The 511,735-nt window shown below is 52.3% G+C and overlaps 174 protein-coding genes and 2 non-coding genes across 176 annotated transcripts; 86 read left to right on the forward strand and 90 right to left on the reverse strand.

Annotated features, from left to right (window-relative positions):
• Positions 1-194: 194 nt before the first annotated feature.
• On the reverse strand, positions 195-3,062 carry Z519_07033 (aspartate-tRNA(Asn) ligase; the record flags this gene model as incomplete). The annotated part of the gene is made up of 1 exon (XM_016764770.1): positions 195-3,062. The coding sequence occupies one exon, from the start codon at positions 3,060-3,062 to the stop codon at positions 195-197; it is 2,868 nt and encodes a 955-aa protein (XP_016618720.1).
• Positions 3,063-5,863: 2,801 nt separating this feature from the next.
• Positions 5,864-7,429, forward strand: Z519_07034 (uncharacterized protein; the record flags this gene model as incomplete). The annotated part of the gene is made up of 1 exon (XM_016764771.1): positions 5,864-7,429. The coding sequence occupies one exon, from the start codon at positions 5,864-5,866 to the stop codon at positions 7,427-7,429; it is 1,566 nt and encodes a 521-aa protein (XP_016618721.1).
• A 1,468-nt stretch (positions 7,430-8,897) lies between these two features.
• Positions 8,898-10,251, reverse strand: Z519_07035 (uncharacterized protein; the record flags this gene model as incomplete). Its single annotated transcript, XM_016764772.1, has 3 exons — positions 8,898-9,947; positions 9,995-10,048; positions 10,096-10,251. The coding sequence occupies 3 exons, from the start codon at positions 10,249-10,251 to the stop codon at positions 8,898-8,900; spliced, it is 1,260 nt and encodes a 419-aa protein (XP_016618722.1).
• A 5,836-nt stretch (positions 10,252-16,087) lies between these two features.
• Z519_07036 (plasma-membrane proton-efflux P-type ATPase) lies at positions 16,088-19,261 on the forward strand (the record flags this gene model as incomplete). The annotated part of the gene is made up of 4 exons (XM_016764773.1): positions 16,088-16,508; positions 16,571-16,794; positions 16,850-17,485; positions 17,540-19,261. 4 exons carry the CDS (start codon positions 16,088-16,090, stop codon positions 19,259-19,261), a joined length of 3,003 nt encoding a protein of 1,000 aa, XP_016618723.1.
• A 2,856-nt stretch (positions 19,262-22,117) lies between these two features.
• On the forward strand, positions 22,118-22,221 carry Z519_07037. The gene has a single exon. It is a non-coding gene; the product is annotated as a tRNA-Glu (tRNA).
• Positions 22,222-25,029: 2,808 nt separating this feature from the next.
• Z519_07038 (uncharacterized protein) lies at positions 25,030-25,698 on the forward strand (the record flags this gene model as incomplete). Its single annotated transcript, XM_016764774.1, has 3 exons — positions 25,030-25,126; positions 25,181-25,584; positions 25,633-25,698. The coding sequence occupies 3 exons, from the start codon at positions 25,030-25,032 to the stop codon at positions 25,696-25,698; spliced, it is 567 nt and encodes a 188-aa protein (XP_016618724.1).
• Positions 25,699-25,962: 264 nt separating this feature from the next.
• Positions 25,963-26,454, reverse strand: Z519_07039 (uncharacterized protein; the record flags this gene model as incomplete). Its single annotated transcript, XM_016764775.1, has 1 exon — positions 25,963-26,454. The coding sequence occupies one exon, from the start codon at positions 26,452-26,454 to the stop codon at positions 25,963-25,965; it is 492 nt and encodes a 163-aa protein (XP_016618725.1).
• Positions 26,455-27,263: 809 nt separating this feature from the next.
• On the forward strand, positions 27,264-28,259 carry Z519_07040 (uncharacterized protein; the record flags this gene model as incomplete). The annotated part of the gene is made up of 1 exon (XM_016764776.1): positions 27,264-28,259. One exon carries the CDS (start codon positions 27,264-27,266, stop codon positions 28,257-28,259), a length of 996 nt encoding a protein of 331 aa, XP_016618726.1.
• Positions 28,260-28,903: 644 nt separating this feature from the next.
• Positions 28,904-29,911, forward strand: Z519_07041 (YjeF family domain-containing protein; the record flags this gene model as incomplete). Its single annotated transcript, XM_016764777.1, has 1 exon — positions 28,904-29,911. One exon carries the CDS (start codon positions 28,904-28,906, stop codon positions 29,909-29,911), a length of 1,008 nt encoding a protein of 335 aa, XP_016618727.1.
• A 252-nt stretch (positions 29,912-30,163) lies between these two features.
• Positions 30,164-30,583, reverse strand: Z519_07042 (uncharacterized protein; the record flags this gene model as incomplete). The annotated part of the gene is made up of 2 exons (XM_016764778.1): positions 30,164-30,320; positions 30,387-30,583. The coding sequence occupies 2 exons, from the start codon at positions 30,581-30,583 to the stop codon at positions 30,164-30,166; spliced, it is 354 nt and encodes a 117-aa protein (XP_016618728.1).
• Positions 30,584-31,545: 962 nt separating this feature from the next.
• On the forward strand, positions 31,546-34,833 carry Z519_07043 (uncharacterized protein; the record flags this gene model as incomplete). The annotated part of the gene is made up of 2 exons (XM_016764779.1): positions 31,546-33,944; positions 34,047-34,833. 2 exons carry the CDS (start codon positions 31,546-31,548, stop codon positions 34,831-34,833), a joined length of 3,186 nt encoding a protein of 1,061 aa, XP_016618729.1.
• Positions 34,834-36,693: 1,860 nt separating this feature from the next.
• Positions 36,694-40,575, forward strand: Z519_07044 (uncharacterized protein; the record flags this gene model as incomplete). Its single annotated transcript, XM_016764780.1, has 1 exon — positions 36,694-40,575. The coding sequence occupies one exon, from the start codon at positions 36,694-36,696 to the stop codon at positions 40,573-40,575; it is 3,882 nt and encodes a 1,293-aa protein (XP_016618730.1).
• Positions 40,576-42,523: 1,948 nt separating this feature from the next.
• Z519_07045 (uncharacterized protein) lies at positions 42,524-45,781 on the forward strand (the record flags this gene model as incomplete). Its single annotated transcript, XM_016764781.1, has 3 exons — positions 42,524-43,410; positions 43,477-43,737; positions 43,786-45,781. The coding sequence occupies 3 exons, from the start codon at positions 42,524-42,526 to the stop codon at positions 45,779-45,781; spliced, it is 3,144 nt and encodes a 1,047-aa protein (XP_016618731.1).
• Positions 45,782-46,545: 764 nt separating this feature from the next.
• On the reverse strand, positions 46,546-48,759 carry Z519_07046 (uncharacterized protein; the record flags this gene model as incomplete). Its single annotated transcript, XM_016764782.1, has 2 exons — positions 46,546-48,690; positions 48,739-48,759. The coding sequence occupies 2 exons, from the start codon at positions 48,757-48,759 to the stop codon at positions 46,546-46,548; spliced, it is 2,166 nt and encodes a 721-aa protein (XP_016618732.1).
• A 938-nt stretch (positions 48,760-49,697) lies between these two features.
• Z519_07047 (uncharacterized protein) lies at positions 49,698-50,288 on the reverse strand (the record flags this gene model as incomplete). The annotated part of the gene is made up of 1 exon (XM_016764783.1): positions 49,698-50,288. The coding sequence occupies one exon, from the start codon at positions 50,286-50,288 to the stop codon at positions 49,698-49,700; it is 591 nt and encodes a 196-aa protein (XP_016618733.1).
• A 1,064-nt stretch (positions 50,289-51,352) lies between these two features.
• Positions 51,353-53,914, forward strand: Z519_07048 (uncharacterized protein; the record flags this gene model as incomplete). Its single annotated transcript, XM_016764784.1, has 1 exon — positions 51,353-53,914. One exon carries the CDS (start codon positions 51,353-51,355, stop codon positions 53,912-53,914), a length of 2,562 nt encoding a protein of 853 aa, XP_016618734.1.
• A 359-nt stretch (positions 53,915-54,273) lies between these two features.
• On the forward strand, positions 54,274-56,844 carry Z519_07049 (uncharacterized protein; the record flags this gene model as incomplete). Its single annotated transcript, XM_016764785.1, has 1 exon — positions 54,274-56,844. The coding sequence occupies one exon, from the start codon at positions 54,274-54,276 to the stop codon at positions 56,842-56,844; it is 2,571 nt and encodes an 856-aa protein (XP_016618735.1).
• A 387-nt stretch (positions 56,845-57,231) lies between these two features.
• Positions 57,232-58,065, reverse strand: Z519_07050 (uncharacterized protein; the record flags this gene model as incomplete). The annotated part of the gene is made up of 1 exon (XM_016764786.1): positions 57,232-58,065. The coding sequence occupies one exon, from the start codon at positions 58,063-58,065 to the stop codon at positions 57,232-57,234; it is 834 nt and encodes a 277-aa protein (XP_016618736.1).
• A 1,338-nt stretch (positions 58,066-59,403) lies between these two features.
• On the reverse strand, positions 59,404-59,882 carry Z519_07051 (uncharacterized protein; the record flags this gene model as incomplete). Its single annotated transcript, XM_016764787.1, has 2 exons — positions 59,404-59,779; positions 59,863-59,882. The coding sequence occupies 2 exons, from the start codon at positions 59,880-59,882 to the stop codon at positions 59,404-59,406; spliced, it is 396 nt and encodes a 131-aa protein (XP_016618737.1).
• A 10,590-nt stretch (positions 59,883-70,472) lies between these two features.
• Z519_07052 (uncharacterized protein) lies at positions 70,473-71,363 on the forward strand (the record flags this gene model as incomplete). Its single annotated transcript, XM_016764788.1, has 1 exon — positions 70,473-71,363. The coding sequence occupies one exon, from the start codon at positions 70,473-70,475 to the stop codon at positions 71,361-71,363; it is 891 nt and encodes a 296-aa protein (XP_016618738.1).
• Positions 71,364-71,941: 578 nt separating this feature from the next.
• Positions 71,942-74,650, forward strand: Z519_07053 (uncharacterized protein; the record flags this gene model as incomplete). Its single annotated transcript, XM_016764789.1, has 1 exon — positions 71,942-74,650. The coding sequence occupies one exon, from the start codon at positions 71,942-71,944 to the stop codon at positions 74,648-74,650; it is 2,709 nt and encodes a 902-aa protein (XP_016618739.1).
• Positions 74,651-76,881: 2,231 nt separating this feature from the next.
• On the reverse strand, positions 76,882-76,994 carry Z519_07054. Its single transcript has one exon. It is a non-coding gene; the product is annotated as a tRNA-Ile (tRNA).
• A 479-nt stretch (positions 76,995-77,473) lies between these two features.
• On the forward strand, positions 77,474-78,457 carry Z519_07055 (uncharacterized protein; the record flags this gene model as incomplete). The annotated part of the gene is made up of 1 exon (XM_016764790.1): positions 77,474-78,457. One exon carries the CDS (start codon positions 77,474-77,476, stop codon positions 78,455-78,457), a length of 984 nt encoding a protein of 327 aa, XP_016618740.1.
• A 232-nt stretch (positions 78,458-78,689) lies between these two features.
• On the forward strand, positions 78,690-80,330 carry Z519_07056 (uncharacterized protein; the record flags this gene model as incomplete). The annotated part of the gene is made up of 1 exon (XM_016764791.1): positions 78,690-80,330. One exon carries the CDS (start codon positions 78,690-78,692, stop codon positions 80,328-80,330), a length of 1,641 nt encoding a protein of 546 aa, XP_016618741.1.
• A 454-nt stretch (positions 80,331-80,784) lies between these two features.
• On the reverse strand, positions 80,785-81,434 carry Z519_07057 (40S ribosomal protein S15; the record flags this gene model as incomplete). The annotated part of the gene is made up of 3 exons (XM_016764792.1): positions 80,785-81,151; positions 81,263-81,339; positions 81,417-81,434. The coding sequence occupies 3 exons, from the start codon at positions 81,432-81,434 to the stop codon at positions 80,785-80,787; spliced, it is 462 nt and encodes a 153-aa protein (XP_016618742.1).
• A 567-nt stretch (positions 81,435-82,001) lies between these two features.
• Positions 82,002-82,400, reverse strand: Z519_07058 (60S acidic ribosomal protein P2; the record flags this gene model as incomplete). The annotated part of the gene is made up of 2 exons (XM_016764793.1): positions 82,002-82,187; positions 82,242-82,400. 2 exons carry the CDS (start codon positions 82,398-82,400, stop codon positions 82,002-82,004), a joined length of 345 nt encoding a protein of 114 aa, XP_016618743.1.
• A 587-nt stretch (positions 82,401-82,987) lies between these two features.
• On the forward strand, positions 82,988-84,028 carry Z519_07059 (uncharacterized protein; the record flags this gene model as incomplete). The annotated part of the gene is made up of 1 exon (XM_016764794.1): positions 82,988-84,028. One exon carries the CDS (start codon positions 82,988-82,990, stop codon positions 84,026-84,028), a length of 1,041 nt encoding a protein of 346 aa, XP_016618744.1.
• Positions 84,029-84,389: 361 nt separating this feature from the next.
• On the reverse strand, positions 84,390-85,622 carry Z519_07060 (uncharacterized protein; the record flags this gene model as incomplete). Its single annotated transcript, XM_016764795.1, has 3 exons — positions 84,390-84,697; positions 84,821-85,255; positions 85,346-85,622. The coding sequence occupies 3 exons, from the start codon at positions 85,620-85,622 to the stop codon at positions 84,390-84,392; spliced, it is 1,020 nt and encodes a 339-aa protein (XP_016618745.1).
• A 600-nt stretch (positions 85,623-86,222) lies between these two features.
• On the forward strand, positions 86,223-87,879 carry Z519_07061 (uncharacterized protein; the record flags this gene model as incomplete). Its single annotated transcript, XM_016764796.1, has 3 exons — positions 86,223-86,318; positions 86,387-86,620; positions 86,683-87,879. 3 exons carry the CDS (start codon positions 86,223-86,225, stop codon positions 87,877-87,879), a joined length of 1,527 nt encoding a protein of 508 aa, XP_016618746.1.
• Positions 87,880-88,368: 489 nt separating this feature from the next.
• Z519_07062 (uncharacterized protein) lies at positions 88,369-90,321 on the forward strand (the record flags this gene model as incomplete). The annotated part of the gene is made up of 5 exons (XM_016764797.1): positions 88,369-88,604; positions 88,668-88,922; positions 88,978-89,558; positions 89,614-89,727; positions 89,792-90,321. 5 exons carry the CDS (start codon positions 88,369-88,371, stop codon positions 90,319-90,321), a joined length of 1,716 nt encoding a protein of 571 aa, XP_016618747.1.
• A 522-nt stretch (positions 90,322-90,843) lies between these two features.
• Z519_07063 (uncharacterized protein) lies at positions 90,844-91,764 on the reverse strand (the record flags this gene model as incomplete). Its single annotated transcript, XM_016764798.1, has 1 exon — positions 90,844-91,764. The coding sequence occupies one exon, from the start codon at positions 91,762-91,764 to the stop codon at positions 90,844-90,846; it is 921 nt and encodes a 306-aa protein (XP_016618748.1).
• A 1,377-nt stretch (positions 91,765-93,141) lies between these two features.
• On the reverse strand, positions 93,142-94,742 carry Z519_07064 (uncharacterized protein; the record flags this gene model as incomplete). The annotated part of the gene is made up of 10 exons (XM_016764799.1): positions 93,142-93,326; positions 93,394-93,580; positions 93,633-93,753; positions 93,810-93,903; positions 93,956-94,036; positions 94,091-94,112; positions 94,180-94,261; positions 94,339-94,387; positions 94,436-94,521; positions 94,597-94,742. The coding sequence occupies 10 exons, from the start codon at positions 94,740-94,742 to the stop codon at positions 93,142-93,144; spliced, it is 1,053 nt and encodes a 350-aa protein (XP_016618749.1).
• A 737-nt stretch (positions 94,743-95,479) lies between these two features.
• Z519_07065 (uncharacterized protein) lies at positions 95,480-97,207 on the reverse strand (the record flags this gene model as incomplete). Its single annotated transcript, XM_016764800.1, has 3 exons — positions 95,480-95,790; positions 95,860-96,554; positions 96,606-97,207. 3 exons carry the CDS (start codon positions 97,205-97,207, stop codon positions 95,480-95,482), a joined length of 1,608 nt encoding a protein of 535 aa, XP_016618750.1.
• A 486-nt stretch (positions 97,208-97,693) lies between these two features.
• Positions 97,694-98,718, reverse strand: Z519_07066 (uncharacterized protein; the record flags this gene model as incomplete). The annotated part of the gene is made up of 2 exons (XM_016764801.1): positions 97,694-98,566; positions 98,617-98,718. 2 exons carry the CDS (start codon positions 98,716-98,718, stop codon positions 97,694-97,696), a joined length of 975 nt encoding a protein of 324 aa, XP_016618751.1.
• A 397-nt stretch (positions 98,719-99,115) lies between these two features.
• Positions 99,116-100,131, forward strand: Z519_07067 (uncharacterized protein; the record flags this gene model as incomplete). Its single annotated transcript, XM_016764802.1, has 2 exons — positions 99,116-99,292; positions 99,361-100,131. The coding sequence occupies 2 exons, from the start codon at positions 99,116-99,118 to the stop codon at positions 100,129-100,131; spliced, it is 948 nt and encodes a 315-aa protein (XP_016618752.1).
• Positions 100,132-100,843: 712 nt separating this feature from the next.
• Positions 100,844-103,475, forward strand: Z519_07068 (uncharacterized protein; the record flags this gene model as incomplete). The annotated part of the gene is made up of 5 exons (XM_016764803.1): positions 100,844-101,852; positions 101,956-102,148; positions 102,201-102,368; positions 102,420-102,904; positions 102,961-103,475. 5 exons carry the CDS (start codon positions 100,844-100,846, stop codon positions 103,473-103,475), a joined length of 2,370 nt encoding a protein of 789 aa, XP_016618753.1.
• Positions 103,476-103,862: 387 nt separating this feature from the next.
• Positions 103,863-105,095, forward strand: Z519_07069 (uncharacterized protein; the record flags this gene model as incomplete). Its single annotated transcript, XM_016764804.1, has 3 exons — positions 103,863-104,139; positions 104,256-104,840; positions 104,989-105,095. 3 exons carry the CDS (start codon positions 103,863-103,865, stop codon positions 105,093-105,095), a joined length of 969 nt encoding a protein of 322 aa, XP_016618754.1.
• Positions 105,096-105,316: 221 nt separating this feature from the next.
• Positions 105,317-105,980, reverse strand: Z519_07070 (uncharacterized protein; the record flags this gene model as incomplete). The annotated part of the gene is made up of 2 exons (XM_016764805.1): positions 105,317-105,708; positions 105,788-105,980. 2 exons carry the CDS (start codon positions 105,978-105,980, stop codon positions 105,317-105,319), a joined length of 585 nt encoding a protein of 194 aa, XP_016618755.1.
• A 1,405-nt stretch (positions 105,981-107,385) lies between these two features.
• On the forward strand, positions 107,386-109,059 carry Z519_07071 (uncharacterized protein; the record flags this gene model as incomplete). Its single annotated transcript, XM_016764806.1, has 2 exons — positions 107,386-108,085; positions 108,143-109,059. 2 exons carry the CDS (start codon positions 107,386-107,388, stop codon positions 109,057-109,059), a joined length of 1,617 nt encoding a protein of 538 aa, XP_016618756.1.
• Positions 109,060-109,864: 805 nt separating this feature from the next.
• Z519_07072 (conidiation-specific protein 10) lies at positions 109,865-110,262 on the reverse strand (the record flags this gene model as incomplete). The annotated part of the gene is made up of 2 exons (XM_016764807.1): positions 109,865-109,975; positions 110,137-110,262. The coding sequence occupies 2 exons, from the start codon at positions 110,260-110,262 to the stop codon at positions 109,865-109,867; spliced, it is 237 nt and encodes a 78-aa protein (XP_016618757.1).
• A 1,165-nt stretch (positions 110,263-111,427) lies between these two features.
• On the forward strand, positions 111,428-112,577 carry Z519_07073 (uncharacterized protein; the record flags this gene model as incomplete). The annotated part of the gene is made up of 4 exons (XM_016764808.1): positions 111,428-111,785; positions 111,850-112,045; positions 112,122-112,177; positions 112,267-112,577. 4 exons carry the CDS (start codon positions 111,428-111,430, stop codon positions 112,575-112,577), a joined length of 921 nt encoding a protein of 306 aa, XP_016618758.1.
• Positions 112,578-113,099: 522 nt separating this feature from the next.
• Z519_07074 (uncharacterized protein) lies at positions 113,100-115,256 on the reverse strand (the record flags this gene model as incomplete). The annotated part of the gene is made up of 1 exon (XM_016764809.1): positions 113,100-115,256. The coding sequence occupies one exon, from the start codon at positions 115,254-115,256 to the stop codon at positions 113,100-113,102; it is 2,157 nt and encodes a 718-aa protein (XP_016618759.1).
• A 781-nt stretch (positions 115,257-116,037) lies between these two features.
• Positions 116,038-116,811, forward strand: Z519_07075 (uncharacterized protein; the record flags this gene model as incomplete). Its single annotated transcript, XM_016764810.1, has 2 exons — positions 116,038-116,109; positions 116,188-116,811. The coding sequence occupies 2 exons, from the start codon at positions 116,038-116,040 to the stop codon at positions 116,809-116,811; spliced, it is 696 nt and encodes a 231-aa protein (XP_016618760.1).
• Positions 116,812-118,313: 1,502 nt separating this feature from the next.
• Positions 118,314-119,822, forward strand: Z519_07076 (uncharacterized protein; the record flags this gene model as incomplete). The annotated part of the gene is made up of 2 exons (XM_016764811.1): positions 118,314-118,490; positions 118,620-119,822. The coding sequence occupies 2 exons, from the start codon at positions 118,314-118,316 to the stop codon at positions 119,820-119,822; spliced, it is 1,380 nt and encodes a 459-aa protein (XP_016618761.1).
• A 389-nt stretch (positions 119,823-120,211) lies between these two features.
• Positions 120,212-123,627, reverse strand: Z519_07077 (eukaryotic translation initiation factor 3 subunit A; the record flags this gene model as incomplete). Its single annotated transcript, XM_016764812.1, has 3 exons — positions 120,212-123,238; positions 123,300-123,524; positions 123,586-123,627. The coding sequence occupies 3 exons, from the start codon at positions 123,625-123,627 to the stop codon at positions 120,212-120,214; spliced, it is 3,294 nt and encodes a 1,097-aa protein (XP_016618762.1).
• A 960-nt stretch (positions 123,628-124,587) lies between these two features.
• On the forward strand, positions 124,588-124,937 carry Z519_07078 (uncharacterized protein; the record flags this gene model as incomplete). The annotated part of the gene is made up of 2 exons (XM_016764813.1): positions 124,588-124,742; positions 124,811-124,937. 2 exons carry the CDS (start codon positions 124,588-124,590, stop codon positions 124,935-124,937), a joined length of 282 nt encoding a protein of 93 aa, XP_016618763.1.
• A 1,360-nt stretch (positions 124,938-126,297) lies between these two features.
• On the forward strand, positions 126,298-126,912 carry Z519_07079 (uncharacterized protein; the record flags this gene model as incomplete). The annotated part of the gene is made up of 2 exons (XM_016764814.1): positions 126,298-126,387; positions 126,505-126,912. The coding sequence occupies 2 exons, from the start codon at positions 126,298-126,300 to the stop codon at positions 126,910-126,912; spliced, it is 498 nt and encodes a 165-aa protein (XP_016618764.1).
• A 1,268-nt stretch (positions 126,913-128,180) lies between these two features.
• Z519_07080 (uncharacterized protein) lies at positions 128,181-129,275 on the reverse strand (the record flags this gene model as incomplete). Its single annotated transcript, XM_016764815.1, has 1 exon — positions 128,181-129,275. The coding sequence occupies one exon, from the start codon at positions 129,273-129,275 to the stop codon at positions 128,181-128,183; it is 1,095 nt and encodes a 364-aa protein (XP_016618765.1).
• Positions 129,276-130,176: 901 nt separating this feature from the next.
• Positions 130,177-131,362, reverse strand: Z519_07081 (uncharacterized protein; the record flags this gene model as incomplete). The annotated part of the gene is made up of 5 exons (XM_016764816.1): positions 130,177-130,352; positions 130,457-130,781; positions 130,851-130,964; positions 131,026-131,106; positions 131,183-131,362. The coding sequence occupies 5 exons, from the start codon at positions 131,360-131,362 to the stop codon at positions 130,177-130,179; spliced, it is 876 nt and encodes a 291-aa protein (XP_016618766.1).
• A 509-nt stretch (positions 131,363-131,871) lies between these two features.
• Positions 131,872-133,994, reverse strand: Z519_07082 (uncharacterized protein; the record flags this gene model as incomplete). Its single annotated transcript, XM_016764817.1, has 6 exons — positions 131,872-132,526; positions 132,587-132,659; positions 132,728-133,454; positions 133,511-133,656; positions 133,715-133,795; positions 133,853-133,994. The coding sequence occupies 6 exons, from the start codon at positions 133,992-133,994 to the stop codon at positions 131,872-131,874; spliced, it is 1,824 nt and encodes a 607-aa protein (XP_016618767.1).
• Positions 133,995-134,747: 753 nt separating this feature from the next.
• Positions 134,748-136,622, reverse strand: Z519_07083 (uncharacterized protein; the record flags this gene model as incomplete). The annotated part of the gene is made up of 5 exons (XM_016764818.1): positions 134,748-135,588; positions 135,640-135,725; positions 135,783-135,869; positions 135,971-136,333; positions 136,395-136,622. The coding sequence occupies 5 exons, from the start codon at positions 136,620-136,622 to the stop codon at positions 134,748-134,750; spliced, it is 1,605 nt and encodes a 534-aa protein (XP_016618768.1).
• Positions 136,623-137,620: 998 nt separating this feature from the next.
• Z519_07084 (uncharacterized protein) lies at positions 137,621-139,718 on the forward strand (the record flags this gene model as incomplete). The annotated part of the gene is made up of 6 exons (XM_016764819.1): positions 137,621-137,941; positions 137,991-138,419; positions 138,467-138,535; positions 138,583-138,669; positions 138,722-138,792; positions 138,851-139,718. 6 exons carry the CDS (start codon positions 137,621-137,623, stop codon positions 139,716-139,718), a joined length of 1,845 nt encoding a protein of 614 aa, XP_016618769.1.
• Positions 139,719-140,213: 495 nt separating this feature from the next.
• Positions 140,214-142,126, forward strand: Z519_07085 (uncharacterized protein; the record flags this gene model as incomplete). Its single annotated transcript, XM_016764820.1, has 3 exons — positions 140,214-140,416; positions 140,477-140,885; positions 140,939-142,126. 3 exons carry the CDS (start codon positions 140,214-140,216, stop codon positions 142,124-142,126), a joined length of 1,800 nt encoding a protein of 599 aa, XP_016618770.1.
• A 1,190-nt stretch (positions 142,127-143,316) lies between these two features.
• Positions 143,317-145,036, forward strand: Z519_07086 (uncharacterized protein; the record flags this gene model as incomplete). Its single annotated transcript, XM_016764821.1, has 5 exons — positions 143,317-143,703; positions 143,779-144,290; positions 144,346-144,438; positions 144,528-144,646; positions 144,711-145,036. The coding sequence occupies 5 exons, from the start codon at positions 143,317-143,319 to the stop codon at positions 145,034-145,036; spliced, it is 1,437 nt and encodes a 478-aa protein (XP_016618771.1).
• A 514-nt stretch (positions 145,037-145,550) lies between these two features.
• On the reverse strand, positions 145,551-147,012 carry Z519_07087 (uncharacterized protein; the record flags this gene model as incomplete). Its single annotated transcript, XM_016764822.1, has 2 exons — positions 145,551-146,883; positions 146,915-147,012. 2 exons carry the CDS (start codon positions 147,010-147,012, stop codon positions 145,551-145,553), a joined length of 1,431 nt encoding a protein of 476 aa, XP_016618772.1.
• Positions 147,013-149,023: 2,011 nt separating this feature from the next.
• Positions 149,024-149,467, forward strand: Z519_07088 (uncharacterized protein; the record flags this gene model as incomplete). Its single annotated transcript, XM_016764823.1, has 1 exon — positions 149,024-149,467. One exon carries the CDS (start codon positions 149,024-149,026, stop codon positions 149,465-149,467), a length of 444 nt encoding a protein of 147 aa, XP_016618773.1.
• A 1,232-nt stretch (positions 149,468-150,699) lies between these two features.
• Z519_07089 (uncharacterized protein) lies at positions 150,700-151,796 on the forward strand (the record flags this gene model as incomplete). The annotated part of the gene is made up of 2 exons (XM_016764824.1): positions 150,700-151,091; positions 151,166-151,796. 2 exons carry the CDS (start codon positions 150,700-150,702, stop codon positions 151,794-151,796), a joined length of 1,023 nt encoding a protein of 340 aa, XP_016618774.1.
• A 1,057-nt stretch (positions 151,797-152,853) lies between these two features.
• Positions 152,854-153,831, reverse strand: Z519_07090 (uncharacterized protein; the record flags this gene model as incomplete). The annotated part of the gene is made up of 2 exons (XM_016764825.1): positions 152,854-153,648; positions 153,742-153,831. 2 exons carry the CDS (start codon positions 153,829-153,831, stop codon positions 152,854-152,856), a joined length of 885 nt encoding a protein of 294 aa, XP_016618775.1.
• A 520-nt stretch (positions 153,832-154,351) lies between these two features.
• On the forward strand, positions 154,352-154,945 carry Z519_07091 (uncharacterized protein; the record flags this gene model as incomplete). The annotated part of the gene is made up of 1 exon (XM_016764826.1): positions 154,352-154,945. The coding sequence occupies one exon, from the start codon at positions 154,352-154,354 to the stop codon at positions 154,943-154,945; it is 594 nt and encodes a 197-aa protein (XP_016618776.1).
• Positions 154,946-155,476: 531 nt separating this feature from the next.
• Z519_07092 (uncharacterized protein) lies at positions 155,477-157,134 on the forward strand (the record flags this gene model as incomplete). The annotated part of the gene is made up of 3 exons (XM_016764827.1): positions 155,477-155,602; positions 155,654-155,764; positions 155,827-157,134. 3 exons carry the CDS (start codon positions 155,477-155,479, stop codon positions 157,132-157,134), a joined length of 1,545 nt encoding a protein of 514 aa, XP_016618777.1.
• A 229-nt stretch (positions 157,135-157,363) lies between these two features.
• Z519_07093 (uncharacterized protein) lies at positions 157,364-159,291 on the reverse strand (the record flags this gene model as incomplete). Its single annotated transcript, XM_016764828.1, has 6 exons — positions 157,364-157,674; positions 157,742-157,933; positions 157,995-158,567; positions 158,649-159,025; positions 159,072-159,135; positions 159,192-159,291. The coding sequence occupies 6 exons, from the start codon at positions 159,289-159,291 to the stop codon at positions 157,364-157,366; spliced, it is 1,617 nt and encodes a 538-aa protein (XP_016618778.1).
• Positions 159,292-163,618: 4,327 nt separating this feature from the next.
• Positions 163,619-164,401, reverse strand: Z519_07094 (uncharacterized protein; the record flags this gene model as incomplete). Its single annotated transcript, XM_016764829.1, has 1 exon — positions 163,619-164,401. One exon carries the CDS (start codon positions 164,399-164,401, stop codon positions 163,619-163,621), a length of 783 nt encoding a protein of 260 aa, XP_016618779.1.
• Positions 164,402-169,989: 5,588 nt separating this feature from the next.
• Positions 169,990-172,251, forward strand: Z519_07095 (uncharacterized protein; the record flags this gene model as incomplete). Its single annotated transcript, XM_016764830.1, has 1 exon — positions 169,990-172,251. One exon carries the CDS (start codon positions 169,990-169,992, stop codon positions 172,249-172,251), a length of 2,262 nt encoding a protein of 753 aa, XP_016618780.1.
• A 701-nt stretch (positions 172,252-172,952) lies between these two features.
• On the forward strand, positions 172,953-173,895 carry Z519_07096 (small COPII coat GTPase sar1; the record flags this gene model as incomplete). The annotated part of the gene is made up of 5 exons (XM_016764831.1): positions 172,953-172,971; positions 173,038-173,141; positions 173,323-173,362; positions 173,427-173,492; positions 173,555-173,895. The coding sequence occupies 5 exons, from the start codon at positions 172,953-172,955 to the stop codon at positions 173,893-173,895; spliced, it is 570 nt and encodes a 189-aa protein (XP_016618781.1).
• A 2,081-nt stretch (positions 173,896-175,976) lies between these two features.
• On the reverse strand, positions 175,977-177,171 carry Z519_07097 (serine/threonine-protein phosphatase PP1; the record flags this gene model as incomplete). Its single annotated transcript, XM_016764832.1, has 4 exons — positions 175,977-176,069; positions 176,139-176,438; positions 176,516-176,917; positions 176,992-177,171. 4 exons carry the CDS (start codon positions 177,169-177,171, stop codon positions 175,977-175,979), a joined length of 975 nt encoding a protein of 324 aa, XP_016618782.1.
• A 2,286-nt stretch (positions 177,172-179,457) lies between these two features.
• On the reverse strand, positions 179,458-181,674 carry Z519_07098 (uncharacterized protein; the record flags this gene model as incomplete). Its single annotated transcript, XM_016764833.1, has 1 exon — positions 179,458-181,674. The coding sequence occupies one exon, from the start codon at positions 181,672-181,674 to the stop codon at positions 179,458-179,460; it is 2,217 nt and encodes a 738-aa protein (XP_016618783.1).
• Positions 181,675-186,628: 4,954 nt separating this feature from the next.
• Z519_07099 (uncharacterized protein) lies at positions 186,629-188,803 on the forward strand (the record flags this gene model as incomplete). The annotated part of the gene is made up of 1 exon (XM_016764834.1): positions 186,629-188,803. One exon carries the CDS (start codon positions 186,629-186,631, stop codon positions 188,801-188,803), a length of 2,175 nt encoding a protein of 724 aa, XP_016618784.1.
• Positions 188,804-189,809: 1,006 nt separating this feature from the next.
• Z519_07100 (uncharacterized protein) lies at positions 189,810-195,044 on the forward strand (the record flags this gene model as incomplete). The annotated part of the gene is made up of 1 exon (XM_016764835.1): positions 189,810-195,044. The coding sequence occupies one exon, from the start codon at positions 189,810-189,812 to the stop codon at positions 195,042-195,044; it is 5,235 nt and encodes a 1,744-aa protein (XP_016618785.1).
• A 470-nt stretch (positions 195,045-195,514) lies between these two features.
• Z519_07101 (uncharacterized protein) lies at positions 195,515-196,831 on the reverse strand (the record flags this gene model as incomplete). Its single annotated transcript, XM_016764836.1, has 1 exon — positions 195,515-196,831. The coding sequence occupies one exon, from the start codon at positions 196,829-196,831 to the stop codon at positions 195,515-195,517; it is 1,317 nt and encodes a 438-aa protein (XP_016618786.1).
• A 478-nt stretch (positions 196,832-197,309) lies between these two features.
• Z519_07102 (uncharacterized protein) lies at positions 197,310-198,892 on the reverse strand (the record flags this gene model as incomplete). Its single annotated transcript, XM_016764837.1, has 2 exons — positions 197,310-198,426; positions 198,477-198,892. The coding sequence occupies 2 exons, from the start codon at positions 198,890-198,892 to the stop codon at positions 197,310-197,312; spliced, it is 1,533 nt and encodes a 510-aa protein (XP_016618787.1).
• A 595-nt stretch (positions 198,893-199,487) lies between these two features.
• Positions 199,488-201,995, forward strand: Z519_07103 (uncharacterized protein; the record flags this gene model as incomplete). Its single annotated transcript, XM_016764838.1, has 1 exon — positions 199,488-201,995. The coding sequence occupies one exon, from the start codon at positions 199,488-199,490 to the stop codon at positions 201,993-201,995; it is 2,508 nt and encodes an 835-aa protein (XP_016618788.1).
• A 495-nt stretch (positions 201,996-202,490) lies between these two features.
• On the reverse strand, positions 202,491-203,254 carry Z519_07104 (uncharacterized protein; the record flags this gene model as incomplete). The annotated part of the gene is made up of 2 exons (XM_016764839.1): positions 202,491-202,990; positions 203,065-203,254. The coding sequence occupies 2 exons, from the start codon at positions 203,252-203,254 to the stop codon at positions 202,491-202,493; spliced, it is 690 nt and encodes a 229-aa protein (XP_016618789.1).
• An 887-nt stretch (positions 203,255-204,141) lies between these two features.
• Positions 204,142-207,984, reverse strand: Z519_07105 (carbamoyl-phosphate synthase arginine-specific large chain; the record flags this gene model as incomplete). Its single annotated transcript, XM_016764840.1, has 4 exons — positions 204,142-204,249; positions 204,305-205,669; positions 205,855-207,536; positions 207,645-207,984. The coding sequence occupies 4 exons, from the start codon at positions 207,982-207,984 to the stop codon at positions 204,142-204,144; spliced, it is 3,495 nt and encodes a 1,164-aa protein (XP_016618790.1).
• Positions 207,985-208,955: 971 nt separating this feature from the next.
• On the reverse strand, positions 208,956-211,608 carry Z519_07106 (uncharacterized protein; the record flags this gene model as incomplete). Its single annotated transcript, XM_016764841.1, has 4 exons — positions 208,956-209,042; positions 209,106-209,336; positions 209,391-209,458; positions 209,508-211,608. The coding sequence occupies 4 exons, from the start codon at positions 211,606-211,608 to the stop codon at positions 208,956-208,958; spliced, it is 2,487 nt and encodes an 828-aa protein (XP_016618791.1).
• A 1,058-nt stretch (positions 211,609-212,666) lies between these two features.
• On the forward strand, positions 212,667-216,550 carry Z519_07107 (uncharacterized protein; the record flags this gene model as incomplete). The annotated part of the gene is made up of 3 exons (XM_016764842.1): positions 212,667-213,344; positions 213,396-213,897; positions 214,038-216,550. The coding sequence occupies 3 exons, from the start codon at positions 212,667-212,669 to the stop codon at positions 216,548-216,550; spliced, it is 3,693 nt and encodes a 1,230-aa protein (XP_016618792.1).
• A 2,923-nt stretch (positions 216,551-219,473) lies between these two features.
• On the forward strand, positions 219,474-220,815 carry Z519_07108 (nuclear transcription factor Y subunit beta; the record flags this gene model as incomplete). Its single annotated transcript, XM_016764843.1, has 4 exons — positions 219,474-219,627; positions 220,130-220,240; positions 220,334-220,461; positions 220,558-220,815. The coding sequence occupies 4 exons, from the start codon at positions 219,474-219,476 to the stop codon at positions 220,813-220,815; spliced, it is 651 nt and encodes a 216-aa protein (XP_016618793.1).
• Positions 220,816-221,947: 1,132 nt separating this feature from the next.
• Positions 221,948-223,703, forward strand: Z519_07109 (uncharacterized protein; the record flags this gene model as incomplete). Its single annotated transcript, XM_016764844.1, has 2 exons — positions 221,948-222,279; positions 222,338-223,703. 2 exons carry the CDS (start codon positions 221,948-221,950, stop codon positions 223,701-223,703), a joined length of 1,698 nt encoding a protein of 565 aa, XP_016618794.1.
• A 1,243-nt stretch (positions 223,704-224,946) lies between these two features.
• Positions 224,947-225,732, forward strand: Z519_07110 (uncharacterized protein; the record flags this gene model as incomplete). Its single annotated transcript, XM_016764845.1, has 1 exon — positions 224,947-225,732. One exon carries the CDS (start codon positions 224,947-224,949, stop codon positions 225,730-225,732), a length of 786 nt encoding a protein of 261 aa, XP_016618795.1.
• A 720-nt stretch (positions 225,733-226,452) lies between these two features.
• Positions 226,453-228,267, reverse strand: Z519_07111 (uncharacterized protein; the record flags this gene model as incomplete). Its single annotated transcript, XM_016764846.1, has 2 exons — positions 226,453-226,576; positions 226,661-228,267. 2 exons carry the CDS (start codon positions 228,265-228,267, stop codon positions 226,453-226,455), a joined length of 1,731 nt encoding a protein of 576 aa, XP_016618796.1.
• Positions 228,268-230,484: 2,217 nt separating this feature from the next.
• Z519_07112 (uncharacterized protein) lies at positions 230,485-231,340 on the forward strand (the record flags this gene model as incomplete). Its single annotated transcript, XM_016764847.1, has 2 exons — positions 230,485-230,997; positions 231,065-231,340. The coding sequence occupies 2 exons, from the start codon at positions 230,485-230,487 to the stop codon at positions 231,338-231,340; spliced, it is 789 nt and encodes a 262-aa protein (XP_016618797.1).
• A 3,466-nt stretch (positions 231,341-234,806) lies between these two features.
• On the reverse strand, positions 234,807-236,964 carry Z519_07113 (uncharacterized protein; the record flags this gene model as incomplete). The annotated part of the gene is made up of 9 exons (XM_016764848.1): positions 234,807-234,969; positions 235,058-235,132; positions 235,235-235,281; positions 235,369-235,583; positions 235,706-235,783; positions 235,837-235,954; positions 236,003-236,441; positions 236,498-236,585; positions 236,634-236,964. 9 exons carry the CDS (start codon positions 236,962-236,964, stop codon positions 234,807-234,809), a joined length of 1,554 nt encoding a protein of 517 aa, XP_016618798.1.
• Positions 236,965-238,787: 1,823 nt separating this feature from the next.
• Positions 238,788-240,300, reverse strand: Z519_07114 (uncharacterized protein; the record flags this gene model as incomplete). Its single annotated transcript, XM_016764849.1, has 4 exons — positions 238,788-239,230; positions 239,289-239,461; positions 239,511-239,998; positions 240,064-240,300. The coding sequence occupies 4 exons, from the start codon at positions 240,298-240,300 to the stop codon at positions 238,788-238,790; spliced, it is 1,341 nt and encodes a 446-aa protein (XP_016618799.1).
• Positions 240,301-241,349: 1,049 nt separating this feature from the next.
• Positions 241,350-243,306, reverse strand: Z519_07115 (uncharacterized protein; the record flags this gene model as incomplete). Its single annotated transcript, XM_016764850.1, has 3 exons — positions 241,350-242,287; positions 242,340-243,100; positions 243,251-243,306. The coding sequence occupies 3 exons, from the start codon at positions 243,304-243,306 to the stop codon at positions 241,350-241,352; spliced, it is 1,755 nt and encodes a 584-aa protein (XP_016618800.1).
• A 186-nt stretch (positions 243,307-243,492) lies between these two features.
• On the forward strand, positions 243,493-244,416 carry Z519_07116 (uncharacterized protein; the record flags this gene model as incomplete). The annotated part of the gene is made up of 4 exons (XM_016764851.1): positions 243,493-244,086; positions 244,136-244,194; positions 244,247-244,311; positions 244,361-244,416. 4 exons carry the CDS (start codon positions 243,493-243,495, stop codon positions 244,414-244,416), a joined length of 774 nt encoding a protein of 257 aa, XP_016618801.1.
• A 190-nt stretch (positions 244,417-244,606) lies between these two features.
• Z519_07117 (uncharacterized protein) lies at positions 244,607-245,751 on the forward strand (the record flags this gene model as incomplete). Its single annotated transcript, XM_016764852.1, has 2 exons — positions 244,607-244,698; positions 244,749-245,751. The coding sequence occupies 2 exons, from the start codon at positions 244,607-244,609 to the stop codon at positions 245,749-245,751; spliced, it is 1,095 nt and encodes a 364-aa protein (XP_016618802.1).
• Positions 245,752-245,830: 79 nt separating this feature from the next.
• Positions 245,831-247,133, reverse strand: Z519_07118 (uncharacterized protein; the record flags this gene model as incomplete). The annotated part of the gene is made up of 2 exons (XM_016764853.1): positions 245,831-246,609; positions 246,716-247,133. The coding sequence occupies 2 exons, from the start codon at positions 247,131-247,133 to the stop codon at positions 245,831-245,833; spliced, it is 1,197 nt and encodes a 398-aa protein (XP_016618803.1).
• Positions 247,134-248,373: 1,240 nt separating this feature from the next.
• Z519_07119 (uncharacterized protein) lies at positions 248,374-249,759 on the reverse strand (the record flags this gene model as incomplete). Its single annotated transcript, XM_016764854.1, has 1 exon — positions 248,374-249,759. The coding sequence occupies one exon, from the start codon at positions 249,757-249,759 to the stop codon at positions 248,374-248,376; it is 1,386 nt and encodes a 461-aa protein (XP_016618804.1).
• An 815-nt stretch (positions 249,760-250,574) lies between these two features.
• Z519_07120 (uncharacterized protein) lies at positions 250,575-252,888 on the forward strand (the record flags this gene model as incomplete). The annotated part of the gene is made up of 3 exons (XM_016764855.1): positions 250,575-251,042; positions 251,103-251,494; positions 251,556-252,888. The coding sequence occupies 3 exons, from the start codon at positions 250,575-250,577 to the stop codon at positions 252,886-252,888; spliced, it is 2,193 nt and encodes a 730-aa protein (XP_016618805.1).
• Positions 252,889-253,248: 360 nt separating this feature from the next.
• Z519_07121 (uncharacterized protein) lies at positions 253,249-255,072 on the reverse strand (the record flags this gene model as incomplete). Its single annotated transcript, XM_016764856.1, has 1 exon — positions 253,249-255,072. The coding sequence occupies one exon, from the start codon at positions 255,070-255,072 to the stop codon at positions 253,249-253,251; it is 1,824 nt and encodes a 607-aa protein (XP_016618806.1).
• A 788-nt stretch (positions 255,073-255,860) lies between these two features.
• Z519_07122 (uncharacterized protein) lies at positions 255,861-258,157 on the reverse strand (the record flags this gene model as incomplete). Its single annotated transcript, XM_016764857.1, has 4 exons — positions 255,861-255,987; positions 256,045-256,320; positions 256,386-257,153; positions 257,238-258,157. The coding sequence occupies 4 exons, from the start codon at positions 258,155-258,157 to the stop codon at positions 255,861-255,863; spliced, it is 2,091 nt and encodes a 696-aa protein (XP_016618807.1).
• Positions 258,158-259,067: 910 nt separating this feature from the next.
• On the reverse strand, positions 259,068-261,292 carry Z519_07123 (uncharacterized protein; the record flags this gene model as incomplete). Its single annotated transcript, XM_016764858.1, has 8 exons — positions 259,068-259,594; positions 259,696-259,913; positions 260,141-260,164; positions 260,221-260,611; positions 260,658-260,811; positions 260,890-261,000; positions 261,058-261,108; positions 261,158-261,292. 8 exons carry the CDS (start codon positions 261,290-261,292, stop codon positions 259,068-259,070), a joined length of 1,611 nt encoding a protein of 536 aa, XP_016618808.1.
• Positions 261,293-263,272: 1,980 nt separating this feature from the next.
• Z519_07124 (uncharacterized protein) lies at positions 263,273-263,928 on the reverse strand (the record flags this gene model as incomplete). Its single annotated transcript, XM_016764859.1, has 2 exons — positions 263,273-263,750; positions 263,807-263,928. 2 exons carry the CDS (start codon positions 263,926-263,928, stop codon positions 263,273-263,275), a joined length of 600 nt encoding a protein of 199 aa, XP_016618809.1.
• A 986-nt stretch (positions 263,929-264,914) lies between these two features.
• On the reverse strand, positions 264,915-266,589 carry Z519_07125 (uncharacterized protein; the record flags this gene model as incomplete). The annotated part of the gene is made up of 2 exons (XM_016764860.1): positions 264,915-266,379; positions 266,450-266,589. 2 exons carry the CDS (start codon positions 266,587-266,589, stop codon positions 264,915-264,917), a joined length of 1,605 nt encoding a protein of 534 aa, XP_016618810.1.
• A 1,111-nt stretch (positions 266,590-267,700) lies between these two features.
• Positions 267,701-269,132, forward strand: Z519_07126 (uncharacterized protein; the record flags this gene model as incomplete). Its single annotated transcript, XM_016764861.1, has 3 exons — positions 267,701-268,171; positions 268,236-268,758; positions 268,810-269,132. 3 exons carry the CDS (start codon positions 267,701-267,703, stop codon positions 269,130-269,132), a joined length of 1,317 nt encoding a protein of 438 aa, XP_016618811.1.
• Positions 269,133-269,725: 593 nt separating this feature from the next.
• On the forward strand, positions 269,726-271,620 carry Z519_07127 (uncharacterized protein; the record flags this gene model as incomplete). The annotated part of the gene is made up of 4 exons (XM_016764862.1): positions 269,726-270,025; positions 270,137-270,508; positions 270,570-271,379; positions 271,510-271,620. The coding sequence occupies 4 exons, from the start codon at positions 269,726-269,728 to the stop codon at positions 271,618-271,620; spliced, it is 1,593 nt and encodes a 530-aa protein (XP_016618812.1).
• Positions 271,621-272,769: 1,149 nt separating this feature from the next.
• On the reverse strand, positions 272,770-278,173 carry Z519_07128 (uncharacterized protein; the record flags this gene model as incomplete). The annotated part of the gene is made up of 8 exons (XM_016764863.1): positions 272,770-273,083; positions 273,221-273,442; positions 273,535-274,034; positions 274,099-274,441; positions 274,501-275,285; positions 275,338-275,438; positions 275,526-275,764; positions 276,598-278,173. The coding sequence occupies 8 exons, from the start codon at positions 278,171-278,173 to the stop codon at positions 272,770-272,772; spliced, it is 4,080 nt and encodes a 1,359-aa protein (XP_016618813.1).
• An 877-nt stretch (positions 278,174-279,050) lies between these two features.
• Z519_07129 (uncharacterized protein) lies at positions 279,051-280,214 on the reverse strand (the record flags this gene model as incomplete). The annotated part of the gene is made up of 1 exon (XM_016764864.1): positions 279,051-280,214. One exon carries the CDS (start codon positions 280,212-280,214, stop codon positions 279,051-279,053), a length of 1,164 nt encoding a protein of 387 aa, XP_016618814.1.
• An 809-nt stretch (positions 280,215-281,023) lies between these two features.
• On the reverse strand, positions 281,024-284,825 carry Z519_07130 (uncharacterized protein; the record flags this gene model as incomplete). Its single annotated transcript, XM_016764865.1, has 2 exons — positions 281,024-281,228; positions 281,278-284,825. 2 exons carry the CDS (start codon positions 284,823-284,825, stop codon positions 281,024-281,026), a joined length of 3,753 nt encoding a protein of 1,250 aa, XP_016618815.1.
• A 1,174-nt stretch (positions 284,826-285,999) lies between these two features.
• Z519_07131 (uncharacterized protein) lies at positions 286,000-287,602 on the reverse strand (the record flags this gene model as incomplete). Its single annotated transcript, XM_016764866.1, has 6 exons — positions 286,000-286,446; positions 286,496-286,838; positions 286,883-287,040; positions 287,097-287,251; positions 287,299-287,443; positions 287,492-287,602. The coding sequence occupies 6 exons, from the start codon at positions 287,600-287,602 to the stop codon at positions 286,000-286,002; spliced, it is 1,359 nt and encodes a 452-aa protein (XP_016618816.1).
• Positions 287,603-289,854: 2,252 nt separating this feature from the next.
• On the forward strand, positions 289,855-291,595 carry Z519_07132 (uncharacterized protein; the record flags this gene model as incomplete). The annotated part of the gene is made up of 6 exons (XM_016764867.1): positions 289,855-290,012; positions 290,077-290,462; positions 290,534-290,604; positions 290,658-290,873; positions 290,931-291,284; positions 291,341-291,595. 6 exons carry the CDS (start codon positions 289,855-289,857, stop codon positions 291,593-291,595), a joined length of 1,440 nt encoding a protein of 479 aa, XP_016618817.1.
• A 1,122-nt stretch (positions 291,596-292,717) lies between these two features.
• On the forward strand, positions 292,718-294,279 carry Z519_07133 (uncharacterized protein; the record flags this gene model as incomplete). Its single annotated transcript, XM_016764868.1, has 3 exons — positions 292,718-293,323; positions 293,395-293,928; positions 293,992-294,279. 3 exons carry the CDS (start codon positions 292,718-292,720, stop codon positions 294,277-294,279), a joined length of 1,428 nt encoding a protein of 475 aa, XP_016618818.1.
• Positions 294,280-295,018: 739 nt separating this feature from the next.
• Positions 295,019-296,339, forward strand: Z519_07134 (uncharacterized protein; the record flags this gene model as incomplete). Its single annotated transcript, XM_016764869.1, has 3 exons — positions 295,019-295,176; positions 295,230-296,025; positions 296,085-296,339. 3 exons carry the CDS (start codon positions 295,019-295,021, stop codon positions 296,337-296,339), a joined length of 1,209 nt encoding a protein of 402 aa, XP_016618819.1.
• An 822-nt stretch (positions 296,340-297,161) lies between these two features.
• On the forward strand, positions 297,162-297,749 carry Z519_07135 (uncharacterized protein; the record flags this gene model as incomplete). The annotated part of the gene is made up of 1 exon (XM_016764870.1): positions 297,162-297,749. The coding sequence occupies one exon, from the start codon at positions 297,162-297,164 to the stop codon at positions 297,747-297,749; it is 588 nt and encodes a 195-aa protein (XP_016618820.1).
• A 728-nt stretch (positions 297,750-298,477) lies between these two features.
• On the forward strand, positions 298,478-299,588 carry Z519_07136 (uncharacterized protein; the record flags this gene model as incomplete). The annotated part of the gene is made up of 4 exons (XM_016764871.1): positions 298,478-298,784; positions 298,853-299,088; positions 299,150-299,257; positions 299,313-299,588. 4 exons carry the CDS (start codon positions 298,478-298,480, stop codon positions 299,586-299,588), a joined length of 927 nt encoding a protein of 308 aa, XP_016618821.1.
• Positions 299,589-300,129: 541 nt separating this feature from the next.
• On the forward strand, positions 300,130-300,840 carry Z519_07137 (uncharacterized protein; the record flags this gene model as incomplete). Its single annotated transcript, XM_016764872.1, has 2 exons — positions 300,130-300,179; positions 300,258-300,840. The coding sequence occupies 2 exons, from the start codon at positions 300,130-300,132 to the stop codon at positions 300,838-300,840; spliced, it is 633 nt and encodes a 210-aa protein (XP_016618822.1).
• Positions 300,841-302,822: 1,982 nt separating this feature from the next.
• Z519_07138 (uncharacterized protein) lies at positions 302,823-308,260 on the reverse strand (the record flags this gene model as incomplete). Its single annotated transcript, XM_016764873.1, has 3 exons — positions 302,823-304,361; positions 304,863-306,718; positions 306,769-308,260. The coding sequence occupies 3 exons, from the start codon at positions 308,258-308,260 to the stop codon at positions 302,823-302,825; spliced, it is 4,887 nt and encodes a 1,628-aa protein (XP_016618823.1).
• A 1,215-nt stretch (positions 308,261-309,475) lies between these two features.
• Positions 309,476-311,293, reverse strand: Z519_07139 (uncharacterized protein; the record flags this gene model as incomplete). Its single annotated transcript, XM_016764874.1, has 1 exon — positions 309,476-311,293. One exon carries the CDS (start codon positions 311,291-311,293, stop codon positions 309,476-309,478), a length of 1,818 nt encoding a protein of 605 aa, XP_016618824.1.
• A 612-nt stretch (positions 311,294-311,905) lies between these two features.
• On the forward strand, positions 311,906-315,601 carry Z519_07140 (uncharacterized protein; the record flags this gene model as incomplete). Its single annotated transcript, XM_016764875.1, has 1 exon — positions 311,906-315,601. The coding sequence occupies one exon, from the start codon at positions 311,906-311,908 to the stop codon at positions 315,599-315,601; it is 3,696 nt and encodes a 1,231-aa protein (XP_016618825.1).
• Positions 315,602-316,520: 919 nt separating this feature from the next.
• Z519_07141 (acetoacetate-CoA ligase) lies at positions 316,521-318,932 on the forward strand (the record flags this gene model as incomplete). Its single annotated transcript, XM_016764876.1, has 1 exon — positions 316,521-318,932. The coding sequence occupies one exon, from the start codon at positions 316,521-316,523 to the stop codon at positions 318,930-318,932; it is 2,412 nt and encodes an 803-aa protein (XP_016618826.1).
• Positions 318,933-319,171: 239 nt separating this feature from the next.
• On the reverse strand, positions 319,172-320,533 carry Z519_07142 (uncharacterized protein; the record flags this gene model as incomplete). Its single annotated transcript, XM_016764877.1, has 2 exons — positions 319,172-320,416; positions 320,468-320,533. The coding sequence occupies 2 exons, from the start codon at positions 320,531-320,533 to the stop codon at positions 319,172-319,174; spliced, it is 1,311 nt and encodes a 436-aa protein (XP_016618827.1).
• Positions 320,534-321,032: 499 nt separating this feature from the next.
• Positions 321,033-323,819, reverse strand: Z519_07143 (uncharacterized protein; the record flags this gene model as incomplete). The annotated part of the gene is made up of 3 exons (XM_016764878.1): positions 321,033-322,183; positions 322,240-323,722; positions 323,778-323,819. 3 exons carry the CDS (start codon positions 323,817-323,819, stop codon positions 321,033-321,035), a joined length of 2,676 nt encoding a protein of 891 aa, XP_016618828.1.
• A 1,501-nt stretch (positions 323,820-325,320) lies between these two features.
• Z519_07144 (uncharacterized protein) lies at positions 325,321-331,680 on the reverse strand (the record flags this gene model as incomplete). The annotated part of the gene is made up of 1 exon (XM_016764879.1): positions 325,321-331,680. One exon carries the CDS (start codon positions 331,678-331,680, stop codon positions 325,321-325,323), a length of 6,360 nt encoding a protein of 2,119 aa, XP_016618829.1.
• A 785-nt stretch (positions 331,681-332,465) lies between these two features.
• Positions 332,466-333,878, reverse strand: Z519_07145 (uncharacterized protein; the record flags this gene model as incomplete). Its single annotated transcript, XM_016764880.1, has 2 exons — positions 332,466-333,006; positions 333,055-333,878. The coding sequence occupies 2 exons, from the start codon at positions 333,876-333,878 to the stop codon at positions 332,466-332,468; spliced, it is 1,365 nt and encodes a 454-aa protein (XP_016618830.1).
• A 550-nt stretch (positions 333,879-334,428) lies between these two features.
• Positions 334,429-335,180, forward strand: Z519_07146 (uncharacterized protein; the record flags this gene model as incomplete). Its single annotated transcript, XM_016764881.1, has 2 exons — positions 334,429-334,659; positions 334,719-335,180. The coding sequence occupies 2 exons, from the start codon at positions 334,429-334,431 to the stop codon at positions 335,178-335,180; spliced, it is 693 nt and encodes a 230-aa protein (XP_016618831.1).
• A 1,154-nt stretch (positions 335,181-336,334) lies between these two features.
• Z519_07147 (uncharacterized protein) lies at positions 336,335-337,176 on the reverse strand (the record flags this gene model as incomplete). The annotated part of the gene is made up of 3 exons (XM_016764882.1): positions 336,335-336,506; positions 336,554-336,974; positions 337,047-337,176. The coding sequence occupies 3 exons, from the start codon at positions 337,174-337,176 to the stop codon at positions 336,335-336,337; spliced, it is 723 nt and encodes a 240-aa protein (XP_016618832.1).
• A 627-nt stretch (positions 337,177-337,803) lies between these two features.
• Positions 337,804-338,508, forward strand: Z519_07148 (uncharacterized protein; the record flags this gene model as incomplete). Its single annotated transcript, XM_016764883.1, has 1 exon — positions 337,804-338,508. One exon carries the CDS (start codon positions 337,804-337,806, stop codon positions 338,506-338,508), a length of 705 nt encoding a protein of 234 aa, XP_016618833.1.
• A 739-nt stretch (positions 338,509-339,247) lies between these two features.
• Z519_07149 (NAD(P)(+) transhydrogenase (AB-specific), alpha subunit) lies at positions 339,248-343,119 on the forward strand (the record flags this gene model as incomplete). The annotated part of the gene is made up of 8 exons (XM_016764884.1): positions 339,248-339,332; positions 339,413-341,293; positions 341,357-341,518; positions 341,583-341,753; positions 341,807-342,061; positions 342,119-342,252; positions 342,338-342,845; positions 342,995-343,119. 8 exons carry the CDS (start codon positions 339,248-339,250, stop codon positions 343,117-343,119), a joined length of 3,321 nt encoding a protein of 1,106 aa, XP_016618834.1.
• Positions 343,120-343,977: 858 nt separating this feature from the next.
• On the reverse strand, positions 343,978-344,604 carry Z519_07150 (uncharacterized protein; the record flags this gene model as incomplete). The annotated part of the gene is made up of 1 exon (XM_016764885.1): positions 343,978-344,604. The coding sequence occupies one exon, from the start codon at positions 344,602-344,604 to the stop codon at positions 343,978-343,980; it is 627 nt and encodes a 208-aa protein (XP_016618835.1).
• Positions 344,605-347,126: 2,522 nt separating this feature from the next.
• Positions 347,127-349,184, reverse strand: Z519_07151 (uncharacterized protein; the record flags this gene model as incomplete). The annotated part of the gene is made up of 4 exons (XM_016764886.1): positions 347,127-347,950; positions 348,010-348,473; positions 348,525-348,891; positions 348,953-349,184. 4 exons carry the CDS (start codon positions 349,182-349,184, stop codon positions 347,127-347,129), a joined length of 1,887 nt encoding a protein of 628 aa, XP_016618836.1.
• A 1,303-nt stretch (positions 349,185-350,487) lies between these two features.
• On the forward strand, positions 350,488-352,659 carry Z519_07152 (uncharacterized protein; the record flags this gene model as incomplete). The annotated part of the gene is made up of 1 exon (XM_016764887.1): positions 350,488-352,659. The coding sequence occupies one exon, from the start codon at positions 350,488-350,490 to the stop codon at positions 352,657-352,659; it is 2,172 nt and encodes a 723-aa protein (XP_016618837.1).
• Positions 352,660-353,490: 831 nt separating this feature from the next.
• Z519_07153 (uncharacterized protein) lies at positions 353,491-354,703 on the forward strand (the record flags this gene model as incomplete). Its single annotated transcript, XM_016764888.1, has 2 exons — positions 353,491-353,861; positions 353,929-354,703. 2 exons carry the CDS (start codon positions 353,491-353,493, stop codon positions 354,701-354,703), a joined length of 1,146 nt encoding a protein of 381 aa, XP_016618838.1.
• Positions 354,704-356,009: 1,306 nt separating this feature from the next.
• On the forward strand, positions 356,010-357,648 carry Z519_07154 (uncharacterized protein; the record flags this gene model as incomplete). Its single annotated transcript, XM_016764889.1, has 4 exons — positions 356,010-356,298; positions 356,369-356,419; positions 356,491-357,472; positions 357,555-357,648. 4 exons carry the CDS (start codon positions 356,010-356,012, stop codon positions 357,646-357,648), a joined length of 1,416 nt encoding a protein of 471 aa, XP_016618839.1.
• A 1,185-nt stretch (positions 357,649-358,833) lies between these two features.
• On the reverse strand, positions 358,834-359,292 carry Z519_07155 (uncharacterized protein; the record flags this gene model as incomplete). Its single annotated transcript, XM_016764890.1, has 1 exon — positions 358,834-359,292. One exon carries the CDS (start codon positions 359,290-359,292, stop codon positions 358,834-358,836), a length of 459 nt encoding a protein of 152 aa, XP_016618840.1.
• Positions 359,293-359,740: 448 nt separating this feature from the next.
• Positions 359,741-360,205, reverse strand: Z519_07156 (uncharacterized protein; the record flags this gene model as incomplete). The annotated part of the gene is made up of 1 exon (XM_016764891.1): positions 359,741-360,205. The coding sequence occupies one exon, from the start codon at positions 360,203-360,205 to the stop codon at positions 359,741-359,743; it is 465 nt and encodes a 154-aa protein (XP_016618841.1).
• A 966-nt stretch (positions 360,206-361,171) lies between these two features.
• Z519_07157 (uncharacterized protein) lies at positions 361,172-361,738 on the reverse strand (the record flags this gene model as incomplete). The annotated part of the gene is made up of 1 exon (XM_016764892.1): positions 361,172-361,738. One exon carries the CDS (start codon positions 361,736-361,738, stop codon positions 361,172-361,174), a length of 567 nt encoding a protein of 188 aa, XP_016618842.1.
• Positions 361,739-362,344: 606 nt separating this feature from the next.
• Z519_07158 (uncharacterized protein) lies at positions 362,345-363,657 on the forward strand (the record flags this gene model as incomplete). Its single annotated transcript, XM_016764893.1, has 4 exons — positions 362,345-362,629; positions 362,684-363,102; positions 363,152-363,479; positions 363,541-363,657. 4 exons carry the CDS (start codon positions 362,345-362,347, stop codon positions 363,655-363,657), a joined length of 1,149 nt encoding a protein of 382 aa, XP_016618843.1.
• Positions 363,658-364,564: 907 nt separating this feature from the next.
• Positions 364,565-364,969, forward strand: Z519_07159 (uncharacterized protein; the record flags this gene model as incomplete). The annotated part of the gene is made up of 2 exons (XM_016764894.1): positions 364,565-364,592; positions 364,647-364,969. 2 exons carry the CDS (start codon positions 364,565-364,567, stop codon positions 364,967-364,969), a joined length of 351 nt encoding a protein of 116 aa, XP_016618844.1.
• An 860-nt stretch (positions 364,970-365,829) lies between these two features.
• On the forward strand, positions 365,830-367,219 carry Z519_07160 (uncharacterized protein; the record flags this gene model as incomplete). Its single annotated transcript, XM_016764895.1, has 2 exons — positions 365,830-366,415; positions 366,474-367,219. 2 exons carry the CDS (start codon positions 365,830-365,832, stop codon positions 367,217-367,219), a joined length of 1,332 nt encoding a protein of 443 aa, XP_016618845.1.
• Positions 367,220-368,644: 1,425 nt separating this feature from the next.
• On the forward strand, positions 368,645-370,540 carry Z519_07161 (uncharacterized protein; the record flags this gene model as incomplete). The annotated part of the gene is made up of 1 exon (XM_016764896.1): positions 368,645-370,540. The coding sequence occupies one exon, from the start codon at positions 368,645-368,647 to the stop codon at positions 370,538-370,540; it is 1,896 nt and encodes a 631-aa protein (XP_016618846.1).
• A 1,586-nt stretch (positions 370,541-372,126) lies between these two features.
• Positions 372,127-372,891, reverse strand: Z519_07162 (uncharacterized protein; the record flags this gene model as incomplete). The annotated part of the gene is made up of 1 exon (XM_016764897.1): positions 372,127-372,891. The coding sequence occupies one exon, from the start codon at positions 372,889-372,891 to the stop codon at positions 372,127-372,129; it is 765 nt and encodes a 254-aa protein (XP_016618847.1).
• Positions 372,892-373,769: 878 nt separating this feature from the next.
• Positions 373,770-374,731, forward strand: Z519_07163 (S-formylglutathione hydrolase; the record flags this gene model as incomplete). The annotated part of the gene is made up of 3 exons (XM_016764898.1): positions 373,770-374,025; positions 374,077-374,495; positions 374,543-374,731. 3 exons carry the CDS (start codon positions 373,770-373,772, stop codon positions 374,729-374,731), a joined length of 864 nt encoding a protein of 287 aa, XP_016618848.1.
• Positions 374,732-377,555: 2,824 nt separating this feature from the next.
• Positions 377,556-379,266, reverse strand: Z519_07164 (uncharacterized protein; the record flags this gene model as incomplete). Its single annotated transcript, XM_016764899.1, has 3 exons — positions 377,556-378,061; positions 378,176-378,981; positions 379,079-379,266. 3 exons carry the CDS (start codon positions 379,264-379,266, stop codon positions 377,556-377,558), a joined length of 1,500 nt encoding a protein of 499 aa, XP_016618849.1.
• Positions 379,267-384,210: 4,944 nt separating this feature from the next.
• Positions 384,211-387,406, forward strand: Z519_07165 (uncharacterized protein; the record flags this gene model as incomplete). The annotated part of the gene is made up of 2 exons (XM_016764900.1): positions 384,211-385,840; positions 385,890-387,406. 2 exons carry the CDS (start codon positions 384,211-384,213, stop codon positions 387,404-387,406), a joined length of 3,147 nt encoding a protein of 1,048 aa, XP_016618850.1.
• A 561-nt stretch (positions 387,407-387,967) lies between these two features.
• Positions 387,968-388,327, forward strand: Z519_07166 (60S ribosomal protein L29; the record flags this gene model as incomplete). Its single annotated transcript, XM_016764901.1, has 3 exons — positions 387,968-387,974; positions 388,036-388,087; positions 388,189-388,327. The coding sequence occupies 3 exons, from the start codon at positions 387,968-387,970 to the stop codon at positions 388,325-388,327; spliced, it is 198 nt and encodes a 65-aa protein (XP_016618851.1).
• A 4,383-nt stretch (positions 388,328-392,710) lies between these two features.
• On the reverse strand, positions 392,711-393,205 carry Z519_07167 (uncharacterized protein; the record flags this gene model as incomplete). Its single annotated transcript, XM_016764902.1, has 1 exon — positions 392,711-393,205. One exon carries the CDS (start codon positions 393,203-393,205, stop codon positions 392,711-392,713), a length of 495 nt encoding a protein of 164 aa, XP_016618852.1.
• A 183-nt stretch (positions 393,206-393,388) lies between these two features.
• Z519_07168 (uncharacterized protein) lies at positions 393,389-394,612 on the reverse strand (the record flags this gene model as incomplete). Its single annotated transcript, XM_016764903.1, has 6 exons — positions 393,389-393,674; positions 393,730-393,923; positions 393,974-394,079; positions 394,129-394,242; positions 394,291-394,513; positions 394,567-394,612. The coding sequence occupies 6 exons, from the start codon at positions 394,610-394,612 to the stop codon at positions 393,389-393,391; spliced, it is 969 nt and encodes a 322-aa protein (XP_016618853.1).
• Positions 394,613-396,622: 2,010 nt separating this feature from the next.
• On the forward strand, positions 396,623-396,949 carry Z519_07169 (uncharacterized protein; the record flags this gene model as incomplete). The annotated part of the gene is made up of 1 exon (XM_016764904.1): positions 396,623-396,949. One exon carries the CDS (start codon positions 396,623-396,625, stop codon positions 396,947-396,949), a length of 327 nt encoding a protein of 108 aa, XP_016618854.1.
• Positions 396,950-401,637: 4,688 nt separating this feature from the next.
• Positions 401,638-403,365, reverse strand: Z519_07170 (uncharacterized protein; the record flags this gene model as incomplete). The annotated part of the gene is made up of 5 exons (XM_016764905.1): positions 401,638-402,045; positions 402,097-402,870; positions 402,926-403,080; positions 403,134-403,229; positions 403,287-403,365. The coding sequence occupies 5 exons, from the start codon at positions 403,363-403,365 to the stop codon at positions 401,638-401,640; spliced, it is 1,512 nt and encodes a 503-aa protein (XP_016618855.1).
• Positions 403,366-407,004: 3,639 nt separating this feature from the next.
• On the reverse strand, positions 407,005-407,668 carry Z519_07171 (uncharacterized protein; the record flags this gene model as incomplete). The annotated part of the gene is made up of 4 exons (XM_016764906.1): positions 407,005-407,028; positions 407,082-407,316; positions 407,370-407,571; positions 407,632-407,668. The coding sequence occupies 4 exons, from the start codon at positions 407,666-407,668 to the stop codon at positions 407,005-407,007; spliced, it is 498 nt and encodes a 165-aa protein (XP_016618856.1).
• A 435-nt stretch (positions 407,669-408,103) lies between these two features.
• Z519_07172 (uncharacterized protein) lies at positions 408,104-410,875 on the forward strand (the record flags this gene model as incomplete). The annotated part of the gene is made up of 6 exons (XM_016764907.1): positions 408,104-408,282; positions 408,343-408,412; positions 408,464-408,613; positions 408,668-409,465; positions 409,512-409,649; positions 409,703-410,875. 6 exons carry the CDS (start codon positions 408,104-408,106, stop codon positions 410,873-410,875), a joined length of 2,508 nt encoding a protein of 835 aa, XP_016618857.1.
• A 1,355-nt stretch (positions 410,876-412,230) lies between these two features.
• Positions 412,231-415,344, forward strand: Z519_07173 (uncharacterized protein; the record flags this gene model as incomplete). Its single annotated transcript, XM_016764908.1, has 3 exons — positions 412,231-412,762; positions 412,825-414,431; positions 414,496-415,344. 3 exons carry the CDS (start codon positions 412,231-412,233, stop codon positions 415,342-415,344), a joined length of 2,988 nt encoding a protein of 995 aa, XP_016618858.1.
• A 1,564-nt stretch (positions 415,345-416,908) lies between these two features.
• Z519_07174 (eukaryotic translation initiation factor 6) lies at positions 416,909-417,738 on the reverse strand (the record flags this gene model as incomplete). Its single annotated transcript, XM_016764909.1, has 2 exons — positions 416,909-417,333; positions 417,399-417,738. 2 exons carry the CDS (start codon positions 417,736-417,738, stop codon positions 416,909-416,911), a joined length of 765 nt encoding a protein of 254 aa, XP_016618859.1.
• Positions 417,739-419,751: 2,013 nt separating this feature from the next.
• Positions 419,752-423,319, reverse strand: Z519_07175 (uncharacterized protein; the record flags this gene model as incomplete). The annotated part of the gene is made up of 2 exons (XM_016764910.1): positions 419,752-422,901; positions 422,957-423,319. The coding sequence occupies 2 exons, from the start codon at positions 423,317-423,319 to the stop codon at positions 419,752-419,754; spliced, it is 3,513 nt and encodes a 1,170-aa protein (XP_016618860.1).
• Positions 423,320-424,067: 748 nt separating this feature from the next.
• On the reverse strand, positions 424,068-425,390 carry Z519_07176 (uncharacterized protein; the record flags this gene model as incomplete). Its single annotated transcript, XM_016764911.1, has 1 exon — positions 424,068-425,390. One exon carries the CDS (start codon positions 425,388-425,390, stop codon positions 424,068-424,070), a length of 1,323 nt encoding a protein of 440 aa, XP_016618861.1.
• Positions 425,391-426,201: 811 nt separating this feature from the next.
• Positions 426,202-428,846, reverse strand: Z519_07177 (uncharacterized protein; the record flags this gene model as incomplete). Its single annotated transcript, XM_016764912.1, has 2 exons — positions 426,202-428,747; positions 428,801-428,846. The coding sequence occupies 2 exons, from the start codon at positions 428,844-428,846 to the stop codon at positions 426,202-426,204; spliced, it is 2,592 nt and encodes an 863-aa protein (XP_016618862.1).
• A 513-nt stretch (positions 428,847-429,359) lies between these two features.
• Positions 429,360-430,537, reverse strand: Z519_07178 (uncharacterized protein; the record flags this gene model as incomplete). The annotated part of the gene is made up of 3 exons (XM_016764913.1): positions 429,360-429,709; positions 429,912-430,427; positions 430,483-430,537. The coding sequence occupies 3 exons, from the start codon at positions 430,535-430,537 to the stop codon at positions 429,360-429,362; spliced, it is 921 nt and encodes a 306-aa protein (XP_016618863.1).
• A 2,035-nt stretch (positions 430,538-432,572) lies between these two features.
• Z519_07179 (uncharacterized protein) lies at positions 432,573-433,993 on the reverse strand (the record flags this gene model as incomplete). The annotated part of the gene is made up of 2 exons (XM_016764914.1): positions 432,573-433,696; positions 433,801-433,993. 2 exons carry the CDS (start codon positions 433,991-433,993, stop codon positions 432,573-432,575), a joined length of 1,317 nt encoding a protein of 438 aa, XP_016618864.1.
• A 768-nt stretch (positions 433,994-434,761) lies between these two features.
• On the reverse strand, positions 434,762-436,922 carry Z519_07180 (hsp90-like protein; the record flags this gene model as incomplete). Its single annotated transcript, XM_016764915.1, has 2 exons — positions 434,762-436,606; positions 436,662-436,922. 2 exons carry the CDS (start codon positions 436,920-436,922, stop codon positions 434,762-434,764), a joined length of 2,106 nt encoding a protein of 701 aa, XP_016618865.1.
• A 1,255-nt stretch (positions 436,923-438,177) lies between these two features.
• On the reverse strand, positions 438,178-440,198 carry Z519_07181 (uncharacterized protein; the record flags this gene model as incomplete). Its single annotated transcript, XM_016764916.1, has 3 exons — positions 438,178-438,686; positions 438,738-439,698; positions 439,755-440,198. 3 exons carry the CDS (start codon positions 440,196-440,198, stop codon positions 438,178-438,180), a joined length of 1,914 nt encoding a protein of 637 aa, XP_016618866.1.
• Positions 440,199-442,142: 1,944 nt separating this feature from the next.
• Positions 442,143-443,809, forward strand: Z519_07182 (uncharacterized protein; the record flags this gene model as incomplete). Its single annotated transcript, XM_016764917.1, has 4 exons — positions 442,143-442,199; positions 442,251-442,281; positions 442,357-442,498; positions 442,552-443,809. The coding sequence occupies 4 exons, from the start codon at positions 442,143-442,145 to the stop codon at positions 443,807-443,809; spliced, it is 1,488 nt and encodes a 495-aa protein (XP_016618867.1).
• Positions 443,810-444,315: 506 nt separating this feature from the next.
• Positions 444,316-445,894, forward strand: Z519_07183 (uncharacterized protein; the record flags this gene model as incomplete). Its single annotated transcript, XM_016764918.1, has 2 exons — positions 444,316-444,468; positions 444,527-445,894. The coding sequence occupies 2 exons, from the start codon at positions 444,316-444,318 to the stop codon at positions 445,892-445,894; spliced, it is 1,521 nt and encodes a 506-aa protein (XP_016618868.1).
• Positions 445,895-447,471: 1,577 nt separating this feature from the next.
• Positions 447,472-449,982, reverse strand: Z519_07184 (uncharacterized protein; the record flags this gene model as incomplete). Its single annotated transcript, XM_016764919.1, has 1 exon — positions 447,472-449,982. One exon carries the CDS (start codon positions 449,980-449,982, stop codon positions 447,472-447,474), a length of 2,511 nt encoding a protein of 836 aa, XP_016618869.1.
• Positions 449,983-452,271: 2,289 nt separating this feature from the next.
• Z519_07185 (uncharacterized protein) lies at positions 452,272-453,639 on the reverse strand (the record flags this gene model as incomplete). Its single annotated transcript, XM_016764920.1, has 1 exon — positions 452,272-453,639. One exon carries the CDS (start codon positions 453,637-453,639, stop codon positions 452,272-452,274), a length of 1,368 nt encoding a protein of 455 aa, XP_016618870.1.
• An 844-nt stretch (positions 453,640-454,483) lies between these two features.
• Positions 454,484-454,783, forward strand: Z519_07186 (uncharacterized protein; the record flags this gene model as incomplete). Its single annotated transcript, XM_016764921.1, has 1 exon — positions 454,484-454,783. One exon carries the CDS (start codon positions 454,484-454,486, stop codon positions 454,781-454,783), a length of 300 nt encoding a protein of 99 aa, XP_016618871.1.
• A 1,950-nt stretch (positions 454,784-456,733) lies between these two features.
• Positions 456,734-458,733, forward strand: Z519_07187 (uncharacterized protein; the record flags this gene model as incomplete). Its single annotated transcript, XM_016764922.1, has 2 exons — positions 456,734-458,036; positions 458,087-458,733. 2 exons carry the CDS (start codon positions 456,734-456,736, stop codon positions 458,731-458,733), a joined length of 1,950 nt encoding a protein of 649 aa, XP_016618872.1.
• Positions 458,734-459,130: 397 nt separating this feature from the next.
• On the forward strand, positions 459,131-460,237 carry Z519_07188 (uncharacterized protein; the record flags this gene model as incomplete). Its single annotated transcript, XM_016764923.1, has 1 exon — positions 459,131-460,237. One exon carries the CDS (start codon positions 459,131-459,133, stop codon positions 460,235-460,237), a length of 1,107 nt encoding a protein of 368 aa, XP_016618873.1.
• A 39-nt stretch (positions 460,238-460,276) lies between these two features.
• Positions 460,277-461,040, reverse strand: Z519_07189 (uncharacterized protein; the record flags this gene model as incomplete). Its single annotated transcript, XM_016764924.1, has 2 exons — positions 460,277-460,897; positions 460,948-461,040. The coding sequence occupies 2 exons, from the start codon at positions 461,038-461,040 to the stop codon at positions 460,277-460,279; spliced, it is 714 nt and encodes a 237-aa protein (XP_016618874.1).
• Positions 461,041-461,450: 410 nt separating this feature from the next.
• On the forward strand, positions 461,451-463,671 carry Z519_07190 (uncharacterized protein; the record flags this gene model as incomplete). The annotated part of the gene is made up of 11 exons (XM_016764925.1): positions 461,451-461,596; positions 461,660-461,825; positions 461,874-461,905; positions 461,954-461,987; positions 462,033-462,435; positions 462,485-462,583; positions 462,697-462,831; positions 462,887-462,956; positions 463,020-463,144; positions 463,217-463,460; positions 463,527-463,671. The coding sequence occupies 11 exons, from the start codon at positions 461,451-461,453 to the stop codon at positions 463,669-463,671; spliced, it is 1,599 nt and encodes a 532-aa protein (XP_016618875.1).
• Positions 463,672-464,356: 685 nt separating this feature from the next.
• Z519_07191 (uncharacterized protein) lies at positions 464,357-466,033 on the reverse strand (the record flags this gene model as incomplete). Its single annotated transcript, XM_016764926.1, has 2 exons — positions 464,357-464,533; positions 464,624-466,033. 2 exons carry the CDS (start codon positions 466,031-466,033, stop codon positions 464,357-464,359), a joined length of 1,587 nt encoding a protein of 528 aa, XP_016618876.1.
• Positions 466,034-467,729: 1,696 nt separating this feature from the next.
• Positions 467,730-469,529, reverse strand: Z519_07192 (uncharacterized protein; the record flags this gene model as incomplete). Its single annotated transcript, XM_016764927.1, has 3 exons — positions 467,730-469,050; positions 469,106-469,341; positions 469,410-469,529. 3 exons carry the CDS (start codon positions 469,527-469,529, stop codon positions 467,730-467,732), a joined length of 1,677 nt encoding a protein of 558 aa, XP_016618877.1.
• Positions 469,530-470,129: 600 nt separating this feature from the next.
• Positions 470,130-471,858, reverse strand: Z519_07193 (uncharacterized protein; the record flags this gene model as incomplete). The annotated part of the gene is made up of 2 exons (XM_016764928.1): positions 470,130-471,569; positions 471,622-471,858. 2 exons carry the CDS (start codon positions 471,856-471,858, stop codon positions 470,130-470,132), a joined length of 1,677 nt encoding a protein of 558 aa, XP_016618878.1.
• A 1,680-nt stretch (positions 471,859-473,538) lies between these two features.
• Z519_07194 (uncharacterized protein) lies at positions 473,539-474,814 on the forward strand (the record flags this gene model as incomplete). The annotated part of the gene is made up of 4 exons (XM_016764929.1): positions 473,539-473,961; positions 474,014-474,167; positions 474,218-474,418; positions 474,474-474,814. 4 exons carry the CDS (start codon positions 473,539-473,541, stop codon positions 474,812-474,814), a joined length of 1,119 nt encoding a protein of 372 aa, XP_016618879.1.
• A 1,137-nt stretch (positions 474,815-475,951) lies between these two features.
• Z519_07195 (uncharacterized protein) lies at positions 475,952-478,183 on the reverse strand (the record flags this gene model as incomplete). Its single annotated transcript, XM_016764930.1, has 1 exon — positions 475,952-478,183. The coding sequence occupies one exon, from the start codon at positions 478,181-478,183 to the stop codon at positions 475,952-475,954; it is 2,232 nt and encodes a 743-aa protein (XP_016618880.1).
• Positions 478,184-480,268: 2,085 nt separating this feature from the next.
• Positions 480,269-482,131, forward strand: Z519_07196 (uncharacterized protein; the record flags this gene model as incomplete). Its single annotated transcript, XM_016764931.1, has 1 exon — positions 480,269-482,131. One exon carries the CDS (start codon positions 480,269-480,271, stop codon positions 482,129-482,131), a length of 1,863 nt encoding a protein of 620 aa, XP_016618881.1.
• Positions 482,132-482,959: 828 nt separating this feature from the next.
• On the forward strand, positions 482,960-484,024 carry Z519_07197 (uncharacterized protein; the record flags this gene model as incomplete). The annotated part of the gene is made up of 3 exons (XM_016764932.1): positions 482,960-483,377; positions 483,458-483,551; positions 483,640-484,024. 3 exons carry the CDS (start codon positions 482,960-482,962, stop codon positions 484,022-484,024), a joined length of 897 nt encoding a protein of 298 aa, XP_016618882.1.
• Positions 484,025-484,685: 661 nt separating this feature from the next.
• Z519_07198 (uncharacterized protein) lies at positions 484,686-486,114 on the reverse strand (the record flags this gene model as incomplete). The annotated part of the gene is made up of 3 exons (XM_016764933.1): positions 484,686-485,792; positions 485,877-486,007; positions 486,066-486,114. 3 exons carry the CDS (start codon positions 486,112-486,114, stop codon positions 484,686-484,688), a joined length of 1,287 nt encoding a protein of 428 aa, XP_016618883.1.
• A 498-nt stretch (positions 486,115-486,612) lies between these two features.
• Positions 486,613-488,167, reverse strand: Z519_07199 (uncharacterized protein; the record flags this gene model as incomplete). Its single annotated transcript, XM_016764934.1, has 5 exons — positions 486,613-486,932; positions 487,027-487,505; positions 487,586-487,709; positions 487,781-487,910; positions 487,973-488,167. The coding sequence occupies 5 exons, from the start codon at positions 488,165-488,167 to the stop codon at positions 486,613-486,615; spliced, it is 1,248 nt and encodes a 415-aa protein (XP_016618884.1).
• A 290-nt stretch (positions 488,168-488,457) lies between these two features.
• Z519_07200 (uncharacterized protein) lies at positions 488,458-489,516 on the forward strand (the record flags this gene model as incomplete). The annotated part of the gene is made up of 2 exons (XM_016764935.1): positions 488,458-489,416; positions 489,480-489,516. The coding sequence occupies 2 exons, from the start codon at positions 488,458-488,460 to the stop codon at positions 489,514-489,516; spliced, it is 996 nt and encodes a 331-aa protein (XP_016618885.1).
• Positions 489,517-490,479: 963 nt separating this feature from the next.
• On the reverse strand, positions 490,480-491,715 carry Z519_07201 (uncharacterized protein; the record flags this gene model as incomplete). Its single annotated transcript, XM_016764936.1, has 1 exon — positions 490,480-491,715. One exon carries the CDS (start codon positions 491,713-491,715, stop codon positions 490,480-490,482), a length of 1,236 nt encoding a protein of 411 aa, XP_016618886.1.
• A 1,420-nt stretch (positions 491,716-493,135) lies between these two features.
• Z519_07202 (uncharacterized protein) lies at positions 493,136-494,235 on the reverse strand (the record flags this gene model as incomplete). The annotated part of the gene is made up of 3 exons (XM_016764937.1): positions 493,136-493,431; positions 493,543-493,603; positions 493,786-494,235. The coding sequence occupies 3 exons, from the start codon at positions 494,233-494,235 to the stop codon at positions 493,136-493,138; spliced, it is 807 nt and encodes a 268-aa protein (XP_016618887.1).
• A 2,848-nt stretch (positions 494,236-497,083) lies between these two features.
• On the forward strand, positions 497,084-497,644 carry Z519_07203 (uncharacterized protein; the record flags this gene model as incomplete). Its single annotated transcript, XM_016764938.1, has 1 exon — positions 497,084-497,644. The coding sequence occupies one exon, from the start codon at positions 497,084-497,086 to the stop codon at positions 497,642-497,644; it is 561 nt and encodes a 186-aa protein (XP_016618888.1).
• A 667-nt stretch (positions 497,645-498,311) lies between these two features.
• Z519_07204 (uncharacterized protein) lies at positions 498,312-500,090 on the forward strand (the record flags this gene model as incomplete). Its single annotated transcript, XM_016764939.1, has 3 exons — positions 498,312-498,800; positions 498,848-499,834; positions 499,887-500,090. The coding sequence occupies 3 exons, from the start codon at positions 498,312-498,314 to the stop codon at positions 500,088-500,090; spliced, it is 1,680 nt and encodes a 559-aa protein (XP_016618889.1).
• Positions 500,091-500,780: 690 nt separating this feature from the next.
• Positions 500,781-501,266, forward strand: Z519_07205 (uncharacterized protein; the record flags this gene model as incomplete). Its single annotated transcript, XM_016764940.1, has 1 exon — positions 500,781-501,266. One exon carries the CDS (start codon positions 500,781-500,783, stop codon positions 501,264-501,266), a length of 486 nt encoding a protein of 161 aa, XP_016618890.1.
• A 1,056-nt stretch (positions 501,267-502,322) lies between these two features.
• On the reverse strand, positions 502,323-503,960 carry Z519_07206 (uncharacterized protein; the record flags this gene model as incomplete). The annotated part of the gene is made up of 1 exon (XM_016764941.1): positions 502,323-503,960. One exon carries the CDS (start codon positions 503,958-503,960, stop codon positions 502,323-502,325), a length of 1,638 nt encoding a protein of 545 aa, XP_016618891.1.
• Positions 503,961-504,785: 825 nt separating this feature from the next.
• Z519_07207 (ATP synthase subunit delta, mitochondrial) lies at positions 504,786-505,620 on the reverse strand (the record flags this gene model as incomplete). The annotated part of the gene is made up of 5 exons (XM_016764942.1): positions 504,786-504,818; positions 504,897-505,075; positions 505,156-505,286; positions 505,369-505,391; positions 505,489-505,620. The coding sequence occupies 5 exons, from the start codon at positions 505,618-505,620 to the stop codon at positions 504,786-504,788; spliced, it is 498 nt and encodes a 165-aa protein (XP_016618892.1).
• Positions 505,621-507,174: 1,554 nt separating this feature from the next.
• Positions 507,175-508,708, reverse strand: Z519_07208 (uncharacterized protein; the record flags this gene model as incomplete). Its single annotated transcript, XM_016764943.1, has 2 exons — positions 507,175-507,816; positions 508,112-508,708. 2 exons carry the CDS (start codon positions 508,706-508,708, stop codon positions 507,175-507,177), a joined length of 1,239 nt encoding a protein of 412 aa, XP_016618893.1.
• Positions 508,709-511,735: the final 3,027 nt, after the last annotated feature.

A 511,735-nucleotide genomic window follows, 5' to 3' on the forward strand; every position in this document is an offset into this window, starting at 1 on the left:
GAGAACAGCGTTGATTCATCTCATTATTGATTTCTTAGCTCGAGATAACCGGATTGCAGAATATGATTTTGATACGTGGAGAACCGGCGCCGTTCTAAGGCTCATCCTGGAAGAATCTATTTCGCCATGATTGATTAGCTTTGTTTCGCTGAACACGCAATTTGATGTCAGCGCAAAATGGGAGGTCGGAATACTTACCGCATGATGGCTTTGATGCCTCTAGAACCAAGACCATGTGGAGGATAAGCAATCCAGATAGGATCCGCCACAGCACCCATCTTCTCTCGGAATTCGGACTTTCTGGCGAGGTTGAATTGTTTGACAATGGCATCATACGTGGCCTGCAACATCTTCACCTTGGCACCGCTCATATGATGGCCCGGAGTCAAATGAGTGGCCGCACCGCCACCAAACGTGACACTGTTCACACCAGCGTTGGCAGCGGCGTTGAGCGCATGCGTGGTTATGTATTCGATTGTCCCGGATGGCGCTCCTGGGAAGTCCAAGGTGTACTTGGCCTGCCAGCCTTTGCGAGGGGCAATCTCACACATGACCGCGATGCCGCAGAGGACGCCGTCTTTGTCTTCGGCGATGAAGTAGCGCCTATGTTTCTCGTCTCGAAACAGATCGATGTTCGACAGATGGATCTGGGTCCCCTTCCGGTTTGCCAACCAGTCCTTGACCCGGGCATTGGCACGTTCTTTGATACTCTCAGGCACGGGCTCTTTAGGATCAAGATCGGTAATCTTGACGCCATCACTCTGAGCCTTGCGAATCTTCCTTGCAACCTCGGGGTCGGACTCGGCGGTTTTCTTGTGGGGATCAACACGCTCTTCGGCAACGCAGGACAAAGTTTTCCAACCCAACTTTTCGCCAAGGACTTCCTCCAATTCCGGGCTGATCAATAGCCACAGGGGCTTCAGACGCGTCTCTCTCTTCAACCACTGGAGAAAAGAGACGACGATGCGGTAGTATTGGCTTGGGTGGCAGAGCGGGTCGCCGGGAAGAATGGCGTAGTGGCCCTCGGGCACATAGCACACGGCCGCACCAGTATCCGCATGACGCCAGATCTGGTAACGTTCGTCACCCCAAGATGTCGAGGTCGCGTCACCGTAGTTTGCAATGAGGTCGAAAAGGTCTGGCATCTTCCGGTCTTGAACTGCCACTTCCCGCCCCCGTTCTTGTTTCCAGACAGGGTTCAAAGTGTCTGCTTCGGGGTGTCGCAGTTTCTCAACAGCCGGCTTGGCTGGGAAAGACTTCGGATCTCTGTGGAATAGCGAGGCGAGGCGAATGTTGCCCAGCTTGAGAATAAGCATGACAATACGTTCGAGACCGACACCGCATCCAGCGTGGGGAGGAGCACCCCATTTGAAGCCTTCCATGTAATCGGCCATGTCGTCAGGATCGATGCCGACCAGACGCATATTGTCTTCGAGCATCTTGGACTCGTGGATACGTTGACCACCAGAAATGATCTCTTGTCCACGGACGAAGACGTCGAAGGAGTTGGTGTAGCGGTCATCATTTGGATCAGGCATGGTGTAGAAAGGACGAGCAGATCTGGGGAACTTGTCCAAGATGTAATAGTCGGTCTTGTACTTCTCCTTCATCAGCTCACCGAGACGGATCTCGTCCCTGGTGGCGAGATCTTCAAGAGGCGAGATGGGCTCGCCATCTTCATTCAACCAACCCGAGTCGGTGAGAAGCTGGACGGCATCTTTGAAGGGGATTCTCGGTGTTTCATCCAGCCACACGAGGTCTTCGCTCGGGAATTGCTCTTTGACGAACTCGACTTCCTTGCGATACTTGGTGTAGATGCCCTTGAAAATGCTTTTGAGGGTATGATCAATGATGTCCATCATCTCGTGATAATTTTCCTCGATAGCCATCTCAAGATCGAGACCAGTGTACTCGGTCAAATGACGATGGGTGTTGGAATTTTCAGCTCTGAAGACAGCACCAATTTCGTAGACGCGCTCAAAATCCGATGCTATGGCCATTTGTTTAGCCAACTGAGGAGACTGGGCAAGGAAGGCAGGACGTCCAAAATAGTTGACCTTGAACACCGAGGCACCAGACTCGGTCGCCGCCCCTTGAAGTTTTGGTGTGTGGATTTCCACAAACCCTTGTTCGTCCAGGGAGGTTCTAAAAAGATTTCCCACGGCGGCCTGAATACGGAAGATGGACTGCGAGGTGGCAGTTCGCAAATCCATAATCCGGTTGGCCAGTCTCACACGGTCAGGAATCTGACTCTGGCGGCCGTCGACCTTTTGGTCATCGTCGAGAATGGTCAACTCAGCCTCCTGGACCGAGAAAGGGACGGGCTCTGCCCGTTTGACGATGATGTGCAAGCCGGTCACCTTGACTTCTACGTTGTGGATGGAAGCAGACTTGACGGGTATCTGCGGCTTCTGAAGCACGCCTTTCACAAGCATGATATTGCCAGTGCGCAGATGCTCGGCCCAATGAATCATGATGGCCGAGACCTTGCCAGGTTCCTCAACAAGGACACCTTGGATGGTGGAGATTTGTTGTCGGAAGATCAGGAAAACCAGTTTAGCACCCATGTTCCGGACATGGTGCAATCTGCAGCGAAAGATGACTTCTTGGTCGGCCATCTCTTCGGTTACTGTGCTTAGGTCGAGCCGATGTTGAGTGTGACTGGTTGTGGATTGCATCAACGGAAGCTCGCCGTACCGTGCTTTCATATCTTCCGTCTCGGTTTTGGCAGCCTCTTCCAATCTTTTCTTGATGCGCTCCTCCGAGTCGTCACGGTTGTCAAGACTGAGCTTTGAACGGTGTTCGTGTTTTCTTTGTTTTGCCAAGGCTCTCTTTTGCGCGTTCTTGCTCAAGCTATCGCTGTCAAAGTCGCTCATCTCGGACTCATTATCGCTGGAGGTGTAGTCCGACTTATCGCCCAAATGGAGGAACTGAGCAAGGGATCGACGGTGAGGACCCGGGCTTTGAGAGGAAAGGGGGGACATATGGCCCTCGGTCTTATCTTTGGGAGTTTCGCTGCCATTGGCGTGCACATGTTTGGAGAGTTTGCGAAGGACCGACATGATGGCGGCGAAGGGTGGAAGCCTTCGTTTTGGTTACCACCGGGGAGGAAGATCTTGCAAATGAAGTCCAGATGTTTTTGGTAACTGCCCGGCTGATTTTTGCGCCCCGAGATTATTTTGGGATGGACTGGGCCAACCTGGTTTTGGGGGAGGGGGACAAGGCTCTTGAAATGGAGTCTTGATTACGTTGACCCTGAGTGAGCAGTCCTGGAACTGCGCCTGGTGGGTGGGTTTGCTGTTGCGCGCACGTCACTCCAAACTGCGGGCACAGCGGGATTGACTGAGCGACGATGAGACAACTGCGGCGATGTGCAGTTTACTCGGGAGAAGAGTTTTCAACGTCGACGCTCGGTTTGGGAGGAGTTTCACCGATTGTCGTTTTCCGCCAGAGGGAGCGAGGAGGGAGGTTGGCATGCGGCGGGAGGGGCGGCGGGAGGAGCGAGGAGGGATGGAGGGAGGGAGGGAGGGGGAAAAGGGCAATGTATGCCAGATGCGATAAGATTAGGAAGAGTTGGTCGAGAACTGTAGGATTCGCTTCGGGCGTAGGCTGCTTGCTTGCTTGCTTGCCACAGTGATAAGCACAAACAATTGGGGAATTTGCGAGCAAACAACCTTTAGCAGCAGCAGAAGCAGGGGAGTCGCAAAAGATCAAGAGTGGCAGGACGAGGCAGGCAAGAAGATGCTGAGCGGCAGGACCGGAACCTTGTTGGCCGGCAGTCAAAGGCTGCAGGGAACTGCAGGGAACCACAGAGGGGGGCAGAGGGGGCCACTGCGTCAGAGGCTGTTCTTCTTACCTCCTTCTTCGGCGTCTTGTTTTCGCAGTCGTCGTCTCGGTGGGTATTGTGCCATCTGGGTGCCATCCACTATCCATCAAGCCGTCCATCCACCGGCGCTGCTTCTCTCTCACCGTGAGGCCGGCGGTTTTTCAAAGTTGTCGGCTGTATCAGCTGTATCAGCTGTACACAACAATGATGAGTAAGGCGGGGTTGTCGTCCACCCAATCATTCCAGCATTAGCGTTTGCTTGTCATCAAGGGACGCTCTCGACAACGTTTCGCGGTCGGCCAGCCATTTTCTGCTTTCGGTTCTTGCTGAGGTAAGTCCGTCTCGAGTCTTCAATCCCCTTTTGGCGTGACTGATGACAGAAAAACGTTCTTTGGGCCGTTGTGTTGTTTGGGCCACAGGGTGGGCGAGTGGATTCCTCCCAACCGGCGACCACGGTGGACTTGACGAACTTCCTGTTTCTGTCCCGGCTCCGATCACGCGGGGCCGTTCTTTGAGCCCCTCGAATGTTTGTTTTCATGGAGCCTAGGACTGGCCCCTGATGATTACTCGTACTGAGGTGCCGAAGACCCTAGGGATGGGACCCTTATGTGAGTCTGAGCTGGCCTAACATCGGAAAGGGGAGCAGCAGCAGTAGCAGCAACAACAACAACAGAGAGAAGAGGGGCAGCGCAGCTGAGACGGGCAGGTTCCATATATGTGAAAGGTGTGTCTCGCACGAAGAACATAAAAAACCTGGTTCCTCGCAAGTCGCACCACATATGGCGAAGAGCTGAACAGACGGGACAAGAAAGCTTTACTCTCTAGCTTGTTGACCTTAAAATCATGTGTGGCGTTTGTTGACCGATCTTCTCGCAACTCTTACTCTATCACGCGGGCATGGCAACCGGCTTACTCGGTTCCAGGACGCACGAGGCCTGCAAAACGAGGTGGCCGAAGCTATAAAAGGGGGCAAGCAACAGGCTGACGGGCTGATGGGTCAGTCTTCAAGAACCACTGTTGAGGACCCATATCAAGAAAAGGGGCATCTTAATGGGTTGTGCATCCATGCACAGGACGGAAAGCATAACAAGTACTCACACGGATACGAAAGATGCACCACATCTGGCGCCCAAAGCTGACGGAGTGGAGGAAGAGGGACCTGTACAGCCTTGCCGGAGCACTAGGTATGGGAAGTTTTGGTGTCGAAAGATGTGCTGCGTACATGAGGAGGTGGAAGGGCCCGTCTGGTCGTCCTGGAGACCGGTAATATGAAGGAAAATGGAGGGAGAACGGAGTCTTTTGTACTTGTGCAAGAGATGTACCTCGTCAATGAATTGTCGTTGAGGCAATTTTGGTCGAGGGAAGGTTTTGCTCGCCTCGGATCGTCTAAGCGTCTTGCCTAGGCCCCAGGACCTCTTCATGATTCGCCTGGGATTTTCCCGGGCACCTCTCCAGTGGTGCTTCAGGTGCTCCAGGGCCCACGATCCCCTGCATGGTGTCGCCCAGGGCCACGCACAACCAGGACGTTTCGGGGTTCCAGACTTCTGTAACAAGCCTGGGCCCACACAGTTCTCAGCCCACAGCCACACTGGGCACCACGCGTCATAGAGAACCCCCGATAAGCAGATTGGCCCAGCGACGTGAATGAAACCTTCTAGATTCGCAACAAGACGCCTGTTCCAGCATTCATCAGCCCTCTCTGGTGCTTCTATCGCAGTGCAAATCACGCTCGCAACACGCCCTGCCACCATCTGGTCGAATCAAGCCGCGATAAACGGATCAACTGCCCCAGCCAGCGCTTGTTGCGATTTGGACGCTGTTCAGGTCACCCGGCCTAACATTACTGCGCGGCCCTCGTAGTTGCGAGTCCGCTGCGCTCTTTCTGACGCTCTCATTATCAATGAGCCCTTTTTGAATTTTCCCGGTCCAATATTTGATAGAGTGCAAGATCGGTCATCTACATTATCCTCGAGCTCCTCTCTTGCTCTTCGATGGTCGTCTTCTTCGATAAAACTGTTCCGTGCTTACCTCGCCACCATGCCTCGGACGCCCTCGCCCTCCCACCTCAACATGACGCCACCAGGTGAAGAGATCCAGATGAGCGAAACCAAACCTCATGCCGAGTCAGAACCAGATCCTGAACAACAGCCTGCAGCTGCCAGCATTGACGCCCAGGACTTTGCATCGCCCAAGAACCCTGCCATCGCCTTCACCGACGCCAGCAGAGCCGAAAATGGCCACGCACTCGAGCCTCCGGGGCACATGCTCGGCGAAGTGTTTTCCAATACTTTTTCCAATGAAGAGGAGGAACGCCAGTTTTCCATGAGACCTCGATCCATGTCCCACCATCTGTCTGCGAAGGATATCCCATCTAGGAAATGGCTGAAAATCAAGGCAAAGTGGTGGCGAGCGCTGGAAATGCTGGGCATGTTGTTTCATAGCTGGGCCTGGCCTCGTCCCGCAAAACCGGCCTTCAAATGGGGCATCGAGACAGAGACCGACCCGATCGAGCTCTATTTCTATCTTCCCCCGACATACGATGAGATCCTTCAAAGGGATCCCCTCTACCGGTTCCCTGCGGTCGTCAACTTCCATGGTGGCGGGTTTTGCTTGGGTGATGCTCAAGACGACCAGTATTGGGCGCGGGTTGTCCTTCAGCACACGAACTGTATCTTCGTCAGCGTCAACTATCGACGTGCTCCTGAACATCCCTTTCCCACGCCCGTGGACGATTGTGTTGAAGCACTCGTCTTCATTGCCGAAAACGCCGAGGAACTCCATATTGACCAAACAAACATCGCTCTTTCCGGGTTCTCTGCGGGCGCAAATCTGGCCTTCTCAGCTCCTTTACGCCTGGCATATCATCGAAAGTTGAACGGGCTGGAGAAGACCCGTTCCAGACCCGTGACCGCGCACAGCGCCGATACTACCGACACGTACGGGACCTACATGACTGACCACGACGATCATCACCACGAATCTCACAATTTCCTCACACCCGTACCCTCGGGCTCAGTCCTGTCCACGTCGAATTTGGTGCGCCAGAAGACAGGAACCCCTCTCCAAATCCGCTCCATCATCGCTTGGTATCCGCTGTTGGACTGGACTATGTCCCGGTCACGCAAGATCCGGGAATCTCTCAATCCCAAGAAATGTCTCTCCAAGACCTTCACCGACTTGTTTGACTTTTCCTACCTGCCTGCTCCGGACATGCACGGTGATCACTGTAGCCCTTACGCATCTCCGGCTCTGGCGCCCGACGAAATGATCCGTGAGGGCCTGCCACGCGATATCCAGATGTGGCTTTGCGAATGGGACATGCTCTTGCGTGAAGGACAGTTGTTTGCCGAACGGCTAGACGCACTGGGCAAGCGAATCGACCACAAGACGATCCCTCGGGTGCCTCATGCTTGGGACAAGTCGCCCAACCCGTTCCGTGACCAAAGGGCCATCGACGTCTTGTATACCAAAGCTGCAATGAACTTGAACCGAGTCTTCCAAGACAGGAATGGCGTCGGTCCTTTCAGTTCGATGAGTTCGCTTCATCCCGAAGATCCAATCATCCAGAGACAACCTAGGAGGAGTGTCGTCTTACCGATGTAATCTTTCTCGGACAGATCCTGCAGGAAGCGAACTATATAAGCATCAGCTCATTGTGGCAATCGACTGCGGCTTCTCGCTCTATTCTAAGAGCCGAGGTGAGAGAAAAAGTGAAAGGTGGCCACTGTCTTCGTGTTCCGAGCCTCGTGGCCAGATTTGGTGGTCAGCCTTTTCTCGGATCTTCGGATGCCGATGGAAGTTTGTCTAGCCCCGAGAAGATGTCATCCCTCATCACTTCTCATCTATCTGGTCAACGAAAACGATGCTTCTCATATTTCCGGGTGGATTTGGATATATGGCACCCATCTATGAGCTTCGTTGACCGATCGGGGACACTTATTGCCACAACGTGCCGCATGATTCGAACACTTGTCTCTGCAAGGCGCTATGTGGTCGATGTCACGGTCCAGTTTTCCGTGTCATTTTTCCCTCATCTCCGCCATACCCTGCACCAACACTCCCGCATATCATTGTTCCCTGTCAGCGTTCTAGCGTCGGTGTCTGGTGTTGTGTTGATGAAGTCAATTGTTCCTGATCGTCATGTAGTCATGACATTTTTCTTCGAGGTCCTTTTCAATTGATTAGGCTAATCGCCTCTGTGTATTTTTCCCTCCCTTGTGTTCCTTCCGTGTGCAAGAGGGTGCAACCAGGGCAAGGAGCATGGGACTGGGGGACCGCCAATGGTGGTTGTGCATGAGGCAATGGGTTATGATGGACGATGATCTCGACGGATAGCATGAATGGAATGCATTAAATGAAACGAGTAGAATGGGGGACGACAGATAGACACGACTCGAGAAAAAGTTCGGAAAGAATCATTTCATTACCACAACCAAGTCCCAGACCAAAACATCCGCACCCACCGTTGCCTTTGCTCTCTCTTCTCTGTCTCTCGCCCTCGTCCCTCCCCACTTCTATTTGACGTCCATTTTTTCTAGAATGCATATTCTTCCGCGCCTCCGTCCCGCGCCTCTCGCTGGTGGGCAGCGCCTCTCCTTCTCCTTCTCCTTCTCTTACCGTCAGCATTCAACATTTCGCACTCTATAACCTAGCAAGCTTGTAGATCAAGAACATACCGCGTGAGCCTCAATGCTGGCGAAGCTAGAGTTGTGTCGTCTGGAGCGGAGTTCTGGCTCTCCTCAGACCATGACCGTCTGGAAAAACATTTCAATTTGGTTGAACAGGTAAAAGCGATTGTGCATGAAGAATTCAGGAACCGGGACATTGACAACGAGATCTGTATTCTTACATTATCAACACTAGCATACTGAGTTCTATGATCTGTACAGCGCATTTTCCGTTGGAAAGCTCTATCATACAATGTTTTCAGTTGTTTCTGCTCTTCTCAGTGACACAATTTCATCTCGTCTCAGTCCATCTTTCGTTGCTTCGTGTCCGTTCCTAACGTGGTCGCGTATCATACCCCCATTTGCCTCCCTTTGATACAATCATTACAGCCTGTGCTGTGTATCTAGTATCGCTTGAAAAGACCAGGGTGTGGTGCTGGGGTGGTGGTGGTGGTGGCAGGGTAGAATGGCATGGCATTGGCCCTCGGTGGTGTACGAGCAGCAATAAAGGTGCCGTTGGATTCTACGGTATCAGACGCTGCACCTGTTCCTGTGGGTTGGGTCTCAGTCCAATTGGTTTGAGTGTTGACGGTGACGGACCAGTCACTGCCGATGGTGCCAGTGTAAGAAACGGGCGGTCCCCAGGTGGTGCTGTTGTTTGTCCCATTCCAGCCTGGCAGGCCGGTTCCTGAAATAGTAGTATTGGGAGCCCAGGAAGTTGGAGTGCCCCAGGTGGTCATATTGTTGGTGACATATGGAACAATTGGAGTTGTTCCGTACCAGAGAGGTGTAGTGGGAGTGGGAGTAGGGATACTGCTGCAGACAAGGGTGTGATACTGTGAGGTGTCGATACCCAAGGAAGGACCCGTCCGATTGAAGAGGCTGAGAGTGTCACAAATTTGACCTCGGTCAGTGGTGATATCAGCAGCAGCAAGAATGCCGATGAGAGCAGCATAAAGGCTTGCGTACAGCTGCTGACGGCTGGTATCAAAGTCATAGCCGTAAGAGGCACAGAAGCAGACGATAGACTTGACATTGTTGGGGGCATACCATGACTGGTACAGTTGGTATGCAACCAGATCAGTGTTCAGCTGGTCACAGGCCGCATGCAGGTCCATGCCGGAGTCGCAGATGCTCAACGCAAACATGGCGGATGCAATGTCGGTGAACTCGTCCCTCAGGCCACCGGAGAGCAGGGAAACATCCGGAGGCAGAGCATTGGCAAAGCTGCTTGCTAGATCTGCCAGGGCAGCTGATGTGGCTTGGTCAGAGCGACGGTTGATATGTGACTTCTTCAGGTCTTCCATTTCGTTCCAGCTGGCAGTCTTAGGGGAGGGGGCAGCAGTATTGTCGTGGGCAGCATGGTGCATTCTGGTGCTGGCTGTACCTTCAGGGATGCATTGGATCTCGGTGACGGTAAGCATTGAGCTGGTAGATCTGGTAGTGAAGGGACCCTGCAAAAGTTAGCATCGGTCAACGTGGACAATGAGCTAAACCTCACCTGAACATCAACACTTGGGACATTTGTGACGGTGCAGATACTACAGTCCACAGCCTGCTCTTGTCAGTATATAGGGAAACATCAGAACAAGAGTGACTCACATATCGGAAGGTTGTCATGATTGCCTGGTAGACAGTGCTGGTGGGACCAAGCTGAGGAGGCTGAGAAGCAATGTAGGTGAGCGTACAATTGGAAGAGTCCCGCGTTGACTGCATAGATGACAGTGGAACCATGTCTGAGAGACTCTGAAGGGCCATGGCCAGGAGAAATAGAGCGTACAGCCACATGATGAGACGATGGATTGGAAAGTCAGAGCACTGAGGTGAGGCTGAAAATGGAATTGGAACGAGATGAAGCAAGGGGCGAGATGTTTGCTCCTGGCACGTCTAGAGAGAGGAGAGAGGACGAAGAAGATGAGTGAAGGTGACGGTCCAAGTGAGAAGGAGAATTAGAGAAGAAATATTGAAGAGGTTGAGAAGCACAGTGAGATGGAGGCAGATAGAAGGAGGGAGACACGTCACACTACCCGCGAATTGATTTGTTGAGGGAGCAAGAACGCATCGTCGAGCCTCAACAAATGCATGCGAGGAAGGCGCGCGCTGGAGTTTGAAGCATAGAACAGAGAATCGGTCTGACACAATCCATTCTCAAGGTTCTTTGCTTGAAGCTGCGTGCTGTTTTTGCCTCATCTGCCTGCTAGAGGAGAAGAGCAGGAGTTCAATCGCCATATCGCCGTATCGCCATATCGAGTCCCATCCAGAGAGATATACCAATCAAGTCGATGACCAGGGCCATGGAATAGAATCCCCATTCTCATCTCATCTTCATCGCTGCATATAGCCGCTGCTCACTGATATCGCCTGCCGTGACTTGACTTGTCTTGTCGGCAGCAAGTTTGGTGCTCAACAGCTCCCAGACTGGCCTTACGTAGGCAAAGTGCAATAGCAGGCCGTAACATCACTCAGCGCTTCCACTCATTCAGTAGCCGCAGCAATGCCGCTGTCATTTCTCAAGCCTCTCTCGGCAGAGTCCATTGACAACGTTGGGCCGTGCGGCAAATTCACTTCACATTGCCTGTGTCGTCGAAGGGCCAAGTGACAGGGTTCACGTGACAGCTTTCCTCTTTGGATGCGGCGACTGGGGCTGGGCCTGGCCGTGTGCATTGGCACCGATTTGTCGTCCAACTTAGCCGACACCAGCAAACTGCTGTGTGTTGATAAAATGCCATCAATTGACGTTCAGAAATTGTCGGCAATTCTCCCCTACTATCATTCGATTGACAGCCCCTCGCTCCTCATTCCCCGGCACATAAAAGCACAGTAATGCAACTCCCCAAACCCTCTTCTTCCTGCACTCCGTTGATCCTTTTCTTACCATCCCTTCTTTTCCCTCGTATCCATGCATCACTCGAATGCAACCAAAGCTCTAGTCGCAAAGCCTGATTGTGGCTCCTCGCCGCTGAGCTCGCTTCATGGTGGTGTCCAATGGCATCATCGTCACTTCGGGCCTTCTCCGCCTGGGCTATAGACATAGCACAGCTTATTGAGATGCGGGGTGGGAAAACTTACCAAATTCAAGTGTCCCAAGCGACTCGCTGGCAATCATTCAAGTTGCTGACTCGAAGGACGTGAAGATCGCACACAGTCAAGCCTTCCATCAAAGCTACCCCTGCTCCCTTACCCTTACCAACGTCTACAACGTCATTCGAGCCGACGGTTGAGAGCAAGACCAGTAACATCACCATCAACTGCGCCGATCTCTGACAGAAATAAGTTCACAGACTTCGTAGCTCGAAGACAATATGGCGATTGGTCATTAGATCGTGATCTAGTAACCAGGCGCTGCCGCAGTTGGATCCTGCATTTGCGTCGCCCTGTGCGGCATGTATTTTCTAGGCAGAGACATCGGTATAGCCTGCCCAGTTATGCTGCTTTTTTCTTATTTCCCATAGAAAAGTCGCTCAAGGACCAACAGGCACTGTAATACTCGTGCTGTGATGCGACCCGAGCCCGTTGTGAGACTGAGAATAAAATTGCTTTTTTCCTTTGGGGGCGCGGGCATGTCCGGAGAGGCCCTCTTGCAAAAGCTTTCAGAGAGCGTCGACTGCGACGGAGATGGGTTTTTGGAGACGAAGTTCGCGTTGCAGGGACGGATCGGTTGGCCGAAGCATTTGGCATACCGGCGGTCGGTAGTCGTGGTCTTCGCGGCTATCGCCCGCTGAATAGTACCCGCGTCCAGCGCAGCTCGAAGACCTTCACCAAGTCGCCAAAGCCCGCACCCGTCTTGGGTCTCACGACAAGACGGACTCGAGACAAATATCCAGGCTTGAGTCCAAGCTTGAGACACTTATCCAAGTCACAGCGCATAGCTAGATCCTACCCTCTGATTCAACCCAAGCCCTGCATCAGGTTGTGAAAATGCCTCAAGAATGTCGGGTGCAGGTGGGTTAGCCCAGCGATCGCTTAGCCATATGCATCGGGGTCCATGGCCGTGGCGGTCGGAAGTATTGCCGGATGTCGCACCCATAAACAATTCTGAAACGCGGCGTCCACAACACTCCAAATTTTCTCGGTGGATGCAAAGAGCCACAATTGCCTCGTACTTAGGTGGTTGTTTGTTGTTTGCATGGATGTGGCCGACTTTTTGCCAGTGTACAAGTACGAGACAAAAATGCCTCAAATGAAACTCGATGCTGTCGCCTCGGCGCAAAATGCGCACCGAAGTCGCGCGTACTCCGTACAATCGGCCTTTCTCCCCATAGCACTATTGACGGGTACCTCTGGTGGGCTCCATGTTGTAATAAGTAGAAGTGTGAGGGAAATCTCTTGACGCGCAAATGAGTTTGGTAGCTTTTGTATCCACTGAAACATAGGCGCCGAGGCTCCGACAGGGACAACCCAACATGCGCGCACCTGCAGAGAGGGAAAAAGGCGAGACATCCGTACTTATCAACTATGATCAACCACTAGTGACAGCGAAAGACAAGGAGTCCTTGGTGCACAGGGCAGGAGGAGGGTCGGGCTAGAGATATGAGAGCCTCCATTATTTGGGACTTTGAGCGTCGCGACTCGCATGATCCTAGTCGGCGCAATTTCTTCATTCATTTGCCGTTGTTTACCATTCCCCCAAACATTGTCGATAATAATTTTTCGGGTCCAGTGGATTGGCTAGCGGCTGCATGAGACGAGCCTGATGGTCCGTGATAGGAGGAGTGCGGAGCCCATTCTAGGGGCCTTGCTAGGCCAACATCTGCTCTGCAGCCAGCGCTTGTGCCTCGCCTGGCGCCAGTAGTGGAAATTCATTACCTCCAGCTGTCAATCAAACTGTGGGTCTGGACTTTGTTTTGAATCTCGCAAAAAAAGGAAGCGCATCTCGCGGAGTCGGCATACCAGGGCAAAACGAACAGGCTTATTCTAGATCTGGGGCTTGTTAAACAAGCATCCACGCTTGGACAAACAAGGCTCGACAAGGAGACCAATACTGCTATGAAAGCGATGAATAATCGCCGAGTTAGGCACGCCCGGATATCTCTGGAATGGATAACATTGCTGCTGCTTTGGGATGCAGAAGCATGAGGAGCAGCTTCGATGACGGCAAGCGGAAACCTCAATGCAGAAGACTGCGTGGCATTCCGCACAGCGCGCCGAAGTGCCTATGAGGAACGAAGACACCGGCGAGGTGTGAGCGTCATGGGTCATTAAGTTCTGCCGCGAGCTGGGGGTGCCCATGTCGGAGAAAAGCATCAAGCTGGGACCGATGTTTTGTTCTCTTTTAAAAAAAAAATGTTCAATGGGTGTGCTGTCGTCTGAACGTAATGGTAAATTGGCGTTACACGGCCATACCGTGTGAACGACGACAAATGCTTCAAATGACCCCGCCGGCGAGATCGATGAACGGCTAGCCATTACAAGCTAGATTGACAGGCAGCCCCCCGTCCGCTGCAGGCCAATGCCGCAGCTTCCTAGTGGACCGGTGACGACCAGCAGAAAGAATGCGACGCAATGAAGTCAGCGTGGGCCACTTGGACCAGGCCATATTTCCGGATTGACGGCATTCTTCTTTCAATGCGCCCGGGAGGGAGGGAGGGAGAAACCGGCAACTTGGGAGAGGCGGCCAGTTTGGGATGGTAAGCGACAGTTGAGACACCGGAGCGAGTTTGAGGGCAAGCCACAATCACAGCCCTTTTCAGTCACCCTCAGGATGACCGGAAGGATTTGCGTCCATGGGGTTGCAGCATCGTCGATGGTATGCCAGATGCTAGATGGCGAACTTGAATGCAAGATTCCATCATCTCCAATAACCCTCGTAGGGCGCTGCCGTTGTGTCCGCAAAACCTGACGATCAACAGCAGGATTTGACACGGTTCAGAGGTAAAAATGAATGTCATCCCAACAAGGAGACGATGGCCACGATATCATAACCCTGGTGGCTACCGAGTATTCACAGTGAGAGTGAGACAATATCATACTTCCCCTCCTACAGTAACCTGATGATGAGTGCTGTGCCTCGTATTGGATTGCTCCCAAATAGACAATGATGTCTTTGCACTCCGTACTTTGGCCTCAGGTGGGAAGTATTGGGCTACCAACCGCTGTTCCCCCGCGAAAATCACCCTTTGCGGCACATCGTTGAAGCTTATGTGGTGGTTTAGCACTGCGACTCACTGTAAACGCGTACACATTCTCACATCTCGGTGGGAGTAGAGCTGCAGCCATTACCCCGGGGGTTCTGATGAGATCAAATAACCCACTGTACCCGCCGAAGCAGAAGAACAACAGGGGCGAGATTGCAATCAGCTCAGGTAATCGTGCTGGTCAATGGGAGACCAGTTGCCCTGAATCCTGACTCATGTCCACGCAGATGGGGAGATGGGTGATTCTGGGGCAGCCATTCGCCTGTTGCCCTGTTGAAATAACTAGCTGCCCAGCTAGATAGGTGGCTGTCCTATGTGTACCGGCTATGTACCTAGGCAGTAATGGTGTATGCGAAACCAAGTTTGCACTCATGAGTGGTGGGAGGAGATGCAACGAGGTAGAAGACAAGCTGCATGGCCCACGTAATGGGCTTTTAGCCCTTTTCGCGCACCGGCAAGCACAAGCAGCTCCTGGTGTGCGCGTGGGCAAGTTCCGGGGCCTGGGACCGTGTAGGGGCTCACCAGGGCTTGTAGAGGCAGCCGGAGCCCAGGGCGGCGCCCTCGACATCACTTTGGCGGGTATCGTAGGCGCCCCTACGTGCCCGTAGTTGCCCGTAGGGTCCTCTGAAGGTCCTTGCAGGTGCAGGCCAGTACCAACTGAATTGAACTCTCTTCAACTGCCTTGCGATAAGGATGTGCGGAGATTCATTCATTTTGCTCTGCTTTCTTTTTCCCAACTTCTTCTTTCCTCTTATTCCTTGCAAGTCCTCAATCTACCCGGACCAATCTCAACCTCTCTCTCCTCGATGATCCCACACCCTTGCAACCTTTGAGTAACTCCATCCTGAACCCCCCCGCCCTGGCTGGCTTAGGTTGGCGTCACCAACTCACCAGTGAGGACCCAAAGCCATTCCAAACTCTTGCTAGCTGGCGCCCCAATCCTGTCAGCCAAAAAGTTTTTGCAGGTGTGTATTTTCCGGTACCGCCAGTCTCGTCTCGTTACCGCCGCCCGACCGCGTCTTCTCGCCTTTTCGCTGTGCCCTTATCAAATGGCTCACACGGCATGCTCGCTGACCTCAAGCTCAGGGAAAGCTTAAGCAGCCAACCAGGTTCCACGCCTAGGACCTTGACCGAGCTATCGCAGCTTTACGGCTTGACGGATCGCTGGTGGAGCCCCGGTTCCCTGCAAGCCCGCCAGTCAACACTCTCATCCGTGCGGACCTGTCGAGGTGAGTTACGGGCCATCCAAAGCTGCTCGCTGCTCTCTTTTTCGCTCGCATCTTGTGAACTGCCTTTACCTTTAAAGAGGGGTTGCACGCTGCAAGCTCCAGTTCTCGTTCCTTTCCTCCCTCAGCTTGGTCTTCACGCCTGACCTTGTTGTCGTCGTCCTCCCTTTTCTTCCTCTTTCTTTGTTTTCTTTTCCTGCATACTAACCTCTCCACTCCATACAGTCAACAACCATGGCGGAAAAGGAAAACAAAGACCTCGAGAACGGTGATCCTAAGCGGGAGAGAATCTCCTTCGCCGACGGATGGGATCCCGACAAAGATGAGGGCGAGTATGCCAACCTCATTCGATACATTTCCACCTACCGAGATCGTCGCTTCTCCAAAGCTCCCTCCCAAGTTTCCGGTGAAGACGTCGGCGATGCCACGAAACAGAAGAAGGTTCCCTTCTACAAGAGAATTTTTGGCATTACTGGTGGACCAGGGGATCTCTACGAGGTCCCTGAGGATTGGCTCAACACCGACATCAAAACAGGTCTGACCTCTGCGGAGGTCGAGGCTCGCCGAAGAAAATGCGGCTACAACGAGTTGACAACGGAGAAGGAGAACATGTTTCTCAAGTTTATCGGCTACTTCAGAGGCCCCATTCTCTACGGTATAGTCCAGCCCTTGTCTCCCACAAGTGTGGAAACCATCAGGATGCTAACGTCAGTGTAGTCATGGAGCTTGCTGTCCTTCTCGCTGCTGGTTTGCGTGACTGGATCGATTTTGGTGTCATCATTGGTATTTTGATGCTGAACGCCATTGTCGGCTGGTATCAGGAAAAGCAGGCTGCCGATGTCGTAGCCAGTTTGAAGGGTGACATTGCTATGAAGGCTGAGGTCGTCCGCGACGGCCAAATCCAAGAAATCAAGGCTCGCGAAATTGTTCCTGGTGACATTGTGAGTTTCTCGTCCCCGTGTTTCCTGGCCGATGACAACTAACGTGTCCGTCTAGCTCATTCTCGAGGAAGGCTCCGTCGTTGCCGGTGAATGCCGGTTGATCTGCGACTTCGATAACCCGGCTGGCTTTGAGGAATACAAGGAGATGGTCAGCGACCCCGAACAATACCACTCGAAGAACCACACGGACTCGGATGACGACGAGGAGCACCACATTGGTCACTCAATTGTCGCAACCGACCAGTCTGCCATCACCGGAGAGTCTCTGGCTGTCGACAAGTACATGGGCGATATCTGCTACTACACCACAGGTTGCAAGCGAGGAAAGGCCTATGCTGTCGTCACTGAATCTGCTCGTGGCTCTTTCGTCGGCAAGACCGCGTCTCTTGTCCAGGGTGCCACCGACCAAGGTCATTTCAAGGCTGTCATGGACTCCATCGGTACGGCTCTGCTCGTCTTGGTCGTCTTCTTCATTCTCGCTGCATGGATTGGTGGTTTCTTCCACAACATCCCTATCGCGACTCCCGAGAGGAGCTCCGTCAACTTGCTCCACTACGCTCTTATCCTTCTTATCATCGGTGTTCCAGTCGGTTTGCCCGTCGTCACCACCACTACCTTGGCCGTCGGAGCTGCTTATCTCGCCAAACAAAAGGCTATTGTGCAGAAATTGACTGCCATCGAGTCGCTGGCTGTAAGCTCTCTTCCCCGGCTGTCCGTCGTTTCCCGCGCAGCTAATGAAAATTAGGGTGTCGATGTCCTCTGCTCTGATAAGACTGGTACTTTGACCGCCAACCAACTGACCATCCGCGAACCCTACGTCGCCGAGGGTGAAGATGTCAACTGGCTCATGGCTTCTGCTGCACTTGCTTCCTCTCACAACTTGAAGGCCCTTGACCCAATCGACAAGATCACCATTCTGACCCTCAAGAGATACCCCAAGGCTCGTGAAATTCTGCAACAAGGATGGAAGACCGAGAAATTCACCCCTTTCGACCCAGTTTCGAAGCGTATCACCACTGTCTGCACGCTCAAGGGCGAGAAGTGGTCTTTCTGCAAAGGTGCGCCAAAGGCTGTCCTGTCCATTGCCGAATGTGACGAAGCCACTGCCAAACACTACCGTGATACTGCGGCCGACTTTGCCCGTCGTGGTTTCCGATCCCTTGGTGTTGCCTCCAAGCGCGGTGACGAGCCCTGGAAGGTCATTGGCATGTTGCCCATGTTCGATCCCCCTCGTGAAGATACTGCCCACACCATCTTGGAAGCTCAAAACCTCGGCCTCAGCGTCAAAATGTTGACTGGTGACGCCATTGCCATCGCCAAGGAGACTTGCAAGCTTCTCGCTCTCGGTACCAAGGTCTACAATTCTCAGCGTCTCATTGCGGGCGGTGTTGCCGGTTCGACGCAGTATGACCTCGTTGAGAAAGCCGATGGTTTTGCAGAAGTGTTCCCCGAGCACAAGTACCAGGTCGTCGAGATGCTGCAACAACGAGGTCATCTGACTGCCATGACTGGTGATGGTGTCAATGACGCTCCCTCTCTGAAGAAATCCGACTGCGGCATCGCTGTCGAAGGTGCCACTGAAGCTGCCCAAGCCGCTGCCGATATCGTTTTCTTAGCTCCCGGTCTCAGCACAATTGTCGATGCCATCAAGGTCGCTCGTCAAATTTTCCAGAGAATGAAGGCCTACGTCCAATACCGTATCGCTCTTTGCTTGCACTTGGAGCTGTACTTGACCACTTCCATGATCATCATCAACGAAACCATCAGAACCGACTTGGTTGTCTTTTTGGCCCTGTTCGCTGATTTGGCCACCATCGCCGTCGCCTACGATAACGCTCACTACGAACAACGACCTGTCGAATGGCAATTGCCCAAGATCTGGGTTATTTCGGTTTTCCTTGGCTTCCTTCTGGCCGTTTCCACCTGGATTATTCGAGGCTCTTTCTACTTGCCTTCTGGCGGTCTTGTTCAGAACTTCGGCAATGTCCAGCTTATGCTCTTCCTCCAAGTCTCACTGGTCGAAAATTGGCTCATCTTCGTCACTCGTGGAGGACAGACCTGGCCATCTTGGAAGCTTGTTGGCGCTATCTTCGGTGTCGACGTTCTTTCCACTCTTTTCTGTGTTTTCGGCTGGCTCGCTGGTGGCAAGGACGAACTTTTCACTACTCCTAGAGACAGTTTCACCCAGGACAGCTACAGCCGCGATACTTCGATTGTCACAGTCGTCGTCATCTGGGGCTACTCGATTGGTGTCACTATTGTGGTTGCTATCGTCTACTACGTTTTGACCAGCCTGTCGTGGATTGACAACCTCGGCCGTGCAACCCGCAGCCACGCCGATACTACCATGGAGAACATCATCTCGCACCTTAGCCGTGTCGCTCTCGAGCACGAGACCGATGTTCATGGCAAGTCGAAATGGGTGTTGGGCAGCAAGGCAACGGGAGAGGAAGAAGGTGAGCTTTGAACCAACCCCTTTTTCAGAGATTGATCACTAACTGTCTTGCAGAGGAATAGATGTAGATTGTTGAGGTGCAGAGGATATGAAGATAATTTGCGTCTGGCACTGAAAATTGGGGTGGAGGCTGGTGTCGCACTGCACAGAAGAAATTATCTTCTCTGTTAATTTCATAATCTGAGCTAATGGGTTCGTGCAAGCTACAAATGGGATTGTGTTGTGTGGAATGAACAAACCTCAATGGAATATCCATCCCAACCGGAACAAAACATGACATATGTATGCCTTCACCGGCACACAAACATTGAAGAAAAGAGACCAAAAAACACCGGGAAACTGAAAAAGAACCAAAGCAAGACGCGAACGAACTGAGCAGGGGTCAAGATTGAGGTTGTCGCCTCGCATTTGTCTCCAGAAGCCAGCCTCGTTAAGGCGTCCGTGTTGTTGCCAGCAAACACTTCTCTTGATCGACTTTTGTTTCTTGTTTGTAGCCTTGTCCACGAACTTGTTTGGGCTCAGGAACCTGAAATTACTAGCAATACCTTTTTCTTTGTTCTTCATTGTCGATATCGAAGGCCATCTGATGCGTTGCGTTGCAACGGCAAGGCCCTATGTATGCAGAAACGGATAAATGCAGACGAAAAGACAGAAAGAAAATCACAATCGTTTTACAAACGAATCTCATCTCAGTCCCGAGCCAGACCTGGAAGAGACCATGTGCATAGGTGATAAATGGTCACGGAGATAAAGAGTATGATGAACACAATGGGCACCGAAGGCATCATCGCTCTGTCTGTGTCTGGAGGAGCAGGAGGGGCTTCACCGAGAATCAATCGCATGATTGATGCCTGCGTAGGAGTATGCACATGCTCCCGCAGTTGCTCGTGCGTGTAGACCCACCATGGAAGAATATACATATACACCACACAGGATCTCCAGAGCCTGGTCAAACAGAGCCTCTGGCCAGCTATTCCTGAGCATTCGTCAACGGGCCCGTTCGCGACGGAAGGGATGATCGCAAGGATGGATGGAATTAAGGGGTACACAGCCTCGCGCCACCAGCGAAGCATCATCAACTACGGGGCTTCGTAACCTGGACGCATATCTATTACCCATTGACAGTTCCGGTCATCCCGTCCGTTGGCTCCGCTCCTCTTCCGGGAACCAGGACCTCTTTGGTGCCTGTGTCTGTGTCTGTGACACTTCTCCTGCAGGGCCCGCGGGCAGATCTGACAGCTGTGGCGAAACACCAACATCTCGCGAACCGCCGTGAACATCCCGGAGTGGCGAAACGGAGCGGAGAGGGCCCGGTGCGAGCAAAGGATTAGCACACGCGGCTTTGCTCCTTTTCTCATCTGTCAGATCACAACTTGATAGCCACCGAGAAGCGCCAGAGACCTTTGCGAGCCCCCCAAGGACAAGGGGTCTCAAACCCCCCCTTTCGTAGCTTTACTATATCCAGCCAGTGTCTGCAAGTCATCGCCCGCCTTCTTGCCCGAAGTGGACCGTGGCATAGCCCCCTTTGAGGCGGAAGGTCCAGCCTCGTGTGTTGTTGGTTTTGCAGCCTTGCATTCTTTCATGGGGCACTCCGATGCCGGCTGAAGGCCAAACAAGCAAATAACCCACCAATCAGTCAAAAACACACTTAGACAAATACCAAGACAGGAATGAGGGGGCGGTCTTGTCACCGCTTTTTTTTTCTTATTAACATTGTCAATCCGGTGGTGGGTAGAAGTTTGTGCTTTCCACGTGCACATTGTGTTTATCGTTCTGTTGCACACTGTTGAATGTTGACGCCAAGGGGCATGGACCACGGACGTCAAAAGACAGGTACCCTTGTGTTCATTGATCGATATTGCCACGTGGATGCCCACTCCCTGACGAAACGTTGCCATTCCTGGAGCTGATCTGGGGATCTGGTTTGGAGGACGTACCAAAGACGTACTTGGTATGGATTTGGCATTCTCAGCGTAAAGCTTGGGCCCTTGGTCTTGACTCCGGATGCATAATCAGAAGGTCAGTCCGAGGCTCGGGTATGAGACCTGACCATGGTGGCATGCCATGCATATCTTTCGCAGAGTAGCTTCAGCCTGGAGCCCAGGCTGCTTCATAGTCCCTACCACCAAGAAGGCGCTCCCGAACATGCTGAGTCGGACGACAACACACATGAGCAAGCATGGAGTTATCGTAGCCAGACAATTTGGATTCCGTCCCAAGACAACATTTGCATTTAGCGTGTATGGGGCTGTGGAGTTCGCTCCTTCAAGGCTTAGCATGAATCTGTACTATCAAAAAGTAGCGTCTGGCTTGGATTTGCAGCCTCGTCATCTCTAGGCCAGGTGAAGGATGGCGGTTCCATGTAGGTTTCAGGAAAACTACGGGAGGTTTGATCGTCCAGTTTGCGCTGTTCGTTGGATGGTAGAGGGGTTATTTCCGGATGGCCCTCCTCCACGACTACATTCCCTGCTCTTTGAGTCCAAGCTCACTGTGGTCATATCCTGTTGAGATCTCGAGAGGATTATGAGATTAGGAGGATACGGACCGGTCCGTCGTACAGTGAGACAGACAGAGGAGATGTTTCATGCGAAAGAGAAGAGAGTGTTCTCGAGGTCGACGCTAAGGTGGGTTCGCGGGATTGAAATAGCTGCTGAGCTTTGAACACGTTATATTCGCGCACGGATGGACGTGTTGAGGGATGCATCGCTTCAAAACCTTCACTGATGACTCACTGAACTAAGCATGAACATCCAGCGAAGCTCTGAATCCCGCCAGTGACAATGGGTGCCGATCCAGAAAATCGGGTATATGAACAGATTTCTCAGAGTCTTCAACCACAATCCAGAAATACAAGACCTGCAACAGAAAACCGGATTGGTGTAGTGGTTAACATTACTGTCTCTCATACTTGCGGTCTGATGGCTTCAATGTGGGAAACACAGTCGCCCCTGGTTCGATTCCGGGATCCGGTGAGATCAGTCCTCCTTTTGATCCTTTTTTGTTTGTCTTGCCACGGTGGTCTTTGGCGTTAAAGAGGTCTTTTCGGTCTCTGATCGCTTGCTGGCGCATCGTGAAGGAATTTTTGCTCAGTCGCATCAGAGTGGTGGTGACTGAGTAGTCAGGCTAAGAATGAGGCAAATACTACCTAGTAGCAAAGGTGCGGTCTGCATCAAGACAGGCAACATCCACGGGGAGAAAAAGGGCAATCAGAGCATTCGAGAGAGGGGATTTAAGCTTCAACAGAGTTCACAGGATATGGTGGTCTTGGCGGTCGCGAAGCCCATTTGGTACTAAGTTTATGAACTTTTGTAAGAATCTTCAACTCGGAATCGCGTATACATTGGGGACTTACCTCGAGGACAAGAGACTCAGCTTGGGCCCCTAATTCCGAACTCCCCAGTGGGCGGGTTATTGCAGCGGAGCAGCTAGACTCTTGGGTTTGTTTCCCAGACTCGTCGTGCCCTCCAAAAAGACCGTCCTTCAGCTGCTCGTGTGCTTGAGTTGAAACATTTGCCTGCCAACTGTGTCCGCAGAGGTGACTATTTTCGGAAGCGCGGCACGTACATCGATCAGGGTTATCCCGCAGTCTGCCTCAGCCAGGCGCAGACAGGTGATGAAGAGGCTGTATCTACTCCATAACACGGCAGGGGCCATGCAGTCTCGTTCTTCCGGTTGTTGCGGAGCTGCACGAGGCGGTCACCAGGTCTCACAGGAGGTCACAAAATTCTTTGCGGGAAATACCTGGACGGGTTGGCGCCCCTGTGCATCACGGGTGCCGACAGGTAGGGGCAAAAGCCACTCCATCTTTTGATCCACCCGCCCAAGAGGATGACTGTCCAAAGGTAGTATTGATCCACGAGGCAGACGCCGTCGCCAACCTCTGCCAGCCTCCGTCAGCGCGGTCAGTAGGTCACGTCGGCCAGGCTTGCTGCTACTTCAGGAATGCCGGTAACGGAGGTTCCAAGCAGCGTGTGCTGGAAAAAAAACAACGGTGTCGCCCCGACGGTTCGTCATTATGTAGCCCGCGGGGTTCGATTATGAGCCATAAGCATAGTATTTTCTGCAAAGTTGAAATGTCGTGGGCAGGAGATATCTCATACCATTACCCAGAAACCATGCAGCCGCCGATAGTAATGCAGCAGCGCGTTAGGATAGGGTCAGGTTGGGCGGCCAGGCCCAACAACATCAGTCAGTGACGCACATAATCATCCCAAATCTTTGAGTGTGCGCAATTTGTGGCGTTCCTCCGCGTCTTGTCCACGCACTTCCATTCAAGCGAAATCACGAGTTTGAGGGTGACACGACCACGGGTCGTCCCGACTAATTCGATCGCTTCATGGCAGGACAAGGCAGGGAACGGGTTGGAGTAGACTAGTTCACCGGTTTTGAAAGGGGTTGGGTTAATCATCACAGGAGTCTCGTTCGTCCCCGTAGGCCACTGGCCGCATTCGATAATAGTTCCTTTCACCGCTCTTGTTTCTCTCGATGACCAAGAGCCAGGCCGCATGATCGCACCCATCCATATTTCAATTTCCGTACGATGATACCGTGTCTTCAATCGACTGAACGATTAACCATGAAAACGAGGTCGGAGCGCATGACCAGATTGATGGCCATGGTCAGAGGCAGCCTCGGCGCTTAGCCACACAACGACCTGTTTGGCGGCCAGAGCAACCCCCCCCCCCCCCCCCCCAACGATTTTGGCACCAAGAATGGCCCGTCGCATGATCTTACAGTAGAGACAGTGGAATGTTCTCGAGCCATCCCAAAGGAGTCAGTCGAGAGAAGAAACGGCATGGCATCCTTGCCGATATCGCTGCGGCCGATCCCTGCTACCGAAAGAAAGTTTGAAGCCCATCCACATCTCGTTCCGCTAGTGGTCACAGACTCACTGGTGACAGCCTCTCGTTTCTTTGGGGAAGGTGTCTTTGAGGAGGGTGTCCACAGATTCGCGTGAGGTGGCATGGCATGACAGCACAGACGACGAACGATATCCTAAATAGAGACAGGAGGCGAAGTGTTGCCGTTTGTTTCCTATGCGCTATCCCTGGCATGCATAGGGATCGCGTTCACGGAAGGACAGCCCGTGGCTGGTCGGCCAGGGATGCCACGGTTCCTTACTGTTGGGATTTTCTTCCTTCTAAGGCTCTGGATCAGATCCGGACGACCCCATTACGCGAAGATACCCTGCAAGAAAGGGGCTGAAGAGATAGATCACGTCGTTGCTGTGATGGGAGGAGTTTCCCACTCAGATCGCCACGGGAAGCGGTTTAGCAAACCAGCGTCATGTTCCACTGGTAACGTGACGACGAGATGGACAATAGAACGGCTAGGAATCTCTTTGGTGATCTGAAATCTTCGTCTCAACCGGGAGACTGTGGTGCAGTCAGCCCCGAGAATGTCTGGAGGTGAAATGCGCCCCATTGTGATTCAACCCTGTAGGCACCGGAGCCTTCGGAGATGCAGTAGCGTCCAAGCCCCTGAATGCCCCAGACAGGCTCTAATACCATGGCATTCTGCGTGTCGGCATAAACGTGGCCAACTGTTATTTCGTTGCAATAAAGCGGTGTGAATGATGATCAAATGAAGACACATTGGCAGTGCATTCCTGGAGTCCTTCTGGTTGGTTATTGTTCAAGGAGGGAGGTTGAGGCCTGCAAAAATTAACGTTTCTCTCTTGGATATAAGTAACCCGCCCTCAGGAGTAATTCCTTTAAACTTTCGGATTCACAACCAGCTAGACACCCCTCCCATATTGACTTTCTTCTGCAGCATCTGCCATGACTGACCACCCGGCTAACACGGGCGGCTGCGATCCGGAGGACCCACCGCAGGCTGTCGTAACAATCGACGATGATCACTCCGAGTGGTCTCGTGGTAGGTGGATCTTTATCCAGTCTCACGGCTTTTGAGGTTAACAATCGACTGCAGTGTGCTTAAGGCACCCTTCAGTCGAGACAAGCAGCCTCGACGGTGACGTCCTCCCAGCAGTGTGCGACACCAATAGTCACGACAAAAGTGACGGCGGCAGCGAGGAATCTTACGACAATGAGCCTCCTACTTATGCTGATTCAGCGGAGCAAGACCTCCTTCGCCAATGCTTTCCAGCTGGAACGGCCACACCGCCGGATGCAAGTTCGCTGGCATCTCTGTCCTTCAGAACTCAACTCTGTGAGGACATCAGAGTGAACGAGGCAGAGCGGTCGGGTGAGCCAGAACAGCCAACTGGACTACAGGCGCAGACAGAGCCAAGGCTTGCCCGTGATGACGAAAGGAACCTCAAGCGAAAAGCGTCCACTGAGCTTGAGTGCAGGCCCTCAAAATCAACAGAGGAGGTCCGTCGTGGAGGATAAAGAAGGCGCCCTGTATTGACACATGGTCAGTGGCAGTCTAATATGACGTTCAAGATCATTTTTGCATGGAGAAACCACGATCAGAGAGAAGATTAATTCTGCAAAGTGGGCGTCATTGTCGAAAGCGATCATCAAGCTGAGCCGAGACTGCTTTCGGCACCCACCTTTGACTAAGGATGATACAAATTTCATCATCTGGGGCATGGATAGATAAAAAAAAACTTCGTCTACATACCAAGTTGTGTTCCAGAGCTGTCATCCTGACGCATCTGGTCGCGCCTATTGCCTCATTAGGGGATTATAACGAGAGCATTTGTGATCCAGAGATAGACCTGACGAAGTTGTTGGCATGGGACAAAGTCATTTTGAATTCTGTCCAAGGATTGGCCACAAGAATTTCTTTTCCACGGGTATTGATGCTGGCCGTGTATCTGGCCCTTCATCGTAGGTCAAAGTATCGACACCGGACTGGGTTGCTGCTGGCTCGTCTTCAAATCGCCGTTTCCTTGGTTCACGTGTTACAGTGCTGGCGATACTGTTCTCTTTCATCTTTATTTTTGTCTCTTCCTCCACCTTAGCTGCTCTTTTCTCACTTAGTAAGCGCTGGATCTCGGAATGGCGGAACATCTTGATCTGATCATCTGTTAACGTCCTTTTCACGCCGTCCTCGTAATATCCTAGACCACGCTCGTCGTCGTGGTTTTCCTCGCCAATAACGGCCTCAGCACTACGGCTGGATTCGGTCTGGTCCATGGGATTCTGTTGACAAGTGACCAGGTCTGGGATTGGTTGGCCGGAGAAATGCGCAGCGTGGAAGGCTCGCAGCCGTGCGATTTCCCACTGCTGAATCATAATGGGCGATAGACAGACGTAATATGAGACTCTGCGGCCGAGTGTCGTCGATGAGCAACGGAGGAAACGCCACTTTGCCCCGGCTACACAGCGGCAGAGAGCACAGGATTCCCTCGGCAAGTCCTTTGTTGAGTATTCCAGGCGGGCATGAGGGCCAATTGATAATGTGGGAAACTACAGAAGCGTGGCGCAGAAACTGTGGGCAAAACTGGCGAGCTGGGACTTTGCTCGCAGATGACAAAGCGCGGGCGCCAAGCATCTCGGAAAGCCATGCACGCAATTCGTCACAACGCTGCACCATCTCTTCGTTCCTGATGAGTAAACATTCATGTTGCCCTCATGTCTTCTCCATCAGAAAAGAACACTGGATCATCAATGGCAGTCAACCGAAGGCCAGCTTGACAAAAGGCGAAGTCAATTTGACATAGGTCGCTGTTCTCCTGGCTTGCCAACGGCCCGCTGAGACAATGTTCGGACGACGTAACCCAATACAGATCTTTTCTCTCGGCCGTGCACTTGTGGGACACGCAATGAACACCCCAGAACAACGACAAATACTGTGATTACTCAGTGGAGCTTCATCAAGAGGGGAAGTGTCTGGAATGCGTGGCCCTTTGGAGGCATTCGAGACTGTACATGACAACGGAGGTAGGAGTTACTCTTGACAAGAATATAAACGACGGGATCTGTTCTTCCCTCGATCCTCAAGTCACTTCCAAAGGCAGATCAGAAAAACAAGAGACAGCTAACAGCTCTCATCACATTATCCTCGAATCCTCCTTAAAAACCCTACCGACAAGATTCCTAACATGGCTACCGAGCTCATACTTCTGACTGGAGGCACAGGTCATGTTGGTTATCGTACGCTGATCGAGGCGCTTTCTAAAGGCTACCAAGTGCGGGCTGCGGTTCGATCTGAAAGCAAGGTTGCTGAGATCAAGGCTGCCAAATCCACCCAGCAGTACCTCGATAAGCTTTCGTTTGTCATAGTTCCCGACATCGAAAAGGACAGTGCCTTTGATGAAGCCGTCAAGGGTGTAGACTACATTGTCCACATCGCATCACCTCTGGCACGCCCTTCTGATGACGACGAGGCCAATATCATTCAACCCGCCATCAGGGGCACGCTGAGCATCCTCCGCTCGGCTCTCAAAGAGCCCTCGGTCAAACGAGTCGTTATCACCTCCTCCGTTGCGGCTGTCTCTCCACCCGAGCCCCGAGTGTATACCGCTGACAACGTCGAACCGGATCCCCGTGGACCATACCCTCACACTTTCGCGGCATATGCGGCGAGCAAGAAGCTGGCCTACAACCGCACCCGAGACTTCATCACCCAAGAAAATCCCCATTTCGGCGTGATCAACATTATGCCGACCTTTGTCATTGGCAAGAACGAGCTTGCAACCACTCCAGCAGCCGTCAAGTCTGGTTCAAATGCCCTTGCCTTTACTCCGCTGTTGGGAATGCACAATCCCAATGGCATGCCAGCAGCCACTTGCCATGTTGACGATGTCGCCTACGTCCATATTGCGTCCTTGGATCCTAAAATTCAAGGAAACCAAAACTTTGGGGTTAACTACGACGTGAACGGCATCAAATGGGATGATACCATCGACATCGTCAAGAAACATTTTCCTACAGCTGTGGAGAAAGGTGTGTTTCCTCTTGGTGGCAGTCAGACCTCACTGCCGATGCCATTTGACGCAAGTAAGACCGAGAACATCCTTGGCATCAAGTTCAAGGATTTTGAGGAGCAGGTTGTGAGCCTGGCTGGCCATTACATCGAGGTAGTTGCAAAGGCTTAACGCAAGCAGAGAGCGTCTCGGAGGATAGAAGTAGATGGAGGAAGCCCCGTGGCAAATAGCCTAGGATACTTGCAAAACCCACTTCTCCGTGAAGAGGAGATATAGGTAATTGTCATTCGTATTTGACTGCTGACCTCTTGTCCGAAGGCGACAAGGCTGGCGATCTACCTCAGCCCTGGTGACCACTCGGCGACTTTTTCACTCCGAAGCGCAACTTGCAGTTCTCTAGAGGCCAGACATTCTCGAGTCAACTCAAGATTTTCTATGTTCCGGGAACCTCAACGGGTTTTGGAAGTGATGTAGTTCATGTGACACTGACTTCGTGGAAATAGAAACAAAGATCAGCCAACTTGCCAGGTCCATCGCGTTGCTTCGGACGCTGCATCCGTCCGCATTGATCGTTGACGCCACCAACGCATGTGCTTTTCGTGACATCACTCTCCATCTCACAATTGGAAACATGCGATCAATCCATCACGGCCTAACCTCATCGGCTGCATGCCACCCTCTCGATTCCACGCCGGGTGAAGAATTAATACATCTGCCTCGCGTAGCTTTGAAGCAGCTACCTCACTTCGATATTCCCCCATAAAGCCTCCCACCAAATGAGTCCGAATTCAGAAGATCGCCGCTCAACCATCAACATGTCCGCCGCAGCGCGTGCAATGTTGGGCAAAGTCCACAAACTGGTGCCTCCTATGCTGGAGAGATTCCACAAGGGCCAGCTCGGCCGGGTTGCTGTCATCGGCGGCAGTGCAGACTACACGGGTGCGCCATACTTCTCCGCCATGGCCTCTGCACGGCTAGGCTGTGATATGTCCTACGTCTTTTGCGAACCTTCGGCGGCACCCACAATTAAGTCATACTCGCCGAACCTGATGGTCTCGCCAATTCTCAGGTCTACGGCGTCTATATCGCAGGCACAGAAGGAACAGGAACCCTCCGGGGAAGAGCTGGCCAAACCTATATTAGATATGTTGCCCAGGTTGCATGTGCTGGTCATTGGGCCCGGGCTGGGAAGAGATATTGTAACGCAAAAGCAGGTCAAGGCTGTCATTGCCGCAGCGAGGAAGCATAACCCCCCTATCCCGATGGTGCTGGATGCAGACGCCCTCCTGTTAGTTCAGACAGATCCGGGTCTGATCAAAGGACACAAGGAATGCATTCTTACTCCTAATGTGGTTGAGTTCGGCCGTCTGGCTAAGTCAGTAGGGATGGACCAGAGCGGCGGGGATCCGGAGAAGGCATGCCAGGAACTTTCCAAGATACTCGGCGGAGTCTGCATCATTCAGAAGGGCCCGGTCGACTACATATCACAAGGTATCGACACCACGGTCTCCGAGTTCCAGGGGGGCCTGAAGCGGTCTGGTGGACAGGGTGATACCCTGACGGGTTCGTTAGGCACATTGCTGGCATGGCGAGAAGCTTATCATGAGAAGCTTTGGGACATTGGCGAGGAGATGAGTCGAGAGGAGACGCTCTTGTTGGCGGCGTTTGGTGGAAGTGCCATTACGAGAGAGTGTTCAAGGAGAGCTTTCGCGAAGAGACAGAGAAGTCTGCAGGCGAGCGACCTTACAGACGAGGTGCATGAATCGTTCCTGACTCTCATTGGGGAGCCTGGCCCAGTCCATCCGCCGAAACAAAATTTGTGAAGAGATTCTGATGGTCGCTTGAGGATGAAGGGGCTCTCAATGGAAGCTGAAATCAAGAACATGTCAGTAGAACTATAGCCAGAAACCTGCAGTAAATGTGAGGGCGAAAGAGGACAATGACACGATCATGCTTCATTGCCTGCGATCACTTGCACATGCTCATAAGCCCTGACCCAGCCACGTCATACTCAAGTGGCTCTTACTTCCTATATACAATGCCACGGCCGGAAGCGCCCTAAGAACCCCATTTGGCTACAGGTCGTAAACGGAACCCTTCTGTTTCTTGAACCTGTCTACCCTCTCTCGCTCCGCTTCCTTATTCTTCCCTTCATAGTATTTGGACAACGCAGAGAGATCCGCTGTGCCCTGACCAGCAGACACGTTCCAGGGTGAGCCGAAGTTGAATGACCTAGAATCCCTGGTTAGTGATCTCGATAACCAAGCCGGGTCCAAGTGCAAAATAGGGTATTCATACTCTGGATTTCGAAGGGGAGGGCCAGCAGGATCAGTCGGCGTCGCAGCGAACAGCTGCCTATCAGCGGCGGCCTGCTCCATCATGGTTGTGTGTATTGCATCTTTTCTCAACAGCACCTCTTTGCCGGCATCGTATTGCCGCACAAGACGGCTGAGCGCATTATCTCCGGGGGAGCTGGCGATCGAGTAGATGAGCATTGCGAAAGGTACGGAGCCTATGGCAATGTAGAATCCCCTCTGTTTCCCAGAGCAGTGTCAGTCTTTTGCATCGCCTGTTTTGGAATTTCAGTTGGGGATTTCCAGTGCTCACGCCGAATCCTTCGTTTCCCGATCCACCTGCGACGTGGAGAGCGCTCTCCCCAGAATGATGGTGGTGTGCATCTCCATGACCGTGGCCAGCTTCGTGTCCAGCAAATCGGCGTTGCGGACGTTGTTGGATTGCACGCCTCAAGGGACGAGCTGCAGCTCTCGCCCCTCGAGAGACAAAAGACATGATTGTGTATGCTGCAGCGACAACAACAGAAAGGTGTCACGAGGAACTGGTCTGCAATGTATTGTACTTTCATGTTCAAAGCCTCCCTCAAACTGCGGTTAAACATCCAAGCTACATGACGCCAAGAATTCCGGGCCGTCCATTTTTCCGCCCCTCACACATTCAATCTCGACCTCTTGCTTTCTACACCAATCGTGCTTTGACACGATCTTCTTTCCAGCAGCCAGCGTCCTATCAGTGCCCAGCATCCGGGGGGCGAGGGCACTTTGGTTCATGCAGCTCTGTTGGTTATGTGGAGTTGCTCTGGACCTATTGTCGTCACGTTGGTCGGGCAGCAAGGCCCTGTCCTGCACCACTTGATGCCCAGTCTTGAGTTAGAATTGCTATTGATGCTGACCTTTGTTCCCAGGGCTAAGTGTTTATGACTCAAATGACCTTTTCTTTTGCTGTACCCTTGTGAATTCGACATTCTGCACATTGTTTTATGCTCTTTTCTGGTCCTGTATCAATAATGTACCAGTATTTGTTGTCTGTACATCACTGGGCGCCCTGAACAATCAGAAGAAAAAAGAATTCTAGGTCATGGGTACTTTTGGTTTGGCTTCCTAAGATAGGTTGACCGTAAAAATCCTGTTGTTTCTTCTATTTATTCTCTCCTTTCAGCATAATGTCGACGACTGCATATCAGACAAATGCGAGGCCCCGAGGGCGGCCTGGGAGCTTCAGCGAGATTTCGGAGAAACAGACACGGAGCCGAGCGTCGAGTTCGGCATCTGTAAAACTATCCAAGACGCTGTCGCGGACTCTTGATGAAGTCTCTATCCCCAGGAACAGCCGGTCGAACTCACCGGCTATATATTTTCACCGCCAAAGGACGTTCGACTCGAAGTGGTCGGATCCAGCGTCCGCTTCTTCTAGACATTCCGCTGTCTCATTGAGATCAGACAAGAGTATCTCATCAAGAATGGAGGATGAGACATTTCACGCACCAATTTCGCCGACCAAGGTGAAACCACATATCATCCAAGCCCCTCATGACAGAACCGATACATCTGTAGCAGATGCACGTCCTCTTTCACCTACCAAAATCTCGATGACCGCTGTTCCGGAGGGAGGAGAGCTCGTTGGATCCTTCACAAGAGGCGCGGAGCTCCTGCAATCCTCGCAAGGTCTCGGTTCGAAAAGTCATTCGTCGAGATCACTTGCATCGATGCAGCCAACGGTTTCCGAAGAGCCTGAGAACATCAATCCTCCTCAAACCACACCATCATCCCCACAAATGTCCATGTCGTCTCCCTTCCCTACTGACGTTGCAGAGCCGCTGGCGAAGGGTTCGAAGTCGTCACTGCGCGAAGAAACCGTTCTTGCATCCCCTGGCATGTCTAAATCATCTTTGCACGAACCCACAGCTGCCCCGATGGGCACAGCGCCCATATCATATCTTCATGACCCTTTGGTTGCTCCAACTCCGCAGGGTCCGGTAGTTTTCATACAACCCACGTTTGGCCAGCATCTAGCGGAGTCGGCAGAGGGAGACATCCCTATCGTGCCGAGCCCTACAATGGCCACTGAAGGGCCTTATCTTCATGGGTTCCCGCCTCACGCTCGCTCACCCCTAGCATCACCTCCTCTGTCACCCTTTCTTCAGCAGCCCACCGGTAGCCCGCCACCACAGGGGATTCCGTTCCCACCCCCACATGCATACCAATACCCTCATCCATTCATAGCTAACCCTAATATGCAACTTGCGTTCTATCCACCACCCTTCGCTTCCCCGTCTGCGCCGTTCCCATATCCGGATACAGTGTCTCGATCTGGCTCCGCAGCACCACCTGATGATGAGCGGACGAAATTGCTTGAGAAAGTCTCAAATGTCCTGCCTGATATTAATCGCTTGCTGCACTACTATCAGGAAAGTCAAGGGCTTCTATCCGAGAAAGACCTTCTTGTTAAGCAAGCCGAGTCACAACATAACGAAGAGGTCACCAAGCTGAGAATTGAACTGAGCGCCTCCAAAGAAGAGTACGAACGCATTATAGGGGAGCAGGCCCGTGAAAATGTAAAGCTGAAGAGCGAGATCGTCGAGCAGACCGAGAAGATCTTGCTCCTTGAGGAAAAATCTCGGGAGTTGGCTGAAGCAAACGAGGAGGTTGCCAATTTGAAGCTGAAATGCGAGTCTTTGGAGAGTGAGGTCGAGAACAGCCGTTCCATGAAAGAGCAGCTGACTGCAGAAAAAAATGACCTGGAGAACCAACTCCAAGCTGTCAAGGACCAGTTTAACGACGAACGGGCACAGCATGAACGGTCACAAACGGACTTGATACGAGCTCATGAAAAGCAAATGGCGGAAAGAGAAGATGTTCATGCCAAGTTAGTGAGTGAACACAGGGCTGGCCTTTCAAAGCTTCAGCTTGATTTGGCAGGAATGATAACGAAGCATTCGCAACAGAGGAAAGATCTAGATTCCGCTCGAGCAATCATCTCCGAGCATGAACAGTCCTTGGCGGCCAGAGCCAAACAGCTAGCTGATTCCGAGCGATCTCACAAGAGTGAATTGGAGGCGAGGGATCAGATTGTAGAGGAGATGGCGGAGCAACACAAGGAGGAGATAGCGGCTCTGTCGCAGAAGTTGACTCAATCCATCGGAAGGCAGAAAGACGAAGTGACGGCGTTGCGGGAAGGACACCAAAAAGAGATTGGACAATTACGAAAAGCTGCGGAAGGACGATTATCAGAGACGATCACCAGGCACAAGCAACGTGAGGCCCAGCTCCAAGGTGAGCTGGATGCCCTTCGATCTGCGCTCGAAGAGCTTAAGGAGGACGTCGAAGAGCACCGTGATGCCAATGACAGCTTAAAGACCGAACTGGCGACGGTACAGAAGGCTCACCAAGCGCTCCAAACCACTCATGAGATGACCAGCAAGCATCATGCTGAACTGGAGGAAACTATGCTGTGTCTGAGAGATAAACAGGCTCAATGGCAACGAGAAAGTGAGCGAATGGAGCGCATTATACGAAGCCTTGGGCAGGTCCGCGCCGGCAAAGGAAAGGGTGACGAGTTCTTGTGAGTGTGATCTGTTGCGCTTCTAACCAAGACCGTTCTCATTCTTCTCCAGGCACCGTGCCAGGTCTACTTCGGGCGCACGCCGCTGACGGGGCAATGTAGTGTAAGTGCTTTCAACGAGCTAGCATCGTCGGTGGAGGAAATTTCGAAGCAACTCGTCCATGATCAGCCATATCCGGATCACACTCTGGTGCGTATGGCTCACCTCAGCGGTCTTCCTGATATAACAGGCATGACGGCGGCAGCTCGGGGTCTTCGTTCCCTTCTCGTCCAGAACCAGATATTCCGAGTGCTGCAGCAGAGGATCTTTCAGCCATTCCTGTTCACAGCATTGCACGAGGAGTGTGACATGTGCAGCTTGGAGACGTGCCTGTCTAGGGTATCAAAGATGATCAGTGTGAAGAGTGTCCACCGAGAAGCAATATGGAGAGCAATTGCTATGCAATCACTCTATACCAGCCCCTACGGGCGCAAGGCCGCGAGCACAATCGCCACGTCTGTCAGCAAGGAGATTCTCGACAAGCTACAATCCACGACACTGGCCAAGCGTCTTCCAGCGTTAACGACAGCTGTCCGGTCAATTGCTAAGGCAGCGGTTGAGCTCTGGCGGCAAGTTCGGATAGAATGGGCGGCTATCCTTTCCACCATGCCTCCTATACTCAAGATGGAGGGAACATCGAACCCAAATGATGCCATGCTGTGGATCCGACCGCATATCTTCCGGGAAGGAGTTAGGAGTGTCGACGACGACGTCCAGGACGCTGGTGTACAGAAGAGTTCGCTGGCAGCACGCTGCACCTACCTTCAGGGGATTGCACTGTGTCAAGACTCGCCAATAGTCCTTGCAAGGCGTCTGGAAGTGATGGCAGGCGACGGAGGACGGTGGTGAAGCACGAGGTGTTGTACAAGAGATTTTGCACAGACCAGTCACTGCTCGGTACCTGAATAGGTCAGAATCTGAAGTACTGTACGTGGCCCGAAACGGATTGTGGTTCTTTTGCGGGCGCCGTTGCCTGAGGCCCAGCAGGGCGCTCGATGCGAAAATTGTACTTGTACTTGTACTTGGTAGGTACAGTACTCGGGTAGTAGCTTGGGAGATGGTTTGGGGTGGTGCTGGCGATTGGATAGCTGCATGTCAAAGGGAGAAGAGTCCGCCCATGATTCTGCCCCGGGCGAGCTAGATCTACTCTAACGATCCCTGTAGCGAAATCCAAAGGGCAGTGCTGACTGCTCACTGGTTTGTGGGCTCGTAAGGCTGATTCGGGGCTGTGCTTGCTGCTGGCTGCTCCCTGAAGCTTCGCAGCGTCCCAGGCAGCGAGGGTGTCCATGTGAAGATGGTTCCTTGCATCATACTGGATCCTCGATATCGTCATATCTCTTTTCTCTCCATCTTTTCTCCGGTTGTTCTTCGATCCTGTGGTGGGGACAAGCAGGGTAGGTTGGACCTGCGCATGATACGATAATAGCCGCGAATTGTTTATCCAGCAGCGCCAGCAGGAACACAACTGGCCCTGGGATGGAATAAGTTCACTGTTCAACAACTTGCACTGAGCTCACCGGTTGGGGGGGGACCACATTGTGGCTTGTCAGGGCCTTGAGTGGAATGATATCGTGGGTCCTTGCAGCAACGATCCCTGTGCGAGCGGGCTTGGGTCGAATCAACCGTCGGCGCGTCGAGAAGTCTAATGCGGGAGCTGAAAAAGTACGATGACAAGAGGACAAGAGCAGGTAGTGGGATGCAGACCTCCAACAGCGGGCGAGCATGGCATGGCAGTGCTGGCCATCCAGGGAAGGGCTGGTGGGATTTGGTGGGCTTTCATCTCCATCTCCACCTTCACGCCCCCAAGAGTCGAGACGAGGGAATCGGGCAATTGCAGGCCTGCTTCCTCCGCCTGCGCGAGACAAGAAACCACCTCCACCACAACCACCTCTTCTACCACCATCACGACTTTCCTCAATCGACCGCCTCTGCTCGCCCTTGGTCATAGCCTCACGCGGACTACTTTGGGTACTGTTGAACTCCTCTCCCTGACCTAGGTCACTCTTTCCGGCTGCGCGCTAACGCGCCGTTGTTCCCAGCCGACCTCCGATTGTATTCATCAGGCTCTCTCCTTCCTGGAGCAGCCAGCCCTGGGTCGCGAGCCATTTCTCTTGCACCAGCTTTGAAATCTGCCCCTCGATCTGCCTGCCCACTGCGCTATCCCTCATTGCTCTTTGCTGGTGGCTGCTCCTGAGCCCCTTCCACTGCTCTGTCCACCGTCCTCTGCGCGACCAGTCACATCTGTCCAGATTCTGTCCGACCACATCAGGAGACACGACGAGCGGGTGCCACAGTTTCTCGCGTCTCCTTCTCGAGCATTTCCCTCTTCCCTCTAGCGCCCTCTTCATTTCAACTCATCTCCTCTATTTACACCCTCTGGACATCCTGTGGTGCTCGCGACGAGCCGGATATCCACAGCCGTCACCAAGAGCGACCGCAGGCGCAGTCTGCTGCGGTTCTCCGACCGGGGTAATTTCATCCTGGGCCCTTTGGTATCGTCCTCCTGGGCCGAACTCCTCTGCGTTCTCAGATACTTTGCGCTACATCACGATATCCTTCACAGCCTCACAACAGGCGGACCATCCGCCTACCATGCCTCCGACGCCCTGACCATCCTGGCCCTATCAGATCTTCCCCACTCGGGAATCGAGCAGAATAGGAGAGACACATCTGGCTTTCCTTTATCCTGGGCTAAAGATTCACGACACAATGTCGCACTCCTACCCGAATCCATACAATGTCCAGAGGCCTGGACAGCATTCTCCGTTGCTGACCACTCCAGCATTTCACCGACCGCGGCAGATACCAGCCCAGCAACACAGAGCAAATTCCTCCATGTCCAGGAGTCATCAGCATAATGCGAGTATAACGTCAAACCCGTCGCAAGGAACTCAGGAACTGGGAAGCGAACCGGATTTTTGGCTGGCTAATCCCCAGTACAATCTCCCGCCGGTATCTAGTCCTGGATCTGTACAACCTTTGGCTGACATATACAATCTTGACGAAGACAACTCCTACCGCGAATCCTCCTTTGACGATTTCCTAACGACAGAAGAATCTTCCGAAAACCCCCTAAGCGAGCATACCACTCCACAAGAACAAATTTGGGAGCAACAGTTCATGTTGCAAGACGCCGCACAGCCCCGCATAATTGATCCTTACGGGTCGAATGATTTTGAGGCCGCGCCAGGAGCTCCCGGAAGTTCAGATTTGCAAAGTTATTTTCACCACACCGAAGAGACACTGCCCAAATTCGTCTCTGGAGAAGAGCTGATGAGTTCCAAGAATTCCTCAGTTGGGTCGTCTCTTCCCGTTCCTCCGCGCCTGCAAACTCCCGATGAACAACAAAATCAATCAATGGACCGCTCAGCCGCCTCCCACAGGAGAGGAGCATCTCAAACTCTCAAAGTGGACACGAGTTCGAGGCATACCCCTTCGTCCGATCACAAAGTAAATGCCTGGCAGGGCACGTCATGCATGCGGGCACCGAGCCCTGTGGTCATGGTGTCTGACTATGAGACCTCTGGTGGCGTGAAGTCCGAGACATCACAGAATTTAATGCCGACATCTGCCAAGCGCGGTCGTGAGAGCGAGTCTTCCGGCGAGGACGACGATGGTGATGGTCTCGAGGGATCAGAAACAAGGGATGTAGACGTGTCTCCGTCTCATCTGATGCCTCCAGACGCCAATGGTACAGATAATTTTCGTTCGACCGCACCACAGCGCCACGGTCTTGAACCACAGTCGAGGAATGACGAAACGGTTCCCTCGGCCAAGGAGCTTGAAGAGCAGCGCCAACTTGAGGAAAGGAATGCCGAGGTTCAGGAATGGCTTGCAACAAGCGAAGCTGGCAGTGGGCCTGAAGATGAATCTGGGGGAAACGCGTGTCGCCGGACGCCTCAAGGGGCAAGGCGGCGGGCTCATACCGCTGATGGCCGAGTGGATGCTCTCGGTCCGGTGTACTCAGACGAGCATATCCCCGGTCCAGGGGCTCTTGTTGATGTGGAAACAGACGACGAGTACTTTGACGACGACGCATCAAGACAATCGTCGGTAATTGAAGAGCTCACGGAGCGGACCATCGAGCATTATCGGGAAGACGGCTCCCCGCGCCTTTCACCCCATGCTCTCGAGGGTCGCACATCTCCTGATAAATCTGCTTTCCCTCCGCTCGAAGATGAAACGCCGGCAGAACTACAGGATCCGTTGCCTACCCAGTTCATCAGGCGAGGCCCATGGCAGGATCCGGCTCGGGGCCCTGTTGTCAGCACAAGAGGTCAACCCAATACATCAAACGCTGCTGCATACAAGTTCAACGAAGAAGCAGCAAAGTGGGAGACCGCCTCGAGGGCTGCTACATGGGGAACACGACGTCGGCTGAGCGAGAGCGAAATCAACTCCATTGTTGAAGGCAGTCAGATTCGACACCTGTCCCTTTCGAAAAGGGGGCGGGAACGAACGAGCAGCCTCTTCAACAAGGCTCGGGGCATATTTCCTCGGCGCAGTAGCAGTAACATAAAGGAAGAGCCCTCAGCAGAGGACAAAGAGCCCGCCCCACGAGGTCATACTCACCGGAGCTCTGTCGGGAGCATCAAACCCCAGAGGATGCCGAGTTTTGGCAAGCCTAAGTCACCTTCGTTGAATACGGGCAGTGCCTTGCTTGCTATGACTGGTCACCTTGCAGCTGTCGGGCGTGGAAATTCAGTCGCCCAAGACTTTGATGCCTCTAAGTCAACACGCCCCTTACCGACGCTGAAAAAGCAGCGCAGCAAAAGTGACGTGACCAAGAACGCAAAGTCGTCAAACCTCGGGCTGGCAGATCTGTTGACCAAGCATGGCGGACCACCCATTCCGACTCTCGCATCCCCCATGCATGAGCGCGAACCGATCCTGGCGGCACAGATTATCGACAACGAAGACGCTCCTGCGGATGACGACGAGGACGAAACAGACGAGGTGGCTATTCGGATGGATCTTGAGATCCGCGCCGAGGACATTATGCCGACGATCGACGGATTCAGAGACCATGCGCGTAAGCTCAATCCTCGACTTGAGCCATATCTCATTGAACGCATTGGCCAAGAGCAGATTCGGCGCTACAAAAAACTCGTCGAAACCAAGATCAAGCACACTCGTTCTGTCCAAGTTGCGCATAAATGCGCCTCGGGCAAGTTTTGCTTCGATCTGGGTGGCGACTCGATGCCTCTAGCGCCCCGGGTCAGCTCTAAGGATCCGGACACGACGCTGACCCAGTTCCAAATCAGTAACCCAGCAGATGATGAAGTCGATGAGTCTGGGTTCACGGACGGCGTTGTCACGCCGGCATTATTTCCCGTGGGGATCCCCCTGCCACCGGTTTCACGACTTCCAGCCGAATTTGAATGTAATCTCTGCTTCAAGGTGAAGAAGTTTCATAAACCGTCCGACTGGACAAAGCACGTGCACGAAGACATCCAGCCATTTTCCTGCACATTCCCCAATTGTTCCGAGTCGAAGTCGTTCAAGCGCAAAGCAGACTGGGTACGCCACGAGAATGAGCGGCACCGACACTTGGAGTGGTGGCAGTGTTCTATTCAGGAATGCAATCACATCTGTTACCGCAAAGACAACTTTGTCCAGCATCTGGTAAGGGAACACAAGATGACCGAGCCTAAGGTCAAGCGGGGTTCGGGTAGCAGCAAGAACAAGGCGATCAATGGTGGCTTTCAAGAGGACAGTGAGGTCTGGCGGATGGTGGACAAGTGTCGCTCCGAGACCGACAAGAAGCCCCGGGATGAGCCTTGCCGCTTCTGTGGCAACGTGTGTTCGACATTCAAGAAACTGTCCGTGCACATGGGAAAGCATATGGAACAGATCGCCATGCCAGTCCTACAGCTCGTAAACATGAGGGAAGTCTCACCCGATACCATTGTCAGCCCGATTGATCAGCCGCCGGTGACGGCGTCGTCGTTCGCAGCCATTCCTGGGACGCTGAACCCCGTTGATACGAGCAATCTATCACCATATCCCACCAGTGCGACATCGGCCTACCAAAACTCCTCTGCAGGCCAGTCGCCCGCGTCGATGCATGGGCGTCCCCCAAATGCGGGCTACCAGCTCGACCAGACATACTACAGCCCGCATGCGCTTGCACCGACAGGCCCAGGCCAGATGATGACGGGTGGTTACGGTGCTACGGGGAACTACGCTCATCAGTCTCCCATCTTCATGGGATCAGGTCAGATGGATACGCAGCACCCACATAGTCTATCGCCCCAAAACGGAATGGTGACGCCCCGATCTCAGCCGATGGGCCAAGGGTACGACAGCGCATTCTACGACTCAACAGGGGCTATGTATACACACGCATCGATGCAAAACATGTATGCGAGCGCGCACCCGCATTCGCACTCGATGCCGGGATATACCATGGGGCAATATGCCTCATCGATGCTGCCAAGTCAACCACGAGGGGGACATGTCAGTCCAATGGGGGTTGAGGGTCGAGCTGGGCTAGGCCTACAGATGGCGTTGCATGCACACACGCAGCAACAGTTTATGTACGGGGACACGGCAACCGGGGAAACAGGGCCAAACTTGCATTTTACATGATTGACGGTAGAGACCGTGATCGGATTGAGTTTTGCAGAGTGAGGCGAGGACGCAAAGTCGGGGCCACGGCTGGAGGGCGGGAGGAGACTGCCATTTGACGCGGACTGCTATGGAGCAGAGCGAGTCGAGACTGTTTTGGACATGGTTTCAATCATGGTTTCGACAGGTTACGGATGTACTCTACCCAGGATAGATACCCCTATGATGTTCTGAGTCTCAGAGTTGGAATCTGGGTCATGATCGGGATGACAAGCGGGCAATGATTAATGCGATGATGGGACAATTTGGACATTTTGACTTTGCAACTTGTCGTTGTTTTCTGGAACTTTTGAAGTTGCGAAGTTGTGGACTTTTCGGCACGTGTGGGTGGGGGGATTTGGCTGGGACCTGGCTGGGACCTGTCAGCATGCACAATGAGCTCTTGGAAAGTGTTGTAACAATCCAAGTTATGAGCGGGCATGGACGGAACGCAGCGGTTAGCGAAGCTCGTGGGCATACTTAACCGCCACTTGTCCTGCTCGGCCCCATCCCGATATATATATACGTACGGATCATAGATGGGGAGCTTCAGGGGTGATCGGTAGTATTGTTGTAATATACCCTGTATGTTGGGGGGAATGCATGGTACAAATGTTCTGAATATTCTCTTCCGAGTTTCTTTGGTGCTGTGGGACGCAAAGGGCGTTGGTACCTACTTGTACTTGGTAGGTAGGTCGTATCGTACCTCGGACTGTCCCTCGTACTGCGGATACCTTTACCAAAGGCCTAGGCAGCAAGAGGCATCCACTAAGCCCGCAGCAGACTAGACCAAGGCACACTCACGTCGCTAGGGGCGTGTGGTTGGCTGATACTGGCTAACTATCTGCGAACTATACGCTCCCGTCAGACCGGTCTGCGTACGGTACCATGTAACCAGTACGAGGTACGTCACAAGTAGTTTTGTGTCGCCGGTCACGAGCCAATCACACAACCGTCACACGCCGCGTCCGTGTCGCCGCGCTCGGTTCCCTTCGTCATCGTTCTCTTTTCTCTCTCACCGTCTCATTCGGTCCCAAAACTCCCCCCACCACCACAGTCACCACGCCACACATACAGCACACACACCTGTTCAACTGCAGCACTTCTGCCTGCTATTACACCGGTTACTACTTGGTTGCTTGTCCTGATCAATTTTCGTCAATTGATTTGTTTCATTCCAGTCCAGGATGACTCCTCTTTTCCTCCTTCCGTTCCGTTAGCAGCTGGGATCCCGGCCTCTTGGGTTCATTGGGTTCATCAGGCTCATCAACCCCCTCCCGAGGGTGAGTCTCCTTCGTCGCTGCACTGCCCCCATCCATGTCTCCCAAGTCCCAAAGCCCAAGACCAACTCGGTGCAAACTCTCTCCCTGCATCCTCCCATCGTCCCTTTCCCTTCCTCTCCTCTTGTCCACAGTCCTCGTCTGCTTCTGCATCATATATTGATATGCGTTTCCCTCCCCCAGGCTTATGGAGATTTGGCCTCCCTAAGCCGCCTCATTTTCTGCAGAGTCGGTCCGAAAAAGACTAGGCGAGGCTGCCTCTCGACCCAACGCCTCGCACACTTTGATTGGCTACGCCTACCTCAGTCGTTGCTGAGCCATGCCATAGGCGTTTTGCGAGTCTCGTTCAAGCCAGGCTGTGTTCTCGAACCATCATTGAGGCCCTCTTGATCCTTGACGGCTCTATTTCCTCCTGCTTGTGTGGCCTCGCTTGCTCACTCGAGACTGGACTCTTCTCTACCCCGGGCCCGCGTGCCGGTTGAGTCGAACCCAAGGGTAAGCATCCGCCCTGCCTGGTGGCCGAGGAATGGAAGCTTTTGCCTCACTTTTGTGCCCCCTTGCAGCGAGTCGTGCTGGGGAGTCTTTCTGCCGAGGTCTGAGCTAACCTCCGGGTTCAGTTATATTGCGTCCCTCGACCACCTTCGCCCGCCATGTCGAAGGATCACGCTCGACCGCGTCAGTCGGTTTCCAACCACGCGCGGCTGCCAAACCCCAATGTATATCCAGCACTGCCCCGCCGTCCTGTTGCCCCTGTGGTCTCTGACTCATTGCACCAGACATTTGTCCCGGTATCAGACGAGGGCGGTGCATCTGCTGCAGCACCTCCGTCTGCCCTGCACTCAGCCTACTCGACGGATTCTGTCTTGACAGGGCTGCAGACCCCTTTATCCGCCATGTCTTCTCCTGGTGACCACATCCCTCGAAGCGTCTTCTCGCACCCTGATTCCCCATTTCCGGACTACGCCGTCTCTTTTGAACCCTATCCATTTCAACATCTGCAAGGCGACCCCAAGTATTCTCTTTCTTCTGGTTCATCACTTCCTCGCTTTGTGGACTCTTCTTCTGTTGCCATCGACGGTGTATCCAGTCACCAAACCATTCCCGGACCATGGACACATCTGGCTGCTACTGAGGGACCACCTGCTTTATTGCCTGATACAATGAACCCTAACGAACCTGGAATGCCTCCTCGGCATCCTAGGCCACCCATACATGATCTTACGTGCTCTTCTGCTAGTGGACGGAAATCTTTAGGAGACTCGGGTTACGGATCCAGGTCAATCATGTCCCACCATGAAGTCGACTCGGTGATGGGAGAGCAGACAAAGATGGATCAACGGAACGTCACCACGACGTCCTTACCTTTCTCCCTTCCAAACTCCTATTCCCTTTCTCAGTCCTCAGGCGTTACTCCTCGTGCCTTGAACCCGGCCCCTTCAGAATCAGGACAGTCGGCGACGCACCGACCACCGCAGAGAAGTAGAGACCTGGAATGTTCGGAATGTGGCTACCAAGCCAAGACGAGGTCCGATCTGAAGTACGTCGTCGTCGTCGTCGTCGTCGTCACCTTTTTGATATGCAATGCTGACAAGGGTGGTTCCAGGAAACATTTTGCCCGCCATAAACGCGAGCACAAATGTCCCTTCCCTGACTGTGCTCAGAGCAGTAAAGGGTTTGCTACTAGCAATGACCTTGACAGGCATCTTAAAGCCGTGCATAAAATCAACAACCGGAAGAGCAGATCCTACAAGTGCTTTGGCGTTGGTTGTAACAAGGCGGAAAAGGAATGGCCTCGCTTGGACAACTTCAAGCAGCATCTCAAAAAGATGCACGGGGATCAGAATCTAGAGTCTCTACTTCGATTGTGAGTATCTGTTAACTAGTTCACGTTCTTCGGACTGACTTCTTCTAGGTCCAACGAATGGTACCAAGACCAACTTCTACAAGGACAGGCTGACGAGACGGCATCCCTTCCTGCCTCGATCCCGTCGCACTCGTCGAATTTGCTAATCTCCGGGCACGACCAATTCTCTGTCTCTGACAGCAACTATCAGGATCTGAACACACTCTTCGGCCCCAACATAGCTCAGATCACTCAAACGTCTCGCTCACCAAGTTACAATGGCCAAATCATCGACCGAGATCTTGCCAGGTCCTTTGGCCCGGCTCAGCCCATGCAACAACACAATCAGCATCGGCCCATAGCCACTGCGGCCAACGCCCGCAGTTTGCAGCAGCAGCGGGCTCTTCCCAATCTGAACACACAAAATCTGTCATCTCCCGTGGCATCCGTGCAGAGGGCATGGTCGCAGGCCGACTGCTCTCAATATCAGGATATGTCACAACTCTCTCCCGACTTCACCAATCAAAGAGTCAACTTCCAATTTTCGCCCCGTCCGTCTCGGGAATCCTATGCCATCGCTGCCACTGCGATGAGAATGAATTCCGCATTCGGCAATGTACCGCCACGGAAGACGAAAAAGCCACATACAATTACCGTCCCTGACCTTGACCCGAACCGAATGGCCGATTTTGCCTCACTCCCGATGGCCCGTGTCCCGCCGGACCTTGGAGGCTCACAGGACGATCTTCTTGGCTATGTTGGAAGTAGTACCAACCCGGCCGCCACTGACAACGACTCAGGGCCTTCACCACACCAAGGCTACCAGATCAATATCATTCAACCCGACAATACTCCTTCAAAGTCTAAGCTCGCAAAGGCGATCGAAGAAGAGATCCGCTCCTTTTTAGAACAACACCAGTCCAACGGGCCCAATCAATCACGTTCTGACGAGGATATTCTGAACCTCGAGGAAATCGTGAACCAGTTTCGATTGTCTTTACACAACAGCGATGCCATGACAAGTTATACTGCCTCTTCCGTCAGGCCGGTCTCTAGGGCTATTGATGCTGAACCTCCTGGTGGCATCCGATATCTTCCTTCAAAGCCCGCGCGTTTTCCATGTGAGTATCCGGGATGCAAAAAGGTGAAGCAAAGGCAAAGTGATTTGAACAAGCACATGAAACGCCATTCGAAACCGTATGGTTGCGTCTTCGACGGGTGCAACAAGACTTTCGGCAGTAAAAACGACTGGAAAAGGCACGAGAAATCACAGCATGAGCAACAAGAGTGTTGGGTCTGTGACCTCTGTTTTAAAGTCTTCTTTCACGACCCATCCAATTATATTCAGCATCTGCAACAGGCTCATTCGATTCTACGGCCGGAAGAGCACGCTCAAAACCGCCGACTAGCAAGCAATTATCAAGGCCGGTTTTGGTGTGGTTTCTGCAAGGAAGTCGTTGTTCACCCTAAGACTGATGTCGACGCTATCACGTATCGATTCGATCACATTGCAGATCACTTCATGAAAGACCATAAATCAAACAAGGACTGGGTTGAGCTCACCGGCGAGGGAAAGACGAAGGAAGCACGGTCTGAGGAGAGGAAGCAGAGCGAAGGCAGCGTAGAAGAAGAAGATGATGATGATGAAGAAGATGATGATGATGTCATGCATACTCCGCAGGCTCCTTCTGAGACTACTCAGTCTTCGGCTTCACAACACAGCGACTCCTCGCCAGTGCACCAAGCCTTGTCGCCGCACCCAGCCAGCCCTTCCAGCACTCACCAGGGGTCATCAGGTGTGGGCAACATGCATAGCGCGATGGAAGTGCCTCAGACACAAGATGTGTCGATGACAAACCAAAGTCATGACCAGGGCCAGGGCCAGGGCCAAAACGAGGACTCCCGCTCTCACCGGCGTCACCATCTACGCCATGCCACACTGATCATCTGCTGCCAATGCGATTTACCCAATGCCTACGGGCTAAGCAACCGCTGTATGGATCCTGAATGTCACCAAAAGTTCTGCGCCAATTGCACCTTGGCTGCTCCCGAAGTCGTGGTTTGAATGACTGGGCGGACTTTCTCCTCACCTGACCTGGCGTGCACTCGTTTGGCTCGCTTCTGATTTTCTGTTGATATGACATCGGGATGAAGTCACTTTTCATTTTTATTGGTCATTATACCCCTGTTCATGGTAATGTTTGGTGTCTACGAGCTGAGTTAGCCACATGTCGAAAACTTGCTGTCGTTTGTCTTTGAGTCGGGTGACTCATGAGTCTGTGGATGGAATGAGATGGGTTGGGGAGGAATGGACAAACAAGTCTTTCCCTTTTTATGCTATTCTTGTTTCCCACTTCTGTCTGGGCGGACTGCAACGGGGGAATTGGAATTGCACGAAATGGCGTTTGGTTACTGAGTGCGTATACATCGAGGCATGTGCATTGGACGTTGAGATGGGAATATGTATTGGATCTGGTTCTGGATTTGATGATCGGTGCCTATGTTGTTACTATTCGTCGCTATTGCGATGTGGGATGTGGGATCTTTGGATAGCATGCGGAAAGACGGATGGAAATGTTCAAACGAAATCCCGAGATATTACCATGTATTGTACCAGTCACGCACACGCTCTGACAAAGGGGATGGTCTCCTTAGGAGGAGCGAATTCGGGAAGCCATGGGCGATTCATTTACTTAGAATACAAGGGAACACCTTCACCTTGACCTGTTCGTTAATGGATTGTTCCGTCTCCGTCTCCATGCAATTTGATACTGACTGACCGTTTAGAAAAGCAGGTGCGTTGGACACGGACTGGAGCTTGCTCGGTAGCTAGAGGCCCATCCACGCCGTCTTCGCGATACATTCCACCCCGGGCTTGCGCTTGCTTGGCTTGATCAGACCCAGGTACCGCAGCTCGGCCAGGGCGCGGTAGAAGAGGGACAGTGCTTGCTTCTCCTTCTCGGCCTCAGCATCGCCTTTTTCCCTGCTGTCTTGCTCATCGGTCTCGTTCGCTTCGTCGTTGTTGGCGTCAACGTCAACGTCATGATCGTGATCGGTGGTGCCGGCGTCGGCGTCAGATCGTGACCGTGCGCCGTGCAAGAGCGTGTCTCGAAACGCATCCCACAGATCCCGTACGTTGACCACCACGCCCGCTTCATTGAGCATGTTCAGCAGGAGGCTTGTGGGCGGGAGACTCGCCTTATCCGACATGTCTCCACCTTCGCCGCCGGTTGAGGACACGCAGCATGCGCAGCCCAGGTAGTCCGCCGGACGGACCAGGGCGCGCTCGACGCAGTGGCGAGGGCGCGGGTGGATGGTCTGAGAGAGCGGGGATTTCTGGTTCACGGTGTATGACTCGGCCATGAATTCGCGGAAGGGGTTGAGGCCGTCGCAAGGTGATGGTGAAGAAGGGGATGACGTTCGGCTTTGGAGGTATCGGCGCAGGAGTGTGATGAACTTTTCTGGTTCGGAAACGTGGCTCGTCTCGGGATCGGCCTCTGCCTCTGAGTCTGATTCTTGTGCGGAAGACCGATGGAAGTCTTGTAGATCTCCCATTTCCGGGGCGGAGTCGTTGAGGAATTGGATAAATGGCGTCCCAGGGGGTAGGCTTTTGAACTTGTCTTCGATGGCCTCGAAGAGCTCTGATCTATCCAGACCAGGTAGAGACTGCAGGAGATGCGTTTCACTCTCCCACGTCGTATATGCTTTCAGTTTGAGCCTCCGGTGGTAGATGTATCTTAGGGTAGAGATGGCACAGAGACTTGAACGCATTATGTCTTTGCCTGATCGGATTGCTATGACAGCTGCCTTTTCAAGGTCGTCGTCGGAGGTGAGGAGGTGTCGGACCCTCTCTCGTTGGGTCTTGTCGCCCTTTCCGAGCGCTTCGCAGTATGTTCTAAAGCTGGCCAGGTTGCGGATGGCTTGACACAGTACCGGCGCCCACGGCGAGGGCGTACCAGATTCGATGCACAGCATTGACAGAGGATTTGCAAAAAAGTGAGACATGTAAGCGTACTTGATGGCCCGGGCAAATGTTTCAGGTGTGCTGCCTTGGTCTTCTGCCAGAGTGGCCAGCACGCGGACGACCGACGGACCAAGAAACACATCTGCATCCTGACCATGTTGTATTGTCGCGTACAGGTCAAAGAGCCGATCTTCCACATTCAGGTGTGAGCTTGTTTCAAAGATTTGAGCATCCAAAAGTGAAACAGTCAATCTTGACAACCGAGACTCAAAGAGCTCGACGGTTGTTGATATGCCGACGAAAAGAACGATTGGGATCCTGTCCGACCAGGAGTGGAAAGTCGAGATCAGTTCGGAAAAGACAGTAGTGTCAAATGATTCGACATCCATGATGGATATCACCACTCGCTCGACGCTGTGGCGGTGGACATATCGGTGGAGCAATTCCAGATCGAAGGCCAGCGGGATCAGGGCTTTGTGCTCGATCAGGAATTCTGTATACTCTCCAACTCCTCCTTGCCCAGATATCGCGGATCTGACGACGTTCTTCAACGCAATCTGAATGTTGGGACAGTGACTCGGCTGCAAAGAGACCAGCAACTCTGGTTCCCCATGCGTTTTGTCTGGCACGGTGCATTTCCATGTTTCATGGACGTCGTGGTGATACTTTGTGCTGGGACCCAACGCAAGTAGCGCGGTCTTCAGTCTCTTCCCATTCCGGAGGTCATCTGCCTTCTGGGTGCGCGCATATCTTATAACCGGGCCAACAAATTCTTCGTCTACCACATTGACAATGCCGTCGATTTTCTCCTGTTGCTTGGCCCATATTGTCTCAAATGCACTCCTTCGCCGTGTGACAGCCTCTCGAGATTCTTGTCCACCCAGCACCCGTGGCCACGAGTACTCCCCTTGAGCACCGTTCGAGGGGGTTTTGTTCAACTTCCGCTTCTTTTGCGGACTCGGATCGATCTCTTCGTTCCCTTCTGTCGTCGGTCTGAAAATGTAGCAGCTCTGGAATATGTTAACTGATATTCGGAGACGAGTCTGTCCTCAGCTTACCGTGTGCAGTTCGTCGTCCATCTGAGACTTTCGGATTTATTAGCCCTCCCGGTCTTGTTTAATAAGGCTCGCCTTTCAATGATTCACCCGAGAACGCGCTTTTGTCATATAAGGCGCGTCGTGAGGGGAATGATTTTTGTCTGACAGAATCAGTTGGCAGCTGTTTGGCACGTTTCAAGCACGTTTGTCGTGGGTGTCTTAGTCAGACAGATATGTCTGTGCTTACCCCTGACTGCCATGCCCCACCCGTCCCAAGGGTTGAAACCCTTAGCGCTTTAGGGCCAATGATGCGATGCCAACTATCACGGCGCTAACTTCCTGAGTCGCAATAACCATGCAATATAATATGATTTTTGAGTACGGAGGATTTCTATGAGAGGGGGTGCCCTGGTACAGCCTTGGGGGTCACGTTGCATGGAGGCTTGGCGAGGCTGCGGTGTGCAACGTGTTTTCCGTATAGATTAGAAAAGAAGGGAAAGAGAGCAAAAGATGAGCCCGGGTTTCCGAAACAATATCTCTCGCAATCCCACCTCTTCTTCCTGAGATTCAATTTTTGTCATTTGCTTCTTTCGACGTGACATACTTCGCTCCTACTCTTAGACTTTCCACATCTCTTTGACTACCGGCTTCCCAACACGGGCTCACTCTTCATGACGCGTACACAAAGCTAAACGTGATGGACGAACATCCCTCTGTTGGACCGTTTTGAAAGAATACAGGATTCCCATCAGCCGGGCAGGTGGCAAAGTCGCGCACCCCTATCACACAGTCGAGCGTGTTGGCGGCGGTGACACTGCAAACCAAGGCCGTGTAGTCCGCAGTGCCCGGTGGGAATAGGAAGACTTCAGTCAACTCAGTAGTGGAGGTGACGTAACTAAGTCTGCCATCCAAAACGGTAACCAGGTTACAATTGTTATTGAAGATGAAGGTGACAGCGTCGGCCTCGGACGGGACAAAGTCTAGCCTTTCTGTATTGCTTGGTCGACGCTTGAGACATACTGGCCATCATAGACTGTGCCGCTATCGCTCCCGACGAGGATGAAGGTCGGTTGAGCTCCACCGGGATTACAATTAGTTGGTATGACAGCGGGGGTTGTGGTGGTAGTGGTAGTGGTAGTGGTAGTGGTAGTGGTAGTGGTAGTGGTAGTGGTAGTGGTAGTGGTAGTGGTAGTGGTAGTGGTAGTGATAGGGGTGGTGGTAGTTGTGATGGCAGTCATACTCGTAGAGAAAGTCGTGGACGACGTTGTAGGCGAGGCTGAAGTGGTTTTGGAAGTGGTTGTAGTTGGCTTAATCGTCTTGCGAGTTGTAGTTGAAGAGGTCTCTGTTTCTGGCCAAGAAACCCAGGCCGGTGGGCTTGGGAACGGAGCAGGGGCACCGGGCTTGGGCGCACCAGGCTCGGGCCCAGGAGGCCATGAAGCTGGGCCGGTGTCGATAGAGCTGTAGGGATCGAAGTCTCCAGAAGGGGGAAAGATCCAAGAGCCCACACCGGTCTGAGCGAGAGAAATTGTGAGCAGGATTAAAAGGAGGAAGGGACGAGGAAAGGAATGCATGCTGTAAACGAACGACAGAAGGAGAAACAGAACGAGTGACAGACGAGTCGGTCGAGTTGGCAATGTGTCGAATATCACCCCATTATTATGTAGGTTCGAGAATGGAGAAAGAACTGTATAGATAGTATCCTTGTAGGACAGATCGATGTATTCCGTTTGCTTGATAGGAAACTCTCCCGCCTTGACTGTATCCTTGAATGGGGTGGATCAAAAGTGAAATGAAAGATCGGATGCATCAGTTCATCACAATAGGGGGGACAACTGCTTTCGTCTGTTCCCACTGGGCTTTCCTTCGAATCGTGACCGGCGTCTCTGACCTAGCTGACGAGTACTCATCCTACCCCTTGTTGATTGTGCGCGTTAACGAAAGAATGAGGCTAGGTTTTGACTATATTTATTCCTAGAGAAAATTGACAAGTAGTTAGTAGCGGAGCTGAGGATCAGCCACTAGCTGCAACGGCGCGCCACGGGAACGATGATGCTGTGCCCGAATTTTAAACGATGCGAGATTGCTGTGGCAGGACAACATCTTCCAAAGACATTGAGCCACCAGGATAGAGAAGTGGTCGCAAGTCGAAAAGGTGTCAATGATGGAATTGGTAGGTCTGCCGCAATTTGGATCCTTTTGTCGGCACTGCACGGCGTGGAGAAGTTCAGGAGTCAGGATGAAGGGTGAGTGAAGAGGTGTTTAGAAATGAAACCCGACGCGGCGTGGAAAGGCTGAGAGAGTGACACGTGCACCCACGTGTCATCTTTCCATGCCAAGGGCACATGTCCGTCCAGAACAACAACTACCTCGTTTATGAACATGGAGAGGTCAAATCGCTACTCCATTTCCATTCGCGACTCTAGCATCCCAGTCTATAGCACAGGCTAGAGATGAGGACCGAGTCCTCTTTCAACCTACCCTGTCCCACCCTTGCAACCACGAGGCCGTTGCTCAGCCTGATCTCGCGTCTGACCCCAAGAGCCTTTCAGACCTTCCGCTAATACGCTCATACACGATTGGTTGAAAGCTTTTATCTCGTCTCTAGCTCCATTGACCCATCCGTGTATCGAGGGTGATGAATAGGCAACCAGGACATGCACTTCGTCATTCATTGGAGGAGGCCGTCGAGAGCATCTATGAGGTCAATGCGACTGACTTGCTCCTATGCCCTTTGGCGCAGATTCAAGACACGGATCTGAGATTATGGAAATTGAGACTAGCGTGTACACCACTTCTGACAGGCGTACACCATCCGACACAACATTTTGAGAAACTCGACCGGCAGCTCTCGCTTCTTTTGCCACGGTCCGATGGCCTTGTCAAGGGGTCCCCGCGCCCAGTCGGCACTATTCTGTTTGATATGTGCTCCAAGTCGGAAAATTTGCTCTCGCGCTTACCGCAAGTCCCCCAGCGTAGTTTCTCGCTTCCTCTGAATAGCGGTTTGATGCGGAAGCAAGGCACTACCCTGTGGGATAGTATCAAGAATGGTAGGTGGGCAGCGAGGTATATTGTGCCAGAAGCGCAATCCCACTTCCGGACACAAAGCTCAGAAGATGCAGAATCGGCTCTCAAACTAGTCACCACGTTGCAAGATTTCGCCTGGGACAATCTGTACGTGACTACACGTGTTGACACCAATTCCCTATATCTGGCAGCTGTTTTCGCAAATCAAGGCTCCCTCCCTGATCTGCGTCTCGCCCAGAATTCCCTCGAATATGTCAATCTGCTCTCTGAACTGTTTGACGAATATCAGAGCATATGTGACGCCGCATCTTTCGGGATCCAAGCACCGTTTGAGGATGACTCGGACGAAGGCCGTGCATTGAAGGACGCCTTGTTCCCTCAGGAACGCGACGATCACGAACAGGGAATGGCGATCGTCAAGGTTTTTCTCTGGTCGGCTTGGCAGCGCTCTGTAATGCTTCATTTCTATTATGTGATTGGAGTTCAACTCGCCCATGGGTATTCATCTACCTGGAACACTCTCCTAGCTGTTCGAGGCATCCATGAACTGGAGAATCTCTCCAGAGATGCATATCGCGGCAAGTGCACTGACTATCTGTGCAACTGGGCTTTTGAACTTCTCAGAACAAGTCGCACATCTGTTGGGCTTGATTTTCGCCGGATGATTGCACGGTTCGATGCTCACTTCGGCGGACGGCATGGAAGGTGCATCAAGGACTCGATTCAAACGTGTGAAGGTGGTCAGCCAGAGACTTGCCAGAGGTTTACTGCTGCAGAAGCCGCTGTGCAATCAGCACATTCGTCTGATTGCAACAAGCGATGCTGGAGAATTATCTGGAACGCCTCTTCATACTACGAGTGTCGGAAGCCCGCGGCTATTAGGGTAGTCGAGGATTCTGCATCCTTGGGCTACGCTCCTGTTTCTTCTCAGACGCTGGCAATTTCTCACGTCTGGAGCCATGGACAAGGCGGTCGTCCGGAGACTGGTATCAACACCTGTCTACACCGACGGTATTGCCGTTTGGCCCGTCAATTTGGGTGTGATACGTATTGGATTGACGCCGCATGTATTCCAAGTGAGACCACTCTACGACGGCAGGCCATCGACAGCATCAACGATATCTTCGCCGCGGCAAAGGTAACCCTGGTTATTGACATGGATGTCCAATCCGTCGATGTAACACTACCAAACCCGAACATTGCAGAGATCGAGACCCTCGTCTCTACGCTATTGGTGAGTGATTGGACTGTCCGTGGCTGGCCATTGCTGGAAGGCATCCGTGGCAGTCGTGCGATCTGGCTGCTTTCCAAGGACGACGGAGTCCTAAACCTTCGTCAAGCCCTCGTCATCTTACACGAACGCGGTGCGGTCGACATTGCTGTTCTGCTCGGGAGCGCGCAACATCTGATCCCTCACTCGGATCCGGCGTCTAGGAAGACCGTCGAAGAAGCAGGTTATCTCCTCAGTCAACGCCACACATCCTGGCCTGAAGATGTTATCATTTGTTGGACTTTGCTGATCAAAGCGCGTGTGAGAAGACAGGCAGCTGATCTCTGGAGGAATGAGAAGCGAGTCAGAAGTGGATATATTTTGTCGAGCGCTCCACGTGTCAGCATGATCAAAGGCTTCAGTTGGGCGCCCCAAACGCCGTACATTCGACCGGTCAGGAGATCTGTTAGGCTTGAAGACGGGAGGAGGCAAGAATACACAGTGAGATTTCCGTCATATGATGGAGAGGGTAGCCTTTTTGCCGACATCACAGAGGAGGGATTGCGCGGAAAATGGCGCGTTGTGAAGGTTGATCGCTCCCTACTAGAAAATAATAGGGAGTTGTGCTGCGAGCTGACGCCCACCCCTGAGGCATGGGTGGATGACGAGATGGATCTCGAAAACGCTGAATTGATATATGCTCATCCGGACGACGCACTGGCTTGGCTTACGATCGAAGAGTTACTTGACCAAGGAGCCCAGGTAAGGCTTCTCAGAGCAGCGGCTGAAGATGGTGTGTCTCCGGCCGTCGGCAGCAGCCTGCGAGGGGAAAATTTTGGACTGGTTGCGGCAATTTGTGCCAGCTTCAACCAAGGCTTATGGTGGGAATGGAAGGGGGTATACTCCTGGCAAGAGAGTGAGAATTATCAAGGATGGGAAGTCGACGAGATGTTGATCGTTTAGAAGCTAATCTCTTTCCTTCTGCATATTGGAACCGCTCAGGCCGACAGCAAGGTTGGGAAGTGAAACGCTCTATTCTATATAGCATATAGAGTGGAATACCATCGCCTAGAACATATGAAGTGAAAGGCAGAATGAGCAACTCCGTAAAACCTGCGGGCTGGATGAATCTTCAGTGTCCGAGGGGGAAAGAATAGGGAGGAAATGGCCACAAAAGGGACGAGGCTGCGGAGCTCGGTTGATTTTCGGCAAAACTCGATCCCCCGTCTGGGAGACTTTTTCCTCGCCGCAATCCATCAATCGAACGGTGCACCATCCTCGACTGTCTGACTATTGTGCAGTAGAGACCCGTGACTTTCTCTATGCGCGGCATCTGCCAGCTGTCTCGAAGATGGCACCAACAATTCTGTCTGTCTCCGAGCTTCGTGGGACATCAGCTCTGCCTGCAACATCTTCAACCGGTCCGCCAGTATCGCCAAACCGCTCGATCGCGCCCTCTTCCTCCTCACAGACCAGTCACCGCGCCTCTGGGACAGCCGGACATTCATGAATTTGAACAGCAAGGCGAGGATGCGTCCACAAGACTTCCGGTCCGCGACCTTCTAGATGATGAAACGCATGCTCTAAAGGCAGAGTTGAACAAATTGGATCGCGAGCTTGCGGTCATGCGAGAAGGACCCTTCGGACCCAACAGCCAGTTCATGCGATCTTTCTCTGTCGATGAGAGGGAGGAACTACTGAAAGCACTCGAAGAAGAGGGTGTCATGCCTCCCGAGGATCTGGATCTGATATCCGATGAAGATCTGGACGAGTTGGCAAAAGAAGAAGAGGGCAAGAAACAAGCCACGACGCCCAAATCAGCCCTCAAGGTCACCCTTAGCATCCCCATAAGAGATAAAATCTATGTCAAGCGATTTAACGCGGCATTGGAATCCGCTCAAGAGAAAAACGACGAGAAGGTCTATTTTACATTGTGGAAGTGGTATCTACGTTGCCAACAACACGTTCCGAATTTTACCATGATACTGCCCGAGGATGTCTGGCATTTCCTCTGGAAGTCGCAGAGCACTATTTATTACAGGCCCCGGCACCTTCAGATGTTGGGCAAGGATATGATTAAAGCAGATGTTGCACTCGAAGACAAAGAGTGGATTGAATATATCGATGCCCTGCAGGCTACCGGAAATATTGCCGCTGCGATTGAAGCCTGGGAATCACAGAGGCCTCGGTTAGGTCTTAAAGACGATCTTGCTGAACTGTTCTGGGTTACCGGTGTCCGGCTTTATGTGCAACTTGGAAAGCCGCAGAAGGCGCAGCGTTTAGCATTCGAATGCTACGACCACACCACCATGATTGACCCGGAAGTTCTTGTCATGGTGATTGCTGCATGGGCCAAAAGTCAAAGCCCTTCTGCTGCGTCCAAGACATGGTTCTGCTACCTAGAGCTGCGCAAGAGGCTCGAGGGCAGGGAAGACCAGAAGACGACTTTGGATGTTTTGGGCCGAGTCAGTAGCGCCTTACTCGACGCCGGTCGTATTGAACTTGCTCTGGCGGTCTTCAAAGACATGTTCATGCTTACGGCCAAGTCGCCGACCGATTCTCTAAGAGTTTTTAGAGAGCTCAGCAAGGAGGTAAGCCACGCTGAATCACCGACTGAGGACCTCGTCAATCAGATCGGGCTTTCTTCACTGGCCATATTTCCCCGAAGCTTTCACAACAAATATTTTTTCGCTGCTTGGATCAAGTGGCTCCTTGGTGAGGGGAGGACGGACGAGGCTGCTCTGGTGGTTGACCTCATGTATGAACGTGGGATCAGACCCGATGCTGGGCCTTTGAACGGCCTTGTAGCGGCTTGGTTTCGTCAAGGTTCGCCAACTGCCCGCCAAAAGGCCGAAGAGACTGCATGGGCCATGATACAATCCCGAATTGAACTGGTCCAAAAGCGGCTTTCAGAGGCAAACGATACCGCTGTAGAAATCGCCCCCCAGACCGAGCCCCGACGGCTACCTTTTTTCCTCAAACGGGGCGCGCCAGCTGCAACCATTGAGACATTTTCCATCTTGCTACAGCACTACACTCGCCGATCAGATTTGGCAAATGCCAGTCATCTTACCGACGTCATGACCGGTTCGGCTCAGATCAAACCGAACTCATTCATCATGAACCATTGGCTTTATGCTTCACTTCGATCTGGCCAGATCGCAGATGTCTGGAAGAAATACTCGACATTGAGGCAATCCATCTCCCCTGACCTCGAGACGTATGCGGCCCTCTGGGACACGGCCAAGAACTGTTATGCATACCCTTACCGCCACCAAGGAGAGTTTCCCGCTGCGCGAATGCTCTTCGCGGAGATGCAAGAATGGTTCGGCGGACTCGACCTCAAGAAGAAATCTGCCGCCAGAGCTGACTTCTCTTCTGAACTGTACGAACAGATCATCCGCTGTTTCTGCCTCTCCTCGGACCCGCAGGGCACCGTCTGCGCGCTATATGGTCTCCGCGAGTCTTTCGACATGTTGCCCCACGAGGAAGTCAGTCGGTTGATCATTATGCAGGTAGCTCGCTCCTTCGCATCCGACTTTGCACCACTCTCGGCCCGCGCTCGCGGCTTGCGAATGAAGAAGAACCTACAGTATCAAAGCGCGGTGAAGACTCTCACGGAGATTGTAGTCGCAATCAGCGATAAAATGGTGCAAGAGAGGGACGTCGATCCCGAGGCGGTGGAGCAGGTTGAAAGCCAACCCGCAAGGGAGCTTCGACTCGACGTGTTATCTGCGTTCCTGTGCCTCGTGATCGAGAAGAGAGCGAAAGGCGTGGCTGCGGCAGACGTGGCACAGGAGGTTCTTCGCGTTGCGGACCAGATGAAGATGTCGCCAATCCCTTCCGAGGCCCTGGTGCGGCGTGATTGGAGCGACATTGAAGTTTCATTGTAGCGACAACTTTTTGTTTGATCGATCATTCTGCGCTTGGGGAGCGAGTCATGGCCTATAGAGAAAGGGATGCTGCAACCAGATGATTGCCCATTGGATATTCTCCGTTGTACTGTTGAGACTTGTATTCATAAACTGTATCGTAGCGCGTGTAGAGAGCATGAGCCCACCTCCACCAGAATTCTTCCCCCTTCCCGACTCCCAAACAAACAAAAAAAATAAAAACTAAAATTAAGGGTTCCTCTATGAAGGCGGAACGCGGAAAATGCTGGATTTCTTTCTTGCTAGTGTCTGTTTCGCAGACTCCAACCCTTCCAAAAGGCCAGGAAAAGGGACAAGGGCAGGGACAGCGGAATCAATATCGTACATGAAATGCCTGGGCTTTGATTTTCATTTCTTCCCTTTCTTCTTCTTGTGTTTACCGCCACCACCTCCGCCGCCTGGTCCGCTGGTCGAGATCTCGGCGGCGGGCGTCTCGACTATGACACCGTCTTCATCGCTGCTTGCCGTAGCGGCTTTGGCGGTCACCTTTTCTACAGTGACCTGCTCAGAAGGAGCAGAAGGAGTAGAAGAAGCAGCAGAATTAGCTGTAGCAGCGGGCCTTTCACCAGCTGCCACATCTGCTGCAACCTCACCGCCCATCAACTCCCGCCTGGCCATCTCTCTCTGCTTCTCCCACCGCTCCTTCTCCCCCGGCAGCGTCTTCCTGATGGCGTCCAACTTGTCCCTCAAAATCTGGTTCTGCACCATCTCGTTGGCGCTCTGGAAGATGTGATGCCCCCACGTGCCCGGCGTGCCGTTCGGCCCCCCCGATCCACTCAGGGCGTTTGCTTCGGCGACCACGTCCTTGATTTCGAGTTCGAGCTCCTGCTCCGCGCGCTGCAGTCGCTGGAATATTTCGTCACCCACCACGCCTCGCTGCAACAGGGCCGCCAACGCGGGCTTCCGCACCCGGATTTCCATTATTCGTCGAATGTCGTCGCACGCCCGTGCCAGGAGCGCGGCGCGTAGTACCGAATCAGGCACTTTTGTATTTCCATCGTCCTGCAGATGTAATAGGGAGAGGTAAATGTTGCGGGTCGTGTGAGCAGGGAAGTAGGGCGCCAGGCGCAGTTTCTTCTTGACTTGTCTTTGGCGGTAGAGATGGGAGAAGGTGGCCATGCTACCGATCAGGATGGAGAGATAGGCGATAGGGATGAGGAGGGAGAGTGAGAGGAACCGCATCTCGGCTCCAAGGTCGCGGGTTGGGCGCAGTGTGCGCGAGTTTGAGTGGAACCGGAAATCGAGGGCGGGCACACTGGGATCCCCTTATATTGCGCTCATGAAGCGAAAGGTTGTCGGGTCTTTCTTCGTCTGGCAGGCCTCACAAGGTTCAGTTACCCGGTCGAGTGGAGGCAGAAGGTAGCTTTAAGGGACTACCGCGAGCTGGAAGTAACCGATATTGGCAGTGTTCGAGGTTCGAGTTGGTAGAACACGCAGGTCATCTGCGAAGAGGACACTCGTGCAACTTGAAAACTAATTAGTTGGACGAGGGACCCACGGGACCCTATTGGGCCCTTATCGATAACGGGAGGAAAATCTTGGCAAATTTGTTCCATTGGACAGTGCCACCCCCCTGAACACTCAGTACCAGCCTCAACCCCAGCCTCAGCCTGATGGATGAGATGTCCAAAGTCTCTACGAAAATTCGATGCATAGAGGGAATTATTTTCGAGTTCTCTATTTCTTCAACTTCTGCTCCCTTGTCGCCTTCTGAATTAGAGTATGTGTACGACACTTTGATATCCTCGTAGGTCTTGTCACCCTTCTGCGCAAACTTGACGACGTTGGAATGATCCTTGTCTGGGGGTATCACTCTCATTCTCTTCCGGCAGTCCCAGAATGGCAGAATTAGGCCCGGCTGCCATTACAGGATCACCATCGCGGCGGACCCTCCCTGACTAGGGTCCCTGTTAGTCTCCCAACGACCCAATTTTCCCAGAGGGCGATTGATGCCGAGAACGTACCTTTCTTGTGACAGTCTCTGTCTTTCGCGTCTCGATGAAAATGTAAACTTACTTCCCTTTGATCATGCCCGGAAATTGCCCTCTCTGCCGCGTGCGGACTACGATAAGTTTCTAGGACTTGGTGCCAGTTAAGTATAATTCGACGTTCAAGTGGTTGGGAAAAAAAAAAACCTTCGTAAGCACTAGGCGTCCGTAGCTACGAGTGACAAAAATGATGGGCCTTGTGGATTTTAACTTGTTAGTTTAGTAACGGAAGAACCGTCACCCTACCGACCTCTGCCGAAGTTCTGATGTTGTTCATTGTTGCGTTGAGTCTCTGTCTGACCAAAGGGTTCGTGTCGCGGATGCGTCATCCCCTCGTCAAAGATATTGGAACTTGTAGCCATAGATGAAGATGCGGTAGTTGAGTATATTTGCGGGTAGAGGGTCCTTGAGCTATATTCGCGGTTTCAGACTTACTGAGTTAACTTCCGTGCAGATGGTCATAAAGGATATGGATGGTAATAATGGTATAGATCGGGATTAGCTTTGGTCTATGAGAGATGACCTAGTTTAATTACTTCTTGGTAACGATGTTTTCTTCAGATTGAGGTTCGTATAACTGTGCTGTCCCAATGAACTTGATGTTGACATCCACTGACGACTCTCCATCATCATCACCGTCACCAGATAAAACCTCGCGATCACTGCTCTGCATCATAGCCAGATATCGTCCGGGGACTGGATCACAGAAGATGACCAACGCTGTTCCTGTCTTGCCGGTCTTGGAGAGAGAGCTTTTGACTAACAAGCGAGCGATGTCCTTGATAGCGAATTTGACGCTGGTTCTGTTAATATTCCCAGTTTTCTTCCGTATGATATCTGTGATAACTTTGGGGATCGGGATCTGCTCTGCAGGGTCGCGTTTCGAGCCCCGAATACGGCCACTCTGTCTGATTTTAAACGCCTGTCCACCCAGTCACTCGGGGACACTTTACGTGTTGTATGACTTCCACTCACTCAGCAGGTGGTTCACTGGAAGCTGGACGTTGCCATGGCTCTCGTAATCCACCACGTCGTACTTGTTCCGTCAAGCTTATTCATTGGGCAATAGAGTGTCACTCCTAGCGGTATAGGTGCAAGGCGGTCTCCGAACATAGCTGAACCCCGACTGTCAATGCTTTTTGCCCACTGAAGTCAGTGGCAGCGCTTCCTCGATTTAACTCACGATTTGCTGATATATGACCCTCCGCAAATTCTGTGCGGTTGTTGCAGGTATGGCCCTGCCTCCCCTGAAACTGACTCGGTCGGTTGGAAACGACTCTGAGCGATAGTAGACAGATATTCTTGCAGCATGATCATCCAGTTAATCGGCATCAGTTCTCTCTCAATGATATCAGGAGAATTGGTTCTTAGTACGCGAGTCGCATAGGCAAATTCCCCACGCACTCTACATTCAGCTGTCGCCAATCCTTATGCAGCTTGTTCTCTGCGTTGAGTAGTCAGACGTTTCGCTCAATCCGTCGGTCGATCTTCCGGCACCATATCAAAAGGAACTCGTGAGTCTGATGGCCGTGGCAATCAAGGCGGCTCCCGTCAAGCCTCAAACGTTCCAACTCAATCTCAAGTCTTTCGATCATTAGGTCAAGCATTTGAATGCTGTCGTTGCGTCTGGATGAGTTTGACTTGTTGCCATCGGAACTGAAGCACGGCGTAACTTTTGTGTGATCGATGGACTTAAATCAGGCGAGTCTAAAACGAGGCTCGCTTTTTGGTCGGGCAAGAACAATGACTCAGCTATATGATGCTTAGAAGACAGTGAGTGCGTGTTGGAACAAATTGACTCAATTCGGCTGTTGTATCTTAGTTGATATAGATAGAGCCGTTGATCTCATCTCTAGCTGTCACAGCACTCTCTATTACATGCGAGCAGGCTGAAGCTGAGAAGGTGGGCTCGGCACGTAGCTCGAAGTTCATTTGAATTTTGATCATATTCTAAGGGCCGTCTCACGCTGGTAGAAGAAGATATGTCAACATAAGAACCCGAAAGATGGAGGAGAGCAGAGCACAGGGATTTGGATGGCAGGAGAGAAAGAGAAAGGTGGTGGTGGTTTAAAAAGGGCTGAAAGGGGGCTTCTGTTAGTTTGGTGTCGAGCAATATAGCCAATGGCAGTTTGCGTAGCTGTTGTCACAGACCGAAAGAGGTTAGTTCCTGGCTCTGACATCCGAAAGAGGTAAAGCGGCAGTGACTATCATAGCTTGCGGGACGTTGGGCAAAATGTCTTAATGGGTCAACTACCCAGATGATTAACCCATTATTTCACTTTAATCGAAGGCACTTCTTTTTGTTCTCAACCATTCATAACGCTGTATGGATATCTGGAGAATGCGGCAACCGCTGCGAATGCGAAAATGTTCTAACGCTGATACTAGTGTAACGGAGCACTTCAGGGTTCGGCTTGCACATGCAACAACGCACAGGGGCCTGTCCGGCAGGTCGGAAATCGAGAATGCCTTTCTGCTCGGCGCTGGCAAAACAATACCTCCAGCAACACCACCCACGGAGAGGCGATGTCTAGGACGACGAGCGCCTAGCACGGCGGCGGCATTTTGGGGTGAGAAAAAAAAAGGGACATCACTCAAGGATAGGTGGACGGCATCAAAAACGTAGAATACTCTGTTCAAACTGTAAAGAATGGCACACTGCCAGCACTGTGAGCTGTCCAGCACTCCCCCTAGCAATAGCATGATCTTTCTCTGCATAAACAGAGCCAATGTTAGTCCTTTTTGGTTTGACATGTGACCAGCCAAATCTCCTTCCTGCTACCCCTATCCCAGCCCAACACAGCCATTTTGCCTTGTTACACTAGTGCTCTGGGCCAAATACAGCACTTGTAGGTATTTCCATCCAATATACCGAGCAGTCCACCCACAGCCAGACGATTAGTCCGGAGTCGATGGAGGGCCCAACTTTCGAGAACCCAGGGTGCCCGTTCTTGGGACGCGTATGGGTGCCTGCGGTGGAAGGGCGAACCGAACTCGGCAAGACCATGAGAGTGGCTTACACCAAGGTCTCCCATGATAACAGGCATTCGTCAACTTCTGATGATAACAATACCTTCGATACCCCAGAGCACTGGCGCGTGATAAGGGCAAACGTACAGCCTACGTAGGCGAGATAAGAGGTCCAGGATGAGACAGGCCCTCTCTCACGGAGCTCCCCCTGATTTTTGGTATCCGCCCTCTGTTCACTGGTGTCATATATGATCCGCACTTTTTTTTCCCTTCACTTCGTACACCAATAGCTATCACGCTTTAGGTGCTCCAGCACCCGCAATACTGGCGTCTAGATGGAGTTCTTGCAGCACGGTCCACCGGTCTTGCCCGATCCGTAGATCCCGTTCGCACCAGTTGTCTTTCTCCGAGAGTAAGAGGAAGCGCCACGGCCGAAGGGCGTCGTTTGGGTCGATGGTTCTCGAGGGTAAAGCCTGTTCCGGGCGTGTCCGCAGGGTCCCTACCCCGTGTCCAATTCACGTCAACGCTTCTTCGACTATCTGACGCAGGGAGGATCTACATCGTCCTGTGCCTATTCCTGGGGTGTAATACTTGCTGAGTATGCATCGTCTTGGCAGAGTCACTAGTACAGGGGCGGGGTTGTATCACTCTCAGAGTTCGAGTGGTCATATTCACTCGTTTTTGATGGGGCCAATATGAATTTCGAGTGAAATGGTCCGGAGTACATGGAAGGAGCGAGGAGATAATTAAGGAGCAACCACGCCGCCCACATATAGTGAAGAATCTGTTGGACGAAAGGCTTGTGGTAAGTAGATCACCGATCTTCGCCTAACGTTGTTGGAGTTGACCCCATGATCTTCTCCAATTGGCCAGGGGCGGAGCTGGATTCTGGCGTGCCTGGGACAGGGGCGCAGATGGGGATCCAACCTCCCTTGGCCCGCTCGCTGGAATTTTGCGAGTTGCTAGATCTCGACCAGGGTGGTCGTTGATGCGGTATTGTCGGCCTTGGTGCTCAACCCACGCATAGTCCACCACCACCTGGCTACTTGTGATCAATTCGTTGGTGGGCGATATGACAGAGCAGACAACGATGGCATGGTATGGGACTGGCACGTGGGGCCTGTCCTTTTTTTTGGACTCGAAATGAGCTGGGGTGAAGCGAGGTGCATTGGTTGTCGTCCATAGCTGTCTATGGCTAGCCCATTCCAGGGCAGGGTTTGGATTGATGGTCCATCACTGCTTTCAGTCTCTCTTAGGGCCGTAAATCTTTCTTTGTTTTTTGTCGTTTCCTCGCTGGGCTAGTTATTTTTTCCCCTAGCACGGGCTCATACTCCACAGGGGGTGGGTGGCGGGCGTATAAGTTTATTTAGGAATGTGGTTTCGTAAAGAATAAACAGTCCTTCGCTACAACAATATACTCAGCTGTCCAGGCACGTAATGTCAACAAGTTCACCTTCATACAAGCTACAGAGGGGACTCAGACACCTCTCTTTTCCCCGTCTGATGAGGTTGCGATATGGTGGATGCAAGTGACATTTGTATGGCCTCTTGTGCTTGCCCATGTGCTTTCTCCAAGCCTTGACCTTTGTGAACGTTTGGTGAAAATGGGTCGTTGGGAGGTACAAGATTGATAGAGAGCCACATTTTGCAGGCAGGACGCTGGCAACCCTTAACTGCTGGTTTCTCACCAACAAACGCCGTTCCGCTAGAGTGTAAGGTGATTCTTCGGGTTCTTTCGCCTGTGAGGTTCGTGTTGCATCTGGGAAACCAGCGTCCTGGCACCATCCTTTGGTGTGGTGTCTTCGTTAGCAAAGGAATCCGATTAATATTCATCAGACTCACGGCCAGTTCTGGCCCGTAGGCCCAACTCCTATGACGTGGTTCTTGAATAGCATCGTTCTATGCCCGCGGCTTGGAGAAGGGTGTGAAAAGGCGACTTGGCATTTCGTGTTGTTCTGCCTTGTTGGGTCAGGTCTACGGAGAGGGCTAAACCAGCAATCTCCGCCAGATAAAGACCAAAACCATGCTATCAAGAGACAGCACATCGCATACGCTACGAGACGGTGTGCCACCAGCCCTCAAAATTGAGGGAACTCCGTCCACGACAATATCTGGGATGTCTAATGGCCCGGGTCATATTTGTTGTCCTCGGCCACCGGGAAAAACTCCATGTTACTCAGTAGATCCTTTTCGGAGAGGCGCCAGTAAACCTCATAGAGGTCGTCGGCAATCGGCTCGACGATGATGTGCTCTCCTGCGAGACCATTGTCGAAGATTTTCCAGTCGAACATCTTTGGGAGGATTGGTAAAGGTTTTGAGCTCTTGAGTGTTTGAAAGAAGATGTGAGAGGTCCTAGTAAAATGTCTTGTGCCTCCCAGATGAATTCCTCACCCAAGGTCGCAGCCTAGGATCTCCTGGATTTCCTTTCGCCCAGTATATGTTTCGAGTAATATCACTCCCAAGGACGCAACGAAGCATATCGGGATTGGCGTTGTTTAGAGAGAGGTAAATGTCCTATAATATGTTGAACGGATGGGTCATGTCAAGGAATATGAAGCATGAGAGGCCTCCGTGGTTGTCGTTCGGGACTCAGCGCTGGCTTCAATAGAGTATGCATTTGAGTTAGGATACAATAGGCGGGTAGTCTCCCGCCCCCTTTCTTAGATTCTGGTATAACTATCCCGAGACCAGCCTTGATGTACTTACATGGACTCTTAGCTTCGCCGACGGACGTGGAGCGGGATGGAAGAGATAGGATACGAACATAGTACATCGATTCCGACACCTCGTGGGGGATCTTCTGGTTGCCAGGTCGCCGCTTCCAACCGGCGCCAAAGTTGGTTCACATTTGCTTCACGTAGGATAGACTCAGACGTACCTTGCCGCCTTGCACAATACCCTTCATGAAATGTTTCGCGGACCGTAAATCGTAGGGACTGGCACCACGGTTTCGCCTTACATACCTACGTAGCGGAGTGACCCTTTGTCAGCAAAGGCCAGTACGGCCGTTGGGCGAGGATGCACTTACTTATCCTAAAGGTCGGTCATTCGGTGGTAGTTCAACTCGGTCCCAGATTCAATGGGTTTACTGACGCGGTCGCCATTCACGTCGACGTTTGTAATGAATTACCAGCCATTCTCCTCGGCTTCATTAAAGACTTCGGCCGTAGTTTTCTTTCTCTTTAGCATTGGGAACAATGAGTAGGACAGTGAGCGGTGGAGGGCGATAAGAGATTAAGGAAAGAAGAGCGCTAAGGGAAAATGAAAAAGAACACGGCTAGGGGGGGGGGGGGGAAGTACAGTACGACGAAAGACGAATAAGGTACGTTTGGGCGGTGAGAAGACTGAATGAAAGGAGTGATTCGCACGAGGGGTAGAGGGAGCGCAGAGGTGCAGAGGCGGGAGTGACGAAGGGAGAAAATGTGAGGACTGAGAGAGGGAAAAGAAGAGAAGCATTGTGCAGTACTATTCAGCAGAACGGGGGATTTAGTTGACCCTATTTAGCAACGTAGCAAGGAACGTAGTAGGGCACGTAGTAGGGCATCCTCTTAGGGATCCCACCTTTCCCATCTTTCATTAGGGCCCGAACGGGCCATCATCGATGTAATCGGGTAAAGTTATCACAAGGCTAGGTGTGGGCGCGTGTGAGACTAGAGCTTAAACGGGAGCCTCACTAGCACGTGAGGGAGTAAGGCCGCGTAAGGAGGGAGGCGAGGAAGCACGGCAGGAGTAGGAGGGAGTGGAAGGGGAGCGCGAAAGAGAGAAAGAGAGTAGAAGGGAGCGGAAGGGAGAGCGATTCGACTAAATAGGTGTTAGTGTGGGAGTAAAGCGGCGGGGGATGAGTCAGCGGAATGAGGGCAGGAGATAATAGTTCGGGGATTATATATATATAGATTGGGATCGCGCTTGAGAAGTTCAGGAGCCGCCGGAGCGGTGACTCACACAGACCGAGTATGAGGCTATACTCGTCCACAGTGTGTATACCGCCCTCTTTTGCGGAGGTCATCCGAGTGAGCTGTGGGTTTCAGGGCGTCCATGCGATGGATAGGCTGGAGTAGAGGTAGAAGAGGCTATATCGTTCGACTTGCAAAGAGGGAGGGGTTGCCTGTACTGCAGCTCAAGTTATGGTTGCAGAGACAGTCAACTGTGTCGCCTGGCACCAAGGTGAGATTTAGACTGATGGCCGTCCGGTATTGAGGGGACGACTAGCAAAGTGTGCTATCACAAAGCAGGATTTGCTCTCTGAGAATCAGTGGTCGCCATAGCTGTCGATCATTTTGAGGGATCAGCGAGTAGCGTTGACGCTCGGAGGGATCTTGGCTTCCTCCTAAGTTGCATCTGCCCGAGAAGAAGTTCCCAAGGAGGAATTCAGGAGTACTAGCACCCCACGCCACGGTAAGGAGCCTCTGCTGCGAAAGTTGTTGGTGTCGTGCGGTGTTGACAGAGCGGTTTGAGCAGTCAACGCGCTGCAGAATCGAGGAATGGGAGGTTGTTGAGGGTTGTATGGGAAATCCGTTTGGGGCATAGTCCCTCGCTAGGCGCCCCGCCGCTTTTAACAACTACTTATACTCTCGGCACAGCGAGGCCGCACCAACACGTCAAGCTAAGCGTTTGATGGCACCGCTCTTGGACGCCCTCCCGCCCTTTGGAGATCCAGGAAAGTAGGTAGAGCCGCGTACCTTGGCTTGGACTGAACGTGGTTTCGTGGACTCTTGCACCATCGTATCTACGGAAACTCTACTGGGTAAACATTTCACCTTGCTCTCGTTTTTCTCTCGCACGTTCAGTGATTTTGCAATGTGGCATTTGATTAGGATTGAGCCTTGGACCAAGTACCAGACAAATGGAAAAAGTCCAAGGATGGCGGTCGTGGATGGTGCTCCTTCATCAACGATGTCAATGCGCCTGTGGTTGTCGACGGGAATAAGCAGCAGGATGATGTCTATTCGATTACAATCGCCTTCATTGTCCAAGGACCAGATGGAACGCAAAGGTGTGCCGCGGTCCGCACCTGACCATAGGATGTCAGTACGGCGATATCGAAAGACGCGTGGGTTTGAGTGTCGACATACATTATTTCGCGGATACGGGCGAGCCTGCAGCTTATTCATGTTCGTACAACCATCTCGAAACGACCTGCGGTCTTCGGCAGTGCATGAGCAGATCGCAGCGTGGCATGCTAGTTGCCAGCTTCACACAAAGTGCAGGATGGTCACTGACCGTGTCTTACCGATCATATCGATCCGGTTTACACCGAGCCTTTGCCTTGTCCATACTGATGGACATAAAGGTCGATATGTCTGTCTCTCTTACTGTCGGAACGAAGACTTCAGACAAGAGCCACTGCAGTCAACGGAGCTGACATGAGGGAGACTTTGATATTCTCAACGACTTGTATCTATCATCTGCCGCATTTGCCTAACAAACACTCAGATGAAAGGGTGCATGGGTTAACCCGAGAGATCCATATAGATCTTAGCTGTCAACGGCTTATTTTTGCCCTCCACCGTTTCCCAGCTTGCTCTCCTCTGGTAACCACAGTCCGTATGTATTCATGCAAATGAGATGATGGCTGGAACAATTTACCCTTTCCTTATCTAGCGATCCATTCAACCTTGAAATGGACGTTCAAAGAACAGCCACGGGGTCATGTTCAATCTTCACAGGGCAAGCTGTTCAGTACTGCTCTTTTCGCGAGATCGACACGTACTTTTTTTGCATTGCGCCTCAGGGTGAATATGCTGCTTTTCATGCAGGCTCAACCGCTTAAAACCTATATCGGTCGCCGTCTTCAATCTTAGTTCCCTGCACAGAATTCCAAGTCTCTCTTTCCGTAACTACATACATAGGAGGAACACCAGCCATCTCGTGCTGATGGAAACCCTAGTACTCGTCTGGAAGCGGACGCACAATCACTAGCAAAGAACACTATTCGAGTAGAAAAAGTTAGTCGCCGGAGGGTGCGCGTGGGTGTGCCCAGCCATATTTCCCATTTCCGCTGGTCATGAGTTTCATTCGCTGAGGGCGAGACCGGCACAAGCTGTCCGCTCTGCTTTGATCGCGTTCTTCTTGGATGGGCAAATTTTCCACCTTCGGGTCCTGCTACCACTTTCGCCAGACAAAGATCAAGTGTCCCGTACATTTCATTCATCCTGGGCCGGCGCCTATATATGGATTTTGTTCCACAAGACCTGTTCATCGACATCATCTGACACCTACGTTCTCGCCAGTCATGGCCACGGAGAGTTAGATGTGAGGGTAGAAAAAACAATCCATTCCAAATTTCAGCAATGGTCGATTCCAGATTTTGTCTTTGTGCTGATAGCACCAAGATCCGCTATTGGTGCTATCAAGGCGTAGGCTAGCAGCGCCCCGGCACAATGGGATAGATGTGCCATGCGCGATGACCTGTTGTCATGGCCAAAGCCATCTCCCGTCTCCAGAGAATGTGCCAGTCTCATTATCATGAATACGCAGTGGACAAGCTGGTCGTCCGCGGTGGACCAGTAGTGGAGCCCGTTCACGTAGGAGGATCGGTTGAAAATCTCAACCAGCCCTTCCTGATCCGCCCAATATCGCCAGGGTGTATTGTTTTTGAAGCTGACATATTCTTCGTTATATGCCTGGGAGCACTTTTTGGGAAGCCAAAGGTCAGACAGCTCGTCAAAAGGGCAACCACGAGAAATAACTTCTGAAACAGAAAATCTGCAAGGAGATGGTTGCGTTCCCCTCCTGGCAGGATGAATCAGAATATAATAAGATCGTGTAGCTGAAGCCGCGCATAGAAGCAACAAGGCTACAAGATATGTGGCCTTGCTGATTATTGTTCGTCTTTTTTCCGAGGTTGTTGGACGTTCGAAAATATCTGACCGCCATTTTGGCCAAGGCGGTGTCGTTATGAGAGGTTGGGAGGTGAATCAATTTAAATTGTGTAATGTTGGTATCATAAGTAAATCAAGAATTATGTGCACCGAGCAACCCGTTGCACAGAGGAATTTGCGACTTGTGGACGGGTAGCAACCAGTCGATGGCTGATCTTAACTACTCCGTACTAAATCCAAGATCTAAGATGATTAGGAAGTACTTCAAGTTTTAACGATTCGCCTGGCAGTAAGGTTCCACTTGTATGGTTGTTGTTTCTGGGAGCTAACCCTGTTGGGTTCTGAAGGATCTTTGTCGGACCGAAAATATAACAGTCAACCAGTAGGAACTAGAACCTCCTTAGAGGGTTCGACTTGTGATTGCTGTTACGTTCACTTTCCTTTCCTAGGACGGAGTAATTCCTTCAACCGGGCATATCCAGGGGAATGGACCCCCTCTCCGAAACGGTTGCAGACAAGGTCACGCAACCCAGCTCCTCTTCAGGTAAAAACGGCTTCATTGGACCAGCCTGATTAGGAAAGACATGACACTGCGGTATCTTGACACTCACTAGGCTCGTATTCAAGCCTCCCTGTCAGAGATACAACTTCTCTTCCTTCTCAATCAATCAGTCAATTTATGGCCCCGGATTGGTTCAACAGGTTCTTCATCAACGACATTAGGATTCCCGTAGTGGTGTCTCGGGCCAGATACAAAAAGTTCCTATTGGCCCTTTTATATGTTCTGTTAGGTTCAGACACTGATGTTTGGGAATTAAGGGTTACAAGTTCGTTTCATGGACCTAGAATTATCCTCGAAGATCGACTTCCAGGGGGTGGGGAGGTGGAAGAAAGTGTCGAAAAGACAAGAGGCATTTCACATTCTCCCTCCTCCTTTGATGTATAAATCTTCGGTATGCTCTCAAACTGTTCTTCGTTTCTTCCTTGAGAGATCTCCCTCGTTCTTTAAGTATTGTAACAAGACAATGCGGCTGTGCCGTGCTGGGCTGGTAGAGTGGTAGCAGGGGGAGAGTTGTCTAGTCACATGTCAAACCAAAATGGGCGGGTAGGGGGAGTGCGGAACAGTTTGCAGTGCTGGCAGAGTGCCATTACTTACAGTTTGAGCAGAGTATCATGAATTTCATGGCCTTTTGGTGCCGTCTACCTAGTTCCTGAGTGTTTTTTCAGTCCTGTCCTGCTCCTCGATGCCGCTGCTGTGCTAGGCGTGTGTTGTCCTAGCCGCCGCCTCTCTGGGTGGTGTTGGTGGTGGTGGCGGTGGTGGTGGTGGTGTTGTCTTGTCAGCGCCAACCAGAAACGCGTTCTCGATTCCCGACCTGCTAGACAGGCCTCTATGCGTTGTTGCACGTGGATGCCGAACCCTGAAGTGCTCTGTTACAATACTAATACTTGAAAGACGTTATACTACAATGCCAATAAATTAAGCCAGCGTGACGAGGAATTGATCATCTCACGAGATAGTGGGAATGAAATCCAGAGTTTGGTTGCGATTTTCTGATTGTGCTCCTGTTTCACGGACTGCAGGGAGGTTGAAAACGCTCCTGAATCTCTCAGCCTCGGGACGGACGGTGTAGTTACACGGGACGGCAACGCTTTTCTCGAAACAGGTTAGTGCCGCTTAGTAGTAAGCTCTTCTTGGCCAGCAAGGCTGAAGCTGCAAATTCCAGCTTGTAAACTTTGATAAGTCTTCCTGTTCTTACTATTCAGCCAACTACTTCAACAGCCCCGTAATATAAGATAACGAGTCTTAAGAATGCCTCGTACCGTGCTGATCACTGGCTGCTCCGACGGCGGCCTTGGAGCTGCCCTCGCAATCGCCTTTCACAAAAATGGCGATCGCGTCATTGCAACCGCACGAAACCCCGCAAAAATGGCCTCTCTCAAGGCCATGGGTATCGAGACTCTGCAGCTTGACGTCCTCTCAGATGACTCCATCAAAGCAGCAGTCCAAGCTACTTCCCAATTGACGAACAGTTCCCTCGACATCCTGGTCAACAATGCCGGACAAGGATACAGCACTCCACTTCTGGATGCCTCGATGTCTGAGGTCTCCAAGCTGTTTGAACTAAATACTCTCTCCGCTCTCCGCATGAGTCAACTGTTCTTTCCTCTTCTCTGCAACGCCAAGGACGGTGCTTTACTTGTGAACCACACTTCTTGCGCAAGCGTCATGCCTGTGCCTCTTCAAGGCCCCTACAGTGCCACCAAGGCTGCCCTTGCTTCTTTATCCGAAGTGCTACGGCAGGAGCTACAACCCTTCAACATTAAAGTCATCGACCTGAAGACCGGGACCGTACGGTCGAATTTTTTTGCCAATGCTTCATCGTCAGGAGGCTCTTCGGAGGGTATTTTGACACTACCCGAAGACTCGCTCTATCTGCCTGGCAAAGAACCGGTCGAGAAGTTTATGCGGACGGACATCAATATTACTGAAATGCCAGCAGATGAGTGGGCCACGAAAGTTGTTCGAGACTTATCGAAACGGCATCCTCCCATCCACGTGTGGCGAGGAGCAAATGCGTTACAAGTATGGCTGTGTTCGTTTTTGCCCGTGGGGATCCTTGATGCAGTACTGAAGAAGATGACGGGATTAGAGGTCGTTGAACAATACTACCGTGGTTCCAAGGCGCAGAAGACAAAATAGATGAACGACGGAACGGCTGGGTTTCTTCCCTCGTCGGTATACCTCTAGCTTTCTCGGACAATGGACGTAAATTCTTCTCGCGAAGACCCAGGCTCAATCCTCTAGATTAGTACCGGAAAGTGGTTGGGGATTAGCCAGCTAGAGAAGTACTCTCAACACTATTAATGGGATGGGCAATTACCAACGATAATCTGCACATATAAAGAAGATTCATTTAGAAGCAGTGGGAAATTTTACGTAAGTGTCCACTTGCTGCAAGAAGCAAAACGAAGAGCAGTCTCAAGAGCATCGCAGTTGCCAATATCCGAGTGATGCACATCTACTTTCATTGGTTTATTCTGGGAGACACTAATTCTGCCCTAAACTGTATTTCGGCCGATAGTTGTGACAAGGCGAGATGGGTATCGTTAACTTGCTGTGGTGGAAAAATGTGGCCGCTCTGAGACTATCGATAATTCAGCCGTACTCAGCCTCGTCTATCGGCATACCTTCCTCATCCCACGCAGCCGAAACTTTTTTGACTGCGGCGACTCTATTTCGAGAGTCCCAGTGCGTAAATTTCTCCAAGTACGTCCGAAATGGCGCCCTCGCAGCTTAAGCAGTTAAAGGCATCTTTACACGAGAGCGGCGTCCTTGGTCCTCAAAAGTCAAAGAAACAGAGAAAATCGAACTCCAAAGATGCGCAAAAACGGGCACAGCGCAATGCCGCTCTCGAGGGCATTCGAGAACGATTCAATCCCTTCGAGGTCAAGGCACCTGCCCGAAAGGCAAAGTATGAATTTGTCAATGCAAACAATACCAAACCCACAGTCGGCCGGCCGGGCGTCACACGTGGCCTAGGTGAAGAGCGGCGGCGAGAGACGTTATTGAAAGAGATACAAAGTCGCAACAAGGTGGGCGGACTGCTCGATCGACGGTTTGGAGAGAATGACCCCACGATGACCCCCGAGCAAAGAGCAGCCGAGAGATTTGCTCGTCAGAATGAGCGGAAGATGAAGAAGAATTCCATGTTCAATCTTGAGGATGACAGCGAGGAGGGAATGACGCTTACACATGGCGGAAGATCACTTGACTTTGGGGATGGTGCCGAAGATGACTTTGATGATGATAACGTGCAGGACTTGGAAAATGCAGACGGAGATTTTGATCAGGATGATAGACCTCGGAAAAGGCTGCGCCTCACCGAAACCGGCGATGTCGATGACGAAGAGGATGATGGAGAAGGTCTTCCGCAGAGGAAGAAGACCAAGAATGAGGTGATGAAAGAAATCATCGCAAAGTCCAAAATGTACAAAGCCGAGCGTCAAGCTGCAAAGGCAGACGATGACGATCTTCGAGCGGAGCTGGACAAAGGCATGGCCGATTTCTACGAAGCGCTTCGAGGGCAAAAGGTCCCGGACGAGCAACCTCTGCCAATATCGAATGCGGTTGTAGAGCCGCACATGGATCCTTCTCGTGCTGCAATGTTGGCAGGAAAGAGCAGGGAAGAAGCAGAGAAGGAGTATGAGGCCAATCTCAGACAGCTGAAATTGGAGACTCGCTCAAAACCGAGCGTACGGACCAAAACTGACGAAGAGAAAGCCGCCCAGGAGGCCGCTAGACTCGAAGAGCTCGAGCGCAAGAGGATACGCAGGATGAAGGGCGAGGCGGAGAGCTCCGAGGATGAAGAAGATGACGAGGCAGGACCAGACGAAGATGTTGATGTCGACGATGCGGAAGCATTTGGCCTCTCTGCTCCCGACCTCGATACTACCCATAAGAAGGAACTCGATGTTGAAGATGAAGACGAATTCCTTCTTGATGACGACTTAATCGCTTCGGACTCAGAACCTGAGATGGCCAGCGAACAAGATTCTGAAGAATCCGGATCCGACAGCGACGTTCAGGACGACGGCGATGACGATTTCGTCAACGGGCTGGTCTTGCCACAGGAGGTTCAGAGCGCAGCAAAGACAGCGACCAAGACTCCAACCAGCAGCAAGCTCGCTTACACTTTCCCCTGTCCCCAGACACACGAAGAATTCTTGGAAGTGGTTAAGGACTCCGAGGTCGCAGACTTGCCAACGATCGTGCAAAGAATACGTGCCCTCTACCACAAAGGTCTCGCCGAGGGCAATCAAGAAAAGCTGGACACTTTCGCTGGTGTGCTAACCCATCATATTGCGTTTCTTGGGAACACGGACAATCATGTCACATTTGCTGTTCTCGAAAGCCTCCTTCGACACTTACATTCAATGGCAAAATCATCGCCGGAAGCAGTCGGCACTGCTTTCCGCACACATCTCCAAAACATTGCTGATGAGAGGCCGCTTCAGTTGTCCCCTGGAGACCTTGTCATCTTGACCGGCGTCTCGACTATCTTCCCAACCTCGGATCATTTCCACTCTGTAGTGACGCCCGCAATGCTCACCATTGGACGGTATCTTGGGCAGAGCTCGATACAATCTCTTCGGGACCTCAGTACTGGGGCTTACTGCTGTTCGCTTGCACTTCGATACCAGCGACTTGCAAAAAGATATGTTCCAGAAGTGATCGCGTACGTTACCAATGCTTTGGCTACCCTTTCACCGACACCACTACCGGAACAAGTCGATGTCGGCCACCTGTTGGATGTTCCCATCAGACTGCCTGCAACACCACTACGGGTGAAATTGACCACTGCGATTGTACCAGAGAAGCTATCGTTCAAAGACTTCATCATGGGTCAAAGTGATGATAATGAGCCTACACAAGGCCTTGCTCTTCTTAACATTTTCATCCGTCTAGCAGCACAAGCCGCCTCACTCTGGAGCCAAAAGTCCTCATTTCCTGAATTTATCCAGCCTTTCGTCCACGCCCTCAGCTACTTCGAACGTCAACGCAAAACGCTTCCTTCGCGAACTCTCAAACTAAGCAGCACCGCGCTCTCTACCCTCCTTGCCCTCCAGTCCGCATCGATCAAATTACGAGTCCCCCTTCTCTTACACAACCACCGCCCACTCGCAATAAAAACTTCCTTACCTTCATTCATCGAGAACTACAACCCCGACCGACACTATGACCCAGACCGCCAGCGCGCTGAGCTCTCTAAATTGAAAGCTGAGCATAAGAAGGAGAGGAAGGGAGCAATGAGAGAGTTGCGGAAAGATGCCAATTTCATCGCGAGACAGCAGTTGCAAGAGAAGAAGAGGAGAGATGAAGAGTATGAAAAGAAGTATAAGAGGTTGGTAGCGGAGATTCAGGGGGAGGAAGGACATGAAGCGAAAGCTTATGAGAGAGAGAGGAGGAAGAGAAAGGGAAAATTCTAGGGACTCAGTAGTAGCTAGGATATGGGGATGTCATTGCATCGCCCAACCCATCGTATGAAAAAATGTCACGGTTTTGGATGAACCCTTTCTGACTTTCTCCGTCGAGTTGTCTGCAATCGCGATCTTCGGTTACAATTGCCGGTTAGCTTCCATTGAAGTTTTGTTCTGCTTGATCTTGGACTTGACGCGAGGTCTTCTCGTAGTTCTTGAATTATATGTACCGTGCTCGCCTGGTCTTCAACTTTGGGCTGAAGAACGTTTCCCGAGGGTCTTGCTCAAGTACAATTTGAATGTGGTTTTCCCCCAATCAGCTGTCAAATGTTGCAGGCTTTCATTACCTCGACACTCGGTTTCAGATGAACGAGTCCGTGCTGTCTCGGCAATCTATCAAAAAGACGCGTCTATGCATTCATGAACAAGCTGAATCAACATTTAGCAAGCTACTCTATCAATGGGGGCTATTGTGACTGTCTGATCACAGATTTACGCGGTACAAGCTCGAGAATGCCCGAGGACGAAGCCACCACTCTGCCAGAAACAACTAACAGTGTCAGCACAGGGCAGGGTGCCGCTGTTGCTAAACAAAAACATGAGCTTTCAAAAAAAAAGTCATCTTCAGTCTAAGGGTGAATGATTTTCAGTTTTCAATAGTCATCAACATACCAAGGAAGATCACCTTACCAGACCGTGTCGCCTACATATTCCGTCCACAAGCTCACCAGCAACTGATACTTTATGACAATCATTCATCAATGGGTATGGATCATTGTGCGAAGCTGGACGCAAGGGGCCACATTGGAAGGATTACTCTTTGACAGCATCTCATCCCAGCAAAGGACCGATGGTCGGAATGCGAGCCACTCCCCTCCTTCCTATTAATGGCATTCAATGTTCCAAGAACGGTAACAACAAAAACCACTAACTCAAGCTACGGACTTCCGTCGAGGTGAATCGCGGTTTAGAGGGATCAACGGGGTTGTGGACAGTCCATCTTGACGATTTTCACTGATGGCTCTCTCGTATTTCGGGCCAAGATCTTCCTGAAACTCGATACAATATACAGTTCCTCACTTGGGTCCCAAGACTTCATTACCGTTGGGAAGCCATGGGGAGTCCAATGCGGCAGGACGGTGGGCGGCAGGGAAAACAGACCGACATATATCCTGAGTCGAACACGGGAGATGTTGACAGTGCAACTGTGTCGAACTAGACAAGCAACGACTCTCCGGTTGTCCACAATGTTTCCCCGTCCAGATAATTCTCTTCGTTGTATCACGATCACGCGATTTCCCAGTCTCAACAACAGTATTGATCGGAGCAACCCGTCGTGCAACACAGTGGCAGAGGAAGAAGAAGAGAAGTAGAAAAAGGACATGACCTATCTCCGAAAGATCTCGAAGACTGATGGCCGTACTCCCTCCGTCGTGGGCTTCTTTGATTCTTCCCTCCCTAAGACTCAGAGTGCTGTGTTTCTGAAGTATTCATTGATGCGCCCATGCCTGTAGTATTCGTGTTCATTACCTCTTGCTAACTTGGAATACTCACCATGGCTTCATCCTTACGCATATAAAATTTGTCCTCGAGGAGTCCTCAAACCCTCATTCACCGTTGAAATTCATTCACCTGGTCATCTGGCGCTACTTCTCGGCTACTACAGCTTACTTCTTCTTTCCACTCTGCTCTAGTCTCGCCAGCCTAGCATTTCAGATCCCTTTATCACGCAAGCTGCGGCCTGGTCAGAACGCCTGGTTGGAAACTAACGTCGCAAATAACACAAATCATTCCGGCCACACCGCCTTCGTCGTCTATGGGATGATGAATTGGCTAGGAATGGCTGCTCTGGGTCTTGCGTGCGGAAACGTTGCAATGGTCTTCGGTCAACTTTGGACAGCGCTATGCTTCATCTTCTGGGTGGTCACCAACGCATCAATTGGGCTTTACGCATTTGAATTGGCTCCGGGGTTCTCCAAGGGGGGATCCGCGTGGCCAATGAGGCAGATTGTATATGCAAGCCGCACGCTGTTGTTCAACAGCCATGACAGACTTGGGTTGAATTTTGGCATTCTGGGTGCTTGGATCAGTCTCGGGACAGTTCTGTGTCCGTTTTGTTGTTGGATTATGAGGTCGACAGGGGTAAAAAAAGGGAATCTGGGTGGATCGGCTCGGATGCACTAGATGGCAAATGTAAAAAGAAACTCATTACAATAAGATCAAATGTGAAAAAAAGAAAGTGATCCTGGCGAGACTTGAACTCGCGACTTTCGCATTCCTCGAAAGAGTCATACTGGATGCGACCGGAGCATACAATATAAGAACGACACGCTAACCACTGCGTCACAGGCTAGAGAATAGTTAGCGTTGAGCGCCAACTCTGTGCAGCGGTGGTGGTGATTAACTCACATCAATATAAAAGTGTCCACAAAGTGAAGCCATTTTCGGGACAATTTCAAGTCCAATTCTGGGAGGGTTAATTACATATCCATTCAATATCTAACACGTGACTACACGGGCTAAATTCCACTTCCACGCTCCCTTACAGGGTGTTCTCTCATCTTCGACTAGGCAGTCACTTCCCCAGCATGGGCGGTTGAGCCTTGAATGACGTAGGGCCGCGACGGTAAGAAGCATTCGGACAGAGACCTTCATTTTCTTCCCTATCTCTATCTTCCTTCTTTCCTGGGTAGGGTCTTGGAAGCTTTTGCATACGCAGCTCAAGTGATTCGTTACAGCGGACAATTTTTGCGTAGGATATTGACCTTGTGCAGATCTACCTCTTGGCCGCACTGCAGCAAAACTGCGCAACTCGCGAAATCGGGTCTCAGGATGGGCTCTCAGACCGGCCCCGAGGCCGCGAGCGATGAGGACGACTACATGAACATGACCTTCGAAGACGACCCAACCTCTAAGAGCGACGAGACCCTGACCCAGCGGAAAAGGCGGCTTGCTCGAGAAGCCGAAATCAGAGGCCGACCAAAGTCCAAGGCCGAACTCGCGCAGGAAGAGCGGAAGAAGCGGGAGTCAGCACTGAACACCACTACACTGGACACAAGCAATAAGGGATTCAAAATGATGGCTGCATTGGGCTACAAGCCGGGGAGTGCTTTGGGCGCATCCAGAGCAGCCACAGATGGCGAGAAAGACAATCGACTCCTCGAACCTATCGGTCTGGAAATGCGAGATTCCCGTTCTGGAATCGGAGCCGACGCAGAAAAGAAGCGAAAATTCAGAGAAGAGGTGGAAGCACAGCAAGAAGCGGACAAGAAGAGGAAGGTCGAGGCCGGCGAGTTCCGAGAAAGGCAGCAGAAAGAACGAGAAGAGAAGAAGATGGGAGTTCAAATATGGGCGGCGATGAAGGTTTGCGAAAGGCTGGACGAGGAGGATGAGGGAGAAAAGTCCCTCAATCAGAAAACTGACACTGCAGAGCCAAGAAGGTTAAAGCCGTTGAAGAGCGTTAACGTCTTATGGCGTGGCCTTGTCAAGCAGAGAGCCATTAATGAACGGGATCGAAGGATGAGGTATGACCTCCACCAGTCTCTCTCGAGACGGCCTGATTACATCGATCCTGATGAAGAAAAGGAGGACCAGATGGCATTAGGGAGGAAGGCGGAAGTGGAGGAGGTGGACATTGATCTTGACGAGGAAGACGAAGAACTTAACGAATTCGAGGCCCTCGAGGTGCCTGACAAGTTGTCAAAGCTCGTGGCATATCTTCGAGAAAGGTGGAACTATTGCTTCTGGTGCAAATACAGGTACCCAGATGAGAAAATGGAGGGGTGCCCCGGCACGACGGAGGTAGATCATGATTGAAGTTGAGCGGCAAGCATCACGACAATTGTAGAATCAATACTTCTTCCTTCATTGGGCATTACTCTGTGTTGTTTTTCTGTACCACGGGCGTAGACTGTGCGTCATTCTCATAGTTGGAAGATTCGCCGAACATGACCCGAACGAGGGACTTCAGCCTTGTTCAGCCTTGTCTCGACATATCTGCTTCTTGTTGTTTCTTCTTTCCATCCTCCTCGTCGATGTATTATCAGCCATGTCGTTCCTGAGCTTGAACCGCTTCTTGTTAACTGCCCTCATTCTAGGTTTGGGAACAACATGCTTTACAGTCCCAGTTTTGCTCAAACAAGTCAAAGACGCAGCAAGAGCGCCACCACCAGACCCTCCACCCCCGGCCAAGCGTCTCCAGAAGGATTCTGAGAACTCGCTCAAGCTTGACACTCTACGCACACTCGCAGACGGATATAGCTATGATCTACGCACCTCGGCCATCAAGATCGTTGCCAGCCGAACCGTTAGATCTCGCACGAGGGAACTATTATTGCGCGATCTGGCCTGTAACGACCACAACCGCCGCGAGAATGCTATTAACGCTTTACACATGCTTCTCACTCACCCGGCGCTCAACGATTCGATATCCGGTCAATTCCGAGACGCTAAGGCCATCACGGCGGTTGTTCGTGGCTTGATTAATGTGCTTCCCCAGCATGATATTCACGTCAACCAAGAGGGTAAAAAAGAGACGGCCATCGCGGCTGAGAAGAAAACGCCGCCACCGTCACCCATCCGCCCTAGTCGCCGGCCCTCTCAAGAAGCTCAGTTGCTCGAAATATTCACTAATATGCTTCATAGCCTTTCGCGGCGCGACATACATTACATAGAAGTGATGAACACCGCCTTGCGCGCGGGCTTGGTCACCAAGTGGTTAGCAAATTACCCTTTCCCCTGTGCTTTGCCAGAGAACTCTGAGTTCAACTTCAAACGATGTGATGTGGCGAGATTGTTTGACCGTACGGCTTGGCTTTCTGACGACCCTCTAATGGGGGACGTCATCCTCGAGGTGATGCAATATCCTCCAGCGAAGAGACAGATGCGTGAAGTCGGGTTGAGTGCAAGCAGCTACAAAGAGAATATGGACATGGGGCGCAGCGATCGGGACTCGTGGAATGCGGGATGGGGTTCGTCGGGCTGGGCCGATGGCGAGGCAGATGCCGACGAAGACAACGATGTAAGAATGGTCAATGGCGAAGACACCGCAGGGCTGATTCCCGGCAACGCCGCCGCTCCTCAGGACAACATCACGCTCTGGGATGAACCTGCACGATCAACCATTACCAGGGCCGGCGCTAGACTGAGGTCCGCCGAGAGGAGTCAGGAAGAGGAGCATTTGCGAAGGCGACACAGGGAGGCGATTGTCGTTGCCGAGCGGGGTACGCCGCTGAGCAGGGAAAATATCTTGCAGAGGGAGAATAGCGAGATCTTGCAGCCCATGAACGGGGTCAGCGAGGTCGAAGGGGAGTTGAATGGGCTGTTGAATCTGTCCGAAAGCTCTGCGGATGCCCAGCTAGAGGACCAGGAAGCCCGCCCCGATCCACCTCCCTGTTCCGACACAACCAACGTCTTAGATCTGGCTCCTGAACTGGAGGACGAAGTGGCAAAGGAGCTGACGACGGTGGATGAGGACAAGGACAAGGACGAAGAGGAGATGATCCGAGCTCAGAGGAGGCACCGTGAGATCGAGCAATTGATCGAGGAAGACCCAGAGATACAAGGCACGAGTGAGGTGCTGTGCCAGCCGACTGGTTCGGGTGAGGCAGCAGCCATGGACACGATTCCAGCCACTGCTGGCTCTCCAGTAGTGGAGGACGACGGTGCCGACAAGCAAGAAGGCTCGTAGTGACTGTAGGAATAATGGGGCGCAGCAAAACAAAAAATTGTACCACTATTGACACAATGTATCCCCTTGATATTTGCATAGCGAGGCGATAAGGGCGTCAGAGGCAGTGCTGGGCAAAGACGGATAATGCACACGGTGCAAAAGGGGCACACTGGGTTCCTGTTCAAATACGGCGTTCACCTTCCTCTCCTGAAGGATTCATGTCAAGAGCCGTCCTTTTCGTTTTGCAGCTTTTGACTATTGGGGTCATGCAGAGACGCTTGGATCTATCCATCCTCGCAGCCCCCTTTCTTTTCATCAGCATCCGCCATCTCCCGCGAGCCCATGCATTTCGGATGAAAAAGGAAGTTCATCACGACTCCCCAACCATATCGGCCGTGCGAAAAAAAGTATCTCCCGCGTAGCCCACGACTCTCCCACCCGCTACTCTCTCCCTCTCCCTGGCATTCGTCGTCTACTTCAACGGAATGAACCGCGAAGAGTGCGTAGCACCGATACCGGGTCTACCGTGCTTGACGGGCTTGTAACTGATTGAGAACTCGCCCAAATAGTGGCCGACCATTTCGGGTTTGATTTCCACCTGGTTGAACTCCTTGCCGCTGTAGATGCCGATGACGCTGCCGATCATCTCGGGGACGATGATCATGTCTCGCAGATGGGTCTTAACCAGGTCGGGCTTCTCGTTGGGTTTGGCGTTCTGCTTGGCCTTGCGCAGTTTCTTGATCAGGCCCATAGGGCGGCGCTTCAGGCCGCGGTTGAATCGGCGGCGTGCCCGGGCATGGAGGATTGTGAGGAGCTCGTTGGAGGGGATGTCGAGCAGTCTGGCGTGCGAGATTGTGCGTTAGCCTTCCATTTCTTTTCCCACTTCCTCCGTCTCTCCGGAACTTTTGGATGACGGGAGATGGGGGTTTGAAGAATTGGACAAAACGTACTGGTCGAGATCAATGCCTCTGTAAGAAAACTTTCTGAATGTTCTCTTCTTCTTGAGCTCGGCGGCCTCCTCGGCATTCTGTAGCCACGAGATGAATTAGATCACGCCCAACAACATCCTATTGGGATCGTAGCAAAATCGATGAAAAGACATACGTAGTCGGTGTCGGCCATGATTGTGTTCCAGAGGACTGCGCGGGTTCGCTTTTTGATCTGACTGTCGAAAGCGACGAGGGCAAAATGAAGTTGTGCAGTTGGCGGTGATACAGGACGATTGCAGACAATAGCGCGGGAGCCAAGTTGAGGGTTCGATGGAAAATTTAGGGCAAAGTGCACCACGTGACTAGAATTCTTGGCATCATTTCTGTGTGGCATACGCCCTCGTTCAAGGAATTCAGTCTTCAGGGGCTACAGCGCTTTCACGTTTTATGGATGATGGAAAACATTATATGGAATTTAGATTGAACTCGGATCAATTGGAGGTATCGAAGGTTGCTTTTTTTCCTACCCCTATCCAGCAAGCAAGTCAGAGTCTTGCGGTAGCTATGTCCCGTCTTCGCATTGCTCGCTGTTATGGCATTGGTTGACTTGGTCTCGCCTAAATAGGTCGTGCATCCAAAGATGATCAGTAGTGCCGTCCGTCAGCGCCATTGTCATTTCCATCTCCGACCACGTATCCCTTGTAATTCGGTCGTAGATTGTTCGTAGTCAATTCTCGTAGCCCCTGTTGTAATTTGTCGCTTAGTCGAACAGACCAAAGCCCATATCCTCGTCGGACTCTTCCTTCTCCTCTTCTTTCTCGGCAGGCTTCTCTTCCTCAGCAGCAGCAGCACCAGCAGCCGCAGCGGCACCGGCAGCAGGAGCAGCACCGCCACCAGCACCGCCAGTTGGGACAGAGGCGAGTTTTGTCGAGCCCTCGGAAATCAGCTATAGCGTTGTCAGTATCCTCTCGAAGATCCCGGTAGAAACAATTCATGGTACCTCATTGATGTCCTTGCCTTTCAACTCTTCGAGCAATTTGGAGAGACGTTCTTCATCAGCGTCAATTCCGACAGAGGAGAGGACTCCCTTGATGTCGTCTTCGGATGGGTCACTGTTGCCGGCGAGGCCAAGGAGGAGGTATGCTGCAAGGTGCTTCATTTTGAATTTGTTTCTTCCCGTAGAATGTTAGTGTGCGACATGTTTGGAAGCTTGCCCAGACTTACGGAGAATGGAAAGTCGGCGAACAAGAGAGACAATCGATTTAACCGCTGACTTGGGCGGAGACTGGCACTTCGAGTTCTGGTAATTGTTCGTTCGTGGGGAAGTCGCAGAAAAATCGTCAATTGCCTGAAGGTTGTGCGTGCGGCCTGCGAAATTCAAGAGCAAAATTATACTAGGCAAGTTAGCCGGGTCCGCATGCGGTCCAGTCGCGTGTCAAGCTGCAAGCATCAAACAAATGGCAACTAAGAAGTGGCCACCTGGAGGCGGGGACGTGGATTGACTTCACCTATTTCTTCCACGTCGCTCCTCTGCCTTCCTCTTTCCTTCCTCTGTGTCATTCGTCAACCGCACTCATCTCAAGAGCTTGCATCTGGTACTTTCTTTGTATCCATATGAATACCCTTTCACAGTGATTGCGCCGGCCGGCAGCGGGCCAATACGAGAATCATGCATAAAATCCCGGCCTCGAACCTTCTGACTTGACCACCTTCCAATTTTCTCCGACTCACCGCTCAGCCTTCATCATGAGCCTCTTCAGCGACATCGTCAACTCGATCGGCAGCGACAAGTCTCCAGCACCACCGAAGCCGCCAGCAAGACCGCTCAGCGCAAATGCACACCGGCCAGGTCTCGACGTCAGCAAGTCTGGGTTCCGGCCCGGTGTGCCGACAGCCCCCTCGCCGCTGAATGGTACAAAGCGGAAGGCCGACGACAGCTCTGCAAAACCGCCCGAGAAGCACATCAGGCCGAATCCTACACCTGGCTTAACCAGTACTATTATCCCGAGACGCCCTGTTGCCCCTCCTCTCAACGCTCCCAAACCGTCCAATGAAAAGTCGCTTCCTATGCCCAGGCCAAAGCTCGACGCTCAGGTGACCTCACCAAAACCTGGTTCTGCGCCAACCACTCCAACCACCGCAACAGCTAAAGGTCCAGCCAAGGGTTCGTACGCAGATCTGATGGCTCGAGCAAAACAAGCGCAAGTGGACAGAACACAACAAAGCCAAGTTGGGTTGATCAAGCACCAGGCAACAAATCGAGAGAAGCCGTCGAGATTGGCTGAGAGAAGACGTCAAGAAGAGGCAAAGTCAAAGGTTGTGAACGAGAAATCCAGCGGTGGCCGTCTGGCAACTGGCGGTAAAGGGCAGGATAAATCTCGAAGCGTTAGTCCCGCCAAAAAGACGGATCAACCAAAAGTACCCAAAGTCGCTCGACCGCCATTACATGCTCCCCCGTCATCTGCTTACAAAGGCACTATGGGTATAGCTTCTGGTCGGTCCAAGCCGGCAGCAAAGCGCGGGTCAAATTACAATGAATACCTCGGCACCGACGAGGAGGACGTCTCGGATGACATGGATGGATATGGAGAGGACGAAGAAGATTATGCATCTGATGTGTCGTCTGACATGGAAGCCGGAGCGTTTGAGGTGGACGAAGAGGAGCAGAGAGCTCTCAGGGCTGCGAAGGAAGAGGATGCCCGAGAGTTGGCTTTGGAAAACCAATTGAAGCGAGAGAAAGAGGAGCGGCGTAGGAAGCTTATGAGTCTTGCAGGGAAGAAGAGGTGAGGAGGAGACAGGAAAACCTATGAAATTTTTGACTTGCGACATGATTTGGAACTTATCTAGCCTTATTGATAACTTAGCATTGGTGTTGGCGGAGTTTTGCATTACAGGAAGACACACGTGTGGCTAGCTACCCACTGTATTCAATGGATATTATCTGGTTTGCGATATGCAAGTACAGCAGCGGGCCGTTTCCGCCAGCAGCTTCTTCGGAATTGCGGTTGCGTTTTGTCTCTGGAGGGACGCAAGGCGGATGTGGCCATCTTCATCCGATACTGTGACACACGAAAGAACCTTGGGTCGAGCAAGGCGATCAATCGCATCCTTTACTCAAAAGCGATCGATTACAGGTTACTAGCTTACTCTAGTCAGACACCAAACTCTCAACGTCAACGCCTTCCACGCGATAAAACCCAAGCGACTTCAACATGGGCTTGTCGTGGAACCTGTACAGGTACACAGGTTCCGACCCTTCGGCAGCGGTGTGCTGGTACTTGTTCCAGGCGGGAACGCAGAACGTGTCGCCCTGCTTCCAGTGGAATTTCTGCCCATCGATCTCGCTGTATCCCTGGCCCTGGACGACGTGGTAGACGGACGACGCCGTCTCCCTCACGGCGGGGGATGTGCACCCGGCATTTAAGCGTTCGGCAGAGCCGCCGAGGATTTTGGAGACTGTTATGGCCCAGCGGTGTTAGTTGATGGGTGGTCTCCTGCTTGTTGGTGCCAAAGGAGGGAGGCTGGTAAAGGACTTGGAAAGCGGCGCGAGAAAATGGGAAGGGGAAATGTCTTCCTTACCTGGTCTTCCATCCTCCTTCAAATAGTCCTCCTCAGCCCAATCCCCCTTCTTCTCATCGAGCTTCTTCTGCATCGCCTTCCAAGGAAACACAATCGGGCTCGTGTTCGAGTCCACGTCCGCGGCGGGATACCGCGGCTGGTTAAAATGCTCGACAAAGTGCACGGGGAAATGGACGAAGTTTGGCAGATCCAGGCCGTCGAGCCAGATCATCGGGCCTGACCCGTCCTTGCCGTGGTCATGCCAGTTCCAGGTCGGCGTCAAGATGACATCGCCGCGCTGCATGGTGATGCGTTTGCCGTGCACCGCAGTGAAGCCGCCCTGGCCCTCGATGATGAAGCGCATGGCGAAGGCCGTGTGTCGGTGGGCGCGGGCGGTTTCGTTGGGCATCACTAGCTGCAGACCTGCGTAGAGTGTGTCTGTGGTGAAGGGTGCATCTGGAGAGTCAGGGGGCAGTTAGCCATAGCGTTCTTTTATCCTTCCTTGTGACCACAAAGTGCCCTGGTTGACGGAAGAGGGATGCATACCTCTGGCGGGATTGACCAACATCAGCACCCGCCTCTCGGCTTGCTGCTCCGTGACTATTTCTCCGGCCCGGAGGAGGCTCGGTCTGACCTCGTCGTATCGCCAAATGAACGGGACACACTTTGGGTTCGGCTCTGGAGGATTCAATCGTGCCATCTGTGTCCAAAGGGGCTTGGTGTTGACCTTGAGAGCATTCTCAACCAACTCCTCTGCCGGGTCTGCCTTCTGACCCCATACCGGGGGGATGGTCTCCGTCACCGTTCCCGTTGTAGTGGCCATCTTTCGCTGAAAAGAGAGTTTGCGTAGGGAGTATAGTATGTTGGTATATGAGATTCTGGGTGATGCTGGTGGCTATGCTTTGGGCGATGAAGACTTACTTAGGACGTTGTCGTTCAGGATGAAAGGCTAACAAACTACTTAATAAAGGTAAGCATCACAAATGCCGAGACCGAATCAGTCCGCGTCGTCGGTTCGCTGGGAAAGTTGTTGACCGACTGCAGATGGCGACCGAGTGTGATGGAGTGGAGATGGACGCCCAAAGGACGTTTCCGATATACACCCGGACGGAAGTGCTCCGCCAACTTCCCACCACCGCAACAGCCGTTGTCGTGACGGTGACAAGAATACTACGGATGTTGACTTAAACTTCCCGCCCGCTGTGGTACGATCACGGTGGGTTAAAATCGGTAGTTGAACGCGCTGTCTCAGTCGAATCCGACCAACTCGGGACGCCAGGTGCGACGTGGTTTGTACAAAGTCCCAGGCTTTAGAGAAACTTCTTTCCGTTCACTTGGACTGGCCCGGATCCAAGTAAACAAAGACACGTCCTTTCCCCCCTCCGATTTTACTCACGCCAACCAAACCCAGATCCTTCAAAACATGGTCGAGGTACTCTCTGGTGTAGCGGTCAATGGCGAGACCAGACCAGCCAATGGAGTTACACCTGTGAAAGAAGATTTCATCAAGATTCCAGAGGTGAGTAACTATTTGTGTTTGCCCCACTGAAAGGGATTGTTTTGTCTGGTATCTCACACTTTGAACAGGTCGCCTCGTATCCAACTGGAAGTCTTGACTTTCTCGTCAAGCTGCAAAAGGAAGAGCAAAAGCGGCACAAGGCAATGAGGACTTCCAATCTGCTTAACCAGGACGACTTTTCCCGGGTTCGGCTAAATACCATCATTGTCGGTGCCGGTCTCGGGGGATTGGCTGCTGCCATCAGCCTTGCTCGCAAGGGCCATAAGGTCACAGTCTTCGAGCAGGCTCCGGAACTTGGTGAGGTATGATTTTGCATCTTCGAATTCCATATTCCTGGTGATTGGAGGCTGAATTGTTGCCCTAGGTCGGTGCCGGCATCCAAATCCCATCCAATTCAAGTCGACTGCTTCTCAAATGGGGCCTGAAACCCTTTTTGGCATCCAAGATCGTGGAGCCAGAGGACATCAAGTTTCGGCGGTGGGAGAACGGCACCGTCATCGCACTCACTAAGCTCGTCCCCGAGTTTCAGGACAACTTCGATGCTCCGTACTATGTCGTGCACCGTGCACACTTCCACGATGCCATGCATCAACTGGCATTGCAACTGGGCGTCGAGGTCCGAATCAACTCCAAGGTCATCGATTACGACATAGACGCACCTTCGATAACCACAGAACAAGGAGAATCTTTCACTGCGGAGCTCATCATCTGTTCAGACGGTGTAAAATCAGTCGGACGAACCAAAGTGCTGGGTGGCGTTGACCAGCCGCCCCTAAGAACAGGATTTGCGGCTTATCGCGCGACGGTAGATGTGGAGGATATGAAAGTGCACCCGGAGCTCGTTGAGCTGTTGGCAAAGCCTGGTCTGAATCTGTGGATTGGAGATATGCGACATGTTATGACCTACACGATTGCTGGAGGCAAATCTTTCAACATGGTCCTGTCGCACCCAGACCGCACAGACCCGGCCACATGGAACCAACAAAGCCCGGACAAGATCATGTCTGACATGCGGGCTCACTTCGAGGGTTGGGATCCTCGCCTGACCAAGATCATCAACATGATCCGGTCCACGCTCAAGTGGCCGCTCGTCAGCGGCTCGGCCCTCAGTCGATGGGTTGCGCCTTCGAGCAAACTCACGATAATGGGAGACGCTGCCCACGCCATGGTCCCGTATATGTCTGAAGGCGCCGCCATGGCCGTCGAAGACGCCGCGGCTCTTGCAGAAGCGATCGACCTGGTCGGCAGCGTCAAAGAACTCCCCGAAGCCCTGCAGGTGTGGGAAGCGGTGCGCATCAAACGGACAAGTCAGATGCAGGAAGCCAGTCTGATCAATGGCAAACTGTGGCACTTTGCCGACGGTCCGCTGCAGAGGGCTCGAGACGAGGCGATGAGGCCTGAGGTGGAAGGGAAACAGTTCGTGTCAAGCCCGAACCAGTGGAGCGATCCCACGACGCAGCGCTGGTGCTATGGCTACGACGCCGAATGGGAAGTCAAGCAGGCCTGGGAAAACAGACGCTCAAAAGCCAAGCTGGCGAATGGGGACGTGAAGGGGCTTTAGAAACAGAGTATCAGGTATTTCTTTTTGGCAGAGACGGAGTCGGGTATCCCTGGTATCCATATTTTGGGACAGCGTTTCTCTTCCGATGCTTCTAGACCTTTGCAGTGACATCGGTATCTGCCCATGGAGTTTGAGCGAAAGACGTCCACCTGAACACGAGGGGACATCCCTTGCATGCTCTTAGCGAGATTGTCCTGTGTAACAACATTCAGGGGGTCAGATGTGAGTTGGTTCTACTTGGCCCTGCGCCCTCAGGCCATCTGATTGGTCCACTGGGATTCAGCCTCATTGCGGTCAAGGCTGCACCGAGCGCTTCCAGGATGAATGAGCCCCTGAGATGCCCTCGGCAAGGACTCACCACCTCGCCACGGCTTGGCAGCTGGTACCAGGAAAAGCTGTCACCGACATTCATTATTATTACAGTACAAGAGTCTCATTACCGGTTGTTATGCTGATTCTCTTGATTTCTTGTTCTCATTGATCCTACCCATGGCGCTAGCATCACACCCAGCCTCCGAGGTCGCCAGCAAAGAGGAGACCAGGGACCTTGACACGACCGGTCTCTGCCTTCTTTCTCTCGATGGCGGCGGGGTTAGAGGGTTGTCGAGCCTGTTCATTCTAAAGGGGCTCATGACAAGGCTGAATTTCGAGCGACAAGCTGTGGGACTGGCAAGAGTGAAACCTTGCGACATATTTGATCTCATTGGTGGTACCAGCACTGGAGGGTGAGGATTTGAATTGGAGTCCAGGAAGTTTTACACACCATCGAAGCTAACTCGGTCTCGCAGAATCATCGCCATAATGCTAGGGCGACTTGAAATGGATGTGGACGAATGTATCAAAGCATATGCAGCAATGATGAAAAAGGTCTTCAAGAACAAGAGGAGCGCGTTCTTTGTGTCTATCACGGGCAACGTAAAAGCCAGATTTTCTTCGAAGACGCTTGAGACGGCGATCAAAGAGGTCTTAAGGAGCAAAGGATTTAAGGAAGACGACCTGCTCTTGGATGAGGCAAATCCAGAAGCCACTGGAAAGTGCAAAGTGTGAGCATTCAATCACTCCTTCGAGTTTCTGTCTCAGAACTAATGTCGTGATCAGCTTCGTCTGTGCCAAATCCCAGGAGGGAAATCACATCAGACGGCTGAAGAGCTATAACGTCCAAGGGAGGCAGGAGGAAGACAACCCCAAGATCTGGGAAGCGGCTCTTGCCACTTCGGCTGCACCGTCTTTCTTCGACCCGGTGCAGATCGGTGCATGCAGCTACGTCGATGGTGCCCTTGGCGCCAACAACCCAGTGAATCAGGTCGAAGAAGAGGCGGCGGACATCTGGTGCGAGGAAACAGGTCGACTACAGCCGATTGTGAAGTGCTTCATTTCCATCGGCACGGGCCATGCAGATTTCACGACCATCAAGAACAGCTCACTGAGGTCTGTGGCACATAGTATTGAGAAAGTCGCCACCGAAACCAAAAAGGCGGACAATGAATTCACCGGCAGATGGAGAGAGCATCTGGACACCCGCTATTTCCGTTTCAATGTCGAGGAAGGCCTGCACAGTGTACGCCTGGCTGAGTATAAGCAACAGGCGGTCATCGACGCAGGGACTCGACTCTATATGGATGGCCATGGAGTAAAGCGCAAGGTGCGAGCATGCGTCCAGAATCTGAGACAAAAACGATGTATGTGAGTAGCGATTGGGGGTGTCCAAAGCATGGAGCTGATCTTCTTCCCTAGTTGAGCCGGATCGAGCGTTTTGCCTTGAGCAGACGAAGCTTGAAGAACAGCGGGAGAAGGCCGAGCAACGAGACCGAGATCGTCCAAAAATGCTGGGCACCACGAGCGAAATATGTTCGTGATAACCACCCCCTCCACCGACTCACATATGTCTCAAGTGAAAACTGACTAGGTGTAGCGGAACTGGTCGAGAGAGGCGACGCCAATCGACGAAAAGCCCCCAGCACTGTCGGCAAGGAGGATCTCCTCAGCGCGCAAGAAGACTTCACCCGTGCTCTGAGGGGGATGAACTCGCAGAACCCGCTGCCCAAGGCCAAGGAGTTTGCCCGAATCTACCAAAAGCTAATGTCCACCTCCTTGAGACTCAGCCATCTGCTCGCCTTCACGGAGAACGAGCGGATGGCGTACGTGCGCGAGGCCGAAAAGCACGGGACCTTCGCCATGGAGCACGCCATCAGGTCGCAGAATGACCAGCGCGTCTCGCAAATGAGATTCTACATGTCCTGCGTGCACGCCAGAGAAGTCTGCCTGATGTCGGAAATTGGCAACGTGCCGGCCGACGCGCTGTTGTCGAGGCGCGATCGAGCGTTGGAAGAGATCTCGGTCTCCCTGAGCGAACTCCAGAGTTTTGAAGACATGGATATGGCTGTGTACGAGGTTATGGCGCGGGAATATAGCCAGGCTTTATCGCGTGGAACGCGGGTGTAAGGGTTGGCTTGGGCTGGCCATCAGGCAAAGATTTTGCGTTTTGCATTCTTTGCTTTGTGACGATTCATCCGTTCGGAGCCGATATATACTTGTATTCATTCATGACCGTCCAGCATCTATGTCAAGGCAATGCCGGCGTCGGGAAACCACTGCTTTGCGCAATACTCCCTAGTACTCCGTGCCCGAGCTACCACAAAAAGGCAAAAACACTTCATTTCTAACGCCCGTTTTGTTACACTGCCCGCGAAACTCCACAGCCCACCACGCATCGCTGTCCCGAGATCCATTGTCCCCCCGCTTAATTGCATTTTTATGTCATCCCATGCGCCTCTCTTGCCCGCCGAGCCGAATCACCTTGGCTGTCTGTCCTTGGTCATAACAAGCTAGCCCCCTGACAACACGAAAAGCCTCGATGTTTCGTCATTCGCATTCATCTCGTTGTTGCGGAAATCCAACTCCGGAGTTCAGTTTCCCTTTTTTTGGTTGGGGGGGGGATTTCCTTTTTCCCTTTCCCGGGTCTGGTCAACGCATGTGCGTAGAAACCAGGCTCGGCTCCAGCGGGTGCGGGTACGCGGGTGCAACGTGGATGGTCGAGACCGAGTCGTCCGGGTAGATGTCGTCCTGCCTGTTGTAGAATGGGTGGCTAGAGACCTCGGAGCCGCCGCCCAGCGGGCGCAGCGGCTGGTTCATGGACCCGTTGTTGTAGCCGTAGTTGGGCGGCGGGGCGCCGTAGTGTCCATGACCGAAGCGCTGTGCGCGCTTCAGCTGTCTGTATTTCTTGAACCACAGCGTCGCCACGACTAGGAGGATCAGCGCGAAGCCGCCCACCACGCCCAGCACGATGTACGTTGTGGTGTTGGATGAGGAAGAAGAGGATGAGGACGAGCCTGAAGGAGACGATGAGGACGCGCTATCGCCTGTGGGATTGCTCGAGAGGACGTCTGAGTTCGAGCCTGTTGACGCCGCACCGCCTCCGTTGTTCGAGCCCGCCGTTGTGGGATTGCTGCCGACCGCCGTCGTCTCTGCCACATTGTTTGCAGGCAGAGCGGTATATCCCAGCGATGTGCAATAACCGCCGTAGATAGACACTGCGGCGGCAATGTTCACCGACGTATCGCCCACGGTGCACGACTCCTGGATGCACGACGTGAGAAAACTTTCGGCCGCAGCTTGCAGGTCACCGCGACAATAGCAGCTGTCCAATGCGCCGAACATGTTCGTCGAAAAGACGCATTGGTCGATCGAGCAGCCGATCGCTGACCCCAAGACGTCGGTCGTGCAGCCGTATTCGACCGTGAAGCACGACTGTACGCATGTCTGCTGCTCCTGGAAGGCCGTGAGGGTGTAGATCTCCTGCGGCTTTGGATTGTTCGTTTGTGCCACCGCGACGGATTGGAAAAGCAGAGAGCATAGCCATGCTAGGTATAGTAGATGCCGGTCCATCGGAAAAGTAAACTGAAGCAAGGCAGCGGTATTTCTCCCGCAATGGTACAAAGTCAGTTCCCTCGACCGCGATTTACGACTGAAGCATCAATGAAAAGACAGAGAGATGTCTGGCGCAGTCCAGCTGGGCTATGGGAAGATCACAGCACTGAAAGGCTGGGGGAGGCTCAACAGCAGTGCTCTCGCTAAGGCGGGTTCCGGACCCCTCCTCGGCCTCCTCCATGATGCAGAATTAGGGGGCTCCATACCCGGTACAGGTTTGGAACTTTGTAGCAAGGGCGCCACGGTCAGGCGGGATTTCTGGCAGCGAAACACCTGGCCCTGAAGCTCGTATAGCGCTCATCCTGTTACAAGGGAAAACCCAGTAGTGCCGGGAGAAGCTTGACTGGCACATGGGGAGGTCAAGGTCAGGCTCGGCAGGGCAGACGAGATCAGAAGACGACGCTGTGTTCAGGGGGCAAATCGAATTGGGACGAGGCTAGACCTGGAGAGGCTTGCAAGCACCAGGGGTCTCGTATTGCTTGAACGACACACGCGCCGGGCTTGGGCCTGTCAAAGCCTCCTTGATGTTTGTTCTGCCAAAGGTTCTTGTCTCGGCGTGAAAGTCTAAATGCGATCTGTCCGCCCATTCGAGTATGACGGGGTCGTTAGCGTGTGACGGATGATGCATGCGAGGCACGCGAGGCTAGTTATATTGATTTCCAAGGCTTGGCGCTCACGGTCATCCCGATTCTCAGCCTTGCGCCCTGCTTTCCCAGTAGGCACATATATTTGCGTGTGACAAGGGAAGTTTCAAAGCATCCCACGATGCGTGTTCGCACTAAGTAGTGATTGGAGAGAAAAGGTACGTGCACACACACAGAAATACCAAAAACAAAAAATTCCTGTCTCGCATAAAAACCCAAAAACTTAGCACAGAACAGTCAACCCCTGGTCAGTGATAGGCGAAACTCGCCCTCCCGGGGTTGGTTTTTCCAGGCCGGTTATACTACACGTTCTATACAGTTGAAATCCGATCGGTGCGGGGGTCGAATCGGGGTCTTGCTGCCTGCTAACCCGTTATTGTTAGTTTGTCCTGACAAGACCTAGATTATGTTGTCGGAGGAGGGCAGTTCGAATCATTCGGAATCAAGGTCCTGATGCATGCTAACCCGCAGTTAGTTTGACCTGACAGGACCTGGATTGCATGATGTGGAATCGGTAGTTCTGTTCGGATTCGATATTCGCCCTTGTCGTGGTAAGGGGGTCTTTGTGTGACAGGAATCGAGCACAACAAAGAGATATAGGACATAATTTTTTCTTTGTTTGTACCCGCTTTGGTTGGAGGAGGTCATGTGCTGCTTTGATAACAATTGAGGCTCGCTTGACGGCTTTGCTTCACTCAGGGAGTCTAAGGACCACTCTGCCTCCAATCTCGAACCGGGCAAGCTTCTCCATGATGTTGTTGATCTCGTCAAATTCGAACACGGCGATTTCAGGCTTCACCTCTCCCTTGACCGCCATTTCTAGCAGTTCATCCATCTCCTGGGCAGTACCAACGGAAGATCCCACTATAGTAAGACCTGCGCAATACGTTAGAACGCTGGACCATTGGGCTTTGGAATTCGGGAATGCCGGTCAAGAACTCACTTCTCACAACCATCATGAACGGCGAAATCGGCAAGCTCAATCCCGATCTGGGCAGCCCGATACACACCAGGGTCCCAAGATTGCGGAGCAGCTTCAACGCCTGATCATATGCAGCGTCGCTTCCAACGGTGACGATGACGGCATGTGCTCCGAATCCGTTCGTCAGACGCTTGACTTCTCCTTCAATCTGTCACAGTGATAAGTACAGTCCTCTAGAATTCATGGAGAAGCATCCTCACCGAGTCAGTCTTGAAATCGAGGAAAACGGTTGCTCCAAGTTTCATGCACATCTCCTTCTTTGAGTCTCCGGTGTCGACGGCAATCACCTTATAGCCGCGTTTAGCCGCTATCTGGACGCCACTGCTGAAGATTACTCGGGGTGCTCAAGTTTGATCACGAGATAACCAAGGACTTACAGATGGCCTAAGCCTCCTCCCGCACCGGGTAATACAACCCAGTCTCCTGGCCGCAGCCTTGCTTTCGCGAGTGCAGAATACATGGTCAAACCCGCTGTTCGTTGCAAGTCAGACGAGGTGGCTGGAGATGGACTAGTCCAACCTACCACAAAGCAAAGGAGCAGCAATTTCAGACTTCAACCCTGCCGGGATCCTAGTGGCATGCTTCACAGGAGTAACGATGTACTCTTCCCTGAGTTAGTTAGGGAACCTTTTAAAGGAAGCGTGAGATGATTTGTTACGTTGGAAAGTGCCCCTTGTGTTCTACCAGCAAGCCAAGTCAGTAATGGCAGAGCCATCAGCTATATCCCCATGCTGACAAAGGACTTACCCGTCCAGAGTTGACCTGGTTTGGACATGCCGTGGGATTATTGGCGCATATCTCACAGGAGTCGCATGTACTGTACAGCCATCTTTTCGCGGGCGAGGTCCACGAATCAGCCAGAGTCCTGTTGCATTGAGATTTGCAAAGAGCGTGAGATGGACTGACTTGATGCCTACCCTGGCATTCATCATCTCCTCCGGAACATTGGGCCCCACTGGAAATTGTCAACGTCGACGATGCGATGGACCTGGAGGGCGCTCACGCTGAATCACATATCCTACACCTTCGTGGCCAGCGATGTCGGTGCTCATCGGCGTTTCGCCATATATGCTGTGCACATCGGAATGGCTTTGAGAAATTGTAAAAAGCCAGGTCAGTCTTCCACAGCTCTTGCCCAAAGACGAGACATTGCCGCCCGCTCACCAGAAGCCGGAATATTCCAGTTTCACAAGGACTTCACCCTCTTTCGGAGATGGCACCTCGATATCGTTCCTGATCTGTAGCCGAGCGCCAGGCTGGGGCTTTTCGAGCCATGCGGCGATCTGCGTTTTGGGTATTGTTGTTGACATTGTAGGTCCCACAATCTTCCACTCTCGCTTCTTTTTGTTGTTTGTGATCTGATAGACTTTGGAACGCAAGGGCGAAGAGGGGGCATGAACCAGCAAACACGCCGAAATATACGTCCCTGCCCGCTGCCCGGCCTCTTATCGCCAGCGGAACTTGAAAAGACCCACGAAGATGGCTCACCGGAATAGCTGCCCTGCTCTCACACAGCCTTGCCTTTGCCAAGAATAGTTCCTCGGTGTGGGCTATTTGGGGGGCTGTGGGGGACGCGGAAAAAAAAAATGGTGGGCAGCGACACGGATGTTCTCGCTTGTCCGACAGTTACCCGAAACCACTTTCTCCGCTCTCTTTCCGCCCTTTATCTCCAGGATTAGCAGCGCCGAGCGGAGTCTGGAAGTTACGGGGAAGTCAATTCTTGTCTGGGTCCGGGGTTATGAAGCTCGGAGACAGGAAATTTCTGCATTGAGCGGCGGAAGGGGACGACGAAGGACGCAGATGTCTGGGCTTTCCCATGTCGCTTTGAATCGATGTCATTTGACTCGTCAGACACAACATGCCAACTCCCCTGAGGATGCCTCTGTATCTCGCCGCCTTTTGGGCTCAGCGGACCACGTGTAGGGGAATTCGTCTCTGTTCATCTATGCCAAACACCGATGCGCAAAGATCTTTGCACAGTACTCTCTCTCGTGGCTACTCGCTATACCTATCTTTGTATGTGGGGATTGTGTCCTTCTACTGCCACTCAGAACGCATCTCCGTGATGCGTGGTCCTCGCCGACTCGAAATGTTGAGCGCTCCACTTTCTCATTTCCTCGCCCTTGAAGTAGACCAACGCCATGAGCAGATGCGCAACGAGGAGAATCACGGCCATCACAGCAAACGGAATTGTGTAGCCAGCACTTGTATTCCACGGCACAATGGCGTAGCTGATGCCGAACGCTGCCAGATTCTTCATCCCATTGTCGATGACCATGACCGTATCCATTTTTGCTTCGTACACGTCGAGTAGATAGGCGAAGGAGATGCTGAGGGATGAAATGAAGCAGAAGCTGACTAAAATAAGAGTGGTTGTCAGCGTTGCAAGTCCCGAAAAGTGCCTTTGGCGGAAAGCCGGACACATACCGAAGCACGACCCAAATAGGGGCGCAACCCAATGGCATTTCTCCTGAGTGCAAATGCCAAAAAGAAGCGAGCCGCCAATCCCAACCACTCCGGTCACGATGAGAAGTGGCAGACGGCGCTCCGGCTTTGGCTTTCGCCCTTCTTTCCGCGTCAATCGAGTGAAGAGTCGATCTGCCAGTACGCCGCAGAACAGCATTGCCAGCCAGGTACCGATCAAAGGTGCGATGAAGGTCAAGCCAGAATTACCAACTGAGAACGGATACACCGCTAGGTAGGTGATGGATTGAGTAGTCTGTCTGCTGTTAGGTTTGAGGGCCATAGCTGACGGGAGGAGAAATACCAGGGTGTAGCTCGTGACTAGCAGCGTGAGAGAAAAGAATGCCGTGTTGAGAATGATGACTGGGTGTCCAAAATATGGAAGTATGGTCGCGAGTCCATGGGCGACACTATAATGGGTATCAGCTAACAAGCCCATTGCTTCAGGCTTTTGAATACCACCAGACCTGTGCTCCTTCGGTGGCCCTCCTCCGCTGACAGGCCAAAATCGCAAGTCATCCTTCCATGACCTCGTTAACGTTGTTGCTTCCATTGTATATCTTGTATACTGAGTTTCTGGCAGTAGAAATATCATCAAGACTGCAGCACCGAACGTGATGATGGCTAGAATCCATTCGATCCAGCGCCAGCCGAGAGCCCTGTTACTATAGCTTAGCATATACGCCAGGGGACGATACAAGTATACAGACCGGTTCTGAATGATAAAAGCTCCAATCAGCGGCCCGCCAGAAAACCCGCTGGCCTGCAGGATGCCGATCCATGTCATAGCTTTTGCTCTGTTCTTGAAATGGAAGACGTCGCCAACCAGCTGAGGTGCCAGTGTTTCTGGGGGGGCGTAGAACATTGAAGCCAGGGTCCTGGCAGCGACAAGACTGCCGAACGATGTTGCGCGCGCTGCCCAACAATCCATGCAGGCTGCCGCCAGAGAGCTGAGGACAAAGACGAGTCTGATACCGTATCTGTTGCCCAGGGGCACCCAGAGGAAGGAAGAGATGCCGTAAGCCAAGAGAGGGCCGCCCACGAGGTAAGTTGAAGTGTCAAACGAAGAATGAAACTCCACTGGGATGATTTGAAGGGCGGGCGCGATGATGATCATGTTTGACGTCCCCAGCAGAATCCAGAGGCCGACAACGAGGAGGATAGTGAGCTTCCGTGAAGTGCTCCATGATAGAGGATCGTGAGGATCGAAAGGATCGATAGGTACATCTGGACGCAACTCCTGGCTCTTGTTTTCGACCTCCGCTATGCTGTCCTCAACACGCATGTCGAAGGATTTATCCGCAGCGAGCATTTTGAATCACCAGAAAATGTCTCTAAGTGAAGGACCCGCGCGTCTCGGAGCATCTGAAGGTGCCCTCTTTATAGCAGTCCCACAGTAACAGCCAGATGTTCTCGCCCGTCAAGCCTTGGCTGGGAAGAGAATATAGTAGTGGTTTGCAAATATCCTCTCTCCATCCCAGGGGAAAGTTCGGACAGGTTACACATCCTCGTATGTACACATATACCTTTCCCCGACCTGGGGTGGAAGATTGTTTTTCGGGCGGAGATAGGAGCTTGGCACGCAAGGCTGGAGTTAGGGTTGGTCTAGATGATGGTGCAACCGTTCTCCACCCAAACAGCATGTAAGATCCGATAAATGCCCTTTAACATTTCGCAAGGATTGCTGGCCACTTAGGATGCACCCAGGAACCCATCGAACAAGCGGATTCAGAAAATGGGATTTCTTGGCCTTGACCAATAACCCAATCACTCGTTGTCTGCACAGCTGAGCTATCTTTCAAATTTTAAACAGTCGCTTAGCATTACCCGAGTAGATCTCACGGACTGCCCCTTCCTCAAACAACTTGTTCAGCTCATCGTCCATTCGCGTAGCCATTCCTGTCAATGCTGATGCTGGCGTGTAGGGATAGTCGCTGCCATATAACAATCTCGACGCGTCTGTCATGCGCAAGAGCCCGTGAATCTGGTCGGGGAACGGGAATCCTGCCAGGTCGAAGTAAAACCTTGAATTAAATAATTCCTTGACATGCGATGAGTCCATAGCCATTTCGCCGCCTAGAATCCGTGTTGCAAAAGAAGAGAACCTCTCAACCAGGGGCGGCAGTGCACCGCCACAGTGAGAAACGAGATATGTAATATGTGGATAGCGTGCCACAGTGCCAGAAAGAATCAGATTGACAACCGCCCGTGTGGTGTCAAAGAAGAATTCAAGCATTGGTGCAGGATACTGAGAGAGAGGCCTTTCAGCTTCTGGCAGAGTCTGCGAGTGGCATGTAGTCGGATGCATGAACACTATTGCTTTCCTTTCGTTCAGCTTCGCGAAAACTTTCTCAAGGCGGGCATCACCCAGATAGTAACCGTGTGCATTCGTCATGAGAGTAAATCCCACCGCGCCTAGGTTATCTAGAGCGCGGTCAATCTCTTCAACAGATCCAGCAACGTCTGGAAGCGGTAGGGATGCGAAAAAGGCGAACTTGTTGGGATGCAACCGGCAGATACGGGCGATTTCGTCATTTGACTCTCGAGTAATTGTTCGGCCCAATACATCGTCATGCGGCTTGAGGTGTGTCCCTGGGGATGTAATACTGAGTATGGATTTGGAGATGCCCAACTTGTTCATCAGATCGATGTGCGCCTCCGGTGTCCATGCCTTGAACGTAAATAAGCTCGCGCATCGTCGGTGGAGAGCAGGTCACCTACAGGGATGGCAGGCATACCGTCTGGCTGATCAAACCCATACTCGCAACAGAAATTCCGCCACACCCCAGGCACAACGTGGGCGTGAGTATCGATTCGCTCCATTGTATGCCCACTACCGAGAAAAGCACCGATTGAGATGGAACTTTGGATCAAAGTTCACTTGTTCAGCGTTCAAGGGGATATGGGGGAATCCTGCAACGAGTTGCCCAAGAGGATGTTAATATGTTCTCCAATCCAGCAACATTTTAGTGATATCAACAGGATATGAATGCAACCTCGTGCAAGAAAAAGGGGGTGTGCATCGGAAGCGGAGAACCGAGACGTCTTAAAGCCGATTGGGAGCTGAATTGGCACGGTTACGCTCGGAGTTGGAATAAGCAGGCTGAGCACCAAGCTTCCCGACGAGGATCGAGAATAGGTATGAAAGAGGCTTTGGAGGTCCGCTTCTTGCGAACCTGGAGCAGACTCTGTCACAGCTCAACAATCTAATCCCCGTGAAATGGCCGCACCTCAGACAGTGGAGGTATATGTCCTACCGACTGGGTACCTCTGGCTACCCGATCGCTGGATCTTTGCCGATGGGGACTCGAAAGTCCGCCATTTGTCTCCAGATTATAGTTTTCTCATTCGACATTCTTCTGGTCAGAATGTATTGTTTGATCTCGGTATGCGCAGGGTCAGTCTTCGTCCAGGATTCGGTGGTTAGGATGCTCCAAAGAAGGTGCTAATAATTCTCAATGGCAGGACTTGGAGAATAATCCGAGGGTGATCAGGGAGGATTATAGCGCGATTGAGCCCTTTGTTCCCAAGGATGCGCACGATCTGCTCTCAGGTGGCCCAGTGAAACCAGAGCTCATTGATATGGTGGTGTTGAGTCACATGCATTTCGACCATACCGGGGATGTTTGGCGCTTTCCTCGATCTAAAATCATCGTCGGACCAGGAACGCGAGACTGCATCCATCCAGGATATCCGGCCAGTGATGCTTCGCCCTTCGACGGGTCGGTTCTCGCTCACCAGGGATTCACTGAGCTGGAAAGATCGCAGTACAGCAGACTGACGGAAGGGTCTGTGCCATCTTCATTCAGCTTCGAGGAAGGGGTAGATATCTTTGGCGATGGATCTTTCTTTGTACTGGATGCACCAGGCCATATGCCTGGTCATCAAATGGCACTAGCACGGACTGGCGAGGATGAATGGGTTGCTATGGGAGGTGACTGTTGTCACCATAGGGATTTGCTTGAACACCCATCTCGCGACATCAGCATTGATGTGGGACCAAACGGTCAGCCTGGGTTTCACAAAGATCCGATTAGAGCAAGGGAAACGATCCACAAAACCCGGTCGTTGCACTCAAATTCGAGTGTCTTTGTGGTACTTGCCCATGATGCTCAGATCGATGGCATAGTCCCGGTGTATCCAGAGAAGCTGAACGGGTGGCGTCAACAAGGCCTGAAGACAGCAGTCCGGAAGCAAACTTTGACGCTGGAGGAGGTCAAAACGAGATACAAGTAGTCATTCCGACATAATCCATCAAAATACTATGTCACAGCTGTCGCTCACAAGAATCATCATTGGTGACGGTGAATGTGCACCCTGCTATATCACTAGCGATAGCTAATTATTTGCTGAATACCAGTTGACACGGCGGCCGAAGGGCATAGTACGCAAAGCGCACGCCGATCAATGAACATGGTGTTAGCGAGATGTGTAGAGAGCGACGAAGAATGCAGGCCGGGGAGCTCACAGGAGGTGGTTTCAAAATGGTCTTGTCAGACAAGTGATTTAGAGGGGATTTAGGTCGTTTGGCAGTTAGAGGCCTCGTCTGACAAAAATGATTTATACAACCGCACAATCGGGTATAAATCGGAGAGGCCTTGGCATGAAGCTGTTGAAGTTTGGTAATCCCGAGGTCGCAGAGAGCGGGATACGGCGGTTGTTCAATCAACGTAGGAGACAGAATATTCGAAGATTCAGGTGCCTGTGTTGAGAGAATATGGTGCTGCAGGATTGCACCTGTGGGTAGCGAAAGGCAAGTGGAAGCAATCGAGAAAGCCTTGGTGTCAAACTCCACAAACATACAAAAGACAGCTTTGTTCCCCGATATACCCCTTGTCCTGGCACGCCAGCGGGCCAGAGATGCTTTTGCCTCTGGTCATACTGCTGCAACACACGTGACGAATCATACCACATTGCCTCGATGAAGGAGTACCAAGCAGGGGACAAAATGCCGGATGCCCAAGTCCGGAAGACCGAACTGCAGGATCAGGACCAAACGACACCGCCGCCTTCATACAAACGACGGCGGATAGCTCTAGCTTGCACATCCTGCAGGAATCGCAAATCACGTTGCAACGGGGCTAGGCCTTCTTGCAGCCTCTGCGTCGAACTCGGTTTCGAATGCATATATCAACAGCCTGCTGCGGGCAATGTCAGGCCTCCTCAGCTGCAGCCAGGCTATGACGAGCGGTTGCGGGCTATCGAGGACACGCTCAGGCTCCTCGTGAACCGAAACCACCCTCCGTCGGATAGTCCTGATCAGTTAAACCCACCAAGCCACGAGCAAAATCGGCCGAGTCAAGAAGCCAACACCTCTGTCCAAGAGCCAAGACAGGTGCCGAACGATGATGAAGACGTTGCCATTCTCGACGAAGATGAATCTCTGCAGCAAAATGCGGAGGACTCTGTTGATGGCATGGCGGCCATCACGGACCCGGAAGAAACTGAATCGAGGTTTTTTGGTCCATCCTCCAACATAGCCTTGCTCCGCCATATATCCGATGCGACTTCAGCTACATTGAGAGCAATAGGGCAGTCTCGACACTCAGAAAGTGGAATAAATCAGCCAATTGTCTCGAGAGTAGCCTCTCCGGTCACCACGACTCTCTCGGAGACGAGCCCCATCGCTCGACACCACATCAACATTCGGTCCCTCCCTCCCGAAGCGCGCGCGCTGCACCTCATCAGGCTTTTCTTCTCGGATACCGGAATGCTGTTTCCCTACATCCACGAGCAGGATGTTCTGCGTACTTACTCTGCGGCACGGCGAAATCGCTTTAGTGCCGTGAGCCGTTCCTGGCTATGCCTCGTAAACGCCATATTTGCGTTTGCAACCTACATCAGCGCTAAGCCTAACCAGTCGGCTGAAAAGAATGCCGCCGAATCAGAGATATTCATAGAAAGGGCACATGCTTTGTCGGCAGAGATAGAGATGAAATCAGCCAGCTTGGAGACGGGTAAGTGCTTTTGGAACAAATGGTCCCTCTTGGGCCGAGGCGATTACGGCCCCACTACATTTGCGAGACTGCAATGCTGGATAATATCACTGATTGGCGGTAGTTCAATGCTTGCTCTTGATGGCACAGTATCGTCAAGGCACTCAACGATCTGACCAGGCCTGGAACCTACATGGCCTCGCGGTCCGTGCAGCCATCCAACTGGGACTACACTCGCAGACGGCTTCTTCTGGACTGAACCTGGTCGAAGCCGAGATTCGCAAGCGGACATGGTTTGGCTGTATGATCCTGGACAGGTGAGTATACAGCCATCAAAAGGGACCAGATACAACATCTCACCGGCTCTAGGACACTAAGCATGACCTTTGGTCGCCCTTGCATGATGCCTAACTCCATTGTGAAACTAGACCTTCCGTTGAATCAAAACTTGGAGCGATTGACAATGCTGGGAAACTCTGCAACGTCAATGAGCAGCTTGGACCCGCCAGACACAGTTTGCCTTTTCACTGCAACCATGTAAGTTTTTCCCGCGACTTGTCAATGGGCGGTAAAACTGACCGCTGCCAGACAACTGTACTATATATTAGGAGACATAATCTGCGAACTCTATGGAGGCAATGTGGACGTTGATCCAGGGCTGACCGTCCCAACAATGCTGGAAAGGACTGTCGTTCTCGAACAGAAACTGGCAGCCTGGAAACACCACCTATTTCCTCAGCTGCAACGAAGGCCATGGGATACTCTCGATCCTGACTCCGTCTCAGTCTCTGCCTGGGACCCTGTTTTCGACAGATTGAGCGTCATCATTACGCTCAGATATCTCAATACGCGGATCTTACTACACAGACCCATCTTGAGTGCCTTCTTACGACAAAGGGCTCGTTTGAAGGGATCTGGAGAACCGGTCGAGCAGGAAGATCCCTTCTTTAATGACCTCGGCGAACGAAGCGTCAAAATTTGCCAGCAAGCCGCCATGGAAATCGTCGAGATTGTCCACAAGACGAGTAAGCCACCTGCATTACTCGGGGCGTGGTGGTTCACTGCCTACTACAGTAAGCAATTTGCTTTGAACACTCACCCGAGATGACTGCTGACCAAACCTATGAAGCATTCAATGCGGCTCTCGTGATATTCAGTGGCATTTTGCTAGAGATCACCCCATTGAACGTACGGACTGCAAATGGTCCACCGGTAACCACCACCGATTCTTTGGATGAAACCAAAATTGTCGAAATGATTACGCGACTCCGGCGGGCAATGGAGACGCTTAAACAGTTCGGCGAGGGCACCAAATCCGCAAAGAGAATCAGGAAGACACTCTTGAAGCTGGTGCAGATATGCATGACACTTGTGCAGTTCAATCCGGAACACGGTCCAGCCATCTTGTCGGCCTTGTCCTCTGAGGCCCAATTAAGTAGCCAGAGCAACAGCCTCTCTTTGCAATCCCAAGGAGGAATGGATGGGAGCATCGCGACGAATGGTCTCCTGCCGACCATGGGCCAAGACGACCCATTCGCAGCTTTTGACATGAGCATGCACCAATATTGGACGGACAATAGTCTCGACCTGTTTGCAGACCTTGTCGGCGTTGAGCCAGGTTTGACGGCAATGATGGCCGGCTGAAATAGAGACACACCCAGCTTGTGGCCGGGGAAATAGGAGGTAGTACTAGATTGAACTTTTAACCACCTCTCGAGGATGGAGCCTTAGGCATTATCTTGACTGCTTGGAATTGGAAAACGGGCGCCGCAATCTTGGCCGACAAAGTCCGTCTCATTATCGTCCATTTCGCCTTTGAGCGAGTCAGCTTGGGCGTTGGACATGCCATTCCGTTCTTTCCCCGTTCTTCCCTCCACTTCAGTTACTTACCTCCGGACAACAGACCCCACATGGCGATCTTATTGGTAATATCAACGACGCATTAACCTCGACAATCATCTCGCCTAGGAACCAGATCAACAGTTTTGTGTTTTAACAATATCCTCTTCAAACAGAACGAAGCCGCCCAAGATGAAACTGCTGTGGACCAGACTCATCCGCTTCGTCGCCACCGATGGCCGCCTACTGCGCGGCGAACCGATCCTGCCCAGCGAGGATTTCGACCTGGGCAACGTCACGGAAGCCGACCAATTGAAGGCCAAAGTCATCGTGGGCGACGACATCTTTGACACGACGGGCAAGACGGAAGTGACGGATGAGGTCGTCACGGTGAAGAAGATCCTTGGTCCGTTGGCGCGAGAGGAGGTGCCGATTCTGAGATGTGTCGGCTTGAATTATGCAAAGCACAGTACGTTTGATACATGTTTCTCACCGCCGGGGTGTCGATCGGCTCGCTATGGCTTTCATGCAATCATCAATTGCCAATGGAAGTGAGTGATGTTGACATGGAGGACCATCATACAGTCAAGGAAGCCGGACGACAACCCCCGCCATTCCCCTTCATTTTCTTCAAACCGAACACCACAGTCCAGGACCACGATGCTCCGGTGGTGATACCAAAACTCGCCCAGGACGACCAGGCGGATTACGAAGGAGAACTGGTAAGATTCCACAGACCACACTGCCCCGAGACCTCTGGGATGTATCACAAGCTGAACATTTCTTTTCTCGCCTTCAAGTGTATCGTCATGGGCCGCGATGCGAAAGACGTCCCCGTCGAACAAGCCTTGGACTACGTGGGCGGGTACACAGCCGGCAACGACGTCTCGTCGCGCAAACTCCAGCGCGACCCGGAACTCGCGGGCCGCATCCCTCAATGGGGCTTCTCCAAGGGCTTCGACACATATGCTCCCCTGGGCCCGTGTCTCGTGGCCCCCGAACTCATCGGGAACCCTGCAGAGCTGCACCTGAAGACGATCATCGACGGCGAGACGCGACAGAGCGAAAGCGTGTCTGATTTGCTGTTTGATTGCGCATATATCATCTCCTATCTGAGTCAGGGAACGACCCTCCAAAAGGGCAGTGTCATCATGACGGGGACACCAGGAGGTCAGTGGCTCTCTCTCTCTCTCTCTCTCTCGCCGCGTGATGCCAACAGGATTCCTATTCTCAATCTCTCTCCTCCCCCGTCCTCTGGCTCCCCTCGATCCTACTCCCTGTTCTGGATATACTGACCCCGGCCCGTGTGGACGCACAGGTGTCGGTTTCGGCATGAAGCCCCCGCGATTTCTCACCCCGGGCACGAAGATGGAGGTGTCGATATCGAAGATCGGCACGCTGCGGAACACGGTCCAGTTTGCCTAGGGCCCTGGGTGGTGTTGTCCTCCAGCGTCGCCGCGGGTTTGTTTGTTTTGCATCCATCCCTACAGACATACAGTGCAAGGGCCCTCCATCCCGTAGGATAAAAGAAAAAGCGCGTACGCTCTTAGATCGGCTTGCATAGATACACAATAAGGCCTGCCTGAGCTGTTGGAGCCGAAGTTTAAACCGAGTTTTCATAGCCGAGCCGAGCTGCCTCTTCTATGCTAAGAGTACTGCGGCAAGCCCAAGGACTCTTGAGAACTTGCACCGTGCACCGGCGGCCGTTGGCTGGGCTTCATGGCCTTCCTCATCCGCACGCTCTCCAATCGAACTTGCAGCTCCTTTTTCGTCTCCTCCGTGACTCCCCCCTCGACAACGCCCATGGCGGTCTCGATCTCGGCCTGCTCCTGCTCCAACAGCCTCCACCGAATCGCCTCTTCCTCCCAGAAGAACAGCATGCCGACAACCTTGCGCTGCGCCGCGACACTGATGAAGGCCAGCTGGTGAGCGAATTTCGGAGTGATCCTCGTGGTGTCGATGCCGAGCGGGGCGCAGGGGTCGATGACGCCGTTCTTGACCAGTTCCTTGTGAATGCGCGCGGAAATTTTGTCGTTTGCTGGTTTTCGTTATTCAGTGTTTCGTTAGCCGAGTCGATCCCATACGGATACGTGGTTTGAGTGATGTGGGCGCCTTACGAGTTATGCCTGCCTTCAGCGCGCTTCCGGCGTCCAGTGTCATGGGCCACCTTTGCGCGGCCTCGGCCCTTGTGACCTGATGCGTCCACAACGTATCCTTCTCGTCCGTGGTGAGATCGGCATCCCGCTCAGGGTTGTCGTTGGCGAAGTTCGGAAAGGCATTGGTCATGAATCGGTTGAAGGAGAAGCCCATCTCGCCCGATGGTTTGCGATACATCTAGAGTCCTGACTGCGAGAGTGTGGACCGAGGCTGCAGATGGGATCAGGGGGGCAATCACTGGCGTTATGTGCAGAAGTGACCATGGATAGTGTTGGTGCCATCCTGGCCAGCCAGCTAAGGATTCTAGAACGCGCCCCGGTGTAGCACAGGTGTGAGGATCATGTGGTTCAATTGCTGCTCGATGATGGTAGGCTGCACAGCCTATTTCTGGGCATTACACAGCCCCGCATCTGCATGGAGAGAGTCGCAGAGTTCGCCTTTTCGCTAAGTCAGTCGGGAGGTTCTTTTGCGAGACATTTCTTTCCGGAGGAGTCTCTGAGCGGACTGGATAAGCGAGGATCGTATGTAGAAGTCAGAGTATAAGCTAGTCACCGGACATTGGAAGTCGCCCGAGCTCGAAGCAACACTCGTCAACAGGATTGAGGATCATGAAGCCCGTATTATCAGGGTGTTGCGAGACCACGAACGAAAAGATGCAGCCGTTTTGGTGACGGGGTTAAGCGTCGAGGCGTTTGTTTAGTTCGCTTAGGGACCGACAAGGTGTTGATGGGCCTTGTGCGCCCTAAACAAGCCAAGCCCGCACAACTGCGGTTTCGGTGCCCTCTGCAAATGATTGATGCTTCCTCCCTTCACCTTTCGACTTGCCTTCACGTGCCAGTCTCGTGTCAAAGGAGATGCCCTTTGCAGACCCAGCAAATCTGTCTGCTTATCTGACGGGGGATTCGGCGCCCCGCGATGCACCCGCCGAGACATCTCATCGCCAAATCGCAGAGAATGAAAAAGGTGGGACACCATTGCTGACCAGGACAGGATTCAAAGGTTTGAACGAGCCCAGCTAGCCCGACGCACTTCAACGATTGCCAGCGTTATCAATTCACCACCAGATTGTCACGATCAACAGATGCCATCCCCTGATCCCTTTCGACCATGATGTCAGGAACAAAATCGAAAAGGCACCTGTGGGCGCCAAAAGGAGGACTGCGAGAAGGGGGAGGAAAAAGAAGAGCGAACGCCATGCCGGACCATGCCTCCAATCATGCTCTTCCGCCATGCTGCTTTTCTGCTTGAGGAGAAATGCCTCCACTCCATCGACGCTGAATTTGACGTCACATGCAGAGACTTGGTTCCAAAATCCCCCTCTTCGCTGTGGGCAGTTTCAGGCTGGGGGGCTCGCTTGAGCAAAATGTACAAAGATGGAAACACCTCACGCGACACCCTCCCAGCAAAACCTCGCACCCGAAATTTCCAGCACTGAGCCAAATATACTTCTTGCACATGCATCTCTTGGGATACAGACGTGCCTTTTCTTCCATTTGGTGCATGATTATGCTGGCGGACATGCCAGACCTATGACATTGCTCGCCGGCCAAAGCATTCAATGTGGTCACTAGTACAGTATCGACGGATCGGAAAGCAGGTCGAGCACGAATGGCAAGAGAAGGCTCAAAAACAAGGTCACACCGAGAAAAAGAATGCTTTTCGAGATGCTGAGGCGGGGTCTGAACAGAGGATACTGAGGGGATCCAACGGTGCCCTTGAAGAGGAGTCCTCCGAGGAACGGCCAGAATCCGTGGGCGGCTGCGTCGGTGGGAGTGGGAAGATCGTCGTCGAGACGACAGGCGACGATGACCCTATTGATCCTCACAACTGGCCGCTATCCGCAAGGTGCAAGAATATTGCCATCCTATGTCTCCTTATATTCTCCCAGGGCTGGGCGAGCGCCGCAGACTCGATGGCGAACTCGCGAGTCAGTCAAGACTACGGTGTGAGCAAGGTGGCGGCCAATCTCTCTCAAGCCCTGTATCTTTTGGGCATTGGATCCGGATGCCTCTTCTGTGGCCCTCTCTCCGAGACTGTGGGAAGGAACCCGACTTACCTGGGAGCGACCGTTTGTTATCTATGCTTTGTGCTTGGTACGGCGTTGACTTCGAACTTGGGAGGGCGGATTGTTTGCCGATACTTTGTTGGCGTCTTTGCCAGCGCCGTCCTAGGTATCAATGGCGCCAGTGTGAGCGATCAGTTTCGCCCTGTCAAGCGGGCGTTCGCATTTCCTGTCATTGCATGGGCAAACGTTGCTGGTAGGCGCTCTTTCTTTCGGTCCCTCTGTTAACTGTCCGGCTAACTAGGATGCAAAGCTCCCATGCTCGCGCCGGTCGCAGGCGGATGGTTGGTACAAGATCGCGGCCTCAGTTGGCACTGGACTGACTGGGTCACACTTATCATGTCCGGTGTTGCCTTCATCATCGCCTTCCTCTTTCTCCCCGAGACCTACCTGCCGATTCTGCTGGATTGGAAAGCCCGACATCTTCGCCGTGTTTCCGGATCGTCCGTGTACGTATCCAACCACGCTGAAAAGGCATCGCTCCTCAAGCGTCTACGCGAGACCCTCCCTATGCCCGTCATCTATTTCTCCAGCGAGCCTGTCGTTGCGGTCCTGGGTGGCTACCTGATACTCGTCTACATCCTCATGTTCACTTTCTTATCTGGGTTCGACTACATTTTCAAAAAGACCTATGGGCTGTCCGACGGGCTGACGGGGTCTTGCTTCGCATCCATCGCCGCCGGATCCACATTCTTTACCTTGTTTGCGCCAGCTCTTTTCCACTTCTCACGCGTCCACACTCACTACGTGAGGCAAGCCTGGATCAAGCCCGAATACAGACTGTGGCCGGCCATCGTCACCGCGCCGTTGATGCCCATCTCCTTGTTCTGGCTGGGCTGGACCAATTACCCCAGCATCTCACTGTGGTCGGGCCTGGCGGCCTGTTTCTGCTTTGGCATCGTGGCGACGGCCGTGTACGTCAGCAGCTACGAGTACATTGTCGACAGTTACACGAAACACAGCGCCGTCGCGCTGGCCAGTATTACGATGGCGCGATATCTCATTGCGGGTACGATGGTCATGGCCGCGAGGCCCATGTACACGGGGATAGGGGTACACTGGACCATGACTCTGCTGGGGTGCATTGGCTTGCTCCTAGCGCCTGCTCCCTTGTTTTTCAGGCGGTATGGGAAGAAGTTGAGGGCGAAGAGCGCATACGCGGCGTCATGATGATAGTAACGTTGGACATGATTCTGATGTCTATCTGTTCCCCCTACCGATATTAATTCATTCTTGGTTTTGAACCAGAAGCGGCAACCACGTATGTGCATGCACGTGTACGTACCAGAGTTCTGAACACTTGTCGCTTTGGATTCCGACATAAGCAAGCAAGCCAATGAATCACGCTGACGCAGTTGCCCCACGTGGTTACGGTTACTCACCAGCATTGCCTACTTATGACAGGTAACTCCATGGTCTAAATGAAGCTACTCATTCTCCAGGCTCTCTGCGGCCGGGGAAATCCCCAGATCGACCGAGCGGGAACACGGATCTCAAACGGGATATGGACTATTTTTCAACTGTTGGAATGCGCTCCCTTGCACGAGGTAGCTGCCTGATTGACCACAGGGATTTGCACCTTGTCCTTGTCCTTGCCACATTATCAACACCGAATCAGGATTTCGGCCATGAATCTCGCGAACACTGCTGTGTTGTGCTATATGTGACGGGCGCGCTGTGCCCAATCCACCAGCCTCATTCTGGTCTCCACTGTCATTGCCATCTTGTTATCGTACATGAAGGTGTTGCTGCTGCTGTGCTTACTTATCGCTTGAGCTAGCTACCAGGCAGCTGATGTATATATCCCCAACCACATTGTTGTTACAGACGATAAGTTCACTCCGTCCCCACAACCACGAGCAGTGGAGCACCAATGCCGAGCCAAAATGAGAGATGTTCATTCACTTTCTTCGCTTCATCTGTTGCTAATGCTGTTGCTGTTGCTGTTCCTGCTGCAGATAGCTGCAAACAGCAGCTAAGAGGAGCCAGTCGCTGATCCGCCCTTGCGCCCCGCCTCGGCAGCGCGCTCGCTGCCCTTTTCGAACGAACCGCCCGATGCCTGACCACCCTTGGATGCGATATCGCGCTGCAAGAGACAGACACGAACCGTTAGCAACCATCTCTCTAGTCTGGACAAGTACACGCAGCTAACAGAGGGAGAAAATTTGTTGAGGGGTCAACCACGGGCGGGAGTGCAGGAGAGGGAAGAATAGCTGCCTTGCTTGGCTTTCTTGATTGCCGGCTTACCTGCTTGTCAGGATCCATGCTGGCGAAGCCGCTGTTGTGGCTGGCCTGACCACCCTTGGAGGCGATCTCCTGCACTTCTTCCTTGGGGCGGTTGGCGAAGTTTCCGGGGTTGGTGTTGTCGGTCATTTTGCGATGTAGATTTTGTGCTGTGATGGTGTGAAAACTCGCAAAAATGGTGTCCCTGTGGTGGTCTTTGCGAAGGATGTGAGAGTGATGAAAGGGAGAATAAAAGCGGCCCTCTTTATAGAACAGAGTGCTGGTGATGCTGCCTCTTCAGAGGCCTGACGTCATGACATGGTTCCTAGGTCACTTTGTGCCGTGGAATCAGTTCATTACATATGAATTCCAACAGGGGGAAAACATGAAGCTAAGCTGAAAGCCTTCAGCATGGGGAATTTTGGGTCTCTAGCATCACGATCGAGCCTCGGGACACATTTCCGCCCATCCAGCGCGCTGTACGTTTGAGGTGGAACTTGCTGGGCCCGGCGCACCCCTTGTGAGGTTGAGGTAGTGTCGAGGTTTGACGTCAACGATTCCTAGGGGGGAAGAAAGGGGGGAGAGAAAGGCTGTGGAACCATCAAGATGCCATTAATGTATTACTTTTCGATCTCCGGGACTCTGTTCAATCGGAGAATTTCTAGACTAAGATGAGATGTTCCGGCCAATGATTGCCCTCGTACCCCTGGTGCTCTCCAGCCTTGCGCTGTCACTCCGGAGCCTGGGGTATCACTCCCCGCCTCGCCGACCCTTTGTACGAGGGACCCGGTATTTGTTCACCAACTACTCTACCCGGATCGCTTGTAGAGTACCTGCATCAGGTAAATGCACTGATGTTATGTCCCCTCGGTGCCCCCAACATGCCCGGTCAGGGCCGTATTGTAGATCGACAGCTGGGACTAAATCAGACGTCACGAGAAAAGGGCTCCGGATTTCCTTTCCCGCTGAGATGGGGTTTACCCGATGACACAATTGGATGCCTTACGTATGTAGGCTCTCAGAACCAACGCGATGCTGCTGGGAAACAAATGGGACGTGTGACAATGATTCCGCTTCCCCGCATCCACGGTCCGGGTGTCTGACCACAAAGGCAGCGATGCCGAAACACGTACTCCGTACATACTAGTACGTATCTACTCGTATATTCGAGAGTAAAGGGACCAGGATTAGACGCCCTGTGACATCATCCCCCACTCAGGTACTACCGGTACGTCAATGGGTTCCGCATCCGCTGGGACCTCCCAAGGACGACAAAGTCAAAGCAAGCAAACCCAGATCTGCCAGTCAACACATTATGGTGACCACTCGGGCAAAGAGTAAATCACGAGGCCAAGAACAGAAGGTTGGAGCGGCCGTCGAGGGAGAGACGGGGACAAAAGGTCCCGCGACGAACGACGTGGAGGAGAAGGAGGAGGGAACTAGCTTGAAACCGAGTGAGTCGAAAGCGAAACAACGGAAGAAGGCACAAGCTGTGAGGGGGGGTCATACCGCGGAAGGCGCACGCGACGACGACGACGACGACGACGACGACGACGACAACGGGGGAAAAGGTCACAAGAAGAAGTCGACGCCAAAATCGAAGAAAGACCAGAAGGAGAAGGAGGAGGAGGAGAAGGGCCAGGGTCACGCCGGGAACATTCGTGGCGAGAAAAGTCGAGAAACTCCTCGAGCATTTCGGCAGCCTTCCCCTCTCCGACACCGACCTTGAGGAACCAGAAAATGGGACACCGGAGACCATATTAGCGCTGCTCCTGAACGCCATATTGTCCTCAACTCGAGTGTCACACAACATTGCTGCGAAGACCACCGCTCTCGTGATCAAGGCGAGATACCACAAGCTTGACGTCCTGAAGAAGAGCACGTGGGAAGAAAGGACGGAGGTGCTAACCAAAGGTGGATATACCCATTATCGGTAAGTCCCAGTCCTCGCCGCAACTGCCTTGCAACTGATACAGGGAAATCTAATTGAGCGGATGACATGCATGTAGGGAAAAGACAGCGACCTTTATGGGCCAGCTGGCGGAGCTGGTAGAGGAGAAGTACGGTAAGCTTTAACTAATATATAATGTCACGACGACGACGACTGTTTTTCTGGATCCTCGTGTATCCGAACCTGCCTACTGACAACTCGAGCGCAAGACGGCGATCTGAACAGGATCCCAAGACTCACATCTGGAGACCGGCGCAAGATCCGAGCGGAGCTCCAAAAGATCAAAGGAATCGGCGACGTCGGCATCGACATCTTCTTCACCACCGCGCAGCACTTGTGGCCTTGTCTCACGCCCTGGATCGACCTACGCAGTCGAAAGACAGCCGAGCATATCGGCCTCGGCAACGACGTGCAGACCCTGTGTGACGAGGTGGGCCACAAACCCGAATTAATGTGTCGGCTGGCGTGCGCTCTGATGGACATCCGGTTAGAGAAGGAGGCTGAATGGGCGTGAAGTCTGACAGAGAACAATGCAAGGACCGTACTGTATCCCGAGAAAACCTCCTTTTTTTTTTTTTTTTTTTTTTTTTTTTTTCCCTGAAACCAACTCCCACAGCCAAGGCTGGGCCAAAACTGGCAGTTTGCAGGGCATCCTCTGTCTCAACTGCTATGTAGTTCGAGTTGGCGGGATAGATTCCGCGTTTGGATCTCGCATTCATTGCGTATTTGCGGCATCCAGCCCTTGGTGCGTTGTCACGACGTCCTATACGGTCAACCTTCCTTGGTCGAGCGAAACACACGGCAGCGTCTTCTGACAATGAGCTTGACGAATTGTCTATTGTCCTGTTGAATGGTAGACAAATGAAGAACGGGGGGAGGGCCACACGTCTGCTGGCCACCCGAAGCAGAAGACAAGCCTACGCTTGACGCATATCGACATGGGATTGATGACCAGGGCGAGTCGGAGGCACTCAAGGGAACCAAATAGATACAAAGCGTAATCAAAGGATAGCATGCCGGGGCAATAGATCCATATTCATAGTTTGGCTCTCTCTGCGCGTAGTGTCGGTCCCATTGGAAACTTTTCCAGCGTGTATTTCCCTTCTTTCAGCCCATCCATGCCTTCGCCTCTTTGAAATTCCAAGAAATAAGAGTCTCCAATGAACATGTACGACTCATTTGCCTGCTTGCGAAGGATCACGGGCGAATCACAGCCTTTGAGGAGACATACCAAATCCCCTGGCTCTGTGAAATCCGGCGCGAATCCCATGATCTTTTCGTCCAAGACGACAAGTGTCCTGCCGACCAATAAGGAATTTACAGTTGTAGGAATGTAGGCGAACTCGGCCTCTTCGTCCCGTGAGAGGAATCTAGACTCCTCCGGGGCTGGGATTTCTGATCTCATCACCGCCAATCTCTTCTGAAGGCACTGAAGGAAAAGCGAGAGGAGGTCGAACTCCATGACTTCGTAGTAGGACTTTCCTTTGATGTACGGTCCTATGATTTGCCAGAATGATTGTCCAAAATTCCAATAGCTCGGATCCGAGGGGCTGCTTCGTCCAGGGCCGAGAATGACTAAAACTCGACGACCATTCGGATAGGATAAGATATCGGCGCTATGCTGCCCAGGTTCACCATACACTTTTGCCAATGCAGGGATGAGGGCAAACTCGACCAAGCCGAACTTCACCGTCCCGACAACAAAGCCTTCGGCAGTTAACACCGAGAGATCGTCGGAAATTGTTATGCAAGCTTTCGTATCGCCAACGGGATTGTAGAAGCCTAGGCCCGTATGAGCTTGGTCAGCATAAACTGCCATCCGGGGCTGCCTCGTCCAGTCAGGCATCCAGGAAGGAAGATCTGCCCGCTGCCATGGAGAATATTGAGAATGGCAGATAATGTTCAAAGATCCGGTCACTTGGATGAAGGTTCTCACCGCTTCCTTGAAGACCCTCTCGCTTGGGAGTTGATAGTTGGGTTTGATCGCTTGGGCTAATGCCTCCGGCAACAGCCCCAGTACTGAGAAGATTTTATCCTGCGGAAGTTTGCATTTGCGTTGAATGTTCGCCATTAAGAATTGTGAGGCACCTTCCGCACGTTCTGGGACGTAATTCACTTCGCTGGTAGCGACTTTACTTGGGATAACGCGGTGATACTGCCTCCATCGGTGCCGTGTATGAAGGAGCGCTCCAACAACATCACGCGACGACGATGGCATCCACGAACCCCTCCTGCCTGGACGACTGGCGATAATAGTCCAAGTATCGTATGCAATTTGCGCAGCCGCATTAATGACGATCCAAGGCTTGGAAATGTTTCTACAATGAACAGAGATGCTGCTCGCAAGGGTAATTTCTTGAAGCACCCATGCTCGTCCCCACCAAGGCCTTTGGAGGAGCTCGTGAAAAGATCTCCACGAATCTAAGTGGGTGTTGTCTAGGAGCTCATCGACAACCAAGATTCGAGTTCCACTGTCCATCCAATAAATGAAGCCTTCGTCGTATTCCCCCCCTGGTTTGTTTTTGAACCTTCGCGGGTCGTGATCATCCATTGTCTGAAAACACTCATATATCCGGCTTGCGAAATCCATCGCGATGTCACTGGATGGGGTCCCTTCTCCCAGCCATACCACCACTTGCCGCGCATGGTAGTAGATCTTGTCCATGCGCGAAACCTCTCGCTCCTTTTCTTTGGTATTGGTTTGATCGACGCAAATAGCATCCAGCCAGAGCGTCCGCTCAGCACTTCGGTCACGGAGATGGCGTAATGCGGCGTGTAAGTTGGGGGTAACTTCGAATTCGCAGCCATTGAGGGCTATCTGATGGCTTGGAACCGAGTCCCCCCAAACGTACGACAGAGCATCGTAATCGGCAAGAGCAAATTGAGAGGGGACATCTGGTTCAGTCTTCTGCTTGTGATGGCCATCAGGCTCCTTCGGTTTGAGATCACCCCAGAAAGGTACAGGAATAGGACTAGGGAGGATTGCGATGGCCTTAGGTATCCGAGTCTCAGCCGACGGAAGAGCGGCAAACATTAAAGTGCACGCTATCGGAGTCGATTCTGCACCTGGTAGAAGCCTCAAAACTCGGATTACTCGACGATCATCGGTAGGAAGAGGATCGTATTGAAATGCACCGCCGTGTGGAGATTCTCGGCCCGCACTCTGTGCTCCAACTTCCTTGCTCGGGTCCATCTTCGAGTTTATTGCTCAGGAATACTGGCCTTGTTCCAAGCTGAGCACAGTGGACTGCAACTTGAGGCTCCGAATGATAGGAATCCCAATAGCACCACAGGGGGACCCTAACCGAGCGGTCTAGACAGATCGGAAGGGAGGCCCGATTAGGATCCCCCCGCCGGCCCAGCGTCTTAAATGAAGAGGCGGGGGAAGTGCTGGGGAGTGGAAGATAAGCCGGGTGGTAGTACAGCGGCGGAAGGCTCGGTCACGTGGGGAACACGGACGATGAGGGTTTCGTGCGCTTCTTCCTCGTGCTCGGTGCCTATGGAGTAGTTTGCGAGCTTGATATGGAGGACCCAATACGAGGTACCTAGGTAGGTACTCGGGCCACACGCGCACTCGCACCGACCCTGGTGGCTCTCGCGCCGAATGAACTGTGATTCAGCACCTACCTATTCGTAGCTGCTTGGAGTTAATAGGCAACTGTGTATCGGGTAGCTGGCTAGCAAGCTCTCTCGATCCACCGTCCCAGGCGCTAGTATTTAGCACGCCATGACACAGGGACGTCTCGGTCGAGACACCGAGTGAGCCTGGAGGACCTTGCTGCTCCGTACTGGGTACCGAGACTGGCGGTGAGCGCTGCTGTCGATGTTTCTTGTTGGAAAAGAGACTTGCTTGCCTCTGTACTCCGCACTCCGTCTTTGGGAAGGATAATTAAAACAAATCAGTTCACAGTCAGTGGCCTTGGGCGGCTGCGAAGTCTAACCAAGACTGGCTGGTCAAGCAAGCGGCAGGCGTCATGTCTAAGGCGACATTTCACTATGAGCAGCGCCGCCTGGAGAACGATCTCGTCGCCCTCGAGATATTTGAGGTATGTACTCACATCACTTCCACGGGAGCCGAAGGCAAAAGTTCTCTGCGAAAATGGTAGAGCCTGACTCGACCGCAGCCAAGTGTCCATGCAGCGCCCTTTGTCGAGATGATCAAAGCCCACCCGGACATGTTTACATACATTCCCTTTCCGATAATAAACGACGAGGCAGACTTCATGAGACTCTACGAGGGTATTTCCTCATCGCCTGGGGACTGTCTGTTTGCCGTCATTGACAAGGTCGCTTGCCCTGGAGAAGTGGGTGTGAACGGAAAGTTCGCCGGCGTCGTATCCTTGATTGGCACGAGCAAAGACGACGCGGTCACAGAGATGGGCGTGATTATCTTCCCGGCATTTCAACGCACCCACGTCGCAACGAATGCCATCGGGCTTCTTCTTCTATGGACACTAGATCCGCCCTCCGCCGGCGGTCTAGGGTTGCGTCGCGTTGCATGGAGAGCCCACGCGGAGAACGCGGCATCTCGAAGAATTGCGTTGCGGATCGGGTTCGAGTTTGAGGGTATCGCGAGGTGGGATCGCGTCTTTCCACGCGGCAAGGTCGCCCTCTCCGCAGAAGCTCTTAGGATCAAGAATGGCACGCAGGAAGAACAGCCCGGGAGACACACGGCCGTCTTTTCGATGGTATGGGACGAGTGGGATGACAAGCGACCTAAAGTGGTCGCATTAATGGCGCGAAGATAGCGACTTTGCAGGCAGATTACCTCGAGTGCAGTCGGCTACACTCGGCCTCAACTTCAACCCCCGAAGATCCAGGATGTACAGAAACGCTTCAAAAGGACGACCGCTTGCAGACAATTCATACAGGGCGAGGATGGGTCGCAGGCAGCCCAGGAAGAGCAGGTTGGCCGAAGGCTTGGCATAGATACTAGCTCAACACTCCGTTCCCTTGTCTTGCTCTGTTCCGCTGTCTACAACTATTTCGGCTGTAGTATACTCCATACTCCATCAGATCAGATCAATGCTTCTGAGGGGTAAATGCCGTACCTAAATGTTCCAGGCTGACTGACAGAGGCCATACTGAATTTCCGGGGCGACGGGGGCCCGAAGTCACCCCCTTTTTTTTTTATATCAGATGTTTGTATGCTTCCCAATCAGGCTCTGGGCTTCCTCGAAAGGAAAGCGGATAAGCTCACTTGTTCCAGTGGCCTTCATAGGGGCGAATGAGGTGGTTTGTCTTCCGTCCTGCTGGCTCGGACCATGTCAGCTGTGTCTTTCCTGAATGGATGACATACGACAATCTGGTTCCCCGCGACCAACGCTCAACCACTCTTGTCATGCCTTCTTTTCTGTTGCTGTCTCCTTTTGACCATTCCGGATTTTGATATATGTATGTATATTTTCGCAGACCCTTTCGTTGATTTTCTTGAACCCTTCTGCGTCGGCTGCGTTTTGCGCGGAGACGTCTTAAAATCACCGCTTTTCCATTCTTCCAAAGCCGGCTACTGGCATTCAGTTCTGCAACAACGTCGCTCCCACACTACCTCTACCTGTGCTTTGTTACGCTCCTCGGAGCCATCTCGGTGGCAACGATCGATTGTGGAGACGCCCGATTTCGCGGTCCCGCCGATGGTCTGACGGCAGCGATGGGGGCGATTCTCACCGGGACCGGATGCGATGGGACGACGTGGGTGCCGCGCGAGGATATTGGGAGTGACCATGGCAGCTGCTTCGCGGTATTCGTATACAGTCCAGGACTCCGCGGTCCCAGCGGGTTCACTGTGCCAAGGTCGGATCTGACTGATATTGCAGCGCAATGCACCGAGCAGTTGCTTCCAGGACTCAACAAGAATAGGCGGATCTGCTGCAGGAACCAGATTGGTTAAGCTGCAATCCTAGGGAAAAGGGCCAGGTTTCTCAAATTCGAGAGTAGCGTTTGACTTTGACTCTTGTAAATTCTGGGCAGCGGGAGAAGAAGGAGGAGGAGGACAGTGGTCGCAATGATCTCCTAGTTTGCAGGGTCGCAAGTGTTCATGATAATTGTCTACCTATCCTGGGGGAGGGAGCTGAATAGAAATGATATTTATTACAAGCGCTGGGCGGGCTCAAATTGGTCGTCTGAAGCCAAGACAAGATCCACTTTCACTTCCCTTTCATCTCAGACTTTGAAAGTTTTTGCTTCGTCGTCTCCGTGTCCCAAGCCTATATAAGTTTTCAAAGTAAAAGCAGCCTTCTGATGAATACCCATGTCTTTCTCATTCGGCTTTAGTGGTGACGACATCGAGGACGACGGAGAGGAAGCCCAAGAGCATGAAGCTCTCGCGAGCAGACTCTCCGAGTACACGTTATCCGATCCAGGGAAGAAGTCTCCTCCGCATAGTATTATTGCCGTGCATCCAGAGAGACATTCGCTGGAAGAACTGGTAAGTTCCATCTCTGATTTGCGAGGTGCATAAAATATGGCTTTTCCGTTTATAAATTGCTCCACTGCCTCTGTTCCCGTGGACAAAAACCAAGATAGATCAGTTCTCATAACCAACCGACTTTCCCAGCTAGCATCGCTTCCATCGCAGATATCATACAGCAAGCTGCATATATCCAAGTCTGCAAACCATGGCGTTGCAGACTCCAACTCCGACGCCGACGACGACCACACCGTCAACAGACTTTACCGTCGCTCGGTGTTTGACATCCGCGCTCAACTCATGGTCGAAGCGAACCCGTCCGCCGAAGAAGAGGATACTGCCAAAACGCTCCTCTCGGGTTTGGAAAGCGGTGATTTATCCACAGGCATTTACGAAGGGGGTTTCAAGACGTGGGAATGCGCGCTCGACCTAGCCTCGCTGATCGACTCGGAATTCGACCACGCCGCCCGCTGTGATCGCCATCCTGGCGACTTTGCGGAGGATTGGGAAATCCTCGAACTCGGTGCCGGAAGCGCCGTGCCGAGTCTGATGTTCATGCACAAGTTCCTCGAGAGGAGGAGGGGAAGGAAGGTAACGGAGGACGGCGGTGGGAGCATCAAAATCACGCTTTGCGACTACAACGCCGATGTTCTACGACTGGCCACCGCGCCAAACGTGTTCCTGAATTATCTGTTCGCTTCGGGCACAGTAACAGCGAGAGACGAGGACAGCTGGGATGGAGGAGACCTCGACCTCGAAGCACTAGGAGGCGAGGCCTTCGTGATTAACACCATCCGGGACATGGCCTCCGACAATATATCGTTTGATTTTATATCGGGCGGATGGGGACCGGAGTTTCTTGACCTCGTTATTCCACCGGATGCGAAAGGAGCATCACCACTGTCAGAATCTCAACTGCGAGCAGGAAGAATGGCCAAAGACCAACGACGGCCCACGAACCTACTCATCCTTGCCTCCGAAACAATCTACTCGCCCACTTCGATCAAGACATTCTCAGAAACCGTCCTCAATCTCCTCCTGGCCTCCTCCCATTACCGCCGTTTTGGGACGGGGACGAGGGCTGGGCCAGGGACAGAAACGGACCAGGCGCCTCCGGGGCCCAAAGCCTGGGTCGCCGCGAAAAGAGTCTACTTCGGTGTGGGCGGCGGAGTGGACGAGTTCGTCAGCGAGATGGACCGGCTCGGCGGGAGGAGTCGCGTTGTAATGGACACGACAACACAGGATGCAGCAGCAGGAGGAGGAGGAGGAGGGGTGGGAAGGGTTGTCTTGGAGGTTACGCTTTCGGCCCCTCCCCCAATCTTTTCTACTGCTGCTGCTTCTATCACATAGACGGTCAAGACGGGGCAGGAGGAAGGGAGAAATTGTACGGGGACAAAGGGGAGAAAGTGAGCCTTGCGCCGCAAGGACGATGACCACGTCGATCGAAACGGCACTTACGACTTCACTTGTCTTGCCAAAATAAATGTATCGCAGTTGCTATGGGAATGGAATTGGCCTTGCGCCTCCGTCTTTGGTGCGCCGGTAATACACAACTATGAGGCCGTCTCAATCTGGATGATGCAAAGGACTAACTCAATGGTTCGAGACTTAAATTACAGGCACCTAACTTTTAGGCAAGAATGAACAACCACCACCACTATCTCCACCTCCTCATTCTTCCTCGGCTGCCTCGAATGTTACTTTGTCCAACTCCGAGGTGATAGTGCTGCACCTGACTTTCACTGCTGACGATTGCGCATGCTTGGAGGCACATACCTTCCCGGCGTTCCCGACGCAGGCTTTCTCTGCCCTGCTTCATCGCCACTTCCCTGTGCTGGAGAACCGGCGCCTTCCCTTGACAAGCTGCGCCCTCCGTCTCTCATATGCACCGGCACATAACGTCCGCTTGGTGCGCCGTTAGCGGGAGAAGCAGACGCATTGCGCGCAGGTGGTGGATGATAGTCACGAGAAGGAGGGTGGTAATGATCACGAGGAGGTGGGTGGTCCGCACCAGCACGAGCAGGTCCGCTTTCACGCAGATGAGGGGGAACATACCCGCCTGGACGACGAGGTGGTGGCTCTTGACCTGAAGGAGCAGCTTGAGAGGGGACCGGAGCTTCGGCTGGAGCCTGTCCTTGACCAGCAGCTTCCTTTGCAGCTTGTCGCTCCCGCCAGCCGCCACCGGCTTTACCAGTCAAGGGCAGACGGGGGGCAGTTCGTGGACCTTCTTGAGACTCGGTACGGGCCTCCATGGGAGCTGCTTCTCTTGGTCCTGCGCGAGAGAATGATGCCGGTGCTGGTGCCATCTGTTCGGCTCTGCGAGCCGCTCTCCTTGCTGCGGCTTCTTCCTCACGTTGCATCTGTTTTCTCGCGGCCTCTTCACGCTCGAGCCGAGCCGCCTCTGCCTGAGCTCGTCGCTCGGCAGCAAGTCGTTTCTTTTCTTCCTCGGCCTTGGCTTTCTCTTGTTCCTCACGCTGTCTACGCTCTTCCTCCTCGCGGATGCGACGCTCTTCGGCTTCTTGTGCTTCACGTTGTCTGGCCTTCTCCTCGTGGTACGCCTTGATCCGTTTCCGCTTCTCTTCCTCGAATTCCCGCTCGGCTCTCTTGCGGAGCCTCTCAAACTCGGCAGCACGGCGCTCCGTGATTTGACCCTTGAAGGAATCGTAGTGTTTGACCAGTCTGCTGAGACGATGTTTCAAGGCAAGACCTTCCTTATGCTTCTCCTGCGCCTCCTTCAACATGAGTTGTTTGTTTTGCTCGTAGATCTTCATGTCCTCCTCTCGCTGCTTCTCATAATCCTGCTGTTGGTACTTGAGCTCCTCCCGGCGGAATGCACGCTCCAGGTGATCAAGACGCTTGGCTGTGACACGGATGCGCTCGTCCTTTTCTTTCTTGTCTTTCTCCAATTGCGACAGCTTAAGGTACCGGATCTGATTGGAGTCAAGCTCGTCAATATTCACATCGTGAAGATCAATCTTCATGCCACTTTGAAGTTCGGCTAACTGTTTCTCTATTTCCTGGCGTCGAATGCGGGCTTGTTCGTCCTTGACACGTTTGAGCTCACGAGCTCTTGTCTCGTCACGTAGTCTTTGAGACTCGGCCTCTGCCTGCTGCTGAGCACGAATGCGGCGACGAGTTTCTTCTTCTCGCTGTCTCTTTTGGAATGCCTCGGAAGCCGCTTCCTTCTTCTTCTCGATGACAACTCGCCTTTCGAGAGTTTCCTGGTGCTCTTGCTCAGCTCCGGCCTCAGCACGAGCTAAAGCGGTCTCTCTCGCCGCTAGACGAGCTTGGTTGTACGATGGGTCGACGTACATGCATGTCACATGCAAAGTCTTCGCCAATCTTGTAAGCTGCGATCGAGCAATCTCGGCCGGGGTATTCTGGAGTCTTTGGACTGAACCGGCTTCGCCCTCTGCCGATCCTGCTGCACTGCCAGGATGGATGGCTTTCGCGGAGGAGAAGACATCAGAGTCGAAGGCCAAGATACCAGATATATGGTCAAGTCTAATGGATAGGTCGCCCTTTTTGCAACCGTTCATGATGAACTTCTCGATCATAGCGGGAGTCACCTCAAATGGTGCAGGGAATTGAGCGAGCCGGGTAACAAAGCTCAATTCCACTGATTCGTACACTTGTGAAAGCTGCTGGAAGAGACGGGTGAGAATGACCTGCTGCAGGGGAAGGACATATTTTTCCATTTCGGGATCTGCTCCGATTTGAGCCAGAATAGGTGAAATCTTCTTGCAAATGGACAGAGGATGGAAATCGACTTCGAGGATGTTGTAGAGATCACGAATCTCAGGCCGAACCCGCTTGAGCAAGCCCTTGCTGAGCGCGTCCTTGAAGAGTCCTGCTCTTGTCGGAGCAAACGGCATGCTCAGAAGGTTGGTCAAGCGATTGTTTTTGTTTTTCCGTGCCTCGTCGACATCGACCAACGCACCTCGCGAACGAGATGTGCTGATGACGGGAATGGCCAGGGCGGAGAGCAAGACAAAAGAGGCGGCCTTGGTCAGAGAGTCCTCGGTGACCGCAGGGTTATCGCGCTTTGGAGACTGACCAGACGCGACGGCGGCTGCAGACTGTCGGAGCAGGTTGTAGTATTTATTCCATGCTGCTGCGTGGAACAAAAAGTTGTCGCTGACGAGGAAGATCTTTGTGAGTTTCTCGTAATAGTTGGCCATCATGACGTTTTTCGCTGGTCGTTTGGAGAGCGTGAGAAGCATGTGGATGTCTTCAACGCTGCGGAAAGCTTCCTGCCAAAGTTCAAGCTCATCCGCCACATTCAACTGGCGGAAGCGCGTTTCGAGATGACGCTGCAGGGTGTCGGGCTCATTGAGATTGATGGCGTGCATCTGGGAGGAGTATTTCGCAGCATTTTGCACATGGTTTCGCAGAAGTTCACACAGCCGACGAAACTCGGTCTTTCGTGTGTACTTCAGACAGAAATCAAATGCCTGATGCGCGGTGCTCTGATACATAACCTCCAGTCGAGCATTGTTCTTCAGAATTTCCAGGACCGTACGGTACGTCTCCCAGAGAAATTTGAGCCACGGAGTAACAATCGCTCGATCAGTCCGATCTTTGGACTGTTCACCGGAGACAGTGGCCAGTAGGATAGTCTCTGGGGTTTCAGTGGCCTCGAGATCCTCGACATTAAGCGCGGTGGCACTGGTCGCCGACTCAAGCGACGATTGAACTTGATCAGCCTTGGCTTGAGCCTCCTGAACCTTTTGTTCGGCAAGCTCAATGAATTTTTTCAAGACCAACTGCGTCCCGTCAGCCTGCATCAGGTGACAAAGAGAGCGCCGGGTTTCCAAATGAACATACCTCTATCGTTCCCACATTCGTGTTCTGCGCGATGTTCTTGTACTGGTAAAGTCCATCTTTTGCGGATTTGCCTTTTCTTAGGTCGACACACAACTCGACAAAAAGGAGCATAACCGGCTCGAGAGAGGAGATGGGACTATTCCGTGAACGCTTGGAGGTGACATGTTCATGCAGGACATTGAGAGCCGCTTGGGTTTGGTCAACGGCAATGAGCTCTTGCGCTCGCTGAAGGCTTCTGTCAGTCATTGTGCGCGGCTGGATGGAATCTCAGAGATTTTCGCCTTACTCTGAGCACATTCTCAGGCCGGATATGGGGGGGAGGAGGCATCTTTGATGGCCGTCTGTTTGAGTCACGGAAGAGATAGGAAGAGATGATCAAATGAATGATATCTCTCAAGACTCTACCCAGATGGCCGATGAGTCTTTCCTAGAGATAAACTCGTGACTGTGACTGATTGCCTACAGGGGCCTTGGTGACGATGTCAAAAGGATCGAATTCGCACAGCCCAGTGTTGTGCAGCTTGGCACTTTGATTTCGTCGGACTAAGGTTTCTCCGACGACACTGTTTGGACATAAATTGCACTTCAATGCGTCTCCGTATTCTATTTATCACGTGCTGCACGTGAGCCCAAACAAAGACACATTGCACAGCTTGCTCGCTTGCGCCACCGCAATGACCACGCCGAGACGCTTGCCCCAAAGCAAGATGGCTCCTCTTTTTTCGGAAGGTAGTAGATTGATTTCCCCCCTGCTAATCGATCCCTATTAATTCCACCTATTCGCAGAGACCAAGGGACTTATCCGTCAAGGCCTTCATCCTGACCAGCTTCGGCTCGATCGCAGCTACCGTTCTCCATATTCCGTACGCAGGGAAATTCGCGCCATCGACAACTTACAGGATCAGTGGGCAGCTCATTACGACAAGCAATACACCTCTCCTCCGAAGAAAGTGAAGAAGCCAAGGCAGGGAGCCCCACGCCCAAAAGTCCCAAAGGTCCCTAAGGTCGGTCGAGGAACGCCTGCGCCGACTCCCACCCCAACTCTGCGTCGAGTCACCCGTCGTCTCCCTGAGAAGAACCTCACCCCAAGCCGCACCCAGTATTTCGAAAATCCTTGCCATTACGAGTATTTCGAAAATCCTTGCCATTACGAACATTTCGAACACCTTTCCCGATACGACTATTTTGAAAACCCTTGCCATCACAACGACTTCGACATCACCTGCACCCTCGACTACCACGCCTTTGTTTTCGACCGCTGCGATTTCATTTCTTGCCGGAATCCACCATGCCAGCAGCATACGCGGTACGGGATGGGGGAGATGCCAAGTCCAAAAAACAAAGCATGGCGGATCTTAAACTTCGAAGGCTTCAAGAACTGAACTCGCGTCTCAAGGAAGATCTCGAGAGGCCTCGTGTCAAAGTTGCTGAAGCATCCATGAGGTAGGTTGCACAAAGCTCTGCGCGATCCGAGAAACGCGATCCATCCGCTAACCTTGACCTGCGCGCAGCCTGATCAACTACTGCAACCAAACGCGGGACTACATGGTACCTTCGGTCTGGGGACAGGTAGACAGGAAAGAAGATCCATACAATCCACAGAGCGGAGGTAGTGAAGGGTGCTGCACTGTCATGTAATCGAGTTCGATTGAAGTTGTTCGGATTGGGGCACCAAAAGACACAATGGAGCACTCAAAGAGAAGTGCGGCAGGATATCGATCGAGTCTTCAAAAAGCATCCGGCGCAAAAGAGGCGTTCCAGAATTGTCAGAGTCACGCAACATCGCAACAGGTTTTCATGTAGGTCAACCATCGATGGGAGAAGCAGCACGGGGTGTTAATGTACGTTGCGCTGCGCCTTGTACTTGGTTGACAGATTCAGCTTCTCTTGATCCTGTCGAGGCTTCGACCTGGATTTCTCTTTGTGAGAATTATGTAGGTGGCTACCTGAATGCATTTCAAGACTGTTGATTTCCGTAACCGCGCTCTTTTGTCCAGTCTATCGTGGTTACCATATTGGTGAACTTTTCGATCGGCCTCACTCCTACCCATCGAATCTACAGTACCAGGTTACCATGCTCAATCTGTTCCTCCATACCAAGTACTACTCAACACCTCGTGAACAATATTATACAACAATGGCTTCCCTCCACCTGTTCAATCGCTTCTAGGGCAAGCCGCCACATTCCAATCCCACATTGTGTTTGGAAGATTGGGAATTTCCGACCTGCCATGGGATCACCAGCCCCTAGGAGCAGGGCACACCGCCGCGCCCGAATAACGTGCGCAGGGATAACCCCCCAAAGCCCCTTACTTCACTAGATCGCCCACCAAGGCACACGCGACCTTCCCTTTTCTTCTTCGCTTAGAGGCCATGTCCCGATAACGAGTGAAAGAGAGCCCCAACAATATGGCTGTCCCACAAAGACTAGTAGGTACTGTATGTACTCGGTAGATTCGGGGCATGGGCACCCTCTGGCTAAAATAATCACCCACGTCGCAACCGAGATGCTGGGACCTCGGGTTACTTACTAGGTGAAGGGACACTTCCGTTGAGGCTTGAACGAGCAGACCACCACAAGCTGTCGAGAGGAATGGAAGCTAAGGGGCCTGGTATGGAACCCCTAATTGTACGAGTAATACCGAGCACGACCGCGGAACATGCGGTACTCCATACTTGCTCCATACCCCGGTAACATGCGCGAGGTACCATCAGCTGCCTATCACGTCGCCCAATTGATCTTTCTCTGGTGTGCATTTCCACCAAGCCCGGCACCAATTCATCTCACACCACGACATTTTTAGCCAGCCAGCCACCGCATGCGGCCTTCCCATCGTATTGTTACGAGCAAACGTGACTCAGAGGCCATACTGAAATCGGCGTGTCCCGCAGAAATCTGCAACATTCAGCCCCTGATCTCTGCATAAACTTCAACCCCCCAGAACAGAGCCAAGAACCCCGGTGTACGTTCCGCTGGGCTTTCCACCAACGGCAAAATATGGCAAGCGAGGCTTCCTCAACGGTAAAAGTGCCGCGTATCGCAATAGCATTCTGTACGCAGTGTAAATGGAATCTGCGGGCGGCTTATGTGAGTACATCAATACTTGATGCTGTTACTCGGATGTGCTATTTGAAAGGAGATCTTTCCGGAGCACGATATCATCCTCTATTCCTTTCTTCTTGCCTGCTGACAATGCTCATGTAGTACGCCCAGGAATTACTCCAGACTTTCAGCACCGGCATCGGCGAGATTGCTTTAATTCCGGTGGCTGGGGGCATATTCACAGTCACAGTTACGACGAGCCATACCGTCGACAATTCTTCGCGTGCAACTGCTGCTTCGGAAGGATCAGCGGAGCCGGTGATGCGGGTGACTGATACAGTGATCTGGGACCGCAAGACCGAAGGCGGATTTCCAGAGACCAAGGAACTGAAGAATCGAGTTCGAAATATTATCGAGCCCGGCAGAGATCTTGGGCATATTGATCGGAGCTTGCAAAAGGGGAGCTCCCAGCACGACCGGTCTGAGAAAGGCGAAGCTGAACCTAAGTCGAATGTCAATGTCAAACCAGAGCAAAAAAGCACTAAAGACGGATGTGACGACTGCATATGATATACTAGGCCCGCCGGCCTTGACCGACCAGGCTACCTGTTCCAAGCTCCTGCTTCACAGAAAAACGGGCTGTAAATTACGCAGCGAAAGAGAGCTCGACGACGACGAAGTGGCTGTTGTATTAAATGCAGCCAACGTTATGGGATGAATAACTGAGATCCACTATTCACAGAGGTATACAAAATATTTATTCTAAACGAAGGCCACCATCTAATAGTGAATCACTTGGATCACGCTACTCATGTCAGACCGCGCCACTTGTTTTTACTTTCAGCTTGTGAAATAATCTGCTGTTGAAGCTGTTGAAGATTGCTGCAACTCAGTGCGCTTCGAACTGAGCGCTTTCCTGCGTTACAGTGACCGATTCGAAAAGGGAGGGAGAAGAGAAGAGAGGGGGGACAGAGATCTTGCTATCCTTCTCAAGACACTGCACCTATGAGACGCTCGCGACGATACAAGAAGACGGATCCAACCCTTTTAATTCTTCGTACGCTCAAAGGGAAGGCAAAAGACATTTCTGCATCCACTTTACGAAAAAAATCAAGAGCTCGTCGTTCGACGGGAATACGCGAGACGTGAGTTTAAGAGAAAGATTCCAAGTCTGTCACCAGCAGTAGTTCAGATTCGCCCCCAAGAGCGTCGGCGGGATGTGGTTCCACTTGTCGAAGTGCAGTTTTGGAACAAGCCCTATTTGGTAACATGGATGGCCTTTCGCGGGCTGTAGATCGCTGCCGTCACTGCCAATATATATCTCTGCGCAAGTGGAGGAATTGAGATACAACAGACTGCTTGAAATCAGCTTCTCAGCGCGGATATAGATCACCAGGTCCAACCAAACAGCGCGCACATAGCGAGGCTGAGGCCTGGCACGACCTACAAGCTCGTCGAATCAGAAATGCCCTGCCCTCAGCAGTCTCTCACCGGTCATAAAGTCGTCAACCACAACCGTGATTCCCCCGGCCAAGAAAACGTCATTATCTACATATTAGCGTTCTCCCTTTCGGAGGTCTTCTAGATTTACCCTCAATACGAACTGGTTTCGGTCGTGAGTGAGCGGCAGTCCGGGCGTTCATTTGCTACCGCCTTAACAACGTCCTCGCGGCGCTGAAGCAGGTATCTCTCGTAGGAGAAAATATTCATGGCAGACGCGGTCGATAAATCCGGTTATCCTTATACATTTATATATATTAATATCCACAGTTTTCTTGCCCAGTATTCCAGAAAATACATGCACCAAATCAGACACCTCCTTTATCATGAATCATCAATCAAGAAGGCACCACCAGCTTCGTGCCATCTGCCCCAAAGTCCTTGGGTAACTCTGGGCCCCAGACGGAGATCGGGCCTGCCACTTCCCTCCTGGTGGGCGAGTCTTCGTTCACGACGTCGCCGTCGGCGTAGTGCTCGATCTTGAACCCACTGCTGTCCTGCCAGTAGTCGAAGATCTGGCTGCCCAGGATGTGCCGGCCGACGCCCCAGACGCTCTTCCACTTGTTCTTGGCCAGCCACTCGTGGCCGAGCAGCTGGGTGTCGAAGTCGGCCACCTCGTACGAGCTGTGGTGGACGTACGTCTCCTTGACCTCGGGGGGAGCGCGCTGCAGGAACATGATGTGGTGGTCGCTCCACTCTTGGCCCAGGTCGAGGTGCATGAAGGTCAGCACGTCGATGTTGGAGAACTGCGGGTGCCACAGGATGTCCGAGTGCACGAGGTTGAAGTTGGACGTGTAAAAGTCCAGCTCCTCGTCGAACTCCCTGCACACGTACCCGAAGTGGCCCAGCTTGTGGATCAGGGCTGGCCCTTCATGGTACCGTTGGAATTGCCCGAGCCGTCTCTTCTCAAAGGGCGTGTTGAACGGTCCCTGCGAGTCGTGCGTCGCCGTGGGTTCGCCCTTGTTCTCTTCAATGTCTCGCTCCTGCTGGCCGTAGACGACGTGCATGAACGTGCCATTCGGGCGCGCAATGGTGACCAGCTGGCCGCCACCAGGCGCCTTGTCGAGACTTTTCGCCGTCGCGCCAGGCAGTTTTGCGGCCTTGTCAAACTCCTTTTGGTCCCTGGCGACAAAGGCCGGGCCCATGAACTTGGGCTTCCCGGTCTTGGACTTGGTCGCGACATAGATGTACGGGTCTCTGCCGTAGCCGCGGAAATAGATGGTATTCCCGTCCCTCTTCTCCTCGACGAAACCAAAGTCCTTGGCGAACTTGGCGAACTTGTTGAGGTCCGGGTGCTCAAAGTAGACGTGGCCCAGGCGGGCAAGCTGGACCTTGGACGGGTCATTCTTCACGTCGGGGATGGGCATTTTGGGCGTGATGCGTTCACGGAGGAATCGAGGGAGGTACGAAAGTACGTCGAGGGCGTTGACCATGCTTTGGCTGGCTGGCTAGCGAAGGTCGTTAAAGATTGGAAAGCGCACGAAGTATTGTCCAACAGCTTCCCCCTCACATCTGCTCTTCTCATAATATATGGCCATGTTCCTCCAGCTGACATGCACATGCATACATACGTCAACTCATGATAGGCGGTCGGGGAGAGGTCAACGCCGCCTCTATCCCAGGATTTCTGAGTCCTGCCGTAGACACGGCGTTGAAGACGGGAAATGGGTGTTCCGTCCCGCATCGTCCCGCATTGGATGGCCGGAACAGACCATCAGCCCGTGCCGGAGAAGGATTTCCACCTGCAAGCTCTACCCTATGCTCATCCAACTGTTATTTGACAATAGCCATGCGGGAGGGAATGGGCGCCATTCAAGTCCGTCGAGACTTCTCCAGTCGTTGGAGCGGCATGATGTTCGTCCGTGAGGCTTTGTCGCGCGGACATGGCACCAGCCTGCCAGATGAGCCTCGGCAGGGGCCCCGCTGAATGGCCTCGCTGCAAACCGTGCCCGCAAGGCTGCCAAAATACGGGGCACGTTGACCACGCACACAGAGACCAACGTTGCGAGACATTTCAGAATTTTCACCAGGAAATTGAGTCACCAAGGGTAGATCTAAGCGAAAAATCGATGTCTACTCTATCTTGATTCCACCATCACAGAATTGTCAGATAACCAAAGTCCAACCCTAGCCCTCTCCATCCCCGATCGGGCATTTCGTACCAGGGAGTCCTCCTGTCCTTCTCACCAAAATCTACTCAGTGAGTGATAAACCATTGAGAAGAACACGCGTATGAATGTCAACCTGGAGACAACAAGAGGGCTGATCAGCATATTGTGTCGTCAAACACTGGCAGATTCGGGGCAAGGGGGGCTCATGGTATCTCACATTGACTCACAATACGGCTTGCCTTCCTTCCGGGAAGAGGATTCTGTTCCTCAGCACTCCGATGCCTGTGACTTGGATATCTACAACGTCCTCATGATTTAGGAACCGCCTCGGTGTCTTGAAGGCGCCGACCCCGGCAGGGGTCCCGGTCATGACTGCCGTGTACGCTGGGATGGTTGTGCCTGCCATTTGAGAGCGATTAGTCCACTGATAATACCTGTCGGGAGGGAAGACCTCGTTAAAAGGGCAGCATCTTCGTTCTTCTCTGGCTGATGGTGGCACTCACTTTGACTCATGAAACTCAAAACCTGTGCGGGCGAGAACACCATGTCCTTCTTGATATCCCCGTCCTGCATGACCTCTCCGTTGATCTTTGTGACTATCTTCACTTCCTTGTTCTGCTGGAAGATCTCCGGGCTGATGAGAACGGGACCGATCGGCGCAAACTTGTCAAACGCCTTTGCATAGAAAAACTGACCTCCGTTCTGGGCGGGTAGTTGAAACACTCGGCACGACAGATCATTGCCGATGGTGTAGCCTAGAATGTAGGACTCTGCTTCTTCCGGAGAGATGTCGCGGCATTCTTTAGATGTGACAAAAACTAGTTCTCCCTGCCAGCAGAGAATGCTCTCGGTCAATCTTCTTTGACAGTTACCCTATATTGACGATAGAGAACTCACCTCCCAATCTGGGAAATTAGAAGCACAATATCTGCTCATGTGGATGTCCTCTTCCGGAGCAGCTAATGCCGCTGCAGGCTTTGTCCATACCGGTGGGTTGACGGGAACATTGAGCTGGACATGGAGTCCCAAGTCAGCTATCGTCTGCCAGAGTCCAAATATCTAGGAACTGCACCTTTGCTTCCTTCGCATGGCTTCTGTAGTTCAGTCCAACGGAATATATGGGTAGGTCTTTCCTTGGAAGGGGTGAGAGGAGCTATACTCCTCCAGCTAGTCAGCACGGTATTGCATGAATTGGAAAAACGATTCGCACAGGGCCGAGAGACTTATACCTTGCCCACGGTTGCCGTCACTTGGTCTTTGCCTTGAAGGAGATCGTCGAACGAAGAGTAAGCTTGAATAGAAGTTCCTGGCTCTGGGATCGCGGAGCCCTCGACGCCCAAGTCTGCGAAATACTTCGGTCCGCTACGCACCTCCGATTCAAAGCAAATCAGTCTCGAGAATGGCCCCATACTGTGGTGATTGACAGCTCAGTCTGGCGTTTGAGGAGATCGGCTTGGGATGGTTCAGTCAGTTCCCATACAAGTATCGGCGGCACGACGTTGAGGGTCATATGAAATCATGCTTCGGCTTGACCTCCTTGTAAGGCTTTGGATGGTGGAACATCAGCTGCAGCCGGCCCACCAAATAATGCCGCGCCGCTGATGTGCCCCGTATTTTCTTCAGCCCCGCCTGTGTCTAATACTCAGCGGCGAATCTCGACCTCTTCAAAGTTCGTTTCCATTTCCAGACCCGAGCAGCCTATTTATTTACCCTGAGTACGTGTCGTTGGTCGGGTTGTTAGTTGAGGACAGAGAATAGAGAATGAAGACGGGGGAAGGGATGCGAATCTATTATTAAAGGCGGACACTCCTTCCTAAAGTGGACACCTCTTCCGAATCAAAGCGGAACACCCAGAGGGAATGAATCAAGTATGGTAACTTGACTTGACCAGACAAATGACACTCCTTGTAAGGCCTGCTTAACTGCGCGACAGCACAGATTTCATGACGGCCAACAACTTCTCGGGACTATCACTCTCCCATTCCTGACTCCTCCAAGCGACGAAAAAATCCGGCCTGACCACCACACAACCTGAGTCGGCGACGTCTCTGATCTTCGCCCAGTCGAGGTACCGATCCTCATACTCCTGCCGAAATCCAATTGAGTACACTTCAAACGGCACGCCAAGTTCGCTCGAGACCTTTTTGGCCGCGGCCCGCCAGCCGTCTCCGCCGATCCCTGTGAACAGGGTGAAGTGGGCCTTCCCAGCGAGATCGTACGTCGATATAGCTTTCGAGGGGACGGTCCTGCTGAGCCAGACGTGCGGTACGCGTGCGCCGGGGTATGTAGTCGGATGATAGTGCTCTAGTGGATCGGAGTCGAAGGTGGGCTGGGGTCCTTGGTCAGATTTGTGCACCGCCGACGATGTGTACCGCTGGTTCATCTCGATACCCAGCCCGTGTTCCTCACGGTTGATCAGGCGGAGGGCAGCCTGGAGGTCGGCGCGGCGCTTGCGGCCTCGTTCCGAGTCTTCTTTTAGGATGTTGAATGCTTCTACTCGCGCGGCAACTGTCGGTTCCATGTTGCCTAGCACTTCCCAGATCTTTTTGTGGTTGCGAAGCGATGTGTTTGCCCTTGACACGAAAAATGTCAGCTCAGCGGCCGCAGATGCTGTCGTACGAGGCAAAACTTACTGCGTGACGACATCGAGACCGACGGGTTGGCGTTCAATGCTATAACTGTCTAGCAGTTCGTCTCCAGCAATTCCTGCCGCAATAAAGTCAGCACATGAAGGCACACAGGGCACGCGCGTGCGAAGTTCGAAGGCTGCCCACCTTTGTCGACGAATGCGATCTTCCATGCCAGGTTGTGCGCGTCTTGGATGCAGGTGTTGGACCCAAGTCCATGATTTGGTGGATGTCGATGCACAGCGTCGCCCAAGCAATAGACGTTTCCTTTTGAATACGTCTCAGCCGCCGTCTCGTTGATCATCCAGGTCGAAATGCTCTTGATCTTGACCTCGACAGTGTCGTCGCCGATAAACTCGTGCACGCGTTTGATATACTCTGCAGGGCTTCGCTCTTTTCTCTCGGCGCCGAACGCGGGGAAAATAATACACAGCCATTCGTACCAGGGCTTCACCATTCGAATGCACCCGATCCAGGCGTAATCTGGGTGTTCCTTGTCCGGTGTCAAGAGCCAATGCAGATTGCCCATACGGTTCTCCATGAGGTGTGCCATATCTGCTTCCATTAGAATATTGATGGCATACCCTTGGTCTGGGCGCTTGATCATCGGAATCTCGAGTTGCCTCATGATCGGGCTGCGCGCCCCATCTGCGCCAAACAGATACCTCGACCGGACCCGATAGTCTTGGCCGGTCACCTTGTCGTGGAGAGTGGTTATGACACCCTTGCTGTCGGGTTCTTGCACAAACGAGACAAATTTGGTGTCCCATCTGCATCTAAACCCGTTCAATGTCGCGTGCCGTATGAGTATTGGCTCGAGCAGCGTTTGAGGCAGGTCCAGCGGATCTGAAGGGCTGGCAAGCTCATAATCACCCTTAAAAGCACGATTAGGACTGTTATTGATGGCCTGATACCGCACCGGATGCCCACCTTTCGCTTTGGATCATTACCCCAGGAATATATACGTGCATACTCTTCTCCGGCCATACTATTTGACCACCGCGTATGGATCATCGTGTCTCCCGCCGTTCCCACTTTGTAACATTCCTTGTCGACTCCAATGTCTCGGAGACAGTCTTGATCTACGGTTAGAGCGTGGTTTACAGTTTCAAGTCTGAATCGCGACTATCTTACCTATTGCTGCCATATTGGTGATGTGAGCTCGTGGTGTGTCGGCATTGCTGGGATCTTGGCTCACGATTAAGCCAGTTAAGCCTAACAGGTCGCAATGAGGTTAACGACCACGGGGGACATATGGGCGATTGCACCTACCATGTTGTGCGAGAAAGCATGCTAGCGAAGCTCCAGCCGGACCAGTGCCGACAATCAGATAATCCGTGTGGACATCAGCAGCAGACTCGTTCGCATGCGTTCCATTGAAGCCTTTATCGTTGATCCCGTTCGTTTCAGACATATTGTGGTGATATCCTCGATGCGAGTGTTTACAGGTTGATGTTTATTTCAAGGCCAATGGCAGGCTCTGGTCGGGGAGGTTTATATCCTGCCTCGAAGCATGTTTTTGATAAACGGCTGCAAATAAGATCCACCCCAATGAAGAGGCCAAGTCTGGGTCTACCCCATGGCTTTCGCTGCCAGTATGGGCTGAGCGTTTGCGATGATGGACACCAGTAGAAATCTGTGTTTCTTGAGCTAAGTGGTCTGACGGTGCCGAGGCACCCCTCTACCCCAAACTTTAAGTAGTGAAACCATAAATTTTGTAGGACTGCGGTCTTGACTTCCAATTCCACCGCGTGGTGCGATTGAGATCTAGTGGGGTAGTATGAGTTGATCCCCGCTTGTTGTGACGAGGCGGACTAGCCGCTTCCTTCATGTGAGGTACGGGTGACATTGCTGGTAGGAAATGGGGTAGTTCCACGGATATCATGGGGTCAGGAGGCACAGGCTCCGGAACCCCATTCCACTTGACTCGTAGTCGATGCTGCTTTTGCTGGGGTTTGACCTGACGGTCATGCCCGGACCATATCCATTTGGCCGTAACAGATATCTGGGCAGAAAGCGCCTGAAATATTCATGCAGTCTATCAGATGATTCAACTCGCCGTGATACTGGCGGTTCATGTGTAGGCCCTAGACAACATCAGAGAGCCGCATAAGAATTCGTTCTGCTTCATCCCCAGTTAGGGAACAAATTGGGCCTCCAGATTGAATCATCTTTTCATGAGCCTGTCAAGGGTGTTCGTCATCTCCACGCAACATGGCCATGGCAGCTTTGCGATCTCGTCCCTGTACATGCCGAGGACCTTCAAGCTGCCGTATTTCAGACCCGCGATTGGTCGCGAGTGCAACTTCTGCCACGCCACTAACGCTGAGAGGAATAAGATGACTGGGAGCCAGACGGCCAATCTTCGCTCTGGAGCTTGTGAATGTCCGTCACAGTGGTCGAGGACAAGCCACGCTAGTTCCATTGCTTTGTCTGGAATGTCGATTTGTTCCACGTATGGTGAGGGATTGCGTTGACTTTCCCTGAAACTTGAGGCTGTTCCGTACCCGGCCAAGCGAGGAAGCTTTCCGAGTTCGGGGCACATCAGCTGGAGTTTGACAAAGTAGAAGAAAGCGAGGACATCGGTGCCAACGTGGCGTTGGAAATGCTGCTCCCATCGACAAAGGGCAGCTAGCAAGTCAGCGCTTAAACGAGAATATTCGGACTGGGAGGTCAGTGGAACGTAAGGGTTTCGTAGTGGCATACGGTTGCTTGACGACTTATCAGCAACGTCGACCTGGCAATCCGTAAAGAAGGGCATCGAGAAATGACATCGCTGTGTATAAATGGTGTCGCTCAGGAGCACGGTGAGAAGCAGGAGGCTGTCTTCTCGACTTCGAACATCTTGCGGCAAAGCATAGCCGTGTGTGAGAGAGTTATACAGAGTGCGGAATTGGTGATTCGACGAGGGCATTCTGATGAAGAGTTCGGTCCTCGAAAAGTGGGGTGCTAGCCCATAATGGACAGCGTGAATAGTATCGAGCAGTAGCAGATAGCTCATAAGAGAACTGTATGCAATTAGTTGCCAGTCTGTCCGACTCGCTCGTCCTCAACTCTACCTTTTTATGGTGACATCTTTCTCGGGCAGTTCCGAAGAGGTATACAGCGCTGAACAGCCTTCAGGAAGGTGCAGCCGCCTGGAGATCTGCAGTCTGTCAGCGCCGATGGTACACCAAAAGATTGGGGTCTCATAACGCCTCACAGTAACAACATTGCAAAGGAGAACAGATGACATCCTCCAATATGCCCGGTCCGTGGACAAGACGCCATAAGTGATCAAGAGCGAGGCCTAAAATAGGTAGGTAATTAGTTAAATGATGTTAGCCCGAGGGAACGACGCCTGTGGTATTGCTCACGTTTAGAAGAGAATGAAAATAGGGTGGCCCTTACTGCAATCACTGCCTCTAACATTCGAGCTTCGCGGTTGTCGACTTCTAGCATAACCGACCACAATCTGGCACCTGCAATAAACAAGCCTGCCGCGACATCGGCTGGATCAGTCCCGTTTGCGACGGTATAGGTACCCGTATTTGACGCCTGAGCTGGTGCCGCAGCCCCCAGACATGCAAGCGCATACTGAAGATACGGAGGAAGTGGATTTGAAGGCCAGTTTGCAACATCAACAGCGTTTATAAAGATGTGATTGAATGAGGCAAAGAACAACTGTTGCAGTTGCGCCATTTCCTCTTCTGGTAGGATAATTGGAACTTCGGACAGCATGACCACGGGATATGTATACTCTCTGATCGAGGTCTATTTTTTCTGCGACTCAGGGAAAGTACTTGTGACGGTAGGGCATCGTTTCAGCGCTTACCTCGTCCATGTTCTCCGAGCTGTCTATCACTGAGTCGACGTCGTGCGAGGCATCGTCCTCAGCACCCTCAGTGTGCAGCAGTGCAGCCCGAAAACGGTCCAGGAACGTGATTGCGGGACTTTCGTTCGCATCGTGCACATCCCATCGAGTCGGATGGCGCTCGCCTGGCCATTGCCGTGAGCTAGAAAACCTCACCTCTGGACCTGCTTTGAGTTGTTCTGTGGCCATGGTGGGTAGGAGTGGCCTGAAGTAACCAGGACGACCGAGGTTAGAGATATCAGGATGGGGGATACACTTTAAGTGAATGAGAGGTGTGTTGCAATGAACAATGTGAGTGAGGCAGCTGATCATCTCGCCCTGGTGTCAAGGACAAGAAGGATCACGAACAGATGCTGCCCTTTCCAGATGTGCCAAGACATAATACGACCTAGCCTAATACGATCCTTTTTTCGATGCTGCTTTAAACCACTTTGGGCCGAGGAACTGTCCGCACCCACTCACCCACGCTCCCCTTTTCTTGAAAACCTCCAGAGACCCCGGATTTCAGGAGTTCCCCAGGTTCCACACCTATCACTTGCAAGCGACTCCAATCCGTAAGAGGTCGGCCGAACTTGTGGTCATGGCCAATATCAGCATCACGTCCCCAGGAATGACCCGACAGGATAAGAAGGTGCGTCCTTGCCTGCAACGGAATCTGAAATGTGCAGAGTGTCAGGCGTTGCACGTTCCGTCGTCGCGCGCATTCCGATGCCTCACTCGGAAAACTGACTAGAATGGTAGTGTGATATCTGCTCTCGGTGCTTTGCCAGGTCAGAGCACCTTGCAAGGCATCGCCGAACTCGTATGCATACAATGTTATTGTTGTGGTTGCACAATGTTGACTCGGGCCCTTGATTCCAGACACAAAGGAGAAGCCATTCACGTGCCCATATTGTCGGAGGTCTTTTCAACGCTCTGATGTGAAAGCCGTCCATGTCAAAAAGTGTCCCGCTGCACCTGCGGACTATTGCAATGGAGATTCAGGCAGGGAGGGTTCAGCACGTAAACGGGTCCGCATTGCTTGCAATAGCTGCCGGAAACGGAAAATGCGTTGTGATGGGAACGAACCATGCGCTCCATGCCAATCGACAGCATCTATCTGCCACTACGGGGCGGCAGCAGCCTCTTCCAGGGCACCTAGTAGATCATCACACACGGACGGATCTACTGGAGCCTATCCGGACCAGATGGTGGATGCATTTGACAACCACGTTGACGATGAAGGCCCATCGGACTCGCTTCCCTTGAGGATGCCACAGTCAGACCAGAGCAATGGTGCTGCTCTGAACGATGGCATGGGACTTGAGACATCCCTTGATGCTAGCATGGGGTCTATGCCGAACGCTGATTCAGGTGCACTTCCACTGCCATTTCAAGGACATCCAGCGATCCCGGCCTACGACAGCATGAACAGCGAAGTGCCAGACATGTCCATCCCTCACGAAAATCTCCTTTACCCGTTCCCGGATCCAAGCGGAGTGAATGAGTTCTGGCAAATGCCTTCAGTGGTTTGGTCTTGTGTTTCCGGTAGATTGACTCGCATGCTAATTCGTTCAGAATTCTCAGTTCTGGTTCGATGGGTCAGATTTCGCTTGGAATGAAAATTTCTTCGACTCAAATTCGCCACTGCTGGACCATGTACTGCCATCTTCTATGCAAAGCCTGACTGCGGTGATGCAAGAGTACTTTGACCGCAAATCCAGAGCACCTTCACCCGCATTCAACAAAGCTAGAAAGATGTGGTACTCAGCTCCGCCGAATTTGAACGACCACAACAAAGACATTGTCAGAGTATTTCTGAAAATCTTTCAGAGACACATACCTGAGACCTTCTCCCTATTCAAAAACCCTGCTGTGAATTGGAAGGGCCGAGCGGAGTACACCCTTGCAATGGCAGCCACTGGAGGCCTGTTTTGTACCGTTCCTGGCAGTGCCGAAGTTGCTAAGTCGATGTACAATGATGCCCGAAGGCTTTTGCTGGCATCTGTAAGTGCCTTTCTCAGAAAATCCACAGACATCTAATCCTTATTCAGTTCAACATGAAGAATGTCCTCGACGAACTTTCCTCGACTCTGGAGGACAAACTCGTTACCGTGAAAACAGTAAGTCGGAGATGAGATTGCTAAGACGTCTACTGATGCAGAGAAAGTTTATCCTTCTCGAATTATACGGCCTCTGTAGCGGTGACAAAAGAAGCTATGAGTTCGTGGAAGCTTTCCATGGAAACTTGATACATGTGTGTTATGAAATATGTTATTTTCCAATCAGATGACTGACACATTTCATAGTCAGTGCAAGAGTATAGCCAAGCATGTAAAGCATCTGAGATGAACGAGAGAAGGGAAGATGATAGCGTCCGGTGAGGACAGTCCGCAACCCTCACGAAATGCACAGGATACGCACTAACTGCTCGGAAGTCTTCTTGAAACTCTATACATACTCGAAGGTTACCGGGTCATAATCATGCAGTGCCCACCATCCTTACCGTGGCACCATCCAGATTCTTTTGCTGCGTCACCTCCTCCCGGGAGCCAAGTACGCCGGCTGCAACGCCTGGTGGTAGACCTCACTCGTGGAGGTTCTCCAACCGAACCTGAACTACACAAAAAATTCAGCCTAGCAAGTTTGTCATACTTGTTTACTTTCCTATGGCATGCAAAATATCCCCGCCAGAACAGTTATGGCGTTGATAACATCGTTATCGAAAGTCTGACTCTGGGCAAGAGCGATTTTGTGGAACTAGCTTGTGACTCCTGGTTACACTCACTTGGTGAGGGCCCGGAGCCTTCACACCTTGTGGTCTACCACATGATGAACATCATGCTTCACACAAACCTCGCTATTCTACAAAGCTTCGCCCACTCTGTACCTAATTCTGCAGCACGGGATCCAAAGAAGAGCTTGGCTGCGCGAGAGATTCACGGATGGACACAAAGCAGACATTACAAGGTCGCACGATGGCATGCTGAAAATATGCTTTCCTCGGTTGAAGGAGCATTCGTGACTTCATCGAACAAGGCGGAGGCAGCAAATCCGCAACAGATTTCTTCACGGTCAACTTTCTCGACCACAGAACCACGACGCTTGCCATTCGAAGCGCCTCATGTTCCATATGCCATATACTACGCGACGCTGGTTCTTTGGACCGGCGCAGCAACTGAAGAGGCTGCTGGCTCAGCTTCTATATCGGCTCAGGCCTTGATTGCACGTGGTGAACGAATATTGTTCCTACACAAAGTGCACATTGCGCAGCTGCTAGCCCGTGTCTTGAATGAGGTGAAATAGAGCTCAATCACAACAAGAACGGCTTCTGAGGACTTTCAGTTCAAGCGCTAATTATATGTCGCACGCTACTTCGGACGGCAGTCATAGAAACCCTCAAAGGTACGGAGTAATTTGAAACCCTTCTTTTCGGCTGCGGAAAGACTCATTCTGGGACCGGCAGCAATTACAGTATCAAGTTGTCTCTTTCGGTGCTCCGAACATCTGTATACCTGGCGAGCAAGGCGAACTTACTTCCCCGTCGGGAACCCGGCGACGAGATGTGGAGCGGGTTGGGGTACCGACCCTGAACCGGCTCATGGGAGTCCTGAAAGTCTACCCAATCGCTTTCACTCTCGCAACTATGCTAGATCGACATCATCCTTACTCTAAATACATAGTACCTTAGACCTACCGAGGCTTGCACCAAGTTGGTGTTGTACGAGCAGGGTCTCCTTTCATATTGCTTATATACGAAAACAACTCCAGGTCAAAAGTCTTCAGACGCAGTCAGCCAAAATGCCGAATACGCTGCGAGATGACCTTCACAAGGTCGACACCAGCTCGTTTGACTATATCTACGAAGAGAATGCTACGATCCAGCTGAATGACGGGCGCGGCATTGTCCGTTGCAATGTATACAGGCCGAAGGCGCCCGAAGGCGCAAAGTTCCCTGTCCTGGTGACGTATGGCCCTTATGGCAAGGACGTCCACTACTCGGTGTGAGTCGCCGTCTTCTGTGTATATAAACAGGGCCTTGGTTTTCTCACAATCGAATCTAGGTTTCACGCCGCTTCGTTTGCAGAGGTTCCGGAAGAACACCATTCGCCACATTCGGCATGGGAGACACCTGACCCTGGATACTGGACTCGACACGAATATGCAATTGTACGAGCCGACGAGGTTGGTCTTGGTCAATCACCAGGTGTGCTCAACACAATGTCCAGAGATACGAGCCTTTGTTTCGTGGACGTGATTGAATGGGCGGCCTCTCAGCCGTGGTCTTCAGGAAAGGTTGGTCTCCTTGGGATTAGCTACTACGCCGGTAGCCAGTGGCGAGTTGCAGCGCGGCGCCCTCGAGGTCTTGCTTGTATGATACCCTGGGAGGGAATGAGCGACTATTACCGCGACCGTTGTCGTCACGGCGGCATCTTGTCAAACACATTCATTGATTTCTGGTGGAATCGACAGGTGAGCGCTTGATCTTCTATGAGCTTTCGTCGCTAATGCTTCTTCGTGTTTAGGTCATCGTCAACCAATATGGACGGCCTGGGAGGGCTGTACGAAACTGGGGCCCAGATACCATCGAAGGTAGTTTGGATGAGGACGAACTTCGTGCCAACTGCCATGACCAGAACGTGGACAACGTCAGGAACCGCTTCCTCGATGAGGAGTACTATGCGAGCAAAGACTACAATCTGTCGGACATCGAGGTGCCCTTGCTCTCCGTTGGAAACTGGGGTGGCATCCTCCTCCACCTCCGAGGCAATGTTGAAGGGTTCCTGAATGCAGGGTCCAAGCACAAGTACATCCGATTCATCACTGGTCGTCACGACCTTCCATTCTACACCAAGGAATGTGTGGACATGCAACGGAGCTTCTTAGACGCCTTTCTCAAGGGACATGATCCTCTGGGGTGGTCATGCGACAAGCAACCAAAGGTTGGGTATAAAGTCAGAATAGGCGACGTCGGTTTCAACAATGCCGCCGCCGAGAGTGCCTATCCCACGCGGTATGCAAAAGACTGGCCAATCCCCGGAACGCAGTATACGCATTACTACTTGACGCCTAGCCAAGATCTGATCGAGTCTCCCTATGCTGGGGACGTGAGCAAGCTGTCGTATGAGGCCTTAGGAGATCTCAAGAACCAACATCTTATCCAGTTTACCAGCGAACCGTTCAAACAGGAGACCGAGTTCACAGGCCACTTCATGGCACACTTGAATGTCTCCGTTACTGCCACGGAAGGTTCGACGAGCAAGCCGAGCGACATTGACCTCTTTATCACGATCCGACATTTGAATCCCCAAGGCAAAGAGATCCTATATACCGGCACTGTTGGAGATCCCGTGCCTGTGACCAAAGGCTGGCTCCGTGTCAGTCTGCGAAATGTCAACGATAAAAGCCCGAGACACAAACCATGGCATCCTCATCGCGAATACCTGTCTACTGATCATGCACCACTTACCCCTGGACAGGTGTATTCGGTGGACGTGGAGATTTGGCCGACCAATGTTGTCGTGTCACCTGGAGATCGTCTGGTGCTGGAGATATCCTCGGGCGACACGCAAGGTGCAGGCTTGTTCGAGCATAATTCGAAGGAAGATCGGGATGAAGTGACTTTCGGCGGCGTGAATCATGTTCACTTTGGGCAAGAGCATGAGAATTGGCTATTGATGCCTTTGATTCCGGCAGGCCAACCTTCAGAGTAGACGGAGACTGCTGTTGACGTATGATTCTGGTACAACAGCAGCAAAATAGAAGAAGTGTGGCCTAGATCCAGCCGCCAAACAATCACCTCTGCTGTGCCAAATCCGACATAATCTAGCATTTTAGGTGCCCGTTATGACCTTGGAACACTCATGACATAACCAATATTCACCCACTAAACCAAATGTTCCCTCCTACCACTCTCCCCCTATCTTATATCTCATGATACTGTTATCCCATTTCCCTACTGTCGCGCGCCATAATCGGTTGAGATTCTGCATTACCCCCCCAAAAGTCAGCATTACGTCCCCCTTCTGGATTAAGCTTCGTATTCAAAAGATGTGAAAAGATGTGCAAGGATTCTCGCTTACTCCGTAAGTCCAAACACCCGCAAACATGACTATAACCATTGTACCTTCGACGCGGTCGAGGCCAGCAGGTCGGTCAGAGACTCGATGCGAGCGGCTCGAAGGCCGATACGGAGGTATTCGTCGCCAGTCCGATGGCCAATTTGAACGGCGTTGCGAGATAGGTCCTTCATGCGGCTGATTCTGTGTCTGCTCTGTAGGGGGCTCTAGTGTCTCGTCGTTTCCAGTTTGGTGGATATCGTACGCGCGGAGCGTTTCCCGAACCGTGGTAGGTTCTACAATCGTCTCTGTGCTGCTCATTTTGCTCTCTGGGAAGAAGAGTAGGAGCAAGTGAATCAACAATGGAGGCTTGCAGCGAGAGTGACAGCAACGCAGCTTTCTTTTTTCTCAGTAACCACCAGATCTGCGACAATTGGAGCAGTAGCCAAATCCACCATCCGTGCCAGGGCCAGACGGTGCCGCTAGAGACGCCGCAGCCAGGCGTCCGGGCGACCTTTGCAGCGGCTATCTATGGGGAGATCACGCCCGGGCATGCCCTGATGGCCTGATGGATACATACTTCACCCCCATTCCGGGGCGCCTCGGGCAACCCCATATCGGCTGATTTCCCACTTTCTGCGGAACCCCCTTCGGAACAGGGACATGGGAGCCTCGACTCGGGCAAGTAACTGTCGGACCGAACTGCTGCTGGCTGGTCATGTCTACGATATTATTGTTCATCAGAGGCAAGAGCGTTCCCGCTTGGATCTCACTCAACATGAGGGAGAGCACAGCTACGCAGATCTCACGTAACTAACCAGTCTCCTGTGAAAATGATCGTCAAAATGGCAGGCGATTCTTTCTCTCGCATAGAGATATCCAGCATCGAGGGCAGAGCCCAGTCGACGCGACTTCGCCAGAAACTGTTCCATTCTCTCCACACGGCGTTGAGATCGTCGGAGAAACTCATCAAAGATGCGATCCTGGCGGACAGTGGTTTTAGCGAGTCCGAGACCAATCTCGAGTACGCGCTCGCCATTTCAGAATTGCACACGCACTATGCTTCCATTGACCTGGAAAAAGACCTCAAAGCTCAAAGGGCAGCGGAGAACCTCGAGGCGACGACGAGCGTTGGCATCGTTTATGTGATTCCTGCGAAGCAAAACCTGTTCTATTCTGTCATCTCAGCTCTCACTGCGGCTCTTTCGGCTGGTAACTGCGTGGTCGTCGAGGTATGTTCTTTGTCCTCCTGCAGAAGTCTCCAGTCAACATATTTCAGTCCCCTCTCTAACTCCAAATGCGTCCAGCTACCTCCTACGCTCACAGAAGTCTCTGGTGTGCTACGCAAGATTTTACCCTCCGCACTCGACGCGGATGTTTTCGCCGTCAGCAGCACAAGACCATCAGAGGACTTCCTGGCCAAATGTCACGTTTTGGCACAGTCTGGAGATGAGGAAGTGTCGGCAGCGGGCGGCCTGCATTCGAACCCGTCCCCCAAGGTTGTGGCGGTTGTGGATAGGACTGCAAAGATTCCAGAAGCGGCCAGGGCAATTGGTGCATCCAGAGTGTCCTTCAATGGCCGCTCCGTCTATGCTCCCGACGTTATTCTCGTAAACGAGTTTGTCGCCGACGACTTTCTGTATCACCTTGTCCAGGCGGTAACATCGCCCTTGTTGAGTGAGACTCCTCCAAGATCACCACATCTAGCAAAGGGACAGCCCGATGGTCACACAAGAACGTTGAAGGAATTTGAGGGCAACGAAGGCGTAAGGGTGGTTGTCTCAAGCTCGAACGGCAGCATAGTTGAAGTCAAGGATCGGTAAGCACGGGCCATTCCGGCTCCAGGGTCAGCGCTTATGGAACATTGATCCTAGGTCAAAAGCCCCCCTTGGACGCAGGATAGACGGCCGACTGATCATTGTCAGTCGGATCACGAGCTTGGATGATGCCATCGACCTATGCAGCAGGTATGTATAGGATTTGTATTCTTCTGGCACTCCGTTCCAGCTCCAAACAAATGCATGGCACTGGCTGACACGATATCTCGCATTGTCAGCCTCGGAACCGCCCTGGAAGCGAACTACGTCTTTGCAACGCCCACTGAAGCAAACTACACGGCGAGATTTATTGATGCACGACTTTCGTGTATAAATCATATCCCTGCTGAGCTGCTGGGTAAGTACCATTCCGATCACCCCCTAGCGAGGCAATTGGTACTGACGGTGTTTTTCAACAAAAGTCGGCCCTTTCGCGCCCAAGCATCCGACAATTGCACCGAGCACGAGCCCGCGGTACCCCCCGACACTGTTTCGCTCTCCTCGGCCACGACTGGCTCATCCATCAGAATTGACGATCATCAGTCAGGATGCCATACGTTCTCGATCGACCAAGGAGCTGGAGTCCTGGAGCCGAGCGGTGCTGCAGCCCGCGCTGCCAGCCATTAAGCAGGGCGAAGGTAGGGCCGTTGGCTTCTTCGATCAAGCATTTATGACGATTGGTATCGTCATTGTCTCGGTGGTAGCAGGGAGTGCCTTTGCCGTCTTTAGAATGATCAGACAGCGGTAGTGGCATATCGTCTAATTCTCAGATTGGAGAGACGGTCCTTTGAAGGGAACTTGCGAAACGGGCGTTGTATTATATATTGGAATGTTCTAGACAAACAAGGCGCTTTCGATCCTTGGATCTTAAAAGGAATCAGGAGCTGGTTAAATCATATGTGCAAGCCAGTCCCAACATACATTTTCTAGCATACTCAGTGGCGAATCTTGAGTCTGTAAAAGGTCTCACAACTTGATGTTGAGGTGCCGACCAAGGCAAAACCTTCTCGGCAACAAGGTTGTAATTGAGGCCCTTCTATCTATGCCTTCTCAGGGGGCCGTTCGGGAGTGCTTCAAACCACAAGCTGAAAAAGATATAGGGTAGGGGGGAACCGCCAGAGAAGCAAGGGGACGCGACGGAGAACTTCATGAATAACAAGAAAAACGTGCCAGTCTGCAACAGCTAAAAGCCGATGGTGCAGCCCATTGAATTGCCCATTGTTTTTGTTTTTCGTCAGATTTCAATCGTCTCTCCGTGTTGGTTAGATCATCTTATATCTCTCGTCGCCAGTATGCCTGGTTGCCAGCTCCTCCACTCTTATTGCAAGGATCAGTGGCAACTGGTGAGCCTCTCCGAGATACCTCAATGCGCTCACCGCCAGGCGAAGCGCGCTCCTTGCGTTTTGAGACTGGGTGGCTGTCAAAGCCTGGGCATATCTGACCCCATACAAGATGGCGGCCATCCCGAGTGCTAGTCCAAAGCAGGGTGTTCGCCGATAGAGCTTTAGGTCCAATGGAATCAGGTTGATGATGCCATGGGCGGCCGAGATTGACTCCTCATTGGGGCAGGAGGCCGTCGTCATGAAGTCGGGACCAATATCGGTGAGGTGAGGGAATTTCCGAAGGATATCTCCAGCTTCCGGCCAGTCAAGGAGAATCCTGGTCAAATGGAGAATCATTGAAGTCGAAAAGAGCTGCTCGTCGATTCTCCCATCGCATTTCACCACTTCATTGCCACTTAGTTTCATGCAGTCTACTAGAAGGTTCATTTCCTGGACTGCCTGGCTGGCCAGTGGAGGACTTAGCACTCTTGTCTGGGACTGCCACTCTAGGATTTTGCCCATGAGGTGTATCGAAGCAACCCTGAAAGCGAAGGTAGACCAGTAGTGACGCTTTGGTGGTAGACGTCGATAAAACCGTAGCTCTGGTGGTGTATGTTTTGATGCTAAACATTCAATGTACTCTCGACAGTGGCCAGGCAGGGGGCGATCGACGGGTGCGAGCGACATCCGCATCCAGGAACTGGTGCTTCCAGATGCAGAGAACAAACCCGCAATGAAATATAATTCCCACCACGTTCGGTTCCACATTTCATCGAGGATGGCTGGCGTTTCTAAGTCGGGAGCTGTAGCGCTTTGCATCCTGTTCATACCGGTAAGCAGGGCCAGATCGACAGCTAGGTTTAGGCGGCTGCATGCAATAGCTCGGTTGTTATTTGCATACTCCGAGAGCGCTAATAGGATCAGACTCTGAACCTTGAACCCGTCATCAGGAACATGGGCTAAGCTGGCTTGAGCTGCCGTGGCCTGGAAAGAGTCTGCAACCTCTCGCGTAACAAAGGGCGCCGGAACGAGTGATGAACCAAGGATACACATTGCTGCGATCAAGTGATCGGGCAAGAGACTTGGATCCTTTTGATACAGCTTCTCCGGGATGACAAAGGGATGCGATGGGAAAACACTGCCATAGAAGACGGACACTAAAGAAGCGGTGAGTGTAGACTGTCTATCGAAGCCAGAAGTGGCTGTGGAATCTCGGAAATCCTTCTCAGGGTCCAACAAGGCTAGCCATTCAGCATGATTAGTCCCAGCGTGGCTATGGTCCTACTGAGAAGCTGTTGACTTACACTCGTCCTGGAAGGAAGAGGTATTGTGAGTTGAGGCGATAGAATTTGCACTGTATTCTCCTCGTGCTGGCGCTTGACCCCCTTTCCTTTCCGCTCATCAGTTGAAACTAACACTTTCTCCAAAGCGAGGTCTTACCAGGACCCAGCAGGAGTGTTTCCAATCCCACAGCAACCCTGCAGTACCTCACTATCCATACTCGTCTTGTTCTTGGGTGATTAAGGACGCCGTCTCTTTCTCTGGGTGTTTGTCTACCACCGCCGGAACACAAGCTACAGAGATTTCCTCTTTTATATTTGTGACCTGTCAACTCCCTTGTTCAGGGTGAATCTATGGTCGCCGATAGTAATAGACCCCGAGGTCCTGCTTTATGATTGGTCTACACAAACAAGCCTAGAGCAATCCAGCCTAGTAGCTTTTCGGCCTCTTCACATCAACTCTAATTAGTATAAAGATCAGTCATGTGGATGGTTTGTGATTTACCGGTACCCTCCAGTTTCTCGCTTTGTTTCTAGGTACTAGGCGAGTGACATAACTATCCAGCGTTTTCCTGCTCTCGAGTCGATTCAAGAGAGACGGCCATCGTTAGCACTATCTCTCCAGTCCTGATCCTTCGTTTATAGAGACACCCAGGAAAAGGCCTGCCTGAGTCTATTGTGATCAGATGATGTGTGTGACTCTGGAATCCGTTGCTGCAAATCCCTACTTATAGCGTTGTTGTGGTGCAACTGCGACAAAGAGTCTTCCATTCTGCGTCGAGCTGGATCACGTATCTATTTCTGCGGGATTCGTACTGACAATGCGAAATGTCGCGGCAAAGTGGCATCAGTTGGCATGACTTGGAGAGCTTTCTTTATGAACTATACAGTTATTTTAGGTCGGTCCTCAAGGGCAGCCGCTTGACCATCCACCTCGAATGCGGCGTAACTGTGACCACCATTTCGTGCATATCTTCGCCCCGGAGGTTGACCAAACCCTTTTAATGATCCTCGCAAGGTACTGAAAGCTAAATTCTCGATAGCCAAGCTTGTCTCAGAGCACTCTGAGCTCTCCGGGCTCGGTGACTTTCGACCAGGGAATTTCCAGAATTTCTAGTGGATGAGGTGGAGTGGTGGGGATTTTCGAATCTCGGCTGTATGGGCTTCGGCAGGTTCTGTAACGGATCTTGATGGCCAGATAGGACCCGCGTGTGGATTCCTGTGGCACTACTCTCAGGTCCTCTCGGCGACTATTGCGCTACTTTGGCATTTTGAGAGCAGACCTGATGATGATGACGATGCTGGGAGCTCACACCATTCGCGAATCGAACAAGACCCCGCCTGCTCACTGCTGGCCGAAATGATTCGCAGATTTGGAGAGGTGAAGCGGAGTAATTCGCCGTCTCGGGTACTTATTTGATCTTGAGCTCGCCCATTATTTTTCGGAGAGTAAAACTATCCTTTGCATGAATTCTCTTCTTTTCTTCGTTGCTGCTTTGGGCCGTACGTTGAAAGACGACTAGGCCCGCTGTACCCGTTCCCCGTGCCTTCATTGGCAAGGAGGATGACTGAACTGAGGAAGAGAGCTTGCGCAGGGTGCAGTAAGCTACCCATCTAGAGCTGTGTTGATCCATCTCGAGTTCTGAAAGCCTGGCAGAGTCTAGGAAGATCAGATGCGACGGAGCCTTACCTTCGTGCATGCGATGCGTTGGTCTTCAGGCTGGCTGCCACTATCCTCCTCGGAAACCCTTGGGACGACCAAGGAAACAACCAAGTCTCGATTCGTCTCCAGACTCTCCGACTGGTAGTCTCACCGCTGCTACACCGACAGACTTATCACACAGCCAATTGTCCGCAGCTCAAGGATCTTTGACGTAAGCCGGCACCGCTCAGCCAGCGGGTGCCAATCTAACGCAAGGACCTAGCTCCCCCGGCACCACCAACATTGCCAGTCATCTGTACTCCGGCTCCACGGGGTGTGCGTGCATTTCCATTCTTTATCTGGCTCTCGATGAATTAAGGGCGATCCCGAGTCTCCGATTTCCCGGATCTCTCGCGGTGCTGCGTGCGGCTCTCGTCTCTGCTGCCGACGCACTGAAGTGTCAGGTGTGTCCGACGAGATTCCTGTCGGCCATGCAGAATGCGCAGCTCATTGGCGTGCTTCTCCTATCGGCTGCAGAGTGTTACTCCAAGATTTTGGATTCACTAACTCTGACGGACCATATCGCCGGCAATGCTAACGCCAAGCGAACTGTCAGCCTCCGGAGCCTTGACAACGACGTCGTAGCAGAAAGTGCCTTCGATCTTGCGTTCACGATAGAGTTGGATGAGGCTGAGTGGAGATGCCTGGCGAAGAAATCATTGTTGCATGAAATCCACGACACGTCCGACACTTTGCGACCTTGCTTCATGCACGTGTTGAGCAATCTGGAAAGACGTCAAGTATTTTGGCACACAGTTTCACCTCCGCCCGATGCTCCTACCACCTTTCAGACCTCTTGTTCTCTTGACCGACCGGTATGTCTCTTAGTGGCGGACCAGGCTCGTCGCCTCATTGACTCTCTGAAATTCGGGTGACACTTGGACGCTTGGTAGGATGCGCATAGAAATAAGGAGCTGAAGACATGAGCATCTGACCTAGTCTGACTTGCTTCATACCCTTGGGCGAGCCCGATTCGGATATTTCCTGGATCTCTTAGCCCTGCAGCACTGCCTAGTATTCAAAACCTCCACAGATAGAACTTCTCTTCCTTCTCAATCGATCACCTATTGACCACCAGATTGGTCCAACACATACAACGACGAAAGCTATTGTGGAAAGCGAGGAAACGGAAGGCGGAGTCAACGAGTTACGCTGTCGGGAATTTTGCATCCTTGTCAGTACGTCATCCAGATCTGGTTTCTCGACTTATAGAGGTATAAAGTGGTTTTTTAGCGAGCTGTGATGATACATCTGTGGTGATATCGACCGACTCAACAAGGCCCGCGTCAAGATCCAAAGTAAGCTCTTCAATTCCGATGCTTCTGACGCTGTTTCGTGAACATAGAGAAGGCTGAACGAACAGATTCATTCGGGCCAAAGGTTGCTCAAAGTGGCGGAGACATCTGGTTGGCCGATCCTGAGGCTGGTTAGGCGAGACCAGTCGATCGGAGAGATCATGGAGCAGGCCAATACGGCTCAAGTTGTCTGATTGTCTATTCAGAACTGACACTAAGGTCAATGGGTTTGAAAAGACCTCGACCCGGTTTGTAGCATGTTGTTACAACTAGATGCAATTGAGTCACCAGAGGACGAGGTCCTCCGGCAGCTAAGCAAGGCATTCGAGTGCTGCTTGTTCCACCCCTTGGACGATTCTAGCCGCGGGCAGCGAGCAACGATGTCGAAACTGGGCTAGGATAACTCCGTGGCTCTTTCTCATTGTAATACACCGCTATCAAGCAAAAGGAGCGAACCTTTGGAGAAGTTTGGTCCTGTTAATCTGGCTAATCTACCAAGAACAGAATGTCACCGAACATCGGGCTGGTGGGCCTCCACAGCGTTGTCGAGTATCGAGAACGAAAGGCGCCGAAGAGTGATAGCTTCCTAGAGATATTGATCAGCTTCGCCACGGAGTCGAACAATGTCGAATATTGTCCTCCAGTGCCCAAAGCCAGGGTTGCACACATTTTTCTATCGCGGCGTTTCGGAGACTTATTCAACATTGATGGTGAGCAAGTTTTTATTTCTCCGTCCTGAATCAAGAGGCTCTTATATATATAGTGGTGCGCCAACGGGGCCCGATCCTCATGGACTCTCGCACAACAGAACAATGATTTACGATTGCCTTATTGTCGGAGGGGGGGCCGCAGGCCTTAGTGTTGCACTTGGTCTCGGTCGAGTTAACCGCTCCTGTGTCGTATTCTCTCACCAAAACCATCGAAATAAAGATGCAAAACACATCCATGCGGTGCTGAGCCGAGATCACATCGATCCAAATTCATTCTACCACCTGTCTCGGCAGCAAATTGCAAGGTACCAGAATACCAATTTCGTGGAGGCAGAAATCGTCGATGTTGCTCGAACAGCTGAGGTACTTTCGAACTTCGTCGCCAGGGACGCTGAAGGAAGATCCTGGCAGGGCAGGAGCATTGTCCTTGCAACAGGAGTGCATGATCTTCTGCCCGATCTTGAGGGCTATGTGGAGAACTGGCCCGCGAATATGTACGACCCTCCTAGCACATTGACATTGGGACTGCCCCCTAATAGCCTAGGTTTTGCTGACCGACGTATTCCAGATATCAGTGCCTGTTTTGCGATGGATACGAACGCAGAGAACTACCCAAGGGCGTTCTGTGCTATCCCTCCTTCAACCCAATGATGGCAAAGATGGCTACGATGTTGCATTGCATGTCCCCGCCACGTGTAGAACGTGATCAGCCTGCCACTGAAAGAAGCTCCCAGCCCAAGGTGACCGTGTTCACCAACGGACCTCCAAACGTCCACTGCGATCCAAAAATCCAGAAAGCACTGGATACTTGCGCCGCTCACCGTATGCTCATCGACACTAGGCCGGTGGTGAAACTGGTCGCCGACACAGAAAAAGAGGGTGTGTACGTTCATGTCCGCAACGAGGATGGCTCTCAATCGGCCGTACACATGGCGTTCTTGTTTCATAAGCCATCGACTGCCCCTGCAGCACCACGACTTCTGTCCCAATTAGGGGTAGAGCTCTCCCCAACTGCCACTGTTGCTTTGGCGCGTCCTCCGTTCCAGAGCACCAACATACCTGGCGTTTTCGTTGCTGGAGATACCTGCACAGAGATGACTCACGCAACCAATGCCATGTATACCGGCATGATGTGTGCTGCTGGTGTAACTCACTACTGCAACGATCTCGACGATCAAACTGCTCTGGCATCCTCGTGACAGGCACACTCTAGGCGGATAAGCATAAGATAGGGGCTTGAACGAATTGCTCTCCTGTCAAGTACAGGCTCTTATCTCGATGCTCGGATCCAGAACGTCGGGCTGGCGAAAGATTAGAGTAGGCGCCTACGTTGTTCCAAAATCACGAGAATGTGCGAGAAAGGGAGATGAGCGTCCAAAGTAGGATACGGAAAGCCTCGGAGACTACGGGGAGGTGATGAGATCACATGAATCCGTTAAAATATAACAGATCCGTAGCACACACCGAGCAATCCCCGAGCCATATCAAACCGATTTCCGGTTTCATTTTCAGCACAATAGTTCGATATGGCTTTCATTGAGGGAAGAAAGGTGGCACCGGGGCCGAATAAATGACACATCAATGGATTGCAATGAAGTCCTTTTTCCTTTTGGGCCGTCGAACTCAAGTACTCCTTTCGCAATAAGTCGCATGTTCCTTTCTGGATCCAATGCCTTCCCCTGGATCAACAGCCTTTTCGAGCAACTGAACGTATCATTTAAGACAAGATCACTTTGTCGAACTGCCATTCCCGTGTCCTTGCGGCTGGTCAATTCCCCAACCGTGAATAGACATGCATCGGGACTGGTCCCGGCCTCCGGCCTCATCATCATCAAAATCTACACCGCCGCAGATAGGACGGGCATCGAGTCAACAGTTGCTCCGGCTCGGAACACCCAGAATGCATCGAGGTTCTTGGATATTATGGACGAGGTTTGTGAGTTGGCTTCGAAATGTTGTTACAATCCTTGGCTGCAACCCGCTTACGGAATTGCTTAAAGACGCATCCTCTTTCGTTGATCCATTGGCTCGTCATCCGGTACTCGCCAACGACACTGTTGAACAGATCAACGGCCAGTAGATCAGAACCCAGCACCCGGAGCCCTGTGTTCTTTACGGGAACTATATACGCTCAAGAATCCTCCTTGATGCAAGCGTAACTGTGCAGATATCTTTCCAGCTTAAATGTCGATAATGCACCGAGTTCGAATGATGGACTCGATGAGTGGCCAGCGTACCGCTACATAGAGTGCAAAATCAGGCAGCCACCGTCGCCAGTCTGGGGTGAGACAACTTCTCCGTCTCCTGTCGTCCGACGAACATCTTCTCCCTGTCATCCTTATAACGACCGAACGTGAACTGCGAGTTTGCCATGTTGACGAGCTCCCACGTCTCGGCAGCCAGCACATTAGGCTCGGCCTCGTCTTCAAAGTCGCCCGCCGCACCGGCCGCGAACAGTGCCGGCATCCAATGGTCATCAGTAGCCTGGGCGTCGCGATACGCCGGGTGCTGCATAAGACGGACCATGGCCTTTCTCAAAGCCGGGCCGCGATTCTTGGTCACCACGTCTTCAGTGGCTTGTCTGAAATCGAGGGCCCACGCTTCGGGCGGACGCTCCTGGCCCAACGACTCCCGGTACAGAAGCATGTCCGTCCAGGCGTTGCGGTAGAGATTGTGGACAGCGCCGCCCGTGCCGATGAGCAAGTATCCTTCCTTTCTGAGCGGGCGCAGCGTCGCGCCAACTTTGACGTGGTACCAAGGGTCGTATCGCGCATTGGTTGAGATGATGGTCACCGGCGGACACTTGGTATGGTCTGGAAACATGCGGATGAGGATCATGAAGACGTCGTGGATCCAGGTGAAGTCCGGGTTGGGCCCGGCGTTGAAACCCTCAGCCTGGAGCATGGATATACATCTCTCAGCCGTAGCTAGGTCGGGGTTCGGTTTCCAGTCCTTGTACAATGCGGGACTGGAGAATGGGCAGAAGCTCTTGCCTGGGGCCGGGTTGGTGGCCACTTCGATCCTGTCGCCGAGGCAGGCCCAGTGCGCACCCTGAGCGAGGAAATCAGTCGGCGTTACGTTCTCAAACCAGCGAGTTGTCACGACACGGATACCTAGAAACCCTTTCTATGAGTGGAGACGTACCATTATGACGATTCCCTTGACATTATGAGCGAGAGCTTCTTCTCCGCACTTTGTCCAATAGGCTCCGGCCTCAGTGTCGGCCTCGAGCATGCGGGTTGAACCGTGAGAAAAGAAGTGTACTGGTGTTATCCCTGGGAGGTTGTCAGCAGCCGGTCTGTGGATGCTTCACTATTGGGAAGCGGTTACCCATGATTGCCTTGCCAGAGGTACTGGAGAGTGATCCAGAGAGTACAGTTTTGTGTCAATGTTGGGTGGACCTGATCTCAACAGTTATCTAGGCCGCCGGCAACCACATCATTGCCCATCCCGAGTTGCCGGAATTCCAGTGGTGTCCTGTAGCTGACCACAAGGCCCAGTGTGGGTCCTCCAGCTTTTGCAAATGATCGAGGAAGCCGAGCGGCCGCACATGGGGTTCCGGAACCCCGCCGCCAGGAAGGGGCGTCGATCATCCACGGCAATGTTCCGAATGACCCTCCGAAGGCCCCGGTGGAGACTTGCAACCGTATACTCACATCCGGTGATATGGAAACGAGTTCTGGAACAATATAATCCGAGGTGAAGTACTCCGTACCCGTTCGACCTTGATGCGCTTGTCCTGGGAATAGCAAAAATGACTTCACAAACACGTCCTCCTACTGAAGGCCAATTGGCCACAGACCTGCCTGGATTGACAGCATACATTACCGGCCACAAACCATCCACAGGAGACACGACCATTCAAGAGAAGCGACCAGCAAAATGGCGTTCAATCGACGGCGGGGGCATGACCTTCCACGAGGTCTTCACCACGTCTGAGTTTCCCGTCTCAATGAACAACGATATCGACATCAAGAAACACGACGAGCGGATCAACTCTGGAAAGATGGGCATCGTCAACCCCAGCGGGACGGTACTGAGATTTGTTGACTTTGCTCCCGAGTTTGAATCCATGATGCATCGGACCAGGAGTTTGGACTATGGGATTGTGGTCGAAGGTTCCATTGAGCTGATCCTCGATTCCGGCGAACGGCAGCTCCTGCAGCGGGGCGATGTCTGCGTGCAACGGGGCACCAACCATGCTTGGAGGAATCCAAGTAAGACTGACTGGACGAGGGTTGTCTACATCTTGCAGGACTCGCAGCCGGTTGAAGTGCAGGGTAAGCCTCTGAAGGAATACCTAGGCCGAAGTGAAGGAGAGATTCCTCCTAGCGGCAACGACGAGTAGAGTACTTTACGTATTGAAGCCCATGCAGAGACGAAATCTTGAGTCTCTTGACATTTTGCTCAGCCTTCTTCACAATGCTCCTGCGAATTGGTGTCTAGCCGTTGATCCTCCTCTCCCGTGTGCTTTGGAACTCGCAAATGATGAGGCACCCGCTGTCCACCGCACTCGTATCCGTAGAGTCTATTGCCCTACATTCTGGCATGTTTAGGATCTGGGGATCCGCAAAGCTTTCCCCATACACCGATGGTATGTCCGCCTACCACGTAGTACCCCTTCACTTCAACTCCTCAACTCTGCACCTCGGATAACTGTTTCGACGATGGATTGTCAAGGTTTCCATCCCCTCATGGAGCCGTCCAGAGATTTGACCTGTAGGAGTGCCCGAGACTTGCAAATATATACCCATGGCGAGCAGTTGCTTGCCTCGCCGTCCGACATGTCCGCTATTTGCGGAGGCGCAACAGCATCTCTCAGTCAAGGATAGGACCGACAGAGTGCATAGCTGGTGCGGCAACAAGCACTAGGGTAGAAATGTCATTCTTCAATGCCGTCCAGACCTGGGGCAGAGAGCTGTCCTATGAGACTATGAACGAAAAAAAGGTCCAGCTGTTTGGTCTGGCTATAGCAATCTTTGCGGTGACCAGGTTTATTCTTCAAGTGAGGCCGAATATTATTCATGCGATGCACCTAAATTGACGACAAGTTGAGGCAATCTACAATGTATTTCTGCACCCGATAGCATCTGTCCCAGGACCGTGGCTTGCAAAAGTCTTTGGAGCCTACATGGCTCCCGCTCAAGCAGGTCTTCACAGGGCCCAGGTACGAACTTAATTGGAGATAAAGCCCTCATCGGTGCAGAGCGTTGGCTGACGGAGGAGCAGACACTGCGGAGTTTGCATGACAAGTACGGTCCTGTCGTTCGGATAGGAACCAACGAGGTATCCATCTCTGAATGGACCGCCTACCGCCAAATATATAGCCAAAAAGGTAGTAATAAGACACACCATTTCTACGAGGACACTAAACTAGCTGGGCCGGGGAATCTCTTTACCATCATCAACAAAGAAGCGCACTCTGGACGCCGAAAACTGCAAAACCCGGCGTACTCTCAACAGGCTGTCTTGGAAAATGAGGACTTTATCGCCAACAGAGCCGATGTGTTGGTGAGGCGTATTATGAATTCACACGCAGGGAACAATTCATCTAAAACTGTGGCTGACGTTTTCCTCCTCGATGGCCTCTTCAGCCTGGAAGTCATATTGAAATGTGCCTTCAATCGTCACTACGGGGACTCCCCAGCAGGGGACTCATTAACGCTGCTTAGGGCGATGGACTCCAGCGCCGTGGCGATCCAAGTCCGTGCCGCTCTCCCATTCATTACTCGGTCTATTGGAAAGCACATCCCCGGTAATATCGGGAAGTCCTACAGAGGATGGGACGTGTGGGAATCAATGACGAGGACTTTGGTGGAGCAGTTCCAGCAGAACGAAGCAGCTTCAGATATCAGACAGCGCTTCATGACCACACCGATGATCGTCAACGAAGATGCCTACCTCGGCCGCAAAATGAACCAAGAAGAGCTCGTCGACGACATGATGGCCGTTGCCTTTGCTGGCAGCGGCACAACCTCCACCACGCTGACCTACCTGATCTACTCTCTCTCGCGGGACCCCAAGAGACAAGACCGTCTAAGGCAAGAGCTGCAGATCTGCAACGAGACCCTAAACGACCTCAAAGACCTTCCGTTCCTGAACGCCGTCATCAAGGAAACCATGCGCGTCTACCCTACCATCATGTCGACTTTACCCCGTGTCTTGGACGAGCCGTTGACGGTGGACAAATATGTCTTGCCCAAGGGCACCTTCGTCGGCATGCAGAACTACGTCCATCACCGGGACCCCAGACTCTATCCCCACCCGGACGAGTGGTGGCCAGAACGTTGGCTCGAGGACGGTTCAAACGTCAAGGACATGAACGCGGCACTTACGCCCTTTTCACTGGGGCCGTACAACTGCATCGGTCAGAATCTGGCTAGAGCGGAATTGTACTTGGCTGTGAGCAAGGTCTTTAGGAAGCTGCGACTGACTCTGAACGCGGACATGACGGACTGGGACATGGAGATGGAAGATCGGTTTAACATTGCTCCTAAGGGACGGCGCTGTCTGGTGGACGTTGAGGTCTTGAATTGATATAGTACAGAATGGTCACCGACAATACCAGAGCGCCATTATGGTGAGATCATCAGTGAGAAGGAGAGAGGCAGAGAGGCAGAGAAACGCCGAGCAAGTGCTCGTATAGCAATATATAAATCGAGTGGCAGGACACTTGCACAACGGGCAACGCTCTAGGCATGATCCATCCCAACCCCAAATGGTCCACCAGACACTTACCTACCGATGCTACATACCTACAGCGGGGTCATTCCAAACAGGTGTCAAGACCGACCTTTTCATACTGCGGGAAGAAATTGGCACAGGCCTCCCTGTATTCCCTCTCGATGGCCTCACGCCTCGCCTGGGACCGCACCGTGAGTTTGACGGGGAAGTCGTACGCGCACGCGGTCAGCCCTTCTCTGTACCCCGTGACCACGTCGGTGTCGGGCTCGATAGGCTTGCCGGTCGCCGGATCTGTCGCCTTCTCAATGTCAAACGCCCACAGGATCTTGGAGATGGCGTGGAACAGATTGCGCTCCGCCAGGTGGATGCCCGGGCACAGGCGGCGACCGTGGCCTGGGAACTTTGGTTAGAACACGGAAAAGAAATTAGCGTGCTGGGAAGGAAGGTCGGCTTTACATACCATATCCATAGTGATCGCGGTTCTCGTAGTCGGGGGAATTGGCGTATTCTGCAGCGAGCAACGTGCGGCCTTTGTAGTGGTCTGGATCAAAGACTTCGTGGTTGGGGAATTTGGCGTCGTCATGGTGAAGGCCCCAGACGTTGACAAAGCATATTGTGCCCTTGGGCAAGAATTTGCCGTCGACCCATTCATCTGCGCAGAAGCCCTATCAGCGGCTGTACAGGCCATAATTTCAAAGATGATAACACGATACCTTCAGAAAGAGCGTGTGGTACCGAGAGAGGAGCCACAGGTCGCCAGCGGTGGGATTCCTTGACGATCTGTGCCACGTACGGTAGCTTGTCGTAGTCGGACCACTCTGGAACCCTGTCCTCGCCTAGCACCGAGTCGATTTCGGCTTGTGCTCTTTTCTGCACCTCCGGGTACACCACCATGGCTTGTACAAAGGAGGTGAGCACCGAGGCTGAGGTGTCAGAGCCTCCCTTGATGGCGACCCCGGCAAGTAAAGTGATTTGGTGAGTGGTTAGCCCTATCTTGTCTTGCTGATCTAGAAGCCTGTCCATGACAGTGTGCTGAGATCCAATGGCCTGTCGTCTTTTCAACACCGAGTTCAAAAGGCCGGTGTAAAGTTTGTGCATCTCATCGTGGACCACTGTGGCTCGCGTCACCCAGTTGCCGAGGAATCTTTCCGGGATCGCCTTCAAGAAAGGAAAAATGTCAACGGGCGGAGTGGCTCCGAATTCCTGTATCCTGGCCCATTTCTGGAGCAGCGCCTCGAGTCTTTCCATATGAGCTGCTTTGGTCGATGGAGAGCGAATGCCATAAACTGGTCCGAATGACAAACATCAGCGTCATCTCTACCTACCAGAGCCCTGTAGTCCCGAGGGACTAACTTGGCTGCACTTACCCACGCTCATGACGATGCTGTTGGTAGTCCTCTTGAGATGATTACCCCAATCTTCAGGGGTTTCGAGCATGTCATGAAGCAACTGGACCATCTCCGACTGTTGAATCTTGGTGTGTTCTTTATCGCACAAGGCTTCTGTGAAGTCCTGATGAACGACTTTTCTCATTACCCGCCAAGTGGGCGTGTTGTTCATGAGAAGCACATGGTCGCCTTCGCCGATAATCCGGCCGACTTCATTCGGCGGACGGTTACTGGACGTGGCGCTCTTCTTCTCTAAAAGTTGTTTGATGATCCGCCGGTCTGTGAGAACAGCTACAGTACCAGGTCCCAGTTTAAGGGTATACAAGCCGCCATACTTCTTGGCCCATTTAGTGAATCTATGGTGGTCAGATTGAAATGTGGTAGAGCAAGGAGGAGACTCACTGAAGGTAGAGCTTCTGCTTGGGGAGCTGATGTAAGTTACCAATGACGGGCAATGTTGGCGGCCCTATGTCAGATTGTTTAGCAATGCAGACTTGCAGGTAGGTAGAATGTTGGATATACCATGTGGAAAATTGCGGCCTCGTTTGCCCACGAATAAGCAAATATATAGCAAGAAGCTCGCCGCAAGAAGGGCACTGCCTAGGAGCAAGAAGGAGGTCATGGTTGATGCGGCGAGAGATGAGATATTGTGGATGATCAGGAAGGATTAAGACCTCGAATCCAGATTGCTAGCTCTTCCCATTACTATATGGTGACTATTCACATGTTTCGTGTGCAACTGTCCATTGAGCACAAACCATGGCAGGCCCCAGTATCATTCCCCGCATCTGCAGGAACCGACGCTGGAGCCGGTGACGCTAAGGTCAGTCCCCATTCTTCATCTTGGTTTTCATTTCTCTCTGCCCCATGTATTGCCGTGGCGGTACCCCGCTGCTCGTGTTGATGTGTGGGGAACCCCATCTCGATGTTGTTGGTCTGTGCTGCCCCCAGCCGAATCACTTTCCACTAGAAAGACCGAACGCAGGAACTCCCCATTGATGACAAATGGACATGAAGACCGGTAGCAGAAACAGCGGTCGAAAGAGTGAGGTTGCACGGTAGACCTTGCACTGATCTGCAGTGTGACGAGGCTGAACCCCTGAAGCACAAATGGATTGAAGACCCCGCAGGGATGGCAGCATTTGCTACCTGGCCAAGAACAGACGAGGTTGACAGAACAAAACAAAACTGGCAAGAGACCTTCAGTCTATTCCAATCTGCATATTTTCTGTTGGAACCTCAGGTGAGCGAGAGGGTGAGAGGGAGGCGACGAGGTTAAGTGCCGACTAGTCATGAAATCCGCCCAGGAGAGTTGCACGTGAGCACGGAGCTGATTTAATCCGGTCCGAATGCCGGACAAACTGCGCCACCCGATTTCCAACTGCGTTCGCTGCAGGCACCACCACATTTGGGGAGACTCGCACATTGCACTGCGTAAGATGTTGTGCTAGTTCATTGTCTGTCATGCAACAATCCTTTTCTAGATTGAGGTCACACATCAGAGCTTCAACCCATGAAAAGACGGTCTGTTCAGCTGCGCCACAACCGCCTTCCTCAGACATGGACAAGATCAAGGCTGCTAACCAAATAGCATGGCTATGCTTCATACAAGAGTGGCAACAATGGGCCAGCCACAATGGCCAGCATACCTTTTGCATATGGCCGAGCCATCCGCGTGCTCTAAGCCTCACTGGGAGACATGATGGACGTCTAAAGCCACCCAGAGATCCGGCATTTCAGTTGCATCATGTAGGTGGACGAAGAGGTCAAAACAGTATAAAGCAGAGATTCCAACGTCACCCATCATCTTTCTCTGGGTCACAGGAATTGAGGGGATATTCAGCAACAAACATGAGTTTCTTCGACTTCCTCGCCTGTGTCGCCGGGGTTACCGGATCTATCCTCAAACGCCCTCTACGTCGCGCTGAGCAATGACCAACTTGAGTCTAATGGAGTGACTGCAGTGCAACAAGGAAAGCCCGAATCCTCAGCCGCCTTAGCGGAGCCCCGAACAAAGGGCTGCACCGGATCCCAACGCTGCCCCAACAGCATCACAGAACGACCCCGCGCCGACGAAGAAACGAGGCATCACATGTCTCCCACCTTAGAAGGAACGCCGCGGCTTGGTTGTGCCACATGCTTGCTCAACGACACCACCTCGAAGATGGCATACAGGGGTCCAAAATTCTCGGATAGGGCTGGCGCAGGCTGCGCGGGCAGGGAGAAAGTATGATGTCTTTTGACTCATAGTATTTCTGGCGTATACTTGCCGATCTGCACAAATTAACAAATCTGATGCAAATTCAGGCCACCTTCGGCCTTCCCGGTGTTTGAATAGTACCAGTAATGCGACTCCGCAATTGCCTCGAAGCAGTATGCCACCTTGATATCATCTACCCGTCTGGACACCCACAGGCTCCAATCCCGCTCGAAGTATTGTGCAGCTTGTCCCTGCAGCTAGTGCTTGTCCGTTTTATTGCTATGGCCTGCCACAGCCTGGAGCATGAAGCTGACTCAACCTGCTCGAACCAATCGCCTCCAAACAAGAGGTCGAGGAACGCTTCTCGAATCATGGCGCGTGCTGTCAGAAGGATGAAGCTTATGAGTGGCTCCGGCTTTCTTGAGGATGATGATGATGCTAAAAGCCCGAGAGATTTTGTACCAGGCATGGTTAAATGTCGCTGTCCAGATCCATGCAAGTAAACCCAAGACAAGTTCCCAGCTTTCGGCATGTCTTCAAACCTCCCGACAGCCCCCACCATCGAAAACTTGTGTAGATGGTCCCGAGATCAAAGGAGGGCGCCTGGCGGTCCAATTCACTCGAGGCCCAAGACATAAGAACGACTTCGGCCCTCAAGGTTGACGGGTTCGTGCCCACAAAGGGCCATCTATTACATGCAGATCACTGGCCCAAAATCCAATGTGTCTTAACGGGTCATCCACAGACTTGCCAGCGATGTCAGAACGTGCACAAGCTAAGCTGGGACATCGACTATATCACGAGAAGAAGAAGAACCACTTAACGCTCTCCGGTCGACCGCTCTTCACGTCAGAGTGATCAAAGGCGGTGCTCCGCATCAAGTCGTGATAGATTATCGAACAGCAGTCATCCATCGCGTTTACCGTTCGCAAAATTCAGACACAGCAGTTAATGTGGTAGAGGCGTTCCTGAAGCAATGCCCGCAGGTCGGCATCATCGTTGAATCCTCTACGATGAACTCGGAATCAAGATGTTGCAAAAATTCTACGACTACATTATAGAGTAGCACGACATCCTAATCTGCGAGTCAGGGGTCATGCGCCTATGTACTCCGTATGACGAGGGCGGAAGAGAGAACCTTACTTCTAGGGAAAGGCGTGTTGCCCCCTGGCTTTGCTGATCAAAGGCTGATGGCAAAACTTGATGCACTTTGCCAAACCCCTTTATCAGTTGCAGGGCTTGGAAGAACTCAAAGTGCTGAATTTAGCGACCGGCCACAGGTTGCCTCAAGGGCCGCCGAGGCCCCTGCAGCGGCTTGTTTATCTGGTTATTATTGTATAGACGGAAGACTCGAACAATTGCCTTCACCGTGACCAGAGCAGCAGCGAGAGCACGGACACGAAGAAGGCAGATCGAGACACTCACTGGCTGAACCCGCCTATTTCTCTAGCTCGACACGAGGCCGCGATCTAGTGGCCACGGAAAGGAGGACCGACGGCAAGGCCAGGTCAGGCGGAGGACGTGAAGCGAGGAGATGGAAGACAGCAGATGAAGGCGAAGATAAGTTCAAAGAGCCACGCGTGCGGATCGTACCGTTCGCTCCCCAAGGCCTTCCTTCGTGGATGGGGACAGATGCAGACCTGCCGGGCGATTATATGTCGTCGTTGTGGTACCTTCGGAATGTGGCTCAACTGCCAACTGGGTCAAAGAAGGGGCTTCTCTTGCCATTTCGTGCGCTTGTGATGAAATCGGGGGTTTGTCTGGGAAAGGCACAGGGCGGCGTGGATGTAGGTGGATACATGATGATGGCGATACCGTCAACGACGGCGGCGGTGAAAAACTCTGTATTTATGTGTGAGAAACGATGGTTTACAATAGTGCGTAGAGCATACGTATATGTTACGTCTATAGCCTTTCGCAAACGCGGCGCAAAATCCTCCTTTCAAAACTTGGCCAGCCCATGCACGAGGTTCTTTCCCTTCAGACAGATAAGCCGATATTTGGTGCTACTATGCAGCTATAGGCCGGGCCTGTCCTGACCTGGCCTGTTTGCGTGTTATTCTTTCTCCCCTCAAGACGGATTCCGCTGGTGTTGCTCGCTTTTCTGCAGCATGAGAGTGGGATGAAATGAATGGTCGATGAACCTGGGCGGGATGGCTTGATGAAGGGGGCGAAAAGAAGGTGAAGAGGAAGAGGTAGAGGCAGTCCTCGACAGCGCGCTAGGTCGTGGGGACCATCACCGGTAATGAACCTTTCATGTTGGTTCAGGACGTCCATTTGTACAAATCGCCGATGAGAGCTCCAGTCTCGACCTAACTGGGCATCATATATGGTATATCTGTCGAGGAAAATGTCTGGGGTGTCTGTGTATTATGTGCTATGTGGTCTAAACAAAAAGCAAGCGTCGAACTTGAGGGCCAATGGACATTGGGAGAGGTCTTGCTGGTCCGATTTGTTCTTCTCCCCATCCCAATTCCCGGCTTGATCGACGTCGATTACACCAGAGCCATGGGAGCGCATATTTTATAAGGCCGATCTGGTAGTTTCGTGCATCGCTTAGGATAGGCGAGAACTAGCTCTGCTGAGCAATAGCAGGCCGCTGATGATCCATCACCATCGAGTCTCACTTCCCGCTCCATGGATGCGTAGCTGGCAAGCGGCGCGGCTGGTTCCGGGTCGGTGCTAGGGCCCTCACTGAGATCATTCGTTCGTCTCAAGGAGATCCGCGTCCAGGAGAGCAAGTAATTATTCACTTCGTAAACAGCTTCTTCTCGACATACTTCTGTATGCGCTTGTCGCTCATGATGAATCCCGTGACGGCCACGCCTAGGAATAGCTTGGAGGCGGCCGCTGCTCCTTCGGGAGACATGGTATCCTGTGGTGTCGTCGTTGTCATCGTCGTTCTCGATGGCGTTGTAGAGTTGGTGGTCGCGAAGCCCAGTTCGGGGTAGGCAGCAGGCGGCGGTGATTTAATGGATTCCGCTTTCACTGCCTCGGCGGCTTTCTTCTTCTTCTCCTCTGCTGCAACACTTTCCCGTTCGTCTTCCTTCGCAACCCATTCCTTCACGACGTCCTCTCCGGGAAACATCCTCCTCCTCATCGCGATCCAAATCGGGACGAGCAGCTTATGCAGCCGGTCCTGTTCCTTCCTCACCCGCTCATCTACCCGGGGGCCGCACCCTCCTGAGTTCCCAAACCAGCTTGCCCCGCGCCACCCCTTACCGAAATCGCTCTGCACGCGACACCACGGGTGCGCGAACCGCGAGCCGATAAACTTCTGCGAGACTTGGCGGTAGTTCGCAGAGGTGCCCGGCGCCAAGAGATAGATGATGGTGGCCTGCTCGCGAAACTGTTTCAGATCGATGAAGAATTGCGCGTGAGACTGTTTCGGGATGAGCAGGGCGGAGAAGAAGCGTGCATAGTTGGTTTGTGAGTCGGGAAGCGAATGGATGTACCGCTGGAGGGAAGGGTGGATGATGGGGTCATCGTCTTCTGATTCTGGCGGCCGTATGAACGGTTCTGGGGAAGACATTATTGATGATTTGATGGTGGTGGCAGGCCAAAGCTTTCCTCGCGGCTGGTTTTAATACCAGAAGCTTCCTTCAGCTGACCTGAAACAGTCTTTGGGAGTTGGATTAAGAAATCAGTTTGGCCAGTTGAAGGAATCTCTTGAAGTCTCCGAAAACTTGAAGTGCCGACGGTCTGGCGATGGGGAGACGCGTTCAGAAATCCAAGGTATCTCGATGCCGTATGTCGATGACTAGGTAGAATGGGTCAGTGGTTTGGCAGGTGTGAGAAGGACAGAGGAGGAGATGCGAGGTCCTCAGGGCCAAGGCTCCAAGTCAGCCTCGTCTACGCGGCCGCTGTGTGAGGCGCCGTGCCAAGTCCCAAGACCGCGCTATAGAACTGTAGACATCTCAGACGGGATTGCGATCTGCATCATTTCAGAGCTTGGTCTTCCCCTCTTACGTGGAAGGCGTTTCAAATATCACTTTCAAAACGCAGATGAGGTGTTTTTCTCAGAAAGGGATGACGAAGCCGTCAGTCGCGTCGAGAACGAGGCGGACGACAAGGCTGATCGGATGGAGACGGGAGGAAAGGCCGGAACAACCACCGCAAAAAGTTGGAATTTCTGCCCTAAAGATCATCCCCAGAATTCCCCAACAGCTTGTCAATACTCTGGATGCTCAATACGGGACATTTCTCCTGAAGCTGGACGGGACCGCTTCAACGATGAATGAAGCCTCCAACCAAAGGGAAAGATGATTCCTCAGGTTCGAGCGACAAGGACCCTTTCGATACTGCCTAGGCACTAATAGGGTCCACATTTTATCAGATTCAGCCAGCCGTTTCTGGGTCTAGGCAGGAGATCATCGCCACTGAGCTTGTCACTGCACCCACCGAGCACTCCGTACATAATGTTCCGGCGCGGTCATCCTGGGTCGATCTTTTCGGATCGTATCTAGGGCCTGTGAAAGGCCAAGAAGTCTGAAAAGACCCCGTGGGGCGTAGTCGGGCGACGTTAGCCCGGCCCAAGGTCTTGGGACATGAGCCTGGGCATGCACCTCTCGAAGCTCGACATCCAGGAGAAAGTGCGGTGAGATGGGAATGGTCTCATGTGATACAGTCAACGTTCCCCTTGAACGTTGTCAACGAACACTTGACAAAAGTATCTCGCAGGCTGCTTGGCTGGTTTGCGCTGGTGTTCTTAGCTATGAACTCGTCCGTTCTGCAACCACCTGCCTGCATGCGGCGAACCGCGGTCTCGTGAGCACGGCTGGGCGAGAACTTCTACTTATCCCTTCCGATGAAAGACACTATGAGTGTGTACCGACTATGTCAGGACGAAAGTTGATAGGCGCTCGCCTGTCCCGGTCACAAGGTGCACGGGGCACTCTCGCGGGGTTCAACCTGATATTCGATCAGGATTCCAGTCAGAAGAGAATGTGAGCAGCCGAGGACAACAAAATAAAGGTTGTAAGCATGCCTTGACCTTTTGGTTGCATTTTACGGTCATGTCGGAGAATGAAGTCGAGACAGGAGTTACTCGATGCGGAAGGACAATATGCCCAACAGGATCCTCGATTTTCTATTGGGAAGCGTTAAGCGCCGGTCACAAAGAGGTCTGTCGGCAATCAGCGACAACTCCTCCCTTTAGGTCGCGGGCGATGGCAGGCCAAATCCAGGCCACTCGAGACGAAAGCCAGTCCACAGCTCGCCAAGGCTGCATATCGCAAAGAACAATGAACATGACTCGTTGTTTGTTTCTCTCTTTCTTCCGAGGTGCCTTGTCGCAACGGGAGAAAGGTGGAATGTGTGCGTGGAGGGGCAGGAAAAACAACCTCGGTCGGTGAGTGGCGGACTTGATGGTCACAAGCCGGCGTCTGCTTTTTCTGCAAAGTGGTTGTTGCATTAGCCTTCTTTTAGTCTCCATTTAGACCCGATCCGGTCTCCACTCTGATTGGCTTCTCGAAAATGCCTCATAATAAAAAAGTCCACTCTTCGGGCGGGGCTGTGGGTCAGACCCACCATTTGCCCCCATTGACCGTGCGCGGCCCATTCACAATCCCCAGCAAAGATCCAGAACTCCTCCCACCAGCCCACTGACAATTTGCATTTGGTACTGTGAATAATGGTTGTGATATCCCACAGTTCTCCTGCGTCTGTAGTTCTGTAGTCGTGGTCTCCTATTACCCACTGGCTTCTGGCGGCCTCGTCTACAGATTTATAGTGTGGAGGATGTTCGCTTGTCAATGGAGCTATCGAGGTATCCCCACACTGTAGATGGATAAACTCGTTGCGTAGCTGCAGCACAGCTTTGTCGACCTCGGTGAGGAGATCACGCTACATGCAACCGCGTTCAACGCCCTTGCTGAGAATGCATGCATCGCCAACTGTCAAAAGTCTTGTGGTCAGCTAGGCCAACGTTGCCCTGTGCTTCAGAAGGGTTTCCTTCGGTGTTACCGGCGTACATGCTTCTAGAATCATTCTTGTAGGGAACATCGTAGCACAGACCGCCTGTTCACCGTCGCACGACGTAAAGGGGTCCATCGTTTCATGCGAATGCTTTCCGCTGTGGGTGTCTGCATCAGGCGAAGAGATCTCTACAAATAATGCATTTGGAAAAGCCCCCGAGCGAAGAACACGATAGCGCCTGGATCTGATTGGCTCTACAGTCCGGACATCTGCATCGTATTCACGCAGCTGCCCTGTGAGCGGCGGGGACGGGTCTCAGCAATATACCCAATGCAGTACTGCACTGTCAGAGGATCATGTCATGTTTGAAGGTCTCGCGGAAAGGAGAGATTGGAGGAACAGGATGTGGCCCTTGTGACTTGGATTCGTATCTGCGGCGGTAAGCCCTGCTCGAGCCGTGCGGCCCGCAAAATGGGCACAACAAGAAAGAGTTTCCCCTGAGCCCTGTGAGCATCCGAGGGTAATCTTCAAGCATGGTATTGATTCGAGGATCCTTTTGGGATTTTCCCGGTTGCCCAAAGATCCAAGGATTTTGTGTGCGTGTCTCGGGAGGCTTGGAGGTTGACGTCATGTCAGCTGACGGAACAGGGCGGCACTCAGCCTGGGGCATACATAATAAATACAAACAAATGCAGGGAAGGGCACAAGGATGACACGCGTGGGACTACCAAGGTTAGTATTGCTAGTGTGTACATGTCAGGGACCAAGTTTGATGTCGTATCAAGAAACCGAAACCGCTATACAACGAGGAATACCTAGTTTCGAAATACTTATTCCCACATGTGTCAGATCACTCATGTTCCATTGTGAGCAAGACTTGTCTGGTAGCCAATCGAGATGAGGCGTACTAAGCCATCGTGGGGTTTGTGATTAGCTTCATTTCACAGGCCAAGCGATTCGGCAGCAGTGAAAACGACATGAAGCAGTTCTAGGTCAAGCCGTCAATGATGTGGCCAGAAAGTCCAAGAACTTGATTTTGGGACAGCAGGCGCCATCCACCCCACGGCAGTTCGTGGTAGGCGGTAGTGTTTGCTCGCTGTACCAACCACAATAATGGTTAGGAAATGACAACGCGTTCCCGTTGGATAGGTCTTGAGATGACGCGTTAGAACCCGGCATGCAGTCTGGTCATATTGCGTCAAGGGGGAACCAAGGGTGAAAAATGCTGGTCATGATGCCTGCAGAACTTGCCTAGATATGTACCAGTCACGAACCACAAGGGTCCATGGGAGTTGCTCCATCCCAGGGGGTGCACCCGGAATGGGTACCTTTGGAGACATGTCACCATAAAGATGATCTGACCGTGGCGAAGATGGGCAGGATAGGCATGCCGATCGCAGTAACACCAGGGCGCCGCTTCTTGCTGGTATTGCTGGTATTAGGTTCCGTTCCCTGACTCGCGAGACTTGCCATATCCCAGCACACACATTAGGCTGCCCATGTGGCGGTATCAACATGGGCTGTGAGGTACACGAAGCATATAAATTTAGCAGTCTTTCTGGAGCCCGTCCAGCCTGTGTGCAAAGCGGTGTACCAGAACCTCTTTATCGATCCTAGGACATGAGGTACAGATTATCCTTCAAGTACCCTGCAGTAGTTTGCCATTATTTTCCCTCTCTTATTCTGGCATTAGCACGAGGAGTGCATTGACACCGATCGATACCCATTTGTGGAGGGGCGCAATTTCACCAGCGCACAAGGCCGCAGCGACCACCAAGTGGATAATTCGGGAGGCGAAAAGCCTACCTAAGTACCTACCTAATGGAAAGCGAAGGCCGTTTTACTGGTTGGATGTCCGTGTCGAGGTGAGGTCAAGTGGGCGGTTTCGAGTGCAGACATGGGGCGCCTTTGCCGCAAGGGAGGATTGATCAACAAAGAGAGACCAAGTCCGAGATCTGGACGAGTTGCCGTTTGAGAATTAGTGAGTGCGCCAGTCGGCCGTCGGTGGGTAGTGGGCGGCGGGCTGTGAGGTGGGATTTTGTTGGCGTTTTGGGGGGGAGCCACATGCCCATAGCGAGCCAAAGAATCAACAATGGCGCCTACTTGTTACAAATTAGGGACTGGTAACAAGGACGTGTTTAAGATTGCGCCTAGGTTGCTTGGTAGGCTCTTAGGTACTTTAGGCGCCTGGCAAGCTGGGTACTTGTACCAAAGGGAAACCCAACAACAAGACGCTGGGCCTCCTTCTTGTTGGTGCCCCTCTTGGGTCTCGTCTGGCCTGGCATCTTCTGGCTGGTTTGCTGGCCGCTGGCTGACTGACTTGTCTGTGTGTGTGTTTGGCTGCTCACAAATCTTTTTCTCCAAATTTCTCTCTCGCCATCAATCCATCCCATCTGGGTACCGTACCATCACCACCATAATTGGTGCCATCCTCCTCCCACCTTCTCGCTGGCAGCTTTTCCGGCTGCCCGTGTCTTTTCCCTCATCTTTCACCCATTTCCTCTTCACCGTCGCCCTTGTCACCCTTCTTCCCTCTCCAAATTTTTCTGCCCTCTCCCCTCCCGCCACCCGGCTGCTCCCTACAAGGTAGAAGCACACCACCTGCGATTACCACACGGTACTTGGCCAACTACCACTTTCCGCCCTTGCCATCCCACATCCGCCTTCTTCCTACTGCTCCTCTGATCCAGCATCTTCGGTCTCTTGACCAACTCTTCTCGTAAGCAATCTCTTCTCAATTCGATTTCATATACCTGCATCTCACTCACGCTGTCCAGATCCCCATTTCACCAAGTTGCGTTCTCGCAAATCCCAAGACACTGCAGAACGCCACCTACCGCGCCGCAGCCCTCACCAACTCCCTCTCTCCGAAGACTGCCCTGTCTACGCTCCTCCACTCCCTTGGTGTTCAGAGGAATCGACTTGTCCACAATTCACAAAATGTCCAAGTCTAATTTATAACAGCGGCGGTCCCTGTGGGCCAACCCTAATCCATTTTCCCGTGCCAACAGCACAGTGCCAGCCAGGTACCTGTGTTGGTAGCCTTCCTGCCTGAACTTGGATCGTCATCAGTGTCGGGCTGTGGGAGACATCTCCTGCAATCTCTTTGAATAATTCCATATTCACGGCTTGTCTGTTCTGCTCGCAGTCCAGATGGCACATCACCAAAAACATCAGATGGACGTCACCCGAAGTAACTCAACCATGCAGAGTCTCCTGAAGATGTTCAGTCTGTCCAACGCCCCCACAGTTCCTCTCGGTGACGACGAGCTCAGTGCAGATGCGGACGAACCACCGGACGATCAAGTATCTCCACTGACCATCGTTCATACGCCAGAAGCCCTTTACCACCGATCCAATGCTCCTCCAAACCCTCGCCGCGAGTCTCTGTTGACCCGTGCCATCCTGGCCGAATCCAAGCACGAAGATGATACCCATAAAGTGGCGGAGCGTGGGCTGTCAACGACCTCCTCCCACAGCACGGCGAGCATGCCTTCGACCGCCGAGTTGACGAGTGATGGAGACACCAGTCAGTCGCGGTCAGCGACACCTAGTCCGCCGCCCCCTTCACGACGTTTCGGCCAACTCCTCAGTCTCAAGAAAACCGACCCCAAGGTGATAATTGCCCCGCTAACCAAGGACGATAAGGGAGCGGTGGCAGAAGTCGGCGAAGCAGCAGTCGAGAAGACACTAGGCCGTAAACGCTGCATTATGTTTGCTTGCGGCGGCACGGACTCGGAAAAGAGCAAAGACAGCGCAATATTAAGCAAGCAAAAGCCGGCGGCTGAACAACCCGAGGTTCCCAAGCGAAAGTCTGCAATCAGCTTTGCTTGTCCTTCGCGAACAAGCCCAAACGAGATCAAAAGCTCTCCCTCCAAATTACGGGCCGAATCAAAGAACGCACGTCGACCGTCTCCTGCCCCCGTCCGACGCAAGTCCACTTCGACCGAGTCTGTCGACCTCTCTGGCCGCTCTGCCGACACAGCCAAGATGGCCTCTCACGAGAAATCGAAACCCAGCCTACCCTCTCCAAAGGCAACCTTTCATGAGTTTGGTACATCTCAGGACGAGACTGACTCATGGGTTGATAAGCCTGACGTCCACAAAGAGAGGCTCACCTTTGATGATTGCATGAAAAAGGAAAACCGCATCCGTCAAATTGGACGAGAAGCGGAAGAGGAGGCGGAGGAAGAAGAACGGGAGCAGGAGGAGCTCGAAAACGCATCTGAGGACGAGGACAATGACAACGAAGACGACTTCGCCCCATCCGATGATGGCTCCGATGGTGGCAATGAATCGGACGACGAAGGAGGCTTTGCCAGCTCGGACGAAGAAAGCGATGGCGGCTCTGAATATCGATTTTGGGCTCCTTCCAACACCAGCGCGGCTACGAGCAGTGAACATCTCAATATCAGTCACTTCAGTGCACGCCGACATTCCGAAGCCAGTTCTGTCGAGTCTTTGACCCGTTCGAGTACCCCACCCCTCCACTCGATGATCAGGCAAGCTGGGAGACGTCGCAGCAATACCTCCAAGGTGCCCAAAATGAGACCCGGCACCCCGGAGTTACCGGACAGTACCGACTTTGTGTGTGGGACTCTCGATGAGGATCGTCCCCTAGAGGCCGCATATATCTCTTGTCGCGAGCAGAAGAAGCGGGAGAAACACATCCCCATCCCACAGGACATCGATCCAAGCTTCCCGACCACTGACCCGGAAGACAACGAAGAAAATACTGATGACGATGAGCTCAACGAGTCACAGCATAGCTCGGAGGGCCCGCGATGGCTGAAGGATGGGTTTGCTGATTTTGACGAGGAGCATCATGGACGCCGAAAGCCATCGTTCACCATGCCAATCGCTCATTCACCCTCTCCACCTCGTACCGCATTTGGCGGAAGAGTAGGCCGCAGCACTCACCGCTCCCCACCGCCGAAGCACGCGAATGCACGGTCGCCGCCGCCCCGAAAATTGTTTGGCCATTCCCCCACCAGGTTCAGGTCACCTTTCCCGTCAGCGAAGTTGCGCTCCCCTCGTGGCTCGCCTACGAATGCGGGCGTTCCAACCAGGATCAATCCGAGAGGACTCGCTCAACGTCCGACTATGGAGCGGACAGCGTCCCTCCCAGACACTCCTAATCCATTCTTCAAAAACTTCCACATTGGCAGTCCTTCCATTTCCAACATCGCGTCTGGGGCTGTCACACCGGCCGTTGAGGAGGCCCCTCGTCCGGACATGCACGTTCGCGGCCCGGTCGACATTGTCGCCGGGCTTGAAAAGAAACGGCAAAAGCGCAAAGAAAAATACTGGCGTCAACACTGTCGTAAAGCGGCCAAAGAACAAGCCGAACGCAAGCCGATTCCAGGTCGAGGAGCGGAAAGAATGAAGGAGCTTGGTCTCGAATGTGCCGAGCGAACGAAAGGCTACGGTATCGGACAGCAGACCCAGCTGGTGCTGTCGCTTTGATTCCCTTCACCAAACCCACTTCGACACATATACTGTTTATTTGTCTTCCATTTCTACTCGGGCTTGCTTGAGCCTTTTTGAACATATATCGGTGCGGTTTTGCGCTCGAGTATGACGAACTTTATGACGGGGCTGGCGGGGGCGAAATGGGTCATTGCACAGTCCGCATACCTGTTTCGTAGCAGAGCATGGTTTTAGGATCCAGGGCCTTTTATGCATAGCACTGGCGTACGTCGCGAGGAGGCGAATCTTGCGTTGTAAATAAGTGACATGACCATCAGCATGGTCCCCAGAATAACAGAATGGCTCTCTCGAGTGATAGACTCGATTGTAGAGCGCGGTATGCACCAAGCAAAGAGAAGTGTGCTTGTAATTGTATCTCTCCTATTCCGTTCATCTTTGCTGGACAGCAAGCCCTCAGCCCATTCTTCCAAACCAGGCTGGATGTGGTCTCGTGAGCTGGCAGCGTCACGTGTCAACAACATCACGTGAGGTACCTCAACGGAAGACCAACTCCGCGTATTACTTGGGGATCTTCCTCTTTTAGGAACTTTTCATACGGTGGCACCCCATCACCTCACTCTTGCCGTGAGATCTGGCCGAGTGCCTCCATCGTTCTTATTCTCGTTATCCGCCCTTCTTGTCCGTTGTGTGACTGGATTATCACAACAAACACCTCCAACACATTCAAAGCTGCCGACATGTGGATCATCAACTGGTGTATGTGTGACACCATTCTTGCATCTGCGCAGAGGACAGACTGACCTGATGGCTCTATCACTCTAGTCTACGATATCCTCGCCTCGCTAGGTCTTCTCAACAAGCATGCCAAACTCCTCTTCCTCGGTCTGGACAATGCAGGGAAGACAACGTTACTACACATGTTGAAGGTGAGCAGACACTGAAGCAATAACCTCTGGAAATGATGTGGTGCAAAAATGGATCTGGAGCGAATCGGGCATGGCAGAGTGTCGGGGATGTCGACCCTCACCATGATCTTCAAAGAGCTGCAGTTTCAAACATATTCGGTTGTGGAGCACGCGCGTGCTGACGACGTGTGCTATTTTACAGAATGACCGTGTCGCAATCCTTCAGCCTACATTACATCCCAGTACGTCCTGCTCTGAAATTTGGAGCCTCAACCCGACAGTCGAGACTGATAACCTCTGGTACAGCGTCCGAAGAGCTCGCCATTGGCAACAATAGATTCACAACCTTTGATCTAGGTGGTCACCAACAAGGTACGTTACATGCCACCTGGCTCTCATTTCCTTCGACGGCAGATGGACTGAATCCTGCGCAGCGCGCCGTCTCTGGCGCGACTACTTCCCCGAAGTGTCGGGCATTGTCTTCCTCGTCGACGCAAAGGACCACGAACGTCTGCCCGAAGCCAAAGCAGAACTGGACGCTCTCTTGGCAATGGAAGACCTCGCAAAGACGCCGTTTTTGATCTTGGGAAACAAGATCGATCACCCAGATGCCGTGTCGGAGGATGAATTGAGACATCAGTTGGGTCTGTACCAGACTACGGGGAAGGGCAAGGTGCCCCTCGAGGGGATCAGACCGATCGAGGTGTTTATGTGCAGTGTTGTCATGAGGCAGGGCTACGGAGAGGGTATCAGATGGCTGGCGCAATACGTTTGAAAGATTGCAGAGCGAACCATGGATAATGACAAAGGGGAGGTAATACCGACAGCCTACAACGACCGGTACATCCATCTGTCAAGCCACAATCCCCATAGTCCTGTGTCAATCACCCTTGGCCTGTCAAGCAATCAAAACAATCCATCCACCTATTCATCCAGCTATGCACCCACTCATCCATCCATCACGCATCAAACCAATCAAGCGCTCTCCCCTGATCTGAACCGCAAACAACCAACACAGAGCCATAAATTCAATAAAAGCCCTCCACAGAAAGGACCCCCGACCCCGAAATCTCAACCTACCTTCTGCCGCGACTCCTCCTACCCCTTCGTGTGTACGGCCTCTGCAAGGTGCATGGAAATTCAACACAGGCGGAAAGAATATAGAGGGAAGGAAAGGGAACCTCTCTCTCGCTGGCTGGTTGGCTGGCTGATACGATCGAGGGCGTTTGTCTTTACCTTTTGCTCGTTATTTTTTCTCCTTTCCCTCCTCGTTTCGGTTTGGTTTGGTTTGGTTTGTTTTTTGTCCCTTCTTTCTTTTTGGGAGCATATCCGGACGGGAGACAAGAGTGAAGGCAGAGAGACACACAACACTCACATACACGCAACGAAATGAAACGAAAATGGAACGGAAATGAGACGAAAACCAAAAACTAAACCGTTGGGCAACTCAAGAATAAGAACAAGAACCGGGGCCAGAACCAAGGGGTGTTAGAATGAGAATCGAGAATCGCAATGAGGATCACAATGAGACATGACATCCAAAACCCCCCCTCCTCTCGCTCGGACCGGAGATAGAGATTGAATCTTACCGAATTATCAGTTTCAAACGATGCAAACGAATCGAGTCCCCTGTTCCGTTTACACAGAGAGTATATATATGTCCCTAGGTATGTGCTCTTTTATGTGTATATGCTATATTGTGTGTATGTGCGTGCGCGGCTCTCATCTCGCTCGCTCGCTCGCTCTGGGCGACCTGACTGGGGATGTCTATGTTCTCCGTACCATTATCATATGGTCTCCTTTTCCGCTCTTTCAGTCTTCGGCCGACTATTTCTCTAACATGTCGTGGTGGCCTCTGGACATAATACATAGGTGGAGGGAAGCCCCCATTCTCAGCCATAATCAGATCAGACACGGCATTCGAAGATAGGTAGTTAAAATGGGTGAATGGATGTCTACCAAACCTATCGTAGATCCTCAGTCACCTTGCGGTATTCTCGTGTTCTCAGTTAACAATATGCCTTGACAGCAGCGACAAAACAGACACCAAAAACATACTACAACTCGAAGCCATCTTGATACAGAGGGAGCGGATACGACTGCTAACTTGATGCGTAACTGTTCTGTTCTGCGTTGTGTGGCGTGGTATGATCTGCTTTATTCTTGTTCTGCACCGTGCATTCAATCATTCCGTGGGCGTTTCTTGTCCATCCTTCATCACCGCATCGAAAAGGCATGAAAGCAAAACCGTCATTTGCATGGTACACTTGGAACGGGGAAAGTAGTCTCGCCTTGCGCCCTGCGCTCCAGCAACATCTCTTTTCCTTCTTTCGAACAGACAACACACAGGTGCACGTACACACCGAATAGGAGGAGGTCAAGTTCTGAGTGATCAAAAATGCGTTCTCCACGTCCCCGACACCACAACCCCATTCCACAACACTGTCACCATCCGTAAACCCATTTCCGTTGTAAGCCCATGAAAAGAACAAATAGATCACCTCATCCTTGAACCTTGAATCGACCCGATACATCGCCACCATATTGTGGTGATGACTGGTTTTGCCATTGTTGATACTGGTGGTGACGGGCGTCCGACCTCGAAATTTGGCAGTCGGAGGCTGGTCAACGTATCGATGAAAATAACTAATTGGGAAGTCTTCGCAGGTCCACAAAGATGAGATGTTCATGGGAACGTGGAAAATATTAAGTAGTGGCGGCGGGTCGCATGCTTCGGAACCGGAGGGAAAGGACACTGGTCGAGTGCGAGACTGGATCGAGGGGGAAGCCAGAAGGTGACCCTATCTTCTTCCAAACCTGCTATCAATGACATCGAATCAGCCCGAGTTGAAGGGACTAGGTTTTGAATTTGCGAGGCGGAGTAGTGGACCCGCTTGAGCTCTTGGAGCCATACACGTACTTTTGTTTCTTCTCGGCAGGTTTGAGAATCTGGTACAAGTGCGAGTCAGCAACGGACAGTGCAGGGCCCAAATATGGTTTCGACGTTTTTCGCCATACCTGGAAGGAGCATAGCAGACTTTCATCCACGCTCATCATTGCACCGGCATTATCAAACTCGCCGCAGTAGTTTGGAGCGCTGAATAGGGTGACCAGTTGTCGCTTGGAGAAGAACTCGTAGCCATCTTCTACCACTTGATGGGCACGACAGATAAGGTCCATGTCATGTTTTTGCAGGAAACGTGAAACGACATCGGGCCCAAAGGTGAACGAAACACCTCGATCATTCTCGCTCCAACCTGTGATGTCTTTGTCGGGGTCTGACCAGAGCAAATCGCAGAGGAGGCCGCAGTCGGGAATCTATCATGCGTTAGCAGGGTCAGCACTCATAGCACAAGTGAAGCTCCAGCCTCCTTGCAGGGCAAAAGAACACTTACGTCTGTCGGTCGCATGACACGGCGGATTTGCTCCATCGAGTTCAAATCGGGACTCAAACCTCCATGCATGGTGAAGATCTTCTCGTCGATGATTGCAGCGATAGGCAAGCAGTTGAAGCAGTCCGTAAATGTCTTCCAGAGCTTAATGTTGTATCGGCGTTTGCACTCATCGTAGAAGCCGTAGATACGGTTGATGGAGGCGCACTCGTGGTTGCCGCGCAAAATGAAGAAATTCTCGGGGTACTTGATCTTGTAGGCCAGAAGCAAGCAAATCGTCTCAAGGGATTGCTTGCCTCGATCCACGTAGTCGCCAAGGAAGAGGTAGTTGGCTTCGGGAGGGAAACCGCCGTACTCAAACAGGCGGAGGAGGTCGTAGTATTGGCCGTGAATGTCGCCACATATCTGTCACCATCATTGTCAGCTTTGACGGTTGTTCAGGGCGCGTGGGTTTGTTATTCGCAGGAGGAGCAAGGTACCTTGATCGGGGCTTCCAGCTCCAACAATATCGGCTGGGAGATGAAGATTTCTCGTGCCTTTGTGCACAGATAGCGAATCTCGGATTCGAGCAGCTGAACCTGCTTCCCCGGTCTGCTTCCTCTGACCTCTAACAGGCGATCAATGACGGAATCAAGGTCCATCTCATTTTGGTCGGCCATGGTGGGATCGCCGCGGGCGGGGCAAGGGGTGGAAAGGAAGGGCGGGCGGCGACCAGGTGCGGTCGGATGAGGGAGAAATCAAGGAAATCGATGTATCTTAAGGTGTGCAGATGGGAATGCCAGTCTGCTGAAGAAGAATTTCCGTCAGTCTGAGATGAATTAGTGGGAGGTTGTGAGAGGCAGCTGACGCAAGTGACTAGTTCGGGGGGCAGGATGTATGTACCAAATTTGAATTTTCGACCCCAGGACAGCCACCAAACGGGCTCAGCGAGAGGAGTCCCAATTGGACTTGACGAGGAAGAGACGAGGACCGCAAGGGGGGACAAGGACCTTCAGCAAAGAGAGGTGTTGTTATCGTGGCGGATGTCCAAGGGAATCTGTGGCACAACCAGGCAGGGCTGAGGAGGTTTTTCTCGGCGCAAAGCGGGCAACGCAGGTGGACTTGGTGAGCACTGAGCCGAGAACAAGTTGACACGGTACGATTTTTCTCTCTTTGCAGATAGTGGGCCGGTGTCAGCGAAGCAGGGGGAGCGCAGTCTGGCGAAGAATGAGGATGGAATGAAGTGAATACTGATCGCAGGGCGATTAATACAGGCGAAATGTGAGGTGGACTGCGGGAGGATGAGAAAGGCAGCGCAGGTTTGCGGTGCAGGTGGCTATGGGATAAGATGGACGGGATGAGTGGTCGGTGGACGGTGGACGGTGGATGGTGGATGGTGGAATGGAGGCGCCAGAGGCACCAGCGGCACCAGAGAGAGCGAGCAGGGGAAGAGGGTGGTAAGTGGTGAGTGCTAAGTGGGTGGAAGGCGGGATTCGTTCTGATTTTCTCAAATCCTGGCAGGCGAGGCGGCGAGGCGGTATCCTGTCTTGGCACCAACACCGACCCCAACGCTCAGCCTTCAGCTTCGGTCTCGAGGAGCAAAGAGATCCTGTCTGGTTTATTGTTTTCTGGTTGTTTATGTCGTCTGATCCAGCCAGCAGAAGCACAGGCACCCCGACGAACAAGAGGGGGAGGGGGGGGAACAGAGGAAAGAGACAGTTATGTGTCCATGCTGCCAACACGCAATTTCGGTGAGGAAAGAGAAGGACACAGAGAGAACAGAGAGATGAGAGATGAGAGAGGGATGAGCAGTCGCCACGAGTGACATACAACAGACGAACACCCGCAACTACCTCGATCACCATCCCTCAGTCCCTCTGTCCTCTGTCCTCAGTCTTCAGTCCCCTATGGCGCAGCTGCGAACTTTGTGCAGCACTCATTACCATCCGTCCATCCCACCCACCATCCACAACCACTATCCGCAGCTTCAAATGCCTTTCACTTTTTTACATTCGCTTGAATCGCCATCTAGTGTATTTGATAATACGGGAGGTCCCTTCCATGCTGACATAAACCAGTGCCTGTCGCCTTCTATCTCCATCTCACGTTAGAGATTGATCGGGTTGTTGTAATCCCTCTCCCCCTGTGCCTTTCCCGAGCACGAGCCGAAGTCGTCGTGGCGACCAAAGGAATGCAGGCCACCAAACAATTTTCTATCAATGCATACATTGTGTCCAACGGCCCAAGAAACTCTCGGCAATACCTTGTTGTTGTGGTTTCGACCGTCGGCTTTTGAGTGGTCGCTTACGCGACGACTCGGATTCTTGCCTGGACATCTAGCTTGGACTGACGCAGCGCATCCACACAGAATCATTTGACGCTGCTTCTCTTCTCCGGATTTGTCGGCGAGCCTCGTTACTTCCCCAGCTACTGTATATCCGGGCTCCGAGAACAACCTGTCAGGATCCTTCTGCAGGTGTCAGCACTTTGTCACATACGAGGTCGTGCTATGCATAGACAGCCCCAGTGTATATCGAGGCAACCAGAGATGGACTGGGTACTTTTGGCAGGTCGCAAACATGTATCAATTGCAAACAATGACTAAACGTCCAACCCGGTCCCGTGGTCTCATGCTTTCATGCAATCATGATAAAAGCACTCTGTCACAAATGCCCGTCCCATCAAAATAAAAGACACCGTCGCTATGCTTCGAAGCACACAACCAACTAGAATGCCACAAGCAGCCCGCGCAATAAAAGCAGGAAAGCGATGAATGGTTTTCCCCCGTCCCGCTATACACACCACCAATTCTTTCGGCAAAATCGCAACGAATGGGTATATCAATGCAGTCCAAACACACAAAACCCACGGCCTCGTGGTTGAGACACGAATGGCCTCTAGTAAGAATGTCAAAGCAAAATTGTCCGCAAATACGCAGCGAAATCACACATGCCTGGAGGGCGGACTCATCCCAGTGTCCGCCCACCGCCACTGACAATGACCTGGTGTCCTGACCGGTGCAATGCATCATGGCCCAAGCTTTGCCCCTGCAACACTTCAAAGTGATGGTTGTTGTGCCAATTTTTGTCACCCAAGGCACTCAGCCAATTGCTGCCAAATTCTTGTCGGAGTGCCTCCACTTTCGCTCGGTAGTCATCATGTTGCTGAGCGGGCTCGCTTGAGCCGACAGAAGGTGCCTCCGTCGAACCGTCAAAAACATCGTCCACCACGGCTTCTGCCGATGCTGATTTTGGTACGACCGGGTCGTTGAGCGTAGGCACATTCTCGCGGTTTCCAATCCTAGCACTCGGCGTGATGGTCGCCGCTAGATCCTCATCAGGAACTCGCGCAAATGTTTCATCATGTGCCAAATCGACTATCCGTCTCCGAGGAGCCCTTTTCCGACGAGTCGTGTTCATGACCATTTCCGCTAGCTCGTTGGAGTTGGGCTGAGCCGGGTCGGATTGTTGCACAATGACTGGGTGCTCAGCGATCCTGATGGATGGTTGGGAAAGCTCTCTTTCAACCTCGGGGACTCGATCCACCAGCTGCTTGCGCTCCGAATAACCTGGTCCTGATTCATCAATAATAATGTCATCGACATAACCCGGTGTCTTTCGGAACAGATTGAATGTCGTTACCCGATACTCAGAGTGGGTCTTCGTAAAAGGGTTTCGCTTGACCCATATCCGTTTTAAATTCGGTATACCCGTGAGCCGCGCCATTTCCATAGGGTCTGAGAGTTGATTATCCTGGACGTTCAATTGTTCCAAAGACAACAACTTTTCAACACCAGCCAAGGACCGCAAACGGTTGCCTTTGAGGTTAATCGTGAGAACCGCCGGCAGAGGCGATCTTGACAGCGACTGGAGAGAACCAATCATGCAATTCGACAGATCAAGAGAAACGAGCCTCGTCAAAGATGCCAAGCTATCCGGAATTTCGTTGAAGAGGTTAGAGGAGAGATTGAGGGATCGAAGAGTGCTGGCTACAGGGGCCAGACTATGTGCTGAGATGGTGGTCATGGAGTTGTCTGCCAGGGACAGATACTTCAGCCTCTGCCATTTCGAAGGAGGTAGAATATTTAAGCTCAACATGTTGGTGCTGCTCTCGCTACGATGTGGCTGAATCGAGTATTCGCTCGAGTAGGAACTGCCAGACCCCGTCCTTCTCACCGTCGACGAGTAAGTCCGAATATGCCTATACGAGCTGGCAGGCCGTGAGGCGCCGGGCCGTTTTGGAGACACGCTTCCCGAGAGTGGCTTCACTTTGGGCCCCGACTCCATTGAGTCTTCATTATCCAGACTTCCATGTGCAGGGGAGCCTGGATCGGAATGTGACTGTGCATATTCAGCTCGTGGCGTTGATGGCACCGTCCAAGAGGCAGACATAGTGGGAGATCCGCGGCCACCCTTGGTCGACCGCCTTCGACGCTTTTCAGCGTCATCCAAAACTATATTTGTGAGCAACTCGGTCGGATCAGTGACATTGGCACGCTTCACGGTGAGTAGCGTCAGCTGCTCGGACATTCGATCCCATCCAAAGAACTGACGGAAATCGAGATCCACTATATCCAGCTGTTGAAGGTTTTTGAAAGCAAATAATGGGACAGCAGTATCGAACGGGAATTCCTCGTACCCCTTGATTAGCCTGGCGCGGTGATCAGTGGTGAGGCGCAAAGAAGGAAGCTTGGTAAAGGCAGAATAAAGGTAGGTTAGATCCGCCTGTGTGAGGGCTTTGGCCTTTTCGCTTTTAGATGCGCCCCCTCCAAGACCAATGGACGACCAGAAAGAGCTCATTCCCGACATGACACTTCGCATGCTGGACACAGAATGTATGGAATCTTTATCGCTGCGGCCTTTGGCTGGTTTATGGGTTTGCAGGAAGGAGACATAATTGGAGGGTGTAGGCTCGTTGGAGAGACTCTCCAGACGAATGTTCATCGGCCCAACGGCTATATCCAGCTCTTCCATGCGAGACAGGAGGTAAAAGAGATGATGGGGTGTCAGCGTCAAGAGGGCCGCTTTGGCAGCATGGGACCGAAAGTAGAGGCCAGCAAACGAAAATGCTGCGGCTAGAGCCCCGGCCGAGGTATTTGTACTCGAGGAAGAGGTACCTGAGGTCGGGGTAGAGCTTTTTGCCGCATTGTTATTGAGGGAGGCCTGTCGCCTGTGGACAGACATCTGCAGGCTATTTGCGAGGGCCTTCTCATGTTGGCGGATAAACTGCGCCAGAGACTGTAAAAGAGCCGCGTTGCATTAGTCAATGTGTTTGAAAGGAGGGGGGAAAAGATGGATCAGCGATCTGTGTGATGCCTGCGCCTGTGCGCATAGCTGTGGAAATTATGGGAAAAATAGCACTCACTCGGATGAAATGATGCCCATCCTCTGTTTGCAGGCGGTCCATCTCCTGCTTTGTCGAACTCGGAAGGTTCGAGACGGGCTTGTGGGAAAGGTTCAATCTGAACAAATTTTCAAGGTAAAGGAGCGTGGAGGATCAAAATGTGCGACCCGGGAGCTGTTCGCCAAGTCAACAGCAGGCTCATTGATGGGCTGAATTTTCCAAGGATGAGAACCTACGAGGATTCCGCAAGAAAATCATGGTGGCATGTGGCGTGTAAAAGGTCCCGGTTGCAATGCCCTGCCAACGTGAAAACACTGTCCGCAGCGGATGAGGAAGATTGCAGATGTGCCTGTGCCTCTCTTCACGCGTGATTCACCCGTGAGACAAGACTCTGATTCACCCGAGGGAGATTGGGACAGAACGCCGTGGATATGAAGGAGAATTGGGAGGTTCAACCAACTGCTGTGTAAGCACAGATGGTTGCGTGACAGTCGCAGCCGGGCAAGTGACGGCCTCGACGGGTCAGCAGTGAGGTGAGCCGTGGGATGAATGAGGCTGAGGGGGATATGAGGGTGTGGACGTGCAAATGATGAATACCTGCACGGAAGAGAAAGTCGAAATCAGCAAACAACCACGGCCGAGTCTGGGGTGGACGGGTCCAGGGTCTTGAACGGTGGTGGTGAGAAGCTGGGTATCAATATCTTGAGAGTGTGTGTGTAGGTAGGGAGCGCAGGACAGCGGGAGTGGGATGTAGGATGGAAATGGAAGAGATGGAGCGTGCAGAGTTTTGCTATCAAAAGGTAACAACAGAGTTAGATTGGCCTGGGCTAGGGTGGAGGGGGACAGGCGGGCAGGTGGGCTGCTTTCCATGGGCACTTTTAACTACTCAAGTAGAACCGATCAGATGCAGGGGCCTGGTTCTGGGTGGATGACTGGAGCCCAGGGAAGGGGGGCAGGGGGGTGCGAGGAGCCAGGGAGGGGGGCAAGAGCTAACTATAAGGCCTAGGGTCAGTTAGAGCCTTAGAGGGAGCGGGATCAGATGCATATCATCCAGAGTCTTGGTGGGCGCAGGTGGGCGGTAACTCGCAACTAGGTAGAGGATTCCGCCACTCTTCCTCCGACAAAAACACCCCTCCAAACCCTCCCTCCAGACGTCCCCACGGCAGCCCGCTTGCTCAACTGACTGGTTCCCTCGATTGTCGGTGCAGACCAGGCTAAAGACGACAGCGACAAATGACTTGAGTGCTAACTACGTCTTCAGCATGAGCACAGTGGCACCTTTGGTTGGCATCTAGAGGTGAGGTATCCTCATGCTTTGGATAGTCAACTAATTACCGCCATTGAGGCAACAGGATCGACGTTGATCTTCCTGCGGCGCCTCTATCCGTTTTCCACGACGGGTATATCGAAGACCGTATCCTACCCACAATCTACTCCTTCTGGACACCCTGACAGCGCCCGCATCACAAGAGCGGCGACGATATCCTCTCTCTTCTCACCTTGGCCCGCTCGAAATCCGAAGCTGCACACCATCCACCGTCCTACTCGGTAGTTTTCTCGTGATTGACCTCGTAATCCATAAAATTAACTCTCAGCTTCCGGCCACCAGAACAGGACTTCAATGTCGCAATGAGATCCGTCGATGGCCGGCCGGACAGGCTCGGCCCTCGCTTGCTTCCCATATGTAACAAGTAGCACCATCCGGAGAGCGCATCTAATCATAGGCTGGAGGAGGAGCACAATCACACAACCGCTGACGGCGCCCCTCATGCCACCCGACAGGCGAACAGACAACAGTGCTGAAAGGTTCTGTCAAATCGTCGAGGCTAAACTTTATTGATTGTCGCGCTGAGACTTCGCAAGTTATGCGGTCAAATCGACTCGACTTTCCCTGAACCTCTAGGGCAATTCCACGCCATCTACGAAGGCCGCGCCCAATTAGTGGTCGCTGTGGTCATCTCGCATACAGACTACCATTAGGCGCTTCGATGCACCTCGGAGGTCCAAAGCGCACCGGGAAAGGCTTCCTTCTGTTTGACTGGCCTGATGGTTCGAAACACCCAAAGTGTAGCCTGATCAGGCTCTACAAGTGGCACACTGCCAGCTGAGGATGATAGCGCCAACCAAAAGGAGTGTGTGGCGAGTCTGGCTTCAAAATCCGATGGCTACCACCTGCATTCATGTACAAGTATGCTCATGTCGTTTGTCCTCGGCGTTCACATATCACGGACGCCCGTCTGCATGACCAGTCCTTCTGCGTCTGTGCGCAGTCGACGACAGGCCAGGCTTTTGACCGCTACTCTAGAGTCACAACTCCAGGCTGTAGCTTGTCGCGATCTCGACCGATCAACCAATGCTGATGCATGGGCCGTGTGACACAGAATGCTGCACGAGCTCGAGCGGAATATATTTCACTCACCACAAGTTCGCTATTGACATGATCTGAGGGTGTAAGAGGCCCGCTAGGCAAGAATGCTCTCTTTACGCTGCAATCCTAAGGCATATTGGTCCGTGGTCACATTGCTAGCGTGTAAATCAGCTGCAGCTTCGGAGGACCTCATGACCGATGCTGCAGAGTGGTGGCCTCGATGGCAACAACCATTTTCCCAACACACCAGCCTCCTTGATCTGAGCCTGTGCAGGTTCAGTAAACGAACCGCAGTTCAGCTTTTTTCGGATGCAGAGACCCCGGGGGTTTGTCGCCTGGAGAGAACAACTCCAGGCTTCTGCCAGCTAATTCCAGGGCCCCCAACAGACTCGAGGCAAATGCAATGTTCTGGTTGTGATGGTACGGGTTGTTCTCCCGCCGCTTAGGGAGGCCAAGTGTGGGATGTAGCGCACTCTCCCGAGAAGCATTCGGCGTCAAACCGATTATGCTGTGTCACAGGAAGATCGCAAACATTGGAGTTGATGCACCATTGGTCCACGAAAGGATGCCCCAAAGACACAATATTCCATCCTGCTTGTACAAGTATATCACTTCCCAAGGTTGGAGTCCGGCTGCCGAGAGCCCCAACTAGCCAAACATGAGGCCTAGCTTCTGGCATCGAAGGCAAAAACCCCCAGAATCTCTCTCCTCCCTTAATACCGAAATCGACGCCCATTCTTAGCTTGGCCGCTGGCTATCAGTCTTTTACTAGCTAGCCCGCCAGGCTACGCCAAGGTGAAGCTGCCGAGTGCCTATTAGTTCGCTATTATTTCCTGCTAGGCAAGACAGTCTGTGAGTGATCTGAAGCGAGCAGCCAATGGGCCTTTTGCTCTCAAACTTGAGCTGGGCCGGAAAGGGAACAGGTCAGCAAGGATTTTCACATGCTTAACATCCTGGAGCAGATGTTGCATCAACGGCAGAACCAAAAGGAGAGAGGAAAAAAGGAAAAAAAATAAAAATAAAAAGGCAGGTTCTCTTGCTTACTAGAGAAACTTTACCGCCATTTTTGCAGAACAAGCAAAACGGCTCGAAAACCGGGAGAAATCAGTTGGCGATAATAACAGTGCAGACTGGCGGGGTAGGAATTCGAAAGGATAATGAGCAAAATTCCTGCTGAGAGTGATACCGTCAGGAATCATGGAATCTTCCTCTCTGATCCCGAGTGCAATATGCCGGTAGTCGTAAGCTAAGGATATCAGCCAGTGCCAAAGCACACCGACGTCGCCTAGGCAAAGAGCATTAGATGCATTCGTGCTATGTTAGCGGCAGAGCTCTGGTGGATTCAGGTTGCATGCCCACGACATCTTGCATCACTTCCAAAGCTCGTTAAGGCTCCAAGTGCCCCCGAGTCGGCACTAACCCCCACAGCGTAGAGAGGTCGACCCAAATGAATTTTTTCTTTTCGCAAATCATTGTGGTGCTCTCGACGATGCTCGACGATCTCTGAGGGAGCTGCCAGTTTTGGTTTTACTCGGCACGTAATGGGCCTCCATACCTAGGCCGTGATATGTCAAGCGAAACGGAGATGTCCATCACTATTCTGGAAAATATGCAGCGATAGGCGTGGGAGGTGAGCTGCTTGGCCACCGCCAGGCAGGATTGCTTGAAGCATTTCGAGTCCTGGCCCGTCAGCTCCTTTTATCCAATGTCCTTGTGGAGGGCCAGCAGGATGATGTCAAGCCCCGACAATTACCCACTGGCATTTCGCGAGAGGTAAAAGCATTACCTAGCGAGCTTTTAGCTACAGTTCGCACTGGAATTGGGTTACTGGTTGCTCATCATCTGACCAACAATGCGTCGGTCGGGGCCCCAATCGCTTTCCCAAGCATTATCTCTCTTGTTCTTGACCGAGGTCGAGCTTAGACACGGGGTTTTGGCGAAATATGGGAGGAAGCGGTGTGTCCCAATGAACGCGTGGGGGGGGAGGGGGCTTCTGGATAAGTGAGCTAGACCTTCGTCGTGCAGGCATACGCCGTTGGCGCCGGCTTCAGACCAGCCGTACTCGTAATGAGCATGATTGATCACCAGAGCGAACAGGTTGGACTTGTAGCGCTGAAAGAGGGTTTGTTTGCATGATATATTGTGGCTTGAGTACGTGTGGCGTTTTCTGGGCATATGTGGCGCTACGCCAAGACATCTGCGAGCCTCGACCCTTGCATCAACTGACAACTTGTGACCCCCAACAAAGACGACATCATTGTCATACTGTAATGGGACCACCTTACCACCACAACCACTTTAACATCTCTCCACTATTTCGCCCCTCTTGCTTTATCCTCATCCTTCTTTTCACTTGGGGTTGTTGGGTCCTCCTTGATATCACAATGAGCTCGCACTAGGATCGTCGCACTGACAATGTCAGAATCATGGTCTCCAACCCGAGAAAGACCGATGCGTCCGCATCGACGCCATCCTCGACTGGCACTTATGATCCCAACGAATTACCAGATTACGAGACCGAATTTGTTCGACGCGGAGATCTGGAAAGTTTTGCTGAGGCCCTGATCGCCCCCAGTACCGAGCCCGTAACAGCTCTAAATGATTGGGGCCCGGTTCATCAGCGTGTGAAAAGAAACCGAGTCCGACGGAAAGCTACGCGGCGATCCAAGGATGAAACTCGCGAAGGCGTCGTTTACACGATCCTGTACTATCCATTACTGTTCATCGTCTCTGGCTGGATAGTTTTTCTCTTCATCATTTACAATCTGACCCGTCTCTACATTTACGTATACGAGCATGTGTTTTCGTGGACAGGGGAACGCGAGAGACTGCGCAGGCAACTTCATCGAGCGACCAATTACAACGAATGGCAGGAGGCCGCTCTTCGCCTGGACCAGTATCTTGGGAATGAAGAGTGGAAGCGCTCTGAATCCTACTCGTATTATAACCATCAAACGGTGAGAAAGGTCACCGCCCAACTGGCTGAGCTCCATCAAAAGGCTGTAGCCGAGTCCGAAAGAGGTCGCGGCGGAAATGGTGGCCTTGTGGCTCTGGATGAACTAAAAGCATTGCTCGAGAGTTGTGTCAAGAACAATTTTGTTGGCGTGGAGAATCCCCATCTGTACAGTGAGACGTATATCGGCACAAAGGATTTGATCCAGACCTTCGTCGATCAAGTTGAGCAGAGTCTTCGATTCGTTCTTGGCACTAAAAGCATTACCGATAGGGAAAAGGTATCTTTCTTCAGACATCTGGAGTTGAACTATGGACGGACTGCGCTTTGCCTTTCTGGGGGAGCGACGTTTGCTTATTACCATTTCGGTGTCATCAAAGCCCTGCTTGATACTGGTCAGCTTCCGGAGATTATCACCGGTACGTCTGGCGGTGCTCTGGTCGCGGCATTGGTGGCCACCAGAACAGACGAGGAATTGAAGAAACTGCTGGTGCCGGCATTGGCGTATCGGATCAGAGCCTGTCACGAAGGGTTCACGACGTGGATTCGCAGGTGGTGGCGTACTGGGGCGAGATTTGACTCTCTCGATTGGGCCATGCAATGCAGCTGGTTTTGCCGTGGCTCATTGACCTTTCGAGAAGCATACCAGAGAACTGGCCGCATCCTCAATGTCTCATGCGTGCCCTCCGACCCTCATTCCCCGACAATCTTGAACAACCACATCACGAGCCCGGACTGCGTCATATGGTCGGCGGTCCTTGCGTCTGCGGCTGTTCCTGGAATCCTCAACCCCATTGTCCTAATGCGGAAGACGAAGGACGGGACACTAGTGCCCTACTCCTTCGGCAACAAGTGGAAAGACGGAAGCTTGCGAACCGATATTCCGTTGAAAGCGCTCAACATCCACTTTAACGTCAACTTCTCCATTGTTTCACAAGTCAACCCGCACATCAATCTGTTCTTCTTTTCACCGCGGGGCTCGCCAGGTCGGCCAGTGACACATCGCAAGGGCCGAGGTTGGCGCGGAGGATTTCTTGGATCCACTATTGAGACCTCGGTCAAGCTCGATCTACAAAAGTATCTCAAGATTCTGCGTCACTTGGAACTGCTGCCTCGACCAATGGGCCAGGATTGGAGTGAGATTTGGCTGCAGCGATTCGATGGCACAGTGACCATCTGGCCCAAGACAGTCGCCAGCGACTACTGGCACATTCTCAGTGACCCTAGCCCGCAACGACTGGATCGAATGCTCATGGTCGGTCAGCGCTGCTGCTGGCCGAAGATCCGTTTCATCTCCAACCGCCTGAAGATCGAAAGAGTCATCTTGGAAGGCCTGCGAAAGGGAGGCCCGATTGACGACGACGCGCGTGTTCCAAACCCTGTTCTCGAACAACAGGCGCAGGAGGCGCTCCTCCGGGCCAGGAGGCGACCTGGCACGGAAGACGATACGTCGTCCACGGAAGAGAAACATCTCAGACCAACCCCTTCACCAGGGCGGAGGCAGAGCAGCATCCTTGAGGAACTTACACGACAGGCATCCGTGTTATGGCATGACGACACGGTCACCGAAGGAGAGGATGAAGCTGTGACGACTGATGAGGCCGAGGGCGAGGATGGCGTGGTGCAGACTCCGGCGGAAATGACATGATGAAGTGAGGCCAATGTATATCATTAGAATGAACAAAGCATCAGCACGCGTGAGCGAGTATCATGTACCAAGGACTGCTATCAATCAAAATGAATGAAGTGGGTGTGCATCACGTGACACACAAAAGTACGTTGCCCTTGAGCGGGCGCCAATGCAAGCGGCAGGGAGCTTCTGGCGAGGCACAACCGAGATCTGACGTCGATCTTTGCAGCCGCTTCTTGGTGTTAAATCGAATGTTCCTACAATTTCTCCCAGGCGTGATACGGCCTACTACGGTTTCGAGAGCTCGGAAAAAACCCATGGCCAGTGTCGCATAGCCCTCCGGTACCAGCTCCGCACATCTTTGAGGCTGCTCCGGCACGCAGGGTCGGCGGTTGAGACATGTTAATATCTAATGCTTTGAAAGTGCTGCTCGCGACGAGATCTTCAGCCTGTTGGTGTTTGCGGAAATGGGGACTGTGATTGGCTGCAGCCCAAAAAGTGGGGGAGTTGGCGGGTCTTGGCGCAGTGAGTGGCTAGCAGTTTTTGCCTGCGCTAGCCACTAGTTGCCTGCAGCACCAAACGGCACCAAACACGCCTGCGCCTCTCGAACTGCGGACCCCCCAAAAGTTGGATGTTCGGGGTTGGACTCTTGCCATCCATCAAAACATCATCGCTCACGGTCCCTGCAGACTATTATGCATCTGTCGCCATCTCAGTCGTGACAGTGGAGTTGTTGTGACAGCCTCCAGTCTGTCTCCGAGTCGACTTCTCCATTGGGTCGCGACAACCACCCGCTTGCTGACAGACGCGCTGCGGTCCCTCATTGCAGAGTCATTCACCATCCATATTTCAGACGCCCTCGATCCTTGCTGGCGCTATTCTTCCAAAGCCGCACTTATCGAAGGCAATCCGGGGGATGCGGTTGAGCTGCAGCCATCGCCGAGTAACCACTCCTGAAGTAATCCGCCGCACACCTCGAAGCCCCGTCGAGTGCCTCCGCAAGTGAATTGCCACCACGCCTACAATGCGAGGCAGCAAGAGGACTATCGAAGAAGCCGTCAACTATGAAGATTCGGATGATGAAGACTATGATGACCGAGCCGCTGGACCCTCTAAATCTCGGTCTGCCAAGTCTCGGAGGCGAGGCGCTCCGGTCCGCAAGAAACAAAGAAGAGGGTATCGGGGCTCCGATGTCGACAGTGACTCGGACGAGATCGTGTCGGATGACGAAGATTCCTTTTCTGATGAGGAAGAAGAACAAATCGAGACAAACGCGATAGGCAGACCTGTTCGACGGGCCGCGAAACAAGCTCAACACAAGTACGAAGAAAGCTCCGAAGACGATGAAGACGAGCTTGCAATCTCCTCAGGGGACGAGCGCTCTCGTCGCCAGGCCAAGGGAACTCCCCGGAAAAAGCTGATCATCACCCTCAAGACCACTCCGGCCCGCCCGACTAGGAGTTTGAGGAATAGGAGCGGAAGTTACGCTGTCAACCCACCCACAACCTCATCCGCGCCCCATCCTGCTGCTACGCGAAGAAGCAGTCGCCTCTCACACGACCCTGAGGAACCTCTGATGAAATTGACCGATTCAGGAAATCACGTTGAGATTGTCCGCGAAGGCTCCCGAGATCCAGAAGGCATTCCTCCAAGAGCAATGAAGGGCGGGAAGGGTCTTAAATACCCGTCGAAGAGTACTATCGACGAAGAGTCACAACCTCAGCCCAAGGAAGCGGAAGTCGAAAAGGAAGTTGAAGAGGAAGTTGAAGAGGAGCTTGAAATACAGGCATCACAACATGAACTTCTCCAAAGCGATCCTCAAACGATGGAAGAACACGCGGAGGAACCGTTGCCACAAATTATTTCGGATATAATGGCAGTTGTAGAAGCTGAAGGTGTGGAGAGTGACGCCGACTTCAATCCGGAGCCCGCTGCTACGCAGGAAGAGGCGCCAGCCGAAGCCGAGAAAGCGGACGAAGAAGACGAAGAGGTTAATGATGAAGATGAAGATGAAGATGAAGACGAGGTGAGACCGGCACGAGGCAGGTTAACGCGTGGTTCTTCGAAGAGAAAAGTGGAATCGCCTGAATTTAAGCCACAGAACTCGCCCAAGCGACTGCGTGGACGGACTCTTGGAGGTGGAGCCAAATCCGGGGCCTCAGGCAGTCGTCGACGAAGAGCTCCAGATGAGAGCAGTGACTTCCATCCTGAAGATGAGGCCGCCAATCAAGACGACATGTCGAGCTCAAGTGAGTCCAACGCATCACCTCGCAAGAAGAATGGCGACGATGATGATTTTGAAAGCGAAAACCAAGGTCGAAGATCTAGACGCCTGCGCAGCCAAGCAGCATCTCGCCAACGGTCCGAAGCAAGCGACGAGGATCTAGCTGCAGAAGTCGCAGAGTTGAAGCGGGATGGCAGGAAGACAAGACGCTCGAGAGAAGAAGAAGAAGAAATCATCTACGAGCCCCGCGGGCGACGGGGCGGTAAAAAACCAAACTACGACCTCCTCAGAAGTCTTGCTCCGCTTGATGAAGAGGAAGAAGCTGCTCCATCCCCTTCTGCACGAGCCCGAAAGACCGGCGGCGGCGGTTGGAACCGGAGTCTTTTTAACACTTACGGCCCATTTGGTGGTGGTGGCGGTCTGCCACCTGTGCTGGGAGGGGGCCCTCAAAGGGCTCAGGGCGGTGTTGATTCCGACAGCAGCGACGATGAGACAATGAAACAACCTAAGCATCTGGGCGGTACAGTTGGGATGACTCCGACGACTGCTGGTGGTTTCAACCTCTTTCCGCAAACACTCAACGCGGATGCGGCCCAAAATACGGCTGGCACCCCAGCCAATCTCGGCAAGATCAAGGATAAGCAGGCCCTAGCGGATGCCGACCCTCTTGGAGTTGACCAAAACGTGACTTTTGATAATGTAGGTGGTCTCCAAGGGCATATCGACCAGTTGAAGGAGATGGTCGCTTTGCCGTTGCTTTATCCAGAGATCTTTATGCGATTCAAGATTACTCCTCCCCGTGGAGTCTTGTTCCACGGTCCTCCCGGCACTGGCAAGACTCTTCTCGCGCGAGCATTGGCTACGAGTGTCAGCTCGCAAGGCAAGAAAGTCACCTTCTATATGCGCAAGGGCGCTGATGCATTAAGCAAATGGGTTGGTGAAGCTGAAAGACAATTACGGCTCCTTTTCGAAGAAGCGAGGAAGAATCAACCCAGTATCATATTCTTTGATGAAATCGATGGCCTTGCTCCTGTACGGTCAAGCAAACAGGAGCAGATTCATGCTTCCATTGTTTCAACGCTGCTGGCTTTGATGGATGGAATGGACGGGCGAGGCCAGGTTATTGTCATCGGGGCCACCAATCGGCCTGATTCCATCGACCCGGCATTACGAAGACCTGGCAGATTTGATCGAGAGTTCTACTTCCCCCTGCCAGGCACTGAAGCCAGGAAGGCCATCATTGACATTCACACCAAAGGCTGGGATCCCCCTCTGCCCAAGGATACCAAGGATGAGTTGGCTGAATTAACCAAGGGTTATGGTGGTGCGGACTTGCGTGCTCTATGCACGGAAGCTGCGCTCAATGCGGTGCAGCGCCACTACCCTCAGATTTACAACTCGAACGAAAAGCTCGCCATTGATCCAAAGAAGATAGAGGTCACACCCAAGGATTTTATGATTTCTCTCAAAAAGATGACACCTTCTTCGGAGCGGTCTGCGTCGTCCGGCGCTGCTCCGCTACCCCCTACTGTGGCGCCTCTGCTGCGGAATCAGCTCGAACAGATCAAGGGGCTGCTAGCGGAGGTGCTCCCGCAAAGGAAGAGACTCACCGCGCTGGAGGAGGCCCAATACGAGGACACTGCTCACGGTCACAGTTTTGGTCGGGAAAAAATGCAACAAACATTCGAAACGACCAGAGTCTTCCGTCCTAGACTGTTAATACATGGCAAGATGGGCATGGGTCAACAATACGTCGCTTCTGCTCTCCTCAATCATTTCGAAGGTCTCCATGTCCAAGCGTTTGATGTCCCAACATTGTTTAGTGACAGTGCGAGTTCACCCGAAGCCACGGTCATCAGACTGTTTTCTGAAGTCAAAATGCACAAACCGAGCGTCATCTACATACCGAATGTGCAGGAATGGTACAACACAGTTGGTCAGACTGTAATTTCCACTTTCGTGGGCCTTTTGAGATCCATCAAACCCACCGACCCCGTATTGTTACTTGGATTTGCAGAGGGCGACTATGATGACACGGAGGATACCATGCGACGCGAATTCTTCGGATACTCGAAGAAGAACCAATTCGCGTTGAGGGAACCTAATCATGCAGAACGGTCTGAATTCTTCCGCAGCATCAAAGACTATATTAGCATGGCACCAGATGAATTCCCGGATCCGAAGCATCGAAAGAAACGTGAGTTAGAGAAGCTCGCTGTGGCACCTCCTGAACCAGAGAAGCCGAAGACTACATTGACCAAGGAGGAGCTCAAGGCACAAAAGAAGCGTGATCGGCAAACCCTCAACATGCTCAAGATTCGATTACAGCCTATCATGGATCAGATCAGGACAAAATATAAAAAGTTCCGAACTGGTGTCATTGATGAGAGCCACATTCGCTACCTCTATGACGAAGCTGATCCAGGTACGGTGACATCTGATTTGCATACTGAAATCTTGGCCAGAGCTTCCTACAGACCCTTCGAGATTGGAAAGGATGCCCATGGCGTGCCTGGTCTAATTGATCAAGCCAACGGAAACTTCTATTACAATTTGGACACTGTAACGATCGAGAAGCGTTTGAGTAATGGATATTACAAGCGACCGAAAGACTTTCTGGCAGATATCAAGCGCTTGGCTAAAGATGCGAAAGCAATTGGCGATGAAGACCGACTGCTAAAGGCGAATGAGCTCTTGGCCAACGTCGAGGTCGATATCGGATCCCTGGAAGTCAATGAGCCTGCTTTGACTGCGGAGTGCGAACGTGTTTACCAACGAGAATTGGAACGGGAAAGAGAGGCTCTGGAGAAAGCCGAACAAAACAAGATGCCTCCGCCTCCTAATGTGACAAACGTTGCCCAGGCATCGGGAACAACGACCACAAATGACACAGGTCCTATACTACTAGGCGAGCCTATGCATCGCCGCAACGACTTTGCTCAGCGGCTTGCCCCACCATCCGCCCAAGCGAAGTCAACGGAATCGATTGTTACGAACGGCATCCACCCCAGTCACAACAATTCACAACAGTTAACAAATGGTTCCCACACAAATGGCCATGAAGCAGATGTGGAAGGCGACACACCCATGGAAGGTACAGACTCGCATCCGTCTTCGAACAATAAGAGCAACGAGACGCAGCAGACGCACACGACCAGCTCTTTCGGTGCACGCGCCTCTGCCCAGACAAGACCGTGGCATGCATATACAGCTCCATCGCAACGGCTCATGAAGGAATCGGGATTGTCAGCACCCCCTTCTCAAACTGGAGCTTTCACCCCGATGCCTCACGGCAGCCATCCGGGGGAATTCCAGAACGACGCTAGCACAACTCAGTCGCCCAACGAAAAGAAGACATCCTCCAATGACACACAGCAGGAGACTCAACTCGAGTCAGGCCCTGATCTATATCCGTTTGAAGAGAGGCGGTCTGTTGGGGGCAGTCAGATCCCATCTACTCAAGGTACGGGCATCCCCGCATTAGACTTTAGCTGTCTTCTCACCCATATATCATCTCCATACCCCAATGAGCTCCAAAACCTAATGCTGAATGTCTTGATAGGGCAAAACTCGCAATCTCAACATACAGCCAGAGGTAGTCGTCCGTCTTCGTCGCAAGAGGCGAACCAAGACTACAGCTCACAGCATTCCATATCCATGCCTCCACCTATTGAGGTCAAGTCTCACCGGCATTCTAACGCAAGCCGCATCGACGACCTCCTCAACCCCCCCGTTTCATCACACCCTCCAACGCCAGCGCCGCCGCCTTCTCGGCCCAACTTGATCCAAGTCGAGGAACATGCGCTTGAAAACCTGCACACCGAGATCACGGATCAAACTAGCGGTTTGTCCGTGGAGCAACTGGAACAGGTCAACAGCGTCTTGATGGACACGATCTGGAGGACAAGGAGTGAATGGGATAGAAACCAAGTGAAGGGGAATGTGGCGGAGGCTTTCAACGAGGTTATGGAGGACATGGCTGGTGTCGGACAGCTGTTTGGGGATCTGAGCTGGGGCCGCAAGGCGCAGGTATGACGGACGACTCCCTTTGAGGATCTAGGGAAAGGATGGCAGGCCAGGCAGGCATGCAGGCGGGCAGGGGTATACATTGGAAACATGGTGCCAAGGTAGGAGGATGGGGAGGGGGCCAAAAAAAGAAAAGGACCCCCTTATTCTGGGGAAATATTGGACGGCTCGTTTGAATCAAATGTGAATTATATCATATGGAAAATACAACCGGGCAGAAAAGTACAATCGGCGCCAAATAGTAGCCAGCCAGACTTGCTTACGAACGCCTGATTGTTATGAATCGGTGCCATCCGGGGTCCCTTCACAGTCCCGGGGGGCTTTACCATGTTGACCCTTGGATTCTATTTCTATCGGGTTGGTTGGTCTATCAATGCTTTCTCGGGGGCGCCATCTATCCCATCCCAATTCTCGGTCATATCGTACATGTTCACATCTTCTCATCGTCGCCTTGTCTCGCGATTTTTATTGCGCAGAAATCACCGCGTCTTCTCCTTCTCCTTTGGCATCTTCCCTCCCTTCTTTTCTCCCTTCGGCCCAGGCAAAGCGTACAGTCCTCCGCCCACAAACACTATCACTGCCCCCATCACCACGCCCATGGGCAGTCGGTTCCCGAACAGCCAGATGCTCAAAACCAGACTGACGAGTTTCCTGACGTTGAGGACGATGGAGACGGTGAGAGAGGACGATTGTGCCGAGAGCCGGTTCACGCCTATAATACATAGGAGCTGCGTAGCGGCGTTGAGCAAGAGTAGCATGAGCGGTCGGGGAAGGACGGAAGACGATGTAACTAGCCAGGAAGAGGAAGATGTAGGTGCATTTGTTTTTGACAGGTAATTGATATCGTGGCCTGGAACAGCCAGTAGACTCAAAAAATCAAAAAAAAGTGGTCGGGATTGACTGATAAAGTAAGGTAGCGACATCGTGTGGCTGTAGAAGAGCGTCTCCGCTGTGATCTCCGCTGACCGGCCGTGAGTGGCGTACATGTCGTCAGCATACATACCCATACATGCTGAGAGAACGAGTGCGGATGCGAGAAGCGCGAAACCGGGGGCTTGAGACGAGAATGCCGAAACTCCGGACGTTGTAGAAGCGGGTTCAAGGTGCTCTGTCGCTGCCGAGCGGTAATCGTCCAACTCTTCGACAGCCGCCCCAATATCAACCTGCTTGGACCACGTATCGGCAAACGCCGCCAACACCACCCCACCGAAAAGTAACAACACAGCCACGATCTTCTGCGTAGGATATCGTCGACCTTTCCAAACTATGCCCGCGAGCATCGTAGTGACCGGGCCGGCACTCCTCAGTATTATATGCAAGGGAATACCGATGCGGTATTTGAACGCCATGTTATTCAGAATGTTGATGCTCAGGAAGTAAGCAGTGTAGACCACCCATTTTCGGATTGGGATATTACGTTCTCTGAGGTAGAGGTTTCGCAGACCGCGACGAGGGGAGAAGTGCCGTGGTAATGTGAACAGGGAGACGAGGAGGAATTGAAAAGCTGTTATGAGAGATCCCGATGACGGGGAGGCATGGATGATGGATTCGAGGGTGTAGACATTGGAGCAGCAGCCGCCAAATATGAGCAGGAGGGTCGGAGCCCAGATTTGGAGGATGAACGGGAGCGTGCTTGTGGATGTTGATGGTGAGGAGGTGGTCGACGGTGAGGAGGAGGGTTTCAGGGAGGGAGAAGTGGCTTCCCCATTCTGGCCAGGCTCCTTGCTCTCATTACGGTCATTAATACCTTTCTTGAATGTCGGTCGAATGGGAGTCGAGTCGTCCAGAGACTTCATGCTGGAGCCAAAATGGAGACGGACGAAGCTTTGTGGTTGCGGCAACGAATTTGTCTTAGTCGCCGTCATCATTGAATATCGCGAACTCACGTGCAGCTCAATGTGCAAGCCGGCTTGGACAGTCCAGGGACAGTCCTGGGCGGTGCAACCTCGCCGCTTTTAACGCAGCCTCATCTGCCGCGTAGTGAGATACATATCTAGGCACTTCCGGCATCATCTCGTCCCATCTCGTAAGCGAACTGAAGCTCGTCGCTGCAATCATCCCGTCTATCACGTCCTCGCTCCCCTGCTGTCTCCTTGTGTTCTTGTTCAGCCTTTTTGGCACCTTCTCTATTCCGAACTCATTAGCGTCCTGACTGTGAGGCCAAGTCCTGGAACTTTGCATATTCAGGCTCCAAGGCAGCGGACTCATCTTCGAAGTCTCCGAGTCGCTCATTTTGACTTCGCAGGTATTTTACACTCTCCATCGCCGTATTCCCTATTCCATTGATGTTAGCATCCAATGACCGTGCAAGGGTGTCCAAATTGCCCGATATCTGAGCAACATTGTAAGAGCTTTAAGGGACAACTCGCCTTGACTCTCTTTACCTCTGGCTTCTTCGAGCCGTCCTCGTTCTTCCTCATCTACCTGCCTGGCTTCCTCCTTAGGCTTGAAAAAGTTTGAGAAGGAAAACGGACGTCGATGCTTGTTCTCCTCGTCCCAAAGTCGTGATCGCTCTTCTTCATGCCGCTCTCCTTGACTGGGTCCACTCTCAACCTTGCGCCGGATAGATTCGAAGATCCCGGGTGTGTAATATGCTTGCCAGCCGTCATCGTTGTCCGCGTCCGGAAAATGAGACATACCCAGAGGTGGGTGAATAGTCTGTGGGGCAGGAACGCTAGGTGCGTGTATAATTATCTCACGTCGTCGAAGGCCGTCCCATTCTAGACTCTCGTTCGGGCCAAGAGACTCGAACTGGGGTTTGAACTTGTATTCAGGCTCTCCCCGGGCCTTTTTTTGATCTTCCGTCTCTTTTAATCGACGTAGAATCCGCCGCCTTGCATCTTCCAACGCGCGATCTGGCCTCTGCCGCCCGAGTTCCGCCGCCGCGCGATTCCATCTTTCCGGTAGATATTCCCGTGTGATTATCGGTATCGCGCCCTTCTTATCGTCGGCTACCTTGGTAGCCTTGTGCAGCTGAGTCTTGATTTGAGGACCCTTCCACCTTCGAGAACGGGATGCCTGGTCCTGGGTAGTGCTGGTTAGCTGGTCCAGAGTAGACTCAGCAGTTGTAACAGCCACCTCACGGCTCGGTTGTATGGCCGCTGCATCGCAGTTACTCAGCGTCTGATCGTTCGAATTCATGGGTGGAAAGAGACCTTCGAGCTTTCGAGTAGAATTCGCCACCGGTGCTTCTGGCGGTGCTGCAGGTTGCAGAGCTGGTCTAATAGTGTCGACAATGGTTGCTTCGTTCAATGCGCTCCCTTGGAGCTGGGCGGCAACACGTTCTGGCAACGCCACTAGAACTTGGGCAATCTGGTCCAGGCCAAAAGCGGTTTCCTTGACATTCCGGCGGATGCTGCTTGTATCATCCTTGATGGCGGTGGTGAGAGATCTGGCGTCCGTCAGCGGATCGGATACGGAATGCGAAAGCGAGCCACCCACAGAGTCAACAGTGCAAGAGCGATCTCTAATGAAGCTTTGTGAGACTCCAGCCGGTTTCTAAGTTTGTTGATGTCGTTTTGCCCGTACATGGCCCATTTCATGTGATTGCCAAATCTGTCCGAGGACAATTTGCCCAGCATTTCTTGTATCTCTTTAACAACCTCGGCCGTGTGGACCAGGATGAGCAGGACCCTGTGCTCAAGTGGTTGGGGTACTCCCTTAGAGGTGACCATGGCATCATTCCGGAGTGTTTCCAAACAGAGTCCTAGAGAAGACAATTCCTTCAGTACAGCATCCAAGTCACGATGGGCATCTCGCACTTTCGATACGAACGAGTAGATGTCCAGCGAGGTTTTACCAACATTCGAGATCAGGCTGGTACAGGCGACGACGATGGATAGCGGTTCAACCGGCATGTTTGATCGAAGTGCTTCAACCAACACTGGTGGCAGAATGTTCGAGCGAGAGCAGACTTTGTTCTCGATACTGTAAGAGGTATCGACATGATTGACATGATCTCAGCGAAAGTGGCCGCAGCAATGAGGCTGGCGTCTAGAGAACGAATAGGCAGGGCGGATTCGGAATAGCCGAAGTCCAGACTTACAGAACATAAGCCCAGCCTCTATCCCCCTGACTGGTGCAGTAAATGTTGCCAACGGGCGACAATCACGAATCTTGGCTTCAAGCTCAGCCACATTCGAGATGACAATTTATGATCCAATGCCTCATTCACCATTCACCACCGTCTTCTGCGTGATGCCCCTTCAACAGCAAAAGGAGGGAAGTGACCCCTGTGAGCGCAGCCTTGCAGCCTCGTGCGTCGGCCTCGGATAATCTCTGGCCCCGATTCCGATGGAACCGCAGTTGTCGGCATTGCATCCCCGCCTCTCGCATGCCTCAACTTAAGCCTGACCAGCAACCTCTCACCAACTCAGGGTAAAGAAACGCCGGATTAATGATTGGTCACTTCTTGATATGGTAAAGCCGGGGAGAAAAACGAGGAAAGCAATCATGTCTGCGGGAGGCTCAGGACTTTCGTCAGCTTCACCGTTCCAGGAATATGAATCAGAGACCATCGACGGCAGTGTTAGGCCAGCAAAGAGACAGAAAGTTGCTGCAGCGTGCGACCAATGTAGGGACAAAAAGATCAAGTGCGATGGACGGAAACCGCTGTGCCGGCCCTGTGAGCGAAGACATGGCACCAAAGCTCATTGCGAATGGGGCTTGAGGAAGACACGCAGCATCGGAGCTTCCAAACTGGAGATTATACGCCTACAGTCTCGCATCGACGAGTTGGAAAGAGCTGGACGGCGATCGAAGCGGCCAGAGAGCGTTGACCAGCCGTCTACGCCTCAGTCGACATCTGATCGAAATCATGACAGTGGCGCAAATGCAATGATGGGATTGATGGAGGAAGGCGAACCGGGTGAAGCGGGCATTGTGGGCGACTCCAGCGCTGCGAGTTTCATGAACCGCATCAAGTCCGCCCTGGACCAGCAGCTGACTCCAGATCCCGCCCAACAATCACACTCGACGGTATCACTAGCAGTGGCCGGTTCACAGCGACAACGACGGTTCAAGAACCCTGACTACGTCCTCCCTTCCCGACAACAGGCGGACCGCCTCCTGGAGGTCTACTGGAGGATCGTGGATCCGTTGTATCCTTTCGTCGACAAGGACGATTTCATGGGCAAGTACCAGAGTCTCTGGACCGGGAATCCCACAATGGATGACGAGGTCTGCTTCATATGTCTTCTCAACGCCATCTTCGCCATATCCTGCATTTTGGACTCGTCCATTCGCCCTTCGGATCGCGTCAGCTCCGGCGAAGTCTTCCACAAACGCGCTCTTGTGTATCTCGACCTTGAGTTCCTGCAATACCGCTCCGTGCACACCGTCCAGTGTCTCCTTCTCCTCGCACAGTACCTCCAGAGCACCAGCGAGCCACAGCAGTGCTGGCTTTTTGCGGGTTTGGCCATCCGGATCGCTCAGAGCCTCGGTCTCGATTTACCCTCCACTAGCAGCCGGACACCCAATGGCAAGCCGAATGACTTCCTCCGCAAGGTCTGGCACGGCTGTGTCCTCATGGACCGGACACTGTCTATGACTTTCGGACGTCCCGCCATCATCACTCCCCAAGCTGCGGCCTCGGTGCCTAGGCCACATCCCCACCCGGAGTCAAGCGAGTGCTGCTCTTGCCACAGAGAACTCTACGTGTTGCAGCCGTCTTCTCCTGATCTTCATTTCTTCATCGAATCTCTCAAGCTGTACGAAACTATGAGCGAGACTCTGGTCGCGCTCTACAGCCCCACATCAGCAGAGGCGTCCGACTCAGAAGAGGACAGCTATACCCGATACTTTGGCGGCGGCGCCCCGGGCGCAAACGCAGCTGGCACCGTGCTGGAAATGGACAACAAATACTGGATCTGGCAACGCCGGCTGCCCTGCCATCTCCGGTACTCTCGCGAGGACAACAACACGGACATGATCCACGCCCGGCAGGCCAAGGTCCTGTACCTTCGATACTGCCACATTCGGACACTCCTCTTCCGACCGGTCCTGTCTCGCTTCTGCACGACCAGCCATATTGACGAAGACCTCACCGCCGTCGTCGAAGAAGAAGACACCCTCGCCCGCAAGCTCGCGCTGCAGTGCTCGGTCATGTGTGTGCAAAGCGCACTGAATACTGTCGCCCTGTTCGGCAAGGTGCACTCGGAGTGCCAGCTGGAGCTACTCGACGATCTCCTGCCCGCGTGGTGGTACAGTATCTTCTACCTGTACACGGCGGCGACGGTCCTTGTTGCCGCGCGGCTCAACTCGACCATCGAAGCCGAGGTGGGCGGCGAGGAGGTTATCATGAGCGCCGCTCGCACCGCGACCACGGCGCTGCAGAGGTATGGTAGCTTCGGCAAACATGCCAAACGGTGCGCCGCGGCCGTGGGCTTTCTGTTTGATCAGATCCCGCCTCGTCATCGCCAGTTCCAAGTCCAAACCCAGGCCGAAACCCGGGGCCGGACCGGGACGCAGGCGGCGGTGCAGACACAGCGCAGCAACAGAAACACCGGTGATGAGACTGCGCAACAGGGAAACCTCCTGCCGCACGCGGACAGTGCCGATATCGACCCACCCTTCGGCAGCGGCAGCAGCGTCAACCACAGTGTCCAGAACTGGACGGCTGTGAACCACCACAGGACTGGTGCGAGTCCTTTTCCTCCTGCTCCTCCTTCTCGACCTACCAACGTCACAGGCCAAACCATACTAAGTACCAACGCCACCACAGACGACGCGAAAGCATCCGCGCCGTCTCAAGCGTTTATGCTGAGCAGTGGAAGCAGCACCGGCGGGGGTGGGGGCGGCGGGATATTCCCCTCCTTGGCATTGTCGTCCTTCGATCACAATCCCAATCCCAATCTCTCGCTCAATCTCAGCCTCGACAACCTCGATCTCGATCTCGATCTTCTCAGCGGCGACATGTCCTGGTTGAGCAGCATTCCTTTCGATTTGTATGGTGAGCTATGAGCGGTCGCCGTTACTATCATTATGACCCCTAGCATGACTATATACGCCCGGCGAGCGAGCAAGCAGTAGACAAGCAAGCAAGCAAGCAAGCAAGCAAGCAAGCAAGCAAGCAAGCAATGACAACCCAAAAACAAAAGGAGGAAAGGAAGCGATGGTGATGAACAACTAGTTAGTTAAGGGGCTTTGTCCCTGTAGTTAAGTAACGCTTATAATACCCAGCACACGATCCAAACGAAAAGAGAAATCAAGGCTAGTTGGTGGTAATTAATGCTGGTGTGATTGAATGTATTATTCCATTCCTTTTCTTTTCTCCCGAAAAGATACATGTTGTCTATTGTATGTAGGTGTGTACATGTTACAAAATGCTCCACATCCCGCGTACCCGTTTTCATAATATGCTCATGCAAACCCTTTGCGCCGTGAAGCGTGTGTCACATCGTCCCCGTGGGATAGTTGGGTTGAGTTGGGGTTGTCGAAACTCGTTGGTAATCATCTCTACTTTTCCCAGAACAAGTTGATCTCCTGGCCTTGCAGCCAGTCGGCCATGGCCTTGTACATGTCAAAGAAGCCCTGGTTCTCGGCGTTGGGCAGATCGTTCAGGATCGGGTGACCCAGCAAGTTCTGCGCCACGGCAAGATACTTGTAGCCCTCGGTGTACTTGTCCAGCTCCTCCTTGGGGAAATGCGGCACGGCCTTGCCGTCCACGGGGACCACCCTGTCCTTCTCGTAAAAGAGTTTGACGTACTGGGCTTTCCACGCGCCCTCGTCGATCTTGCAGAAGAAGATGAAGCGGCAGTCGCACTCGACGTCGACGGCGATGCCCTGGATCGTGAATCGTTGTGTGATGGTGGCCTTCATCTTGCCGAGGCCGCGTTGCGTGGCGAGGTTCACGTTGGCGAGGGTGCCGTTCTCGCGGTGCATGATAAAGTCGCCGTTGGCGCGGCCTTTGATGGAGACCTCGATGAATTTCTCAATTGGGAGGCCACCGGACCAGGCTGTTTAAAATCAAAAGTCTCAGTCATTAGGTTCCTCACATGCCCTTCCTTTGTGAGATGAGGTGATGGCTTACTCGTCCATACGTAGGCCCCCTCCTTGGCAAACAAGCTGCGGTAGTTCTTCCATTCCGAGGCGTCGCGGTAGACGGGCCACCCTTTGCATAGCTCAGTAACGCAGTATCTGGCGAGAATCTCCTCAGTGGTGCCGTTGATGTGAGAGGTGACGATGGGCTCGGTTTCCTCGGGGGGGACGTTGTACACCATGTTTGTTGTTTGACTCTGTTAGGTCGATTCTATCGATGATAGAGCCGTGGGCCCGGTGTCTAAAGATGATTATGGAGCAGTGAATTTGGCTTTGAATGATAGAGGAGACTACGGTTTTTCGCTCAACCGGCCTTTTGCGTATGTAGCATAGACGGCACAATCAACCTTCTCTCACCAGGCAGGAAGCATTATATACGTCGATTCTGCAGTTGGCATCAGCCATGACAAAGGGAGCAAGGCCGTCATGGCTCTGCTTTTCGAGAAAACAGCTGGCTCAGCAGGAGATGCCGTAGGGGTGCTCCGCGACGGCAGGCACGTTCGGGAGGTGAGGAAGCTGATCGCTCCGAGGCATTTTGCTCCTCATGCGTCAGATTCAGCGTGTGCAGGCCCAGTGAGCCGAAAGGGACTCCGGGGTGCTGGAGGTGGAGATGGAGATTAACGAGCGGACAAGTGAATGGCCGCCTTTCCACTCCCTACACGCCTCGGATCTGGGGGTCGGCTATTGAGATGCCAAGACTCTAGTCTTCTTTGGTCTCTCCGCTATAACCGACGAGGCTCCGGATTCCGCCCTATATAGCAAAATCTTAGTCAACCTACTGACCGTACTCGGTACATCCCCTGATTGTCTATGCTCCTCTGATCCACTCGTTGGAGGCAAAAGGAAATCTGCTCGCCGTCCTAAAAACTTAGCCGCCACGAGACAAGCTTGTCCCTAGACATCGTCCGATAGCCACCCCGCCGGCGCCATCCTCTGTGGTCTAGAAAAACTTTTGTGCCTGTTACAGACTCTTCGCTTTTTCACAATTGATGCCCAGAATATCCCGTTGCGGTTGTCTGAAACCACCGATGCTCTTTCTCCTTGTCCTGTATAAGTGGACCTCCCGGTATTACATCATCTTCGACCCCGCAAATTCACTCCAGCTCCTGACTTCCGGAGGAATTCCTTCCTGTCGAGGAAGCTTAGCATTCATGCATTTAGCAAACAGTAATGCGGTCTGGAAGCTCAGTTAGTTCATGCCATCATATCAGTGATGAGAGGGTCGAGTCTACCTTGGGCTCCATGAACAAAGGGACACCAAAGTCCACGGCGTTCCTTCTCATCACATAATCTTCGTCCACCAACGTCTTACCTCGAGTCTTTGCAAGGTTGAAGACTCCCCGGATGTCGTACTTCTGGAATACTTGTCGAAGCGCGTTCTTATCTGTCGTGGGAAAGTCAATCACTTCAATCGAGGCACCGGACTTCTCCAAGTGCTGCTTCACGTTTTGGCTCGCGGCATAGAACTTATAGCCCAACGGTTGAAGATATGCCACAATCTTGGGAAGCTCGGGAAGCTCGGTCGATCCGCCAAGCAGGATTCCCTCCCCAGGCTCAGGCATCCGGAAGTTCATGGTTGACTGCAGCGAGGCCCAGTATGCCTCGATCAGGTCTTTTCCGAAGCACGCAATCTCGCCCGTGCTGCTCATCTCAACGCCTAGGAAAGGATCAGCGCCCGCCAACCGAGTCCAGGAGAATTGTGGAACTTTGGTGGCCAGGTAGTCGCGCTTTTCAGCCATGAGATCCCGAGGCTCTGGGACATTCTGACCAACCAAAGCTTTGGTTGCCACGTCAATAAAGTTGGTCCCAAGCACTTTGCTGACAAAAGGGAACGATCGCGAAGCACGAAGATTGCACTCAATGACTTTGAGTGCCGGCTCTTGACCAGGTGCATCAGCCTTGATGATCTGCATGTTGAAAGGCCCCGTGATATTCCAAGCTTTGGCCACTTTCCGGGCGATCTCCTTGACGCGAGCCATCACTTTCTCATCTAGATTGGCCGGAGGGAGGACCAGGGTAGCATCACCAGAATGCACACCTGCAGCTTCCACGTGTTCGGACACGGCGTGTAGAATTAGCTCTCCCTTTGATGCCACGGCGTCAACGTCAATTTCCTGAGCACCCTCGATAAATTTGGTGATGACGACAGGATGATCGGGGGAAACCGCCGAGGCGGATTCCAATTTGTCCTTCAGCTCTTCATGGGTATAGATGACTGACATGGCAGCGCCCGAAAGAACATAGGATGGTCGAACAAGGACCGGATAACCCACCGAGTCAGCGAAAGCCTCGGCGTCTGCCACCGAGGTCAACTCTTTCCACGCAGGTTGGTCCACGCCAATCGAGTCAAGGATCTGCGAGAACTTGTGACGGTCTTCAGCCTTGTCGATATCAACTGGATTGGTGCCCAGTACATGGGCCTTGCCCTCTTCCTGCAGCCGAAGTGCTATATTTTGCGGAAGCTGGCCGCCCACGCTGACAACGACGCCCGAAGCGCTTTCAAGCTCGTAGATATCCATGACGCGTTCGTATGACAGCTCTTCGAAGTAGAGCTTGTCAGCGGTGTCGAAATCGGTGGAATAGGTCTCCGGGTTATACTGGAACGACATATTAGTATATGCATTGAAACGACAAATACATTAGGAAAAAGGAAAATCCAAGGGCGGGAACACGACCCGTCGTGTCCAATGGATGGCTGCGGTCCACCCCGAAGGCAGGTGAGGATCCATCCGGACAGCACCTCGTTCAATTGGACATGCTCAAACCCAAAAACGTAACTTACATTGATCATCACCGTCTTCTGGCCCATCTTGCGCAGAGACAATGTGGCATTAACAGCACACCAATCGAATTCGACAGAGGATCCAATTCTGTAGACCCCAGATCCCAGGATGATGGTCCCTTTGTCTTCGAAGGTGACATCGTGAGACGAGGCGTTGTAGGTGGTGTACAAGTAGTTAGTGTCGGCGGGAAACTCAGCGGCCAGGGTATCAATCTTTTTCACCCAGGGTCGAATACCAAGCTTCTGTCGACGAGCTCGAACTTCTCCTTCGGTAGAATTGGCGTACATGGCAATCTGCTTGTCAGAAAAGCCTTGTTTCTTGGCCTTCAGCATCAGCTCGTGCTTGATGCCGTTGAGAGAGCCAATCTCTTTGATTTCCGTCATTGTGTCTTTAAGGTTCTGCAACTTGTGGAGAAACCACCTATCAATCTTGGTGAGGTCATGGACCTTGTCCACCGAGTAGTTCTCATGGATCATAGCTTGCCCGACGGCCAACCACCTTCGATCGGTGGGATTGCGAAGAACTTCGTCCAGATTGTCAAACTTGTCGCCCTGGAATCCCACGTACCGGGGATCGACCTGCCGGATAGCTTTCTGGAACGACTCCTCGAAAGTGCGGCCGATGGCCATGACTTCTCCCACAGATTTCATGGCACTTCCAATGTCACGTTTCACGTGCTGGAACTTGGATAGATCCCAGCGAGGGATCTTGACCACGATATAGTCTAAGCTCGGCTCGAAGTTCGCTGTGGTGGTCTTGGTCACGGCGTTGGGCAGTTCCGGCAAGGTATGCCCGAGGCCGATCTTGGCAGCTGTATAGGCCAGGGGATAGCCGGTCGCCTTGGATGCCAGCGCTGACGACCGCGAAAGGCGAGCATTGACTTCAATGACACGGTAGTCAAGTCCGTCCGGTTGGAGGGCATACTGGACGTTGCACTCACCAACCACTCCCAGATGTCGGACGATCTTGATGGCGGCTGTCCGCAACATATGATACTCTTCATCACTCAGAGTCTGACTTGGCGCGACAACAATGCTGTCTCCCGTATGAATGCCGAGGGGATCAAAGTTCTCCATGTTGCAGACGGTGATACAGTTGTCCTCAGCGTCGCGAACCACTTCGTACTCGACTTCCTTCCAGCCTTTCAGAGATTTCTCGACCAAAATCTGAGGCGACAGGGACAGAGATCGGGAAGACAAATTGCTGAGCTCTTCAGGGTTATTGGCAAAGCCGGACCCTAGACCGCCGAGGGCATAGGCGGAGCGGACGATGATGGGGTATCCGACCTTCTCAGCAGCGTCAAGGGCTTCGTCCACGGTACTGACGGCAATGGACTGGGCAATAGGAATGTTGATTTCGTTGAGGGCCTTGGCAAACAAATCCCGGTCTTCACTTGTCTCGAGAGTCTTGATACTGGTCCCCAGGACCTTGACGCCGTAGCGATCAAATATGCCCATCTTGTTCATCTTGACACCCAAATTGAGACCTGTCTGGCCGCCAAAGGTGAGGAGAATGCCATCGGGTTTCTCTCTCTCAATGACATAGGTGACATATTCCGGAGTGACTGGAAGGTAGTAGACCTCGTCGGCGAGCTTGTGGTCGGTTTGAATGGTCGCGATGTTAGGGTTAATGAGGATGGACTTGACGCCAGCTTCTTTGAGTGCTTTCAGCGCTTGGGACCCTGTTGCAGCTGTCTGTCAGCCCGTGATCCAAGACGGCATCCAAGTGACAGGGGTGATTTGGAAGCATTTTGCGCTCGACTGAGTCACCAGTGTCTGCAGGTACATACCAGAATAGTCAAACTCCCCAGCTTGCCCGATGCTCAGCCCGCCACTCCCAATGACTATGACCTTCTTCACATCGACCAGGTTCTTCCCATACTCGATGGCACCGCTCTCCAAGTAAGCCTCTGGGCGGGGGGCCTCTTGCACCAGAGCACGTCGTTTGGTCGACCGCGTGAATCTCTTGACTTGCTGCCATGAGGGCGTCTTGGGGTTGACCAGGTGCTGTCTGACAGCGAGCGAGGGGGTGCGAGTAGAGAAATGGCGTGCAGAGAGTCGTGAGACAGGAGCGCAGTCTCGGAGCAGAATCCCGCTGGCCTGGCGAAGAGCTCGCGTGGTCGACGCCATTGCGGTTCGAGCCAATGAGTGGATTGCTGGCAGGCGAGATAGAACGCACTGTTCCACTCAGTCACTGCGCAGAACCAGCTCGGGAAAGTTCTATACTTGAGGACTTTGGCGAGGCAGCCTCTGTGTTATGGGGGGTGTCAAGAAGAGAAGGGCAGAAATGCAGCACTGAGAAACTGGATTGACTCGCAAGCCCAAGCCACCAAACACACCGGGCTACTGGGCTGAGAAAAAAAGTGCGGCGGCTGATCGAAGGCGTTCAGATTTGCGGGAGCCAATGGATAAGCTGCAAACTACAAGCAAACGTCAGTGGGGGATCGAGAGATAAGAATTTTCTTTCGCTTTGTTTCTCTCTGCTCTCGCTTGTGTCTCTGTTCAGGTCAATGCACTGTGGTACATAACATGCGAGAGAGCAAAATCTACATGTGACTTGACTACCAGTACTGGGTACTCGGTATGGTGAATCCTAACAACGCCCTGCTTCGCCTCGTCCACTCCTACACGATTCGATCTACAGCAACCATCATGAAAAATTCTCCTGTTGCGTGGACGAGTCACCTTTCTTTTTTTGCCTTTGCTTCTCGCCTTGATCACCATGAAAAAATTTTGTCCGGGGAAAGAAAAGGCATTAGAACTAATTAGGCACGGCAGAATTGGGAAAGCTCGCACAGGTGCTGCATGGCTCTAAACTCTTCTCGGTCACCGCCCTGGATCGTCTTCCACCTACTTGGTAGACAACCAACCACTCTCCCTCTTCTTCGTCCCTCTGCCCCTCTTTCGCCCATCTCCCTCGCTACATCCCATGTGTTGCCGCTGCCAAAATCTTTCCCATGCGTCATTTGATCTGGGATGCATATGCTAGACACAGACTACCTACATGGCTTGGAAAAAAAAAAAAAAACTTTTTTCGATCCGTTCGATCTACGGAATGCTAGTCTAAGCTCAGAATGTCCGTTCCGGTACATTCCTCGCTCTCAATCGTTTAGTTTCGTATAATTGGCAGGGAAAAGTCCAGCATGACCGTTGTACTCGCCGTGCCACCAGTCTTCGTCGGGAAATGACTACGGGAACCTTCGTCAGCAAAGTCCTCTGAGGCGGACACTCCCATCAAGTCCCACACTTACCACATTGGTGATGATCGCATTCTCCGGGAATGACAGCTCATTGTCTTCCCCAGCCTCGTAGTCGAAGAGGGCCGTTGCTGTCGCCCCTTTGGCCCCAGCGGCTGCCGGAGCTGGCGCTGGAGGAGTTGGTTCTGCTGCTGCGACAGGAGCTGGTACTGGGGCTGGAGCTGGAGCACCGCCAGCGTCACCATCATCTAACACGGTGAGGTAATTGCTGGGTACAAGTCCGGTCTGTGTCCTGGTTAGAATCACTCGTCTCTTCTTCCTTCGAGGGAATTCACTCACCTGTCCCGCCTCGTTCTTGACCAGCCACCAATCTGGATCAATTCGTTGAATATCCGTGACCAATTCACCTATATGGTCAGCAACCGATTCGATTGTCACTCGACCGGAGAGTAATACCTTCGCGTAGTGATACTTCGTTATCCTCCGCTGCCTCGTAATCATATTCCGCCCGAGCCCGTTCACCTCCAGCCGTAGGGGCGGGTGCAGGAGCAGACTCAATCGCCGCAGAGCCTAGAGTACTGGCTGCCGCTGCTACGGCTACCGTTCTTCCCAAATCTGGCTCTCGAGCTGCTTCATCATCCTCGTGTGCTGCTGGTGTGGGAATCGCCCGCGCCATCGAAGTCGCCGGCATCACGGGCGGAGGAGATAGTTGCTCCTCATGTGCATCGGCAACATGCGCGGAGGCGCTGACTGGCATAGCTATGCGAATAGGAGAGCCACTACGAGGCTCTGGCTCCTCCTCGGGGGTTGGACTTCGTGGTTGAGCAGGTGGTGGAGGCAATCCCGGTGCCGACTCTTCCTCCATGGGCCTCGACAGGGGCAGGCCCGGAATTGGAATGCCACGGTTGGGTTTGCTACTTGTATCCGGTTCCGGAGCCGGAGGCGGTGCGCGGTCGAATGACGCTGGCGCTCCCATCGGCGGCGCTCCGCTGAAGCGATCACGAAGTGAGCTGATTCCCCCGGCTGGAGAAGTTGGAGCCTCTTCTTCCTCGACCGCCTTCATGCCCTCACCCGTCACTTGTTGCCCTATACTGCTGCGGCCAGTATGTGTAATTTGCACAGGCGCCCAGGTCTTGCCTGTATAGCCACTTTTCCAGCCACTTTCACCGCTCCTTTGCGTGGCGATGGGAGGCTGTCCGGTATACCCAGAGGGTGATACGGGCGGTTCGCCCGAGCCGCTCATACCTCTCTCACGAGCCTTCTTCTCAGCCCAAAGCTGTGCAGGTGTCTTCCCACCTTGGTCAGCGAACGTTCTACTCGCCGTCCCCACAGGGGCAGCCGGTGCCACAGGTTTGGCCTCGAAACCACCGGGAAGCGGTGCTTTTGTTCCGGTGAAAGTCGAGCCACCACCAAACTTGTTGGCCACTTTCGGCTTGGGAAGGGACGTCAAACGTTCAGGCCCTTGCGAAAAGACCGCAGATCTCTCCGCCAGCGAACGAGGGGGCATTTCTGGTTCTTCCGAAGGATCGGTCGATGGGCTTGAGACAGGAGGCGGCCGCGAAAAGCCAGCCGAGTCTTCGGGTCTCTGCGCTTTGGCGCGAATGGCCGCAATGTCAACCTTGCCAACAGGCTCATAAGCACCCTTGACGGGCTCCGGTCTGTCGTCTTTTAGGGCGCCCGATTCCTGGGCTTGACGTCGAATGGCCGCAATGTCAACTTTCCCGACTGGTTGATACGCGCCTCTGACCACTTCAGGCCGATCGTCCGTCTGGCTGCTGGTGAAGGGTGGCGGAGCAGACCTTTGTGTTGTAAGGTCTCTCATATTGACCTTTGTAGGCTGATAGGCCGGTGCTACTTTCTCCAACTGCGTTCTCGTGACCGGAGGAGCGTCCGCGCCCCATCCATCCTCATCCACATTGGCATCTTTTCTGGGCAGATTGCGTGCTACAGGATTATAACCGGTGGAAACTCCAGTACTCTGGGTAGGGGTAAAGACAGGTTTTGAGGCAATAGTGGGCTTGGTTGCAGCAACTGGAGGAGGAGCTGCCGCAGCAGAGGTGCTTGAAGAGTATTTAGAACCTGAGGCATCCGCGACTTTCTGGATGATACTGTCGGGGGTGAGGTCACGGTCTGATCTCGCAGTGATTTGGACGTGATAGCCATGCAATAATTTGGCAACTGTAGTCAGGTGGCTCGTGAAATAGCCTTTGGTTCGTTCGGGAACGCCTTCACCACACCAGGCAATGAGGGCACTTTTGGGAAGACCCGTATTGGAGTCTTTGACCTTGACAAAGGCAAATTGGATGCGGCCATCGGAGAATTCGTCAATCAGATCGACCAGCTCGCCTTCTCCCGTGCTTTGTACCTTTAACACGCTCTCTTTATTTCCCGAATCCTGCTGAAAAGCATTGGCAAGAGGAGCCGAAACCGAAAAGACGGCCCATTGACCATACGTGGGCGAAGCGGCGGTTGGACCGGTTGGAGGAGGAGCGTTGACAACGGACTGATAGCTCTTGGAGATCGAAGGTCCGTTGGTCGAGGTGTTCAGAGAAGCCATGGCTACCGAGAAAAGGGGAGGAGAATGAAGGTGGTCAAAGTAGACCAGGTTGCCGTGTGGTTGTGTCTGCTTCCCCGCCGGTTGGAATGCAGTTCCGGGTGGTTTTGGAGATTCTATCGGAAATTCAGAGGAAAGCAATGTGCTGTAATTTTTCGGAGCAGGCTACAGGATCCAGCAGTGAGAAAGGCGGACAATTAAGATGGAGAATTGAAAGACAGCTTACTCTACCTGGTGGGTTAGTGCCATTGGGGTTGGAGTACGCAAGAGTAGGTACGAGAGCAAGATGGTCGCTCAGCTGCGCATTTGATGATGGCATATGCCAAGACGCTAAATAGGAAAGCATCATGTGATCGGGCTCGGTCTCGCTCGCTGTCAAGCCCGTGACCAGCCATCGCAGTCGCAAGTCGCAGTCGCAGGCCCAGGCTGCACTTCCCTTTCCTCTCTCACTTCGCCAACTGCGCCTGCGCTTTCTCCTCATCCCCACCAACATCGCATCCAGCACCCGGCTTAACGCAACGACAGGGAACTATTGATGCTCAGTTACTTGCACCTAGGATTTCCTTGTGCATGTTGACTTGGCCTACACAGCCTTTTTGCGGTAAAACACCCTCTTTTCCACGAACCGCTGCTGAGCAGCCCAACCTTGATTCCTCATCCGGTTCGAAATCCCTCAATACCACACCAGTCACGGACACCTCTGCCTTTGGTCGACCCAAAACGCGCTTCTGAGCAATTGACAGCCCCGGTCGCCGGCAATAGCTTCCTTTCGGGACCCTCTATTCCTGTTGTCTCGACTACTCAAGGATCCAACAAGCAAAGGTTTTGGGCACGACAAGTCCTCCAAAGCCGTGCTCTCTGCGACATCATTGCCGCCTGTTGTTCGAGCATAGCGATTGCTCTGCTCGAAATGTTTTTCTTTCTTTCTTCATCAGATCCAGACTGGCTAGCACACCTGGCTACCGGCTCCTGGCGCTGATATTTTCGTTCCTCAAACAGGATCCATCTGTTGAGTTTTTCCTTTTATTTTCTTCTGCAAATGGTCTCCATAGCCGCGTGCCATGGATTTCACCGATGGATCGACTTTCGCCCCTGCAAAAGGCCGGCGAAAGAGACCTAGATCTCCTGACCTTGCAGAAAATTCTACCCTCAAGCTTGAGCAAGGACTCGTCGCTGCGGACCATGCGGCGACAGCCATTTCACTTGGGCCCGATACGGAGCGGAGTAAACGGCTCAAGCTCTCAGTCGGCACGCCGGGGCTTAGCTCTCCTGCAGGCTCCAAGAGAGCCTCTCTGCGCCAGCCTTTGATGCTGGCGGAGCTACCTTGCGAAGTCCTGCAACATATTTTCACTTTTGTTGATCCCATTTCTCTTGGACGGTTGGTCTGTGTCAACCGCTCCTTTCGTTCACTCCTTGATCCCGCATGCCTCCTACCACAAAAGTCTGCATCTAGCCAGTTCATGCACTTGACTATGCGGAGTCAGGACCTTGTTTGGGCCACATCTCGCAGGTCGTTCCTTCAGGGCTTTCCAAAGCCAATGGACAAGATGACAGAGCTGGAAATGTGGAGACTCGTTCGCGGTCATGCATGCCAATTCTGCGGAAAGAAAACTGCTCGCGAGCAACACCCGTCGACATCTGAACCCTGGGATGCTGGGCCTGGACTGGATGGCGTTCGGCCTATCTGGCCATTCAGAGTTAGGACCTGTGGCCGTTGTCTGCAGCTCAGGTTAATAAAGGTGAGGTTTTCCTGTGGTTCTGAATCTCGTGCAGTGTCTGATCTCCGGTAGGACGCAGAGTTGCTTGTCTCTACCCATTCGGCACTCAGGCCCGGTCTGCCTTTTGCGATCCTGACACAGGACTTGAATTACATTCCATCCCAGCTGATCCAGCAGAAGTCACCCCCTCCGCACCTCGAGCTGATCAAATACTATTTCCGGCCTCAATTGGAAGAACTTCAATCCGAGTTCCACGACGTAAAGGCTCTGGGAGCTGCTACAATCACAGAATGGTATAAAGGGCTCGAGACTTTGGGACAGCAAAGCAACGCTGATGCTGCGCGTTTCGAGCAATGGGAACTCCAAGGTGGCTTCTCCAGGGTGCCCACACAGTTAGGCCAAAATGAAAACAGCGCAATTGCTTCGTCCAGGCGTGTTGCGAGCCAAGGAGACCTCATGCAAGTACCTGACAACATGCAGCAAGCTTCTGTGAACTCTGCTGTGGGAACACCTTCTGGCGACGTGACTTCGGGATTTTCCACTCCTGGCGTTCATGAGGGTGAGCAATCATCTGGTTGTTTTGAATTGTCTCAATTCCTTCTGTTGTCGTACTTCAGGGATGCTCTCATCTGCAGCGCTGATAAGGTTCTCCTACAGATACTCGGCGCCCATCTATCCAAACGCCAAAACGGGTCTTGCCTCACTTCTCTGCAGCCCCGGGGCAAGAGCCTCTGGGAACCACCGGCCCGCTTACCCATCCAGGCCTGCTTGGTCAAACGCTAGTCCATCCTCCGCGCCAGAAAACCGAGCGTAGTCTGAAAGAAGCAAAAGAGACAAGGGCTGAGCGCCGAAAAGAAATTGAGAGACGCTGTCTTGCCCTTGAGCCCCCCATAATGCCCTCGACACTGGCGCATATGGATGCGTTCCAGGCTGCGATTCTGATCTCACGGCCCCTTGATGACAAGGCATGGGAGATATTGAGACCTCGTCTTCTAGCCCAGCGCGCAGATGCCGAACACCGAGAGAGCAAGGTTGCTCTTAGAGACCCAAACATGCAACTCCAAAAGCGCCAACAACTGGAAGAAGAGCAGCGCGTTGCCCAGGCAAATACAAGCCACATGTGGCTCGAACTGAAGGTCCCTGCCAGAGATAAGCTACAGAAATATGCCCAGGAATTCATACATCAGACGTGGTCCGATGGACGTGCTGTGACGAAGGCGACGGCATGCAAGTTCGCAGCGGAGGTCCTGTGTCATGTGCGACAACGCTTCGATGAGGTGGTTTCTCAAGAGGATCGAATGCTTGAGTTGAAAGGAACCGCTTTTCCCCAGGACGCGGCGTCTCTTGCCTTCAGGAAATTGAGACTAGAGGATATGAAATGGGTTTATGAAGAATTTGTGAGGCGGCACACGGAGAGTTTTGGAAGGGAACTCTTCCTCTGTCACGTGTGTGACAATCAAAAGCTGTTTGCATTCGAAGCGGTCATTCAGCACTTTGCTGCGAAACACACGAACGCTCTCAGCAGTGGCAACAGCATCGTGTACTGGAAAGCCGACTGGCCTCTTGAGCCTCCTTTTGACCCACATCCGAATATTCCATGGGCTCTCGAGGCAACGGGCAACATGCCTCTCACACAGCTACATCAGCAAGCACACTCAAGTTTCCCTCCGCGCGGCCCGCCGTCCTCTGTCGAAGGCGAACCTAGAGGTTCAAACATGTTTCCCCAACCTTTTCCCCCACCACAATGGCCTGCTGATCCATCACAATACATCAACCAGAACAGCTCCTCAGGGTCGGTAAGAATGGAGTCGCTTAATGGCGGGCGCCTCCCTGTGGCGCTTGATAGAGGGGCCATCCGAGATGGCGTTGCCGGCTCTTCCCTTGCCAGATCTGAAGCTTCTGGATATGCCAATGAAGATGGATATGGGCCTCGTTTCCATACTCAGACACTTACGCGACCGGGACGCTCTAACATTCAATTCTACCAAGGCTCGTATACCGGTGGTAGAGCTAGCGACGCGGTCCGGGATTACACGGGCAGGTCTGCCTCTCGTCGAGAGGAACATTCTCATCCTTTTGAGATTGGGCGTGGTTGGGAGGCCTGGAGAGGGGAGGGTCCCATGTCCCATGGTTCCATGATCTACTCGTATGGAGATGGTTCTTCCAGGTTCTCATACGCCGAGTCTCTGCAAAGAGACGGCGGTACCTCGGTTGAGGGAATATCTGAGACTGGAAGGGGTAGCAAAACTACCAGTCGCATCTCTTTACACCGGGGAATAGATTCGGAGTCAAGAGCAGCCACCAGTGAGATCGAGACATCAAGAGATGACACCGATCAGGCGGCAACCAAGGGAGCAGTAGAGAAATTCCTCAATAGCTTCAGTCCAATGGTTGATGAAGAGAGGATGGATAGCACAAAGAGTGTTGCAGCCACCGCGCATGGGATTGACTTACAGCAGTCACGCACTGTGCCTGGATCACAATCGGCTGATGCTTATCTTCAGCACCACCAGTCCTGGGACAGAATGAACAGTCATGCTGTGAGCCGCCTCTCTCCGGCCTCGAGACAAAGGCCTCCTTTACCTATGAGAGAGATCGAGCAGCCGCCTTTATGGTCTGACGACCCTGCAACACAATTACGCTATCGCCCTGTGATGCCACCAGACCGCGACCATGAAGTTGCTCGGGAAGCGGCTCACGGCGGCAGATACGGGGAAGAGATCTCTGAACGAACGCAACAAATCCACTACGATAGTCAAAATGAGGGCATGCGGAATATGGCCTCAACCTACGCCGTGCCTTCGTATGAGCATCAATATTTCTACGGCCATGACGGAAGACGTTATGTAGAAATAAGAGAGCCGAGCCTGGAGAGGTATCCACTTCGAGTCGAAAATTTTCCGGATCGATATCAAGAACCCTCTGAGATTGGTGGGTCACGTTACTTGGAGAACAGGCGGTACTTCTTGGAACGGCACGTCGATCACGATAACCATGTTCGTGCGGCGCCCAGAGAATATCGACTCGGCGATAATGGCTACTACTCTGCCCACCGTAGGGGACCGTCGTCCATGGAGTATGATGGTCGATACACTCACGAGGAAGTTCCACTTGAACCACGCACGCGACCCAGCCGAGTCAGCAACCGGGAGATCACTTACGAGCCAATCGAGCAACCAATACGGTACACTCCGCCATCCTTTGGCGCAGGTCGTCCTGGAGGCTGAGCGTTCACTTCGCTGAGGTGGGACCGGGTACGCTTGGGTCCTCGATCCTTTAACAGGAGAAGAGGGAGGCAACGCTGACGACTCTATTTTCTTTACCAGTAATTTTTGATTTTGAAGGCACAGGTATGCTTGGGAGCGAGTGGAACATATTGCATGGCTCCATCAGGGTCGGCATGTATGCTGCTTTCTTTGTCTTTTTGAAGAGATACCCCTGCTACGTTTGTTTCAATGATGGAATGTTTCAACGCCCTGAGCTACACTACTGCCGAAAGGGACATTCATACGAGACATATATACCCAGCTTGATGACGAAGCATCGATATGTCTAGAGAGTCGTCGATTTTCCGTTCTTGACATTTGTGAGATTTTGAGCCCGAGTGCAAAACCCTCCCACAACCCCTCTGAGGAAAGTGATGAATCATAGCGATGTGAAACCGCACTGAGCGTCGTTTTTGTTGGCAACAGGCGACACTTGGGTCACCGATACAACGTCAGCCCAGCACGTGGGCCCGCAAACCTTGCATCATATGTGACAGTCTCTTTTCAGGCTGAGGCCTAGCGCACAACCCATGTTTATGCGTGTATGCCCAACGTGAGGCGGATTCCCCCACCGCACCATGTGACAGTCCTTCGGGTCCTATATTTGCGACTACTATATCCGATCTGGATGGGGTGATAGAGTGAGTCTGATCGAAGCAACGGGGGGGAGAGCCGGGTGCTGCCAACAAATAAATGGTCAATCTGGGATCTGTGCAGCCAAACCATTGTCGCGGTACACGCCATTCTGCCATTGCTTGGACAACCGGTCAGAATTGTCAATGCCACTGGTCATTCGAGCTATGGTTCTGGAGCAGCCGTTAGTCCTACGGCGCTTATGCACAGGTGAACGGCCGCAGCGAAGGCCTTCCCAGTTAGTGAGGCTGAGATTGGGCTTGCTGGCCCAGCGCTGTGTCAAAGGTTATGATTGGCGGGGCGTGTGCTTTATGACCCTTTCATGTGATACGGCGCCTCTCGCTGTTCTGGTTGGTGACTGTCACACTTCACGGGAAATGAAGCATACACGAATGGCCTCCCAGTTTTGACGACCTCGCCGTGAATAACGAGGTGGAAAGGGTCGAGTTCGACTCCGAAACGAGATTATTACTGGGGACTTTCACTGTTGGGAGGAAGTAAGAGAGGATATGGCGGTGGCTTCACCGCGACTTCGGCACCCTCGGGAAAGCAGAGACTGAAGGTTCGGGGCTGCTCTGCCCGGTTTTGTTAGGCCGGCTACGGGGTCAGAAAAACAAGGAGTCGTCGAATGCTCGACTTGCAAGGCGGTGACAGCTTGCAGAGCAGATCATTGCTGGTTGTCAAGGCGTCTCAAGAGGCTGGGGCATGATACTGAGATTGGATTGTTCAAGGCCCAAGGCAAGCAAGAGCACTTCCAAGGCCATTTGGAAGCGTACCAGAGGGACGGTTCAGATGAAGCTTATGGCTTGCAGATGGCAGGCGAGAGATGTCATGCAGTCTAAGCGAGAGCAGGTATGTACTCCGTACGCAGGAGATGGGAGAAGGAGAGTAAGGGAGAGGATGAGCGGTGTTTGTTGTCATTGTTTCGTTTTGGAGTCGAGGCTGCGAGAGGAACAGGGGGCCGAGTAAGGCTGATAGGCGTCGTCTTAGTGAATGGGGTTGACGGTCAGGGCGCCTGGGCGCAAATCATAGGGATGGACCGAGTAGTACAGGCACCACTGGCACCCAGCAAGCCCTGAAACCGCCTAGCAACCCGAGTATGAAGCTTTCCCCTCAGCTCTCGCCCCTCCCGAGTCCCCTCCCGCCTTCCTCCCTGCCTGCTCACGCTCTCTGTCAGCTCTCCCCGCCAACTGCGTTGCCTGCGCTGCTTCTTTCGAACTGGTCTCTCCACCATCAACCATCTTGTCTACTTGGTATCCCAAAACCAAAATCCATCCAACCATCATCGACTTTTCTTTCATCCACCAACTATCCATCGTCTTTCAACCTTGTTCATCCTCTTGTCGCGTTGGCACCTGCAGCGCGCCCCTTGACCATCCTATTATAGGATCCTTAATTCTCACAAGCCATCCGACTCCCACTTCCTCCAATCGTCGTCCGCTGCCGTCGGCAAAACAACTACACTCATTCGCTCCTCCGTCTGTCTTCTTCCGCCTTGCTTCGCGCATTGCATACACCATACGTCTCACTCTGGCTCTGCCCTCTCTGGTCCGTTAGACATCCCTCCTAGATCTCGATGCTAGTCTGCCGATGCTAGTATCGCTAATGGCCCCAATCCCTGCGGACTGACCGATCGACTGACCAAAACAATCTAGACCTGCAGTCCCCGGCGACCCAAGCGTCTCATCTGCAGCTGTCCGTCCCGGCCCTCAAGTCGCGCAGGGCATAGCATAGCAGTCGCAGAGCATCACTGCGCAGCCACCGCGCTGCCGCATTCTCGCGTGTTGCATCGCCTTGCACTGCGATCCTGCTGGCTAGTCTCCCAAGGTCCCAGCGATCGCGTCTCGTTCCAGCTGCGACTAAGCCCTCCTGCCCATCGGAAATTCGTCATTCGTGCGTGCCCTCCGTGGTAGACCGCCTCACATCCCACCACACTCATTCGACGCTTCTTCCGAGAGTCCCCCAGGTCTCGAAATCGACGGTGTGCCTGCACGACAACGCATCCTCCCATTCCACAGTCACCCCGGTCGCCCGGCAGCCCTGGGGAGCGTGCCGACTAAGAATCATTTTGGGCACAAAGAGAGCAGGAGGAGCAATCGTCTGACCTCTGGCGCCGGAAGTGACGCAGGCCAGCACTAGACATTCTGCATTGGTGTCGCCCCAGTGTGACGTGGTCATCGCCCGCCCACCAGACAATTTTCGCCTTGCAATTCGGCCGCTGCGGCTATCCTTCAGAGTACAGGACTACATCATGTCGGCCTCCCCACCCAAAGAGCCCGATGTCGAACAGAACGCACAATCTGGTGAAGAGCAGGATCATATGGATCGCGAACAAGAAGGAGCACAAGGAGCTGGTTTGGAATTTGAAGTCAAGGAACAGGACCGATGGCTTCCCATTGCAAATGGTGGGTGCCATTCTTATTTCTTTTTGTGGTCATGATGTTTTCGAGTCCATACGCGGAGCTTTCTCACTGGAGGGAGGGGAGGTGTCACCAGACGCGCAGTCTGGGAGCGTTGGGATTTCATTTGTTCGACCCTTGCGTTACAGGCCCTGCATCTTTGCGCGCGCCAGCAACGCTGCTTCTGGCCTCTGTGCGAATCCGAATGTGCGACACTGCGGCTGCTCTTTAGCCAGCATCGTCTCATTCGTTGCAGCTTCTCTCCTCCTCAAGCCATGATTTGCATCCCAGCTCTCCTCAGCGCTGACTGGTGCGGCATCTGGACCACTCAGAGAGCTCTGTCAACGTCTCACTCGACGAAACAAGAAGCTCAATATGCCTTCCAGTTCTTCTGAGCATGAACGCAAACCATTGTCATCCTCCTCCAAGCATCATGGCGGTCGATCAACGTCGTCGCCCTCCTCCACGTCCGCAATGTCAGATGCTAACATACGCAACTTCGCACCAGTGGCCCGAATCATGAAGACTGCCTTACCCGACAATGCCAAAATCGCCAAAGAAGCGAAAGAGTGCATGCAAGAATGCGTGAGCGAGTTCATCTCCTTCATTACGAGCGAAGGTCTGTCGGTCCTTTGTTTTTGTTTATTTCACCCCCCCCCCCTTTTTTTTTTTTTCCTGACAGTGGTGAGAAGCTTTGGCTAACGTTGCACAGCGTCCGAAAAGTGTCAACAAGAGAAGCGCAAGACGGTCAATGGGGAAGATATCCTGTTCGCCATGACTTCGTTGGGCTTCGAGAACTATGCAGAAGCACTCAAAATCTATCTGTCCAAGTATCGCGAAGTAAGTTTTGTGCCTTGTCCCTCTCATCCGAATCTCCCTCTCCTTTGTCAGCTCGACGAGGAATTCAATCTGAACAATTGAACTGATTGGGATGAGACCCAATCCACAAGGGGCGAGAACCAGAACAGACCTACCAGCAGTGGCGGGTATGGCGGCGGCGTCGGGGCCGGCAATGTCCAGGGCAATGCCACGACAGGGCCCCCCGGTTACCCAGGCGGGCAAGCCGACAATGCCGCCGAACTATTGAATCAGGGGCACGGGATCAATGCAAACGAACACGACGCGACCGGCCCGTACGGCTATCCCAGCGCCGTGTCCGCCGGCCACAATGGCATCACCGGCGACAACTTCTGAGTCGGTGGGAGAGTACGTCCGCGGAAGTCAAGATAGCCATGGGGCAACAGCGGACAGGAGTGTACTATCTGCCAATTCCTCGGGCACGGCCAGATAGCTTATGACGATTGGGTGGGATGGCTGCGGGAGGAGAAAAGGGATGGAGGAAGAAGCGGAGGTCTATTCGTTACTATCCGCGTCAACTGTACACGAGAACAGGGGGCGAGCATGGAAGGATATTGTAAGAAAAGGGGCGGGCTGTCTGACCATGGAAGAACACAGAATGCATTTGAGCTTAATCGAGATTGACCGGGTTTGGAAGACCTGCCGAGGGCAACCTGCAACGAAGGGGGGGCAAGGAGGTTACGAGTGGGGCGGTGTGCATGACGGGATCGACAGACAGGAGCGAATCAATGGATCATGTTTCGAGCGTTCAAGTGCTGGACAGACAATTATCGCAGGCGCGAAATGCCCCGACAGAAACTGAGAGTACAAAATCAGCTTATGCAGGAATGTTTCTCGGTGAGCCGGGCGGTTTCGATGCTTTGGCCAATATTATGCACCAGGACTTTCGAGCGACGGCAGCCAAGAAGAGAGAGCACGGCCCCCATCTAAATGTACATGGTGGCCAGCCTCGTCAACTGTCCTCTGGCTTTTATGGAGTAGTATGTACAGGTACGCCCTTCATTGACAATTTGAGCGGAATGCGGAATGGCGGCGGAGATGGACCTGACTAAAGCGGCATAGTCACGTGGAGCGGGTGGGCAGGGCGCGTGGGTTTTCGGCGCCGTAATTGGCCGGACTTGGACCTCAGGCGAGTGGGCCGACGATAAGCATGTTCAAGCGCACATTTCCTTCCATACCATCCCTTGTTCCTTGTCCACCCGGTCAACAAAATCTGGACCTCGTCGAGTCACTGTCGTTCCTTTCATTTACCTAATATCCTTCAAGTCCATCCACTCCCCGTCTTCGTCGTATGTAATACTTAAACTTGGGACGTCACAGGATCACTCCTCCATCTTTCCCACTGTCTCTCGTTATATGTTATCTGTGCCCTTGAAGCACCGTGCGAACTGTCGGTGAGCACATTGTCTTCGGGTCTCGCTCACTGCAAATCCAAAGATCAACAAGGTATTTGATCAGAGAGATCGCCATGGCTCCTCATGCTGAACCTGAAGCGGTCACGGACACTTCGTCCTTCGTTTTGGGCGACCCTGCTCTCACCAATGGTGAAACGCATTCGGTCTTTACCGTCGATCATGTCCTGCCACATCGCCAGAGATCAAAACCTCCTCCAACATCAGTCGCCGCTTTTTCCAGCGCAGATATGTTCAAAAGCAAAGGATGCTTCAGAAAACCGGTGGCCAAACGGTGGGATCATCGTCTCTCAACAGAGAGCAAGGCCCGACAAGCTTCCTCACTGAAGGGGGCCATGAAGTATTTTCGGCCCGACACCATCAGCCTCTGCGGCGGATTGCCTTCGAGGTGAGTGGTCTTTGTCGTTTTTCATTTGCGCGTCTGCTCAGTGTTGATCCACGTCTAGCGACTATTTTCCCTTCGAAAAGCTCAGTGCAAAACTTCCAATCTCGCCTCAATTCTCGGAAGGCGAAACACATGAGTCTGGCAAGATTTTCTCCGCGGGAAAACACGACGCTAGAGAGGGAAAATCATTGCTTGATCTCTCGATCGCTCTCAATTATGGCCAGTCGATGGGTCCTGCAGCTCTGATCCGCTTCGTTACAGAACACACAGAAATCGTCCATAATCCGCCATACTCAGATTGGGATGTCTGCATGACGGCCGGCAGCACCTCGGCGCTGGAAATGGCACTTCGAATGTTTACTGAGAGAGGTCATTACGTGATCACTGAGGAGTATACCTTCAGCACCGCTATTGAGACCATAGCTCCTCTTGGATGCAAAATGCTAGGGATCAAAATGGATGCAGATGGAATGCTTCCCGATGATTTGGATCACATTCTGTCCACTTGGGACGAAAGTGCGAGAAGGGCTCCAAAACCATTTCTCGTCTATACCGTGCCGACCGGTCAAAATCCGACGGCCAGCACCCAATCGCTCGAGCGCAGAAAACAAATCTACGCGGTGGCCGAGAAACACGACCTATATATCCTCGAAGACGAGCCTTACTACTTCCTTCAAATGGAGCCCTTTGTTTCTGGGCAGACGCACGATGTGCCCAAACCATTTAAACCGGCTCCCGTGGCGGAATTCCTGCAGAACCTTGTCCCTTCATACCTCTCGCTCGACACCTCCGGCCGCGTTCTCCGCCTGGATTCTTTCTCCAAAATCATCGCCCCGGGAAGTCGCTGCGGCTGGGTTACAGGCTCAACGCAGGTGATTGAGCGCTTCATCCGGCACAATGAGGTCAGCGCGCAGAATCCCGCGGGATTTGCTATGATCCACCTGTACAACCTGCTCGAAGAGAACTGGGGGCAGAAGGGGTTTTTGGAGTGGCTCATGTTTATTCGTGCAGAGTATACACGGCGAAGGGACATTATTGTGAATGCATGCGAACAACATCTCCCTACGCCAGTGTGCAGTTGGGTAGCGCCAAAGGCGGGCATGTTTCATTGGATCCACGTCGACATAACGAAGCATCCGCTCTACAAGTCGCGATGCAACTCTGAGGGGCAGGTCGACTACGCGACATTGGTGGAAATTGAAGACGCTATGTTTCTAGCCGCCGCCGAACAGTCAGTCCTCATCGCCAAGGGGTCATGGTTCAGAGCGCAGCGGGGTAGTGATACCGAATTGTTCTGTCGCACGACTTTTGCGGCTGCCCCTGCCGAGAAGATCGTCGAAGCAATCAGTAGGGTTGGCGCAGCTATCAGGAAGGAATTTGGCTTGGAGGACGTGGGAGGGAAGCAGCAAGATGACCACGCAAGGTAAGGGTTCTACCGCTTCTGGACCTGTGGAGGAACAGCAACGCAAGGACCGTCTCCAGTCGCTGTCGATCTCGATACATCCGACAAAAGCAAAGATGACCACATGGATCCAATCCGCCAAAGGCAGGGCCATGAATAGGTACAGAGCAGATACGGAATCCTTGCGCTGCGACCATTCAACATGACGGCGTTCTTTCCCCTTTTGTCACCTCACTCGTGTCAGCCTCGTGTTTGTTGAACGATATGAGAGACAGAAGGTACAACGACAAGGGATCTGGCTGGGCGGAGTGAGCGGACTGGACTGGGACCTGGAAACAGATCGCTTCGACCCCAAGAACGAACACCTGGCGGACGTCCAAAACAAGTCAAGGTAACCAGCGAAGTACATTAGCCAGGGAAAGTTTGGACATCCGTGGAGTGACTGTGGCGTCCGCGTTGGATGGGGTTTGGTTTGGGTATATATACGTTGACTAGAGTAAGGCGTCCGCACTGTCAAAGAAGCAAGGGTAGCAGTCTAGTGTCCCTCTAAACGGGGATGATGGCCTCTCATATTCTCCCAAATCGCACGAACGTAAGAGATCGATGATGTAGCCGTAGCGAAACGGGTCTCGAGGTATTGTCTTGCTCCACTATTTGTGCCTGGCTTTGGTCATCTGTCTAGTGGGTTCAGCCTTGCGGGCGCAGAGCCTGATCTCACGTCGTTCTTCACCAGGGCGACGGTGTCGCGTAAACGTTCTGTGAGAGGAGATGTTTGATGTTACTAGTCTTATTTACAATGGTTTTGGTACTTGATCACATTGTCATACAGGCCAAAGCAAGGAAATAATAGGTGCCTCGGCCGCCATGGCCTGATTTGGCTCGTTCACAAATTACGCGCGAGGCGCAGCTAGCGCACACAGCCTTACAGCGAACTGACCTCTTTTTCTAACTGACATCCTTTCCTTGTTTCTCTCCCATCCATGCTGCAATTGAACTCAGAGCATGTCTTCGTCCCCCGTGAATATCCCATTAGGCCCCATGCCTCCGATTTCGTCGACTCCGGCTGACCCTACAATGTCAAGGCAAACACCACCTCCCAACCGGACTGGGTCCGGAAATATTGCTCAAAACACCACATCCCATGCTCTTACTAGCTCGGCAACCAATACCACATCAAACTTGACATCTCCGGCTACTGGGACGGCCTCGCAGACACCACGGCGCCTGCCCTAGCGGAAAATGCGGCGAGCCAGTGCTCTCATCGCGAAATGCGCTTTGGCGATAACTGGCAGTATCATGGCTTATATATCACTCAGGGCAGCCATGTGGTCTGCTGTAAAAGACTACCGCGACGACTGCCGAAGCCAGAACGTGAGCCCACCAACACCACCCATCCTCACTGGGATTGTGTGAGCGGCCAATATCTAGGGCAGCAGACCTACGGCCACGTCTCGGGGGCTTGTGCAAAAGCATTGCGTGCGGTTTTGTCAAGCCCGCCGGGTCTGAGCCTGTTTCTCTCCGAACCCAGAGCCGACCAGCATCATTATCCTCCTAGGGATATCATGGAGCATCAAGAGACGGTTGGTAAGGTGTACACTATCGTCACATGGGTCTTGAGCATCCTCGCGGTTTTCATTCTTCTCTACATCGACGAAATTTACGGTCCCAACTCTTCTTATCTAGGCTCTTATACTTCAGGTGGCCATGGCTATCCTCCGGAGGGTAGCAATTGCCTATGTATACTCCGGAAGGTAACCGCTCGAATGATTCTGGCAATTTTGGTAATTTTCATCTGGCTCGCGCGGTTGCTCCGACGTCGTGCGACGTGGACGGTGATTCTGGTATTTCTGTTGATTCTGGTGATTCCGGTGAATCCGCTGGCCCAGGTGACTCTGACAACTCTGACAATTCTGTGGAGCATGGTGACTCTGTTAATTCTCGTGATTCCAGTGATTGTGGTGATTCTGCTGTGTTTGATGATTCTGGTCATTCCGTTAATTGGTGCCTGGCTTGAGCGTCGTCTCCTGCCGCGGCTGTGGCATCATGGTATCTAGACTTGCGCGGCGATTGTAGCGCCGCTAGCGATGCTAGCGATTCCGGTGATTCTGGTGACTGGGAAATCAGAACCCGTTCGAGTGGTAGCTCCAGCGTCATGAGATTTGGATGATGTGAGGTATAAATGTTCCTGGCAGCTTCGATGGCGGGAGGCATTTCCTAGAGAGAGCCTTGCAAGGTAATGATGTGGCTCGCGAGAGCCGGAAAAGGCGACTTAGCAACACAATATACATTACACAACATTCCTAAAGAGCCGGAGATGTGACGAGGCGCAGACGCTATGGAACTCACTGGAAGCTCGCTGTCCCGAGTTCATAACGGATGGGTTGGTTGATCGGTGAGTCGTTGGGATCATGGACTTAGGTATATGTTGTCGACCTAACGACTTATGTATACAGGTCGCTTGCCAGAGCCATATCAGGGAAATGGATACAGAGCACGCATCGATCACTTCTCGCTGTGAGGAAATCTTTCGCCATGTTTGTATCGTTGCATTTCACTTCATTTCATTGAATTCTCCAAGCTTCACCGACTGGACACGGGAAGAGAGAGCCCTGACGCATATGTAAGTATGTAGTCTTCCTTCGAAAAGCCAAGCTGGTCATCCTGTTTCGAACTCCCTTCTCTTGGTATCTCATTCACTCAATTACTCTCACTCGCTCCTCCTACTCCTCCTCCCACACCCTCCCTCTCTTTCGCGTATGCAGACACCATAGGGCCTACTTCTTAACCACATCGAACCCGTGCCACGTCTTCAGCGCCTCCTTGGTGGACCGGTCGTACACATCCAACCCAGCCAGGTAGATGAGTTGCTCGCGGGGTTTTCCGGGGATGTTAGCGCCCCTAAAAAGGAGAAAAGAAGGGTGTTTGGTAAGTAACTTGGACGTGAAAGGAGACGGTGGAAAGAACAGGGTCAGAGTCACTCACATATACCAACTATTCGTCTCGGGATACAGCGTCATGGCATTCATCTTCTGGATATCGTCGCGCCATTTCTCGGCCGCCTCCTCCTTGGCGTCGACGTAGCGGATGCCTTCCTCCTTCATCTTCTTGATGGCCGCGCAGATCCAGTCGATCTGCATCTCGATGATGGGCGGACCGTTGGAAAGACTCGTGGGCGCCTGCGGAGAATACACCATGAACATGTTGGGCAACTTGTTGATCGTCAGGCCCAGGTACGTGTACGTGCCGTTTTTCCACTTGTCGGAAAGCGGCACGCCGTCGATGTCAATCAGGCCGATGTCCAGCAGACTGCCCGTGACCGAGTCGTAGCCGGTGGCGAGGATGACGATGTCGAACTCGTGCACCTTTTCGTCTGCAGTCTTGATACCTGTCTCGGTGAACTCGACAATCGGTGTCGCCGTGAGGTCCACTACCGTCACGTTGTCGCGGTCGATCATCTCATAGTAGTCCTGTTCGAGCGACGGCCGCTTCGTGCCGAACCAGTGGCCCTGGTTCAGGGGCGCCAGCACGTCCCTCTTGAACGGGTCCTTCATCCTCGCGCGCACCTTGTTCGCCCAGAACTGGTAGAACTCCCGGTTCACGTCCTTGTCCGTCAGGAACTCGCGGTAATTGGAGATCAGGAAGCTGAACCCGCCCCGCTGCCACAGCTCTTCCCAGTACTCGAGCCGTTCCTCCGGCGTAGCTTCATGGAACGTCTTGGTCGCCGGGTTGTACGGGAATCCGCTGAGACATTGCTTCGCAGCCTGGAAGTAGGCCTGGTAGAAGGACTTTGCGTTGTCTTGTTCCTCCTTTGTGAGTTTTCGTTGCACCATCGGGAGGGCGAGGTTGGGTGTGCGGACGAACGCGGTCAACTTGCAATCTTCGCGCGCGAGCTCCTGGACAATCTGCACGCCTGTTGCTCCGGACCCAATCACGCCGACTCTTTTGCCCGTCACGTCGATTCCCTCTTCGGGATAGAGCGCCGAGTGAATGAGGCGGCCTTTGAACTTGTCCAGGTTTTTAAAGTCCGGGAAATGCTTCTTGTAGGACGACCCCGTGGCCAAGACGAGATATTTGGCCTTTGCGAGACCACCGTCGTCGGTGCGGACGTGCCATTCGTCCGTGTCTGTGTGGAACTGGGCTCCGACGACCACGGTATTGAAGTATGCGTCTTTGCTCAAGCCGAGGGTCTTGTCGATGTGCTTGAAGTAGCGCCTAAGTTCCTGGTGTCCCGGAAACCGCTCAGTGAAATGCCAGTTCTTGTAGGTCTCCGGGATGGAGAGACTATAGTAGGGCGTCTCGCTGTCCACGCGAGCCCCCGGATATCGGTTCCAATACCAGGTGCCGCCAAAGTCGGAGCCAGCTTCGAAGAGCTTCACCTGCAGCCCCATTTTGCGGAACTGGTATAGCCCGTACATGCCCCCAAAGCCGCCACCCACGATCAACACATCGGTGCTGATGTTGTGGATGTTATCAGCGGGTTGCCCATTTGTAACGGTGCTGCTGGCGCCGTCGGAGACGCCATTCGGGACGGAGTCTTGCTCAGTGTGCGAAGCATTGAAGTCTTTAGGACGGTTCGGGAGGCCGGCCATGATGCCAGACGTTACAAGCCAGCGAGGAGGACCCTTTCTATCGAGTCCTACCCGTCCACTCTATGATATACCGACAGATTGGCAACGACGGCCCGCGACACGAAAATCACATATATATGACGGCTATCCATTTCAGGCAGGTCACGGCCACCCAAGAGTTAAGAGTCAAGACTCGATGATTCGTGCAAGTTCAACCTCGGGCCGCTGGTCCAGCACCGAAACCTACCTGAGGTGGTTTACCCCTCCACCTGGCTCTAGAGATCCAGCGTGCGTCTGGGGAAGCGGGCGAGCGGGGAATCCCCTATCCCCAATGGACGCAGCATCAGATGCTATGTACATTACTGGCCTTGCTGACGATGACATTGCCCTGTCACGGAGGGAAAAAGTTTGTTCCTCGGTAGAAGAGCTGGGCGTTCCCTTGGAGGTTGGAGCTGCCAATCCGGATCTCCGTTTCACGATGAAACACGAGGAGTTGGGGTAGTTGGGGTGTTTGATCAAGGGGTCTACTTCAAGGACAAGGCAAAGAGGAAAGAGAAAGGGAGGGAGGGAGGGAGAGGACGAGGCAGTCCCTGGGCTGGGAAGTCGCACCTCAGAGGTCAGCCTCACTAGCCTGGGACTCACACTAGGACAGCTCGACCATCTCTTCGCTTTATTGCTTTCACAGCCACCGACTCGCCGATTTAGCCGTCGTTCACTCCTTGCCGCGTTCTACTCAGCAGCCTCCTCACCCTTCCAGCCGCGATCCAGAGGGCAACAAGGATCACTACGCGGTTTAGGTCGGCCGGTTTGGCAATCTCACATACAGAAACAGGAAAGAGTCAGGGCTCTACCGTCGTTGCTCTCTCTTCCTCTTGGCCCTGGTAGGTGTCCAACGGATACAAGTGCATCTGTGGGCTTTCTCCTGCGAAGGTACAACTTGCTGAACTAGCCGAATGGCGCTGAGGCGAGGGTGATGGTGATATGTTCGATCTAAGCAGTCCAGCCGCTTTGTCGCTGGTTGGCGGCAGATAATATTGACCGAGCTTACATGTGAGATCCAGGTACAGTACATATAAGGCTGCCCCTGCCGCCTGATCGAGTCCCTGGTCCCGTTGTCTTGTTGAGGTTTTTCGCGCTGCTTAACCAGGTTGGTTCCAACTAACCGTCATAAGGCGGCCGTGAAGCCTGTCGTATCTCATTTACCACACTTCCGGTGCGAAGGCTACCGGCGGCGCAGAAATCGAGGCAAGGACTCCACAAGCACAAAGCAGGTAGATATATTTGCCTGCCTCGACCGCGTTTGCGCCGCGTTGCCTCAACTTTTTAATCGCCATCTATGTCAGGCGAGGCTAGAAATCCTCTGCGATTCTCCATATTTCAAGTTCTAGGTCTAGGACACATCTACTGAAGTCTTTTTAGGCTGCTCTATATCCCACCTCAGGCATCTACCTTCTCAACGAAGGTGAACCTGTATTCCTGATGGGTCGGTCAAGCGTGCCGTTGAAGTCTTCGGGCCCGAAAGGGACCCAGTCCGGAATTTGAAACGCCATGATTCGGCGGACTGTGACTATAAAGACCTGGACCTCAAAAGGATCGACGAGAGCACACAAGTACTCAGTGCAGAAGTACTCCAGTGCAGCATCTCTGCTCAAGGGGCAGTAGACACAATCGAAACAACTGGAAAGAAAATTGGGTAGGGAAATCACGCGATAATCCAGACAGTCATAATCCACAGGCAGTGGCTCGCCCGATAGACGATTTGGCTTCCAGTGGACGATTACCGTGAGGCGTACTAAAAGGAGATCAATTGTGTCGAGAAGCTGCGGCAGGATCCGCATTGGCATGTAACTCAAATGGTTGGTCGTTACATCGATCCCGCCAACGAAGGCCACCTCATTCTGTCCCCTCTGGCTGAATGCGATCGTGAGGATAGGCTTCTCATAGTCAGAGATCGGCTGGTGATGCAGCAGCGGTTTGGCTGTCTTTCAGCAGGCCTTGGGCATATTCACCACCACGAAATCAAGCACAAGGACATCAAGCCTGAGAATATTTTGGTACACCAGACAACGTCATCACTACTGATTTTGCAATATCAGTTCAATTCTGAGGCAGAAGCATGTCCCAAGGCCAGTGTCTTGGGGCTTGCTATATCAAGCACTGGAGGCTGTTGAATTTGTTGAGAGTGCTCGCCGCGGTCGATCGCGAGACGTGTGGTCCTCGATCTGCTGCTTTGTCGAAATGGTTTCTGTACTGGTTGGCGACGGCAGGAGAGAGTTTCGCAAATATTGTGGAGCTGAAGAGTGGCCTTTCACTTTCAGTACCAAGCACAAAGAGGTCGTGCGTCGGTTGGAGAACCTTCAACGTCGACTTGAAGCAAAGGTGCAGTGTGCATCCCTCGAATTTGTCCTTAAGGGATTCGATTTGGCGGAAGGAAAGCGTCCAACTGCCGCCTACCTTTTCAATCAACTCAAAGATATGCCATCCTTTGTCGGAGAATGTTGTGCGGTACCTGCTTCTGGTTGTGGATTAGCAGGTGCAAAATTATCGCTATCTCCGACTCAGAAGGCCTCCAAAGGCCCGGTGCAAGGATCTGTCCTGAGGTTCATCATCACTGTCGGAGAAATCATCACAAAAGAGCTCCAGGCACCGTCAATCAAACCGAGCCTGGGTGAGTTGGCAGCCGCAGTCGAGCGCCAGGAGGTTCAGAGCTTGCGTTCCGCCGAAACGAAGCTGCTGTTTTACATCGTATCGGTATGGTAAATTTAAAATCAATTTTGAACTTAGCGAGTTAAGTCCGCTGACACCAGAATCTCCACAGTTTCAATGCCACTCAGCAGATGAATGTCTCACCCTCTCCAGGTTGTTCGTCAATGAACTTTCAGATGCTGCGAAATGTCCAACAAATAGCATTCCTCTCTACGACAAGGAGGGTGGCGAGATAGAGCTTGCGTGTACGATTGCATACCTCTCGGTCTTGGTCGACAGGATACCGAGCCGCTGTATGACAGGCCACTGGAATAAGACTCACGATGCCCCCACGAACGAACATGCTCAGCCGCAGTCACGAAGCCAACGCGACCCAACATTCTGCTGAGCGTACCTCTGTAGAGAAAGCTGCACGGTGAGAGGGAAAAGTTTGGCGTGAAGGCCCTTCTGGTCCGTGGCAGGCCATCCCAGCGAAAGTGAAGCAGCAGCTTTTTCCAAATCTTTCATGAGCGATATTGGGGGGAGGGATGGGCAGTGGTTCAGCCGATGAGATAGATTTGGCGCGCGCGTCGTCAAACAGAGCCATCCAAACCTGAGCTCCTTACCGGCTCTGAATGCAAACAGCCACGGGGAATCTCGTCGCGTTAACATCCTCTGGAAGCTGGAGTGTGACTTCGAGCAAATACCCCAACGAAAAGAAAAATTTATCTCCTACTTGCGAAGACATGACTTCCTGACGCGGAGAATGCCGGAAGATGTTGGGGAAGGTCCAAGGATTGTTCCAGCGGGCGAAAGGGAAAGGTCGACTAGTGGCTGAATGCGATGATGGGGGAATTGGGTAACGACGCCATGATTCAAATTGCCAATCAAGACAGATGAACTAGTTGTCTCCGATTCGCCTGATTCTACTTCTACTTCGGCTTCGGCTTCGACTTCATTTTCATAATGAGGCTGCTGGCCGCATGTTTGTGAATATTCGGTCTCTGAAGTTAAGCCCTTGGCCTCCTGAGTAGAGCGCGGTTGACGTGTGGCCAATCAAAATGCGGCCTCACTATCGGCCTTGACGGACGACTAGCCTTATTAGGACTACCGAGAGGTCCTTTTGAGATGCTCAGGATGCTTCAAGCAACGGATCCATACACGTAAAGGTGGTGGCTGGTGACTTTGACTGTGGCTAGAGTCTTATTCCCGCTCGAATACAGCATATCATAAACAGTTAACTCTTGATTTTTCGCGGGGAGGGCCGGCTCAGCCGTGAGGTTGAGCACTGCCAAGCTATTGCGTAAATGGATAACATTGGACTATTCTTTGAGATATCTATCTATCTATTCTTTCAGCGAGCTCTTCCTTGTTTATATAGACATTGAGTTTGTGTGAGGAAGGCCATTCCGGAACGTTTCCTGTCGACGTCATCTTTAGCGAGGTCGTCCTGACGCAAATTGCGCTCGTGATCTGTCACGAGCCCACCGTTGTCCCCAAGTACTCTACGCCCTCCACCCGAATCGGGTGGACGGTATAGAAAGAAAAAGGATAAGGTAAAGGATGGTTGAAGCACAAGGCTATCGGTTAACGCTGCCTTACCCTTTTCACGTGACAGAAAGAGGGGAAGCTATAAGAGTCTCCTCTCACCCGAATCGGCTGAGAGAGAACTCTTCCTTTTTCTCAAGCGTTGAGTCGTTGTCAATAGGACTACGTGAATAGAATAAGGCATTCAGCTACTCCAATTTCTTTGTACCTACTGCGTTGCGTAGGTCCCTGATATGATCAAACTGCCTATCAAACTGCCTATTAAACTGTTAACTCAACTAGCAATGGCTAACTTGGCGGCGATCTCGCAACCATAATACGTGATCTGTCTCATATGCGACTTGCGGGTGGAACGGCGGAGAAGATCAGTTTCTGCACGCTCAACGTGGGCTTCGTCAAGCGGTGCAAACATACTATGTCTCATTTGACACATATAAGCAGCGATGCGCAGCGTCGCATGACATCTGCCCGAGGCTCTCAAGCATCAACACCTCCCTGATTCTGATTGCCGTTTGGTCGGTGATCTTCAGAGTTCCCGGCGTAATGTTAGGGACCGAGGATGCCTCCAACGATTCTAGTTCGGCATCCCTGACGGCCACGCTACGGCTCCATTCCAGGACTCTCGAGTCATCATGACTTCCTTGTCTTGACAGAACGTGATATTGGTGTACTGAGCGCTCCTTGTTGTCTCTCTTTTGGAGAACAGAAGGGTCGCAAAAAATGGGCTCCCAAATGACCTCGAGACGTATATGCAAGATATTAAAGGATCTCCATCGCCATTGGCGCATTGAAGCGTCTTGGCGCCCAAATACTGACTCCAGCCTTTCGCTCCCCAATCTCTCAAAAGCCTTGTTGCCGCACCAACCTCATCCCTTCACCTACTCAGCCTACGAGCCGCAGGACTGACTGATCTGTTCGTGCCAGCCTCCCCATCTCCTCATCCCTCATAATAGAGTCCCACGAAGGTGAGGATGACACCCTGGGCCAAGCCGTGGATAACGACGACGTCCTCATCTCATCCGAGGCGCCACTAGTCATCAGTGGTGATGACGAAGATGCTTTCCATGCTAAGAACCTGTCCACGACAGATTGAAATCGGCACCTCGTCGTGGAGCGCCTCACAAAGGCCACTACGATTCAATGCTTCCTTCTCCATGATGTCCAAGGAAATCTAAACAAGAATGCCAAATCACCTTCGCTGAGCCTAGTCATGTTCAAGTTCCGTCTTAAGCCAGTCAAATATGGCCAGTGGTTGGTGCGTATTCGTATAAAGATTGAGTACTTTTCAAACATTGCGAGGATGCAGCCCCAAGAGTCCTGGTTATTCGACTAGACGACCGCTGGACTATTAGCTCCACGCTAGACCATGAAGATGTTGTAGAGGGAGTAAAGTTCAATTTCGGCATCTCGTGATTACCTTTTGTATATGTCAGTGGGGAGGCGTCATTCGAGAAAACTCGCGGCCATGATATTCATGATGCCACCACTGTAACTGGAGGGACGCATTTGGCGAGGGCATTGGCGCTGGTAACTCTATGGCCGGTGGGTGGACTTTGCTAGAAACTGGAAACGAGAGACGGGTCTCCCTTCTTCATTTACTATGCCCACTCTCATTGAACGACACAACGACAAAGAGTTCAACACGCATGTGACTTTGGAGGCGAAGGGTAACACACGCACGAAAATGGACTAGATGTTCAACAGGATCCCTGTTGATGATCTGGTGCTCTGCAATCACGTTGTCGATCTACTGAGTAAGATACCTGAGAAAGAAGACAAGAACACGAAGCACACAGATGCTGGAAAGGAGACTGCGAAGTCAACAGCACAAGGCTCAGCCTGGTGAGCCTTGGCGGGAGCCCCAGCCTCGTGGTGAGGCTGATACCTGAAGCTGCTTCATCGCCAGAGGATCCGTACGCCTGCATACAAGTTATACCAAGGTCGTGGTTACTGACCGCGGCAGGGCTCTATCCTCTAATCCAATCAAATATGGCATGTTATAGCTAAACCCTGGGTGTTCGCGGAAATGTCAGCCTGGTCACTCACGTTGAGAGCATAGCGTCTGATAAAGCCTACAGAGGGCAACGTCTCTGCTTCAACGCCCTAGATATACCTTTCCTCGAAACTCGCCAGGTCGGGTGTGTTCCTGACTCTTGACTCTATATTTCTTGAATGTGCAACGTTGTTATTGCTATCTTCCCATTTCAAATGCTGCAATGTCCTTCGACATACTCCTTCCTATTTGCTTGCTTGATTGCTGTATTTCTTCCAGTTCTCTTCGAAGACCGGTCCAGATTCGAGATATCTAGTGCTGCCTTTTGCTGCTTTCAGTAGATATATCTGAAGTTCAAATTCTCCCGGTCCGTCAAGTCTCCGAACGCAGTGGCATCGAGGTCTCGTTCCTGATGGCCTTGAATCTTGTCGCGGCGAGCATTTTCGTATTTCATCAACACCCAGAAAGTTATAATGACACACACCTCCAGAAGATGGCTACATATGACACGGCGCAAGTTAGTCACAGTCTTGGGGAAATCGTGGATTTGGGCTTGCTTTGGAAATAGGGGGAGTGCGCGCGCACCTGACAATCATGCTCCAAATGCCCAATGTATATTCTGGAGCTTGATCTGTCTTGTAGAAAAATGGGCCTGCGATGCTGTTTCATTGAAGAATCAATACGGTTAGCGGTGTTATTCAAAATTAGGAATAAGATTTGAGGCAGACAACGGTCTAGCCTAGATATCTTCCGAAGACTTACTTTCCCGTGCAATATCCTAAGAACAGAACAGCATTGGTTACAACTTTCTACATTATTGCTGTTAGTTATCCAGACTTAGAAAAGAAAAGAGTGAAGCTGATCATCGCTGAGTGGGCATGACACATCCAACATACCTTAGTATGACCCGCAGTATTCGCAATCTGAAGAGACAAAATCATCACGAAAGCGGCGTTGTAGGGTCCTGTGAGTAGATAGCAGAAGTAGCGGCCCACGTGGTGTTTTTCATTAACAAAACAAAGGCCGAATGCACCTGCGATGTTGGGGCAGAGGAATAACAAAATGAATTTGCAGCGGTTGTTGTTTGGGAAGCGGTTGTTCAAGAAGACACCTGGAAGGAGTTTATCGAATCAGCATCGATTTATGAGAACGAATTGAAGTCATGGTGGTCGCAGGAAAGCTCGGATGCAACAGGTACACTTTGCTTGGGACACATAAGAAAAGCAAGCATACAGGACAAGATCGACAGGATAATGAAGACCCCATATGGGATCTGCATTAGCGTGGTAACGAGGGTTGAAAAGCCAAAGCCTGTACAGCGTGTCAGTCTTCAGCCGCGGTCAGGATGGGCAAGAAGGAGTCACCTTTGATAATGAGGGTGCCAAAGTTTGAAATACCGCCATTGGGTATGTTTCCAACGACGCCCAGAGTAAAGAAGAGGTACAGTTTGATGTCCGTGAAGGCTTCCCAGATTTGGTAGGGCTGTTGGCACCAAATACGTTAGCCAAGAGCCTCATGTTCGACAGGGACTTCGCTTGCCTTCAAAACCTTGCATTCAACTCCAGTTTGATTACCCATCAGTCGCTCAACGGCAATTCTCTTTTCGCGATCGTTCAAGAATTTGGCCGTGACAGGACTGTCAGGCATGAAGATTGCAATGACAATTCCCCACACGCAGCATAGCGCACCAATGATGATGAACTCATACCTCCATGAGGCCAAAGCCCCTCTGATGTGACCTATGGCGTAGCCGAGGAGCCCACCGAGGGCAATACCGAGACCGTTTGCTGTGTACCATAGACCAATGCGCAGTGGTTGCTCTCGCCGTGTGTACCACATAGTAGTAATGAGCATGAAGGAAGGGTCCGAGCAGGCTTCAGCCGCGCCGGCGAGGGCTCTCAGAACGCCAAGTGTAGCAAAGCTGTTACAAGCAGCCTGTAGCATAAGGAAGAATCCCCACATAAATATACTAATCAATGTTAGTCGGCTGAAAGAGTCCACCCGAAGAAGACAACTTCGACGTACTTGAAGCCAAGATATTTGCCCAATGGAAGTCTTTGCATCAGGAAGTTGGTCGGAAATGCCCACGCCAGGAAGCCGAAATAGAAAAGACCTGAATTCCTCAGTGAGAAATGGTTCAATCACATCTACACCAACTTACTGCTGAGCCAACTGTATTGGGTTCCATGGAGGTGGAGGTCATCACGGATACCAAATATGGCCGCATATGACAGTGTCGTCTTGTCGATGTAGAAAAAGGCATAATTAACAGCGATTAGGGGAAGGATCAAGATGTCAATCTTTCGAATGAGTTTCTTTTCTTCCGCGGGATCAATTGGGACATGTAGATCGTCCGCATTGGTGAACAGCTTCAAGGCGACATCGCCATCCTGCCGCTTGGACTTTTCAGAGAACCTGAATTTGTGTGGTGTAGGGGGTAGGTTCAGGCTCTCAACTTCGTTATGTGCCGAGATCTCCTTAGTGTCGGCCATGATCGTGGTCCACAGCTCTACTCGCCAATATTTAGCCTTGGTCGCGTGCTATGGCTTCAAAGGGTGGCCTTGCAACGGTGTCCGTACGAGCAGAACTCGCCAAATGCGACAATTTAAAGGACGGAAAGGAGGAGAAGGAAACGTTGTTAGAAGAAAAAGAGGAGTAGCAATGATCTTCTCCATCGCTTCTTCAACTCGGAGACTAGTTCGACCATATGATGATATCCATATGTATAATGGTGGACCAGCAAGTCCAGGGATCGCGATGACGTCCGAGGCTTAGTGGAATTTGATTGAGGACGGAATTCCGCTGTTGCATCTCGTACTCAGAAATTGGCTTAAATTGCTTGGCTTGCTTGTCTAGTTGTCGAATAAGAAACTGAACTCAGTGTCTGCCTTGGTAGACTGTCTCCAGAATCCCCCAAACGACAATGAAAGGTTGCGGGGTATGGAGACTTTGTGGAACCCAAGGCTAGAAACTCCGTCGGGACGTAGTCCTGCTTCGGCCGTTGCTACGCCGAGCTGATATTGGAGCCTGAGTGCATTGCCGATATTGGCTTCGTCGAGATATGAGGTGTCCCACGCATTACGGTGTGAATTCGGACATATGAATGTCGTCTGAGGTATTGTCGTCAGCGAACATCGACTTGGGTTTGTTCGTATGCTTGAGTCGACTTTTATGTCTGATCCTGGGAATCTGCGACCGTCTGCTGGACTCTTTCCAGTATGTCGAGTTCCTCCATGCTCTAGGCAGTAAATGAATATATCATTCGCGTGGGGCAGGAGCCAGACCCCACGTGGAGAAGAGACGGTGGGTGCAGGAATAATATTGGAAGGCTTGACTTACTCCAGAGCGCCTTCGGTGGAAAGTGGTTGCCATTCCACCGGAACGTCTGCCGCTTGGCCAAGATCCCGTCGGTTGCTATAATGGCCACAAGCAGCTGAAACCAACCATAAGGGGGGCCAACGGCTAACCGGTCCGATACGGAAAGGGGTCCGTGGCCACTGGAATGCCCTCCATCAAGATGAATGTATCATCGAGGTAAAGAAAACCTTGCAGCGGCTCTTTCCGACCTCTGGCTGCAAGTCGAATAGATGTACTCGATGATACGTCGAAAGGTATGGAGCTTCAGGCACGATTTAGTCAAGAAGAACTTGGTCTCCGTCACCACATATCCCTGTCTTTGAAGGCGAGAGTAATTCGACAGCGCTACGACGACTCGACTCGGGCGATTAGGCCATGGTTGCATGACAGGCACAAATGAGCGTAGTGGAGAGCTTCGTTGTTGCGGTGGTCTTCATTCAAACGGCGGTGTTTGAAATCGATCTTCTCTGTCACCGAAAGCATACAGGCAAATGGAATTGACAAGACTTCGTCTAGCACGAGTAACACGAGAAGATGAAGAAGAGACGTCTGGTAAGCATATGTTTCGCCGGAGTGAAGTGCGGATCGTCCCATATGCTCCGCTTTACCTGAGGATGAGATGATCACTAGCGCAATTTATTAAAGTCGCCTTAGTCGCCTCTTCCTCCTCCTCTACGGCATACACACCGATTACGACAAGGCTACCCTATTACTCTGGCTTGGAAACGCACTCTATTGATATGTACAAGGCCACTCTTTCGCGCACTCAAGTCTCCACTGTTCAAGACTAGAACTAGTGCTAACCATAGCCGGGTAATCTCGTGCCGACTTCCTAGTCTCTCGGATCGCAGGTAGGGTACGTCAAGCAGGTGTAACAGAATCAGATGTGACTATACACGCCCGCGTTGACGAGATAGGAGAGACATGAACCCCGGCCTCCTCTGAAGCCGGCGTCATCTCAACCATCCAGAGCAACTTGAATGCTCAACTTCGGATCCTGGATCGAGTTGACGAACCCAGCCACAGTCCCCTCCGCAATGTTTGAGTCAAAATCCATGTTATCGGGCAATATCACAATATGCGCTGTGCCTGAACTCCCGTCAAACACTACTGCAACCTTCTTTGTTCCACTGGTCGGCCGTTGGAACCAATTTGAATCACCCTTTGCTTTCAGCCCATGCCAGGTAGACTTGCACTTCTGATTGCCAGAGTCCAGAACCTCGAAGACGTCAAATTCGCCGCAACCCGAGGCCCAGCAGGAGCAATTTCCATATTGGGCTGTGCGGGGAATTTGAGCGTTTAGGATCCATGCTGCGGGCATGTCACCATTGAATCCTGTGTTGCCGGACAAGGGCATGCTGAATTCAAGTAGAAAGAGCTTGGAAGCACCGTCAAAACCATCTGTGAATTTGGTTAGTGGTGGGCCTGGAACGGGCAAACAATGGATGGGTGAACCCACGGTAAGCAACGGTTCCATCTCGGACTGTGCCGCATCCGCCGTCCGAACATGGCTTGTCACTCATGACGACAAACTCGCTGTTATCCGGTATCAAGGTGTCTGCTAGAGGCACTGGAGACGAAGATCCCGCACTGTTATCTGCTGAAGCGTACGACAGGGACATTCCCCAAAGACTGGATTTGTCAGAAATTCAACATCAAATGAAGAGATCCGGCAACTCACTTGTCGAACACTCCAGATCCCTGACCGCCGTGATGATTCAAGAAGACAAGTCCATCACAAACTCCTTGCTCAGCATTGTAATATGCCTGCCTTCCCCACTGGCCTGAACCTGGACTCATACTCGCTTTGGGCGGAGGAGCAGAGTAAGCAGGAGCCGCAGACCCAGGCGCCACTCTCTGGCCACCGCCACGATTGTTTTCAGGAGCAGGCGTCGCAATTGCAGCTCCAGGTCCAGCGTACTGGTTGATCCATGACACGACTTGTCCGTTGATGGTTGCTGTGACCCAATCCCCGACACCGCGCTTGTCTGCTGCATGCCCTCCTCCTACGGCTCTACTGCCATCATGAACCTTGTGATCGTGAAGGTGTTTGTGAGCGTATGGCCGCTGATGTGGGTTAGGATGCAGCGACCGCTTGGTGCTGTCGGACCCGGCGGTGTAAAAGGCGAATTGCTTCAACTGCATTGGCCCACGGAAGTGCCATGACACCTGTCAAATACCAAAAGTAAGTCAATGAATCCTTGCTTAAATCGGAATGCTCGACCGTATCTTACCTCTCCGTCCATCGGCGCCATTCCTCCTTGGTAACTCTGATCTGCGAAGTCGCATTCCCCATTTGACCCCATGTACGATACCTTCTGGTACTGGCCAGCGGTGCCAAAATTCGAATACGAGATTGCCTGGACTGAGTTGCAGTACCAGTTACCTTTTTCTTCATAGCAGTTGCTGTCTTGAGCGAGAACTGCACCCGTGACTGCGAGAAGGGCGCTGACGCTACAGCTGCACTTCATGTTGAGTACTCAGGAAAGGGATTTGTCGGTTGTGGAAGATGTTGTTCCTTGCTCGTTGGCGGGTTTAAACGGTGAGTGTCGATTCGATATATTGATAATTCTTTCAATTCACAAGCTCTCAGAAGGCTTATTGTTGTGTCTTGAATATGGGACGGCAAAAAGGGGTGTTTTGACCGTGTGAGAGGGCGAAGTGACTGGAACTGTGCTTCAGTTGTTTGGAGGCGGTACTTAGTGATGCGCAAACGGCGCGTGATTGCTTACTGTTTGCAGAACCTTGCAACACTCCACTGCGAATTTGCGAAGGCTGGTACTTACTTGGCGCAAGGGAGCACAGATCACGCCCCTGGCTTGATGGTCTGGGTGACAGCTGTAGGTGCTCAAGTGACTTACTTGGACACTTGATAGGGAAAGGAGGCAAGGCAGCGTTGTCGAAAGCGAATATCCGGCCCCGGCTGGGAAACAAAGACGCAGATTTCGGCCGTCCTCATCCCAATTGTACAAACGGCTGGAGACTATTGGATGATGGGCGTCTGTGAGCCTGAACGAAGCTCCGAACAAAGACGAAGAACGAGACCTAGACCTCCTTGTGAGCTCAGACCACAGCCAGCCTGATAGGTGGATTGTCTGCTCCCATACCTCAGCCTCGTGGGCGGGTCTGTGCTCACATTCCAACTCCAGCCTTGTCAGTGCATCCAGCTTGATACGGATTCAAAGTGCTTGGTAAACCGCCTTTTCTGCTCTCAGACATGGCGCGAGATGACGCTGTCGTCCGTCCATTCTGTCGCGCTGTCTTTTAACTACTTCAGAAAGAGGAGCTCCCTATCTTTGAAATCGCTGAGAGGACGAATATGGCCTTGTTAATGGGGTATCATTTGAGCTGGCTGTACTGGCGACTGCCAGCGCTGCAGGCGAATGGCACGCTCGTTCTCTATCGAAGCACAGACAGCCTCCAACAGCAATTTCCCAGCCTCCTGCTGGGTCTCGTATGTCCTCCAGCTTCATAAAAATGCGTCATCCTTCATCATTCATGCCAGCAACGTCGGCCCTCTCTATGCCTTCTCTCTGTTCTTGAGCTTGGTCCAGCCACTTGTCCCCTTGGCCCGGGCACCTTCCTCCTCTCCACCGGGCGTCATGATGCTTCTTGCATCGTCATATTCCTTCCCGTCCATAGGCCGGGTCTTTATGAAGACGGCCTCATCCATCTTCTCGCCCCCATCGTTCCATTCCTGTTGGTCCAACAGTTCCCATTCGGCATTGTTCATTTCTGTGATGAGGTGCTTCTTCAAGGGGTCAGAAATCATGGAGTATCGATTCAGGCGCCAGTGACGGGATGGATTATCCCCGGCCGCGGCGGCAGACCCGAGGAATGTATGCGCCGAGTTGTGAGAATAGGAACCGAGACGTGCTGGGAAGGCGTTGTCCTTGTCATCTGTGACTGGCGACGATGTGCTATGGGATCGGCGGTGATGGTTGAGAGCGTTGCGTTGGGCCAGGACTCGAGCGGCTGTAGATTGTGTAGGAACTAAGATCATTTGGAACAAGTTGTGGCCAATGTTACAGATGTCTTCCCACGTTTCGCTGCCCGCAACGAAGCCTTGAGTGCGAGAAAGCCATGCGACGTCCCAAGCTAGGAGAGAAACGCCTTCAATGAAATAGCTGAACGCTAGGGGTTCCTTCTTGGCAAATTGAGCGACGGATTCGTTGTAGTCGTCGGAGCCGATGTAGAGAGGACGAGGTTTCGGAGACAAGCTGAGGTCCATTCGAGAGGCGGTAGGACTGCCGGGCGCAGAGAGACTCGAGCCACTGCCGGGGAAGGTGATGCGTTGTCCAAGGTACGAGGTAAGTGGAGTATTGATTGTTGCAAGTGGGTAGTCTCGATGAGGCAGAGTGATTTCAGCGGGGAGTCTGATGCCAAGGTAAAAGGAGCAGAGAAAAACGAGTCGAGTGACATTCCCAAGTGCCGCAGTGAGTTCTGCGCATCGCATATCTAGATGGGCTGTTAGTGTGGAGAACTAGTGACGGCGTGATGGAATCCTCACTGTTGATCTCTTTCAAGTCTGGCAAAAAGAGACCAGCAATATAGTGGCGATCCTTGATTGTACCATCTTTGAACTTCTTCTTGGAGTGATGAAGCCTCAGCAGACTAGCAGCTTCACGACAGAGAATGGCTCGGGTGTCGACACTCTTCTCATGAAGAGCGTCATATTGTGCCTTCAACTTCTCATTATTCTCCTTGAGCTCTTCCACCTTTTTCTTGTGATTCTTGATCTGAGCTTCTTTTGCGGCGGCGAGGTTGGCTCTTCGTTCTTCTAGGTTTTTTCTCAAAGCCTCGGCAAGGTCTTTCTTCTCTTGCAGTTCTTTCTGCCTGATGACGAGCTCGCGCCGCATATCTTCTTCTTGCTCCTTAACCCGCTGTTCGTCGATCTTTGCCTGCTGTGCCTGCCAGGCCCTTCTGAGCCTCGCAGTTTCTTCATCCAGCGGCTTCTCAGGTTCCGGGCCGACGATTGCTTCTACTTTCTTTCCGAGAGACTCTTTCTCGAGCAGGACTCTGGCAAGGTCAAAGCGACAGTTGTAGAGCAGGTTGTTCACGCAATTCGCGCAGTTGACACCCATACTCTCGGTGAGGTGTTTGTGACAGACAGGGCAGTCCATCTTGACAGTTTCCACGTTGACGTAGGCAGAATCAGGAGAAGAGCTAGTAGGACTCAGGGGCACCTCGATCTCATATTCGGCTGTCTCGTTGTCTTTAACCTCCGCATCCAGCGATTTCGGCGGTGGCGCGGCTTCGCTGGTGAGAAACCTGCAATCATGATGTTAGGATGAGGTCTGTTCCGTGGTCCGTGTGCATCGAGCACGATTACAGCGACAATGGTGACATTGTCATCAAAAAGACATCAGAGTGTCAAGGAGAAACACAGGCATCACAGGGACTGAAATAGGCACGACTCACCTCTCCCGGAGCGATATGAGGCTCAGGCTTGGCCCGACACGCCTAAGCTGCGGCATGACGTAGACCAAATGTCAAGCACGTGATTTTGCGATATACGCTAACTCCAAAGAGGGAAAAGCTGCTATTGACGCGTTCTGCCGAAGTTTTACCGATGAATGGGCGTAGACAGCGAGGTCAAGCGAGGTTTCTGTGATTAGTTGAATTTTCATTCACAATTTAGTGTTGGAATCAGTTTGGCGACGATGGACGCAGTGAATCACGCTGACTCTGGGACTGTTTCTCCGACTACGAACGAGGGGAAGCAAACGCCGCCTCTAGACTTGAATAGAGACGCGGCCGTTGCCATCCACTCCTCACCACTGCCCGACAGGTCCAGGTCTAGACAAGGCAGTGTGGCCAGAAAACGTACAAACGAGGAAATCTATCAGCCGAACGAGACACCGAAGACGAGCCCTGCCAGCGCAAGGTTCCAGAGATCTGTCACGCTCCCGGTGATGCCCGAATCTCTAGAGCAACACGGTAGGAACATCCCGTTCGAGCATCATAGCTCGTCCCTTGGTAGTGACAATACTAAGGTTCGTCCAGCTTCTAAAAAACTTGGTGCAAGCTCCACTCCATCGTCACAGCGTAATAGCTTTGTGAAGGAAATCCATGATTATCAACAGCATTTAGAATTCGAATTCCAGGAGTTCGAACGAGCATTGAACGCGAGAGACACCTCGGCCAATCTGGATGCAATGGACTGGGACGATCTGGAATCACGCTACGATAAGGAGATCCAGCCTTATATTGCTGCTGAGAGGCAAATCATGGATGAGTTCAACACCCGCTTTACTGTAAAGAGCCCCTTCTCTTGGTCACCCAGGGTGAGCTGACTATTTGCAGCAATTCTCGCTCTATATGCAAGTTTCAAACGACCACGAAGCTGAAAGGGCCGTCAAGAGGTAATTCAGCGTGCTGTTACTGTGGTGAGATGCGATCTAACTGCTGATGCAGACTTCGCACACGAATAGCTCTTGTCCAGAACTCGGAGAGGTTATTGGCTCAGAAGCAAGCCCACCGTGAGTCCCACGTGCATATCAGACGGTTTCCCACTTACACTGTTTACAGATGCAAAGGTGCTCGAGGCATTTCAAAGCGCGATGGCACTCCTGGGCAACCTGTGACGCAGACATTGAGAGATTGTGCTTGACCGTGCTGAGAGAGGTTCTGAAAGCACAAACTCGGGCTACGTCACGCGGAATTGACCGTTGGCGCAAAACGTGAATGTCCATGCTGTGACCAAGCTTTCTGCTTGTCTTCCGCCTCGACAGCTGATAAAGATGAAGGTTGTATGACACAACAAACACAGACGTGATGTGTGATGATCCAAAGTCGAATGCGGATCGAGATCTACTCGCGCGGCTAAATGCGTTGAAAACGTCGACTGTCTCTTTTGAGCAGACAAAGTAAATCCATGACTTGCCATACCTTCGACATTGAGCTGATGCATTCTTAGCTTTCAGACACCTCTTTGGAAAGGACCCCCTACTTCGCTTGACCCTAGCCCGGCTCGCGCCCTTCACTCCGACCTTCTGACGAGATGGAAATCCCTTGGAGGTAGTCCTTCTTCATCTCACCTCAAGGAATCCACTACTTCGGCCGAGAATCCTGAAGACGAGAAAACAGTGGAGGACCTTCTGGCAGACCTAGGACCCTCAGATGCATGGGAAGTTACGCAGAGTGAAGAGGAACAGGTCGCAGATCTGCTGCGGACTGCAAAGTCAGCTCTAGCCGATGGGTCACACACGGAAAGTGAGCAGCTGAGCAAAGATGAGGCCGCAAGTACAAGAGAAGATCACGTTGCTACAAGGTTCCCGGCGATTGATGTTTCGGTGTTTCGACCCGAACCAGAAACGGATGAGATTCCAGTCACAGTCGTAGGTAACAAGTCGAAAGACACTCTGGACCAAGAGGCAGATGAATTGCTGGCAAGGATTCTGGACGAGGCCAGGCTCGAGCCTCCGGAGGCGCAGGAAGAAAACGCTACTCTGCCAGAAGATAAAGACGGTGTCGCACCAGGCGATCCGCTACGCTCAATTCCCAACTCTGGCCGCAATATTTCTGCTTTTGACCTTCCCACCACGTCTTCAAAACTACCAGACCCAGCTATCTCCACAGAACAGTCAAATGACGACGACGACCTAGCCTCTCGCTTTGCCGGCTTGTCACTGCCGTCAGTTCCCACGGGCCTGAAATCTACGAAATCATCGTCTTCTACATCAAAACCTAACATAGGCTTCACCGACCAGGAAATCGATACGTGGTGCATCATCTGCAATGATGACGCCACTCTCCAATGTATCGGCTGCGACGGAGATCTCTACTGTACCAATTGTTGGATAGAAGGCCACAGGGGCGACAGCGCCGGACTAGAGGAACGAAGCCACAAGGCTGTCCAGTTCGTCAAGGGAGCCGGGAAGAAGAAAGCGCCCAAGAGAAGAGTTATGATGGGTGCTTGAGACCATCAAGAGTCGCCGATTGACAATCGGCCATTACGATTAACTCATACCTGTGAGAGCAGAAGACCATCCTCATATTCTACACGGACTCCTTTCCATTCTCCTCCTTTTCCGGCTCAGTTTTCTGAGTACCTCTGCCAATCTTATGTGCATTTGTCCTGTTTGGTTCACCAGGCGGAACAAGGAAATACACAATACCGTGAAAAATGCTGGCCACAAACGGCGCGACCCAATGCACCCAGTGCCATTCAGGGAATTGGCTGCCCACAAAGACGCCGAAGCATCTTGCTGCATTCAGACCAGCACCACCGTACGCGGGCAGACTGAATGCTGTGCACAATGCCATAGTTCCCGCCGCGAGGCCAACGAAGATTGGTCCCAGTGCTGGGCCAAAAATCTCCCGCTGGCGAGGATCAAGGCCGACTCCGAAGGCGAGCACAAGCAAGAGCAAGTCACCAACGACTTCGATGGTGAATGCACTCGAGACAGGTGTCCCCATATCCTCGAAGAGGTAGCATCCTCCAACCTTGAATTCTCTGGTATTCGCCGCCGCTCTTAACAGTAGCCCGGCAAGCGCACCAGCCGAGATCTGTGCAGCCAAATACAGCACCAGCCGAGGAAAGGTGGTTAATCTCGCAAAGAATGTTCCAATCGTGATTAGTGGATTCATATGGGCTCCGGATACCGCGCCGAAGGAGAAGATTAGCAGCGCTAGGAGAATTGCATTTATGGCGGAGGCGACGAGAGGACCGAGAAAATACGAGCGGCTGAATGGGCCAGATGTTTCTGAGGGTAAGGGCGGAGGGGTATTTGGGGAGATACTGTTCCAGGCTGATGCCCAGACGAAGATCAGGGTACCTAAGGCACAATAATATGTTAGCACCATTCCGCACGACACGCCTCCTCATCCATGGTCTCTTCAGCAACTCTGCCACGCCAACAAACCACCGAAGGGGATGCTCACCGACAAACTCGATCAAAGAAGCCTTCCACAGCTCCACCTCGGAAAAACCTCGAAGATCGAAACTTTCCCGCAAGGTCAGATTGGGTGCCGCGTCGGGCACTTTTTTCAGCAACTCCTCATTTTGGGGATCGGAGCGGTCGACGGTGAATTCTTGGTTGCCGCCCAAACGACCGGCGAAGGGGGCGTTCAAAGAGCCGGCACGGCGACGGCGAGCTCCTATGGAGTTGGTGTTGAGCGTCTGTTGTGTGGCGGTGGTGGACATTTCGTAGGTCGTTATGGGTGGGAAACGGTCGGGGACGGTGCGGCAGGGACGGAAGGGAGGAGAGGGAGGTGACAGAGGGAAGGGAGTTTCCAACTGCTTTTCTTCCGTGGTGGGCTGGATGCGCTGCTGTTGTGCTGTTTGGTTCGAATTGGTCATGGGCGCTGATTCTGCTTGGTCTAACTGTCTCAGACTGCTGGTACGCCAACTTCGAGGTTTGGGACCTTGTCGCTCAATGGCTTGCTCCGTCTGTGTGTTCAAGCCTTGTCTCCGGGAATAGTATCGGCGGCTGCTGCAGCATCAACAAGGTCCCCTTCGACTCGCTTCCTCGCTCGATCACCCTCCTTTTTCTTTCAATCACTTCTCTTCTCTTCTCTTTGTTTCCGCCTCTTTTCCTCTCTTCATCCAGCCCACCACGACACCGAGGGGTTGTGTTTACTCAAGCTCGATGCCAAACGCGACCCGCGCCCAAGCCCGCCGACAACTCAATAGGCCAGTAGCTGCCTGCTTGGTGAAATGAACAATGCACAAGTATCAAACAGTGGGTTGTCTTTCCCCTTTTCTAAGACGGTTCGAACCAAAGAAACGAGTCTCTTGACTTCTTACCGACTGTCAGCCGTTGATATCAACATCAATCTCAGCCTCAAATCTTAATGTCAATCTCCAAGCCCAGCCCAGTATTAAAAAGGAGCAAAACCAACACTTAGTAATAAACTGTGAAGAAAAGAGGAGGAAAATCGAGCGAGAGCGCGATTTGGTGTCTCTGTTACAATTAGAAGCAGGGGTAAAGCAAGTAAGAACAGGCGGCATGAATAATCACACGGCATGTCACCGCTCACGCAGCAACGCCCCGTTTGCCGGTTCGAGTCAAGTGCCCAGTGCCCACTCACTGTACATCTTTACAAGGGCCATAAGTACACCACAGGAGGACCACCGGGGATATCCATGTATGCATATACCGAAATATGTATGTAGGCAAGTACATAAATAAGGACGCAAGTACTGTCTGCAAGGCGTGTAAATGGACTTAGGTATGGATGTACCTGGGCATGATTGTGTGGACAGAGAGCAGTCAGGAGGATCGTCTAATGCATATGTAGACGTGCATGTACACGGGGAAGCCAGATGGTGCTTTACAGTAATGGCATTGACTTACGTTGTCGTCGTCGAGGTGATGAATGGCACGAATCATGCCCACCATGCACCACATGCGAAATGTGGCTGCATATCAATGGCCCCTCTCGTCAGCTACCTGCAATTCTCACTGTACATGTAGTGCAGGAAACTGACCGATCTTGATGCCATAGTCATCAGACTATTTTCCCTGGTCCCCGCTTCCGGAATGCTCATGGTCGGCATGAGCTCCAAATCGAAGTGCCCCTTGCAGTACAAGGCTTCCTCAATCGTTCTCTGCATCATGTTCCCGTTCCACATGGTCGTCGTCCGGATTCAACAGCACCCCAATATCAGTACTCTCATCCAGCACCTTCCGGCCTTCCTTGGCCGTCGGCAATTTCATGTCTTCCATTACCAGTTGCAGGGTCAACTCAGGCACCAGCACCGCGCTCACATATGCGCCGACACCAGCTGTCCGAAGCGCCGGATCCGACTGTAGTGCCTTATTGAGAGTCTTGGAAAGCGACTCTGTAATAGCATGAACCATGATTCGGGCCCCCTTGGGGCCGTAATAGCCCGGCTTAGCGATGTCAATTAAACCTTCATTGAGATAGTTCCGTATGGCCCTGCGATTGCCCTTGGCGGCTTTGATCTTCGCATCCAGCTCATCCAGGTAGTAACATGATCTTTGCCGACTGATCACCCGTTTCAGCTCTTGGGTTTTCTTTGGTATCCGGAAAGTTTCCAGTTTCTCCCAATCTAACTTGGGATAGCCTCGTTCTTCCCATTGGCCCCGTGCATCTGCAAGGCGATGTTGAGCACAAAACTTTTGCTGTTGTTGAAAAGGCATGGTTCGAAGATTGTCGGGAACAAAGAGTGAGATAGAGTCTCGGACAGTCTTTCGACACACCGGGCAGCATACTCCAGACAACGCTCGGTCAGGTTCTATCTTGAACTCGTCATTGTGCATGAGTAGAAACATGTCGTCCACGGATGACAAAGACGACGTTGACCCCGACCTTCGACGGCCTTCCGATCGAGGCGAATCCACATCAAAAGCAACAGGATTTTCCGCCTCGCCGGAAGATGAAAAGTCTGGTATTTCTGGTAGTCGAATATCCGCCTTTTTCGTCTCCGGTGTCTCGCCTGGAAGGCTTGGGATGGTCATTTTGTGGCCTGCCTTGTGCTTTTCTTTTACAATACCTGAGACGGGCACGTCGGCAACGTGTATGAAGGTTGTTTTGGGAGCCTTCTCTTCCTGCTTATCTAATTTGGCATAAGACACAAACCTCTTCCCTTCTGCGCGAGGCCGGGGCATGCTCTCGACGGGTTCCAGCTTTTGAAAGAATCTGCGGTTCGCATAACTCTTGTGAGGTTTTATTTTCTGCGACCCGCTCGAGTCCCATGGAGGAAATGGGTCGGTACAAGTCGAGTCTTTGAGGGTTTTCAGTGTGTCAAGCGCAGGTTGATTCGTCAGCTTCAGCCGTTTGGGTCTGGTCGAGGCAGCTGTGCTCGCAATACGTTTCGTGGATGGAGAAGAGGGTTTCAGAGTCTTGCGTTTGGACTGTATGCGCGCGCTCTGGGTAGACTCGCGGTGATCGTCGTCTGAAGAACCGGAATCAGGTGGCGCATAGATGAGCGTCTCATCCTCCCGCATGTCGGCCTTCATGGCTGGAGTTTCTGTCTCGCGCGATCTTCTTGACTCTTCTCCTCGAATCAATCGCAGCAGTGTTGGCCCGCGGTAGTTCTCTCGCGTGAGATATGTTCTCGAGTAGCTGGCATTGGGTCTGTTCATAACATGGCCGTCCCCAGACTCGTGCATTCACCGTTTGACTAACAAGACATGATCGTGAATAGCTGTCAGGAGTTGAGGAAGGCAGTCTCGTGAGAGCACTAGCAAAAACTTAAGTGGATGGTGAATGTGCCAGGCTTGAATGCACGCGTCGAACTGCGGGCGGATTAGCGGTGGGGAGCAATGAACAGCAACGAATGGTGCCCGTAGGTAGTGCCCGCACTGCCCTCGGAGCTCGTGGTGCTGTCACCCGCTTGCTCCTGTTGGCGCCCGTAAGATGCCCTGGAACCAGCTCAATTAGAGTCCGGACTGTGTGTTTTTCCGGGCCACCAAGTCAGCTGTCTCTCTGCGGAGTTCGTACCCTTTACACCTTGTACTAGCCGCGACTTGGCGGCTCGGCGGGTATGTACCAGGCCCAGTTTCACATCTCACCCACCGAGCCACTTCCCTCAAAGTTCGAACATTCATTGCCCAGCCCGCCAAACGCACAGATTCAGCTAACGCAGCTGACAAACGCCCCCCCCGTCCCTACAATTCGCTGAGCTCATCACAGGACAAGACGCATGGCCAAGAATGGATGAGACTTGGCCCGTGGCAATTCGAGTTCAAATTCAAATATGATTCAACGGCACGAAAGGGCGCCCTCTCCATCTCTCTTCGTCTCTTGACGCAGAGCAAGCAGCAGAGCAGCAATGGGCCTCGGGGATGACGACCCGTTGGACACTCTTCGTGAGAAGTCGACAGCAGCAACCTCAGCAATACCCTCACCCACAGCCTTCTCCCCGGGGGCACAAAGTCCCTCGGGCATTCAGAGTCCTCCGCCCGAGCACCAACACCATCACCCGCATGTTGACCATGCCAAAGAGAGGCTTCGCCACTTCATCCATCCTGATGGCCGGAAAATCCACATTGCCCATACCCCAGAGGAGCACGCCAAGCTTCACAAGGAATTGAGTCAACAGCACGGCCCTCAAGAATTCGACGTCGTAATATCTGGCACTCCAGAACATCTAGCTATCGTACGCGAACTGCACGCTCATCACTCGGCTCGACGCGACACGCTGCGCGAGACCCATGGAGACATCTTCCACGAGTTCGAGAAGGTCAGGGATGACCTGGACCATCTGTCCAACGAACTCAACCAGTTGACCCACCACGGCGTACGTCCAACGGTGATCAAAGCATTGGACATGTTAAGATGTAGCTGACCCACGGAGTAGGTGGCCTTGGATGCAAACTTTAGCAAGTTCGGCTACACGGCGCGCATACGAACAAAGGATGACCACAGCGGCTCGTCTACACCGACGAATTCTTCAGCCAGCTCGGATCAGACTTTGCTCGACAAGCACCAAAGCCGTGTCGTCGAAGGGACGAAGTTCTTCAAACGGCCAGTGATCCGTCAGTATTTCCACAAGGGCCTGCTGTGGAGATCGGCGCGTAGCGGCGAGGTCGGCACCTTTGAACTGTTTGCTGACTTGCTCTATGTTGGCATTATCGGCATCATTGGAGATAAGGCTGCCGAGGATCCTACCGGGAAGTCCTTCCTAGTGTATGCCATCAACTTCACCATGGCTTTTAAGATCTGGAACGATCTCACACTCGTGTCGAACTGGTAGGGGACAGATTATCACAGAACTGTTAAGCCGGTTGTTATCCATGCTGACTGAAAACAGGTTCGAGCGAGACGACGTCGTTCAAAAGCTCTCGGTCATGCTATACTTGATCCTTCTTTTCGCATACACTACCAATATTTCCTACGCCTTCGAGGAGAGACACCCCGGTGGAGAATTCGACACATATATTCCCATGATGTCCTTCTATCTGGCCGAACGCTTTTACGGTGCCCTATACTTTGCCTGGCTTTCCTACGTGGTGCCCCTGGTCCGGGGAACCCTCCTGTACACCTCCTGTATTATCCTCCTCGCAACCGTATTCTGGATCTGTAGCATCCACGTCAACTACCCGGGCCAACTGGCTCTGATCTGGATCGCCATCGTCATCGACCTCTGGGGTCAAGGCTTCGGCATGTTCCTCTCGCGCGCATCGTCCAGGCTTCCCCACGCCCAAGGCAGTCGCAGGGAGCGCTTCATTCAGAAGTACTTCGAATTCTACCCGGCTATCAACATCGAACACCGCACGGAACGCACCAACGCCTTTGTGTCCCTGGTCTTTGGTTATTCCGTGCTCACGATTCTTTATCAGTCCCGTGCCAGTGTTGGCCTCAATGCCTTCCTCGGCAAAGGCATCCTCGGCCTCATCCAAGCCTTCGCCTTCCAATGGTTGTACTTCGAAATCGATCACCAAGGTGTCCATGTGCACGCGATCCGCCGCCACTGGCTCTCTAGTACCGTCTGGATAACATGTCATTTGCCTTTCGTACTCTCCTACGTGCTGGCGGCCGCGACACTCTCGAAACTGGTCATCGCACACGACTGTGCGAACGCCAATGTCGAGGACCTGGGCGAGACCTACCAGCCGAGATCGGTTGCGGACATTGACATTGGTCTTCGCTGGTATTATTGCGGGGGCATCGCCTCGGCGCTCCTCTCCATGACGTTGCTTTCATACTGCCACGTGCACAAGACGTTGAAGAACCCGCGTCTCAGGAAAGGCCCGCGCCTCGTCATCCGCTCATGCATCGCCATCGCGATCCTCCTCCTCCCGCTGGCCAAGCACCTCTCGTCCATCAGCCTAATCGGCACAACCACAGCCCTAGTCTCGCTGGCCCTGGGTCTGGACATCTTCGGCATGTCCTGCACCGGCGACCGCTTCTGGACCGGCGGGTGGTGCGACGAGACGAAGCGATGCACCCAATACGAGGCGCGGATCCGGTGCAGCAAGCGCAAGAAGCAGGAGATCATCAAGGCCATGCACCGTGGCGAGACGGTGAGGCTGGAAGAGCTGCTCAGGCGTCAGAGCACAAACTCCAGTGCCATGAGCAGCCAGACAGAGCTGGGCGTAAGTGAGAAGCCGGGCGACGAGGAGTGGCAGCACGCCGCGCTGTGATGGATCAATTCAACATCTTCTGAGCATATTCTTATGTCACATGACTCCGTATTAGGTGTGGGAGTGTGTATGTGTTCGAGTACATGTTTGTAGATGGATGCATATGTGCACAAATGTACGCCAGTCAAGAAAGTGCCCCGCTCCTGTAACAGTTCTTATAGCCCCGCAGGAGAGGGCTCGAGCGAGCGAGCGATCTTGAATCAATGTATCCTCCGTGCCCATCGGGAGAAAATTCCTCTTTTTCTTTTTCTTACATGTAACCTTTCTTCGGCGACGACGACGGTGATGATGGTGCCGTCTCAAGGCAAGACAGTCTGTGGAAGACGCGTTGTCGGCCAAGTTGGCGGCCTAGCTGGCTGGCTAATACTTCCGCACCCGAGGTGTAGATGCGTTCCCACTCGCACTCCCATCTCCGTCCCCGTCTCCATTCCACGTGGCGAAGTCCTGGTGTATGGGCATCGTGACCGCGCCGGTGCCGTGATAGAGCGGGTAAGGCGCTTTTGTCTTCTGCTGGTGCTGGGTCTCGGAGCACGATGGTGTGAGCGGACTTGGGCCTGGGGTTGGGCCCCGGGTTGGAAGGCTTTCGGTCCTGGCTCGCGCGTGGTTGAATGCTAGTCGATCAACCTCGCTCATCGCCACTGGGGAGGAAACGACTTGGTGATTTTGAAGCATTTGATGCTTGTCGTCGAGAGGGAGGCTCTGCTGCTGCTGCTGCTGCTGCTGCTGCTGGGCGCCGATCGAGGAGCGAGAAGGCGTGTGGGCGGATGGAGGCATCGCGGGAGAAGATGGGCGCTGAGGTGGATCATCACCAAAAGAAGACAGAGTCGTAGGGACCGGATATGCATGGTACGCACTAGAACCAGGAGGCGAGAAGGTGACGGCGGTATTACTATGCGTTGGAGGACGATGTTGCATATTCGTACTTGTCGTCATGGTGGTGGTGGTGGCGGTGGTCTGGGAATTTATAATGATAGGCGTCGAATCCAGCTCTGCCACGTGCCCTGAAGTGAAGGATTGATTCATTGCAGCTGGTGTTGTTGCTGTTGAATAAGCACGCTGGTATCGCTGAGGAGCAGAGGAGGAAGAATCCATAAAATGGCTCGCCTTGGCCATGACAGGCGAGGCTGGAAGTTCGACCGCCTCGAATGCGCAGTTATTATTCGATTGGAGCTCGGCTGCAGGGGGGCAGCCCAAGTGATACGGCGCATGATGTGCTGGCTGCGAAGAAGTCATGTTAGCAGCCCCAGGAGGTAGTTCTGGGAGCTCGGGTAGAGCGTTAGTGCCGCTGTGATGATGTCTACGGGGGGGCGGTGCCGCCACGGCTGGCATTTCATGATATCCAGGAGCCGGGGGAGTGAAACCCTGCTGGTCAGACACTGGAGCACAAGACTCGCTCGACGCAGCTCCCACTCGTCCAGGCGCAACGTACCGGCCGTCAGCGTTGGCCCTCGGGGGGAGGGGAGGAGGTAGAGGTTTACTGGTCTCCGGTCGTGACATCCCCCAATAACTGCCGGTGACTGCTGAGTGCTTGCTAGTCGAAGTTCGATGGGGCGCATCCTGTTGGTTTGGGCCAAAGTCGGCATGACTCTGTGCAGCGACAGATCCATTCAGCTGAGGCCGGTGATGGAGTCCAGGGTTCGCTGGACTCTGCCATGACGATAGGTGCTGATGATGCGAAAGGGCCCCAGAAGGCGGATATTCCGGGGCAAACTGACATTGGTGTTGTCCATGAGGGGTTTGATGTCCATATGGCTGTGGAATCGGTGGAGACGAGACAGGCGAGGGCGGCGCAAGTGGTAGACCCGGGTTTGGATTTGGATGTACGTCTAAAGCAGCACTAGCCACGGGGTATACATTCGGCGCTGCCTGTGGTAATGGCGGCGATATTGGCGTCAGTGGACTAGACCAGTGCCCATAAGGCTGTGCATGTTGAGAAGAATAATGATATGTTGGTGGCGGCGGAGCTTGAGTGTGAAGAGCCGGCGGAGGTGGAGGAGGGGGAGGAGGATATTGATGAGTATGTGCCGGGTTGAACTGACTCGAGAGACCTTGAGATGGGTGATAGCCTTGCGAGGACGTTGATGTCGACGTCGTCGTTGTTGAAAGGAGCAGTTCTGCCCGATTTTCTGCCAGGTTGTACACATCCCTCATGAAATTCATCGACTTCTTGGCCAGAGACGACATGTTGCTCGATTGTCCTTTCCGGGACGGGTTCTGGGAAGCCTTCTTGACAAGATCTGGACAACAGGGGCACGGTCAAGAGCTTTTAGGATGTGTCAGGTCGTTCATTGCAAGACATCCATCATGGGTTAAGATGCCTAGGATCCTCATGTTCCCAAATTTACCAAAAAGGGGGCGAACAACACGATCGCCTGGAGCTCGTAATATTCTCGGATCCACTGTTGGCGCCTTGTTGCTCGGAAGGGTAAGGCTGAGCAGGCCGGGAGAAACTGCCAAGCGAGTCTGGCCAATTGAAAGCTCTCCTATGGCTAACAAGGCTTTTTGGCTTGCTTCGAGATTCAGCCGAAATCCGCGCCATATCTTGAAATAGTCGCTTGCCGAGAAGTCTCCTGTTTGACCTGTCATTGCCCAGCGAGGTTCTTGCAAATTGACGAGTCAGCCTTGCGTTAGATCTGCTGGTATAGTTGCCCCTGTGGCTTCGACTATATCAACTCAATTCAGTCAAGCCCCCAGCTTCAGAAGTCTGGCTTGCCTGTGCTTCTTTGAAAGGCAACCTGGTCGGCTAGATTTGAAAGAGCGTCACGTGTTGAAGTTACTGTCTGCGACAAGTGGCCGTGGAACCCCTTCATTATACCCCTCAGCCCTCCCCATTTATGGTTTTCGCTAAACAGCCATGACGCGGTGCTTTGATTGTTCGGCAGCCATGTCATTCGCAGGCTGGTATTAAAGCATGCAAAAGAGGGGAGAATCCTGACTCCTCAACGTGGCCAGCTCCAACAATATAGCCAATGTCAGCGAGCGAGGCCAGCTCCATTTCTGGACCATCTGTATCTTGCTAACACGAAGGTCAGTTGCTTTTCTGTATCACGAGGATTGCTCCTCCTGCCCTTGGCTAGAGCTATTGCTGATCGCATAACGCTGGTCTGTCGTTAGCTCGGACAGAATTCCATCGGGGGAAGCGGAGACTGTTCTTACTTTCGAAATTGTCGCTGGTAGTCTGTTGGAAGCGTGACAAAACAAGCTTCCGTTGCTCTAATGACAGCCTCACAAGCAGCCAGGATTGCATTGCCCGAATCAGCCTGTAAGCGATATGCTACCAGCAGGAGAAGGAGGCTGCCGTGAAGGAGTTGGATCCCAAAGAAGTAGGGCATGAAACTTATGTCCGGGTCACATTCCAGTATCTGGGTCACGCATTCAGAAGCTGCCATCGTGTGTGACATGGAGTCTTTGAACCCTAGTGAAGATGTCCAGCTACAATTTTCGGTCAGTTTGTATCCAGAAGGGTCCCCGGTAAAACAAAGACGAGAGGAACTCACAAATCCGAATCCTCAAAGAGACAAACCGGATCCCATTTCGAACCCACGAGAATCCTCAGAACGCTTACAATATGTCTCGCATACCCGGCCACAGTTTTGGCAATGTGGGTTGCTTCAGAATCTTCCACTTCAGCAGCAGATGGTTGCTGCCACCGAGTACCCTCCTCGGTATCGTTCTCAGCGCATATGCTTGCTGTGACGCGATCCAAAGTTGCTTGATAATTATCAAGCTCACGCAAGATTTGGCGTTCTTGCGAACTCCATATGGAGGCTCCTGAAAGCACGGGGTGTAGGCGCGATCGATTCCAATCCAGAAGAGTGCCGCAATGCACCATCAGTGGCAAGAAGAATTCAAAGAGACCCACCCCCGAACAAGTCTTTGGCGGCCCATGCGAGCGTCCTGTTCCAGAAGGTAACAGCATGCATCTTGGTCCCTCGGCACGCGTACCATGGCTGTGCGGCTGAGCACCAGATTGCCAAGTAACATCGTCAAGTGGCAGCAGCAAGTCTTTGCATTCAGCCTCCAACAGTGCGAGCGGCCGGTTATAACACAGTGCCAGATGTCGGTCCATCAGAAATAAGAGCCACCACGTCCGGCGACGCTCCTCACGCTGGATTTCATTAATGAAGTCTCCTTCAGCGTGCTGGCTCAGAGAACATTTGCAATTCAAGCCGGCTGGCCGATTCTCTGTATCTTGTGGCATTATGGTGGACTGTGCCTCCTCATTCAACTTCAGATCCCTTGCCAGATTAAAAGCAACACTCCACCTAATTAGCAGTCAGAAATTGCCGTGGTGAGGACGCCGAGGAGAAATGGACGAGCCACCCAAAGCAATTCGAGTTATGACTTACCATCTGATGCTGGCAGCCTTCTTCTCGCTTCCTGAAATCACCGACGAAACATGAATAAACGCGATGATATAATCCATGCCCCAGGACTCGGGGAAAGTATCGTTTGGAATGTCCAAAGCTCGCCGCAGGTCATCATTGCTCCATCCTGAGTCTGGACCGAAGATCGGAGGCAGCCCCAAGTCTTCCTGTCTTAACAACGGTTCATACCTGGCGGGATTGAGAAGGCGATATGTGAGCAGGCTCAAATACTTGCAGACTCGATCTTTCTCTTCAGGCCCACTAAACAACCCGAGAGCCTTGTCACTGAAGGCTGCCACGAAGAGCATGCTACCTAAAAGCGCCGGGTGGGTTTGACGGGGCTGGGAAGAATCGAGAACGTCGATTTTCCTCAGTATGAAGTTGTGGATGTGGTGGCATGTGGGATGCATGCGACTCAGGAATGCGCTCGAGAAATATGTATCCAGAAGGTCACAGGCCAGGCCAGATCCAAAATCCCGATCTAGGAATGGCGATAAGTACTGTAGGACAGGATATTTGCATTGAGCAAATGCCTGGCTGTTTGGTGTCGGTGCCTCACGGGAATCAGCTATAGATGGCAATCTGTAACTATAAGGATCCAATATGTGAAAAGTCGGGGACACATATGTTGACGGGATGACTGAAAAGTCCTTGCCATCGTCAAAAGCCATCGCCCGGGTCTCGGGAGTTGAAGACAGAGCGAGATGAAGCAGTGCTGCAGTGTTCTCTGGGGACGAAGCTGGCAGCCCTAATTGCTCATTTGGAGCCTTAGCAGCACCAAGGGAGAAGGATTGCGATTCGTTGACGGCGGCTCGCCCGCTTGTCTGCTGGTCACTTGGAGACGGTTGTGGTGATGGTGAGGGTGCCGAAGTATTCTCTTGAGGTTCTTCCACGATGGACATGGTTGCAGGAGGCTTGGCCCAAGAGATGGGACCATCTCCGCGCCTCAGATCATAAGAGCATTGTTCTCCTAGCTGCCCACATCGTCTGCAGGGGATAGTCCCGGTGCAGCGGATCTTGGATTTCCGGCATTGATTACAGGCGCGAAATTTTTCATGGATGATCCGGTGGAACGGACGCTCTTCTGCGTGATTCAAATGGGTTTTGAGATGGCGACTCAAGCTATCGCTGCGAGAGAATGCGCGGCCACACTCTGGACAAGGCGCTGATGCGGGCGTTCTGCGTCGGGCGACCTTGCTTGAGGCCATCGTTTTACCATGGGGACTGTGGCTCGGTGCCACCAGTCATTCTCCACCATGTGAATGATACTGAGAACTGCAGAGCTGTGAGCATTTCGCTGTGACATAAAGTTAAGAGATGAAGAGATTGGCGGCCGATAGGCGCCAGCAGGGTGTGGGTTTTTCTAGCCGATAGATTGCACTGAGTACGGCCCGTCGCCCCCCCCCCCCCTTCCCTCCCCTGTCCAACCCCGCAAGCTACTGAAAACTAGTTAGCAATTGCCACACGCCGGGGCAAAAAGAACTAGTCGATTGGTCTCGGTCGGGGGGATTGTACAGCAGTAGTCGAGGGGGAAAGAACCTGCCCTCTCAGTAGATGGCCACCACGCGGACGACAGCTCTTTTGTAGGCCATGCTCGCATGCTCCGCATATATGTCAATCCGCTGCTTAGCGGCTATGGAGAGATATATATATCTACTCAATCGGAAACTCTTCGACTGCGAATGTTGCAATTTGGGTTCCTAGGGTTATATACGTCTGCTCAGACGATCACCTTTCTCTTGTAACTGGTTGGTTTTGACTGATGTTGGACTTGAGCCGTAGAACTTGTGAGGGAAGTATCCTGGCTTGAGTTCACACCTTGACTTGCTGCTCTTCATTTTTCTCTCCTGCAATTTCGATGTGACCGCCATGGTCAATCGAACCAGTTCTCAAGTCTCGTTTGACATCTTCCACGGTATAGTGCTTTTCGCGCGCTGTCTCCACCATCCTGTCAAGTCTGGATTGACCTGGCTTAGTATTCCATGGCTTGGTCCCACCAGGGGAGAACATCTCCTCGATCTCCTCCAGCGACTTGTTGCATGTCTCGGGATAGGTAAAGTAGAATTGGATCGCGCCGAGAATACACAAACAGCCGAAGACAATGAACAAGCCCCACTTGATATTTTGGAATCCAGGAGGAATGTATAGACCGAGGGCGAAGTTGAACAGCCAATTTCCCAGAGCCGCAATGCCCATTCCGGTTGCACGAGTTTCCAAACTCCAGACCTCGGCAGCATATACCCAACAGACAGGCGCGAGGGTCAGCGCATAGATGATGATCAAGAGGTACGAAAATGCAATCACTGCGTTAGCCTTTGAGCCCGTAACTTTGATAACCACTGCGTATCTGTTAGCATGCATCCTCCAGACACTAATGGCGATTTTGAGCCCGATCCCTACAAATCGAGATATCTCTATTGGGAAGGGAGCGGGAGCTTACCGTTTGGATTCCCGCCAACGCCGCCAGGGACGCTCTCTCCAGCAGACAATATACCACCCACCACAAAGTGGCAAGCACCCATGGCGAGGGCTCCGTAGATGAGCAACGGTCTGCGCCCAGTCTTGTCGATGTAGAAGAACATGATGGTTGTGAAGATTATGAACAGTGCGTACTGCACACCGGAAGCAATCAAATTGATATTTCCAGTAAGACCGGCCCTATCAATTGGCGTTAGCCTGAACTGCCACATCGCATCCATTGAAGAGAGAGGGGAAAGGGACAAGAAGGTCTCAATGACCGGTTGGGCCTGCAATCAAGGAACAGAGACACAGGGATCCCAGCCAGGCTAAGCTAGTCCTTAATAGGACTAGTGCGTGATAGAGTCATGTGACATGACCCACACCTGGAAAGGCAGCTCAACAGTCAAAAAGGGAAATAGACCTACATCATGAAGATGTAAACCACATAACTAAATAAGCATAGGTTAGTTCAAAATACAACAACCGTGTCTCTGGTATCACGTACTATGTCATAACATTTGCGCCGCTGTTTTGCTGCCACATTTGAACGGTAAAGCCGGCGAGAGTCCGTTTCCACATGCCGTTGAGTACGAACTTACGCCAGCCCTTGGGAGCAAGCCGTTCTGCAGCCAGTGTGGTGGTGATTTCTTCCCATTCAGCGACGACGAGGGGGTCGGTGATATCTCCATGGGCTTGGATTTTGGCAAGTGTTTTGATGGCTTCATCAACTCTGTCGACTTTTGCCAGCCAACGGGGAGAGCGAGGCAGGAACGGCAGTCCACACATCAGGAAGACGCAAGGCACAAACTGGATTCCCCAAGCCGTTCGGAAACTCGCCGCTCCGTCGATAAAGCTGCAACCGTATCCGATGAAGTACATGATTAAGATACCCCATTCTGAATATAATTAGCAAGTTCCATCTTCCAATAGAGTCAAACCCACCAATAGCAAGTTGCTGGATGATGATGATGGCGCCGCGCCTTTCCTTTCGACTTATCTCTGCAAGATAGACAGGCACTTGCGAACTGGTAATGCCCACGGTGACACCGTTCAAAACTCGACCGGCAATAAGAGAGCCGATTCCTGAAGTTCCGGTCTGTTGAATTCAGATTAATAGATAAATTCTTTGCTCAAACAATAAGGGGCAACCATGGAGAACGTTCTCGGTCCTCACCTGTACAGCTGTACCACAAAGCCACCAAAGGCAGGCAAACATGATTGAATCTCTTCTTCCAATTCTATTCGACACAGGGCCTGCAATAATGGATCCTACTACCGAACCAGCCTGCAAACGTCTGTTAACCTGTCTCAAGAATGATGGAGGTGACGGATGATAACATACTGCCAACGCAGAACCAATTGCGCCCTGAGTAACACCTGCGGGTCTATCGAACTGCTGACATTAGCTTTCTTGGCCTTGAAAACATAGGCGAGTGACTCACGAAGTCATTGTACTGTTTTGTTCCAATGATCGCTGACATCGAGGAGATATCAAAACCAAACAACATCCCACCCACCGTGGCTATGAAGGCCACAAAGTAGGTGTTGTAGATCTTTGGGAATTTGATAAAAGCCATAGTGAGGAATATGATGCAACTTCTAGTCGCACGATGAGGTTCGAGAACTCGAGTGGAACACAGCCGTGGAGCGATAAGGCAGACGAAGGCATTATATATCTCTCATGTTTCTCCATCCCAACCCCCGGATTGGGCGCGGTGGACTGGGGCGTGTGCGGAGGACGATCAAAATTAGTCTGGAAGGAGGTACAATTTTTGCCAATGGAAGAAAGATATTGGCTTGCAACCAAGTCCATCAGCACAAAAGGCTTCGTGGCGAAGGAGATGGATCCTGTTGCACTAACGTTCTCGAAGAGTGCACCCTGGATTGAGGTTGCACCAGCGGAGAATTCTAGTACAGGGCAGACCCTGGCTCGCTGGCAACGCGTACTCAAAAGAGCGGTGGTCGCAAGTGGCAGGCTGTTTGCTTCGTTTTGAGGCTATTCGCCGCTCAACTCCAGGAAAACTTGTATCGGTTTGTGGAGGGGGTTTGGCTCTTTCTCCACATTATGAGGTGCATGTACTGTATGCATGATCGACTCCCGGGTCTAGCCCAAAAAAGTATCTTTGCGGTGGTTGACGATGGATCGGCCTTATGTGTTTGGTGTCCTTTCGGTTGATCAAAAGCCCGCCGCCTCACACCACCGGACTATCTCCTCCCCCCGAGAATTGCAAATCTCATGTGGGAGTGGTCACAGATTGATGATCGCATTGGGTGACCGGCAGCGAGTTCCACGCAAGCGCAAACCTCCTCTGGGAGTGTTTCATGCTGGACATGGGACAAGCGCTACTGGAGCCGTCTTGTAATCCATCATCTGGTATGAGGATTGTCGATGTCTAGATTCCGGATAGCTTCCGAGAACGAGCTTGTGTATCACTATTACTGACGCGTGGTGGTGGTGGCGGCGGTCAAAGAGGCGTTTTCCTACAAGGCCAGGCACCGTGCCAGGAACGGGGGCAGCACGATCCAAGGGGAAGGGACTTCCCACCCGAGATAGTCTCCCAACTATCCTGTTACAAGTAGATGTTGTGGCGGGTTTGGCCGTGGGGTTTGGAAGGTCCAGGTCCGAGTGCAACCGGCTGGTCAGATCTTGGTGTAACACGGGTGGCTTCAATTTCGAAGTCAGATGTCTTGCGGGGCGGTAATGCGGGTTGCCTTCAGAACTACGGCAGTTGGTTGAAGAGAAAACGAGAGGAAGAGATTTGAGTGCTGACGACGTGACCTGCGATTACCACGTGACCGGCTCCGTTCTCTACTAACGTGTTACCTCCAGGGCGGCATGCCACCTTGGAGTCTGGGTTAGGGTTGAGGGTTTTGAAAACTCGATGAGTATTGAGAGTTGCCTTTCTTTCGCCTCTAGTGATGAAGAGCAGCAGGCAAGACGAATCGCTCTTATCTACTCTGCGCCTTGTTTTTTTCCACGAGGATCAGAGACAAGCCACTGCGTTGCAACAACAGAACCCTTCAGGATGAGCTATCTCAGGTAGCCCTGCCCCATCGCGAGGCAACTTCCCGGCAATAAACGTGGGCATGATACAACACCTTCGCTACCGTGAGGGCTTGTTCTCTGGCTGAACGCCCTCCCCTGGCCCTCAAATGGAATTCACAGGCATACACCATTTTTCGCTGTTCGCAGTTTGATGCTGACCACCCGTGTCGATGCAAGTTCAAAGGGGAAACGGCTCATAATCGATTGTGTCAGCAGGGCTTCGACACGTGGTGAACATATACTGACACCTTTACTGGTAAGATGAAACCATCGCGAGAAAATTTGTCATAGGAAACACAGGTACGATCAAGATATATATCAAGAGACAACACTTTATGTTGGCAGGCAAATGACATGCGACAGTAAGAATGGATGAGGAGCGAGAAATCTTGATGATTTCCTCTCCATAGAGAGAACGCTGAAGCACGAAATATCCCAACTAATAAGAAACGTCATATATGACTTCCGAAAGGGGGTCTCTGCCCAGGATCCCCATTTCCCTCGTGGGTGTTCACCTGTCATCAAGACTTGGCGGTCCCCTAGGTCCAATATCAGCTCTACGCTTCAAGTCCGTCTCCGGCTCTCCCTTTTTGATTCTAGAGATCAATTCCTCAGGGTCGAAATCCACCCCGACCGGATTCTCCGCGAATGACTCGCTCTTCATGTACTCAGTGGCTTCAGCAGATGTGTCAAAATTATCGACTTGAGTCTCCAGCATATTCCCATCTGGATCCTTGTAGTAGATCGAGGTTGTTGTGCCGTGATTGACGCTCCAGAACGGTAGGATGCCCCTGGCTTTGCGATGGCAGTATGACAGCAGGAGATCCGACATGCTGGCGAAAGAGAATGCGATGTGGTGCAAGCCACAGCTGGTGGGGACCTTGGGCCCAGTATCGGGAAGCTGAATCAGTGCGATACGATGGTGTTCATGGTCGTAGGTGATGAAAAATATCCAGTCATTTCCGTGGGTGATATGGCCGCCAAGGAAGCTGACCTCTCGTTAGCATTGAAGGGTTCATCGTCAAGAACTCTCGGAGAAACCTACGTTGTGTAAAAGTCAACCATCTCTTTAAACTTTTGAGTACGCAAGACGACATGAGCCAGGACAGATGGGCTCAGGACCTTGTCGCTTGGGGAATCAAAGTCGACTATCGGAAGGGAACCCATGATATTTTGGTGGGACTTATATCCCAAGTGATCCTGGAGATGATACAAACGGAGAAAAGATGTTGTTTTTCTGGACAGTCGGGTTCACAGCGACACGGGCAGCATCTTAAACCTTCCCAGGATGACAGGCCTAACCATATGGGACGCCTCACATAAATAAGGATTCTCCGCCCTTCGATTTTAGGATGCCCCCGGTCTATCCGACAACCGGGGGGATGTGGCGTCTACTATATCCCCAACACCCAGTCTCGTTGTCAGGTATGAGGTCGCCTCGTGGGAAATGCCCCGTGTCTCCAGGATTAGGCGCCGGCTTTGGGCAACTCCGCCACGATTCTTGGATCATTTCTTTGATTTCAAGGCCCTAGTTTGCCACTGTCATATCTTATTATGTTATGTTTTGGTGCAAAGGAGGAGGTGGAAGCATAATTGGAGTCTGGCTGCTTCATGACTGCTGGGTGTTTGCCCTAAATTAGGTGAAAAGGTTGGCCGACTCCTGGAGCAGCCAATCGAGGGCACTTGACTGTTTGCAGCTGGCGAACTGTTTACTCTATTGGTATTAGCCTTCGCGAATGAACTATTAACACGAATACTGCATTATGATATACAGGAGCGGGAGAGGGGGTTGTAAGGATTTGCAGCCCTGTTCAGGGTGAGATATATGGCTCACACCCACTACTTGAAATGGATATTCATCACACGGACTGCATTGCTGACTCATCCTATGTTCTGAAGACAAATACGAGGTATACAAGACGGACCCCCACAGGGGTGTCAAGGCATCATGGAGTGTTCAAGCTTATTACTAGGCGCGGAAAGCAGCATGGTCATGCCAACATTGCTAACACAATTGCGTCGCTCGAAGAAATCTCTGTACGATTGCAAGTCCATTCTTCAGCTCGCCGGGGAAACTCATCATAAGGGTCTTCTACTGTCGCGCTGGAGGTAGGAGTCGTATATTCATATAATGGCGACGCACATTTTGACTATCAGGCTAGGTCGAAATCTGAGTACTTCCTCGCTGCAACCTCGTCACACTTCTTTCTATACCCTGGAGCAGGTCCCATATACCGTGCAATAGTCCTCTTCTGCTTGTGAGCAAGATTCCTATTGATGCCTGTCATCCAGGAGTCTACCTCATTCGTCAAGAGGCCCTCTGAGCATTTGTGGACGTGGTCGGTCCACTCTTTCACCCCCTTTTCAGTGGCTTCAATCCGCGTAATGTTATTGTCTCGGCAGTAGCGTATACAGTCGGCGATCCAGCCGACCGCAAACTCGATACTTCGAGGGATGTTACCAAACATTTGGTGGGGCCCCATGACCATCATCATGTTGGGAAAGCCATGAACCAAAAGGCCGAGCTGTGTCTGAGGGCCCTCGCTCCAGACGTCGTTCAGTTTCTTCTTGTCCACCCCCTGAAAGTCAACTGCCGTGAAACATCCTGTCACAGCATCAAAGCCAGTGGCGTATATCAGGATATCCAGCTCGAATTCTTCACTGCGGGTCTTGATCCCTTTCTCGGTTATGCGCTCGATCGGATCCTCTCTGATGTCGACTAGTCGGACATTGTCTTGGTTGTACGCCTCGAAATAGTGCGTCTCCATCGGTATCCGCCGTGTCCCCCAGCCGTGGTCTTTAGGAATGAGTTTCTCTGCGGTCACAGGGTCCTTTACCCTTTCTCGGATTTTATTTGCAAAAAATTCGCTGCAAGCAGCGTTTGCCTCCCGGTCATATGCGACGTCCGGAAAATTACTAACCCATTTAGCAAACCCTGGCCGCGAGTATATGTCCTCCCAATGGGCTATTCTTTCCGCTTCTGAGACGTCGGCTGACATTCTGGGTTCTGCCGGATGCAAAAAGCAAGTGGCCGATTCCTTGCACTTCTTGAAAATATCAGGATACTGCTTACGGATTTCATCCATCTCCTCGGGGGTTATTTTGGCGTTACGAAGCGGAGCCGACCAGTTCGCTGTTCGTTGAAACACAGTTAAATGGCCCACGGTTTTCACAATCTCCTGGATGATTTGTATCCCCGTTGCTCCCGTACCTATTATCCCCACCCGTTTCCCTTCGAGATGGACAGGTTCATGTGGCCATCGGGCGGTGTGAAAGGCTTGTCCTTTGAAGTCGTTGAGACCGGGAATGTTGGGTAGCGTGGGTTTGTTTAACAGCCCCATTGCTGTGATCAGAAATCTCGAGGTGTATCGGTTGCCCTTGTCATCTGTCAATTCCCATGATCGACTGGTGTCGTGGTAATGTGCCGACTTGATTTCGGTGTTGAACTGCATGTCTCGTCGCAAGTCAAATTTGTCAGTCACGAACTGAATATACCGCAACGTCTCGGGTTGAGGGGCGAAATGCTCCGTCCAGTTCCATTCATCCAAGAGCTCCTGTGAGAAGGAATAACTGTAGGAATAGCTCTCAGAATCGAAGCGGGCACCAGGATATCTATTCCTGCAGGAAATGTCAACCGTGTTCACTCCTCGCGGTCTGTGTCTGTTCGGCATCACCCAGGAGCACCTACCAATACCATGTCCCTCCCTCACCTGTGCCAGCCTCGAGTACTCTGACCCTCAACCCCAGCTCCCGCATGCGATACAGGGAGTAGATCCCACTCAACCCAGCGCCAATAACCAGGACGTCGAAATCGAGTTGCGTGTCCATGGCAGAAAAGTCTAGTCCGCCGCTTCTTGTCAGGTTGGTTGTTTTCGCTCAAGCATCACAGGTCGAGCGAAGAAATATCTCGGTGCCAAAAGATATCGATCGGCATCGACTGAGGATGAGGTTTCGCAATCAATCCTCGCCCGCACTTCTCCGCGCACAATCACACCTACCGAGGCTCGTGGTGTGGAGTGAGGAGATACAACGACCCATAGTATGTAGGCGCACCCCTGGCACACCGTATTAATCGATTGGATATCGCCCATTTATTAATGGCGAGTGGGCTGGCGGCAGAGATACGGGTGACAAAACAACGGCCATCCACCAATTCGAAGCAATAAACTGATTGAACGTTGGTTGAGGCTCTAATTCTCGATAATCGCAGACCTCTTTTTGCGTCCACTTGTGCAGTTAGCTCCTCCACTCGGCAAACACCATCTGTTGAATGTCTCGGGCCATGATTCGAGGCATTCCTACAAGACGTTTGTTAAGTAGAGACATATATGGCTCTTGGATATATGTAATGGGGAATGTATTCACGATTTAAAAGGAAAGGACTAGTAAGTCCGGAGAGATTATCGCTCTTGGAAGGTTTAGAAAAAAAAGAGAGAAGGAAAAGAAGGACGAGGGGCTACTTACGCCGCTTCCTAGTAGTTCATGCCCCTGTCCAGCAAGACACGAGGTTCTGGTTCTCGTGTGACGCTATATTTGTGTCCTACGTAGTTGGTCGTGGGATAAAAATCTACGGTGACACATTGTGCCAGGTATGCAGACCCAAAGAACCACTTCCCGTGCTATCCCCGTGCCTCTGACATTGACAACTCCTCCTCCTCGTGCCTTGACCTATCAATGCGAGAAAATATCAGCATTGGCCCTCTTTGAGCCGGCGGCACAGTGCCGTGAAGAGTAAGGATGTGCAGATATCTTGGAGACGCGTTTGCGTTGACGAGGGACTCCCCATAGCCGAGACTACCAATATATACACAGTACTCTCGAGTCTTACACCCGGACACACCAGCACCATCACGTGCTAAGCCACGAGAAGGTAAATATTAGGGTGCTCTGTTGTTTAACCAAATTGATCTCTTTACTGGCGTACTGCGACTTGTATCAGATGCCCGCTGCAAACGTTGATCAATCGTCCGCGGGGGCCTTTGATCCCTCCAAGTTCCGCGTGGGGATCGTTGGGGGCGGAATTGGTGGGCTCACAACAGCGCTCAGCCTTGCGACATACAATCCTGACTTGCCAGCAAGCAACATCACCGTCTATGAGCAAGCCCCAGAATACGGCGAGATTGGCGCTGGAGTCGGTATAGGTGTCTCTGCAGGCCGAGTGCTTCAGAAGCTTGGGGTGTGGCCGGCTGCTAATGCCATCTCCGGCTATCGAAACGGCGTGCATCGGAGCAATCGCCGTTGGGACACAGATGAGCTGATTGTGGACGCTTTGGCCTTCGACAACGGCGGTGCCGAGGAGGTAAGACAGTTGTGGGTTCATCGAGCTGAGTTTTTGGAGGTCTTGTACAGCGAGATTCAGAGAAGGAACTGTGCAACGCTAAAGACGAACAAGAGAGTTATTGGACTTAAGGTATCACTCCTGGTCTCTACTTTTTAGTATAGCGCTCTTGCAATAGCTGCTGATCTTTGGACAGGACAACGGGTCTACCGTGACCATTCGCTTCGCTGATGGTACAGAAGAGTCTGCCAATCTGGTAATTGGCTGTGATGGCATTCATAGCGCGGTCCGATCCCAATTTGCTGTGGACAAGCCCGTCTACTCAGGTCGAATAGCCTTTCGCGGTACCATTCCCCTCTCCGCTGTCTCTGATGACTGGCCGTACTCGTCTTGGACGCTGTCATGGCTCGCACCTAACAAACATTTTCTGGCATTCCCAATGTCGCAAAACCGGCTAATGAACGTCGTCGCGTTCGTCACAAAGCCGGAGAGCGAACTTGGCGGGCTCAAGGAGAGCTGGAGAAGCGAAGCACCGAGAGAAGCGATTGAGAAAGAATATGCCGGGTGGAATCCGACAGTGCAGAGAATTATCCGAGCGATGCCGCCTGTTATCAGCGAGTGGAAGATCAATGATCGAGAGGTGTTGTCTCAATGGTGCTACATGGGCGGCAAAGTTGTTCTGAGCGGTGATGCAGCGCACGCAATGTTACCCATGCAAGGTTCGTTGATCCCTGCTATTCCCCTCCCTGATATCTGACGGTACCCCCTAGGCTCCGGTGCAGGACTCTCAATCGAAGATGCTAACGTGCTCGGTATTGCTGTGCGGGATTACCTGAACAATCCAGTCGCTGGGCTTGCCACGTACATGAACCTGTACCAAGCGGCACGCGTGCCACGGGCGCAAAAAGCCCAAATCACATCACGGCAGGCAGCAGAGGTTTACGACATGCACGGCCCAGATTTCGAGGGGAAGACGTTCGAGGAATGTCTACCGGTCGTGCGGGACAAGGTCAAGGATCGCATGGCATGGGTGTGGAAGGGAAACTTGGAAGCAGACTGGGCGGCTGCAAAGGAGAGCATTGCGGTTGCATAGGGATGGACTAGAGAAATAGAGATTTCCATTCGCTTCCCAGTGTCTCACGGACAGAAACGAGGCCTATTTCGTACCAGTCGTTACAATCATCTTGTCCCATAGTTACAGGCATTGTTGTCTATTGACCTATATCGGGTTCTTTCCACTCTACTTTCACATTCATACTCTTCCCCTGCTTCTTCGCTGTGCGCCATCGCCAGATCAAATCCAGAATAGCGTTGATCGGACCTTAGCATATCGCGTCTCATCTCGACTGTGCCTTGCAAACACCTCCTCCGGTCTTTCCCCGTCCGACTTCCCGACTTCCCCTCGAAGGCATTCCACAAGGTGAGTTGGACCCCATGGGACCCAAAGAAGGAGACTCCGGGATGCGGAAATCCACCGAGAAAAATGCCATTATTGGAGAAGCAGGCCGTGTCAAGCCTTTTCTTAAGAAGCTTGGTTTATCTCAAACCACCGGATCTGGTGATGTCCCCCAGCAAAACGTCGTCTGAGCGAGAGGAGGCGCTTTCCGTTCCACCACAGCCCAACTAATATTACCTACCATCCGTCTGGGCCCTCGCCACTCCTAATTCGCAGAAGGGGAGGGGAAAATGCTCGCCACCGACTCAATATCTCACGTCTCTTTATGGGTGTGGGTTTCTCTTACCACAGTCCTTCTTTGTGCGTGGGCAGCAAGTTTCCGCTACAAAAAAGGTCTCAATAAATACGATGGCCCATTCATTGCCTCCTTCACCAACTTCTGGCGGCTGTGGCAGTGGGTGTGGTATACGGACCGGTGTGCCTACCCCAGCGTGGTCAAGTATGGAAAAATCATCCGTGTTGGGCCCAACACGCTGCTGTTCAATGATCCAGATGCAATTAAGGACATCTACATGACACATTTTTCGAAGGTGAGAGAGTCAAAGCCCCCAATAGAATTCCTTAGGCAAGCACCTCATCAGATCTGAAATATATACTGCCTCTTCCCGGTCACTACTCTGTCTAACGCAGCAAATCTCCAGTCCGACTTCTACAAGGTTGGCCAGGGAGTCTCTCGAGGTGTGGCCGTCCCGAACATCTTCTCCACTACTGACCGGATCTACCACGGCAAGCTACGGCGATCGGTGGCCAACGCCTTTGCCATGAGCACGCTCGTCAACTATGAGCCATACGTGACCGACACTGTCACCACGTTCCTCGCTCAACTGGACCAGAGGTTTGCCGGCAGACCTGGTCCGGACGGCATTTGTGACATGTCTGAGTGGACTAAATTCTTCGCCCTGGACGTCGTCAGCGCACTGACAATGGGGAAGGGGTATGGTCTGTTGGAGGCCGGGTACGATCATATCGGTATTATCAATGCGCGGACGACTTTTTTGCGCTACTTCACCATTGTGGGTTTCCCCTCCCCGGTCGAATGATACCAAGAACATTAAGCTGACATTTCGCCTCCAGGTCAACAACGTCACCTGGCTCGACCGCGTCCTCAAAAAGAACCCGGTTCTCATGTGGCTCGGCCGCCGGGGACTCTGGAACAGCGTGACGGCGACCGTGCCCATCGCGCAGCGACAAATGGACCAGAAGAAGCGCGACTTCAAAGGCGTCAGCGAAAACGAGAAGGCGCGCGTCGATCTGCTTACCAAGTTTCTCCAGGCCAAAATCGACAACCCAGACATTGTCGACGACCGCGCCGTGCTCGGTCTGACCCTCTCCATGGTCAACGCAGGCAGCGGGACCGTCGCCACCACGCTGGCTGCTACATTCTACTTCCTCCTCAAGTATCCGCACGTGCTGAAGGAGCTTGTGGCCGAGATCGACTCGTACTTCCCCCCACCGAACGCCAGCGAGAAAAGCCGCAGCGAGCCGATCAATTTCGCAGAGTACGTGGTGCCGTTCGGCGAGTCGCAGAAACTGCCCTTCCTGGACGCCGTGCTCAAGGAGATCTTCCGCATCTGGCCGGGCTTGGGCATGCAGCTGATCGAGCGAGTCACGCCGCCCGAAGGCGCGCATATCCTCGGCGAGTACATCCCCGGCAACATCATCGTCAGCTGCAACGCGTGGATCATGCACCGCCACAAGCCGACGTACGGCGAGGACGTCGAGGTCTTCCGCCCGCAGCGCTGGCTGGACGCGAGCCCGGAGCAGCTGGCCGCCATGAACAAGGCCCTGCTCGTCTGGGGTGCCGGGCCGAACACTTGCATCGGGAAGAATATTGCGCTGTTGGAGCTGTACAAAGTGGTGCCTTCGGTTCTGAGGATGTTCACGGTAAGTCCAGCCCCTCGTTCAAAGTTTTTTTCTCCTCTCCTTCCTTGTTCCCCCTCCTGTTTGCACGTCGAATTCCTCTGCACAAGAAGAAGCAGTCCCGCTAACCACACCATTCCGCGCCCGGATATAGCTAGAACTCGCGGACCCAGAGAAGGAGTGGAAGATCTTCAACCTGGGTGATCCAGAGCCGTCAGAGTTCTTTGTTCGATGCCAGCCGAGATACCGAAAGATGCTACTATAAGTTGAAAAGCAGTGCGAGGGCGAAAATAAAAGTGACGGCTAAGGAAGCTAGGGCGGGGGGATGAAAGCTGAGGCCTCGAGAAGGCGAAGGCAAGGATGATAGACAGTCGGAGAGCATCAAGCCAGCCACCAAGGGCATTTCTGGGCATTCGCACTCCCACGAAAGACATCAAACAATTTTTTTTAATATTTTGTTCCCGAGTTTGTGCACCACATTGGACAGGATCAATGACACATATGAAAGAAGAACAGATGAGACCGACGAGATAGAGAGAACTAGATCTCCCGTACCGAGTGGGAAGGAAGAGCGTTTAGCTCCTCCCTGTCCTCCTCATGACTACTAGAGTTTTGAGCTAGGTAGTTTGGTGATCAGCCAGCCGGTCAGCCAGTCACCTAGGTAGTTACATAGTGTAACAAGGCAAAGTGGCTGTGTTGTGCTGGGTTGGCAGAGTGGTAGCAGGGGGAGAGTTGTCTAGTCACATGTCAAACCAAAATGGGCTGATAGGGGGAGTGCGGAACAGTTTACAGTGCTGGCAGAGTGTCATTCTTTACAATTTGAGCAAGGTATCATGAATTCTATGGCCCTTGGTGCCGTCTACCTGGTTCCTGAGTGTTTTATCAGTCCTGTCCTGCTCCTCGATGCCGTCGCCGTGCCAGGCGTGCGTTGTCCTAGCCGCCGCCTCTCTGGGAGGTGGTGGTGGTGGTGGTGGTGTTGTTGTCTTGTCAGCGCCAACCGGAAACGCGTTCTCGATTCCGGACCTGCTGGACAGGCCTCTGTGCGCTGTTGCACGTGCACACCGAACCCTGAAGTGCCCTGTTACAATAGTTATCTATGGGTGGATAATTAGGGAGGGCGTGGATATCTGGATGGCGGCGCTACGTCCTGAGAGGCACGTTGTCGAAACTGAGTATCAATGAATGAACTTTAACAAAGCTAATAAAGGGTAGCGGCATCCTATATCTTATATCATATATCCTCGCAAGAGGGCTGCCCAGTCCTCTAATTAGTTAGATGGATTAGAGATCGGTCATGGAGGCCATGCAATAGATACTTCTAACGAACCCGACCACTATCCCACTAGTTATTTCCTTCTTGTCCTTCCCGTGTTATGCCTCGTCGAGTCGACATCCCTCCCTCCCCTCACTTTCCTCACGGAGCCACGCCCCGATTATACGCGAAGGAATGACTAGTCAAGAACTCGAGATCGCCATCGAGCATGAACTCGCCCAGCTCCATGCCGAGCGGGCTCTGCTTGCTGCTCGCGACCATACCGGCGCTGTTGCCGCCGTTGAACATGCCCATGCCAACGCCTACCGCCGCGGCCGCGCCACCGAGCAGGACTCCGTAGTCGCTTCCTTCGTGATGCGGTGCTGGCGGCACTTGGCCGAACACGGACGCATTGGCCGCGTGGTATGTAATGGGGTGCCAGTCGTGGGGTTGTGGAAGGAGACCCTGTCCAATTGCTGAAATCGGAGCGTTTCGGTTAGGATATGTATCCGAAATCGAAGAGAGAGTAATGACCAAAAAGGCAGAACCTTAAATGTAACAAGACAGGGATGGGGGAACGGATGGATGAACACTTCCCCTCCGTGATACGTACCTAGCGCCTGAACGACCTGGACAAATTGTTCGAGATAATCTCGGCACCGCGCCACCATGCGATTGTCGCTGTCGAGATGGCGGATCGCTTCGATGGCCATGCCCAAATGCAGGCTCATATCCTCGGTCGACTCGGTCAATGACATGTTTGATTCGTTGCCCGAGGCCTTCTGGTCGATTTGGACCAGGACACACGCACCCAGAACCAAGGCTGCATTAAAGGCTGCACAAGATTTTGATCAGCACCATATCAGTACTTCGAAGAAAAAAGACCAGAGGGGCGAAAAAGAGACCCGGCAGCAAAAAAAAACATACTGTAGTACAGCGAAAACCACCATGCACCCAACAAACCCCACTTCGAACGCCCTGTCGCAGACTGCAGAGCATTATGCACCAGACAAATAATCTCCTTTGCCGACTTGATGGCGATTTGGATGTGGATGCTGCCGACCTGCTGTAACAATGAGGTATCCTGGTGGTTCGTCGGGTTGCTCAGCCCATCGAGGAATTTGACCAGCACAGGCCGATGCAGGAGTATGCGGACATTCGTGTAGCGTAGGGTGAGGATGAACCGAAGGCGCAGCTGCCGCCATGCTTCCTCTGCCGAGCTCTCGACCTGCGGCAGGCGTTCTGGCAGGATGTCTTGAGTGGCGATGAGCCTCATATGGGATGGCAGTCCCCGTTGCCACTCGGACAGCTGATTTTCGATCTTGTAGACTAGAGCGACTGTATCGACGGCGTTTGCTTTGAACGAGCAGGCGAGGTTCTGGCCGTAGAGCGAATCTATGATCGTGCACAGCACCTTATAGAGCGCACTAAGGTCGGGATAAGTTTGGCTTCTATTAAAGATGTAAGGGTTATTCTCCTGGTGCGACTCACATGGTGCCGTTGAAGAAGGCTATGCTCAATGACTCCTTCTGGTCTGTCCCTGCACCTGCACCGTCCAGAACAGAGAATTCCACTGGCGGCTCGAGCTGGACATAACTGTCAGGGATCGCTGGTGGGCGTCCAAAGGTCATGCTCAAAGTTCGGTCGAGCATGATACAACCAAACCACGTCCTTTTCCGGACCTCCTGCTCGGGTGGAGGAAAAACTCTAGCTAAATCACTCGAGTGAAGCCCGATTTGAAATGCAGCTCGTACAGCAAGACCATGTGTCTTCCATGTCTGTACCGATTTCTGCGTTCCCTGAAGGTACTGACCCATGAGGAGGAGAAATTGCACTGTTTTTGTGTAAATATTCGACCAGGCCCATGACGGGGTGAGGCGGTAATTAACTTACCAACTTCCACACTAGTCCCGGTCCCATTCTCGTTCTTCTCGTTGAATAGTCCTGAAGCTCGTCGGAAGTATATCTCAGACTCTGCGCTTGCTTTCGCCGAGGTTGACTCCACGCTTCCTGGAGTGGTCGTGTTCTCTCGCGCATGCACCATGGCATGTGCAAAGACGATATTCAGCAGGGCAAGCCAAATCCTCCTAACGCCTTTGAACTTGTCCTTTCTGGCCTGTTCAAATGTTGCCATGAACGATTGCTCGTGAATGTAAGGAAACAATAAGCCAGTGTTACTGAAGTACCAGTTGAGGAGCTCACGAGCCACCGAGTCAGGAGGAAGAGCGTAGATGTTCACCTTCTCGAAGGGAGGATCGTGCGTGGTTGGAATAGGCGAGGCAGGGCCAGAGGTGTTGATGAATCCGCCTGTAAATCCTACCGAGTGATGTTCTGCGGGAGACGGTTTCCAGGGCTCAGGGTCGTGAGTTAATCGGGCCACAGCCCTAGAGACGTGCCGGAGGAAAGCAATGTTCGACGAAGGACCAAAGAATGCGCAATCTTCTTCCTGCGCAAATGTGACGGCTCCCATTGCATCAATGGGATCTTCGATGGTTTCCGCATCTTCGAGGCTCTCTTCTCGTAGGCACGCCGTCTCCGGCTGCGCAGAATCCGTAGAAGAGACGCCATTCGAGACGGTCGGATTGGCAAGTTGGTACACACCTGAGCGATCACGGTTCTCTAGAGAGGCAAGACGGCCTTCCACCAACTTCAGTCTATCCTCGATCGACGACAGGTATCTGGACGGTGGATTAGCGGCAACGCATTTAGGATTCAAGATCTTGAACTCACTCCTTGCCGATAATGATGTTCGAATATGACGCAGACTGTTGATAGACGCACTCGAATCCCAACTCGATACACAGTGAGCACTTGGGGCGCGTGCCATCGCACTAGGAGGCTCGACCAGAATAGTCAGACAATGCAATGCTCATCGCCGTGCTCGTTTCAACATCCAGGAAGTAAATGGAAAGACTCACACGTGATTTCCGCCCACGACAAACGGTGCACGCCAGCGCGACTCGTCGTCGTTTGCTAGGGGGATCAATGCTCTCCGACGCCTGGTCTGCTCCGGAGATCCCGCTTTTGGCACTGGCCCATTCGGACTCTTCAGCCTTTTGGCGACGTTGTTGGGCGCTGTCGGTATGAAGGGCGGAGTGGACATCGTCCCCAGGCTGATGCATATTATTCTGGTGGATCATGGCTCCTGTGCCAGCATCTGGCAAGGAGTCAACGGCACAAGCGACGGGGGGAGTAGTAGGGAGGCAGAGTGAATCGTTGTCGGCCTCGCTTGCCGGGACATGACCCTCCTCTGTGTGTTGTTGCTCTCTCCTACTCGGCTGACGGGGCTAAGGCGGACGGGGATCCGTTGATACACGCTGTAATGGGGCTGTAGCTCCTAGGCTCTAGCGACTGTCAGATGGTATGACGAGGCATTCCCTCAAACGTCTACTAAAGACACGGGGATTGTGTTTAGTGATAGATGATGAGTGTGCGAAGGATCTTCGACTCTGCGGGGTTCGCGCAAGCTCAAGCCTCGTCTATAGCGCCGGCCTGTTTCCGATGTTTCCCCGTCCCCTCCAGCGCACAGATCGCCGCCATCCAGGTAGTAAACAACAGTGCAATTACTTTTCACCTGGGTCAATGCAATATCTACCATCATCTAGCTATAGCGATACCCATAGCAGGACTCGTATCCATGTCACATGATGAGGCTGCCGTATTTCAGGGGCAACACCTTCTCCAACGATGTATGGGCAAAGGCTATCTTAAGAGGCTCGCTGAAGCGGCTCCCGTGATGGACTGATTATATTTTATGAAAACAAGCCCTCATTCTTTCTCCTTAAACACTCCTACTTTATCCTATGAAACCAATGTAAACCACATTCACTAGAATGCTCCTCTGTGAACATAAGCGGGCCTTCCACTGCAGCAGCCGACCGATGATTGTTTCCATTCCCTTTGAGCGAAAAGCTAATAGGTGACCAGAATTCGTCTCAGTGCCTTTGTTCAGAAAGTCCACCAAGATCTATCAAGCACAAGTATAGCTACTCGCCAGGCTCTTGTCCCCCATTCCCCTATACCGCGACACAGAAGGGAAGGGACACAGGTTCCTCGTCACGACCGTCCCATCTGCTTCCGTCTTGCGAGCTTCCAACACATCTGGCGCCTTCTGATCCTCAACCCATGCCACAACTGCCGACAGTGGATCTACCGGCACTGCTCCAGGTGTCGCACCCCCACCACAGTGATCTACACCAGGGGCGAGGAAAGTGCGATAGAACTCGGCGACTGTGGACGAGTTTCCCAATGCCTGTGTGACGTTCTGGTGATAGGCAACAGTGTCACCCGGAAATATCAGTTGGTCCGCAAGGCCGTGCCATACGATCAGCTTCCCGCCAGCGGAATGGAATCCAGAGAGATCCGATTGACAAGAGCCTATGACTTGCCCGAACTCTTGTTGGGACTGATTGAAGATCTTTTCGAAAGCCAAGTATCCGATCGAGCTCGTGTCGAAATCCGGGTCCTTCTTGACAAAATATTTGATCCAGGCATCATTCACGAAAAAGGGTAGTCCGACTCGAGTTCCATTGACGACTGTCGTGTTGGCCAGACTGTCCAGTGCAGCTCCAGGATTCAGGGCATATGTGTGGGAGATGGAGAATCCCTTGGGCCCTGCTAGGATCTTGCCGACAACGCTGGCCATCTCCTTTGTGACATTCTCTTTGCTGCCGTCGCACTGCACACTTGTTCCAACCAAGGTGAACGGGTCAAACTTGCAGAGATGCACATCTGTGATGACGCCATCGGCCACTCCGTCAAGAGAATCGCATGCTGCGATGCTCGCATCGGTGAAATATTTGAGAACGCATTGACTGATATATGTCCCTTCCTCTTTCATGACAACCTGTGGCCAGTGTTCTGCAACCACATACCTGGACCAGTCTATTGCTGGCGCTCCGGCAACAATGCCGTCAAAATCCCTAGGATACTTTTGCGCCGCCATCAAACCTTGTCTCCCTCCTGTGGAACATCCATTCCAGTATGAATGGTCCGGCTTTCTGCCATAATATTGTGCTGCGATCGCCTTGCCCGCCACAGCCATGTCATGCACGGATCGCGAGGCAAAGTTGAGCAGGAGGCCCTCATTCACGGTGCCGTTTGGATGCAGAGCCCACAGCGCTGGGCTGTAGGGATCCCCTGAAAGGCCTGCATCGGTGGATGCTGCCGCATAGCCGAGTGCGACCACCGGGGCCAAGCTGTATTCGAAGAATCCCGCAGCATATCCAGAGCCTCCGGTTCCGACAAAGCGTCCATTCCAACCAATGGACGGCATCCACACTTGTATCTTGACGGTATCGTTGGCGCCATGGTGTGAAATCACCAGATCAACACTGCAAAGGTCAAGTCCGGTGAAGTTGCTGTTCAGGAGAGGAGGGCTGGCAAGGACCGTAGAGTTTGGAAGATGTTGTGACTGGATCGACAGCACGCTTGCTCCGGGAATGGTCGGCTTCACCAGCGTCGCACAAGTTATCCTGCCACTTGCAGCTCCCTCAGCGGTTGGAACGAGGGCTGCAAGCCCCAAGGAAAGTATCAGGAGCAGGCTGTAGTTTCGAAAACTTGACATGCTCATTCGCTGGCTAATCTGCTGGTTTCAAACACCTTGTGGTTTTTATAATAACAGTAAAATTGTTCTTTCTCTGCAGTTCAGCAAGAACGTCTTCTTCCTGAAGGGGGGGGGGGGGGCGCTGCATTTAATGTAATCCAGCAGCACAGCAAATTGAGCTCCCTGCCGCAGTTATACCGTGTCAATGGTATTCCTTTGGATAGCATGGTGGCACTTGACAACGGGTAACCCTCTGATTCTGGACGGCATAACGGAAACATAGACTCGTCCATCCCCTACTGCTGTTTGTTTGCAATTTGTGGAGTTGTGGTTTAAGCCCAGTCCCAAAGCTTGTTCCGGGCTCACCGAATCGATCAGGGCAAGAAGAGAGAAGAATGACATACAAGTAAAGTATCAGAAGCCTCGAGTGAGATTTTAGAAAGACGCACTGTGACACCTGATCTTCGTCCAAAAAAGTAGCCAGCGCTGACTAACCCCGTTCCCAGCCCTTGCATTTGACTTCCGTGGCTTTGGGGGCGAGAATTTGGATGGTAGGCTATGCACACGTAGCTAGTTAGGTTTGGATCTGGAACTGGATCGCGATAGCTATAGGCTTACACGAGGCACGCTTGCTGGCAGAGCAGGGTGCTAGGCGGCGTATCAAAAAGTCGAGGGATGGATGGATTCTGCAAATTCAACAGACCCTAAAACGTCACACATTCATGATCCCATCGATCAAGGTGCTATTATTAAGAGGCAACTCGTATGTCACAATGCGCCTAGACAGCCAATCTTGCCGCGTCCACACAACAATTCTGCAAAAACGCCCGTACGCCAGCCTTTCCTTGTGATCAATGAACGGCCACTTCGAGATGCCACCTTTTCACCGCATAGATTGTCAAAGTCTCAACTCGGCAAATCTGTTCTCGAGGTCCGTTGCTCGCCGAACTCCCTCGGCAGGTGTATGGTTCTGTCCGCCCACCGGAGCGCCACACTGAGGACAGCTCGCTCTCTCCATCGGCAGGCCGCATTCTCCGACAGTGAACGGATGATTGTTGGCACAGGTATACCAGTGACCAGATCCACGGAATGTACTTGCCATAGCATTGATCACAAGTCTCCACTCGGCGTCATTTACCACTGTGGTGAACGTCGAGGACTCCAACATGTCCTCCACTGTCTTCAGCTCACCAACGACATGTCTGGTGGACCCTGGATGTCGAGCGCATAGTTGTTTTGCGTCATCAATGTGTTCTGCGGCTTCTTTAGTTAGGACTGTCAAGACTTCTGATCGACTGCTGTAGGCCCGTTCCGCAAGACAGCACTGCGCATAAAATGTGTGAGATTCAACTTCGATGGCTGGTTGACGTGCCTCCTGAGCGGCAGCAATAAGTTTCAGGCAGTCGACTCTGTTGGATTCCAGGTTCACATCTCGCAGACCAGATCCAAAAAGCGTCAAGAAGTCTGATAGTATGACAATGTCGCATCTCAGCAGGAGCGATTCACCCTGTAGAGTCTGGCTGGTCTGTACAACGGGATGGTCAAAGCCCACATCGCTACTTGTCTTCCCTCGTCTTCGAGCGAACTGTACCATATCCCAAACCCGTTTAAAGGGCTGTTCCTCGACATCGACATGTCGAAGGTATTCCATAATCCGCTTTCGGGTCGTCGCGATCGAGGAGTAACGCTTATCGTGGGCGACCTTAAATATCAGCTTGATCTGCTCCTTTCTTCCACCTGAAAGTGCAACTTTCTCCGGATCTGGCTTGTGCTTGATAGGTTGGCCGTCTTTGACAGACCGGACTAAGTCGGCTTGATGCTGGTGAACTGACTTGTAAAGAGGAAGGAATTGTTGGTTCGCCGATGTAATGAATTTCTTTGTGGCGTCATCGATGAGCCCTCTGCGGACTATGCGGCCATACCTTGATATGGTTCGCAATGAGCCTCGGCAGCTGCTGCATACCTTGAGCTCCTCTTTTGAAAATGGAATAGACGCGTCTGTAATGCAGACACTTGTCCCATCAGTAGCATAATGCTTTGACATTTCCATCTGACCGTCCATGCTTTCCACCGTTAAGATGTGACCACAAGGTGGTATTATGCATGGATTCTCGTCAAGATTGATCTCGTGATATTCCTCCATTAACAACAAATCGACTACCATCTTCTTGACGTCCTCAGGAGCGCAGATCTGACAGAATTTGGATTGTGGACAGATCTCGCCGCAAAGCGAGGGACATTGATGCCCGTAGCGCAATGTATTCGTGCAGCGTTTTGAACAGGGTATCCAGTCACAGGGAGCAGCACATGGAAGAGTACAAGCGCTGTGAGGGCAGCTTGAAGAACACTTTTCCTCCGCACAGGGAACACATGGCTCATGGCAGCGTTTCGTGCACTTTGAATGACGGCATGACACTTCGCAAGGAGCCTGGCATGGCGGGCAAGGGCTATCGCCATGACATTTTTCCCTGCATAAGTGCATGCAGGATTTGAAGGCACGGCCGCAAGACAGCTGGCAAATCTGATGGTCCTCACTAGTGACTTTGCCATCTTCTCTCTTCCTACACATGTTGCATTGCTTCGGGCAGGTATGACCACACAGAAGGGCCGTGCCGCAAGCAGCTGTACAGCTAAACGTGTTCGTTTCAACGTTCACACAGCATGGGACATCAACCTGATGGTTACAACTGGGGACAACTCGTGTAACCATGTCCTTGCAGACAACCCGAGAAGGATCTGCAACTTGCCAACAAGGCAGAGTATCTCGCATATGCCCACAAGGGAGGGTGATATGGAGGTCATGCAGCTCCTGTGGACATCTGGCAGGGCAGGGATCTCCGCATTTGTTTGGGCAAAGGTGCTCACACCCTTTTAAAGCTCGCGGACAAGGCTCGAGGCACTTGATCGCACTGTGTAGCATTTGTGAATGGCATTTGCTGATACACGAATGGCCACATCTAAGGCGCATTTCGCAAGGTAGATTGCACCCTCCTTCAGGCGAGAAGATGGTAAAATCGTCCGGCTTTGAGACATAAAATTCGGCCTTTGGGTGACGGGGACATTGAAGCTGGAGGCGCTCGCCGAAGTTATCGCCAGATTGAAGAATTTCGATCACAGAAGCCCACATTTGAACGTGGCCGGAGGTTCGAGAGTTTCCAATGATGTACATTCCGTGTTTGGCGCGGGAGAGAAGGACATTGATGCGATTCGAAGTCCGAAGGAACCCACACTTGTTCTGATCATTGCTTCTCACCAAAGAGATAATAACGACTTTGGCCTCTTCTCCCTGAAAGTTGTCAATAGTAGACACCTTGAGTGCCCGCGAGAGCGGGGTCTTCTGCAGCCAAGGTACAGTACTGTGACTAGGCTCATTATTGTTTTTGCCGACCTCTTCCTTTTCTAACTCGAGTATATCGCCTTCAGTCAAAGAGATGTCAAACAATCCTTGCAGTTCTCTACGGATTTTCTGAAGTTGGCCAAGGTAGGGGGTGAGAACCGCTAGATCATTCGCATGGTACACACCCTGTCGAACAAGATGGGAAACCAGTGAAGTGACCATCTTGACTTCAAATTCATTTGAGTAAGAAGTCGTACTATCCGAATCAGATAGAGCGCCGTCCTCAGGATTTGCATGATCAAGCCAGAAGAGTCTCTTGGCCAGCCCGGTAATAGACGGATATGAATTGACCGCCGAAGAGTCACATAGTCTGGGATATAACGTACTGCGGATGAGTTCAGAGATGGAGGGGTGCATTCGACGCTGTGTCTCCAGGGCGCTGTATGGCACGGCGGACTGGGTGGAGCACGAAGGAGTCACCAGTCTTTCGAACAAGGATATGTCCAGAGAATGTCGTTTTCCGGAAGAACTCTCTCTTGAAAGTTCGTAGCTTTGGATATGTGGGGGAAGTTGAAGATGGTCACCTATCAAAATTGCGTGCTCTAGAGAAGGGAGGAGCGCAGTAAGGATATGCGCTTCAAGGACTTCGCCGGCTTCTTCGCAGACAAGGACTTTTGAATTGAGCTTCCTGAGAAGTGGTAACGTTCTTGCCAAACCTGTCGTTGTTACACCGATGACCTTGGCCTGTTGCAAACATCGAAGATCAACACCTGCTCGGACCTGGTCGAACTGTTCTTTGTTCTCCTTGTATTTTGCTAGCGCAGTCAACAGTTCGGCCCGGGCTGTCTTTTTCGATTCGGCCAACCAATGGTAGTATACCTGCTGTCTCTCCAGGTTATTCAGAGACCGGATGTCTGGTTCACTAAGTAGAGTCCGGAGTTTGCGGACGGGGCCGTGGCGAGAGCCGCCCTTCCGCCAGGCATTCAACAGATATGTCTTGTGACGGACAACCATCTCATAACCGTCATCGTCCTTGGCCTCTCCGAAGAAGAGAGCCCGGTAAGATGTGGGATGATAGATCTCTAAGTAACTTTTGAGCGCTGCAACGTCTCCCTTCGGCGTAAGCCTCTTTATGACTCTAGAAATGTTCCTTTCGTCTTCATCAAGCTTCAACTTCAGAGTCCAGTGCTCACGTTTCTCGGTTCTGGTCAAATCGATCAAGCTGGCCAGGACACGAAGGTTGCACGCCTGCAGCACCTCGGATTTTGACCGAGATCCAATGCGGACAATTTGATCAATGCCGTGACGCACCAGATCCTCTAGGAGCTGGTCGAGTGCATGGTTGGTATAGCACACACAGAGGATCGGACCAAGCTTAGCACGCGGTTGTACTGCCAGAAGAACTTTGATGAGTGCCACACCGGTGAAGCTCTTACCCGTTCCGGGAGGACCCTGAATCAGAGCCAGGGAGCGCTTGAGCGATGCGAGGAGGGCATCAGCCTGCGCCCTGTCGAGAACAGACTTCTCTCGGAATGCTTCGTGGTTGGAGTCATCATTGATTGCAATTCTCATTGGACTCTTGTCTTTCATGACGCAGCTGAGGTCGAACTCAAAATTAGGTTTGGTGGCGTAAAAAGGAGCTGCAACTGTCGATAGGTCTGCTTGAGATTCGGGTGCAATATAGTCCGAAAAGGGTATCTCAGGATTTCGGAGCATTGCTTGCAGAGCGCGTAGAGTCGGCTCAAATGACGGCAACAGCACACCGGGAAACTCAACTATCTTGGCGTGTGCAGAACCAGGAGCTTGCATGAGGCCTAGGACGTCTTCTGTGGCATCTTCAACCAGCGAGACAGTAGTAAAAGCACGAATGGGGTCCGAAAATAAGTCTAGAGGCTGTGCAGGTTGATTTTGGACCCGATCATCGTCTGAGCTCGACGAGTCGTCGCTTGTGGCCGATGGTTTTGTTGATCTGCGTTCAATGACCGAGCAGAATATTAAAGCATTATTGGAAAGGAGGCAAAGGAGGGAACCCACCCGAAGGCGTTTCTGAAATTCCCACCACTCTTTCCTCTGTTTGGCTGATCGATGCTTAAGATGGGTAGGTTGATCGAAACCAATCGTGATCAGCAAACCCTGCCATTTACTGAAATCAAGTTTCACAACCCGGGCATTCTCGTATGTCAATTTTCGCGGACCTTGACACTTGCCTCCACTTGCGAGATGCTGAGAAGCTTGCATTTCTTGTTTTACAGCATCTCGAAGCTGTCCCACGGTATCCTCCCGAAGAAGACGGAAGTGTCGGTCCAGGAGTCCTGACACTCCGGGGAGATGCCAATCCTGCTGGTTCATGGAAGGCAGGTACTCGGGGCGTGTTGAATTGATTTCCTTGAATGTCGGCATAATTTGTATATCATAAGCATTCACGCAGTCATTGTCATGACGCGGTCCATCATTGGATAGATCCCCAGGCAGATCTTGCTGAAGCGTGAATATAGCTCTTGAAGGTGAAGTTGTCTTCGGAGGTTTCCAACTTGACAGCTCCCGACCTATCCCTAGACGCTGATTAATGCGATTGACCAGTTTTCTAGATTCATGAGCTTCCACTTCGTCAATCTGAGCAACGATGTCAAAAAGGGAATCTGCAAGCGGCCTGAGGCCATCATTCACCAAGGCGTGAGTGTTGCAGTCGATGATTTTCGAGAAAGCTTTAACGACTGCTTTAATTTCCGACGGTGAAGCGTCGGCTTGGATACGGTCCGCAAGCGTATCAAAGAGTGGCTTGAAGAATTGCAATGCTCGCTGGCCTTGGAAGCCGTAAATGAAATTGTAGATATTCCCAACGTGAACGTCGAGCAAGGTGGATGCTAGCACGTGTGGATGGGTGATGACCTGACAAAGCGGTATGGCTTGCTCTTTGACCGTTTTCCAGCGTGCATCCAAGCTCATGCCTTCCAAGCTACGCTCGACCACTTGTTTTATTCGTTGCAATCCACCATCCTTGGCCAGGGTGACAACTGTCTCTTGCATCACTCCAACTTCCGATTCCACATATGCCAGAGCATGTTGAAAGAAGAGAGGAGGAAGAGGCGTGGGAGGGAAATTGTTTGTACCCCTGGGAACAGAGAGTTTCCAGCTTCCAAATTTGTCATCTGGTTCATTTCTTGTTCGCTGGGGTCTGTTCGGTCGTGGTTGGGCAGAACTTGCAGGATCCTGGGATGGAGCAGAAGCAGCAGCGTGAGGAAATTTGCATCTAGCTCCGTAATGACAACGACCGGTTTTGGCGAACGAAAAACAAAACCCCCGAGGCTGACTGTTTGCTCCAGCTCGCGATGCCATTCTGTAAGGCTCTGAATGGGTCCGGCGAAGAGGCAAGGAAAGAAGCTGACATTCCCAGGAGCAAGCCGTAGGGTATGAGTGATAGTTCGGGTAGGAGCTTTGAGACGGTTCTTATAAATGAACCTTCGCTACTGTGAGGCTGAAGGAGAGTGATTCAGAGGACCAGGGCAGGTCGAACCCTGGGTCGTCTGAAGGCAATGCCAGGCCTTGGCGAAGCTGCTCGTAAGGCAGCCTGATCTTCTTTGCAGCTATCCATTCTTCCGCCTTTTCAGTCACAGCGATCGAAATAATATAGACGGAACAAACATCTCCCCATTCTCTTGACGACATTCGGGTGCAACCTCATTTGCGCTAAGATTATCAACAGAACAGGGCACTCTGGCAGAGTAACTGCATACACCGATAAGGTTGGAATCCAGTCAAAGTGTGGCAGGATTCTTCACCGAATGTGGCCGACCATTTTGATCCTGCGAGGCAGTGCTCCGAGGTGTTCTTTTGCCAGGACCTGGCCCTGTCCATGACCCTGTCCCTGTCTCGTACCAAAGGGACCAAAGACACGTTTACCTCTGATATGTCGAAGTGAGGCTGAAGGCTGGCGTCATCTGAGGGTTGTTGACCAGTCTCGTAGGCAGAAGGATGCAGCAACCCATGGCGTGGCCTCAGTATTAGGTGAATCAACCTTACGTTACCGCTGGCTAGTTGCTCCATTGGTTTTCCGTTGGCTCCGGAGGAAATGCACCCAGCATTAGTTTGCCCTCTGATGGCCGTTGGCCACTGAAGTGGAAGCTGAGCAGAATCTGATGGAAAGGAAGAAAATGGAACAAGCCCAAAGGAAGAGGAAGGGGGACGCAGCCTATTACTTGTTAGCGGGCACCTACTGTGGCATGTGACTGGGACTAGTGGGCTAGAGGGCTAGGGAGGCAACCCCAGCCATTGTAAGCTACTCACCTAGGTAAGCTTGGCTTCGGCCCCCAGTCCCGGGCTCGGGGAGGTAGCCCCCCGAAAGCTACCTACCACGACATACCTACAAGTGGAGGATAGGTACATACTGGGTGCCTAAGTATTGTGCTTGCAATTACACACAGAACTACATGTAGGTACCTACCTAGGTATCCAGGCCATAAATCTGGTCTGGCCTACTAGGCTCGGTATCGCCGAACAATCCCGCCGCTTTTCAAACACCCAAGTGTGCGTTCAAACAACTCTGTACCTCTTCTATCGTGGTGCCAGCATCCAACACCATCAGAATATGTTGGTCCGGCCGCACAAGTAATCCGCCTCCTGCATTCAGTCTGGCCGCCGATAACCACTTCTGGCCTGCCTCACCAATGACCTCAAAATCGCGACCCGCTCGGCAGGTCTTGACGCCAGGGACATCGAGATCTCCTACCAGGGTGAATTTGTCAAAATCACATAGATCCAGTGTACTATAGCGGTAGGATTCTATGTCTGCCGGTGAAAATTCGTCGACGTAGGAGACATCAACAGGCTGCAGACTGCTGCGTGGCAGGCGAATCCACGCATGAGGAAGTCTTGCGCCCACTTCGAACTTGGGCGTATACTTCGAAGCATGTGGAGGTATCTCTTTGCTGCCGTAGACATATCCGATGTGAAGCTCGAGCTGATGATGCTGTCAGTAGAAACCAAATCGCATATTGGGAGAGGCATACGTTGTCGAAGTGCTCTCTTTGATCTTCAACACCTTCGTCAATCACCTTCATCTTCTGGGGATCTTTAATATTGGAATACAGGTTCCTTCTCGCCATCATCAGGTCATCGCCGAGACCTAACGTCTTGAGAAGTGCGAAAATTTTCCTTCCGTTCTTTACGCTTTGCATCGAGTTGACAACGGCTACATGTCGTCGCTCCGATTCATATGTGTTGAGAAGGCTGTCTCCAGCTTGTCCCTTGAGGACAAACGCAAGCTTGTACGCCAAATTGTGGACATCTGCCAAACCAGAGTTCAACCCGAGACCGCCTGTTGGAGGAAAAGAGTGGGCAGCATCTCCAGCTCTGGTCCGTTAGAGTTATGACCTGGCCCAAAGGATGTGACTTACAAAAAGACATTTCCCACTCGATAGGATCTTGCTACTTTCCGACTCAGCACCCAGGGCCGGTAGCTATGAATATCAAACGGCACGTCTGTTCCCAGAGCGCTGACCACGACCTTGCGGCAAAGTTCTTGGTTCCAGCTTTCAATTGGGTATTTATTCGCCTGGATACCCAGTATTGTGGTTAAAACCACGCTCCTGACCATCGGAATCCACTTACGTCAAAATTGCTGATCAAGACAGCGTTCCCTGAAAGGTCGTATGCAATGATGAACCCGGACGCCAAAGGATCCATTATCCAATGCAGCATGCCGACCCTCTCCCCCACGATGGGACGAAGATCAGCATTGAAGTGGATAGTCATCATTGTTTCATCTGAACTGTCAGTCTCGCCCAGTATTGCGCCATTTGTAAGGGCTTACATGAATCCTCGCCATCACTCTCGATCCTCAGGAAGCTGCGAACTTTACTCCGTGCGCCGTCACAGGCGATGAAATACTTCGATCGGATTTGGAATAGATGCCCGGTAGCACGCTCCTCCACGGTCGTTATAACCCCTTCTGAGTCCTTCAAATGAGCATCCCTACGCCATGGGGGGTTCATGACATCACTTACTTGTTCCAATGATACAAACGAAACCCCTTTGCGAAGATCAACATTCGAGTCTTTCGCAAGCACGTCCGTGATAAATTCCTCAAAAACTGGCTGTGGAATGTTATGGATCATCTTCGCTCGTCAGTGGAAATGGCTGCAAGCTTCAATTAGGATTCACAACTTGCTTCAGGCGTGTGACTCAGCACCCCAACGTCCATGCGTTCATAAGGCAGAACACCGACTTGTTGACCACTTAAATTGGTGAGAAAATTGACCCAAAAGGCATCGCGCCTCCTTGTCCCGAGCCGTCGCAACTTGCTCACGTCCAAATTGAATTGTCGACATATCTCCAGAGATCTCGGCGACAATGCATGTGCTTTGGGCGCGCCCAATCTTTCGGGGTATCTTTCTACTATGAGACATTTTACTTCCGGCCGTCAATAGTGACTCTTCGTCGTTGGTGTACCCTAGACTTGCCTCCCAGCTGGGATAAGAGTCGGGCTTGCAGAAGCCCTGCAGGTCCTCCGCCAATAATCACCACCGGGACTTCCACACAAACTGGTTGTTGTTGTTTTCCATTTGCTGCGCCGGCAAACCGCAAATGTCTAGGGTCATCCACGGGATCAGCCAAAGAGAGCCCCATCCTCGACTTCAAAAGAGACGGAAATGGAAAGAAGAAAATTAGGACGACCCAAATATGCAAATCTATTCTCAGAAGTCGACCAGCGGAAGAAGATCTCTTTTATGGTACCTGTGATTGAAGCAAGGAAATGGGCCCGGCGGGGAGCCTTGGGCGGAGAATCATTGATGTGGTGGGGATGTGGTGGGGAGGAGGGGAGATAGGCGTTCCTCGCCGGGAGCAAGGCTGGGGTTTGTCAGGAATTTTTCTACTTTGTTTGCATTTGCCGAGCTCGCCATTGAGACATCGTCATATACTAGTCGAGGTTGCGGTTGGTGTTGGCAAAAGGTATGCAGGGCTTGACACTGACTGAGGTCGAGATTTCTGGCGCTAGTAGTTGGAAATCCACGCCAAGGAATACGGACGACCCCGTACACGACACTTGACCTGAATTTACCTGTGGATATGTGGAGTCTCTGAGAGTAAATGACGAAGATTCTTCTCGGAACGTTGGATGTGCTGAAGATGAAGGAGTCCAAGACGTGTTCTCGAATGGACCGGGAATGAATATCCTAGCCAGGACTTTTTATGTTCTCGTATATGTGTTGCTTCGTGTTGTGACTCTCGGCATAGGTTTTGCCGCAATCCATTGAACCTGAAGGCCATGTCCAGGCAGACAGTACACCGACGGAGCATGTTCACCTGCTGTCTGACACCTTGCACTGGAATACCCTGAACATTGAACGTGCATGACGTCTTCGGGGCACGCAAAATATCATGATATGAATGTCCACCCATGGCCACAAGTATCGCCCAAATCCCCACGAAACCAAGGCCCTGGGCGCTTCCGATAATATAGAGGTTGCCAAGGTTGGATACGGTGTACCCGGATTTTAAGCACCTGTGTCCATGTGTACCACCCCCGTTGACCGTTCCCAGTCCCTTACCTCCTCGATGCCTTTTTTAACCGTGTATCCTATCCATTCCTAATCGTGGGATCCTTCGTTGGCACCTACCGTAGCAGCTTGTTTGCCTGGAGGATGGCAAATGCCTCCAGCAAAATGAATCACAGCATTCATGAGCCTGGGATGAGATTTGATATATGCATGGCTGCCCACTCTTCACAAAGTTCGCTTGGAGCTCTGGTCATGGCGGCTTGCTGAAGGTCCTGATTCCCTCGATCTGGACGAGGCCGATCAAGTAGCCGGACATGCTTGGTAACCTGAACGATGAACGCAAGGTTGATAGAATCGCCGTGAGCTGGGAAAACCCACGGTTCAAGGTTGTCATGCAGACCTTCTCGAGCTGTTCGGCAAATGGGAAGGGGAAGAGAAGCCTCTCTATTTCAAGGATTCGGGATTCTCTCTGCCGAGAGAGGAGATCTGACCGCGCAGTTCATTGGGTTGGCTAAGCGACGGTCGGGTAACATTTTGGCGTATACTAGTCCCTTTTGAGAATGATACACGAGCCCACAATATATGCCAGCCCCGCATTCTGACTCCTTCCACCCAATCACCATATAGATTTGATCCATCTTTTGCATAATCACGCACAACTTGCACAACTCGAATCTCCAAGCGAGCCTCGGGCCGTTTGGACGGCATTTGACCCTTTCTCTTTTTTCCAAACGTCGTTCCCGCTAGCTCGGATTCTTTCGCCCGTATTTCCTCGGGTAGACCCAAAAGTACATGTACTCTGCCGTGGATGGCTTCACGATTCTTCCAAGCGTACCAAAATGTCAGGCAACGCCGACGAATTATCCAACATGGCAGAGGAGACTAAGGAGACCTTTGAAGAGGCTCTTCCGACAACTGATTTGATCGTCGACTGGGACGGAGATGATGACCCTGCGAATCCTATGAACTGGCCGTCTCGGCGCAAGGCCATTAATATCGCTCTGCTTTCGTGTTTGACTTTTGTCACGTATGTCCCCAGTCTGAGCAATTTCTCATGTCCGAACCTTCGGATAGCTGACCCGGATTTCCAGCCCGCTCGCATCCTCCATGTTCGCACCAGGAATCCCAAAAGTAATGAATGATTTCAACAGCTCCAGCGTCATTCTGGCGTCATTTGTGGTCTCTGTGTATCTGATCGGATACGCATTTGGTCCTCTCGTCTGTGCTCCCATGTCGGAAATCTACGGCCGGTGGCCTGTCTACCAGATCACAAACGTCCTGTTCATCATCTTCACCATCGCTTGTGCGGTGGCACCATCGCTGGACAGTCTCATCGGCTTCCGATTTCTGGCAGGGTCCGCCGGGTCTGCACCCCTGGTGCTGGGTGGAGGAAGTGTGGCAGATCTGTATGCGAGAGAACAGAGAGGTTCGAAGATGGCGATATTTGCGATGGGTCCGTTAATTGGTCCAGTAGCAGGTACGATCACAAAAACTGTGACCACTTACCGAGCTCCTTCGTTATGCATGTATTGATTTACTTTTGATCAGGACCGGTTGCAGGTGCCTTTCTGTCTCAGAACGCCGGTTGGCGTTGGGTTTTCTGGGTCATTAGCATGGCAGTAGGTGGTGGCCCTGGATTGCTTTCAGTATTTTGTCCGCTGACCGCAGCTAGGCTGGGATGGTAACGGTGTTGTGTTTGCTGTTCATGAAGGAGTCGTATGCTCCAGTTCTTCTCGAGAGAAAAGCTGCCAAGCTCCGAAAATCGACTGGCAATTTGCAATACAGGTCGAAGATGTCGACGGCAGATTCTCCTCGAACGGCGCTTGCAAAGGCCCTGATCCGCCCGACCAAGATGTTCTGCATGTCCCCGATTGTCTTTATATTTGTCGTATGTCACGCCTCACATACCCAATATTAGCGACCTCTAACCGCCAAATGTCCCTAGATCTACGTCTCCATCATTTACGGCTACCTCTACCTCCTCTTCACCACAATTACCGAGGTCTACGAGAGTATATACGGCTTCTCAACAGGCCTTGCGGGCCTGTCGTTCCTAGGTATCGGTGTTGGCATGTTCATAGGTTTGGTGTTGTTCGGCGCTACAAGTGACAAGCGCATACAGAAGAAAAAAGAGAAAGGCGATGTGTCGCCAGAAGTCAGGCTTGAAGGCTTGATTCCGGCTGCAATCTGCATCCCAATTGGGCTGTTTTGGTACGGATGGTCCACGGACAAGCAGATCCATTGGATCATGCCTATCATTGGGACGGGCTGGGTCGGACTTGGGCTAATGGGCATTTTCGTGAGGACTGGCTCCTTTTCGTTCTAGGGTTCTCTGCTGACAAGTCACTGTTTTAGATGGCCGTCCAAACGTACCTCGTCGACTGCTATCCGCTCTTTGCTGCGAGTGTCACAGCAGCGAATACCGTCGTTCGTTCACTTACTGGAGCCCTGCTCCCGCTCGCGGGACGGCCATTATACTCCGGCCTTGGACTGGGCTGGGGAAACAGCGTGCTGGGATTCATCGCGCTTGCAATGGTCCCTTTGCCATTTGTTTTCATGAGATACGGTGCCCGGCTGAGAACCCATCCGCGATTTCAAGTCAGCTTTTGATTCCACAAGTGGTGCATGGGGACTTCCATCGCTTTTTCCTGTAGGCTTCATCCACTGGATTTGAACAGTGAGAAGAAGGTGCCGTCGAAAGTGGGCAATGTGAAGGCTGGAGTCAAAACTTTGCGCATTGTCCTCAAATCAAAGAAGCATAGTCCGGATATGGACTAACTCACGCCAAGTCGTACCCCGCAACATATGAAGTAGCACTTACGATTAGCAACACTGTACCTGCGGATACAAACCAGACACGGCGGCTGCAACTTACTATGGCCTGACAGAGCTGTGAAAATTGATGAAGGATATCACTTCTGCTGGGTCGAAGTTCCATCGAGCATTCCCAGGACAAGTACCGAGAGTCCAAGACAAGAATGAAGGTGGCACGAGAGGCAATCAACAAAGGACAGAGACAATAGGTATTCCTTCGGATATCGGTCTGCGGGGCGATTATCTTTGAAAGCAAGATCAAGAGAAACGAAGACACTGCAAGGCTCAAGACGGATGTGTACAATATGAGCCGCCACTCCGATAGACCATCGACGCCGAGAAATATGCAAACAGTGGGAGGGGGCGGAATAAATATATTCCATGTCCCCCTCCTTCGGCAAGAAGAAGGTTCCACCATCGTACTCCGTATTTTTGCTTCCTTCAATCCTGGGGAACTGGGAAAGCAGTGCGGAATTTGGCCTCGCAACCCCGCGCTGACCGGGGCATGTCCAGATCGAAAAAGATCTAGCTAAAAGAAAAGCCCAAATCATCTCCATGCCACAAGTCTCATCCATTCCGTACGAGCAGAGCAGGTGGTTGTTTTATCAACTCCTCTTTTCTCCTCTTTCTCGGCGCGTGGCTGTAGTATCTATGAGCTTGATTTCGGGGCAGACCGATGTGCAGGATCGATGCCGGACCGCCTGTTTCTCCTGCCACAGACGGAAGGTGAAATGTGACCGCCTCGCACAGAGCTGCACGCGTTGTCTCCAAATCAACCTCCCGTGCAGATATCCGTCCTCATCGAGGTCAACCACGGGCATCGCGCCGAATCATGAGCGTCCAAAGGGGAAACCGAGAGGGCCTTACAAGAAAGGGAAAAGCGCCCGCGAAAAGGAGCTCGAAGAGATTGCACGGATTATGACGGTTCGCTGCGAAGAACTGGAGAGGAAGCTTCAAAGTTCAGCTTCTACAGGCGCCATATCTACCTTCGCTTCAGTGCGGCAATGTTACATTGACGACAATATCACACCCGGTGAAACATCACACGTTTTTGACTCTCAGTGCGCTGAGATGCTAGCGAGCCCGATTTCGTCTTGCGACCTCATTCGGACAGCGACAGACAAACATTTCAGCGATCCAGTTTTCAACACAGCTCAAAGGACCCAGTTTGCGGGCGCCATTCCTTTTCAGCCTCCTAAAGGTCAGATTTTCGAGCTTTGGCACATATACATGACTCGTGTCGAACCACTCACCAAATTAGTCCCCTACGCCTGGTTCGAGGACCTGCTCATCCTGACAGCCCAAGAAGCAAAGGTGCCCGAGCCGGGGGCGCGAACACTGATGTTCAGTGTCTGCTTTGCTGCAGTCAGCGCTCTCACTGATGATGAGATCACCCAACAATTCGATGAAGGTAGAGAGGCATTGAATTCGCGCCTCACAGTTAGCATACAAACCACATTATCGCTTCCAGACGGGCTCCAGCAACCGGGCACACGTCTCCTGCAAGCCTTAGTTTTATACGCAGTATGTTTCAGCTCTTGCGGGAAACCTTGCAAGGCTCTGAGACACCTAAAGAACTGATGAGGTGAATATAGGTTTCCCTACATCGGCGTCTTGATGACGACCAAGCCACGTTCACGGATGCTTTCAAACTTGCGTTCCACATAGCCGGCCTTATTGGAATAGGAAAAGCAGAAGATGCAACTTGTCCTCCGTATGATACTGAGATCAGACGCCGCTGTTGGTGGACCCTATGTAGGCTGTGGTACCAGTGCGCTCAAAAGCCCGGGTGGGATGTTGAAGAACCAATACCTTTGTCTGATGTGCCGCCTCCGCTGAATATAAATGATATCGATCTCATGTCCGTGACAGAGGAAATGCCGAAGGCAAGGCAAGGTCTGACACAGATGTCTCTCTTCCTCGTCCATCTGGAGGTGGTCCGTCTCACCGGGAAGCTGGAGCTTCTAAACCGCAGCCCCAACACGTCCGAGAACAGCATCTCAATCGGTGTTCGACGAAGAAATTTAGTGGAAGAATCTGTTAGGAAGATAGAGAGAGATTTTTTGTGGCATTGCGACACATCCCGACCCTTTGACTGGTTCTTAATGCTCACCACCAAAGCCATGTTGGTATGTTGTAATCAGCACCGTCTTGATCCACGATATACCAGTACGTTGCTAACAATGAGACAGAATCCCATTGAGATGATGATGTTGGACGAGCCGGAGTACGGCAGTCGTCGCTCCGGCGTTCTGTCGACCCAGGCCAAGGAAGACAGAAAATTCTTATTGCGTCTTGACGTAGTCGAGTGCTGGCACATGATGAACACGCACGAGAACTTGAAGCCTTGGCGGTGGTTCTTGAGGAATATCCCAGAGGCATTTTCGGTGGATGATCTGTGCGCAGACCTCGTCAGACTCCCACAATCGCCATACAGCGATCGAGCTTGTGCTCTGATAGACCTGATATCTCGCGGTTGAGCCGAGATCAGAAAATTACCAAACCTGTCACCCGATACATGGTAGCATATTTGTCCTGCAATCTTGCCATCAGATTCATCACGCTCCCAATACCTTTATGCAGGTGGCGAACCTTGTAACTGTCCATAAATTTCCACGAGTGAGAACTTGCTCCACCAGATGCAGGTTTCGCGCCGGGTCTAATTGATTCCTTGAAATACAATTGGTTCATTATTGGTATTGCGTCTTCGATTCCAGGCTGTTTCGATGCCATATAAACAGCTGATCGCTTGTGCAATTGCCGTTGGTGGCCACCGCTGAATATTCGGGTCCCGAAATTCCGCGCTGTCTTCCGAGACAAGAGGAACCTAGAACTTGGTGGCAACAGAGACGCCTGCTTCCCTTCACACAGACTCGGCAAAATGTGGAGACACCAGGCCATGAGTATATGCAGGTCGATCAGAGGTTATCCGAGATTATTCCTATATTGTATCTGGGCAGGAGCGGTCAATCATGCGAAGAGGGTGTCTGGCTTCCTGGGGAAAACTACCTAGGTGTTTATGTTGATTTTCTTTTCCAATTAGCTCCAAGTTGTCCTTAAAGCTCAAATCCCCATGCAAACCAGTTCTTTAGCTGCCAAAATTACATCCTAAATGCGAATTTGAATATGCTTAATCTCTTTGGTCAGTTGCTCAAACCTCGACCCATCTAGAATTGACGGAGGCAGCAAAGCAGAAGCAGAAGCAGAAGCAGAAGCAAAATGGCGGCCCTGGAACCAGCAACAAAGGTCCTCATAGTCGGATCTGGACTATCAGGAGTTGCATTGGCACAGATACTCCGCAAGGGAAATGTACAATTCGAAATATTTGAACGCGACGACGGGACTCGATCCCAGGGTTGGACGATAGGCTTGGATGAGTTTGTTGATTCACAGTGCAAGTTCAACAAGGTAGACTAACGAAAACAATTAGGTGTTTAGCAGGTCTCTACCGACTTCTTCCAACAGATCTACCTGAACTGGCCAGCAGCAGCCCGAATTTCCATCGCAAAGACACAATAGATTGTTTCACTATCATGGATGGGCCAAGTCACCAAATTCTAGGACTTACAAAAACAAAGCACGAGGGTGGAAAGGTACCCATTCTATTCGTGAACCGTCTCAAGTTCCGCGAGGTACTCCAAACTCACCTCAACGTGCAATATTCCAAACAATTTGTGCGTTATGAGGAAGACCGTGACGGGGTGACTGCATACTTCAAAGATGGCACCAGCACCCGCGGTCATATCTTGGTTGGTGCAGATGGATCAAATTCCCCAGTGCGCGCTCAGTTTCTCCGGGGATTCAAGCCAGATCCCAGTCCTTTCCTCACAGCCCTGGGTAGAGTTGTCCTATCCAAGGACCTTTATGAACCTTTGCTCGAGCACTCAGCGAACGGTATCCTCGCTGGCGGACCCGATCAAAAGACATACTGTCTCCTGATGAAGTATTTGGACAATGATACTGCTATCTTCAACTGGACTGTGTCCTGGCGGTCCAGCAACTTGGAGGAAGACTATGCCAAAACGGTTGAGGCTGGTCCAGCAGCTCAATTGGAGATGGCAAGGCAACGTATGAAAGACTGGCCTCCAGCAATGGTCAACGCTTTGGCACAGTGTGAACCGTCAGATCTACAGTGGCCGCCAGTTAGACTGATGGAGACTGTGCTTCCACCTCGAAACTTGCCGAGAGGCCGCGTCACTTTGATTGGCGACGCCGCTCATTCAATGGTATGTATATACCTCGGTCACTGTGAAAGAGCAACTCCTTGCCTGACGATGAATGACAGGTGCCTTTTAGAGGAATGGGAGCCACAACTGCTCTTCTTGACGCGTGCGATCTCGGAGAGGGCTTGATCAAAGGCATTCAAGCAAAGGAAGACCTTCAATGGGTTCTTCAACTCTACGAACAGGTTATGATCCCCCGTGGTCGTAACAAAGTTTTGGAATCTAGAGCTACAGCCGACTCTGATGATGCCCGAGAGATAGCTGGCGGTCGGATAGATGAAGCACAGGCGTCATCCCATCCCATACCATTGCGTTAGGATCCTCGAACGCGTGTCTACAGCCGAGGAAGCAGGTATATGCTTCTGCATTTTCACAGGTTTCAAAATCAATGTTCTTCCATTACCAGTGCGTAAGACTGCCTCGAAAGAGTTTTAGCTCGCGATGCTCGTTCACGACTTGACATGAATCTAATATGCGATCCTTACTGCATTTCCATCTTGAGGTGCAGCCAACACAAACAATGTCCGTCGACGTTTGGCGAAATGTTGAACGAAACTATACTTCCATGAGCTGCTGTTCCGAAATCGGATTTCCGAAGGATTGGGGAGGTGATTTCCTCCTACACCACAAAATTAGTCTAGGGTGACACCGTGGGTGATATATTCTCCACTTGTTACACATAGTTGGAACCACTGTACCGGACCCAGTAGCGCCTACTCGTCCCCCAGGAACTCACTGCGAGCTTTCACGATTGGTCATGAAATTCCTCCGGGATCTGAAATTTCGGCGCCGAATATTCAGGGTTCAAGGCTGACTTTAAGGGGGTGGTGGAAGGGAAGCGAAGATCCTGCAGTTAGCTGTACGAGAACGGAAGACCAGGAGCCAGAATCTGATTTGCGTTATGTCTCAAAGAAGACTCTTCTCATTTTGGCGCCTGGTGAGGATATACAATGCCGCTGTATTCCACTCGATGCGTCCACCCATTAACATGTGTATGGGTCCACGAGGATAATCAAGATTTCGTTCTGGGGAAACAAAATAAAGGAGCCCCCGAGACCCTGCACTGTCTCTCTTTGGAAAAACAACGTCTGCCTTCCGACTTGACAGTTGTCAGAAGTCTTGTGCCAGAGGACGCAAAAATGGCCGGCTTTGAAAAGTGCTACGATGTCCTGAGCCCAATCAAACTCGCTCATGTCGTGCTTCGGACCAACAAATTTGACGAAATGGCAGAATTCTACAAGAAATTCCTCGGCGCCGGAGTCGAATTCGAGAACGAAGACGCCTGCTTTCTCAGGTACGACGATGAGCACCACCGCCTCGGCATTCTCAAGATGAACGGTCTTCTGGACTCTGGTCGCACGGCCCCAGGCTTAGAGCATATTGCCTTTACTTTCTCCAGCCTGGCAGACCTTCTAAAAGTCTGGCAACAGCGAAAGGACCTCGGTGTGGAACCCGTGTGGTGCGTCAACCATGGAGGTACCACCAGCATGTACTACGAGGACCCGGATGGAAACAAGCTCGAGAGCCAGGTTGACAACTTCGACGATCCGGTCGAGCTCCAGGCGTTTATCAAGTCTGACAAGTTTCGTACGAATCCCGTTGGCACCGACTTTGACCCTCTCGATCTCATCAAACGCCTGCAGTCGGGCGAGCCTGAAAATTCTGTCAAGATGCGTGTCGAGAGTGGTCCTCGTCGGTTTCCCAGGTACGTCGGGGAGAGGGTATAAGTCTAGTAGGGGCAGAGGAGAGGTGCGAGTACGCGAGGATAGAATTTATGTGAAGAACGGAAGCAAACAAATCGAAAGATCATAAGGGCATGCTTCGACAATACGTTTGTCTGCAGGAAACCCTGAACACGAGTGAAACCTTCAAGCACTGTAGCTTAAAAACAACCGGATTCTCCAATAAGTGGCATTAATTTTCCGCTTAGTTGCGAGAAGTGAGCAAGGAGAAAGGCCAATTTCAATTTTAGCAAGAACCGCCAGGACGTTCCGGCAGGATTAACACCCGGCTTCACATTAATACATTATTCCATATTTTTATTTTTGCACGAATCTGCTCACCTCGTCTACTCCTGAAGACACGATCTCTAGCGTTAGCGACGGCCCCAAACCAATTGTTCATTCAGTACGCAACAGCCTTTTGGATACGTCTCTTGTTATGCCCTCCAAGGCTGATGCAAAGGGAAAGCCGGTCCGCAGTTTCTCGAGAGCGAAGTCGAAATTTCGGCGCCGAAGTTAAACCATAACCTTTGCCGAATGTAAGGGATCCCTTTATCTGGCGGATGGATCATCTTGTTAAACCTCGTTGGTGGCGATCCGTCTATTATGACCGGAACATCATCAACAAGGGCTTCCATCTACTCGTAGGTTCTGAAATACGAAAACGTTGGCCCCAATCTCTGCAAACAGATCATTTTCATAAGAGCACCTCGTACTTGAGGCGTTGTTGAGGAATGGCAGAAGAGAAAGAGCGCAAGATGACAGTTATGAGAAGCGTCCCATGGGATCGCCTGATCCGCTTCGTGAGCGCAGAAGATGAAGTAATCTATTATGGCGATGCTATCGTGCCTGGCGAAGATTTTGACATCGGACTGCCTGAGAATCTTTCGTCTCTAACCGCTAAAATCATCGACGGCAATCCGCTGACAGCCGATTGTGTGATCACTGACAAGATTGTCAAAGTCAAGAAGCTGTTGGGACCTTTGACGTACCGTCAGATTCCTTCTGTTCAGTGTATTGGAGGGAACTACTTGAGTCACCGTATGCATCCTTCATTTTCCCCCAACACTTTCTTTCACATGTCAGGAGGCTAATGTGGGTGAAAACAGTCCGAGAGCTTAACATCGAACCGCCACGCTATCCTGCCATGTTCTCCAAGACGTCGGGCGCTGTAGCAGGTTATGGGGACGAGGTCGAGATCCCCAAGTTCATCCAAGACGAACAGACTGATTACGAAGGTGAGCTGGCATTTATAATCGCAGAGGATGCCAAAAATGTCAAGAAAGAAGAAGCGATGGGATATGTCCTTGGCTACACCTCGTCAAATGACGTATCCGCAAGGTATGTATCGTGGCCAAAGATGATTGCAGAAGCCGGATGCTGATCCTCGTGATCAATGCAGAAAGTGGCAGATGGATCCTGATCTTGTGGGAACGTTCCCTCCTCCTCAAATGACCTACGGAAAGAGTTTCGACGGCTTTGTACCTCTAGGACCAGGAATCGTCTCGACAAATGTATGACCAATGCCCCGCGACATATTTACAGTCTCATTTGAAACTATTGTGATAGGTGATTAAAGATCCGCACACTCTCTCCCTCCTGACAAAAGTCAATGGCGAAGTCCGTCAACAGAGCAATACCTCTGAGCTCCATTTCAACATTCCGGCAATTATCGAGTTCCTAAGTAAAGGGCACACCTTGCATGCGGGCACAGTCGTCCTGACAGGGACGCCCGGCGGAGTGGGATTCTCATCTAGACCGCCAAAGTTCTTGAAGGATGGAGACAAGGTTGAGGTGTACTTTAGCAAGATTGGGACTCTTATGCACGGCATCAAATACGAATGATGGCGAGGCTCCACCTGAAGTTCACCGTCAAATCTTCAAAGCTTCTAGCAGCTTCCATCCACCCGAAGTAACGTAGAAGCTGTTGCATTGGACCCGCGGCGCACGGCTGGCATGGCGAAAGATCTGCCTTACAAATACCGAATACCTCTGCAGGGCAAGCACATTAAAGTGGAGAATAGCACCGCCGCCAACTCAGAAACGAACTGCCAACTCAAAAGGATGGTGCCATCACTGTATATCGCATTACTAATAGAGCTCAGGGCCCACGTGAAAAACAGGCTTGGCTGTGTCAATGGAGAAAGAAGAATTGAGTAGAGGCCCTTCCTCATTGGGTTAGTTCCACGAGACCCACCACCCTAGTCTGTGTCTTGTAACCACGCGATCACGTTTTCGGCTATTCTCGGCCGACAGCCTTCGCAGTCTCGCGGACTGCCTCTGAGAGTTCAAAACCCAGAAATAAAACTTCCCATCTCAGGGATCAAGTTGGTCCTCATAGACCGTCTGACAAAGTGTTCTCCTCCCCTTAGATACGTGATTCGCGATGTCGTCACTCAAACCCATCACACTTTACGGCCACGGCGGAACTCCCAAGTATGTATGCCCTCTTCACAAGCCACTCAGCGAGCGAATAATAGACTGATATGGCGGTCTCTTTCATTCCTGCTCCAGCCCCCGAAAAGTCGCCATTATCCTTGAGGAGCTGTCCATTCCATACACGATCAAAGAGGTAGACTTTTCCGAGATCAAGAAGCCACCGTACACCGACATCTGTCCGAACGGGCGCGTGCCCGCCATCGAGGACCCGAACACGGGCATCACGCTTTGGGAGTCGGGCGCCATTGTGCAGTACCTCGTGGAGACGTACGACAAGGACCGGGTGCTCACGTACGACACGGTACCCGAGAAGTACCAGCTGAACCAGTGGCTCATGTTCCAGATGTCGGGCCAGGGCCCGTACTTCGGCCAGGCTGCGTGGTTCAAGGTGTTCCACCCAGAAAAGTTGCCAAGCGCGCGCGAGAGGTACGTGAGGGAGGTTGAGCGCGTCACCGGCGTCTTGGACGGCTGGTTGCAGAAGCACAAGTTTCTGGTCGGCGACAAGCTCACGTACGCGGATCTGGCGTTTGTGCCGTGGGCAAAGAACGTCCCGTGGCTGGATGACGAAAAGACCATCGACATGGCCAAGTACCCGGCATATTCAAAATGGTTGGACGGTATGCTTGCCAGAGAGAGCGTGAAGAAGATTTTGGGATAGATCAATCAACGAGCAGAATGTTGAGAGATGGACTGCACAGCCTGATACACCAATTCCACCTCTCTGCTAGTATTCAACCTGCAGGTTCATCGCGAATCTCTCTTTTCTCACTCAGCGCAAGTCAAGATACTTCAACCTCAAATCGGTGTCGTGATCACCTAGACCTTGGCAGTCAAATCTTGGGAGAGGATTGCTCAGTCCGTCTCTTCCTCATCAAGGAGGGTTAATGATATCATTCAGTGATGGGTGCGTGAGTCAGATAAGAGAAGGAAAATTAGCTGGAAGGACGTACCAACAGCAGAGCAGCGTGATCAGGGTAGAGTTGAATGTACAAGCAGCTATTATAGATGCTAGAAGATATGATACTTGTGGTGGCGTTCAAGTTCATCAACGGCCACGGGTTATTAGAGACGTGGAGAACTCGCAAGGCTGGCAAGGCTGGCTATCAAAATTCGAGGCGATGCTCAAGTGTTCTTGGCATTCAACTCTCCAAAAAAGGGGCGAGAGGGGATTATCGTCCTCATCGTCTCCCAGCAGGTTTCATAATCCAAGCATACTCGTACTTTCACAGCACTATCTTGCGAGAGCTGCAGAAAGCAGAGCAGAGACGAAATTTCTGACAAGAAATAAAAACAGGGAGTCAACTCGTACTCATCAAATGTTCCTGTTGACAGGGTCGCGAGAGCACCACTGGGGCAAACCACCTGAGACGCTAGGCGCTTCACCAACTGCGCAAACTACCTCCACCTCGTTGTTCCTGCAGACCTGTGATAGGATGGCGACGGAATAGGAGGTTTCAGGAATGCTCTTATGGTTACAGGCCAATGTATATATAAATAGGCAGAGTCTCTCTGAATAGCTAGGGGGACAGAACACAATCAACCAAACAGGTCCACAACTCAACCTTCGTACAACAGTTCCACACTATCATTTTGTTTGCTTCAGTGCAACTGGGCACAGCATTGACAAATTTTCATCCTTACTTTGGAGCCTTGACCGTCTCCCTCAGACCAGAAATATGGTCCTGCCATTACATACCTGGTTTATCAGGCTAGGTGCCCGATTACTCCACCAGGGGGAGCAAGAACGGAAGGCATTCTATTCGATCTATGCCATTCGCACAAGTCAGGGAATACTAACACCGTTACAACCTCGCTCCCCGTCAGCTGAATCTGCGCTTATATAGCCGAGCGATGAGTTACAAAGGTAGAGAAGCCGATCCTTATCGTCCACACCCGCTCTCTACAACCAGAGACTACTATATTTCCCTGTTACAACGAGCTGCAGGCAACATCCAGTGCAACGATTCTATACCAGAAATACACACACTCGACGCAAGCCGCGAGCCATGTGCGAATCACCTAAATCCGCTCCTAGCCCAGAACCCCATTACCATCGCGGGTCTGAACCGCCCGAGGAGAAGCTGAAATTTTTGACATCTGCAATGATCTTGGAGCTGGAAGCTCTCCAGGTCCTCGACCCGAGTTCGACCTTCGCTGGTGCATGCAGCCGCCCAGATCCAAACTTTGAGCAAACCACGATCGATCAGTCGATTGACCGAGTAGTTTAACAGCTTGGACGCATTCTCCATAGTAGATAGACGATACGCGGCGTCCGACAATACTCCCCATCATGGACTAGTCGCTTATTTACGAGATACATATGTACCAGCCCTAGAGTGCCCAATTCCCACTGTTCCAAGGGACAATGCCGACCCGGCAGGGATTCTGCATAAACAAGAGCTTACCTCCACCCTAGCTTCCCCGTCATCACGATCTTGGTAATCTGGCTAAATGCATGACATTCACTTCGGGAGGCTGCCCAACACTGACACCTTCGGAAAAGCAGAGAAAATTTTACTCAATGGAGATGATATTTTTCTTTTTCTATCACACTGTTTCTTCATTCTCTACAGTAGAATGTCTACGGCGCCCATGTTTTTATCCCCTTGCCCTCCTTAGACTCTCAGACATATTTTCTCTTCAGTGTTTGCCAATCTTTCTCATTGCCACAAGAAACTTCTCTTCCATCGTGAGCTCCTCTTCAGGTTCAACTAAAATTGATTGTCTGTCCAACCTCACCCCCTGCTTGATCTCCCTCGCTGCTTCGACGTCCACCTCACTAGCCAATTCTTCGTCAACAGTTCGCTCACTCTGAATTTTGACAGTGTCGCAAGGCCCTCCAGCGTGTATTTTGGGTAGTCTTTTCCTCATCGCTGCCAGACTTGCTTCCCGGGTCATTTCCATGCCAGGTGAACTGACGGCCTTGTCATCCGAGACGGGCTGCTTGGTTGACGATTCAACTGATTTCGGGCTCTCCCGTTCGGAGGATTCTGACTTTGCAGGCTGAGTGGACCTTGCATGCATGATTTGCAAGAACTTCTTCTCAAACAAGTGCTTCCCCGATTCGCGAAAGATCTGATCAACTGATAATTGAGCCTGCTTCTCACAGTTCGGGCAACCGTCAGAGAAAGTCTTTGCCGAATAGGGATGGAGTCGGGTGCAGATGGTCAGGAATCCAAGCTCGTAACGACCCCACAAGTTTTCAATCTGCCTTGCATAATCATTCTTGATCCTCAGGATCGGCGATGTCTTCGAATCATCATGAAGTTCGAAGGCTACCGCAATTTCCCGCGCAGTTTCCATCAAGGAGCCGCATGCCCCAGGTGATCTGCGGCCAATTTTGCTTACTGCGTCCAAGCTAGTCTTAACTGTTTCCTCACTGACAATCACAATAACATCTTCGACAGGATGTCCAAGTTCGGAGAGCCGAGCTCTAGTCGACTTTGCGAAGAGCATGAATTGGAGCTGTTGCAACCTGATCTCAGCTTCAATGGACAGGTTGAGACCTATCAAGGCAGTGTCCAGTGCACTTTGACAATATTTTGTGCACGAAACTGATTCCTTGTAGACGAATTGGATCATCTTGAGGCCCAGACGTTGCACCCCAAATGAGGTATCTTTCAGAGAAAGAAGCTGATTTGAAAGCCTCAGGGCGTCAGAGAGACGTGCAAGGACCACGCGATACTCTAAGACATCAAGATGAAGATGGAAACTCAGGTTGTACGAGGGGATAACGTTCGGAAGCGCTTGATGCAATACCGCAATGCTGCCTTCGAACCGATCCACCACCTCGGTCCTGAAGCTAATAATGTGCTTCTGCAGGTTGAGTATCTCTTGATTTCGACGAAGAAGGAGAGTAGCATTGGCCTTTGCTGCCAAGGGATTCGGTCGGATCTCCCCAATACAAGCCTCGAACGTCTGGTCCAATTTTTTCCCCTGAACCTCGATCGCGGTCGCAAATGCAGCTAATTTGTGACCCATTTTCGATAGAAGAAGGTCAAAAGTGTGCTTGAAATCGACCAATTTCGAGTGGAGTCGGTAACGGCGAGTACTTTGCAAGGACGCTCCACACGGGCATTTTGGCGGTTTGACATCTTGCGATCTCACGCTCGAGTTGATTGATAAAATAACCCCGTTTCCATCAACATCATAGATGCCATGGAGATTGAGAGCATCCAGCTGGGAGATCTCTACCATATGTCCACATTCTGGCGAGTACAGCACCGCAGGGCATCTCTCCCCGGAGACGCATTCCGGGCAGACTTCCGGGGGCGAACAAGTCTCACCATCAAGCGATGGGCAGTTGTGACCGCATTTCAGAGTCCGAGAGCAGGGTCGGCAGCAGGGCAGTGATAAGCTGGGCAGACAGCATATCATATCTAAAGATTCTTCGTGATCACATCCAGCGATGGCCGGCTTGACGCAAGGGTCACAGATGTCTTGACATCGACTCTTACAAGGTCCATGCTCACACCGCTTCAAGCAGGATTCGAGACACGACCTTGGGCATGATCTTCCAAAATGACAACTCTCCTTGCAATAATGGCCACATACTTTCAAGCGATTGCATATTTCAGCGCAGGAGTAATGCTTTCCCTTTTCTGTGTTATTGCAGACGCCGCATTTTCCACTGCAAAGATGGCCACAAGGGAGCGTCGCGCCACATTCTTGTTGACAGACAGTCTCTGTGTCGGGGTTTTCGCCACACAAGGTGTTCACAGTATGGCCACAGCTGAGGACCCTGCTAGCTATGACAGCTTCGCACTCGGAAGTTTCTCCAGAGCAGAGCATCTTTCCATGATGTCCGCACTCAAGAGTAACGTCATTAGTGGCAATCTGACATTCTCCGCATGTCTGATAGCACGGCTTCTCACATTTGTGTCCACATTGTTGGAAGACCTTCTTACATCCCTCCTGGCAAACCAGGCGAGAATGGAGCCGAGGTGGGTGACATTTTTCCTGGCAGATGTGGCCACAGGGCAAAGCCGTGCCGCAGGCCGCTGAACATTCTGGGACATCTTTAAAGTCTTTTGGCTGCTCGATAAGATGGCGGTGGTCAGGATGGACATGACATTGAGCCATAATTGACCCTCCGATCTTCCCATTGAAAGCATTGATGACTTCTCTCCACCTAGGGACTTGAGATAGGGTCTGAGAATTGCCAACAATGTAGAAGCCGTTACGCGCCCTGCTGCAGGCGACATTGATGCGATTCAATGTCTTCAAGAAGCCAGGACTACCACCACTTCGAACCGTGCTGAGTATGATGACCTTTGCCTCTTCACCCTGGAAGTTGTCCACAGTTGCAATTCGGAGCATGTCGGAGATCGCAACTTTATCCTTAGTAGTCCTGCCTTCATCACCAAGAGCAAGAGCCTCTTCACCAAGCAATTTTTCTCGGTCCGTTTCAGAAAGCCATATGTCGCACGTATTGGCCAGCCGCCCCCAGAGTTTCAACAGCTGGCCTGCATATGGAGTTAGGACCGCAATTTCCCCTTGGGAGTAAGCACCACCGCGAAGGAGATATTCAACGAGGGAGGCAGCCATCTCGACTTCATGAAGATTGGCATGCGACTTGAGGTCGTCCGATCCAAGCTCAGGAACTCGATGGTCCCACCAAAATATTCTGTGTGCAATGCCATGAGTTGGCGAGCGCTGGAGTGTACACTTGTGATCTGTGAGATAAGGATAAGTCAGACGAGTGACATTTGCGATGTCAGGATGCATGCGGCGTTGGACGCTCAAGTGGCACCCTGGCATTACCGATGCCGACACGTCATGAGGAAACATCAACTTCTCTAGCAGGGACTCATCCAATCGATATTGACGTCCGACGGAAGTTTCTAGACTCAGCGACTGTTCGTTTATCTCGGGTCGCAGCTGTTGAGGATCGCCAATGAAGATTGCATGTTGGACTGAAGGGAGCAAAGCGCACAATGCATGGGCTTCCATAACCTCCGCGGCTTCTTCACAAATGAGAATTTCAGGGTCTAGTGATCGTAGAAGCTCCCAACGAGCAGCGCATGCAGTGGTCGTCATGGCGATGATATCGTGAGACGACATAATCTGGACATCGCGTCTATCGTTGATTGTACTGATCTCCTCTGTGCACGCCCGCGACTCAAAGTAAAGCGAGGTGATCTTCTGAGCAAACTTTTCTTCGTCCACTTCTGCCTCCCAACGCCGAAGCATAAGTTGACGCTCGTTTAGAGACAGGTTCCAAATGCTGGACCGGCCAGCGTTTACACTTTGGAGTTCGACGTGGTAGGAGATGTCAAGGAGCATCTGATCGACGGTTTCTTGCGGCTTGTAATGAATGTTTGAGATTTGCTCAAGTCTAGAAGCCAGCTCAAGGTGTAATTCCCGAATGGTCTTCAAGTCTCCGCCTCCTGACCAGTATTCAAAAGTGAAAGATTGGGCAAGCGGGACTCGAGAATTTGTTATAAACTGAGAATGGATATCGCGGTATTCATTATACAGAAGGTCCTCGACATAGTGCCATGGAGGGCTTCCAGTGTGCGACTGGCAAGAAAGCGCTACTATCACTTAGTTCCAATCAGGGATAACGCTAGAAAGGTGAACATACCTTTGCACAACGAATCTAGTTCTGCGAACCGCAGCTTCCTTTGGTGGCCATGGGCATGCAGCGCTTGGGAATCCTCCTTCTTCAATCGAGTCTTTCGTCGCAGGCTGCGGAGATTGATGGTATCTGTCCAATCTTCCTTGCTACCAGAACCGACTCGAAGAAGATTGGAGACACCAGCATCTCGAAGATCAGCCAGGAAACTGTCCAGAGCGTGATTTGTCAGACACACTAGCAGTATAGGCTTCTGTGACGGTCGGGAATCGAGAAGTGTTTTTGCTAGTTGGACACCTAAAAAGGTTTTTCCGCATCCAGGTGGGCCCTGCGTGCAGGCATACTCACGCAGGAGGCTGTCTCTGAAAGCCGCCGCTTGACCTTCGTCCAAGGTTGTTTCGCGTTTGAGGAGTTCCAGAGTAGAAGGACGCGACAAGTCTCTCACAGACGCGGAGGCAATCGGACATGCAGACCGGACAAGCTTGCTGAGATTATAGGCAAAATCCGGCGAGAGGGCGTAAGAAGGCGGCGGACATGGAAATTGCGGCCGTGACCGGGCGACGTAGTTCAGCTCTCTGGTGAATAAAGCCTCATCGACAGTCTTGTCAGGGGCAACATAATCCGGGAACGCGAAGTCTGTTTCTCCCATCTCTTGCAACCGTTTGAGGCAATTGTAAAACCCGGCGAAGAGAACCTTCGGAAATTCTACGAGGTACATTTCACTTCCACTGCAAAGGCCGAGTGCATTGCGGCAAAATTGAAGAACTTCATCGTGAGTGGTGGTGGGCAGAAAAGAAAGTTGGACTGCAGCTCGAGTGCCGCGTCCGTCGAAGCAGTCCATCGAGAAGGTACTTTGAACCAGATGGACCTCCAAGAAGGAGACTGACAACTTCATGGTAGCGAGATTCAATTGGAGCAACGCCACAAGCATGCCTTTTTGAAACCTGTCAGAGTCATACAGCTTCTGACCCCTCATGAACGCTGGGCAGTCGTAACTGACACGGACAACCATTGCCTTTTGCTCATGTGAAAGCAACTCTTCAATCTTGATGTTGTTGTACAGGAAGTATCGATTGCCAGCTATGGTCTCGTGGCGAACATGGCCTTCAGGATTTGTGCCGCTGCCGAGGAAGGCGATTTGTGAGGCTGAATAGCAGATGTCCCGGATGCTCTCAATGCTGTCGCATCGTAGGTGTCTGAAAAGTGTATCCAACAGCCTACGCGGCCCATTGTCCAGGAAGTGCTTTTCGTAGAGATCTTTTTTCGGCATGTAGGTTCGTCGATGGACGGCAAGGATTTCATCAGGAGTTGGAAGGATCTTGATCTTTCTGTAGTTCTCATGGTCATTATCATGGCGAGGGCCGAAAGCAGAGAGCACCCCGGGCCCGTCGTCAGTGAAGGATAGGAAAGGGCGCGGATCTGGAGAAAGGAAGTTGATGGACTCGTAGTTGAGGTCTTGTCCGGCGGTAGAGGCGGAAATGCAAAGCCTCATCGTCGCCATGACGTGGATGATGGGTCGTAGATGAGCTCAATGCCGCGGAACGAAGCAGCAAGGACAGGAAGACGCAGTATCTCTCATTCACAGGGTGAGGGAAAGATCATGTGTGTTGTTCAACAAGACGATGTCTTGGCATAGCGAAACTGTTCGCTGCCTTGAGACTGTCCCTCACTGTCACTCCAGACGAATCACTGAGGAGTGACTTGGAATCAATGATGGTGACTGGGAGCGGAACTCGAAGTCGTTGTCATTGTCACTGAATGGAAGGTGAGGCAGTGAGGCAGGTGGCTCTCATATTTTTCCAAGGCAGGGCAGTTTGTTTTGCTCACCTCATTCAATTTTCGGCTTCCGATACTGAGTCCTTCGCTAAAGTGCCTTCTTATGCACAGGCTTTTTGTTTGCTGGACGCGGTGGACGTCCTGCGAAATTTCATAATTCTGAATCTTCCCTTTTAACACGTACATAATTAGGGAGGTCCTTGAACATCTCACATAAAGCGCCATGGGTCGTCATCGCTAGGTAATCAACAAGCAAACACACGAACCATCAACCATAACCTTGCCAGTACATGATACCCAGTAATTTCTTCATCCTTCAAGACAAGTCCTCACACTCCGTACAGACTTTATGCCCACGTAGGCTTCTGTCATGGTGGATTTGGACCTCATTGTTAGCCAGCTGCCAACGGGAAAGGACACGCAACAAACTGGAACCAGAATCCATAAAGGGCGACCATTAATACAAGAACGCGCACAAGACACGATAATCACATTGAAGGATACAAGGACATCCACTTGTGTGTTTCGAAGACGGGAGGAATGTCCAAAAAGTCTGAAATGAAAGTGAAAGTGGTAGACCAAGACAAGCGTGAAGTCTTGGCACTGTGGCATCCTGTCCCCATCTCCTCCGGATGTAAAGCGTCTCTGGGCGTCTTGTGTCACTCTGGATACATCTTCTCTTTTCGATCAATTAATCAACCTCCCTAACACTCAGATTGGATCAACTCAAAGAGGTCAAGCAGAATTGACATCAGAAAAACATAACTTGGATAAGAAGGCGACTATAGCGAGCGACGGGGGAGATAACATCCGAAGTCACAATCTGTAGTCATGGAAGCAGTGGACTCGGACCACCATAGACATGGGATTGACTGCTCGAATCTACTTGGTACACAAGTAAATGAGCAGACCAAAAGAACAACACCCTTCTGTCTAGCCATCAGGAAATGGTCGAAGAGACGTTTCCCGTCCCGCTAAACAGATTCCCAGGCATTCCTCGTACCCAATGACTAAAAGTCGTGCTATCTTTGCCCTCCAGCAATATATGCAAATCGTCGCTCTCTGGCGGTAATTGCACCCCATTCCCAGGCTTGGGGTACAATGCGGCATGTTCATCAAAGTATCCATCGTAGCCTTCATCTATCTCGTTGTCATCACCAGTATCATTGTCCCCGAAACGAGGCACCTTCGATACCGGTGTGACGTACGTAGAAGTGAACTGCGCTTGTGGCATCGCCAATTGTGGAGGTGAAGGTGGAGGAGGTGGTGGTGCAAGTGCTTGAAACAGAGGTAAGTCCGGTGCCAGGTCTGACGCCTGCAGAACTAGAGACAGGAGGTCATCCCTGGAAAGAGTTTTGAGGTATGCCTCTTTTTGCTCCAGTCGGAGGAAACGACCTCCCACCCGCGGCCCTGTAAATGTGGGTGTCTGTTCAACGATAGGGGGAGCCACGACTGCAGGTTGAGAGCCCGTTTTGCCGTGTGTCTTCTTGTCCTTCTTTTTACCGTGCAAAATTCGGTCACATTCAGAGCAGAACCATTCAGCTTTCGAGTCGGCAACGGTATGCGTAGAGATCTGGGGTTCATGACAGCGTTGATGCCAGCACTTATTGCAGGCATCGCAGAAGACAATCACATTTCCCGGAGGGCCATGTCCGCGTAAACAATGTTCACAAAGTGCAAACTGCTCACGGCCGCGATAGACCCTGCGTTTAATCTTCGGGTGAGTTTTTATGGACGCCGGGGAATTGGACATGGCATTAGCGGTAGAGTTGGTGCGAGATAGTTTCCCTGAAGGGCTCGCCCTCACAGCAGTATCGTTGCTAAGCGAGACGCGCTTCTGTACTTGCCTCCCGGATCGAGTGTGTGCAGAAGGGTTGTATTCCTCTGAACTCTCGCGGGATGGCGTGGTTGTAGGTTCCGAAATTGAAGCTCGTAGATTAGACTCCGAGGTATCGGAAGCAGCACTCTTTCTCTTTTTGCTAGGAGCTACAAAGTGGTAAGAAGGGGGGCCAATAGCGTTCACAGGTATCTTTTGGGATGAAGTTTGGTCACCGCTTGCCGGCCTGAGACTGCGCGGCCCTCGTTTGATACCTGGTCTGCCTCGACCCAGCCCCTTACCAGAGACCACTGACCCGTCTGATAGAAGATATTGCTTGTTTCGAAATACAGCGCTTTTGTTAACTGCCGCTGTAGGGTCACTTCCATCTCCAACAGGACCAGGTGTCGCACCCGGGCCCATAACGGCGACCGGATGATTATACGTGTGGTCGGTGTTGGCAACAGAAGCGGAAATTTGATTTATTCCCAAAGATGTCGTCGAATCCCGAATATCAGGATCGCTATCGTTTTGCATATCGTCGAGACTGGTGTTTGCACCTGTGGAAGGATTGGACATGTCATCGCTCAATTTGGGCATGCTTTCATTGATGGGCGGAGGGGGAACATGACCGTGGGGTAAAATATCCGAGAATGATCCTCGGTGAGGTCCCGAGTCTGGATGAGATGTTGGGCTGAAGCTCAATTGTGGCGGATACTGATTGGCGGTATGGTGGTGATCCAGCAAGTCGGGGTGATTATTCACGTCGTCGTGTGTGACACTAAAACTGAGGGCAGGAACAGCATGTATATTGAAGACGTGACTGGATTGCGTAGTCGACTTATTGATGTTGTTGTCGTCGTTGGCATCGTGGATGACATGATTCTTGGGGTCGTTCAAGTTATCGGAAGGAACAGAGGAACTTGTCGGTGGGGAGGCCATGCCAGCTGAGACCGCTGGGGGAGCAGTTGAACGTGTGATTCCAGGCTTTGATTGGAAGAAAGGTGGGAATTACAGCAGCCTCGTCTTGCATCAAAACTGCATGGGCTCAATGAAGAGCAAACAGGCCAGTGCCGATACAGAGGTAAAATGTCTTGGTATCAGCTTCTCGTCGTCGATGGAGGGAGGCTCGAGGTCGAGGAGAAAGCGACGACTCGAAGTCGCAGGGGGCGGTAGCACGTGATTGAAAGCTTCGATGCACATATGACACTGATTATGTCATCCAGCCTCGCGTGCCTTGTACTGGGTATTTCGCAGGCTACGACTTTGCCATGGCTTGGCAGTTGGTTCACGGCCAATTTCCTCTCCGTCGTCATTCTACGCACAAGTCGCGCATCCTCGTGTAATGATCCATCACTTCTCGACCTATCATTAATTCAATGCAGCACTCAATCTTCGAGTGAAATCCGCGGAATTGCTCCTACGCACAAACCTCTCAATGCCCCGTGGAGGAATAAAAACTAAACAGTTGAACATGTTCACTTCTGTGCCACTTTCCTATGATCTATATCATCGATTTCAGTGTTGCCCACCTCTTTCCCCTTGCACTTCGCTATGGCCTACACAACGACCTTCTTGGTGTCAAACATCCACTGCCCTTCCTGCGTGTCCTATGTTCAAGATACACTCCATGGAGTTCCCGGCGTCCAGTCCATCCTTGTCTCACTAATAGACCAAGTTATTCGTGTCAAACACGCTCAGGACTCGACCCGAGAAGTCATTGTTAGTGAACTGATCAAAGCAGCCTTCGAAGTCCAGCATGTCACAACCATCCGCCCCGACGGTGTCCAGTCTCACGACTACGATGTGTCACCGACCCTCACGAACGCCCGACTCTCACGACCCCACTGGTTAATGTCTCGTGCTCAACGCAAGCACATTGAAAATTGCAAGGCATGTCAGCGAGAAAAGGGCCAGACATCGAGGCCAAAGTTATCGTGGTCTTATCTTATGCGATCACGCCGACAAGCCCCTACGAAAAAGACTCCTGCCGATGAGGAAGCCGCGGTCTCGGACGACACACTGACTGGAGACAAGCCCTCAAACAAAGCCGTTGACGGCGCAGGGGAAGAGAGTACATCCTCACACTATGTTGCGACCATATCAATTGGCGGGATGACCTGCGCATCTTGCACAAGCACGATCACAAAGGGGCTTGAGAATTTGGATTACGTGGATTCGGCAAGTGTCAATCTAATGATGAACAATGCAAGAGTGGTCTATCACGGGCCCAAAAGCAACTCGGACAAACTCATTGAAACAATTGAAGATCTAGGCTACGAAGCCGTAATTGATGATACACGTCCATTAGTGCAAGAGAAGTCTCCGTCAGATGCTGTTAGCGAGGATTTCAAGGTCACGCTGAGTATTGAGGGGATGACCTGTGGAAGCTGTGTTGGCACGATTACCCGGGGTCTCCAGGAGCTCCAATTCGTCAAAGATGTCAATATCGACCTCGTCGGAAGTCGCGGCGTTGTCGTATTCCCCGGAAAGCAGCATCTCGACAAAATATTGGAGAAGATTGACGACCTGGGTTATGGTGCGACTGTCGTCAAACTCGAGGACACTTCCAAAATAGCCCAGGCTCCAGAAGAAGAGAGGACAGTGCAACTCAAGGTCGACGGCATGTATTGTGAACATTGTCCCGAGAATGTCAGGACCGCTATCGAATCTGCATTATCAACTGTCAGCGGTTCGGCGTATACCGTAACTCAACTCCCCACACTGAAAGACCCGGTCATTACCATCACCTACCGTCCTTCGCCTCATCTCAATATACGCAGCTTCATTGCTGCCATCGATGCTTCACACGAAGCGTTGAAGGCAAGTGTGTATCACCCGCCAACGCTTGAAGAGCGATCACGTCGATTACAGCGAAAAGAGATGAAACATATTCTTTGGCGGCTGCTGTTTACTGGCATAGTCGCTATTCCCACTCTCATCATTGGGGTTGTGTACATGAGCTTGGTTCCTGAATCCGACCCAACGAGGCAATGGTGGGAAGAGCCCATCCTAGCGGGTCAGGCTATGCGGATAGAGTGGGCACTCTTCTTCATGACCACGCCAGTCATGTTTTTCGGTACAGATCTTTTCCATGTCCGCGCATACAAGGAGATCAAGGCCATGTGGAGGCCGAACAGCAAAATTCCCATCCTGCGGCGGTTTTATCGCTTTGGCAGCATGAATCTACTGATCAGTGCCGGTGCTGCAGTCGCATATTTCTCATCGTTGGCTGTCCTGATCATGGATGCCACAAGTGACCCAACCACCATGAGACAACATCATTCTTCGGATACCTATTTCGACACGGTGACATTCCTCACGTTCTTCATCCTCGTTGGCCGCTTCTTGGAGGCCTACAGCAAGACTAAAACCGGCGACGCAGTTGCGATGCTGAGCAACCTAAGGCCTTCAACTGCACTCCTTGTGAAGGATGGCGTAAATGGCAAAGCGTCCAGTAGCACCGAAACCATTCCAGTCGATCAACTGGAGACTGGCGATCTGGTTCAGATCCCACACGGAACCTCTCCGCCAACTGACGGAGTCATTGACAACACAGGCACGTTTCTGTTCGACGAGAGCTCTCTTACCGGAGAATCCAACCCAGTCACGAAGACCTATGGTGATGAAGTCTATACAGGATCTGTGAACGTGTCCGATCCTGTCCGGATTAGAGTTACTAGTGTCGGCGGAACATCCATGCTGGACCGAATCGTCAACGTTGTTCGTGAAGGCCAGGCGAAAAGAGCTCCCATTGAGCGCATTGCAGACATTCTCACAGGGTACTTCGTCCCGGTAATCACTCTCATCGCCATCATGACTTGGGTAATCTGGATGGGTTTGGGCTTGTCCGGAGCACTTCCTCAAGCATGGCTTGATGTGAGTCAAGGAGGATGGCCTTTCTGGTCACTTGAGTTTGCGATCGCCGTCTTTGTTGTCGCCTGCCCATGTGGCATCGGTCTTGCTGCACCCACCGCACTCTTCGTAGGGGGCGGCTTGGCAGCAAAACATGGCGTCCTTGTCCAGGGAGGTGGCGAGGCATTTCAGGAGGCATCGAAATTGGACGTCATTGTTTTTGACAAGACCGGTACATTGACCGAAGGTCAAATGCGAGTCACTGACTTCGAACCAATCCAGAGCAGTGACGGCAGCGACCCGACACTTGATGAAAACATCATACTAGCGTCCTCTCGCATGCTGGAGGAATCAAGTACACACCCAATAGCGAAGGCCATTGCAAGTTACTGTGCCGAGAACTCGACCAATACTTCCATCGAGCAAGAGGAGATCAAGGAAGTGCCTGGCCAGGGGATGACGGGCAGATTTCTGGTCAAAGGAAGCTCGTCTACATCGCGATACGAAATTGCCCTTGGAAACGAGAGACTTTTACAGACTATTTACCGACTGGGAAATCCGGAGTCGGGGATACTAGGGAAGAGGGATGACGTGATGGTGACGATCAAAGGAGAAGACTTCTACCTCAATCCCCTTCTACGGAAACACCAATCCCTCGGCCATTCAACGTCCATCTTCGCAGTTCGGAAGATACCAGAGAACGCTGAGAAAGCCAAGTCACCATCATCGTATCGGGCCTTGGCTATCTTTGCCATCGCAGATCCAATCCGCTCTGAAGCGCCCAAAGTCCTCCAATCTATACGGAATGCGGGACTCGACATTCACATGTGCACGGGTGATAACCAAACTACGGCCTTGGCCATCGCTTCGCAGCTTGGGATCCCGGCCAGCAATGTCCGTGCAGGTGTTCTCCCACAAGATAAAGCCAGCTATATCCGCGAGCTGCAAGGTTTATCCTCCAGCGATCTGTCGAGCAAAAAGGGCCGACGCAAGATCATTGGGTTCGTCGGCGACGGCACGAATGACACGCCCGCCCTCTCTGCCGCCGACGTCTCGATCGCGCTCTCTTCTGGTTCTGACGTCGCAGTGACCACCGCATCCTTCATCTTGCTCAACTCCGACCTCAATACTATCCTCTCGCTCGTGAAACTCGCTAAACGGGTGTTTTTACGAGTCAAGTTGAACTTTGCCTGGGCGGCAGTGTATAATCTGTGCTTGATCCCGGTAGCGGCGGGGGTATTCTTTCCCATTGGAGCGAATGACAATCATGCTGGGTGGAGGTTCAGTCCGGTTTGGGCGAGTATAGCCATGGCGGCGAGTAGCGTCAGTGTTGTGATGAGCAGTCTGGCGTTGAGATTGCCAGAGATGGAAATCAAATGGAGGTGGCGGAAGTGATTGAACTAACTGATTCCAGCCAGTTGTTTCACGATGAATATCCTGCAGTGGTGGTCTCGTAGATAGTATCGGATGTGCGCCCCTGTCGGCGGGTTAATAGAATATAAAACATGACGAACTCAGTGGACGATTGCGGAAATGTCGGATTCACAGCGGGCCTCTTGTGCCGTTATCCCCCAGATGAGGCGAGGCTGGTGGGCCACTCGCTGGCATCCGATACTGCAGGCTTGTTCCCCACGGCACCAAACAGTGTACCCGGAGGACGGGGTACACAGTAACAAGTACATAATGTCTTGTGTCGGCGTTTTCAGGATCCCCCCGCACACAGCCTTGCCTCAGCCTCGTACTCTCCATCTGCCAGCCTTGCCCTTGTCCTTTCCCATTTTCCCCCTCACTCCAGACTCATTCAGCCTTGCCTACTCGGTATATCCCGTACACACTCTGTATTGTTCATCATTGCCGAGGCTGTCTCCAACAAGTTCAACCACAAGGGGGGGGACAAATATCCGGCGACCGGGCTACGATCCGCAATCCAATCCGCCCTCCCTCACCCGAGTACCCGGTTACAAACCACAATCTTGAGCCAATTTTCTCTTTAGATTTCATTTTTCCGTGTCCCCATCGCATCCTTTCCCTTTTTTTCCCCTAGGGGGCTTTGTTTTTGTTATACAGAGAGAAAAAAGAGGGAGAAACCGGAGGCCAAGGTACGGAGTAGAAAGAGGATACTGCGCATTACGGAGTGCTACACGACACAACACTACACCGATACAACACTACACTGCGGCACCGCAATACAAATACAGCACAGGATACAACAGGACGTACTATGCAATACAACATAGATTGATTAATCAGTTCGACCACTGTGCAGATTGTTTAAAAGGGACCAAGAAGAAGAGGCTTTTTGTTGGAAACCACCATGTCGTCGTCGTCGTCTTCACCACCGACAGCGCCAGCAGCTTACTACAACGCAGTTGGCCTTCCGCTCGAGTACTGCTCCAAGCAGTATCGGGAGGAGAGCAAGCGAGCATCGCGCACTTCAACACCCTCGTCTCGGTCTTCGTCTTCGTCTTCGTCGGCATCCCTGAACAGCACTTCCAGCCTGAGCTCTAGTTCAAGCTCCAGTCCAAGTCCAAACTCAAGTCCCACCTCCAGCACCAGCAGCAGCACTTCTCCGCCAACGCCGCTATGGACGCCTCCAGACCCAGAAGCGCCGCCGATGTCCCGGTATCGACAGCACGTCAACGCAAAGTTCTCGCAGCGGCTGCGCGACTCGCACGAGCTGCACGCCTGGTCGGTGCAAAACCCGCACGACTTCTGGATCGATCTGTACTCGTACTGCGGGATCGTCCCCGCACTGCCCAAACATACAAAGATCGCGTACGACCCGGCCGCGCGCCTGCGCGACATCCCGACCTTCTTCCCGGGCCTGCGGCTGAATTACGCCGAGAACGTGCTGGTGCCCAACACAGCGGCGAACCCGAGCAACGTCGCGCTGGTCGGGCTGCGCGAGGGCCGGCTGGATGATCCAGAGGAAGTCACCTGGGCCGAGCTGACGGAGCTTGTGCGCTGTGCCCGCTCGGCCATGGTGCGTCGGGGTATTAAAAAGGGGGACGTGATCGCCGGGCTGATGGCCAACTCGGTCTGGATCGTCGTCCTGTTCCTCGCGAGCGCGTCCATCGGCGCCATCTTCACCTCCGTCGCACCCGACCTGGGCGTCGCCGGCTGCGTGAGTCGGTTCGCCCAGGTCGAGCCCAAGTGGCTGTTCGCCGACGTCGACCTGGCCGTGCGAGGCACCCGGCCGTCCATGCTGGGCAAGGTCATGCAGGTGCTCCAGGCGCTCCCAACCACAAAAGCCAAGCCGAGCCTCGTCTTCGTCCCGACCTGCCACCGGCCGCACCGGCAGCGCAACGTGGACTACATCACGCCGCTGGACGGTTGGGCCGCCATCTCGCTGCACGAGTTCCTCAGCAAATCCCGCGCGGGCGACAAAATGGCGTATGTGCGTCTGCCCACGGACCATCCGTTGGTGATAGTGTACAGTTCGGGCACGACGGGGGAGCCCAAGTGCATCGTGTCGCCGCACATGTCGGTGCTCAACTACAAGAAGATCTCATTGCTGCACAACGGGCTGGGTCCGTGGTCGACCGTGTTCCAGTTCTCGTCGACGAGCTGGATCTTGTGGAATGTCATGAACGGCCACCTCTCCGTGGGCAGCAAGGTCATCTGCTACGACGGCGGCGCCCTACACCCGGACCCGTCGACCATGTTGAGGATTTGCGCCAAATATCGCGCCACCTACTGGGGCACCTCGCCGCGCTACCTGCTCGAGCTCGAGCAGTCGGGCATCCGGCCGGACTCATTCGATTTGTCGGAACTGGCGCTGGTCACCACGACCGGCGCCACGCTGACAGGCGAGCAGTTCCACTGGTTCTACCGCGCGTTTCCGCGCCGCATCCACCTCTCCAGCGTCGCAGGCGGCACCGACATCGCCTCCTCTTGGATCGCCACGAACCCCGCCGGTCCCGTGTATGCGAACGAGATGCAGATGTGGGCGCTGGGCCACGACTGCGACATTCTCGACAGCGAGACGGGCCAGTCGTGCGCGCACGAGGGCAGGCCCGGGGAATTGGTGTGCAGAAAGCCGTTCCCGAGCATGCCGTGCAAGTTCTGGGGCGACACAAGGGACCACCAGAAGTACCGGGAGGCGTACTTTGAGAAATTCCCAATCGTCAAGAAGGCCGCCGGCGGAACAGAGGTACGAACAACGGACGGCGATGCCAACGGCGCAGAAGATGACTACCTGGACGTCTGGGCGCAGCACGACTTCATCGTCATGAACCCGGCCACCAAGGGGCTGCAGATCCTCGGGCGCAGCGACGGCGTGCTGAACCCGAGTGGGATCCGGTTCGGCAGCAGCGAGGTATACAACATCGTCGAGGGACCGCTGTTCAACAACCTGATCTCAGACACGCTGTGCGTCGGCCGCCGCAGGGCACACGACAAGGACGAGACGGTCTTCCTATTCGTCATCATGGCGCCCGGGCACGAGTCCGACTTCACGCCGGCGCTGGTCGAGAGACTCAAGAGCGCCGTCCGTGACGGCCTGTCGCCGCGCCACGTGCCAAAGTTCGTCGAGCAAGTCCGCGAGATCCCCTACACGGTCAACGGCAAGAAGGTTGAGGTCGCGGTCAAGAGAGTCATTTCGGGCCAGAACGTCAAGGTCAGTTCGACCGTGCGCAATCCCGCCTGTCTGGCCGAGTATGAGAGATTCAGGGACTTTGAGAGGGAAACCACGCCGCGTAGAAACGCCAGGGCGTCCAAGTTGTGACCCATGGTCCTTCTTCCAGCAGCTCCTTGGCTCTGCGAGATTGCTTTCTGGTGTGTCGTGTCGTGGATTGTCCTTGGAAGTTAGAGCGAGGGATGCTCGTAGAGCATATTAGCTCTGGTCGGAGCAAATAGATATAGATAGAGGTGACCAACCAAGATCGTCACAAGGTGGTTGAAAGACGGTGAACCATTGGGGTATATAGAAAGTCCGGTCATGAAATCTGTGCCGCTCCCTTAACATCATCTCTTCCCCAGACCTCTCGAGCTCCTTCTCCTAACATCCCCCAGTCCCGCATGCTCGCTCTCCATACTGGTTCCGATTCCGGAATCACCTTCAACCCGCCTCCCGCGGATCCATTCCTTCTCAAAGTCTCCCTCATCTTCGTCATCCGCAGCCTCGCCTGGTCCCATGGGCCTTCTCAGACGATCTTCCTCTGCTTCAAGATCTTCTCTTGCTTCTGCGGCGGAGATGGGACGCCCAGGATAAGACAATGGCGGCCGACCTCTCTCAGTAGGAAACTGCGCAGGCATATCCGAAATGTTCGAGAGCGCCAGGCCACCGCCATGCGGACCGGACGATTCGGCCTCATCTTCCGTCTTGACTTTGGCGGCGCCGGCAGAGGACGACTCATGCTCGGTCTTGATCGGCGTGTCGGTCGCAATTCCATTTCGCGCTTCCATTTTGATCTTCTTCTGTTGCGCGTCACCTGAGAGCACATGCGAAATAACAGCCCACCCCAGCGCCATGCTCGTGATACTCACGCCATAAAACAGGGTCGTGAAAATCACCAAACTGATCACTCGGTAGTTGTAGATGACGTATCTCAAGCCCTGGAATTCTGCTCTGAACGCCAATTTCACATCATACACCTGTAAAATACTGCTGGATTGCAACTCGAGTCTTGCGTGGGTCGGCACAGTTCTCGCACCCCGCGGGAACACCAGCATTTCAAACATGGGGACGACCAAGTGAGACCGATCCAGGTCGCGTAAGTTGAGCAGGTGCCAGGGTAAATGGAGTATTGTGTGACTGAGCGACAGTATGGGAGACGCGTAAGGCAAAATAGCCGGTCGCCGGGAGTGATAGAGGACATTTTCCACTGTGACATTGCCCAACCATGAAGACACCGCGTCAGGCACACTCTTGGAACCCAACAAGGACAGATCCAGCATGAAATTGCCAGCCTGCAGATTGGTGGGAGTGCGAGGCATGTCCAATATCAACTCCACATTGTAGGCCTGCTGCGAAACCAACGCATTTGTGTCCAGCGCCACCGTCGCGTAAGGAGGGAACTCCGTGCCATATTGCAAGTAGAGGACGCTTTCAAGGCTGATTTGCGGAATGTAGTTGTAGTAGAAGAATGCATACGCGGTGGAGGACAGGGCGAGAAGGATCGTGGAGGTGCCCAGGAAGAGGATGGTAGAGAGGTAGGCCTTGATGGCAGCGCGAGAGGTCAAGATTCGTATGGGAGTGAGGCCCAGCGACTGTGTACAGTGAGACGAAGGCAGAGCTCGTCAGTAGCAGGGAAGACATACCAGCGCTCGTTGGACGAGTGGATCGCGGCGCTCGTCGTCGTCGTCGTCGTAGGGCGGTTCTGCCATATTGAGTGCATGCCTAGAATGGGTTGCCCTGAAGAGGGATCTGGCTTCATGTGGTCATTTTCACCGTGTCATTTGAGGCAATTACACGGCATATTCGAAGCACAGCTCACGTTGAGGCGTGGTCACATTGAAACAAGCTGGTCGACGTGAACTGTGAAGCAGCAGTTGAGAGTCGAGACGCGTCGAAATCTCGTGATGGAAAATGACGTCGACTGCGGAAACACAGCTGCACCACCACTTGGTGCGAGGTATTATAGCAAGTGGCCAGGTCAACACAAGCCCTTCGGGCAGAAAGAAACATGTCTCCACAGATCAAGCCTTTACCATTAACCACTGTGACAAGTCGTATGAGAGCTATTCTGCCCTATTCCTTCCATGCCAGGGGGGTATTTCATCACAAGCACATATTACTTTTTCCTGTTTCCTTTCCATTTCCCTGGCATCCATATCCATCGTCCATGAAACCCAACACCATCCGCCGAACATCCTTTTCCTTAGCCTAATACCTGACCAACCTCCGCCACAAGGGCATCTCCTTGACCTGATCTTCCCTCCAGACGAGCTTGTTCTTCTCATCAAACTCGGCATGTTCATCAGTGCTCTGGATTCCCGCTTCCCAGTTCTCGGCGACCATCAGTCCGCTCACGCCGCCTTTGTCCTTGGCCAGCCAAATGACGGGATTTGGGTCGGTGATGGCAGGGTTCAGGTAGGCCTGTTCGTATTCCTCCGAGGTGTATCCTGGGATCCATGCTTCCGAGTCGGTCGAATCGGGAATGATCTTCTTGTTTGATTCGTAGAATTTGAGCGCCATCGGTTCGATGCGACGACTCAGAAAGTTGAACGGTGGGGACTTTGACTGGGCATGAGCCCCAGGGGTATCGCCAACACTCTCCTCTTTGGCGAATCCTGACTCTTTTGGAACAGAATCCCCACGACTCGACGAGCCCGCTTCCATATCCTCGTGCTTGAGTTGGTGTTCATCGATCAGCTGTTCCATGATCACCGTGCTAAACCTGTTACCGTTCAACAGCTCCAGCGGCATATGTTGCTCCATCGGTGCAATCGCCCGATCGAACAAGAACTGGAAGATGACTACTACCACCAAGAACACCACCATGATGGCCAATGGGCCAGCGCTGCTGGCACTCTCACTGCAGCCAATCGCAAAAAGGCCAATGAGACAGAAAGACGCAAGGTACACTCCGGTCATGAGCTGTTTCAAACCTCGGGAGTATGCTTCGCCCTTCATGTCGACCTTGTTACCCAGGACAAAGAGCCAGTTGTATCTGAACATCAGATAGAGGAGGCAGAATCCAATCGCGGCGAAACCCAGGATTAGCGGCGCGATGCACGCGTATGACAGGGCAATGACGCCCAGAAGAGTGAACTTAGGATACGTTGCGCCCCAGCTCATTCCGGCAACGTTGATGAACCGACTGTATCGTTTTCGCGGTGTCTTGTCCAACAGCTTGCCTACCAAGGTGTACATCAGTAAAGGCACGATGTTTAGCAGCTGGAGAGCTGCCTGCGACAGGCCGATGAGAATGAAGTAACTGATGTAAAAGTTGGATGCCTTGGGCAAGTTTGTCGCGAGCAAGGTCGGCGCGGAGCCCGGATCCTGGATAATTTGCGTTGTGACCGCCGTGGCACCTAGTTTCCTGGTTAGCATGACCCGGCCAGGGGGGGGTTGGATGAATTCAATTTACTGGACGTGAATGTAGTGATCAAGAATACCTGGACCACCTGGAAGATAAAGTACCAGGACTGGACCTTGAGCTCGATGGCCGACTGAGTAGGCTCGCCGGCGTACTTCGCTAGCAGTCCGCAGAATATGGGCACAAGTGCCATCAGGACTGCCAAAAGCACCACAGGCAGCAAGCCTGTGACAACGCCCAAGATGACCTTGGGGATGTCATTGATGAAACTCAAGAAGTGTACTTTGTTTGTGAGATAGTTGATGTTGGACAGCGAGCCCACGAACGCCACGGGGATCGCCCAGAAGATGACCATGACCCAGATGATTATGGTTGCGATCATAACTTTGGCCTTTCTCGAGGTGTAGCTGACCCCCAAGTTCTTCCAGACAACCTCGTTGGGTTGAACGCCAATGTATCGTGGGGAGAATTTGGTTCGGGATTCCCGTGCGATCGACTGGTAGGCGTTATGAGCCGCGGTCTGACTTGCAAACTCGATAAAGGCAGCGGCAACTTTGTTGTGCTTGAGATCGAGGTGCTCATGTTGCTGCTCTTGGACATATCGATTGAGTTCCTTGAGTTTCCCGCGCGACCAGTTGATGGTGTCCACCTTCTTCCAGAGCTGGGGCTTCAATCGGTGTGTAGGACGCTTCTTCTGGTTGATCCAGCGTTTGGGTTCCAACCCGGTGGCCTCGGGAGATTCTGCGGCCTTGTTCTTCTTTTCACTCTTCAGGCGACTGGCGTTGGCCTGTTTGATCAACTTCATCTCGGCACCCTCCAGTTTCAAAGCTGTCTTCTGCCGCTCTTTCACGTCGTCCTCGAGCTTATTGCAGTCGGTCTGCAGCCAAATCCGGCGAACGCTAGGGCCAAACATTTGTCGCAGGGCCTTGTCGTCCATGTAATCGTGAGGCAACCCCATGACCAAAATGGTTCTTGAAGAGAGGCGTTGAGCATGGGCTGCCGAGAGAAAGTAGGCGCGGCGCAGACCAACAAAGTTGAGCCTCTCGCGGGCAATCAGAAGAGTGACAAATCCCAGATATATCCAGGCGACGCCAGCATGGGCGTAGTATCGGTTGGGATTGGTCACATTGCTCATGCTCAGGATGTCGAGTTGCTCTTGGCCACCATGTCCAGTAGCATTGACAGGGAACAGCACGGGCCAAGTGATGCAGCAGCCCACCACGCTCATGAAGATGAAGACTTTGAGCATGCGCAGCCAGAGATAGCCATCAAGAGAATTGTGACCTAGGACGTAGGCATCGGGCAGGGAGGAGTAATTGCGCAGGAGGCCGAAGAAGCCCGAGTCGGATCGAGGAGTAGTCCATCCTTTCTCCAACAGTCTGTCATCGGTTCTGGGTCGATAGACCCGGCCATAGCGAGTGCGCACGAAGAGAAAGGCGCAAAAGGCGACAGCCGCAATGACCAAGGTAGGGATGAGGGTGGAGAGGATGCTCGACAGCGAGTTGGAGCCTTGGTTTTGGTTGGATCCCTGGGACTGTGTGTGTCGGAAGGTCAGAAGAGTCAAGGTCAGCGCTTCTGAGTGGACAAACCTGTCGAGGATACAGGACGTGGGAGATGGTGGCCTCGTCCATTGTATTGACTGTCAGACCGACTAGCTAGATGGAATGGGGGAGTTCCAGCCTTGCCCCAAATTGCGTCAAGCGAGAAAGATGAGATCTCGCTTGTGGGAGAGAAGCGAAAGAAGGGGGAATAAGCGAGGAGGAAGCGAGGGCATAAAGGAGAGCGGGAATTGGCCTGAGAGGAAGATGGTTGACGGCGCAATGGAGGGCGACCGTCTATTATACACTTTGGGGGGATTGTTGCCAGGTAATGAGCTGCCAGCTGGTGCCAGGGCAGAAGGGAGTGTGGAATGAGCTCACAGATGACGAATTGTGTTTACTTGTAGTTGGCAGGTCACCTCGTAGACGGGTACCAGCAGCTGCCAGCCATGTATCTGGGCATCGGGGCACCTCATTTTCAATTGGGATGCGTAGTTTTGACGGCAGCGGCTGAACAGCAACAAACACATGATGTCAATTGGGAGCAGCCACTCCCAAGCCACTCCCCAACGAACCGGCCATGGCGCCCCAGTCGGTGACGGTCACTGATACTATGTCCAATATGTCCAATATGTCACTGGCATGGACTTGCATGGATCTGAGGGTCTTGGAACCACATGATGTCACTCCACCCGATTTACTTTTTCAGCTGGCCTCTTGGGCTTGTTAGTGTGTGAGTTACCAACCACCCTCATCTCCTCTCTTCGTGTCCCCCCTGCCCATCATCGAACCACCTCGTGTCACACTCATTCTCCTCTTGTAGCCTCTCTCTCTCCGCCAAACAAAGCAACACGTTACTCGAGAAACCGAGATCACCAGGAGAGAGAAAAAACAAAACAAAAACAAAACAAAACAAAACACACCAAAAAACAACGGGTCTGTCTGACTTGAATGTCCATTCCAAAGCTTCTCTTCTATGATACACAAAAATATCGGATCGGGTCGCCACAGCTGCTCTTCAACCAAGCATGGTGAGCCGTAGATCTCCATGCTCGGTGCCGTGGCAGCTCGGTTCAACAAACACAGCCTTGTTCTGCAAATGGTCCCTACGCGGCCTTGTCAACTTTGATCCTCCTTCGCCCAGCTCGCTCTCCTCTTTCCTGCCCAACAAGTCGAGCATTACAAAATAAGAGTCTTGCTTTTGTGGTCCCTTTCCAGGCGCAGTGCTTTCCAGTCGTCAGAACTCCGGTCGTCCCTTCATGCTATGATTATCCCCCGTTTTGCCTTTTGGGCCCCTTTCCTGCCATTACATATCGAGGGGCCAAGAGTTCATCCAGTGCACTCACTCCCATCCTATGCCCTCCCCTTCATCGCTCCGTCATATGCATGATACAGCAGGGGTGACAATTTGCCATGCCCATATTGGCATCACTCCAACAAAATCGAGAGATCAAGTGTACAAAGAAAAGGAATTGGTCAAACCCAATGGCTGGGCGCCATACGGTCTCGGTCTGTATTCCCCCCAGCTCAACACAATATGCACAATCCGAATCAATGTACCCCCTCCGAAAAGGGATCGCCCCTAGCTTAGGGGCTAGTGCGCCGTTCGCATCGCTTGTTGCAGGCGTTGTTGCATGTTGGCGTCCGGAGCCAGATTCTCCCAGAAGCCGTAGCTGCTATTCTGCTGCAGTTCCAGAAACAGAATAGTCATCCCCCAGACGTGCGGCCGCGCAACCGTGAGCCGCTCATATACCACGCGTGATATTTGTTCCCGGAGTTCGCGCTGTTGCTCATCCCCACTCCCAGATCCCCAGAGGTGGAGCATCAGCTTGCAGAAAAAGTCGGTGTGCGTGCTGGGGTAGCGAACCTGGTCCGCAATCGCATTGAGGAGTTGGTAGCGGCCTTCATAGCCCAGGCTGACAGCAAGCTTGGTCAAAAACATCACGGGCGCTGAACTAGAGTCGAACCTCCCGGGGGAGTTGCCGAGCGCCTCCTGACCGACGAATGGCACGAGAGCGTTCATGAATTCCACAGTCTTCGCCGGAGCCATGGTCGTCGACTCTTTCTGCCCTTCTTGGAGGGCCAGCTTGATCTGCTTCAAGGCCCCTTCCATCTCGCCCGATTTTCGAATCGCCCCAAGCGCCATGTCTTGGAGGTCCGCCTGTTGGAGTGGCCTGTCAAAGTCCCGCGCCAGAATCGGGTGTCTCTTCATCTCCTCAAGTCGTTCAATCTTCAACCCTGGCGTCATGGGGTCCGGGAGATCGTGGTATGCCGATGGTTTCGCCGTGAGTATCAGGTTCCGTAGCTGTGGGATGCCGTATGCGATCCGCGAGCAAAAGTACGAGTGGTTTTGACAAAGGAATTCGGGATAGTCGTGGAGGAGGATGAGGATGTTCCTCAATGTGCCTTTGTACAGATCCAGATTCAAGAGGTCGAAACCAGCCGTCTGTGACAGTTCCGAGATGTAGAGGAGGAGCAAACCAATGAGCTCTCGGTACGTATCCCATCCCCCGTGATTGTTCGGCTTTAGCATACCCGCAACGAAGACCCGATGTATAATAAGGCTGTACCATCCGTAGGTGAATCCTGGGAACCACGTCGGCTGCAGAGACTTGAAGCACTTAGCAAAGGCAAACATCAAGTCATTGTGGTCGGCAGTCATGTCCAGTCGAGCTGCCGAATACTCATAGAGCATATTCGCAAACAGTCGCGTGAAAAGTCTCTGGTGGAAAGCCACTCCTCGCATGATCTGGTGGTGATTCAAAATCAACACAAGCATCGTCAAGATAGTTTCAAGGTAGGGTGCTTTGCTGAGTCGAACCGCCCCATTGGTATCGCCCTGAAATTTGACAAGCATGATCACTAGGCGACCAAGCGCATCCGCGTGCGAGAAAGCCACATCCACACTTCCCCTAGGACTCTGCGCTTCTCGGTCGTAGCATTCAATGCACGAATCGATGCACAATCGCAAAAATTCGGCAAGATCCTCAGTGCTGTTGATCGTCTGCTCCTTGTGGAGCTCTTTGAGGAATGCTGCGCAAGTACTCTCATTGGGACCAATGCTTTCAAAGATGCCTACCCACTCGTCGAACACGTAGCGCATTTGGTCCTGTTTCGCCTTGGCTTTGTCCGTGATCTCCACGCTGACAAATTCGGGCATGCCGTGAGCCCTTAGTTTTGCATTGATTTCAGGGGCAACCGGAAGATCTGGTTTCTCCTTGACCCAAGCTGACATCGCAACCAGGCTATGTGCAAAGTCTGCCCGCAGAGCCGTAGGTTCGTCAGTGAAGAGGGTCTGATCCATAATTTCAGCAAGGACATTGAGGCCGTGGATGTTCCGACTCATTATGACCGAAGCGATCGCGACATCGACCCGGGCAAATTCCATCAAGCCTGTCGTGATCAGCGCCACTACCACGTTGGAGCTGGCCAGTAGCAAGTCTTCATTGGCAGTCATCCACCTAAGAACATCTCGGACAATGAGGTCAGAAAGTTGACAGAGTTTGGAAAGCAAGAAAGCCAAGACCTCCGCCTCGAGAGGACCTTCTGGAGGCTTGGTGACAAATATATGGCAGATCTTCTCTGCGATCTGCCGGGCCAGAAGATCGGCTGCTGGGCGCGTGGAAGAGGTGAGCACAATCAGGATCTGGCGGAAGTCTTGGAAGATTGAGCTGTTCTTCTCCAGATCTTTCAGGCGTGTCGCTTCAGATGCCCTAGCCGCCTTTTGAATGTCTTCGATGAGGATGGTGATTCTATCATGAGGTGGCAATGTCTCGGGAAAGCCATTGACCCGCGGCTGCTGTATTGCGGAGAGCATCCGACTTTCTTGTTGGACCAATGGACTTTGATGAGGCAGCACAGGCTGGTCAGCAGGTGTAGATAAGTTCGGCATTGTGAGAGCATCTTGCAGGACGTCAGGGATCTGGCGCCCGGTGGAGTCGGCGGAGGTATTGGGAATATGGCTCGCGTTCATTCCATGCACTCTGCGGTCGAACTCCTCGTAGACCGCCCGTTGTGCCTCGTTAAGACCGCCGACGGTTTGTTTGTAGGGCTCTGGTATCCATGCCGACCAACGATTGATTCCTGACGGAATGAAATCCCTAGTTCCCCCTTCGGCAAGGAATCGACGGCGTTCTTCTAGATCAGCCTCGATGACCTGGTCAATTTCAGCAACAGCGCGCTGCTCGGCCGCTTGTTCGACGAATGAGCACGCGGTGTCCAGATTATCATTGACACACATCAAGATGGCTCCTTCAGGCAAAAGATGCTCTGGCAAATCGTCTTGGGCTGGACGGCGAATGTAATTGGAGATACTCATCCGGAGTGGCTCCTTGCACGTAACAAGAGCCAGACTACCAGCAAGGGATTTGACCATTTGTCTAGCAGCTGTGCGGTACTTCTCCGGATCTGGCTCGAGCGCGTAATCTTTAGCAACAAGCTGGGCAGTTGAGATAGATGCTATTGTGATCGACCGTTCGACAACGGGCGCGATAATTTCTTGGATAGCTTGATCAAAAGCGCGGTAGATGATGCTCTTGACCATCGCTTGATCTGCGGGCGAGCCAGATGTGGGGGGATACTTGAGCACGTCCTCTAGGTTTGGAAGGGTTGCCATAATCTCAGGCGCGGAAAGTCGTTCGCGGGCAGCGCGCGTTATGGCACCATTCAAGGACATGTCGTCAAAGTTTTCCAGCCCGTCTGGTAGCGCCGGAATGTTTGTCATGTCGTCTTCGGTCTGTGGTCTGTCTCGAATGATCGTAGCAGGTTCAAGCTTCTTGAAATCGAGCTTAAGGTCTTTACAGAGCACTTCAATCTCAAACTTGAGATTCAATTTGAGCTCTGCGAAATGGTAAAGTTCCAACAGAACTCCGACTATTTCCATCAGCCAGGGGTTTGGTGGTACGAAGACCATTGAGTGCGCGCCCTGCGCCAGGACTTTACACGTAAATGGTATTACGAGAACCAGCCTCTGAGTTTCATACCCTTCCACGAGGAGATCGACGAAGTAGATGTTTCGGTGCTTAATCGGTTTGTCCTGCGCGAGAGTGAGGGATCCGAGCCAGCCTCCAAGATTCTTTAGGTGACTCCTTTCCGTGGCTGAACTAATCGTCGACTCGGCGCTCATGATCTTGACAATGCTGACATAGGTTTCGCGTATAACCTCTGACATGAGCAGATTGTCATTGAGCATACTGACAAACTGGAAGTACATCTCTTGGTTGTTCGGCTCTAACCTGGCACGCTGTTCTACCAGGTATGAAGCGAACCACTGATAGTGCTCAGGAGTAAACGATTCTTTCAGATCTGCCAATTTGCTGGACATATTATCTTTCGAGAGGTTGTTGATGACAAACAGAATTTTCTCTTGGATTTTCTGATCCGGATCCCGAAAGTGGGCGGAAGCAGGAGGAGGGTTAGCGCGCAAGGCTCGAAAGCCACGGCCCGTGTCCGGCGCAACAATATCATCCCCATTTGTTGCGTGAGTACCTGACACGCCGTTTGCACCCTGACCGTTTCCAGCAGCTTGCTGTGCACGGAGGCCTTCTTCTGCTCGTTGCAAGATTTCGGGGTGTTGCAGGGAAGGCTCTTGCAGGAGTAGACTGCATAGCCCAGGCCATTCCGAAAGCTGGTCGCTGATTTGAAGTAAGGCTTCGATACCAAAGCGGTGCATGAGGCTATCAGGTTCGTGTTCGCGAACAGCTCGGAGTATGAGGGCGAGGCCAAAGTCTCGAGGGATTGAGGGGAGCAGTTTGTACTTTATGATACTTCCAAATAGAAGCGCCGTCTTCTCCAGCGCGTCTTCTGGATACTCGTTGTAGCAAACGTACTCGTCAAATAGACCATGGACGATGCAGCAAAAGAGATCTTGCTGGTCAGGATCTCTAGAAGTTTTGTACCTCCGCATTTCGTTTACCATGTCGCGAATCGACAACTCCGATCGGTACATGCGACCAAACAATTCCGACATTTGTTTGTCTATGGCCTCGGAAAGTTTGTTGCCTTTCTCTTCGCTGCTTTTCTCCAATATATCATCGAAGCCGGCTCCATAGTTCATCAACCGAGGATATGTCTGCAAGCACGTAGTTTGTGCAGCCTCGACTAGTTCACGATTGTCGAGATGGTCTTCAAGCTTCTCCAGGAGGGTATGTACACTTCGGAGAGTGAGAGGAATGGATTGCGGAGTGGTGTCGCCACGCTGAACACGAAATTCGTCGTCCGCCTTGATCCGGAGGTATTTGCAGAGAATCATGCCCAGATTTGTCTGTCCATCAGCGGCTTCAGAGAGATAGCGGTCCAGATCAAATGCTGGATCAATCTTGTCTCTCATGCAGGCTATGTCAAGTGCCAGAGGGTTTGACCAATGTTTGAGGAATTCTTCAGTCCAACCGAATTCTTGGGCACGTTCGTATATAACTTCTGTCTGTCGAGGATCGAGCGAAAAGACGATGTGACAAAGTTCGAACAGGTATTGCGGGTACTGAGACGCGAGTGTTTCAAGGACTGGTCGATAGTCTGGTCGTTGCTTCTCGAGGAACAAGCTAAAGCATTCAGCGATAAACTTTTCTTGGTCTGGCACCCACGACTTTGCATTGGTCCTCGCCAGATATAGGAGGAAGGTGGCCGGGTGATTGTGGTATACATCCTGCAATATATCGAGTCGATCTTCTCCATCAGTCCCGGTACCGGGTCCTAGAACAACTTCGAAAATGGCCTGGCATGCATCGGCAGATACGTATGGCCCGTCAAATTCAGCACTGATCAGTCGTCTCATTTCTGGAGAGAAATTGTTCAAGTCTTCCCGGGGCAAAGCCTCACGGAGACGGGGTATTGTCGTAGGATGGATGTCCGTCGACGAAAAAGCGAGAAATCCACTGAGGAAGGAAATCTGCGTGTCTGGATTCTGCCATCTCCCTCCCCAGGTTTTCTGGACGTCGAAATGTGGGTCTTCCTGTGCCACGTGTAGCAAAGATCTGTACAATCTTGGAAAATCTGTCCTGCGCAATCGGAGACCCGGGATATCAAATCTTTGAATAACCAGATTCCAGTCCAGCTGCTTTGCCCGGAAAGCATCCACCAAATTTGCCATGTCATATTGTTGGTTGATGGAGAAGACGAGAAATAGGAGGGCATTTGCAACCTCTGCCTCTGTGACACTAGCTGCAGGAAAGGACGCGAGAAAATCTCGCGCAGCTTGGTCTGACGCGACCGCCTTAGGTCCATGCCGCTGTAGACCGCGGGCGATGTCTCGAGCTTCAGTTGGGAGGCGTAGGAGTTGGTAGGCACCATAGAATTGTTCGGGTTTGCTACCTGTGTACCGGCTGATAACTGCACGCCAAAGATCATCCTTCTGCTGCTGCGTAATCGTTGCGGCTGCTATGGCAAAGTATTCAATCACGGAACAGATGTTCTCAATGGCGAATGTCTGTGCGTTCCCACCTCGCCTCTCTGACAGAGAGCGTAGAGAGCTTTGAGCAAACTCGGCTAGGAATGTTTCCGCCTTTGTCCTCAAATCGACTCGAGCGCATTTTGTGAAGGCCACGGCGAGAATGACTTGAGGAAGGGTATCTGCGAAGAAGTGTTGGATGAAGGTAACGAGGTCAAATTCGCGGAACAAGTCTTCCTTGGAAGTGTCGATGGCCTCGGCAATCTTGGACGGCTGTTCTGGGTCCGAGGCGACCTTGTCCAACTCTTCCCGCAGTAACTTGTAGCTTCCCTGATCGAAGTCTTTCGCACCCTGAAAGATGGCGGCGGTGTTGAGGGTGATGGTTCGCCGGAAAAACTGGGCAAAGACCTCCATGCCGTTGGAATCGAGCAGTCGTTGTATCTTCTCCCTCTTGGAGTCCCACTTCGCCTTTCCCTCTCTTTCACTGATGGTATCAAGCAGCAGGAGAATCTGAGTCGCGGATATTTTTGAAAGTGAGGAGGGGCCGGACGCGGCAGGACTGAGGATCATGGGAAGCATTCATGACCTTGGAAAAGGGCGGCGCTGGTAAGAAGGGTTTGCGGGGAGTTCAGCCACGTTGTACAATTGACGTTTGTAATTTGTGTGAGGGTGAGAGAGGTAAAAGTAAAGTCTAGAAGTGGTAAGAGGCAACGGGGTATCCCGTGTGAATAAGAGAAGGAATATGTTGATGGAAAGTGAAGATGCAGGAACAATCGGGGGGAGGAGAGGAGTGAGTTGGTGTTGGTGTTGGCGTTGGCCTCTTTTGCATGGACATGGAGTTGGAGTCCAGCGACCAGTTATCTGCAGGCGTCAACTCTCCTTGGGCACGAAGCCTTGGCACTCCTCGTCACGTGCACAAACCCGAGTGCGATCACTGCGATGCAGCGATCCGAAGCCAGCTCAATGGGCGACCAGGGATACAAGGCGAGCAGCAGAGGACCAACAAAACATTTCCGTATGTTGAAACACCAAGTTTATTCAAAGCTCATTGATTATTAAGCTCAAGATACACTCCTTAAAGCATATAGGACAAAGCTTGCATTCTTTGAATAGAAATATCTCAGTCAGGCATACCACCTCATCCACTTCGTCGTGACAGGCTTCAAGAATAGGAAAGTCCTGCGCACAAAGCGATGGCGGTAGCAGCGATACCATCTTGTTCGAAATCCCTCATCTGGAAAGCGACTGCTATTGTGTCCAAGATCACATCTTATACAATCCTAGTAATCCACAGTCGAGAAGAATTTCCTGGGGACACAACCCGCAAAACCTTTTCAACGCTGACATGCACCATCTCAAGCCTTGGACTTCTTGGATTCGACACCTAGGACCCCAACACCGTCATCCACTGCATCCGCCGCGCTGCGCTTCTTCCCTTTGGGAGTGCCAGCTACAGACCGTCCTCCGCTTTTGAGTCTTGGCCACGAGTCAAAGGGACTTGCTTTTTGTGTTGAACGACGGCTGGGACCCAGTGAGTCGGCTTCTTCTAGTATGGGAGGAGCTGGGCCGCTTGAGCGAAGTGATCTCCTTGTCACTGGATTCGGGGAAATGTCGATTGATCCATTGTCGCCTGTTGCTGCTGAAGAATGTCCCTTTCCCCGGGTTGGTTCCTCAATGTCGGTCAAGGCCTCCTCCTCCTGTTCTGCCTCGCGTGCCTTTTGCTGAGCTTCAGTCTGGAAAAGCCGTTTGGGCTTAACTGATCGACGGGTGAGGGTCCTCAGTCGCTTAACATTTGAGCCTTTGGGCGTGTGCTCCAAGAGACCGAGGTCCCCTGCATCGATCTCTTCGTCCTCATCCTCGTCATCGTCAAACCGACGATAGACCTTCTTGCCACGGCTTGAAATTATCAGCATCGGGAATTATGACAGGAGGTGCGCAACTTACAATACGTAAACCATGCCGTCATCCTTCTGAAGAGCCTCTTCCACCTGCGGATCCACCTTCTTGCTCTCTCCACTAACCTTGCGGCGCTTGGAGGTCCCGGCGATTTTGCGAGTAGAAGAAGTTTCCCCGTTCATCATCCGATCGAGGAAGGGGTTAGACTCGCTATTGTCGACGTGGGGAACTCTATCACGAGAGTCGGTGTAAATTTGAACCTGCCCACGGCTGTCATCATTTTCGGCGGAGAAGCTTTCGAGCGAGAAGCCGTTGTAGCGTTTGTTCCTTCGATCTCTTCGGGGGCTTGGTTCAAACTCCGCCAGTTTGTTTGAACTGGTGGTAGTGTCTTGGAAGAGTGCACGAGCCGCCTTGCTTGCCTTGGGAACCATTTTCTTCCTCGGAGTTTTGACCGGAGTCGGAAGCATGCCGTCAGAGATTGTGGTGGAGGAAGACGCCATGGGTTGAAGGTGCGACTTGGAGGGAGGAGGTTTGTTGGTGGTCGGCGGGAGATTGTCGTTGTCGGGGGAAGGGGGAGAGGTGACTTGGACACGACGAGGTGCCTTGTGCTTTGGTGTCAATTCTGGAGACTGAATTCCAGGTGCCGCTTTGGATCTTGGTTGTCTTGATGGGCGCGGGGTGGTCACCGCATCTTCAATTTCCTTCTGGTGCCCATCGGGAGTTGAGTGTAGATTGCTGGATGCGATTCGAGAGCTTGTTCTTGTAGATCGTCGGTTAGGGTAGGAATGAGAACGGTCATAAGCAGGGCCATGTAGAGGAGTCGGGGGAGTCTGAGGAGTCGATGCGATTTGAAGAGGCGGTGTTGAAGTCATTGTGTGGTGCACATGCAGCAGTGAAGTGGTGTTATTCACAAGCAATTGAAGGTGCTTCTGCCGGACCTGGGAACCCAATGTCAAGGCGAAGTCCAATCTTCAAGCCGCGCAACAGGGTGCTATCCCAGATATCAGGCAGTTTAGTCAAGAGCGGTATAGCAAGAACAAGTTGCAACAAGAATACAGCGACAGCATTGTAAGGTCCAGGTTGGTCCAGGCAAGATGGGAGGTTGAGGAGTTTGTCGGAGGTTGGGCCTGCGTCGGGTGCAGTGGCTGCCAGGCGAGTGGCTGGGAAGGTGGAACACCACATCTTCCTGCGGAAGCAGTGGCTTGCCAGTCTGGCAAGTCTGGGCATCCAGGGTCCGCAGTCTGGATGAGACGCGCCCTTAGCCACGTCTCCACCACGCGTAAATCGGTCTGGAGTGGTTTTCTGTGTTTGCGATTTCCATTGCGGGCGCACCCCTCTCCAGGACCGGATTGCCAGCAAACATATTATGCAAACCCGGCGACATCCTAAGGAGGCCAAAATCATCCACTGCTCTTCCACATCATGAGTCACAACACTTCTAGCCTGATTGACGATGAACTTGATGAAAGCCTCTGGCACGCCCCTGCGGAACAAGAAGCGGTCGGCAAATCATCTAATGCCCCAAAATATGCATACCAGGAACAAGAAGAATATGAAGAAAGCCTGCGTCAAGAACTACAGAGCGTTCGCCAGGCTAATGAGGCTATTGAGGGTGTGATTCAGAGCCTCCACAAGGCCAAAAGCAACATGAAGGTACACACCCAACCTGCTCCTGCCCGTCCCCGGATCCGATCGCTAATTCTAGGAACCAGACCGTGAATAACACTGTCTCCGCTGCGTCAAGCCTGCTTAATACGTGGACAAAGATCTTATCTCAAACAGAACACAACCAGCGTCTCATCCTTGACCCCTCATGGCAGGGTGCCAGCCAAGATATTGCAGACATCGAAGAGGAAGCCATGGAGAAAAAGCGCGCTGCCGAGCGACGAGAAGCGGAGCAGGAGGAGAGAAAGAGAGCAGCAGCAAAACAAACGGAAGAGGAAGAGAGGCGCAGAACCGAGGCGGCCACCAAGCCTGCGAGAGCGACTTCGCGCGGTACGGGAAGGGTCGGCATTGCCGGGAGAGGCACCACCGCAAGTACACAGTCCTCGTCATACGTACAAGTGGGCGGGTCTAATAGCAGCGGTATAAAGCGAGGGGCAGTTTCCAGTAGAAGAACCGCATCAGGACTTGGGCGAGGAGCAGCGGGCAGAGCCTCTCGAGGACGTGGTTGAAGTCTGCGGCTTTCATTTACGGGTTGGCCTGGTTTTGGCATTGCCCACTTTAGGCTCACGGCGGCCCGATGTGATGCTCACCAAACGCCAAAGACGAATGCAAGGGCGTCGGCTCGGCTCCTAAGTAGTCCGGGCTGTTGTATGATTCAGCAGTGGATGCATCCGAGAATTGAGTGTCTGCCAAAGTACAACAGGCTGCTCGCAATGCGCTCCTGATCACTGCGGTTCGCACAGGGCAAGTGGGAGATCAGCCGTCTCTGTGGCGCTCCCATTATGAAGAGTGCGCAGCGAGGAGGAAAGCTCGACCGAGTCGGAGTGAACGGTGACAGTGGACTTGCCGCTGCCGACGAAATTGAAGACGATGTCCTCGGTCCAGAGGACGTTGTGCACGCTTTTACCACGGAATTGGACTGGATGTGAGTTGGCGCAGCCAGTCCATTAACCCTGGCCTCATCACTGGATGCTGACAGTATACAAGTCCATCATACATGACCCCAAGAGGACGGTGATTCGCAGCCGAGAAGACTTCATCATGAGGGAGGCGAAGAAGCTCGAAGGGAAGCGGTGGTGTTGTCGATCGCAACCGTGCCATTTCGGGAGTTGACGACAGAGATCACAGCGTGGACAAAGCCGGGACGAAATTAAGACTCGATTCAAGAATGAGCTCCCTCGATGCCATGACAGTCAGACTAAAATCCAACTGCTGCTCGGATTTGGCGGTATACTGATGCTCACAATCCGACAGACTTCAGCATGCCACGGCAGAATGAAGGTCGTCATCCGCTACTGTATCGAAGGTGCCCTTCATTCACAACGAGCATTCCGTCTATGGAAGGAGTAGTGCCCGATAATTTTTTTTACCCATACCGTTAGCTATATTTGACACGGCGGCCACTCTGGCTACATTAGATACAGCGCGTGTTTTGGGCTAGGCTGTGTCACATATTCCAGACCCTGTAATATTTCTTCCCTGGAATTCCATGCTGAACCGCGTTGATTGGTGTCGGTGTTTTCCCCTGGACTGATTATTTGAGCTCTTGAGGTGCTCTCTTTGTCGGAGGAAGGACCGTTGAACCATGCGAACCATGCAAATCATGCGATGCGACCCGTTCCCCAACCCTTTGACAACATGGTGGACAATATCAACAAGCATTTCAAAATCCAAGCTTGTGCTTTTTGATTCGCGGTATCACACCAGCGAGCACCAGAAAGCTTGCCACAATGACAGCCCACAGCTTGATATGAATAAACTTCTTGTTGTAATCTGTCTGGGTGGCTGCTGCAACGACAGCAAGAAGATAGACGACGAGGACGTAGCCAGAGACTCTGCCTCCATGTTAGGCCACAGAACCGCGGCAATCCAGATTACATACCTATGATATTTATATAACGACTTGGCTCGGTCGATAGAGCCGAATATTGTCTCAGGCAAGTAAAATGCAGCGGCTCCAATGAGCCATTGCAGGAAGATGAGTATGTATGCCACCAATGCCATCTTCCCATGCACACTCTGGAACCGGGTTTCTGGGTGTGAAGCTTTGTTCATCTCGATGATGACCAAGCCGGCAATGAGCAATGCCACTGCCGATGTATTGATTGCTGAGTGCACATATGCGCCCGTAATCTTGTCCTTTTGAGCCGCCGTGGGTTGCAGGACCAGCACACCTTGGACAAGCAGGAGGACGGCCAAGGAATTGAGTAAAGGATGGTAGGAGAAGAATATGAATTTGTGCTTAAAGACCGCAGCCCAGACCAGAGCTGTCAAGACGACGATGCCCACTTGGGCAAGGATGGCTGGCTTCCCATTAGCAACAATGCCGGGAAACAGTGTTGGCCGTCGTGGGCATCCGACGCAGCTTCCCTTACCTGTTCCGGCCACAAAATTGAATTGCATTCCCTGGCCTGGCCGTTGCGTGACATCTCCTGGTCGTCCCAAGAGAGGCTCCTCCTCTTCAAGAGCAGGATTGTGCTCTGGGATACCCGTTGCAGACGCCATGGTGGGCACCGACTGCTAATACAGGAGGATGAATTGCGGGCTGGATCAAGCTGAAGTTCGATTGAGCAAAGGTCGACGGAGGGATGGATTCTGCCTGAAGGAGGGGAGGGAAGGCCCAGAGAGGTCGTGCCATGCATATATTGTAAGAGTATCGATCATCGCTCCCTCGTGCGGAGCACCGTGATGCCACTAGGCACTTGAGTTTGTGTGTAAACACCGTTGTAGGCCGTCGAGCTGACCAATATGACCTGCGGATTGGACGCCTCGACGCATCCCGGCACAAGTCGCGACTTTGACCTTCGCCATAACAAAAGTGTATGACGCTATCGGTCCTCGGAATCTGATAATCTGATGAACCTCCGGGCGCCACCGGTGCATTGTTTACCCGACCGCGCCCTTCGCGGTTTTAATGCATTCTGTTGTGGCCATCACTCATTGACTTCGAGGCAGGCCGTATCATCTCCTTTGTCTACGATGAATTGACGATTCACCATTGTCGCATTGCCTCGCAGCGATGTTGTTCAAACTACCACAAGAAGAAGACTTCTCACCGCTCTTTATAGGCTTTGCGTGCTTGTTCCACTTCGATCCTTGACGAGCGCTACAAACGAAATCGTCCATGGTAATATGTACCCTTCCCTCGTCCTTCCGTGGTCCAACAGCCCCTCGGATCGCGAAGCCACATACCGCAGTGCAGGCCTGGTGAAAACAAAGGGCACACTCTTCCTGCTTCCACCATCAACATCCACCCTGCGCGATACATTCAATGCGCCACCGCGTCCCAAAACCCGCATGTCCTCAGGTGCAGTTGCGCTTTGCAAACATTTCGAACGCGGGGGTGCCTCCTCGGAGCATGGCCGACTGCATCCATTCTGGACCATGCCCACAGGGAGCAATGAGAACAAGTCCGAGATTGCACGAGGGATCCTGGAGGATATGCTTGTGCAAGCGGTTTGGAGGAATGTCATGCTCTTGCACGATGGGGTAGCGGTGTATGAGATCAGGAACGCAAGCGGCTATGGGATGAGGTGGACGCTGGATATTGAGGAGAAGAAAGAAAATCACCAAGTTGCCAATGGTGTATCAGGGGATCTGCAGGCGACGCCGGTCGGCCCTGACCCTCCTGATCAAGGCGAAAACGAGGATGACTTCCATAAAGAATGGATCATTACCCGGACGACATTTCGTGGATTCTTGGAACCCATTGCTGGGATGGATCACGAGCTGCCGGATCAAGGGGTGGGCACAGCGGAACTCTCGCAGTGTGACGGGCGATCAGGCAATGGAATCATTGCTGATGGTCCCTGGGACACGGGTTCAACCAGGCTGTAGCCGACAGGGTGCCTTGTGCGGCAGCTTAGCAGGACACAGAGGTACACAGCTCCGCCCGCTGGCCAAGTACTGGCGACGAGGTAGTGATATACACGTGGTACATAAGCTCGCTTCATGGGCATGGTGCATAAGTGGTGATCCCATTCCATTGCTTCCACGGAGTTACCCAAACTCGCTCCTCCACACTTGATTTTCGCCCCGCCCGCTCCACCCCCACGGGCAGCTCTTGGGACCCGGAGACTGTGCAGGGTACCCGGGAGGCTGCAACCCCGTTGGAGGGGCATTCACCTAGGCTACTCGAGGCTACCCTTCCGACTAGCCTCACCACAAGGTCAGTCAATGCAACCCACGCGAGCGCACAGCTTTCAGGCTTTATGAATCTCTCCGAACTGTACTCGGAACCCTAGCCGTCATGTGCCTGTTTCTTCCTCGGCAGTCTCATCGGTTCCTTACAGGTCCCGCTGCCCACTAATTCGACTGTTGCTGAGTTGTCTTCGTCACCAGCCTGCCACGTTCACCTTCTCATCTTGCTCTCCCAATTTCTCCTGTTCATTCGGCTGTTTGTCTACACTGCAAGCTCGCCAGGCCTCCTTTCGGGCTCAGAGTATGCCATAGAATCGTGTCTTTTACTTGACGGGAACCTTCGGGTTTGACATGCAGGTCATCGCGGTTATCTGCAGCTCCAGATCCGAATTTGCAAGGTTCTTATCGAGCTTGTTTGTGGCGGTGAGACAGCACGATGGCTCACGCCTCTTTGCCCAGCTGGTCTGCGCCCCTGTCGGTTAAACTATCAACCAAGAGCTGCTTCAGCTTCAGAGACTCAGGTACCTTGGACACGCTTTTTGCACTGAAGGGCCATTCTGGGAGCCTGAGATCCAGGCTGACAATTCGAACTCATTTCCAGGGTTAAGCGCCATCTATGGTTGTGTGCGGCAGAGCCGTCACGCGAGGCGATATGTGCACTCACCCTGTCGCGGGCTGGTTCCGCTCACCTTGAAAAGCCAACAACAACATAAGAGTCTCATAAAACTACCGCCGAGGGCCGTCGCGGTCTGGTCGAGATTCAAGTCTGACCTGCCAGTGGCTCCAGTTCCTTATTCGCAACTAACCATTGGCATTCCAAAAGAGACCCTTGCCGGTGAACGTCGTGTTGCGGTCGCACCGCAGAACATCCCTTTGCTCTTGAAGAAAGGCTTCGCGCGTGTTCTTGTCGAGCGTGGGGCGGGCACTGAAGCCGAATACGCCGATGAGGTATACGAGCATGTTGGCGCCACTGTGGTTGACCGCCAGACTGTGTGGGCGGAAAGCAATATTCTGCTCAAGGTTCGTCCACCCAACTTGGAGTCGGAAGTTCCCACCATTCGGGAGGGGACCGCCTTGATCTCGTTTCTGCAGCCCATGCAAAACAAGCCCCTCGTTGAGGCTCTTGCTTCTCGGCGCGTGACTGCTTTCGCGATGGACATGATTCCGCGGATTTCGCGTGCTCAGGCGTTTGATGCGCTTAGTTCCATGGCCAACATCGCGGGCTACAAAGCCGTGCTTGAGGCATCTAATCACTATGGTCGCTTCTTGACGGGTCAGGTCACGGCCGCAGGAAAGATTCCTCCCTCCAAAGTCCTGGTCATCGGAGCCGGTGTTGCTGGATTGAGCGCCATCACAACCGCACGCCGATTGGGCGCGATTGTCCGCGGGTTTGACACTCGTTCCGCTGCTCGAGAACAAGTGCAATCGCTAGGGGCTGATTTTTTGGAAGTCAGTGTCAAAGAAGAGGGTTCTGCGGCGGGTGGGTACAGTAAGGAAATGTCTAAGGAATTCATCGAGGCAGAGATGAAACTGTTCATGGAACAGTGCAAAGACGTTGACATTGTCATCACTACCGCGGCAATTCCAGGAAAACCTTCTCCGAAACTGATCACAGAGAAAATGGTCAGCGCCATGAAGCCTGGCTCCGTGATTGTTGACCTTGCAGCAGAAGGCGGCGGGAACTGCGAGGTCACTCAGCCTGGCAAACTCATTGTGCACAACCATGTAACCATTATTGGATACACGGATTTTCCGTCTCGACTTCCCACACAGTCAACGAGCTTGTATTCCAACAATATCACAAAATTCCTGCTGTCGATTTCTCCCAAGGACAACCACTTCGGCATCGATATGGAAGACGAAGTCGTGCGAGGCTCCATCGTTACGCACAATGGTGAAATAATCCCTCCTGCTCCGCGACCAGCTCCACCTCCGGCTCCTGTCCAGCAGCATCATGAGCATGAATCGAAGCCCGTAGAACTAACTCCTTGGGAAAAGCAAGCTCGCAATGCAGCCGCCGTGACCGGAGGAATGAGCGCAGCTCTTGCCCTCGGGAAATTGACGTCTCCATTGTTCATGAGTAGCGCATTTACCGCCGGTCTCGCAGGCTTGATCGGCTATCGTTCTGTCTGGGGTGTGATTCCCGCGCTTCATTCCCCTTTGATGAGTGTTACCAACGCCATTTCCGGTATCGTGGGTGTAGGTGGCTTCTTCATCATGGGCGGCGGATATCTGCCGGAAACAATCCCACAAGCGCTCGGGGCGCTATCGGTTCTTCTTGCTTTTGTCAATGTATCTGGCGGATTTGTTATTACGAAGCGCATGTTGGATATGTTCAAGCGGCCAACGGACCCGCCGGAATATCCATGGTTGTACGCGATTCCGGGCGTGCTCTTTGCTGGTGGGTTTATCGCAGCAGCGAGCACAGGGATGGCTGGGCTCGTGCAGGCTGGATATCTGGTCAGCAGTCTGCTCTGCATTGGTGAGTGTCTGGCTCCTTTCCAGCGACGATCCGTCGTTCGGTATCTAATGCTTGCCATTTTAGGATCCATCCAAGGCCTGGCATCGCAAGCAACGGCCCGAACAGGAAATCTGCTCGGAATCCTGGGTGTCCTGGCCGGTATCATCGCCTCACTCGGCGCAGTAGGATTTTCTCCCGAGGTGTTGACACAGTTTGGAGCGATTGCAGCTATTGGCGGTGTTGTTGGTACGCTCCCCCCCTTGATCGGGCTGCCCGCGGATATGAAAGGGGTACTGAAGACGACAAACAGGCGCCCTCATTGGTAGACGGATTACCCCTACGGAACTCCCTCAGACCGTTGCAGCCTTGCACTCAGTTGTCGGTCTCGCTGCCGTCCTCACTAGCATAGGCAGTGTACTGGCTCACGTCTCGGACATCTCGACCTTACATATGGTAACTGCATACTTTGGCGTTCTCATCGGTATGTTTCCAGGCCAGTATTTCTGGTTCCAAAATCAAGCTAACGATCTTCAGGTGGCGTAACATTCACTGGGTCCCTCGTTGCTTTCCTGAAACTCGCGGGACGCATGTCGTCTCGGCCCACCATCCTTCCTGGCCGTCATCTCATTAACTCTGGTCTGTTGGCCGCCAACGCCGGCACGATGGGTGCTTTTTTGACCATGGCGCCCGGTGCGCCTGCTATGGCCGCGGTGTGTCTATCTGCAAACACTGCTCTTAGTTTTGCCAAGGGATATACCACCACCGCTGCTATCGGGGGAGCAGATATGCGTATGTTTCTGCTTGTCCCTTGTTCTGGCTGACCTCGTACTGACCGCTTGTTGTTAGCTGTGGTTATCACCGTGTTGAATGCGTATTCTGGCTTCGCCCTCGTTGCCGAGGGCTTTATGCTTGACAACCCCTTACTACTAACCGTAGGCTCGTTGATTGGCGTCAGCGGTTCCATCCTATCATACATCATGGTAAAGGACCAGCCCACCCGTTCATATCCCTGCTTTCAACCCATTTAGGAATCATTTACTGACATCTCCTTTCGTTTCGAAACAGTGCGTGGCAATGAATCGGTCCCTCACCAACGTCCTCTTCGGCGGCATCGCGCCCATCGCCCAAACCTCGCACGAAATCAAGGGGCAGGTCACAAAGACCACGGTGGAAGAGACCGTCGAGGCGCTCGCCAACGCTGAATCCGTCATCATCGTGGTCGGATACGGCATGGCTGTGGCAAAAGCGCAGTACGCCATTGCCGAAATTGTCTCTCTTTTGCGTTCCAAAGGCGTCAACGTCCGCTTCGCAATCCACCCTGTCGCGGGACGGATGCCGGGACAGTGCAACGTGCTGCTGGCCGAGGCGAGCGTGCCGTATGATATCGTTTTGGAGATGGATGAGATCAATGACGACTTCCCGGAGACGGATCTCACGTTGGTGATTGGCGCGAACGACACGGTGAATCCAATTGCGTTGGAGCCCGGGAGTCCCATAGCCGGGATGCCCGTGTTGCATGCCTGGAAGAGTAAAGGGGTGGTAGTTATGAAGAGAGGGATGAGCAGCGGATACGGTGAGTAACAGAACCACTTTTCCTTTCCTTTTCCCCTCTCTCTTCCTTTTCACCTCTGTCTCCGATCCCAGATCTCTCGATCCTCCCCCGCCCACTTCACACCAGCTGTAGAGAGTTACCCACTCGCTGATTAACCCCGGTCTCACCAGCCGACGTTCCGAACCCGATGTTCTACATGCCCGGAACGAGGATGCTCTTTGGCGACGCCAAGCAGACTTGCGATGCCCTCAAGGCGGCCCTGGAGACAAGGTACAAGGCGCAGTTCCATGTCTAAAGAAACGGGCCATAGGTCTCTAGTACCCTACAATGCGCCACTTTCCGTGCATGGCGAGACAGGCCATTGCAGGTGGGGAGAAGAGGGAATGGAAGCTGTAGAGCCAGTGGCAGTGGAGACAGAGGCCCTTTGGCATTTTCCCCAGAGTTCAATACCAGATTGCCAGTTTACAGGGAGAGTTATTACAGACCAAGGTAAGGAAGAGGGGAGCATCGGTGGGCAGGAAACAGAGACCGAAACGAAACGAAAAACCAAAAAACAAAAAACAAAAGACTGGATGCAGATGCGATGATCATGGGTACCGGACACGAAGACGACCTACCTGTATCTGTTGCCATTTCCCCGCGATGATGGGATGAGAGTCGAGTGATCCACGTATGCTCAGACGAACTGGATACGGCGACGGGGACAGAGAGACAACGTTCCCCACGACCAGCACATACAATATCCGCCGGGGAGCACGGATCGCATCTGGGGAGTCCGCACCGTTATGTTTGCCAGATACATCGAGATGGATGGGTCTTTGTCAAGGGAGTTAACTTGAGTCGCCAGCTGCAGGCCTGTCGGACTTTGGAAATGGGATATTGATGGATTGATGATGATGGGAGGGGGGTTGTTGTTGAAACTGTGCAGGCATTGGGATTGTTTTAAGGGAAGGAAGGTCTAGACTAGTCTATGTAAATGGGTAGATTTGATAGAGAACAACTGCACCATTACAGGCTCAGTCATGGCGCGAGAGGAGGGGAGAAGTATTGAAGAAAAGAGTAAGCCCAGAGAAGGAGATAAAGCGAATTCCTCAATCTGGTAACGGACTGTTTCCATTTTTTTTTCCCACCCTCCTTCGGCCACACACGGTGCTCACTTTGGCCTTACGTCAATGGTCATCCCATCCAGACACCGTCCCATCTTGGGCTGCACGAAGGCTCTCGCTTCCTTAACCACCGTGTCCGACAGCAGCAACCGAATCGAACCTCCGTCGACGAAGCCAACCTTTTGAGCAACCCTGTGACTTGCGATGTTTGTGTCAAACGCGGCCGCCCAAATGCCCTCGACGCGCATCTCTTCCGTCCACCACCGCAACGCGGCCTTCGCTGCCTCGGTCGCGTAACCTCTGTTCATGTATTCTTCCGCCACGGCCCAGCCGATGTCGGGGTACGGGAGCGGGTGGCGGTGGAATAGGGAGATGACACCGACGGCGGTATCGGTACCGCGGAGGTAGACGATGTGCCATGGATGGGACGGAAGAACGGCCGCAGGCCTTGTGGGATCGGACGAGTCTTTGGGTCGAAGAAGACCGAACCTCGCGCAGCGGGCGTCGATGTCTTCGCGAGTGAAGATGCCTGGATTGCCCACCGTCCGCCTTATAAAGTCGCTGTCGTAGATGGCCAAGAGGGTATCGTAGTCGGAAGGAAGCGCAGGGTCGAAGATCCGAAGCTGCAGTCTTTCCGTGTAGATCATTTGGAAAACCGACTCTGTCGAAGACATTTTTGGATGAAGAGGCTCAGTTGACGAGAACGAGACTGCCAGGACTCTCTTGCTGCGTCGTGACTAAGAAGATTCCACCCATCACTTATAACACGTCGGAGCCACATTGCATTTCAATTGCCCGTGCCTGCAACCAAAATACAATCACCTACCGTGAGCACTATGCAGCAAACGGATCTCCGGTTACGTGGGGCTTCCGCCATGTGATACCTGCTCTGGAAAGATATTGTGGCTCCCGTAATAGCATCTTGATGGAACAGGAGGCCGAAAATGGGATCCTCTAGGGGCCACGGATTCGTCATCAGGAGAGCTCCCTAATGGGTTTCGGGTGCATGATAACCGCTACAGAAGGAAGCTCAAACGACCCGAGCCTGTAAGGACAGGCCCAGCCCTTGCCGAGGCGACATCGTCATTCGGTGCATGAAATAGTTGAAGGGTAAGCAAGTTGGTTACAGTTGCATCGACTCGGTGAGGCAGTGGAAAGTGGTGTCCAAGTTTTGCGAGGTGTTGTTATCATCCACGCACGTGATGATAAGGGCTCCAGACCGTCACGTGAATGGGCACACACCGGACACGCCAAGGGATCCCGCGGCCGTTTACCTCGTATCTTTTCCCACCATTTTGTTGACACATCAAGGTTCAGGATTTTAGCTTATCTTGCTCCGATGTCGTCGTGTGCCCCAGACCTCAGCTGTGCCCGTGTGCCGTCCCAGAATGGAGCGGCGAAACTGTTGTGCAATCGGTATGACGGTGTGATCGATGAGGAAGGGAGAACTCGGCCGCATCCGGGTTATCCAGCATGACTACGGACAAGCAGCTACCACCATCCGCGATGGACCGCCAGGTGGCTCGGTAGGCGGCACAGGGTCAGGTGTCAGGAAAGGTAGATGTCGACAGTGAGCGTCCTCCGCCCGTTCTTGTCTTCTTTGGCCTCATCCGCCGGCTGGATCGTCACCTCTCTTCCCTGATCGTAATTGCTCATGGCGCCGGCCACGTATCTTTTTGCCCAGCGATGCATCTGGCAGAGAAACCAATCGTCTTGATTGCCATTGCCCCAACCGACGAACAAATCCACCCTCAAGTGATTGACCCACTTCCAGTCTTTTGGGTCAAGCGTTTTGAAGAAATTGTCGAGGCAGAGATTATTGCATAGCACGAAGACTCTCGTCTCTCCTGCTCGCTTCGCAAGTGGCTGGACTTCATCGCAGATTTGACGGCTGACTCGAAGGATGCGGTTGTCGCAGTGCTGGTATGTGGAGGTGTTGTGGCAGCAGGCGTCCAGGCGGTGAGCTTGACATTGTTCGTGTCTCGTTGCACATTCACACGGGTAAATCACCGTTGGTTGAACCAGGTAGGACCATATTTGCAGACGAATTTCAGGCGGGAGAGCGAAGAGCGACACCTCCATCGGTGTGAGAGGGATTTTGACGCAAGCAGAATTCAATCGGCCAACTCTGGCTTCGGGGAAATTGAGAAGGCAGAAGGCCGAGATGTATCAGATGTGTTTTGCCACGAAGACCAGAGGTGGACAAACCTGAAATCTGCGGGCAGCGGTGAGGTGTGGAAAGAATTTTAACTTATACGGAGAAAAAGGAAGCTGAACCACAGCACCCTGTCCACGCGGTCTCCACGATGAAGGTGTGACGGATACGATGGTCGTGGGAAAATGATAGGGTAGACAAGGCTTCAAGGCTGGGCTGAAGCTGAGCTGGGGCAGCATTCCAATATATGGCGTAGGGAGGTCAAGGGCCCCCTGTCCACCCCGTGCAGTCAAACCGTCAAGATGACACGGGTGGCACGTTCTAGCGTGCGTAGGAGAGTTTCGGGTATCTTGACCGCCCTACACACACAATCGAAGTCCCAACCGTTTGGTCACTTCCAGAGCAGTAACCCCAAGCACGCGCCAGCCACCAGCGTCGGATTCCGATAAGAGGCTGAAGTCCAAAGAACGGTGACGGCGACGACGAGGGTTGTGATTGGACCCGGCCCACATGTCAAACGGTTGCCGAATCCGCCTGATCCGAAGTATTAATATTAAGGGCCTAGGGAGGAACTAAGGAGGATGACGGGTGCGATTCCGAGGTGGCCGCGGTGGAAAGGCACCAGGCTGAACCGAACAAAAGAAAACGGTTCATCGCCCTCTCTCTCCTCTTCCTCTCTCTTCCTGTCTTTGCAAGGCCGCCAGTACCTACTTGTAGTCACCATGCGTCGGGTCCGGGTCCGGGTCCATTTTTCAAAGCAGTCGGTGTCCAACATTCAACAATATCCATTAGGAGCGACAGGAAAAGAAGGTTCCCAAAGGTCCCCTCCTTTCTTTCTGATTACCGCCTCTTTTTACTTGTTACACGCGTGACTCCTTGCGCAATGCTTAACCACCGAGCGATTTCCGAACGCAGAGCATCCGCTGGATCTCCGTTAAGCACTGAAAAGGCGTGCTTTTCCATATTCAATGCTTATTATATTACTATATATTCGACATCTTGGACAAGGAAACGCCGTCATACCGTTGGCGGCTTAAGGACTCAAGCCACATGCAATGCGCTTGCGATTTTGCTCACGGCCTGTCTCAGCTCCGCAGGCGTATCGCAAGCGGCAAACACAAAGCGATCCGGTCTAAGAATGACGTACTTCTTCGCCTTTGTCTCCCTGCGAAGCCGCCACTCGTCGTAACCGACTGGGGGAGGTCGGTTCTTGCAGAGAAGCGGGTCCACCGCGAATTCGTCGCCGGTGGCAATGCGGGCCACCTGTTGCGTGGGCATGTCTCCGGGGGAGATCGATGCACTCGTGGACTGTATGAGGATGGTTGCTTCCTCACCAAGGAGCAAGTTGTCTGAGAGTTGATTGATGTTCTCGAGGTCTCTCGTAAGAGACTTGATCTGGTCCACCCTGTCCGGTAAGACAAGCAGCTGGAACAATCCCTTTTTATCGGGAGAGAAGATCAAATCATCCGTGAATTCGATCTCGTTCTTCCTGAAGTTGAAAGCGTATATTTGTGGGAGAAGCAGGCCGCCTCCCATCTCCCCCACAAATGCCAGTCCGGGGCTGTAGCGATATTTGGTCATTCCTTGTGCTCGGGCCCCTTTCCGGAGCTCTTTCCTCCAGCTGGGTACAAGTTGGATAGCCCACATGTACCATTCGCGAATGAAGACCTTGATGGGGTCGGATTCTGTCACGTACGCTCCGTTCTGGATGGTGGCGGCTAGAGAGCGCTCGAGCTGTTGCTTGCGTTCGGTATACCATGCCGTTAACAGAGCTTCATGGTCCGTTGTCGGATGCTGGTGTAACAACGCCAGCCTCCAGGCCAGTGCGGATGCATCCCGAAATCCAGAAGCAATACCTTGCCCGCCTATTGACCGGTCAGTCGGATCTCCACAATGCAATGCTCCGGCGAACATTATCTCTTACCGAAAGGAGGGAAGACATGAGCGGCGTCACCAGCCAAGATGACCCTTCCCAAGGCCCACTTGTTACAGCTCCTCGCCACGAAAGAGAAAGGCCGAGATCTCAAAGTCTTGACACAGTCCTCAGGAAACCTGACTGGATGTTGTAGACCATACCAGCTGCCGGGGTGGGTGAGATAAGGGTAGATGATTTTGCTGGTCTCCTCGGGCGTAGCCATTTTGTGGCCGTCTTCGCCTTTTAGAACAACGAATTCGAACCTCCACAGCCGGTCCGACATCAGACCGAATCTTCCACAAACCGACGGGCGCTTATGATTGCACAGGAACCGGAACTGTTTGGGGAAGAATCGATCGTAGACTTGTTCAGGCGTATACCCGAGTCTCCAGAGGGGAAAGTCTGGGTGAGTCTTTTCGGTGGGTAGTGAGATCTGCCAGTTCAGCGCAACCCATGTTTCCTCGTAGTCCGACCTACATCCTCTGATCAGCAAAATCGGCCCGTAACGGAAGGAAGGAACTCACTCTTTGCATCGTTCCAAATTGACACCCTTCGGTTCGAGATAGCACTTCCTGACGTAGCCTGTCTTCCCATCTGCACCAACTAAGAACGGAGCCGTCAATCTTCGGATCTCTCCTTGTGCATTCTTGTACTCGACGATCACCCCGTGACGATGTTCGGATATTCCGATCAATGTAGACTCGGTCCGGATTTCTGAGAAGGGGATTTTGTGGATCCGATCTCGGATCGCCTTCTCCATTGCTGGCTGCTTGTGGCATATAAATCCGACATGGCCTGTGCCTCCCTCCGTCGTCGTGTAGTCCATAGTGAGCAGTGGCTTTTTGTATAGATTCGGCTCACTTCCAGTGACGAAATTGAATATCTCCATACCTTTTTGGTTATCAGCCAACAAACATCGTGCGATAATGGCTCCGGAACGGGCTTTACTCACACGTCCCAATCTCTGTGTATACCTGATCGTAGAGTCCGATTGACTGTAGTATTCGAATTCCATCTTCGTCCAAGGCGATGCCTCTAGGGTCGGTGGTGATGTCTTTCTCCCGCTCCAGCACGATGTTGGGCACTTTCATAGCCCCAAGCAGGGCTGAAAGCACCGTACCTGTCGGACCACCGCCACATATAATGACACCCGTCTCTTCAGCATCAGGTACCCTTTGAGACATTATGCCAAGCACAAGACGAGAAAGAATCTCTTGACCCTTTGAGCAAAGTAGACCAATGTGGATCTGATCTATATATCAATTACAAGACAAAGAGTTGAAGCACTGAATGACAGACTTACGTTCCTATATCAAGTCATCTGTTCCATTATATGGTAAGTTCCAAACCCACAGACTCGACATTGCTTGTCGGCAACGCTGAAAGATGCAAAGACCGAGGGTCACCCCAGGTAGCGGAGGCAACGACCATGTGGGACGGTATTTGTGGGGTCATTTGAGACGTGCTGAATGTTGCTGCTTTTCCCTGACCAACTTGAACGATCTTGAACGATCTGGATGGAAAGCAACCGACGTGTAGCCGAGTAAAGCTCCCACAAAGCAACGAGGTTATGGATGTTGCTGCTTGTTATTGCTCTTGTGACAGAACGTTACCTGGGTGTGAAAACGTCCCACATTTTGGTATTGAGCTCCCCCACAAACCAGTGCCAAGAGAGAGGGAAAGATCGCACTGGGACGGTGTTGATGAGAGGCGAGGAGCTTTTGAGAGTTCGGCTGGCTCGGACCTCTTGAACTGGCGATCTGTCTGGAAAGGGGTTGTGCCTTCCTAGCAAACGGGTACCGTTGGCATGACAGACTTAAATGACAGTCTTCAGAACCCTTTATACTGCATGGAGTGGGAACGAAGCTCTCAGGAGATTAGAATTCCGTCTAGTAACATAGCGCCGAACCCTGGCTCGAGAGAGCATCAAAATGCCAGCCCGTCGAGGGAGATGCCAAAGCGACAAGATACAGTATTTGTCGAAACTGATTATCAAGGACTTGAACAGTATTTCCGTACTCCATACCGAGTCAGACGTACCGAGTTGCCGCTGGCAGGCTGGCGACTAAAGGGGGCTTCCCAGATTGGTCAGCCTTGCGAATTCGGGGTGCGGGCTTCCCCTCTTCAAGCGGGGCTATGCCAAGCCACCAGAATCCCCCAGATTTCCCGACGCTCGTCGTTTCCCCCCCCCCCCCCCACAAGTCAGAGACTTTCTTTTTACTATCCTCTATCACGTTATGAGCTGATGGTTTTGTGGTAAAGGAGTCTCCTTATCACGTTGACATGGAGGCAGTCTCTTCTTCCAACCTCCTCTCTTTCGGCAATGACTGATCCCGCAACAGCGCCAGCTCCTAAAGATGGGCCGCGGGGCCGCCGAGGGGGCAAAATCAAACAATGTTCGACTTGCGGTCGGACTTTTGCTAAGACTGACCACCTAGAGAGGCATGTCAGGTCTCACACCAAGGAGAAGCCGTTCGTCTGTACGAAATGTGGCAGAAAATATGGTCGGCAGTAAGTGGTGATCGCGACTGGGTTTCCTTGCTCGTGCTTAGAGGTGTCTTTCTTAGCGATACGCTGCTGCGACATCAGAAGGATCACTCAGGAGATAACCCTGTAGCTGTCATTGAAGACAAGCGTCGCTCCGGCAACCCATTTGGATCAGAGGATGATCAGAGATCTCTTTCCGCCAACCCAATACCGCTTGAAGCCATTGCAATCTTGCCAGAACAGCCCGATCCCATGCTGATTTCCAATATCAGCCCGGCTCTGAATGTGACGGCTCCCGACTACCTCAAGGATGGGAAAGATTACCGAGAGGGCCAAATGGCCAGCAACGCCTCCACCGACGTCTACTCGAATACAGCCACCTCTGACCAGTCGGGTAGCGGATTTGACGGTTCGATCGACGTCTTCAACTTTGATTTCGAGGCTCAATTTCCTTCGTGGCTGGTGGACAGCGACCTACAGGGCGGGATTTTAGACACGCCTTTGGTCGCTACTATAGCAGAACTGCGCCCTTCATGGCCCGAAAGCCCCTACGCTACGTTCGGGTCAAGCACTTACAAACCCGTCTCTAATACGAAGAGGCTATGGTTCATGGCAAATGATGACGTGCAAGATGAAGTGACGCGATCTGGCCCTGCCACGCCTCCTGGATCCCGCGATGAAGTTGATGATACATATCGTCAAACATTAACGCAGAGTCTACAGATCCGCCCTATTCAGGAACAGACACTTCCGTCGGCAGACTTTCTGAATCTTTGCGTCAGATCATATTTTGCACGGTTCCACCCTGTCTTCCCAGTGGTGCATGCCCCCACATTTCGCCCTTCCAAAGCCAACTCCATGGTCTTGTTGTCAATTTGCTCAGTCGGTAGTCTCTTTACGGGCAGCGTACATGCCATTCGCCAGGGCGTACATATATTCGAAAGATTGCACAAAGCTGTTCTCGCGAATTGGGATCGACTTGTTGCCCAAGGCGTAGATCAAAGAATCTCTCTCATACAAACAGCTATAATTGGGCAAACCTTTGGTTTACTGTCTGGAGAGCCAAGGCATCTTGCCATTGTCGACGCATTCAACGGGACGCTAATTTCATGGGCACGACGTTGGTCAACCTTCAAAACCAGGAAGATGGTCGGACTTGATCTCAATATCGGTCCGGCCGAACTAGACAAGAAATGGAGAGAGTGGGCTAAGAATGAAGAACTCATCCGGATTGCACTCAGTGTGCACATACACGACGCCGAACTTGCTGCTATGTTCCATCACGAACCATTCCTGCGCCACAACTCCAGGCAGCTGCCAGTCGCCGCATCGAATCAGACGTTTATGGCCACTCGACCCGAAGACTGGCGCCAGTCGTATCTCAATGACCCCAACAACTTTGAAAGCATCAATTCAACGCCTGCTTCTATCGATGCTCACCTAGATTTCGACCTTGCCGTAATCCCCAGCAATAGCTATTTCACGGCTTACACGGTTTTGGAAGGGATATGTGCAAACATTGTTGAGAATAGATTCAATGCTGGTTCAACACAATCAAGGACGGAGGAGATGTTGAACATCTTAACGTCATTTCACCGAAACTTTTTGCAAGAATCAGCTGCCTGGGAAGCAGATCACATGGACATGAGCATACTCTGGCATCTAGCCTTCATGATAATGTTCGCTGATTTTGATCTCCTGGAGAGAGCGATTGGGCGAGACGGGCCAGACCTATCATCTGAGGACCAGCTTGCTGTCACAGCTTGGGCCAACTCAGACCAGGCTAAACGATGTGTCGTCCATGGGTTGATTGTGCAAAAGAAATTGGAGAATCTTCCACTTGGCTTTGAGCCAGCCATCCATGTGCCCAGGGCCATGTTCAGAGCGGGCATTGCCTGGTTTTGCTATACTCGCTTTGGATCTCAGGGCGCTAGTCAACGAACAGTGGGAGCCGCCGAGACCCTGGAGTTTCCGGAATTTAAGACCATTGGCGTCAACCCTGCAATGCTGCTTTTCCAGGCGAGCGGATACAAGCACGGAAAGCCTACGACGACCGAGACCAATGCAGCCCTCAGTGGACTGACGGATCTCTTGAGACGCATAGGACATTGGGAAATTGCGAGAAGATTTGCTGCCATCCTCGGGGCTCTCTTACACAATGAAGCCGATTAAAGACCGAGCAATTTGTGCCACCATTTCCCTCCATCAGAAACCTAATTACTATTATGCGAGCCTCGCCTTCACGGTCTCTCCAGTCAGCCCGCCTGGTGGCAGGGTGTCGTCTTGCCACGGGAGCTCATCTCAAGGTACCGCCTAGTCTGTACCACCGAACGGGTCTTCGAACCGACCAGCTTGACACCCTTTGCCTCTAACACGAGTCACACGGCGGTCATATTTGGCTCAGACTTCATAAGATTTGAGCTGACAGGCCTGATGGTACAGTGACCCGATGGTGGACCCCTGTAACCTTGCCCGCCACCACATGGGAACTAATAGAACAAGCACCAACGGGAAAGGGCCGAGCGAAGGCAAAATGAAAAAGAATTGAAAAGAAGAACGAAAGTCTGCCGCGTTAATGTAAGGTCCTCGATTACAATGGCGAAAGTGGGAGGGTCGACCCTGCCGAATGCAACCTCTCGTGGGGGTTTCTGTCTCGAAAGCACGCTTCATTCGGTTCCAATGGCTCCAATACGTCAGCCACCAAATTCCTTTCGACCCAGTCACATTAGGTCGTTGTGGATGCAAGGCTGTATCTTGCATCTGAACACACAGAGCATCGAGATGGACCTACTGCATCGGGTTTAGTTAGCCCGCGGTACTCTTAAGGTCCTCACTTTTCACTCGGATTATGGTCAAGGCTAACGACAGCCTGACCTCACGGCGAGGTCTTACAGAGGCCTATCCACTTCCGTGGTGAGCGGCTTTAAAAAGGCTTCTTGTTGCTTCCTGCACGTTTTTTTTTCTTGGCCATGCCTTGTCTCTATACACTTGCATTCGAGCACCATGGCTTCCAATTCATCCACCGGCTTTGGTGGAAGCGCCTTCGATCCAGAGAATGTCAATCTGACCTCTGCTGACCCTCGAGATGTGATCTGTGCCCTTGCGGAATCGGGGAATGACTACAATGGACAACTTGGCGCGAGAATATCGGCTCTCTTCGTCATCCTCATCGTCTCATCCGCAACGACATTCTTCCCTGTTTTCGCAAAGAGAATCCCACGCCTCCACATTCCGCTCTATGTGTACCTATTCGCGAGGTACTTTGGTGCAGGAGTCATCGTTGCCACGGCCTTTATCCACCTACTTGATCCGGCATATGCTGAGATCGGACCCGAAACGTGTGTCGGCATGACAGGAGGCTGGGCTGACTATGCGTAAGTATCCTGTTGCTGTATTGCATCGTCGCATCGACTCGCGAAGCTGACCATGTGGATCGTTTAGATGGTGTCCGGCTATTGTCCTCACGTCTGTGGTGGTCATCTTCCTCTTTGACTTCGGCGCGGAACGATATGTTGAAGTAAAATATGGCATCGACAGTGAAGCAGACGTGCAAGAAGCGGTAACCGGGTATACCGACAGAATGCCAACCGAGGCACAGCGGGACCGAGCGATGAGCACTGCGTCAATACGTCGCGAACATGAAGAGCGACGGAAGTCGTCTGCGTATGAGAAGAGGTTCATGGAGGATTTCGCCGCGGATGAAGAAGACAGTGAGATGCGCAAGAACTCGTTCCGACAACAAATCGCCGCTTTCCTGATTCTGGAATTTGGCGTCATCTTCCACTCCGTGGTTATCGGGCTCAATCTAGGTGTCGTGGGAGACGAGTTCAGCACTCTGTATCCAGTTTTGGTCTTCCACCAGTCCTTCGAAGGACTCGGCATTGGCGCGAGAATGTCGGCTATCCCATTCAAGCCTGGGAGCTGGTTGCCATGGGTCCTTTGCGCCGCCTACGGACTGACGACGCCCATTGCCATCGCCATCGGCCTAGGAGTCCGGACGACATATAACCCCAACTCTTTTACAGCGAACGTGGTCAGCGGCGTCTTGGATTCCATGTCCGCCGGCATTCTGATCTATACTGGACTTGTCGAGTTGCTGGCGCGGGACTTTCTGTTCAATCCTCTGCGGACGAAGGATAACAAGAGACTGGCCTTCATGATTGTCAACGTGTTGCTGGGTGCGGGTTTGATGGCCTTGCTTGGGAAATGGGCTTAATTCGCTTGTCAATTAGACTTGGTCAAATGTTTATAGTCCAGTGCCCGGTCTATGTATCGGTCCCAGACCGCTGGCAACGACAGCAGACAGACAGAAAAATCAGAATCCCAGACCGCTCTTCATGCCCACTACTTATATGAGTACTATCTGCGACCCATCTATGTGCAGTAAAAGGATGTCTTAAGCCGTATAGGGTTTGTGCCCAGACGCGCTAACCAGAAGAGCGCATAGCGAGGAGGCCACGGGGTTTTAACGAGGCTACAGTACTGGAGGGGGTGGGTATGGATGCGTCACGCGACTGTCCATAGCTTTGTCTTTTCATACTAGCTATATGTACGGAGTATTAGAACCGGTTCGCTTTGTTATCGCTTCCATTAGCACAGGGTTAGGGAGGAATGCCTCGGCTGCTGTGCCAGCTCTGCGATTACGCATCGAAACATATGTACCGACGAATTCAGTTGTGGGGTCGTCGAGGCCGTTGGTGTTATTACTTGCGGTGCTAGGGCCTTCTTTCTTTCCCTTCTGCAGATTATGGGAGTAGTTTAGCATATATTAGTTTGACTTGCTATGAAAAACAGACATTTGATCACATATGGCCTGGCGTCACAGATGGGCTTGAATCTCAAAGAGCAGGGACGGGCATCGTCAATTATCCCCAGGAGTGTGGTACATATATACTGTTCTGGTGAACCAATTTTAGAGAAACCACCGCCATCTACAAATATAGTCCGTACAACCCTCGACTTCTAACATTTATCTACTCCTGTCCACGGCTTGCTACACGGTCCTTTGGTGGAGGCCCCGATGAGATAGCGGCTTCTGTACTGACTCCCAAAATAACTTCTTTTCATCCTCCCGCAATCGCTATACAAAACAGTTACCGAATCCTGCTTTATCACCACGGCCCATGCGGCTGCTGCCCGGTCCACTGGATTCTCTGCTTCTTTTCGTATTATCTACCGGGATACTGGGTCACGGCCCGAACCCACCCAACGTCTGCGCAACGTCTACGCAAACTTTACTGGTTTAGGGAGGTGGATGGCGGCTGTGGACGGACTGATAAGTTGGCGGCTAGGTCCCTCGGGCGCCTTATCAAAAGGGCATGTCCGAATTTCGTCCCTTGGTCTAGAACTTTGTTTGGCCCTGTTGATAAGTGGAGAAATACATATGGCCATCTGGATCTACCCCTCTGGAGATGTGGGATTTTTTTCTCCTCCACCTCCTCCTTCGGTGCGCTTGAACTGTTTGTCTCCAGGATCCCGAAGAGAGCGAGAGACACGGTCCAAAAACAGACACGTCCAGCACTATGGCTCCCTACGAGAAGACCACTGCTGAAATCCACAGCGATGCCATTGGAGCTCCTCGATCAGACGTGTCTTTACCGGGGGACAAAGAAGCGACGCTGGAGGCACGCGAGATCTTCAAAGATGGCACCGAGGGCGTCAAGTTCCGAACCGTCAGCTGGCAACGAGCCACCGTCATCTTTCTCAAAATACAGTTTGCCATGAGCATTCTCGCTGTCCCTGGAGCGTTGGCAACTCTGGGAGCCGTTGGTGGAGCCCTGTCAATCGTGGGTTGGGAGGTGCTGAATACTTGTACGTCTATACACCTCAAGTCAGAGTCGGCCTCAGGCCTCCATCAGACACTAACACGAATACGCAACAGACACGGCCGTCATCTTGGGTGACTTTCGCAACCGCCATCCTGAATGCCACAGTAAGTCGCTCCTGTCCGTGGCCTCCCCCGGTAGGTACTGAGAGGTATCTCCTTCTGACCTCAACACGCAGCACTCGCGGATATGTGCGGCCTCATCTGGGGTCGACTTGGCAAAGAGCTCGTTGGGCTGCAGATATTGATTGCACAAGTGCTCATCACAGCCGCCGGGATCGTCTCGTGCTCGACGGCATTCAACGCCCTTTCGGAGCACGGAGCCTGCACGGTGATCTTCAGCTTCGTCTCGGCCGTGCTGATCACGGCCTTCTCTTCGGTCCGCACGTTCTCGCGCCTGGGCTGGCTAACGTGGCTGGGCTTCACCACGTTCTTTATCGCCGTCTTCATCTTCGTGGTCGCAGTGACGCAGCAGGACAGGCCCGCCGCAGCGCCGCAAACAGGCGACTTCGATCTCGGCTGGACCGCGATCGCGCACCCGACGTTCGTGGCGGGAATCACAGCCAGTGCAAACATCTTCATCAGCGGCAGCGGCTCACAGATGTACTTGCCCGTGATTTCAGAAATGCGCAGGCCACGCGATTACCGCAAAGCGGCCATTGTCGCGGGCATTCTCGTCGGTGCCATGTACTTGACCTTCTCGCTCGTCATCTACCGCTGGTGCGGCCAGTGGCTGGCGACGCCCGCGTTCGGCAGCGCCGGGACGCTCTTCAAGAAGATCTCGTACGGCATTGCCCTGCCCGGCCTGGTCATCGGCGTCGGCATCTACCAGCACGTCGCGGCCAAGCTGATTTTCGTGCGCATTCTGCGCAACTCGCACCACCTGCAGGCCAACACGGTCACGCACTGGACGACCTGGCTGGGTAGCAACCTGATCTTGGGGGTCCTGGGCTTCATCATCGCTGAGGCGGTCCCCATTTTGAACTATCTCCTGGGCCTCGCGGGATCCCTGTGCTTTGCGCCCTTCAGCTTGATCTTCCCCGCAATGCTGTGGATGTACGACTACAAAACATACGCCCGCGGGAGTGCCTCGCAGAAGGTCATCTTTGGATCACACATTCTCATCGTGCTGGTTGGGATCTTCATGGTGGTGGGCGGGACGTAAGTGGAATTCATTCCTGTTGATTCTCGAAGGTGTCGTGACATTTTTGGAACCCTCACTCACATACATACGCATAAACAGTTACGGTGTGGCTGTGTCAATCAAGCAGGCCTTCGACAACGGGTTGATTTCCAGGGTATTCGACTGCGCCGACAATTCCGGCACAATCTCTTAAGCTTGGTCACAGGGATCAGGGCGAGGGAGACCGACCGACCGGGACGCGTCCAGGTGACAGAAGTAGACTCTGTGTTTACTAAAATAATCTCTTATAGAAGAACTGAGCCTCTGTTTCCCGAATTTTTGGGTCCTGGCTAGCAGATAAAACCTTGATTTAGCTATCAATGCAGTCCGCACGACCCATAATAACTCGACACAACCCCCGAGCTTTCTCAAGCCGATAGATCTAACACAGGTAGGTAGGTAGGTCGCAGGGTGTAGAAAGCCAGAGCAAGGGGAAGACATGGCAGGTACTCGTAACCCTGTGCCTGCTCATGATCAACTGCCAATGACACGTCTCTAATGTGATCAGCCGCAGCCTGTTATATCTCGTACCCAAGGCCTCAATCCCATTGAGAGGGTCAAGCGAGGAGGATGTTGAGGAAGGGCCTCGCAACTTGCAAGTAAAGAACTTGGAAAAAGGGGGGAACTTCAGCCTCGTCACGTGGATTGGAGTGCCACTTCACTTTGTCATTGTGAACCATGAAATCGTCAGCCGCGGATTTTTCTTTCTTCCTTTTTCTTTTCCAAATAATAACCTTAAACACGTGAAGAGCTGGGCTTGAGGCACAACGGTGTCGGACCGCGATCGTCTCCTCCAGAGGACACTTTTCGCAGTGATTGGCTGTCGCGCTGATCGGTCACTTGGAAGGCCACTGGATAGAGGCTGTGTAGTTTCGAGGGCCACATGACACTCCCATAATATGTAAGAGGTGAGGGCATTTACCAGGCAAATAATGCAATTTATGTGGAATTAGCGGTTTTGAGAAAGTGATTCACCTGTCTGCCTTTGGCGCTTTTCCATTCTCGAAACTACTTCAGTAACTCGTACTTCTACACTGGCTAAGTTGATACACGAAAGAGCAGCCGGATAAGACTGATAAACCGTTAGTGTTTAAGCTGAACGAGTCGCCACGTGTAGCGGCTCCGTAGCTATGCCGATTAACATTGGCCGCGGATTTTCAGCAGACGAAATGAAACGAATGTGTTGGATTCCTGAGAGAAATCAACCCGATTTCCCTCCCTGTCGACCGGAACTCCTGCCCATTCTCGGGGTAAAGACATGTTGCAATTTCCGGTACCCTCCTCAAAGGGTGGACACGCTCCAGTTTGTCTTATGGCCTGCGTAACTCGGGTTTCCACGTCATTCCAAAGCTGCTCCAAGAGCTGTATCCAAAGCTGCTTTCAAGTCAATATCGACCGAATCCGGGCCCACATGTTCCAAATCGTCAAACTCTTGCACGTTGAGGATTTTCCGTGTCAATGTTTCCTCCAGGTCCCATACCACCGGTCCGGATCCCGGGGGGATGCTTATTTCGGCGCAGTCTACGACTGGGGTGTCTCTGACTCCAGAGGAGATCAGAGGAAAATGTGTTTTCAGGTAGCTCTTTGGGCACCTGTGGCACTCGAGCATTTCCACCCATTCCCCACCTTCGGCATAATCAACCAAGTCGATCAACTTGCCCAATTTCTCCTCCAAATCTCCGTTTTTACTCTTGTGCCGCAGTTCCCAGAGCTCCCAATCATCCGGCATACAATATAGGGCTATTTGGACAGCTTTACTATCGGGAGAAGGGATCGCGCGTTGACTGCGGGAAACCATTTCAGGAGTGAGGTGCTTGTGCGCCGCAACTTCATATCAAAGAAGAAGCAGCGACTGAAATTGCTGGGCAATTCCTTGTTTTTGCGGACATCGCGCAAGTGCACAGATGCGATAGATGGTCGGTGCAACGACGGTGATGATTGGTGATGCCAGAGCTGACGGTGGTCAAATACAGCAGGGAGGAAGGAATTGGCAGCCCGTGACAAGACCTAGTGACCGAATGTAACTCTCGTCTGCCCACGGTATTGATGACGAAGGCACCCTTCATTCGAAACCTAGGAGTGGCAAGGGCCATATTGGCATTCTCAGCTTTCGGCAGTAATTCTCCACATATTTCCGCTAGTCTGAGACGTACATTGTGTAGTTGAGGGATCAAGTCTCTCGATGTCGGACAGAGGTGCGCCCGGTCCGGCTGGTAGTCATAGCACAATGTATCTACTTCCAGATTTCAAATTGATCTCGGGAGGGAGCTCAGGATACGTTTGAGTCCGCCACGACGGAGGACTAATCCAATTGCTTGGGGGACATGTTCTTTGTGAGACACACGGAACGAGAATGTTTGCAAGTTCGACATGAAGCGAAGCATCATAGACAACCGCCGCATAGTACTCCTGAGCTCTTGCATCTTGTTGTCGCTAAGGACAACCTCATGCTTGTAATAGGCCGGCTGAATATGAACGATCAGAGACTTCGTCCATTTTGCAGCATCGTTTGGCGACTCGCAGAATTTGACAAGCTGAGGACCGGTCAGTGTCACATTGGAGTATAAAGTGGATTCGCCAATATGCCGCCATAGTGAACAGGTCGACATGCAGTTGAGGAGGGTTCCATCAATGTCTGGAGGGAAATGAAATATGCTCTTGAGAGCATCCTGGAGAAGTTCAAGAGGAAGGTCCATTATCGTTCGGGGCATTTTGACATGGGAATACAATAGCTGTCGATGTTGAGCAAAGACTTCTGGCTAATATAGACCTTTATGTGGTGAACGAGGTCGAAAGAAGAGTTTCATATATGGGATCTGATTGGCATGAAAATTGGGAAAGACTTTGTTGCAGCCACCGCTGTGGCAGAGGACATGCTGTTAGAATAGCAACTGACATCGTTGTGTGTGATCCTCTCGAAGGGCAGTCGAGTCCCATCGGCAAGTTCGGGATCATGGCATTTGTGTCCGGGAAAGTACGCGCCTGGCCGGAAAAAGGCGGCTTGTGCGGTAAATCGATCCTTGCCGGTGAGGGTTTGAAGGGCGTGTTGGTCTTGATCGCTTGCCACTTCGACTAGATTCATCGATCAGAGATCTGATGGTGTCAACGTCTTAAATTGGCTGTATGGTCGTTTCTCGTTGTTGTTTGCATCCACGAGCAGTACCACTGCCGCATAATCTTGCCAACAGATCATCTTCAGAAAGCCAGCAAGAAGGGCTCTCAAAATCTCCATATCAACAGTGCTTGAACTCGTTCCTGCTCCACAGTCCGTATGGCGGGCCAACGGTTGGTTTTGAGTTTGGGATGAGGCCGAGTCTTTTTGAAAGCCCTCTAAGATCACACCCGGACAGGCCGCAAACAGCCATTACATTTCATTCTGGACCAGACGCTCTAAAGGAGGGCCTCCACAAATACCAGGTCATTTGGGGTGGTCGTTGTGATTGAGTCAACTCCCTGGAGGTTAATGGCAAGGGAGCCCACAAATCTCTCCCAGCCGGAGTCTCAGAAGGACATCCCGATTTCTGACCCTCTGTGGAAAGCAGAGCTTCGTGAACGGCACCATTTACGTTGCCAGGGGTGTCCAGGTGTATGCACCGCAGGCTCAAATCGACGTTCACTTGCCCTCGAGACGAGGCGTCTGAGGATAGAGGTGTCAACATTTAAAGGCCGCTGGGTGTTCAAGCGGGCCTTCTCTTCACAAACTCCTCCAGATCACTCCTAGTGACGACGCCCAGGACGAATTTTCTCCCTCCATCGGTGACGACGGCAAAGTCTTGGTTGTCGCCTGTGGCCAACGGCCCAACGTCCTCGAAAAACCCTTCGAGCTCCCATAACTCTGTCTCCATTGTGACTACTTGGTATTTCCTTCCTCCCCTTCGCTGAAATTTTACCATGGCCTTCGATACTGGGTCAGAGGGCTGCAACAACCCTGATTCAAAGAGGTGTCTCAATTTCGAAACAGGCAGGTAACCCAGAAGGGAGCGATTGTTATCGGAGAGGACCGTCAAGTGAGAATAGTCATGGGAGGAGGCTGAGAGCATGGCAGAGGCAAGCGAGGTGGTTGGAGAAGTCGAAAGCGCAGGAGGAAGATCCAGGTCTGCTACAGTCGCCCCACGGTATTTGTCTGCCCAAGAAGACAGTCTGGCAGCGTGTTCATCTTCGTCAGGGGGAAGTCCGTTGGGCTGAGGGACGATCGTCGGGCCCAAAGGCACACCCTGCTCGAGAAGGGACTGAGAATGAGGCATGGTTCGTTCTGTCGGTATCTGGGCAGAGCGATGCGGTGTTACAGATCAAACAGCTCTTGTTTAGCATGCTATCATTGTTGTAACGAATAGACGAGCGTTTGTTGCTGGCTGAAATGAGGAGAACTTTGTTCAAAATGCTGTCTACTTGAATTTAGATCGATCTCGTGATAGTTGCGGCTTGGTGCCTATTTAGCCAGCCGTAGTGGTGACGTATTGGCCCTGGAAAACCTCGGACCTTCCCCAGGCCCGCAGAGACTGACCATTGTCAACCACTGGGCTTTGGGGCCGGCAAGCTGTGACGATAGCGCCCACTGGTGCCACTGACGCTCAGCTTGGAACTCCCCCGGGTCCCCCTCGCGCCCGCATGCAGTTGCTCGCTTCCTTGAACTGACTTGCTCTCTCCCTCTCTTCACCACTTTGACTTTTTTTTATCACTCGTCGCTCATTTCCAAAATACCTAACCATCTATCTGCCGCAGTCTACTGATTCATCAAGACTCGAGGTATACCCCTCCCCGGCTTACCTACAACCCCTACTTCTCCGAAAACAGCTCAATCAGCTTGCTCAATTGGACTTCCGGAGATAAGCTGATCAGTATACAGCGCCATGGTCGGGCTCTTCCCCAACTCGTCGGCCTTGTGCCAGGCATTCACACCCACCTCCCCGTACTACAAGCCCGCTCCTAAACCCACCGAAAACCCTGAAAAGCGTCGATTCTTCTCCTCATGGAGTGCGGCCGAGAGCGCCAAAGGCAAGGCGGTTGAACTGAGCGAAGCTGCTCAGAAAGAATACGAGAAGGCCAGCGCAAAGGCCCAAGCCAAAGTTGGGGGCATCGAGCTCTATTCTGCCAAATACTATGCCGCATGTACCGTGGGAGGAATTCTAGCTTGCGTATGTTGATACATTGCCCCTCTGCTGTGTTCCCGGAGTTAACGAACCATGTAGGGCACTACCCACGCAGCCGTGACTCCTCTTGATCTCGTCAAATGTCGTCGTCAGGTCGATCCCAAACTGTACAAGGGCAATTTCCAGGCCTGGAGTACCATTGCAAGGACTGAAGGTTTCCGGGGTATCTTCACAGGTTTCAGCCCGACCTTCGTCGGCTACTCTGTGCAGGGTGCTGGAAAATACGGCTTCTACGAATACTTCAAGCATCTGTACAGCGAGTTGGCTGGCGAGGAGGCCGCCCAGAAATATAAGACAACGCTCTATTTGACTGCCTCTGCTTCGGCCGAATTCATTGCCGATGTTGGTCTTTGCCCATTCGAAGCCGTCAAGGTCCGCATGCAAACCACTATGCCGCCTGCCTTCTCCGGTACCATGAATGGACTGACGACAATTACGAGTAAAGAAGGCGTTGGCGGGTAGGTTCACTCTACGCGATCCAGTCTCAAGTAATGCTGACAGCTTCAGCTTGTACAAAGGTCTCTATCCTCTCTGGGGCCGGCAGATCCCCTATACCATGATGAAATTTGCCTCTTTCGAGAACATTGTCGCCGCCATCTATAACTACCTGCCAGGCAAGAAGTCGGATTACGGCAAGGGTGCTCAAACCGGTGTGGCCTTTGTTGGTGGTTATCTTGCCGGTATTCTTTGCGCGATTGTGTCGCATCCAGCGGATGTGATGGTCAGCAAGCTCAACGCCGAACGCGCCCCAGGTGAGAGCTTTGGTGGTGCCATGAGCCGCATTTATGCCAAGATTGGATTCATGGGTCTCTGGAATGGTCTTGCTGTGCGAATTGTGAGTTTGCGACCCCTGAGTTTGGGATTGAATACGCACGCTAATCCTCGAAATTCACTAGGTCATGATTGGAACCCTGACCGGCTTGCAATGGATGATCTACGACTCTTTCAAGATCTTCATGGGCCTGCCCACAACCGGAGGCCCCCAGGAGAAGCAGCAAACCGCGAAAATGTAGAAGGGTTCACCAGGGTTACAAGGGAGGATGGAGGTGAAGAATTACTTGCCAGGGCAGGGCGGCCGTTAAATGAATTACTGTACAAGACACCGGGCACTGGCTGAAAGAATGGGGCATTTGATAGCTCAATTATGAACATCGGACAACCATGGGATAATTCAATCTGTGACAAGCCTTACGAGACGTGCCCGTATCTGACCTGCTCGCTGCATGCCTGGCTCGGCAGCACAACTAAGAGGATGGGCGGATGAACGGGGCGCTGAGATTGGCCATTGATAGGGCAAGGCTGGGCATGCGAGGTTAGCGAATCTTGGCCGACGTCAAAAGGAAAAGCTGGTCGTGGCCGGGGGGAACTTACTTGGTACTGAGTACTGAACGTCATATTGAGCAAAGCGACCTTGACCGACCAAGGCGGCCGCCGGGCGCTGGGCGCTGGGCACTGGGCGCTCGGGGCTGGGTGGAAGCCACAAGTCACACCATTATTTGCTTTTGCAGTTTGTCACTCACAATTGTCATGGCATTTCTTGGTTTGCTTGGATAGCCCCGAGAACCTTTGCCCATATCAACCCATATCAACCCATCTCAACGGCCACCGACTCACACTGGTTTACTTTCTGCTTCTTCCTCCAGATCTCCATAGTAGTCGCCCTTGACCCCTTGTACACTGGCACAGCCTACCAAGCGCAAGCTAACAGCCTGCACTCCGAGAATCACTGATACCACTACGGTAAGCAACATCCCATAAGCACTTCTTCCCACCCAGCCTTGCTTCGGGCTTGTGGGGCTGGCTCGCTGTCTCCCTGTCCATCTTGTTCGCCACTCGTGATTGTTGCACATGCATAATCCGAACAACAGGGACTTGTAACAGTTCTGGCTGACTTCTACAGACCTCAAACCACTGCTTCATATGGCCAACGTCTCTCACGGCCGTGGAGGTAAGCTGCACATCCCTCAAAAACCCTCCAACTCGACTTACTGATGTCGTTCAGGCGCCGCCAACATCGGGCCTGACACCCAAACCTACGTCGACGGGGAAATTGTACGCGAAGGACCAGTCGGCGACCAAGGTGACGGGCCATACTCGGCGGGTCGCGGTGGTGCAGGAAACATTGAGCATGATGGGAAGCCAACCTCGGCGGCGCCGCACGATACTGATGTAGTTCCCGAGACTGCCACTCGAATTGCGAAATTAGAGTCTCACCATGTCGGACGAGGGGGAGCAGGAAATGAAGCACATATCCACGAAAAGAAGCATGATAGCTTGCTGGATAAGATCAAGGGATTCTTTGGGTCTCCTTCAGTTAAGAAGTAAAGGTGAAGAAGTGTGTGGCCGAAGGAGTGACCAGAAGCCGAGAGTGCTGCCGTCAATACTTGATACCCTGCGACGACGGTTGCTCTAGGCGTTGCCGTACTAGAAAGCAAGCTTTGGGCGCGAGCTTAGGTAGAAAATCTCGGACAGATTCACCAGACGGCGCACTGGATGAATTCGTGACATGGTTTTTTTTCCCCCGCTGGATACGACACTATCATGGGAGCAGAATCTGCCAAGATGCAGGCGGTCAAAAGGTGAACGCACGCGAAACCACAGTGGCAGCAGGATCCAGACAAGGGAGGATGTTTTTAATTTGAACCACGGTCTTTGCAGACAAGAGAGGCATCCTGAAAAAGCAGACTCACGGGTGGTTGGACAGACCACAGACCACACAGGCCCTAAAAGACTAGGCACATTGGGTTGGATGCCATAAGCCACAGGGGATAAAAGGGTTGCATGGGGCCCTTAGCCCTCGCCAACCTTCGCCAGCTCAACCTTACCCCAGAATTCTTATCTCAGCCATATACATAAGTACATACATAATACCATCTCTCCCATCATGATCTGTGAACAGCAGCTGAAGACTCTTGTTCGCCAATTACTGGGTAAGGTGCAAAGGTGATTTCTTGTCGTAGTTACCTCGCAAATAGGCCCTGCCGCGCTATTTGGCACTGACCTGCGCCACGAGCGCTTCATCCAAAGCAGTTGCCCACCTTCGCTTCCCTGCACCCTTTTCCTACACGCCGACCGTCAACCCTTAAAATCGTGTTTAGATCGATCCAATCAATTTCTCCAGCGCTTTAAAAGGGCTTTTGGTTTGTGTCTGCGTCCGCTACTAGAGTTTTCGCTTGTTGTTCTCGATGGCCTCTAGTACTACAGATTCCGAGGAGTATCATTCCTCGGGCTCCTATCAGGAGACCTACACACGCGGAAGCGACGAGACCGACGACACTGAGACACCAGGCCAGATGCGTGGGCGCAAGCGGCGCGCGAGTGAAATGGAGGATGACGGGAGCGAAAATACAGCCCCAGGAGCTGAAAGAGCAAATCGTTACCGCGAAGTACAATCCGAAGCCGAACCTGAATACGAATATGAGAACAAATCTGCGTACGAATATGAAGATAAATCTGCGTACGAATATGAAGATAAATCTGTATACGAATATGAAGACAAATCTGTATACGAATATGAAGACAAATCTGTATACGAATATGAAGACAAATCTGAAGACAAACCCGAAGAGAAATCTGAAATGCCACCGGTCGACGCGAATTTCACTATCGTGGGCCCTGCGCCGCCCAGGCACAGGATGGCCACTGCGGGGGACGACGGCGACGTCGTGCTTTTGGAGGACTTTCCGCTGGAAATGGCTGATCTCTCCATCGACTTTAGTATAAGACCGGGCTCGGCGTGGCAGAGTGTTCGCAGGTTCAAAAATGCGCCGTGTAAGTATCAGCCAGTTCAGCAGCCTCGTCCTGTACTGACGTGATGGGTGCCGCATAGTCAGCGAACCTTACAATGACAGCTACACGGTAGGCGAATTTGTGTACGTCAATCGCCACGACCCCGGCCCCCCTGCACCTCCAGCCGATGCATCAGAGGACGAGAAATTACAGTGTGACAAGGACAACTTGTGGGTGGGCTTAATAGCTGAGTTCAGAGGCGGGGCTTCTAAGGTCCTCGTGCGGCTGTTCTGGCTATACTGGCCACATGAACTACCCATGGGTCGACAGCCATACCATGGCAAACGAGAGTTAGTGTTGAGCAATCATGTTGACATCGTCGAGGCCCATACAATATCAGGGCATGCCGAAGTCAGCCATTGGGATGAAGAGGATGACTCGAACAAGACCGTCCTCCGAGAGAGATACTGGCGCCAAACCCTTAACATCACAGCGTCCCCCGCTAAGATGCTCAGCAAGCTCCGGCAATTCTGCACCTGCAACGGCTACGACAATCCCAAGCTGGACACGTACCAGTGCCGGGACTGCAGCATGTGGAACCACGAAGCTTGCTTGATCGCCGACCTCGAAAAGAGGGCGTGGGAGAAATTCAAGAAGGGGTCGTTATCGCACGAAGTAGAAGTGATGGAATCTGAAGGGACATGGACTGGAAATATTATCGAGACGCGTTCCTGTGGGGTCAAGTCAACATCGAAGCAAAAGAAGCCGTGGAAAGGCAAACTGGTGGGCAGGATCTATCGAGCTCAACAGATTGATGAAGATGAATACAGGCATCGTGTGCATTGATCCGACAGCTGGTGCCTCAAGGGAAGGACAAGAAGAAGGGTCCCTTTGAACCCGTGATGTGGCACATGGAGATGAATTGTCTGAGGTGCCACGAACCTTTGAATTGAGCATGGTGTTAGTACTGGTTTGACATGACGACGCGAAGACGCCTTTTATCGATTTCGTCGAGAGGGCCCATTCCGGTTTCTGCACTTTGCCTTGCATCATGACTTGACGGCATGCCATTTTGAGAAAGAAAGAAAAAGCGGAGAACGGGCAGGAATAGAAGTTGCCACTTGCCAGTTTCTTGACGTTGCTCCAAAGTTTGAGCTTGCACACGCATAGCGAGTACTGGGTATATCTTCCTGTTGTCTTTTTGCGGGAACAAGCACCTATGATTGCCGGACGTATAACCTCAGCATCGAAGTTAGCAAAATTGTTTCCCTTTAGTGACCGACGAGGACTTTTTACGGGAATAACCTGGAGCAGGAGAACTTCGTGATTGGTGCAATTGAAGGCAGTCAGGGACTCCTACGAGGTGCTCGATGACGAGTACATACTACAAGTAGGGAGACAGTAGGACGGGGTGATGGTCAGAATGGCGGTCACATGGCGGTCACATGATTTCACGTGACCCGGCCTCGGTTCGTCGAGGAGCCGAACGAGGAGATTTTTCGATCGAGGGCCTCTTTTCCTGGCGGGTTTCTGCCTGTTTCGAGATATTGTCGGCACGGTGTCGTTGTGCGAAGGGCTGGAGGCGAGAAAAATCCCTTCCCTCCCCGCTTCCTGGGATAGTTTTGATTCGACACTGTGTGTGATTCCAACGGGGCCGACATTTCTTTAATGCCGTCGAGCCAATCCCCCCCTGCTCAAACCTTGCGGCCCTCCGCATTTCTCCTTAGTAAACAGTTTGACTAGCATGGCTCTGTACGAATAAGTCCTCAGCAACCACGCGATGCTTGGGTTGTCCTCAATTCTCTTCTCCCTCGTCTCGTCATCGAATCGCCCCCCCAGATCTCGTAATCGGCTCGGCATTGCCATTCGGGCCCGCCTGCTTGCTTGCTCGAAACCCCGGGCCACCCTTTGGGCTATTCCTCCATCATGATGGCGCATTTTCACCACCATTGCCTACATTCCTTTATTGTCAACCACATATTCTATTATCCTTCTGACTCACGGACCAACCTGCCTAGGGCCTAGCCACTTTGACCACTCCCGATATCGGTTGTCGACTTGACAAGGCTCTCTGTTTTAGGTGGCTCGGACTTAAAGGCGCGTCCGTCCAAGTGCAAACCCCAATACATGATATCACATACAAATATTGACCACTACTCACCACTGCCGCAACAGCCTCCATCAGATATCTCCTCGAATCGACCACTTCACAGACCTCAGTTGGCTTCAGAGCTTCAGGCTTGGTAGCCAATATCATTGCTTTAATTCACCATGGCGTCGAACCTTGAGCCACAGGGTGTTGCTCCGCCAGGCGCAATCCAGCCTCCCAACACAGACACCGCACTGGATGATGCACCTTCACCAGCGTCTTCCAGCAACCCTGCATCAGAAAAGTTCCCTGACCAAGCAAATGATGTCGCCGTGGGGACGCCGCGAGATAATGGGTCACCAGTTGACGAGCTAACCCCCGAAAAGCCCGCTCTGGACAGAACAAAATCCAGAGCCTCCGAGTTTTCTACAAGCCGGATTGTCATTATCATGTTCTCCCTGTGCATGGCCCTGTTCCTGGCCGCCTTGGACGTCACCATAATCACCACAGCTCTCCCGACTATCGCCCAACATTTCCAGGCCTCGGCTTCAGATTACACCTGGGTTGGCAGCGCGTATCTACTCGCAAACGCTGCAAGTGTTCCTTTATGGGGCAAGCTTTCGGACATATGGGGCCGCAAGCCCATCATCATGTTGGCCAATGGAATCTTCATGGCTGGGAGTTTGATCGCGGCCCTGAGCAACTCGATCGGTCTACTTATCGGGGGACGAGTGATTCAGGGCATCGGCGGAGGTGGTCTCGTAACGCTGGTCTACATCTGCATAGGCGATCTATTCAGCATGAGAGAAAGGCCCAAGTACTTTGGAATCTTGGGCATGGTCTGGGCAATCGCCTCTGGTGTTGGCCCCGTCGTGGGGGGCGCTTTCACCGAAGCTGCCTCCTGGAGGTGGTGCTTTTATATCAATTTGCCGCTGGATGGTCTTTCCTTGATCCTGCTCACTTTCTTCCTCAAACTGGACACTCCCAAGACACCCTTCTGGGCCGGGATCAAGGCGATCGATTGGATCGGCGTCGTCACAATCGTCGGAGGAGTTGTCATGTTCCTATTTGGCATGACCTCGGGAGGCACAACGAAGCCCTGGGACAGTGCCTACACATTGTGCCTCATCATTTTCGGCGTCTTCACTATTGCCCTCTTCTTCCTAAACGAGTGGAAGCTGGCCAAGTATCCGGTCATACCCCTTCGACTGTTCAAAAACCGTTCCAACCTTGCATCCTTGGGAGTCTGCTTCATCCACGGCTTCGTCTTCATTGCCGGGAGCTACTACCTGCCCTTCTACTTTCAGACCGTGATTGGTGCTAGCCCTCTTCTCTCCGGAGTATACCTGCTTACAATGGTCCTCACATTGTCCTTTGTCTCGACATGCACGGGCCTTTATGTCAAGAAGACAGGTCGATTCCGTGACCCCATCTGGTTCGGCCTCTGCGTAATGACTCTTGGTTACGGGCTGTTCATCGACTTACCTCCCAACCCGGACTGGACCAAAATCATCATATATCAGATCATTGCAGGTATCGGCGTGGGTCCGAATTTCCAGTCCCCATTGATTGCATTGCAAGCCCACATCAAAGGCCATGACATGGCTGTAGCAACAGCGACATTTGGCTTCATCCGCAACCTATCCACATCGATCTCGGTCGTATTGGGTGGCGTGGTCTTTACCAACGAACTCTCCAACAAGTATGCCAGCCTGGTCCCCGTCATCGGATCTCAGCGCGCGAGACTTCTGACTTCCTCCTCCTTTGGCGCCACCACCTCGATCGTCCGTACGCTCCACGGGCCCGCTCGCCACGCCGTCGACAAAGCGTACACCGACTCATTGAGGACGATGTGGATCTTCTACACCTGTTTTGCGGCGTTTGGCATCCTCGTGAGCTTGTTCATTAAGAAGAAGGAGCTCAGCAGCACGCATGAGAAGGCAAGAACGGGCATCGAGGAGCAAGAGCGGGTGAGACAGGAGTTGCTGCGCGAGAGGGAGGAGAGGCAGAGGAGTAGGAGGGGCACTGTAGGAACAGACGTTGAAAAAGCCATTCCACCAACTGCCACTACAGCATAGCCGGGAGAAGGACAGCAAAATTGAGAACACAGTACGGGGCCCTCACCACACGAAATTTTGTTGGGAAAAGGTGACTGGAAACTTGGGCCATTTTTCCTTGCCTTTTTGGAAACGTTAGAGCGGGCATGCATAGCGAGCGGGCGGCGTTCGTCTTTTGCATAGACACCTACATTCTTACATCCGTGCAAAGTTACCAACCCTTCTCCATCACCTTTTCTTTTTGTCTGTTTGCCCCCTAAACTGCGAGAACGCGAGAAGGCATCATCTCCCTCCCATGGTACCATGGCATAAATACATCATAACATAACACAAGGAGTGAGACGAAATCCTCCCCCTCCCTTTTCTTTTCTGGCGCTGTCCTACCTTGCCCAGTCCATATTAGGACTCCTAAACAGGAACCCTTAGGCAGGGAAGGATGGAGGAGCCCTTTACGGTCCTCTAGCACCCTGGGGTGTATTACGGGCTGTGGTGGCTAGCCATATGATCGGCTCGACGAGACGAAAACGAGACCGATAACGGGGGGCCCGATCGCATGAGACATGACGGGACGAGCGGGAATGGGGTGATAGAAAAATGGGAATATGGATACGAATACGAATAGGAGTGCGTACTTATGGGAATGCATACTAGGGAGGTATAATGGGGTGGGCTAAATAACTCGGCGCCGGCTGCGACGGTCAGCTGGTGTGTTAAATGTCACGAATACTATTTACCTAGGTAGACAACGGGGAGGGTAAGGCGAGGAGTGAAAGGATTGCGGTGCAAAAATACAGACAGACGGAAAGAAACAACCCTTGAAAAACATGGGGATCCATTCCAAATCAGCAGTCTGTGTGCGATGGTCTTTCCATGTGGGCGCAAGTCTTATTTTCTATCCATTTGCTTGAACTCATCCACTATCCATCTACCCCGAGTTCGAGCATCGGAGGACAGAACAGACATTCTAAGTGGCTGGTACTGGTCCTGGAGGTGGTGGAAATCGCGAGCCATTTTCTCCTATACCTCTCCTTCCCTTTCTCGCTCTCTCTATTCTAGCTCGAGGCTTGGAGATGAATCTCCCTTCGGGTTCATCAGCAGCGCAGGATTGGTGAGTATTGGTGAGTATTGGTGGGTATTGGCTATCCCGTTAAGCCATTCGCTTGTGTGACGCGTTCGCTTTCTGCCAGCGGCGAGAAAGGCTGTGTATAGCTCGGGCAAAGTGTCGCGCGAATGCAGAGTAGAAGACCGTATGCGGCGTGCTGTCGCTTTGAGCAGTGTCAGAATCATGCTTGAGCCGTTCACACTCATTGTTTTGGGGGTCGACAACTTGGATGAAGGATCCGTTTCTGCTTCCTGGCGTGGTGGGTGATTCACATGAGTGTATGGTTCGACCAATTCTGTTAGCACAGCCGCTTCGTTTAAAGCAGGCTTGTTCTTGCTGTATGCTCGACCAGGCAATGCTCACGGCATTTGACGCACTGTCGAACAGCGCCCACAGCCCTCCGGAACGACCACGACCTTGAAAAATGACTTTGGATGGTCGCTTTGCCGACCTGGGGTTTGGCGCATTGATTCCCAGAAATGACTAATGCCCCTGTCGAGTATGGTCACCTCCTGTCTCGTTTGCTTCTCCATCTTCCTGCTTTTCCGCCTCTGCCACCCTTCCAACCATAGTCTTTACGGGATTCTTCTTCCCTCTTTTCCAATTCCGCGACTCTTTCTCTCCGATGTGCGTCTGCATCCTTCTCTGCTGCAGCCGCTGCCGCTGCCGCCGGCCCGCTCTTAAGATGAACCCCAAATTTGCACTCTTTCCCATCCGGACAGAATCCCGCCAGATAGAACTCGCACAGCTTCCTCCTCACGTGCCGGTTTGGGCATCTAGGCCCCTTCTCGCAAAATCCCTTGTTATAATCTTCGCACATAGGCAGCTTTGAACCTTCCTTGACATGCACGTAGAGACACTCGTCGCCGTTCTGACAATAGCCATTTTGATTGTAGAATTGACATTCGCTCATCTTTCTTAGGTTGTATTCATGCAGGTAGTCGCAGGCATCGCCCTTCTTACAGAGGCCCTTGAGCCAATGTTTACAGACATAGTTATCGTTGGTGTGGCGCCCGTAGTGGTGTTGTTGAGAATGAGGTTGCTGCGCTTGGGTGGGTGTGGGATGACGATCGGGACAGCGACGGCCGCGCGGACAGTGGCCTGTATTGGCGAAATCAGGGCAGACAGGGACGGTGGAAGCGAGAGCGGCGAGGCCGTTGGTGCGCAAGAAGGGCGTAAAGCTAAAGTTGTACATTGGTTGAGATGGAGCGGCATTCTTGGGAAGGGTTGGTTCTTGCGCAGAGGGTGTAGATGAAGCTACCGACGCCATTGTTGGAGGTGACAGGATTCACCTGAGGAATGATTATACAGAAGATAAAGCTACCTCCCCCGTCAACATGAACACGCCGAAAGAATACAAGTACACGGTAGGTGGCTGCGGAGAATGCAGCATCTGAATAATAAGCAGTTGTGGTCGGTGTTGGCGGCGGTATCTTCTGGCAGCCTCGCAGCCTCGCAGCCTCATGCTCATTCCGAGGTATTACCGACGTTCACCCTGTCAAGACCTGTTTGATTCCCTCATCGCTGCGGTTGTAGACATATTGTGGACAGCCTTGACAGTGACGCCATCTTCTTTACTTGACGGTGTTTATCCGACTACTCACCAACAATCTCTCATGGAGACAGTAACAATACCGGCTAAGACCAGAGCATTCCAGCAGGGATGCTCTTCGAGCACCTTCTAGAGCCAGCTCGTCTTCACTCTAGCTCGACACAATGGACTCGAAACGGAAATTGTCGTCGAGGCGGAAAATGTATCCCAATTCAATTGTTTCTTCCACTGCCGAAACTAGACTGATTGAGGAGGCCGAGAGGCTCACACCGGCCCCTCTTTCCGAATCCACATACCCATCTGTCCTTGCTGGGTGTGGTGGTGCTGGTGCTTCTTCCGGTGAGATTCCAAAACTCCCGAATTGTCCCTTTTGACGATGATTGACAGATGGCTCTCGCTCGCTGTTCTTCCGCGTTTCTGCCACCTGCGGGGCAGTCGTCCCTCTTCCCTCTTCTCCAATGCGGCTGGCCCCTCTCTTGCAGGTCCCCACGTCATTTCTCATATGCAAAACACGCTCTACGAAAACATTTCTTTAAGGTCCTTTTCTGTCTTCTCTCCCCTCTCCGAAACAAAACCTCTGGGTCCAAAGCTGCACCATGTCTGTTACTACTCAAGCAACCATCGCCAGCTTCGGCGGGAAGCTTCTCAAGCTCGCTCACAATGCCTCCACCACTGGCTGCGAGATGAAGTTCAATCTTTACCTCCCTCCTCAAGCTGCCACCAACAAAGTTCCCCTGCTGATATGGCTCTCCGGCCTCACATGCACCGGTGACAATTGCTCCGAAAAGGGGTTCTTCCAACATGGTGCTAGCAAGAGGGGTATCGCTGTATTGTACCCTGACACAAGTCCGAGTATGTCAAAAAAAGAATCGTCAGATCAACACCGGGACTGACAGGATACAGGGGGTATTGGCATCAAAGGCGAGGATGATGCCTACGATTTTGGTACCGGTGCAGGTTTTTACGTCGATGCTAGTGCCGACCCTTGGTCCAAGAACTACAACATGTACTCATACATCACCGACGAACTTCCCAAAACTGTCTTCGAAGCGTTCAAAGATCAGATCGATTCTACCAAGGTTAGCATCAGTGGACATAGTATGGGAGGTCATGGCGCTTTGTCCCTATACCTAAAGAATCCAGGAAAATACAAGAGTGTCAGCGCCTTTGCTCCCATTGCCAATCCCCTTAAATGTCCCTGGGGTGAGAAGGCGTTCAAAGGCTATTTCGGTGACGACTGGCAGAGGCTGGGCGCTCAGCATGACTCGACAGAATTACTCAAGCAGTGGAAAGGCGGCCCTCTTGACATTTTAATTGATGTGGTGCGTCGCCATTCTTGACCGTGCTTGTACACTACTGACCTTCTTAGGGTACTGGTGACAATTTCTATAAACAAGGCCAGCTCCTCCCCGAGAACTTTATCGCAGCTGCAAAAGAGATTGGACAGGAGAATGGAGTCCATGTCAGGTTTCAACCAGACTATGACCACAGTTACTACACAATGGCGACTTTTTCGGATGATCACATTGACCATGCCGCGAAGTACTTGCTTGCATAGTATGTTCACTAAGGCGCCGGCACAATAGAGGCTGACAGGGATAGAAGTGGAATGAAAAAGAACCAGAAGCTTTGAGTGTACCGGTTCATTCATTGTGAAATCCAGTCATGAATTGTATTCACTGCGGCCCTATGTCACATTTGCGCGATGCCGCGCTGTCTGCTTCCATCCCCCTCGTATCTCTATTTATACTCTCCATTTCGTCTTGCTTCATCGCTTTCCTCCCCCAGTGTTTGATTATCTGAAGTGGAGCACTTGTCTTCAGCCATGAGGCGTTCGAATTCCCCCCTCAAACTTAAACCTGTCGTCGCTGCCCTCAGAACGACACATGTCCGTCTTCCCATTCATCTCGAATGTGCTCGTGATCATGGCGGTAGTGGTGCTGGACTTTTGGCTACCTCGCTGCCACTAAAGGTGTATATACCCCCTTCGACAAAAGCGGGCACGTGTGGCAAAAGAAGAGAGCCTTCGAATTGGCATCCAAGATCGAAGTGTCAGTCGTTAAACCATCATGGACCGTCCCATCGTTCTTCCCCAGGTATGTAAGCCTTTATTGTGAGAATTTCTCACGTGACAATGCTGAGTGGTGATTCAAAATGTTGGTGCCAGTCAACGTCTCAACAGCGGGAACAGAGCTAGAGGCCAAATCAGATGGAATACCAAGGGAGGGCTGGCGAACCTGGCTTCTCGACGAACGTCGTGAGCAGTAATGCCGACTAAGAACAGGGCCTTTGCACGAAACTGTTCAATCCCTGCGATCCTACCGCATTGACAGCCTAGGAAATGACACGCCTTAGTGAAATTCTCTGAGAATTGCAGAGATGTCATGTCCAGCCTCGCCGGCGCGGGAGGTACCATGGGTGCAGTTTGATACCGTTGTCTGCTCTTCTACTCTCTTCACCAAAATACCAAAAGACACTCGTTCGCAGAGGTTTATCGCATACCAAGTCATCTCATCTCACCGCCAGACTCTTCGAGATGCCACTCGATCATGGCGGCCAACCTTTCGAATACGGGTCAATTGCAGACCTTTTAACAACCTCGGATCCCATCATCCAACCAAGAAGCCGGCCATAACCTAACGTCCTTGAATTTGGCGCTGGCGTGGAGAATGTACAATTCTGGCTCGACTCCGAGAATGAAATGTCTGTGTTCAACTTCTTACAACAGAAACATATATACAATGCCGTACCGATATGGCTCGATTAGGGACAAGCGGAAGCGAAACGGGCTGCTGCGACGCGGCGCCAGCTAGAAGCCGCATGCGCCACACCTGGATCCAGAGCACTGTGAACGTTTCTCGCGAAGAACTTCCCCGTCCTCAAATCGACAACCCACATGGAGGATGGGGAGGGACAAGCCCCTGAAGGTGGTGATGCGGAAGGTGATAAATCGAAGGGGACAACGTCGACATCAAGCAGATCCTGCAAGACCTCCCGCACAGCTATCCCGTTTTCTCGGGCCGGCATTCAGAAGCCTTCTGCTAGGATGACTCGTGGGTCGGTTGTCCAAGACCATCGGCGGGGGCAACCACTGTCGAACACCAGCTAAACCTGTCAATCGTGTTATTCAACGCTGAAGATGACGGAGACACTGACGGAGACACCGACAAACCCCTTCTCGCTCCGTATCCCAACCAAGGCCCTTTCTGCCCGTCTCAACTTACAAACTGCACTCCCAAGTGAGGACCGAAACGGAGGCGTGGTGGACAGCGGCGCCGGTAGGCGGGCGCTATATCTGCAACCATGAATCCATGACTGCCGCCTCTTGTCGCATTCTGCGAGCTTCTCGGCCCGTTCTCCAGTTCTCCAGTTCTCCAGAGCGCGTAAACACTCCCCAACAGACCCTTCACTGTCGCTCAGGCCTGACTTCAACTTCACCTACATCTTGTGTTCGCGACTGCATTTCCTTTACTATGTAAAGGTCCGCTTCTCAGAAAGGCGATCGTTCCTGATGTCCTAAGAATCAGATCAACGCCGCGCTTGAGTGGCCCATTGAATACCACCGCAGAGGTGATGGTCGGTCATACCGTCAGTCTCTCGTCGTCACGGCATGGACGGACTGCATGATGCCCGCGAGGGTGGTTGCCCCAACTTTTAATGATTGCGAGCATACGGGATAAGAGGAACCTGACCCAGGTCTGGACGACGATGACATAGCCTATCTCGGGGCTACTAGTCCAATACCGAATCGAGAAACCAGCAGGAGAGTTGGTTAAAGGTGTAGCCTACCTTTCAGACCGCAGCAACCCATCTATCCACTCAAACAAAGAGGGCATCGATATCCAGACCTCCAACCCATGCACAGTGACGGATGTTACTAGTCATGGACCGCGTGGATAGCGAGTTCGAACCTGAAACCGTCAAGAGCTTCACCCGTGGCCAAAGCCACCTTCAAGAAATGGTGGTTGAGCGTCAACATGTCTAAACCTGCGCTCAGCATTAGATAAGTCGACACAGACACAAAGACAAACCGCTACTAGTCAGCAAGAAATCGACGGCATTTACTTTCTGAGAGGGGACTCCCCGGAAAGAGGAGATAGGATTGAGAAGGAGAGAGAGAGGAGGTCACTGAATCCAAGCCAATCGGGTTTTGGTATTGAAGCTCCCTGCCCCGTCTAAGTTTAGAACTTCATCTATCCTTGACAGACCGCGAATGTAGTTTTCCGTATTTTGGAGGGATCAACTCTTTCCCACCATGACCTCCTGATCCGAAAATGCGTTCAGGACACCTAGCAATCAATCCCCAAACGCCATGCGGGTTTTGTTTCTTTGCCTGTCTAGTGAGGCGACCTAAACAAGCCCCATTTATCGATCGTTCGTCTTCAAATCTCTTGTTCCGTATATGCGGACAGACCCCTCCACTTCCTACCATAACGATAAATCAGAACGGGAATCGGCGCCGTCCCGAGACTCAACGCACACAAAATGGTAAACCCCCAACCATACCCCATGGCCTTGACCAACGGCTCGACGCCGAGCGGCAAGAACGTCCCCATCAAGCACCGCGTGACGATCAGCGCGGTCATCGCACTGGCAGAATATAGCTTGAACGCGTCCACGACATAGGCCATCAGCGGGATGAAGCCGAGCATCAATGCCGCACCGAGAAAGACGAGGACGAGGATCAAGATCGGGAGCGGGAGGCGGAGCTCAGCAGCCCAGCCGTACAGTGCGACCATGAATGGGAGCGTAAAGCCCCCGACGATGGCGAGCGGGAGACGGTACTCGGGCTGTCCTTCTAGCGAGCCCTTCTGGGCGTCGCGAAGGCGAATATAGATTCTGTCGAGGAAGAGGTTGCTGACCACGACGCTTATGACGGATCCGATACCTGGAAAGAGCGACTTGTTAGCCAGGGTTGGAGGGGGGGTACAGACAGGAGAATTTTTCACAACGCAAAAAGGAAAGGGGCGGAGATGTAGAGAGGTGGAGGGAAAAAACGTACTGAAACTAATAAACATAGATCCCGTCAAGGCTGGTGAAAGGCCGTAAATCCCCTCCAAGATATCGGGGAGTGTGGTGCTCATGACATAGAAATAGGTAAAGACCAACGACCCAAAGAGGGACATGGCCTGCAGCACGCCCGAGTCGAAGAAAACGACAAAGGGCCGCAGGATCGAGTCCCAGAACTTTTTGGATCCCTTCTCGTTAGCTTCGGCGCCGTCCACGTCCACCACGGTCCGCAGTGCAAGATTGCCGGTCTCCTTTCTCAGCCGGGCGACTCTGCGATTGAGGATCGCCACTTTGTACGTCTCGCGGAAACAGGTGAGGAAAGCGACTTCACAGGCACTGGCCAATGCCACGCCCACCCACAAAACCTGGCGCCAACCCAACGTCTCGGCGATGGCACCGGCGATGGCGGGTCCGATTGCTCCTCCCAACAAGGGGGCGAGCATGATAAAACTCATGGCCGACCCCCGCTGTTCAGAGACGAACATGTCTCCAACAATGGCTGGGTTGAGCACATTCGAAGCGACCGCCACACCAGTCAATGCCCTCGCGACGATGAAGAGAGGCGTGCTCTGGCACAACGCCGCCAGAACAGTGGCGGAGATGAAGAGGACATTGGCCACATTGAAGACGGGGTATCTTCCGAACGACTCGGACAGCGGGGCAAGCACAAGAGGGCCAAATGCCTCGCCAAACTCCCATATCGTGACGAGAAGGACGCTGGCGGATTTGCTGGTTGTGCCGTCGAGATCGTGCACGATCCGATTTGCAACGGGCACGACGGATATGCATGTGAATGTCCTACACAATGGGTTAGCTCGACTGCCCAAATGCGGTGGCTATTGTGACAAAGATAGCGATTGATTCTGGCAAAAGGGACAGGATGGAGTGGACTTACACGGTAAAAGCCATGAAAGCAAGCAAAGCCACAATGCCCCATTTGTAGGCATTTGGCCAGTCTCTTGGATTCTCTGGATCGCCGTTGTCGTCAAAATCAACGATGTCTGTTGTGTGAGCGGCTTTGTCCGGCCCTTGCTGAGCCTGGCTCGCATTTCTAAGCAATGGTTGAGTTTCGTCCGTTGCCATTGTCTATCGCCGACGGATGGGTGTCCCTGCTGGAAGCTTTTCAGTAGTGTAAGCGTCGCCAGCGAAATCAAAATCTAAACGACCCCGGGCAACATATATGTATGGAGTACATGGAGATGTAACGGAGATGACAGTGCCACCTTTGATGCGGAGAGTAGTGGAGGCAATTTTTTTTTCTTGCGTGTAAAAACCCGCGGCAGCGGCAAATACACCAAAGTGGTAGGGACACCAGCTGAACTTTATGCAAGGTGATCGCAACGGGGTAACATTAGGCCAATACGGATAGACTGCTCCAGGATCAATCGGTAAGACGTTTATATTTGATCCATGTTAAGGCGAGAAGGGTCCCATGTCGGTCCAAGGGCGTAGATATGGCCTCGTAGAGTAATGGGTGATTTGTTCCGTCGATAGCCGAAAAGAATCCTGGTTGATAAGAAACATACACCAATGAGTTGTTTCGGTTCCTGGTCGAGACTTTTGCTTTAACTTTTAAAGGCAGTTGGCTTGCAGCACGAGCAGTCATATTCATCGGGAACAGGCGCCACGTCCTTTAGAATTTGAGGTGGCTATACCGCAAGGCTACAGCCCCGTTGCATTTGCCAGCTCACCGCTCCATCGTCTCTCCTTCCTCTCCGCCGAGTCGCAACCCCGATTCTTGTTTTTGAGAGGGTTGAGGGCCCGATCTTGAGGCGTTCTTTTAATGGCGAGTATGGGTATTGCGTCGAAATTGATAGACACCATGATTATGCACCTTCGAAAGGCGTTTAGTATTCTGCAAGGGAAGGTGTCGAGATAGATGATTTCAGCAACAATTTTGAAAGGTCCGATCAGACTGATCATGACGCTTCATTGTCACTCCTCCCAATCCAGACACACAGGACGAATACGTTTCGGGTAGAACAATCGACGTAAACTAGCATATCATCCGTCCTTTTGCATAGCTTAAGGGCCGGGCAGCGTTCCGCAATGATCTCCTGAATTTCTTGCGTGCTCTGGGGACGACGCTGTGTCTGATTCTAGCTGTACACGATATTTCCCAGCTCAGCAGTCGGCATCCTGCGTCAAACGAGAGGCACCCATGGCTTCTATCTTGGTCAGGAGAAAGAAAAGGGATAGTCAGGAGGACTAATATGTGCGTCGTCTGGTTATTCTCGTCGCCCTAGTAAATTTCTACTGCAGAGAGAATTATGCAGAAATCAAAATATACTTTAAATCTATTGCTGTCTAGTACTCTCTATGACATCCCAAGGCATCCCCACCTCGTCTCGCTAGGCTCCCCATTCGATCCAACATGCTGTCAATATATATATATCTCTATTGATCGTCTCCTGTGGAATCTCCTCCTAGACTTGGTTGATAGCCTAAACTTGCCGAGCCGGAGCCCTGTTCTTCAGAGCCGACGTCCTCCTTGAGACCCCTACAAGCTGCGCGCACCGCCAACAAACCCGCTATGTAAACCTACCAAACTCGCTCCCCACCTGTCCTTCGCATTGCTGCTCTGACGACCGTCGACCGCGCAAACTCTACATCACTTGCGCTTATTAGATTCGGACAGTTGCCCTCAATCGATTCCCTCTTGCGCCCAACACGTTTTGGCCAAGGAAAAGGTCTCCGGTACATTTGGACACGGCTGACGCAACAGACAAGTGCTGGTGACGAACCAAGTACAACCGGACATGATATCAGACAACACTCAGCAATGCAACAAACACATATTAAGCTACAAACGGACTAACACTGGCCCTTTAGAACGCCCGTGTCCAGCCGGTACGATAACCTGATCACAATCTTGGCCCTGAGTAGACAGAATCCTTCAAATTGATCGTAATTCATCGGCAACACCGCGAGCACAACAATTTCAATACCTTCCTCAAACAAGCCTTCGAGTCAAAACGCCTTTAAGGCGGGATACCGGGGGCTTAAATACATTTTTATCTCTCGGCAGCACGGCTAATAGTGCGTTTTTGGTATTGGTTTGAAGTGCCTGACCCGCCAATCATAACAGAGCAACGTTGTCGAAAAATCACCTGTACGGGCTCCAACGATTCGCTGAACCAACTTAACGAACACCAAGCCGTGAATCATCCGGACAGACAATGTCAGCACACGTTAGACGGTGGATCTTCTTCTATGAACGGTCTTAGTCCTAATAGATATTGATATCAATTCTGCCCACGGGATGGCATGAGTTGAGAAGTGAAACGACGGGTCCGAACATCCGCAGTTGAAGCGTGGAGATGGAGATGGTTTTTATTGTCAGCTAAGCTCCAGGCTCTCATGTTTTGCCTTCAAAAATTCATCTCAGTATGTCTCCTAGAAGATCTAGTTATTTACCTGGTACTGTTCGTCTACGCGGCAGTTAAACCGCGTTAATTGTGAGCTCAAAGTGGCTTTAAACACAGAATGATTCTATTGTTATACAATGTCTCTGCTATGAAGGAATGGAGTATTCGATTCCACTGATGGATTGTAGACAATGTTTGCCGACATCAGTTTCAATCTGGTGCATCACCGTTCATTCAATTAGTCTGTGCTTTTTCCGTTCTCCTTGTAAGTGAGATTTGTCATTTATTGGCAGATTGGTTTGCAAGTTGTTCCAGGTTTTGTAAAGCTTGCTCGTTATCTCGCTTTGGAAAGCACAATTAAGCCATTCCTCCGGACATCCTCCTTTTAACCAGTGAGGCGAAGTCTCATCGTATTGCACCTTTCGGCCGTGTAGACATGCGGTCTGCTTGTTGCTTCTCTACATAGAGGTGGTAACTCGGACATAATCTGCAACTTTATCAACAGCTTCATAGGAAAACAAGAATAAATCGGCCTGATAAAGGTAGGGCTAACCTCTATCATAGCAATTCTTTATTCAGGGCTGGGAAGGGAGGAGGAAGGAGAAAAGAAAAGAAAAGAAAATGCAAAGGAAAGGAAAAGGAGGGAAGAGAAAGGCTGGTTACGAAAAAAAAAAAGGTCCCTTTCACAAGGGGCTTAAACCTCTTCCTAGTAAATCAGCCTCGGACCTTGAATTTACTTCGTGAATTAGTCATTTCAGGCATTATAATAATCCGGCCCTATTTTACCAAAAAGAGAAAAAGTTGCCTTGGGCAATCTCGAACACTCTTTCAATTTTGCTGAATTATCCAATATGAAACGTCCACGGTGACTGAGGTAGGACCAATTTTATTAGAAGCAAAGGATGTATTGACCCAAATAACAAATTGCGAGACAAAGAGGACTGAGTCCGTCGTTTAGTACGTAGGAGATCGTTAGGGTAACTGTGACCTTTTCCAGCCACCTTAGAAGTTGATAGGGATATTAAAGCAATCGACAAAACTTCCATATGATGCAGTATAGAAAAATGTGTTAAGCATTTCAGAAAACGTTAGTTCTCTTCAGTATAGTTGAAAGATCTCACTCGTCTTCTCTAGCTTAGGTAGTCGGTCGACCAACGCCCCATGCATGTGATCAAGCATAAAGTACTCCCCAATGAACTCCCATGCAAGAGGGCCCGAGATATCTGCGCACCGTTGTCGCAAGATAAAAGTTGCCTTGCGTCCCAATAGCGCAACAACAATGTCGTCTTTACGAGGGTCTGGCGGACAGAGCCCTAGCTTTCTATCTCTCGTAAGGAACAATGCTATTCCGCTGGCCTTCAGCAACCGTAACAACGATACCAACAGAGGGGAAGGGCTGTCACGAGAAAGGGGGTTGAGAGTGATCACGGAACAGTGCCGCAACGCAAGGTAGGGTATGGAACAGCAATGTACCGAAACCAGTCTCTCTATCTAAACCCTCTGAGCACTCCTTTATACTCGTCTTCCTTTAGCCGCTCTCGGTGGGTGGTATTCCTGTCTCACATGGCTAGTATTCCTGCCTCTCGGATGGCTGGTATACCTCTTAGACGGGCTTGATATACTCTGGAGCGGTTGGTTGCGTCATAGTCGTTGTGATAGTCAGTCTGAGTGTTACATTACGCACATCCTCCAATCCCATCCGGGAGACTCCTTGACACTGAGTTAGAAGCGGTGGAGTCTATATAAGGCCGAATATAAAGGTGGAAAGTGCAGCCCTTATAGGATATAGCGTCGAAGGGTAGCATCTTAGCACTTCTTTATCTTTAAGGTACACCTATCTCGGCTATAAACTTCGTCGGCATCTCTATAGCCCCCCCTCTAGTAACTGTTGGCTTCAACACGAGTGAGTAGCAGTTTCGTCCGCCGTAAGCTCCTGCTCGCTCAGCTGGCCCATGCCTTTGGTGGAAATAATGGGACTCTAGGAGATTGTCGTGGGAGGGCTGTAATGATAGTAATATTAGGACCGCCGTTTAAGAAGAGTCGCATTCTAGAGGAGGGGAAAAGCCCACAGTCCGAGACGGCAGGGTCTTTGTCCTTTATTAGCAGGAGGGCTCGTCCGAACAAGGAGACAGGAAAGTGGTCAAAACTAGAAAATGTGTCAAAGAGGGAACCGATTGGCACGCCGCTCATTTTGGGTCCTCGCTGGCGCAGCACGCGGTGGAGCAGGTCAAGATGAATGGTGAGTGTGAAGGACGGCGAGGTGAGTGGCTCGGTGGCTATAAAACGGCACGGCTGGGGTGAGTCGCACGTGAGCTCCAGCAGTTTTTACTCTTCTTTAGGCGCCAAGGCCGGAAACTTGGGGAGATTCCGCCGCCCTCAAACATGCCGACTGAAGGCTCTCGAATGATGCCCGACGCTGCAACAATCTCTGTCTCCCTAGAACCACAACGAACAAAGATATTCCCTGTAATTTCTCTTCATGCGTTGATGTCGGCACCCATTCCTTACTGTGAATTTCCCAACAAGGCTCGGTTTCATCATGAACTAACTCCGGAAGCACGTGCTTCCACTTTCGTTACGCCCAAATGCGGTGACTATCTTCCGTGCCCAGTGTTCCTGAAGTCATAGCGCGGTGGGTGAGGAACACTGGTATTACCTGATGGATGAACAGGTCTGTTACCTTTCAGGTCGGTCAAGCCTTGTTGCTAACCTATCCTCTCAGATAATTTCGGCGATTCAAATCGCCTACGACCCCTCCGCAGACCAAGCCCTTAAACGACAAGCCTTTGATTATGTCAATCAATTGAGGCAAGAGCCTTCAGCATGGCAGCCATGTCTGTCCATCTCACTGCAAGTCCCTCGTCAGCCCATGGTCATCCGAGTTTACTGCCTCGAGATCGTCAATAATGCAGTCCAAGGTGGCCTGGTGGATCAACAAGGCTTGAAAACCATCAAAAATCAGCTCATGACATATCTGCAAAAGTTCTACGGGGCAGCAGGCCAGACAGACATGCCAGACCCTGGGACAATCGTCAACAAGTTTGCTCAGACAGTGACATTCCTATTCTCAGTCTTTTATGGCTCCGGCTGGGAAACTTGCTTTGATGATTTATTGGCTCTTACCACAACAGGAACTGGCTCAAAGGACAACTACCCGGGGCTGGTCTTCTATCTAACAGTCCTCAATGCTATTCACGATGAAATTGGAGATCAGTTGCTTTCCAGGTCTCGTGCTGAGCAGGACAGGGCAAATACCTTGAAAGATTTGATTCGAGCCCGAGATGTTCAAAAAATCGCCCGGTCATGGGAGGAGGTCTTGTCCCATTGGGGGACTACGAATGATGTCGTGGCCGAGCTGTGTCTGAAAGCCATTGGGAAATGGGTTAGCTGGATCGATATATCGTTCGTGGTGAATCAGCCGATGCTCGAGCTACTATTTCAGCAGCTGGAACGGGCCCAAAAAGTCGATCCTCGCAAAAGTGAGGAGCAAGCAAGAGACGCGGCCATTGATGTCTTCACGGAGACGGTCGCAAAGAAGATGCCATCCGCGGACAAAGTGAACATGATCACCTTTCTAAATCTCGAAACAGTGGTCTCACGACTTGTGACTTGCCCGCCTCTGAGCGACAGCAGAGCCTCTAATTATGATGTCGATCTTGCTGAAACAGTCGCAAAATTGGTCAACACCACAACCATGGACATCGTCAAAGTGCTGGAAACAGAGAATCAAGGCTCGGAAACCTGGGCTAAGGCCGAACAGCTCCTGGCCTCGTTTCTACCACATCTGCTTAGATTCTTCTCCGACATATTCGACGAAGTTTGTTCGACAGTGCTCAATGCTATGAACGATGTTCTCACATTCCTGAGACGTGCTAGCCAGGGAGAGACCGCCTCTGCCCAAAGAGCAACAATGCTGCTGCCCATTCTCAAGGCAATATTCGTCAAGATGAGGTATGATGACACTGCCGACTGGGGCCAGGAAGACGAGCAGACAGATGAAGCAGAGTTCCAGGAGTTGAGAAAAAGACTAGCAGCCTTGCAGTCAGCAATTGCTGCCGCGGATGAGCAGCTCTACATTGATGCAATTTCGGCACTGGTTCATGACACATTTCAGCGGCTACGATCAGAAGGATCGCGGCTCAACTGGCGAGATCTAGATCTTGCCTTGCATGAAGTCTATCTGATGGGGGATTTGGCTGTGAGGGGAGGGGGCTTGTACCAGAAGAACAAGCCAAACTCGCCGGCCGCAGAAAAACTGGTCCGGATGATGCTGGAAATGGTGCAGTCAAGTAAGTGAAAGTGCCCCGATCTTTACCAAGTTCTGCTGACAATTGGTAGACACAGGCTCCTTTGCACACCCTGCCATACAGCTGCAGTATATGGAAATAAGCGTCAGATACAACTCTTTCTTCGAGAAGCATTCTGAATACATTCAGCCGGTCTTGCGAAACTTCCTCGAGCTCGCCCACCATCCAAGCCTGAAAGTCAAGGCGCGAGCATGGTATCTACTTCAGCGCCTTGTCCGTCAACTTCGCGCTTTTGTGGGAAACGCGGCCGAAGCGGTCGTGCAGAGGCTCCAGGATCTCCTGGCCATACGAGCGGAATTGCCGACCGAAGAAGACAATGATATGTCTTCCAACGATGATTCAGCCGTTGACTCTACCTTTACCAGCCAGCTGTATCTCTTTGAGGCGGTTGGTTGCATCTGTGGTGCAACCACAGTCCCTCCAGACAAGCAAGTACAATATCTATCTGCCGTCATGCAGCCGCTCTTCGCCGATATCGAGCGTAACCTGGAACCGGCTAGATCGGGCAATGAGCTTGCCAGTCTTCAAGTCCATCATGGTATTATGGCGTTGGGTACAATTGCTCGAGGCTTCTCTGACTTCAATCCCGGAGTTACGACTCAAGGGAGCGGAGTGGAGCCGTCACCACAGGCGAAACAGGCATTTGCACAAGTTGCCGAGGTGACTCTTGTCTCTCTAACAGCCCTTAACTCGTCCTTCCAGATCAGAACTGCTGCAAGGTTCGCGTTTTCACGGCTGATCGGGATGGTCGGTACCCAAATGATGCAACAATTGCCCCAATGGGTCGACGGTTTATTGACAGACTCTTCTACCAGAGATGAAATGGCACTCTTCCTCCGACTGCTGGACCAGGTCATTTTTGGCTTCAAGAACGACATACGAGACTTTCTCGACCGGCTGTTCTCAGGACTTCTTCAAAGAGTCTTTACTGGCATATCCGCAGCCACTTCAGGCACGGACGATGAAATAGAGTTGGCAGAGCTGAAGAGAGAGTATCTTAACTTTCTAATGGTCATCCTCGGGAATGACCTCAGCACGATTTTGGTCAGCGCTAGAAACCAACCGATCTTTGAATCAGTGATCAGCTCCATCGAGCATCTCGCACGAGATGTAGAAGACTTTCCAACTGCGAAGATGGCATTTATACTGCTTTCTAGGATGTGCACTGTTTGGGGAGGGCCTGATGTGGTTTCTGCAACTGGCCGGGTGAACGGCGACATCCCTGGCCCGCAGCCCGCTCTTCCGGGCTTTGATCAATTCATGATCACCCGGTTCTCGCCATTGTGCTGGGCTCTGCCAACTAATCCTTTGTTTAATAGCAAGGATGCACAGGCGCGACAAGCTCTTTCCGAGGCTGCCGGTCTTCAAAAGACCATCTACACAAAAACAGGTCAGCAATACCTTACTTGGTTGCAAGAAAAGGAGTTGAGAACAATGGGCATGAATGATACCCTGATCAACGAATATTTGCAGAAATTGGCTACCATGGAACCAAAGGCGTTCAAAATCTTTTTTGCGAAGTTTATCGCACAAGGTGGCCAGATGTGAAGAGCATTTGAAAAGCCTGATTACCCTGAGAATGAGAACGACGCTGCATATGATACCAAAGGATTTTGTTACTCAAGATACGTATGGACCCGGATGAACGATGGTCGCTGGTCCTAGACAGAAAAACTCAGTTACAGTAGAACAGTCAAGTGTGTCCTATTCCAAGATGCTGCTCTCGGCCGGTTTGCGCCGGGGATGATGGTTTGCAATGTCACGGCTCATATCGATACATCTGAAAGTCACCCAACACTTGAAGTTGTGTCGAAGTCATCAATAGCGATTAGTATCTCTCCTTCAATTCAAATAAAAAGGGTCTTAGGTTCACCGTCAGCTAAAGAGCTTCGAAGACTTGGAAGACAGCCAGACGGTTCCTTTTTGGCTGGATAAGGCTCGAACAAGATTTCACAGCCTTGCGAAGAATAGTTGCCAAGCCATCGGCTGACCTTCCTAATCGTCTTCCCACATTCAACATTTTGGCCGAACTTTTGGACCACCGAGTTCGATCGATCCGTCAATCCAGCCTCAAACACTTCCGATCAATCTGTCGTTGAGAGTTTCAAGATGGCCAGTAAGTTTTAACGCCTGCGCATAACTGTGGGAAATCGAGGTGCCGGACTAACCGCGCCTAGAATCCAAGAACTCGTCTCAACACAATCAAGCCAAAAAGGCTCACAAGAACGGGTATGAATTTTGTTCTCCGCAAGCGCAGCCGACGCCTTACTTGAGATCGCTTGCTCACAGAGTGGAATCGGTTTGGCTGACACGGCTGCTTAAAATAACAGGATCAAGAAGCCCAAGACCTTCAGATATCCATCCCTCAAAGGCACGGATCCCAAGTTTCGAAGAAATCACAAACACGCCCTGCACGGAACAATGAAGGCACTCAAGGAGGTGCGGGAAGGGAAGAGAGACGCTGCATAAATTCGAAAACGGAGAATAAAATTCTGAACAAAGCATGAACTGTGGTATGCGATGTGGACGGCAAACCGAAACGACATTTTCTGCGGCGTCTGGGAAGAGGGTCTCTATTGGCGATGCAAAGATCCAAGGTGGCAGGAGTCCTCCAGTTTCGATGACCGAAGCTGTTTTCGAACAGGAACCGGCATGCTTTCGGACGATCCGATCACTGAGTTGAGTTGAAGATGGACAATCCGAAGAAAGACTGAACCACAAATACCCTGTTCGCAAAGCTGCTTCACCAATTTCCCTTTTCCCAAGTTGAACACGATTTTATGACACTTCACAGAATCTCTGGTCAATGGCATTTGTGTGTACAGCGTCGTGTCTATCTCTTCCATGCGCGATGTCTGAAGGAGAAAAATCTTTCGTGCCTACATGGAGCGTTGACCTTCCAATTACCAAACACGGCCCTCCCACTGTCGATGGAGGGTTGTGCATGGACGGGAGGTGACAATTAACTATACCTTGGTTTATGTTTTCGTCGGGGCTGAGGAGGAAGTCAGCTGGGAGACCTGTCCGTGACACCTCGGCCTCACCCAATTGGCCATGAATGGACGGATTCCGAGACCATCCCAGGTCCATATTCAATGCCGGATCAACACAGCCCTTTCATCGTCAAGGCTCATTGAACACGACTGCACACTCAACGATTTGTACGTATCATGCGTTGCAGGAACGAGCCAGTCATGACAAGACGTCAGCTCTAAATAGGTAGGTGATGATACACGTCTTTGTGCCTATGTTTTTGGTCATGGCAATGGCTATGTACCTCCCGTTGGTGGTGATATCTACGTCGCAAGTCTAGCTTAGCCCGGAAAGGAAAGCACATACAGCCCTTTTATGAATCCTTCCACACAATCCTGTGCCTGTGGCAGGATGTGATATTGCTTCTTATTCGTCACATTGCGGACGGCGCGCTTCGGATCCGTGGCCTCTTGAAGGCTTCTACCGAGTACTAGGGGGTTGAGGAATTGATGCCCTGCCTTTGTTAGACGGCCCAGAGTCGGAGTCTTGATATGCCAGCATTCGAAGTACTAGCTTCTGGCCTTTTGCTTTTAAAGGAAGTGAAGTCCGAGAGGAGCAGCAGGCGCGACACTCATGAGATTGGATTTGCTGGCAGTTCCTGCTGCTCCTGTGAAGAAAACCACAGCAGTTGGGATGCGATCGTGAGTTGTTTTTTTGGCCAAGCAGCCGTATTCGTTTAATCGTTACTTAGTCCATTCCTAGTCTTTCAGGGATTAGGGATATCGTCTTGTATGAGGTACCGGTACATTCCATGTCGATTCTCAGCCATGCCTGTCAAAGCGTGCCACTTTGTGCTTGCAGACTGACCACTCCATGCACGACGACAATGTCATATTACGCAGGGACGACTCCGCTTGATCCGTGCACGTCTTCCTCAGGCATTTGGTCGTGTCATGGAGAACCCACAGCATAGCAGAGTAGTCGACTTTGGCCTGGCCAGAATCTGAAACATCCCGTCTCGATAGAGCGCAAAGCAGAGCCAGGCATCACCTCAGCAAAACGGACCAGTGGAACAGTTCTCAAAAAGCCATTTCACTGGGCATCATGCAACGGAGGCATGGTTCCTGCATCCGCGTTGAAGAATTGCAGTTCCGGAGAACGAGGTGCGAGTAAGCGCTACTGCGCTAGGGAATCCTTCCTAATATGGTATAGTGAGATAATGACCCTCCGGGACCACACACCGAGGTAGCTTTTGTGCGCTTGGTGGCTCTCGTTGTATCCTCCAGTGTTTCTTCGACGTTGTTTCTGCCCGTTTTCGTGTGGCCCCTGGACTCTGCCATAGCGAGATGAATGCATGGCGGTCCAGGCATTTGTAAGTAACAGCCACGTCGTGTGCGCCTTCGAATACTTCAGTCTGTTACGACAAGGTACTCCCCACGCAGTATGAGCCGAGTGAATCTTGTCGAGCAACTACCGGTATATTCGAATGGGAGTTAGAGGCGCAAAATGGTGGCGGCCATGAAAAGACATTGTGACTAACACTTACCTCGTAGGTACGAGGTACCTCGTCCAGAACTCACAATCATAGACCCCTCTTTGGTTTAGTGGGTCCCCATTCGCTCATGAGAGTTTCATGGCAGCCTTCAAGTAGCGATGGAATCACAGTTCCTTCTGTTTCTGAGGACCAACTTTCCACAGTCTCCTGTACCCGGTACAGTAGGCCTACGGTAGTTCCACACCTGATTCGTGCCGGCCGGGACCGTTTCCTAGGCTCAGGCCCATGTGGCATTTTTCAACATCCGGCATGGGGATTCCCTCCTTTTTCCGCAGCACCACCGCGCGTTCGTACCTACAAGTAGATAAAGCTTGATGCAGCGCGAGCTTCCCCTGACGAACTTGCATGATCCAGCATTCCTTTGGACCGACTTTGTGGGGACGTGGACCTCGGATGTCGAAGGACAATTATGGAAAGGTCTACATGCGCAGAAACCCCTCCACGGGTGGTTGCTGAGGGTGTTATAGTACGGTGGAGGCTTTCGCGTTTCAAGAACGAAGGTCAAGCATACTTTAGAATCCCTGTAAGAAGGATCCAGCACGGATGGGTTGGTGAGTGGGCAGGTATGGAGCAATGATTCTCGTCGACCAACAGAATGGACCGCCCCGGAGCGGATTCCTCCGGTTCCAGACAGCTGGAGCAGTGAGAGCCCTAACATGAAGCGGAATGGATATTCGGGATCACCACTCGCAGAGACAGGGAGGGAAAATAGCACCACAATGTCCACGCGAAACAAAAGCGTTGACATTTTTTTGCGGAACCATGAACGCGACCAAGATTACTGGGTCTCCTACATGAGACGTCAGCATTTCGAAAATCTCATAGCACAAACGCGAGGGCGAGTACATTGACCCTCAATGCGACGCTGCTGTTCTACCATTGTGGTCCTGATGCGGAACAGTGTTTCGGGGCTCCGCGACAACTTGCCTTCATCATAGAGGCGAGTGCAGCAATATCGATCTGTGTCAGCCGCAAGAATTCCTTCGGCGGGGTGCCCTCGCCAGTGTTTTATGGCTGCGTTTTGTGGGTGATGTTTCGTATAGTGGAATCTGCCATCCTCGGGTTTTGAAACATGCTATGGAGGGGACCATCGTGGGTCGCCAGCGTTGTTACCCGGTGAGCGACCCTTTATCGCTCTAGGGGACTGAACCTTTTGGATATTGCAATCGGCCCTGTACAATCGGCCCTGTACAATCGTTCCCGAAACCACCCTCCCCCTTCAAGACACATTGCGACTTTCTTCGGTGAAAGGTTAGAACATGTGGGGCTGTTCTAGTCAGATATGTTTTAGTCCTCTCTAATATTTCACCCAATGATCAGTGGCGCTATCGGCCCCAATTTTTACCCCGTTGGTAAGGCAGGTTGTAAAGACTTGATGCAATACGGTCAGTTGCAAAACTTGCCTTACGGTGAAACACTCTTTTCAATTCTCCGCCCCGCAGCTGACCATCCACATTAACTAGGATCCTTACCTAACATAGTTAAGCCTCAGGTACAAAAGTCACCAATCATATTGCGCCTAATCTTAGCAGTCCTATATCGAATCCGGCTCATTACACGTATTGTTACATATCCCGTGACCAGCCTTCCGGATTAAGGAGACACTAATAGCGGCAGTAAAATCTAACCCTTTTAAACCGGGTTCTACCATAAGTAGTTTTCTGACACATGACCCTCATTCGCTTCTGCGGCCATCGGCACGCGCCGAGACGCGCTTTGGCCCTGGAAGCCCCCACACATTTTGGTGGTGGCCGCTTTCACGTTCAGTGATGACAAGCCTCTGCTGTCTTTACCGATGGCGAAGATTCTTGTTGAATACCACCCCTTGCGTCGGTCTCGGCCCTTAGGGCGCAGCAAGAAATAGGACACTATGGTAAGAGAAGGAGCTACGCGATACTGGAGTGATACTGGAGTGATACGGAAAGGCGGCACGTACAAACATTTGCAAGAGGTTGCCGCTGCCGAAGCGACGAAAAGTTTCTTCACGTGTACAACTTGTGCGAGGACATCACCTAGCAACTTCCGCCATTCCATCATTTGCTAGCGATCCTTCCTTAATCATGCCTTGAATAATCACATGCTGCGAAACTGCGGGATTGGGTGCTACAGCTCGGCACATTTGGTCAATGGGTTGCGACACTGTTGCTGTTCGGTGCGTGGACTCCTCACAGATAGTACGACCCCCTTCGGAAAGTCGGAGAATTATTTCAAATATACCGCCACCTGCAGTCACAATATTTCATCTCTTCTCGATTCTGTGGCAATTTCAACTCTGTGGGCTGGGTGTCAATATAGCCGCATTTCTCTTCGGGAAATGAGAAGACTCAACCTACTCTGAGCTTTTCGTTTGCTGGGCGCACACGTAGCCCATCCAGCCTCCCGACGTTGGCATTAGCAAAGCGCTTCGCCAAAAAAGGAGGTATCTGGGGAAATCGGTCGACTACTTTCCGCAAGAAGATCTGGGCGTCCAGTGGCATGTCCTGGTATTCCTTCACTGTATCTTTCAGTGGTTGTGACTCGGGGACTTTGCTGACGAAATGCACTCGCTTCAGTACTTCAATGTCCTTCCGTTCTTGGCGGGTCTGCTGGGCCACGGCTTCCAAAGCATCAGAGATGGATGACTGAGGCTGAGGTTCGTGAGCAGGCATAACGCTGAAATTAAGCCAGGCATCCATCGTTCCACTGCTGGTGATCTGGTGAATGGGGGATCGCCGAGAGTGCTTCACAGACTTGATAAATGAGCCGTCGATGTGTTGAGCCGATGCTGTCTCCAGTGCCGCCAGGTTGTCTGCCGATAGCTCCTGAGCTTCCGAAGGCATTGCAGTCTGGCCGGGATTTCAGGTACATCCTGGTCATCATCAGATTGAATCTCGATGACGTCTACAGGTCTTGGCCTTCGCCCAAAATTGTCCAAGTCCTCATATTGCTGGACAAGTCGGAGCTTGTCATCTTCCGCGGCCAGGCCCAAGTTTTTGACGTCAGGATTGAATCTAAAAGATAGTTCACATTTTGGGCAGGTAACGAATGTCTGTCTCAGTCTCTGTTATGTCCGAGAATTTGTAGCCGCAGCTGGGCCTGGGACATTGCCGAACGGGCAATTTGAGCATCGTGAGAACAATTGTCATTGCGAATGCTGCTCCCGGAAAAATGTTGGAAGTCCAACCGGACTTGGCGAGGGCCTTGCCGTCGGAGCTAGTTGGAGATATGACGAAGTTACCATGTTTCACTTGAATAGACCCAGGAAGGCCCCACCTCTGAGAACGCGTGTTTAACAAAGCCGTCAAAAAGCTGTGAACATTAGCAGGGTGCTGTGGATCAGAGTGCAAGCATATGTACCTCTCACTGTTTGAAATAAGTATAAGGTAGTGAAAACTTGCGCCCCAGAGGATCGTAGAGTGTTATGGTGTCGGTGGCGTTTGAAGGACCTTGATTGATACTTTGACTTAAATCAGTCAGCATTCTAGTATTCCTAGTAACGTGTCTCGCAAGAGATTCCACCTCTCGTCTGTGCCTATCGCCGTCATTCGCCATTGAGGACTAGTTCAGACTTAGAGTTCGGAAACACAGGATTTATGACTTTGCCGTACAATCATAGTGCTGATATCTTTGACCGCATGGCTGTAACTCTGCATGACATTGGACAATTGTTCGTGTTCTGCACGTCGTCTAGCCTCTCGTCTACTAGAAATTTCTCTTTAAAGGAATTAGGAAAGTGAAGATTCCCGCATTTGTATTTCCGTACCGTCCGAGCATTTGCAATTGGGTAATGATGCTGAGCAACTGGCCAGCAACATACAGCTGGAGCTTGTCAACCTCTTCATCCATGCTCAGAGTCCATTGCATGGCCTTGATGATTCTTTTAGCTCTGTGAGTTCGGCCAGTCGGAAACAAACAAGCCTCATACTTTTGCAACCTTTGCAAGAAGTCTCGTAGTGTGAGCCAGGTTGCAAACGCCGCGGCTCGGAGGCTGTTGATGCGAGTAGTATCGTCATCAATGTCATTTGCTGCCAGTCTCTCGATATCGCGAAGGACTCTTCCAAGACTCCCTATCTCGATGATTGTCCGCTGATAGTGAGCAGCAGCACCAGTGGTTGACTTAAGCGCCCCGAGCAGCTTTTGAATGAGCTCTGGTGCGTATAGTTAGAACCATAGCGCGAGACTGTTACTAGCAGACGCATACCAATGGTGGCGATGACATCGCCAACCGAGACGCCAAAAGCCGGCATTTATGGGAGCTTCGAGGTAGAAGTTGATATTAGGCCCCTTGATCTCGCATATGAGCAAACACCATTGTTGAGCTGTTTTGTTGCTGCCTGTTGGAGGGTCACGTGGTTGTGCTTGGCACGGCTGTCAGCTATGTAAATACTGTTTGTCACCCCTCATAGATAGATCCAACTGACCAAATCTTGTCAATCACACCAGCTCAGATGGTTCATCACTGCTAATGCGAAGGGTTTCATACATCCCGTCATATTTGGTAGCAGGGTTCAGGGGGGAGAACAGCGTTGATTCCCGAATAGGCAATCTCGCAGCCAATTCCCCGGCATTATGTTAATCCAAGCCGGTGTCTCAACCTCGTACTCTGTATAGGGAAAGATGCCCCTATAGCATGAGCCTTCAGCAATGCAAGACCGACCACTCTATGCCTCCAGATTAAACCCATATGCACTATTGACACGCATAGTAGAATCTAATGTTGGTATCGAGTCTCCACGAAACTCGAGAACCAGCACAACGGAGGGTAATCGTTTGAAGTTGTCGGCCAGTCTGTCAAGCCTTGAAGCGGAAAGGTTGGCCGCGCAGACCGTGGCTAGGCTTGGCGTAAAGTCGCTGCCATGTAAGTGCTGCTGTACGCGAGAGTAGCACACGATGCCTACAGTTTTCCGTGTTGTTGGGATAGACTCGCGCCTCGATGAAACCACCTGCTAAGCACTGAGCATCCTCCCTTTATGTCCTCCCCGATGACCTTAGCCTAGCCGTCACGAAATGCACCACGCGGGCAAACCTGAAAGACGGTGATGTATACGATCCCGATTGTTATGCCCCTCTTGCATCGTCAGGTAAACTCCGCGCAGCCTGTCCTCTACCTCTCTACCTTTAATGTCCAGCCGGAAGGGAAACATCCATCTGAAACCTCTCCTTGCCACATCATTACTTGAACCAATCAAAAATGTGTGTCCGAACCAAAACATCCTATGGTTGCGGATGTGAATACAAAACAACCACCCTTTGCTACTCCTCTCAGTGCCAAGGGCTTGAGAGATACCACTACCCAAGAGAAGTTGACTGTGAAACCTGCCGCCTGGGACGTCCTTCAATATTCTCCGAGCGACGCCCCACGTATTTGGATGAAAACGGCGATGAGAATGACTGTACCTCTCATCAGCGGGAGAGTCATTATGCCGAACACAGGAACGTTGCAGCAATTCCGACGAGTCCCACCAAACTAGAACGTTACGATTCGGCATCATATTGGGGCGATACTCGTAGGAGGAGGAGGAGCGGCTCTGTCCAGTCCAAGTCATCGAGTCGCAATAGTTCTCTCGGTGGCGGTCGGCGCTTTGAGCGCGACTATCAGAAGCCCGAGTTTGCTAGAGGACGAACAGGCTTTGGCTCTGATGTAAGTCCTCATTCCGTGACAATTTCCCTCTTTTTATAGTAGCGGTCTCCCGTGGATGTGCCATTTCTCTCTTCGATTTGGCATGCGAACCTTCTGCCTCCTGGTGGCGGCTCCTCGGCTCGCCGCGGTTGAATTAAAGTCGGTTGCGGTGCACTGATGATTTCCTGACATAGTACGAGATAAGACCTTCTTCGCCGGGTCTTCCACCTCCTCCGCGATTACCAGCTAGAGATCCAATCGTCGATCCCTCGGATTCTTCACCCAGCGAGAGCGAGCACGGTCGTAAGAGCAGGACTCCAGGTGGAGCAAAGCAAGGAGCCGCATTTAGACTAAAGCCGCGAGGTGGTAAGCAAATCATGCCCGCAGGTTTGAAGCCGAAAGGATCGAACCAAGATATTCTCAAATCCCAAACTCCGGCAATTCCCACGTCAGCCGATAACTTTTGGGGGCAACTGAACCAAGCCACAGAGGGGGCTCAGTTTCGAGATTGTTATATATGTGGCGATGTAGTCATGGTTGACCGGAAGCGCAGCTGGCAGTAAGTGTATTTATTCTTACCCTATCACTGCTAACAGGAAGGCAGGACGCGGGTCTTTCAAGACCTTTGCCCCTACCAATGCCTCGAAAGGCATGTTCAACTGCAGAGTCAACCTACTCTGGTCTCCAAGAGCTGAGACAACATTATCACCAGGAGCACGGTGCGGCCGATATTCTACATGTCATGTTCCTGCCATGCCCATTGTGCAGCCAAAAGCTGGACTCTGAGCTACGAGCACGCTTCAAGCACATTGGCCGCCACATGGAGGACATTGCCTTTGCCGTTGTTCCGCACCAATACGTTGACTGGGAATTCTACAGTGAGTCTGCAACCTCCTCGGACGATCAACACGAGCGTGCAGATGCAGATTCAACACTCCAATGTTCGAAGCGAAGTCTCTCATGATAGTTGGACCTCTGTAGAATCACTTTGTGGTAGGTGTTTTTGCCCATGTCGTTCATGTTGGACACGTCTGTCTGCCATAAATGACCGTTATACTTCTCAAGAGGACACAGCCGTCGTCGGATGTCTTAGATTGATCTTGGAAGGAACTGAAGACCATCTGCCGATCCTTTTCACTAGGGTTCTTCGCTGGAACTTGGAGGAAACCTCCTGCTGATGGCAGAAACGAGAAAGGAGTGTGAGTTGATGGTCACGAACATGGCATGCTCCTGTACAACAGTACAGCTACGTGGCAACGGAGCAACCTTTTCGCATATCATTTATCAGCCTTTAAATGAAGTATAGCCTCCCCTTAGCAGATATCCACCCGTACATCTATCATATCTCGTTGGATAAATAAACCTCCCTTTCCTTGTTGGCTATTCTAAGCCGAAGACACTCAGATATACCGAACTCACCTAAGACTGAACTAAGTCAATACCAGATGCAGGCTTTCTGGAGGGCTCGAAATGAATGCAATAAGTGCTATTGACTATCTACAGACGCAGGGCGACATCGACTTCCGACGCTAAGGGAAGTCGAAGGGTATATTCCTGCGAGATGTATGCTGTGTCCATGAGAACTTGGGATGAGCCTGGGCCCCACAAGACATTTTGCTGCCGCTCTTATGGGTGACATTTGGGTGCAGAGTCTGTCACGGGACGGGTAATGATGGGTGTAACACGGTGTACGAGCAATACTGCATTATTAATACTGAACAGTTCTATTGGCGGGCGTCGAGATTAGAACTTTTTCTTCGTTAGGTAAAGAGTCTTCATGATGTGGGTCGCTAATTGCGAGTTCGGAGAATCGAACAAGAGTGTCAAACAATATGGGAGGTTTTGCAACGGGCCTGTACCCAGTATTACCGGAGGGCATTTTCAGTACTGGGTATCCGAGTGGTATTAAAACGGATCCACTGCTTAGTCATATGTAGATTAGAAAATAGACTATTACAAATGAAGTATAGCGTAGTCCACTTGTATTTTCAACTTTTTGCGAGAGAAGTTGCAACGTGTCCATAAAGGGAAGGGCGGTTTCGGGAGCGACTGTATCTCTCTCCGTCAACTTTACAATGGTGGGACCTTTAGAGCACAGGATTGTTCTCCTGGGTATTTGGCATGTCGCGGCACAGTACCACGTCTGCATGAAGTTCAATGAAGGATTTGCCTAGCCCTTGGACATTCCCTTGTGAACCCCGCAGCAATCGAATACCTCTTTTCTGATATCGTATCCGATGTGGCAACGAGGTTCTCAGACACCACGCAGTTTGAACCTTGCGGATCCAGTACCTCGTGCTGACAGGAGCACCAGGTCGATTTCCAGCTCTAGGACTTGTTGGTGGGAACACCCATCCAAGAGATTGAAGGGCCTCATTGAGCTCGTTAGGTTTGCTCCGTCCCCCACGCCTGTATGGACAATGTCAAACCCCGAGACAAAGTTGAACAAACGGCAATTCACTGGTAATTGTCCATTGGGAGTGGTTCTGGTGAGGAGAACAAGGTGGTGGTTCTTCATTCGAAGCAAAGTGTTCCCGCGACGCTCGAGCCAGCTTCCTTGGGACGAAAACCTTGCTGATTTTCTCCATAATTTCGCACGTGGCATGGCGCATCGTGTCGGATCCTTGGGCTTACGGATATGGAAAACTCTCATTCACAGGGCAACCCATGGCGATGTTTTTGCTTGTCTAGCAAACCTCGATCGAGGCCGACTTTGAGTTTGGGTCGAGGCAAACAAGCCGGTCTTGTGCATGACGTGGAGGCAAACTTGTTTGCTCCGAGCAGGACGGTTCCGCCGAGTCCGCACGGAGGATTTTGATCATCTGCAGCAAGTCATGCGCTGGAAGGAGGCCAAGAACGATGTGAGTATCTCGATTTCCCAAAGGTTAGCAGTCTCCCTCGTGGCACGTCTGGCTCTCGAAATGTCCAGTCGGCGTGTGGATGGCGTGACCCATGCTTAAATTGGCCAACCTCAGCCTCGTCAGCCTCCAATTTGCACCGCGGATACGCTATCGAAAGTTTGTGCACGCACCACCAACTTTGTGCCAGCCCATGGTGTTCAGAGTTGCAACCCCTTCATCACGCGAAAAGCACAGACAGATCAGTAAGCATGCTGGGCTGATGATGGCAGATGCACTCTGGCACGCAACGCGCCGTTAGATTTCCTAGGCTATGGAAGCCATGTGCCTGTGCATGCATGGGGCCTGGAGGCTTGCAGCATTCGCGCGCCATCTGATCTCGCTTGTCTCAGAACGTCTTACTTTCCATCGTTGCGAACACCGCTATGACGGCAATCATTATTACCATCATCATCGATTCATTATCATTCTAAAAGACGGAACCTGTGTTTCTACCATTTTCTTTCCTCCTGGCCGCCTCAAAACGTCAGATCCTTCAGGAGGGTTCCAGCCACCCACAACCATCGGAAATCAGCATTTATGTCAACGCAAGCACGTCTATCGATGATTGCGTTGTTGCGAACGCGTGAGCGAGCAAACAAGAAAGAAATCAAGCAAGTAAGCAAGAAACCCCTCCCCCGTAAGCTTCCCCCTGAATCCTAATAAGCGATGTCGCACTCGGACTCTTCGGGGAATTATATCCCATCTGCGTATGTACTCTGCATCGTTCTTGCCCTGCTCGTACGAAGCTGTGTCTCGCTCGCTGGCGTGGGCTCAGTCGGTTATCTTGATCACAAAAAGATTTGTTGGAGACACGCGAAGAATCACGTCCGCCCCAAGCAAGCACGAGTTGCTACATGGTATTACATCTCACATATTACATACAAGAAAGGGAAGGAAGGACCGCTCGTGCATACATATGCAGTTAGCGTCGAGATTATGCGAGCCAGAGTTCGTGCAACTGACTCCTCCGTGTGTGCCAGCACAACTCACCCAGTCAAGGGGCCTAGGACATGCCTGCCTTGACTTTCGCCGACCGACGGACAATTACACGCAGGACTCTGTTCGTCGCAAGGAGTACGGAGCATGGAGTACATACTCGTGTTACTATATCTATTTATGATGCCGAGGGAGGGAACAGAGTGGGCATGTACCAAGATACCGAGGACGGGGTCTGAATACTCCATGAACGTTCTGATGTAACGTCCCTACGACTACGGAGTCCTTAGATACCTGGGTAGGTATATACTTAAGTAGCAATACTACGGCATCGCACGACTCTCGTAGCTTTTTGAAGGCTCAAAAGCAAGATTACTACCGTAATTCACATGGGAAGGGGGTTCAAGCCGGGGCTTTTCATCGGTACTTGCTTAGCCAGATCCATGAAACCAACCCCCCTGAACCGCTCGGGAAATAACCCCAGCCAGGAAAAGACGGTCGCAACGCTGGAAAAAGTTTCACTGCCTTCATACCAGCGGGGACAGATATTGCAAACTGTACATACATCCCTAGCCATCGAGAGATAAGCTTCGTCTCAGCAGGGGCGAGCACGGAGATATCGTCGATATCGGATCTAGTCCCAGAGTTAGCGAGCCAGGGGGGTGCCAGCACCCTGCAACGAAAGTATGTACCGTGTTGAACTGGAGGACATTAGGAGTAGTACCTCGGCGCAACACTTAGGACCTGTAATTTCTCAATTGCCGTTCGGAACCGGGTGTCCATCCGAAGGGGAGGGTTAGGTAGCTAGCGACATATGTAGTCGCACCAGCGCGTCGTGGGCGTCGGACTACTGCATACGACGCGGATTGTGGTTGCGGAGTATGGGGGAATTCGGCGAGGGCCTTAGGACATATCTATTATGTACCTGTGTTGTAGTCGAGGCTGTAACACTAGGGAAACCAGAGTGTTGGACCTAAGACGTTGCATGTTGGCTGAAAGGATGAATACTTTCAATAGACTGCTTCTATCGATACATACATACAGACATCTTCTCTCACGTCAACAACCCCTGGACATTGCTTCTACTCATATCTTACATTCCCGGACGTCAGGCTGCCACTGGACACGATGCCTCAACCTCGCCTGGTCTCGGCGCTGATTTCCTCCCCTTCCATCCTGTTCTTCGTTCGAAAGGGAAATAAACAGGCAATTCTAGTAGGATCCAGCCCCTCTTGCCGTGGATTAAAAAGGCTGACAAGAGGGAACTTCTTTTCCTCTCTGTACAATATGGTGAAATCCGGCATCTTCCACTGGTGTCCCAATCCAAATCTTTGTCTCGTCGGTCCCGTCCCCGTCAACTTTGCTTTTCTCGCTGTGAAGCGTCCACTCCTCTGTATTGACCATGCCGAACAAGAGGAAAACAATATGTTGACTCGAAAGTGTAAATCTTGAATGTTGAACAACCATGACGGTAATTCAAGAAGAACGTCAATCCAACGGCGTCTTGCACATTCCGTTGTCTTACCACGCTTCGTTGCCCATTTGCACACCACAATGCTGAACACACTGTGTTTTCCTCATCTTCAAACATTCCCTTTGTTCGAACATGGAAGTCCGCATGAATTCATAATGCATTCAAAACACGGCAGAATTTCCGATCGCGCAAGATATGGTCAAACGGCCGATGCCGATCAGAACGAGATGGAAGCAAAATTTTCGCTTAGATCACAATCAATCCTCGGCGCCACACGCTGAAAAGTGCGGGAAGAGACATTGCTGGATAAATAGAGTTGGTGTCAATGATACGTTATACTTTTCATCCCGGACATATATTCATTTCAACAGCTTTTCCGGATAATTCCATTGGTTTGGCATGCGTCAATTTTGGATCCCAATCCTTGTGTTGATTCGAGGGCATGGGATGGGAATAGCTCGATATGGGGGTGACATAGGCTCGCCCCGAGCCATAGTGATCTTGCTTCGTGTCCGTGGGGGAGAATTGCGTCCGCATTCTTGGGCTTGTCAAAGCGCGATCTGGGGTTGTGATGTTCAGTTGAGGCGCCGCTCCGCTCAGCATTTCGTACGTACGAGGGTCGTTGGAGAACCGTCTGGCATCAGCCGAGACAAATTCATTCTTTCGAAACAATTTTGTTCGGAAAAATTCGGCCCAGCCATGGGTCATAGACCATCGGCCCATGAATATCAGGCACCAGAAGCCGCTCAACTGCAACACCGGTTAGAACACAAAGGGGACAGAGGGTATCAAGCATCTTACCCCAAGAACAACGAGCACCGCCAAAACGATCCCCTCTGATTTGACCAGTCCGCTCGCAAGCGATAGGCATTTGTTTTTGTCTCCTTTGTTGGCAACCAAACACGTGAGCCAAGGCTCCGACTTTTGCAAAAGCCCAGCATCGACTTGTGTACTGTTGTCCATCGAGACAAAGATTACAGAGAAGAACACGACTTCTGCAATGATGACGAGCACGATGCTAGCTCCACGCCACTGAAGCTCGATCACCCTCTTGACTCGGCGATAGGTCTGTCTCGCAGTCACCGTCCTCATACTCCCTTGATAAGTTGGGGGTCGCGAGCTGGTATTTGTTGTTTGTTTGTCATCAAGGAGGCTCTTGACATAGACCTGAATGCAATAGCCGATTGTCACGAACTGCAGCACCAAAGCCAAGGCGGCAAAAGCCAGAAGCGGTCCCCAATAATCTTGAAGGGCATCTTTGTGGTTGATGTGGCAGACATTGCCGAAGCGGAATGAAACTCCAGTCAGGCTGAGCGTCAATGCAAGGCCGACAACTGGGACCAGCCATCCCAAAACAAGTGCCGTGTAGAATGATCTGTCCCCAAGCACCAACTCCCAGCAAATCTGGAGATGGAGGGCCAGGGCTCTGCAGAAAACCCAAATGACAACGGCCCAACCCCCAAATAACAGAAAGGCGCCGCTAATTGCGCAAGAGCCGCTCGATTTCATATCATTGGGGGTAATTTCGTTGAAACATTGTGCAGGCTTTGTGGCCAACGGGATAATGAAGGCAAGCTTAACATGGAGAATATTAGCCGCCGTCTCAATGCGCCAGTGGGTTTCAACATACCTCCAAGAAAACCACTCCCAAGGTCAAACAGACACTCAAATAGTGTCGATGAGTATATTTGACTGGAAGAACAGCAAATGAAAGAAGAAGATATATGGAAAGCACAAAAGCTGCCACATTTACCCAGTTGGCAATCTCGGTACGCGCTTCAAATCCTGTAAAAGGTCAGCATGTCGACATGTTACGGACTTTCCTGTCCCCCGCTTACCATCCGAGTATGTCCAGTCTGTCATCGGGCAGGGTAAACAGCAGGTGAGGTTGGGCTGAAGAGTGGACAAAGGCATGCAAAATCGTCCCTCCATAACTGAAGATTATCAGCAAGAGCCCTGGAAATTGTCGAGGTTACCGGACAGGTACGTACATCCCCCTGCATCTGGGAAGAGGCTCTGTTGCAGAAAGGGAACAGGGCAGGAGCCCCCCAGACTAGACGTTGAAGACATTTCGAGTTGTTTGCAAGGCAGTCAAGCCAGATTGGTCAATTCTATATTCTCATGACCGCGGTATAGGTCGTCGGGATTGGCGGCGGACCAAGAGGTATTTCTGAACCCAAGTCGCGTGATATGATGAGGTGGTAGAGAAACAGGTAAATGTGGGAAGAGAGTTGTAATGGAGGGTAGGGCGGCACTGGGAGGGATATGAAGAAACAGACGCTCTTCTGTCAGATCTCTCCTGATGCTACCAATGCTCTATGGAAAGAGGAGCTGTGGAAGAGAAAAGCCGTCCAGACGGATCTTCAGACGCGCAAAAGGGCCGTCTTTTTGTCTCGAGAAGGAAAATCATCAGTCAGGGCTGCCCCATGTCGAGAGTACTTACGAGCGAGGATTCGGCGGGGTGGATGGCTTGTTGGAATTCGGAAAAGTGGACGAGGCCCTGGTCAGGTTGGAAGCGATTGACTGGTGGCACAGGTTCCTGAAGGACCTGGACCTGCAGCTGACAGTGAATTTGTTCGGCTTGTTGGCGTCTTGGGTTGAGCAAGGTACAGACGTCGTAGCAGCTCCGTTCCACACGGGGTGAGAATGTATTTGATCGTGACCGATGGTGGTGGGGAGTGGATCCTATGCTTGGTGGGGATGCCTGTCAGGCACCTCTGGATGACTGGCACACGGCAAACCCATGTACAGCCGCCGTCAGCCCAATCGCTGCACAGAGTTCCAGAGGCCAGAATAGGAAGGAGGCGAGAGCAAAACAGCAGAAGCCTGGAGGTACAGCGACAAGGTCCAACTCGCCGAATGTGCCAGTGGCGCGATGCATTTTCCACTGCCCCTCGCCAATGGAAGATGTAGATAGGATTGCAGACAACGATGCCTGGGTTAGCCGGGGTCCCAGGGAGCGAATGGGCAAACAGCGCGAAGCATGGAGCAATTTGAACATGAGAGAAAGCCGATGGTGGGTGCCCAAGAATACGACCCTACAACTGTGTCTGGGTTTGACGCGGTCGGAGAGAGTTTAGGCTCAGGGACCAGGGTCACCAACCAGGGCCGCTCAAGTGGAAGGAAAAAGGAGCTAGCAAGGCTAGCAACTCCAGGAACCGCAAACGGTCCAGGGTGTGTGTGCGTGTCGGGTCTTACCTTTTTTTTTTGTGATGGGCCAGGATGGAGGAGCTCCAGGCTTCATCTGCCGCCCCCCTACCGTGGTCGTGGAAGCAGAACACCAACTCGCGCCAGGGGTTGCCCACTCTTTCGTCCGGCATACTTTTGTCTGACTTTTTAATTTGGATGCGGACGAGAATGACAGGACACAATGGGTGATGGCTGCAGCGGAGCCTGTGCAAGGAAGAGATGCCCAAGAACTGCTCAAGACTGCTCTACCCAGGATCAGCAACAAGCCTCACAAAAGGCTCCAAATTTTCAGAGAGTACCTCTTATTAGAGAGCGTGCTGTTATAAGGTGCGGATTTCTCGATTTGTCCATGGCCAGGGTCGATGATGAATCAGTGAGGCAAGGTTGTTCAGGGTGGAGGTGAAAGTTGATGGACACATGGACATCGGGAAAATGACGAAAGACGCAGGCTGGCAGTCATTGACTTTCTCGTGCCTACTTAGGCTCTGGGCATTGGACTCTAGGCTCTGGGCTCTGGGCCCTACCCAACAAGTACTTGTAGGTACCTAAGTTCCGGAAGATGGGGAAATAATAATAGGTACCTGCGTAGGGGGCTCTCGGCCCAGCAGCCCTAGGCCCTACTTGGGCTCTGCAACCGTTGGTGGGTTGGCCGCCTCGCCCCCAAAAGGCCAAGGCGGCCGCTGCCGAATTGTCAGGTGCACCCGCCTACCAAGACAATTTTGCTTCTTCGGATTCGAGAAGTCTCGACGCTGTTGACTGCCTGGCTTCAAATTGAACAAAATCCTTTGTCGTATACCTAGGCACCTGAGGAGAGAAGCATCTAGAGCAGGTACGTACCAGGCAATAATACGGACCGCTGTCTCCGTTCGACTTGTGATCAAGCGTATCGCTTCGCCTTACTCGGAATACCCGTGGGTGGCTCTTGTACCAAGTACTCACCAGCCTCAGCCTCAGCCTGCTGCATCTCTGGCAAGATCCCCCACAAATCACCCAGGCGATCTATCAGAAAACAGGATCATGGTCAGATGGTGGACTTCGTATAGTACTCTGTCAGCTGGCCACTTCTGCGGCCGCTTTTGACAGCCTTGAATTGACAAAATTGACAGACTGACAGACCAGTCAATGCGGCCAGCCACCGCTATCACTCCGCTGCCTCGCTCACCAGCCTTTCCCTGTGGCAGTGTCGCCCATTTGATCGCTTGCCAGCTTTGGCTTCAAGTTTCCTTTGTCATTCTTTCGATTCGCTCAATCAAAGAGGCTCTCGCACCTGAAATTTCCACGAGGCAATGGCGGGTTGAGTATGATAGTCCACTGAGAGACACCACAGCACCTATCCATAGGTTCCTCTGACGGCATACAAGGTTTCACCTGGTGTATCACCCTCAACCTGCATGTTGAGAACGGCACATCCTGCCTCTACACCAGAATCTACATGTCATTGGTCATTCCATGCACGCCAACTTCCAAAATGCACCGCAGTGATGTATGTCTAGACGGGCCCTGCAGGTTGGGTGCATCTCGCCAGCATAGTAAGTGTTTGAGTACCGAGGATCGGTTTTGCAAATCCTGGTTTTTGACACGGCCTACCCTCTGACCCATGATCTCTTTCCCGAGTCCCAAATAACACGCCATGGCAAAGAGTCGCTGCCCCCAAGCTAGGCCCGGCCAAGTCAGTCCACTTGCGGGGTATTTGCTGCTCAGCTGCGCCAGCTTTGGCACGTGGACGGTCGGGATAGGCAACACTGGCCATGTCAGGCCGATCATGGCGATCGCCATGGAAAAGACGGAGCATTTGGCCTCAAGATTGGGGAAGAGCACTTGTTCTTTCGTATATGCAGATATTGGGATCCCTAGACGATTTTTCCCGTACGAATTTTGTGATTCGTCGGACTTTTCTGCGACGCCAATTCTAGCTCGACACCAAGGATGTTGCACACGTGTCCAATCAACAGCAAAAACTCCAGGTTTGTATTCACATTGGTCCTATGCTTTGCATCGACCAATTTATTTCTCAGACACACTTATGTGAGCCGCGAGTCGTCCACGCGCTGAGCTTTGGGCCACCCTCTAGCCGGAGCCGCTCCTTGCAGGCTGTTCTGGAGGACCCAGCCGACGTGCCACAGCACCAGGATTGTCATGATTCCAGAATTCACCAAAACCGTGGTTCCTGCACGTTGGAGATTCCGACCCTCGCTTGCCACAGTCCAAGGATCTTGTTCTAGTGGACCTTGACGTCCATCTCGTCCCTCGTGGCTGCTGCCTAGGGCGGAAAGTGACACACTGTTTGATTGTGACCTTTGTGACTAGCATTTAAGCCGCCCACGCATCTTTGGGACGCCACACTTGGGACGCCTCGGTACTTGATGGATTCGTTCCGAGCCGACGTATCAAACTGGCCCTCGTGCCGCGACAGTTGGAGAAATTGCAAGGTTTTAGGAGGGCCGGCAATAATGTCATGTAGAAGATAGTGTCAAGATTACGAGCACGCAAACCAACTGCGTCGATAGGATCATGACATCGTCAAGGGGCGTTCAGGACTCGATCCTTCAATATCTTGTTAGCATAAGACTTGACCCAGCATCCAGATTCAGCCCTACCACAAATTGTTCCAGGCTTGCTTCAAACAATTCGTTATTGACACCGATACCCCCAGGATGTTCGACAGGAGACAACGGATTTTTGACGACGTACTCGACATAGCAGTTCACGTAGATTTGCTGCAGGGCTATCCTCATGGAGCCGGACTTGGTGTCCGTAAGCATGACAAACTTGGTATTAGTCGGTGTCTCGTAGTAGTGCAGTTTGTATTGAGACGTTCGGTAGGAGAGGAAGCTGTGTTCTCGACTCAGCTAAACGGGTCTCTCAGAAATTCTCGGCTGACCGACCTATCATCTTCCCCTCCCAGCTTTCGCACCATATTCCGCAGGGAGAACACTGTCCCAAAGATGAGCTTTGCGTCGTCCTCTGCGCTCAAAGTAGAGCGCACTTGCGGCCCGCCATTGACGTATGTCTGAGAAGACGGCCTTGAAGTTTTGCCTGTCGTCGAGATTGACGGAGGTAGCCATCGCCTCTTGTATATGCATTCGGCTGCGACAATCAGCAATCATTGAATAAAAAGATAGGCCGGGTTCTCAGTGCGTTTCTCACCATGTCTATCAAATATATAGAAGGAGTAGACCACCATTGTGACAGTGAGGGTGCCGGTTCTATCAGTCAAGAAAAGGCGGCTTCAGACGCACACATTGGCGGGAATCATCCACCTAGTTGAATTAGAAGAGTGACGGTGCAGGGGCTCTTAGAGAATAAACAGCATCTTTTGGATTTCGATAAACTATCTAATTGTCTGGCGCGAGCTTTGTCTTATGTGACGTGGTTGTTACTTGCAGAGCCTGTGTGCTAAGTAGACAACATCCGAAGTGCGAGGCTTCGGGGCAAGTGTGGCGGAGAAATAATCCACTGGCCACGCTCCTCAACCCGACTCGACCCTAGACCTCCGGCGTCATTCTTTGCCGGCGACAGTACCTAGTGACTTCAAGCTGAGCCCTCTGGGGCTCTGTGTCCAGGTATCTAGCGACCACCTACCGAGTACAGAGGCCTTCAACTCAATGTCGAGTGCCTCATGGATATCGTTGCGTCGCCTACGTCCACGTCGGCGGAGGAAGCTGGCCGCTTCCCCATAAGCAATATATCAGACCAGCCCCGCCATCGACCACAATCACATGTGAATGCCGTTCACGAAGGTGCCAATACCAACGACGACCCCTCTATCCTCAATAAGCCTCTTATGGTCAAACATTTGTGAGTGATGAGCATCCTCCACCTCCGACCGCTGACTCGGGTCTCTGACTATCGCTCCAGATCGAGCCCTGAATACAATACACCTCTTCGCCATCACCGTCGGACGCCTTCAGCCGCGAGACAGGTCAAGGTAGACCACCCCCAACACAGTTTCATGGGTGTTCTGATCTAGCCTGCGCAGGAATCTCTCAATGCACGATCCGAATATGTCACCAGTAAAGACGACGGTGTCGCAGAGCATCGCATCAATCAATATGTAATCAAGCAAGAGATCGGCCGCGGATCCTTTGGAGCTGTCCATCTAGCCATCGACCAGTATGGAAAAGAATACGTAAGAGCTCTTGTCGGCGTGGTCTGCTGGGTATCTGCTCACATCCTTCCATAGGCGGTCAAAGAATTCTCCAAAGCGAGACTGCGCAAGCGAGCACAATCACATATCCTCCGGAAACCTCTGTCCCAAAGGCGTCGGGGAGCATTGCAGGGCTTCAATTCTCCCTTGCACCGAAATATCGGCAATGAGAGGGAATTGCAGGCCAGCTCAATAGACCTGATAAAAGAGGAGATTGCCATCATGAAGAAATTGAACCACCCAAACCTGGTCTCCTTGATCGAGGTGTTGGACGACCCGTCAGAAGATTCGCTGTACATGGTATTGGAGATGTGCAAGAAAGGCGTGGTGATGAAGGTTGGCCTGGAAGAAAGAGCAGATCCATACCCGGACCATGTCTGTCGATACTGGTTTCGAGACCTGATTCTCGGAATCGAGTACTTGCATGCTCAAGGTGTAGTACATCGCGATATCAAACCTGACAACTGCTTGGTCACCGAAGACGATGTGCTCAAAGTGGTCGATTTTGGCGTCTCGGAGATGTTTGAAAAGGACTCGGAAATGCTTACTGCAAAATCCGCAGGCAGTCCAGCGTTTCTCCCGCCGGAGCTCTGTGTCGCTCGACATGGCGATGTATCTGGGCGCGCGGCGGATATTTGGTCAATGGGAGTGACTTTGTACTGCTTGAAGTACGGAAGAATCCCATTTGAGAAGACGAATATCTTTGAACTTTACGAGGCTATCAAGACCGAGGAGCCGGACTTGGGTGACGAAGTGGACGAAGATTTCCGGGACCTGATGAACCGAATATTCGAGAAAGACCCGCGGAAACGTATCAAAATGCGGGAGTTGAGGGTAAACACCCCCCTTGAGTCTTGTCCCAAACGCTGACCTCGACCAGGAACATCCATGGGTCACAAACAAGGGCACTGACAAGCTGCTTCCGGAGGAGGAGAACACCTCTGATCTTGTTGAGCCCCCTACAGAGGCTGAGATGAACGCAGCAATTACCAAGAACATGAGAAATCTCATGACAGTCGTGCGTTTCTGGGATTGAGATTAGTGTAGGCTTTGCTAACGCATTTCCTGCAGGTAAAAGCTGTCAACAAATTCAAGTCTCTTGTAGGAAAGGATAAGCCTAAGGGTATGACTTCGATCCTGGGTGATCAAGAAGGCGCCCATTTCTCTCAACCCCCGACAACTATGCCCAGAGACGCCGGATCTCTCCCTCCGAAATCACATAGTTTCAATGCTTTCGGTCAAGAGTATACAAAGAGAGAACCGCGGATCGAAGACCTCACTCAAGATGTAAACAAGTTGAATGTTCGACCGGTGCCTACGTTAAGTATAGACGACACGACGAAGAGCGAAGAGCAGAAGGGAGCTGAACAAGGGAGGGAGGCTGGCGATTCCTCCGGATTGCTAAGCCAAACAATGACCAACACAGATGACTCGCTGTCAAGGGTCCAGACCATGGCAGACATCGAGAAGCTCGACCCCACCAAGCTACCTCCTTTCCGATCACTGAAACTACATGCAAACACTACTGACGAGTTAGGCCATCGAGGTCACGCGCATGATCCCCTGGAAGACCAACTGTACCTTTACATTGGCCCATCGACATTCTCGGGGACCAGCTCTTGCACGGATGATGACAGGACGTTTGTGCCAGCCGACGACGACGTGCCCATTGTGAGTGAAAGCCCGGGAGCAGCCGACCTGGACATTTACGAAACCGCGTATCGCGACGAGATTGAGCGAATCATGGCTCGAGCCAAGGAGGAGAAGAAAGAGCCCAACGTCTACCTCACGAGACGCGTAGATGCCAAGTTGCTGGCCATCAGCGGACTGGCAGGTAAATGGGCGGCCAAGGGCGAAGAAGCCAAAAATCAGATCAAAGACTATACGCAGTTCTCTGCCCGAAAAGCCCGGGTGACCGAAGTCAGCCGTGCACTGCGACAAGCGGCAAGAGAAGAGTACGAGAGAAGGAGGCAGGAACACCGAGAATGGATTGCCGCCGAGAAAGCAGAACGAGCAAGAGCCAAAGAAGCAGAAGCCTCCAAATCCAGCACACCTCCACCAGTCGGGGGTGCAGCTGAAGTAGAAGAGAACACGCCACTTAGCCCCCAATCGCCTGGGAAGCACTCGTCAGTATGGAAAGGTAAGGCCGTAGATGCCGGGCGACAAGCCAGAACCTCTCTCATGGGCTTTGTGGATATGGTTAAGAGCAAGAGCCGAACACGATCGAAAGACGAAGCAGGCTGACACTGAAGATGCCGTTTGAGGGCGCGACACACCATATCTACTGCATTGGGAATGCAGGGAGAAGGTTGGGCGTGCCTTTGGATTGATGATACACTGGCTGGGAGCTCCAGGCCTGGGATGAGAAGACATTGCACGATGTGGTGCTTGATTTGACGCATGTTTATTCCTCACTATTGCAGCCATCTCGACGACCTCAGAACTGGACCGGCGAACCTCTTTTGGGGTCCTGTGTCCGATTATGCACGAACACCACCCTCGGGGGCTTTGTTTTGGGATGTAAACCGGACTGGTGGATTCATAGACCTAGGGAGGACTCAGGGATAGTATGGATAGACAGGCGAGAGGGGTGACGTTTTTGACGATCCAAAGGGAAGTCTGTTATGGAGAGGAATCAAAGGAGCGAACGCTGACCATGGAGATAATGAAGACGAGAGAGACACAGGGGGGGATGGGGACGAGGGTGGCGATGACAGTGCTGGTGCTGGTGACGATGATGATGACTACAGTTCTCTGCTTGTCTTTTGGCTTTGGATGACTGATGGATGAGAAAGAAGAATATATGGCACGCACTGCAGGGCTGAAAGGTGGAAAGGCGGAATGTCGGCTGCTCGTCTTGGCATGGGCTTATCCGCGCTTTTTTGCCTGGAGAGAGAAAAGAGAGCGCGAGACCTTTCACAGCAAAATCATCTTCAGCCTCCCTTCCCTCTCCTGTTTGCTCACCTCTCCCACCCTTTCTTGGATCGAGACTCGTTCATCTTCTTCTTTCCTTTACTTTGGCGGATCACTCTTGGTACTGGGGCTGTTCTCGTGAGTGATCACCATCGGAGATCCCATTTATTGGTTACATATTCGGTGCCTGGAGCCGGTGTCAGTGGCGCGGAAATGAAGACAGGGAGCCACCACTCTATCCTGCCCTTTTGAATGTCCTTCACTCACCGCCGCTCTGTTGCTCTTGCTTCACTCCATTGCCCACGGTCCCTGCAGCGACATCTGCTGTCCTTCACTGCTTGAGGAAAACAAGACCACGCTGCCACCGCCAATTTATTGGGCGGTAGACACTGCTGCCCCTCGTTCATTGATAGACCGGTCGGCTGCGACCTGATCAACCCTCGGGCCTCAGGCAATTTCACGCGCCCGCCAAGTGCAGTTGACACGGGACATCCTAATCGTTGCACGGTGGATTCTGGATTGTCCAGCGCTGAATTTCTCCCTTTGTTGGAGCTCCATTGTTGTCTGGCTCGTATCGCCCCGATGTGCATGAGACCCCGTGAAATTTCTGCACCACCTCACTCCTGCGTCCAGTCTGGCGCTAAAACACTCTGGGGGACGGCAGACTCATCACACCCATCCTCAAGATGGGCCGGCGAAGCAGAGACTCGTCCAGACGTCCGTCTGCAGACGAGGGAGAGGCGGTTGAAGTCAAGCGCGAGGAGTCGGTGGACGCTGAGCTTGCTCACGAGCTCAGCAGCACCCGCGTAGCGGCAATCAAGCATCAAGACTCGGCGAGCCCCTCGGCTTCACCATCTCTGAAACCAGTCCGATTAAAGTCCTCACGCTCATCCTCTGCATCGACATCTTCTTCGAATCGGCCTCCCGCCGCTGATCCTGACACGTCAACTGCCAAGACAGAGCCGAACGAGGCAAATGGTCACCACTCAACCTCCACCTCGCCCATCAAGCCTGAGCCCAAGGAGCCCTCAAAGCCCGCAAGGACCTCCCGAACCGCCTCTAAGCTGCCCCCTCGTGTCGCTCCTCTCTTCAACCACCTTCCAGACGCCACACAAGAAGCGACATCTACTTTCACTGTCATTGATGCGTGCACTTACCAAAACAAATACCTCGGTTTCAGCGAACATGCCCTCGACTGTGATTGCAGCGAGGAGTGGGGTGAGTCTGCCGCGGATTTGGATCATGGATAATTGCAGCACAGACTGACCATATGTCTTCAGACCCGTCCACCAGGCGGAACCTTGCCTGTGGGGAGGATTCCGACTGCATCAACCGCGCGTGTAAAATGGAATGTGCTAATGACTGCGGCTGCGGTGTCTCGTGCCAAAACCAAAGATTTCTCAGACGTCTCTACGCCAAAGTTTCCATCATCAAAACCGAAAAGAAGGGCTATGGCCTGCGCGCCGACGTCGATTTGCGACCGCATGACTTCATCTTCGAATATATCGGAGAGACCATCCCCGAAGCGACATTTCGGAAGCGCATGCTGCAGTATGATGAGGAAGGCATCAAGCATTTCTATTTCATGTCCCTGAGCAAGGGTGAGTTCATCGATGCGACGAAGAGAGGGAATCTCGGCCGTTTCTGCAATCACTCATGCAACCCCAACTGCTACGTCGACAAGTGGGTGGTCGGGGACAAATTGCGAATGGGCATCTTCGCTGAGCGGTACATCAAAGCTGGCGAAGAATTGGTCTTCAATTACAATGTCGATCGATATGGGGCCAATCCACAACCGTGCTACTGTGGCGAGGCCAACTGCACAGGTTTTATCGGAGGCAAGACCCAGACCGAACGAGCCACGAAACTGTCGGCTGCGACCATAGAGGCCTTGGGCATCGAAGATGCTGATTCTTGGGATACCATGGTTGCGAAGCGTCCGCGCAAGAAGAAGACGGCGGAAGATGACGAGGAATACGTTGACAGCGTCGAAGCGAAATCCCTGGATGTGGACGGCGTGACCAAGGTCATGGCCGCTCTAATGCAATGTAAAGAGAAATGGATTGCCGTCAAGCTCTTGCAACGCATACAACGATGTACTGACGATCAAGCCTGGCATCGTGTCGTCAGATTCCACGGTTACCAGATACTCAACTCGCAACTATCGGCATGGCGAGATGATGAGAATATCATTCTTCAAATTCTTGACGTTCTGGACCGATTGCCACGGCTGACGAGAAATAAGATCGTCGATGCAAAGATCGACAAGACGATGGAATCTTTGACCAGCCACTCGGACGACAGGGTAGCAACTCAAGCCTCAGCACTCTTGGATGCTTGGTCAAAGCTCGAACTAGCATACAGAATACCGCGGAAGAAAAGAGAAGACGCATCCACACCAGTCAAGACGGAGACAACGCCGTTTGAGAGGCGGGAGTATGCTCAAGAACGAAAACGATCCAAATCGAGGTCGCGATCTCCCCCGCGAGGCCCTGCCTCGCTAAATGCGCCCTCGGGTCCGCGATCACTCCAAAGACCCGGAGCTTTCTACCAACGTCCCCCGCTACCCTTTCATCGGGGACCACCTCCGCTACCGCGAGGCTGGTTTACAGCCCAAGACAAAGGCAGGACATATTACTATTCCGTTAACGGGCAGACGACATGGTCGCGACCGACAAAACCCGCGGAGGAAGCTCCTCCGCCACCGCCGCCGAAACAACCGTCAGAGCGGGATGTGCTGAAGAGTATCATCGACAACATTGTCACGTCTCATGACAAAGACACCAAGAACAGCACCCCAGATACGCCGGAGCTGCCAAAAGCCAAGAAGGAAGAGAAGTGGAAATCGTTCGACTTGGAGAAGCAGAAGAAGCTTTACGAGAATACTGTAAGTATGGTGTTTTGTCTGGTGCACAATGCGGGCCGTGGGATTTTGTCTGACAGCGGCCCAGCTCTTCCCTCATATCTCTCACGTAATGAACAAATACAAGCACAAAATCCCCCGTGACGACCTAAAACGTTTTGCGAAAGAGATAGCCAAAAAGCTGGTGGCCTCAGACTACAAAGCCGGTCGAGTGCAAGATCCCACGAAGATCGAAGAGCGGCAACAAAAGAAGGTCAAAGAATTTTGCAAGCAATTCTTTGAAAAGGCCTATCAAAAGCACAAGAAGCATGAAGCGGACAGAGCGGCCCGGGAAAAAAGAAAGAAAGCTCCAGGAGGAGGTGAAGGACCTGGTCCGTCACCTGCTCAGTCTCCCGCCACGTCGCTTCCTGAGGCTGATACAGCCCTGGATCATGAAGACGTCAAAATGTCGGACAATGAAGCTGAGGACGCGGAAGCCACACCCAACTTCAATACGCCATCAGAACCAAACGGGACCGGGACGTTAAAGCGCAAACGAGTCCAAGCAGACGGTTCTGCGGCAGGTGGAAGAGAGGACAAGGGCGAACCGATCGGGTCACCGATCAAGAGACTCAATATGGAAGTCGAGACACCTCCGCCCCCGCCACCTCCGCCTGCGCCCCCGGCAGAGACACCACCTGACAGTACACCCCGTGAAGGTGAACATGACGGTGCAGATATGGAGATGGGCGGAGAAACCGACATCTACGCGGACACCAATTTCAAAGGGAAAAGCATGGCAGACGTGCTCGCCCAGGCGCAGGCGGAGAATGCAGATGAAGGGGACGACTTGGAAGATGTAGTTATGAGGAATGGAATAGCGTCGGAAGCTGAAGGGGAGACTGGAAATCCCATGATGGACAAGCAGCCTGTCGACCAAACGGTGGCAGATCGATGACAGCTGTTACAACAAAGGGGGGGGGCATTCGTAGGCTTCATTGCTTGATCCCTTACGGGAGAGGACACTTGGAACAACCTGGGGCATTTTGTATACATCATCACCTGCTAACTCGTGGGTCGGGGCTCGGGAGGAATAGTGAGGTTCTTCCCTACAGCCCGGGATGGAAATTGGGAGCGAGAACTTGGGACAACGGCCGTCTTGATGCCGTCCGTCTTTTTGGAGTCGAGGTTTCCTTTCTTTTTTCTTTTTCTTTTTGACGAAGGCAAGGTGTGTAGGAGTAGCACCCGCAATGCCTGTGGTAATTTCTACCCGGGGGGAAGGGGGATGGTAGTTATTCAACCAACGTGCCCCAGTCCGCTTGAGCCGGGTTGAAAATCAAAGTCAAAGTGGGCGAGGATAAGGCGATTCCATCCATTCTATTCAGGTAGCAGGGATTAGGCAATGGAAGGCAGGCAGGACGCGGCTTACGAGTCGTCAGTCCGTACTGTAGCTACCACAGCACCCACGGTACCTACTGCATACCTCGTGTCTACACGACAGAAAAGGGAGAAGGAAAAGAAGGCCGATGCGCCAAAAAAATAATAAAAGAATATCAAACAAAGACCTACGTTTGTTGAAGGAAGGAAGGAATGAATGATCGATCCTAATGTGTATTACCTCTGCGTGTGCCTTCTGTTCCTAAGCTATATATTTGCTTCTGCCTCTAGTATCTTGACCTTGGTTCGGTTGTTGATTGTTGGTTCCTGGTTTGAAGTCGAGGTTCGGGTAGAGAGTGTTCAGGCTAGCTAGTTGAATGAATTCTCGATCGACTATCGAATTGGAACTTGGGAGCCTGGACTGGGAATTGGACTGGGAATTGGACTGGGAATTGGACTGGGAATTGGACTGGGAATGAGAATTGACATGATAGTCACGCCATCCCTCTCTCTGCCATGTAAGCGGTGCGCTGGCCGTGATTGATATGGCAAAGAGTACAACAATCCTGGGGTTCTAGTTACGGCTTTGCATTGTATGCACCATCTTCCATCCTTCCTTGCCTTCTTTCTGCCTTCAGTCTACCTCATTCTGCCTTCTTTCCTCACCCGGCACCATTGCTACCTCGGAACCATGCGCCCGGTGAAGGGGCAATGCGAGCCTGTCGCCACACCCCATCGTAGGCTGGTTGAGCAGCGGTAAAGAGCCGACGAGTCAAGACATCTGCCTCCAGACCGTGCCACTGACTGACCCTGCTCGAGCTCAGTCTCATAGATCCAACACGTTTCTTTCTGTAGTCTCATGTCACCCATGCGACTTGCCTCGCCTGGCCGGCACGGTGTTTTCCCGCCTTCACATTCAACGCCTGCACTTCCGGGGGGCGAAGATCTCATCAGAGAAATCGGGGGAATAGCGGGATGTAGGAAGATGGTCAATCATGCTTTTGCTGGCCGCCCGGGCGCATCTGGTCCGCTGACCAATGCGGGCAATCTGCCACGGGGACGCATTATTATCCACGAGCCAAGTTGCCGATAGCGTCCATGTCCCATGTCCAAGAGGATATATGCATAGGTCACAAAGCGAGTGCTCAGTAGAAGCTCTCGACAATGCTCTCCTTGTTGGCCTTCATCCTGGCATCCAGCCCGCCTGGACCACCCGGCGCCCCCTCGCCGAGTCTAAAGACACTTTCTATGACGCTCAATTCTGTAGCTGTGGTATCCATCCCGGTCACTGCCAGCCAGTCGTTGACGACCATGCCAGCACCGACAACGGGACTTCCTCTGTTGACGCTGCCTGCCACCAGGGGCACTTGTAATAAAGAACTCAATTCATCTTGGTCTTGAATGCTCGTTTTCGGGTGGACGATGCCGCCCTGGTTTGAGAGGGACATGTAGGAGCCGGTCAGCACGTTGCCGGCGATTGTCTGCCGAAAGACTTCGACCTTGAGGGTATCTGCGATGATTTCTTCGGTTTCTCGTTCGAGGTCCGGATGGACGAGGGCGACTTTGTCATCTGCAGGCACACAGAGGTTAAAAATGGACCCAAATTGCTACGTCTCGACAAAAGGCGCAACTCACTGCAACACACGACATTTCCAAGCGCTGATAATCTCTCCTCTATTCTTTCTACCTTGACTGTATCTGGAAGCGTGTTCCGCAGGTGTTGTAATTCTTGGTCGGTGGTGGAGGTGGGGACCAACAGGCCATGTCTGTTTCCTGAGGTCAAGCGGCCCACGATGCGAGTGCCGGCGATGGTGCAGTGAGCAATGGGAATGAGATCGGCCAGTTCGGACTCGAAGATGGAGTAGAAATTCTCGGAGGCGCCGACGGCGACGAGGCAGTAACTGTTGGTGAGGTTGGCGAAAACGCCCACTTCGTTGGAGTTTTCGAACTGCGGAGGAGAATTAGACACGGGCATTGTCGGGAGAAAGAGACGAGCTCCCTACCTGTGCTCGTACAGCCATGTTTACTCGGGAGCTGTGCTGGACTGGGGATTTGCTGTGAGGGAGGAAAGAGAGGACGAGATGTGAAAGGCGGGGTCGACGAGTATGTACTCGGTACGAGAGTAGGAATGAGTTGGCGGGGAGGCGAGTTGAGCTGAAAGACTGCTTTGAAGGGGCTTGTGTGCTCTTTTATATTTGGTTCGTTTCGAGAGCGTCGACGATGGTTCTGGCTGCGTGATGGCAAAGATGCAAAAGGCCTTTTGGCAAAGTCAACAGCCACGGTGTGAATCATACAGAGGAAGGATTATGGAGGAGTCTCCGGTCCTGGTCGCACATCGCACACAGAAATAATTCATTGTGTAATCGTGCATGCGGCACCGCGCCTCCACTCAACCACTGGCCGCCAAAGGCCTCGACGGCGCCACAGACACAGACACCAAGACGCATCAAGACGTCGAGGAGTCATCAGACACTCACCAGGCACGCAGGCGTGCCACCGACGTCCTGCAGTGCTGCCGTGCTTCTTCCAGCTTCCCTTTTCGTCTCCACCGCCACCATCAGGGCTTTTGACTCAGACTTCCTCCTCCTCGTGCCACCGCCCATTTTTGTCCTTGTTACTCAGTTATCGACTTGGTACTCGGTCCTAGTCAGTCAGCCTGGTCCCATTCTCCGAGCCCGACGAGGTATGTGGTTGGAGACGCGCTCAGATTGCATCAATTTGCTATCCAAGACACGCTCGATGGGATTCTCCCCCGAGTCAGAGTCTACCGTCCATGCTTTCTGAGTGACGGATCCGTATAGCCGTAGAGCTGCACTATGTTGACGTCCTTCGTGTTTTCAAGATGTCAATCCCGAAGTCAGCAAGCTCGGTGTTCTCAATGAAAGAGCAAAAGAAGGACATGTTCGACAAGTCCCCACTGGCGATATTTATACAACACATCAATGGTCGGCATTCGCTGCTCTAAAAGCCAGCATGACCTCTGGCCGGCATGGCCAGCGCAGAGGGGCTCACGTGTCCAGAGCCGGAATGCCAGTGCTAGGCTAGACAGCTTACCATGAAGGATAGCCGCTCGTTGCCGTCCTCGGGAATGAAGAGCAATACAAATATACCGAATGATCATCCCTCGTGCGCCTGGTTTTGGTCGCGGATTCACCGCGCAAAGGCCAGTGAGCAAAGAATAACCGAGAAAGCCAAATGGGGAGAGGGACCAACGGTAAGGAACACGGTGAATGCTCGATCTTAACCTCCTGTCCTCTCCTTGTTTGTCTCTATACGCCCTTCGGTACTGACGCGATCATGGAAACGTGATTGTCTTTCACTATCAAGTGAGTGTGGGTGAGTGAGGAAGTGATGCAAGGTCTCTCGCACCAGTGCCACGGTATCTCCTTCGCTCACGCCCACATACATTCCTCTCTCTCTCTCTCTCTCTCTCTCTCTCTACGGACTATTAAGAGAGAACAATGGGGAGGGAGGTCCTTGCGATCGAGACGCTGGGAGAAGCCCATGTTGCTTAGAGGCTACATCATGATCTATGTACAACACTCCACTGGAGCGCTTGGTCGGCCAGTCAACCAAAAAAACAACAGCCTTCTCCTCTTGCACGACTCCCGTGTTTGAGTTTGACGAAACATCGTTGATTCTCCTGTTCCCCTCCGCTCTTTCTCTGTCCCTGTTGGTTACTTGGTTATTTCTGGCAGCTTTTGACAAACCCAATCCCGAGCAAAAAAGAGACCCTGCTCTTGACATAGGATCTTTCACCCATCTAGCTACATGATGACAATGGTCAGTCCAATATTTTCCCCTCGGTCTGGATCGGGCAAAGCAAAAAATACCGCAACGCTCATGCAACCACGAGGCAAGGAATGCCCGCTATTAAAACCAAATGAGATTTACGTGACATATCTGAACTGGTCTCGGTTTGAGGAAACCTTTCTACAGTCTGATCGCAAACAAATCATAACGTCATCAATGCCCAAAAGTCGTCAGCTCATTCTTCACAAATTCCTCTATCCAACGCTGCAAGACTAGCCTCGTACCTGCCTGGACTGTGATCGCCAAACATATCCCTCCCAAACCTCAGCTCGCCGAAGCGCCTCTCCACATCCCGCACCAGTTTGAACTGCACTCTCGTGGCTGGTCTCCCTAGCGCTCTGTAAAGCTTCTCCGTACGATCATCCTTTGAATCGTCGGGTCCAAAGACGGCTTCGCGTGCCACGTCGGGGTCCAATCGGTCGAAGACCCGGGTGGTTTCGACCACAAAGACTTCTCCAGGAGGCACCAGTTTATCGTTGATCATTGCTGCGCGAAGCGTTTTCAGTGCCGACCATGCCCATGTGTCTTCCCCGAGACCATCGCCTGCCATGTTCTCCGGCGGAGGCGGTCCTTTCGGGTTGTTATAGAACGCGGATTTTACAGCACTCTTGAGCCGGCTCCAAACGCGGGTCTTGAGAGCGCCAAGGGCGTCTGTCGTGTCGTGTTTCAGGTGCAATGCTACCGTGCGGAAGTCGTGGAGGATGCCTAGTGAGAGGCAGGGCACGATATCGGCGTGGTTGACTATGGTAGTAATGAGGCCACGGGTGGCGACGCGGAGAAGCTCAGAGACGCATGCAGGTGTCCCGTAGGCGTAAACGTGGATTGGACGCCCCGCCGGAAGACCGATGGGAGGGACGTACGAGGTAAATGGCCCGTCGGTAGGCTGATGGGTGAGGAGCTTGGGCTTGTTGCCAGTAACGAAGGAGGTCTTGGATTCGTCGAATGATGGTTCTGCGATCAAGATGGCGAGAACGGCAGCAACTGCACCTCCGAGGGAGTGCCCGCAAAGAACGAGACCATATTCGGGATATTGTTCGAGTGTCGCTCTGATGGTAGCCATAATGCGGCTTCCACTGCCCCCTAGCAGCCGTCTGGCCGATGCATGAATGCCCTTATGGACTTTGTAACGGTGGCCCTGCCAGAGTAAATCGTCGTAGTCGCATGTCATGTCGGTCAGAACATCTTCGAAGCCAAGCGTCCCGCGACAGGTCAGGACGACGGCTTTCGAATCATCGTCGATCGAAATGAAATGGATCAATGGTGATATGGCCGAAGGAGACCAGTCAGTATTGCCAGTAACTCCTTTTGGGTCGTAGAAGGACGACAGTAAAATTGTGTGGGGAGGTAAGCCTGTGTGACTTGAAAATGAGCTATGCTCGTGGTGGACGTCGAGGGTCATGAGCTCTGTCGATTTGCTAAGCTCATCTTCTGCCGTCGTCAGACCCATGACCCTCAGGAAATTGGAGCCATATGAGGCCGATGCGAATCTGGCAAACCGTCGAATTGTTTTGACGAGATGGCGATCCGGGAAGATACCGGGTACCTTGCCGTTCGTGATGAGAGCTGCCAATATACTATGGTCCTCATATATTGATTTTCGAGGCACAGGGGTCTTCGGCGCCAAAAGAATGGCCTCGGTCGAATCTTTCGTCGCCATTGAATATAGACTTGGAACAAAAGACCGAGACCGTCTATGATGAACTGTGCCAGTGGCTGGGTCGACCCTTGCTTCGGTCTCGTCGAGTGCCAATCCGAGCTCCGATCTCGTTTGCGTCAACCCATTTACAACTCGAGTGCGCGTCCTTGTAAATGTGGGGGAGCCGGGTCGACTCTCGTGCGAATGTATCGAATATGTTTCTGTGGTCTGCGATACAATGGAGTCTCTTCTCCTGTCATGCAGCGCAAAGTAGCTGGTCGATGACTCGGTGGCACGATGCACACTTGGGCTCGTCAAGGGTGTATGGCCGTGGCTCAGCGAAGCGTAAGTTCTTCTCGGTGTGACATCTTCACGATTTGCCGAAGGCGCTCTAGATCTAGGAGGCTGTACCGTTAGCGACGTAGGTGGTTTTCGCTGCTGCGGTGGAGTCTTTTGGAGGTCCTTTACTACTGCCGACGACTGGCTCGGGCTGAGCGTCTTCAGCGCTTTCTTGATAACGCCACCTTTGTCACTCTTAGCGGCTGGAGACGATTTGTCCTTTTTACCTTTAACAAGGGGGATTCGACTGGTGCCGCTTGTGATGGGCGAGGACTTGCTTGAACTAAGGACAGGCCGGCGGCTCTTTTTTTGATTGGCAATAGGCCCCAGAAGCTTTGGAGGAGAAGAAGTAGGTGGGGATGATGATTCGATTGCCGACTCATCGCGGTCAGAGTTGGAGATGGGGCCGTTTTCTATCTGGATTGGTTCATCCACGATTGAGATTCGTTTTGGGGCAGTCTTCATCATGAGCAGATCGTCGGTGTCAGGGTGATCCGGAGTCAATCCGTCATGGCCTGTCAGTCGCAGCTGCTCGGTCGAGGATGGCTTCTCTCTGCTGCTCGATCTCTTCAAAGCTGTCCGAAATATGACGGTTTGATGAGGTCCTCCTTGCGTGGCGTTGGACGAGCTTTCATGATTCAACCTTTCGGCGACCATAACAGTCCCCGGCGGAGGGTCAATATGAGCTGTCTCAGTATCGTAGATGTCGACTCTGATCGTTTTGGCGGTGATCGTCTCTGAGGTGATGATGGCTCGAGCTCCAGAGGGTATTTGGCTCATGATCCGTTCACGGATTTCTTCGTCGGTCAGCTTGGGTTGGTTGTCGGCTGACAACGTAACTGCTTGCGCATCAAACGCCGTGCCCCTTTCCAAGGCCTCAAAGTCATCGTCGCAGTCTGGAGAAGTGAATGTCATGGGCGGCCCGCCTGCATTGGCATGTATACTGATCAGGCCTTTCTTCCTTGTGCCAACGACATCCGCTCGGAAACCCTTGTCATCAATGACGGCGTCCCAAATTGTTTCTTCACCGCCGGCATCCCGGAAGTCCAGTTCGGTCTTGCGCCTTCCCCACCTCTGGAGCATCACGAATCCGATGGTGGCAATGATGAGATCCAGGTATGTGACCACCTCGCCACTCCCACCCACCTCGGGCTTGTTGAGTTCATCTCGGATCAGCGTGATGATGGCGGCGACGGCACGGGAAGATTCAGTAGAGCCGAGGATGGCATTGAGGGTAGCCAACCCTTGGATGGATAGACCGGATATGGAATTCATGAACGCTTCCGTGAGATGGAAGCCCGTCGAGGCGACAAACGAAGTTGTAGAGATGGTCGAATGCAGCGCAGAGATCTATGACAACCCGTTAGTTCAATGTCCTTCTATCCTTCCGCTTCGTCAGACGCACACTTCTCTCCAGCAGATTCTCGGTTTCCGCTCGTCCCAGTTCTCCATTGCTTCGCGAAGACACATCCCGCCCTGCTGCGATCAGGATAGACTCCAGTGCACTGCGACTGACAGCCAGCGTTTTGAGCGTAGCTTCCCTGCCAGCATAGAGTCCCCATCCTCCGACTTTTGTTGCACCACGAACGTAGAAGGAAGTGAGGCCGGTGACACCGCTCACGATGGCAGCGGCGGGCGCCGGCAGAAGCGTCCGTCCATGTTGCGGCTGCGCCAGGACAATTCCCTGGGGGGCATCGTCATCTGCGTCCCCAACAGATTTTTCGCTCTCGGAGGCAGATGCATTCTCTTTATTCGAGCTCCAAAGCATCGCGCAGGACAACCGGGGCGACAGGCTGAGAAGGCGGTGTGAAGGATGGAACGGCAGATGGCTTCACGTCGTGCTCCATGAAGGGTTGAGGGTAAAGTCAAACTCAGTCAGAAGGAGAAAGACGCGGCCAGGAGCAGGGAACCAGGCAGCATGGAAGGGGATGGGAGGCAAGGAGGATGCAGGTACGCGTTCGGGTTCCTGGCATTAAAGGCGGGCGTTTGCCAATGATGGAATGATGTGGTGGGCTCGGCGGGTGTGGATTGGGATGGTGGATGGTGGATGGTGAGATGGACAGCGACACCGAATTGTCCGCTATGACGTTCTTCGCACATGTGAAATTCTTGCTTCCTCTGCCAACGCATCATATCGAGGCTACAAGCTCCTCTCCAGCAAATCCTGACCACGTTCTTCCAGACCATCTATCTAGAGTTCAAGATAGAGCGACGGCCTATCTGAGATGGGATTCCGTTGGCAATGGCGTCGATACCCCTGTCAACAGACGGGCCATCTTTTCACATGCTTGCAAACAATAAGACGATGAAACACGACTGATTGCAGATACATAATGTCAATTTCATTCGCCCATCTACCGGGCGAGCTCCCGAGGAGCGAGGCCTTCCTAATGATGCTATCCAAACGAGCGCCATGCTTAAACTGCCATTCTGAATAATAATGACAATAAGAATATTTTTAAAAGTCACCCGAGGTCCATAATAACCACATCACCTCCATTGTCCAAGAGGGTTGCCTAAACACCAGGTATAAACTTCTCCGCCGGGATGGCGCCTTGCGCTTTGAGCTCCATGAAGTTCTTCATGGCTAAAGCGTAGTTCCAGTTGTTGGCCGCCAGGCACTCCTCCACCGCGGCCAGCCGCAGTTTCGTCTCGAAACTAAACTGTAGGCCCATCTTCTCGCGTTCAAGTATTTCCGCAGGCTTGTCTGCTTGGGGAACGCCGAATAAAGAGTCTGCCGGTATCTCGGGATGCTGTGGGCGGCCGGCCGGTACCGGTACCACCTGGGACGGTGCTTGAAAGGGCGGCTGCTGCACATTTGGGGTTGTCGACCGATTGCCGACGGGGAGGTTGTTGAACAATTTAAGCTTGGGATACCACTGCTGTAGTGTCGGTAATGTGTCTGGGAGTTCGTTGACGGGATTGCCCTGCAGGATCAAATGCTCCAGGTCTCGGAACTGGTTTTTCCAAAACTTCAACGAATCCATGTTCGCGAGTTTATTGTGCCCGAGGTCGAGATTTCGGAGGCGCGGAAAGGTTCTCGACAGAGACATGATCTGTTCGACAGATTCAAACCCGTTATTGCTCAGGGTAATGCTCTGGACCGACTCGTCACGTTTGCTGGGGGTCTCGAAAATTTTGGTTTTGCAGATGGTAAAGATGGCCTCGAAGACCTTGGCTGGATCTGAACCGACTATGCCAGGAATTTGTAGGAGTTCTTCGTCGGAACCGAGGGCGTTGAGACTTAGGAGTCTGAGGGAAGGGTCGTAGCGTCTGCGTAGGACGGAGATCATGGTATTTTCCACTTCGTTTGTAAGCGGATCATTTTTGTTGTCTTGCGCACCGAAGCGAGGATTTCGAGGTTGACTGTATTGAGCGGTTCCGCCTCCTCGAGGCCCGCTGGGCGGCTGTTGGTGACGACCATGTAGTGTTGTGCCATTCTGGCCAAAAGTGCCTCTAGATGGTTGAGATTGCTGAGATGAGGGTTGATGACTTTGAGACCGGTCATGTGGTTGATTTTGCTGAAATCGATTGGGTGGAGGTCTCGAGTCTTCGACAGTGAGAGTGCTGCCGGCCCACTGGAAATTGTTTAAATGGTAAAATCGATCTTTGTCGTTTTCATAGACGGTGATAATGAGGACATTGTTGGCGCGACCGACGACTTTGTTTGACAATATTTGGCGATCCCCAGATTTCTTGCGGAGAAATACCAGCAGCGAGGCGATGCCCTGGTCGGGTGTGGATGCTAGTTTTGAACTTGTCCATCCCTTGACGGCTAGGTCGCGCGTAGCTGCAGATTGAATGCCTTGTGACGAATCGCCGGTTCTGCCGAATGCCATTGTGACCGCCCTGACCCGAGAGGACTAAGTGGACGAGTGTTAAGAGATTGTATCTGTAGGAGATGCCTCAAATGGCGTAGATAGTCCGTGTCTTAACAATCGAACTCAAAGATTCAGTCTCGCAGCGTGACAAAGAGCTAAACGAGTGAGGGAGCTGATGGTGCGCGTGAGTAGAGTCCTTGCAGCAACTCCTCGAGGCTGTCTCGGCAAGGACAGCTCCTCAACGAATGTCTACAAGGCTGTGTATGCTCATGTAAATGGCTGCTTTGGGTGGGATGTGGCTTGTAGATCGGCAGGTGGCGGCTTATTTGACAAGGGTATTTCCAAGAGACGGGTTAAAATGGTGAATATCGGAAGAAACTGAAGAGTCCCAGTAAGATCGAGTGCGTGAAGGTGTCTCAATGACAAAGAAAATGTGAAGAGATAAATCGAGTAACAAATTGCAAGCAAGCGCTGGCAGCGTCGCTCGAGAGGAACAAGGAACTTTTTGTAGGGCAAAGACTCAAGCAAAAGGCCGCCAGATCCAGCAGCTCAGTCAGGCAGCATCACGTGAGGTTCCGCTAGCCTGTATTCGGAAAGGTCGGCAAACGCAGCTTGGCAGATGCCTTTTGTTGGCAGCTGCCCCCATTGGCCTCACAGCCTCATTATGCCCCTTTTCATAAAGGAGAAACAATGGATCGACTCGTCGAGCCATGTTCCATGCTAACAATGACCCATTCGCATTGATCACACAAATGGATATGCAGTTATGAACCCATTGAAACCCGTCAACTAACCTTTCCATCGACCTTGGTGCTTCGTAGCCGGTACCCTATCGACTGCTTGACCGATCTTCAGGAGGGGCAGGGCTCGTGGTTTTACTACTTCCAAATCGACCTATACCCCCGAATCCGCCCAGATCCCGTTTGAAGAACTTTCCTATGTTTTTCAAATTCTCATTCAACTTCGCCCCAGCCTCTGCACTGGAGAAAACTCCATCACCTGTAGCATGCGCGCCTGGCGGGGGACTTGCTGCTCCATCTCGCGGCGTTCCCAAACTTGGACTGCTGAATCGATCAATAATTGCATTTCCCAGTCCAGAGGCATCAAACTTCATGTTCGATGAGATGTTTGCTGTACTCAGCGAGGCTGCAGCCGAGTTTCCTAACGCAGATAGATTGTGGAGAGCAGCTGCCGACGTTACCGAAGTCCCGGTGGATGATGCGGACGCAGACAGATTCAACGGTGTGAGCAAGGGCGACTTCTCCACCAATGTATCCTTGTACCTTGGGCTGAACTTGTGCATTTGGAATAATTCAACCAGGTGATTTTGTTCTGACTTTCCGCGGATCCCTTTCAATTCGAGGATCTTGCGGAAGTTAACTTCTGACAGGTCCGCGATGTGGATCAGGTATGCTTGGACGAGCGCCTCCGGAGGCGACGGCCGGACTTGCAGAGTCTTCAGCAGCGGCTCAATCTTGCCAAAGGCAGCAGCGACGCGTTTGAGGAAGAGTGGCGGGGGAGTTCCTGGAAGTATCTGGCTCAGGGTGTTCTTGAGATCGAGAGTGTCGAGCAACATCTGCTCGGCTCCGCCCTCAGAGATTGGTTTGCACTGAGCAATATTGGCAATATACGTTGATGCAAACAGCTCAACGAGATTGTCCGCGAAGGCTCGCGCATACTGCTGTTTATGAAGCATACCTAAGATCTCATTGGAGCGGTTCCTGATCCGATTCTCCAACCCTTTGATATAGGGGCTTTGGTGTTCACCGATTTCAATCTTTGACCAGGATGTATTGCGCATCTCGCGCCAGCTGGGTTCCAGGTCGACCTCCACACGACGCACCAAGCCTCGGACTGCTGCGCTAGCTATCCCCATGAAGGCATCTGCTTGGCTTTGCAAGTCGACCTTGTCCTTCAGCACGTCATCTATGCGACTTTTGATCTTCTCTTCCAGAGAATTTGATGTATGGAAACAGTAATCCGCCGTGTTGAGAACTAAGATTACGTCTTCCACTGTTGGTATTCGAGAGGGTGTGCCGCCTGTTGGCTTCTCGGAAATATAGAACAGCAGGACCTGCTGAGCGTATTGGTCAAGATAGCGGCCAAATACCTTGGACAAATCGAGTAAAGGCTGTCCTGTGGAAAGCTTCGCACATTGCGCAAGGGAGTGTCGATAAAAGTTGAACAACTCGGTCGACGAAGTAATGACCTGTTGCGAGGAGAACTCCTCATCTGAAAGTTTGGTCGGTCGCTGCCTATATTGCGGTATCAAGCTCGCGAGTTCTTTATCCTGTGCTTCCACCCACAGACTCAGATACGGTTCGAAAGCGTCCGAGATGGGCTGGCCGAAAACTGGAGTGTCACTAGTCGATGCCATTGTATCGATTGATGTTCTTGACGTTTGATTGAATCTTCTTTCCAGGCCGTGCTCAAATTCCAGAGTTTCTTGCAAACATGATAATAACAGTTTGACATCGATCGTCTGTCCATTGCGGGTGGTTCGTGATAAGATGGTTTTATAGTCTTCCCGCGTTCCTTCGGCAAAGACGTTGGCGAGGATTTCGTTGACTCGCCAATGCGAAGGGAAGATCGCGGCATGTTCCTCGTCGTATATTTTCAGCGTCTTTTTAAACCATGCATACCTGCGATCAATGTTGTCCAGCGACCCTGCCTCTTGATCCCCCTTGAAGATATGCCGATACTGCCGCAGTTGCGTGTTGCAATACCAGGTGGTCAACCTTGACCTGGCGGAATCGCCGAGTGCATCGACCACCAGACACGCCTCATGGAGCAAGCCTCGTTTCTGGGCCACTTCTTCTTTGGTGAAGGTAATCTCAAAGTCTTCGCACACCTGTTCAAGCAACTCCCTTTGTATGCCTGCTACATTCCTGCTCAGCGTCGCGATCTGGTCGATCGACCGGTAGGATTTGAAATGCGCCATGAGCTGGATCACCGCTTGCAGGAGTTGCGCACATTCTCTGTATTGCCTCGTCTTGCTCATGGCTCGTAGCTGTTCATAGGCCGTCGTCAACATCTGAAGTCTCTTCAGTGCAGTCATCGACAGTGTGAGGTTCTTCTTTGTGTTGTCCAACTGCTTGATATCCGCCGTCATCTCGGTGATGTTGCGTTCCGTCTGCAATGCTCGCTCCCGTACGCTCTCGATGCGTTGGAAGAGTTCCGCCAGCTCGGCCTTTGAAGTTTCCATGCGCTGGAGGCATTCCGCATTCGACTGGATCCGCTCGTCTTCGAGAGCCTCAATCTCGTCGTCGAGGTCATCTTGATACGCTTGGAGGATTTCGAAGGTCTGGCTGACAGATGACAGCGTGGAAGGGTGTGAGAATATCTGATTGAGGTGATCTATAGGATCATAATCGTCTCCCGGCCGTCAGCACAAGCAAGGACCATCTGGCCACCGAAATTATGGTTACCTGAATCTAGCAAATCCACCTCTTGCTGAACGCCATTGACCGGCATATGGGCTGCGAGAACGGGGGCTGGAACTACGCAAGATGTTCGCCTGGCCGGCGATCTTGCGCATGCCTTGGATAAAATTAGGAAGTCGGGGCGAACAAGGCTATAGCCGAAAGACAGGCACTCGAAGTGCGAAGGTATAGAAACGGACGTCTATGTCGGAGGTCGTATGTGGAAATGCCACCATTTTGACGCCTCGACGCGTTGCTCGATTTAACCGAAGTTTTCCCGCCGTCTTTTGAAATGATGGTTTTTCTGTTGACCGACCGAGATATTGCTCTACCCTCAATGTTGCTCTCTCTTTCCGTGTTTGTGTACTCTAATATTTGAACACAGTTCTTCCATATATGTTCTAGAGAGTGCTATACTAACCACGTATTCGCTCAGGCCTTCACATACACTTCTCTACTGTGTCTAGTAGCCAAAAGAGGTGGAAGCACTAAAAGGACGGCCGGAAGAAGCTATCATCTCCTGAAACGGAACCATTATGTCGACGGCAGAGGGCGCCCGTTGGTCTCACAGCATGTTGTCGCCCCTTTCCCTCTGGATTTTCCAATGCTCCCTCAAGTGATCGCCTGCCCAACCTCCAGCCTCATCATCTCCCATATCAAAGTAACCTTCTGGCCAGATACCCCAAGCTACACCGCCGACGCTTGGGTCAGTGGCGGATCTAACCATGGCATCGACTACATGATCGATACTTGCCCACGTCATTCCGTGACCTGGCGTCACGCCCCTCGATGCCAATACTGGTAACGCAGACTGCACGAGAGGGGTGTTGATCCAGTAGGGTGCGAGCAGATTAACGCGGACATTTAGCGCAGCAGTTGTGTGCCGGAGCCCTCGGAAAAGACCTCGGACGGCAACTAATAGCCAGAGTTAGTTTGAAAATTCTCATGTGGTTCGAGGAATAAGCTGTGGCCCTAGAGCAGGTCATAGAGGGCTGCTGATGAGGAGAGTCTTGCAATCTCATGGACTAGCCGGGTAAGTGATGACCACCTGTTGATGCGGCAATCATCCCATCTCACACGTCCGTGCTTCCTCGTTGCAAAGAAGACGTATACTCACACTTTGATGCATTGTAATCCGAAGAGTTCGGCATGTCGGCATAAGCTGCCAAAGAAGCAGTCATGATTATTGACTTGTGCGGTGCACCTGTTGGGTCGACTTCCGAAGGCAGACGCATATAATGCAAGGCCAACCAGCAATTGTCATATACCCCCAAGAAATTCACAGCAGCCGCTTTTCGCGTTGGACGCGTTGGGACAACGTCGGGGTCCAATGAAGGCTCAGGTGCTGCAAAGACTTGATCTGTGAGGCTACCCCTGTCGCCTCCTATACCGGCGTTCAAGACAGCGACGTGCAGGGACTTGCTCGGGCCGAAAGAAGCAGCGTGTTTGAACGCAGCCACGCTTGATTCCCAATCGGTCGTGTCACAGTGGACGAAGGAGACATGGCAGCCTTGGGCGTTTAGATCGGCAGCAGCCTTGTTCCCAGCAGCATCTTGAACGTCTGCGATGGTCACGTAGGCCCCTCCTTCTGCAAATCGTGTGACGGCTGCAAGCCCTATGCCTGAAGCACCCCCTTGTTGCTTTCTGTCAGCCGTTTGATGATTCGAAACGCATGGATGCAGCAGTACCTGTGACAATGATCGACTGGTCTTTAAGCCTGGATGCATCTAAATGTCCATTCATGGTGGCGGGGTCTATGGGACGCAACTGCTCTTAACGTGGATTGCAATTCTAGTCGAGTTGGTAGAGTTGTCAACCTCAGTGAAGCGGGTTCTATATTCTTCTCCGCCAAAAGTCTCGGCTGTCAGCAAAAGCTGCTTTGCGTTCGCAAGGTATTACTCCGTACGAGTATGTCTGCCTGCTGCTTCGATAATAGGCAACCTGATGTTCGTATTTATAGAAATGGTTTAGCGCCCATGGAGTGAGATGTACCTCGCTTCCTTGAGTGCATTGGGGGGATCTTCCCTCCACTGCTCGCCGGTTGTTCGGCTGGACCTAGGCAACTTGAAGTGTTGGTCAAGCCTTGGGGCGGGGTCATCGGCCGAAACCGTACCACAAGGTATTGTCCTCCCTGCAATACTCAATACGCCATGTCGTTGCTCTACATAACGCACAGAGGCCGAGTCAGGATACGACCCTTGCCAGGACCTTCCGTGCAAGCTCCATATCGCTTCAGGTTTGTGGCCGGACCCTTTCTTGGATGCAGCGAGAAGACAAGGACCGGGGTGGACCGCTGCGGGCCTTGTCCCGCGATCCTAAGCGGCGAAATCGCTATGTTGAATATACATGCTATCCCAAGCGCCAGCCCTTCTTGTTGTTGACCAAGAGATGAGGGTCATCTTCTCGTCTCGAGCACACACCAGCCTAATCAGCGACGACTTTCCTACCACCATAGTATCCTTAGACAAGTCTTCCTTCCCTCCCGATGGGATCTGGCTAAAGCGCCGGCATAAATATTGACTAGCTTTCTCGAGATGGTTCTAGGAACTCCGTGCCGTAAGCTCGTTGATGGTGACCCACAGAGCTCAAAGGGCCTCTCTGCTCGGGATGACGGGGTTGACGTGTGTAGACACCACCTCTGCCGACAGAGACTACTGGCCTGAAATTTTTCTTAGGGGACGGCTGAAGCATGCTCTGATTTCCTCAACACCACCGCGGAGCGACATTCTCAAGCAGATACGGAAGCAAGAAGTGTAGTAATCACCATCAAGAAGTAAATGCCTCGTACCAAGGGCACACCGAACCAGTGGTGTTGACAAGAGCCGAAACAGGCTAGATCCTCTGGAGTGATGTGGCTCCTTTCCAGAACAGGCAAGGCGCAATTGTCCAGCAGCAAAAACTCAAAAAACTTTCGATAATTAAATAAATTCACTTCGTACTCGGTACACAGCAATGGTTGCACAGACTACGGACTATTACTTCATATCAACTCTTCCTGTCTCATCCTTGAGCAGACCCAGCCCTCCCGAATCTCTCGCGATGAAATGAACACGAAGGCTTCGGGACTGTGCTTGCTAACATAAATATTTCATCAGTACGTAGTACATCCCCCAGCCGTCGTCATCGATGAGGTACGTTCCTTAGGTTCTTTCGGCTCTACAAATGTCTTTTTCTCCCTTTCGTTCCTCCCAAATATGATGACCACAAGAAACCTTCACGGCATTAGGAAGAGCCGGAAAAGGACGGTGCAAGAAAACAACCCCCACCCCAGGCGCATCGTCAAATGTGGTCCTTTCGGGGATGGGGGTTCTTGCCAGCGTCGGTGCTTAGAACTGGGTTCTTCTGAAACACAAAATGGCAAAACGACGAAAGGGGAAGAAAAAGAACTGCACGGATCTGTCTAGCTCTGCTTTTTCTCCTGTCTTCCCGTTTGCCTTTGCCTTTGTCTTTGGTTGAGAATGTTCTGCCGAGTTGGATTCGCTGACGATATTGTAATCTTCGCGAGATCTAGGTTCATCTGACTGTACACGGAGGGACAGGCGTGAGAGGACTCGGTGGAGGACGAGGTTGGCCCCGAAACTGGCTACATATTCGGAGACGTCTTTTTGGTTCGAAGCTTCCAAATAAGGAAGCCCAATCATTCCCTGGCCCATATAATACACAGACCCACGGTCTACCATGACCGCCCAAGAATTGTACCCTACAAACGCCCGTGCTAGATGCCCAAAACGGAGCCCGTCATCTTTTCCCTCTCAAAGATCGTTCCATTCTTTCTATCTCAGCCCTGGTGAACCTTCTTCAACCTAGTGCTCCCCTCATACAAGCCCCTATCGATCGCTGCGGCCACCGTCAGCGTGCCCCCCACCACCGCACAAACACCCGTCAAAAAGTTGGCAAAGGTCTTCGGCCTTGCTTCACGATTAATCACCTTCATCGGAGAGATGTCGTAGCTGAAGAAGACGCCGGGAATTCCTCCATGCGCGTGGAGTCTTTCCTTGTGTCCCTCGGCAGCATCGTTTCCACCGCTCAGAGACCTCTTGTGTGATGTGACAGAGTACTGATGCGTCTCGATCGAGCCCTGGCTTCCGGCACCCTTGCCTTGCATGCCTAGCGGTATCAGGTCTGCGAGAGACGAGTGTTGTTTCATGCTCCGATCCTCATCCCATCCGAGCGGCAAATAACTCGTGCTCACCACCTTGATGAAATACATGAAGTTATATCCTGGCTCTTCCGTCTCCTGCTTCACTCCGTCTAACGGATTCGAATGGTGATGATCACTCCATTTCGCCGTCACTCCCATATCATCATCACTCAACTGCGGTCCAAATCTCAGCGAGTGGATCTCGTGTGTAAATGTGTGTCCGCCCTCCACAGGAGTGTCGAGGTAATTATTCAAGTCGTGCACGTGCATGTTTCCATTCGAAAAGCTGCGACCGGGCGCGATGTGGAAGTTCCCCACGACCTTGTTCACGCGAATGACACCTTCAATGCGGCACCCCTCCGAGCGTTGTGCATCAAGTCTTTCACCATATCCTTCGCGCTCACACTGTTCCACGCCTTCGCCCCGTCCGAACGCCCAGCTGTTGGATGCGTAGGCTTCGCGCACTTCATCACATGTGTTACAGCAGCCAGGTTTTGTTGCGTTGGCCGGTGCAGGAGCCGAGTAGCAGGAGCCGCAGTAATCGGGATCCAAGTGGACGGCATTATCTTGCTGATTGTGTAGGATTAGGGCGGTCGTGTCAATGATCTTGGAACCTTCGGCGACGGAAGAGAGTCGCACTTTGTTGACGCCATGGACGACGCCCGTCTGTTGCTCGCCGGACACGTCCATTACGTCGAGGGTGAGCAGTTCGCAAGGGATCCGGGGGAAGGAGATGTTGAGGTGAATCTCCATCTTCTCACCTGCAAATATAAAAATCTCGCATCAGCATGGGCCATACCATATCTCTTGACACTCCTCTAGAGGGCAGCTGCAATTCCAGACCACCAAATGATGTTGTGCTTACCTCGCCCTTTGTCCACAATCAACTCCGGCATGACTAGGATTTTTCTGTATTCATTCCACTCTCCCCAGATCAAATAGAAGATAATAAGGATTGAGGCGATCGTCACGATCCCGCCAGAAGTTGTCCGCACCCGCGCATCTTCGACGGTCTTTGTGAACGCATCTAGCCGGTGAAACCGCGATTTAAGAGCCATGATGGTTTATGGTGTGGCTGATGGATCTCTTCAGTGTCACTCGTCGAGAAGGTTAGATCTTCTGATAGATTGATAGAGTAGGTTGGAACACAGTGGAGGCTGAAAGGGAGCGGACTGCGCCTCTGGGAAGAGGAACCGAGAAGAGGTAGAGGAGGAAACCCAACAGACTATAACGCGTTAAGGCGTATCATAGTAACAGACAGCGACATTGTTCTCGTGAGTTGTCGATCTGTCAAACTTGGAGATAGAGAGGGTGAGGGCGAGGCTGCGGCAGAGTGGACAGCATGTTCCATTTGCGATTTTCGGATTTCCTTTTGGAGAAAACCCTCCACGGGGTCCAAACCTACGACAGGTCGCTTGGCACAAGATCCCGTCTTCTCAGCCAACCAATACACGAGGGACTTTGACGCAAGAAATCTACGGCTCTTTGTAGGACTGAACAGGAAGAATGTTTTCGACGCTTTCATTGAATCATGCCATCAATTCGAACTATGGAATACAGGAAGCTGTGACCACATCAAGATATGCTCGCTGCTTAACCTGTTTTACTTCCATTAATGCCCTACCGCTTTTTGGTTGTCGTTGCAATCCCTTCTACCACTTGTCTTCCAAACCATTTCACTCATTGCCGGGATATCGCTGAGAAAAAACAATGGCAAGAGTACCCACGTCCGACTGACACCGAACGCCAATAGGGATGACCACGAAGACAATCGCTCAAGAATGAGATCTCGTCAATGGAACATCTATGCCGTGCGTAGGAACTGTCTAGTCGACCTCTTCCATGGCGCTCTCGCCAGCACCCTCAGCGGCAGGGGCCTCTTCAGCGGCCTTCTCCTCGGTCGTCTCTGCTTCCTCATCCACGTTCAGGCCGAGAGAGACGAGCTTGTGAATGCGCTCGGCAAAGCTGGCTGGCTCCTCAATGGTGAAACCGGAGACGAGCAGAGAGGTCTCGAAGAGAAGCTGGGTGATTGATTTGACGGTGCGATCGTTCTCGCCGTCGGTCTCAACCTTCTTCTTGAGCTCACGGATGATTGGCGACTTTGGTGAGATTTCGAACGTCTTCTTGGAGGACATGTACGAGGACATGGACGTGTCACGCAGTGCCTGGGCCTTCATGATACGCTCCATGTTGGCGGACCAACCGAATTGACCGGTTCGGATGGCGCAAGGAGAGCCGACAAGCTTGTGAGACACAACAACCTTCTCGACCTTATCGCCGAGGATGTTCTTGAGGCTCTTGGCGAGACCCTCGAACTCCTTTTCTTCCTTTTCGCGCTCCTTCTTCTCCTCATCAGTCTCCTCCATCTCGAAGTCCTTGGTAATATCAACAAGCTTCTTGCCATCGAACTCCTTGAGCTGGGTCATGGCATACTCATCAATCGGGTCAACCAAGAACAAGACCTCGAAGTTCTTCTCCTTAAGTGAATCAAGGAATGGAGACTTTTGCACGGCCTTGATGGATTCGCCAGTGATGTAGTAGATCTGCTTCTGGTGCTCTTGCATACGGGTGACATAGTCGGTGAGCGAGGTAGCCTCTTCGCCAGACTTGGTGGACTGGAATCGGAGGAGCTTGGCAAGAGCCTGGCGGTTCTGGGAGTCTTCGTGGATGCCGAGCTTGATGTTCTTGCTGAAAGCAGAGTAGAACTTGTCGAACTGTTCACGATCTTCCGCGATCTCATTGAAGAGTTCAAGGCACTTCTTGACAATGTTCTTCTTGATGACCTTCATGATCTTGTTCTGTTGAAGGGTTTCACGTGACAAGTTGAGAGGGAGATCTTCAGAGTCAACGACGCCCTTGATGAAGCCAAGCCACTCAGGGATCAAGTCAGTAGCATCGTCGGTAATGAAGACACGTCGGACATAGAGCTTGATGTTGTTCTTGGTCTTCTTGGTCTCGAAGAGATCGAATGGAGCACGCTTGGGGACGAAGAGAATGGCGCGGAATTCGAGCTGACCCTCGACGGAGAAGTGCTTCACCGCTAAGTGATCTTCCCAGTCGTTAGACAGGGACTTGTAGAAGGAAGCGTACTCTTCTTGAGTAATGTCGGAGGGGTTGCGGGTCCAGATTGGCTTGGTCTTGTTGAGTTCTTCCTCTTCAATCTTGGACTCCTTGACCTTCTTTGTCTTAGGCTTCTTCTCTTTCTCTTCGTCTTCGTCAACTTCTTCAATTTTGGCCTTCTTCTCTTCGTCTTCCTCCACCTCTTCGGCCTCCTCGTCAGGAACCTCCTTCTCGGTCTCCTTCAAAACGTGGAGATAGATGGGGTAGGAGATGAATTCTGAGTGCTTCTTGACGACCTCCTTGATCTTGGACTCATTCAAGTAGTCAGTCTGCTCGTCCTTGAGGTGGAGAATGATCTTGGTGCCACGGCCAAGCGGCTCGCCTTTCTCATCGTGGGTGATGGTGAAGGTACCACCTGCGCTGGACTCCCAGATGTATTGTTCGTCGTCATTGTGTTTTGATACGACGGTGACCTTATCGGCAACCAAGTAGGCCGAGTAGAAACCGACACCAAATTGACCGATCATGGAGATATCGGCACCAGCAGTCAAGGCTTCCATGAACTGCTTAGTACCAGATCGAGCAATGGTACCAAGGTTGTTGACGAGATCCTATTGAAACGTTAGTCATGACGCCGCTCTGTCAGAATGGGCGACTTGAGCTTACGGCCTTGGTCATTCCAATACCAGTATCGCGGATGGTGAGGGTCTTAGACTCCTTGTCTGGGATGATGTCGATTCTGAGGTCCTTGCCAGAGTCCAATTTGCTCGGATCTGAGAGGGCCTCATATCGGATCTTGTCGAGGGCATCCGAGGCATTGGAGATCAGTTCTCGCAGAAAGATCTCTTTGTTGGAGTAGACGGTGTTAATGATGAGGGAGAGGAGTTGGGAGATTTCAGCCTGAAACTCGAAGCTTTCAGAGGCCATTGCTGCGGTCTTGTGTGCAAAGGAGAAAATCTGTGGGAGAAGGACAGTCAGTGCAAGTGAAACAAAGATGATATTTGAGCGGACCAAAGTCGAGGGCAGTGCGCGTTGCTGCTGGTAGCGTCGCAATGGAAGAAGGCAGGGAAAGGTGAGGGACGTAGCGCTGGGTCAATGCGAGCAGGTATGAGGGGAGGTGGAACTCACAGAAGCAGTGTGGTCGAGTTAAAGAGACAGATGAGCAGACTGTCCTATGAAGCGGGAGCAGGAGAAGAAGAAAATTTCTGTGTGATGGTCTGATGGAAGAAGAGAAGGCTGGAAAGTGTTTATGCCTTATAAACTTAGCCGCAGTGAAACCTGGAGAGCTTCCATATGGTTCTTTTTTCCTCTGCACTGACAGCCCCCACAGGGAGGTTTGCCAAGACAATGGCCCACTAGGCGGCCCACAAACCCTGAATAAGCATTTGCCAGACAGCAAAAGAGCCCGTCTGACAGAAAGGCCAGCAAGGCTACCCCTCCCTGGATATTGAACATTCGCCGAGCAGTGATTGTTCTATTCAGGTAGAATCATAAGAGCACTACTGCTACATTCTCATCATTCAGGCCCCTCCCTAATGATTCTCATCCGCAAGTAACGATATGCTTCTTCTTCAACCAACGTCGTCAACAACTCCCAAGCGCCAGCTGGTGCTAAGTGTTTCCGTCAGACAAAGACCAACGCTTAAATGGGGCCACTAGCAAGGCGTTGCCTGGCCACCATAGGCTGCAAAGGCTGGCAAGGCAGCCTGGCGAGCCTTCTCGAATCTTGCAGCCTTGATGGGTCACCAGTCTGCCCTCGTACCTTCCACAGAGTTCGGCCCTCGAACAGCTCTCCGCCGAACATCAGAACCCGTTCTGCTACAAGCAACCGTAGGTAGAACACCAATGCACTTGTAGTGGTAACAGAATCATTTTTTGGTATTGACATGGCCTTTTTAATCAGCATGCTAAGAGTGCTGTGCCAATGCATGTTATAACACTCTGTAAGCAAAGACCCTCCCACCCAGCCGCCATGTGATGTGCAAGATGGTTTGGTAGAATCACAGCTATCTATCGATTCTCATATGTCACAAAATTAGCCATTTCTATACTCCCATTTCTCATGTCCGTGGTAAACATTCAACTCCTGCTGTCCTCTGGGTGAATTTTCTTCGTTGTTGTCTGAAACTCGTAAACCCATCACGCCATTAAGCCGTAACCAAGACCTCTGGGGTCGTTCTGGCTATCCGCCCTGTGCTTCCGAAGTGCCTTGGCTCTCTGCACTGCTCTCCCTGTTACTGGCTTCGGCAACTTTCTTCTCGGCTGCCTCCAGCCGTTCTTTGGTCTCTTTCAATTCGCTTTGCAAGCTTTTAATGTAGACAATGGCCATTTCAACCGTGCTTGCCTTGCTCGTACCCTGTCCAGGTGCGGGGGTTTTGGCGGCCGCCGTCGCAGTCGCAGATGTCTCCCCGTCCTCGTTCTCGTCTTTGGGAGGTTTCTCTTTCTTACTGTTGGCCACAAGGATGGACGGGGGCAGGAGGGCCTCGATCTCTTTCAATGCGAGATTGATCCGATTTCGGCGACCCTGCTCCGCGATTTTGTGTGAGGTTCGTTTCGACGTCAGATTCTCGGCCAAGGTTTCGGGATACGAAACTCCTGGTAGGTGCGTGCCCTCTAGTATGTTCTGGTAATTTGACTTGGACGCAAGATATAATGCACTTGTTTCAGCTGAAAGATGTGACATGCCTGGACCTAGAACGGTCAGCCTATCACGTATCTGTCCGCATCTGATTTGAGACTTACCAGTTGCAGGAGCTAATGGGCTGATACTAGGAGAGATTTTTGGCCGCAGCGCAGGAGAAATTGTCGCAGAAGACGTGCTCTGGCGCTTCTTGCTGGCGCGACCTCCTCCACGGCTTTCAATCTTCCCAGGTTTCGCAAATGTCTCTTGCGATGTCGCCCTTGTCAGTGCACTTCTGGGGGTGCTTGCGGCGCTAATCTTGGCGGATTTGGCGGAAAGAGTAGGAGTGTTCTCGCCAGAGACCGAACTTTTGCCAATGTCCACAGTTTGCAACCCTTGCGGGGCGGTCGCAGACGCCGCAGCCGCAGGTAACATGATGTCCTCCATAGGCTCATCTGCGCCTTGGAGGGGACCATCGTGCTCCATTTGCTTCATGGCAACTGACTGGTTACTGGGCATCCTCATCAATGTGGCAGGAGTGACCGGGTTAGCGGACTGCGCACTCTGAGCAATCACCATCGACTGCGGCGACTTGCCCGGGTGAGGCACGGGAGGAGGCCTCATCGTGGCCTCGGACAAAGGTTCCGGCGAAACCGAATCGTCGCTCCCTTGAAGCACAGCGCTGTTGGGCGCCGATGGATGGAGTGTTGAACCTAGCGCACCCTGAGGAAGCATGCTTCGGATTTTATCTATGGGCAATGAAGTCAACGAAGGATGTCGGCGGCGCGGCTGAGGCTTCATCGCAGGAGACTGCTTCACACTTCGAGCGGCAGGCGCGCGAGCAGCATTGCTGCCTTTGCGTCGAGGGCGCTTCGTCCCAGCCGCGACGGGTTTTCCAGCGGCGCTCAAATCGTTGAGGTCGACAGGGGAGGCGGTAGTGCCAGTCGAGCTAAAGGCTGCCTGTGCTTCAATCGCAGGAGACGTCAACGGGCTGAAAAATTCGTCTGCCAGCCCATAATCGGACATGGCGAACCCGCCGTCCATTGGAGTTTGCGCCGGAGAGACCAGTGGAGTGAACGACACCTGGAAAATCATCAGTAAGAGGAGGATCTTTGTATTGTGTCTGGCTACCACATTACCTGCTGGTGGTCGAACAGAATCTGTCCATTGCCTCCCATCTGTTGCGCATATTTCCCGGGATGCATTTCGGCGCTCACAGGCGTGGGAGGAACGTGGTACTGGGCCGGCATCTGCACTTGCTGATATGGCGGGAATCGGGCGGCGTAGGCGTGATCCGTGGGTAGCTGGTTGCGATAACCGACAGGGTCGCTGGTCGACGTCACATGGATTCCCATCTGCTCGACCCCAGTGTAATTCAGATCGGCGGCGCTGTTCCCAAATCCCAGACGACCCATGGGAGTATCGAGGCCGGAGTGGCCGTTGTTCATGGCGGCATAGTGTTGGAAGTCGTTGTCGAGGTCGAGGAACTTTGTAAAATCTTCGTCGCCAACCCCAGCCACCATACCGTCATCTTGCATATCTTGAGCCCATACGACATTCTGCTCGCGCTCTTGTTGAGTCATCCTCGAGACTGAGGATGGCGAGGGTGTTAAGCCCGCAGGTGGGCTGCGGGAGGTGGTGGATGGAAGACACGACGGGTCAAAGTAGGTTCATTTCTGAGGCCGGGCGAGATAGGAGCAGCCCACTAAAGATTTGGCCGGAAAAGCGATCGCGACGCCGAAAAGATCAAGCCGGCGATGGCTGAGTTTCAGCGAACAGACGCAGCGCAGCCTCGTTGAAGAACGAATGGAAAAGAGGCAAGGCCGTGGTACGTTGGACAAATGCACTGAAAAGGGCAAATTCGAGGTCGGCGATGGTAGCAGTCAAACGCCCACCATGTTCAGTACCAGTGCAGATTGCAAAGTCGGAGTATGTAGGCTTTTCGCTTTTCGAGAGTCTGGGCTCCACCCAGCGGGGTTGTGCGTCTTTGTGGTCCTTGGGGGGAATGGCGTGGGTATGGTTTTTCACAGACTTGCAGTGAGCTTGCAGTAGGCAGACAATGGCGTGGGCATTGACCAGGGTATCGTCTCGAGGTTGGCGCCGAGTCGTCGGCTGGCGACTGTAGAGTGGGTGTGGGACGAGAAGGATTCGGCTGGGAGGTCCTGGCACTTCTAGGGCTCGGGATGATGGTATGAGGTAGGTAGAGGAGGGTCGAACTTCGGTCTTGTGGCCCGTGAGGGAGCTTGGTAGGTAGGTTCAGTGCGAGCAAACTCGAGATGGTGGGTAAGATGTCATTGATCAGATATCCATCATGTGCGGTTGTGTCATGCAGTGTATCCGGTACACGTCTCTGATCCCATGAGCGACTCTCAGCGGCAGTGTGATTGCGAAGACAGAAAGGACCAGGCGCGAGGAGGGAACTGGAAGGGATCGAGGTGGTAGTGGTTCGAAGTTGAAGCTGAGGTTGGCCTGAATCAGGAACAGTAATTGGTCGGACGTTGGCTTCGAGGCGAGGGTTGGATAAATTTTAGCTACGGAGGGATTTCGTCGCGGGCATCAGGACCGATTCAGCAGTTCTGCATCAGAGAATGAGATGACGATGAGGATGAGAATGGGGCCTAGGTCCATCTCCATACCAAATCTGTCTACTCGGTACGGAGCACATATATGTGACAGTAATAGTATCTCGCAGCACACAGCCTGGAAGTCAAGAATGGAGTCTTGTTGCGCCTGACTTCAATGACTTGTAGAGGGTGAGCCCCCGAAATGGGAACCAGAGGGGGCATGTTCGCAGGCTAACAGTGGTGGTAGTGGGCTGTTCCTCGGTGCGGCATAGCTGTGAATACTTACCACAGGTCCAGGTACGAGGGGGACACGGGGCGTGCGTTGCAGGCACCCAGCGAGCCAGGAGTGCAACCGCAGGCGGCACCCGGCACCCGGCACCTGGCCTAGAGTCGAAGACCAGGGGGGTGTTGAGGGTTTGGGGGCTTGTGCTACTAGGTAGGCTTGGAAGTTGAGGGACACTCTATTGGCACCAATACTCGTTAGGTGTTCGTAATATTCCGTAGAAGGGGGGGCGGGGCGCACCCGTCGGCGACAAACCCTCTCGCCGTCCTCGCAGTTTCTTCTTCTCTGTGCGTTTCGGCTTCCACTCTGTCCCAATTCAATCCGCCTCGCTCCGCCGAATCAGAGTTTTCAGGCCGGTCTCGATCTCCAATTCGTGCCACCGTCAATTCACACTCCAAGGCTAGCTTCGCCCTGTCTTTGGTTGGCCTCTGCTCTCGTCTGCCACTCAGGCCAAACAACCTGACTGTGCGACATCAGGTCGGGACATCCCACGAAGCTTGGGTCAAACGAGTTTCCATCTTCTTGCCTTAATTCCCTTTCGTCTTAGTCCGTCACTTGCCCGCCCGGAACCAGCTGACCACGATTACAGGGCCATGTCCGGTACGAGCCCCTCCCGAAGCAGTAGCTTCAAATAGCGCTGGCTGTGTGCTGCGACGCCCTGCCTTGCCGTGGACCTCACCATGTCTAAGCCCAAGGCGTTCCTCAAACAATCAAAGTCGAAAAAGAAAGCAGAACAGGTGACATGGACCAAACCCTCTCTGGCCGATCGATATTAATAAATCACACAGGCTCTAGAGACCGCCGACGATTTTCAGGCAGGTACGTGGTCGCATGAACAACCACCCTCGCGGTCGGTCAAGGCGAAATGGCTGGTGAGGCTGATCCCCGTTTTAGCTGGCGTGGACTTTGAAGAAGCTGCAGGGAAATGGAGGGCTGGAGATGCCGTCAAGTCGATGCGCTTCTTTTCCAGAGCCATCGAGGTATATGACCAGGGGTTGCAAACCTTCCCCGCCAGCATTGATCTTGCGTACAATAAGTCTGTCGGCCAATCGAATCCTCGCTTCTACCACAAGGCTGACCTTCGACCAGAGCAAGAGTCCTGCTTGAAATTGCAACGCATCCTCTTCTCGTGCCACATTTGCAACGGCCTCTTCTTGAGGTTTTGGAGCAGGCATTGGAGGCGCATCGCTACGCCCTTACTCTAGACCAGGACAATCCCGACACCTTGTTCAATACCGCCCAAGTTCTGACAGCCATTGCCGAAGTATATGCCAGAGATCCCAATCACGCTGATCAGGATGTCCTGCAACTACTTGAAGAAGCCTTGGAACTACAGAATCGTTGCTTGAGCATTCAAGAGTTCAAATTCGATGAATATACGCAACAGCAGAACGAAGCGGCCGCCCAAGTTGCATCAGAAAATTCAGCTGAACCCATCACCGACGTGAACGATGAGGGCAATGCCGCTTCCCCCACAACTGGCACTGAAGACCAATGGTTTTCGGTTGTGGAACCAGTGACAAAAGATACCCTCGTTGACACAATTCTTGCACAACTTGGCACTCTCACTACTCTCAGCAGCTTTTTGAGTTCCTCAGACTCCATCCCCATCTCTAGCTTGGCTTATATCGAAGAATATTCTTCAAAATTGGTCAAGACAAAGCTGCCACCGCTTCTTCAGGATGCTGAGCCTGAGAGACTACAAGAAGTTGCTCTCGCTCGGGCAAATCTTGCATCTGAATTGTTGAAAGCAGGCTACCTCTTGGGCTCAGTTGATCCAACCACGTACAAACGAGAGCGAGATGAAGCATTTCAGGTGGCTGAACTTGACCTGGAAAGGAGTTTTCCTGCCCTGCTAGCTAACGCGAATAGTCTAATTGCATTCAACACCGGCCTTGCCGACGGTGAGCCCTCCAACGCCGTCTCCTACGCGTCCATGCGGTGGAGTGCCCTGGCCGCAGCAATAGCCAATATGGCTACAGCATCAAAAGTTTCTGGTCCTCTCCCTGAGGACCTTGCCGAGACACATTTCATCCGTGGGAATTGCTCTCTTCTACAACATCAGTTAGGACTGCCGCCGACATCTTATCACGCGGCCATTGCGAATGGCCCCCAGCTACTGAAGAACGCAGAGACCTTTTATCGCAATGCTAGCAAGCTCTATCAGGACACAGAGCAGAAAGCCGTATCGCAGCTGAGGGCGATCGTTGCTCAGGCTTTTCAGACGCAGGTTGATATCGCCTCCACCGCTGTCCAGCATGACCAGGGTAAAGGACGGGACTGGGTTAGAGCCCAACTTGATGACATGGTCGATGACGGGCTCATCGCTGCGCCGCAATCTCTTTGAGATGTCCAGCGTGGTCACCAAGTTGCACAACTGACCGGCCACTTCGAGACTACAAACTCCTAGCTCCTGAAACTTCCACTGAAAAGTCAGTATGACAAGATGCAGACACTGATCTTCAATCGAGAAATTTTGCGGGACTCCGAAGGATCATGAGGCCCATAAAATACATATTTCCGATATTCACGGCGAAGAAAACTCTTGACCCTCTTAAAGCCATTCCTCTGTCTGCGGCGTTCAAGTTTTGCGTACGGCATTACCGACTCTTTTCGCTCCCTTCTCTCCGTGTGGGCAGGAGACGAAGCAATCTATGCATGTTCGAGAGCTGAGATTTTTATGGCCCTTAGATCATGCGTCTTACCTAGTATTCATATGAGCCCGGCTCTGAGCTCCTCGAGAACGGGTCCGGCAATATTCAGGCAGGCAAGCTTTCCATATCTTAACCGCCAACGTGATGCCCTCTTCCCTAAAGAATCTTTCATACTATAGATTCGGCCAGTTCTTCAAAGATGGAGATGTCCCCAATACCTATCAAGTGGCCTTACGGCAGAGACACGAGAATCTCTTGTCACAAGGCCGAGCTTGTCGAGGTGCAGGTCCTATTTTACGCGCATCGCTACAAGCAGTGCATTTCTCTCTGTGAACAGTTGCAGACGTCGGAGGTATGTCACTTTTCCCGTATGTAACTTCAAAGGGTTTCAGATCTCTGACCGCGTCAAGATTCACGCCCTGCAAAAGACCTTCCTTTGGTTTTACCATGCCATGTCCTACGAGTCAATGGGGCTGATTGCGCACAACCTTTCAGGCAATAAACTTCAGTTCTTGGATTCGGCGAGGGAGAGTTTCAATCTGGCTCTGAAATGGCTTCCTTTGTCCTATGTATCGACAGAAGGAGGAAGTTACGAGCCGTCGGAAGACTCACCTGTCGCACCTGAATTTAGGTCCCCTTCCCCTCCTGTCAACAGAACGCCACCCGCAAGTCGCAAAGGGATGTCCGCGGATGGCTGGGTCACAGAGATTCCACTCTCCGTTTCGTCTAGCAGCGTCTACTCGACAGAAAGCGCCATCTCAAACGGAAGATTTGTTCAAGAGTGCAGTGCATTATCGCCGCAAAAGCACACATACCAAAGAAACTCGGCGCCACATGCCCACATCGACTCACAAGAAGGAACTTCAAAATGTAACCCTTCGGAACACCCAGCTACGCCAGCTCCGGGCGAATCTCGACTCGACCGCAGCGCCAGCTCCAGACAAGTACTGCAAGAAGATCTAGTACCATCACCTCTATTCAGCCGGAATCCCAAACGCGCTTGCCCGCCGCGACCTGATAGCAATGACAATACCCGACCACTTCCTCCTCTCCCATTTAACCACAAGTCCGACTTTAAAGCCCAAGGCACCCGCATCATCCAAGATCCACTGATGCGCAAAACTGCAGTCCAGACCCTCATCGCACGCTTTGAAGGAGTCCTACCCTTAACCCCCTCATCCCCACTAGCAACAGCGCAACCGCCCCTGCAAGAACAAGTCTACGGATTCGAAGCTAGCACCCCTTCCCCTGGCGTCACATCCCCACGCTTTCGAATGATTCGCGACGCGTTCAGTCCCGACCCACACAATGAACATCTCGAAGCGTACCTCGCCTCTTGCGCTTCGACTGCGCTAACGCGCTACAACACGCACCTAGCGGATTTCCGAGGTCAGCTGAGGAAGCATATTGCTTATGTAGATGGGGAAATTGGTCGCGTGCAGAAAATTCAAGGCGAGAGGAGCGCCGCCAGGTCTTTGGGGCCGAAGCACCGCCTTGCGAGCTTCTGGTCTGTTGAGGTCGCTCCTCCTTCATCAAAATCGAAGTTCACTTCGGGATCCACATGTGCAGGCCGAAGCAGCAACCTTGTGGGAAATGGCCGAGGCCATAACCATGGCTCTCTTGGGCAAGATCCACGAGACAAAGTCAAGAAGGAGCAAATCGACAAATTGAGACGCCAAGGTTGGAAAGTGTGCAAAGAGAGACATGGGTTCAAAGGTGTGGAGTTCTACGAGGACCTGAGAAGGCGTGGAGAAGCCGAATTGGATGGTAGGTTCTGATCTGAATCAGAGAGCACGAACGGCACCGGGCTGCTTGCTCTTCCAAGTCCCACAGCCCTGGGTTGATTGATTGGTTGGTTGATTGTTGAGTACGGAATGGTGTTGCGAGTGATGATGTATGACTTGGTTGGGCGAAAACGGAGTGACTTGATTATATTGGATCGTGCATACCTTGTTGCCCAACATGGAAAAAGCGACCGAGTCCCGTGAGAGGTCTTGGGAACAGGGAATAGGGAATAGGGAATAGGGAACCCTGCAGGGCGGGGCCAGGTTTACCGTTCTCACTCGTATGTATTAGTACGGAGAGCAGAATCCACCCAAAGAAAAGCAAGTTTAATCAATCAGCCTCGACAGTTGACAAATCTACGAAGTACCTCGAAGAGTTTGCTTGCCCCTTTCCCTCCCAGGACTTTCCCTTTTCGACGACAAACAACCCTCCTGAGCCTGTGACGACGACAATGCTACCACATAGGATTTCACACAGAAGGGCCCCCAGCGCTCTTGCCACTCTCCTCCTAGTTATTACGACGATGGACGAGGATGAGGACGAGGTCCTGTTCTACTCCGTTCTCTACTCGGTTACCGAAATGGCTCAGAGTCAAGGGGGCCAAGACCACGAGGGGGGACAAGGGGGCAAGGGGTCAGGCCCTACCTGGAAGATAGGTAGGTGGCTAGATGGGTAGATAGGTTTCTCCCTTCCTTCCAAGGAAGATGAGGAAGATGAAGATAGATAGGGGGAAGGGAAGGGGGTGGACGCCGGGTGGTGGGTGGTGGGTGGTGGGTGTTGGGATGGACAGGAGACGATGATGGTGCAAGACGCCACCATCACTGCACACTACAGAGTACAAACAAGAATCGAGGTTGAGTCATGTCAAAGAAAGACATCCGCGGTGTGCCAGTCACAAGGCCCATTCCTCCAAGCGAGGCGAGGCGATTCAAAAAGGCCTTGAAAGAGGCAACACTAGTATGGATCGAGTACCGATACAACGTATGAAGGAAGAAACAGGTATGTACCGAGGTAGCCATGCACAAGGAGAAAGGACGAGCAGTCTTCTGAAGGAGATGGATTTTGTATTTCTGTATCTTGTATCAATATCAGAGTCGACCGATACCCCAGTTCTCCGTAGCCAAGCAGGAGCTGTTGAATCACGATAAGAAACCCGCACAAAATGTGGATTGATCAAATCAGTCCTTCCCCTCTGACCCTCTCGCAATCCCTGAGTATTGGCATTGATGGGCCAACCTGATTGCTCCGTCTCTTCGCAAGTCACCAGTTCCCCCTTGTTCCACAGTAAGATAATTGAGATAGGAAAAGAACTGGATCAATATCATCACGTCGTCATCAATTATTCAAGTCGTCAATCTTCAGCTCACTTCACTCTTGTCTCAACACCTCCATCTTTTTTTTCGGTGTATTTGTCGATGGGTGGAGTTAGTAGTGAAAAGAAAATAAGTCTTCCAATATGAACTCCACTCGCTCCGCGCAAACATGCTAATGTGTACAAGGGCGGCGGGCATGGCCCCTCCGCCGCCATCCCGGACAAGATTTACCACCGAGGAGTCTTCCCCAGCAATCTCTAGTTGTTCATGTCATAATCGATAAAATCGCTATCGTTCCAGGCTGAAGCGAACATGGGGTCGTTGTCAAGAGTGGCGAAGGCCTCAGGACCACCTGGGAACAAAGTCGCTGTGGCGGCAGCAGGGTTGGAAAACGCGCTGCTGCCTTCACCTCCAAACAGTGAGAAGTCATTCTGAGGAAATTCTGGGTCCGAGGCAATCAACGGGGCGTCATTGAATGACTGCCCAGAGGGGCCAGCAATCATGGGAGAATGCTCCGAGATGGAGGGGTTGCGAGAATTCGGCTGGAAGTAAGAACTCGGTGTCGGCAACCCTTGGTTCCAGGAAGTTTGGTTGTTGCAATCAATTGTGATATCCATTGCAGTGTTGTATGGAGATGGCTCGGTGATGTTGCTGTAGGTTGGTGTGATGGGTGTGGTCATCATGTTGGGATATTGAGCAGGCTGATAAGAGCCCTGGAACGGGGCGTTGAAGTCGAAATCATCTCCCATGGGGTTGTATGGCGCTGCTGGGGGATTCCGCGGGAAGATTGGGTTCGAATAAGTGACGGGCGTCGAGTTGAAGTTGTCGAAGGCGTTGACTGGCTGCTCAAATGGTGTCATGGAACTGCTACCTGGCATACTTCCAGCAATGCTTCCTGCAACGGAACTGGCATCGTCCCAAGTTCTAATAGATACAGCTGGACTGGGGGAGTAATCCATGCTGGGGGTTCGTGGAGTTTGAGCTGGTGTCATCTTCGTGACAGCCTTGTCTTTGCCCTTGGCGCGCTCATAGTGCCAGCCGTGTTTCTTTTCCTGATGTTGCTTGCAATTGCTCTCGCGCTTAGTGCGGAACTCACAGAACTCGCACTTATAGTAGACAGGATTTTTGGAATGACGGTCGTTGATGTGGCGCTCCCGTTCCTTCTCGGTCGGAAGACCGAGCTCGTGGTACTTGCAGCTCGTCTCGGGACACTTGAAAGGGCGAGAATGAGTCTTTTCGTGTTTGGCCAGGTCACATTTCCTCGTGAAGATCTTGTCGCAAGTAGGGTCGGAGCACTTCATCTCGACGATCTCGGGGATGTAGCCCTTCTTTCTGCGGGCCATGGACCTTGCCACATCTTCATCGAGAGCCTCGCTGCTCGCTCTCTTGACCCCTGGAGTGGGCGCGTAAGGCAGACCAGTCCTGAGAGAGTAGCCCTTGCCGTTCTTCCAGCGAACGAGCTCGGCTTCATTGCCAGTTTCGCCGAGGCCACCCTCAAGGGTGACCTCATCATCGATGGAGTAAGCCATATCGTCGTCTTCCTCAGCAGTGCCCGCCTGCTGAGCGCGACTGGAAGAACCGATATGCGCAGCTAGTCGGTTGACTTGTTGGACCAAGTCAAGGAAGTAACCGTTGTCGTATGGCCGGTCGGCAGCACGGCGTTGTTCAGACTCAGCAAGATGTTGATATGTATCGACAACAAGCTGGATCGTAAACTCGCCAAAGACGCGGTACAATTGCCTTGAGATGGCAAGGGTCTTGTAATCGACGTCAGATTGTGTCAGGAGTCTGGTGGTGGCGGTGAGGGTGCTTACCAGTGGCTGGAAGATGAGGCTTTGTTCAAGGTCACGCAGGCATCTGACAGCCTTGTTGTTCTTGGATCCAAGAGCAGTGACAAGAGGATGAAAGTCCTCAAAGCGGTCTTCTCGGAGGATGGGTGTGATTATATAGTCCTTGATCTTCTTCCGAGCGGAAGGACTCAATGCAGGATGACGCAGGGTAGGTCGAGAAGCGGGAGGAGCAATGCTCTGCGTGACAGCGGACCGGGTAACGGTGCTGGAAGTCCTAGAGGGGAGACTGCCTCGTGGCCTAGTGGGCCGAGTGGAAGTGTCTGGAGAGTCAGCTACTGTAGGCGGTTGGTTAACACTGTCTGTACACATCAATATGCAGCGGGCAATCCAACCTTGAATTGCTGGTGCAAGACCGTCGTCTTCGGCGGTGTTTCCCACGGCTTTCTCGGCTGAGTCACTGATGGAAGTGCCCAGCCCACTGTCCCTGTTCGACAACAAATCCAAAGCTCTTTCAAAGGACTTGGCTAGACCTTTGTCACTGGCGGGGCTGATCGATGAACCCAAGCCTTCGTCTGATGGTAGTGAGACGCGACGAACCCAGACCTGTTGGTCAAGCAGTTGGGTTGAGCGACGACGGCTGGATGTCTTTCTGCCTCGGGCGCCGGAGAAGGTTTGTTCAAAGTCGGCGATAGACTGAGCTACGTCTTCCTTTTCGGAAAGCCAGCTAGTGAGAGTGGATTGAGAGCATGTTGGAGAGCGACGAGTCAGGTGAGGGATGCTGAGCACCGGGTCATCCTCAGTGGCCGGCGAGGACGAGTAGTGGAAAGTTGCGCCCTTGGACAGGGACATCTTATGCAAGCTGCATGCTGATGACTCTGTCGAAGCGGGGGAAGACGGAGAAAGACCCTTGGTGATGAGTCGAGGAGTACGACGATGAGCAAAAGGGGTGGGAGGAGGAGGCATGGTGGAGGACGCCATGGTTGGTATATGTACACTCTGGATGAGCCAGGCCTGTGGGAAAGATGCAGATGACACGCAGCGTGCTAGCCCGAAGTTTAGCACGCGGTCGATTGGTCGCTTTGGATCATTCCCCGGTGCTTATGACTCACCCGTACAAATAAACCCTCAAGGATATAAACCGAAGACTGAAGATGTACTTTTCTGGAAATCGAAAGTCGCCTATACTCACAGTTGCTGCGTCGTTGATCCTTCTTTCTAAGTTGGTACCAATGATGTCCAGTCGGGAGAACGCCGTCTCCGTGTATTTGCGGGGTTTCCTTTTTGAAAACAGGGTGTGGCCTCTCAGGTCGGGCGCAGGTGGATTGTGGTAGGCGGCGTGCGAGGATGTATACCCGTCGGTGGATGGTCTCGGAAGGAGCGGACAGGTGATATACCGCGATACCAGTGGGTGAGGGCCAGCTGGGCTCACAGCCTGATAGGACGAGTCTGGAGAATGCAGTGTCCGTTGCAAGAGGACAGAAGTGCAATCGAACCGAATGGGGTTGATGTGAGGTTCAGATGGGCAGCGAGATACAGAGGGCCGCGGATGGTGGAGAGGAGACAACCTGAGGCCAAGGTGGCGAGTCCAGGTGCTTCCCTAGGTTTGGGTAGCCGAGTCTGATTGAAGGAGGGGAGGAGGGAGATGGTCAGGGCGAAGAGGTCGCGATTGAGAGGAAGAAGGGTGAGTCGAGATGAGTCGAAGTGAAGCCCGTTGCGCTGATGATGTTTGAATCTCAAGTTCGCTGTTGCCTGCTTGGCACGACCAGGGGACCCCCACCGCTGAAATATCATTGGGCGCAGCCAACGGGGCTCTCTTCGCTTCTCTGCCCTTCCAGTGTGGCGCGGGCAAGCCAGTGTCGGCCAGTGGTGTGCTTGGGCGCTTTTATACTGGCCGTGGTGGTAGCTAGGCCTCAATCACCCTGGTCTCGGTCTTCGGCACCCCTGTTCGTCGGCCGTAACGGTTGCCCACCATCCGCCCAACACCCATCGACCAAGTATCTCTCTGGTCCTTCTGTTTCTTGTCCCATGCTCGACGAACCAGGAGTCTTGTTCCTGTCATGCTCCAAAAGAAGAAGAGCCTCAGAAATCGGGCACCCACTCTCATTAATGATCTACTTGTAGCAGCGACTGGACGGGGATCTCTCTCAGCCCGTTCATGATGGATGACATATTCGAAGCTCACGCCATCGCTTATCTAATCGATTGCACAAATCCGTGTCAGCCCTGCCAAGATTTATGCCAAGAGACGGAGTCGGCACGAAATCAAGCCGTTGCACAATCGAGACATCGCTCCATTATGACGATGGTCATGGTAAACCCCCAGAATTGGTTATGCTCTGGCACATCTCTCTCTCTTCCTTGTCCCAATCCAGATCATCAAGTTGGAATCACAATGGTGCTCTCACATGGCAACCCGTCAATCCACCGGGCCCCCTCCCCGGAATCTCCCCTTGAAAAAAAAAAAATTAACACGTCCAGCGAATGTGATCCGGAATGGATAATACGCAAGGGAGAGGGGCTGTGGCAGTGCAACAATTCAAGCTTCGACGGCAGCAACCATTGAAACTCACAAGCGTGCAGTTTCCCATATGGACTTTTGGTGACAGTCGCCACCTTGTCCACTTTGGGGCGATTAATATCCATTCGTTCCTGGTTCACAATGTGCAGGATTCCGCTAGACAGGAACCGCACAAACCGGTGAATGCACCAGAGGCGCGTCTCGCACACTTGCAATTGGCTGATATGCTCCAGATGCAAGGAACTTCAGGCCTCCCATCCGTTCATGACGCACGCCTCTCCAAAAGAACTACAATCCCAAGTACTTGTGCTTTCTGTATCCCTGCATGTCTTGGGAGGCCCTACCGGGTTCTGTAAGTGGGAAAGAGCTGTGTCTTCCACTGCCGCGAAAACTCCACAAGGAAAAGGCCCGACCAAACGACAGAATGCAGCATTTCCTATCCAGTCCTAGTACCTCATGGGTCCAGCTTTGTCACCCTCCTGTTGCAAGCTTCCTCGTATTTTGTACCAATCGCGACACCTCGCTTTGCGACATTTGAGCCTTTGGACCCTCTGTCTGCGTGTGTCACTGCCACGCTGTCACCTGATCCATCCAGATGATCATTGCTTCGGGTGCTTTTGTTCTGGGTGAGAACGAGATCATTGGCGTAGCGCGTCTCGCGTGCAACAGGATGTCAGGCTTATTTCGTCGAAATGCGATTCCTCTAACGGTCTTTGTTTGCTAACAAGTACAGAAAACCTCACCCGGGACTAGTTCGTTAACCAGCCTCCAATCCCCAAGATCCCTCCATCTGGCCCTTGGCTGTCCATGGTCCATTTTTTCACGGGTGCACAGCCAAAGTCCGTTGTATATCCAGCCTCGAACATCTCCATACCCGTCCACCCAATCATCGCAGCATTATCCGTGCACAGCTCAGTGGGTGGAAACACCAGCCTCATGTGCTCAAAAGAGCGCACATCCAAAAGTCTTCGCAGGTAGTAGCGCAGGAAATCGTTCGCCGCGACCCCTCCGCTCACAACCAGGGCGGGAATTTCGACGCCCTCTGCTCGGAGTTTTTCCAACGCAATGATAGTTCGCGAACCCAGATGCTCGAACGCCGTACCCATGGCGGCCCGGGCCAATAGAATCCGCTCTGGATCCTCCATTGGACGGTTCGCTTTTTCCCGTGCCAGTATACACCTTTTGATCTGGCTCGCAATGCCTGAGAAACTAAAGGCCAGATCTCTGTTTTGAGCCATTGGAGTAGTCAACCTCCATCCAAACTCGTTCATTGGCTTATTGATCTCTTCAATGCGCGTTTGAGGCACATCCCAGGACTCGAACTCTTCTGGGTCCTTGAAGGCGTACCTGGAGAGGTACTTGCCAAACGCAGTATCCGGGGTGCTCTGCCGCAGTTCTTGGGGCAGGATGAGCCGTCCGCATTTGTCCAACTCATCTCCAACGGCCGTGTCGGTAGTTGTAGCCAAGATCTTATGGTCTACCAGACCTTTCGAATAGAGTAGCATTGTATGCCCGCCACTAACCAACAATGTCAAGAAGGGAAACGTTGGCTCCAGAGAGCCTTTCTCAGGAGGTCGGTCTTCCGCCATCGCATAGACCAGCCTTGGTGTCAGAGCATGGGCTTGCATGTGATGGACGCCGACAAGGGGTATCTGCCATGCCGTCGCGAGTCCCTTGGCCGTGGCCAGTCCGACACCAAGATTAGCTGACATTCCCGGTCCCCTCGTCACCGATATAAAGTCTGGCTTTTGCTTCGGGCCCCCATCCTGAAGCCATATTCTCTTTGCGTGGGGGAGTGCGTCATTGGCGGCAGGTAGCGATGGCAGTGCGTTCTTCAGCAGTTTCGAGAGGTGCGCCTGGTGACTCTCGAGTGCCTCGGTGGGGAGGATGCCGCCTTTGCCGGTGTTTTTGGCAGTGACCTTTTTATTGAAGAGCAATCGCGTCTTCGCGTGTTGCGGCGCACTGGATGTTCTGCATTTCGAAAGGATCGCGACGCAGGTGTCGTCGCAGGAGGACTCAATCGCGAGGGTGAGGAGGCTGCGCCGAGGCGCAAGAATGCTGGCAGCTCGTCGACATGATCTGTGCAAGGCCTTCCAGTGACGCGAACCATGAAGCATCGACGTAGATGAATGATTTCAACAGCAGGCTGCCTCTGTTACAAGCGACGGTGCCATCAAAAATTGGTGCGGATGTGAAATTTGAGACTTGAATGACCGGGATTTAACCGAGCTCCAACTCCGCCATCACAAGACCATCATCAGCTTCCCATCGAGCTCCACAAACTCCCTTGGCCTAGTCAGTTCCCTCTCCACGGACCATAGTTCTATAACTACGCTGAATGGCAATTTCGCATGAAATATATCCGTGTGAAACCGAGGTAAGTGCCTGTCGTTGGGTATACTACCGGCGATACCAGCAGTTTCAAAATGATTTGACGGGCCGAATCCAATACGCAAGCTGGTCGGCTTCAAGAAGATCATGGACATGGACGATTGTCCTACGCAATGGAAGGGTCATCGGTCGTCTACCAGCCTCTCCGAGAACAGAGCGCTACATGGCTTCATCGCTTGTCAGAAGGTGTCCACACTCGATCGATTGCGCAGATGCGAATTAGGTTTGTATGAATCACCACTCAACTCGTTGATGTCATGACTATGCCATGAGGCACCCAGCCGGGGTATATCAACCCTCAGAGACTCCAACAAGCAAAGTTTGGTGTTCTTAATCTTTATCCTCCATTGCAAAGCGACAGAGGGAAAATATGCAGCGAGTCCCACTTCTCTATCGCATCGTTCCGCGTTTGAACGGGACAGGCGCGTTGAGCCGGACATTTGTCTCTAGCGGTCCCCGTCAGGTCGGGACGCCCCAACCCAACCCCTCGAACAACAACCACAACAACACAGGTATCAGTCCGCATTGGATCGTCGCCCAAGATCCCAAGCTGACAAGGAAGAAGAACAGATGAACAAAAGCCACGCGACGGGGGAGAGCATAGTGCCCGAACCTGTACAGCGAGCGGCCCCAGAGGGATTAGAAAAGGCTCCCCCTGAGAGCGTGCACCCAACCAAGGGCAGCGACATCGATCCCCGCAAGGGAGAAAACACAAGCTTCAAGAGCCACGCTACGGGGCCAAGTGTTGTTCCCGAATTTATTCAGAAAGCGGCGCCGGCGAAGCTGGAGAAGGCTCTCCCAGAAAGCATCCACCCGACCAAAGGCAGCGACATCGATCCTGAGCCGGTCCAGGAAAAGATTGCAAAGTAGAATGGGACAATCTGCCTAAGAATCGGTTCCGAGGCGGCCGATGATATCCAAAGACCTATCTGAAAAACTATGAGCAGTATCGGAAACGTATACGCCACCAATGGAGCACGGGTAAACCTGGTCAATGTGCATTAACTTGCCTACCCCTCCTCTGATTCTGTCCATGCGAGATCATGACCATACCATTGCGCCTTATCCTTGCCATCCAACCACAGATGCTCTAGCTAGTATTATGGAACATGCTTTTATCGATTCCATTATATGCCGAGAACTATTCGGTGTGTAATTTGCTGCCTATGGAGCCGAGCCATGGTAATGTTTGCGAAGAAGAAGATCTCTACCTAAGTACCTTAGGTACCTATCTAGGAGCCTAGAATACTCCAGGTGGCGCCGTATATACCACACCAGCGTCCTGAACTGGCGAGCTTTAACAATCTTGAGCCGAGACACGTGAAAACTCCCGGCTTCCGGACTTCCTTTAAATCTAAAAGTGCCAGCAGACAACAGCGCGACCACGGTTCTGCTCCTATCTAAGCAAGGTATATGTCCTATTCTCTTAGACAATGTGCTTCGCTTTGACGAAAAGTTCGTCAGGGAGTGTAGAGATCTCGATTCTAGTTCCACTAAGAATCTTTTGTCGACGGGCTAAGCATTTAGGATAGCTTAACAGTGAGAGTTCGGTTTTATGCCCATTAACTACGGGGCCAGTATAAAGATGCGGGATGAAATTAATTTTGTCCCGCACCAAGCCGGGGTAAATCGAGTGTTTGCAACTTCTTACAAAACCCAAATGCTCAGGCCAAGATCGCTCTAGAACATCTCATAGACCTTTACGCTATCGGGCTGGGAGGTCCGGATATCTCGCCTCCAAGATGGGCTGGATTGCTGACTAGAAGGCCCCCTAGCGGTCGTCTGCAGGTTCCCAGTCCTCGTATGTATGTCTGATACTTTATTCTCGCAGCTCTTGCAGGAAGCCGATGACCACGCTTGTCTTGTATGTCGCTAGACCTAGCGAGATAACGACAGTTACAGCCGGTTTGTATATATCGCCCATTTGCCGAACTTGACCTCCTCGTTTTTGCAATTGTCCTGGTCGATGCAGATACCGTCCACCCAAAGCATCCGATCACGATCTGGTGAACGTAGGTGCCAGAGGGCAATATATAAGTTCAGCGTGATTCATAGCCTTCTTCTGTTTACCAGTTTACACTTTGGAGTTTCCATACAGCCCCATGTATATGATAGAGCTTCGTAAGAAATAGTGCTTTGCCGTGAATGAAGCCATGCCTAGAAAAGGTTACATTGAATGTCATTCTACTCGCCTTTGTGAAGGCGAAGGAGCCGAAAAGTTGGTCTTTCGAGATCAAGGGGGTCGTATTTATACAAGTCCATACTTGTGGTAGGAAAAGATTGAGTTAAGAACACAGCAAGACGTCCGTTTTTATACACCATGACTCCTCCAATCATGTAGATTGAATTTGCCACAGAGCAATAAACAAGATTCTGAGAGCAGAACCAGCCTTTAAGGCCATGGAGTCGACACATTCAGCGGCTGTGTTCAACCTCGAGCCCGTGGCGAGGGAGGGGAATAAGGCACCAGCGGTGGCCGACATACGACGCCGACTTGACGTAAGCGCCGCCGCTCTGGGCGACAGAGAGGCAACTCTTGTAAAGAGGCCGTACGGTGTGTCACCAAGGAACCTCTGTATTAAGGAGAGAGATACGGAGCATGGAGAACTCCTTTGGGTGCCCAAAGTGCCGCAAGTGCCTCTGCAGGAGACGCCAAGACGCCAAGGCCCATCTCGCAGACAGCGGGTTGAGTTTCCTTGACCCTCCAAACCCTGCAGCCCTTATCACTTTCTCCGTCTCGTACCAAGTCCGACCAGCACTTCGAACGACAATGACTCGAGAATGACCGGCGTAGCATCGTTGGAGTAATGTGGCGAACCGATGGCATCGTCGTCTCGCCCTGACAGACCTTGCGATGCCTGCCGCAAGAGAAAGATAAGATGTTGGGTGTCTGATTCAGGCCGTGATTGCGCTCTGTGCCGGTCTCATGGCCAACAATGCACCTTCATTGAGGCGCCTCCCAAGAAGAAGCGAAAGCAAATCGATGCAGCCTCCCCGGACGAGGCTGCTGTCCTCTCAGTCTCGCCAGCCACAACCCAGAAAGGACAACCGCACGATTACTCGAATTTTCCAGAGGCATCGTTGCTAAGGCAGACTCTTGGTCATCAGCACTTTCGAACAAACTCTTACATCGGCGCCACGTCGTCTCCAAGCCGTCTGCTGCTTGAACTTCCGGCTATCTCTCAGCTAGGCAAATATCGAGCCTCTGTCTCTGACGGCGAGGTCCGTCGCGTCGGCCAGAATGGCTATTTCCTCATGCTTCCAGATGACCAGGATGTCATCAACGACCAGCTTGAGGTCCTCGACAAAATCGAGGCTACAATATCGCCCCATGGACCAGCTCTGGTTGAGCTATACTTTCGTATCGTTCACCCCAGCTTCCCAATTCTTCACAAAGATGTCTTCCTCGTGAAGTATGGTCGCTCATATCGGGAACTAACACCGGCATGTTTGGCTGCTGTTTATATGTTGGCCTTGAATTGGTGGTCCTATAGCGTTGACCTTGCTTATTTCGTGAAGCCTGATGTCTTGGGCCTTGAACAAGTTGTTCCATGTCTAATGGCGTTCGATAAGGCCGCCAAAGTCTCCGATATCCAGGCCGGCTTACTGTTCTTACAGCGACCCAGACACGATTCTTGGAGATTGACGGCTCAACTAGTTGCTACTGCCGAAGAGGTTGGTTTGCACCGCGACTGCACGCATTGGCAAATTCCTGACTGGGAGAAAGGCGTACGCAGACGCCTCGCCTGGGCTCTCTTCATGCAGGACAAATGGGGAGCCCTCGTGCATGGACGTCCCTCACACATCAAGGCGGACAATTGGGAAGTCTTTCCACTCGAACAGGATGACTTTCCAGAGAATGTGGAAGAAGATGACGTGGAGCAGGGGAGCTCCGAGGTGGAGAAAGGCATTCTGATCTTCATCCATCTCTCAACACTGACACAAATACTGTCCGACGTCATCGACGAGCTGTTTACCGTGCAAGCCAGCAAGAGACATGACAGCACGGTTGCTCTACTGCAAACAGTTAAGCCGATCCAACTACGACTGAAGGCTTGGTATAGCAATCTTCCCTCTTGTTTGGAACTCGGCACTACCAAATCAAGAAAATTGTCGGCTACAGGTATGTAGAGTGTGGGAAAGGCGTTGTATTCCGGATTAACCACTGTCCAGGGCAACTATACCTAGCCTATCTGACTGTGGAGGTGACTCTCCACCGAGCGATTGTCGAGTCAGAAATGAAACAGCCTCTAGACGCTGGTCTGCGACGGATAACACGAGAAGCGGCGATCATGAGGTTCAAATCCGTTGTCGACTTTCTGAAACGGCTGAAGCCCGAGCATATGCAAGGATTCTGGCATTTCGCATCGGGATCCTGTTTGGCTATTATCGCCACGTTTTCGCTGGTGCTTCTTGCGACAAGCACTGAACCGAGCGAGTCGAGAGCTATCCATTCTCAAATCGCCGAGTTTCGATGGCTGCTCAACATCAACGGACCCGGCGCTGGCTTCACCAAATCCGCGGTCGATCTCCTGCAATCAAATGCGGGTTTCCTGGCGACATATCGCCCTCAAGGTCCCCCCAACGTCATCCCTGGTCATGATCAAGGACTGACAGATCGGTCCGCGGATCAGACACGGTCGATGACATTATCAAACACTGAAAGCCAAGATGAGGCTGACAGCCCCATACCGAACACGCAGGCGTTCGAAAATATTGCTGAAAACCTCCAGGCCTCACCATCAGGTATTAGCTTTAGCCCGAACCAGCCCTGGCCCTATGATTTCGATGACCTTGTCTCCCAGACCTGTACTACGTAGCTCCAGTGTATCACCCTCAAAATCCGAACAACGAAGCCAAAGGGTTATGAGAGCCTTCAGTTATCACAAGGCACCTTCACTCGAGAGGTTCTTGGCCGTAAGACGATATTTTTCCCACTCGATCGCAGTCGAACGGAGGATAACTGCGCGAGCCTCGAACAAAAGGTCTGCGATTTGTGTTTTTGACCCGTGGACTTATCCGTTAACATCCCTATCTCAGGATCTGCCCGCGGGCATTCGCGAAGGCCACGGGCTCGCCGAGCAGAGCCCGTGTCACGTGCCTTGGAAGTACTCTTCTATCAACCCCTCTGCCGACCTCAAAACTTAGATCAATTTATGCGTATCGCTCAAATTTCCCTATAAGGCCCAAAGACTTCACCTTGGGCACTGCTTTGTCATGGCTTTGCAAACTGTAGACCACGTCGCTATCAGCCTTGATGCTCTTAACGTCGACCCTCTACAAGGAACAAAGTACGACTTCAAGAGAGATCTTGTGGGCTACGGAAGAGACTCTATACATCCGCGCTGGCCGAATGATGCCAAGATTGCTGTCTCTTTTGTCATCAATTATGAAGAAGGCGCCGAGAGATCACTATTGAATGGCGACGGGCAGACTGAGAGCGTCCTGTGGGAACAGGCTCATGTTGCACCGCGCGTTGGATCCAGGGATCCTAAGATCGAAAGCGACTATGACTACGGGGCTCGTGTAGGAGTTTGGCGTCTTCTGAACATGTTCGAGAAGAACAATATCCGAACCACCATCAACGCTGTCGGCCAAGCTCTTGAAAAGAACACACCACTCGCCCGAAGCCTAGTGGAAGGTGGCCATGAGATCGCTAGCCACGGTTACCGCTGGATTCCTTATCACAACATGAGCCCAGAAGAAGAGAAACAGTACATGTTGCGCCAAATGCAATGCTTGAAAACCACAACCGGAACATATCCTTCGGGATGGTTTGTCGGACGTTGTTCGCCTCATTCCAAAGCCTTGATACACGAAGTCCACGAGGAGCTTGGCGCGCCCTTACTGTACGAAGCGGATTGCTTTTCAGACGACCTCCCCTACTGGGCTGATGTGCCTGCGGAGAATAATGCGAATCGACCCAAGGGCATGTTGATGCTCCCTTACAGCTACGACAACAATGATCTGAAATATCAGATCGCCCCAGGTACATGGGGCTCTTCAAGTGCTTTCTTGGAGTACCTGAAGAGTTCCTTTGACGTCCTCTATGCTGAAGGGCTCGAAGGTCGACCAAAGATGATGACGATCGGCTTGCATTGCAGGATTAGCGGCAAACCTGGTAGATTTGCCGCGGTGCAGTCTTTTGTCCGATATGTTCAACAACACCCCGATGTTTGGATTACGACCCGAAAAGACATCGCGCTGCATTGGCACACAACATTCCCCTATGTCAGGAACAGCGTGGCGCTCGATGATGGAGTGGCTGGAGGTCTCCAACCGGATCTTCCAAAGGTCGATAATCTTGTTTATGCTCGAATTTGACCAGGCTCGATAGTCTCACAGTCAGCCGAACATATCCAATTACTTCTTGTGAACGGCATATCGCACCATAACAGCACCTGCCTCTAACTGGTCTATCACGATTATCTCTCGACCAGCTTCACTTTCGAGCTCTTCCAGGCATGCTTCTCTAACCAGAGATTCCATGCCAAACAAAATCACACCACCTATGCAAATAGCTGCAATCTCAGACTTGCCGAGTAGCTTCTTCACCCCTGCTTTTATCTTCGCTTCTACTATTCCTTGCGAGTTTTTGGCGAAGTCAAGTATGTCCACGCCTGTTGAAACCACCCCAGCAAAACAAGAATCCGCTCGAGATTTGCCAAGTAAGCGTACCACACCCTCTTGGAGTTGCTTCTCGTATGCTTCTCCGGTTGTCAGGATTGCAAAGCGCTTAGCGGGCTGGAGACCACTGAGAGCGGCGTATATGCTGGCTTCAAAGATGCCCACGATCGGTTTTGGGTCGACTCGAACTCGCAATAACGTGACAAGTGGGTGATCTGCATAGCACGCCAACAAAAAGCCATCATAGTCTTCGGTGGTATCGAGCAGTAGCTGAAAACATGTGTCTGCGTTTTGGTCGATATCGTGGCATTGCAAAACCGGAGGCCCGCCAGGGCACGTCCAATATGTGCTCAGTGTCTAAAATGCGTTCAGCTTCCATCTGCACTGCTTCGCAGCAAGGTGCATACTTCTGGATCCAGGTGGCGGTCGATACCCGATTTAATCAATTGAGTAACCGCACTCGATCCGTTCGGATTTATTATCAGCACTCTCCTCAGCATCGTCCGTGACGCTCGCTTCTACGCGATTTTCGAGGCGTGGAAAGCAAGAGCACTGTCCAGAGCAGTACCTCCACGACTTGTGCACAGCTTTGGCAATATGTCTGTCTCGGACGTGGTTGGTCAAGTCATCGAATCCCGTTATCGCGGGGAGCCCGCGGGCTTCGAATGATAAGCCCGCTTGCAGCTGATTCCACCAAAGTCTAGATCTGGCCGGGGATGATAGCCTTGCGTGAGGTGTTGGACGTTGTTTGCAATTCTACAGTATACATCACATCTATTTATGAGGAATTCGACTCCCACGTGGTGGAGCTTTTGCTGTACGGGGATCCGTCCCTGCAGATACAATTGAAGCAGCTGTCAACACTATATCATCACGCAAAGCGCAGCCTCGAGTATCTTGTTCGTCTCCAATGGGCAAGCTTCGCCGATTCTACGAAAAGCACATCGTGCTATACCCCCGTGCGGGGGCCTTCACCTCAGAGCCAGACGCGGCACGATGGAGTAACAAGGATCTCGACCCGGTGCCTGAAGAGAAGAAAACATGGGAATGGTGGCAGTAAGTCCTGCTGTTTCCGCTGCTTGTAACTTGGTGACCGAAGAGCTAAACACTCTTGCTCAGTGTTGGGGGCTTCTGGATTGCTGAAGGTTTCAATCCCGCACAAATGCAAGTGCCTTCCAGTGCTGTCGCGCTGGGGTTGAATCCAGGTCTGGCAATGGTGGCTTGCTTGATCGGAAATATTCTCGTTACTGGGCCTGTGTGCATTGTGGGTTGGCTTGGAAGCAAGGTATAGCGGTTCGCGAACCCAACATGGCCCTCGCTAATCATCTTACAGTATTCAGTCCCATTCCCGGTCATTGCTCGAGCGTAAGTGGGAACAGTTCTCTCCTGAAGCGGACGCTGAGAACACTCCAGGTCGTATGGCATGATAGGCGCATACTGGGCAATGGTAATTAAGTCCAAACTTGTGCGAGTTCCTGACTGACGTTGGCAGATCATCCGCGGTATTTTCTGCGTCATCCTTTATGGCGTTCAAGCGACTCTCGGTGGCAATGCTGTTCGATGCATGCTTGAGGCCATCTGGCCGTCCTTTGCCCACTGGCACTTGGACAGCCTTCCCAAAAGTGCGGACATCACGGCCCCGGACCTGCTTTGCTTCGCTCTGTTCTGGATTGCCTCTTTCCCCTTGCTCTTCGTGCCTATGTCCTCACTGCGCTGGCTATTCGCGGTCAAGATTGCAATCATGCCATTCTTCTATGTGGCGCTGTTCACGTGGGCACTGACCGCAGGCCATGGCGTTGGGCCTTTGTTTTCTATTCCCAACAAGATCACCAGCGGATGGTCGATTGGATACGTCTTTTGCTCAACAATCCTGGCCACCATCGGAGGCAATGCCAGTATGTATGACCGCCTCGTGTGGGAGATTCTTGCTAATTGCGATGCCAGCCTTCGCGGTCAACATGGCGGACATCACACGCTATGCCAAAAATCCTCGGAGCTCAGCTATTGCACAGGCATTTGCACTGCCGATATGCATCACAATGAGTAAGTCGATGGAGTGCCGCGAACAAAATTGGGACTAACTTCTGCTAGTTGAGTTGCTGGGAGGTGAGGAATATGTTCGGATGGTACTTCGCTCGACTGACACTTTTCCCAAGCACTCATGGCCGCCACAGCCCAAGTCGTTTACGGCCAGGTTCTCTGGAATCCGTTGACGATCATTCTTCTCTGGAACAACCGAACCGCAAAATTCTTTGCCGGCTTGCTCTTCGCATTTGCGACCATTGCAACAAGTGGGTCCTTCGACGTTCTATCGAGCCTCTGTTCTTCACACTGACACTCTTTTAGATATCACTGGAAACAGTATTCCCTTTGCTCATGACATCGCGGGAATCTTCCCACGGTATATGAACGTTCGGTAAGCCATCCAGCACCCGGCTTCCAGGCGGGGCCATCCGGTCTCAGCAACTGACGGCGATAGACGCGGGCAGGTGCTTTGCGCTATTCTCGGGTTTGCAATGAACCCTTGGGTCATTCAGGCTAGAGCTTCTCGCTTTTTCAACTTTGTCGGAGGGTACTCGATATTCCTGGGCCCGTTGGTTGGAAGTAAGCCACACCACATCCCACTGCGTCGGTTCTTGCGTCCTCCACAGATATATCTCTGACTCGTCCTCCTAGTCATCCTGTGCGACTACCTCATCATCCGGAAAGCTAGACCATACAATATATACCACCTGTACAGACAGGGCGGGCTCTATTGGTACTGGAAAGGCTGCAACTTCCGCGCCCTGACAGCGTGGTTGGTCGGCGTGGTTCCGCTCCTGCCAGGTCTGATCTACAATATCAACTCCAACATCAAAATGGACAAGGGCATTTTGGAATTCTACACGCTCGGCTGGCTCGATGGACTGGTCATTGCATCGTAAGTTATTTTCCTCCTCCCAGCACGCGGATCTACAGCTGCTAAGAACAAATCCGCCGTCTCTAGTATCACATACTACTTGCTATGTCTGGCTTTCCCCTTTCCGACAGAGGTAGAAGACGGGACCGTTGTTGTGGTCGGGACCAAGGACGTGGAAACTCTCAACCCCGATGAACCTCGTGGTCCGCCTGACGAAAAGTCTGCATTTTGATAAAGGGGCCGGAAAACCGGGTTTCTGCCCATTTCGGAATCCTGGGATACATACTGAAACGCACGCACCGCGAAATCATGTCAGGTCGCCAATGGATGCACATTCTGGCCCCTTCCGAGTACATATGTAGTATATAGGAGGAGACCCCGTCGCTGTTTCCACCTCTGCATGTGTATGTGTTTAACATCCCGTCCGTCCAACACTCCACGTAATATCATTCATCATACAATAGAAGGGGAAGAAATGCACCCGCTTCTTCGAGTCTTTTTCGAGATTTGCTTCTTTCACAGGTCTCTAGGGTGTCCGTCGCAGGCGGGCGGAAGCTGGGAGGGATCCAACACGTCGTCGAGCAACCGCCTCCACACACGGGGTGCCAGAGGCAGAGAGAGGGCTTGACGACATATGAGTCAAATCAACACTACATAGTTTGACTCCAGCCCGTGCTCATCCGTGCACAACAGATGCAAATGCCACTCGCTAGATGCAAAGTGCCAAGTGCCTGCGGGTTCCTAGTCCTCGACGATTATTACTATGATTACAATGTCCCAGCATCTGCGGGATAAGCGAGTCGCACACACCTCACAGAGGCACCGGCTCTTGTTCTGGAAGAAAGAGGAAAGATTTTCAAGACACGACCGAAGTCTCTATTTCTACCTCGAGGCTTGGTTTCCCCTCCCCTCCCTATCTATACCTTTGACGCTCGGCGTGCCTCCATTATATTTGCTTGGATCATCTTGCCCACATTAGGTCCCTCGTACTTGCGGACGGCGTGGACGAACCACCAAAAGGTCGTGAGCACGACGACTCCGACAAGGATGACGGAATTATAGTTCATAGTGTCCACAGTGGTGGGGAGAGCATACTAGGAATTAAGAATGAATGAGTTAACTTTAGCATAAGTGGGAGGAGCAAAGGGGGAAATGAGGGTGTGGGTCTAGACAAAACAACTCACCGGAAAGCAGAAAAAGGTGTCGAAGAAGATGATGAACAAGACGGCGAGGCCGTTGATGAGGTAGCCCAACTTGCCCAAAGTGAAGGGACCGACAGGCATGTACTTCCTCCGCGTAAGCATGTTTGGCAGGATGGTTACGGCGTATGAGGCGCTGCTGAGAACGACAAAGGAGCCAGCCAAGTCGGTGAAGGCAGTCGCGCTGCCCAGGGTGATGGCGCAAAGACCGATGGTCAACAATCCAGTCAAGAGGGTGGCTTCGATTGGGCAGCTGAGCCTCTCGTTCACGTGGGAGAAGAAGCCCGCGAAGGGTGTTGCGTTGTCGCGAGCAAGGGCCCACCACGTTCGTCCAACGGTCAAAAAGGTCCCGATCAAGCAAGGGATGAGTGACAAGAAGATGATGAAAAGCAGGCCGAATGTTGCTGCGCGGCTGCCCGTCGCTTGCGAGTAAGCCTGGGCGAGTGGGAATGAGCCGTTGCTATTCTGGACCGCGGCGAGGTCGTTGACGCCGTAGAACAAGGCAATAGCGAAGCACCAGGCGTAGAGGAATCCGAGCCCGAGCTGAACAAAGATGGCCTTTGGTAAGTCGCGTTTTGGATTAGGAAGTTCCTCAGCCATGTGCGTCACAGCGTCGGGCGTTCCAATGGTGAAAGCCCCGTTGAGAACACCAGTCAAGAAAGCGACCCCGCCACTCCATCCAGTGTTGTTCTGGAAGTCTGTCCAGACGAACCTGTTGGACGCATGCGAGCTCGGCATCCCGGCGAGGACAATGATGGTGATGATGCCGCCCACCGTGACTATGAACAGCCCAAAGTGTTGGAGGTAAGCCAGGCTGCTGTTGAAAAAGATGGTGACGGTCAGGCACAGGATTATGATGCAAACCAAGCCAACGAAGAGATTCCAAGGCTGGATGACGTAGTCGGGATGGTACAAAAAGTACATTTGGACGCACAGCTCCGACATGATGTACGCGATGGACGCCAGGTCAAACAGCCAGCCGAAATAGTTCAAAGAGCCGGCGAAGAAACCCACAGGACGGCCCCATCTGGGTCCGGCAGTGATGGTGGCCCAGTGGTACACGCCTCCGGAAGAAGGCACCGAGGAAGCAAGTTCGGCAATGGACGCGTTGATAAAGCTGTAGTAGAATGCGGCAATCCACAATTCCCAAATCACCCCGGGCGCGCCCCCGTTGTAGATAGAGACTGCGAGCGATGTCCCCAGGGCGACCCAAGCATTGTCGACCGTCAATGCGAGACCGCAGATGCTCAACAGTCCATACTGGCGATCCAGCTGATCGACATGACCGGAGGCATTGACAATCTCTCCTTCCAAGGAGATCACAATCTGCTGTTCACCAGAGGTGAGAGGTCCCTCCGGGGTTTCGGGTGATTTCTCTCTTTTCACCTCGTCCATTTTCTTGCAAACGTGGAATGTAACGTCAGGAACCCGGTATACATGTAGAAGGCCTCAGTTCCACGTGCACCGCGTCACAACGAGCCTCGAAAGATGTGACAGAGAAGCGAAGCAGTTTGGGGGATCGAAGCAATAATATGCAAAAAAAGAAAATGCATCACACCGAAGAAGGTCGATAAGGGCCTTGCGCCACCAGGCTGGGGACCCAAGCTCGTGTCTGATTAGGGAAGCTGGAGATAGAGATAGACTCGACCATGATGATGGGAATGACACGTATCTTTCATGAAGCGGATATCAAATATAAACAGTCAGAAGCTATTCGAGATGACGAGCGGACGATAGGGTGATGGTTGGTGATTGGCCGTAGATAGGCTTTGGGGGTCGTCGACGTCTCAGATCTCGTTACCAGCGAAAGGGGCTGAAGGGGGCCTCGGGCCGGTGAGGCTAGGGTTAAGCTTAAGTTAGTACCCATGAGAGCCAGGGCTTGTAGCACGCGGACAACGATGAGAGGGAAGTTTGCACAACCTCATCCACTGCTCAATTGGACGACATGAATAGAAACTGCGAGTTGGGTGGCCTCGCTACCTCGTACTTGTGTGATGTTGTGGCCGCCGAGCCGCCAAGGCTTTGTCTGTCTGTCTTTTGTCATTACAAAGCTTGGCAACACGTGGTGCAAGTGGATGCCCACCACAAACTCCCTCTTCATTGACATCCAGCTTCCAGCACTCCCTTGTACAATTCCTCCTTCCATCTGTTGAGAGACGGGTCTCGGAACAGTCCAGGCTGTGGCTCCGGGGCGCCGTGTTATCTCCAGAGGCGGACTGCGATGAATACAAGCCCTTAGGCAGCGAACAAAACCCGGTGATCCTGCGGGATACCTTCGGACTGTCGCCGCCACCTCCCCACCGCGGCATCCTGGGGCGTCGAGAGACGCGTGGCAGAGCTCATCGTGGGGTTACTCAGTACCGCTTCAGCAGGTCTACCCGGACTCAGTCACCTTCCATCTCACTTTGCTCCGTCATCAGGATTCAGCGAGGGGCATGTTACTGTGCGTTGACAACACCGCACCGACGATAGAGTTGTACCGCTTCGAGGCACTCTCCTGAGCAAGAAAGACCGCTTGCCTGTTCAGTGTATGAAGGGCATTCCCAAAGGCGCAGAAAGTCACGGGCCTTCAACCATTCACATGCGGAAGGGGAAAGGGACCTTTTGCCTTCCCTGCTCTTCATACGAGACTTCAAGTAGAACATCACGATGAGAAGAGGAGAATGCAGATTCTGTCAACCAGTTCTACTTCGAAGATGCCGTGAGAACGTGTACACTGCATGCCGTTGCAGAAAATCACGACCAGATTGAAGATTCTCGCTGTACCCACCCACCATTCGCGGTGCGATGGGCCGAGCCACAAGACTGGGTCGGGTGTCTGAGGGGACAGTGTGTCAGCGATCCTTCTCGGGGTCTGTCGCCGGTTGGCTGATCTTTGCTCCTGTTATGCACGGCAGAGACTTGCAGTCACTGTCCAGTGCGCAAAGTGTAGGTTACGATCCTGAAAGGGAACGGTAGATGTGATTCATCCATTCTGGGCTTCAAGACTCTAAAATCTGAAGGAGCTTGCCTGTACCATGATTCCTACCAACCATTACCTCCGGAGCTTGACAGAAAAGCACGTCACTGGTTCAATTGTCCTTGTTCCGTATCAAAGCAGCAGACCAAGATATCCCATTCCGACCAGGAGCATCAAGACTTGCTGCATCATCCCATTCGAACCAGGACGTGTTGCCAGAGGATTCAGTCTCTGCGCTGCAGCCGAGGACGCGGAACTTGAAGATGGGCTGGCCGTTGAGGCTGCGGAGGTGCTAACAGAAGCTGTTCCAGACCCAGACCCAGACGTAGGCTCCGCAGACGATGATGGGATGGCTGGAGATGGCGAGGACTGCGACTCAACGTCCCCGGTAATGGCACCTCCCTTGGTTATCAGAGGGTAGACGTAGCTTCCATTCGAGAGCCCCAGCTCAGGCACGTACCAGCGAAGCAGGAGGACGAAAGGACCCGGCTCCGCAGGGGAAGGCAGCCAGTTGGATGTCCAATTGCTCGGTGGCTGGTCGGCCTGGACAAGGATGTCAAACGGCTTGTCCACAGTGGAATCACTGCCTGGTCCGTACACAGGAGAGCCATCTGGGTAAGTTATGTTGTCGCGGTCGCCTAGAGAATATCTATTAATGGGATTCTCCACAAAATAGCCGGCGACATTGTACATGGTGGCGCTCCAAAACCCGAGCTTCGTCAGGGGTGGTCTGCCGGAGAAGCGTAGAATGTAAGACTCGTTGGCCATCAGGCTGAGATTTCCGGAGAAGGAGGGATAAATGGCTTGGTCAGGCTGAAGCATTAAATAACCGAACTGCGCAATAAAGGCGCGAGCCACGATGTTGGTGCCATATAGACCCGAGTATTCCGGGTTGTTGATAGTCCACCCATTGCCCATGTTCAGCACGCTCCCATTGGCGAGAGGGAACGTCTGTACGGCCGTCTGGGCCGCCGTCCAAGCTGAGGTCATGTTGACACAGTTCGGTGCAGTGTACGCGGCCCCTGAAATGCCGGCCTGGGTGAAGTTGGATGTGGTGGGAGGAGACTTGTCCCCGGTGGCATTGTAAGGAGACACAGGCTCGAAACGTGCGTTCAGCTCCATGACGCTCTGCGCCGTCGAGTTTGGCAAGTTTGTGAACATGGCCATGTCGAGCGCAGGGCCAACCGCCGACCCATTACGGGATACCACGGTGATGTTGTAGCCTTTTATGATTTCGTTCACGGCAGATAAGTCGCTGGCTGCATTCCTGAGGAGGACTCGAAACAGAATAACACCAAAAGTAGTGGGCGAGTACACAGTACCCATATAGCCACCGCTGCTGCTAGATGTCGACAAAGTCCCCATGACACTGCTAGAAGGCGCCAGTGTCAGAAGATAGTCGCCGGTGGGATTGCCGCCGACGGGACCCAAATTCATGTAATTGTCCCCATATCTGAGAGGACATGATCAGCCGGAATAACGATAATGAGGACGAACCCTTGACATACGGCGTGTAGAATGAAACAGCAAAATAACGGTTGTCAACTTGTGGAACATCCACCACCAGGTCCTGCTGAGACAGATCGTACCAGACACTGGCATAGAGCGTGTCCCTGTTAGGCTTGACCACGGCTGTTGACTGAGGAGTGGCTAATGTAGAACTTGCAATGAGTCGATTTGCTCCTATACCTGCTTTGAACAGGCTTCCAACCGCTTTCTCGTAGGCGAGGAGCGGGATGCCATACTGTGATTGATCATGTCAATGTGCTTGCTCTATACTGGGCGGCATGAACGGGGTGAGATGCCTCGTACCTCCAAACTCCATTCTGTAGCACCTTGCGCAGCGCACGATGATCCAGACGACTGCGTGCGTGCTACCTGTGCACAGCCAACTAGGCAAACCAAAAAGAGAGCCAGAATATTTGTCGACATCTTGTACCTCTTAGGATCGCTTCACATTGTTCCTGGAGCCAGCACTTTTAGGGTATTGCTGTGGTCTTTATACCGCGCGCAAGTACCAACAAAGCTCGGCTATTCCAAGCTGCTCCATCTCTTTCACGAGGAGATCGGCATACAGTAGCGTCGTCCTTTTGAACTCCTCCTCTCGCCTGGACCTCGGTGCGTCTTGTAGATTGCTGTCCCCAGTATTCCGCCTCCCACAATTCTGGGGATGTGGGGAAAACCCGTCAAAGACGCCGATTTGAGGGTGTTGGCACCTGGCATGCCGAGGTACCTACCCTACCAAGTTGACTGACCAAACTCTGTAGAAATATGGTAAAACAAGGGGCTTTGGCGGTCAACATCTTACAAAGTGTCATGCTAGTTAGGTTTGTTACATGCATGTATTAAGTATTGAGTATTCTATGTCCTATCTGAGAGCGTTCCCTGGTCATTTTATATGCAAACATACAATTGGACTAGGAGTATAGCAGGCACCTCCCGAAACCTGCCATGGGTGAGAATCGACGATCAGCTTCTCAACCTGCCAATAGGGTTCTCAAGATGAAGCTTGTCGAGTAGCATGACTGTCTACTATCCCGAGAAGTAACTCGAGTCCACAACCGGGGCCCGATCAAGCTTGAAATAACCTGGCTGCAGGATCTGGAAGACCTGCTGGGGGTCGTATTTCTGAGCAATGCTCTTGAGTTTCGCCTTGTTGGTCGAGCCGTAACTTTTGATCACGTCCTCATACACGCCACCGTAGTTCATGTAGATGTAGTCGTTCTGCTTTCCGATCGCAGTTGCCGCAGCCTTGATCTGGTTCAACACATTCGTGATGAAAGCGTAGATGGTGGCGTCATCAGACGCGTTGTCCCACCAGCAAGCGATGTGAATCAGATAGAGTGGTCCGTCGGAAACAGAAATACCCAGAGGGTTGCCACCGTTCTTCTGCATGGCTTCGATCATCGGCAGCGTGATGCCCTGATAGATGAGAACTGGATTTGCGCCAGCCACATTTGCCGTAGCGGGTAGTGCCTGATAGAAGATATCCTTTGCGAGCACCGCCAGGGATTCGTCAGCTTTGACAGTCAAGCCATAGTATGTTTCACGCAGACCGTAGGGGTTCGATTGCGCCAACTCTTGGGTGTAAGCTGCTAACACTCGGTTTTGCGTCGTGTCTGAGACAGCAGTGAGGGCGTTATAATTGTTCCAGATTGCGGCACTTCCACCATTCGGTTGGGCGTAGTAGAGCTCTGTAGCAGCGAGCTTGGTCCCATTGTTCTCCAGCCAGGCAACCCATTGGCCTGCATTGCCGTCGTTCGGGGAATCCTCCACAACACCGGCAAAAGCCGCAGCAAGGCCAGGGAATTGATCTTCCAGGTAGGCACGGTCGCCGCCCCACATTTGGCCTCCGGGCAGGCTGATGGCATTAAGATTGAAGTTAACGACAATACCGAAGTTGTTGCCACCACCGCGAAGAGCCCAATACAGGTCGGGAAATGAGGTTGGCGAAGCGGTAACCTGGGCTCCTGAGGCAAGAACAACGTCGTACGAGGCAACGTTATCGCACGCCCATCCATAGAGAGAAGAAAAGAAGGATATTCCACCTCCAGTCGTCAGACCTCCGACTCCGATCGGTGCGACGCGTCCGCCAATCACTGCAATGTTGTATGGCTGGAGCGCTGTGTACACTGAATTCCAGGTGTTGCCCGGTCCGATTGCGACAGTCTTCTTGTCACTGGAAACCTTGATAGAGTTGAGAGCGGCTAGGGAGACAGTGATACCGCCTTCGATGTTGGAAGCACCTTGGAATGCTGCATGGCCGCCACTTTTGACCGCAAAAGGGCAGCTCGTCAACCGAGACAGCAGGACCACAACTGAGATGGCGTTTTTGTCAGGCGCTTTGAAAATGCAGTAGGGGTTCACATTCTCTTGGATCAGAGACCAGTAGCCCGACGTGAACGTGTCGTATCCAGCGTCATTGCTGAACTCGACTTTACTGCCACCGTAGAGGAGCTCCAAAGAGCCGCACTGGTCGACGTGTGTTAGCCAATGCTCGACATTGGAGTCTTCGTCCACTTACGGCAAGTTGACAAGCAAAGTTAGACGAGCGTTCAACAAGTTGGTCAACAGGAAGTGCGGACACGTTGACTCCCATGTCCACTAGCGCTTGAGTAACATTGAAGTCTGGAGGCTCGATTGCATCGGTCGAGTTAGTCGATACAATGTAGGCTGCAGGGTCGCCTGCATCAGTCGCGTTAGACTGTGCATTGACGGATAGTGCGAGGGCTGCCACGAGGCAGCTGGATACGAGAAGCATTGCCAAAGAAGGAAAGATACCAGAAGATCCCTGGTCCAATTCGAAGACCTCAAAAGACAGGGAAATGGACGAATATTAAAGAAGAAATAGAGGTCTTCTAGAGCAGCTTGGCCCACGTGGCATCCCAGGGGTCAATCTCGCAGTTTGGCCTAGCGTCCAACTTCATTGCAAAGGAAAGAAGGCATGGCCCTCAGACCACGGAAGTGCGGCTCGCGGTATCGCATTGTGGTAGATTAGAATCCCGCACAGACGTTTTTCTCATTTGCAAAGGCACCGAGGCGACGCTCGCCGAGGGAGCCGGTCAGTCTTCAAGGAGTGTCCTTGCCCGTTGTTCGGAGCGCTAGCAAGCTCGTGCAGCAGCCATGTTAAGGCCATGTGCACCTAGTACGAGCACCGCGTACTTAAATGGGAAAACATGGTTAATTTCCGGTACTCTGTAAATTACTTACCCCGTGCCTGACTCGGCTGAATTGCCAGGGCTAGGCCCTAAGAAACCGTCTCCCTGAGCTGGTCAGTGCTTTGAATGGGGGCGGGACATCAACAGATAAAGAGCGAGTATTCCACGTGAAGCAACAGCAGGAAATACCCAACGTCGCGCTGGGCACGATTTGCGGCTAGTTTCAACAGAATTTGCCGGGATCGGCAAAGATCAGCACACCCAAACCCCAAGCTCCACCTGCAACGTCTGAAGTGCCTGAATTTGTATGCAAGATACAGGGAGGCGAGGAGGGCAAGGGAGGATAGCGAGTGAAATGAAGCACCAAAACAACGGTCTGCCTCGGTTCTGCTCGGTTCACCTGCGAAACTGGGCAAAGTGGGGGGATTTGACGCTAACGGTCGGGTTGTATATCCCCACTGACGAATCGCCGTAGCGGCTCGACGCTAAGAAGGCCCGACTTCCGGTCTATACCAATATAGACCAATACTAGTAGTGGCTGTGGAGCCCGTCCACATACCAAAAGCACGGCTATCTTGGATTCTCTTGTTTGGCGATCAATAATGGAGCAAGTGGACTGATGTTTTCATCAGTCCCGAAGTCCATTATCCATGTGCCAATGCACAGACAGAATCATAACCTTTAGCACGCGACTCTCTCGTGTGTGAGACCCTGAAATTGGGGTAACGGGGTAGCCCTGGTAAGCACGACTTCGGCCCTGCAGTAGCAGGCTGGAAGCTTGATACTTGTCCTCGACTAACCGACACTAGGACGGACCTAGGCTTCACCTTAGGACGAAGCGCAACATGTTCCAGGACCAGCAGGCGTTGGGAACAACCCGTCCGGATTAGCTGCCAGCCGACTTCCTTCCCACGGAACTTGCCTTCGTCGACCTAACTAAAAGGCCATCGAGAAAGGAAAGGGTTGATGCGTTGAACTCCCTTTGATCTTCGATCAAAGCCCAACAGGCAATAAAAAGCTTCGTTTGGAAACTTCGCACCTTGCAGTGAGTCTTGCAGCGTGCAGAGTCCATGTATTCGCCTCTGGCCTTAGACCTGTCTAGCCTCTATTAGTCTGTTTGGACCTCTCGCTCCCTTTATCCTACCTATACCGGACCCAAACTCAAAAGGGTATGGAAGGCAGGATACGGAGTACAAGAAGACCAAAGCCCATCAGTCACAGCATCATCTGACTCCTCGTTTTCCTTTGTTCAGGACGACTTTGCGCAACCTCACCATTTCGATATGGGTGCCAATTATGTGACCGAGACGTCCGTGAGGGCGACTGGCATTACAATGATTGTTTTGACAACAATGGTCGCCGGCCTCCGCATCGGTGTATCTGTCGAGCAGCAACGGAAGTTCGGTTGGGACGATGGCTGGCTTTTGGCTGCCTACATCTTCTTTCTGGCGCTTTCAATCCTGTACATTGTGGCCGCGCCTGTGATGTTTAGACTCACCAAGCTTGCTAGTGGGGAGATTCCGCTGTATCCTACGGTTGCCGATGATGGACTCTTCATCCAGAAGATATTTTTTGTCACCACCTCGGGCTTATGGCTCTGTCTGTGGTGTGTCAAGTTCTCCTTGATGGCTGTCTACAAAAAGTTGATGAACTCCTTGCCGCACAAGCTCAGATTGTGGTGGGCCGTTATCATATTCTGCCTGGTGGTTTGTTGTCCCCATCTATGTCTTGATTTTTTGACTGGGCTGATCAGGCTAGGTTCTGGCGGGCGCAATCACCTCATCAATGCTTTCCTGCTCGAGCATGAAGGCTTGGTTTACAGCTGGTGCTTGTTCAACCCCTCGAGATATCAAGGCTGCGAGTATCAGCCTCTGGTACGCTTATGCGGTTGACATTCTCACCGATCTCATGAGTCAGTCTACATCTTCAGTTATGTCAAGCGGCTACTGACAGAGGTCCCAGTCATGCTCCTACCCCTTGACCTCATCTGGAGCTTGAAGATGCCAAGGACCCAGAAGGCGAGCATTGGTGCCCTCTTTTGCCTCGGGTTTATTTGTATTGCGGTAGCAACAATTCGAGTCAAGGAGCTGGGAAGCACCGTCAACAACAGTCAACCCAGTACTACCTGGCTAGCGCTATGGGGCATCGTGGAGTCCTCGATAGGTAGAGTATTCCCCTTGCTTTTCTTCCTCCATTTCCAGCCCTGACTATGTTCCAGCTGTCTTGATTGGCTGCGGGCCCGGTCTCTATCGCAAAGCAAGAACAATCTACCAAACCCGCCACGGATCCAACCCATCGCGCGGCTATGCGCGGTACGCAAACAGCAATTCCGCCAGACCTCGGGGGCAGCCACAAAGCATTGTGCTCGAAAACTATCAGACGAAGAAGGCCCGTACCAACACTGGTTCCAAGCTAAACGACGCTGCCAGCAGTCAAGAAGAGTTGGCCAATACAAATCTTGAACCTGGCATCGGAGATACCAAAACTGCAAGTGAAAGCATCAAAGAGCGAGATGCAGATTCTGTGCGTCGTTGGGAAGAGAGGCCGCATGCATACTAGAAGCCACCGATACCACCCACCCTGGACGTGGTGTGCGTGTTGGCTGCCGCCGTCTAGGCACGGTACGAACGGAAAGAGAACTCATGAACCGGCAGGGACTAAATTCAGCACTGCATACCTGTCGCTCACTGATCAAAGAAACAAAAAAGGAATGTCAGGGGAATGGGGTCGACGACTACTGATTTCCTATCAATCCTCCACCCGCCGAGACATGTACAACAATTACGTCCTTGTTCACAGATGACGAGCAAAGTGGCATATGTACGATTTTCAGGAGATATATGATGAGACGGGGGGCAGAGAGACCTGGGCCTCGATGAAAAGTTTTGTGGGCGGACACACGTCGAAATAACCTCATCTTGTTGACAAAGACTTCTTGTTACCAGCACTACGAATATCCGAGACAGCGTTCGCAGGGTGACAGATGAAATGGGAATTTATTGCCTAGGTATCGTGTACCTAGTCAGTGTATTGAGAAAAACTTGGGCGGAGCTCTGCAAATCGATCAATCTCGTGTACGTATTGTCGGTACTAGGAATCTAGAGTGGCTAATGTGCAATGAGGGATTGAAAGCAGGCAGCGTTTGGGACTTGACGTCTTTCTCGGGTGCTGCTGGTCAGGGCGGTTGCGAGTAGCGCATCAAACGACTATGTATAGGGGAGTGGAGCCTGGTCTATTTCTCATTCCTCCCCAAGTTTTCCAAAACACCGAACAAAGGCCTGCCTGCGCTCCTATAGGTGTGGCCAGAGCGACTTCTTGGGGTATTGTGACATTTTGTAACGTTGGCTAGGGAATTTGACAGCATTAGTACTTGATCTACCCAACCATGCCCGTCTCGCCTCGCCCTGAGCAAGACTCTACCTGTTTACCTCTGTGTGTAAGGACCATGTGTATTTGGTAGTACCAATATTGTCGTCTAGAGCTTGAACGACGGGAGCCACCACCACATACTCAGATAGAGGCACGTTGTTCAGCACATTATTGGTGTCGCCAAACAATGTTACCACCCTGGAAACCACCTTACATATCGTTTCACATGAAGAGATCCTTCCATTGGACATTATTATGACAAACGGAAAAAGGGGAGCCACCGATACTCATCAGCTGCATCCTTCGCGTCAAGAGATCAGGCACGTCTCATTGAACGGCCGTATCGAAGATGTCGTTTCTCCAGCCACCGCCCCTCTCTTCTCCATCCTGTACAGCCTCTTCCGCCCTCAGAGCCTCCTCGTGCCACAGCTTGACAATACTTCCGGGCGTATACACACCCCTGAAGACACCATGCTTCGGAGCGTCTACGCCAACTCTGGTGTACAAGTCCGGATCCTCTTCCGGTGTCAATCTCGCCATGACCGCCTTCAAGAACGTAACAACGTCCTGGGGATCTGCAATCCGGGTGGCACGTAGCCGTTCCCGGGCAAAAACAAGCTCGCGATTTGCGGCGCGTAAGGCTTTGACTATGTTTTCGGCAAGTGCCTTCTCTAGAGAACGTCTGACCAAGTGTTTCAACAAGGGTTTGAATAGCCAACCGAGCCAAGACAACTTTGATTGGCGGAGGTCATAGTCAAGCTTGTGAATGTGTACTCTCACGCCGCGCAAGGTGAGGATCTGTTCGAGCTTCTCACGGCCGATCTCGAGGTCCAGTGAGACGTCAATGCCGCGCTCATCAAGATAAAAGCTCGCAATGCCCTCATCGGCAAAGTGGACAAGGCCTGCATGCCCCCGAATCCAAAAGCCAAGGTCTTGAGCTGCAACGCTGAGGCCGTTGACGGAGATGGTTACAAGAGACTTGGTAGTGGAGATTGTCTTTCTCGAATGCGTTTTGCGGATTTCAAGGTCATTCTTGGTCGAGACAAGGAGGCGGTAGGGAAGGAAGGAGGTTGAGTTGACGTTTCGGCCGGGTTCAAGCACAAGATTTTCGAGGAGTAGGTCCATTTCAGGAACGCTGACCTCCACCCGAGGAATGGGGATGTATTGTACACTGCGGATCAGTAGAGGGAGAAATATGTGAATGGCGTCGGTGATGAGGTCCGGGTTAGTAACCTTGTTTGGGGGCGTCAAAATGTTATAGATCCTCCTTGTAGCCAGAAGGAGTCCATTGACGTCTTTGTCTTCCATCACAGAGGTTATGGTGACCTGTGCTTGCCTCAGCATTTTATCAAAGTCTGTTCTGAACTCAGACTCATTGCCTAGTTTAGCAGACTTCTCTTTCAGCTCTTCGAGTTTCTGGTCCACATTGTCGAAGAATTCAGGGTCTGTGAGCATTCGCTGCACTGCGTTGCCAACATCGACCATGAAGTTCTCGAATTGGGGGTCTGATTTTGCGTGGCTCATGACCTTGTCGAAGCCCTCCTCCAGCTGCTCCCATGCGTGGGGATCGCCGAAGCTGCTTAGGAAGCTCCAGAAGTTGCGCACGGCACGGTCCAAAGGTGGATTTGTATAAATGTCTTCCTGGGCGGCGGCGATGGCGGAATCTGCAACACGGGAATATGCCACAGCATAGCGTTGAATCAATTTTGAGATGGTCGACACCGAATCATGGTAGTCGGTCCGGCTTCTCAGCTTGAGAATTGCTTGCTTCAGGCGATAGAGTAGGGTGTCTTTTTGCGAGCCGCTGAAATTCTCTTTGACACTCTTGAGAGCATCCTTTCCAACTTTTGCTACTTCTGCGCCAATTACCTTTGTTGTCTCTGTGGCCTCCTCTTCCAACTCTTGCTTGGACGGCATGCTATCCTCATCGGCTCCAGGTTTTGCCACGGCCTGCTGTTCCTGCTCTGAGAGTTCTAGTTTTCTCCCAGTGTTCTCGGCTGCCGAAGACAAGGAAAAAGCAGTATCCGCCAGGACTTCCCTTCCTATTGTGGCCACATCATTGACAAACAGTCTAAAATCGGCGTTAGTCAAAAGCAAACTTCCGACTGTGCGGAAGCTTTCATAGGCAGCGCGGGCATCAGCCCTGGCTTTGACTTTGGAAGCTGAATGAGAGATGTCATCAACATCAAGAGCGATTCGAGACTTTGTGGTGTACCAGATGAAGTCCTGAATCTGGTCGTGATTATTCTTGTTCTTCAAGATCTCAATAAACAGCTTGATCCAAGTTCGACAATTCCGGATGAGCGCTCGGCCTGACTCGCTTAATTCCTTGTTATTTGGATTGAGGACGTCTGCGGCTAGGAGGGTGCGTAGGTTGACAATGGTTTGCTCGGTCGAGGGCATGTAACCTTTGGAAAGGGCCCGCAACATCTGATAGGTATGCAGCTTCTGGTGGAGAGCTCTCTGACGAGTTGTGTCATCTTCATAGCGAGGGAGTAACGGATCAGTGTCTTCCCCTCGTTTGCGGCCGAAGCCACAGCATCGAGCAAGAAACGACATGATAGCTGGGTTTCGAGGAAGGGCATCCGAGAAGGCAATTGGGGCTGAAGGCTCGGTCAATCAGTGTAGCACACAGGCAGCGGTATTGAAGGGGGAGAGAAGTTGAGAGGCAGCCATCTGCCCATCGAGAAGGACGCAATAATGATGAAGTGAGGTTTCAATTGCAGACTGCGGAGTCGCAGCCTGCAGCTCGATCGTCATCGCTTGCTTGCCAAGCTCCCGGAAGAGCTGTCCGCTTTCCCACCAATGGCGGCTGCTGGCATATCAAGGTCCCTCAGCCCTACCGTACAAATACATCCAAGTAGAGAGCAAGACGGTTGAATATAAGGATTCAGCATCCAGACCTTCATGTCGTCATGGGGTATGAATTCCTTTCAGCACACGCTCATGCGCTTTACTCGTATTTGCAACTCTCTTGTCGTAAACAACCCACAGCCACCGTCTGCAGCTCTCCTTCCCCCCGAGGCCCCTCGTCCATCTACTCGGTGCGGAAGAAAAGGGCCCGACGGTCGAGGCAGCAGTTCATGGCCATTCGGGGCTTGGTGACAAGGGTGCTCTGCATCTCGGGCTGATTGTGACTAAGATGCAATATATTTGCAAAGAGAAGGGCGTTTTCGGGGACAGCTGTACAGGACTTTCCGAGTCTTCGTATTCCTCTCCGCATTTTCCTGCAGCCCGTGCATAAGCGGCACAGCCCACGAATATCTATGATTTGATCTACATTGCACTTCTGAGTCTGGGGAAGGTAAGCAGCACGCTAATGAGTCACACGATCAATCGACGATGAGAACCCGGAGGCTTCGCAGACCGCCATGCTCACCGATGATGATGACTTGAGAGTCGAGACCACGCGCAACAGCCTTGTGGCCCTTTATCTGGAAATAGGTCGTAGACGACTTATCAAAGATGGTCCGACAGTCGCGATGCAGGGTTACCATTGGACGGAGATCTGCCGACAGAGTGCACTGGGACGAACTATTCCTAGCTGCAGCGGACGGAAAAGTTCTACAGCATATCCGACACCGCGCTGGCAACGGGGAGCTGGACCTCCCAGAAAACAGAGATGCCATTGAACTGACTCGGGATGAAACAGTTGAGACATGGTACGAGGAATCTCGGCTCCGTGGATTGATAGTCCGCTGACACTATTGTATCGCATTTGTCCTCAACCGTTCCCCAGTCGGTGGCCGGAGCAGCCTCTCTGGAGGCCGAGATCAAGCTGAGGTCCGCAGGGGTCCAATTGGAGAAGTCAAGGGAGGTTTATCCAGGTAACTAACTCGCCCCTGGAATTATTGGGGATGGCAGCCACCAGCCGGAAGCCCTAGAGGCTGATAAGGGCCCAAGGAGGGGCGCCGGCTACTCCCTGGGCGCCTAATGCAGCCCCCTGGTGCCCCCAATTGGAACCTAACCCCCCTAAATAAATTTTAGAGCTCTTTGCCCCTTTCAGCAGGACTCCGCGCCTTTGGAGTCGAAGTCGCCGGCTTTGACCACCCAACTTTTTCTCACTCCGAAAACTGCGCTCCTGGATTGGCTGTCCGGCTGTTTATGAATCATCCGTCCTCCGATGCTTCCTCCAAAAAAAACAAAAAAAGTTGAGTTTTTCAATTCAACAACTTCTGGCTCACCAAAATGAGCGCCTCACAGGCTGAAAATCCTCTCTCACCGCACCCAAGTCGCACGGCTGATTGCCGCCTCATGTCCGTTCCTTCCCTTTTCCTTTTTCTCCCATTTCTCCACCTTCACTCTCATTGATGCTCGTCAAAACGTTGATGATACGCCATCCGTGACTAGTCTGGTGTGACTATTTTACCCTGGTGGCCGCGTTTGCTTTGTTAAACCATTTTCCACCCGGTTTATCCCATGCGTTGACACGTTCCTATATGTTTGACCTCGTGGGAGACAAGTCCACTTACTCACACTCCTGCCGAACCCACCTGATACCCGTTTTCTGAGCTACTCCGTACATACTCCGTACGTTCAGCCCAGTGTGTTGGTGCCGGCCCGAGTGTCACTTCGGAGTCGAGCCTCTGTGTTGAGGAGTCAGGACCATTGATAAACCCGTTACCTTTCCCTCGCGCTCTCCGGATGCTCTCCAACATCTCAAGATATCCCAAGTCGAGGCCAAACCTCTTCAACCTCGTCCACTCTGCAACCATGTCTACCACCGCGTCTCTGGATGCACCTGTTGCCCAATCGGTGGGTAATCTCACCTCAGTCACCAATCCTCAGACTCCCATTACCCATCGACCCAAGTATACTCACGCAACTGCTCATGTTCCCAATCGAGCAGCTCACTTCGACACCTCTCTTTCTGTCCCCGTCCGCAAGTACCTGCAGACGTATGGTCTCACCCCTCCTCGCGCAGAGAGTTACGAGATCCAAAAGAAGAGATGTTTGGCACAATTGGCTTTGAAACCCACAGATCTCGAGAGGTTTCTGTATCTGAGCACCATCAGACACAACAATGTCCACCTTTTCTACCGCTTGCTGACCGACCACTTCACGGAGTTGACTCCATTGGTTTACACTCCCACCGTTGGAGAAGCCTGTCAGAAGTGGTCACAGATCTACCAGCAAGCAGAGGGCATGTATCTCAGCTTCGAGGATCGAGGCCACCTTTCGACTATCATCCAAAACTGGCCTCAATCCAATGTTGAGATCACCGTCATTACCGACGGCTCCCGCATCCTCGGTCTGGGTGACTTGGGAGTGGGTGGCATGGGCATTCCCATTGGAAAGCTTGCATTGTACACTGGCTGCGCAGGTATCAGACCGGAAGGCACCCTGCCATTGACCGTTGATCTGGGCACCAGCAACAAGGCTTTGAAAGAAGATCCGCTATACATGGGCAGCCGAAGAGACAAGGTGACGCCAGAGGAAGAGCAAGAGTTCCTCGATGAGTTGATGGCGGCCTTGAAAGAGCGCTGGCCCGATATTGTCATCCAATTTGAAGACTGGAAGAACCCATTTCCCTCCCTTGAGCGCTACCGCCAAGATTATGCCATGTTCAACGATGACATCCAGGGTACCGGCGCTGTCATAATGGGAGGAATCATTGGCGCTATCAAGCAATCTGGCGTCTCTCCCAAGGACCATCGCGCAGTCTTCCTCGGGTCAGGATCAGCTGGTGTTGGCGTCGCCAAGCAGATCGTGGACTACTTTATGCACGAAGGGCTGACAGAGCAAGAGGCCAAATCTTGTTTCTGGCTTGTGGACAGTAAGGGCCTTGTAACTCAGGATCGGGGTGATAGGCTCGCCGAACACAAGATCTACTTCTCGCGAACGGACAACAATGGTCAACAGTTCAAGACGTTGGATGACGTTATCGAATATGTCAAGCCCACCATCATTATGGGTCTGAGCACGATCGGCGGTGCCTTCACCCCCGAGATCCTGCAAAAGATGGCCAAGTGGAATGAGAGGCCAATCATCTTCCCGCTATCAAACCCCTCTTCCAAATCAGAATGCACCTTTGAGGAGGCAATCATCCATACCGACGGCCGAGCTCTGTTTGCTTCCGGCTCTCCTTTCCATCCGGTCATACACAAGGGCAAGGTGTATCACGGAGGCCAAGGAAACAACATGTATGTGTTCCCTGGTATTGGCCTAGGCACCATTCTGTCCAAGGCCGTCCAGGTAACTTCCAACATGATCTACGCGTCTGGCGAGGCCCTGCCGACCATGATAACAGAGGAGGAGAAAGAGAAGGCCTTGTTGTACCCTTCGATTGCACGTATTCGAGATGTCAGTGCTCGCGTCGCGTTGTATGTCATCCGCGCGGCGCAAAAAGACAATGTGGACCGCCTGCACCACTTGCGTGATATGAGCGATGACCAACTGGAAGCATGGATCAAGGACAAAATGTACGATCCGCACAAGGAGACTCAAGAGCTCGAGAATGAAGTCCGAGACCTTGTGCAAGATATTATGACTTCGCCAAAGTTGTGAGCCACACTGGTAGCGGGTTTAGGTTTGTTCTTTTAGCGAACTTGGGGTACCGGGTGACATTTTTATGCCGTATGTCTTTCTTCATCGAGGTGCATGTCATCTGCGGAAGTGTGGATGGATGGACTTGGTTTGCAAATGGCGCAGCCATGAACTGCTTCATGCCCAACGGCCTTGGGCTTTGTGAGATTGAGATCATGGGCGGATTTAGATACGAAGACATTGGCTTCCATCGCTTAACTTAGACGCTCCAAGGGGTGCACTTTCCAATCGAGAGTCACCATGTACCGAGGACTCCGTAATCCGTACTAATTGCGTGGTCTATGCTACAGTGTACACTGGTGCTTGACTGGTGCCGGTGCCCTGTTGATTGACGGCGAAGCAGACATGCCGAAGTTTTCCCTGTTGCCGTGGCTACCTTGCTGCCAAGGGATTCAGTTATGGTACATCGTTTCTCGTAGGAAGGATATCCGAACTACTGATGATGAACACTGCAGGCGAGATCTTTCAGAGCGAGTCCACGCTCTGCAAGAAGCTCTGTCACACAGTCTTTTTTCTTTGGCTCCATTTCCGCCCTGACGCCGGCGCTGTCGACTCTCTTTCTTGCCGCGCCATCAAAGGACAAAAGGCAGGTACTTGATTGACTGCGTGCTTGATTGACGGCGGTTAGTATGCACCCGACATAACTTCACAACCTTAGGACACTCTGACCACTGACTTCGTGGAATGTACCGGTAGAAATCCATTACCGCGACAAAGATTTGACCTGCAAACTCTCCATCAGTCGAAGACGAGATCACTGTCCAACACATGGCGTCGTTCCTAACAACCATGTACGAGTTTCTCAATTCCTCTCCCTCTCCGCAGCCTCTCTCCCCTCACTTGACATTGAAACAATCCTCTTCATGTGTCACGATCAATTCCTACACCCTGTGTGACAATAATGGCGACAAGGAGGCTCCCAATACTGGCGCTTCCTCACCCACCACGCCTTCCCGCGCCGCCCAACTGCTCCGCCTGGGCCTATTTTCCTCCCCTTCTCAGAAGTGCGATAACGATATTGACCGTTGTTCTTCACCATCTAGTAATGCCCGCACTCGAGGCCAGTTTAAGCCTCAGCGCGCCAACAAGGGGACCTCGAGCTACCAGCTGAGACAATTCGCCGAAGCGACGCTAGGAAGTGGCAGTTTGAGGAAGGCTGTCAAGTTGCCTGAGGGAGAAGATCTAAATGAGTGGCTTGCGGTCAACGGTAACCATACACGTCTCTCGGCAGAGATAGGAGAGATATCACGAAGAGGAATCGCTGACAGGGGCCATGACATGCGACAGTGGTCGATTTCTACAACCAGATCAACCTTCTTTACGGATCCATCACCGAGTTTTGCTCCCCACAATCATGCCCTGAGATGAAAGCCACCGATGAGTATGCGAACCCCTTTGTCTTAAGTCCTGTGGACCTATTATCTCCTTCCCTCAGCCCCCGCCTCAGTGACCTCTAATGCCGCTTCCAGGTTCGAATACCTTTGGCAAGATGCCGCAACCGGCTTCCCGAAACCCACCAAGATGCCCGCCCCAGAATACATTGAACATCTCATGACTTGGGTGCAATCCAACATCGACAACGAGAGCACTTTCCCCTCCCGAATCGGCGTTCCCTTCCCTAAACATTTCCCCTCCACCGTCCGACAACTCTTCAAGCGCCTCTATCGCGTGTATGCACATATTTATTGTCACCATTATCAAGTGATCGTGCACCTCGGGCTGGAACCGCACCTGAATACGAGTTTCAAGCATTTCGTACTGTTTGTGGACGAACACGGCCTCGAAAAGGGCGGGGGTAAGGATTATTGGGGCCCTCTCGGGGACTTGGTGGAAAGCATGTTGAAGAGCGATTGAGCGAACTCATGCTGTTCGAGATGGGGGAGTCCGTAAAGGGCCGGGAGTTCCTTGAGAGTCGGACTACGTCTAAAGAAACAAACAAGGCATCGGACTAGGTGTATCGTACGGACTAGCAAGGCGTTTTTCTGGGTGGGTGATTAACGAGGACGATAGATGAGCTTTCGGCTCCGGGGAGACGATGCCTGGCATGAGTTCCGTTTATGTTTGAGTGATTGATCAATACTAGGTATGCAAGACGAGTTCATGACAGTCAACTTGTTCCGAGCACATGAAGGTGTGAACGTGTAATGGCAGCAGTCGAGGGAATGCAAGCACGAACATGAACAAGGGAATCGAAACCGGAATCGAAATCGGACAGTGGACTTCTAGGCTCTCAAGCATTTCTGATTTTTTTTTTTTTTTTGATTTTTTTTTTTTTGATTTCGAACTTTTCTCGTCTTCTCGTTGCCTGCCCGAAGTGTTTTGTTTTCCCTTCTCTGTAGAACGACCCACTTGATCAATCAAAAAGCAGCCGAAGAAAAAAAAGAGCAGGAGAAACTGGCGAGTTTGCTAGGTGCAAAATCACACAAAAGCTGATGAGGCCCGTCCACAGCGCGCTCTCTGTCTTGCAGTCGCTCGCTCTCAGGGCCCAGGCTCAGTCAAGGTCAGAAAGGAATCACTAGTACCCTCCTCTCCTTGGATAGCCTCCGGGCCCAAACCCGCCAGGTCCTCCTCCTCTTCGACCGCCGCGCATCATGTCGTCGCTGTACATCCGCCCCCCTCCTCGAGGGAAAGGTCCCTGTACACCGCCGCCAAACATCCCTCTTCCAGGCCCCGGAGTCCCGCCGACCCCATTGCCGTAATGCGAGGGCCGTGAGTTGTAGGTATCGGGTCTGTCGCCGCGACGATAGGAGCTGGGTCCCGCAGGTCGACTGTCGCGGCGGTCATAGCGATCTCGGTCGCGGTCTCGGTCGCGCTCACGGTCCCGGTCCCGGTCACGTTCTCTCTCGCGCTCTCGCTCTTGGTCGTGGTCGTGGTCACGGTCATAGTTTCGGTCTCTGTCTCGTCGATCATCTTCCCCCCTCCGGTCGGCGTGACGTGCATGTGTATCTGAAGTCTGCGGTTCCTCAAAGCCATAGCGTCCGTCTTGAACATCCGCTTCGGCGTTCCTGGGTTCCCGACTGCGTCGATTGTCATGAGAAGCCACTCCCTCCGTTTCCATCTCTACATCCTCCATGGTGCTCTCGTTGCTGGGCTGAGGTTGTGGTTCCGGCTCCACCGCTTCAGGCGCGGAGCTGGTGTCCGGTTGGTTGGATTGCGAAGTCGAGATAGAACCGGGACCGGTTCGCTTGAGGGAAAGTCGCAAGATACGCCCGTCGGCTTTTTGATTGTGATAAGTGGATATAATCTGCTCCGCCATTTGCTTTTCGGTAAACACCAGTTCCGCTACAACGACTGGGCTCGTCTTCACGAGTCGACATGAGAGCATCCCACTGACGCCATTTTCGTCCACTGTTTCACCTTGTAAAGCGGATTCGATATCGGCAGCGGTTGTACCTGGGGCGAAATTGCTGGCTTCCACCACGAATGGCCCTGCCTTGCCTTTAATGCTGAGACCAGGGCCTCTTGGTTTTTGTTGAGAGGATATAATGTTGGCCTGCGAAGACTCGAGAGCGGAGGCGAGGCGAGATGAGCGTGCATTTTGAGGGGTTGCTGACGATGGTCTTGACAACGTAGAGAATAGATTGTTACGGGAAGAGCCTGTGCTGGCAACAGATGAAGATCGCTATACCAGCCATTTCCATCAGCCAGAAGTCCCACACGATTCCCAGTACTTCCCGCTTTGACAGGACTTTTTGTTTGATTATACCTTTGTTATGCGACTCGCAAGATCGGGTGTCCTTGAAGAGCCTTTGCTAGTGCTTCTCGGGGTGCTCTTGTTCGCTTTATTCCTGCCAAAGATCTCGTTTGCTAGTGCCTCGTTCTTCTTGCGCTGTCGATCTGAAAACTCAGTTAGTGGACACGTGGGCGCACCGAAGAATGATACGGAGTTAAATACCAGCCTGAATTATTGCATCGAAATCAGTAGCGACTTTGGGGTTGGACATTGTAGGCGGAGGACGGCAAGGAAGACGAAATAATGGGCTATGGAAGAGACCATGAAAGAGAGGACAGAGTCGTTGGTCAGGCAGGGATAGATCTAGAATCGCATGGGCAAGAGACACTTTCTGGACCAGGAGAAGCCGTAGTTGGAGAAGACAACAAGCTGCCTCTTACAACATGCGGCGCAGGTGGCGCAGGTCGCAGCTTGCACAGGTTGCGCAGGCAAAGCACGCAAACACCGCCAGGTACCCGGCGCTCGCCGCGTGGTGGGCGCAGCCTTGGCATAGCAAAGTGCTTCGTGCTCCATATTATTCCCTACCCTGTATCCTGTACAAGGAATACTTTAGTCCCTAACCGCTTTAAACATCTTCATCCGCGTCGGCTCTACGACTCACCCCTTTTCCAGTTACCTTCGACGTCAGCTTTCCTTCTATCATAACAACGTCGAATTGGAAACTGGCCAAGATATCAAAGGGACACAACGTGGCCATCCTCGACGCCACTCAAGCTAGTTCTGCTTCTATCACACTTTGGTCGAACTGACTGTAGTTCCAGATTCCATTGACTTTCAACCCGATCTCGGGATCTTCGAGCAATGTCTTCCACTGACCCTCTGACCTCTCACTAGCCGCATAAAAGGACATCATTTCCCAATCAAGAGCTGACAAGGTTGGGGCAACGGCCTTCTCTGGAAGCACGAAATCCCACAAGATAAGTTTAGAGTACCCCTTCTTCATTGCTCTGGCGATATGCTTCAGGATCAACTGCGCCCTGTCGTCCGGGTAGTCATGGATTATACTGTGCAAAAAATATGTCCTCGCCCCTGCAGATCGTTGAACGCGCATATCAGACAAGACGCTACAAGCTTGAAGGACTCGATTCCAAGCCCAGAAAAAAAAAATTGTTGTTGCACTTACCTTGTACCGGTTGCGGGGTGAAAAAGTCATGGGCAGTCGCGCGAATGCCAGACTTCAAGCCATTTTCAGGGATCGATTCGATGACCTCAACTCGGTCTTGCAGGACCAGGTGGCCTGGAAAGCTGTCAAATGGGTGTCGAACGAGAAACTTTTCCAGATCATGCCCTGTGCTGCCTCCGACATCCACGAGGAAGACCGAATCATCTTCACCAGTCGCACCTTGTATCAGTCGCTGCTTCACAGGATAGAATCCCAAGTCGTCATCGGACCAATGCGGTCGATCGAGCATCCATGTAGCCATCATACTGGCAAGTCCCTGAGTCTGCCTACGCTGCGCGAATATGTCCAAGATATGTGTCTTGCCTTTCGCATTGAATGTATGTTGCGCCGGTGTGTTGAGGGGGTCTATGGGGCTTGTATAGCCATTCTCTGCAAAGAATTCCGCCGTCTTCATGTTGATTGGAATGCAGATATCGTGCCTGCTTGTCCACAGAGGCCACATATGCGTCAGTTTCATGTTGAGGCAGTTCGTCTTTCACGTCCATGTCAAGTGACGCACATTAAAACAACGCTCTCTCTGAAGATCGACTGCGTCATAGCTTGTGCAAATGGATTGGGCACATAGCTATCTGCGTCCACTTGACGAAGACTGTTCATCGCAGCGAGATGTTTCATCGTCCGTCCTGGGAGAAGCACTTATATCAGCATCAAGGCGACGAAGCATGGAATGGTTTGTCAAACGGGCTGGCCGAACCAACCAACCACGGCTCTGCTGAGCACGCCGCCGCAATCTGATCGCTACTTTTTGGACAGCCCTGTCCGGCCGCAAGGTGGTCGAAGAGCCGCAGATCAACAGCCATGCGCAGCGCCGCAAGATGACTGGGCTGTTGTGGCCGTTCTAGGTCAGAGGGAAATGGCCTGGTCAACAATAGCACTGCACACTGACCTCGACCCATGTCATTCTCACAACCGCCTCACTGGGAGTTTCCAGGGCTGAGGCAAGCGACCGACAAGACCCAATCGCTGCTTCGCGTGTCTTGAGGTCTCCTGAGCTAAAGGCCCGTACGTGCTCATTGACATCTTGCAAAAGCTTGGAGATGACGTCCATGTCAATATGTGAAGGCAATGATGATGGTGCCATGGCGTCCTCCAGGTGCCCCGCGACGGGAACTTGATCTCGAGAAACAGAGAAGGTTGTCGCACGGTAAAAGAGTGGGACGGAACCCCTCGCTCCCCATCTGGTTCGTGATGGCGGCGAAGAAAAACAACGCCAGCTTGCAGATAAGGCGGGCGCGGGCGGGTAACTAATACGCAATAGGCTTGGTATTCCTGGCCTTTATGGACCCTCGCCACGTGTCGCTTTGTTCGTCCAACTTTCTCCTCCGCATTCCAATCTAAGATCTTTCAGCTAACTGTAGCTGCATTGCTGTAATGGCAGCACACAACGAGAACCTCATCCATGTTGATGAATATGACTCGTTTGAAGATGAAACGTACGCCTCGGCATCAACGGCTTCCAGCAGCTACGTGTCTTCCATCTCGTCGCTCATCCGCGACGGTATTGAAGAGAACGGCCGACAATATCCCGCGTATGGCAGAAACATGTACGGCCTTCCGATCGACGAAAGAGAGCAGGAACGCAACAACGTCCAGCACGTCAAGTTCAAACACATCATTGGTGGAGCATTACACCGTGCCCCAATCCAAGACCCGCCGACGAGGATATTAGACCTGGGCACAGGGTCGGGCATTTGGGCAATAGAAGCCGCCGATCACTACGAGACGGCAGTGGTAACTGGCGTCGACATCGCGCCCGTGCAACCTGAATGGGTGCCGCCGAATTGTGGATTCGAGATCCAAGATATCGAAGACGAGTGGTTCTACTCCACCACCGACTTCGACTTTATACATGCTCGCGAGCTCATCATGGCCGTGCGCGACTGGGACCGTCTGTTCAAACAGGCATTTGATCACCTCCGGCCTGGGGCTTATATGGAAGTCGGGGGCACTTACCCGACCCCGACTTCTGACGACGACACGCTGCCGGCGACTTCACACCTGAAAGAAGTCGAGCGACTGTTCTTTGAGATGGCCGAAGCGATGGGCACGCCGTTGAACGCGCCGACTCTGTGGAGAGAAAAGATGGAGCGTGCCGGCTTCGTCGACGTCACAGAGACCATTTACAAGGTCCCCCAAGGCATCTGGCCGAAAGACGCGCGGCTCAAGATCATCGGCGCCTACGAAAACTTCAGTCTCAGAAACGGACTCGACGCCTACCTTCTCCGAGGGTACACTACCATGCTGGGAGGGAATCCTGAAGAACTGCAAATCCTTATTGACGAGACCAAACGCGAACTACAAAATCCAAAGATGCACAGCTACATCTTCTAGTAAGTTTCGAGCCCGTGGTGGTTTGACGGCATGGAGGGGCTCAAGGACTAACACGGCCCCAGTTACAATGTGTATGGGAGGAAACCTGGCCCGACGTAGTTCTTGGAATCAAATGGCCGGTCTCTATTTTCATTTCTACCCGGTCCACCTCACCCCAAGACCATGCGGCAGGAAATCCGACCGAAAATCCTGGCAGAAATGCCTGTCAGGCACTCGAACTAACGAGACTTAAGAAGCCGCAGTTGCTGATAATTTTCATTGACCATCACCACCAGCAAGATCCAAAAGGAAAATGAAAACAATCCAAATAGTCTCCCGGAAGGCCGGAGGTCGAGTTGGGATTGACTCCAGACCAATTAACCAAACCACCAAAGCCGACAGCATTCCAGACAGCACTTGCTTCTAGCTGGCTACCTTGCCCTCAAGGGGGCAACGGGAAAATTTGACATTTGGTTGTTGCACGGTATGGCGGGATTGGCGTTCGTCTGCGAAGCGATTCTGATATCACGTGCGCACTCTCTCTTCTTTCACCGGCGCCACGCATTCGAGGATATCGATATAGGAGAAGGTGTTTGGAGAGAAAAACAAGCAAGCAGGGCTCGGTTTGAAGGTTGACTTGGGAGCGTCTGAAATACGTCCAGTACCCACACCAAGAACCATCAGACAACCTACCCCTTGGCTAATAGCCCTGCTTGAAACCAGAAATTCAGACTGATCCACCGGTCAGAGTCCTTTCACATTGAAAGGGGAAAAAATAAATAATCCTTACCAAGAGTGTTAAGGTTATGGCGCATGGTTGCGTGTTAAAAACCGACTTTACTGAAATGAGGTCTCTGTTGAAGGATGGGGAAAACCCATGAAGCGGCAACATCAATGGACATTGCCTCTTCTCTTTCTTGACCGAGCACCGATGCCGAGCTCTGCGTGTTTGATACCGTCCATTTGCACCATACCACTCGCTCTCATACGGGGCCCCCTACCCCCGGATGTCTCCCTCGAGCCTTTTCCCTACGTCCTTTCGTCTTGTCTCGCTGTGGTAATGGCTCTTCGATGATGCAACAGTCAGGGCTTTGGGTCCGTTCCTCTCGCCTCCGCGCTTTCATGCTTCTCCTTCTCCTGATTCTTCTGCTGCTGCTGAACTTCCCAGTTGGCGGTGATCTCACGCTTGAATTCTTCCAGCTCTCGTTCGTCGGCGAAGAGAAGAGTTTCCGTCGTCTCGTGGGATTCCGACTCCCAGCAGAGCCAACGGCGCATCGCGTCCATTATCTCGTGCTGCTTCTCAGGACGGATCAGCATCATGATCTCCACAAACTCGAGCGCCTCCCACGTGCGCATCGCAGGCAGGGGCTGGGTGGGACCATGGTAGGACCACAAGCCGTGTCTCTCGGCGCACGCGATGATGATGTGGATACAGTTCTGCATGGCAAATCGCGGGGGCACGCTTAGGTCCACGCCTTCCTCCAGACTGTTGGAGATCATCTCCCCAATGTCGCCTAGGAATCTCTCTGCCGTGCTGTCGTCATCTTGCAGGTTACAGAGGACGCCATTCAGAGCATAGATACTTGCCATCAGCAGCCTCTCGTCCGAAACGGGCATTTTGACCAACTTGGGCGCCAGTAGGCGGCCCATCGCCGTTGTCGATCCAAGAGCAAGCTCTCGTGTCGCCCAGTAACGGCACTGTCCGTCGAAGCTGGCTGCAGCCTGCGCAGAATCGTGACTCGCAACCACTTCGAGGGAGTGATACTGGCAATGGCTGCTGAAGCAAGGGGAGTTCCGCCTGAAGCGGGTCCAAGATTGGATCCGTCGCACGTTCTGGCATGCGTTGCACATTGCTGTCTCGAGTGAAGCACTGGTCGTAAACATCATGGGGACACCGGTTTGCAGGAAGGCTTTGAAAGCGATGGATCCCGACGAGAGCCTCATTCGTTGAAGGTTTCGAAAATCCTGGAGCATGTCGAGACCGGCTTTTGTATGCTTACGACCCCTCTCGGCCTGTCCGGCCATGGCATCGGCGTAGCCCGCAACGACCACGCATGTTATAGCCCAGTCCCAGGGGTGGCCCTGCTGGTTTCTCAGCAGCTGTCTCAACAGTCGATAATTTGTCGACTGACGCGCGAGCATCCACTCTTCAGAGAACTCGGGCTGTGGCTTGAGCGTGTTGACGATGGAAGCGGCCACGTACAGGGCAAGAGACATGTAGGCACTCCCTGTCAGTATCTCGGGCATCACCGAGTCTCGCAGCACGTCGTATGCCGCCCAGGGTCTCGTGCCGTAGAATCTGCCCGGCACGTAAGACATGACTGTGGAAGGCCCCTCGGTCAGTTGAGTTGGACAACCAGGCGAAAGGAGGAAGAGAAGGAGCCTTGAGGCTGACGGAAATGGAACAACTTGTGCTCAACTGAACCAGTCACGCAAGGAAAGCGGACGAAAGGATCGCATCCGGCCGAGTCCCCAATGCTGGGCGGTACATGGGCGAGCATTCTCCCCGAAACTTGGCCCTGGATACCATTGGCAGACATGTTTCCGGGTTTCTATACGCGGCGAGCAACAAGCCGTATGTCAGTAGTTGGCACAATCCCCCCAGGCGCTTTGAAACTGTTAGGAAAGGCTCACACTTGAACTTCTTTTGAGCCGCAAAACGGACTGCGACCCGGCCTTTGAATGCCCGCACACCCTGTGCTTGGGATGTCTGGCCAGGATGTGCGAGGAGCGCCGAGCATGGGACTTGGCTTCGGCATCAGTGAGTTCGGCGTCGCGCTTCGTCCGCTTGAGGGTCGTGGTCCTCACAGGGAGGAAATGAAAAGTGATCTTTGCCATGGTCGCATAACGAACGTACGGCGTGGTGCTTTTCCTGATTGCTTCAGATACTCAACATGCATGTAAGGTGCCTTTTACCGCCGCTGGTGAAGAGTTGAGGAACTTCTTTTGCATATCGATCCGAAGGCTATTTGCACCGAGATATTGGCCATCTCTGCTCAGCACCGGGATCGACTTACTCCCTTAAGAACGGCTTATTAAGCGGATAGTTCGCCCTAAGCACGGTCTGGGAGGATGATTGGACTTGGTTGGGGTACCAGGCCTCGGTGAGATCCCCCTATCAAATGAAGGTGCTACGTTGCCCGAAGGAGATTTAGCGACAATCAAACTTCTCACCGAACGTCGAGCTATCGACCGCGATTCTGAGAGGTGCTGCAGCTTCATAGAGTCAAAGATATTCGTAAGCACAACTAGAGAAAAGGTTTCCTTCTTGTTGAGGGTTCACTGCCCGGGAAATATGGGTACTGTAGGCTTGAGGCTTAGCCTCTAATGTTGAAGTCGCTAGATTCGTGGTCAGCGCAGGTCAAAATGCTAAAATTTGGCCGGTCCGCCGCCGCAGGCATGCAGGCCTGGAAGAACCTGAGCATTTAAGAAATCAGAGCCCGTCCCTCGCGGATAATCTTCGTGAACATGTCGCCGTTGCTATTCTGCTGGTGCGTTGCCGCGAACGACGTACCGCCGCTGGAAGAGCTGTGTATCTGGTTCTGGCTCTGAATCTCTAATTTCCGGGGGTGGCGATGGCTCCCATTGATAGCTTTGCTCCTCATAACTGAGTGGTAGGTCTCTATTCGTGGTCTCATGCGCGAATGAGATATCTTGTTGCAGAAACTGCAAATTCTTGCCAATGTATTTCAAGTTGTTCCGCATGCGAACCGTTGTCCCAACACCTGCTTCGGTGAGATCATTCCGCTGTGGCGGTCGTAAATGAGTTGAGTGAGCAGGTCAGCACTTCCACGGCCTCTTTGTTGCGCTTGAGATCCTCTCTCAAGGCGCCAAGCTTCTCGTCGTTGCCGCCGACTTCGACTTTCTCTTGTTCAGCTTTGATGAGAAATTGGAGGTATGCCTCCGTGGCATGGTTGATGGGCGTGATGGAATGTTGCTTCAGGAACATGCTAAACTTTGCCGCTGCGTCGCGGATAATGTCATGCTCCTGCTCGTACTCCATGACCATGTTATCCAAAGTCCGTAGTTGCGGTCCTACAGAGTGTGATGTCGTCGGCGTGGTCCCTGAGCTACACTTCGACGGTGCTGTCTACTACAGGCACAATGTGCTCCTTGAGGTCGTAGATGACACGCATGTGTTCTGACCAGTGATGCTGGCAGTGATGGCATTGATTCGAGCCCCCCAAGGCTGCACAATGAATGAGATCTGGAGGGGCTAGAGCATCATGGGGCATATTGTGAAGGTCACATTCGGCACGGCAGTGTGTCTTGTAGACGAAGACTTCCTCGTTTCGGCCAGTCCCGTCTTCTTTGACCTCGGTGCAGCTCGTGTGAGCACACACAGTTCTAGGCATGTCCAGTGGCTCTGGCTTAGTTGGATATCTTCACAACGCGAAGATTGGCGCGGAGCGCGAGGGTAGCAATCCGTTTGTCTTTGAGCTCGACTTTCTTGTCTGTACAGGGGGCGATGTTCTTCCTGATCATTTGCGACATGTCCGCCATTGGCCTCGTGAGTTCCTGTATGCTCCTGCGGGTTCCATTCGGGCTCATTGCGCTCTTCCTTAGATGGGGAAGTATTGATTTGAAATGTCCAATCAAGCGCAGTGTCTCATCACGAGAATGCCCCCAGCTGCGCTCAAAGTCGTCTTTGTTTGTCATGCAAATTTCTTTCTTTGACCCTGCAAGGTGACGAAAGCTCTCCAAATCAAAGCAATACGTCGCGTTGGCTGGGAGCGAAAGTCCTGCATCGGTGTCCTCTCCCAGGAGTCTCTCTAAAGGTTGGATGGTGTCGCCAGGAGCGTAGTTCGTGAATCGCGTATTGGTAAAGCCAAATACCATGTTTCGAGCAGCGCTCTAATGGACCAGGAGCTCTTTCACACAGTATCGAAATGTTATCCTCAATCGAGAATTGTTTGGCTTAAGAAGTATCAATATCGCACGCAACCCATCATAGCTGCTAATCGTGGCAAGAAAGTCCATCATGTTTTTTTTGGTACACTGGACCGCGTGTGTCGCCAATCCCTGGAGTATCAATGAGACGTGCTGCGCAGGTTGTAGAGCCGGAGGAAAGCGTCACAGGATAGACAGTCGTTCGCTGAGTCGCTGAGGTCGCCTTTGCTGCCGTCGTTTTCATCGTCTATAGACCCAACGCAGACGAAATGTTCCTTAGTCTCCTCACCTGGACTGTCTTGGTAACATGGTCTGAGTTGAGGAGGAGCAGGGAACAACCTAGGACAAGTTATTGGAAGCCATAGCGTCGTCTAGGGTTGCAAATTCTAGGTAGTTGACCCTGGCGTTGATAAAAGTGGATTTTCTCACTCCAGTTTCACGGAGAATCAAGATGTTCTCCTATTTTGAGGGCGCAAGGTTACGGAGCAGTTTGATCATCAGGTTGGCGTCATGTTGACTGAACTCAGGGCCGTGCGATGACCCATTACATTGGAAATAGTAGTTAGACAACTTGGTCCTGCGACAATTGCAATAGAAATAGTCGTCGATAGTTCCATATTCGATTTTTCCAGACAACCAGGGCATGTGCATTGACAATCTATTTGCTCGTTGCATTGAGGGGATGGTCATAGCATTGTCACAAATCGTCGCGTTACCAGCTTGCTGATGTTTCCGGTCTCCAAGGTGCTCAAGGGACATCTCGCGAAGTTCTTTTCACTCATGAACATTTCATACCCCAGAAGGTCTTGCGTGATCTGCTCTCCCATTTGGAGGTAAGAGAAGTGGCAACCATCACGGCACGCATCTTCTCTGGCGCTATCACCGTAGATAGCACATAGTGTGGGTTTCGTCTCGCTTCGACTCTGAAGCAACTCCAAGAATCAGTTATAATTAAGCAACCAAGATGGACCCAAATCGTCAGCTAGACAAGAGGAGTAGAAATGTAAGGTGGAAGCTTCGCCATGCCCGTGTCTTTCTAGCTCTTTGATGATAACGGAGTTTTCGCCGTTGACATATGCAGCTCCTTTGGAGACGAGCTCGTCAAGAATATTTACAGCATCAGTGTCCGAAGTGTCGGCGCTTGCGATCTTGCTGGGAGATGCGTCACCAGCAAGATATTCCTGCAATAACTGACGCAATTCTCCTTGATCACCGCCCCGCCTTGTATTGCGCACTGCAAGGGGGAATCGTGCCTTCAAAGCAGATTCGTAGCTGCCATCACGGTCGAGTTGAACTCTGTGTGTTGGGATGGGACTGACTTGAATAGCATCCAGGAGATATTGCGCCTGAAACAGGTTCCCAGAATCATCTCAGGCACTGAAAAGTGTTCCGATCTTAACCTCATCATCGACTGCAGGCCTCTGTTGCAACTTGTTCATGTTCTGTAGCTGCTTGGAGTTGGAGGGCGATAGAGAAAGCAACTCAACCGAAAACCCCACCTCTGATTCTGTTGGAGTATCAAATCGAGGTCGATTAAGCCGCCCTTTACTCAGATACCGATTTCGTATACCATCTTGTCTGATTGCACGTTCAACATCGTTATTGCCGCGCTAGTATGATACGAGTGTCAACACGGCGGCACCCGTTTGGAGTCCAGGGGGAGTTGTCTCGGGACGTACCTGAAGTAATGTGCTTACCACGTCTTCCTTGCAGCCGCATGCATCTGCTACTTCTTCAACAAGCTGTGCCTCTTAGGACGGCATAGGAGTCCATTGAGATGATTGACCGGGATGGCATGCCGCTGCGTGTGCTGGCTTCACAAGATTTGCGTGTCATGGCGGATCATAGCTGACTTGAAATGGGGGTCAACAGTTTGCTTTGCCCGTATTCAGACAAAACAACACAAAGGCAGCACATGAGGCTGGCCCGGACAGATATCCGTGGGCTGAATTGCGCTTGCGGGTAGGCGCCGTGGCTGGAGTCGTCTCAACCCGTCATGCAGGTCGCCAATAAACTGGGAGTTAGTGCTGGATACAACTGGTAAGTACAAGTGCAGTGGTCCGTGGCCTGAAACCGCATCAGGAAGAGGCAACATCCTGAGCGTGTCAATCTTTGCAGTCAATCTTTGCAGTTGCGCATAGAACCCACTAAAGCAGCAAACTCACAGTTGGGTATACGTCCACTTCCAACACTAGAAAGCTGCCCAGAAGTACTTCGCAATTCAGTTTCTGTAACGGCGTAATTTGGCTATCCCATCTCGTTGTATGCACAATGCCCGCCTATCACTCCAATAGCGCTGGAGATGGCTGGTAAAGGCCGAGCTTCGTCGCCTGTGCAACTTCTACAAGGAGAACTGCCAACCCCTCTCGAAACAGATCCAGCTGGTCCAGCGACAACAACGACGACAAGCTAGACGATGCAGGCGGGCCAGGGGGGAAGGCGAAGCTGAGGCCAAAGCTCAACCAGTTCATTTTGCATTGGACAATAAACAGTAGGCTCGGATATGCTCGAAACCTGGAGGGTCGATTACGGCGATGAGCGTGCTGGGGTGGTTCACAGGGGGCGAATCACGGGTCTCTCGAGTGGGTACTGGTTTTACTCACCTTGGCAGAGATATTCGTGTTACTGTGAAGTTAGTCGTTCCGTCCCAATTGACTTCTCCATATAAACACCCATTTCATTGATCCTCGATTCCAACTTCAGTCGCCGTGCATCGCCCCAAAGTGAGGGAGAATCAATTGGCGAACCAGAATTACTGGCCCACCCCAACGATCGAGCACACCATCTGAAGACAAGAATGTCTGTAGCACTGCGGCCCTGCCTGCGACCGAATGCATTACCCAGCTTAGCATCTTCGGCCACTACCTCTACAACCTATATCTGTCAAGCATGTCGGCATGCGCGGCTCATCAAGCGACCGAAGCGGCCCTATACTTTTACTCAACTAGTAACGCTCTCCGACGGTAGTGCCTTCACCATGCGAACGACTTCCCCGATACCGGTCTATAGGTCGACCCGCGACACCAGAAATTCTCCCCTGTGGAACCCGACCTCCAAGGAGCTTCTGAACGTTGAAGACGACGAGTCAGGAAGGCTGGCAAGCTTTCGAGCTCGGTTCGGTACAAGTTTTGATAGTTCAAAGACGGCAAAGAAGACGGACCAGGTCGCCGCGACCATCGCCACAGACACTTCCCCAACAGAGACTAGAGCCGCGCCTACAAAAGAGCCTACATTTGAGGAGGAGCAGAACGTGTTTGCTGAGGACGACATCAACTTGTTGGACTTCGTCAGCTCATTTGGCCAGGAAAGAAGCCAACAAAGTCAGCAGACGCTGCCAAAACAGGGTGGGAAAAAGTAGGACAAACGTCAATATGTAAATGTACTATGGGCATTTCTGCATCGCATTGGGCGTCACACATGCATAGCGGAAGGACCAGCAGAGACAGGCTCGTTAATGTACACTATGTGCGTGTCCAAAGACTGGCCTAAAGGTCAACATTGGTTACATTACCATGCTGCTTTTTGGGCTACACATTGCAATATTAGCTTTGATAATTGGGCCATACAATAAGTCGTTGGGCGACGTCATCCACAAGCGCCTGGAGGGGCAACGATGGTCGGATCACTGGTGCCCAAAGAATTCACGTCTTCTAGAGCAGTAGGCACGAAATACATACTATGACCGCAGGTAGGCATTTGATGGAGCGGGGAGCGGGTGCCAAGCCAGCCGGAATTGGCGAGTTTGGCTGCTTTGCTCCGCATTGCACTCTGTAGAGGTCCAGGCAATAGTCATCTCTTTCTCAATCAGCAGTGACAACACAGTCCTTTTCAACGCTCATACTTGCAAATATGGATGACTCACCATGGGGTGGTAGGCGACTGGTTCTCGAGCGTATTGTCGCTGATCATGCTGACCATTTCGGCAGATGTTCCATCTCAGTCGCAGTCAGAGAACCCGCAAGATCTGGCCAGCTCGGCCAAACCAAATGACGGTACGAATATGCATTTGAAGAGTCGCTGAGTTCATGCTCATCTTCGAAACAGCCCCTCCTTCCACAAAACCGACCCCGTCTTCTGGCCCGCGTCCTCCTTCATCACGAAAAATCCCGGCTCGAAAGATCGAGGTCCAACCGACGAAGCTCGAAGCTGTGGACGATTCCCTAGATCCTCTCGGTCCCTTGGGCGCAGAGCCAGCTCCTGCAGCATCTGCCATATCTGTAGATCAAGCGCCGACCCCACCGAGGAAAGAACTCACAGCAAGAGTGAATCGACAGCCTTCTGCGACCTCCCCCGGTTTTGTCAGTTCGGAATATGAAGACACCACTCTTCCTCCCGGAAGACCCAAGGGTCCGCCGCCAGTTCAGTCACAGACGATCGCTCCTCCAATCCGACAGACCCCGTCGAGTGTGAGCGTGGAACAAGCCGCCAAACCAACTTTCGAAATCCTGGTGGGCGATCCACACAAGGTTGGGGATTTGACAAGCAGTCACATCGTGTATCAAGTCCGTACAAAGGTATGTGAGTTGGACAGGAACATGCTCCAACTGCTGATGGGCTGTAGACAACCTCAAAAGCTTACAAGCAGCCCGAGTTTGCCGTATCACGCCGGTATCGGGATTTTCTTTGGCTGTACAACTCATTGCATAACAACAACCCGGGCGTGGTCGTCCCTCCGCCTCCCGAGAAGCAAGCCGTCGGCCGCTTTGATAGCGAGTTTGTCGAGTCAAGACGTCAAGCCTTAGAGCGGATGCTCAACAAAATTGCCGCTCACCCGATCCTGCACCATGATGCCGACCTCAAAATCTTCCTCGAAAGTGACGCTTTCAACATTGATGTCAAAAACAAGGAAAACAGGGAGCCGGACTTGGGTCAGAATAAGGGAATGTTGAGTGCTATTGGGATCAATGTTGGTTCGTCTAGCGGCAAGTTCGTTGAGCACGATGATTGGTTCCATGACCGCAGAGTCTACCTCGACGCCTTAGAAAACCAGCTGAAGGCCCTAATGAAGGCTGTCGACACTGTTGTTGACCAAAGGAAAGGTCTTGCTGCCGCGGCCGGAGAATTCGCCGCATCGGTTAATAGCCTTGCTCAGGTCGACCTGTCACCCACCTTCTCCGGTCCCTTGCAAGGGTTGTCGGATGTGCAGATGAGGATCCGAGAGCTGTATGAGCGACAAGCACAACAAGATGTTTTGACTCTTGGGATTACCGTGGACGAGTATATCAGACTTATTGGCAGTGTAAAGCAAGCCTTCACACAGAGGCAGAAGGCATTCCATTCATGGCACGCCGCAGAAAGTGAACTCGCCAAACGACGAAGCGCTCATGAGAAGCTTCTCCGGCAGGGTAAAAGCCAACAGGACAAGCTGAATGAAGTCGGCGCCAGTGTTAGCGACGCCGAGAAAAAAGCACACCAGGCTCGATTATTGTTTGAAGACATGGGTCGGTTGATGAGGGCAGAACTGGAGAGATTTGAGCGCGAGAAAGTCGAGGATTTCAAGAGCGGTGTGGAAACGTTTCTGGAGGGTGCTGTTGAGGCCCAGAAAGAGGTATGGTGGTGTTGTCCAAAAGAGAGGAAAACTGTGCTAACGAGACCAACAGCTCATCGAATTGTGGGAAACCTTCTTACTACAAATGGATGCCGAAGACGAAGCTCCTCTGAAAGGCCATCCGGCTTCAGGCGGGCCATCAACATTGGAAAATCCTGGGCCAACGGGGCAGACCGGCGAGGGCGAGGCTGGTGAAGTCCATGGACGTGCCGCACCGGCTTCAGCAACAGACGTCGCTCTTGAACAGGATGCCTAGTATTCATCCCTCGGGCGGGCTTAATGAGTAACCATTGAAGACGCAAGCGAGCAAACCAATACCAAAGGGCGGCATTGAATGAATCAGCAGCTGTGCAAGCGGGCCTCTACTTTCTTCTTGAACTGTGGGTGCGGTGCTGTGTTAGTTCACTCATCACTAGATACCCAACCTCGTGTCCTCACTTCACTCACCACCTGCTGCTCCGTTGCCATGTAGCGACCCGGCTTCTTGAACACCAACTTCTTCGATCCTGTGCCATGATCATCTCGTCCTCTCACCAACCCACCTCCGGCCGTGCTGTTCTCTCAGTCCAACGCAAACTACAACATTGTCAGGTTCAACTTCGCCGTCGCGATCGCCAGCTCACACTCGCTTTTCGCCCACACATTCCGCTACGCTCATTGAAAAATAGCGGGCGGGAAAGAGTCGGGCGATCTCAACCACTGGCACACCACCCATTCATCGTCTGGCGCGACTGCCTCATCTCACTTTTTCCGTTCAAGTCGTGCCTTCCTTGCGCAGCCCACCACGACAGTCCCTTGAACGTCCCCAATGGCACGCATACAGAATAACGACTCGAATTCCTTTTCTCCGTGGCATCCTCCCTGTCGTCCCTCCAACCACCGCGTGATTGCGACAGGCCTCCAGTCACCCACAAGATTCAGGTTCAGCAAGTCAGTTATGGGGATCATGGACCACACCTTCCTCGTCCCATCCATCACGGGGCCCGATCCGTCAGTCGAGACTGTGTGGATCCAATGGCGAGGTGAAGATTCACAAACAACATCAGACCCAGGTCCGACACCTGCCACTGTAAACGAGGTCGATCTGGCTCCCAGTGCAAGCTCAACGGCGGTGGGGAGTTCAAATTCGACTCCTCTACCGCCATTGTCTGCCTCGTTTCTGTCGATGACCACCGTTCTCACATCATCGCCACTCTTATTTCCTCCTACTGTATCCTTCAGCTCTCCGTCACCTTCAACCGAGACATCCACGTCCGCAAGTGTAAACACCACCATCACCTCACCACCATCCTCTGCCTACACCACAGGCATATACATTGCTCTCGGGATATTCTTGTTCTTCGGCGTCATGTGTGCTTTGGTCACTAGTCCTGTGACTGCCAATGCGATCAAAGGGGTTCGCGGGAGGCGAGGAAGAGCGAGAGAGCAATGACGTCCAAGAGCAAGAAGGAGCGTGAACGACGCTTGGGCGTTGGGTTTTGGTATACCCGCCCTTCAAGAATAACAACAACCTGCGGTGAAAAGAGAAAGAAACGATGGATGAGCTAGCTCGCAATGGCAAGGGTGAATGTGACCCGACCCAGCTAAGACAAAGGGTCTTGTTGTCTGAGTACCTAGGTTTGACTGTGTGACCAGGAGTGTGACACTGGATTTTGTCTAGGTTCAGTTCGAGTCGAGGACCGGTTAAGAACAATCAGTCTGCTGGCATCAGTTACGACGAGCAATTCACAATTTTTCAGACGGGATGGCCTTCTGCAAGAAAGATATTTGATCTGTGTCATGTATGTCAATCGATTGATTGAGCGATTGATTGATTGAGCAAACACGTCCTCCTCCTGGCCTCCGCGACGAATTTCCCGTGAGCAATGCGCTGCTCTCTCCCTTGGATAGTCAATGAGTCCTCCGTATTCGCCAGGTACCTACCGGTAAGCGCGCCCTGATCCTAGGTCGTCATTTCCCCAACTCTCTCGACACCAAAAAGTGTATGGAGGGTGAGAATGCGGAGTTGAGTGCTTGAGTACTCACGCCAGAATGGATCCCGTTTCCGAACGAATGAACGGGAATTACTCGAAGTCAAACTCTTCATGGGTCCTTATGGGGATCATGGCTAGAAATGTCCATAAACGAGGCGCTCTCCACAGTTGGTCGAGCCGACAGCATAGATCCAAGGTACTCCATAGTGATGTGTCGATTGCAATTTGGAAGCTCCGTGGATGATCGATATAAATCAGACTATTGCCTTGCAGGCCCACCATTGGAGTTGGATTCATGCTTCAAAGGCATGCGGCACGAGGTGCTTGTTAAAAGATAATTGTACCTATACCAAACCGACACGCGTCCCTCCTTATGCTTTCTTGCTAGCAGCACCCATGTCACTCTTCACCCATTCCATATAAACCTCCTACGGCGTTTCACCCGCCCCAAAGCCATGCATCTTGATAAAGTCTGTCTTGTCCTTCTGCGCATTCTTGGATAACCTATTCCCCAATCATCTCCCCTCGTCGTCCATCTCTGAAACATCTGCTCTGACGATGACAATCTTGTCACCCCTCTCCCGCGCCTCGCGCTCCGGGCTATCACGAATCTCTACCTCGACTTTTACGCCCTGACGCTGTTTAGAGCCACTGCGGCTTGGCCCAGGACTGAGATTGAACTGTTGCTGTACAGAGGTTTTCTGTCTCCCAAGCGAAGACCGATGAGCAGAGATGGATCTTCCCCGAATGGGAGTGAGAGGAGCAGGTTTCTGTGGGCTTGCTCCTGACTCGCTGTCCGGACCAGCCCGTGTGGGTGGTGCCAGTACCTGTTTCTCTGACATGGCACGCTGAAGAGGAGTCCTGGGGCCTGGCTTGTTGTCGCCGGTCTCCGCAGGGAATTTCAGACATCGGAACATCTCCATCCTTGGAGCCTCCACTGGCGTCGGTTCAGCTGTCTTCTCCTGTTTCGTCTCGTCACGCCTTGCTTCAGCCTGCCTTCGTGGTAGTTGAGCTCGAGTCGGTCTTCGACTGAGACGTTCCCTCTCTGCGTCCCTGCGTCGCTGCTCTGCATCGTCTTTCTCGTTCGCGGCTTGCAGTATCTCCTGAACTTTGCTTCGAACAATATTGTGTCGAGTTTTCGGATAATGTTCGTCCTTTGCATCTGCATCACAAGAAGGGGTGTCGGTCTCCTGAGGTGGCGCAGAATTTCCCTTGTTAAAAATGCTCCATCTGAAAGGCCAAGCTAATGAAGGCTTCCTCTCCTCCTTGAAAACGTCGTCACTTATGGCCTCTTCTTCAACATGCACAGGATGTTCAACGTCAACATGTTCCTTTTGCAGTGTACTTGGAGGCCTGCTGGTCTTCTCTTGTGTGACGAGTGTTGGCAGGGTCAAGGGAATCAAGGGTGTGCCTGGTCTTTCCTCAATCGTGTCTCCAAATTTGATTCGGTGGATCTTTTTTGTCTCCTTACGCGGAGGGTGGTGATGCTGATGCTGATGAGATGAATCACGCTCGTGCCCAAAATGCTGACAAACTCGTTCATGGCCTGTCGTCTTTTTGCTGAGGCTTTCAAACATGGCAGCTCTCTGCTTTACAGGACTCAATTCACTGGTTGGGTCGGCACGAGGTTTCAGCCGCGGATCAGCAGCAGGGGACTCTGGCTTGTCAGTTTCTTTGCCGCCCATGTCTTGCTGTTGCGTCTTCTCCTCCCCCTCGTACTCTACTCTCGTTGATTCCTCGCTGCTCCGGGGCACAACAGATTCGGTGCTGCTCCGGGATTGCCACGCACGAGATCGCGACGGACGGCGATCTTGTCGGGTAGAAGCTCGACGGAGAACGAAACCGGGTTTCGGTGCGAGAGTGGCAGGCTGCTCATCGGAAGAGACATCAGGTTTGGGAGAGCTATCTTTGATGGCGTCATCCAGCATAATATTCAGCTCGTCCAAGGTGTACGAGCGGCCGCGTGATGGCTCTTCCGAAACAGCTTGTTCTTTCGGAGCAATGGAGCGAAGCCGAGATCTAGCCATTGCAATCTCGAGAGCAGGATCATCTGTTACGTTTTCCATTGATCGATGTTGTCGACGGAGCCGGTGGCCGTCTTGCCGCAGGGTTTGCCGCTGGGAAGGGGTTCTTTCTTCGACAGGGCCGTCCATGCTGGTGAAAGGGGGAAGCCGGAGGGTCTCCGGATTACCTCCTTGCTCACAATTCTTTGTCCCCTTGTGGAAAATGGAGGCCACGGGAAGACATACGTCCCCTCGGATACTTTCATTGCTATCTCTGGATGCTCGACCAGCCGGGGAGGCGAAACTGAAGTCTTCCCTCTGTCCTCGGTCAGAGCAGACATTAGACTCTGTGGCTGGGAAGAGAATGCGAGGAGGGAGATGGAATGATGGGATTCGTGTCTCGAGTCGGTGGAACGCTCGAATACGGGTGGCCACCGTGACACCTTGCGGACTGCAGATTCGTTAGCAACGTGGCGTGGTTAAGGCGAGACGAGAGCACAGACCTCTGTGAGCTATCCATGTTCGGAGATGAGTAGGGCTATGGTGATATGGAACCTATCATGGTGACCACGGCGCGTTAGAGGAAGAAATGATAAGGTTAGCGAAGAAAACGAATGTGCCATGAGAGCAGAGAGGGAAATGATCGTGCCTGACCAGAGGTTGTAGTGCAGGAAGCAAGACTCCGGCAGGGCAGGAGCGTGAACGGCATGGATCGAGATTTCAAAAGGGATGTGCACCCAAGGGCAGCATGATCTGGTGTCTTTCGCAATGCAAGAGCGGGATTTGGTTCGCGGCGGCCTCCCCGAGCGAAGGCAGCTAAGCCAATGCTGAAACGCGGTAGAGCATAGAGAGAAGTGAACAAAGTCCAGGAGCACATGGAATAGATATTGCAATTCAAGTCATCTGAGACCTGACAGCAGCCCTTTGTGGTTTTCCCTCCGCCTTTATATGTACAAAGCGTAGCGAGTCAAATTCTTACTTCATTGCCGCCTGCAATGATTCGAGAACCTGTGTAGCGAAGAAAATGCAGCGTCAGCACATCCATCGTCCTCCCAAATAGACCACTGGTGCTGTGGATAATCTCACCTCGAGTTCGATCTTGGCCTCGGCAATGTCTTGCTCGCTTCCGCTTCCACTAGCAATCTTCTGAGCCTCCGCTATTTGTGACTTGATCGCCTCTTCGCTGAAATCCTCAAGAGGAAACCCTTCCACGGCGTTTATGCTCAGCACGGAATCCGGTTGGACGACGGCGAAACCTCCCGAAACTGCCAGCAAAGTGTCCGGCGTCAGCTATTGATTCCCACATCCCACGTTGCCGACCTCATGCTCTAGATGTGAGACGTACGGAAAAATTGCTTGCTTCCACCACTCTCCTCGATGATTTCGACCAAGCCCGGTTTCAACTGCTCAATGGATGGGACGTGCTGTGCAAGGATACCCATTTCTCCAGACTCGGCGGGAATGTTCACTTGTACACTGGAGGTATGGTTGTCAGCAGGGGGGCTTTATCGAGGGTTCGATGGGGATGCTCGGGTTCCGGAGTTGTTCGACAACGTACACGTCTTGTGAGGAATAAATAGACTAAGTATCGACCACATTGTCAGTTCAACTCCTTGACCCAAAGGATGCATCCTTTCTTCTCTCGCCTTGCAGACCAGCAGATCTCGGGTGGACGTACCTGGTGAGGAAGGGCCAGGGAGAGCTTGATTTTGTCGGAGACGGCCTCGGCGTATCCTCTTCGTTGAATTGGCTTCAGAGCGATTGCAGACCTGGCGCGCAGCGCTGCACGGGACAGTCGGAGGGCGCTCATGGTGAAGACGGAGCTCAGCACGGTTGCAAAGGGAAGTCTGAGAACAGTAGCGAGCTTCAATTGAGCTTTCTGTAGACGAGCCTTGATGTCGAGACAGCCAAGCTGCAGTTCCAAAATAGGTCTAGTGGAAATTTTTCAAAAGTAGTAGGTGAGCCGAGCCCTGTTTGAGGGAAATACTAGAACGCGTCTTGCGGCTGGAAGTCAATGTAAAGAAATGCCTCACATTCATACTATTAGAGTCGGTGTCACCGTTACTGAAGGCGGGTAGCTAGTGCCAGGCCTGTACCATACACCCGAGCTCGATTCTTGACATACTCTCAGGCTAACTCGGGCATATGCATGGATTCAATATATCGAATCATGCAAACCCATCCCATCTTTTGGTCTTGCTAAGATAAAGCTCCATGCATAGCAGTTGCAGACCCAAAATCATTTGCGAGCGTGAGGGATACGCTACGCGGATAGTCGCGCTCTTTGGAAAACCAACAAGTGCTTTTTGATCTCGCTTCCTAACACCCATTCATCAAGAAGCCGCAAACGGACCACATCACAAGCAACGACCACCTCGGTCGGAGCCGGGTTTTGGATCTTTCAAGTTGTCCACCTTGTCCCTCTACGAGCGGTCCGGGACCAGACACGTCGAGAAGAAAGGCCCAGTGAGCAGCTTTCGGCCGCCATACTCTCATGGGGGAAGAGATTCACCGGTCACCCTCCAGAATCAGTTTCGGTTAGTAAACGGGGTATCCGATACTCTGCATTTATATAAAACGTGCTCTGTGCCCTGCAGGTGTACAAGTTGCTTTCAGGCTAGCATTTTGTGTCAGCGAAAAGCTTCCACGGAATAGGTTGATCCCAAGCGCATCGCTTTTCACAATATTCCGAGGACACAGAATTCATGCTGTCAGATTAGCTGGAGGATGCCTCGCTGTCATCGTGCATGAGTCGACATCCGAACGAATAACAGTGTGCCCGGAAGCGATCCGAAATCATTGCTGCCATCATTCATTAGAATTGACTAAATATAGATGAGCCCTAGCATGGCATCTTAACCTAGGCTTCCCCTTCTCAGGATCAATCCCTTTACTTTGGACTGGTGCCGTAAATCGAGATTCGGTGGGGCCATTTCCAGGTCTCGTCTTAAGTGGCTAGGCGCTCCAGCACCCATTGTTCTACCCCTTTCTGGATGGAGAGGTGGTCTCTTGAGGCCAGTCGAAAAGATCAAAGTCCAACAAGTCAATCCTGCCCTCGGGTGAGTGATAGTCACGGGCGGCTATTCCTGGCGAAGGCCCCCCTGGACGTTTCTGGTGATCCACCCGAATGTCAACTTTATGTTCTTGCTCTCTCTGAACGTTTAAACCTCAGAGCTTCCGCAAACCATGATATCGAAGCGGCTCTGTACATGGACGACTTCGTGACATTGGAGAATCCATGCAACCGACTTCGCAGAAGTGGGCAGCGTCCGACGCCATGAGTCGACCTGAGATCTTTATTGGTACAGTTGGCTCGCCAGTTGTGAGTGTATGGATGATTTGTACTGAACCCGAAGCGCAGACCTCAGAGGTAAAGTTCTTTCATTCCTGCTGGCAATTTGAATATCTCGAATCCTTCGTCCACTTTCTTGTTCAACGGGTTCTGGTCCATCTTCGCGGAACCTGTAGCATTTTTTTCCCATCGATCAAGAAGACCGACATTCCAGTCCTGGAACGTTCGCGCCGACTGAGGAAGGATATCAGTGCTTTCTTCTAGGGTTTGCTTGAATTGAAAAAAGTCTTCTTTGGGAACGACAAGCTCTTCGCAGTTCGAGCCGGTCCTGTCCAGAAACTCCTCCGGGTGGGGAATGGATTTGTAGAAGACCTTCATAGCACGGTGGGCAGTGGGCCCACGTTTGCTGCTAGAATAGTAGATGTCTGGGTTGAAGATCCAAAGCAGAAGGCCGTGATCAGCGTCAGATTGGTTGTCGTCGTCATGGACAACAACCTTGCGATTCACCGAGCTCGCAATTGAGGCCAGCAGCTGAGCAGTCAGAAAGACAGCAGCTGGAAATCTTTCTGCTGCTTGACCTGGTTCTGGGATTATTGCAAGCCTGGACTTATAAAGACGATAGCTTTTTTGGTCCTCTGCGCTCAAACCGAGGCAGCTCTTGCAAGAAAGGCATCGAAGGACGCCGACGCCTTCCTTTAAAGGGTCCTTGGTCACCTGAAGTAACGGTTAGCTCAAATGTACCTCACGCATATCCCTTGGCGCGGTGCCACTCAAAGGCGCAAAGGTGAAATGAGGAGGAATGGTACTTTGGTCCATGGCGGCAGATCATCCGTCACTAAAAGGAGGTTGAGTCTACCACCAGGTCACCGATCACAGACTTGATGTCCGGCGAATGTATCAGAAACTAGATCAATCGACTCTTGGCTTGACGCCTGAAAAGCTTCTTTCTTTACGCCGATGACGTGTGCGGCTTTTATTCCATCGTAGATTCAGCTGTGGTCCGACTCACCTCGATATTTGCACAATCTTCTTCCGACAGTAGGAAAGAAACGGTATCCACTAAACCCACGCCGGGAGAGGGAGTGACTTTACCCTTTGCAGGGAGGTCTCCGGACTCGGCGGCGTGATCATGGGGGGAAATTTTGCTGTTAGGCTTATGACAGAACCAAAAGTCCATCAAATCCGCCCAGTTTTCACCGGGCAAATCTTTCCAGGTGACGAGTTTGTCCGTCACCAAAATGCAAGCGTCGCATTGGCTGCAGTTGATAGAACTATGTTCATGCAGGCTGACTGCAGACCAAGGGACTTCGACGTCGCTGAGTGCCTCACTTGTAGGCTTCAAGTGGCCGACGTCGTCAATCTGCAAGCGTGTTGAGATTTCTGTCCTCTTCTCAAACGGAAATGTGACATGCGCACTGCCGGAGATTTGGGTGGGAAGATAGATGCTGGAAGACTCGCCGTCGTGAATGGCGGTAATAACTTTCTTATCGGAGGAAAGCAGGATTTTCGTATGTTCGTTCTTTTCCGTTTGAAGAGAAGCATGCAGAGTTAATTGCCCGATGTGGGTCAGGGCTTCCGCGTACAGAACAATTTTCGGCTTAGGCATGATTGTGAGACCCTGGTGGCGTGACATAACATGGCAGCCCTGAACTTGTTTCAAGAGCGAGAAGGGTAGGGATGGTGCAGCTCGCACTTTTGGAAACACATGTGATTTCCTGCGAATACCTAGAGCTCTAACGGCCGGTATTTCGGGGCAAACTTGGAGCTAAACGGGACCAACGCTCGCGGTCAGTGTGGGCAGAGGATGTGTGGCACGCTACCGATTACGGTGCGCGAGAGGAACGATAGTAGTCAAAATGTCGCAGCGGCCAAAGATTCGCCGGATTGCTCGTAAGAGAGTAGCTCAGGCTGTGCGGGCCAGAAGTGTGGAAGGTGTACCGTAGACCGGATCAAGGGAATGGCAGGTGATGCACCTTTAGAGTGGTGGGCTGGCGGGTGGGTGGTTGATGGAAAACGGCCTCGGTTCGCTGCCGAGCTGACAGTTTGAGGTGTTTGGGCTTCCACCACTTCCAGATGGGTACAATGGAATGGGCAAAGATGGGAAATGTAGTTGCGGGAGATGGCGAGGAAAAGAGCCTTACACCCAAAAAGGATGTCTTGCCAAGGACCAACTCAGCAACCAACGATGACCAATGATGCGATCACGAAAGGCGAAGGGGGGGGCGGCGCTGATTGCAGTGGAAGCAGTTGATTGAGTGAGTGATCTGAGCCGACCCTCCGCGAGGTTTGAAGTGTGAAGTGTGAAGTGTGAGGTGTGAGGTGTGCCGCTGCGAGAGAGCAGAGGATTGTGCGAGTCGATGTTCCTCCTGTTCCTCCTTTCCCTATCGTCCTATCGAGCTTAGACGATTTTGGGCTCCGTGCGAGCTGCGAGTTGGCAGGTTGGAGCTTTGGTGGGTGCTTGTTCGACGATGGAACTGAAACTTGGCTTTTCAGGCGGGGTCAGTGCCAAGAGCATCATACGCGCTCTTATTGGCTGCTGTGCACGTGCAAGTCTGGGCGGAAACGCTCTTCCACCCGCAAGTGGTATCTGGGCGTTGCCGGGCCTGCCGCGCATCGTCCCCCGAACCCCCCCGAGCACATTGTTCGAGAACAACACCGAGGAGGTAATACCTAGGTACGGAGTACGATATACTTGGACAGGTATACCCTGCTCGACCACTCTACTACTACTCGATGCCCTGTCCTGCCTTGTCGATCTTTCCAGGCTCCCATGCCAGTGTTGTGCATTTGCCCCATCCATCGTGCATTAAGTCGACTGGGCCGAGGACGGACCCTGTGGGAAGACGGAATCATCCCCTACGGCCACTCATAACACAACGTCTACTCTTCTCCCCCTACCATGTACCTTAGCAACATCAACTAGTTACGTATACTCCGGGACTGACGCTGCTCAAACCTTGTCGAAGTCTTGCTCGAAGATGCTTTCGTCCCGCATCCAGGTCAGCAACGTCACTATCAGTCCCCAATCAAGCCCCCTTGCGTCAACAAATAGCGCAGCCTGATGGAGAACATGTTCCGAAGCATCAGTGCGTTTGCCCCTTCTCAGGACTGAACTTACGACTATATGCCATGACAAGCATTCAAAGCCTTCCCTAAAGTATATTGCGTATCCTTTCCCGCCTTTGGATTGGCTCATTTTCATCTTTCTCCCCTTGTACCTGTAAGCAAGTTGCAAGCGACCCATGAAGCTGACCTCAACACCATCTCGAAACACCCGCACCATTATGGCCCTGAAGAGTATTTGGCCCCGTTTGCCTAACTTCACTATGGTGTAGCTCACGGATCAGTCGGTCAGTTCAGGGACAAAGAACTTTCTAGCATACTCGTATTCGAGAGTGCGATTAGAAATCCGTCTTTCAACAGGGATAACCGCATTTGTGGCATCTTGTCCCCCTGGAGCCATCTGTCAGCCTGTCCTGATTTTGCCGCGGCCTGAGCACAGCAACCTCTCCTCTTCAAACGAGACACAGACCGTCGGCGAGAGAGAACACTCACGGGATGACCCAGACTTCTTGTCCGTTCCCTTTGCAGCGAGGGCATCGTACTCCGTTCATCTTGATTGTGACTCGATCAGCTTCTTGCTCGGTCAAGGCTTCCCGTTGATTAAACTCACCGGTCTGGTGAGAACATTCGGACGTCCGTTGTGCTGGACTTTGGTCTCTAGCGCCTTCCTCTGGTACGGTGGAGCGCTGTCGAGGTTGATGGTTGTAAATCTCATCATGTCCGTGTTAAAGACGTGATATTGACGTAGTCAGTTAGTGTCTGTGTTATATGTCTCTGAGGTCGCAACTTGGAGTTGCAACGAGATTCCACTAATAGGAAGCTGGATAGAGGTACGGAGTAGTGACTTGTTCATCTTTATATATCCTCTACCGCTCAAAATGTCTTCCGGAAACTTTACGGACACAAATTCCATGTCTGTCCGTGAAATTCAGAATTTGCAAGGACTGGTAAGGTTTAGAAGGAGAGCTCCGCACCCCACAATATGCATGTTGCCTGAAAAATTGTCGTCTTAACCTGGGTCAATCAGGGTTTGCTGACTCCATGCCCTCACCAAAGCGCCGAGCCAGTGGAACGACTTTCTGCCGAATTCATTGACAAAGTCATCTCTTTCAATCAATAAGCAACCTGACGTCTCACCGGCCACGCGTTGCTATTCAAACCGGCATATCTGAGTGAGAAGGTATCAGTCTGATTTCCCAATATGGCCGGATAGGAAATCGTTGAGGTTGCGGCATGTGTGACGATGAGATTCCACCTGTTCTGTCACCTGTGTTGGACATTCCAATCCTCCGGAAAACAAATCCTGACAAATGGCAACTTGTTCCGAACCCAAGACCGCCCTGCCATCCCAATGGGCTCGAGCAGCAATTGCAGTCTGCGCACAGCATTGAGATTGTGGCAAATTAGAGCGAGCCCACCTTCCAGCATTCTGGCAAGCCGTGTTTGGCGTTTGCGGGCCAGTCGAGGGCTTTCAACCAAAGCGGGACCCTGCACCATGTGTCGGGACCCAGAAGCAAGAGTTTGTTACGCATTAACAGGAGAAAAATCCTCTCAAAGATGCTCAGTTCCA

Source organism: Cladophialophora bantiana (assembly GCF_000835475.1).
Source record: "Cladophialophora bantiana CBS 173.52 unplaced genomic scaffold supercont1.10, whole genome shotgun sequence".
NCBI classification, from domain to species: domain Eukaryota; kingdom Fungi; phylum Ascomycota; class Eurotiomycetes; order Chaetothyriales; family Herpotrichiellaceae; genus Cladophialophora; species Cladophialophora bantiana.